General features: G+C 37.4%; 7 protein-coding genes and 1 long non-coding RNA gene across 13 annotated transcripts; 4 read left to right on the top strand and 4 right to left on the bottom strand.

Annotated features, from left to right (window-relative positions):
• The first annotated feature begins 27,961 nt into the window (after positions 1 to 27,961).
• Positions 27,962 to 33,493, top strand: LOC139697910 (uncharacterized). 3 transcript variants are annotated; one of them, XR_011702835.1, is made up of 5 exons: positions 27,962 to 28,143; positions 28,240 to 28,763; positions 30,828 to 30,856; positions 32,384 to 32,537; positions 32,864 to 33,493. It is a non-coding gene; the product is annotated as an uncharacterized lncRNA (long non-coding RNA). The 3 variants fall into 3 exon arrangements; XR_011702834.1 differs by lacking the exon at positions 30,828 to 30,856 and having other exon boundaries at positions 28,247 to 28,763; XR_011702833.1 differs by lacking the exon at positions 30,828 to 30,856.
• Positions 33,494 to 40,694: 7,201 nt separating this feature from the next.
• LOC139698111 (transcriptional regulator ATRX homolog) lies at positions 40,695 to 116,612 on the bottom strand. Of its 2 annotated transcripts, XM_071597026.1 has the most exons (30): positions 116,328 to 116,612; positions 115,629 to 115,765; positions 114,755 to 114,876; positions 111,612 to 111,740; positions 108,828 to 108,973; positions 99,954 to 102,176; positions 92,047 to 92,204; positions 87,854 to 87,976; positions 85,450 to 85,714; positions 82,787 to 82,828; positions 80,770 to 80,931; positions 78,536 to 78,635; positions 77,515 to 77,643; positions 74,770 to 74,901; positions 72,992 to 73,108; positions 68,526 to 68,689; positions 66,770 to 66,933; positions 65,356 to 65,493; positions 61,800 to 61,975; positions 61,268 to 61,489; positions 57,141 to 57,342; positions 56,783 to 56,939; positions 56,431 to 56,670; positions 54,980 to 55,157; positions 54,418 to 54,588; positions 54,097 to 54,280; positions 52,207 to 52,304; positions 47,430 to 47,540; positions 44,359 to 44,629; positions 40,695 to 42,432 (listed from the first exon to the last, which is right to left on the bottom strand). In XM_071597026.1, the coding sequence occupies exons 2-30, from the start codon at positions 115,735 to 115,737 to the stop codon at positions 42,335 to 42,337; spliced, it is 6,531 nt and encodes a 2,176-aa protein (XP_071453127.1). In that variant the 5' UTR covers positions 115,738 to 115,765; positions 116,328 to 116,612; the 3' UTR covers positions 40,695 to 42,334. The 2 variants fall into 2 exon arrangements, with proteins under 2 accessions (XP_071453127.1, XP_071453128.1); XM_071597027.1 differs by lacking the exon at positions 82,787 to 82,828.
• Positions 116,613 to 116,838: 226 nt separating this feature from the next.
• Positions 116,839 to 125,744, top strand: LOC139698020 (protein broad-minded-like). Its single transcript, XM_071596876.1, has 9 exons — positions 116,839 to 119,385; positions 120,069 to 120,337; positions 121,109 to 121,271; positions 121,380 to 121,594; positions 122,380 to 122,528; positions 123,099 to 123,266; positions 124,587 to 124,773; positions 124,900 to 125,118; positions 125,427 to 125,744. Exons 1-9 carry the CDS (start codon positions 117,189 to 117,191, stop codon positions 125,556 to 125,558), a joined length of 3,699 nt encoding a protein of 1,232 aa, XP_071452977.1. The 5' UTR covers positions 116,839 to 117,188; the 3' UTR covers positions 125,559 to 125,744.
• Positions 125,745 to 128,260: 2,516 nt separating this feature from the next.
• Positions 128,261 to 165,547, bottom strand: LOC139698105 (guanine nucleotide exchange factor for Rab-3A-like). Its single transcript, XM_071597020.1, has 9 exons — positions 165,101 to 165,547; positions 152,755 to 152,873; positions 150,570 to 151,034; positions 146,439 to 146,634; positions 144,311 to 144,477; positions 140,256 to 140,470; positions 139,800 to 139,899; positions 131,424 to 131,490; positions 128,261 to 129,054 (listed from the first exon to the last, which is right to left on the bottom strand). The coding sequence occupies exons 3-9, from the start codon at positions 150,996 to 150,998 to the stop codon at positions 128,963 to 128,965; spliced, it is 1,266 nt and encodes a 421-aa protein (XP_071453121.1). The 5' UTR covers positions 150,999 to 151,034; positions 152,755 to 152,873; positions 165,101 to 165,547; the 3' UTR covers positions 128,261 to 128,962.
• A 779-nt stretch (positions 165,548 to 166,326) lies between these two features.
• On the top strand, positions 166,327 to 179,746 carry LOC139698106 (FAST kinase domain-containing protein 5, mitochondrial). Its single transcript, XM_071597021.1, has 8 exons — positions 166,327 to 166,441; positions 166,510 to 166,674; positions 171,402 to 171,653; positions 172,190 to 172,517; positions 173,386 to 173,504; positions 176,061 to 176,214; positions 177,030 to 177,247; positions 179,456 to 179,746. The coding sequence occupies exons 1-8, from the start codon at positions 166,328 to 166,330 to the stop codon at positions 179,528 to 179,530; spliced, it is 1,425 nt and encodes a 474-aa protein (XP_071453122.1). The 5' UTR covers position 166,327; the 3' UTR covers positions 179,531 to 179,746.
• Positions 179,747 to 183,390: 3,644 nt separating this feature from the next.
• Positions 183,391 to 201,365, bottom strand: LOC139697630 (mitochondrial ornithine transporter 1). Its single transcript, XM_071596415.1, has 7 exons — positions 201,144 to 201,365; positions 200,726 to 200,985; positions 198,732 to 198,973; positions 191,976 to 192,176; positions 189,893 to 190,073; positions 186,257 to 186,406; positions 183,391 to 183,742 (listed from the first exon to the last, which is right to left on the bottom strand). The coding sequence occupies exons 2-7, from the start codon at positions 200,931 to 200,933 to the stop codon at positions 183,624 to 183,626; spliced, it is 1,101 nt and encodes a 366-aa protein (XP_071452516.1). The 5' UTR covers positions 200,934 to 200,985; positions 201,144 to 201,365; the 3' UTR covers positions 183,391 to 183,623.
• Positions 201,366 to 201,426: 61 nt separating this feature from the next.
• On the top strand, positions 201,427 to 202,541 carry LOC139697758 (uncharacterized). The gene has a single exon (XM_071596594.1). The coding sequence runs from the start codon at positions 201,502 to 201,504 to the stop codon at positions 202,426 to 202,428; it is 927 nt and encodes a 308-aa protein (XP_071452695.1). The 5' UTR covers positions 201,427 to 201,501; the 3' UTR covers positions 202,429 to 202,541.
• Positions 202,542 to 209,580: 7,039 nt separating this feature from the next.
• On the bottom strand, positions 209,581 to 407,392 carry LOC139698117 (protein kinase C-binding protein NELL1-like). Of its 3 annotated transcripts, none has more exons than XM_071597040.1 (16): positions 407,154 to 407,392; positions 300,694 to 300,897; positions 260,487 to 260,637; positions 256,062 to 256,182; positions 252,953 to 253,225; positions 245,047 to 245,334; positions 243,501 to 243,594; positions 240,216 to 240,407; positions 236,210 to 236,329; positions 225,996 to 226,256; positions 223,801 to 224,070; positions 220,279 to 220,392; positions 219,333 to 219,631; positions 215,121 to 215,396; positions 214,439 to 214,488; positions 209,581 to 213,285 (listed from the first exon to the last, which is right to left on the bottom strand). In XM_071597040.1, exons 1-16 carry the CDS (start codon positions 407,215 to 407,217, stop codon positions 212,841 to 212,843), a joined length of 3,222 nt encoding a protein of 1,073 aa, XP_071453141.1. In that variant the 5' UTR covers positions 407,218 to 407,392; the 3' UTR covers positions 209,581 to 212,840. The 3 variants fall into 3 exon arrangements, with proteins under 3 accessions (XP_071453141.1, XP_071453140.1, XP_071453142.1); XM_071597039.1 differs by having other exon boundaries at positions 214,468 to 214,488; XM_071597041.1 differs by lacking the exon at positions 214,439 to 214,488.
• Between the last annotated feature and the right edge of the window lie 89,174 nt (positions 407,393 to 496,566).

Here is a 496,566-nt window from a genome sequence, read left to right as displayed (position 1 = left end):
ATTGGCTAATGAATGAGACGGAGCCAGTGCTCTACTTCAGGCCTTCTTTAGGACCGCTGGCATAACTTAATTGTTTGTAGTTTTCATAGCTCTATTCCTCTTGGTACAGCTTGCTTTCAGTTGATCTTGTGATTGCAAAGAATCTGAACTACTGACATGATATAATACTGATGAAAAAATCTTTTATTTATTCTTTCTTTAATGTATACTAATTTTTATCTATAATTTTTGTGAACATTTTTGACACTGAGTCTGTGATTTTTTGAGGACAAACTTTGTGACGTTGCAATAACTATTTCAGTGAAAGCAAATAATGAACAAGATGATGAAAAATATGTTATAAACAGTGTATGTCCTTGAATGATGTGCTGCGCACACTTTGTAGGTGAAGTCGATGGAGGTAGGAATGTTGAAAGGTAGAATGTCTTTATACTTGATATATGAAGATATGATCTTGTGCCTACAATATGTTCAGAAGCACATTATTGTTTCAGGAAAGTAGGAAATTTGGGACGTTGAAAACTAGGGTGCATATTTTATTATTAGTAGTAATCTACTTATCAGTGTAGGTTTTTGATGGATCCAGATAAGATGTGACTACACCCATGAACCACTATAACACAATATTAACTACCCACACAGTATTACAAAAAAACCATTTTCTAACTTCACATACCTCTACTTCCCTTCATACCATACTGGGTGATAAGAATATTTTCAAATGTCGCTCATGAAAATATGGATGTGTTGTAATTGGAAAATTACAGTATTGTGTAGTTAACAAATCAATTGATCCATTAAAATCATAGATATTACACACAGTAGATTAAGTTTACAATGCATTTTCTCTGGCTTTCTATGAACATACTTTAAAATTTGATCTCCCTTAGCGGGCTTGTTAATGGTCAACTTATCATGAATAGTGTTCACATTTTAACATTATGAGCATTTAAATAAGATGTTAGAGGTGCCTGCCGGTCAGAAAAATTTCATTTCCAGAAATTATAGTATTCTTTTTTTCACGATTTCCTGTGCCAAAATCATGGATTTGTTCAGCACTAAAGCAACTTGAGGATTGACCAAGTGTTGCACATAGGTTTCAATAAAATTGATATTTTTATTTTTCATCAGCTCTTTGGAAAAACCTAAGTACTTACATATTTATTCCTGTAGCTCAGCTGCATTCTAGGGGTCAATAATAAATTGGTCTTACTAGTGGATGTATCATTATAATAGGTGCTGGGAAATTAGGCTACTGCAGGTCAGGAGCATGTTGTTGATGAAACCTCATTATTATGAAAGAAAAAATTATGTACATTTTTTATTCTATGGAAATCTGTGTCACAAAGCATAGTTTTATTATATGTGAGGAAAGAGTTTTTGACCTGCCACAAAAAGATGAGGGAAAAAAATGTTTTAAATGAAATTCTGGGCTGAAGGCATGACAATGTCATTTTTTTTATATTGGATCATGTTATAATGGCTCCCCACTGTATATAGTACAACTAATTAAGATGGTGTATATAAATAAATCCAGAGTAGCAGCTGTAATTTATTTTGTATGCAGGAGAATGTATGTATGTAAATAAGTCGTAGGTGGTTTCAACACATCCTCCAAGGATAGTGATGATACTGCTAGAAAAACTGCTACAATGTTTGATGGCTCCTCTGTCATTCCCCAATTGTCATCCTTGCTAATTCAAAACATTATATGATACTTCTATGGGTACAAAAAGACTGATATTCTAAACTTTTATGCTTCCCTTGAGATTGAGCCTCTGGCTTGGATCTTTTTCATTCGATAATGATGGTGTTGTTGTACTTATGTTTCATACTTTGGAATGTGTTTCTACCATTTTGTAAAATTTTGATTTTTTTTTATTCTTCTCATCATTGATATGATAATTCTTCATTATCTTCATGACAAGATATTATTGTGAATTTTGAACATGTGTACTGTGTTGCCCAAAGACATGCCCTCTTCAAAATGACAGTTGTAGTGAGATTACTGCTGTATAGACTGTCCCATTGAATGTTTTGATAACCCATTATTTGTAATCTCAACCATCAAAATATATTATTTTACACTCCTCTTGTAAATGTTTAGTTAATTGTGATATCTCCTATCACATTCGTATATGTTATCCGTCATACCCTACAAGTTCAGAGGACAAATGTGGATCTAAGCAGGATATCTACATCCTTTTCTTGATGTTATGGCACCTGAGAATTTCTGATGCTAATTAATTGATGTGTTTAAAACACGTATACATTTTTTTCAGCTGCTTCCTTAATGATCTTAGTGACTCTGATCACTCACTTGAAGTGTTCTAAAAATGAGGTAGGTGGTTGTAACAATAGATTGAGTGAAATAATTCATGAATTATAACCCAGATACCTGTACATCTCAATTGTTGATAAAATGGCTTTACCTTCCAGATCTCAGCCCAAAACAGCCTTGCTTATGAAAGGAGAAACATGATATGGAGATTAGCATTCAAACAAGAGCATGATTTATTCCTCTTTTTGTTTATGAATGCATAACTGTAAAAGCAGTTCGTGATGGATAGAAGTGCTGCTTCAACAGTATTATTTTCCTCTGTCATTCGACATTTCTGCCTGTAGATAATTTGAATATAAATTATTCAATTTCAATTGGGTCCTTGCACAAAATTCATTCTACAATAAGTAACTATCAGAAGAGAAATCGATGATAGAATATTGATGCTTCTGGGCCTTATTGGTGAGTTTAAAAATTGTGAGAGATTCTGAATTAATTATTAAAATAAATGCAGTATGTGTAGTAATATACGAGGGTCATCCGGAAAGTAGTACCCGTTCGTGAATTAAAGACACAAAAGTAAATATTAACAAACATAAAAAATTTTATTTGAAAGAGGATACTTTAAACTACTTCTCAACATAATCTCCAAGCAAATTAAGGCATTTGTCATAACGTGTGACAAGTTTCTGTATTCCTGCTGGATAGTCCTTCGCCGCCAGCTCATTGAGATACGCGAGGGACCCATCTTGCACAAATTTTTGCATAATGCAGATGGTGTTTAACAATTTCATGAACAATTGTTCGAGAAACATTGGGAAAATGCTCACAGATGTCATCAATTGTGACGCGCCGATCGTTCCTCACGAATTCGTCAACTGAGCTCACCAGTTGGTCTGTAATGACAGACGGTCTCCCCGAACGCTCATCGTCGTGTGTGTTCCCCCTCCCCATGTTGAAGTTGCGACACCACCGCCGAACAGACGACTCGTCCATTACATTGTCTCCATACACCTCCTTTAATTGGCGATGAATATCACATGGGCGAACGTTTCTTGCATTGAGGAATTTAATCACTGCCCTCACTTCACAACTGGCGGCGTTCTCAATTTTTTTAAACATTGTAAACAATCACAGAAACAACACAGGCAATGCTAGCGTCACGCAACTTGGCTCAGAGAAGGCAGACAAGCCACTGAAGCTATCTGACCTCGTCCAGTGGCTACTCGCGTCGTCAGCACCTCATGCGGCACGAACGGGTACTACTTTCCGGATGACCCTCGTATTTTTGTCACTGTGTGAAGTTTATGAACATTGTATGATCACTAAAGTGCTTAAAGCACCAGTGCATATTGGGAGTGCTTATTAATATATCATCAGTGATTGTTGCTTTAGCATTAGTGCTTAGTGTAAGCATTTAAATAAGTGTTTCACAATCTTTAGCTTCATTGATAAGATGAGCTTTAAACCTCATCTTATCTTATCCACTGAGCTGAGCTGAGCTGATGTTGTTACTGCAGAAAGTTTGAGACCCAAAGTCAACAAAATATTCACAGAAATGAAGTTTTCATTCAAATTCATGGATGTAATCTCAAGCATATCATATGTGTTTTTGCCAGGTGGAAATTTTAGGTGAATAAGATGTGGAAAACGAGTGTGACATCAGAAAAAAATATCAAAATTAAGTTATATTACCACTTTGAAAATTTATGCAAAATGAAAAAAAATACTTTTTTGGAAAAGTTGACACAAGAGTATTCTTTTATCTTAATGGCCAAATCACAAAAGGAGATGAAGCATTAGAGTGTGATTCTGACCACTATATTAGGTTTCACCATGTTCATTGTTTCTATGTTGACAGCAGTATCCCAACAAACATCTTCAGCTCAAAGTTTTGATTCATAGATTTTGGACGTGATGAAGCATCATGTTCCATGTTTATGCCTATGTTGTTTAGTGCTTTGATTAAATTTCACAAATTTTTGTTCCAGGGGAGGGGCATTGAATGCTTTAATAGCATAACATATATTTCGGCAAATGGATGCTTTCTTCTATGTGAAAGATTAAATGTTCAGAATGTAACCTGTCTAAGATCAAAAACCTCTTATTCCAAAAATGTTATGTGGTCCCATCCAATTACACATTTGATAGATTTATTTATACGAGGTGTTCTTGAGAGAACGCAGTGAAAAGGCAGAAATAATAGTATCATGATTTTGCATTGACCTTGAGAAAGGTTCAGAACTAGAATAGAACTGAAATAGAAAACATCAGAGGCAACCTGTTTATCCTGTGAGTTAGACAAAATGTTTGTAAAAATGAGATGCCTACGGCGTAGGATAACCCGGAGAGGAATGAATGTACCTGAGTATGTTTTGGGGAAAGGGACCGATAGCCGAAGTCATTTACGCCATTAAGAAATACAGCAACCAAGACGAGAACGTAGCATTTATTCTAAGGGATGTAGATCAACCTGATATTTTTTGCGTAGCAGAAAATATTTAAAACTATAGTCTCATACGTAAACAATCTCCGTCAAGTTAACAATTGAAATTATTTATGTTAAACCGTAATATTTGTTGTTTTCAAAACAAATTACCGATTCGTACTTCGATATGAGTAACATAAATCCTCTCCATAACAGTGAACGACCCCGGTGGTGGTGGGTTTTTCTCCTCCTAGGGCTAGGTTGTTTGTAATTGTCTACAATGTAATGTTTGGGTAGAAGGATGGCCTATAATATCTCAAACTAGCCCAATGAAGTCGTTAATTATTAATAAATGGAAGCTTTTGCAGTCTTTTGTGGGACAGCTTTAGATTTCTTCTCCCGTAGCTGTCAGTGAGTTTTCAATCTCATATTTATTTGTGCATAAAAAAATATTTTTAAGAATTAAAAAGAGTAATTTTTTACCGCAACTTTTTTAGCTTACATGATTCCTAGAGAGAACCCTCCGTGATTGAGGACGTTTGGAATCTATCATTGCAGCAATGAGTTATTTTGGTGTAGATTTCTTTGAAATACTTATGCAACTAAGTACGAGATTTTTGACGTGCATGTGTTTAACCTGAAATTTAACATTGAAATTTTGATAAACATCTACTATATGTGAATACCACGAGGGTGTAAGTTTCATCATTGAAGTGACTTCGACCAATATAAGTCCGCCATATGCGTAGACGATCTCTTTGGCTCCATCTCAGTAATTCTATACTTTGATCAATGCCGAAGAAAGTATCTGGTCGACATAACTATGGTGCACTCTGGTCCTGGGAGTGAGTGCGTGGAATAGGTCTGGATGTCCCGGAAGGGTACTGAAGGAGATTCAACTCGTTGCAGAGAGGATAACAAGCCGAATATACTTCCTCCTGGAGAGTGCAGATCCTTTTCACGTGCGCTTGTAATATTTAGTTAGGACTGTGCGGGTGTTTGTTTATCTGATCAAGTGATCTCTGAGGCTCCGCAGAAATAGCTGCGTGTGAAATAGAAATAACGGTGATGTTGAGGGTATTAAATGAGAAATAGTGAATTTTGGAACATTATGCTTACTAAACAAATATTTCGTGCTTCAGTGGCGTTACTGCCAATGTAAAAATCCCTTCTAAATTATGCATTTTGGAAGTAGCAAGGGCCATGAGGAATCGAAGTGGGGTTTTTGAAATAAAAAACCAAAGGAAATTGGAACTTATCGCATTTAGAAGTCTTTAGAATTTTCTTTTACGACAGCTGACCATTGGAGATTTATTCTACCGTCTTTGTTTTAAAAAATCAACAGTAATAGATCTCTATGCTATCGATTCCCGTCTTCTTATTTTATCAATTTAATATTTGACACCCTATAGATGGAAATATATTTGCACCTGGACTTTGTGCCACCTCTGATCCGATCAACCTGGTTTCTGATGAAGAAATCGCTGAGCTTATCATTGGTGTAGCGATTTCCTTATTCTCTCTTTAAGGTCCCACTCGCAATTTATGCACTCTCGACTTTCAAAGACTATATAATTTGGCAAAGAATCGTGGTGTAATGGTAAAAATGATAGTATCTGGAATTAAATTACTTTTTATATCCGGGAACTTCAATGCAATAAAATGATAGTAAGAGTGCTGTATTTCCGTATAGTTTTATGTAAATGAATAACTTTTTCACGTAGCATTTTCTTTTTGTTTCTCAAAATAGATGGTTCCGCTAATGGCTCCCAGAATGGAATAATTCTGATGGTAGCTGAAGTGTTGTGTAAAGTATGAATCCCTGTGTGCTTGGGTCAAGCAAGGTATGGTAGGATTAGTGGAATGAGGATAGAAGAATTTCGGAACAGCGGAAGCGTCACATAGGGCGGTGGAAAATGTTATGAAGTTGTAGGGAGATGGCGTCAGGCGGCGTAAGGAACTTAAATAGGGCAATTGAAAAGATTACCCATAGTCGAGGAATTCATTACGACATCCAACAATATTCGGCGAAGGCCGACTGATTTATAGGGAAAATATTATAAATGTTATAATAAGGGAGGGGAATAATCATGAAAGTGCGTGTAGCCTGAATGAAATTTTCTGGCATGTTCATAGTAATTCGATTTCGGGACCTCAACGCTTATATCATTAAGAACTGGAATAACAAGGAATGTGCGGCTGAGTATGACTTTTGACCACCCAAACCATATTAGTCTCTTGCCCTTTGATCTTAGTCTCTCACCCTTGCCTTCCCTTCAAATCTTATTCGGCTGGCCCGCTGGCGGCGGTGTAACGTCCTCGTCTGTCAACCCAGAGGTTATAGGTTCTATTCCCACCTAGGTGAGTTTCCCTCCACTTAGGGCATGAGTGTTCGTAATTTTTCTTAATTCAATGTTTAGGGGTTAGGTAGAAGAAGGGATTATAAGTCTCAATCTCGCTCCAATAAAAAAGTTCGTTTAATAAATAAATCTTACCCTCGACACTTTCGCTCACTGTCTCTTAAATTCGTCGGAAAAAAGATGACATGCCGACAAAAAGTAGAGAATAATGGAACATTCAAAGGGCTGAATTCAAACGCCAATCTCAATTTGTCAACGTTATCTACTGACTACGATTTAGGAACAATGAATGACCGCAGGAAGAAAGCAGTTATAGGAGGCGCGGGTTAATCATCACCTCAGAAAGGTAGCAGTATTATGGTTAGTAGTGTATTGTGGTTTGGCACAGATTTCGAAACAGCGTGATCAATGCACACGGTGGAACAGATGCGGACTCTGATCAAAATTAAGTCATTATGATGGGTAGCATTAGATTAGAAAAGATAAAACAGGGGAGGCGGTTTAGGAAATGGAATGTGGAAGCACTAACTGGATGGACAAAGAAGGTGTATCATCAGGCTGTTGAGGAAATAAGTGAGGAAAGGGACTTGGGTGCTATCGCGGAAAAATGGAAATATATAAAAAAAGAAATACTGCTTAGTCGAAAAATGAAACTGACCGGAACTGTTGATAGGAGAGGGACAAATAAGCCATGAATTACGGATGAGGTAATTAGAAAGATAAACGAGAGAAGAAAATGGAAGAATGTAAACAGAGACTTAGGCGTAAGGAGGTACAAAGAGTGAAATAATAAATTGCAACGGGTGGCAAAGAAAGCAAAAGAAGCTTTGGGGAAGAAGCAGTGCGAGGATATGGCAAGTTAGCAGAGGAAGGGTGAAATTGGTGCGCTATACAGCAAGGTTAAATCACTATCGGGAAGTAAGAGGGGCAGATCTGTGCTAGCAGTTAGAGATAAGTCGGGTAAGATAATAGTTAACATAGAAAAGATCCAAGAGAGCCGGAAGGAATACCTAGAAACACTGTGTGGTGAGTGAACTTAGACCAACAAGGTTAGACATAGAAAAGGAACATGACGTAGAGGAAGATAGCTTAGGTCCAGGCATACTCGACGATGAGATAGAAAGGGCATTAAGGGAGATGAAGCTAAATAAGGCCGTGGGGGTGGATAGCATTCCCGCGGAACTATTGAAATGTTTAGGAAAATGCGGGAGGAAGAGGCTATATGGGCTGATGTGTAGTGTCTAAGAGGAAGGAATCTGGCCGGAAGACTTTTTGAGATCAGTGTTAGTTCCTATTCCGAAAAAGGTGAAGGCTACATCATGTGAGGACTACAGAACAATAACTTTGATTTCCCTCGCAGCTTAAGTTGTTCTCGGGATCATCAACAAAAGGATTGAGAGTAGGGCAAATGATTACTTAGGGGATGATCAGTTTGGGGGTTTAGAAAGGGGAGAGGCACGCGTGATGCCATTGCAGTAATGAGATTATTAATCGAGAGGAATATAGGATACAACCAGGAGGTATTTGCCTGTTTCGTAGATTTCGAAAGAACGTTTGATAGAGTGAACTGGGAAAAACTAATGAGTATACTGCAGAAAATAGGAATAGATTGGAGGGAAAGGAGGCTAATCCGCAACCTGTACATGTCTCAGACTGCTCAGGTGCGAGTGGGGAACGGGGAGTCCGGATGGGCAGTGTTAGGAAGAGGTGTAAGGCAGGGTTGTCCATCATCACCGTTGATGTTCGACGTATATGTGGAGGAAATGATTAAAGAGGCATGGGAGGAACTGGAGGTAGGAATGAAAGTGGGCGGGGAATTCATAAAATCAGTTAGGTTTGCTGATGACCAAGCTTTAGTCAGCCAGCCAGCAAACATTGCCGAGTGAATTGGAAACTTAGTGTGATAGATATGGGATGAGAATAAATATTAATAAAACAAAGGTTATACGATTTTACAGGAGGAAAAAGGCCAAACTATACATTAAAATAGGTGGGCAAACCTAGAGCAGGTAGAACAGTTTACGTATCTTGGAAGTGTTTTGGACCACCATGGACATAAGGAAGTACACAGTAATAATAATAAAAATACATTATTGCAGCGAGATTGAGACTGAATAGTCACTTCTTCCACCTAAATCCTAATCCCTATTGGGGACATAAGGAGAAGAATTGCGTTAGGCAAAGAAGCTTTCATAAGGAGGAGAGTATTTATGACAGGGATCTTAAGGATGTTAAGAAAAGTTCGTTAAAACTTTGATACGGAGCGTAGTTACATGCTGTGTGGGCGCATTGCCATTGAAGCAGGGTGATAGGCGTAGATTGGAGACTTTTGAAATGTGGGTGTGGAGAAGGATGGAGAAGGTTAAGTGAAAGGAAAACGAATTAGGAATTGCTGGATATGGTGGGGGAGGAGAGGGGACTGTTGGGAGAAACATAAGGATACAGGAGTAATGGATGCATAGCATATTTATTAGTGATAGGATGTTGAAAACTGTGATAGAGGGGAGAATTTTAGGCAAGCGAGAAGGGGGCAGGAATAGGATAGGGATGGTGGACGGAATGGAAGGAGAAAAGAAGTGTGCGGAGTTGAAGAGGGACTTGATGTAGAGTAAGATGTTAGGATGTGTTTTGTTTGGAGAGGCCAGAGTTTGGTAGCTTGTGTCCATCCAAAATCTTACTTAACCGGTAGATTATCTATGATATTACAATATCATTTAGGAAATTGACCCATAAAACCAATGTTAAAGTATAATTTGAATAATTGAAGAGTAAAATGTGATTTCTCGAGTGGAAATAGATATTATCGAATAGAATTTGTGAAACGTTAGTTGTGTGGTGGTATTAACGGCTTTTCATCAATTTCCACGGCTATCTTTTTATCGTGTGACCTGGTTTCAATAGCATATTGCCGTCGCAAGGTGTGTTTCAACAACCACCCGCTTTCAGCACTCGAAACCGGGTTGCGTTATGAAGAGATGTCGGTGGAAATGGATCTAGTAATTTCTTACTAACCTTCGTAATTTCCATCATATGGCGGCTAAGTCCGTTGATACCATTAAGTAAGAGAGAAATTAGGGTTATTTTGAACGGAGGATCCATGTTGCCTGCGGGTTCAGGAGAAGATCCGGAAGATGAGAAGAGATACCAGGCGTGAGAGTTCGCTTCCGGTTGTGATTTAGAAATGAACTTGAATGGCTCACGTCATTTGTGGTATTGGAAGATGGGTGTCCTCTGGAAATTTATGGGCACATTGGCCAATACACCGATAGTGGTAGGTGTATCTGCTCGGTTATATGAATACGGGTAAGTAACCCACTTATAAACTCAAGTTATAAATAGTTAGGCTCACCAGTAAGCCTTATTAAGCCTTATAAACTATTCAGAAAGTGAATGGTGCATTAGCAAACCATTAATTTTGAGCTTTTCAAGAATCAATCAAAACAATTATTAATTGGGGGTTGAGTGTATTAATTTATCTAGGTGGATAACTCATTGAAGTGCCATATTTGGAATTCAATGTATTTGAAATATTATTTCATTTAAACGAAGACTTCATAAACCAATTTTAAAACTGGTTAATGTTTTTAGTACCATTAATAAATGGACCATTTGGTCTCGATTTCGCACAAATAAAGACCTCTATCTATCTATCTATCTATCTAAAAAGCGTTTAATTTGAAATATTTGAGAAAAAAATCTAAGTTTCCTTAAACGCAAGTTAGTGTTAACGATAAGTTTAAGTCAATTTAAAATCACATGTGTACAAGGTGTGTTCAAAAAAATAGCGGGATTTTGAATTATTTGGAAACCATTTTATTTATTCGTCTATATCAATGTTATCACCTTCGATGTAGTCCCCATCTAGACATTTTACACTTATACCATCGCTTTTTCCAATCTTCGAAACACCGCTGAAAACCGATCTTTGGTATAGCTGTTAGTTCTCTCAGAGATGCGTTTTTAATCCCACATATGCTTGTAAAACGAGACCTTTAAGGTTCTCTAAATTTTGGAACAGAAATAAGTCACACCGGGCCATGAGTGGCGAATATGGAGGCTGGGATGCTTGCCATGCTGTTTTCGGCCAAAATTTCACGAACACGCAGTGACCTGTTGCATTACCGTGGTGAAAAGGACATGAATTTTTCTCCACAAATATGGGCATTTTTTGTACTGTTTCACGCAAACAGCATTGAACTTGTAAGTAGCATTCTTTATTGATAGTTTGAACTTGTGGCAGGAACTCATGGTGCCTTATGCCGTGCACCATGCACTTTGCGAAGTTGCAAAATTCCCGTTACTTTTTTCACACAGCTCGTAATTCGAAAAACGATCTTTGGAAGATATGAAAAGGAATAATTGAATCCGACGGAAAATATGAATTGACGAGGGGAGACGGGTGCAATTGTGGGACGGAGGTTATGAGGAGGAGAAGTAGAGGAAGGGATTCTTTAGAATTGGAGAGTTTTTAATGCTTTCATATAAATTTCGAAAAGCAATTTTATTTTTTCATTTAATTTTTGAAAACATGTTAGGAATGCCCTCGCCTAAAAATACCTCATTCTGGTGGCGCCATATGGCAAGCACTCTGCATCGTCATCTGAAAAGATTCTGCTGATGGTTAACGAAGTCTCATCTCTCCTCAGACCTTACCATCTGCAATTGCACTTTATAAATGAAAGATAAAAGAAATGTGAATAGAGAGGCATCTATTTACGTTTCTTTAATCTTCCAAATGACTTTATTTTTTTCATTTCTCGTTTTTTGTTACGTAAGCACGGTGCTACAGCGTTTCTTAACAAGTTTGTTTTATGGTACTTTAAAAGGTAGAATTCTTGCTTGGATAAGTAAGATATCTTAGCTATGACGGTGAAAATAGTTCTTTTAACTGCATTAAAATTTTCTATAAAAGGAATGCCTCCCTTTTGCGTTGAATAAAATTTTCATTAAGACCCTAGCCACACTTCATTTATCAAAGATTCGGCGTTGAACAGAGACTGGTTTTTTGAGTTAAGCTGAAGTCCAAAATGCTAACAAGAAAATACATGTAAAAAAAATTCTATGGCAAAGGTTCAGTACAAAGTAATGTGTTGACATCCAGGCATTTATTTTCAAGTGTAAAGTACAAAGAATCGTTCCCAAGTATACGGAACAGGTCTTTTCCAAAGTATGTTGTTCTTTCGAATCCAAGTGACCACCGATTATTACTCCGAAACGCCTCGCACTCTCCCCGTGATAACCTATCCAATGAAGACATAAGCTATTAAAATCAACTTCAAAAGCACAAATGCATATTTAATAGTATGACCATTATTAAAACTTCTCATGAAATTGAAATCATTCGCTTTTGGGAAATTCGCTAATAAACTCTCGCTTAAAACTCGCTATAAAATAAGAGTTCTAATAAATTGCATTTCGGATAATATATTCTACACCGGTCCTCAATGTATGTTCTTAAGTTTAACTTTAGTAGCTATTGGTCGCGTCCAAGTGAAATATTTCCTTTCGGACAATCGCACAAACTCTCACAAAAATATATCATTTGGGCATTGAATTTTGCCAAACGTATATTCCTTAAAGACGTCTATATTAGGAATAATTTTCATTGAAAAGAAACTATTGGAAATTGAGGCGATATTAGAAAAAATAATAATAAGGCAAGGCTTATCTTATAAACTGCTATGAAAACTATGGTTCAAGCATTGCAGTTCGCCAAATATTACGTATACATGGCATAAAAAATTGAAGGAATGTAATATCGAATATTGTTAGAGGGATATTTAAAAAAATCTGCTATAAATACGAAGGAATTCGAGAAACGAGTCACTGGGAAGAGCGGAGGCAACGCTCACAAACGCTGAAAAACGGCTGTTTTCAGAGATTGGTATCCGGAGAACATAACACGCCAGGAGGTATCCTCGTGCAAGGCTCCACTTTACGCCTGCTCCTGCTACTGCGGAAAATGCCTCGCGCGACTCCACCAGTCACAGGCGGCCTATTAGCCCCACAGTCAAGTAGGCTCACGCCCAGTAGTACGCTATTGGTAGTGAAAGCTGGGAGGCGGAGTACACAGAAAATATAAAAGGCCATCAGCCAATGCAGTGATATTTCCCAATTCAAAAGAGCGGAAAATATTATGATTGGCCAGTTTTCCCTGGGGAGGGTGGAGCCTACTTGGCTGTAGGGCTAATAGGCCGCCTGTGACTGGTGGAGTCGCGCGAGGCATTTTCCGCAGTAGCAGGAGCAGGCGTAAAGTGGAGCCTTGCACGAGGATACCTCCTGGCGTGTTATGTTCTCCGGATACCAATCTCTGAAAACGGCCGTTTTTCAGCGTTTGTGAGCGTTGCCTCCGCTCTTCCCAGTGACTCGTTTCTCGAATTCCTTCGTATTTATAGCAGATTTTTTTAAATATCCCTCTAACAATATTCGATATTACATTCCTTCAATTTTTTATGCCATGTATACGTAATATTTGGTGAACTGCAATGCTTGAACCATAGTTTTCATAGCTGTTTATAAGATAAGCCTTGCCTTATTATTATTTTTTCTAATATCGCCTCAATTTCCAATAGTTTCTTTTCAATGAAAATTATTCCTAATATAGACGTCTTTAAGGAATATACGTTTGGCAAAATTCAATGCCCAAATGATATATTTTTGTGAGAGTTTGTGCGATTGTCCGAAAGGAAATATTTCACTTGGACGCGACCAATAGCTACTAAAGTTAAACTTAAGAACATACATTGAGGACCGGTATTTTCGCAGGGTATGCTTACGTAAGGTGTAGAATATATTACCCGATATAAAATTTATTAGGACTCTTATTTTATAGCGAGTTTTAAGCGAGAGTTTATTAGCAAATTTCCCCATAGCGAATGATTTCAATTTCATGAGAAGTTTTAATAATGGTCATACTATTAAATATGCATTTGTGCTTTTGAAGTTGATTTTATTAGCTTATGTCTTTATTAGATAGGTTGTCACGGGGAGAGTGCGAGGCGTTTCGGATTAATAATCGTTGGTCACTGGGATACGAAATAGAAAAGGAGAAAGATAGCGTAAAGGGTTGAATATGAAAAAGCACCAGGACATTAGCTTGCCATAGGGATATGAATTAGTTAAATCAGATATAATAAATTTAATAAACTTTAATCGATTTAATAATAAGTTAACAAAAAGCCAATTAACCATTTAACTTTGAGTTTAGCATGAATTAAGAAAAACTATAATCAATTGGAGGTTTGTTTTAACTAATCCAGGCGGATTAACGTTTTTACGTGCCACATAAACTGGAATCGATATATTTTAGCATTCAGGGGAGCACTTAATAGTTATTTAATCCATAAATTAGTTTTCTATAAATTTACTTAATAGCTATTATCTATGAAGCGTTGAATTTGTTGTTTCAGAATCAATGCCAGCGTATCGTAAACGTAAACAAAAATATATTTTGTGCAGTAAAATATATTTTGACGCCCGAGCTTTTGAACTAAATTTAGGGAGTTCCAAGAGCAAATTTAAGAAGCTTGAGTGGCAATCCCTATTAAACAAAAATCGGAGTGAGTTTTAGTCCGTCAACGGTTAACCCCTTCCACTTCAATTTATTTTCTGAGTATCGTGCTCCTATCCTCCATTTATTTTTTCTGTGGTTCTTTAAAAATGGATGGTAGGTAATGAAATGATATTTTGTAGTTGGTAATCAACGTAGAATAGTGAAATAAAAAGTGGTTATTACTTCATAGTGTAATGTATCTAGTTTAATGCTTTTTTTATCAAGACATTTTTTATTAACTACAACTGTAATAATAATAGTATCAAATATTAACAAAAAAGAAAATTACATATATGTCATGGAAAAATCTATACATAAAGTTAAAAATTGGGAAATATTTAAGTTTAAAGTAAGATAACATTATTATACAATGGATTGGAATACATAATATTATATACATATATAATTAATAATTAGAGAAAGTATGATACTTCTCAAAACACACTGGAAAATCTCAAGGTACCTGGCAGTGCTTCACACTGCTACCTGTAAGTTGTCTCACTTCTGATATTATTTTGGAAGCATATATGCCATCTTTTTGTTGGATATTGTTTCTTTGCTGTTAATGGTATATATTCAGGAATATGAGCCCAATTTTTAGCTTGCAATCGGACAGGTATGTCACCATGTGAAGGTCGTCCACGAACATTGTAATTTGGCAGAGTGGCATTTGCCAATAACGCCTCTGCAACATCCAAACGGAAACCAGTTATACTTTTCTTCTTTTTTTGTCTACTTTCGAGCATAATGTGTAAGAATTAAACAGTGCACTATCAAACATATAAAAGAACATTTTTTTATATCCTTTCATGAACTTTCTCATCAACGGGAAGCATGCCAGCTGCTGGTCTTGTTTGTCCACACCTCCCATTCCTCGATTATAATTAATCACACTAACTGGGTTTGAAACAATTTCTTCGCTACCATCTTTCCTTCTCCTCATCTTTTCAATGCTCTCATCGTCAATTTCACATATACAATTTTTTATAATTCTTTTATATACTGTAGGGTAGTTTTGTTTTCACCACACTATATATATATATATATATATATATATATATATATATATATATATATATATATATATATATATATATATATAACAAACGTGGACAAAAACCGTAACCAACACCTGTAATACACTCCGTCTAACACATGGATGATCGCATTCAAACTAAGCTTATCGTGAAGGAACTGCGTAGGTACAATTGATGGTTTCTGGCGTAACTTTATGGAACCGATTCATTATAAATAAATGAAAGGACTAACTTTGTAGTTCCAAACGAATGATTTATTCACACGACCCGGGTTTCGAAGTAAAACTTTATCATCAGGTGATGATGATGAAGTTTTACTTCGAAACCCGGGTCGTGTGATAAAATCGTTCGTGTGGAACTACAAAGTTAGTCCTTTCATTTATTTACACTGCGTAGGTACCACAATAAATGCGGAGAAGATGACTCTTCGTGTAACAGGAACACCCTTTTCGAGAAGGCGAACTCTGTACAAACTGTAGTAGAAACTTGATAGTCGAAACTTGTAACTATCTAGTAGAAACTTGATACTTTTAGGTGGACACCCAATACGAAAATGAAAGAAAGTAATACTACCGAAGGATGGCTAAACTAACAGTTTGTCAAAGATTCCAAATTGTAACTTCGTTTCACAAGTAATGTTACCAATAGTATACTGATAGAAAACTATTCTTAAATTTTTGTGTTAAAATAGCATATATCCTTTCGTAATATGTATGGAAGAGAACTCAATTTATTTCATGGCGATCAAGGAAGTAGTTCCTGAGCAAGTACGATTTCAAATCTGCTGCCCGAAAGTAGGATTTTAAAAAGTTGACGAACGAACCCTCTCCCTGTAAGAACATCGAGAACACAGCTATCGCAACACGTAAAAAATCATTTTATTACTTTCGATGTTTAAATATTGTTAAACTTTCTTTCAAAATAATCATATAGTTACCCTAAACAGTGATAAAATTATGAAAATCTGATGACGAGCTACACTCGTCATTGCGCGATTTGGCATCGGAGGTTCATGACGAGCTAGACTCGTCATTTCAGCAGCTTTGATTGTCTGTCTGACTACAAATTTATGGTAAAGTCGAGATGACTATGATATAAAAATGGAGCAGGACAGGGGAATGTGACAAAAAATTAAAAATAGATCAAACCATTTCATTTAATATAACAAAAATATACTTTTGGAGAAGACACAAAAAAATACGGGTATTTTAGGAATATGACGTTGTTAACCCTAAGTGGTAAATAAAATATTTAGCCAATTATTAAACTGTTTTAGCAAGCTTGAAGAATTTACGGAGAGTTATTTCAGTTAGATCCCAATCACTGAGAAATGGTTTTAATTACCCTGATAACAACAAGCCTACCTATTTGTTGTGCTGTTTAAATTATATAAGTTTCACGAGAATGCTTGAGTAGTTTCTTAAATTTTGACTGATCGCGATGTATCTGTAGAATTGTTACTTTTGCTGACTCATTTCCCAGCAATAGAAATGTGTATGCATAAGGAATTATTTCCACAGTCTTTTTAATATTTCACCCGACTACGGACGAAGGGAATAGAAGACGCCTTCTCAAGATATGATTATTCAACAGCAGGAATTGCAGGTGAGAGCGTGTTAACGTTGAAATTCATACTTATGAGCTTAAAGAAACGAGAGTTCATACACTTGAGTTTTATTTTTCCTCATGCACCAAAAAATATAAAAATAGTAAAACGCTGAATCTCAAATTCATTACCGTTCTTGTAGCTGTAACGAATGTTAACTGTTCTCAATAAAATAGGGTAAATGCTGGATTTTTCTTTAATCATTGCAAAAGAATTACAAATAAAAAGTTTATACCAATAAAAAATAACAATTTAGTTTTAATTGATGATTGACAAAAATTTAAGGCTTTAGGATATTTATATGCTATTATATCTTCATTGGTCCTGTGTATTATATGGAATTCTTAAGGCTATATTATAAAACTTATTTAAAATCCCAGGAGAGCACCGCAATCGGCACGATAATCTAACATACCCTCTTTCTGAAATCTTAAGCCTTAAATGTACTAGCTAAAAGAATTTTGCGGAAAAGGGTTCAGGAATCATTGTTGCTCTAGCACCTAAGTCTTTAGATTCGTTTTAGTATAGAAAGAAAAATAAACGGGAAGCGTCCATGGAATCAAGGTTGAAAAAAAGCAGCAGCGCACATACTTTAATACTGATAATGTACGAGGGTGATCCCAGAAGTACCCGACCCAACAAAGGAAACAAAAACATTTTGGAAAAAAAATTATTTATTTTTCAACATAATCTCCTTTCAGCTCTATACACTTTTCCCAACGATGTTCAATAAGTTCGATACCCTTTTTATAATAAGAACTGTCTTGCTCCTCAAAATAGCCATCAACTCCCGGCATCAAATCCTCACGGTTGGAAAATCTTTGACCATCGAGCCATTTTTTTAAGTTTGCAAATGGAAAGTAATCCGAGGGAGCTAAATCTGGCGAAAGGGTTCATCAGGTAGCAATTCAAACTTTAATTCTTGAATTTTGGCCATTGCAATAACGGATTTGTGAGCCGGTGCACTGTCTTGATGAAACAACACTTCCTTCTTAGCCAAATGCAGCCGCTTTTGCTTTATTTCTTCGCTCAAACGTTTCAATAACCTCGCATAATACTCGCTGTTGATAGTTTTTCCTTTTTCAAGATAGTCAATGAAAATTAACCCACGCGCATCCCAAAAAACCGACGCCATGACTTTGCCTGCAGATGAAACGGTCTTCAACTTCCTTAGAGGCGGTTCTCCCTTTTAAATACATTGTTTTGATTGTTCTTTTGTGAAGTAATGGACCCATGTTCCATCCATGGTTATGAAACGGCGCAAAAATTCTGCTTTGTGGCTGTGAACCTTTGCTAAACACTCAATTGATACATCTTCACGACACTAATTTTGCTCGAGTGTGAGCAAAAGCGGCACCCATCTTGCACACAGCTTTCTCATGCCCAAATTTTCAGTTAAAATGTGATGTGCCGCACTTTTTGAAATGCCTACTATGTCTCCTAGCTCGCGCACTTTCAGTCGACCATCATCCAGTATCACTTTGTTGATTCTCTTCCTCGTTTCTGGAGTCGTCACCTCTTTGGCCAATCAATGCGATGCTCGTCTTGACAGCTCGCACGGCCTCGTTGAAACTCTGCTACTGAATATTTTACTGTTGTAGACGAAGGAGCAGACTCACCCAGAGTAGAATACAGTTGAGCTTTCATATTGGTTGGGCTGAGGCCTTTTAAATAAAAGTATTTGGATCACATAAGCGATGACCAATTTTCTCCATTTTCACAAATTCACTGAAAACGTTCACTATTGATGGCTGCCAAACATATACTATATTATATAGCGCCTTTAAACTTGAAACATATGCTTTATAGATTGCATACTTTCAAACAACTACCGCCATCTCTAGGTCAGGCCGGGTACTTATGGGACCACACTCGTAACCTAGTTCCGATAATCTAGAAAGAAAAAAAATTCTGTCTGAAGTACTTCATTTTTATGATGCACAAAAGTAGAATGAAGAAATAATCCTTGAGCAAAAATGTGAAATGGGTCTACGAGGATACCGAGCAAGTAAAAAGAAATGCTAATATATGTCAAGCAGTTACCCCAGAAACCATTAATTATAAGTATGTCAAGCAGCTCGAGAAGATGCTAACGTAATTACCGGCTGGATTCTCAGGATTTAGAGTATGAGGATATACCAAGGTATGAGGCGAGATTACTCTAATAAAGATAATTGAACGGTTAAACATTAATGCAGACCATTCATTAGCATTGCATAGTTTCGAAAAATGTCATAAAATAAACACTAATTTGTACGAAATATTGGTTACCAATTTGAAACTCTGTTTAGGAGATGAAAATATAGAATCTTATTTTTATTTTTAATCCAAACCTAAAACGGACGGAAATGGCGCAAGCGAAAGAGGTAAGAGACAGATAGCGAGGAAAGCTTACGTATTCTTATATCATATTTAGGGCTTCATATTAGCACTAGAAGAGAATTAATTCTATGAAGCGAATATTAGTGGAAACCAATTTGGATTTGCAAAGGGCAAAGAGACACGCAATACCACTGTGTCTAAGTATGATTGGCGAAAAGATCAGTGCCAAGTGGAGAGTAACTGTACACGTTTGTTTTCGAGGGGACCAAAGGCATTTGGTAGACTCAACTGGAATTCACTACTGATTATTTCAAAACAATAAGTATAGAAAACAAAAGAACTTTGTACAAGAAGTGGTAGTAAGAGTCGGAAATTACATAGATGTGATAGATATAGAAAAGGACGTCAGACAAGGATGCTATCACCAGCTCATCAACATACAGTAAGTATATGCTGATACGCTCACTAATAAAGGAAGTAAAGTAAGGTCTTACTAATGAAGGAAAAAGCAAGAGGCGTGTGAGAAGGAGAAAATAAAAACCGAAATACGCAAATTATCACGCAGTATTGGTGTAGGCATTTAAATTAAAAAAGATATTTGACAGTAAAATTCCGATAGAACAAAGATTAGCTAAATGCAGTAGCTGCAGTTAGTTTGGAATGTGAGGTCTTACAGCAGTGCAATATGGAAGGTTATAAAAACGAAAAAATAAAAAGTTTTGAAATATGTATGTGGAGAAGAATGCTTAAGGTAAAATGGACAGACTTGCTAATGACAATAGTAGAGGGCAGGAAACTTGGGGACTTGGGGCATATATTGCGCCGAAGCTTCATAATAAGAAGAGCCATAACGGAAAAAATGAAGAAAATATAGGGAGGGAATGGGGAGGAGGAGGGTAGGACTGCTTGATGGGGTAATAAATGGCAGAAGTTACGAACTAATAAAAAAATATGCTTAGGACCGAGCGCGATGGAAGGCATCCAATTGAAACCTGTCTTAAGACAGTTCCACTTTATAGGGTGAGTAAAATAGAACTCCACGAAGAGGTTAAGACATGAACGGTAGTAGGAGTGAAGACAAGAATTTTGCAAGAAATGTTGAAAATGAACATGTGCTTGATTGGTGATAACGTACTTAAACGGCTCATAGATCGAGACGAGATTGAAGAAAGATCTTGCAATGAATTACGGGGGATCCTAGTTTACTGCACCAAAATAGCGAAGAGGAACTCGACACACTCTTATCGATGATAAAGCAACGTTAGTGTAAACTGGAGGTATTTTTGCCAGTAAAAACTGCTTACATTTATATTACTAATGTCAGACTATTCACTCGAGGGAGAGATGTTTTTCTATAGTGAGCAAACACTAACTCTCCTAATTGATCGATTCCTTTACCGATCAGGGATGTTTATTTACTACCAAAAATACAATTTAAATTTTGATTGAACGATTTATTTCCATGAAATAAATTTTTGAAAGCGCAGAAAAGGTAAGAATAAAATAAAAAATTGCTTAATGCGTTCATGATAAATTATGAAAGGATGATGAACAAGTGGAAACACTGACATTTGAGACGTCAGAGGTGAATGAAAGTAAGTTGAGTTCGTTCGTTTTCAAAGTTTGATGATCGCAAGCCCGGGAAATCGTTTGCGCGTTTTTTTCCGCTAATTCCAAATATCCTCCATTTTACTAACTAGGAAGAAAATTTTGGTTTTAATAGTGTGCTGATCATAGCGGGAAAAACCTTTCAACGTGGCCGATATTGAGGAGAAAAATTTGGCCTTCCCCCTAGGATTCGATTTTCTTTTCCAGAATGTACTTAAAGAAAGTTGAATCCAACACTTCCGAAGTCTTTTTATGTCTTCTCTGTTTACGAAGAGTGTTCTCGGGAGCAATGGGAGCGATTTTGTCACACTCGGCACTGTGCACTGATGCATTTTTTGATTCTTCGATTACACAGTTCGCGTTTTTATCCACAATGTCACTTTCTTCCTCCTCACTGAATAATTCAGGCTGCGTTGATTCCTGGTACTTTTTCTCTTTCATAAAAATAGTTATAAAGCTCATTTGATCTTCGAATTTCCAGTTTCCACTCCTCGATTCCTCTTCGTTTTTTTACAGTTTTTTTTTTTAAGTTTTTTCTGTTTTGGCCGCGCAGTGATAGCCAGAGTTTTTTTTACACTGAATCCCTGTCAACAAAAGTCACACGATGAGCACCCCTAATGGTTGCCGTGTTTAATTAAAAATGCCATTAAATCCCGCACGTTTATAGACAAGTTATCACTTCATGCAACGATTCGAGTATTTCAGATATTTGGGATCAGAGGACTCGTTTATAAATGATGCATCCATATCATCCATTATCGTCCTATACGCCTCACCATTTACTGTCCGGAATACGAAATTGCGATTCGATAACAAATTGATGATGGATGATATCCCATGATACCGGTATTGGAAGGAAAGCTCGCTTTCTGAGCACAGACAAATCATAATATTAAGAGTACGCTCATTGCAAAGGCGCGATAGAGACTGGGACCGAAAGGCAAGGAAAATCAGGAACGGGAAGATGTAATATGTAATTGAAAGAAAAATTTTGCTTTATTCATTTCAGTAGCTACCCCTAATCCCAGGCGCTAACACATGAAATGTATCCGTAATTACATTACATTTCAAAACTAAACAAATTTTGAACTTTAATATTTGACATAATGTTGCCAATTCCTGGCCTTTCACGTACCAATTCTATCAGTTTGTCTTCCATGATCACAGATACTATAAGAGAAAACAGAACTTCGAGTGAAAACCGAAGGGACAGAATTGCCTATGCCCTTCACTCGGGGGAGCATCAGAAGTATCAACAGCTCCAACTAGCGGGTAGGTCGCGCACCTCCAGGAGGGAGAGCTGGCGTTCAAACTCCGCTCAATAAGTTTCTTGAGTGAAGCTTGCGCTCCAGCTATGTCGGATGAGAAAACTAAATAGTAGAGGGACACCAGCTGGCTTTGCTCGCGGTTGCCGGGGCGATAAACTTTCAAATGAAACACTACACTCACTCATTCGAGACGAGGCTACACTTGAGGCATGTATTCGGATCGTAAAGGGGTGGGATATCCAGGTTAAGGAGTCGCCGCGTGAGAATGGTGGATTGCGAAATTCGGAGGAGTGCTTGTGTTTTCAAACTTCAGAATGAAACCTTTTTTCACGGTTTCACGCGAAACTTTCAGAACGTTAGCTCTACCCTTGAGAATTTCAGGAATCACGTCTGAAATAGGATGTCTAGGAGGGGAGAATGGCAATGCCCTCACCAATGAGCACCTTACGGCCTTAATAATCGGAAGAGGCCGACCCATGGTCGCGGAAGCTCTCTGATCTCTGGGAAAAATGATGTTGTACTTGTATGTGTAAGTGACCTGTGAAGCAGGCTTTAACCCGAAGGTTGATATGATAGATGGTGTTAGAGCTGGTGTTCCTCATCTACTAGGCACTGAAATGCATGAAAAGATTAAATATGTAGGATGAGGATAGGTAGAAAGTATGCTGAGTTGAAAAAAGGTTTATTGTGAAAATGTGTTAGTTTGTAGTGTCATTTTAGGTGGGGCTTATACATGTGATAATGCTTAGTCCCTGGGCCCAATGAAAACCTAACTTAACCTGCAGACTTTTCGGTCTGATGTTATGAAGTAGGTACACTCTAGAATCATAGGAGTGAGAACATCACGCATGCAGTATGGGAAGAAGGGGGTGGTATATCTTTTTCTTATATACCTCCTTAGTTTCACAGAAAATAACTCAGCCTTAATTTGGCTCGAAATATACTGGACCACCGCTGAGATTTGAAATTTTGGCCTGCAGCCGACCCGAATGGCACCCACTATACTTCCACTCTGCAATTACTTATGAGGATCAAAACTATAAACTAAGTCCACGTGAAACAATTTTAGGACATCCACTCAATAATTATTTAGATTCCCATTTATAACTTATACTAACAGATTTGAAGGAAATGGAGAATGTTTCCATGCCAAATGAAGGTAATTGAATGTTCGTAATTTAAATTCTCTGTGTGCTTAAATTTCGCCTGGTGCAATTACGGTTGGTTTTTACTCCCAAAATAACATTTACCAATGGAAAATCCCAAAGCAGTACCCACGCACGACGTGGGCATTGAATGAACTTAGAAATCATTCTTAGAAAAGCTGCGCCGAGAAATCAATGACTTTACACTCAGAAAAATCAGACATTACATGAACCACCCAGATAAAAATAATAGCTTGACGAATACGGAGGAGAGAGAGAGAGAGAGAATTGCATTTGGCGTTCAAAAATACCACTACATCTGAAAACGAATAACTTCAAGTTAAAATTCAATTTCTAAAGTCAACGCTTATGAACAGAAAAGATATTGCGTTCCACTTAGTTATACTTAAAGAGAAAAGTAATCAATGAGATTTTTATGATAACCCCAAGTAATTTTGTTCATGCGTGTAAGCTAAGCAGTTACAGGATATATATATGCAATCAAGAGACCAATGTGGTGACGGTGATAAAAACAAATATGGCTCACAACCAACTTGAAAAGGCGATGAATTTAAGGCAACATCCACCGCATTAATCAATCTAGGAGTAACATAATCATAATTTATTAACTAAAGTCCATAAATGTGAACATATCCACAGGACCGAAAGATATGCTCACACGAATACTCACAAAAATTGACATCAGGCACCGTATTTTCTCAGAAAATATATTCAATAAATCCTCATCGTAAGATTAAGTGCTGCAAAAATTGGAAATTGCTTACAAAAAGGCCATAAACAGCAGCGGGAATAAACAAGATCGTTAAAAATTGTCATTGCAGACTAATACATATTACAATTCATCTAATGTACAATTCTCAAGCAAACGATGGGTGAGGCGACGATCGGTTGCTTCGTCGGATTTTTAATCATAAACATGTCAGATGGTTTCCAGGAGAGTAGTTCTTGTGTAAAGCATTTGAATGTAATTATGCATAACATCCTAAAATTGAGGGAAATGAAGAAAACAAGGAGCGGTATTGCGAAAAAGGGTTATGCCATGCAATCATAATAAATTGACACTCCCACTGTGTTCATGGGGAATCAGCGACCAAATAGTAAATTTAGTTCCTGATTTCCGTTTCGAAAATAATAAAATACAATGTAATATCGAAAATGTAACATGGAAGGTATTTCGCTTTTGTGAAGGCAGCCCCAATAGAAGCGTGCCGTGTTGGTCCTTTCTCATTAGTGTTCATAACGTCAAATCACCAACATTATGTTGATCACTGGGCTAGCAGATGACAGAACCGTTTACCGAGACGTTGTTAGCAAAATAGTCTGTGAAACTATTTTAAGAGATCTCAACAATAAAATTTCATGGTGTTACGAGTGAGATATCCAGCTACAATTGATATCAGCTACAGTACTCAACCCAAAAGCTAGTTTGATGGATGAGGTTAAAACTGACCTAATACCACTCCCCTTTCCCTGGGTTGCTTCTGGCTTCTTAGGAAGACCAGGTATCCTAAGGCTTATGCTTGGGTGGAATTTAGAGTGCCCAGAAGCGTCACCCGGAATCAGTTTCTTGTGTCTTCTATCTGTTTTCATGCGACCAAAAAAGTTTATTAAACTCCTTCATTTACATTGCTTCCCTTACATTTCCCCTCTTCATACGGTCCTCAACATCTCTCACTATCTGCTCCGCCCACGTTTGCCGCCTTCTTAGAATTTCACCAAGCAACTTCTTCTTTCTCTGGCATTTTTAAAATATCAGCGTTAGTTTTTCTCCCCCCAGGACCAATGCCCTCAAAATCCACTGGACTGCCCAGAATATGTCAACCGGTATTAAAATAGCATTTTTGGATAGCACAACTGATAGCTGCCGCTGCACTATTCTAACCCAGCCAAAGTCTTCATCCCTACGGTCGTGTTACAAGTTATGGGCGCAGCTTGCCTGATACGTGCAAACCGTTCCCCAGCATTTCATTCAGCGTGAAATTCGAACGTTCAGTCTGAGGTGGGCAATGCCTTTACCTGTGCCTAATGTGCTTTACTAAAAAGTTCCGATGACTATAGCATATCGCAGTTTGAGTTATTCCATAATCGGACTAAACATTGGGCTGTTATTCGGATATTTAATCCGAATAGCGGCCATTTATATGAAGTTATAGATTATGAACTAAAAAAAGCTTACATTTCCGCCCATAGTGCAGAATAAACCACATAGCTCTGCCCGCTATTATGTCCACCTCCATGGATCCTCGTTACAGTGGAATATTCACATATTTTAAAACATAGCTGGAGGTAACGACGGGGAAATGTTATGTCTCATTGAGTTGCTAACGACGCCAACAACAGTACGCCCCCATCGCAAGATAATCAGGCCCACTCTTTTGCAACCACCCTCCATCAATTCCAGGTCATACTCGCCCCTGAACGATCGTTATAGAGACCGCGGATGGAAAATTTAGAGCGTACACCTCGATCGTTTTGTGGAGCGAAATAGAATTTTAACGTGAACCCTCCCCGAAGTCCCCCATTCATGGAACCCCAAAGCCGCAATGACCGTGTTTCTCGTACTACAGGTCAACGGATCGATTGGGGATATTAATAAAGAATCTATCATGTCTCACTCGCCTTGATAAAGATAAAAGCTATTTCATTTTTTTCCAAATCGGTTCATATCTATATGAATATAATTAAGATCGGCGTTCACGTGCATGGAGTATAGTATTTTGTGAAATTCTATGCAACTATTCCCGATTAGGTTAATTTTTCCCACATTACCCCTAGTAAGAACAATTTTAGAGTTCGTAACACGCTGACTATAGCGGGAAATGGCTTTCATGGTGGAATAAAACCACCGAAGAAAAAATACGCATACGTTTGTTTGCAGGGTTCATATTTACTTGTCAGAATGTAATTTCATGACTGCTAGAGTAAATGGGTGGCACTTTCAACTGATTTTTTCTCTTATTATGAAAAATATCAATAGTGCCACTAAAAATCTAATACATTTCCAACAGTCCTTTAGAACGAATATCATGGACTACAATGGTTATCGCGAAGTTACGAGTTCTTACTTGTGATATTAAAACAGATTTGAAGAGAATCGTACTAAGTAATTACGATAATTATTCGCCAGTGTGTTTTAAATTGATCCTTCTGAGAATGAATACTAACTGCTAGTTGATAATACGAGCAATCAACAGGGTCACCCAGTAACTGGAATGCAATCCATTCCGCTTAACGTGCAATCGGCGTAATCTTAAGGTGAGCAGGATGTTCTAAGAGAATAGATGTAAAAAACCCCGACCACTCGACAGTGACTGCGAAATACATCTGGCCTTATAGAGACAACAAAAAAGAGCTGAAGCGTTGGCTATACACAATAAAACAATATTTGCAAGAGGTTGAAACTTTCTCATTGCAGTTGATAAGTACTCTTCCTAATATTTAATTAAACACATCTTAGTTACGCGATGGCCTCGAAATGGTGTACTATGCAATAAAAATATCTGAGGGATTCATTTCTACATCCTGAGATGCTGAGCAATCTCTTTTCTTGGAGGTCCTAACCTCCCACACATTCCACTTAACAGCTTCCAACTGTTCCAACCCAACCACTTCCTACTGCCCCCCCTCCACCAAACCCTCTGCCTTCCCACTTTCTTCACCATTATGGCATGGAACATCTCCCAATATTTTAAAACCATAATACGATTTCTATGCCCGATTCCTACATTCTCAATTGTAGACTCAAACTTAAGTTTAAATATACAAATCTGACACATTTCGCGCCAAGTTTGATATGAAGTACCAAAACCAATGAATTTAAAAATCCGTAATACTCATAATCAGAATTATATTTTTGGAAACGGTAGTGTGGTATTCAGAACAGCAAAACTTATATTAAATGCAAGGGATTTAACCGCAAAATTTTCCTTAATTAGAAACGTTTCGTGAAAATATGAATGAGCGAGTAGAGTAATACACGTTTAATGAGTTGCCAGAAATATTCGAAAAGCCTCACGCAAGGTCTCTCGAAATCAGCTGTTGATGTGCGGAAGAAGCAGCGAGAACCGCTAGGTAGCGTTTCCAGCGGCGGCGGTGGAAAATTACTGAGGAGTATGAAGGAGAAACTCGTTATCGAAGAGAGGGCTTTATGATTAAAATCATATGTACCTTATCATAATATTGGTTTTACAATAATAAAATGCATTATAGTTCAATTATAAACCTTTAAAAGGGGTGATAGTTGTATTAAATGAAATATAAAAATAATTTGTAACACGGTTTCGAAAACGAGATTTCTTCTCCCTTCAGTGCACAAGTAGTTTCTCCCTTTCGAATTGTGTTGAACGCTTTCGCTTTTGTATCATACGGGTTATAACTCGGTACTAGGTTAAGTTAAGCAAGCCTGTGAATAAGTTTGCTGCCATTTCGTTGCGGGTTAAGAATCATTGAATTGATTCTATTCCTTTCTCTTTCATCTGCTGAGTATCATAAATATTGAGAACCAAGTTTACCTAGGTAATGTTTACTCCTGGTGACTGAATGTTTTTTAATATTAAAATAAAATGCATGTAATGATGGTAGAAGTGTTTACAAAATCCCAATTTTATTTAGATCTGAGATCATGAGTGGGAATCATGCGGAGCTTTCTGTACCAACTCCCGCTCTTTCGTGTGACGAGGGGTCACCGGCCTTCGTTAACCCAAGCCATAGTACTCCCAGCTCGCCCACCGTATTTGACAGAATTGAGAAAGAAACTGAACCAAGTCAGATTGAAGAACCGGGGACAGGATTGATGGAGTCTATAGACAATGGGGCTAACAATATCGAAGAGACCGGGAGCGGCTTTACCGCACATTTTGTTTCGAATGGCTATTACGGATTTCTGCCATTATCCTTGGCTTTGGTAACAGAGGTGGACTGTCAGATGGACATGGATGAATTAAATGCAGTGGAGGGAGAAGAGGGTTCATCTTGCCATGAAATTTTAGCTAACAGTACTTCTCTCGAACCATATAGGTGGCAGAAACCACAAACAGGAATTGATTCTAAATATAAAGGTTTTACTGTGCTTGGGAAACGAAATTGGGACGGAGCAAACGAAGTACATACTGAAATCAAAAGGATTCGACAAGAAGGTAAGAGCTTGAACATGGTTTTTGAATAATTGTGGCGTGATAGGCTTAAATAGAAAGACATACAATTTTATTATATTGACATAAAAGTACCAAGAAAACTTTTTTAAACATTAGATATGCCTGTTTTTTATCTGATTCAAAATTTTGATTTCACGAAAATGTTGCAACGTGAATGATTTGAATACACCCTGGTGAAGCGGTACAGAACTTGTTAGTAATAGGATTGTATGTTGAACACGATGATACATGACGAGTGAAGTTTTCTCAGGCTGTAGTCAAATTGTTCAGTTTCAGTAAACTAGCTAACGGATGGAAAGTATTTTCACAGGGAACCCACTAATGTTTGTAAATATATTCCTCCCACTGGAACTGGACCATTTGCGAGTCAAAGTAATGGGTATTCATAGAATGTTTTAGCTGGGCTGTATTTGGTACCTAATTGTTTGTTTTATTAGAATGTACCAGTTTTTCAAGACGTATCGTTAGCCGTAAATTATTTCATTGGACCGGGTATTTGGCTAATCTGAAAAGAAAATGACTGAATTTTAAATTAGCTCTAAAATATTGTTGGCAAGTGTGATATCAGACGCTTTTGACTAGTGAGAAAGAAAGAATCTAGAGGTTCATTACGTTTTTTACTGCCTGCATTATGGGGTAGGAATATAATGTTCATTTCATCCCCCATGAAGTATGATTTCAAGTCTGATCGCACCTACCCTTTGGTCATGTAATATACCTGTAACCAGAAGCACTTTGAAATTGATTACCTTTAATTTTATTACTTGACATATTTGTTCAATCTGAAAGTGGAATATACCTTTGGACAAAGTCAAAGGTATTATGTTTAGCCAATGCCTAATTCAATCTCTGCATCCTTGAAATCTGCAGCACGCAAAATGTATGTGCTTTTAAATGTAATCGTAGCTACTCCGTTTTTGTGATAGATGGTGGTTTCTCTAGTCTATGTTACTGGAATTGGATGAGAAGTGTTAATGCAGGTTTCTAACCCAGATTTGTTAAGTGGGAGGGAATAATTTCACTCATTTTAAATTTACCAAGGGCAAAGACATACGGGGCCCCAAGGAACTAAATTGTTCAATAGCCTTTATTGGCTGAGTGTCAAGCTGAGTTTACTTGGCTTGCTTTTATTTCAAAATATTTCTTTTGTGATACTAAAAAATATGCATATAGTCTTCCGTTGTTATATTTGTGTATTTCTATTGTGCCTCTACTTTGAAATAGTAATAATAGGAGAAAAATTTAATAAATAGGAATCCTGTGCTGAATACATTCCCAGTTTTGTAACTGCTGAGGTTAAAACTTGCCTGCAAAGGCTTAGAGGTTAAACTGATTATTTTTTTAAGTTATCAGCATGCCTGAATCCCTCTGAATGAGTATTCCCATTATCATGCTGGCATGAAGAATTAAATATTAGGAATTTTACTTTCTACCAGGAACTCTTGCACATGGTGCGTCTTATCCTTAGGTTTTGCTAAATGGGTAAATTTTTTGAGATCGGAAAATTCAGCTTTTGTAACTCAGCCATTAGACCCTCAAGTTAGTTATCCCTATTTTGGTTTTGTCATTAACCTGCATGTTTCTGAACTGAAGATGTCAGAAGAAAAGTTAGAAAAATATTTGTCAGCCTGAGAATGCAGTGTGTAGGGAAACCTGAAGTTGATGAGCTTCATTCATAAAAACTTATAACTGCTGTCTCACTATCAATATCATAGAGATTGAGTGATTGTACTGTTACAAATGGCTGTCCACTGCATGTGTACAAGGAGTGTATGCAAGGAGTAACAGGAATTGAGGTTCTTGGATATTTTACCAGTATTCTAATCCCCCAAGAATGCATGACTTAAAGGTATACTAAAGGTCCAAGTGTGTTAAACCAAGGAATACATTGCCTTTTATTAAAAGGAGACTGATGTCTCTGCTAGATTTCTCTACCCTTCTTCCTTCACTTCCCAAGATTCATCTCCAAAGTGCTTGCTACTCTGTAATGTTACTCACAATCTCTGCTGCCTGATGCCTTTCTTAATAACTGCTTCTCGTCGGCAGCCTTCTTTGAAGGAGTATTGAGTTAAGTGGTGAGAAATTCAATTCTTTTCTTTTTCCTCTTTAATAATCTTCCTTATGTATCCTGGTATTAACAAGGATTCTATGAGTTGATGGGTTGGTTGCTTTCTGGGACCTGTTTCTCAAAGCTGCAAGTTGAAATAAACATTCTCTTAAAAGTTTTCAATATGATATCAAACTTGCAAATTTGCTTTCTATGAATTTTAGGTGAGTAGCAAGTACTACTTCATTTATTAACATTGGCAAGCTCCATGCGTGCAAATTACAAGAACTTGCAAACAGACTTGTAGCTTTGAGAAAGGGGACCCTGGTATTCTAATTATGCATTTACGTTATAGCATTTATGTTGGTAGTTAATCCTTGAGCCATTTTATAAGATTTTATAAATTGCGCATTGATATTAGTCAGTTAAATCATTGATTCACTGTTACCTAAATATGTCTGTGATATCCTTACCAATATGGATGTCCATGCGACCATTTTCAAAAAGTTATATTTAATTTGTTAAAACTATCATATATCACAGAATGAAAAGGTTTTTTTTTATTAAATTCTGATTAATAAAACCAAACAAGGTAGTTGACATAAAAATTTCATCTGGAAACAGACCATATTTCAACATCTATTGTAAAGGTGTTCAAATAAACTTATCAATCAAATATATGTATCAACGGGAATAGAGGAAGAGGATTGGTTAGATGGAGTGGAATTTAGCGAACAAATAATGGGGGAAGACTTTAATTTGGTCAAGCAAATCTGACTTCTAACTCTTAGTCATTACATTCAAAACGTCAGGATCAATGCTGCAAATATGGCTGTCATAATTTTCTTCGTGGCGCTATACACTTTATGACCAAAAAAGGGAGAAATTTAAGGCTTTGTATAACAATCTGAAATCATTAGTATGCCTGCCAATTTGTACTTTTTAATGAACATGTTTTCTCAACCCAATCTTTTATCCTTGTCATTCATTTATGTTCATGTGGAATGCTTAAGGCTTCATGATGATTGAATCTGTTTTTGTGTATTTCATGAGTCTTCCTGCTCCCCCCTTTCCTTGCTAGTTCACGAATTATTTTGCTAGTCCTACACATTGTACTTTTACCATCCTCTGGTACTCTGAATAAGAGACTACTTAAGTGTTTCAAGCATCTTGGCAATGACCCTGTGTTGAATTCATAGTAATTTTCCATTTAAAATTACGATATTTTGGTCATCAGTAATTACTATGTTTATTATAAATATTGGGAAATATAATAGATCAGTCTGTGAAAAAAATTTACTCTCATACTCATTTGTAAGAAAATGCACGTAATGGTAACCTTAGCAAATGAAAATCTTCCCCCGAATTCACATTATTTTTTGGGGAAGGTGTGTTTTAATGGCAGAGGTCAGTATAGAAAATGTGGGTACAGTTTGGCCAAAGGAAGGGCTGAAATGACGGTCTTTGATTCATGGCATAGTACATACTCAAACGTTTACTCTAAATATAAATAGTATACCTTTAATATGCCTTGCAATATCTTGATCTGTTTCAGAACCATCATCGTTGACTGTATGTTTGTTCCAAGGAGTAGATTGTGCAAAAATGCCTGCCGATTTCAGTCAAACTCTGTTTGCTGAAAGAAGTGCAGATTTCCATTATCCAAGATTAAACATAAGCCAGTATGTTTGAGCTAGTTTTGGAATCAGGTGTGTATTTTCATAGATTTTTATTTTTTAATGTGATTTTTCGCATAACTGTATTTGTTTGGAGAATGAAAATTTGAAGAAAAAAAACAAATGCAGGCTCTTTTTGATTTGAAACCCAAATATTTGATGTACAGAAAGAGGCAATAGCATTTTTAATAATTGGATATGATTCAATTTTCACAGTACAAGACCTAAATGTTTTGCTGAGATCAGTATCATACTATCATTGTCCTGAAAGAGTCCCAAATAATGGCTCTGGTTTGCTGGCTATCTTTGTGGTTGGTTTAGAATTTACTAGTAATATCTAATTATATTTTCTTTTACAGCCTTTTCAGAACTTCCATGAGTTGGATGAACAACTACAACTGAAGCTCATGATAGGCTGTCTGGGACAACATGATCAAAAATATTTTCAAATGGCTTGTTAAGGCAATAAGACTACACTCTCATCTTGAACAGTCATTGTTATTTATCAGGACTTAAGGTTGTGATACTATATGAATGTATGTAGTAGATTTATGAGCAAATTGATGGAAAATGAAACACTTCTAAATGTGTTAAGTGTGAACAAAATCTTAATGTGTTCATTGTGTACCTACAATTAGTAATAATGTTTCTGTGCCCTGTGAAGTATTTGCATCATGGCTAATACTCTCCCACTACATAACAAAACAAGTTAAGTAATTGTCTGTCTTGTAAATTGAAGAAAACAATTGGACTTGGAGTAGTTGTGGGCCTTGGTTGGAAGTTTCTAAGTACAGTAAACTAATTGTAGTGGTTCTCCAGTATCTGAAGATTGTTGTGTGCATGAAAAAGAATTTGTATGACCAACTTTCAGAATTAGGAAGGACTCTGCCAGAAATTTGGACAGTATATAAACTTGTGTGAAGGAAATATGCTTCAACAGAACCATTTCATCTGTCTTCCATTTTGATAAATTATTTTATGTAATGAGGAAAAGGAAAATAAATTTGTTTCAAATAATAATGGAGTAATTTCTATCCTCTTCAACTCTCCACAAATCGCATTTGAAATTTAATGGGGACCTTTCAAATTGTCAAGGCCCTAAAAGATCATTACAGATGTATTCTATTGTTTCAGGCTTCACTTCGTGGAAGTAATTGATATCCATTGTTGAAATAGAAAGAAAGACTCGTACTTTTCCACAGATTTTATTATACGGCACTAATAAAATATTAAAATCTGTGGAAAAGTACAAGTCTTTCTTTCTATTTCAACAATGGAGATCATTACAGAAGTCATTTTTTCCATTGTGAGACATCACAAAAGTTAGCAAATAAATATAAGCGGCTAATGTTGCTGTTATGTACAAAGAAGTTAGTGAATCAAACTGTTACTGTGCACTTCAAATTGAATTTAAAAAGCTCATGGACATAGATTTTCATAATTAAAACTATTTCTTGGTTAATTATGCATATATGAATGGGTCATGAAGGGCCATCCTCATTCGCTCCCAAACCAACTGAATTATGTGATAGGAGGTGAAATATATTGAAAAGTTATAAATGAAATTAATAAAAAGATTTTTTTCTAATCTTGCTAAATTCTCAGATGTGTTAACCTGGTATATTAAAATTGTGTGAACGTTATTTTCTAGGCTTCGTTTGTGTGGTAATAAATAACTTTCACTATTTTTGTGATGAATTGCCAAAAATAATGTATGGCAATTTCTGTATACAATGCGTCTCAGTCTCCAGAAAATTAAAGTTATAAATAAGTTAGTGCCTGTTGTCTCCGGCATAAATTAACAGAATTTGCATAACATATTAAAATTAAATTATTGACTTAGTGATTCCACACAATTCTACCATACAATTCACATGTGAAAAATAAGAAAGTTCCTTGAATTTCCTCGACCTAACCATTTGTAAAGACAAAGATAGGTTACAGTTCTCCATTTTTTGGAAGGAAATGTATACGGACCAATTAATTCCTCTTCAAGGAATTGCTTCGCCCACAAGATTTTGGCATTTCATGCAATGATCCACTGATTAGCCTCTATCCCAACGTTAGAATCCAATGTAATAAGGAACTTAATAAAATTAAAACTATAGCAGTTAAAAATGGCTATCAGAAGATCTAATTAATTAACTTTACCGGAAGAAACTCATGAAAATTGCCTTAAGCAACATTTACAACCCCAAATATTTGCCACTGCCAAATGGTAACAAATACTCAATCTAGGGAATATTTCTCAAAAAGCAATCAAAATTTTTCCTAAAGAAAAAATTAACCTTAGACAGTGATTCATACCTAAAGAACCTGATCTCTCACACTAAAGACCAAGTTCCATAAGATGAGAGGAGTGTATGAATTAAAGGGCTCAAAAAGAGTGTAACACTAGTTGTATTGGGCAAACAGGATGAAAATTTGAAGTAAGGATAAAAGAACACAAAAAATGTGTAAAGGAAACGAACATAACATCCCTCTTTGGGAAGCACCTTATCAAAAGTGACTTTGTGACTAAATTTCCTCATTTTGAAAATAAAGGTCTAAGGCTTAATGCTTTGGAGCAGTTGCAAATTTTGAAATGCATCCGCTTCAAGGATGAACTTGCCAATGAAAGTTTGTATCCCTCCCACTCGTAGATGTATCACTCTTCCCAGTGAACGACTGACACCAAGAGATGTAATTCTCTATTCCTTCCAGCTACATTTTAACCTTTTTACCCCTCCACCCTCCCTCTCTTACAAAACCCCCCTCTCAGAAGGTATACATACCAAGTTCACTTCCATGAGGACCACCTGATGACATTCAGCATCGAAACCTGGGTGGTGTTTTTTGATGATATCCAAGAAGATTAACATGAAAACTAGATTGGAAAATTAGTTTGAATGTGTAGTTTACAAAATTCATATTTGAATTAGGTAAGTAAGCTCATTTAAAAGATTATCTACCTACGAGGGTCATCCGGAAAGTAGTACCCGTTCGTGAAATAGACAGAAAAGTAAATATTAACAAACATAAAAAATTTTATTTGAAAGAGGATACTTTAAACTACTTCTCAACATAATCTCCAAGCAAATTAAGGCATTTGTCATAACGTGTGACAAGTTTCTGTATTCCTGCTGCATAGTCCTTCGCCGCCAGCTCATTGAGATACGCGAGGGACCCATCTTGCACAAATTTTTGCATAATGCAGATGGTGTTTAACAATTTCATGAACAATTGTTCGAGAAACATTGGGAAAATGCTCACAGATGTCATCAATTGTGACGCGCCGATCGTTCCTCACGAATTCGTCAACTGAGCTCACCAGTTGGTCTGTAATGACAGACGGTCTCCCCGAACGCTCATCGTCGTGTGTGTTCCCCCTCCCCATGTTGAAGTTGCGACACCACCGCCGAACAGACGACTCGTCCATTACATTGTCTCCATACACCTCCTTTAATTGGTGATGAATATCACATGGGCGAACGTTTCTTGCATTGAGGAATTTAATCACTGCCCTCACTTCACAACTGGCGGCGTTCTCAATTTTTTTAAACATTGTAAACAATCACAGAAACAACACAGGCAATGCTAGCGTCACGCAACTTGGCTCAGAGAAGGCAGACAAGCCACTGAAGCTATCTGACCTCGTCCAGCGGCTACTCGCGTCGTCAGCACTTCATGCGGCACGAACGGGTACTACTTTCCGGATGACCCTCGTATTAAAGGTAGACAGATCTTACAACTGATAGATCTCTTGTTTACCCAGTAAAATATCTTTCATTAGTTCATCAATGTAACTTCCTGCCTATATGTCATCCAGAAGGCCTGTTCTCTACTTTACCCCATTTGGTCATAAGTTTTCCACATGTCCAGGATTGAATAATCATTTTCCCATTATATCTCTAATTTTGTGCTTGGATTTTTCCATTTATTTCTTGAGGGCACTTTCACTGTCCTGTGAAGGGTGTTTTCACCTTATCTAGAAAACTCTCTATAACCTCAGGTGTTTTTTTCTACCACAGTTCTTTCTTGCCTAAGTTCATTATTTAGCTCCTAGTACTTTTTTCTATCTAAATCTGTAATTACATTCTTCTACTTTCTTCTCTCCTCCATCTTGCGCATCATCTCTCCTGTGATCCACAGCTTCCTCAAACTTTTCCTATCGTTTTGTTTGCAGCTTTGAATATCCTTTACATGAGACTTTATCACATACAACTACAGTACCTATACTCAATGTTTCTGTATCTGTGCTTAAAATTAATCACAATGATATTCCTGGATAGGCAGATTATTAAATGAAGAAGAGGAAAACTAATTGGATATATCCTCAGGCATAATTGCTTTCTAAGACCACAATTGAAGGATACATACTGGGCTAGAATTACATGGGAAGACTAGGGCCGAACTATGAGAAGGAAACTGAAAATGTTGGATCAAGGGGCTACAAAGGCAATGGAAAGGAACGGAAGAGTTAAAGATAGCTGCTACAAAATAATCATCCAATTGACGACTGATATCTCAAATTTTAAAATAAATTCACTTCCTTTTTCAACGTCCATTATTTTGTTTGGGTCACGTAAGCAATGAAAAAGCACACAATAAAACATCCACAAGTTCTGTGCTTGGAAAAACTATGGGTCAGAGGTTACTCAAGAGACAATTGAATGTTGGCATTCATCAGAATATCATATTACTGAACATGGACCAGGTTTGTATCTCATATTTTCTCAAGTTTCCACTGCTCACAATATTTTCTGTCTGGTGAAAACTTGGGTTATGTCTTTAGATACACTTGATAAATGAAAGATTAGACTTTATTTCTCAATAGGCCCAACAAAATTTTTTGTTGTCTAAAAGCTACTGGTGGGCTGGGAATCTGTCAAACCTTTTAAAGCCATTTTAGACTGTGATAAGGCAATAAAGGAGTTGAACCACCAGTGTTTATGCAACAAGCAGACCCATCTAAAATAGCTCTAATCTGAGTAAACAATTTTTCTAATAATTACCCTGGTTTTGGTATAGATTGCTATCGCACACACGACTTAACAATCCCTCCCACTCTTATTGCCTGCAGCCAAGAATGGAACTTTCTTATTTTCCTATACATATCTATTCTTGCAAAATAGTCAAATAAATACCTATGTGATAGCTCTCACTGATTCTCCATATCCACTCTCCATCTGTACAAATGCACTGATATAATGGATTAATCATCTCAGTAAATTACCGTTAACTCTATAATCGAGGGAGATGCAGAAGACCTTACCAAAACAAGTAAACCACAGCTAAAATAATAGTAAGGAACAAAATTTAAACAGAGGAAACACATATCAGTGAAATGTATTGCAGTACACTGTGAGGAACTGGAATTATAATCACATATCAAGATCATGCCAGAGACAGTAATGTGGGAAATGCCATTAGTCTTTGAAAAATAAATCTGTCAACAGAACTGCATCATCAAACACTTAATTAATATTTCCCAATATGCATGTTTTAGCATTATTCATGTGAGCACTTAGATGTGAAACTAATTTATTCATCAACTGGGTTTTAGCTTAGACATTTTGGGTACTGTCATTGATCAAACAGGTAACTAGTTTTCTCTTACTGCAACTCACACATCCTTGTTTGTTTACCTTTCCTATTCTTCCCCACACCCACATTTAAAAAGCCTATCATCTGGCTTCAATGACCATTCTTCCAAGCCAAATAAAACGACAATCCATATCAAAGTTTTAAAGAGCCATTTCTTAACCTCCTCACTCAATGTTTCTGTCAGCTATTCCTTCCTTCTTGAGAAATCTTCTTTGTCTGATGCAATTCTTCTTCATATGTCCCTACTACATTGACCATCTTGATTGATAATACTGCCAAGGTCAACTAGTATCCTGTTTCACCAGTTTCCGTCCATTAAGTCCTATTCTAACATTTAATTTAGCCCTTCTCTTTTTTGAAAACTACATAACCTTTGCTTTGTTTACACCACTTCTCATCCCATACCCTTAGTGCTGGATTTTCAATGCCATCAGCAATGCTTGTAGTCCCTTGGCTGACTGGCAAACTAAAACTTGATCATTCGCAAACCCAATTTCATAATTTTGCCACAACTTTCATTTTTATCTCCAGTTAATCCCATGCCACTTTTACCATTTCCTCCACATACTTATACGTTGAAAAGCATTGGTGATAATGGACACCTCTGTCTTTACTCGCTTCCTAATCATGCCTATTCTAATGGTATGTCAATATCCAGGATATGTAGTAGAGGTAACGAAGTCTCCTATCCCTCCAACCTACTCCGTAGTCTGCAGCACATTCATTAATTCTACTAATTCACGGCATCGAATACCTTTTTAAAACCTATGAAACAGAAAAATACATCCTGATTTTAGTTTAAGCTCCTGTAGATCAGTGACCTCACTACTGCAATGGTATCAAGCATTCCGTTTTGAACCCATACTTACTATCGCCTTAAGTTTTCATTTGCTCTGCTCTCCATCTACTGACATTGATATAGATTGTATCAATATGTCATTAACAATAGGAAACTGTTTCAATGGAAAATATAAGATACAAAAATATGAATCAGCACTAAGGGAAAATATGAAGTTTAAAATAAACAAATACTGCACAAATCAGACAAAAGAATTGGAGGTAATTGCACCTTCACCATTTAATAAATTGCCTAAAGACTAAGGCCATTGGATTCTCTAAATGAAGTGAAAAAGAAAATAATAAATGTAGCCATTAGATGGGAATATAATATGTTGAATGGTATTTTTTTGATACAATATTCAATTGTAAACCCTGATTTTTAAACTTTTTTCTAGTTTATGCGGAACCTATTGACAAGCCACAGGTTTGTCAGGCTTAGCAGGATGAAATGAGTTTACTTCAATTTAGTATTTCCTTCCATTATAAAAAAAAATTGTGTTTGTATATATCATATAGTGCTGTGCTGTTATTTTAAGTGATTTTAAACAACTAATCAGACTGGAAAAAAAGGCAAAATTGTTCACATGGTTCAGATTTCATTGCCAACAGCTATAGCAGGAGCCAGAAATGATCATTTTAAATATCGATTAACCTATTTTGCAATAACTAATTGCAGCAATGAACAAAACCTGAGAAAGAAATATAACAAAAATTGACCGATATCTATGGGGTAGTGATTGACAATAATCACATGCTATTTTGTTTTAATATTGATTTTAAAATATAGAAAGAAATACAAACATTTAAAATCAATTAGATACGTGAAATTATGCAAGATTTAAATGTATATGAAAAACTGGGATTCTATACGAAATATTCTCATATGAGAAGTTGGGCTTCAAAGTTATTCAGCGTCAGGTCTTTATTATTTACTTTTATTCTACATAAACAAATTGTTGCAATTTTTATTATTTATTTTGTAATAATCATGCGGTATGTTTCATTTATCAAACATAAAAATACACTTCAAAAAAGTAGTTCACCCTAAACTCAAATTTACATATTTTCTCTGGTCTCTTAAAAAAACATAGTCAATGTCTCACTGCATTATCAAGGCTGATGATTACTGAGCCAATCTATTAAGTTCAAGGACTAGATAGTTTAAAGTGGAGACTTGCAATAAGCAATAACTATTTTTCTGATTGGCAGCTGCTTGATTGTCTGAGGGAGAGTGGGGATAGTTTGGGAAACTTGTGGCAGCGGAAAAAGGTGGAGGTGATAATTAATAATCAATCAATAGGTGGAGATAACAAATGCTGATAACAGTGATATGTGAGCTCCAGTATCCACATTATTCTGGTTTAAAAAAGGTTTGTTTTCTTCAGGGGTTCCAACAAATATTTTATGGTAGGAACTTGTTCTCAACCAAATATGATTATCACTGCAATTTGTAACACTAAATGGGATAAAATTTCACAAAAATTCTACGGAACAAACCATATAAGGATTAGAGTTGAGCTCAAAGATGATATTACCCTAATATGCAAACATATATGTATAAATTTAAATGTTCACAACACATGGGTTATATGTACTTATTTAAGTCCTGGGTGGCTTGAAAAATCCTTTAAATATTCCATTTGATCAAACGAATGAGTAAAACTTTTTATTGCATTATAGTAGAATCCAGATTGTGAATTAATAAAAATAATTGGTTTTATAACTTCTATTAAATAATAAAATAAAATAATTTTTAAAGCTCACCCAGTTGGAAATATTAAAATATGAAAAAACGTTTAATGCAATTGCAATAAAAATAAAAAAATATTTTTTCTCACCAACTCTTCCTTCTAAGTTAATTTTCTATGGGGAAAAATGAAATGGTGACAGCTTGAGCTCCATTTACCCAATCAACCCAAACTTATACAGCAGCTTTGGAAAGTTTTTCTCATTTGATTGACCCTTACAAAACTACCATAATACAGACTATTTTAATATTTTATGGAATAATTACTTCCATTTTGAGTGAATATCGATTATAACACATTTAAGCTTATAACCTACAGTAGAAAACTATAGTTATAGTATGCAAAATGGAGAGAAAAAATGAAATTGATAGCTGAAAAAAATGTCATCTACCTGAAGCATTGATTAGGGTTCAAGCGTTCTCAAGTTTTACCAGCCAACAAAGAAAATACAGTTGACTTGAGATAGAAGCACTGTGAATTAAATCATATTTCAAAAGTATGAGCATTTCATACTCCTAAGTTACAATAGAGAGTTTGCAACAAGATGCTTGAAGTATACAAGCACCCACTTGATTGTTATAAAACATACTTTGGATTTATAATTGGCATTTTGCACACTCAGTATTAGTAGAAATGGAGAAAAATTCGTATAGCGGAGTAGACTGTATTTCACATTTTTTTTTAAAACTCACAACACAAAATAGCCACTATAAATATATGGTGACTCTTCAAGAGCAAACATCAAGAAATTGGAAAATAAAGCATAAAACGTGACTTATTCATGCAAAAATTGAACTTGAAGTCACAAATAAATGCTTTAATTTAACAAGACACATACTTTCAATAAATAATATAAGAATTCAGGAATGAATAAAAATATTTATATACACATACTATCAAAAGAGTTCCATGAGTTTTTAGAGTGATAGTAAACCTTTATCACATTTGGCTAATTCAACATAAGATGAACAGTATCATTTCCTATTTTTTTAAGAGATATAAAAATGTTATCAGCACAAAATGGATTTTAAGAACAAATTATATAATTATATTCATTTTAGTTTAGATCAGGTACTGAAATTATGTAATATTCAAATGCAAATTTGAAAAAATAGAGGACCTATGCAGTACATAAGGTACAACGAGTCAATTAACTCTTTACATTTATTTTGAGTGAAGAGACTTCCTCAATTGATGCTGGTTAAGGGAATCCTATAATGTGAACATAAATGATGTCACATTTATACTAAACCCTGGTATAAAAAAAATTTTCTATGAAATGAATAACGTTCTTGTAAAGAGGTAACTATAAGCCAAAAAAGACTAACATTCTAATAAATTCAGGAGATGAATAGCAAACTAATAATAATATATATTACCATTAAGGCCAATGTTTTTTACAGGAACTTGTCATTTCTTTTGACTTTTATAATACAAAATAATAATACCCTAAAATTTTGATATTAATTAATCATGAATGTAATGACAAATCACTTCTCTAAATGTAACACTTTTCATTATTACCATATAAAGAGTCGTCAGTACAAATTATTATTCCACGATTTCACAGGAATAATTTCTTTGAGATTACCACATTTTCTCATTAATCTATAATCAGGAAGAAAAAGCTACTTTTTCCCTTCTTTAAATAGTCTATCATTGATTTTCCCTTCTTGTCACTCCTTCTATTATTATATCATCTTCCATTGGAGGCATAAGATCATTCCGGATTTTGAGTTTTGGAACTGATGATCCTACAAAGAAATAGAAAATATTATATTGTGTATTTCAATGTTAAAACACTGGGTGACTACTATACCACCATGAAGGTTTCATATTCCTATTGCATTTCCATACACTAAAATCTAATGAAAAATTTCTCTTCAGAAATGTTCATTATTAGATGATGAAAAATATTACATCAATCAACAAAATTGAACACTGAAACTGTAATCAAGTGCTTAAGGGCATCCTTATGATACCTGAAAATATTTTACCATAACAAGAGATGATTCCTTTTGCCAACCAATACCTCAAATACCATTGGTTTAATGCAGCAAATGACTGATTTTTACCCATTAAAAATTACAATTGGTTAATAACCTACATCTAAGAACATCTGATTGAATTATTGGGATGTGACGCCTGACATTAACGAGTTAATTCAACACAAATGAAGGACAAGGAAAAATATTACGCCATGAGGAAAATCATGTTTTTATTTACATCAATTTAAAAAAGTTCCTTTTCTCCATAGGCATCCAGTAATCACGTTGTTGACATGCAAAGGACAACCTTTCTATTGGTAATGAATATTTTCACCTCAATATATGACCCCATTACTGCTAAAGGCATCATGCGTGCCTGCACCTTTTCTAAACCCAAACTGATCATCCCCTAAGTTATCATTTTCCCTGCTCTCCATCCTCTTATTGATGAATTGAGAATCATTTCATCAAATTCATTGAAATGAGAACCATTTTAGCTGTGTGCCAAATCAAACATTGTTCTGTAGTTCTCACAAATGGCTGCCTTTCCCCATATTGAATAGGAACTAACACTGATCTGAAAAAGCCTTCTGGCAAGATTCCTTCCTCATAAATGCTAAGAATTAAACCATTTAAACTCTTTCTTTCATGTTTCCCTACACCTTTTAGTAGTTGCATGGGAATATTTTCTGTCCTCATGGCCTTGTTCCATTTCAATTCCCTTAATTCCCTTTGTATCATACCATCTTGTAAGCCTGGACCTAAGCTATCCTCATCAATGTCATATTCTCTTTCAATGTCTAAATAATTGATGAAAAGCACTTTCCACATTTCTATATAGCTCCTTGGTATCACCTCCCAACATATTGCTAAAAATCATCAATCTTCCAACAAAAAAGGCCAAATTCATAGTGATAATGGTATGTCATGTTGCCAAATGAATGGCTCACTTCCCCAAATTTTCTTATTAGTTGTATCAGCTCCAAAAGTTACATAACCTGTCCAGAAAATATCTAATGAGTGTAGCACACACATTAAATAGTATGTATCTATGTATTAATTTTAGCAAGTTGGTGAAATATTGCACCTAACAGAAATACTCTGAATACAATTATCAAGGGGATAGAGATGGTGCGGTGGCTACCGTACTGGCTTACCACCCAGAAGGCCCGGATTCGAATCCCGACGGTGTTGAATATTTTCAGAGGTATCTCGATCCCTACTTGAGGTGCTTTGTGGAGGGCACTTTGGGTGAGTACACCGTCCGTCGGATGGGACGTTAAGCTGCGGACCCCTTGGTGCTTTTCATTAAGAGTAGGCTAATGTCGACGCCGGGTTTCTCTCCACCCTTCAACCTTTCCTGTCCATACCCTAACGTGCAAATGACCTCAGCTGTCAGTCGCCTACCCTAAATACTACTAATACTACAATTATCAACGTACAACAACTGAGTTTATTCCGTAGTCTACTGCAAGGAATCAAGAGGTAGACCTTCAAAGTCATGCTATAAGATGGTCTCACTCCAAACAATGTCTACATTCATGTTCCCTACAACTTCAATCAGGTAACAAAAAAATTACATAAAAGTGTCAAATTAGGTAACAAAATTATTGAGATTTACTACGGTTATCATTTTACTCACAGAGTAAATTTGTGATAGGTCATTACAAAGGAGATAAATATCGGTCTTACCAGCAGTGTTATTACTCGGAGGATTAATGTTTGTCTGAATACTTTGGGGTTGCACCTGATGAAGTCTGACACCTTGTGGTATGTGTTGAGAGGTGCTGCCAACCATATGCGGCATCACTCGGGCCTGGTTTGTTAATGATGATGGGATGACAGGATTATGATAATAGTTTTGAAGGCCATACTGAGCTTGCATTAATGGCATTTGATGATGAAACCTTGGACCCTGGCTTGGGTAAATGCTCATTGCTGGTCTCATTTGCTGAGCTGAGGGCTAAAATACAAAATAAATTATTAGAATAAGCACCATGTGTAAAAAATTAGGCATTGGCCACAATAATAATTTAATTTTAAAGCAACTATACACTGCTAAGTTAAAACATTAGCATAATTATAATAATGATCAGTGACCTTTTGTCAGGACACAGGAATTTGGTGAACTACTTAGTTTTTTAATAATTGAATTTTTTTGAATTTGAGAGTTCCTATAAAAATTTGATTTCCCAACATTTTATCTAATCTTTTTGAGTAAATTGTTAAAGTGCTCACTAGTATATTATAAATTAACAGGGTATGACACAGTACAGCAGCGCATCAATTCATCAGTTAAACTTGAAACATAAATTACAATTACCAAAAAACCATCCTACATAGATAATTTACACTTTTCACTCCCAAGGAATCGACTGCTTTTCGAAAACAATCACTAAGTGCAGATGCCTTCTTATGGCATTGAGAGTTTCCTTTTCAGGGAACTTGGTGAATAAGGACACAGATATTAACTGACTAGGTTACCTTCCTTGGTGATGCAATCATATGAATTCTTTTTTACCTGCTTTGCCTTGAGTATGACTTTTAAGTGATACCTATTAAGATGGCAATTTCATGTAGTAATTAATGTCTCTCACTTCAATACCTCTACATAGTAAGAGAAGTTCACCCATAATACTAAGCCCATCTTCTTAATGCATTAAATAATTAATTACTGTTACTAAGGGACATCACCACATCACACCTGGATCCGTAATTTATATTCTTCATAGTATTTTTCATTATTAATTATTACCTCTGAAAGCAACAGTATTAGGACACTGTGCTGGGCTTTCATGATCTATATAGACAAAATCTTTAAGATTGCAGTTGCACTAATTCCACAGTCATTTTCTTAACCTAGATTTTTCTCTCATGTTGCAGTGTTACAGAAATTTTCCAAAATTATTCTTGAACCTTGAACCAAAAACATTCAAATCATTGAGTGGACGATAAAGATTCTATATAATTAACAAAACAAGCCATTCAGAAAAAGTGTATACTTCAACCTAAAGAACAGTAACAAATTAATCTCTACACTTTAAGAAGATGGAAAATATGTGAAATGTTACCACAAATGTGTGTTATCTGACCATACTTTACAGCAATATTTACTAACTAGCAAAACATCCACAACCTAGTAATCTCTGCCAAACTCCAATTTCTTCTCTACATGTTGAAGCAGGAATAAAACTGACAAAGGCAATGATTCAGTTCACCTGGTATGGATCTTAAAAAAAGGAGATACCTGTTGAGCAGTCAGCAAAGTGAAATTGTTGGTATCCCGTGGTTTATATCAGTCTGCACAAGACTCGAATTGGTTGGTTATGACTGGAGAATTAAATTTACAGTATTCACTCAGCGCAGGGAGATATCTTGCCCTTTTTGCCATTCAAACAGCCATGGAGGGAGCTGAATTTCTTCCTTCACCTATGCTACATGTATGCATGAATTTCAGTCAAAAGCCTTCACCCTGAACGGACCTGTGTGCTTCACTTACATTTCCACATATATCTAACAATAAGAGGGAAGACGATTGTTAGCCTGGTCAGCTTTTAAGTCTTCTTCATTCTGCTAAAGGTGCCAAAATCACAGGTTTCCTGATTCATCCTTCTATTATGCTTTTAAAATTAGACTCCAGAATTCGGCAGCCCTTCAATATATGCTTTCCTCTGACCTAACTTAGTCAGCCATCAAAAACATTTCGAATATCTCATATTTATACCCTGATATCACCTTAATTATAGGTACCTAGCCTTAGATCGCTGACCTCTGCTGGCAAAATCAATTGAAAAAGGCAGATTTTGTAATGCCTGGTTTTAATATGGCCTTTTTTATGAGAAATAACTCAGGACAGACTGAAATAAACTCCTGAGGAAATTAAAATGACCTGTGCTAAATATGTAAATTGACCTGTGCTAAATGCTTGGAAATTACAAATGGGCAAACTGAAATGGTAGAAAAAAATGAGCAATTGGCCATAAAAATTAATTATTTCCGCTTTTAAGCATACCTTGAAGCACCAATAATGTTGAGACTCATGAAGGGTAAAATATAGTCTTCACCATTACAGATTTATATTACATGCAAGTCATTGGACAATTAACTACCTTTGGTATTGCCTGTTATACAGGGATTCTCATGGTACACAGATTGTATCAAGATTACAATTTAGTGGAAAAATCCTTCATTTTCATAGAGGTTAAAAATTATCAATATGATTACAAATCATTTTATTAAACAAAAATTTTGGTATAATGGAGGTAAAAATAGAATAAAAGTGGGAATAAATCTAACAAATAGAAAGAAAATCGAGCCGAAATGTTTTTTATCTTTAAGTAGTGTGTTGGTCTTCTGTGGAGGTTCTGATGCATGGCTGTTTTATACATAATGATATTAGATTAAAAGTAGATGCCACTAAATATTCTCTTGGAATTCACTAATAATTCCAAATTCTCGGCAACTGAAGAGTAGGATAAGATACCAAGTAGTTCATTGAATTGAATCTTTAATTACCAACACCAATTGGCATAAAATGGTAAATATTGTAAGGCTGCCATTATTTTGAATAAAAAAACAGAGAACTAACATCTATTTTCTCTTCATCCACATTTCATTGTGTTTTTCTTACCCACACCTCTTTATAAAAATTCCTCCCAGTTCAATCAACATTAAACTTTGACACAGTATGCACACATGTACATGATGCTTACTTGTGTGCATGCATTTAAATGATGACATGCTCTTCATGAACAACAACTTACATTGTAGAATTGTTGCATCTGAGGGTAAGACGCATTATTAAAATACTGGCTGATTCTGTTTGCTGCAAGATTCAACTCAGTTGTTATCTGCTCCTCGGTTGCATTGGGATGCTTGAAAGATTGAAAATTTTTATAAGACCCAGCTCATACAAGCTACATCACACTTTCCACTATAGGTATGTTAGTAAAAGATCAACATTTTTGGGTTATTTTATCTCAGGAATTTGACTTGCAGAGCAATTTGCAAAGAAATTCTTAAACTGCAAGACACTTCTTTCTTTCCTCTCCCTGGATAAATTTGGAGGGCCACCTGCCCCTGGGATCTCAATAAGCACTCAACAGGAATCCCAGGGGCCAAGCCACTTAAGAGTTGACAAATATATATGCCCCAGGTCGGACTTTTACCCACGACCTGATGGTTGGCAAGTAGGTATATTACATCAAATATCTTGATAACAGCATCTCATAATTATACTTTTTACATCTTAATATACATTTTCATATAAATTAATAATTAAGTAATAACTAAGAGTTAACACATTACAGGCAAGGTATATGGAATGAAAAATTATAACACAAAGCCATTTCCAAATAGCAAAAGAATAATAAAAGATTATTGAGGTGGATACATTAAGTTCTCCACACATCCATCAAGAAGAATAATCAACACATGGTCCAAAGAAAGAGATCAGAAGAAAATGTTATACAAAATAAAATTGGATTTGAATTTTACACAATGAACAACTACATATCACCATGTACTCTGTTGATGAGGCATGCATAAGTAATTCTGGGAATACTAGTAATGCAAAACAAGATTCAGGAAAAGGGAGAAGTCATATGTTAGTGTTGAGGTCATTAATTATGCAATGATAAATAAAATCTTGCAGCCATCTGTTCAGCAGTCAATCTCTCTTATTTTGACAGTGTCATCTGATCTGCTGATGTATCATGGGACTTGAGACTGAGCATTTCTACGTCAGAAGGGATAGTAGTTTGTACAGAATAATTAAAATGGGCCTGAAGAATTATGTGCCATAGTTTAGGTTTCCCTTTCAGCATGCTGGAAAATTGTCAAAACTGACTGGTAGACAGTTCATCAGATTTTAACTGTCTAACAGCAATTGCTGGTGAAATGAAGTGAATGATTCTTTAACTGCATAGAGAAAGACATTAAAAAGGATGATAGTATTTGAAGGCAAGGAGCTGGGAAGCTAGCACATGATGCATATAAGGGGAAAAATAATTTAAGTAAAAATGGGTTAACATGGGAAATTTAGCAATGGAAAAACAAATTCTTTTTGGTTTTCAGTCATTTTTATGAGGGTAGAATTATAGTTTTACAAGAACACAAAACTATCATCGAGTGAATAGCAGAACACAATCAGAAAGCTCAACCAATCCCATAGCCAGGAAAAAAAAATTACCGGTGAAGGACAAATATTCACAAAGGATCACTGATACAGATTCATACTTTGTCATATGATACCAATTAAAATAATGCAGTATAGATACGTAGTTAATGATTTATTTGTAGCAAAGTATAACTATATATTTGCTCAGAAGAGAAAATAGCATGCATAATCCACACAGGGATAATTGAGGGTTTACTGTCCATGATTAGTTTTTTCAGAGAACAAATGACTGCTAACTAATAGTAAACATATGAGTGCTATTAACTTTCCACCTTGGTCCCATTTCTCAAAGCTAAAATAATACATAAATCATAAGATGTCATAAATTCAATACCTAACTTTCAAATTCACATATTGTTACATGTTGGCAGGCAACGGGTCTGCATCATTCATGACCATTGCACATAATATGTGCAAAATTACGAAGACTTGTGAAGTGACTCGTGGCTTTGAGAAATGGTCCTCTAAATGATTTAATTTTTTTTCTAGTGACCTACATATTTGTACACAAATTTGATTATAAATTTATCTGATCTCATTTTGTAGATGGCTATTATCTCTTCAAAGGATATCACAGCAGAGGTTTTTGTCGGATTAATCTTAAAACATGGACAGCCGATAAAAACATTTGAAGAGAATAATAAAGAAATTTCATAAAATTTACACTATCCATTTCATAAAATATTATCCATTTAGTATTTTACCTAAAGACAAAACTCGGGATGAAAAAAATCTATTTGCACAGAAAAAAAATCATTGGCAAACTAAACATGACAGTTTTTTTGACGAAGACTGTACCTATGATCATATGTTGTTAGTATTTATTGAGAGATGTATTAACATTCATATGAGTACATCGAAAGTTAGAATATATGCATTATGATGGTTTAACCTTAGCACTAGTAAAAATTCAATACATGTTTTTTGATCCTAAGGTATTTTTCAGCCAGTTTTTACCAACAAGTCAACACTACAAGTCCTAATGCATGAGCAATATTTTTCTTTTTATTCCAAGAATAACATGTATTGTAACTATTAGAGTACACCAGGGATATGCAGGCTGCAAAATATGATGGAATGAAGGACACAAATACCATCTCAAGACAGATACAACATGCTCTTGTTAGCAGGTATAGTTCACATTATTATGAATAATTAACATAAAATTACCACATAAAACCCATTGCATGAAAAAGGGATAAGCAGTCTTTACATTCTAAGCAAACAAAGAAGACAGTAAAAGAGGCGAAACAAAAATATTATATGTAATCATGTTCAACTACCATTTAGATAAATTGTTCGAAAAATAAATTCATTATTTTATTTAGAATACGTAAAGAGATTATTAAAATATCATACACTATACATAATTGTATCAGTTCTCAAGCAAGCTTAATTAGTAATATACAATTGTTATTTACAGCAATAAATATAAATTTTTAATAATTATAAATTAATTAAAGAGAAGTGGTTAAATATTTTTGGAGGTGGTACGTATTTACATGATCTTGGGGAAAATAAAATATTAACACTTGTAACATTTACGGAATTGAAATTAAGTTTGGTTTAACTTTCGAGAGTATATGAATTAATGATGGGCTAGTGAAAAATGCAGAAATACCATTGAAATATAAGGCAAAAATATTTTAAAGACATTATTATATTAGAGTAGTTAGAAAAGTTATTGGAATCATCAACAGATGTCAGCGCTAACATGGGGAGTTTCCGTCATAGCAACAGGTAATACTTTATGAGTAAACAGAGTCTGGGCTCTGGGAAGAGAGCTGTGGTGTGGATGCCTCTCTGTTGTTCCCATGTAGTGATTAGTAAAGTTGGAAAAAGTTGAGATTCGAGCAGTGATTAAATACCTTGTAAAGAAAGGTATAAAAGCAAAGGTAATCATGCTGACTTACAGAACACTCTGGGGGACTCTGCTCCTTCACATTCAACTGTTGTGAAGTGGACAATTGAGTTTAAATTTGGCCAGGACAACTTATTAGATGATCCACGTAGTGGTTGGCCAAAATGTGCTAATACCCCAGAAATTATTGCAAAAGTGCACAAAATTGTCAAGGAGGATTTCCGACAGAAAGTGCAAGAAATGGCTGAAGCTACAGGGATGTCATCTTATAGACATACCTGTATCACACTTTAACCGTGGAATTGGATAGGAGAAAATTATCTGCTAAATGGTTACTGTGACTCTTGATGCAGGATCACAAATGTATCAGAATGGAAATTTCTAAGCAATGTTTGACCCATTTTAAGAGCAACCAACAAGATTTTCTGTGCTGGTTTATGACCACACATGAAACTTGGGTGCACCACTATACCCCAAAGACAAAAAAACCGCCAAAGAAGTGGAAAAATGTTGATTCGCTACCACCAAAGAAAGCAAATGCAATACAGTCGGGTGGAAAGGTGATGGATTCAGTTCTCTGGGATGCAAAAGAGATTCTGCAGATAGATTATCTTCCCACTGGTCAAACAATTATTGGACAATACTACACTAACCTCCTGGACCAACTACAACAAAAGATACACGTAACAGGGTCAGATTTGGCAAGAAAGAAAGTCATCTTTCATCAAGATAATGCACGCCCACACAAAAGTGTTGCTGCCGTGACAAAAACATGTGAACTGAGAAGGTATGAATTGTTGCCACATCTGCCTTACTTGGCTCAATCAGATTTCCATCTCTTCCCCAAGCTCAACATTTTCTCCGGTGGATGCAGATTCTCTTCAAACAAAGAACTAACAGCAGAATTAGACAGGCATTTTGCCGGTCTGAAGGAACCTAATTTTCAAGATGGGATTAAGTCATTGGGGCATAGCTGGACCAAGTGCATTAGTGTACAGGGAGACTATATTTAAGAATAAAAAAGTTTCACCAAGGTAAGTCAATTATCTCTATTCCATTCTGAAAACTTTTCTAATTACCCTCATATAATAAGCATTATAAAACTATTATTCATGAACAAATTATCATTTTTTCTACAGTTATTAATTTAAATAAACCAAGAGTTTGAGCCCTTGACTTTTAGCTTGTTCTTTCATTACCTGCTGGCTGAAACATCAAAGTTTACAAAACAGTCAACCTGAGGCAGGACTAGACCTGGCAACCATTTTTTACATGAATCATTTCCCACCAAACTAATCTGGCAGGCACCAACCAACCCAGACCAAATCTTACTGTCGTATATATTTTATTTAATAAGGTGTAAAATCATAAATTTCATTACCCTGCAAACGGCCCATCTGTTCCCCATAAAACCTCCAAGAGGTACTTGGATTAATGATTTTTGAAGATGGACATAAAATTAATATAGGAAACATTACACCATTTAAAAAAAATTACTTACCATATCTAAAATTGCTTCACGGAGTGCAAGCGTATTTTCTGAATACATATCACCACCATACATCATTTGTGACATCATTCCACCAAAAGCTCCAATACCTGAAATAAATTATCACTACCATCAAATCGGAAAATAATAAGATATTATATTCAAAACTAAACAGCTTTTAGAATAAAAAATCTGAAAAGACTGATCAGAAGAAGTAAAATGTGTCCCTATTTGATCCTATCAATTATGGAAGTAATTCTCAGTCAGTGTTCTTAAAAAATTCATTATTTGATGCATACAAATATTTCCTTTGTTTAATTCATAATTCCCAGTAAATACTTCACAATCCTGTCAAACCAGGAGCATAAAAGTAGATCTGTGCGGCAAAACAGTAAAAAACTGTCGAAATGAAAATTATGACAGTAAGATCTATATAGAGGAAATACGTTATTTGATAAAAATAATTTCAAATTAGAGAAAACTTTACCAAAATTTGACACTTATATTGGTCAATAATTCTGAGGGTTTTGGTACAAAGAGGACTGCATGCAGTGCTCTGGCTATGCTATGCTCTGGTATAAATTAATGATTTAAAATGTGGAAGTTCATCATAAAACGAAGTCATTCAACTTGACCCGGAATCAAATATCTACTGGAAGTCAGTTGCATTCTACATCTCATCCTTCTTCAGGATAAATGTTTGAGTGTCATTGTAAAGTGGATGTCCATATTAATCTAACATGAAATAGCCATGAGAAAAAATCCATGCTTAGTAGCTTTCAGTATATATTCACTAGATAATAATTTCAAAGGAAATTCCACGAACAAATTTTTTTTCGCTAGATTAAAGTCAAGCACCAAACCATTAAATTACATTCAACCCCTTCACCATTCATCTTCCAAAAAGATAAATAAATAATGTAATTGGTAAACACACCTAACCAGCAAAAGCAACACGGATACAACCTTGAATTCTGTTGACCTAATTATATTTTCATAGCATTTTTCCAAATTTCAACACATTAACCTGTAATGCTCATGGAATCCTTAACATCATTATTGATTATGGCTTCAATGGCCCAATTCAATCTTCTGCCTTCTCAGTGGAATTAACCAAAATTGATGAGTAATCTAAATATAGTAAGGTGAAATGTCCAATTAAAGGTGTTTTGCACAACTGTAACATGTATAAACTTAACCTTAGCCCTTTGAGTGCAAAGTGCATAATTCCTTCATTTTGTGCGAGATTTGCCAGGATATTTTAAAGACAAATGAATTAAAGAAAAAGTTCATTAAAAAAATTATTATTAACAATAATTCTCTGAAATTTTACAAAACTTACATCATGAGGCACAAAAGAAGAGAATAAATCATAAAAATAAGAATTATTATATTGTGTTTTACATTTATGGCCATAGTGAAAAGTCACCTTGAGCGACACTGGCATGTTTGGCAAAATTCATCAATGTCGCTCAAAGTGACACCAGCTCATGAAGGGTTAAGCTACATAAGGTTCAAGTAATGCAAAGAGTAAAATTAAAACACTTCTGTTTAACTTTTGATATTTTCTATTGCTTTGCTGGGGACATTCTTCAGAGCACTGTATTGTATATTCTCATGTTCCAGCTTTTTATTACTTTCCATGAACAAATACACATTCATATCCCCAAGAGTTTGATGAAAACATCTGGATTAATTACCCCTAAATATTTTAAAAACTAATTTTGCAAAAAGTTTCAAAATGTTTATGATATTCTGTTCTTCATTTTATGATAATATTTAACAATTATTTTACATTTTACAGCAAACATGTATTTAAAAACCGGTATATGATTGTTATAATGAAAATGATAAGAAAATCAGGCAAGATAAAATAAAATTGGAAGAAAAGGTAATACTTACCACCCATTGTCATATTATTCTCAGGTAATTTTCCTTTCTTGTCATTTTCAAAGTCTTCCCATGCTGCCTTCCTTTCCTCTTCATTCAATTCTTCCTCAGTTTTGTTCTCCAACAAGGAATCATGCTCATGATAATTATCAATTAAATCAGGATATTTCTGAATGACTTCTGCTAATAGACGATCCTATTTGATGGTAATTTCAGAAAATAAAGAGGATAGCATCACCAAAATTTCCATTCATAATTGAATCCAACATTTATTTCAACGAGGAATAGCATGATATTTATTAAATTTATTTATTTAGTTGATGAAATCAATACCTTCGGTAGCATGGGTGTAGGCCTCTTTGTCTTCACCTGTGGCTCATACCTATACAGTTCTTGAAGATCATCTAAATTGAAATGCCTCTCTATCTGCTGCTCATCAACTACTCGCAATGCTAAAGATAGTTTTGTAACTTGTCTATTGTATATTTTTTCTTCCATTGTGCCCTGAAAAATAATTATCAATCGGTCAATAAAGGCCAATTATAAATTGATCAATCGTATCTTTATGAATAACAATGAAATAATTTGATTCATCACACACAAATAGCACCGGTGTACTTAAAATATCCTTCAAGATGAAAAAACAAAGGCTACCTCCCCTGGGTGGCAAAGACATAAGTTTATGATCCACTACTGAAAATTAACTGATCACATAGCTTACTCTTCCAATACAAGATTATGATTGCAAAAATACAATAAATGCTCAGTCTACTTCTTCTTATTAATCTTTTTATAAAGCAATATTCAACGAACATCATGCATTCAAAAAAATTACATAACATAAAATGCAGTCAGGAAAAATATTAAAACATTACAACCAAACATTGGTATTTACCTGAGCAAGGAATCTATAAACATAACATGGTTTATTTTGACCAAAACGATAAATCCTGAAAATACTTTGAAGATCATTTGAAGGGTTCCAACTGGCATCAAACAAAATAACTCTGTTGGCTCCCACTAAATTTATGCCCATTCCCCCAGCACGAGTGGAAATCAGGAACAATCGAGCTCTGTTGAAAGAAAAGAACCTTTGAAAAACTGGAGGAAAAAATCCAGAAAAAAAATTATACTGTTCCAACAAAACTACATAAAACCCTTAACCTTATGTTTTACAAAATCTTATATACATTTGTGTGCAAATATAGGCAAGTCTGTTTACATTTGCCATGTGATTTCTATGGAGGCCTATATACAAGCACGAGGGCAGTCTGAAAAGTTTTCAACCTAACAAATAAATGAGATTTTTTTCTTCAAATTTATTTATATTTAAACTCATTCTCCTTTTAAGTCAATACCCTTTTTCCAGTGATGCTCTAGCTTTTTTAGCCCTCTTTTATGTGTGTATATATCTTCGAAATATAATGCTCTTTGGCAATGCATAAATATATAAAAACATGTGATATGTTATTAATAGGAGTCAGTCCACATCACTTTTATACCCACATTGTTCCTCAGTTTTGTTTAAATGCCTGTCAAACTTTCAAGACATCTGCAAGTCGACAAAACCACCTGCAAGCACCCCTGTCTCTTCTCCGAACCATGCAACCGCCGATGCTGCAAATGCTGCGATCTCCTAAGACCCACCACCTGCCTTACCACCAATTCCCAACCTGACATCACCTGCACCTCAAAAAACATTAAATACTGCCTCTCCTGTATCTTCTGCCCTGCCTTCTACGTGGGTGAAGTACCACCACCCTTTCCTTCCCCATGAATAACCACTGCTATTCAATCACATCTCCCATCTTCCTTAATTATCCCATTCCTATTCACAATGCTTCACATAACCAATCTTTCGATGACTGCTTCTCTGTTTCGGTGATTGAAACTCTTCCCAATTCTGCAAGTAGCATAGAGGTGAGAACCCAAAAGATGGTGCATATATGGGCGCTCCAGTCATTTACAATTCCCGGGCTGAATCAAGCCCACTGAAAGCATCCAATAGCCGCCTACATATCCCCTCCCATGCCATTGTCCATTTCCTATTGGTCCCCCACCTCTCCTCCTATTACCCTTCCCCCACACATGTCCTCTCCGCTCTTCCCCGAGACGTCATTCGGATGAATCTGATCTGGAATCAATCTTATCAAAATGGCTTTTTCTAACCCTTCCAACTTTTGACAATAAAAAATTTAGTAATTTTCCCACCTTGAGGATTAATTTGATATCAATGCTTGTTTGTCTTGAATAATTAAAGGTGCATGCTCTATGCCAAGGACAAGCTTTCAATGGCATGGACAAATAAAAACTAAAAATATTACTTGCAGACAGAAACTTAATTACCTCATATTTTCTGGTTTATTGAAATGCTTACACCACAGACTACGATTTTCTGCAGACACAGACCCATCAATTCTAAAGTAGTCAAGGCCCTTGGACCAAGAACCAATAAATTTAGGAGTTGATTCTGAATTTTCGGAATCTTCTACATGCTTGTTTCCAATTTTTTGAGTCTGATCATCAATCACCCCCAAAAAGTGCTCAATGACATCAAGAGAGACTAATGACTGGCTAAATAACAACCTGCCAAAAAAATGGAAAAAAATTATTAACATTCATTAAACAATGATATGTGATGATGAGCATTGAGAAAGTCAAGTGTTTTATTATTTTAAATACAAGTGTTATTACTTACACTTTATCACCTATCAACTCACACTTCTGAAGTATATCAAGTAATAAAACAAGCTTTCCGCTATGCTCTAATATCTCATAATCCTCAGGCACAACATAATTTTCCCACCATTCTTTTGTAGATACAGGTTCTTCTTCAGATTCCTTCTTATTTTCATCTGTAATTGTAAATGGTATATAGTTTTAGCTAAACAGTGAGCAAAGTGAAGAATATTTGTCAATATTTAATGATTTTTATACAATATATAAATTAAGATTCTCTGAAAATGCCCAAAATACATACTCAAGTCTTCATATTTATAACAGAAGAAAAATACTCTACGGAAGGCAAAAAATTCATGGCACTATGTTGATATTACCTTTGGAATCCTTTGATTTTTCCTCTTTATCTTCATCATTTATGCAAACAACATCAGATTCAGATGATGATCCTGATGATGAGCTGTTTTTGCCTTTCTTTTTCTTTCCTGAATCACTTGATTCTTCATAAGAAGATGGTTCTGTTGTATCATCATCAATGAATTCTCTCAATGAGCCTTCCGAATCTGATTCCATCAGTTTCTGCACAAATAAGAATAAGCATAGTTTGAGTTCCAAGTTAATTAAGTTATTTAATCCCTTCTAACTAAAGGTCTTTTGATGGAAAATCAGACCTAGGTCAAGCACTTACAAATAATATTAACATAATGAATTATTAGGAAAAAAAACTACATTTAAGATTAAGGAGCATACATGTTTTGAGTTTTCATAAACATATTGTGGCCATTTTTCCAATGATTTCTGTTTGTATATGCATGTATATGAATATGATTACGATTATTGATAAACTTGGAAAGAGCAAAATGGCACTGTTTATTGAATATATTCTATTGTTTCAGGCTTCACTTCGTGGAAGTAATTAATATCCATTATTAAAATAGAAAGAAAGACTCGTACTTTTCCACAGATTTTATTATACGGTACAACGCGTTTCACCGACTTGCGGCATCATCAGGTACAAATTTGCAAAACAGACAGAGCAAGCATATATACCCTCAGGACAGAGTGGGGGCGGGGAGGGTTGGAAGGATTTGAGGGGGGTGGGGGCTCGCAGGTGCGTTGATGGATTGTTTTGACCATTTCCAGGCTAATTTCTCGGAGAGGAGTGGGGAGGGGTATGGGAATAATTGCTCATTACAAAGTGTCGTGTTGTGGTTCACCAAGTGCCTTCTAATCTCTAATTGCTCGAGAGCGTCCATTTTTAATCCTTTTGGGAGTGTGTGTAATATTTTTGGCACAAAGTCACTGCTGTGGTTGAATTCTAGTAAATGCTTGGCGAAGAGAGAGTTGTTATTCTGATTTTTGTGACACCTAGCATGTTCCTTGACTCGTAACTTGATATTCCTGCCGGTCTGACCGACATAAACGCTGTTGCAATCCTCGCATTTCAGTTTATAAATGCCTGATTTGAGAAGGCTATCCTGGGTGTCTTTTCCATTGGCTAGAAGTTTGGAGAGGGTTATGGGTGGGTAGAAGGCTGCTTTGAGTGAGGTGGGTAGGCAGTTGGAAATCCTATATGAAAGATCTCCCAGAAACGGGATCGAGCACCACTTAAAAACTTTAGATACTGCGGGCTGAGATACGAAAATGCTTTTTATGGCCATTGCTTTTTGTTTTTTCCGTAGTAATGTGTCAACTAGTTTGGGGTTGAAACCATTGTTGGTAGCTATATTAGTGATATTCACGAGTTCAATTTTGAAGTTTTTGGGGGAAAGGGGGATGTGTAGGAGGCGGTGGATCATGGAGTGGAGGGCTGCGTGTTTGTGAGAAAAGTGGTGTGCGGAATCATTAGAAATTATATGGTCTGTATATGTGGGTTTCCTATAAATTGCAAATTCGTGTCTATTATCCCTAATTGTGATTGTCAAGTCGAGGAAGTTGATGGTGCCGTTGACGTCTTTTTCCATGGAGAAGGAGATATTCCGATGAAGAGTGTTTAGGAAATTAAGGAAGGAGTCTAACTGTCGGTTGGTTCCGGTCCATAGGCATAGTATATCGTCCACGTAACGAAACCAATAGCCCACGTTTTTGTTATGCTGATTGTCAGCATTAAAAAGATGTTCTTCTACAGAATTGAGGAAGACTTCGGCTAGGAAGGGGGACAGTGGGGAACCCATAGCTAACCCATCCGTTTGGCTGTAAAGGGTGTGGTTGAAACTAAAATAATTCTGGTTAACTGTCATTTTGATGAGGGGGACCAATTCGTCTGAGATATTTTGGGCAATGGTGGAATCCTTGAGTAGTTCTTCCACCCTAAGCAAAGTTTCCGATATTGGTACGCAAGTAAATAAATTGCTAATGTCGAAGGAGACTAGCCTCGCTTTTTCCGGGACATCAATATCTTTCAATTTTCGGGCTAGCTCTATAGAGTTTTTAACTCCATATTTAGGTTTAAAACCTGTGAGATCTCAGAGCAATACGTCTAATTTTCGTGCCAGAAGGTGTGAAGGGGCGGACACAGCTGAGATGACAGGCCGAATAGGTATGACTTTTTTGTGTAATTTGGGTAGTCCGTACAAACTGGGGGCGGAGGGGTTCATTTGGATTAAACTAAATTTTTCCCTAGCATTTAAAAACTTACACTTGGACACTGCACGTTTCACTTCACTTTGGAAACTCGCGGTTGGGTCTTTGGATAACTGTTTATTGATTTAAAAAAGTGAAGAGGCCCTATCTTAAAAGGGTAGGGTCTTACAGACATCAGCAATCAAGTTTAACAAGATTGTTTTGGACTCAAAACTCAACTGGAGAGAGCATAAAGTAATGAAAAACTTCCTCAATTTCACTTCACCACATGTGGCTGCAAAAAGGTAAGAGAGGGCACCAGCTATCTGCCAAAGTATAAGGGACAGTAGTAAGAGACTAATCATTTCTGATCACAGACAAGTTGGGATATGGTTCATGATATCAAGGCCCAAGTTCAACTCATCTGCTCCACCCTTTCAAACCCACTTTTCACAAAGGAAAAAGTGGGATGATGAAGGATGAAAGAGATTTGACATTGGGCTGATAAGCAGGACACTGATGGATCCAGGAAATGAGGACTGTTGGGAGCTGGCAAGCATGGTAGCAATCCATCAAGAAGGATCTCAATTCCCTTGGAAATATATGTTACGGAATATCTGGCCAAGTTATATTTGATAATGGTCAATGCATACACTATTCACATGATGGAAGGCCAATCTTTATATTTACAGGCAGAAAAGCATTCAAAAAAGATCATAACTCTATGGTGCAAACTGTATCTACTACAGGAGTGTCATTATGCACTTAATGACATAGGTCCATGAAATAAGGTGAAACTTTCCTGGATGGCTGGTAATAAAGGCAAACCCATAAATGAAATAGGAGATGGCGTACTGAATGCAGAGGCTGATTGGTCCAGACTTAAATCATTAGTCAAATCAGACAAATCATCTAAGGGTGGTTTACTAGGGTGGTGGAAATTTTACCTTAGTAGACATCTAAGAATCTCCCAGAGCTGATGTGACTGTACATATATGATTAAAGGGCCCTCATCAAGAGGAATACCACTAATCTTAATCTAAGGGTGGTGCAAATACGTTGGCCACATTAGAATTTTCACTATTGACATGTATTCTTGGAGCATCTACCTTTATTTGGAATATTAATTCATTCGAAGGAATGAGTAATAATACAATTATCAGATCATGATATCCACCCATTATAAGCCACATACATGTTTTTGCAAGTGAATTGTGAAAATTTGTCATCACCATGAACATAATGAACTCAGTACTTCTTCTAGCATTCTCTCACCTCACCTCCTATCCTTATGCAACATTCCTACTGAGGGGAACCTCCCCTTCTTCATAATTGTGTTCCTTGAAATACGTTGTACATAGAAGATTGGATATCTACAGGTTAGGGAAAAAGAAATTTGATTTATCATGCTTCGATTCTAATTGTCCGTTCTGATAAAATATACCCTCAACATGATGGAATGACTTGGGATTAATGATGTCCCCTAAGCTATCTGCTATCACTGAAAAACCATTGGATCCCATTGGGGTAGTCATTTAAAATAATTGTGTCGTGACAACAACTCTATTGAGTATGGCAACATTGAAGCAACTAATTATTTTCCTCATTGGAATCCATTATGACAAACAACTAAAGGATAGGGAAATTCAACACTTCAATCCTCATTCATTGCTAGCAAGAATGCCCTAGTTATCCTGTCAAAAATTGATGACACTGTGGCCTTGTAATGAGAAAAGACACTAGGGCTGAACACAAAATGGTGACCACAAAAGAGACTAATAGTATATAAAATCAAATCTGACACTTCTTAATGCAAGAATTTAGAAATTAAAATCTTTTGTTAATTTAATTTCTCAATAAATTAACTACAGGACCAATACCTTTCATTGTATAAGAGCAATTCTTGACTTCTTTGTTTCGCTTGGCTCATAAAATTTCTTACCTTTTTTTCATCAATGTCAGCCTTTATTTTAAGAAGTCTTGGATGAGTCCATATCCTCTGAAGGTTCTGGAAATCATTAAATAACGTTGTCCCCCCTCCCACTTTGACAAAATTTTGTAGATAGTGAATGTACAATTTTGACTGTAATTCAGTAAGCTGTATGCAAATAACATACTCATATTTTGGCGGTAGAAAAGGCGTTAATACCAAGTAGTCCCGTCTCTATGAAAACAAAAAGACGGATGCATTGTTAATGAAAATGAAATCGTATTAACTAATATTTGACCAAGATAAACAATTTCCAAGTGAATCATCTTTAAGGTCACCACATCTTCAAATGAATACTTTACAGATTTACCAATAGCTCCTTCATTTGATTTATCTCTTAGTGGAGATTAAAATAAAGTGTACAAGGAGCAATAAATTATCATTGAAATTGAATGGATACCATTTTCTTTCATTAATTTAAAAATAAGGCAAGCAGATCTTTATGATGGAATCAAGGATAAAGGAAAAGGAATAATTGCCAAACCTGAACACATCCCTCAAGCATTTTGTGTAAAACATGAGCTCTTCTTTTCATCACTTTCACATCATGAGGAGTTGACTCTGCTAATTGTCCATTTGTAATCGGGTTGACAAACCTATTGAGAAACTCCTTGTGTGTTCCCAAGAGGTTTGGTTTCACAAACTGAATCATACAATGATCTGAAACAGGACAATCACTTTTAAACACACTAGTTAATATTCTTCAACTTTACAGGAGACCACTAAATATGAACATTACAAAACACCAGATACATTTTAAGCTATCTATATAAACAGGAAAAACTATAAAATTCTTGGTTAATTGAAATTTGGTATCACATTTAAAATTGTTACAACTTGTTAATGATGCACAGCTATTGATGAAAATCTGCCTTTTTCATATTAATTTTCTTCATTTCTCTGATATATATTTTAGTACTATGGACCAAGTTGAGTGAAAACATATCCTTCCAGTGCTTTTATTAGTATCAGTAACAATTTTAATGTTGATTTACTGTCACAAATTGAACCTGTGAAAGTGTTTATAGAAGGCTTTGTAGATTCAAAACTATTCAATAAATTAGCATTTTATGGCAAAATGCACACTTGATTATCTGGGCAGATTGCAGCCGGTAGATGCACAATGTTGGCTGAATATTAAATGAGATTTTTAGCTATTTGGCCATCAATTTACTCAAAGACTGCTGAGTAGGGTTTGACATCTTCAAAGCAGCTGCACTGAGTTCCAATAGAAAACTTCTATGGAAATGCATTATTAAAGACCTGGAACAGGTTGTTTTTAATTGTTTAACTGAAGCATGAGCCAAATTAATACCAGTATAGGGATCAACTGTCCAGGAGGAGGACAGTTGATCCCAAAACTGGCATGGATTCAGGAAGTCCTGTGGTTGGGGATGGACAATTTTCTTGCATTTCATAATTTTTTCAAAAATAACTGTAGCCAGATGGCAAACAGCATGTGAAAGGAGAGAGATGCCATGGGGGAAAAGAAGATTAGTTAGAAATGCTATTTTATAATTACATAATACAGTGGCTAACTAGTGTGGATGCATGCATTACATCGAAGAACAGGAAATTAATTCTTTTCTTGCCCTTTACACACTGTTAAAGGCAGGACCCTGCAAAGTGTGAAAATTGTTTCTCAACCAACTGCATGAGCAAATTGCAGCTTGTCAATCATGGGGTTATATGAGTATGTATTTCATTAGTGAACTGGCATTATCACAGATAGCTATCAGTCAACCTTCTGAGTAGGATAGATGGAAGACTACAGAAATATTCAATTGCTAAAGTGAGATTTCATGAAATGGAGCATTATGACTGAGACAGAGAAGAAAATTTCCGTATTTGCCAATGAATATTTTTTTAAGAGGCCATGGTTTGAACTAGTATGTGACAGTGATGAAAATGAGGAAGTGGTCAACAATGTAAAATTTTGTATGGGCTTGCTGGATAATTAACAATGAAATTTTAATTGATGAATTTGTTCACATTTTTTGTAACATTGTGTTAGTTAGAGTGAGTTAGTCTGTTTGAGGTTGAATTTTGGTGGCAAATTTCCACCGAAGTAGTAATAGCTCAGGATATTGTAGATAAAAATCATATTGTGCTATTTGTGCCTTTACAGGATCATTCAAGCAACTATACTATACGAATAATTTTGGAAGTTAGGCAAAAGCATGCAAAAGACAACTTTGTCGTCTCTCTTTAAAAAAGGAAAAGAAAGTGAAATAAGAATTTTTTAAATGATTTTATATTTTTTGAATTTACATTTCACTGGATATACTCCAATTCAATAATTTAATAGGTGTTCTTCAGTATTTTGCAGTATAAGGTATGTATCATAGTGAGATCTAATTTAGCAGCACTACTTTGATTAGAATTGGCCTGAGTCTTTTCTACATATTTCATGTTACTTTGACCTATGTAGAAGTCATACGAAATTATTTTCACCAGTTGTATAATTTTCATGAAAGGAATGAAAATTTGTAACATAATTTTCATGACATATGAAACCAGATTTATCAAAATAAGATTAACTTTTCCAGATTGTCCATATTTTCCAGTATTTTTGGATAATGATACTTTTTATGAATAAGCCAAGTTCTAGAATATGGTTAGGATTTACAGTACTATACCCTGAATGCATCATTGGCAATATAAAGATGACCCGACAATTGGAGTTGTCAAAAAGTATACCATGGGCAAAATACCAGGAAAAGAGACTTGGGGATTGAGCAGTTGAAGGTGTCTAGAGGTACCTACTCCTCCTTTTAAGTATCGATGGTGAAGGCTCAAAATATTCACTGGAAAGTCCTGAATTTTGGCCCCAACATGTGTATGTCAGGAGGTACTTTCTATGAAAGCTTATCTGTTTTCCTCAAAAGGATTAGACAAAAATAGACATTTATAATTGCAAGTATTCAATGCTTAAGGAACAAAATAAACTGGTCAGAAATGGCCATCAATGAGTGCGAACCAGATATTTTGTGCATTTGAGAATGTTGGTTAAAAAATTAAGGGGCATCCCTCTTTTAAATCACTCTTTAGTGTCCTCATCTAGCCAGGCTTCATGTAAAAATGGTGGTGTGGCCATACTTGAACACAGTAGGGGTAAGGGGTACTATTATATCTTTTGAGGTGCCCATGAAGGAAGAAAATACCATAGTGTGTGCAGTATGTTTCTGTGAAACACCATAGGGGTTTCTCTTTATCACCGTAAATCTCTAATTATTAAAAGACATTTTCCTTTCTTACTTCCCAATAGTATTTTAACCTTTTTGTGTAGCGCATCAATTCCACCCTTCCTCTGTAAACTTTCCATATCCTTTCACTGCATTTTCTACCAAACTAATTTTGTTCTATTTGTTACTGTCTCAATTTATTATTTAACTCTGCATTTTATCCTACCTAACTCTTTATTCACATTCTTCCATTGCCTTCTCTCATAAATCTTTCTAACCATCTCATCAGTGATCCATGGTTTCCTTGTCCTTTTCCTATTAACCATTCCTATAGTTTCTTTTGCAGCTTTTGACATTCCTTTTTTGATATATTCCCATTCATGGGTATATACTAGATTTAATATACTTGTTAGTACCATATTTTTCTATTCTAATTGAGTCTGCATGGATTCTACTTTATTTTGACAAGCCTTATATCATGTACATAAACAATCCACCTAGTATTTTGTAATATGATCTTTGGGCAAATTTAATGTACTATTATTATATGATACTTAAAAAAATATCGTAAGTCATTGTACATAACTGGAGTTATGCACAATGTGCAGTGAATAACAAGGCCAAGATTGAGACAGCTGACAGATGGCTCAATGGATAGATGAATGAAGGCAGTTGCAAAGGAGTACAGCACAATAACGGTAAATCACCAGCTCTTGCCTTAAGGGTCTTAGTTAATTGGTCATTTATAATAAAAATATGGAGTTTTAAATTTGCTATATCATTAAATTACAACATTTTAAATTCACAGTTATCACATAATTACTGTCTATGAATTTATGGGTATCATATACATACATTCCTTGAGGTTATTTTGTAGAGGTGTGCCTGTTAACACAATCCTCCTTGCTGTCCTGATGGAGTTCACAGCTTTCGATAGAGCAGATGCTATGTTCTTTAGAAGATGACCTTCATCACAAATGACTAAATCTGGACCTGTGAAATCAAAAAGATATCCATTTGATACTACATATTAGCGAAAATTATGGGACAAAATAATGAAACACTCAGTCAAAAGACAATTGAGGCATTATGATACTGACCAATACCATATTTTGACATTCTCCCCTCAACAACTTGATACCCAAGCTCCATGCTATATTTAAATAATTGCGGTTTTTGTAATACGCTTTTGACTTTTTTATTGGAATAGTATAAGCACTGGACACTTTCTAGTGACGTATGTCATGTAATTTTTTTATTTGCCTTGCATTGTGTATTCTGAAAATACTGATTTCCACCTGTCTTGTTCTGATATGAAATTATTTTCTGGTTAAAATGAGATACAGTGGAACCTCGCTTAACGAGCACCTGAGATAGTGAGCAAAAATATTGTGCCAAAGAATAACTCGCTTAGCAAGCGACTATCACATACTGAGTGACGAGGAGAGGAATATATGCCTTGAATGATTGTGCCGGCTGTTTACATTTGTGTTTAGCAGAAGTTCCACTGCTGACGTAAGATCTGGTGCTTTCCCGGCATATATTCTTGATGAAGTTTTCTTGGGTCTTCCACTGGGTCAGGGGTTCCATGTTGGCCGACGTTTCGATGCCCGACTCGTGCATCGTCTTCAGGGATGATGATGAAGATAAAGACAGGGATGATGGTGGAAGACCCGAGAAAACTTCATCAAGTTCCACTACTATCATAATGCTGCTAGTAATCGCACATTTATCCAAACTTGTGTTCAAGCGTATTATTTGTGACTTTTTGGGCACAGTTCAATAATATTTTGAGAATAGTTTCACAAGAAAAAGTCGCAAAATGATAGTTAAAAGAGAATAAAATTAACCATAGAAATAAAAAGTAAAATCATTCAAAAGCAAGAGAGGTGTCAGCGTAGCTGATCTATCATGCATATACAATGGGCTGACATCAACAATTTGTACTATCCTCAAGAACAAGGAAAAGCTGTCTCTTGAAGAGCTTATGGACTTGCATTGTGTTTCATGGGAATAAGTTGAGGAGGAGAGTTTGTCTGAAAAGGCAGGGGTAACAGCAATGAGCCTTACTTTATGAGCATGCCTTGTGTATTAGAAATTATTCAAGGGTATTAAGTATGGACTTTTCAACATAAGTAAAATAGGATAATTATCACTATATTTCTGTACTGGAATTACTGGTCTGCATTTCCAATCATGGAATTTACTATTATATAACATATATTCCACGTTAATACATTCTAACTTATTGTAAAAGTAGTTCACACACCTGGGTCAACTAAGGTGGACTTGAACACCTGTTGGAACTTTTGACGTACTCTTTTACTGGTGGTATTTGATAAGTTTCTGTACATTTCATAGCCTAATACCATTACCCCTCCATCATTTTGCCAGTCTTTTAATTGGTACATCCTCTCTACATTTGCTTTATACCTAAAAAGGAGAGAAAATGTCTAAATTAACAGTAATATGTTCCTTGAAGACACAAATCACAAGCATTAAAGAAGCTTATTTATGCCATTATTTTATACTCATTAATGTATTCAACTACTTTCAATTCAAACTGTATTCAAAATAGCCAAATTACCAAACTGGGAGGAAGAAAATGAAAAAGGAGGAAAACAAATAAAGAAGTTGTTGCAATGTTAATGAGAGGAAATCATTATACATATAGGATGCTACAGAGAAAAGTAGAAAGTAAGTGGCATTAGAATAAGGTTTACTTTAATGCAGGATGTATTGGTACTTAATGTTTTGTTATACAGGTCTTAAAAAGTCAGATATTATCATCTAAGTCTATTAAAAATCCACCTAGACTAATTGATTACTGATAATTAAAAATCTGTAAATTATCAAAGGCATATAATACTATAAAAATTATGACAACGGAGATAACCAATTTTATAACAAAATAAGTATGACTACTTTGATTCAGTAAAGATGAGAATATTTGAAATGCTCAATAAAATTCTTGAGGAAATTAAGAAATGACTAGTTGGTGGAATTCAGTAAAATTAACAAAATAATGTCTTTTTAAATTTTTCAATTGATCAATTCTTTAAAAATTAAAACTATGTTTTTTCAGGATCTCCATTTAATTTATTGGTAATGTTAACTTTTTTGGTAGTTCTTTCCGTAAAAAATATCATACAAAATGAAATAAATGAGTGAGCATGGCTCACATATGTAGCACACAATTATTAAGAACATAGATTCTTAATAAATGAAAAAGAAAAACTTTGTTCCAATCCACCACTTCATTTCAGGTACGACTCGAGTCGTACTTGAAATAAAGTGGTGGATTGGAACAAAGTTTTTCTTTTTCATTTATTAAAATGAACTTCCACAAAGTTGAGGCTGAAACTATTGAGATAACATAGATTCTTAAATAAATTAGGTGCAACAGCATTAACGGTATCTACAAACTAATTAAACACTTAAATGGATTTAAAGACAAACAAGGAATGTTTATTTAGCATTTGGTATTAATAAATAAAAAATACAAGGAAGCTGAAAACAGAAGTAATATAGAAATTGTATCATTACACAATTATTCTGCTGCACTCAAGTATTACTTTAAGTATTAGTTATTAGTGGAGGCAGCTGACGGCTGAGGTCATTTCTACCATTATGATAGATGTGGGTAATTCGGCAAGGTTAGGAATTATTTAGGGAATGCAGGAAGGGCAGAGAGGTAAACCTCAAGGATTCGAACCCGGGTCTCTGGGTGGGAAGGCCACATAAGCCATCACACCATCCTGATCCTCATGTATCACTTTTATCGTTACAAAAAAAGATGCTCAGTTTCATAAGACCAGAAAAATGATTTTATGAAAAAACCAAGACAATGGACACAGGAAGTAAATGAGTGCTCACACAGTAACCTACTCAACAACTCATTAAATAATGACATTAATCAGAGAAAATATAACACAATTTCTGCATCTGGAAGAAGTGCTTTCTAATCTCAAATTTGCCTCTAAAATATGATTTATGCTTTTTTAAAATAAAATAGTGGAACTTACCTTGACAATTCATATACTTCTACGTCTCCTCCACTACCCAAGTCCTTAAGCCAATATTTAAACTCATTAACCCAGTTTAGAACTGTGTTGAGTGGGCAAATAACTAAAACAGTGTGAACTGTAGTCTTTGGATTATTTAGCAAGGTATGCACTAAAGCAATTACCTATCGGTCCAGGAATAAAAGGAACAAATACAGAATTAAAAACACTTTCAAACATTTAAATAATATATAAATCACATTGAGTTCCTCCTTTGATTGGAACCGATTTTTTACAATTTGAACTCACTCAGCAATTACAGTGATTGAGAATGTATGCATTTAAACAAAGGAGCTTTTCATTACAGAATTCAGGAGATATCATTTAAAGAGACCAAAAATGTATCCAAGTACCATACAATGGGGTATCTTTGAAGGTTCCAACAATTTTGCATGTGTTTTCTCTTCATTCAGAACTCAATTCTGTTACAACCACAATGATGTAAATACTGGAGTTTATGTGATTAATGATAAAGTGAAGGGTCTTACTTGTGACAGAATTCTTAGTAAACAAAAAATAAAATCCCATAGAAAGCAGTTAGATCATTGATTCAATTTTCATCATTGTACTTCAGGAGTATAATTCAGCAAAATTTGGGTAATTTTGGACTCTGAAAGAAAGTATATGAAGTTTTAGGGTGGACGTCCTTATGTGCAAGGAAAATGCTAGAAGAGTAAGGGAACAAGGAATAACCTCTGAGATCTAACACCATGGCTCATTCAATAAAATAAAGTTATGGAGTCTAAAATACAAAAATTAGGCCAGTTCATTAAAATTACAGAAAGGGGAATCTGTAAGGGAGGTGACTAAGAAAATATATCCATTAATACTGCAGCAGAAAAAATAAGTCTCTAAACATACTATTTTGGACTAAATAAAAAAAATAATAAACCTGTTTGCAGTCTATCAGTTTTTCAGATAAATAATGGTTGATGTAAGGACTGTTGAAGAGCTCAGAGTAGGGATTCCTTTTGAGTGTAAAGAATATGCAAACTATTGCACAAAATTTGTTTTGATAATTCTGGAAAGTAAGAAGAGATTTCATGAAAATTGTTCTCATATAGAATGGATTAAGAAATTTCTCAGCCACCACACATATCTTGAACCCTTGCCTGAGAAAAAATATTCAACACATTTAAGCATGTGTGCATCAAAATCATAGTTACTCCATTTTATGGTACTTACAACTTAGTGCAATTGACTGCATTTACAAAAATAAATAACTGACTAAACATTAGATGACCAAGCATATCAATTTTTCATACACAATCAACCAGAACATTCATCTATCTAGATTGCACATTTTGTACAACCTAGATGATTGTTTTCAGACTTTCTAAAACAATAAGGATTATAATGTAGCCCTTGTGAACTCATATTCACAAGGGGGTTTGCAATGTTTCATTGCTATCAACTATAAATTGCATCCATCAAAGGTGCACTGAATCATATTGGAAACAATTCATCAATTTAAAAATATGATTACATGCAGACAAACTTTCTCGTCTACTCAGTTCCTAAGCCAGAAAAATCCGAGGTAAGTTCAGAAAGTTCGCAAACTTGGTTTGGAAACTCCAGTAGGTTATTTTTTAGTCAGCTTGGAGGCCTCTTGTCCTAGGAAACTTCCAGTATAACAGCCTTCAACCACTTTGTTCATAACTAGTTTTGTTGATTAGTCATGGCTATTTATGTGAAGAGGCATTTGTGGAGTGTGGAGTAAAATTGGATCTGTGGAAATTATCTCTTTGAAGGAGAGGCATTGTCCTGTGAAATTTTGCATGAACCACTGCAGATCCTTCATGGAAACTTTTGAATTGATTACCAAGGCTTAGCGTGAGGATGCTATGAAACGTACTGCATGTTATGAGTGGTTTACTTGGTTTAAAAAGGGGTGGCAATTGGTGGAAGATGACAAGCTTTCCGGGAGACCATCAATGTTGACTGATAACCCCACACATCGAGAAAGCGAACAGTCTTGCTCATGCAAATCCTCGCTTGCTGTCAGGGAGCTTGCAGAATAGAATGGCATCTCAATTAGTTCATGCTATGAAATCCTGACAAAAAAATTGATGATGTATTGAGTTCCCACTAAATTCATGCTTAGCCTGATGACAGTAGACCAGAAACAATTATGAGTTCAAGTCTGTCAGGAAATGTTTGATTGAGCTGAAGAACCTTCTTGTCCAGGATCATAACAGGTGATGAGTCATGGGTTTATGGATGTCATCAACAAAAAAGTGCAATCTTTACAATGGATTGGTGAAACATCCCCCTCCTGAAAAAAGCTCGACAAGTTTGCTCAGACGCCAAGGTGATGTTGACTGTTTTTTTCAATGCAACGGGATTATGCATCATGAATACCTGCCTAAAGGCCAGAGAGTCAACAGAGTACTACCAGGGGGTTATAAAACGCCTAAGAGAGAAAAATCAGGTAAACATAGCCCAAACTTTGAAGAAGCAGGGAGTGCTTTCCTCATCACAACAATGCACCGGCTCCTTCATCTCTAAGAACTTGTGAGTTTTTACTCAAAAACATGACTGCTACCCCACCCTCCTGACTCACCAGACCTGGCCCCATATGGCTTTTTTCTGTTCCCCAAACTAAAACCCTCACTAAAAAAAAAACAAAGACTTGCCACCATTCTAGAGAGAGAAAAATGTGGTGGAGGAGCTGATGAGCCTTCTGGTAGAAGCATTCCTGGACTGTTTAAAAAAGTGGAAACATCATTGGGATGAATGCATATGTTAGGGAGGAGACTACTGCAAAATTGCGCTATCAAACATGAAAAAGTTAGAGACATGAATTTCTTTTTCATGACAAAAGATATGGAGAACATTACCAATTGATTGTACTTAATTGCAATCTAGAACATTAAATTGAAGTAATACTAGTAATAGGATTACAAAATGCAGCAATTAAATAACTGGACTGGTGCGTACTATCCCGCAAACTATTGTGTACTAGTACGCAAATAAAGGACAGTGGAAAGATACATTGTATTCTTCATTTAATTAAAATGAATTTCCACAAGGTTGAGCCGGGAACAATTGAATATTTAACTGGACTGGTGTTGCTACCAGCAAACAGTCAGTGCACTGCGGAAGGTTAAAAACATGTCTGTCTGTTGATGCTTCCCCCACCCTGAGCTCAATGGGCACCATTGCACATCACTCAGTCTCTCTGCAGTAATTGCCCAGTCAATTTCTTGAAATAGCATCTCATTATTAAAGCAGTGTTCAGAAGGAGCAACAAGTTAACCTCAAGTTTCTTGTTTCTAGGGAAAACTGCTACAGAAGTTCAATCCATGTTAAAGGAAATGTACGGAAGTAAATATTTATTGCGCACACAATTTTTTCAGTGGTTTCAAAATTTTAAGGAGGGACACAAAACAACCATAGACAATCCGTGCCCTGGACGACTCTTAACAATTAGAATGGACAACTTCATCCAGAAAATTGGTGAATTGATCCATGTAAATCATTGCCTGATTTTCCAAGCTACTCCAGTAACCTAAAGAATTAACAAAGAAAGTTTCCATCAAATTTTACATGAATTATTCACAATTGCAAAATTGGTGCCAAAGTGTCTTACTCAAGCAAAAGGAATCAAGAATGAACATTTGTTCTGACCTTTCAAACAACAATGATAATGATTCAGAATTGTTAGACAGAGTGATTACTTGCGATGAATCATGCTGTTTTACCTATGATCCTGAAATAATGTACCAATCAACGCATTGGAAAATGAGCAAATCAAAATTTAAAGTCATGATGGTTGTATTTTTTTAACAAGCATTGAATTGCCTACACTCACTGGTTCCCAAAGGTCCGACAGTTAATCAACAACATTACATCAAGGTTCTGACTGCCCTCTATGAACGAGTAAGCAGACGAAGACCAGATTTGTGGAAGAGCAATTCCTGGTTGCTTCACTAAGACAATGTTCCACTTCATTCTGCCTTGCCTACAGGCAAACAGACCATTATAAAGCAGTTTTTTTTGCAAAATATGGCATCACCATTATTGGACTACCCACTTTACTCATCCGACCTGGCCCCCGTGATTTTTTTAATTTCCTAAGGTCAACTCAGAGCTTACAGAGACAAGATTTGACAGTGTGGAAGCGGTGAAAACAAAAGCGACGGAGTTTCTCAACAAGCTGATAGAAGCGGACTTCCAGTATTGCTCTGAGCAATGGAAAATTTATACGGAACATTGTAAGGATTGGCAAGGCGAATACATTGAAGGCGATATTGGTAATCAATAAAATGTTTTGTAGCACCAGTCCTACTATTTAATTACCACAATTCATAATATAGTCCCATTTATAAAAAAAATTGTTAATAGTTAGGTATCATTTCTGGATGAAGATTGAGCGAGTTTATACACAATATCACAATATTCACTACCACAAAAGGTGAGATTACCTGCAAAGTTTTTCCTAAACCCATACAATGTGCCAAAATACAACCAGAACCTTTAGAATCTTCTATCCTCTTCAGAGATTCAAAACATGCTTCCCACATAAACTTCACACCTTCTGCCTGGAATAAATGGCAATATAGAAAGAAAATGTTAGTCCTCGCTTGATAAGCAAAATACATATTTTGCTAAACCACAGAATAACTTTCTAAAAAATGTGCTATCAGAAATAAGAGACTTTTGGTCTTAAGCTTAATGCTATACTTCAAACATGACATCTGCTTTCTACATTACATTGGCAACACAATGTCTGGAAATTTAATAGGAATTATTTAGCCATAGAAAAGACACAAGGTCTCTATTCAAGTTAAGATTAGCTCAAAAAAGAAGAGAAACATTACGAGAAATAATATTATTGAAAAAAAAACTTTCATGGTTGCACTTCACAGTTTCATGTTGTTCATGAACAAAAATTAGATCAAGAAAAAAATTTCACTTTTAAAATGAGTATATATTTCACTAAAATGACTCAGGTTATTTAATAGTTAAAGAAATGTTAAGGAAGGTTGCTCACAATACATATTGTAGATGGTTATGAGCTAACAGAGTACTCAACCATGCAGAGGATGAACAACAGGTTGGGGAGGTGAGGAGGCAGAAAAGGAATGCTAGGGAAAAGGGTAATGATGAAGTAAAACAAGAGGAAAATACTAGAAGGACAAGGGAAGGTACAAAATCGGGGTGGGGAGCAAGAAAGAGGTACTGGGAACAAAACCCATGGGTCAGCCTACATAATAAAGTTAAAAAGTCTAAAATACAAAAAAGGATGCCCCTTTATTGACAAAAATCGAGGGTAGGAAGGGCTTCTTCTAAATATTTCGATTTTAACAAGCAAAAAGTTGTTGAGGAGTTGGTTTGGTATAACCATATAATTAGAAAACTATCACCAGAGGCTTACTTCTGGATGAAATCACATGACATTAATTTTGTTTAAATTTTGGAAATGCTGTTGGCATAATTGCAAAGGCTCAATCTTATGTGATTATATTCATACTTAACAATGGAGGTCAATGGCATACATTTAGCGGGTATTAAAAACACTACATCCAGTGTATCCAGGAGACAGAATTTTTGAACAGAAAAAAAGGACTGGCATTGCAACTAATATGATTTTACTAAGAGTAGATGAACTCACTCTATCTGGTAGAAGTCCATACTATACCATAACAATCCTGCACAATAAACTTACTCTTCACTTTGAAACAATTCAGTCTATCCAAATATCCCAGATCAAAGTAAAAAGTCATCACTCAAAACACCCTTACACTCTTGATGATTATTTTTTAATAAGATAATTGACCTAACATTTTACTTAGGTTGCGCTATGTCCATGTATAATTTTATCTCAATTGTACCTCTGCATTACTTATTCATTCAACCTGGTATGCACTTGATCTCTTTTTATAAACCTATGCAATAGATGAATTGCCAACAGTGAATAAACTTTAATTATTATTACTAACTAGAACAAACAAGATAAACAGAGACATTTCTTTTTTTTTCACAGCCAAGAAGGTTTTGGAGTTAAAAAGTCACATGACCCAAAATGGATAAATTATAATGGATTACCAAAAAAGTTTAAAAGGAGCAAGTTTTATTAATTTTAAAAGAAATTCAATACAGGATATTCTACAAGTGAATTCAAATACGTGCATCTACACATTTTGCAGATATTGTATAATAAGGATACATGAGCTACATCTGCTCATGAGACGGGGCTTACCTGATGAGGTTTTAATTTTTTTACAAGTTTTGGGTGAACAGATACCAGTGGTTTTTTGGTGTCAGGATCAAAATCTAGAACCACTTGCGTCAAAGTCTCCAAATTTTGTTTGTCAGTGAAGAGTTCATTATACTAAAATGAGGGATAAATGCGCATATCAGACACAAAATTTCACCATTTGTTCACAAAATACAATCATATAAAATGAAACTAAGTATTATCTTTTAAAATGTACTATAAGACACATGAAACTTATTCACACAGGTCTAAGGTACTTTTATTAGAGTTAAAAGAATGAAATTTTCCAGGGATATTTCTTTTCGTTCATTGACCTTACAGAAGGAAAAACAAATGGAATTAAAAACGATTCTGAGAACCAGTCAAGAAACAATTTTAGCATTGAAAAGAAAATCAAAGGAAGAGTTAGACATTTTGGCAAAGGAAGTTTCTCTTTTTCTAATTAAAACATGGGGGTATTGAGCCACAGATTACGCGGGCTTGGATTAAAATTTGTGTTAGACTATTTTCATACTCTTTTTATCTACTTCACACAAGATTCTACACAAAGTAACCATAGTCAATCTTCGTCATTATTAAAAAAAAGGTATTCTGCATGAAACATAGTAACTATAGCTATGCCAAATATTATTTCAACTAAATACATTAAATTACTGACTCCATTTTGAAGTTGAAAGGAAGAGAACATTTATGTCGTTAATAATAAAAATGGATTTTGATATGTCTTATATAAATGATATAAATAATAAACAAAAATAAAAAAAATTGCACAATATTAACTATGGTTAGCTACAAGGGTGATCTGAAAAGTTCAGGGCCTGATGATGAAAATGACAATTTATGTGGGGATCGAGATGGTGCGGTGGCTATCGTACTGGCTTCCCACCCAGAGGGCCCGGGTTCAAATCCTGGCGGTGTTGAATATTTTTCAGTGGTATCTTGATCCCTACTTGAGGTGCTTTGATGAGGGCACTTTGAGTGAAACCGCCGTCCATCAGATGGGACGTTAAGCTGTGGACCCCTTGGCGCCTTTAGTAAAGAGTAGGCTAATGCTGATGCCAGGTTTCTCTCCACCCTTCATCCTTTCCTGTCCATCCCTAATGGCACAAATGACCTCAGATGTTGGTCGCCTCCCCTAAAAACTACTATTATTATGACAATTTATGTTTTCAAATATGCTATATTTTTCAACATAATTGCCTTTAATATTAATATATTTCATCCAGCAGCGTTCCAGGGCCATTATCCCATCTCTGCAGTGTTCTTCCCGAAGTGCTCCCAAGTTCTTATCCACAGGCCCAATCACTTCTTGATTGGATGCAAAACGCCATCATTGACTTCTGAGAGTTTTTGGAAGAGTTAAAAGTCCAAGGGAGCCAAATCTGGGGGATAGGGTGGATGTTCCAAAACTTCATAGGGCAAATCTTTCAATTTCCCTGCTGCCAAGACACTTTTGTGGGCAGATGCATTGTCCTGAGGGAAGACAATTTTTTCCTATAGAGGCTGGGTCTACTTTCATGAATTTTTGCTCTCAATTTTGGGAGAAAGTTAGAATAGTACTCCCCAGTTACTGTTTTGGCTAGGGTAGTCAACCAACAGATTTCCTTTTGCATCCCAGAAAACCAATGCCATGACCTTTCCTGCCGATGCCACCATCTTTGCCTTCTTCAGAGCTGAAGGACCAGCCTGTATCAACTGTATGCATTGTTATATTGATTCTGGGATGTAATGGTGAATTCATGTATAATCCATTATCACATATTGATGCAGAAAATTACTCTTGTTTTACTGTGAAGCACTCCAAGTCATGTGCAATTCCTCGTGCAAAATATAACTGATATGTTGCTTTCATATCCTTCGAGTATTAGTACTTTCATATACCTTAATAGACCGATCTTCCAAAATCATATTGTACAATTCTTGATTACTTATGGTCTGGTTGCAATATTCTGACTTCAGGCAGTCACAACCTCATTTTAACTCGACCACCCATTTCTTCATGGCAGAAGTTGAAGGAGAAGAGTCCCCATACACATTTACAATCCTCAAATGAATTTCGATAGGCATTAAACCTTCTTTTACAAAGAAATTTATTGCAGCACAATAATTGATTTTTTCCATTTCTAACAACACTCACACTGCAACTGATTCAAATGACTGGCCAGAGTAAACTGCTAGATGGAATATCTTGGAATTTCATGGCGTCTACTCACAGTTATGTCAACATGAGAGAGATAATTCATGCGAGTAGCGATGCCATTTATGGGCAAGGCCAAGAACTTTTCCCTCTTATAAGAAACATTTTATATTGAATCAGCACTGGATTAAAAACAACTAATATTTGTGCAATCTTGTCACTCCTGGTATTTTTGAGGAAATGTCCAAAGGTGGGTTTTCATCTGAGTATTTATTAATGTGTGTTCCTGCAGATAAAAATCAATTCACCTAAAAATTCTACACAAAAAATTAATGAATATCATTTACATAGGTTGTTGCTCACTCTGCCACCATGACACTTGCAGTGCAAGAGAATTTAACACAATCACATGGAAAAAATATATGACACCAGATCAATATTCCACAAGTAGCTTCATCAGGAATTCACAGCTTAACAAGAAATCCTGGGCCTTTTTTGGGGAGTACACAGGAATTCTAAATTAAGACCAAACTTAAGAGATGCATGCTTTATGTCAGATGCAAAGAACCACTAAATCCTGCCCTTCTCACCATTTTCTGCCTCTCGGAAATTCTTTTGATTCTTTCTTCTTCATCCTTTGCAGCTGCCATTGTCTCTTCTGCCAACTGATTTCCCTTCATGACTTTTCGTATGTTTTTCCTTCCCTTGCCTGTTTGTTCCTTGAATGGAAATGAGCCAACGGTTAATGGACTATTCCTTATGCAAAAATTATAACATTTTTAAGAAACCACAGACAATGATGCTTATGCCTCTATGGTCAGCAATTAATCACAGGAATACATAATGAACATTTTCGGCATTATGCATTGTGTATGTTTCAAGATATTAGGCAGAAGGATATGGTAGAGAATCTAAGTAATTAAACAATTCAAATGTAATATTAAAATCCTAAGAAGTAATTATTTAAGCTGATATAAAAGTCAATCCATTTGTAGAGTAACCATAAATTATCAAGGTTATTTTATTTTGTATTACAATCTTAATAGCTTGTTAAAAACAAGAGATTAATGACATTATGAAAGCTTAGGAAATCCTGGACTAATTGGTGTTCCCAAAAGCCTTTCCTGAAAATAAGGCTTCAAATTAACATGACATTCATTCATTTCACATTAAATTTAGTTCATAGAATCAAAGGGCAAATTCACCATATGCAATGTCAAACTTTTGTTCTTGAAGTAAGCTAGGAGTAATTAGCAAGGACAATTATACGCATATACTTTTGCAATTAGATACATAGGGTGGCCATATATTGGCAAATTTTTGTAACCATGAGCCATTTGAATTTATATTTTTGACAAAGTTTTGAATCTCAACTTGAAAATTGTCCTCAGGGCAGATGAGTTGAAACGTTAGCCAACATGGTACCCCAAACCCAGTGGAAGACCAGAGAAAACTTCATAAAGCTGACACGCCAGGAAAGTACCAGATCATATTTCCGCTACATTAACATGCTGGGTCAAAAGGGCAAATTAAAAATTAAATAATTATATCTCTCTTCTGTTCACATGGACAAGAGCATTTCCAGACATCATGTCAATGATATCTACTAACCTTTTCTTCTTCCTCTTCATCCTTGCCATTCTTAGCCTTGATGCTTCCTTCATCAGAATCTGAGTCAACCACTTTAATTCGACGTAGTTTCTTCTTTTTCCTATGAATGATAAATTTATATGCATCTGAACAAAAAGTTAAATAGTAAACTGAGACTCAAAACTAACAGGCCACAAGAGACATGATGGAAAATACAGTGCAAGGATATGGAAAGTTTATAAAGGTAAAGCAAAATCGGTTCACCAAACAAGAAGGTGAAAGCAAGGGATTAATAAGGGAAAATCCACACAAACATTCAAAGATAAGCCAGAAAAATTACTAAATGAACCTGGGAAGATCCAAGAGCGATGAAAGGATACCCAGAGGAACTACATGGTGGAGATCTATTAGGCACGTTACGAATAATTTATAAAATAACTTTGTTGCAAGATGGAAAGTGCATTTAGGGAATTGAAATAAAATATAGATGGTGGAGCTACTCAAGGTTTAGGAGAAGGTGAAAGGAAAAATTTTTATGGACTAATTCATAGCATTTATGAGGGAGGCAATTGGGCTAAAGATTTCTTCAGATAAGTGTTATTACCACTCCCAAAAAGGGAAAGGAAGCCATATGTGAGCACTATACAAGAAGTTGTTTTCAAATGCAGTTTAAGTGGTACTAAGATTCATTAATAAGAGGATGGTGAGGACAGCAAATGATTGCTTAGGAAATAATCAATTAGGGTTAAGGAAAGGGAGAGGCACACAAGATGCCACAGCAGAAAATGAGGCTACTAATACAGAGGAATATAGAATATATTCAGGATTTTTTGTTTGTTTTGTAGATTTCATCATGGAGTTTAATAGAGTTAATTGGCTAGAATTAATGTAAGTATTACAGAAGATAGGAGTAGATTGGAGGGATATGCCACTTGTCTCTTTCATAACTTTGTCTCAGACCACTCTGATGCAGATGACAGCTGGACGGTTTTAACAAGAGGGATTTCCATTATCACCAATGCTTTTCAAAATATATGTGGTGGAAATGGTAAGGGTGGCATGGAAAAATATAGAGATATGAATGAATGTCCTAGGGGAATCCATAAAATCAGTTGGATTTGTGGATGATCTTGAATTCTCCACTCAGTCAACGGATTATAATCATTGCTGTGCAGATAAAAAAATCAGTGTGATAGGTATGGGATGAGAATAAATGTAAACAAAACAAAGGTAATGAGATTTTCAAAAAACAGGAAGGCTAAGTTAAATGTTAAACTAGAAAGAAAAAAGTAATGCAGGTGGAACAATTGACTTATCAAGGCAGCATGTTGGACCAAGACAGTCAAAGTATCAGGAATATAAGAAGAACTGCATTAGGGACAGAAACTTTCTCAAAGAGGAAGGAATTGATGACAGAGAAATTGAGTGAGGATGTTAAGAAAAGATCATTGAAAACTTTGAAACAAAGCAGTTTTGTACGGTGCAGAAGCTTAGGTATTGAGGCAAGATGATAGGCATACATGTAGATTAAATGCTTTTGTGGGTGTGGAGAAGGATGGAAGAGGTAAAATGGATGAAAGGAAAACAAATGAGGAGGTATTATAGCAACTGAACATGGGAATTGAACACACAATTGTGTATCTCTTACCCTCATGCATTGGAATAGTGTGGCAGAGCCAACTGAGTACTGAGCCTACATAGGCATGGATGGTCATGTGCTGACAGCTTGAGAGGAAGTGAGGGCATGAGTTTCCTTCAGAGGGAGCAATTAATATGAAGTGAGAGTACATTGGTACTCTCGTGATAGTATAATCTTGTGAATAAAGATACCTTAGGGGTATAAAGCTTGCTAAGCTTTTCGTACAACATAAATAATAAAGGAAAACAGTGATTCACCACCTATAAGTTTTACTGCAAATAATTACTCAACAAGAAGGAAATTTAACATGCAACTCTTTCCAATTTTATAATTTGAAAATATTTTCAATTATCAAATCCAAATATCAAGAAAGTCTTCATTAATGAACATGCAGCATTTATAAAATATGATAGCATTATCTATCCCTGAAATTCAGCTTGAACAAATTCACACTGAGCAAATTGTATTATCTAATGGTTATATTGTAGTGAATATTTTATAGTTTAATCATTGTAAATGTATTTATATGAATTTGTGAAATTCCAGGTATTTTTCATTTATCTGGGTAAACAGTCACCCTGATAAAAGTTATAAAGACCGATGACATAATATTTACTTGACTTTTGATTCAGAGCTTTTAGCTGAACTGGAATCTGAAGCTTTCCTCTTCCTTTTCTTCTTTTTAGTTCCAAAATCACTCGAATCAGAGTTCTTATCTGAACTTGAAACCACAAGGACATCAGAGTCAGAATTGGCTAAACACCTTCGTAACTTCGACCTGCAAGAAGAGAAAAATAATTTTTAACAAATTGAAAAAGAAATCAAAATCTTTTAAGCTCAGTACATAAAGAGAAGGCAATCATTCAGCAAAGTACAGGGGTAGTTTGAAAGGTTCTCAGAATCACCACCAGATTTCAGTGCGAGTGCAATGAGTTTCCCATGTAGTAATAAGTAATCTTTTATGAGTAAATGCTTCACATATCAGTGCTCTGATAAGAGGTCTGTGGCACAGATGCCTCTCTATTTTTGTTTATGAGTAGTGATTTGTGAAGATGGAAAAAAAAGAGGTTGGAGTAGTGATGTAATACTTTGTATAGAAAGCATGAAAGCACAAGCAATTCATGTGGACTTTCAGGACACTCTAGGGGGACTCTGCTCCTTCATATTCAACTGTTGTGAAGAGGACAAATGAGTTAACCTTTGGTCGGGACAGCTTAGATGATGATCATGATGGTGATCAGCCAAAATTTGCCACTGCCCCAGATATTATTGCAAAAGTGCATACAATAATCATGGACCATTGTCGACAGAAAATTAGAGAAAAAACAGAAACCAAAGGGATGTCATCTGAATGGGCATATCACATTTTAAGAGTGGATTGGACATGGGAAAATTATCTGCTAGATGGGTGCTGCAACTCTTGAAGCAGAATCACAAATCCATTCGAATGGAAATTTCCAAACAATGTTTGACCCATTTTAAGAGCAACCAACAAGATTTTCTGTGCTGGTTTCTGACCAAAGATGAAATTTGGGTGCACCACTATACCCCAGAGACAAAAAAAAAACAGTGAAAGAAGAGGAAATATGTTGATTCACTACCACCAAAGAAAGCAAAGGCAATACAGTCAGCCGGAAAGGTGATGGCTTCAGTTTTCTGGGATGCCAAATGGATTTCGCTGATAGATTATCTTCCTACTGGTCAAACAACTACTGGACAATACTACACTAACCTTCTGGACCAACTACAGCAAAAGATACATGAAAAAAAGGCCAGGTTTGGAAAGAAAGTCATCTTTCATCAAGACAATTTATGCCCACACACAAGTGTCATTGCCAGAGCAAAAAAAACATGAACTAAGATATGAATTGTTGCCACACCAGCCTTGTTTGCCAGATTTGGCTCAAACAGATTTCCATCTCTTCCCCTAGCTTAAAATTTTCCTCAGTGGATGGAGATTCTCTTCAAACAAAGAACTAACAGCCAAAGTAGACAAAAATTTTGCAAGCCTGAAAGAATCAATTTTTCGAGACATCAAGAGATTTGAACATCGCTGGACCAAGTAAATTACTGTATAGGGAGACTACATTGAAGAATAAAAAAGTTTCACTGAGGTAAGTCATTTATTTCTTCTCCATTCTGAGAACTTTTCTAATTACCCTCATAACAAGCTAAGTATGAAACAAGGAGGACAAACAATGAGCAAATACATACAAATAGGGCATTCACAGAGCAAGCAAAAAGTAAAGGAGACCTAATGCCTTAATATTTCAATCACATATACAATAACAATTCATGATATGATTTTCATGAACAATCATCATTTCCTCAAGCAGAAAACATTGGAATTGCATATAATTTCGAACATATATGTGAAGGCCCCAATTTTTTTTTACATGCATAAATAAAAGCAAGATGATCAGGCTAAAAAAAGTGTGATTTATGGATGGAACAGAATAATTACATTAGAATAAAAATGAAAGAATTACATTCAAAATGAGAGAAAACTGTTAGGAGAAATAAACCATAAAGCAAAAAGTCCACCTTGATCAGTTAAGTCAATAGCCAGACATACTGAAATCTAAAATAACAAAAATAAATGTACATGTTTAAGACATAAATTTGAAACAAACCTGGTCTTACGAGTATTGTTGTCGGATCCATCAGCAGAATCACTAAAAGTAACAGACAGTTTGGTGAAAATTATGACACAATCAACTCATGTACATAGATATCAAACCAACACATCTAAGATTCATATGCATTTATTATGGAGTATGATGTTATGCTTGGAGTTCAAAAATTGTAAGAAAAATATAAAACTCGCGATTATATCTGAGAAATGATAGCAAAAAATATTTAGTGTACAATGTTATCGAAAAACTTCAAAATCTTATTACTTAGGCGATTTCAAGTTTACAAAATCATGCAAAAATCCTAACAGACCCAATTGAAAACACATACAAAATAAATGCAAGTGAAAATTTCTACAGACAAAATATTGTTTTTGTGGCCTGTATATTACGTTTTACCTTAAAGACAGTCTTTAAGAATATCAAATTATTGGCTAAGCCATGTGTCAATGTATGTAATTTTATATTAATTTAAAAAATATAATTTTCATTGAGGTAGCCGAGATCAAGCCATAACCTTATTAGCATTAAAGTGAACTTCATTAAACATGCATTGAAGGTCATTTGTCAGACATCACCAATTAAAATTACCATACCACACTAGTGTACTTGGTTATCAAGAAGGAGCATACATGATTTTCATTATGAAAGTTATTTTTTAGTCTACTAACTTAGTGCAAGTTTTCATGGACAGTGACATTTACACATTCCAGTACTTGTAAGCCCTAAGTAACTGTTCAAGGGAGCTGATTGGCTAATTAAGGCTGATCATCTGCAAACCTGAATGATTTTATGAATTCCTGCCTACTTCATTCCTATCTCCAGTTTTTCCCATGCCGCTTTTACCATTTTCTCCAAACATCCATTGAAAAGCATGGGTGATCATGGACCTTTAGTGGTTTTACCTCTTTTTCCAATACTGCCAATCCCAACTCTCCATCTTATACTCCCGACTGAGTAGTCTGACACATTTACAGGTTAGTATAAGCCACTTATCTTTCAAATCTGCTTCTATTTTCAGCAATTCATTCATTAATTCTAACCAATTTACTCAATGGAATGCCTTCTTCAAATATATAAAACAAATACATCCTGATTGTACTCATTAGTTCCTTTCTATTAGTGATTTCATTACTGTTATAGCATTACATGTACTTCTTCCCTTCCCAAACTCACACTGCTCATTCCCTAAGTAGTCAGTTAACCTCCTCTCCATTCCTTTATTGATGACCCTATGTCACTTTTTTCAGGTGTGTGGAATCAAACTTATTTTTCTATGATCCTCGCATAGGGCTGGCTATCCCTTCTATGGGATAGTAACTCATACTTATCTAACAAACTCTTCCAGGTATATTTTTTCCTCTTAAGTGCTTCAAATTAGCCCATAAAAACTCTTCCTTCCACATTTAAACCCTTAAGTAGTTCCGTGGGAATGCTCTTTAGCACCACAGCCTTATTTGATTTGCTCAATACATCATGTATTCCTGGACATAAGCTAATGATAGAAAAGTGATATCAGGCATTAATTTTTCCTGAGATTAACTTCAATATTGTTAGTTAACTGTTTAAGGTAGGTTTTGTATGGATACATACTGAATGTAGCTACATTTCTAAGTCTCACCTGAGAAAGGTACAAAATGACACCCTACACTCAAATAAGCCCTTGTTAAATTCCACATACTTTCTACTTTCATTCATCTTACCCAAATCATCTATTCTCCCCCCCCCCCCCCCCCCCGAGTTTGCTAGCCCAATATTCTCCCCTCTATCAGTCTTCAACATTCCATTGCCAACCAAATGCTCAGCACCCACCTTTCCAGCCACCTTTGGATTTCTGCCAACTCTCTCTCCTTCCTCATCATGCCTAACACTTCTCCATTTATTTTCCTCTCCATCAATTTTACCTCCACTCTTCTCCAAATCCTCCGATCTATGCCTATCATCTTGTTTCAACAAGCAAGTTACTGCTTTATACAAAACAATACCCCATTTCAAAATTTTCACTAATCTATTCTTAACATTTTTAATCAATGTCCTTGTCACTAACTTCCTCCCCTAAGTATAAGCTTCTTTGCCTATGTCAATTCTCCTTCCTATGTACCAACTACTTTTACCATCTTGGCCCAAAACACTTAATGATAAGTAAATTCTTCCACCTGTCTAGTTAATGATCTCCAATTTAAAGTCTAACTTTGAATACACTAGACTTTAAACAAAAATTTTATGCAGGATACTGACAAGTTTGGCATGTGGCTTTTTTCTGTCTTGGATGGAGGATCTTTTGCAAGCATTTCACCTTTTATAAACACAACTGATGTTAGTATTTACTTAGTTAGTTAGGAAGGAAGGCTGGAAATGCAATGCTTTATGATATTGGTCATCACTTTGCTTTGCATACGTTTAAGACAAATATTACTGACAAACATTAAGACAAACATTCTATTTCTTCCTTCGAATATTTCTCTTAAAAATTTACCTTTGTTGCACATCCATGCATTATAAATGCTAATCTCACAAATATCATAAGTTTTGAGAGTAAAATGTCACACAGATTCCATATAATACTGACTATCTACTACCACAAACATGGAGATCTGTAATTAATAGCCTGCCAAGTGGGCTATCACAACTACTGGATAAAATTAAAACAATACAATACCAACCTTGATGAAGCTTTTTCCTTCTCTTTCTTAGCCTTCCACTTTTTTTCTTCCTCATTTGAATCTGTCTCACTCAGTTTTTCATTCAGCAGTTTATCTCTTCGCCAAGATGATTTGGAAGTGATTTTATCAAAATCAGAGGATGAGTTGTCATCATCACTTTTATTTTTATCTTTTCCTTTGACCTGCCCTTTTTTCTTTATATACTTTGCTTCAAAATTTGCCTTTTTCTTTGTTGGTACAAAATCACTTCCACTGCTGGAGGAATCTATTCATATAAAAAAAAATCATATGAATGTTTGTGAACAACTTATCAAATATATATATATCGCTTAGGCGCTTAAATCTGGACCAGCAACATATATATATGTTGCTGGTCCAGATTTACACCATGTATGTGTGCGTGCGTATGTGTATATATATATATATATATATCTGGACCAGCAACATATATATATGTATATATATATGTATATATATATGTATGTATATATATATATATATATATATATATATATATACACATACGCACGCACACATACATGGTGTAAATCTGGACCAGCAACATATATATATGTATATATATATGTATATATATATGTATGTATATATGTATGTATATATATATATATATATATATATATATATATATATATATATATATATATATATACACATACGCACGCACACATACATGGTGTAAATCTGGACCAGCAACATATATATATGTTGCTGGTCCAGATTTAAGCGCCTAAGCGATATATATATATATATATATATATATATATATATATATATATATATATATATATATATATATATATATATATATATATATGTTGCTGCCAGAAGCAGAGCAGAATTCCATCAAAATGCTCAAGAAATAACGTGCAAGTGAGCTTTTTGTACGTTTCTATACTGTTTGTTGCTGTGTCCACTTTAATATTCAACACTTCCGTGTTACGTCGACGAAATCATCCAATCAAAAATATATATATCTTTTCAAAAAGTATCAAGACTTTTTTGTTTGCTCAAAAATTATTTATTTATTCATGAATATCTATTTGCCCCCTTCAAAGTAATTCCCATTAGATATTATACACTGGTGCCAATGTTTTTTCCAATCCTCGAAGCATTTCAAAAACTCATTTTTTGTGATCTTGTTGAGCTCCTTCTTCGATGCTGTCAATCTCGTCAATCATAGCGTAGCGTTGTCCTTTCAAGGGTCTCTTCAGTTTCGGGAAGAAGAAAAAGTCACTCGGGGCCACATCTGGGGAATGCGGTGGCTGCGGCATCATAAGTGTGTTGCTTTTGGCCAAATATTCACGCAGAAGTAACGATGGGTGAACAGGGGTGTTGTCATGGTGAAAAAGCCAATTTTTGTTCTTCCACAAATCCGGGCGTTTGTGGCGGATTGCTTTGTGCAAATTGCACATAACTTGAAGGTAATATTCCTTATTTACTGTTCTACCCTGCGGCAAGAACTAATGATGCACCATATCCCTGCAATCGAAGAAAACTGTTAGACCCTCAGGAGCAATTTTGGAACAAATTTTGCAGCGACACGTGCCTTGCCCAAATCATTGGTAAACATCGAATGGCACGAGCCAATCGATATGTTTAAGTCCTCAGCAACTTCCCTAATAGTGATTCGACAATTGGCCAAGACTATTTTCTTCCCTTCGTCAATGTTTTTGTTTGTTGTAGACGTGCTCGGGCATCCGGCAAACTCTTCGTCGTTCACATCTCCTCGGCCCTCTCAGAAGATTTTGTACCACCGATAAACGTTGCTTCGGTCCGAGGTAGCTTCTCCATATGCCATAGTCAACATTCGCAATGCATCTGTGCACTTAATTTCATTTTTCACACAAAATTTGATACAGATTCTTTGATCCATTTCTTGGAATGGGCAAAAATCAAAGACAAGCCAAAACATGTCCAAGTAAAACAGCCGTCAAAAATTAACAGAACATTCAAAATGGCCAAAGTTTTTGGCATAAGGGAGAGATTTAAGTACCAACATACTGCCACAACAAAATCGAAAATCAAATATACCTAACCCACTAAAATTCAAAATTCGTGATACTTTTTGAAGAGACCTTGTACATACACCTTGGGTGGAGCTGCAGGTTCCCAGAGACTTGCCCAGGAACCGAACCCAGGACCCTCCGGTCACATATATACATACATACACACATGTATGTATGTATGTGTGTTAATATATATAATTAATTTTTGAATAAACCTTTTACATAATTTAGTTTTTCATCACTGAAAGCATTATCGTATTTTACATTAATTAAATGAGGATTTTGCTTTACAGGAAAAATCCCGGAATGGATTATGCTCGTTGTACGTGGTTACACCTTTGTTTTATAATTCATTTCCATTCCACTTCAATACATACCCATTGGGGAGCTGTTTGCCAACAATTCTGCTGCCAGTGCATCCATCATTTTTACCTCTCTTTTTGTGCCAACTTTTGACAGCTCATCAATATTTTCAGTGTCACCATCATGAAGCTCATCATCTGAAAAAATTATTTAACCAATTAAAATTTATAATAAATCAATTAATGAATAGCTTTTACAATAGGACTGTTATTATAATTACATATCAAAAGTTACAAAATAGCTATTTGACACAGAAAGAACAATATGAACGTGATAAAGAGAAACCAATACCTAGACCAGTTTTTAAGAATACATGAATCTCAACATGTTTTCATTGAAAACAAACATCACTGAATGCCTATTACGTGCATATGTAATAGTAAGTAATTGGATAGGTTTTCTAGAAAATTAAAAAATTGAGTACGTGAAATTCTATGCCTCTATTTGTGAAGTTTTATTTGAAACCATGCACAGAAATCAAGTGTAATGAAATGGCTTTAGTGCTTCTCCATCTACATGGTGTCATGGTCATGTGAATATTATTTCTTAAGCCCAAATATTGAAATAAGACTCAAACAGGTAAGCCTGTTGAATCCCATTATTTTTCCATTTCATGAATAGATTGGCGACTTTGAAACATGCCAAAACCAATTATTTGCTGATGACACACTGGGAAGTACAAACATCAGCCAAATAACAAATAAGATAATTTTATACATGAGTATTTGAAGCAGGAAGATAACAGTTTGGTGTCAATAAACTTATGTTAGTTACTCATTTGTACATTCATTATCAGTTATCAAAAACTTTTATTTCATAAACATATAGAATAAACTTAGATGTACGTAAATTGATGCTGATGAAATTGAACATAATTTGGTTGGTTTGAGTCAAAATACCCCAATATTAATTTATTGAAATGGAAAAAATACACTAGTTAAAAGGGTACTAAAAAGAATTTTCCAAAATATTTCAAAAAACTTTTCATACTTATCAACTTTTATTAAGCTCAAAAGTATGTTTATTTCATTTCTTAAATATATGGACTTATGCAAATTAATGCTTCATAAATGCAAACACTATACAATATTCTTTAAGTGTGACTGCAATTTTGCAATAGTTTTAGCCAGGGATAAGAGAACAAAAAAATCCAAAACATTATAATTAAAAATAAATAATAAGCAAAATAAAGTGGTTTTGTTATTTTTCTCATTTGATTATCATCTTCAACCTAACATTTAAGTATCTAAAATTTTACACTACCTGCTGTATAAAAAATACAAGTCTTTTGACACAAAACATTCTGATTTACATGTCAAGTGCTATAACACTAAGCACATTTTTTCTGACTGTTTTCCTTTGTAATCCAAGCAGGTCTGAGAAAATGGTAAGTTTGGCAAAATCATTAAACAGATCATCATCATCAATATACTTCCACACAGTGTTAACTGTAATTGGTGTACCTTTATTCAGTCGTTTCATCATATACCTTCTTTATGTACTGTCCAAATAACCTAATTTCTTCCCTTTTCTCTCCAATTGAGCCAACATTATCCAATCACTGCATTCAAAATCCCACTACCTCCCAACATTTCCTCCATTCTATTTTGTTGATTTTGGAATGCCAGAAAAACTCTCATTATTAAAATATATACTAATCTCTCTTTTTATGTTTTTATTTGCAGTGAATATTATAAAAGACATTCTCTCTGCAAACATAACGCTGCATTAATGAAATATTTGGGGGACTGAAAAGTTTCTGAGCTAACAAATAAATGATTTTCTTCAAATTTATTTTTCAACATAGTCTAAATTCTTTTTCCAGCAATGCTTTTCTACCTCTGCCAAATAGTAGTTGGCAGGGGTCTTTTCCTTCTCCTGTTTCCAAGAGCCTCACAATTTTCAACTTTTTTACCCAGTTGACATTCTAATCTATCGTTTTAATCCTTTAGGGCTGCTATTACTTCCTTAGCTGTTTGCAATTCACTCCTTAGCTTTTCTATTTTAGCCTAGTTCATTTGAAACACTCTTTTCACATTCTCCACACTTACATCCTCCTTGATTACACTCTTTCATGGTTTTCTTACCATACTTGAAGTGAAGTCAACATCCACCATCCGTGCATTGGGCACCGTTTTTTCAACAACATTTACAGACCTTGCACTTAATCACCACTTTACTCTCCGGAATGACCTCCCCAGGCATTTTGACTACAAACTTCCACTTCCTCGGAGCAGTGAGAAAACACATCCACTGTCAGTGACCACATACAAATGAATGAATACCACGTACGACCGCATATGAATAAATGTCCTCCAAGCAAAGCTTTATGGTTAGGTAACAGGAAACTGGGGGCCAGATCTGGTGAATATGGTTAGTGGTCAACCAATTCAAACTGAAATTTGTCAATTCTAGCCATGGTGACTGCCCAAGTATGAGCAGCTGCACTGCCTTGATGGAAAAGCACTTTCTTCTTCTACAAATGCAATCATTTTTTTTTGCTATTTCTGTCTTCAGCTTGTCAAGCAATTATATATAATACTCTCCAATCATTGTTTCACGTTTTTTAAGATAATCAATGAACACAATTCTGTGACTATCCCAAAAAAAGATTGTCATCACCTATCTGACCTATGGAACCGGCCCTCTTAATTCCTTAATTCAACGGTTATCCAGGACCATTTGGTGAACTTTTTTGATGTTATCTGTATTGTCTCAGTTTTTGGCCATCCCGAATTCTCCATCTGCCAATCTGGTACAGTCAGATTTAAATTCAGCCATAAGTGAAAAAAAAACTGTGGTCTTACAGTCTCACATTCTGCAACTTAGCTCTTCTTGAATTTTGGTATTAAATTTAGCTTATAACTACTCCAGAGAAACTTCCTAATTAATGACATGAATTATCAGAAAAAGCACTTTCCTTTAATATTTCCTAATCCCAAGAGAAATTCCTTGAGGATAATATCCACTCAACTGCCTTTTTCACCTTCATATTTCTTCAGATCATCAATACCTAAATTAAACTTCCGACTCTGGCGTGTAAGTGATACAGCACGAGTGATTGGGTTTGAGCTCAAACTGATACCATGCAAACCACAAAACATAAAAAACTTACCTTTACAAGGAATTAACTGAATTTTAGAGTGGTTATAATTATTTACAGATTTCTCACTACAATTCAATTTCCTCACATTTCTTCCTGTACAGGTAAAGGATACATAATAAATAAATATAGTATAAGTAAGTAAGAAAATAACCTTTTTAATAGTCTAAAATTAATTAAGTTTAATAGATATTAACTTTTGCAGTTGATGTAAAATTCTCACATCAAACTCCAAGGTACGGCCAATTGTTCAGTTCCTCCACTCCTCTTCTCTGTCTAGTATATAAACCTGTGTGTCCTCTGTATTTCACCTGATGATGACTTTGTAAGTAGAAACCTAGGTCGTGCATAATAAAATATAAGTGGAAAAATAAAGTATTTTATTTTCCAATAGTTAAATTCAGTTCAGCCAATGGGCCAGTTTCTTTCCCTGTGCCTAATATGGTTTCCTAGCAAGACCTGATACCCGAAAAATCACAAAGCTTGACGCAAAGATGGAACTGAGGGTGCCCAGAGAGGCTCACCCGGGAATCAAACCTGGGCCCTCCGATCAGTAGCCCAACACTTTACCCCTGGACTACCATGACCCCTATATATATAAATACACACATGTGTGTTTGTGTATATATATAAAAAAACCATGAACACAGTAATCAACCCAAAGGTTGGTTTGGTAGGTGATGGCTGAGTCCACCTAGTACTAAGCCTTACGGCGTGTGAAATTCACACGCCGTAAGGCTTAGTGCTCAGAGAGGCTTGCCCGGGAATCAAACCTGGGCCCTCTGGTCAGTAGTTCAACGCTTTACCCCCAGGACTACCACGACCCACATATATATACATATGGCACAGGGAAAGGAACTGGCCCCCCAACTCTGATGTGTGAATTTCACATGGCTTGTACTGGGTGAACTCTACCATCACCTACCAAACCGACCTTCGGTTTGATTACTGTGTTTATGGTTTATATATATGAATGTGTATGTATATATAAATGAATGTACATGTGTGTATGTATATATATATATATATATATATATATATATATATATATATATATATATATATGATCACATTAGTTATTTAAGACAGTAAACATTACAGTACCATTGTCACTGGAATCTTTCTCGTTGTCTCCACTTCCCTTTGACTTGGATTTCTTTTTTACTTTCCTCTTCTTCTTCTTCTGTTTACTAGAACTGTCATCACTATCACTGTCACTTGAATTATTTCCGACTTTATTTAAGCTGGACAAATTTCCCAATCTGAAAATGCAATTAGAGTATCAGTATGCAAATAACATATAAATTAAAACTTCTAGTAAACCACTGGAATTAGAACAAAAAGAACCGAGATGTGTCTTACACCCAAATTATACATTTCTCCACTCAAAAGATTGAACTGAATGAGATTCAAGAATGGGACTGAGAAGAAAATATACCATAATTTTTTTTCTGGGAAACTGAAGTCATTGCATGTACCAAAGATCCCTCCATAATTTATCTTAGCAATCATATAGGTGGCACATTTCACATCCAGACAAAGGTCTCCAGATATTGAGAAAGAAAACCAGCAGATAAAAAAACCAGATGATGATGATAAATTACATATATTTTTTATATTAAAATTTCACTGGTGGCCAATCTTCAAGCCCTTAAGCTTGTCCATCGGATTCCAGATGGTGGGTTTACCCCTAGATATCAAGGTTACCAGCAAAATAAGCAACCATACTTGATAAATAAGCAGTTACGGCAAAGATCAGTGGTTGTAACTTGAGGAGGGCAGAGGAGTCCATTTGTGTAGGATTGCCTAAAATTTCTATGTAATCCTACAAAGGTGCCATGACTTGGCAAATGGTTGTCACCAAACATCAGGCTGCCAATTACCTAGAGGAAGGGACAGCAGCCCTCCTCCGTGCAAACAGAAGTATAGACAAGAGTGGTTAGCATGACAACTCATGCCACTGCTGGCATGAAACCAGTAACTTTAATAGCTACAACACTGCGGTGCCTACAGTAATACCATGTTAACATTCCAAGAAGCAGCAGTTCACCTATTCTTATTTTTCCCTTTTGATTGACTAAAATAAAATGTGATGGAATCCCATGGAGACAAATGTTTCTTTTATGGTGCAAAAGTCTCCTATTCAGATTTATGGGTGGGGATTACTCAAAGAGAGCAGTACATCAGTTAAAACTAGTAATACACCTAAGGAATGGAACTTGGGATGTTCAGGCACTCCAGGTAAGCAGCATATTAGTGAAATTAAAGGTTGTGGTGCATAGAATGTAAATAAAAAGTATGAGAGATATGAAATGACACAAAGAAGTGAGTCTTTTGGAACAAAAGCCGTCAAAGTGGAGGCATCATCCTGTGAACAAGTGCAGCAATAATAATGATGCACATCCAACAATAATAAAATACAAAAAACCCATCAAGGTGAAGATAGGAATGAAACCCTAAGTGTTTCATGGTGTAAGTATACTTTACATGACCATGGTGTACTATAATAGTGATGAGGCAGAGGATTTTGTAATGACATAATTGAAAAAAAATCAAAATGAGAAGAAAATCTAATTATACTTTAAGCCTAGAGTACACTCTTCAGAGAGAGCCAAGAAGGAAAAATGTGTAGTCTAAGATGTTGAATTAAAAATGAAATTAAAAGAATTGGGAGTCCTGCGAACCAGACAAATTAGTTATCGGAGGGAAACAAAAAATCTCTCAAAATTTCCTAGAAATTAGAGCTTCATAAAGCTATACAACATTAATGCGTGATTTGTATCTAAGAGGGTAAAAGCTGTTGGACTTCAAAACTGATGTAAAATAACTTATTTTAAATCTATGAATGCAAACTATGCAAAATTCCTTTGAAAAAAAAACACAGGTAGGCAAGAGAAACATAGAACATATTTTCAAATATAATAGGGTAAGACATAAAGGAGTAAGTAGAAGAGTTAGAGTGAGGCAGTAAGATCACTAGGTAGCATGGAAGAAGCCCGAGGGATGGCTATAGTAAGCAGGCTGAATAGCTATTAAGGCTATCCAGCAGAAGAAACATATAACTTATATAAACTAATAAACCAACCTATGGCACCAAGGAAATGGATGACAGGAGCAGCAAAGAAAAGAAGACTGGTAGCAATGAAAATGTGGTACTACCAAAGAATAACAGATATAAAGTTGATAAGAGTAACATTTTATAGTCTAGTTTTCACTGTAGTAACAATTATTAGTTCAATATATAATGATTGGATTGTGTGAGGGTAGTTTGAAAAGTCCACGTCAAGAGAGATGATACCATTGGGGTGTGTTGAGATTGGTGTGTGTTATATATTCAATTAGCGGAGAGTTGAATAATTTCCCAAAAGGATGAAAGAAAATTTTGTGTTGATCAAACATTATATTATGGAAGTTAAACTGCCTTGGGAGAAAAAAAATATCTCTAACATTCTATGCTACCCCTTGAGAGTCAGAGGGATGCCTTGCTTTCATCTTTGCTGGGACAATAAAAAAAACTTTCTCTTCTTCCTCTCTCAAGTGTTTCTGCTGGAAATTCACAACCATAATTACATACAAGTGTTTTGGCTGCTGTGTCTGTACCAAGGCTGAAAAAAATTTCTAAATTTCACACAGCTGTCATGCATATTGCTTTGAAGTTGTGAAATTTAGGATATTAATATTAAAGCTTAAAACAATATATTTAATTCAAAATAAATGAAAATTACAACAAATAATCAAATAATATTTAAAATAATAATGGCATAAAATAGGAACATTCTGTACCATATTTTTTTGTTACATTCATTTTTTGGCTTTGTCAATTTAATATATTCTTCATTGTCATTAGGCAAGCCCAAAAACTGAGCCTTAAAAATTGTTGTCATACTTGCTTACAGGTTCACCAACTCAGACAGGTTTATCTCCCGTCATCTTTGCTTCCATTGCCATCACCCCTGATATAAACAGAGAGGGGATTTTGATTCCTGTCTACCCTTTACCCTTATCGCCTTTCCCTTGAATGTGATCAAATGATGTATGAACACTATCCTAAACAGCCATACTCTAAAGCCTTGGGTCACTGTCCCACAATAACAAGAGAAGAGATTTATCTGATATCCACTAACTTCTATTCACTGCTGAAGTGATGAGCTATGTATAGTGTAATAATTTATGATTGGCACATTAAAAACAAAAGAACCACATTACCATGCATGCTATTTTCCTGCATTATAAAAAAAAACATTTTCTACGAGCAGACAAGAGCTTCAATAGATCTTCCGATTAGTTTGGTAATATGTGCTGATGTACCTTGCATTACAGTGTATCATGCAATGCAGTGATTTCTTAGAAGACTTTAATTATTTGAATATTGGACCAATTTATAAATTTGCTCAAAATTTTACTGTAAGCAACAAATAGGTATTTATCGATAGTCAATTGGGATCAAGTGAGAGATTCTGAAGAGCAAACCTACACATGGCTTGGCATCAGCAAGTACTCAATACTATCATCCTTATGCATACCAAAATATCAAAATGGTATTTCATCAATTTGATATCACTAAAACTGATACATACCTAGTTAAATTGACCTCATTTTCACATCCCATTAATTTTTTTGCATTTTATTTGATGAAATAGGCAATATACTTTCATTGAATAAGGAAATGATTACCCTTTGAATTGAATAGAATGACTTTAAGGTAGAACCACTTGAATTACAACGTAAGTAATGCAGCATTTTTGTAAGTATTAAGAAGGGAATATGAGTATAGGTAAGAGAAAAAAATCATGCAGAGATAATGAGCAAATTTGAAAAACAGCCACCACATACCTGATGTCACTGTAAATATATACAAATAAAATGTGAACACTTAGTTTGAAAGCCCAAGGATGAAACTTTATATTCCCAATTTTTTTCAGTAACATGATTTCTCATGACAGTGATTTCAAGGAATATATCACCATGCCATGTGTCATGGCTTGCAGTATTTTATCTGCAAATATCAAAATAAGAGAAATATGTTTGATGAATATGCAATAGTTCCCAACTTGAATATTTTCAGCATACTTCTCAATGAATGGACATTTATTCCTCAAGACCATATTCTAACTACTTATAAATCCCTAGGCTTGGTGTTAATTGGCAATGCTGATGAGAATAGCAACATATGGATGGGATCTGAGAAAGTGAAACATAATGAGCTTGCTTGTAATTTATTTGCATGGGTTTATTTGTTCTATGGTTTGTTTTCAGCAGCTATGCAAATTTTCCTTGAATTATTCATTTTTATTACTTAGGTAAATGAAAATTAAGCCATTTAGCACAGGAAATGTGATTGAAAATGACATCTGCCAAATAGTAAAAAATGTTTAAATATGCATTCATAGAGTGAATAAAGAAAAAGTTCAAAATTTCCAGCAAATGAAGTGCCCTTCTCATGGTATAGACTAATGCAATCAGCGAGACTGAACACTAACTTATTTCATATAAATATATATATTAATAAAAACTAACATGTTAAGTATAAAAAATACACAATAAACCATTATTCGCCAGTCGATATATTTACACCATAAAAATAGTAATCAACACGAAGATCGGGTTGGTAGGTGATGGTAGAATTCACCAGAGAAATCGCAGAAACCTTAGGGATGTCAACTGAATTGGCATATCATATTTTAACAGTGGAATTGGATGAGAGAAAATCATCTGCTAGATGGGTGCCACGACTTGGCACAGGATCATTTGGTTCAAAACAATTCTGTAATAGGTAAAATGGTTCACCAGCTCTATTTTATGATTTCCCATGTTAATGCATAACTAAGCTTTCCTGGTTCTTGAAAACCACAAAACCTTTGCTTTTTTTACATTGAATCTCATTCTATACAAATATCACTGATCTTCTTATGCACTCAGCAGAGTTTACAACCCCTCGGCTGTCTGAGAAACTAAAGCTTGGTCACCTGGAAATCGAACTGATTCTATGAATGCCCTATCGATTTCTATTCCTACCTCCAGTTCTTCCCATGCCTCTTTTATCATTTCCTCCGCACATATGTTGGGAAGCATATGTGATAATGGACACCCCTGTATTACTCCTCTTCCTAACTATGCCCATTCCATCTCCCTTTCCATCACTATCAGTTTCTGTAACAATTCTTATTTTCTTTCAGTAATGGGGAAAGTATTTTCTGCAAATGTCTGTGAGATTGATATATTTTCCTTAACTTATAGCTTATACAACTGACTTCTTCGGCATAATGTTAATTAGAAATATACCTGAGCAGCATAAATGTAATAAAGCTGCATGAAAGAGAGTTAGAACTGGAAATATCACATAAACAACATTTGTTGGCAATAAATATTCAGGAAACAGGGAGTTCAAATTTCAATGAAATTGTATTTGCAAAGTAGTTAAATTATATGGCTTGGATATTTCTCTAATTGAAAATGTTACTTTCCAGGCATTAATATGGTCCAGTTCTCAAAATTGAGCTCTCATCTTGACCCAGTTTTTTTTAAACTGAGTAAGGAAAAAGGTGCTTTAGTCAACTCAAGTTCTTAAGGACAGACTATTTACTGTCCTTAATTGTGTTCACCATGCCAAATTTTTCTGCTTATAATATGGTGTTACGAGTAAGAAAATTGAAATCTTTAAGATACAAATACAAACAACTAAAGCAATATTAAATTTGACCTTCAAAGAGTTATACAGAAATCATTTCCTTACTTTGATGGCATTTCAGAACTATGACATAATAGATTTGATATTAGTTATTAAATAGTTTAGGTAAATGATTTCACCACCAAAATCATTAAAAACTGCAACCATGAACAAAATGAGAAAATAGGGAATGTCTACACCCAAGCAAGAAGAGAATAAGGTAACGACAAAAATCCACGTTATCATGGGATGGAGATTTTTAGAAGAGTCCCTTCACCACTTTAACAAATAATTTCCATTCATTCATTTAAAACCATGCTGAAAATATTGTGAAAACTCCTCTTTGCTCAATGGACTTTTATCTCTCATCATGATTTTCGCAGGTGAAAGAAAAAATCACTACACACACACATATATATACGTGTGTGTCTGCCCTGCATTCTTTCTGCATTAAGGAGGTGACCTTGGACAGCTAATGTAATCATATGTTGGGATGCTAACTGCAGATTCATTAGGTGCAGTTTGTTAATCTCAGCATAGTAATAACAGTGATGTTTATTATTATTTAATTGGTTAGATAGATGCTCTGATGGAACTCAGTACAGGTGATATGAAGGAATGGGCAAAATATTTCAATTTTATGAGAAATAGACACCCTCTAGATTAATATATGTGTGTATGTGCATGTATGAAGAAAGCCTTGGAGTAGGCCGAAAGCTCAAACAATCTACAATGTGAGTGTTTGTGTGTTATGTAGTTAACATACATACACACACACAGTTTTACTACCAGATCATCTATCTAACCAATTGAATAATAATAAATATAACTGTTATTACAATGTGGAGATGAACAAACTTATCCTCATAAATCTGTAGTTAGCATCCAAGCATATGATTACATCAGTAGTCCAAGGTCACATACTTAATGCAGAAAGAAGGTGGAAAACTGACACATTCAATAACCTCTTTTCTGCTCTTCAACTTTGTTTTGGCTTGGAAAAAGCTTAAAATATGACCGAAGCCTACATCTACTGAAAAAAATATAATGGTGTACTTATATAACCCCTTCACCACACATGAGTATCAAACACTGAAGTGAAGATGTGAAAATGTATGTGAGCAAATATTCCTACAAATCACACATAGTTGCTAGTTTTGATTCATTAAGTCAAAGGTCTGGAGGCAATACGAAAACTAAACGCCAATTTATTTTCTATGGGACAGACTGGGTTTTAAAAATACCATCCCTGATAACAGAGAAGTTGCTATAGAGCAGTCCCACTAGCTACCTCACAATCTCTTTCCAATAACATATTTCTACCATTGAAAAGATATTTGTGAGGGCATGAGTTTCTTAAGACATCTGAAAAGAAAAAAGCAACAGGGAAAATATGGTGACATTATTCTTATTAATTTTATGGACTTGGAACCTTGTCTTTGAGGAGAAGAGAATGAGCATAGAGTGACAGCTCTTGAAATGAAGGTCTCGCAAAGACTGGAGTAGTTGTAGTAGTATTTAGGGGAGGCGACTGACAGCTGAGGTCATTTGTGCCATAGGGGATGGACGGGAAAGGATGAAGGGTGGAGAGAAACCCAGCTACGGCATTAGCCTACTCTTAACAAATGGCGCCAAGGGGTCCGCAGCTTAACGTCCCATCCAACGGACAGTGTACTCACTCAAAGCGCCCTCCACAAAGCACCTCAAGTAGGGATCGAGATACCTCTGAAAAATATTCAAAACCGCCAGGATTTGAACCTCTGGGTGGGAAGTCAGTACGTTAGCCCCCGCACCATCTCAATCCCCGCAAAGACTGGAGTAAATAAGTAGGACAGAGAGGAGGATTAACACTGAGTTTTAAATAGGGTAGCTGAAAAGAGGAAGTGACATGGAAAAGACTAAAAAGGTACAAAGAAAATGGGGAGGATAATTAAAAGGCAGTGGGATGTTTGATGCCTTCATTGGGGGAAGAATACTGGGTAAGGGACAGAGGAAGAAAGATATGTCTTTTGAATGGTAAACAGGCAGAAGTTACAATGAATTGAAGAAGGAAATCATGTACAGATAAGAAAAGGAAGTTCTTGTGACACCTAAACGATGAAAGTCATTAGGGACCATCCAAAAATCTACCTTTAATGGGTAGAACACCTTGAATGAAATTAAACCAATTAATTCAAACTGGATCATTCCCTGTGATTACAGTGATTTCACACTACCAGAACATGTTTCATCATGTATGAATTCAATGGCACTCAAGCTACTCAAAAGGGAAAAAAGAGGCGTGAGTTCATATTGCAGTGTCATGTGAGAATTGGCCATAACAACCACAACACACACCACTCACCTATTTATGGCTTTCATCATGCTATCCCTCTTGCTTTTTTTGTTTAGGTTACATGTTTGATTGCTGTGGTTATTTAGTCTCTCCAACGACACAAAACATCCAGCTTTCAACCTCTCATCTTCCTGCAGGGACAATAAATGAGAATACAAATGTTTTTCATTGGACTTCTTGGCTTTTTTCTTAATTTTTCCTCCACCTGAATCAACACTGTCAATGTCACTGCTACTTGAAGAGAGATTACTTTTGTCCTCACGTGATCTGTAAACCTCAACTAATTTATCACTTTCATTTCCTTCCGAGGACGATAAAGAGGTATCGAGTAAGAAAGCCATTTTGGCTTGTCGATCATCACTTGAGGGTTTTATTGTTTCATCTGTCCTTTCATAATATTCACTTTCATTTTCTTTCTCTTCATTTACACTCCCCCCGATGGCATCATCGATACCAGTCCTTGCAGAAGTGTCCTCATTCACCGCAGTGTTCTTATCTATTTCATTAGTCTCCCCTTCACTACTTAATTGAGCAATGACTGAATCTACATTAACATTATTTTCCTCATCACTCTCAAATAAATCCTGTACTGAATTTTCAAATAGGCTATCATTTTTCTCACCCTCAACCACCTTTTTTTCACTGCTATCACCACTAGCTTTGCTACCATCTCCTGCCACGTCTATCGGAGTCTCTGAGTCTTTTACTGAAAGATTACTTTCCAAAACTTCCCCTTCACTTCCTCCTTTGCTTTTCTCTCCAGTTTCACCAGCAATTTCTGATGTTCTTTCCTCTTCTTTATGGCCTACATCAGCACTTTTCTCTCCCTCAGCACACTTTTCTTTTGACTTTTGTCTTTCATCAGCTTTGTCACCCTCAGTCTCACTTTCATTTTCGCCATCCTTCCCTGAACAAATCTTCTCAGCATTTGTGCTAGGACTAGTTTCTGGCCTGGGAGAAGTCTCCTTCTCTTGCAGACTGGATTTATTCATATTTCCAGTCTCATTTTCAACATCTTCATCACAATCCTCACCATTCGAACCAGCCTCATTCTTGCGCTCTGAAGACAAAGATTTTTTTGTTTCACCCACAGCGGCATTTTCTAGAATATTCTCTATATTTTCTACCTCTCTGCTCTCTGCTCCTCCACTACCCAAGGGTTCATCCAAGGAGACTGATGACGGACTCATGCAATTGCCTGCACTGGTGTTGACTGAATCATTAATAGCACTGAAGTCACTGTTCTTCAAAGTGTCATCCCTCATGTGAATATCCTCTGGTGGATCAGTATTCCCATTAACCAACATAGTATCATCACCTTCCTTCAGGGATAACTCACTCTTCTCAGGAGCATCAACTTTACTCATACTGAGCTCCTCCTCCTTTGAATCTTGATTTCCATCAACACCTGAAACTGTGTCACTCACTTCATTTCCTCTGATAATGTCCATCCACTCCTTTTCGGCTTCCAACACCTTGCTCTGCAATTCATTCGTCTGAGCACTGAGTTTCTGCAGTATTTTTGTAAAAGTTTCAATCATTTTAGTGAATTTAGCTGGGGTGGTGGGCAACTGATTATTTGAGACTTTGTTCTTTTCGGAGATCCAGAGATACAGTAGCTTTGTCTTCTTAGAGGTTGACTGGGTGATGACCTGAGTGTCCTTGATGAGGCCCTCCATAGTAATAGAAGTTTTTTGCATTACTGATATTTGGTGGGCTTCCTCATCCGTAACCTTTTGACCCACTGCACAATGACTTTCTTCCTCCGCCAAACTATCACTTTTTCCAGCATCAGTCTCCCTTTGTTTCGAGCTGGAGACATGCTGCTTGATTCCCTTTTCTTTTTCATGATCTTGCCCCTTATCCCTTTCTTTCAACTTCCTATGCTTGTGCCTTTTGCCATCATCATCCTTGGTGTCTTCACTGTCTTCTGTTTCTTTCCTTTTGTTTTTCTTACTCCTGTGCGGTTGTGGACTCTCCTTGTTTTTATGCCTGTCTGCGCTCTCCCGGCTGCACTTATTTGAAATACTATGGTCAATATCTTCATCATCAGAACTTTCTATTTTACGGGTTAAATGAGTATTACGTTTGCCAGGTTTACTTTTCTTTGAAGATTCACCATTCTCCACTGCACCCCTTCCCTTTTTATGCAACTTTTTTTCCCTCGTCACCGATCTCTTTTCCCTTCTTCTCTCATTGACACTTGACTCATCGTCATCATCATCATCTTCTCTGTAAGATATAAAAAAAAGGTAAAAGGTTAGGTACTGGATGCGCATTACAAATGTAATTTGCCACTAATTCAAATAATTAAAACAAATGAACAAAGGTAATCAACCAGCCATTAAATTTGAATGAATAAACCTTTTTTGATTTGTCATTAAAAGGGCTATAAAATGATTTTGTCAACTATTTTCATTCACCAGCAATTTGTTCTAATATATAATCAACTAACGTGTTAAAATGAGTGAATACAGTCATCACTTTGTTGAAATAATTGATATTAGGAATTAATAACTTTGAATCCATTTCAATACATTTCTTTATTTAACCCCAAAAGTTTCAACATTATCTTTGAGTGCAACCTATATAAGGCACATACAGGCTTTCATGTTTTATGGTAAGGCTCTTTATTAAGAGGGGGCTCTGTCTTGCATAGATTACATCTGAGAATGATGTCATTACATTAAAACTTGAGTTAAATAAATGAAATGTAGAAATGGATTCAAAAGTTATTTCTTCCTAATATGGCCATCGGGTTGCTGTTAAGTAATGGAGGAGTTCACCTAATGTCAATCCCAACGATGTGTGAAATGTGCATATCATGTGAGAGGGGACATATTCTTTCTCGGCACTACCAGAAACTTCCCACGAAGACCTGACACCTGACAAACCACACAGCTTGAATGAAGTTGTGGGTATTTATATGTCAACAGCTATCAAACCCTAACACTACAGGGCTCTACCAACTGGAATATCACACCCTCCCATACAAATCTGCTGAACCATCAAATGAAAACTGGCAAATTTATGTAAAAGCTTCATGATTAACATTATTGTTTCAGTTGAGTTGTATTGCCTCAATTGATGCAATTCATCTGGTAGAAAAAAATTAAACAAAATGTTTAAGAAGAATGAATCATGTTGTGATATTCAAATGAAGGAATGAATCAGAACAACATCAATTGAGATAGATAACCATGCAGGAGTCCATTCACAAAAAATACATGCACAGAGGGAACCCCAGAAACAAAAATTTCAGTCACCCAAATAAGAAATTTTCCCCCATCAATATCACATTGAAACAAATGTGGTCACAAGGAAGGCTTTCAAAACAATATATCAATAACTCAACAGGTAAAACCTTGTGAACTGTTTCATTAGTAATTGATTCAATCAACTTGAAACACTTGCCTTATAAATGTGATCTAATTTTTAGGATTTGATAAAAGGTGTTATAAATGATTTTAGCATAACTTTCAAAACCCTCAAAAGAGTGCCATTAATCTTGAACTACCACAAGTTACTGAAATGAATGTTCACTTATCAATAAATTCAAAGAAAATTGATGAGAAGTTACCCAATACACTGGTCCAAATGAAATAGGAAAAAAATGCCAGCTAACATGCAGTCTAAGTAATATACGCAGTCTATTTTGGCCACTATTTTATTCAATTTCAAAGAATAAACATTTTTCAATGGGATATTAAATGTCTGCAAAATTCTTTGGACAACAAAAAATGACATTCTATGGCTGAATTTCCCAATGCTGGGTTCATGTTACCCAGCCGTCAAGTAATTCACTTTGCTTTCCAGAGGATACTTTCAGTTTTATAAAGCATTCCACAACCCCATATAAGTTTATATTTTTGGCAAATATTGATTTTGTGGCAATCATTATTCACTGCAATGTCATAAATGAGGAACAGATGGTCGTGTTAATGTGATGATGGGCATGTAGCATCACATATTGCTGGGTGCTTAAATGATATTATTTAAGCACATTATTATGCTATGATATTCTCTTGAAATCATAAGTTACGATAGGTGGACCCTTACTCGGTGATTCATACAGGCCTTTACAGAAAAAAAGTCAACATTCTGAGTAATGTCTCACTAAAATGGTACACTTCATAAAGAGCACTAGTAGCATTGACAAGGATGGTATTATTTCAGTCGAATTAAAATGTTATCATCACATTGGTAGCTTGAAAATCACTCTCGAGCACACTGAATCCACTTCTTGATAACTAGGGAGCTGGGAAACAAAATGAAATGTTTTGTAGCAAAAATCATACATTTAAGGTAAAATTGAACCAAAAACCGGTTAGAAAATAAATATATTGAGAAAGCAAAATATTTAGGCCACTACTTTAACATACAGCATGAGCCCCTGCTTGGGTTTGTGCAATCACAATGAAGTATCTCATAATGGAGGGTCAATTGGGGCAAGGGCTGCAAAGTTAAACAAAGTTATCCATGCACGACTACTGAAATGTCTCTTGAATGCATCTAAAAATGACAAGAATTGTAACTCTTCAAGGCAAAATGAGTCAGATACCAAGATATCATTGTTTCATCCTTCCCATAAAAGTTGCTAAATGAAGCTTATTATCATTTGCTGTTGGGTTTACCCAAATTTCTTTTGACACGTAGACATATATTCTAACAATTTTTCTTCCTACTCTCCTTCTATCCTACACACTTCATGGATTATGAAAATGTTAATGAGTGACGTGAGTGATTAAAAAAAATATCTATGAGCAATCTTTCTTCGGAGGGATCTTTTTAACAGTGAACTTTTGTACATCCGTTGAACATAGACATCATTTATAAATGGCTAATGAAATGTACAACCAAAAAGCAATTCCACTAAAATGAAAAATCTGGTTCATGCAAGCGGACTGACATCTGCAAAGATGTTTAGAATTCCAGTTTTAAATCTGTCAACAAAAATGAAAACAGTGAGAAATTACCAATTGTGTTTTGGAAAAGCAGGCGGAGCCAGAAAAGAAGATTCTGGGAAGTATGAGGAAGTGAATGCAAAGCTGCCCACAGAATGCTTCAATTTCTAGTTTTGTATCGCTTGCAAAGGATGACCCACTAGCTTAAGAATAGGAAAACTGAATTCAAGTTCAATCCTGGATGGTTAGAGCAGTTTAATTTGAGGAATGGTGAGGTGTTTTATTTTGCTTCTAGCATTTCATGGAATATTTCCAAGATATGCGATTAGAGTAGACAACTTCTATCTTGACTATATAGCAAGAAGACTTTTCAGCTAGGAATATCTTTAAGCCGGCGAAACTGGCTTTCTTCATTATCCTGGAAAAGACTTGAGCGATTAAAAATAACATGTTCTGGAGGGGAAAATCACTTAGTGCAAATTATGTATTAAAAAGTAGAGATTTAAACCAGTTGAAAAGACCTTCACATCAATCTGTTCACATATAAAATGCTATAATTCAATTTTTGGGATCGGCAATGTTACGAAGAGGGGTAAGACAGGGGTATTTATTTTCAGTGGTGCTACCCAACAAATTTTTGGAGGAAAAGATTACAGATGCATGGAAAGAACTAGAGATGGGAATAAAAGTTAGTGGGGAATTCATAAAATCAGTTAGGTTTGCTGATGATCAAGCTTGTCAATCAGCTAAGGGTTTTCAAATATTGCTGACTGCATTGGAAAGTCAGTGTAATGGATATGGGATGAGAATAAATTTAAACAAAACAAAGGTTTTCACGAAAGAGGAGGGCTCAGTTAAAATTTAAATAGGAGGAAAAAAGCTAAAGCAGGTGGATCAGTTAGCCTAATTTAAAGTGTTCTGAACCAAATCGGTCTAAGTAGTAGGGACATAAGGAGAAGAATTGTGTCAGGCAAAGAAACTTTCACAAGGAGGGAATTGAAGACATTGAGTTAGGAGGTTAAGAAATGACTTGTCAAAACTTTAATATTTAGCACGGTTTTGTATAGATCGAGAACTTGGTCACTGAAGCAGGATGATAGGCATGAGTTGGAGGGTTTTGAAATGTTGGTGTGGAGCAGGATGGAAAAGGTGAAGTGGACAGAAAGGAAAACAAATGAGGAAGTGCTGGGTATGGAGGGGGAGAAGAGGAGATATCCAAAGAAAGCAGGAAAGATTCAGAGTGTTTTGATTGGGAATCGGATGTTAAATATTCTGATAGAGGGGAGAACAGCAAGTAGGGAAGGTGAAGGACTAGAATAAGTATTTTTCTTAAGGTAATCTACCGGTTAAGGTAGGTTTTTGGATGGACACAACTACCAAACCAACATTTTATTACTCCTAACAAAACAAAAAATCCATCATCCTACTCTATATCAGGTCCCTCTTCATCTCTGAGTACTTTCTTCCTCCCTTCATCCCTTCCAACATCGCTATCCTGTTCCATCCCTTTACTCGTTTGCCTAAAATTCTCCCCTCAATTACAGTCTTCAACATCCCACTGCCAGTCAATACCCCCTTCAGCCACTTTTCCTGCCTCCATAGGATTGCTCCCAACAAACCCCTCTCTTCGCCCACCATACCAAGTACTTCCTCGCTTGTTTTCTTCTCTGTCCATTTCACCTTCTCCATTCTTCTCCACACCCACATTTCAAAAGCCTCCAGTCTACATCTATCCTCCTGCTTCAATGACCACGTTTCCGCACCGTACATAGCTACAGGTACGCTCCAAATTAAAGTTTTTACAAGTCTTTTCTTAACATCCTTACTCAACGTCCCCGTCATTAACTCCCTCCTCCTTGTGAAAGCCTCTTTGCCTAGCGCAATTCTTCTCCTTACGTCCCTACTACTTTGACCGTGTTGGTCCAAAACACTACCGAGATACGTAAACTGTTCTACCTGCTCAAGTTTTTGCCCTCCTACTTTAATGTTAAGCTTAGCCTTTTCCTTTCTAGAAAATCGCATAACCTTTGTTTTATTAATATTGATTCTCATCCCATACCTGTCGCACTGAATTTCCAATTCACTCAGCAAAGCTTGCAGCCCCTTGGCTGACTGACAAACTAAAGCTTGGTCATCAGCAAACCTAACTGATTTTACGAATTCCCTGCCCACCTTCATTCCTACCTCCAGTTCTTCCCATGCCTCTTTATTCATTTCCTCTGCATACAGGTTGAACAGCAACGGTGATAATGGGCAACCCTGCCTTACACCTCTTCCTAACACTGCCCATCCAGACTCCCCGTTCCCCACTCGCACCTGAGCAGTCTGAGACATGTACAGGTTGCGGATTAGCCTCCTTTCCCTCCAATCTATTCCTATTTTCTGCAATATACTCATTAGTTTTTCCCAATTCATTCTATCAAACGCTTTTTCGAAATCTACGAAACAGGCAAATACCTCCTGGTTGTGTTCTATATTCCTCTCGATTAATAATCTCATTACTGCCATGGCATCACGCGTACCTATCCCCTTCCTAAACCCAAACTGATCATCCCCTAAGTAATCATTTGCCCTACTCTCTATCCTTTTGTTTATGATCCTAAGAACAACTTTAGCTGCGTGGGATATCAAACTTATTGTCCTATAGTCCTCACATAACGTGGCCTTTACCTTTTTCGGAATAGGAACTAAAACTGAACTCACAAAGTCCTCCGGCCAGATTCCCTCCTCATAAATACCGGACGCGGAGGCTCCGGGCAGCGGAACATCAGCGGGACTTCAGTACCAAAAAAGGGAATTCCCAATTTGCAGCTCACCTCATCAGCGCAGGCCACAACGCAGACTTCATACCAAAGCTATTACACAAAGAGGAGAAAGGAAAGAGGTTGGACATCAAGGAACAATTGGAGATCTTAACCGCCTTAAGGGAGAAGAAAACATTAACAAACGACCACCTCTTTCCCTTCCATTCCCCTCTCCTGGACATTCCACAACTCATCCCTAATGACGCCTACGGCCATCTACCCCCCTGCGAATAACCGTCCCTCCATAATCCTTCCCTAGCCCCCGCTACTCACAGTCAACCACTCTCACCCACTCTGACCGCCCCCACCCAGGCAGCGCGTCAGTTTCCCCCCCCCCACCCACCCAACCCACACCAACTTGGACTAGTATATATATGTGTGAAAAAAGAATATTTTCTTTGTACGTTCCTGAAGATGCTACAGTGTAGCGAAACTAGTAGAAAATAAATAAGTTATTTTATGTGGAAGCTGCAAAGTTATTTCTGAAACTCCTGTTAATAATAGTTGTAAACATATGCTGAATATATTGGGTGATTTCACTACTCTCGTAATCCAAAAAACACTGCCGACTAAATACTTAAAGAAATGATTTAGAAGTTTAAAATCTGTTAGTAGTTAAGAGGACCCATGTTATTAGTCCAAAAAACCTTTTTAATACATAAATAATTTTTTAGGCTTGGCTGGAGACCTCAAGGTTCTAACATGCATTTTCAAACAAATCAGGATAGAAATAATGAGTAATTATTGGTATCAGATCTCTATTGAACAGTTATTTAGTATTTTATCACCACAGTATACTCTTTGAGTACATCATAATACAATAATTACCACTTGAAGGGATGTGGATAATCCGAGCAATGACTCAAATATTTACAGAAAGTAAATCATTCAATGGCATGCCTGTTCTCTGTCTAACTGGGACCAATAAGTTTACCAATGATATGGTAAATCTCTATGGGTTAAACTATGATTGCAAAAAATATTAATTCGCACGTGTTGCATGTTCCCATTCTGTTACAACAAATTCTTGATTTTTTAACAGGTCAGTCATTAACATTCTGGAGACAAAAATGCTCAGTGCTTAAATAAATATATTAGCAAATGTTTGAATGATAATTAACTCTGCATGGAAAAGAATCCAGTAAAACTAAAGTATATATATATTTCTTACATACCCAGGATTTTCTTTAATATAAATCCTTGCAGCCCAGCAAATAGCTCTATGCTTCCAGAGGGTCTCAGGATTGCAAACAAAGCATTTCCAATCTTCCTCCTCTATCTCATCAAGCATTGACTTCTTAAAGTTCCTCCTAATGCAAGGCTAGAAAAAACAAATGCTCATTGAGTAATTTTTCATCCACTCAAAAGAATTGAAAGAGCAATGATACTTGATATTACTTATATGGTGTACCTATTTACACCATATAAATTCAGTACAGGGGTTAGATTAAATTATAAGTTAGTAATAAAGTGTTCATTTGGATGATGATTTGCACATGTGTGAATTTACAGGCTGGGAATTGACAATTTTGGGTGCAATTTTCTGATATATGAAGAATGATCCAAAGCAAAAGATCATGAAACCCTTCAACACATTGTTTTTATTTTTAAGTAGACACATACAATGTTTGTATAAATAATATCAGTAACAATTTTTTCCTGACATGTACATGAAATACTGAATTCAGACCACCGATTAAGTGTGCGCATGATTGCAGATTGTTTTGCCATTGATAAGATGATAGTGCACACTATTATCACTGAAAATTTGGCAATGCAAAAAATCAGCGTTAAACTCGCCCTGAAGGCCTTGATGGATGACCAAAAGCAGAGTCAAACATCTGCTTGCGAAGACCTTCTGCAATGGCATTGCCATGATTCCCCAACCCCTTTACAGTCCAGACTTGAAACCAGCAGAATATATCCCATTCCCTGAAGTGAATCCTCCCACAAAGGACACCACTATGGGACCAACAAGTGCCATCAAAGAAGCTTGCATGCGTATCCTTAAGGGTCTTCAGGAATCTGCCTACCAGGGAGCCTTTGAGTCTTGGCAAAGTTACTGGCAAGAGTGTTTCGATGCTGTACGACGAAGTGATGTACTTTGAAGAATTTCGAGGCATTGTAACATTATTTCCCCGCAGGGGGAAATTCCTGCTACCTGCAACGTTGGGTCGCATTCCCTGCCTTTTACAGACTCTTTAGGGGGTAGAGTGTTTGGTGGAGCATGTTCATGTGGTAGTGATGTTTCACATTCTAGCTTGTTGTGTCCTGGCTTGCGTGTTGTAGGATGGCTTTCGTGCTGCATCTTGGGGTGCAGTTTTTTGTTGTTTTGTATGCGTTTGCATGAGTGTTGGATGAAGGGATTTTTGCATGAGTGTGTGAGCTGCTGTGGGCGTAATTTTCCGTGTTGTTTTTTGGCATGTGGTATTGTTCCTTTTTACAGTTGGTGACCTAACAACCCCCACCACACGTCCTTGCGGCGGCTTGCGGGGTATGATGTAGATGTAGATCTGAAATAAATCTCTTTTTCTGAAACTTTTGATACAAACCATGCATGTCTGCATAAAAGTAAACATGTTTGTGTACAAAGCAGAATGGTTTGCCCGTGGCATATAGCCCTTGGGATTTCTGCTGTTGACCAATCACGTCATAATGCCTTCATATCATATTCCTACAGGGGTATTGAATAAGAGATACAAAAACTTTCATTTATTGTTTTGCACTGCTATATTGTTTGAGAACCACTCATGGATTCCAAAGAGCATATCTAGCAGTATCAAATAAAGTCAACTGCAGTTTATGGCTACTTACAGATCTTATTATAGCCAATTAACGGAAATACTTGTTTCCAATTCTGAGTATACAATGTTTACATTAACACCATAAAATACATGAGCATGCATGCTTTATAAGTCAAATTAAACTTGAATCATAACGATATTGTTTGTATACATGCAGCCTATAAGATTTAGACTATCTTCATTTAAGCTTGAAGGTGAATCACCCAAAGATATCATCCTAAACAAAAATCCATCAACATTTCCCCATCTTTCTTTGGCAGAGAATCAGAGGTTCCAAACAAATTCAGTAATAAAGCCATTCAAATCACTTACTGAACAAATTACTTTCAACAAAACAAGGGATGACAAAAATTATTACTGGGAAACGACCTATATTTTATGCTGACGAATATAGCTGGTCCATGACATGTGTTCATCATTGCTGCCATATTCCTATGAAAAACATGGCTTTTTGAAAATCATTTTAAAATAAATATAAAATCTTTCTTCTACTCTATAATTGTGAATGAATTTATTTATTTTGTGAAACAGCACAATAGTTATATTTCCTTGGAAATAGGAAACTACCCTGTTGGCCGAAATAATTCCATTTTGACATTTGTTAAGAGTATTAATTCTAGCCTATTATACCGTCCAAATCTCGACCAATAATTATGGACGATATGACTGAGGTAGCCACGCAGTTCACATCACAATTGAAAAGTCTAAAATAATAACAAAACTTACACAAACCACATGTTTTTAGGCTACCAAGTATCTGTTAATGAAATAATTGGTTTCATGTATAGCACAAAATTGGAAATATGAGCTTGAAGTATATGTGTTACCAATCAAATATGTATTTAGAAATTCATAAATTCAAACATTAGCTGATACATAGTAAAAAAACTATTTTCTAAGGTGACCATTTCCATAAGGAGCACAAATCACATGGTACTTGTATCTCTTACTCTGAGCAACATATCATTTTACAACACAATCAACCCAGACCTGAATAAGAATAGAATACAGGATAAAAGCGCATACCAATTTCATCATGTAGAGTAAAAAATTATGGTATTAAGATTTACATTGGAGCAATTTTGATTGTACTGAGTAAACACTAACAGGTTGCATTTAAAATGTAAATATTTAAATAATGAATGTTAACATTACCTTACAAAATACAAAGTTGCAAGCACTGCAGCAATATAGAGATCCTCCTTGGGCACACCAACGACAATAAGTGTCACTATTGTCACTGTCAAGTGCAAAGTTGCCATCTCCATAGAAAGCTCGGCAGTCCTGTTCATGTTTTAAAAATGTAAATGAGATGCTGTAACTATTTATGATTTACTAGCTTCATTTGATAGCAATTTTTCTCATTAAAAGACTAAAACTGTGAAAATCACTTGGCTCTATTTCATAAAAAGAACACTGCATGCAACACAAATGAATATTTTACAAATTTTCGTTAATACAATCCTTGGATGTGATTGTATAATTCTTGATGAAGTCACTTAAAACTTGGTAATATAAAACTACTTGATAACAGAAGGTATTGCTTGAGGACAAGGTAATTATTAATAATCAATGATTAAGAATGGCATGATCATAAGGATTAACAATACCTGGAAGCCTGAATGACAAATTATTTTGACAAAAAAAATGTACATAAAATAGTTAAAAAATGTATAAATACTTTTCTTCCAGGATGCATTCTTATCACGTCATATACCAGAGGTTCACATTTATGTTGAGCATTAATTCCAGAGAATTTAACGAAAATGAAGAATGTATATTAATACATAGGTGACAAATAGTAAGTAGATAGCAAGACATCTAAAATTTTTACTATTGACACTGTCTAGGCATCACTAAATTATTGGTATCCTCTAAATTCTATTTTCCTCCTGCAGTACCCTTGCAGATTAATGAACTTTACATGAAATCTGGAGAGCTATAAAGAAGAAAATATAAAGGCATTTAATGCTTTGAGATACACTGCTGATATAAGCAGGGCACCCTCACAGGGCAGATAATTCCACAGCATCATCATTGATGGAATAAATGAAAAACCATTAACAGTGCAATCAACCCAAAGGTTGTTTTGGTCAGTGGGACAGAAGAGAGACTATAGTAACTTTCATCAATAGCACCCAAAGAAGAGTGCTAGCAAAAGAAAATACAACTTGGAGCATTAAACAACACAAAGTTTCTTGAGATACTGGATGTAAATGTTTCTGTTGGGAGTTGGTATTGCTCTGCACACTTTTCAATCATAAAAAGAAGAAGGTTACTCTATTTGTTCTTGGGTTTGAATTAAATTTCTACAATATAGAAAGAAAGGCTTGGGAAATAACGTTACCAGAAGCTGAGAGATAGCAAGAGCCCGACCTCAGGTGGTATGATGGCATTGCAGCACCAAAGAAAATTATTCACAATATTCTTAAATATTTTAGCAACAAAAACCACCAACGCAAGTGAATATATTTCAATTCTAGATGGAAAAATTTAAGTATGCCAGAGAACATCAACGACTGTACAATGCATCATTAAAATTGAATATTACAAAGGAAAACTAATGTCATTTCTCAGAAGTTAACTGTTCTTTATTTAAATGAAAGGAGGATAAATGAAGGATGACAGCTGGTGAATGTGTAGGTATTGCTGATCCATTGCAGAGATAATGTCAAATGTAGCATTCGAGCGGCCTGAGCTTGGAATGAAAGCAGAGAGTGAGGTAACTGAGTTGGTTACATTTGCACAAAAACAAGTAATAGTTACCTAAAGGACCACAGTAGTGAAAAACTTCATAGAAATTGATGCTGCAGATGGGTGGGTACTTGTTATGAATCTATGCTTCTTGTGTCTTCTATTGGAATATTAGCTTGACAATTAAAATTTTTGTATTGATGAAAAAGCTCAAGGGACGACGTTTTGACTCGATAAAGGCCGTTTAAGAGGCTTCGACGAGGGTCATCAACGGCATCCCCAAAGAAAATGTCCAGCGGGCGTACGGGGAATGGGAGCAACGTTATACTAAGTGTGTAGCAGCTCAAGGAGCATACTTTGAAGATTATTAAGTCGATGTAAGTATATCGTCAATAAAATTCTTGTAAAAAGTTGAGTGTTTTATGGAGAGACGTGAGAAGAATGAGATGAAGGTTAACCACAAGAAAACCAAAGTAATAAGTAATAAAAAACTCGATGGATGGATGGATAGAGGTAGGAAGACCAGGTCAAACATTAAAGAGAGAGAACAAACTAGTGCAGGAAAGCAAATTTGTGCCAAGGCAGCAATTTGAGTGAAAATCAAGATATTAGGAGAAGAATAGTATTGGTGAAAGAAGCAATTAAAAGAAGAATGGAATTTATTACAAGTATACTGAGTAAAGATGCAAAGGAACAATTAGTAAATGCTTTCATTTGGAGCCTAGAGCTATATGGACCTGAAACCTGGTCATTGAAGCACAAGTTTGAATTATGGCTTTTGAGATGTGAGAATGGAGGAGATTTACAAAATTAAATTGCACATAGGATAAGTCCAATGATTTAGTTTTAAATGTGGTGGGAGAAAAAAGGAAGTTTCTAGGTGAAGTCGGCAGACGGTAGAAGAAAGATAGCAAGACGGTATTAAAAAATAATGGTAATAATGCAAGGCAAATAAAATGCACACAATATGGAGGACAGGCATTGTAAGGAACTATCCCATCTTAATAGATAGGTAACCCATAGTTAGTGTGTGAGATTTAAAAAATCACACTAGCAAACGTTTTGAAGGGTCAACAATGAAATCCCATGAAAAAATATGATAGATTACTATCTTTATTCGGGCAAATTTGAGACTGTAAGTTACCTTATTCTATTTAACCCTTCATCAAGTGCATAACAACAATAATAAGAATTATAAAGCAATATAAAAGAAAAAGAAAATAATGGTAAAGTCATAAATATAATAAAAGAAATAAGCATCAGATATGATTTTGTGGGAAACACATGGGGAGTTCAGACATGAAGAACCTAGTAAAAACCCAAGCAGAAAAAAACACACACAAAGAAGGGGGGTGAGAATAACCAGCGAAAACCCTGCAAGATTGTAAAATGAAATTGAAAAAATAAAGATCAATAAATACATACAAAACAATATGGTAATACACACACAATACGATGTACAATGGAGTACACTGGTGTACTTGAATTAGTTTGTTTAGAGCACATACTTGGAAGAGCCTATGATAAATAAAAAGTTTGATGCCATGCACAACTAAATGAAAAGCACACACATTGAGAAATAAAACTTTTTAAGTCAATCTTACCTCACAAACTATTACTTGAAGCACTGGATGGAAAAATACATCTTTCCTCTTAGTTATATCCTTCAACAATGATGTACCACAAGCCGTGCAACGCACAGTGGATTTCAACACACTACTTGACTCTGAAAGGAAAAAAAGACAAAAAGTGAAAAACTGGATGCAATAAGAGTTTCATATTTCCTTTCCCCATTTTTGGGTTTTTACTAAAATTACGTTTAGGATCCCCATTTAGTGAAAGACAACTTGGTAGCTATTACGCTACCAGCTTGTCTTTCACTTTAACTACTTGCACATACCAGGAACGCAGTTACTTTCACTTGACCAAAAAGGTTCTGTGTGCGTGTATACTCTAGCTATTTCAAGGGTCTTTTGAAATCCTATTAAGGATGACATACAATCATGTGAATATTTTTTTCATGTGATGCTCTTTAGACTGGCCCCAAACGTGTTACCTCAGTGAAAGATAATGGAACATGAGTTATACTAATAAAGAGCTTCTAATTTCACATGGAAATGGCATTGGGAACAACATTGTGGGAAATGCCCTTCATTTCAGTGTGTCCTTATGTAGTGTGTGGAAAAGTGGATCCCTGGAAAAAGCCGCCTTTACATGTACCTAAGAGTTAATGCCTGCTCTTGATTGTAAAAATGTGAGGCTCCAAACATGTAAATGCAGGTCATGAAATGGCAGTATTTTAATAAATTCCCAGCAAACATGAGGTTATCAACTGAGGAGTGTCATGTGACACCTAATATAATTTCTAAATTTTCTATTGTGAATACCCCTACATGCAGTTTGACTAGAATCATTCAAGTCTTCAGGCTGAAAATGGGCAGGTTGTTTTCGAAAAAGGAAACTTAGTTGACCTCGTACCTGGAAATAATTTCTTCCTGTACCGGTTTTCTTCATCTGTCGCGGTTATTGATACATTGCTTTCCTGGATCGTTCTTCCCGAAGTGTGCGAGGTACCGACGTCGTTCATTGTTTATGATTTAGTCCATTAAGTTCACCTAAAAATTAAAGAAAATATTCTTCACTAGCATTAAGGGTCACCTACTTTCTGTACATACAAGAGTTGCCGAGAAAGTCTAAACATAACGCTTCGAAAACCACCGAGATTCAGTTTTAAAAGTACGCCAGTCAAAAATACTTAGGGAGGAAGGTAGCTGGGAACGTAGGGTGCTAGAGCACCAGGGAGAATCAACGGACCATGCCAATAGCAAATTGTATTAACAAAGCAGGTAACTAGAAAATATGCGGAAATGAAGGTTTGTACTTAAAAGTGTTCGGTTTGGTATTGTTAGGTGAATCTTAGAAATGAAGCATTAGCCATCTACCTTAAACAGAAAACTACAAACAAAAAATGAAAAGCTCTCCACATTTCAAATAAACACGAATATTAAAACCGCTACTTTTCCTTAACAAAATTTAACGAAATTCACTTGGAAAAACTAACAACAATCGACTGCTTTCTCGCTTGGATTAACTATTAAAGCGTCTGATTGTCAAATATATTTGAATAATTCCAGGGTAATTCCCCGGAATTTTTTTAGTTAACATATCCGTTATTACCATTAAAACTGATACAGCATTTTAAGTATCATCGGACGATGCGAACGGCCGGGAAACCTCTAGAGAGAATTTCAACTAGATAAAATACTGTTTTCACCAGTTTCTATCTTGATTTCGGCTTTCTACCAAGTCACATAAATGAAATGGATTCCAGGGCGTTAAAGTTGTATTTTACCCGAAGGATACTCATCATATTGTTTACGATGGTACATAAACAAGGAAAGAATAAACCTAAACCCTATTTTGTACTCTCACGCACATATCCAAGTTCACACAAATAATGAAATCATTTCTATGCCCTGAAATCACCGAAATGATGCACTGGCCAATGCTACCAAATGTACAATTTGAAAAATTATCATGAACGTGATTGGTTGAGTTCACAAGAAGATTCGTTCATCGTGCTCTGGTAACGAATCTTTCAATCGGCTCAATCGAATTGTGTTCCCACAATTCATCGATATAGCGATATGGCGGATTTCGTGAAGCGATAACAGAGGAACATGTTATCTTCTGGATTTGATATTTTTGTTTACCAGTTTTATCTGTTATTCTTAGAGGAAGTTTAGGTTTACTTCTAATTAGATCAATGAAAACAAATTCATTGTATTCGGTATGTTTTCATAATAACTGGGGTAATAATAATGTTGATCGATTAACAGGAATTTTTAGTAAACGGTAGTTTTTCGGTATTTGTTTGCTGTTGGCGAACTTACAGCCGAGTGAAAGTGAAATATTTGTTGCCTCCCGTTTGTTATTCCTTTCTCGCTATGCTCCCCTGTCTAAGTTTATAGTAAGTATAACTTTTCTTACTGTGGTTTCTCCTAATTTCTTGTTACATAGTCATCGCATGTTAAGATCATGGACGAACATATTGGCGCAGCTAACTCAAAGGCAAATATTACATTAGGCGTTAAAGAACTCGTGGAAGGTGCCGTGTTTGATCATGTTTTTTCCACCAATTCGAATATGTGTAATGATGGTCATTCGAGAAAGACACTATATCAGTGTATTAGAAGTCACATCCTGTGTCATATGAAAGAAATTATCGCGAAAGAAGTTGAATCGATGGACGCAAATAGTGATAAATTCAATCCGACAACGGTGGCAGCCTCGACAAGGAAACTTTTATCCTCCCCGGAGATGGATTCGGTTATGTGCGACGTGAAACAAGACATAGACGATGTGCTCAACTCGATTTCAGTAAAAATGAACTCGAATATCATTGACGACAAATTTATTCTTCAAAAGAGGATAATTGGTGAAGGTGATTTACAGGGAACTGGTACTGAAGGCACGACCCCAGAGATACAAAACTGTCTTGACAGGGATAAATATTTGTCTTGCAGAAATAGAGAGGGAATAATAGAACAGCACGTCATGTTATCAAAGTTAGGAAAGGCATCATTGGCCGAAGTGTTTGAAACATCTTATTGGATAAACGTTAGAGCCATGTTGAAGAAATGTCTTGGGTCTGAAAATGAATCTGTATACTTTCTTGCGTTGAAACTCCATGCTAGATACCTTCTATCAGCTTCCAATGTTGCCATGTATGAAAGTTTTATGAGCCTAAAATCCAGTGTTGAGAATAATTTTTTATTCCGAAGGGAAAAATACAAACTTGAAAGTATTAGTAAAGGAATTAGTCTTACCGAATTCCTAAATATAAAGCTATTGAAAACGATGAGTTTGATTTCTGAGTTCTTTAAAGATGGGTCCAAAAAATACGTTAGGTTACCATTGAAATTATTGGAAGAAATTATGGAAAATGTGGTTGAAATGATTTCCAGTTTTCTAGGCAGAGAGGGCACCAATGTTGAAGAAATAAATACTCTACATCTGTTTGCGTTAATTGATCCCAAGGCCAGGTGGGCAAAAAGGTCCTTCCATCATACTAGTATACGTGTCGTTGCTTTCAGAAAAATATCTGAAAGTCCTCTATTAGTAAATCATATCCTGATCACAATTTCAAATTGGTTTAAAGATCAAAATGGGATAGAAATGAGAGATTTAGGTACTAAGCTAGACAATTCAATTAGTGGGAACCAATTAAGATTCAGTGCATTTTCTCATTGTTTGCACATATTTTGCTACTGTTTCAGATATAAGGAAGGTAGAAACATATATATACAGTCCAGTAGTGGGGTAACGTTGAACGAAATTTTGAAGTCTTTCATCAGATTTTTGAATAATTCTCCCCAAAGTACCTCACTCCTTCATGAATTATTTAATAAACATATTGCCTTGTTTATTAACCATAACATTGCGAACTCATTTTATAAAGTTTTATTTTTGGAACCATTATTTGATCTCTACAAAAATCCCCAAAAGTTAGAAGTGAAACCATTCCCAATTATTAAATCACATGTCGTTAATCGTATGAAGTTAGTGTTACAGTCCAAAATAGGCTTGGAAAACCTATTCATTTGCCAAAGGTTTAATTTTGAAATGGACATGGCTGATGTAAGTCCCACTAGAATTTTTTTGTTCCACTCTGGTAAATGTTTAAGAAACTATCCCGATGTGCCCCTTGATACATTGAAAATTTTGTTAGATTGCTGTGTGTTGATTAGTCGTTCACCTAAAGGATTAGCTGAAATAGAAGAATCAAATATAATTCCGGTGCTTGCTGCCCTTTATTGCCAATTAAAAGGAAAGTTTGAACACGGCGCACTTACAGTTACTTCAGACAATTTCTTCATGACAAAAGATTACTCTGTATTAGACTTATTGGAATCAATTGTCATTAATCTTGCTGCTGTGTCGGGAAGATTGTGGTTGATAGAAAGGGAAAGAATATTATTCCCCGTTATACATGACTTTTATAAAAAGCCAACACTCCCTTGGGGCTGTAGTTGGTTTCAAAAGCTGTTGCTGTCATCAACATTACTCAATGGTGGTTGTGAGGCTCTGGCAGTAGAAAAAGTGCAGCGCATGGCATTATTAATATTGTGGAAGTCCTGGAGTGAGAATAATTTAGATCACTTCTCTGGAACGAGTTTGGAGAATTTGCAGAGTGCTTTGAACGTTTTCCTCTCCCTGTGTTCTGCTCTAAGAGGTAAGCATACCAATGTCATATATTAGCATTGTGACTGAATCTCATCTAAGCCAGTATAGCTATGAATCAACTAGCACCAATCACTTATATGTATTTTTAACACATGGTTTGGTATTAAAAAAATCATAAATTTCAATCGCATCTTAATTCTTTTTCTGCATATTTTTATGAAGTAATAAAGGTGTATATATTTTGTGAGGTTAAAAGAGTTGTTGCACTCATTTGTGATATACTTCTAAATGTAATGGCTGAACGCTTAAATGGTGCAGTAATTCCTATCAGTAGGGTTGCAAATTGGCCACACGAATTCATTTTGATTATGATCCAATTGCAATCACACTGAAAGTGAAATTTATTCAGCATATGGGTTGCTTATAAGGACCTCCGTCATGTTCTACTCTTTGCTTCTATATTTGATATTTTACTATTTATCCATCTTTTTTTTTAAAATTAACTGGCACTTTTGTGGAAGCAATAGATAGTGTATATGTACTCTAGAAGGCTTAACTTTATCAATGCAGTCGCATTATGATTGATGACACTCGATGGATTAGACTGATGAGGATCCACAAAGTAACATTAAAGTAATGGATTGAAATTCTACAGGCATGGCTGGATGTTATGCTGTTCTAAAACATTTCCTGGACTGTGATCCTAATTTCTTTCTTGTTCGTTCCCTTAAGGTGTTAAATCACTCCTTCTGGAGGAAGAAGGGAGTGAAGGGACCTTAGTGGAAGGAAAAAATCCTCCAGAATCTTTGCAAGAATTGTTTGAATTTACATTAGGTATTACAGAAGACCCTCATAACTCAGCTGTTAATAAACAAGATACAGTATTAACTCTAATTAACGCCAACAATTGCCAGGAACTATATTTGGGTCTGCGCCTCCTCAGATTTATGTTGTCTAGTTTGGATACCACTCTTCTCCTGCAACATAAATTTCTAATCCAGGTTTGAACAAGTTTTAGTCATTACCTGCACTGCACCATTTTATGGTCAATCAACTGCCAAAGCTAAAATATGTTTTCAGCTTCCTTGTGTCATGGTATATAACACATTTTGCATACACTGCATGGACAATTGCATCTTCCATATTGTATTATGCCCAAGAAAAAAGTCTTTATTATTCTGCTTAACAATATTTGGCTACTTATGGTAAAAAGTTAAGATGTACAGGTATTCACTTATTGATGCTCCACTTAATGTGGACTTCATTTATTCAAAAGCTGGTCAAGGAGTATACGTTAACTGGGGTCTCTCTTTACATAATATAGCAGATAGTGGAATATTTTGCTCTTTGCATGCTACTTGTTGTAAAGTAGCCAGCAACAAAAAGGTAATTGCTTTATGTTTTAAACAATATTTCTAGTTTCTTTGGGTATGCTGTCTAAAGAGGTTAATTTTCCAGTGACATGGTGGAACTTCTCTATATTAACATTCGGTGAATGGATTCCATTTTGATCATCTTTGGTGTTAAGATAGGACATTGCAAATTTTTGTTATTGTGCTCACATATATGTACTCCCATCTAAAGGACTTACATCTCAGAGTTTCACCATTAAAACTGCAAAATTACTTAAGTCTTTGACTTTTTAAATTATCTGCACTTGTAGGAATGTTAAAACTTAGGATTTAATTTGGGTGCACAGTAAACATTAGTCCACGTTTAATGGAAAACAATACTTTTCTGTCCTTTTAATAATTAATTTAAGTCTTTTCAAGGAGCATTTAATGAAGATATTGATTGAGAGCTTGTCAGAAGAAAATGGAGAACTAATGTGTAATGAAATCACCATAAACTGTGATCAGATATTGAAGAATTGCTTTTTCATAGAAAGCTGTTATGAACGAGGTGTATGTGTAACTAAAACTCCCAGGAGTTCAGGTATGATTTCTAATATTATGACTGAAATTCACTCAGAATATGTCTTCTTTTTGTGGTCATTATTTAGTCATCTATTGCAACTGTCTTTGATTATGTTGCCATTCACAGCAATGCCTAGACCTGAATGCTCACCTGAGCAATGGACCATTAGTTGGAGTACTCATTTCCGGAGTCATTCACGTCGTGCTCCTTGCCGGCATAAAAATGGTCTGGTGAAGTTTTTAGGGAACACAAGGCATGGGCTTAGAGACATTAATTGGCTAAGTCAACTCCGTAAAGCTTTTTACTTGACTTTTAGTGGAAATGTTTCACCAGAAATAAAAGTAAGTTAACAAAAGAGCATGATGAATAATTAGAAAAATTGCTAGCACAATAGCACACATGGAATTTCATTCACTGGAAAAGTAGAAGGAATTCTTATCCCCTTGGGGTTTTATGACTTCGTGTGAATTACTGAGTATTATAGTTCCATTGGCTTAAATTTTTCAAGGACTAAATTTGAAAATATATTTGTGAATTTGCTTTACCGATTTTTATGTTAGACATTGTTGTATGGAAATAAATGGCAAGAGATAAATATTTAAGTTAGTCGGGAGTTTCTGTTCTAAGTTAATAATCATTTACTGCCTTTTCTGTCCAACCTTGATTGTCATAGGAAGTAGAGGCATGAAATGGATAATTCTTTTTAGGTAATGGTAAGGTGCTCTAATTTAAATTTCCAGCAGGCTTCTATATTTAATATAGACTGAGTATTTTTGTGATTAGAGGTGATATATGAAAGCATTTACCCTATAGGTACCCAATGGTTTTATCTAAAAATAGTTTAGCCTTTGGAAATATTCTTTAATTGCTTGAAATCAAATAATCAGTAGAAGATCATTTATCCAGCACTAAATACTGGAGCATATAAACCTTGTAATGTTACGATATGGTTTTCATTGGGCTGAAAAAAAAATATTATGAGATCAGTGCATTTTTAAGTATTCAAAATGCCTAGTAGTACCAATGATTTATTTCCTCATTTAATTATCGTTAAACATAATTAAATAGTTGTGTGAGAATTATGTGTATATTACATTTTCTTGTCTCATACTTAATTCTTTTTTAGTGCAATGTGTTAATTGAAATAATTGAAGAAGTGCAGAAAGTGTATGGAAATACCCCAAATACTGGCCAGTATAAGCTTACCTCAACTGGAGACATTTCTTCTACCACCTTGTTTCCTGAAGATTTAATTGGCATTAAGTTGGCAATAAGGTATTCTCATTGTTTTTTCTTTCTTAACTGTTCAGGTGTTAAAATAAAATAAAAGAAATGTAGTTTCTTTGCCTATGATGAACCAATTGCACCTCTGACTCAATGTGCTGGCTTTCTTAAGCCAAATGCAACACTGAATGATGGTCAAGTTTTCAATCTGAGGCTGTTGGAACATTGGGCTAATGATGATCCTACACTCGGGAGGAGCTCCTTGGCTGTATTTTCCTTACTGGCTGGAAAAAATGGCTGCTTTTGCCGTGCATGGTAGTGAATTGAATGTTTGGATTTACCACATTAGCATTTCTCCATACACTGCAAAAATGGCATGATTTTACATTCAGTATAGCATAGCACAAGTTGAGCTCTTGGAGTGTCCTGAAGCCCACTGTGAAGGATAGCTGGTGATTTCAGTTGGAATTTACAAATTATGTTATACATGTATTTCAATGCTTTTATGTCATCATAAAAAAATGTAGACCAAGTTACGCCTGCATTACCTTTGTCAATGTTAAAATTATTTTAATTTTAATCCTTTCGCTGATACTTTTCATTTTGCTGTTTTTTTTTCAGGTATGGAGTAAAGCTTAATCTTCTGCTGTCTACACCCGTCGTGCATTCAAACTTTATTTATATGCTGCGATTGAGCCATGGTCTCATTAAAATCATCAGAAATGAGTTTTTAGGTTTTGATTGGTTTTTGGCCACTGTGTTTCTCATATGCTGTGGAAACATTGACAGGTAAATTCTTCTACAAGATGTATATTATTCATTGTGGTTTTCCTCTGATAGATTATTATCATCCCCATAGCAGAAACTAGTTCCTGGATTGCTCGATTATCTTATTAGCTGTATTGTAGGGTGACCCATTCATTTTCTGAATTTCAATTTCCAACTATTCCCCAGGAGAATATCAAATTTTACTCTATTTTTCCAATGTTTACCTCAAAAGCTGCTGACCTATATTAGTACATACTTGAAATATCAGATGCCACAATCGAGTGAGCTCAGCTATCATGGTGGAAAAATTATATAATTAAAATTCAATTGCATGTATTGAGAATCATATACTCCACAAACTAATATGCAAGAGCTTATACCCAACTTTAATCATACTTTTTACCTCCATGGTTGCCATTTGTATCATCACATGCAATCCCCTCAAGTTTTGGTTTATGCCATCACTTGTGCACATGGCTGCAAAAGCTAAGCCCAAACTACTCTTAAAGCTAGATAGAACATCCATGTGATTGAAAATTATGCATATTATATTCTTGGTTTCCAAAAAGTTAGGTCCTTTTTGTAGAGTTTTCAATTCAATTTGAAATTCCTTTTCCTGACCAAGTGGCCACCCTCTAAATCATACATTTTGCTATAATTAAATTATCATGTAGTAGAGAAATTCAACTAAGGTGTATTGTACACAGCAATGCACCTGAACATAAAGTAATCCACTTGTGGGCAGATGGTCACAAATTATGAGTCTGAAAATAGTTTTTCAACTTGGACCTCATTACTTGTATGAGTTTGATGGCATTTATCTTTCAAGCCAACACGGTCCTATTTTTTATCTAGATGCTGACCAAAAAGATACGTTGTATTTGCCAATGCCAGTATTAACAACAAAACAAACAATAGTAATTGAAGCTTCCTGACAAGTTGCATTTACCTGGGAATTTAAGTTATACATAATCGTAGTTAGATATGTTGGAGGGTGTTAACAGATTGGGGATATTCACTTGGGGGGGTCACTTGGGGATATTCAGCATGAAAAAAAATTGACTTGCTACTAATTATCGAAATTCAGTTCTTCAGTGTAGTTGGACTTAAAATGCTTCTGCCAACTTCCATAAGAGAGAGTATTTTGTGTCACTTAGCACAAGTGTTTGTGTAAATTCAGAAAAATGGAAGGGAAGAATACTGGATAACCATTATTATTACATATTATACTTTATTAATGTGTACCTGTTATTATGTTCTTATGAAAACTTTGCTATTTATATCATTGTTGTATTTTATGTTAACATTAAGCTACATATTAACAGTTCTTGTTTGGTATAGGTGTCAGCTGTTTATAAATAATCTTTTGAGATTGCAAGTGGCACCATTTTTATGGGTCACTTTGGGAGACAGCTTATGCTCAGAACATTCAGGAAAAAATTATAGAAGTGATTTTCTTTTCCTTTTAATTGAGCAAATTGAATTGATTCTTTCAATTGAAGTCCCCAAGGTATTTGCTGCTTTTCAGGTAAACAAAGAATGAGTTAATTATTATAAAAGTTCACAGTTTTCTAGTTCATAAAGCCATTTGGACCGTTGGCTCAACAGTTGTGCATTTTTACCATCTAACATCCCATTTTTTTGACTGTACCAGTTATCTTCAGGTTCACTTGCAGTGTTGGTTTATCAGTGGTTGAGCCAATGCTTTTGGAATGTCTTAGAATGGGCAGAAATAAAAAATTTTCTTTGCATTGCCATCATACATGAGCCAGATTACGTGGTTTACTATTGCGTTGCAGTACTTTTGCATCTAGAGCCTATAATCCTTCACATTATGTCTACATCTGCAGAGAACTTTTGGGAACAGATCAAGGTTTGTGGATTTTTAAATTCACCAAAACTGGCTTTGAAATTTTTTTACCAGAACTTCCTGTTTTACCAATACAGTTAGGGTCAAAATTAATTTTACCGATCAAGGGGCCATTTCACAGATCCTTCTACTATCCACTCGTGCTAATTTTTCAAACTTTCATGGAATATTAATTGACTTTACTTCCTCTAGTTATTTTATAAAAATTTCTTCTTGAAGTAAGGATGTTTGCACTATTCGCCTCAGCTGCACCAAACATTTCTAATAGTTTTCCTGACCTGAATTCATGATCAGTGATTTTTATTTTCCAGATAAATCCTGTGACACATTTTCATTTGGGTAAATATGTACCATTCATTGAAAAGCTTTATAAACTACACCACAATTCCGTGACAAAGAACCTTATGAAAAGTATTGGTAATTTCAGTAAATCATCGCTATAGGTGTAAAATTAGAGTTGCTACATTCTTGGAATAAATGCCTGCATAACATCAGCCACAACTACTTATTATTGAATTAATTATGTTCGTGACAATGAAAAGAGTGAACTGCACTAGAAGAAAATATTTTTTGTAGTATATTCCACGAAAGACCATGATGTGGTAACTTATCATTATTATAAATGAACAATAAAAGCCATTTTATTTTTAAAACAGCATTATCATTTATCAAATTTAATTTATTTTGTACCAAAAATATTAAAGAAGGTAGTACCAACTAATGAGGCAAACAATAATTCACCATGTTCTGGACACTAACGGACATGTTATAGTGGCTATAAAATTGCAAGCATAAAATACTGTGCTAATTGCATTAAAGAGACTGGTCACCATGGAATAATAGGAAAACATGAATTTCTTCATTATACTTAATGAGAGAATTTGGTTTTGCTAAAGTTGTTGTAATTTACCCTTAACTCTTATTCTAACTAATTTGAATGGTTTTACAGAGTTGATATTTTATGATAATGATTTTCAGAAACCTCCATATTAGGATCATTTGATATAGGGTCTGACATGAATAAAAATAGAAAACATCAATAAAAAGACCCATGGATCCCTTACTTGGTAAACCCTCAACCTTTTCCCTGTGTTCACAATATTCTCTTCTATATAAGCATCTGTATTCCTGAGAATCTAGGAGAAACCCTTTAGCAGTTAGACTAGTTTAACTTTGTCACATCATCAGCTCATTCTTCATCTGGCAGCACGAGAGGGAGACATTTGATTGATTTAACATGAAATGAACCTTCTTTTATTCTCCTGCATGCCCAACAAATCAAATAATGTTACTATACCAGCCATTCAGTCCATTCAAATAAAAGAAATAAAAAAGCTCTGGAGTATTGTGGGACCATTTTTGGCTTTACCACGAAATGAAATAATGGAATACAGGATTTTACTGGACTAATGGAAAATGCAGTTAATCCTTATGCAAAGTACTGGAGATGGATAAAATTTACTACAAACAAGTGTCAGAAAGGTAACTCAAGAAAAGCTTTATTAGGGCAACTTGAAGTTCCAACCTACCTGCAGACGAAATGTTTCAAGGCTTATCTTTTTGAAGAAAATTTTCTTAGTGTAAGCAGACAATATCTCCCTGCGGCCACATGGATATTTCTTTTGGTCACACTATGTTTTAAATTTCCAGTGATTTTATTGAAATATGATATATATTTATGATATAACTCTATGATTTGAAAAATAATAATGTAGATTTTAAAACTACCTTGCACTGTATCTGCGTTGTTATAGTGGATAATGAGAAGATCAAGCAAAGATGAAGTCTTGCTTGAGGAGAGAAGGTAATTTGTCTAATGGCTGTAAAGGAACAGCTAAGTAAGTAACAGTGACATTGGTGAATAAAACTGAGTTTAGGTTACTTTCCTATTCCTCCTCAATTTCCTTAATTTTCCTTCTCCCTTCCTCAGTAATATGTATGAGGTGCTTTCACATTCTTAGGTATTCAAGTTTTTTTTATGACTGGGAGTAGGTAGAAAGGTATGATTGAGGATGAAATAAGTGGTCACTTGTATACAAGGCAAGCATTTCCAACACTTAAAATGACATGGCATACATAACCAGCTTATAATCATTCATCTTCTCCACTTGCAAGGTTTAAAACGCATCAAAATTGATTACCAATTAAGTGAGACATGTGGTGACGGTGTTATGCATGCAAAAATTTGGATTTTTGGGGGCCACATTTCAAAGAAGGACGAAAATCATGCAACGACAAAGCCTGGAAGACTACCACAGACCATCAGCAATTTACCAGTGAGCTATAGGAACCCTTGTAGCAGTGTTCTTGGTGGCCATGGCATCATCTTAGTGAAAAAGGTATGTAAGCTATGAGGAGATAATTTTGAGAAGCCACAGGAATTTCAACATTCTGGCATAAATTAAAATCAGAAAGATATTTTTTAAATTGTTTCACCATGCAATTAAATTCTTGCGTAGATCTAACTGAAAATTTCCTGAAAGGAAATTGAATCAAAGAGCTATGCTATTATTTTTCAACTGGTAATTAATCCATCCATTCTATTGGAATACATGAAATCATCAGTTACACAGTACCCAGTCAAACATGCAAGTTCAAAGAATGCGACATAAGTTTTGGAGAAATGAAATAATTTCTAATTCCATAAAACATATTTACATAACGGTATCTAATGATCAGAACCTGCTATAGATGAGAAATATCACATGATATTCCGCATAAACCATGAACTTGTATGTCATCGAGATACCGAACACCGTACGTACTAGAGTATTTATATGTTCAATATGAATAGTATAATGGAGTGTAGAGGTTTGTAACCTGATATTAACATCAAGATTGAGAATACAACCAAATATGCATTGAGTAATCTCTTAGTTTGAAGTCCATTGTCAAAGGCAGCAATATGTCTGTAGGGAGTGAGGGATTCTAATGAAGACATAACTTGGAACTTGGAAAAATTCCTTTACATGTTGAGTATGTGAGATGATAGAAAAGTAGTTCCCAATGAATTAACAGTATTTATCATACCAGAGAACTTCTAAGACAGCTATTCATAATGGTGGAAATAAATTGAAAGTGGTGATCTGCATAAAATAAACTCACATTGGCTAAGCAGTAAAACTGAATACACATGTTACTCCAATTGAATTTTCATTGAGTAATTTTTATTGTAGTGATGCTGGAAGACATGATACACCACAATATAGAGTTCAATAATTAAAAAATAAATTTATGAAATATATCATAAACTGGGGTACATTATAAATCTTTACATATTGTCAAACATAAACAAATGGGTGTATAAAGCATTGGTATGTTAAAATAACAATAAAATACAATTTACATAATCTTCCATTAACCATGGAAATGAGTATTTCATTAGGGCGCTACTACTAATATACAACAATGGCAGCTTTTGAAATATTTAGTGCTAAAACTATTTCTTTCTTAATATCATTTCTTATTAAAATTTTTCCAAGCAACTTATTATACAATATATCTGTACAAAATCAAATAACAAATTATTTCAGCATACGATGAAACTCATTAATATCCATAGGTCTTTGGTTTGGCCAATTTTCAAATAAAATACAATATTTTCCCCACTATGTTCCACAAGAGGAATCAAGTGGTGCTGTGTGATCACAGGTACCTTACCTACATTTATAGTCCCAGAAATTCGATAATATTTTCTAGTGAAGTAGAAACACAACAAACTTAACAGTTATTTATAAAATTGTATCGCAAGCTTGCAGCTGCAACATTTTCACAGTAATCAAGAATTAACATGCCAATTTATTATAACAGGAAATAAGATGCTTTGATGAATGGTAATCCAGGTTCTTTATGTAGTTGACTGCACATTAGGAGGTAGGCCCAACCTTGCTAGCACCATTTCCTTACGCAGACGAGTTATTTCCCAGAACGTTTCATGAGCTTTAGAATGACATGGAGCAAAATTAATCCTTTGGATACAAACTCTTTCAGCAAAATCTATACATGCATTTAATATTAGTGACATGGAGACCCCTCCATTTTCTCTCTAATGATTTCTCAGTCATTTTCTATTACAGCCCCTTTTTTAAAATAAAAGGTTTGTCAGGTATATAGTTAAAGCACATTTTCAATAAAATATTACAGTAGAGAGATTATTGCAAATTTGCACTCAAAGCACAACATTTTTAGATGACTTGATTGGAAAAAAAACCTGCTAATACAGTTAAAGGCCGAAATGAAATAAGTAGCTTTGTAATTCTACACACCTTATTTAGAACATGATCTAGCTTTTGACATTGGATACCATCATCAGGTTCATTCATCAAAAGACAACTTTGCATATATACTTTGGAAGCGGGGGTCAGAGTGGGAGGGGAAGAATGGGTGGAGGGGTAAAAAAGGTTAAAATGTAGATAGGAGGGAAAGGGAAGTACAGCTTTCGGTGTCAATTGTTGGCTGTAAATGGGGGTTTGTTGGTGAGGGGGAGCACTTGATGAGAAAGAGCGGTAGATCTAAAGGGGAGAGTGGAAGGGATACAAAATTTAATTAGCAAATTCATCCTTGCATTGGCCACATTTAAAAATTTCTAATTGCTCCAAAGCATCCAGTCCATGGCCATTATTTTTTTAATGAAGAGTTCATAATGACAACATGGAGAAACAGAGAATTTACAAAATTTACAACTCTGAATAATACCCCATAAATAATCCCACTGCCAAATGGGGACAAATTCTCTATCTAGGGAATATTTCTCAAAAATTAATCAAGAAGTTACCAAGAGAAAAAATTAAATTTGCCTTTTAAAATAATTCATCCCTTGGTCCTCAACGTGATCTCACATAACTAAAGATAAAGTTCCCAATGATGAGTGGAGTGTATGAATTAAAGTGCTCCACTACATTTATTCGGCAGATGGAACAAAAAATTAAAGAAAGGATAAAGTAGTACAAGACAAGTATAAAGAATAGGAACATACTCATAAAATCCCTCTTCGCAAAGAAAAGAACCTTATTGAAACTGACCACAAAAGTGACTCTGAGACTGAAATTATCCATTTTGAAAATAAAGCATGTAGCAAATAAGAAAAAATAGACTCAATGCATTAGAAATTTTAAGGAGGAATTAAAAATTTTAAAATATGTCCATGGGAAATATAAACTTTCTAAAGAAATTTTGTATCCCTTCCCCTCCCAGCTTTACCATTCTTTCACATCCAAGGCTCCCTGTCCCCAACAAAACCCCATTAACAGCCAACCATTGACACTCAAAGCTCGACTTCCCTCTCTATCCCTATCCTACTTTCTATTCCCTATCTACATTTTAACCTTTATACCCCTCCCACTCTGACCATCACCCCCCTCTTCCACTTTGAAGTTATATGTACAAAGTTGTCTTCTGTGAGGACCATCTGATGATGATGTCCAACAGTCGAAACCTAGGTCGTGCTCTAAATACAGTATAAGTGGAATTACAAAGTTACTTATTTCATTTCAAAAAGTTGAGTAAGTTCCATAAATTTATTCTGGAGACAACAAATTTCAGTAAAAAATAGTTTTCTAATACTATCCACCAGTCTCAGCTAAGGCTCTTCCAAAGGCATGCAATAATCGGTGGAGAATAGGGTCCTCAAGTTTTCATGAGTGGCACTTGAGATAAACTTTCAGGGAACTCGGCGATACCACCCATAAATCTGCCATGACCCTTTCACGACCCACAGATGTCACACTAAATCACCACTAATCAAGGTTCCTCGACTCTCCAACTCTTTAAATATTAAGAGCAGATGGATTCTCTCTGTGCTGTCACTCACTAAAAATGATTAGGTGATGGGCATTCAGTCAACGTTTTCAACATAATTTCAACTACTAAATCAGGTGGAGGCTCTCTTTTTTTTAATCTTTCTGAAGGATATGTAAAAATAAGACTTGCTTAAAGAAGTGTACATTTTCGCTCACTGCTTCTATTTATACAGAGCAATGCTTTAGAAGATGCTTGTACGATTGTAATTGCCGCAGGTAAATTACTCGAGTATAGAAGGAAAAACTTATGCAAGAGATTAAATGTCATTAGCTGCTAACATAGAGGAAAAAATAAAAGGAATTGAAGTTGATAGAAGGGGAGAAGATGCCTTCTGCTAGAACCAATGGATAGTTAGCACTCCATGTAAGTTAAAGAAATGAAGAATTATGAAAATGGAAAGGTCTTCAAAACTTATACTCCACATAATTCATAGAATGCAAATAACTTCCAACATCATTTCAATACTATTTCACTTCATATTACAAAGATGAGATTGCTATAATTCTTACCTGAGCTCTTGACTAAGCCTCTCTCAATATATCTTAAATAGTTGAGAAAATCACACACAGCAATAATCTGAAATAAATTAGAACTTCTTTAAATTCACAAGTTTAATTTTTTTCTCTTTCTCCCTCTGCATACATTGTCAATTTGTAATACTGAATAATTTAAAGCAGTCAATCTCAGCAACTGCACTATGCCAAGATCATGATACACTATTCCCTTATATTTATTCATTGCATCTTGGAACAGGTTGAGAATGTAACATAATTATTCAAAGACAATTTTGAATGCTTTCTCTGTTACACATACTCAAAACTATCATGAGATATAGTTAATGCTGCTGTCCCATATTCCAAGAAACTGCAGGAGATGCTGCAACAGCAACTTTTAATGAAGTCATCTGCTAAGTGTGCATTACAATGCAGCAATTTCAGAGTGTAAAAATCATTCGCCTTGACCAGGATACGAACCCTGAGATCTCTTAATGTCCCACCAAGTGCTCTAGCCAGTTAAGCTCTCTCTTTCTTTCTTAAATTCCAATCAGGGCAAATGGTTTTTACGCTCTGAAATTGCTGCATTGCTGTTCCATCTTCGTAATCATATTCACAAGCAAAGTTGGCAGTGATATTTTCTTGATGGATTTTTTTACTGTGATGCACAGAGATTCGAAAGAATTTTCTTTATGATGGTTATTATGGAAATGATAAAAGAGCAGTGTTTCAATATTAATGTATTCCTTATACAAAAATTTGGACTGCCGCAGTCAAAATTACCTAGTAGCCATTTTTCATAACACGACAATAACAAAAATGTAGTGACTTTTCTGATGGGGTTTCCTTCATATCATTCCTTATTGTAGACAACAGACAGTGAATATCCTTAAGGCTTATCTTGATCCAAAATTTTGAGTAAATGTTGGGAAAAATTGTATTTTATAGGGTGGGCTTCCACCTGTTTTCAACATAGTGCTTCCTGATTGGCTTATCTTCAAGTAAAATTTTGTCTTGCTTCTTCCACAGTAGAAGAACCAGGACATTATATTTTATTCTTCAATCCAAAGCATAGATATAATATATTTGCCATGTTTCATCTAAGAGGCAGAAGAAATCACATAGATAATGAGAGCCTTCAACAAGGATGACATGATCTCCAGCACTAGGAACACATCGATTCAACAAGACAATAGATGAATCAATCAAGGAGCACAAGGCCAAAAACAATGCTCATCCACTTGACATTTCACATTTAAAGATGTCTGCTGGATACCTGCCAAAACTCTTACTCACAATATGCAATGGATTGATTAATGTTTATTGGCTCCTAAAGACATATTTGAGACATGTGTGCCCCACATCATATTGCTTGCAAATATTCTACTCAGACACAAATACAATTGGGAGTTTGAATACAAATGAATGCAGCAGGATCCCAGGTAACTGTAAATATTCATCATTGCAACCCCTGCAGAAACTTATATTGGAATTAAAAATTAGTCCAAAACTTATTAATATGCATAGAAATTGTAAAAATAATGAACCCATGGAACTAAAGTAGAAACATAGGTTCTTAATGCTTCAGTTGTTATATCCTGTCCAACGCTCAATCATTTCATAAATATTGTCATCTAGCACCCAAACCTCTGGAACATCATATATTGAATGGCGATGGCCAGAGGTTAATGACACACATATCAAAATAAAACAATTAGTTGCCAGCCTAACATGGAATGGTGAATGTACCCTCAAAGGCAGATGAAATTTTTTTTAACCTTACAATAACGGACATTCATCACCTTTCAGCAAATATTTTCTAGCAGGTGTTGGACTAGGTTGTCTCCTGTTTTATCTCCATTACATCTTTTTTAGAGATGGTGGCCAGCTATTTTGCAAGCCAGCGTAGCTCCTGTGATATTTCCTTTAATTCTGCAGATAAAGTTATTAATTGCAAATCATATCCACATTTTTTTATTCTAAATGATCTCTTTTTGAATGGAAAGATACTTTTTAGAAATGTTTTTCGTGTCGTGCTAATAAGCTTGCACTATCTGACATGGCATCTGATATCGACATGCTCCTACAGGAAATGACAACTTTAAAACATTCACTTGCATTGAAAAAGAATAATAATCTATGTAAGTGTGTATGATTTGCTAAAACTGTAAAAGTCAACCCTGAGAAAGATTCAATGACTTTTGACAATAACCTTAGCAGTGACTTGGAAGTAAAACAGAGGCCGATATCAAAAAGTGAGTGCCTTACCCCCTCAATCAGTACATCGCTACCACGTATTTCTGACGTAAAATGTGATAAAATTGGTAAGAAAGAACTTTCTGAAGAGGGGGAAGATGGATTTTTTACACTGAGCCACAAATATAGATGGCATAAATCGCCGATCATAGGAAAATATACAAAAGAATACTCTCTTTCAGGGATTCTGGTAAGAAAGAACTTTCTGAAGAGGGGGAAGATGGATTTTTTACACTGAGCCACAAATAAAGATGGCATAAATCGCCGATCATAGGAAAATCTACAAAAGAATGCTCTCTTTCAGGGATTCCTCACCGTTCTAATCTCAATGTGTGGAACTTCACGCCCGATTCAAAAATTAAAAATTTGATTAACTATGTGATGGACGAAATCCCAGAGATTGATACTTCCACTGACTTAGAGATTGAACAACTTTCGGTAACGATCGGAAATTATGCATCATTTCGGTTATCCATGCATCAAGAGTTATACAAAACCCTCAGTAACCCCTGTTTGACCAAAAGATGTGTTTGTGGGTATTTTTCCTTTTTGAAGTCACACACGCAACCAACACCGGAATGATAACCTGTTATTCGAGGTTCTTGCACATCAACATTCAGTGCATACACAATAAATTACTGGACCTCAAGGGTCTAGTAAATGGGTAATAATCCCATGTAATCTGTGCCAACGAACATTGGTTAAATGCAAGTGATCTTGAGACTCTTCATGTGCCTGGGTATGTTATCACCAGTGCTTTTTGCCGATCAGTGCACAAAAATGATAGTGTTTTGATTCTACTTTCTTCATGTTTTTCCCCTATTCCAATTGGTTTCTCATACCAATTTCTCAATGAAGAATAATCATTTGAATCCTGTGTTGCCTGCTTCAAAATGGATACTATTGTTTTTTACTTACTGCCTAATTATCATTTGCCTAAGAGTGATTTTGGTGTTTTCCCTACCAATCTAACAAAAGTCTTGGAAATAATCCATAGGTCAATCCATGACCCTTGCATACTAATTACATGTGAATTCAATGGTAATTCAATGGATGATCTAAAGCTAAAAAGGATTTCATGGATTTACTAACGTCATTTCACATCTGTGCTACAAAAAGTGAACCTACTAAAGTGAGACACCACCTGGAGAATTTCCCGGGATTTCATCAAGTGTGGGGTCGACATGGTCTTGCGACGGTGGAGCAGAGAGCAAGGAGGCTGTATTTTTGGGTCTGCAGGAGGAGTTGAAGAGGGCTAAGGCAGAGGTGCGATTGCGGGACGAAGAGGTGATGCGCCTGAGCCGAGTTCGTGAGGAGGTGGAAGCTGAACTCGAGGAACTCACTGCTAGTCTATTTCAAGTGAGTAATTAGATAGTTTGAAATTCAGAATGGAAATATTAAAAGGAGCTTGAATATTGGAGGGTCCTTTTAATATTTTGCAGGATATTAAATTGAAAAACTAAATATCTGTTAATTATTTCAAGTGGAACAGAAGAGAGAGGATCATAAAACTCCTTGATCATTAGCTCGAAAGTTAGATGCTTACATGACTGTTTTTAGGAAAAAACATTGTAGGTTTAACCGTTGACAGCTACTATGTAAGCCAAGAGATATTAGGTAAGAATTTAGTTTGGTTGGAAATCCCGGGAATCTGAAATGTAACATCTTGGGCTTGGTTGTGGTTGCCTGTGTTAGTGTGCTCACAAGCATGATTTTTATGTGCTCTCCTGTCATATCAGTGATTAAGCCCAAAAGGCAGTAGTCTGTAGAAAGGGCATGTTTAAAGAGGTCGGAGGATTTTGGGAGGTTGTAAATATTGCCAAGACCAACAAAAATGGCCATCACTTGTGAGATTTGGAAAAATGACTATTCATTTTTGCTACACAACCCAAATACAGCTAAATATTATCTGCATCAACATCATCAGATTGTAACATTTTTATTTTCAGTAGTAGAGTAGTTGGAGAAAGGTATGAGGGGTAACGGCATTGTTAATTGGGAGAAGAGGAGGCATTGTGAAGGAAAGGACGTAAAGAAAGATAAGAATTTAGTGTAGGGATTAGTTCTATGGCTATGTTCAATATATTTTAAATTATTATATTTCAGATTTGATTGGCAATTGTTGTTTCAAGGTTGGTTAAAGAGTAGCAAAGTTTCATTGGTTATTGTTGGGTTTATTTGTGTTCTCAAGAAAAATAATTACTACCTTGATCAAAAATTTCCCGGAATTTATTCAGAAAATTAAAAATACAAGTTTATTCATCTAAATCTATATTGTCCCCTTCAAAGTAATCCCCATCGACTGCAACACACTTATGCCAGCGCTTGATCCAATCCTCGAAACATTTTTTATATTCGGTTTTCGGTATGTCCATCAGTGCTTCCTGCGATTTTTCCATTACTTCCTCTCGGCTGCTAAAACGCGTTCCCCGTAATGGTTTTTTAACTCGATTGAACAGAAAGAAGTCACAGGGAGCCAAATCAGGTGAATTCGGTGGCTGTTGGATGGTATTTGTTGCATTTTTCGTCAAAAAATTACGAATAATGATAGCACTGTGCGACGGTGCGTTATCATGGTGCAAAATCCACGAGTTTTCTGCCCACATTTCTGGTCTCTTTCGGCGAATTGCTTCACGCAAACGTCTCATAACGCCCAAATAATACTCTTTGTTTACTGTCTGGCCTTCTGGCAAAAATTCATGATGCACTACACCGTTGAAATCCGTCAGCATTGCCTTCTTTTTTGACTGAAAACGACGTGGTTTTTTTGGTCTCGGCTCATTTGGTGAACGCCATTCACTTGCCTGATGTCTGGATTGCGTGTCGTACTCATAAACCCACGTCTCGTCTCCAGTAATGATCCTTTTGATGAATGTGGGATCGGATTCAGCCTCGCAAATCATGTCTTTTGCGACGTCAACACGGTCTCTTTTTTGCATGAAATTGAGGTCTTTTGGCACCAACTTTGCTGCTACATGACGGAAACCCAAATCATTAACCACAATGTCTTGGGCGGATCCATAGGCAATGTTCAAGTCCTCCGCTATTTCTCTGATGGTTAATTTGCGGTTATTGACCAACATTTCTTTTACTTTATCAATTTTTTCACCGACTTTCGATGTCGATGGTCTGCCACTGCGTTCATCATCTTCGATTGACTCACGACCACTTCTGAACCGCTCGTGCCACTGGTAAACGACCGTTTTTTTTAGAGAATCGTTGCCGAAACACTTTTCCAACATTTCCAACGTCCGTGCGCCACTAAATCCGTTTTTTACGCAAAATTTAATACAAGTTCGTTGTTGCAAATTTAAATCCATTTCTGCAATTGTAAAAAATCGCCAACACACACAGAGATAGATGTACTCTTGGCTACGTAACTTTTGCAAATGTCAAGTTATGACACTAAGATTTAAAGGGAATATCAACAACAGATGTACCAATTTAACAAAAAAACAGAACTCAAATCGGAACGATGGGAGCGCCACACGGTGGTTATTCCGGGAACTTTTTGATCAAGGTAGTATATCAACTCCACCCATCTACATTACTTTGAAATCTGTTTTCCCCTTGTCCTAGAGCATATGAAAAACAAAACCTCATCTGTTAAATACAAAAGTCAGTGAGTCTCTGATGAAATTCGTTGGCTTTCAAAGAAGATGAAAGATGCAGCTGTGTGCTACAAAAACAAATCAGATCCAGCTGACCATCAGGAATATTCAGTACTCAAGAAAAGTTATTGCCAAACCTTACAGTGTGTTTAAAAAACCTTTCAACAACAATACACTTACCAATGCAGACAATAAATCTAAAGAGATCTGGAAAATTATTAATGACTCCAAGGGTTCAAATAATTTACTACAAGATCTTCAACTGTATGACTCTGCTGAAAATTCTATTCCAAATTACACTAAAATGGCCTCCATTCTAAATAATTTCTACCTATCCCATAAAAATCCCACAGTTTCAGTCAATTCAGCTAATTATTCTCATATTCCCAATACATGCAATTCATTATATCTATTCCCCTCTTCAGCTTTGGAACTGACCAACATAATCAATAAATTCCGTAACAAATTTAGTAGTGGATCAGATGGCATCCCAGGGATAGTCATTAAAGGGTCATTTGATACAAGTAAACATCAGCTGTTATTCTTAATTAATCCCTAAACATTGGAATTACCCCAAACCCTCTTTAATCAGCTAAAATAGTACTAATATAAAGGTACAGGTTGCAAAATGGCCATGAATTCTTATAGACCAATATCCCTGCTGAACCAGTGGGAAAATAACTGAAATAGTTTTCTATCATCATCTAGTATCATATCTTTTAACATACAGCCTATTCTACACATCTCAACATGGATTTAGAAAAACAAGATCCACTACAACAGCCACATATCACATGGTGAATCAAATACTTTTAGGATTGGATAATAGAATAGAAACTTTTGGATTATTTTTGATTTCACTAAAGCTTTTAACTGCGTCAATCATCAGCTACTCTTATATAACCTAAAGCGTTTGGCATAACAGGCACAACCTACATAAGGAATGAATCATATCTAAGTGAACGGCATCAGCATGTGGAGCTCTTCAAAAATAGCTTCAAATTTGTTTCTCCTGGTAGAGAAGTAACACTGGGTGTTCCCCAGGGTTCTGTACTTGGCCATCTTTTATTTTTAATTTATATTAATGATCTACCAGATGAGCTTAAGTCCATAAAGGGAATAGACCCATTACTGAACGCTGATGATACAAATCTTATTGTGTCAGCCTACTCACTGGACTTCAACACAACAATTTCAGAGTGTAAAAATCATTCGCCTTGACCGGGATTTAAACCCAGATCCCTCAATGTCCGGTCGAGTGCTTTAGCCAGTTAAGCAATCGAGGCGTCCTCTTAAACTCTGTAATTTTGAGGGCTTTAAAGGAACAAGATATTGTGGTGAAATACTGTACACACAATGTCACAGGCATTCGTAGTCGTGAATTCAACTATGGACCCCTGAGTGTGCAGTATCTGTACAAATTCATGATAACTTCAAAGTTCTGGGTGCACGTTATTGATGGGTGAATATACAACAAATCACCAGACTAATAAATTAATTATTATTATATAATTTATAAAGATAGTATTTGTTTAATTACTTATTTTTGATAGCGGTACAGACTTTGACAGTCATTCAGTTTAAACCTTTCCTCTTTTTGATCCAAGGAAGTTGGCAATTAGAATATTTGACATCTCACCTTTATTTTAAGTTTTAAAAAGTTATCCAGCTGCTCATTAAAATCAAAAAGGATAGATTCTATGCCATATTTTAAATCTTAATCATTTCCACAGCTTTCATGGTGCCATGGTCTGATTGAAAAATTTTAATTCCATGATGAATCAAAAGACCATCAATATATACGCATCCAGAAATATCAGATGGGCAGCATAAGATGCTGGGAAATGGACTTGCCCAAAAATATGGACTTAATGCTGGGTGCATAGTGCCACATGCAGACAGTGAATCACTCATAATATCAAGATACCACTGTAGACACTATTTGTAGGCCTCCCTACTTCCAATTAACAGTACATGAAAATAATAGAATACTAGATAAGAATAATAATGAATCATGAAAGAATAGAATAATAGATAAACTGTATCTTGGACTTATTTTTCACCATACTTATCATATCTGCACACCATCATAATGTACAGCCATATTGAGTTAAAGGATTTAATGATATTCGACTCATAAATACTACCTGGTATTTACACACTACATCTTGTATCTTATATCATTAGTGTTCCAACTTTTTTTTCACATTATAAGAATTTAACTTTGTTCGATTAATCATCATCCATAAGATAATTTTTCAGCATCAAAATTTCTTCATTTAAAACACATTCAACGACTTTGAGTATTGAATTATTCAGTTTGCAGATGGAATTCATGATAATTTATACTCATTTTACAAAGAATTATTTTACAAGTAATTGAACCATTACTGATTGTCATTGAATGAAACTTTTAGTTAGCAGGACCAGTTATTTAGGCCCAAAGGGAATAAATAAGAAAGGAAATTCTTTCTGCTCTTTCATTTCTGACATGGATTTGTAATAACAAAGTGGAAAGCCTCACCCGATTTCTACACAGCTGAGATATACAGTGCCACTGCTCCTGGTCTCCAAGTTTCATACGATAATTGCATGTCCTTGACACCCCAAGAAGGGAACATTTCCTACAAAATGAAACAAATTACTTGATCATGCTTTAGAATTCTAAAAAAAAACACCAAGTTCGTTCATCAGTCAACCATAAATGCATGCATGAAACATTAAGTACTCAGTATTTACAAATGACACAAGACATTATGGTTTTAAGTCTCATTAGACTCTAGATCTAGACTTTTAAGTACCATACATAAAAAGCCATTAAAGGAATCATTGACTTTAAGCAGACCATATAACCAATAGAGTAACATCCCATCAAGTTAACATTTTCTGCCATTGCCTTCTACAAGAAATTATTTCAAAATTAGATAAAACTAAATTAAACTGAGAGCGAAACTACAATATTGCCAGAGAGTCCTTTTACCTAGGAAAGAGTATTTTCGACTTGTCCGGAATGGCCTCAATGAAGATCTGACCATCCATGGCAGCTGCCAAAACTTTTTCTCCGATTTCCTCATTTGAAAAAGCAAGCGAAGGTTTTATATCTTCCCGGAAGACTCTTTCTATGAAACTATTAGACAGATCAATGGTGGGTTGAGTACGCCAAATAGTGAATTCCTGTAGGACAACTGGATCCACCTAAGTTGGGCGACAAATAAGTAAATATTGATTTAGCATATTCTTAGATGCTACACTACTAAAAGGAATAATATGTGAGAATTATTATCATGGTAAAATCTTATTTATTATTGATCTTTATCAGTTCCATGCCAATAGTAATCACAATATTAAAATAGCTAACATTTTATAAAGCTTGCAAATAAAAAAATCCACTGTAATTAGAATTAAGGGATGTAAAATATCATTTTTCTCAGAGTAATTCTCATTAAAAGATAAAATCTTATTCACCAGCACTAAAATTGTGAATTTCATTTCATTAACAGTGATATTGTGAATAAAATATACATGTTCACACAATATAATTGTGAAAATATTCTTATGATGCATAATATGCACCTCATTGCCCACCTTCTCATAACATTGACATCACCCTTCTTACATCCCTCATTTGATATTCCTAGAGAAGGGAACCTTGCCTTCTTCTTGGATGAAGATACTCCTTAAATCCCCAAGTAAGCCGAACATGAACATACTTTCTTTTGTTGTACGTTTGCAAATTTGACTCTGCAGTAAATTTCATAGGATTTACGCATACGTGCGAGCCAATTCCGGGTCCCACATTTCCGTCATTACGGAGAGAGTGAGGTTCAGTTGGACTATCTACTCCCCAAGTCATGTGTAAGAAACATGAGATCTTGTTCACTCATGTGTTATCGCTACGGATATTTCAGTATGAGTGACTATTAAATAATTTGTAGTCGTGGTACACAGCAAGTCAACTGAACAATTTAGTTATTCACTTCTAATCCAGCTATGTCTAAGTAAAATCAGTACTTGACTTGCTTTTTCGTAAATTACATATACGCAACTTGAAATACGAGCTCGAAGGTATGTATCGCATACCTTCTATTAATCACCAAAACGAGTAGTCGGCGGTTTTATATACATTCCAAACTTAGTTCCAAGGCTCGGTGATGTCAACGACAATTTTGCTGTGCAAAATTCTGATACAATACAATATTCTCAACCTCTCTCCCCTCCCACCATTAAGAATCTAATCTGTAAGCGTGAAAATAAAATATAAATAAATAAAATACAAATTCCGAGGTTTCAATGGTTTTTATATTGAAAAAAAATCTTTGATCTATGACTTCTGGTTACGATTTTTATATCTTCATAATTATACGAGGGTCATCCGGAAAGTAGTACCCGTTCGTGAAATAAAAAGACAAAAGTAAATATTAACAAACATAAAAAATTTTATTTGAAAGAGGATACTTTAAACTACTTCTCAACATAATCTCCAAGCAAATTAAGGCATTTGTCATAACGTGTGACAAGTTTCTGTATTCCTGCTGCATAGTCCTTCGCCGCCAGCTCATTGAGATACGCGAGGGACCCATCTTGCACAAATTTTTGCATAATGCAGATGGTGTTTAACAATTTCATGAACAATTGTTCGAGAAACATTGGGAAAATGCTCACAGATGTCATCAATTGTGACGCGCCGATCGTTCCTCACGAATTCGTCAACTGAGCTCACCAGTTGGTCTGTAATGACAGACGGTCTCCCCGAACGCTCATCGTCGTGTGTGTTCCCCCTCCCCATGTTGAAGTTGCGACACCACCGCCGAACAGACGACTCGTCCATTACATTGTCTCCATACACCTCCTTTAATTGGCAATGAATATCACATGGGCGAACGTTTCTTGCATTGAGGAATTTAATCACTGCCCTCACTTCACAACTGGCGGCGTTCTCAATTTTTTTAAACATTGTAAACAATCACAGAAACAACACAGGCAATGCTAGCGTCACGCAACTTGGCTCAGAGAAGGCAGACAAGCCACTGAAGCTATCTGACCTCGTCCAGCGGCTACTCGCGTCGTCAGCACTTCATGCGGCACGAACGGGTACTACTTTCCGGATGACCCTCGTACATACACTTGCATGACTTTTAAATGTGCAAATCACTAATGAAATTTTAGCTATAGCAACATAAAAAAATATGCAGCACTAAAGATATAAGGGGCCATTGAAAACCTTTACATGATCTGTTGACTGATCTCAATCTATTTAAAAATTTTTCATAGAATGCCATTCTTGCTCCATGAAAAAGTTGAACTCAGTTGTATGGCTTTGGCAAATTAAAAATGACTTTATTGGAGGTTTAAACAATCATGACTCTCTTTACACTGTTTACATGGCATAATAATTATCTAAATGTCCTAAGAATCTCCTCGTAGTAGTAAAAATGTGCATCATAACATTTCATTCTATTTCCTGCTTCATGCACCAATGATTAACAATTTCTTACGCAAGAAATAAAAAGGAACATGGTGGTCCAGTGCTGAGTTAAAGACCAGAGGCCCCAGGTTCCATTCTGGATGACACTTATGGACACCCTCAGCTGCTTTAACCACGCTGTGTGGTTTTTTTGGAACCAGAACTCCTTGTGCAAATGCAGATCACATACGGAAAGGAAATATCTACCCTACCCTATTATGTACTTTTCACATGTAGTGAGGCTTCGTACGAGGTAGGCTGAAAAGTTTCCCAAACTTAATTTATTGCAAAACAATACTTCACTGACAAATTATTGGTCTGGGTCCACTTCAAAGTAGTCTCCTAATCAAATACACTTATACCAACAATGTTTCCACTTTTTGAAACAGTCCTGGAATGCTCATTAGTTCTACAGTTGAATTTTTCTCTGGAATGGTGGCAAATCTTTTTCCTTTGAGTAGCGTTTTTAGTTTGGGGAACACGAAAAGGGTCACATGGGGCCAGGTCGGGTGAGTATGGTGGGTGAGGAAGCACAGAGGCTTTGGCTAAAAACTCATGAACTAGATGAATGGTGCATGGTCAAGTAGAAAAATACACTCGCTGTTCCCCCTAAGTTTGGACCTTTCTTGCCTGATTCTCTTTCTTAGGCATTTCATAACCCCCAGGTAGGACTCCACGCTGACTGTCTGGGCTTTATTGACTGGATTTTGGCCTTTTGACTGTCTTCCACTGATTACTGCCCCTTTTTGAACTGGGTTAACCACTCATGACACATGGTGCGTTTCATAGCATTCTCACCATAAGCCTTGATAATCAGCTCAAAAGTTTCCATAAAGGATTTGCAGAGTTTCATGCTGAGTTTCAACGAACAAACCTGCGCCTTCAAAGAGCTAATTTCCACAGATCCAATTTTTGCCCCACTTCTCGAACACCCATTCACATAAAAGCCCCTAACTAATCAACAAAACAACATATCAACAAAGTGATTGAAGGCAGTTATTCAGGAAGTTTCTGGGGACACAATTCCTCCAAGCTGATTAACAAATATTTAACAGGAGGTGCACTATAAAAAAGTTCAAGAACTTTTTGAACAGATCTGGTATGAGGCCAGATCTACCCTTACCTATAAAACCAACTTTCAGGTTGATTATTTAAGTGGTACAGAAGAAAAAAAAATTCAACTGATTTCATTCACGGTAACGCCTATTGAGAAGAAATTTCTCTATCTTGACATCATAAGTCATGTGATATTCATTATCTGGCATTGAAGCCAGTAAATATTAGAGAGATACATAGCTGGGTTGTAGACTTTAAGCTCCAGTATTGTGATTTTTCCAGCAAAGGGATACCTCATATATAATTCTTTATCATAATACAAGTCAAATGTTACTGCTATCGCCATAGTAAAGCATGAACTGCATTGAGGATGCCATGGACTGGATAGACTAACTTATTTTGATGCATTACCCTCATACTTTAGTTGAGTTTTTATGCAAGAGTGTACTGAAAGTAAAACATGGTTCCATGAAATATATTACACCATTTGCACACAAAGTGCTCACAAAGCTTACCTCCCACTCTTCACGGCTGGCAACCTGAGCTGCATCTACCACTGCAGTGGCCACTAGCTGCTGTGTTAGAGGTTCTTTACAAGGAGATTCTGGAGGTGAACTCTCTCGACCATATTTAAGGTTAAAGTGAGAAGGAGATCTTCTATGTTTACGGTTGAATGAAGTGCCTGCAATAATTAACATGAGTCAGAACAGAATACAGATGTGTTTCAATTTCTGAGACAAAAAACAAAATGGAATCATCAAAACTAATGGCAATCATAAACAGAAAAAAATTATCAAAACCTGAACTGATATTTTCACTTGGTAAGAACATGTTCTACAGCAAACAAGTCACATTACTACTTTTGCTCACCAAGAAATGGTATCAAATAAAACAATAGCCTACACATTAGGTGCATCTTTACTTGAGCATTTTAGCCCAAATGCACCAAAAGGGTGGAGCAGGAGGAAATAATGAGACCAAGTAACTCAAAAAAATGCTCACTGTTTTCAATGTGTTTACATAAGCTTGCCTTGTTCCCTCCAATTTCTTCAGTTAAAAAAGAGTTACCATACCTACAGCCCCTTTCATTGCACTTTATTCCTCAGCCAAAAAGGAAATCAAGGAAAACATGTTTGAGTTGACAATTTTCTAAATACAAATTAAGACTTCTAATTGCCTTACAATTATGCCATCCCAAAAATTTTATTTGTAAATTGATACAAAATTATAATTTTCTATTCCCTTCAAATGATTTGCATGAACATTTAAACAACATGTATACGTTCAAACCCTTCCTTTCTCCTAAAAATTGCTGGATCCACAACACTACAATAAAAATTGACATTAAAACAATATTTTTTAGCAGAAAAAAATATCCTACCAGCATTTTTAATTATATTTTTTGATTGTGAGGGTGTTGTGCACAAGGAATTTGCTTCAAGAGGTCAGGCGATCAACAAAGAATATTATGTTGAAGTTCTGAAAAGATAACGTGATTCTGTGAGAAGAAAACGACCGCATCTCTGGTCAAGGAGTGGCTGGCTTCTTCGCCACAATAACGCAACAGTGCATTCATTGAACCTTGTGCAGCAATTTTTGGCAAAACACAAGATTGTACAGCTTCACCAGCCTCCATTCAGTCTCAACATAGCTCCCTGTAACTTTTGGATGAAAATGGCTCTCAAAGGAAAGCAGTTTGATGACATTGAGACGATTCAGAGTAATGCGATGCATGAGCTGAAGGCCATTCCAAAATCTGCATTCGAGGACTGCTTTAAGATGCGAAGGCACTGGTGAGAGCGTGTGGTTCAATCAAATGGGGACTACTTCAAAGGATGCCACAGCCCGGATGACGAAGATTAGCACCAATGTAGAGATATGAACGCAGGTCGGATAATTTTCAGAAACAACTCTTATATTGTGTCCAAATTGCACTCGAGTGCTTTTATCATACCCACTTTCATGCTTCATTTCACACATCATCTAATGCTTAATCTGGTGGACTTATCCACTAAGTGTATCCAATCATGGGTATGCCAAAAAAATGTGTTATATTTCCTGTAAATTACCAAAGAAAATTCGACTTTGTTGGGAAACTTTTGTTAAATTGTTAACTACTATTTTTTTAAACTATGCACCTTATACAGCATATACTTGTAAAACACTATTAGATCCATGCCTTAAGTTTGTTTTTGTAGACCATTATTTTAACCCATCACGTTTGCCTTATTACCATAATATATTTTCAGAGAGATTTCAATACTTGTAAATTTCTATTTTTTATTTTTGGAGGAGCAAAATTAAAAAAACATTGAATATTTCACGTTGGACTACTGGTGATAGCTCTGGTGATATGTTGTTAGTCGGGGTGAGGTGGAAATGTTCACTGTATTCAGCACTACTTAGCATTCAACTTTTTGTAAATATTTCCAACTACAAGTGGATACCTGCATACAAACCTAAACAAAATAGGGATTATTTTACTCATACAATAATTATCATTATTGTTATTTATTATCATTGTATATTTAAAACTCATTTTTCACCAAGTCTTCTCCTAGATCTAACAATGATTATATTTTTCAGACTCAAATGACTCAAGTTTATTGACTCATGTCAAACACTAAATGAAAATGGACTCACCATCTTCCCTAGGGGAGGCACCTCCAATTTGAGGATGTAGGTGAGGATTAGGCCTAGATGGTGTAGAAGTAAGCACTAAAGCTTTCAGGGCAGCTACTTCTGCAGTCAAGACATCAGCTTGCATTCTACATTCTTTCAGGGCTCTTTCTGAAGCTGCCTCTCGTTCGTTCGCCTCCCTTACCATATTGTGGGCCTCCTATTTGAAGAGGATTAATTTACACACAACAATCAGCCACTACACTTTATTTTAAAAACTATGGTTTACATTAAATATTATTGTGATATGATTGCATTAACTTTTAATCATCCAGCTACTCATTCAGTGTAATGAAATGTTTCATCAACAGTATATATATATATATATATATATATATATATATATATATATATATATATATATATATATATATACATATATATATATATATATATATATATATATATATATATATGTTATTCCTTCTGTAATATAGTAAACTATCAATTATCCGTGCTAATGGATGCATGAACGAAAAACATGGAAATTATGGACGTGATATATATAGATAAATATGTAGTCTCTCTTTTTTGTTCAGTGTAATTAATTTTCACTTTTTAGCAATGGAAAGTACATTTTTTCCATCTTTCAGCCAATTTTGCAAGATTGGAATCTTAGTTTTGCAAGGATAAAGAACTGTCTATAAGTGAATATCAGAACATATTTTCCTCAGAAAGCTTAACCAATTACACAACCAAAAAAAACCAAATGACTGGGAAAGGACGAATATTGACAAAGGATTGCTGATATGTATTCCTATCCATCATATGATACCAAATAAAATAATGCAGTGCAGATAGTTCATGACGTATCTGTTGCATAGTAAAACTATAAATTTGCACACCTTAAAGGAGAATATAGAATTCTCAGGGCTAATGAATGCAAGGGAAACGATTATGGTAAAGTATAGATGATACAAAAATATTTGAATTAAAACATTAAAAACTACTAATACATATTTAAGTAAGTCCAGGCATTTTTAACTATTACTTATTTCAAAAATGTAAATCTAAGTTTCAAAGCATTTATTTATCTTCTCAGTAATGACTTCATTAAAATGTTGAGGTGTTGGGAAGAGAGAATAGCAAGGATAATCTAGAAAACAAATATTCTATACATGGATAAGCAAGAGTTAACTGTATTTCCGATATTGCAAATTGTTTTTTGTTTTCACCAATCACTGGCATGCATCCAAGGCCAGCACTTTGAGTCGTCAATCAAATTTCACTTCTAATATAATTTACAGGGCATTCACATGTATTCTTATGTACAATATCCTCTTCTGAGAAGGCACTTTTTCTGATAACACAAAACTCTATGAAACAGCAGTTGGATTTTGGAGAAGTCACAGATCCTACATAGGGAATGACAACACCATTTGAAGGGAATTTTTCTCCCCATGTGACAAGACATGGCAGAGGAGTGAGGACTTGGAATGTCGAACTTAGTCTTTAATTAACTTCACAGATGCATGCCAAAACAAATCAATGTAAACAAATGACATTAATTTGAATTGGATTTTCATTAACATTTTAATTGATACATACAAAACCAATGAGTTTCAAGGGCATACTTTTCACAATTATGTAAAGAAAAATTCCCTAAAAATATCTTTATAATTACATGAATGGTGGTCAAAATGAAAGCTATGTGAATTCACGTATATTTATACACTTGACTAAATTCACCACAGCTAAATTATGTTGAATAAAAGAAAGAAAATAGATTAAAGAGTTACGCACCTAGGACATGATACAAATATAAATGTTTACATGTGAAAAATGTTTTTATTAGAGACACTGAAATAATCTTTTATCTAAATGTAAGAAAAATCATCGGTCAGATTTAAAAATGGAAATTATGTTGAAATGGAAATAAACCAAGACGAAGAACCACATATAATAAATGGCAAGATCATGACCAGCATACTACCTTGATCAAAAAGTTCCCGGAATAACCACCGTGTGGCGCTCCCATCTTTCCGATTTGAGTTCTGTTTTTTTTGTTAAATTGGTACATCTGTTGTTGATATTCCCTTTAAATCTTAGTGTCATAACTTGACATTTGCAAAAGTTACGTAGCCAAGAGTACATCTATCTCTGTGTGTGTTGGCGATTTTTTACAATTGCAGAAATGGATTTAAATTTGCAACAACGAACTTGTATTAAATTTTGCGTAAAAAACGGATTTAGTGGCGCACGGACGTTGGAAATGTTGGAAAAGTGTTTCGGCAACGATTCTCTAAAAAAAACGGTCGTTTACCAGTGGCACGAGCGGTTCAGAAGTGGTCGTGAGTCAATCGAAGATGATGAACGCAGTGGCAGACCATCGACATCGAAAGTCGGTGAAAAAATTGATAAAGTAAAAGAAATGTTGGTCAATAACCGCAAATTAACCATCAGAGAAATAGCGGAGGACTTGAACATTGCCTATGGATCCGCCCAAGACATTGTGGTTAATGATTTGGGTTTCCGTCATGTAGCAGCAAAGTTGGTGCCAAAAGACCTCAATTTCATGCAAAAAAGAGACCGTGTTGACGTCGCAAAAGACATGATTTGCGAGGCTGAATCCGATCCCACATTCATCAAAAGGATCATTACTGGAGACGAGACGTGGGTTTATGAGTACGACACGCAATCCAGACATCAGGCAAGTGAATGGCGTTCACCAAATGAGCCGAGACCAAAAAAACCACGTCGTTTTCAGTCAAAAAAGAAGGCAATGCTGACGGATTTCAACGGTGTAGTGCATCATGAATTTTTGCCAGAAGGCCAGACAGTAAACAAAGAGTATTATTTGGGCGTTATGAGACGTTTGCGTGAAGCAATTCGCCGAAAGAGACCAGAAATGTGGGCAGAAAACTCGTGGATTTTGCACCATGATAACGCACCGTCGCACAGTGCTATCATTATTCGTAATTTTTTGACGAAAAATGCAACAAATACCATCCAACAGCCACCGAATTCACCTGATTTGGCTCCCTGTGACTTCTTTCTGTTCAATCGAGTTAAAAAACCATTACGGGGAACGCGTTTTAGCAGCCGAGAGGAAGTAATGGAAAAATCGCAGGAAGCACTGATGGACATACCGAAAACCGAATATAAAAAATGTTTCGAGGATTGGATCAAGCGCTGGCATAAGTGTGTTGCAGTCGATGGGGATTACTTTGAAGGGGACAATATAGATTTAGATGAATAAACTTGTATTTTTAATTTTCTGAATAAATTCCGGGAAATTTTTGATCAAGGTAGTAATTATTTTTCTTGAGAACACAAATAAACCCAACAATAACCAATGAAACTTTGCTACTCTTTAACCAACCTTGAAACAACAATTGCCAATCAAATCTGAAATATAATAATTTAAAATATATTGAACATAGCCATAGAACTAATCCCTACACTAAATTCTTATCTTTCTTTACGTCCTTTCCTTCACAATGCCTCCTCTTCTCCCAATTAACAATGCCGTTACCCCTCATACCTTTCTCCAACTACTCTACTACTGAAAATAAAAATGTTACAATCTGATGATGTTGATGCAGATAATATTTAGCTGTATTTGGGTTGTGTAGCAAAAATGAATAGTCATTTTTCCAAATCTCACAAGTGATGGCCATTTTTGTTGGTCTTGGCAATATTTACAACCTCCCAAAATCCTCCGACCTCTTTAAACATGCCCTTTCTACAGACTACTGCCTTTTGGGCTTAATCACTGATATGACAGGAGAGCACATAAAAATCATGCTTGTGAGCACACTAACACAGGCAACCACAACCAAGCCCAAGATGTTACATTTCAGATTCCCGGGATTTCCAACCAAACTAAATTCTTACCTAATATCTCTTGGCTTACATAGTAGCTGTCAACGGTTAAACCTACAATGTTTTTTCCTAAAAACAGTCATGTAAGCATCTAACTTTCGAGCTAATGATCAAGGAGTTTTATGATCCTCTCTCTTCTGTTCCACTTGAAATAATTAACAGATATTTAGTTTTTCAATTTAATATCCTGCAAAATATTAAAAGGACCCTCCAATATTCAAGCTCCTTTTAATATTTCCATTCTGAATTTCAAACTATCTAATTACTCACTTGAAATAGACTAGCAGTGAGTTCCTCGAGTTCAGCTTCCACCTCCTCACGAACTCGGCTCAGGCGCATCACCTCTTCGTCCCGCAATCGCACCTCTGCCTTAGCCCTCTTCAACTCCTCCTGCAGACCCAAAAATACAGCCTCCTTGCTCTCTGCTCCACCGTCGCAAGACCATGTCGACCCCACACTTGATGAAATCCCGGGAAATTCTCCAGGTGGTGTCTCTTCCTCGTGATCAGACACAGCTCCATTCTCCAAAATATGATCAGCTACCAGGTGGCCATTGGCAACGGCAGTGGGGTCGCTCCCATCCACACAATTGCCATCGTCCTGGGCAGGGGGCGGCTTCGCTCCCCTGTCCTCAGGGTTCAGTTCTGTCGTCAGGGGAGCCACCGAGGCACCTCCGTCCACCTGCTCCACCCCCTTCATACCCCCCTGACAGCTCCTTAAACCATTATCCACAACCTGTGACCAAGTCACACAATTAAAAATAAATAAGTGATGGAAACTGTAAAGATATGCAAGCTACACTTAGCTAAGTGCAAGAGCTAGACAAGAAATAGTGTATATGTGTCACAGGGACAAAAACACAAGCAATGCACTCAATATGCTTCTGAACTGTGGTTTCTGTAGGTAATCCACAATTTCTGAGGGTAACTACAGAATTTCAGATGGTGAGAGAAATTAATGCCTTGAGAAGAGGCTCACAGTAATACGACCTGCAGTAGACCTTAATAAAATCTTTAAAGAAGATGCCACCCTGCCCACTAAGGGCTAATTAACTGTTTGCTCCAAGATAACAGCATAATTATGAATACAATATAGATTTAAAAATTGTCAACACCACGTTCAGAATATTACGATCACTAAATCATTTCAATATTTGAATATAAAGACCAACAGATATTTATCTTATTTTTACCTATTCTACCAGTCCAATAATTCATTACGACCAAGGAAAAATCAAACACCTACAGAAATAATTGTTCAATTACTATTTGTGTTCATTATTAATTATAATAATTAATACTGAACCTGAAACAAAGTTGAATTTTAAATTTGGTCTTTTTTTTAGTTTTACCTAGAAGTGAAAATTTTAGCTCGAAGGTTTTATTAGCTTATATCTATTCCAAGTACATTTTACTATTCTAAAATTTTGAAGTTTGACATTTTAATTAGATGCAGTTCCTTAGATATATAGTAACCAAAGGTCATGATGACAGATTTCTAAATACTGATCCCAGTGATCTTGAATTGGAGAAGAAATACATACATTATTAATGTATTATTAAGAAATACATACATAATAATTCATTAATTAACATACAATGGAAGTTTTGGGTCTGGGACTGTTCAAAGGTGGAATAGATACATAATGATATCGTTGACTAATAAAATTCCCTGCACATTCAAAAGACTTATGAGTAGCCATTTAACTATATATGATACGTCAAGGATTGACATAACATTTGCTGATATATGGTACTGCTTTCCAATTTGGGTTTGGATACTAGTGGAGGCAAATATTTCATTGGCATTCCAATTCTTACTTCTCTACTAGGAGATCACTTACAATACTTTATGTAAAATACTCCATCTGTTGCATGGGACATCTGACCCCTTGAAACATCTCATTAGCCAAAAGTGATTTCATTTTAGCCTTCCACAAATTTCCAAAGTCCAAGGAACTCCTAACTTTCTTTAACTAGGTATTACCATCCTCAATATATACATACTTCTCTATCCCAATTAGTGGAGTAGACTTTTATGAATACCCTGTAGATGAATTTAAATTACAAATTTTACATCAGATAATATTTCAGTCAAATCCGCTACATAAAGATTTAATTTAGCTTTTAATTGATTATGCTCAGCATTGGATATGGATAATTTTATGATTACTACAGAAAATTTATTTCTTACCAGTGTCACGTACCAGTATCACGTGTACATGATTTTTAAAAGGGGCTTTTTAGCTAAAATTTCCCATTAGTCAAGATGAACCTCAACTGCATACACATGGACGTACATAAATCAACTTTTAAATGAAATATGCCATTAATGAATTCAATTCAAATGAGTTCCTTTTTCATTCCAGCTACAAGGATTTTAATGATCATGGGCACAACATTTATCTGACAAACCACAATTCACAACCGCTAAAAGCTTTATTCTATGCACTTACTTGAATATGATTTCACATTATATGAAAAAAAGATATCCAGCTGCAAATTGTCACTTATCAGCCACTTGTCAGCTGCAAGTGTCAGTTATCTAGCCATCTTGTCAGCATACCAAATTCACCTGTAACAACAAATAATTTGGTTGAAATTTTAAAATATGACTAATGCTATGCTTAATTCATAATTTTTACCAACTCATAAATCCCTTCCAATCATTAATTTTCTGAAGTTATGTTTTTCTTTTAACATTGCCCTCATTATTTAGTTCTACATGTTCTGGAAAATCTTTGCTGCTGGAAAATTCTCTCTAACAATTATTAGTGACCCTAGTGATTTACTCTGAATGCTCATAGTGACACATTTGCAGGGGTTTTATGAGAGTTACAAGTATATAATTCCTATGTAAAAAAACACGAAAATTAAGAGGTGAGTGGATCAGTTAAAATTATACATTTGGTATACATAACTTGTGATACAACAGGAACACTTCACGTCATGTACGTCTTTTATTGGGTGACATCTGATATGTCGCTCAAATTTATTTTTTTTTCATTTTGAAAAATAGGAATGTATATCTCTACGCCTCAATGTTTCTCTAAAACTCTGGAAAAGGTTGAAATTACACATGTAAACACATTATCTCAGACCATAATGTGATTATGGAATTAGATATAATATTCATAGGACTGTAAAACTGCATCCTCACAAAAACCACCACCCTGCATACATTAAAAACTTTGAAGGAGTAATTGAAGAAAGTTGATCAGAAAAGAGGAAATCAGTGATCATCCAGAGGGAAAAGGATGATGGTATACTTACTTATGGAAAGGCAAAACATACATAGTTGTGTAGTTGGGAGACTTTAGTGACAAAATAATTATAATTTTAATTTAGAGGTATTTGCAGCCATAGACTGTAGGCTAGACAGGAACCATGAAATAAGATACTAGGATGGTCAGCAAATGGGAGTCATAAGATGCTGTGCAAGTTGTAATTAAAATTGGAAATGAGTATTGCTAAGGAATGAATGCTTCTCATAGGTGATAAGAAATGCTTTTTCTATAAATTGTATGAAACTCTCTTACAGGAGTGGAGTTAGTGGAACATGAGGACAAAATGAAAATTTTGTCCTCATATTCAATGTCCTTTTATTTCTTGTGCTTTTTGGACAGCGTACATAATGGAAGATCTATTATGCATCAATGTTTCATTAGGTTAACAGTTTTAAAAGAAGTCTAGATATTGTTTTAAAATGTGTTTCAGGAGGGTAATAATAGCCAATAGTGTAGTCAGGTAGAGATACGATGGAGGGATAGGGCATTTTGCCGGCACAGAACAGCAATACTTAAATAAATTCCTGTAGTTCGAAAATTAATTAGCTCTGAATGTTTAAATAGGATTTTGGGTGTACAGCATATGACCTGCTAACAGCATATTATATTAATTGATTAATTACACAAGACACCTGTTGCTTATAGACTTAAATCCCCTGTCAGAAACTGTATTTCACACAACAATTTTTCCTAATTCTCTAATTTTTCCAATAAAACGTTTTTCGTACCCTCTTTATTTTCAAGTTCAAAGAAGAAAAATGTCGCTTTTGAGTTTTATTCTGATACAATAGGATGAAATAACATTTTTTTAATGTTTTAAACACTTAAAATGTTTCTTTTTGTCAAAGTGCTCATCTCTAGTTTATACAGGCAGGGTTATATGCTATATATTCTTTTAGAGAAAGAATGACGAAGGCCTGCTTGGGGATTGAACATATACAGGGAAGTAATGCCTAATGCAACCATAAGAATGTCAGTAAAATGATGATCAACAAGAAGGATGAAATGATAACACAGCACCATTAGTGGGCCCAAGTACAGTTCCAAACTCCAAAACTACAATCACTGGACTGCTGTTATTCAATCTAGAAAGAAATGGGAAATTGCCAAATTATAATGCTGAAGAGCAGCAGATCATTTATCTTTTTTTTTTACTTTTGCAAAAGATGTGGTTATACCCCCTTTGGTGAAAAATCATCACAGCTAACAGCAAAGGCTGCATCCAATATCTCCTTTCTAAATACTGTTAACTTCATCATACTTTATGTAGGGGTTCAGCAATAGAAACTAAAATCACTGACATTTAATATAATGACTGAAAACAACTAATACAACTTCAAGTATCATTGCAGCATTGTAAACAGTGGTATTTTACCATATAGCATCACAGTTTTTGGATTTTTCCTTAGGATTTTCTTTAATAAATCATGCACTTCTCCCAAGAGAATTGCGAGCGAAGTCTGGGAAACACTTATAGATGGGTCTTTCTAGGGGTGACGGTATCCTTCAGTATATGCAGCCCTTGATATTGGCGAATATAAAATCACGTCGCTCTGGCGTTTGAAGTTTCGGGATTAACTATCTTTCATTGTATATTTCGCGTCAAATCGGTGAAATGGGCCTATTTCAGAGTACAGGGTAAATAACTAAATGTTCCAAAATCGCCCATTTAAAAATTGAACGAGTACAAAAACGTATCTTTTAAAAGGTAAACATTTGAGATCTTAACTCACTTTAGTCAAAGGCGCCAAAATGTATCTGTAATATCCGTCAAGAGGAAGGATATTTTACAGACTGAAACAAAATAATGGAAAAAAACGAAGTTGAAAAGGAAAGTTATGCCGGGTTCCGTTGCCTAAAAATTTACACGATTTTGTATTCAACCCCAAATCCAAGCTGAGAGTAAACTATAAAGTTGCGGTATGAGTTCAATCCAAGTAAGAGGATTTGAAAAAAAGCTAATTGCAGAATAGGGTTTCAGGCTATGCCTGATTAAGAGAGGCATAGAAATGTATCGGTGGTTAGTCAGTGCCCTTCCACTAACTACATTAAAGGGTAGAGTACCTTAAAGAAACTTGAGTCATGCAATTTAAATTTCAAAAATGGATGTATTTCCCATTGATGCATTAGCATAACTCCACACAGAGAATGGAGCAGCACCATGTAGGTCTAGGTCACTGTATGGCAACTCACAACACTTGCCGACTGGTTAGCCTCTTGGAGGATAGCGCTATTTTGTGGCCACAATGGCCACATAGGCATGCTAATTTCTCGATCCTTTAACGGCTGCAAGAGGACTGATCGTCCGAATTGTACGTGTAGGCCATCGGGCGACGGTAAATATCCCTGGGCATGACGCTGTCTCTAGCTAACGACGTTATCGCCGGCAGCGGGCTCGATTTTGATCACCAGAGGAATATCCTACAAGAGGATGGCGAGCGGGGATGTAACGCACAGGACGTGCTGGACATCGTTTCCAGTAATCTTCAGTATTACTCGAAGCATGAATCTCACAAAATCTCAGCTCTCTTAGGTCCAGATTCAACGGCTACATTTGTCGATGACTCTAGGGCATATCCACGAGGCATATACCATTATAGAAAAGATTATGAGCCGTAGCAGGCGATCCTTCTGGGATGTGTCCCGACCATTCATTCAAAAGTGGGGCAAGATGCTTCCGGTCGAGGTCATGACGCGGAATACCTCGGTTATATGGGAGCGGAAGGAGAGCTTTTCATCCATGATTATTACAAGATCATTCGATGAGTAGCTCCAGAGGATTATGTGGCCTTGAAGACGAAGGGATGGAACAGGGACACTTCCTTATTATACGGAACATACCAGCTTTGGTTTTTCAAGGGTTGAGGTGGAACCGTCAGCGGTAAAACACAATCACCACCAAGATGAGTTGACGGGGATAAAATGCCCCCATCGCCATTCCCCGAGGGGGCAAATGGCCGCCGCGTCACAGGCGAAGAGGTCGACCACATTATAAATCGAAAGACCCAGGAAATACAGCAGTATAGGATACACATAAAAGAGGACCCAGGACTAATCCTTGGGGTACACCAGTCTAAATGAGACAAGTATATATTGGGCTATAGTAGCCCAATAGTCTACTTAAGCGGGAAGATTCAATCTAGCTCCCCTTCAAGGAATGCTATGCTAACCATGACAGGATGAGGGGGGTGGTCCACAACCATCCCGATGGGAAAGCGGCGTAGCTTCATCTTCCACTACGAATCCCTAGCGCAACACCTCACCACAAGGCTGAGGGCAACAAAGAGCTATCATAATTTATGTATTCGTAATTTTATTTATTGCACCAATGTTTATTTTATTCCATATACCTGTAGTTAGCTTAATGTGTAATGCACATGTGGTATAGACGTCATTCATTTGACCATAATACAAATATTGCGTATAACTGCACTTACGGAAGCATACCTTAACACTATTGCAGTCATTATGTCAGATTATCGCCGAAGGACGCTGAGAGCAATATCAGAAACACTGAATATTTCATTAGATGACGCTCACATGATGGTAAAAGAAAAATTGCACATGAGACGAGTTTGTACGCGGTTGTTTCAGCGAAATCGCGATTATCTAATAACCAATGTGGTGTGTATTCCTCATCCTCCCTATGGTCTATATCTAGCCTCAAGTGAAATTCCCCAATTTGAAGAAAGGCGTTGAAAATAGTTTTTCATCATCAGAAGAAGGCGTGGGTGAATTGACCATGTTTCAAATTGCAACGTCTGCCGCTAAAGCAATACGAGAGTAAGATCAATGAAACTTGTACCACAAATAAATTTACATTAAGCTAGCAATAAAACTTTTTGTACAATAAATAAAGCGAATTAAAATTATGATCACCAGTTATTGAACGATACTCGTGATACGACATGAATAACAAGGCAGAGCAGACTGCTTTGGTGTTGACATCGGTCGCGATAAGTGATTAAAGCATGTAGGAGTACGTGGGTTAAGGAGTGTCTTTGCCGGAAACCATATTATGCTCTTCATTTTCACTTGTTGGAGCTAGGGACACGGAAATATCCTCTCGAACAGCTTGCCAAGGTCGCCTGGGAAAGAGATAGGGCAGTAATTTTCTGATTTAGAAGTCTTTCCCACTCTTCGGAAGGCAGCTGACAATTGCCGTATATGTCGTAGGAATAGAAAATATATAGGATATAGGAAAATAAATGTTATTTTACACGCAGCCTACGTTGAACATACGTTCATCAACAAAAGGCTGGGAAAAGGGCAAATAACTACTGAGGGGACGATCAATTTGAGTTCAGGAAGGGCAGAGGCAAGCGTGATACGATAGCGGAAATGAGGCCACAGATAAAAATAAATACGTGGTGGTATCGTTTTTACGTAATTATTACTTAGAAATAACAGACATTTGGAGGAAATTTATCCTGCATATAAATTGATCCTTGGGTACCTAACGTAATAAATTATAGCTAATGATGTTGATTTGTTTTATTTATTTCAGGAAGCCGTAGATGCAGTAACTCACATTATGGAGAATATCGCGGCTCGCACTGTGATTCACTTGAAAGGTTACAGCGCCCGGAAAATCTGCGATGAAATAATGGTCGCTCATGAAAATGATAGTCCGTCATGTGACATAGTTGTGAGGTGGAAAAGGAATTTTCAAACTGGCCACGTGTCCCTCACATCCAAGAAGTGGCAGGCTATCACTCACGGACGATGCTGCCACAACGAAAATGATAATGAATGAGACTGATATTAGTTACGGCAGTGCGCGGAAAACTATTCACGAAGAACTGGAAATGTCAAAGATGTTACCCTGGGTTCCACGACTAATGACTCATTAACATAAGCAAACACGGCGCGGCCTGCAATCGCGACCACGGTGTGACCGGCAATCAAAGCGATATGGCTCTGAAATTTTGCCACATTCCTACTATTCTCCCGATCTCGCCCCAAGCTCCTTTTTCATATTTCCGGAACTCAAAAAACCATTGCGGGGTCGGAGATCTGACAACCAAATGACGCCACTAAAGGGTGCAACAATTGTTTTCGACGCAATCCGCTGAGTTCTACAATGGCGGGCTTCGTAAGGCCAGGCCTTATTAAAAGTTTCTACATCTACATCTACATAATACCCCGCAAGCCGCCGCAAGGGCGTGTGGCGGGGGGTGTTAGGTCACCAACCGTAAAAAAGAAAAATACCACATGCAAAAAAAAAACAACACGGAAAATTACACCCACAGCAGCGCACACACTCATGCAAAAATCCCTTCATCCAATACTCATGCAAACACATAAACCGCAAAACAACTAAAAAACTGCACCCTGCGCAAACTGCACAACTGCAAAGTTTACGACAGCTCTTCGTATTGAAAGTGAAAATTACGTGTTTGCTTGCTTAGTGATTTCTAGAAGGCATTTGACAGCTTATTGGGAGAAATTAATGAACGGGTTGCAGGAGATAGTAGTAGATTAGAACAAAAGCGTCAATGAGAAACCTTTTAAGTCTCAAACTGCGTACATGAAAGTAGAGGAGGGAGAAACAGGAATGATAGTGATGGGCAAGGGGGCAAGGCAGGCTTGTGCAAAGTACCTGAGTTTTTCAACGATTGCGAGGTGGAAATGACAGAAAAGAGATGGAAAATCTTGACTAAGGAAAGAAAGTTGGTGGAGAATTCTAAGAATCATTATCCTTGCCAATGTTTAACCTTGAGGTAGCCAGAGAGCCCAAGGAATACAATAATTGCCGAACACATTACAAAATAATGCGAAGGTATGGGATGAGTATCATCATTAGAAAGCGAAATGAAGATCTCAAGAAAGAAGAAGGCTTGGTTAAAGATTAAAATTATGCGGCATATACCGTGGCAGATATGTCAGTTCACCTATCTAGGAAGTATTTTAGGAGAAGGTGGTCAAAATTGACGGGGAAGTTGAAGAACTTCGTTATGTAAAAATACTTCAGTAAACGTGAGGGAGCTGATGACAAGGATCTTGAGAAGGATATCAAAAAATGGTAGCGAAAACTTCGACAAGGAGCGTAGTTTTGCATGCATACAATGGGACATTTTCAGTAGGAATTTGTACCGCGCGGTCTTTGAGGCGATATAATAAGCGTAGATTGGATTAAGGGGTTTGAGATGTGGGTGTGGAGACGACAGAAAAAGTTAAATGCACAGAGAGGAAAGCAAACGAAGTACTAGGCATGGTATGGTATGATAGAAAATTGTTGGGGGAAAGTAGGCAGGTTAAATGGATACATGGCGTTTAGAGTGATAAGGAAATACATGGAATGCGAGCGAAGCACTGTTCAAGTGATAGAGGGAGGAATACGAGGTATGTCGGAGAGAATAGGCACGTTGGAACTGAATGAAAGGAAGTTAGAAGTGCGTATGATTTTAGGAATAGTTCATTTTAGCGTCGGGTGGTAGTGTCGTCCTAGGTGGAGCTCAGAAGTGTAGCGGTAGCTAATATCAAGGCAGTAAGGTACATTTAATGGTAATACGATTAGCATATTACGATTGCCTCATTTGATGTTATCGCAAGTTGCATTCGTGGAGAACTTAAAGAAATATTTCACAACATGTACTATTTGTAGAATCAATATTTAATGCCAATTTTTCTCACGCTGGTCGAAATAGCGATCTTCAGTAGAAAGTGTTTCCTGTATTTTTTGTGAAATAGGCAGCATACATAATCTGTACATAAAAAAGTTTCTGGCGTCATTTGGTGGAAATTCTTCAAATTGAACTCAACATCAAACCACTTGGATATTCCACAGAGAAAAAAAAATTTATTTACGATCTAGGTTTCGTTGTGGCATGACATGACTTGTATATTTACCCGATGATTTTATACCATAGCGAAACCTAGGTTGTAAATAATTTTTTTCTCTATGCGGAAAAGCCAAGTGGTTTAGTTTGAAGTACAATAATCTGTATATAATATCTTCACGCGGGCAACACTAAGTAAAAATGCAAATGAAAACTTTAAAACTGAACGATTGAAAACCGAAAATAAAAACACCTGGAATGTATAAGCTACGTAATTGTGGCTAGTTATCTTTAACCTGTTTAAGGGTGATAATAAGTCAGCTCAAATAAGTCAATACCAGTTTTAACGCATTTACCCCTCACCGACCAGTAAAATGATTTAAAGGCATCAGATAGGGATGCTTCAGAATATGGAAACTTATACATTAAATTATGGTAATCATTAAGGCACCAATTCTGAGACTGATTTTCATTGCCACGGGGAACAGTAGAGCTAATTTGCAATCCCGTACCAGCTCTGGAGTCTTTCAGAATCTTCTCTTTCCCTCAATCGAAAGCATTATTGCTCATTGCCTATTCGATTTTGACAGATTGCAAATCTCTCAAATAGTTCCCAAACCTCTTCCATAGATCATTTATTGCCCAGTGGAGACGAATTACTTCCATCATACACCTTAAATACCATGTAAATGAATGAGGAGTCACTTGTGGGAGGAGGGAGACGAGGGGGTTGGTCTTTGAGATGGTCCGTGAAACCTATTTTTGCGCCCGAAGTCGCTAGCGTGCATTACAGACTTTCATTTGTCGTTTAATAGTCGACGTCGACAAATTTTCCAATCATCGCTAAAGAAATACGTAGTAGACCCGCTGCCGTCCCAAGCGCCAACGACATAACTGTCCATTCCAAAGATATGCAGACTCCAACTTTTGATAAAATTTACATCGGATTAAATCATAATGTATCATATGATTTGCAACGGCCCATAAATATTCTAAAAGCATATAGAGTGGTATTTTAACGCAACGACTATATACATGTATATCCTCTCCTTCCTTCCACAAAAGGTGGTTGTGCCACCGAAAATTCAATTCTCGCGTAAGTTTCTCTCTTTTCGCGTGCTACATTTAATTTAACGAACTTACCTCAATTTATTTCGCAAATAAATACTGTGTACACTCCAACCGGACGCCTCAAGTTTAATACTAAATGTTATCCTAATCCTATCTTTGAGACATAAATCAAGACAAATTCTTCTTTATTCGGTTAGCATCCATTTCCTTTGTAACTATTTTCCTGACTCATTAGCCACTTTTGCTTTGGTTTCTTCTTATCTTAAGCATTATTCTGCTGAGTTAACCTCAATTTTGAACTTACTCTTGAATAGCTGTTTTGCACTATCGCGGGTGATGTCATGTCGCTCCTTCAAAGCGATTCCAGAAAATCCACGTTGCTAAAACACAACACCCAAGTAGGGAGAGGGAAGGGGAGATCAGAACTCGCGGCCTTCGCATTGCCCAGCGACAAGTAATGGGTTTGACACGCACAGCTTGATACTCGCAATGCCTGCATGCCACAATATAAATTTATAAAATGAATTTATGCCTACCTAGTCCCCATTGGTTAGCACAAGGTATTGCAACGGCTAAATGTGTGGTAGGTTTCGGCGGGGTCTAGCTAAATACATGAGGAATATTAAAATTGTAAGATGCGGTTCGAGAGTCATACACGAGGGTGATCAAAAAATAATCTACGATCACTTTTTCATCCCTACCACGAACAATCATTATCACCACCACTGCAGGTACAAATCCTAGTAAAATAATGCAAATTAAGCGGAGACTACGAGCGTCACGGTTGTAAATGTGTCCCAGTATCTCGCTAGAAGTGCCACGACGTAATCTTGTAGTTCCGCGATCCCGGAATATTCATTACCATTCAGGTGGGCCATTTATCCTCCAGTTCGTACAAAATATGTACCTTAGAAATTCTGACTAAAAGTATATTTTTACGCATAGAGTTACATATGCACCAATTGGCGATCCCACTTCGACACCTAATCAAATCGAAGACTATTAGAATACTAGCATAGCTCGTACATAAGAAGGCGCTCGAATCGAAACAGGCATCTGAGCAACTGTTTATTCGGACTAACAGAATTAATCAAATCATTCTAATAATCTGTTTATTAACTAATCTTTACCCCGAGATAACCCTTTAATTATCTACTCAATTAACCGCTTTAACCGGTTAATGGAAATAGGGCGGAAAGCCAACCTATGATCACTTAAATCAGGCATTTTGTAAAACTTATTAGTATTGAAGCCTTTTAAAGTAGTCGAAATTTAACGTATAAACACAAACAAAAATAAAAACAATTTGGCATCACGCGGCCGATACTTGCACGTGCGAAAAAATAAGTGTTTCCAACAATGCGACCGACCCATCGGTCTGACTATCGTTCACAGTATGCCAATTGAAGAGTCAAAATTCGCAGTTCACGTGTGCCATCTAGTTAATAGCTATGCCGTATGTTAAACAATTATTTTAGACTACAGTAGAGAAAAATGAGTCGGTCGAGCAAACATTAAAACCGTTGGCACGACGGCTACCTTGGCATCGATGGCTGCCAAAAGCTACAGGTAGGGTCCGAATTCTGGCGGCAGCGGAAATGTTCAGTTTCATCCCGGTTATTGTTTGGGTGTCACTTAAGCACTTCAAGCGGTATTCGCCGTCCGTCGGATGATACGTTGAATTGTTGACCCCTCGCCACTTGTCGTGATTAGGCTAATGTCAACGCCACGTTACTCTATCCCAACAAATTCATCCTCTTTTAATTAATCACACAACGGCGCAGATGTGGGCCATTTCCCTTATGCCTATTAGCGACAAGTGAAACCTATTTTTACACTAACGAAGTGTAGAAGAATAATCAGATTTTTCACTATCCGCTGAAAGTAGCTGTTACTAACATCAATTTTGCTATATAATAAATTATTTCTAATTAATTTATCATAGATTGAAGTCTATTCCGTTTTCTTGGCTATACTTAATGCCACTTTCACCACTTGAAAATGGAAATGGTGGAAAATGGAAACTTGGTGGAAATGTGGCACATATATGGTTAACTGGTGGTCACACTCGACCTTTCCAAATTTACGTGCACTTTTTAACATCACATGAGAATTGGCAAATGACAACCCAGATTCAAATTTATGTTACAGAAATTCGAATTGCGACTTTAAGAATGAATGGAAAATACCTTGACCGCACACTTAAGAAAAATGCCAAAGGCTAATAAGACCACTTTCAATGTTTGAATAATGAAGTGAAGTCTAGCGCCATCCAGTTATTATGATGCATTACGATGCTGGATATATAATCTAAAACGTCTCGAAAGAGTGTAGTAGGACAGCAGGGTAGTACGACTGACATGACGCTCTCGCACAGGACAATCACTGAGACGCTTTCGTTCCGATAAACGAATACTATCTCTCGATTTATTCCCCGATTCAATTTTCTACTGGAACCGCAAATTTTTTGCAATACTTCCGCATGCATACTAAAGAATATTCGTGATCCTCAAATCGCATTGCTTTCAGACCCCGAGGGGTAATGGACTGCGGCCGACATACGGCGAACAAGCGTTAGCGTGCATTTTTAACCCGCAGTCACGGCTAGGGAACAATCAGCTGCTGGCTATTGAAGATCGATTCTAAACCTATTATTGGAAAGCTTAACACAGGCCTCGCAGAGCTTGGGGTGCTATTAATTAAGTTAGAAGATCAACTGACGCATTCGACTCCAACCTGAGAAGGAAGTGCTGTCACCCAATTGGCTACAAGGTGGCCATTAAGGACCACCCTCACTTTCCCACGCTATGGGTGGGCGTGGGAATGCGAGAAGGTGAGACAAGAAGAAAGTACTGAATGGAACGCAACTTCCGCCCATGACCCTTGATTAGGACGCGGTGCATCGCGAATAGACAACGTGGCAGGCATAGATAATTTATTCTTGGTTCAAACGATGCTTGGATGCTGCCCTCGAAAGATGTGATACCAACCACCCTCACGTCCAACCTCAAATGCACTGATTCACAGAGATAATGGGAACAGGGGCACACATTCACGCATGAAGATTTCTTTTCCTTCAAAATATTGTATGCCATCCTAACCATGTCACGAAAGGGAAAAATCTATTGAGGACTGACACTACTTATACTAATGCACAACCTTTTCAAACTTCAAGGAATATTAATGAGAGGTTAAGATAACTTAACAAAACACAACAACTGAAGTAAACCATTCATCCAAGCTGAGAGCATTCGAAATACTTTTCCCTCATTCTCACTAAAAATAACTATCAGGAATGGGAAAAAATTAAAGTTTCCCAAAAAATATGCGATGGCATGCAAAATAGGGTGCTCTACTAATCACTGGCGAAAAAGATAGCTCTAAATTAATATTAATTTAGGCCAAGGTATTCATATAACTTACGTGTAAAAGTGATTAAACCGTTCAATTATAATTAATCAAAACTGTAACTAGGATTTTGTCAGTTTCTGGGTTGCTTTCGTTTATGCATCATTTAAATAAACGGCAGCGCATACACTTCCGAAATGTAAACAAACTATCAAATGATGGGACGCAAATAATGAATGTTGACATGTCTAAAATGTAATGACGCTACTTGTAAACTAAGATGCACACAATAAATCGCGAAATTTCACACATACCTCAAAGAAATGGCCCTCGTCAGTAGCAATACTTCTCACGTATCCATTAACTCTCTTACACTTGCCAAAAATATTCTTGCGAGTGTTCAAGTAGCACAGAAGTCCAGAAATGATCGTGTTCCCGAGATACCTCCTGTAGTAGAAAATTTCACAACAGAAACACTCATAAGATGAACACTAGAGCTATTCACCACATTAAATTACTCGGTGTTCAGCCGAAAATCGACCAGTGACAGCCAGTGTTCCAAATTTCTCAGTAATGGATCTTTGGCTGTTTCATGTTCCGTTCCAAGTTTTATTACTAATTATTCAAAGTCACTTAGCATAGAATAGTTCCCATTTTTATGGATGAGAAAATGAAAAGAGAAAACAAATAAAAAATAATAATTTCTAGTATTTAGTTCAATTCAGAATAAAATAAGCAGACTTATGTGATGCTTCAAGTTAAGAACAGCAGCGCCACAGCTCCTCTGATCAAAAATTGTAGTGGGAATGGCATCCATGGAATGTGTATCCGGGGAACGTGTGTGTTCAGAGCGGTTCAGAGGCATTCGGAGGTGATATGAAGCTTGGTGCTTTAGAGGAGATGAGCAACAGTGAATAGTTTTATTATTAAAGTATAGCTCTAATGATATTTTTATCTTCCTGCAACATTATGAATTGTGCCATTCTCAAGTTAGTGATTGACAATATTAGCCGGAATATACTTACAAACAGCTGTAGAAAATCAAATATCCCGTGTTGGTCTTCGAAATATGTTGCTAGACAGAAGCCTACTTTATGGGTTAGGTCGATTCACTTGGGTTCTAACCGTCGCGCCAAAATATACATAGAGATAGAAAATACACATGTTCACTCATATCTAGAGAAAAGTCCTCCATATTCATGTACCCTTGTCAAGCCTGCAGATATAAGAACGCAAATAAAATGTGATAATGTTGATGATATATTGAACCTGGATTGGAGTTGCCGTGCGCCTAATGACGTGTTTGATGCATTTAAATGCGTCTCAGTTTTTAGTAAACAACTTAGCCTGGATCTGTGTAGCCCAAAACTAGAAAACTTGTGCTCATCTGTAATTGATCGATGTGGAGGGAGCGATGACTCGCAACTTCTTGATTTATTGCAATGCCTCTCACTTTGGCCTTCACCTGAAAGCTCTAAGTCTCCTCAATATTATTCCCTATGGAGTGCTTTAGACAAAGTATGTTTGAACAAGGTAAAAATATGGGACATAGACAAGAACCTATTAGTGGCCGACCATTGGGCTCATTTGAATTTAGCCCGAAATTCGCAGTTCGTGAAAACGTGCTTGATGAGAATAGCTCGGAAGTTGGAAAGGTATATTCTTTCTTAATTAACACATTATGACCCTTGTTCATGTTTATGAATGTATATATTTCTTCAAGTCTAGGCTATCACCTCGGCAGTTTGTACAGCTCATGTTCTACGTCAATTTAAGCCGGAAATTACCTCGATCAGCTTCAAAATTTGAATTTGAGTACACCTTGGAGACCATTTGCAATAAACTCACGTTGGAGGAATTGTCCATCGTGTCTATGGGTTTTTTTAAGGTGAATTATTAGTTATATAGACATTACTTTTATTAGATATATTTATCGGCTGGTTGCTTGTAGCATTTCACCATGAATTCCCAACTTGTATAGATATAAGAATTCTCGAGTTTTATTTTTATTTACTGTATTTATTAATAAGAAAACTTCCTTTCCAAAACTAATCCACCTTCTTAATTTAACTCTTGTCACAGTTTTGTACAAATTCAGTTTAATTTCTATATAGATAAGGTTTTCAAAGTTAAATGTTGAGGATAAGGACAGATAATTATATTCTTGAACTTCACAGCCCTTGAGTAATGAATATTTGGAATTTAGTCAAATGTGAGTGGTTGATTTTGCAAGATGCAAACAGTAGACATCGCAGGAAATGTGACTGTATACTGTACTCATTCAGCTGTACTGGTGAAAGTCAATACTCAATAATTGAATCGGAAAATAACGATCAGAATGTGATTATTTTGCAATTGATAATCTCGTGAAGAATTGTGGTGATATGCAAACCTGTTTGGAAATAGTCAAGTCTGAATTCAACGTTTTATTAACAAATCTTCTCATATTAAGTCTCCAGGACCATTTTTGTCAATGAAAACGTTGGGATCCCTTTGGGAGCTCTTCCTTACCCTGAATTCTGAAAACTAGAATGTTTGCCCTGCTGTGAATAATAAAAATGGGAATGCTTCTTATTATAATTAGATTTCAGGAGCTCTGCAACTGTAATTTTCCCGCTTCTTAACTTCCACCTTCCTTAGTCTTGCCAAACTTAAAGAATTTTATACATACATATGTATGTGTATATATATATATATATATATATATATATATATATATATATATATATATACTATATATATATATATATATAACTTATGTGAAAGTCTCACAGATGTGAATAATAATGTATATGAGGTAAGCACTAGCGAGCAAAGACAGAAAAACAAAAAAGAAAAGAAACTCACTAGTTATCTTCTCAAATCAACCAACACTCCTTAAATTCCACCCCGTCCTAAAGCCACTCTCATGCCTGGCAATAAACCCAGATGCAAAGCATGTCCTTTTGTTAAATCCCATCCCTCTCCCAACCCCTTTTTAATTCTCTCCCACCAATTCCCTACTCATTTTCTTCCAGCAATGTAGTTTACCTTCTGAAGTACCAACTATGCCCTGCCTTTTATATTGGACAGTGTACCAAACCCCTCAGTATTAGAATCAATAACCACCCGGCCTCATGCAAGAATTCTTCCATGATTGGGATGCTCCTAATCCCAAAACACACTTCCAGACACAACACTCCCTTTCATAAATGCTATAGTGTATCCATTTTAGCGTCCCCCCCACCCTCTGATCCTACACTCAACTCAAAACAATAGAGCAGGCATTTATCTGGGTCCTGGAATTACCCAGGTATTGGATATTAATTACCCCGATCTTCACATATTTTCATCCTCTCTTTGCTCCCAACACCTTCCATGTGTTTCCCACACGTCTTAAAATCCCCCCCCAATTCTTCCCCTTGTAAACCTTTCCCTACCTTCCCCTTCCATCCAGCATTTCCAGTTCCCTCTGTTATAACCTCTTCCTCAGTTCCTTCCTTCTCTTCCTTGAGAAAGGTGGCTTGCACCACAAAAATTTGAAAACTGGTGAATTTCTTTTCTTTTTTTGTGTGTTTCTGTATTTTTGTCTTTGTTTGCTAGTGCTAACTTCACATGCATTTAGTATATGCCTCTGTGTATATGTATATATACACACACGGGTGGGGAGAGATGAGATTTGATACTCTTAGAAAATGATGTGCTTCCCTTACATTGCCCCCTCCTTAACTTCTATTACTTCCAGTAATCCCATAAATGCCCTGACCTCCCTCCCCTCATTCACCTTCCTTCCTAAATAGCACCACTATGAACCCCCCCAGGCTACTATGTATGGCCATCTCAACCATCCTGATCTCTTCGCTCAGTCACCTACCTCTGCTAACCTCCTAACCCCCTTATTTACTCTACTTAAATAACATACTCCCCTGGAATCCTTTTTCTCCCCCCTCCTTTCACCACATCCATTTGTATACTTGTTTATTCAGCAAAAATCCTGTAGTTCTTACCTGATTATGTCAACTGTTCAACGAAATAGATGGTTAAAATTGAGTGGAACTTACTAAGTTTTCATTTTTTACTATTCAAAGCTCTTTATGTTCTTTGATGATATTGTGAAAGTATTCTTTTTGTGTTTCTTGACTCATTTAATTTCTGATATGTTCTGATCTTTATACCATCTACAAAAAATCTATTTCTTCACCTCAATTCAATTTTATTTTTTTTAGCTTATCATCATGAATTATCATTGTTTCCAAGCACCCAAAAATTCTTAACTCAATTCTTCAATTGATTTTTTGACATGATTATTCTTCCAAATGAGAAAAAAATTGCTTTTTCTTTTTATTGTTACCAGTGATCTTTGAAAACACAATTTCATCACCATTCATCACATTGTTATTTGACTTAAACAAGGCTTAAGGGCAAGATGGAAAATGCACTAAAAGGAATGAAATTCAAAACGATCTTGGGAGTTACATCCCTGTAAAACCACTTAAGGGGTTTAAGAGAGGATAAAAGGAAGGGTTTGTGTGATAATTTCGTATAATTTATGAGGAGAAATTTGGTCAGAAGGTTTTGTCAGATAATTATTAGCTCCCATCCCAAAAAAATGGAAAGTAGACATGTTCTAAGGAGTAAAAGACCAGTTTGATTTCATATGCAGCAAAGGTCCCTCTTGGGATTTATAAAAAGATGGAGTTTAAGGCAATTGATCACAGGATGAGCTGTTCGGTTATATGAAAGAGAAGAGGTATATGTTATTCCATGGCATTACTGATGAAAGAAAATGTAGAATACAACCAGGATATATTCGTGTGCTTCATGGATTTCATAAAGGCAAATGATAAGAGTAAATTTGGTAGAAATAATGCATGCATACAGAAGATGGGTGTACTTGAGAGATAAGTAACATACCTGATGAAACCTGTACATTTCTCAAGATGTACAGGTGAGTGTGGCAGGTGGATAAATGAGGTGGCAGTGTTGAGCCATGGGGATAAGGCAGCACGATCCATTACCACCCGTACTTTTCAATACATAGTAGTAGTAGTCATATTTAGGGGAAGCGACCAACTGCTGAGGTCATTTGCGCCATAGGGGATGGGCAGGAAAGGGTGGCGAGAAACCTGGTGTCGGCATTAGCCTGCTCTTTACAAAAGGTGCCAAGGGGTCCGCAGCTTAACGTCCCATCTGATGGACGGCATACTAACTCAAAGTGCCCGCCACAAAGCAACTCAAGTAGGGATAAGGATACCACTGAAAAACATTCTACACCACTGGGATTTGAACCCGGGCCCTCTGGGTGGGAAGCCAGTATGATAGCCACCGCACCAATCCCAATCCCCTTCAATATATTTACTGGGAAAATAGGAAAAGGAGTTTTCATCAGAAAAGGCTGAAGACAGGGTTATTGATTAAGGATGTTAAGAAAAGATTAGTGAAAAAAAATTTTTTTACCTGGTGTGAGGTTTTGTTTGGCATGGAAACTTGGTCATTGAGGCTAGGTGTTAAGTACAGTTTGTGGAGGCTTATGAGAGGTGAGTGTGAAAATGGATGGAAAAGTGAAGTGGACAGGAAGGAAAATATTGGGAGAAGTAGTAGGTATGGCCAGTGAGGAGAAAGTATTGCTAAAAGAAAATACTAAGGAGGCAAGAAAAGTTTTTACAGATCGTTTTTAATGGTGATGGGATGTTAGTGACAGTATGTTGGACAAGAGTCAGAGGGAGGAAAAGAAGAGGCATGTTGGGCAGAATGAAGAGAGGTAGAATGGAAATGAAATTGTAGATGCAGATGAATAGCTTTAATCATGTTCATCTGTCTTGGCTTTTATTTTATAGGATTATCAAATGTTCATTAAACCTACTTATTGAGATCACTTTAACGCCAATGTTAAATTTGTCTTCCTGTGTGCTTCTATTCCAGTTCTCGTTTTCTCTTCGACCTTCCTCATGGTGCAATTAGACCTTAGCCATGGAAACCTTATAATAATGTATGAAATTTCCTAACCTTTTTGGCAAAATTAATCCAAAGGTTTTAACATTGGAACTGATCAGAGAATTTTAATGTTCCCTTGAATTGTCTGATAATAAATAATGTAGTGGAATATCATGATTTAAGGAAAAAAGAGTGAAAAGGTGGACTGGGATAAGTAAATATATGCCATACCATTAGCCATCATTTGGTTTGGTATCCATTTAATTATCATAAGTATTAGTCAAATATTCCGACCTAATATGCTATCATTTTCAAATGTCTTTGTGCAATGACCAGTGGGGTGAGAATTGAGGAAAGGCAAAATTGTTCGTCATGTTGGCATTCAATGGTATGCCCTCTGACTGGTATAATTTTACATCACTCTGAGAGGCCAAATAGCCTGCCACCCAAAGAAGAGTAGCATAACAAATGTGTCCACCTTTTCCTAATTCTTTGCATGTGCATTACTGCCTGAAGAATTTTGGAAATGATATTGCATAGTGTTCTGTATGAATTTTTTAAAATGATTTGTGTGATGCATTTTTAAGGTTTAGGCATGACAAAATGCAGAGGTTGATTGCTCTTTTTTACATAATCCATCATAATATGTGCACTGACATACCTCATATCAATGCAATTTTTTAAAGACAATTTTCTTTCCAGACTCAGACTCATTTGAATAGTCAAAGAATTAGTGAAGCAATTCTTACCCGCCTTGAGTCATGCTTTAAAAGTGGACAGCCGCCACCACCTGACAGCATAATGCTGGCTTCTTTACTTAAATTTCTGAGAATGTGTTTGCACCCTACTCAGGAAGTAATATTGCATAAAACATTGGATGCTATGTTACCGCACCTCAAGGACTTCTCCCTTCTGTGCTGCCTGCATGTGGCTCTCCTTGGCACTAACATTCAGGCAAGATATTGAATACATCATGCATATTTATCGTGGTACACCTTATTTATTATTGGACCTACTTCTCTGTCCACTTTGCTTTGGATTCGAGAATGATAAAACATGCAAAAATGAAGTATGTAAAATATTTAATTTTTGGCGGTATTTTAAAAGATGCGACTCTTTTGCTTTGAGTGCTCAATTTGAATAGGAGGTTTTGTTTTAAATGCTTATAACTGATCAAGTTAGTTGTCTATGAATAAAGTAATTTGAAATATTCATAGAATATATGAATTTGATAAATTCATCACTATGAGCATTTAAGCATAAGGATGCCATGATTTTCTCAGTTTTATTTTATTCTGTAGGCTCTCAAATTGTAGGCATTGACTGACCCTTGGAAAAAACTGGGAAGATGGATGGATATCTATCTATGGATATCCATCGTTCCCTGAAACTTATGCTTAAGGCTACGATTTATTCATTAAAATAAGTTTTACTTTATTTCTAGCCATTTTATTAAATGGTATTAATACATGCAGTTTTATTTGCTACAGGTAATTCATGAAGGAGTATTGCACTCTCTTTGTGAGCGCTTTGCAGTTGAGATGAAGAATTGCAGAATTAAAGATATCGAAAGGTTGGCATTCATCTTGACCTTGTATAATTATGACCCCAAAATTAATCCATGCATTTTTGAAGTCATGGTGTCAGAAATTCGCAATAGAGTGGCAGAGAGAGAGAAGGACAGTACGAAGTGGGAAGAGATTGATAAGTATGGAGAGTGTTTTCTGAGATTCCTGGGTTTCCTCACAATTCGACAGATTTTCCCTTTTGACCTTATCGAGAAAGCTATGGATTTGGCTGTCATCAAAGAGGCTGATGGTAAGCATATTTAACTGTACATAAATACTTAGCCAAGGTGCAATACTTAAATATCCCGACTGTAATGGCAAATTAATCTCTCTCATAAAGAAGTTTGAATTTGCTGAAGTTTTAATGTGTCCCAAAAAAACTGCACCTGTTAACGAAATTGTGAAGAGAAATCACGAATTTCATTTTTTGACAAATATACTAGTACCCAACTTATTATTGAATTGATCATTGCATTAGATTCCATTTTCAAGAGGATCTCACGAAAATATTTCTTGTATTAGTGCTCACTTATAATTACTGAAATTTGTTATTCAACCTTAAGAATGCACCAATATACTATTTGGTACTGTCAGTAAATTGTTTATATCTGGAATTTGTGTTTACACATTTGAAAATACTTTTAACAACCATTTTCAAAATTTTAACTTATTAGGTGTGATCATGACCATTAAAGAAGAAAGACAAGCATTGAGACAATATGTGAGTCTTTATAAACCTTTATTGTTACACACTGGAAAATATTTTCTATTAACCTTGTTTCTTTTGAACTGAATGGTACTAAAATTGTTACTTTGAAACTGTTATTGTAAGCTCTCTTAGAGTATTGGTTAATGAAGTGCATTAGGAGAAGAAAAAATATTTTTATTTCACAAAAGTTTTGTTGATGATAACTTAAGATTAATGTTCATCTGAATGATGCCTACTAGACAATTAAATATATTTAGTTTGGCAATGCAGTAAAGACGTTGAAGAGCAAGTGTTCCTTTCTCTATTCTATTCTTTAAAAACATTCATTATTAAATTAAACATTATTATCAAACATTCATGTACTAAATAACTTAAATGAATAATTTTTTATGTGTACATTATATTTCAGGAAATAAATGGGAAAATATAGGAAGGGTAGTTTTAACGTTGGACATATGCTTGGAAATATACTTTCCAGATCAGACCAAACTTCGGCTGAGCCCAGCATTAAGAAAAAAATTAAGCCAAGTAAGTGGTTTCAGTAGAGCGATAGAAAAAAGAAAACAAATCAAATTTTTCACGGCAGGATTTGCTTTACGTTTCTCATTGAATGGGATGCTTAATTAATAGATTCATTAAATATTTGGGGTGATATAAGTAGATATCTATATTTTTCATCGAATTTCTCTTTCTCGCAACCAGTCTTTCCCTTAACATTCTGGCCATTTCTCTTCACCCCACATATTTCACTCACCCTTCTCCCAGTTTGCTTTAATTATTGATGAGCGATGAAAGCAAATATATTAGTTTAAGAAAATTAACATCTTGGGTGCAAATGTGCAAGCATTTTCATATAAAATCTAGCTTAGATGATGGTTAAGGTACACTCTCATATGCATTAAGGAAAATTTTATAATTTAATTTGATTCATTTGAAGGTCTAGTGAACTGGAAACAATATTTAGATCAATGTGAAAATATATAGTGAAGTGACATATTATTTAAAATGGAATAGAATACTTCTTGTTCCTACTTTAAATCCTATAAAAACAACATAAACCTCAAACTCAACGGTTTTTGTTGAGCTTACAAAAGTCATTTGCAATATTTGGCTACAGTACAGCATTTGTGTATAAATTCCTCTTCAGGTAAGTTCATGGAGAATGTGCCTAATTTAACTGACCGTGAATATTTTGCCGGATGATGGTTTTTCACAATTTTTGTATTTATTATGATATGTATGTATGATAGGCTTTGCTAGCCTTTAACAATGAACACCAAGAAAAAATGCATTACTTCAGCTTAGCAACTTCATCCTAGTGACTAGTTATATGAGTGCACACACATCTAAACTTGGAAAACAGTGTATGGATCATTTGGGTGAATATACAGGCAAGTCATTCATCACTGCTCAGTGAAGCAACACGGTGGCCAATTAGTGGAGCATACACTCCCCCAGGTTGCTAAATGATGTACATTTTGTCCAGCATTAGTTGGTCTCAAAGTAGTTTCTTGTCTTGGCCAATAGATGCTGTAGTCAATGGAAGGGTATTTGCTCTGTGATGCTCCAGAGTGAAAGAAACAGTGCATTTTTGGCTGTGCTCTCACTGAAAACATTTTGTTATAAGGCATAAGAGAGCTTTTGCATTAATGGACTATTGTAGCTTGTCTTCTGCTGGAGAGACAGGTTTTAGATGGGACCTGAAAACTATTACACCATGCCATAGTTTTCTAAATAAATAGCAGTTCTAAGCTTAAAAAATTGTAGAAGTAAAATCCAGGTGAACTATCTCCTACCTAAATGCCTAATCTTTTCCTATATCTTTTTTACCATACATTCTTCCTTCCATCACAGTCTACAATATCCCATATCCATTCACTTTTTATACCTTTTTAAGCGTAACTATAACCTAAAACTTCTTTTAACCGTAAGTGTTTAGCTTTTCAATCTTAATAATCCACTCCCCTGATTAAGGATCCACGGGAAAAGAATTGATGGCATAAATACAAGGTAAAGATGTGCAGAAAAAGGAGCTCAATGGATCTGAAACCTGAGGATGAAAATTTTGAGATACAGGAGTGGTGAAGTATGGAGGAAATAAGTTGTGCACAGGAGGAGATTAATGGTGGAGTTTTAAATAGGGTGGGCAAGAGAGGAAGTTGACGGGAGGACCATCTGAGAAAGACAGAACAAGTGAGTGGAAGAAGTATTGAAAGGTAGTGAGATTTTGAAGACTACAGTAGAAGGGAGAGTTAGTGAAAGAAATGAAATTAAATTATTGCCTTTGAAATTCCAGACACAAAAAAGTGTGTGGAATTACAAAGTCGTTAATTTCATTTCAATATGTTATGTAAATTCCATAAAGTTACGCAGGAGACAACAAAGTGATGGAAGGTTGAGTAAGTGGAGTATGAAGGCAGGCATAAATTATGAAGTAATGAAGGAAGTAATTTAGGTCCAATAAGTTATCACAATGCATAGAAGGTATTGGTCGCTAGGGACTGTTCATAATCTACTTTTAATGGGTAGAATAATACTATGAATGAAAACCTCCATTTCCCATATTATACGTAGCTGTTCAAACTTAAAAAAATCGCCCGAAAAACTATGAGATAAGAAGCTGTTTCTACCACCTGTCTTGAGTTTCTCAATGACTTAAGGCATGCTTATTTTATAATTTATGCCTATAAGTGTGAATTGTTTATTTACATTTTTATGTAATATCATGATTGATAATTATGCATGCTTGATGACAATCCATGATTGATAGTAATGCATAATTCATCAACGTTTTGAAAATAAATTTATTATTATTTACTTCATTTGTCTTCCTTTATTCAATTAACTAAGGGCATCAAGCTTTCAGGAAGCACTATGTAAAAATTTTTCCCTTGGGTAGTATTCAATTGATGGTATTCTGATAAATCATAGAAATATGTTGCAGATGATTATTGATTTTGCAGAATGTATTTAAAGATTATCAACTTTACATAAATTAAAATTAATTTCAAATATGACTGACTGAATATGTAATGAGTTTATCATTTGAACTGCCATTAGCTTTATGGAAAATTTCATTTTCAGCAATGTCGTCAAGATCTGTCACGATATGATGAAGGCAAAAGGCTGAATGCTACTGATCGTCTCCTCGTTGATGTCTTAAAACACTTAAAATCATTATCTGGAAGCACAGAGGGCGTTATCCTGCGTCATATTTTACCACATTTTGAGCGACCTGGTAAATGAACTACTTGCTTATTGTAGTGTCAAGATTTAAGCATTTAATCTTACTCTATATTATTTTAATAAGCTAAACCATAATGGATATTTTTAATGATTAATTCAATGCTATGTAGCTTTAGGCATACTCATCAAACTCACTAAGAAAGCTGTACTTGGTGGAATAACAACTCAAAGGATAAAAATTTAGGTCGATTTGTAACACACTACTTTTTTTGGCAATAAAGTTGTCTTATCTTTCTACCTTTAAGATGGAAGATAGCAAAGTTAAGCTTCAATAGCCACCTTTATAATGGAACACCAATACCTGATTTGATTGTTTTCATCATCATTTTGTAAAAATGTTGGTTGAGGGCAAGCTTATATGAAATACCTATGAGAGTGAGGGTGGGGAAGATTGTTCATTGAAGGAATGTGTGACAAACCTTTTGGATTAGGTTGCAGTTTATTGGTGTTATTAGTTGTAATTGGATTTTGAGGGAATATGGAAAGGACAAAAATTTGTTACCATGCATGATGCTTGGCTTGAATGTGTACCCCTCATACTTTCCCCCTCTTTTGTTACTTATTTCCTCTATTGCATGTCATCATCAGCCAGGTTATCACATATGGACTGTACATACATTCAATTTTCTGTTTAAATGAAGCTACATGCATAATTTTAGCTGATGAATAAAAACATTGTAAATATAATAAAACAATTTGAACCAATTTGGCACTTTATTCTGAACACCAATATAATTATTTAATCTGCTTAATGCAACTTGTCTCATTACTTGTACCCACTAAAATAACGCTCTTTATTAATTGCAGACATAGTTTTTTGCATTAGGAGGAACAGAGAATTCCAAAACTTATCATTGCAAAAATACAGTCACACGACATTACATAGATGCGATACAAATTCTGGAATTTGGTATGCAGTGGTACCATGTGGTCGAAATAATGTCATAAAGCAATCCAACCTACCAGTAGGGCCCTTGGTCCATAAAATGTCACTACTGAAGAAGCTTGGGTACAAGCCTATACTGGTGAGTAACTGATTGCATTTGAGAATGCAACTTTACAGTTTTGGCAAAAATTGGCTTTGGAAAAAGTACCTAAGAAGTTTTTACTTGCTTTATTACTTTCTGATATATGACAAATGGATTTCATGTCATTAAAATGTTTTGCAAGAATCACTATTATTTTTGTTTTGCATATGTTTATCATTACTTGACTATGACTGAAAGTGTAGCAATAGGCAAAGAAGGCCACTGTTCTATTTAATGTATTTTCCATTACAAATGTTTTAATTCAGAGGTAAAATTTAGTTTTAAGTTAAAGTAAAAATGTCCATTACTTCCTAAAAGATAGTCTTTGATCTTGTTGAGCAATTACATCATGTTGACTAAGTGAGCTGATTTGAGTGACCGTGAAACTCAAAACCAGTCCCTGTGCTTTTTTACAATTTCTGTACATATCCTTGAAAGGTGATGTTTTGTGTATCAGTTAGATCATTTGTAATTGACTTTTATCGCTAAGGGCATGTCCTGATGGAATTGTAATTTTTTGTTATTTTGTGACTAATATAACAAATCTATGTTGACATTCTAAGGTGGCCTTGCAAAAATTTCCTCAACTACCATAAGATGCAGGAGAGCCTTGTTGTTGAAGTTGTGAGAGCCTTTAAGTAATGGAACCCTTTGGTCATCTTTGACCAACTTTTTCGAAATTCAGTCACTTAATGACAGCTAACAACTTGCCAGGATCAGAAAATTCCTTGCTGCACTATGGTTGCATGGAATTTTATTATGGTGCCCATTGCATTCACGAGTAAAGCAGTTAATAATAAACAATATCATGTAATTACTTAGAGTGAGATCCATAACTATCTACTTCAAGGAAATTTATCATTTGATTGCAATTAAAATGTTATTTCAAGATTAAAAGTTTATTGGGATATATTTAATAGTTTTATTTCAACATTAAAAGTTTTGTGGGATATATTTAATAGATTGATTAACTCCACTAAACAGTGTACAACTACTGGTGTCTTCAACCTCTTTTGGGAATATCTGTTTTCATGATCTTTTTAATTACAGTAAAATCCCTTTTTAATACTTTAAAAGGAAACCTTGTAAAATACCAATGTTGTGATGGAAGAAAAAATGTCACTTTTACTTTAAAACTTAACTCAAGAAAGGGTAAAAAATGAGAATCAGGGTATCAAACTAAAAAGAGCACATCTATTATTCACTTCCATAGCAGCTCCTTAATGGTGAGCATTTATTTTTCATCTTGCTTTTCCATTGCGATGTGGTCTTTATACCACATCGCAATTAAAGCATCGCATATCATAAATATACCACATTAAAGACCACATGGTAAATGAAGTTAATTACCTTCACAATTGATGAGATTCTGCACTGTGGTCTTTAACAACCATAGTCACTACTAGCAGAAGTTTAAATTTAAAATTCTTTTGAGAAGTTATTTTCGAGAATATTAGTTGAAAATTTGAAAGTAAATTTGAATAGGTTTTAACATTAGTATTCACTCTTTCCAAATTGTACTATATTTTCTTATTGTCTTTTTATATGCCATGGTTGTGATCTAATTATAGCCTGGCCCTAGTGGTGGTTGGGTAACGTCCTCACCTGTCAACCCAGAGATCACGGGTTCAATTCCCACCTAGGTCGATTTGCCTCAACCTAGGGCTTAGGTGTATGTAATTGCCTTTAATATCGTGTTTAAGGATTAGGTGGAAGAAGGGATTATTAGTCTCAATCTCACCCAATTCATTCGATAAATAAAATAAATATAACGCTCATCTACAGTGGTCATTAAATTATGATCATGTGTTAAATTCTCTTCTCCTAGTGTAATGTTTTGAAATTTACAGCAGGACTTCGCATTTCTGCCATTAATGGTAATCTCTGTACTATAATACTATTTTCAAATGCTTAATCGAAACCGTAAACATTTCTGCCACCTCATACTGGTTACATCTTAAATTGGAGGCATCTTTTTGAAATTACGCGAAAGGTATCACAAATTGTATATGCAAGATATTCTGAATACTTTGAAAGTAGATGCTAAATATTCAGAAAAGTGAAAATGTTTGCCAAATCTTGCAGAAAGGTTTAAACAATGGCAAAATTGACAGTGGTTTTTCAAATACATCAGAATAATAATTAATGAGTTGATAATTTAATGGGTCCCAAAAATTGTTATTAAAATTGTATTTTCTCTTGTAGGTTCCGTGGTTTGAGTGGGGCACCATAGCAAATGAAGAGAAAGAAAACTATCTGAAGAATAGAATATTTAATTAAACCATTTGAATAAGTATTCATGTAAAATTCATGCTGTGAATAAACACTTATTTGTTTATGTATACATTTCTCTTACCTGGAAAATAATTATGTTCAATGATGGATGCTTTGTTATTCTTATTCATAAAATGAATTAGCTCAAAAGATGAAAACTTGGTAATGAGGTTTACAGAAAACTATTTGAAAGAGGGCTGTCCTGATTCGACAGCATTTTTTAATATACATAGCAAAGCAATAAAAAACAGTGTTTGTACTTCGTTTGTTCATAATTCTATTGTGTATAATACTTCATTACAGCAAGCACTTCTGATAAACGAGTTTTGGGGGCCTTGCCAAACTTATTGCACATATTTTGACCTCTCGAGCCAAAAAATTTATGAGCACAAAAAAATGACCCCATCCATTTTAGTTGACCAACCCCTTCTCTTACAAAATGTGCTCCTAATTTTCTTCCTATCTTATTTTAAGAATTGTGTGTAATGTCCCTTATTTCCACTACCTACGAATTCACCTGTTCCTTTCGTAAGGATTTTAGCATTAAGTACACCGCTAATACTTACAATATTTTCAGATATTGACGACAGCAAGAAAAATGTCACTCATTCATACAGGGTGCCTAGCTATCCTTGAAAACCATGAATCAGAAAAACCTGGACTTGAGCAGTAAAATCTTTGATTTAGGAGAATTAATGCTTTTAGGCCAGTAAATAAATAGTGGAGAGTTTAAGGAAAAATGATTTTTTCCCTGACCTCTCCATAATTTTACTTCCCTTTCATTTTCACTTTTAAATTATATGAGTGACTATTCTAGCATTTTCAAACTTGTGAATTCAATGCTTTATTCCAAGAAACTGTGGGAGATGCCGCAGCAGTAAATTTTAATGGAGTCAGCTGCTAATATGCATTTCAATGCAACAATTTCAGAGGGTAAAAATCATTTTCCTTGACCAGGATTCTAACCTGGATCTCTCAATGTCCAACTGAGTGCTTTAGCCACTTCAGGTATCGAGGCATCCTCTTAATCTCTGAAAGTGAAAGTTCTCAAAATTTCAGAGTTTAAAAGGATGCCTCGATAGCTTAACGGGCTAAAGCCCTGGGCTGGACATTGAGAGATCCGGGTTTGAATCCCAGTCAAGGCAAATGAGTTTTACACTCTGAAATTGTTGCATTCAATGTTTTATACTATTTGCATGGTATAAGGATACTATGGTAGAAAATAGTCCATATAAGGAATGATTTTTTTGCAGAAACTGGATACCTACTGATAAACTATTATATACTGATAACTATTGATATACTCTTGTATTATCACTTGTTTAGGAAATAATATTTCATGATTTTTTTTTCATTTCATGCCAGCAATAATTAATGCAAAAAGATTTCATGATATGGTTAACAAGTAAAATGTAGAATTTTAAAATGTCACACACTTCAGTCTAGAACTCCCAAACTAGAAGTAAGGTACAACATTTCTCTACTGAAAATGGGATTTTTATTTCAGTCAGCAATCAGACTTCAAATTATTTTTTTTAATTTAACATCAACCCATGGATGCCTATGACACAGGGGAAAATTGCTTAAATATTTGCACACATGAATTTAGCAGTGCCCATTGGGAAACAAGGCAATAAAAATGGAAGCATCAAACCTTGAAAAATGAATTTTCATCCTTGAAAACCTGGATCCATTGCTGGCCACCCTGTCATACAAATAGCACAGCTTCAGTAAACAGTGATGCTGCTATGCTATGTCACAATCCAGTCCAACATGGTGATAATTGTTTCCAATAAATCTGAAATAGTTGACGCTATAAATTTGTTTTTAGACATATACTACGGTACCACTTTAAAAATTATCAATGACTACTGTCAATATTTCTTTTTATTTCTAAGCTTCCTACTGCATAAATAAAAAAGTGGTCCACAAACTTACAGGCAAGGAAAAGCAAGCAAACTTAACAAAATGTATCTCAACATATTTTTCCTGGCAGACAGCATAGAAGTTTAAAAAGCAATGGAAAAACCAAACTGCAGTCAGTGTCTTGGGTCAATTTTGGGTTTAAAAATTCCATCATCTTATTTATAGTTACACCAATGTAAACACTGATTTTGATTGAAAACAACAAAACAATTTAGAGACCTAGGTCACTGACCCGTGGAAAAATATTCCTATCCTCATTTAAAAATATATTTATAAAATCATATGATTGTACATTTAATACAAACATTAATTTAAAACCAGTTAACATGCTACTGATGAATTATTGCATGCCATGAAAATTTACAGTAGTACTAAGGGGAGGCGACTGACAGCAAAGGTCATTGGCGCCACTGGGGATGAATGGGAAAGGAAGGGTGGAGAGAAACCCAACGTCGGCATTAGCCCACTCTTTAACTCACTGAAGTCAGGTTGTTTTGTGGGAAGAGACAAGTAAATAAATTGTTTTACCATTATCTAAGCAGTGCCATCCAAAACCCTACCTATTAATAATACTAATGAACATAACACTGTATGGCTATAAACCTATGTCAGCAATTTAAGGCATACCTTAAGATTTCACCAATCACAATTTTTAAATCATAAATTCATCAAGTTAATGAAATTCCATGGCACATGCCAAATCGAAACATTACCACTAAATTATATTATTACCTGACAAACCTAGGGAAATTATTTTGTAATATTTGACGACCTATATATCCATCATGTAATCATGTCATATTCTTGTTGAATGAAATTTGAATTCATTTATTGTTTGATAGATTAAATAAAATATCATCTGCACAAAAGTTACCTTTCCTCACATCAATATTTATGGCTGAAGAGAGCTACCAGCTAACTGTTTGCATGATTTGGTGCCAGGAAGCTAAGCATAAACTTTTAAATCATAAAAAAATTACTATATTTTAAGTTTGCCTTGAGTTTATTTTACTTTTTCATGTTAATTCTAAATGAAAATCTAATTTCTTCAATGCCTTGTGACATGAGTGATGTTTGTAGAGGCAGATGGATATGAACGGACAATGATAATACTTAAAATAAATAGAACCGAAGACTTCTTGTTTCATAATTCCACATCAGAGCGTATTACTTACTACAAGCTATCCATGACATAAAAATGGTAATCATAATATTTAAGGTATAAGACTTAAAAAAGTGAACAAATGAATATTGAGAGAAAACTATATAGTTATAGTGTGAACATAATTAATCTGTGTCTGCTGTATTTCTATTGCTTTGAACTAATTTCAACCAATGGCATTGATTGAAAGAAAATATTTTTCTTTTGTCAACTTCTCATCATATTGTCATCATGTACAAGGCATCAACTTCACTCTTACTTAATTCTTCCTTGGTATCAGAGATGGTCATTCGTTACCGTGCCATTTGCCAATGTGATGCTGGCCACTTGTATTAAATGACTACCAATGCCATTTCTGGATACTGTTTGAAAAATAGCATGGATTTACTAACAAGTCATGGAATAACCCCTCTGGAATACATGACTTATGGGTCAATAGGTGTTGCCACATCTCACTTGATGGGTTTGGCAAAATTATAATCTTCCTTTTTTCCTTTGGCACTCAGCTGCAAAAAGGTTTGCCATTCCTGACCTAGTGCTTTAAATTTATCATAATGAATGCAAAAAATTCCCACAAATGACGCCTGCTATCATTCCCTATGAAAAAAACTTTAAATTGGTTTTGTAAATACACTCACCAGTTCTGATCTATGCATCACCAAATTATTTCAACAAGCAATCATAGAAAAAGATACCTATCAAGAAAAAGGACCTCATTTTAAGACATGCAGTATTATTCAAGAGAAACTGTAATTTATTTACTAAACCAAAAATGTATTACTTTTGTTCTTACTTTATTAAAATTTCAGGGATTTATCATCCCACTATTGTACATATTCCAAAAACAATTTCAGATCTTTTTTGTACTAATGCTGCTATAAATATCTTTCAGATTCATTCAACAGTTTAAAATTCATCAAAACGTAACAACATGCATTTATAAAAATAGAGTCATGAGAAGATATTTAAGAATTTAAAGAGTTTCCTACAGTATACACAGTTTTAAGATACTTAGTCCAGCATAGTATGCAAAATTTTTTTAGTATTCTCAAACACCAAAAATAAGGCAGCTGTGGCAGGAACAGTACGGACCAAAGTTGGTTTCAATCCATTATATAGTGCTGGCAAACCTATGCAAGCAAAACACAAAATGTTAGCAAGATTCTAGCTTCTTAAAATATATCATTTAAAATACATTTATGCTGAAGTTATGCTTTTCAAGTATTGGATAAATCCATCTGGTCATTGATGAAAAGTTTTTTCTAGATATAGGTATAGTTCAGTGGAAAAATTAGCAATTATAAGTACTGCACAGTGGTGAATATTATGTGGAGGCATTTAGTGGATAATGTCATCAACTTCGGGAAACACTATGAAATCCTTCAAAAGTGCAGGTACCGAATAACCAACAAATAAGCAATTCAACAGATAATCTGGAAAAGGGGTTAGTCATACTCCTTCAGATGAGAGAGGGTAGGGAACTTAGCACTCATGACTAAGAGAGAATTTCAGAGAATGCACAGGAAAAATAACACTGTACATCTTTTGGGGATTCCTCGTCATTCTCATATAATTGTGGGGAACTTCATGCCTGACACAACTGTTAACAATTTGGTAAACTATGTGACGGATGAAATCCCAGGGATGGACACATCCACTGACTTAGAGATTGAACAACTTCAGGTAATGCAGGAAATTATACATCATTTCGAGCATCCATATGACAAGATTTTTGCGAAACCCTCAGTAACCCCCTTTTTGGACAAAATATGTGTTTGTGGGTAATTTTTCTTTTTTGCAGCAGCACCTGCAACCAAGCTTGAAGTTCTTGCACATAAATATTCAGTGCATTCGCAATAAATTACTGGACCTCGAGGTTCTAGTAAACAAGAACTAACCCCATGTGATCTGTGTCAACAAACATTGGTTAAATGCAAGTGATCTTGAGACTCTTCATGTGCCTGGGTATGTTATCACTTAGGCTTTTTGCTGATCAGTGCACAAAAATGGTGGTATTTTGATTCCACTTTCTAAAATGTTTTTCCCCTATTCCAATTGGTTTCTTATACAAATTTCTCAAAGAAAAACAATCATTTGAATCCTGTGTTACCTGCTTCAAAGTGGATGCTACTGTTTTTTATGTATTGTCTATTTATCATTTGCCTCAAGGTGATTTCTGTGTTTTCCTTACCAAACTTACGAAATTCTTGAAGTTAAACCATAGCTCAATAATCCATGACCCATTCAATATAATTACAGACAACTTTAATTTTAATGTTATTGACGATTCTGTAGCAAAATAAAAATTTAGGGATTTACTAACTTCATTTTAACATATCTGCTACAAACAGTGAACCTACTAGAGTGAGTGCTAATTCTCAAACCAATTTAGATAATATATTGACTAATATCGACCGCCACCATTCAAACATTGCTATAGGGAAGAATAGACTCTCCACAAGCTTCCTGCAGTATTACATAGACCTTGGCTGATGATTTTTTCAGGTGAAAGCAAATTTTCAAAGAATTGTTTTTTCATTTCGGTGCATTTATCATTACGTGTTACCTCCATAATTACTATTGGCAAACTGAACATCTTTCAACTAGCAACAGCTGCCACTGATTCAGGAGTGGGGTCAAATTAATGACAGTTGTATCAAATGCACATTACATAATAACCTAACAATATAACAAAAGTTTTTACACATCTAAATTATGTGATTTAAAAAATTATGACTGTTTTTTATTGAATAGTCCTCATACTTGAATAATGACTCTTGAAATGGATTCTTATTCAGGTAATCAGCGTGAAAAAGAAAATTTCAAATGATATTTTAGCGATGTTTAAAAATTTATTTTGTAGAGTAAGCAGAAAAGATAAAATTGGCAAGATTAAAAATATTGAAACTTAACAAGAAGACACACTGAAATCAGGATACTACTTCATCTGAGTGAAGTAGTGCTCAGAAGAAAATAAATATGTTCTCATATCTTGGACTAAGTGGCTACACAGAATGTCACAGTGTTTCAGGGGAATTTTCAATTGTACATGTATTGAAAAACAAAGCCCAATGAACATTTCTGAAAATAGCTACCTCATTTTTATTTTCTTTTATTCCACAAAGTTAGAGTGAAGTACCTTTTGGATATTTTTATTTACCTGTTTTAATGGGCAATTTTTTTCACAAATCATACAAACCCTGAATGTCTGATAAAAATAAGGAATCTAAGCACAATTCTTAGTAAGGTAGTGAGGCAACAGAATTATCATGAACTCATATAGAATTCCTATGCATATTCCTTCATAGACAAAGTATACAAAAAACTTGAAAGTGTACAAACAAGTATTCAAGAAGTTCTCTCGGGTTTCCCTCCGGGTCAGGTTGCAGTACACCGACGTTTTGAAGGCTGACTCTGCCATCGTCTTCAGGGTGAAGTGAATTTCACCCTGAAGACGATGGCAGAGTCACCCTTCGAAACGTCGGTGTACTGCAACCTGACCCGGTGGGAAACCCGAGAGAACTTCTTGAATACCATACGCCGGGAAAACCTGAGATCCTTCATTACAAACAAGTATTTCTACTAAAACTTCATGAATTCCTTTTTGATTGAAGAAAAAAATTCAAATCTGCGGTGAAACTTACCTTCTTGTCTGTAGATTTCAAGGAATACTTTTACTAGAGGCTCTTTTGATCCAGTGACTTGAATTCGAGATTTAATGACATCTGCTGGAAATATCACGAGCCAAAACGTAAAACCTCCAATACCACCAGATAACATAGTTTTCAGAGAACCTAAAATTGATAATTTAAAATCAGTAAAATGTTGGCAAAAAATTATTTACAAATATTGAAGGCATGAAAATGGAGAGGATATATGAGCATTTTTCTTGCAAATTTTTCCATGAAGAAATAACTTCCAAACTACTCGGTAGAAACTCTTTTACACATAAATATTGCATTGACCTTGGCCAAAATGAGTAGCCCAAATACAAAGGATGCAAATGAAATTATGATATACATTTAGGTTCCTGCTTTAAGACAATGATTCATTTCTAATGACTGATTGTCAAGCGAAAATATGATTAAGTGAACCAATTAATACTCTGATTTCCTGCAATTTGTTTTGGATACTAAATTTTTACAAATATAAATGTCCAATTCTAAAAATCTGTGGGAGATGCTGCAACAGTAACTTTTAATGGAATCATCCACTAATGTGCATTTCAATGCAACAATTTCAAAGCATAAAAATCATCCACATTGACTGAGATCATGGTGAATGCATCCTGGTCAAGGTGAATGACTTTTATGCACAAACATTGTTGTACTGATATACATACAGTAAATTTTATTTTACACAATTTTAAATAAAAATAACTTTACAGTAATTCATATATTGCTTGCTGCATACTAAATTAACTTATAATGGCATATTTACTTTTTATACCTGATTAAATGAGATCTTCCAACCCCTATCTTGCCAGCAACTAACTAGCATCATATTTTTAAGAACCATAGTCTCCACCTATTCCATAAATTAGATAGCCAAAATTTGCAGTGTCAAATGCATCATTGATTCTTACAAATTTTCATCTCCGTCTGCACAAGTCCATTTTCAAGGATTGTACACTTTTTGGATTGACAGAGGCAGTAGTAATATTGGGGAATGCTTTTTGCAACCATCCTTATCCCCATTATGACAGCTGATTGAATTTTCCCAATTGACCTAACAAGAACTTATATCTGGGAGAGAGGGAGCTTCCCATTGTAACCATAGAAATGTAAGGGATTCCTCTAATATTTTCAGGCTTGATTACAAGGGTAATCCCAGAAGTACCTGACCCAACAAAGAAACCAAAAATTTTGAAAAAAAATTTTTGTTTTTCAACATAATCTCCTTTCAGCTCTTTTCACTTTTCCCAGTGATGTTCAATAAGTCTGATACCCTTTTCATGATAAGAACTGTCTTGCTCCTCAAAATAGCCATTAACTGCCAACATCATTTCTTCACGGTTCAAAAATCTTTGACCACCGAGCCATTTTTTCAAGTTTGCAAACAGAAAATAATCCATCGGGGCAAAATCTGGCAAATAGGGTGCATGAGGTGGAATTTCAAACTTTAATTCATGAATTTTGGCCATTGCAATAAAGGATTTGTGAGCTGGTGCATTGTCTTGATGAAACAACACTTTCTTCTTAGCCAAATGGGGCCAATTTTGCTTGATTTCTTTGCTCAAACGTTGCAATAAGCTCGTATAATACTCGCCGTTGATATTTTTTCCTTTTTCAAGATAGTCAATGAAAGCTATCTAATGCGCATTCCAAAAAACCAATGGCATTACCTTGCCTGCAGATGAAACGGTCTTTGCCTTCTTTAGAGGCAGTTCTCCCTTTTCAATCCATTGTTTAGATTGTCCTTTTGTCTTGGGTATGATGTAATGAACCCATGTTTATGAAAAAGTGCAAAAATTCTGCTTTGTTGCTGAGAAACTTTGCTAAATATTCAATCAAAACATATTAACGACACTGATTTTGCTCGAGTGTGACCAAATGCGGCACACCGCTTTCTCATGTCCAAATTTTCAGTCAATATGCGATGTACCACACTTTTTGAAAAGCCTACTTTGCCTGCTAGCTCGTGCACTTTCAGTCGACCATCATCCAGTATCACTTTGTGGATTTTCTTCCCCGTTTCTGGAGTCGTCACCTCATTTGGTTGACCAGTGCGATGCTCGTCTTGACAGCTTGTACAGCCTTGTTTAAACTCTGCTACCTAATATTTTACTGTTGTTAATGAAGGAGCAGACTCACTCAGAGTAGAATACAGTTCAGATTTTATATTTGTTGGGCTGAGGCCTCTCAAATAAAAGTATTGAATCACATAACAATGACCAATTTTCTCCATTTTCACAAATTCACTAAAGACGTTCACTATTGATGGCTGCCAAACAAACACTAAACAACGCAGCTTCTTCTTTTTCGTCTTAAAACTTGAAACATATGCTTTATATATTGCATACTTTCTAATACAGTGATATTTTTCAAACAACTACCACCATCTCTAGGTCAGGCTGGGTAGTTCTGGGCCTTCCCATGTAGAGGTAATGTAACAAAAATCACAAACTAAAATGATTACTCTAAAAAAATTTCTCTTCCTTAAGACAAGTTTCATTCATTTCCTAGTGATAGAAATTAAAAAACATTCATTTTCTCTAAAAAGAGTCCAAATTTGCCCATTTAGTCCTCTACTGATGGAGTGTTTTGAAGTACCCCGCTACCTAGGCCTGAGGGATGGCATGTTAAGAGTTCAGTGCTTTCAAAATCATCATGTTATTTTAAGGTTCTGTTCATTATATCCTATTTATTAATAACTTTTTGATGTCCTGCAGCATTGCAATTATCATCATCTTCATCAACTATCCCCTAACCACTCTCACTCTCAACCATTTTCTCTAATTCTTGGATCTCTTCAAAATTTAATTCTCTTACATGGACTGAATTAGTTCTCCAGTGACTTAATCATTATTTTGTAATCATATCTTGGGTTGTCTTATTGGTGGTCAGTACTCTTGTGCTAGTCATCACTATAGCAAGGCTAACTGTATGATACTACAATAGAGGTACACAATGTACTATTCTCTGCTTTTTTTCACTGAAATCACAATAAAATATGAGGATGTACATCAGGTTGGACCATTATGTCTAGTCCTGTCTGCTGGTCTGTTATATCAGGTATTATTGGAAGGGACCCAGGAAAATGATTCAATCTTCAGAGCACTTCATCTTCTGAGTCTTGGGCCAAGGATGAGGTGTTGGGAGGAATACCCATTCTAGTTCACGACCTCCAAGTAATAGCCTTCACACTCCTGCACCCCATTCCTCTTAGCATGGCACCATGGTTGCTTACATTCTCATTCGAATGTATTTCAAAAGAGTATAGTTTTCTTACTGCTTTTTCAAATTGAAGTGGGCCAGCTAAAGTCATGAAATTTAGAGGTTTAAATAGCTCTTAATGATCAATCACATCGCTGACTGAAGTAATACAATTCCTGGCTACAACTTATGAAAAATCAAATGCTTGAACTACATAACTACATATTACAGGAAGAGCACTACTTTTACTTGTATGTTGGAAACACAAGGTTAAATAAACAGTAATTCATACTGGTACTTAACTGAAAAAAGTAATGCTAATTTCACCATTGGTCTATGATCAGCAAATGTAGATGAGTATTGAAGTAATATTATAAAAGATGTTTAAAATTAAGTCCATCTCACCTATATCATCTTTACTTTGCCCTTCCTTAGCCAACATTTGCCTGGAAGCTTCATAACCACCAAAAAAGAAAAAATATCCGGGCATTTCTCGTGCAATAGTAGATGTTAGGCCTCTAAATAAACCAGGTACACCCTCTTGGAGAAGTATCTGTTTGGTCAGCTTAAAAGGCCCAATTTTATCCTTAAAGGTAAATATATCACCAAAATTAAAGAAAATTGACATTTGAAAAGTTATTTTGCATGCTATTCTAAATGTGGAACAATACTAGCTTTTAATCGATAGTTTTAGTACATATGTGGATGCTCAACCATTAAACAGCAGCTTAGTACCAGCATTTTCATACATCATTACAAGCCCCAAAGACAATATGGAGCAAACAACTAATTTGCATGAAGACAGTACTGTCCAACCTGTGACCAATGAGCCAATAACTGCACTAATCCTACAAGTTCTATCATCCAATCCATGAAATACTGTTAGGGAAAAGATTAGCTGGGATTTTGTGGCCAACAACATAATAGATATAAAAGTTTAGCAGGCAAATTGTTGTACGAGGGCAATTCAAAATCTCCCTGTACCACTTCCTCACGTTTTTGATGTCCATACACTTCTCACTGTACACTTCCACTAAATGGCAATGAATTTATATCAGAGAAGCAGTCGTCAGTTGACTTAACGATGCGGTGGGAGAAAGGTATGACGCTTGTATTAAAAAGCTTCTTACAAGGATGCAAAAAGTGATTGATTATCAAGGCATCTATGTAGAAAAATAGCTAAATGCTCAGCCTCTCCTACGATGTACACAAAGTTGAGAATAAATTTGATTTTTCATGAAAAAAGAATCAGAGACCTTACTTTTCTAATCCCCCTCGTAATACCTCAAGAAAGAAAGATTATTTTTATGAATAAAAATTATTACTTAGGATATTAAATTAATAGAAATAATGTTAAGATCAAAAAAACCTTGGTATTGAGTATGATTAACTGTTAATGAATTTGATTGGTTAGTTTCACTGAGGGAGATTACAAAGATCACCCAAGAGGCTAATGAGTTTTTATAAGATAATGGGGTTCTTAATAGACCTCCCTCATCTATGCATACGTTAACCAATCACCACAAAATACATCATAAGTAAAAATGCTACCACAGTTTTATGGTCTTCTAAATCCATTCCTACTGTATTTTTCAATAATTTATAAACATTAAATTATATTTAAACATCATTTTGCAATGTCAACATCAAAATTCATCATGGATGACACATTTTCTATTGCTCTTCTGACAACATGGTTTTACATTTGCCATACATGCTGACCAACATATAAAACTAATATGCCAACATTTTGTGACCTTGATTGCCATCATAATATCAATTCAAACATAATTCAGAAGCCGCAGTTTCTTTGGAATAATTCAGAAGCCTAGAACCCTCAAACAACTGGTGAAAACAGACAATGAGATGCTTAAGATGAATGTTGAACTCAAGACTGTGAGAGGGTCACAAAATGGTCTTGATTAAACTTTTTATTTGGAAAGAAATAATTAATTTGAGTGGGCCCAACTACCAGAAGACAATAAAAGGTAAACATTTAACACTCGATAGGGGCTGCTTAGGGATTATGGGGATGATGTAACTGTGTAAGAACTACTTATCATGTCTTGGCAATTTGATAAGAATCTAGATGGTAGAATGTGAGGAGATTCATACTCTTATCTCTGCAAATCCTCAAGAACTTTACAAGGTCAATAAAGGCTGGTTTAAATATTGATATGCCTGTTTAAAGGTGCTAAAAGCTCAAAAGGTATAAAGATCCATTTACTAACATTTGATTTGCCTTGCTTGCATTTGCTACAAGAAAGTAGAGACCCATAAATAAGTGAACCTTATGTAAACTTGGGTAATGTGAGTTTTGAAATATAAATACCATAAAAGCAGAGAGCTAAAAAAAATTAAAATGGCATTAACTCAGCTAGAGAGTACAGTGGATCATTTTTAATTCAGAGTGCGGTACCGGGAAGGAATCTTTTTATTGGGTAGGTTTGACAACACATGAATATCAGAACAAATAACATTTTCAGACCTTAAGAAACTTGGATCCAGATTCAGAATTAGCAGCATTTCCATTTAAGTTTTTCATTGCAGATCTTTTAGCAGCATTTACTTCATTCAAGGCTTGCAATCGACATTTCACAAGCTCTGTAGGGCACAATGTGAAGGATGAGAAGAAAGCAGCAAGACAGCCAGCAATGGCATTCCCAAATATTGACAACTCCTCAGTTTTCTATGAAAAAATAATTAAAATAAAGAGTGAAAAACCCATTCTCCTATATTTCAATAGTTAAACATAACATTATCAATGATTTATGGAACCAATGGAATTAAGAAGGCAGAAACGATAACATACATGTATGTATTTGCAAATACATACACCTGTACTTTTCATTCATATATCATTTAAATTATTTTAGCAGTTACTGAGTACGAAGTACTTCCATGATTTTGTAGGTTCAAAAAGGAAAAACTGAGGAAAAAAACATGTAGTGCCATTAATGAAAGCAGAAACAGCACAATGTGTATTTTAATGATGTTTATGTTTATAAATGGCCACTAGATATATATATATTTAATTTATTTTATAATACACACAGGGTGCAGCACTTAAATCCAGGCAAATTTCCATTTGAATTTCCCCCATATCGTAGTTCTACTGGAGGTCGCGATTGGCATTCTTGAAAGCTATACCTGTAGGCATCTAGTAAGCAGTCATAACCTCAAACTAGTCGAGATGTTACGTAGAAGTGCGGAGTGCGATCAAAGAGCCGCCATTATTGAAAGTGTTCGCACTGGGCATTATATTTTGAAAAAGTTTGATTCTTCTGGTACCCCAGAGCAACTGTTTATGATATTGTGGTTAAGCATAATGCTTGGGAGAAGTCTGGGGAAGGTTTCCCTAACCTGGCAAGGAAATCTCATTCGAGGAAACGCGTGCTTATCCGGATTTAAGCACTGCACCCTGCTTATCACATCTAGTGGGTCGCAATCTATGTCTATCCTCCTACTTCAGTGAACATGTTTCCTTGTCGAACATAACTATATTCCACATCAAAGTTTTTATGAGCCTTTTCTTAACATCCTTACCTAATGTCCTTGCCGTGAATTCTTTCCTCCAAGTGAAAGCTTCTTAGCCTAATGCAATTCTTCTCCTTATGTTCCAAATACTTTGACCATTTTGGTCCAAAACACTTCCCAAGTACATAAACTGTTCCACCTGCTCCAGTTTTTTGCAGTGCGAATTGATAACACTTCCTAAATCTGTGCCTAACTGTTATATAATATAAATGATACCTTTCCGAGTCCTCTGGCATTTTTCATGTATAACTATGCCTTTTGTGGTGTCTAAACCAAGTGTTGGAGATGACTAACCCCTGTCTCCTGCAAAACTCAACTGCTTTCCCCCGCGGTCATTCCTCGTGCCTAAACTGTAGTCCCCCACCTCATCACCATCTCTCCCTTTGCCTATCGTCGCATTCCAATCCCTCATCACTATGAAATGTTACTCTGCGGGAGCAAACAAAATTATATCCTTAAACTGATTGCACATACTATCGACTTCTTCCCCCTTGTTTTGGGAATTAATTGGTAGCGTGTATACCTGAACAATAACCAAGGTCGTCAGCTCTGCTTTTATCTCTACTAGTAATATTCTATCAGTTGCTTGTTCTATGTTGATTCTCCCTAACTTTTTATTCAATATTATGGAAAACCCTCCCTGGTCCTTGTTCCTTCCGCTGCATATTACTCTATAACTATCACTTCCGCATTCCCCACTATCCTTCCATCTCACCTAAAATATCTATATTCCTCTTACCATTCCTCACTTTGTATTCTCTAATTTTCCTGTCCTCAACATTGCCCTAACATTCCACGTTCCTATTCTAACTAATTTGGTCTTCTTCTCCTGCATCTTCTGTTCTGCTGTTGCTGGATTTCCCTTGCAAGGGTTTCGTGGGACGACGACCACGGAAGCCTTGCCTCTCTCGCTGCCAGAGATATATATATATATATATATATATATATATATATATATATATATATATATATATATATATATATATATATATATATATATATATATATATATATATATATATATATATATATATATATATACATATATATACATATATATATATATTATACATATATAATAAATCACCTCAATTATCATTCCCAAGATTAATATGATGGCCACTATAGATATTTTGAGTCCTGGCAACTAGGGTGCTCGACCCAATTGGCTGTGTGCCGTGCCCAGCAGAGCAGTCGGGGAGGCAAGGCTTCCGTGGTCGTCATCCCACAAAACCCTTGCAAGGGCAAACCGGCAGCAGCAGGACAGAAGACGCAGAAGAAGAAGAAGACCACATTAGTTAGAATAGGAACATGGAATGTTAGGACAATGATGAGGACAGGGAAACTGGAGAATATTAAGCGAGAAATGGAAAAGGGAAAAATAGATATTTTAGGTCTATGGGAGGTGAGATGGAAGGATAGCATGGATTACTGGAGCGATCAGTGTAGAATAATATACAGCGGCACAGACGAGAGCCAATGAGGGATTGCCATAGTGTTAAATGAAGGGGTAGGAAGAAGCATTGTCAACATAGAGCAGGTAACGGATAAATTATTACTAGTAGAGATAAAAGCAGAACTGACGAACTTGGTTATTATTCAGGTTACATGCCACCGAGCAACCATAAGGAAGAAGAGGTCGATAGGATATACGATCAGTTAGAGGACATTATCGCGTGTGTTCCCGGAGGGAAACATTTGATAGTGATGGGGGATTGGAATGCGACAGTAGGCGAAGGAAAAGATGGTGACGAGGTCGGGGACTACGGTTTAGGCACGAGGAATGACCGCTAGGAGAAAGCAGTTGAGTTCTGCAGGAGACAGGGCTTAGTCATCACTAACACTTTGTTTAGACACCACAAAAGGTGCAGGTGTACATGGAAAATGCCTGGTGACTTAGAAAGGTACCAGCTAGATTATATTCTGGTTAGACAAAGGTTTAGGAGCAGTGTGATGGATTCGCACAGATTCCCAGGAGCGGATGCGGACCCAGACCACAATTTAGTTGTTATGAAACGTAGTGTCCGTTTCAAAAAGATAAGGCAGGGGTGGCAGGTTAGAAAATGGAATGTAGAAGCATAAAATGGATTGACAAGGAAGGAGTACCACCAGGCTGCAGGGAAAATCATGGAGGATGGTAAAGAGCTGAGTACTATCGAAGAAAAATGGGAATGTATCAAGAATGGGTTATCGAAAGCTGCAAAAGACACTATTGGAACCGTTAACACAAAAAGGACTAGGAAAACATGGTTCACGGATGAGATAATTAAAAAGATGGATGAGAAGAGAAAATGGAAGAATGTAAACACAGAATTAGGCAAAATGAAGTACAAAGAGTTAAATAATAAATTAAGGTGGGCAACAAATAAAGCAAAAGAAGCATGGTGGAAGATGCTGTGCGAGGATATGGAAAGTTTGCAGAGAAAGGGTGACATTGGTGCACCTTACAGCAAGGTCCAATCACTATCGGGAGGTAAGATGGGAAGATCTATGCTAGCAGTTAGAGATAAGGCGGGTAATATAATAGCTGACACCAGAAATATCCAAGAGAGAGGGAAGGAATATATGGAAGAATTGTACAGTAAAGAACTTAGACCAACAAAGTTAGACATTGAAAAAGAAAATGACGTAGAGGAAGACAGCTTAGGTCCAGGCATACTATACGATGAGATAGAAAGGGCATTAAGGGAGATGAAACTAAATAAGGCCATGGGGGTGGATAACATTCCTGCGGAACTACTGAAATGTTTAGGAAAATGTGGGAGGAAGAGGCTATATGGGTTGATTCGTAGTATCTATGTGTAAGGAATCTGGCTGGAAGACTTTGTGAGATCAGTGTTAGTTCCTATTCCGAAAAAGGTGAAGGCTACATCATGTGAGGACTAGAGAACAATAACTTTGATTTCCCTCGCAGCTTAAGTTGTTCTCAGGATCATCAACAAAAGGATTGAGAGTAGGGCAAATGATTACTTAGGGGATGATCAGTTTGAGAATAGGAAGGGGAGAGGTACACGTGATGCCATTGCAGTAATGAGCATATTGCAGAAAATAGGAATAAATTGGAGGCAAAGGAGGCTAATCTGCAACCTGTACATGTCTCAGACTCCTCAGCTGCGAGTGGGGAACGGAGAGTCTGGATGGGCAGTGTTAGAAAGAGGTGTAAGGCAGGGTTACCCATTATCACCATTGCTGTTCAACCTGTATGTAGAGGAAATGATTAGAGAGGCATGGGAAGAACTGGAGGTAGGAATGTACGTGGGCGGGGAATTCGTAAAATCAATTAGGTTCGCTGACAACCAAGCCTTAGTTTGTCAGTCAGCCAAGGGATTGCAAGCATTACTGAGTGAATTGGAAATTCAGTGCGACAGATATGGGATGAGAATCAATATTAATTAAACAAAGGTTGTGTAATTTTCCAGAAAGAAAAAGGATTAGCTAAACATCAAGATAGGAGGGCAAAAAATAGAGCAGGTAGAACAGTTATGTCACTTGGAAGTGTTTTGGACCAACAGGGTCAAAGTAGTAGGGACGTAAAGAGAAGAATTGTGCTGGGTAAAGTGGCTTTCACAAGGAGGAGGGAGTTGATGACAGGGACACTGAGTAAGGATATTAAGAAAAGACTCGTAAAAACTGTGGTGCAGCTCAGGTTTCTGCACCATTTAGAGCATAGCTCTAAATGGTGCAGAAACGTGGTCATTGAAGCAGGAGGATTGTTACCTGGCAGTGGAATGTTGAAGACTGTAATAGAGGGGAGAATGTTGGGCAAACGAGGAAAGGGAAGGAATAGGATAGGGATGTTGGACGGGATGAAGTGAGGAAGGAAGTGCTCAGAGATGAAGAGAGGGACCTGATACAGACTAGAATGCTGGATTGTGTGTTATAGGAGTCACAAAATATATATTTTTTTGTAGCTGTGTCCATCCAAAAACCTACCTTAACCGGTAGATTACCTAATAATAATAATAATAATAATAATAATAATAATAATAATAATAATTCAATTACTATTTAGGAAATTACTCCAAGAATCACTACATAATATGTATATTACATTGTGATCTTAAAAATCAATGTGAACAGGGTTAATGCAAAATAACATATTATTACCATGTTTATCACTAACATCTATACTAAAATAGAAGTTTAAAAATGCAAAAATTTAGCTGAGGGACTGTTTTCTATATGAAAGTATATATGAACAACAGTCATGGTGAAATGAAATGTTGAAAGCCTTATAAACGAAAAGCATTTGCTAGTAGTATCACTCATTTTTTAAAAGGCATACCAATACTCTAACCCAGTAAATTATGACCTCCAAATAACTGCAACAAAATATACAAAAAATACCATGCATTTCCCATCACTTATCCATCCTAATACTAAGCACACCAGGTAAACCATTCCTCAGAATAATGAGAACACTTGAAATATGATAAAATCCAAGTACATTACACTAACACTCATGCACTTCCTCAAAAAAAAACATATCACACTCAAATAAACCCAATGTATGCACAGAAGAACATAACATTGGGAAACACACATGCCTTGATCAACAGAGTGCAAATTCTACCCCAATGGTGCATGTTATTTTTAAAAAATTAAAACACTCATTACTTGTTGACAATGCCTGTTGTCTTCATTGACATTCAAATCAAGCCAAATGGAGGTCAATTACATACACTGTTCAGTCCTTCAAATTCATTTATGAAACTCCATTTGTTGGACATGCTTTAAATACTGAACATTTCGCCAATCCTGTTGAAATGATGGTAGGCGAAAGTAAAATTTTGGCACAGTTAAACAACACAGTATAATTAATAATTATCAAAACCCAAATACAATGTGTACATTCATCAAGATTTTATGGCCATAATTTTAGGATTCAAACAAATTGGGAGGATATTATACGTGATATGATTACTAGTACTAATCATTGAACCCATTATTTTGTTAAAAAATATTTACTGTTCCAATGAAATTTGATGAATTTTAGAAATTTTCCCTAGGCATCAGTAATACTTTGTTTCAAGGTAATTTAAGGAAATCTCACATTTTGATCATTGACCACCTTTAATTATAAATCTGAAGTAAAAAACCCATGCCTGAAGCAGATATTGAGCCTTTGACATTTGGATCAGCTAATTAGTACACTACCCATAAATTCATCTGAATGGGTTTCACAGAAATAGTTAAGAAAGGTGTTAGAAATTCCATTTGCAGTCAACAAATTAATACCTTAACATTGAACTCAGTTCAGTGTGTCAAGTTTTTCAATTCCTCTCACAATCAGAACGATAAATACATTGATTCAAAGAATTTGACTCAGCACCCATTAAAATGCATTGCATTCAAAATTTTAAATTTTAAGAGGTCAAGTGATCAAACAAAAAAGTGAAAAGTATGCCAAGCTACAGGTGCAGAGTGACCTTATTAATTTGTCATATCACAATCTTATTTTGTAGACAAACTTCATCAAGATATACTCAAGTATTTATCTTCTACAATCTTATTTAAGTTATTAGTCACAATTTTTTTCCTTGCAAAATAAGATTGTTTCAGGGTTTTAACTTGTAACCCAGAAAAATGAATCCTTACTTCTTTTGAGCATTCATTTGATATTTGAAGTTGAGAATACAAAGTGAATGAGGGAAACTTAAAAATAGGTATTACTTCGTCAACATCAATGATTAAACATAGCTCAGACCTTAAACATTGCAGAGGCAATAACTTTCTGACAAGCCCCATATCCAGCAAATAAAACTGAATTCTCCGCAACATTGGCAGCCACCGCTGGTACTGTTCCAGCATAGAGACCTCTGGCTATTCCTTCATGTGTTAATGTACGCTTGAAACAATCCACCATTCCTGTATAAAGTTGAGGAAATGCTTGCATCTTTACTTTTACAGTGTCCAAGGGTTGTCCAACATACACAGAAGCCACAGCACCTACATGTAAAAAACGAGATTTTACTCTATCAAAATATTGATGGAATATTACAAATTATGATAAATACATTATTCCTAATTTATGTTTTAACATGGAACTGGGTGTTTTGGAGGAATCTCAAAGCATAGGGTAAAAGCCGAATCTAGTTTGTGAAAGCCACTTGGTATCCATATTGGTCATATTTCATGGAAATCATTCCTTTCACAACAGATTGGGAAAACCATTCTTTCTGGGTTTGCTTCCAGTTGCACTGGTGGGGTAGTTAAGTCTGTTCCCATTTGAAGCATCCTGGCTTCAAGTTATGATCTCATGCTTGCTTGCCATCAGAACTTAAGGCATATTTTATTTATTAATTTTAATTAGCTAGCCTTAAAAAATTACTTACTATTAATATTTTTTAATGCTGAAGAGTCATTAGAATCCAATTTCTACATGGATGGTCTCAAAAATAAGTATAATAAATCCAGGATCAAAACATGATTGCAGATCAAAGTACAAATTACTGAAATTCTTCAAAATAGCATTTTTGTGTGTTGACACACCGATTCAGGCCCCTCTGCTAGGTGTGATAAGCTTCTGGAAGGCATCTAATGGAACCTCATTCAAGCCCCTTGTCACACCCCCTTTGACATTATATAGTATCCCAAAATGTTCATCTTTCAAGCTCCTTTTCATTCTTGGGAGCAAAAAGAAATCCAGTGGTGCCAAATCAGGGCTGTAGGGCAGCATTCCCATCTTCTACTTGCCCACATAATTGGTCATTTGGAATGCAGCGTGTGTAAAGATGGCGCCTTGTCTTTGAGAAGCCTCCAGATGGCAAAGATCTCCTTACTGATGCATTGAACTATTTTCCTCAGCCTTTCGAGGACTTCCACTTACTAAAAGTCACTGTTCACTACCAGTCCCCGAGGCATAAATTCTTTGTAGTTCATTCCCTCTGAGTTGAAAAAGACGAGAAAAATACTACTTATTTTTTAGACAGATCCAGTATATAGGTAGTATCCTGTAAGCAGCCAGGGATACGTGGTGTAGGTCACTAACCATTAAGGTACCTTGCAATTTTGCCACGAATTGTTCACCACAATTATTGAATATTTTATTTTTTAGTGGCTTCAACGGCCACACTATTGTTTTCTACAATTTTGACCACAAATTGTGTATGGTAAAAGAATTCCTTACAATGAAAATTATAGAAAAAACTGCTTTCTTAGGGGTTGTCATCTAATGCAATGCGAGTTTTGAAATCATACCCATTGCATCAGCATTACTTGCACATGATTTTTATGAATTCAGAAGAAAATCTTTCATGCCTCAGCTACCATCCAAACAGCTTTCAAACAGCTACCATCCAAAATATTCCATTAACCATTATTTCTATTCATCCATAAAGATTTTTATTGTTTGTCAGCTTCCCTTTATTTTTAAAATCAAGGAAATAACGTGCTCTAGTCAGGGTAACAGGCTCAAGGCATATTTACAATCTTTATCCAATACAAAATCAACACCTAAACAACTTTTTCATTCACACGACTCACTATCTGTATAATCTAGTCAAATTTTATCAAGCTCGGTAAATTTGTTGAATGTGTTTTTACTACATTAAATACATGTATGTTGTTAGATTGAATCCAAAGTATTTTATTTGGCCCACTACCCACGTGAGTCTAATAATGCCCATCATAGACTTGCAGTACAAGAAAATATTTCATTGTAATATAAGAACACATTTTCGCTCAATCGGAAAAACTCACCTAAAGATCCACCAATGAAATCTATTACAGCATCTTTGATGTTTCCTTTGCTGGACGTGCTACTGGTACTGGAATACGTTTTTGCTGGAATAAGATTTTCTTGAGAAGCCGGATCACCCATGATAGTACCAGCGATGTTCTCTTTGTTAGGAGACAAGCTCATTACAGTATTGTTAAGATTTTTTCCCCTGGACGACTCCTCCGTCATGAGTCTTTCCTTTGAAACTCAAGATGACTGAAACGTTCCTCAGGGTTGCATACTAAATTTTCATGAAATAAAAATTAAAACAGCAGCTCAAGTCATTAAATATTTACGACGAAGCTTAAGATAAAATTTAATGTTAGCATGAAGCGTTCCATAGGAGTATTAGAAACAATCCTTTAATTAGTAGGTCAGGCAGTCGAAAATCATAATGACCTTGTTCAACATCGGCCTTGGACCTTGATATCAAGAAAAGCGTACAATTGAGATTTACGGAAGAATGGTTTTTTGATGAAACGCAACAAAAACCAGATGGGTAAAGAATATCTGAAAAGGTCCGTATTCTACCATGTTAAAAGTTTCAAAGTCCATCTTTTTTTTTAAATTCATTCCGAACTACAGTTTAAAATTTTTAAAGGCAGACCACCGACAACAAGTTAATATCGTTAATATGCATTGACGTCACAAAAAAACAAATTGTATACGAAATTGCGTAATGTTTCAACACGACTCTCTTATTAAAAAGTGTGCATTATAATGTTTATAAATGAGTTGATGCAGTAAATTCGTTATAATGTTGTACATAATCTTGATTGTATTAATATTGGGGCCATCAAAATTAACGTGTGCTGATGAAGACTCCATTGTCAAGAACACAAGTGTCGTGCATAAGAAAATTGAGGAAAATGCAACTGCTTCAACGGCTGAGTTGTCAACAACAAAAGGAGAAAATGTAAATACGTCCAATGTGATCAAAATTATATCTACCACACCTTCCTTAATAAGCAGTATGCCAACAAGTGAAGTACCGCAATCCGTTCTTCCGAGTTTAACAGATCAACGCACTTCAAACATTACGAAAATCGTGAAACCTGTTAATTCCGACTTGAGAAATTCGTCTTTTGAAACTGAACAGTCTCATTACACAAGCGAGAAGATAAATTTAGTTGTTACAGAAGGTGGCACTAATGTTTCGACGCTTGATAAGACTGGAACAAACTTTCAAGTTGTCAATGAAAACCCACTTAAAACAATAGTTGCTGAAGGAGGACTGCAAGAATCAGCTGGCGAAAGGATTATGCCAAACTCCACCGCTATTCCCGTGAGTTCTGATTTAGATCCACATTCAGTTATCATAGAAGGGATTTCTTCTATGAATGAAGGTAAAATAATAGCTCGGAAAGGAGTAGTTCTTGATAATAATACTATGGGTGACAACGAGGATCGCAGGACTGGTGAAATTGTCAAGAACAATTCAATGACGAGTGGTTCCTTGTCCCATAGTCGAAAACACAAGCCGGTGGTGACAGATGACAATAATGAAACGCTTAGTGAAAATATTCCTAAAGTGGATTATGTCATAGCGATTGTTTGCAGTGCCTTCTCTTTGCCTTTACTAATTGTGTTAGCTATGTATTTGTATAAAAAGGGTTTAGATCTTTGGGAAAGGCGTCATTATAATCGTATGGACTTTCTTATTGAAGGAATGTACAATGATTGAGGTTGAAATAATTCTTGCATTTTGTATATGTGATATTTTTACTAAGATATTTTAAATATTTTGAGGGTTGTACACAAATATATATAACAAATATTTTAAATAAATATTTTAAGCAATAAAATAAGGATGGATGTTAATTAGCCAGACACTCTGATGATAAAATTGGAAAGTTGAGTTGGTATAGTCCTATTCAAGAGGTGCACCTCTTACGGAATTCAATATGAAGTATATTGTGGAGAAATCGTCGGCATATATGTTATGTAGTGGATGGTAAATGGCCAATTACCCTTTCTGCATAATCTTGTAATGCATAGACTGCTTTTGATTTTTATCGCTTTTCGTAACCATCTCCTCATTTGTTTAGGAATGTAATGCAACCAATTACTGGTGAATCAGATTGGAGAAGTATTAAAGGCTCTGCTATTTAACTGCGGGCATTTCCAAAAGGAGTGAGCTAAGTGACTAAGGAAAGCATTTACAGCCTGTGTATTCAATTGGCACAACTTGTGGGGGCATTTCCAAAAGGAGTGAGCAGTCCATTGCTCCATGAAAATCAGTCATCTGGAAACTTTTAATGTAATAGTGCAACACTCAGCAAAATATCTATGGAGCATATTACCTTACAGATGCACTGCACTGAAATACCTTATGAAAAATGTTTCATGCATATGTTAACTCTCCTCCCTAATAATCCAAAAGAAGGTTGACAATATATCTTATTTATAAACTGAAGCCCAGTGAATCAATGGTAATGAATAGGTTCATAGTGATTTTAGTTTTTATCGGGATACATGTGATTAAAATAACTAAGGTATTCGCTTGGGAGATAACTAATGAATATATCTCAAAATGAATAGCCACAGTATTCTGGTGGTGTATTTTTAATTCTTAATCATTTGAATGACATTATTATTGCCACCTAAGTATTATTTTGTTTCATAAAGATATCTAGTCGAAGGAAAAAGTTTTAAAGTGATAGCTTTTGTGAATTATTTGAAATAAATATTTGCTTTTGGGGAACACAAATAATTAAAATGATTATTTTTCTTAGGCCCTTGTTTTATTTTTGTCACGTTCCCGAGTGATTGAACTCTGTATAGGAAGCAGATGCAATCCCGAAAACCTATGGTGAATTACAGTCAACATATACTTGTATATATGGACTTGGGTGATGCTGACTCAAGTACACAGGGACACTACTACAAAACCATAAAAATCACGATGAGACCAAGTAACAATAATGTCTTATTTATAGAGGGCTTCTTTCCTGAAGCTAGTGCTCCAGAATTTTTCTCAGGGCTCTGTTTAAGAACTGATCTATTTACAAATTTGTGATTGAAAAGTTGTCCCCATTATCACTCAGCTGGTCAATTCCATTCAATGGCATTCAATCCTTGTTATATTTTAACAATGAAGAGCACATCCAACTTTTTTGTAATAATATTTGACATACATTCAATGCCTTGACATCATCATCAGGTAAGCCTCTCAAATGAATGTTACATAGTTTAAGAAAGTGGAGAGTGTGGGTTCATAATCTATACAATGCTGTTCCACCACATCATGTCAAACATGGATGAATTTACCTCTTGTAGTGTTTGATTGGGGTCACAGTCAATTCATGTTCACCTGGTTGGATTAAGTTGTGAGAGGGAAAATAGGTTCAGAATAGGGAAAGATTTGAAGGATACACACAAGCAAATGTCATGCATGGTAACTGATTTTGGTTTAGGCTTGTCCAAGTTAACAATTCTGCTCTGTCAGAAAATGTAAACAAGCTGGCCTACTGGGTAGAGTAGAGGAAACTGGCCTTGTCCATTCTCCCCTTGCCTCTACATTTCCCCCTTCGAATTGCTGTTAACCCGCATCTTCCCACTGCCTTAGTAAAAACTAACTTAATGAGGTGGGCGAGACCCACCTGTGTGGAAGGCCTCTGAGTGTTGGTTAAATTATCCTGAAAAATTGTCTATAAAATATTTGCTTTAAATACATGAACTGTTGTAGAGAGATCTTCAGCCATGATGGAACTTTGGTATTTGTACAATATTTCTCAACTCTTCTCCTCTGACCCTGAGGCAATATTCGGAGTGCCATATTGGTTTCAAGGTGGACCATTATTTAAATCTTTGGAAATTCTACCATTTCCATGCCTTTATATATATTGCACTGGAGAATTTTTGCCTGATTAAACAGCACCCAATTTGTGACTAATGGACAACAATATGACTATGATGCCTATCATGAAGTAATGTATGTAGAGACGATTACAGACTGATGACCTGTCAACAAGATCTATTTCATGCAACATCAAAAATTTATAATAAACTCCTATTTCGAAATGCTCTTCTAAAACCAACATCATTACAAAAAGACTGAGATCCTTTCTCCTTGAAAAAACATCTCTGACCTAAAATACTTTGAAAAAAAGCTTTGGTCTTAGAAGCTGGGGATTGGGATGGTGTGGTGGCTAACATACTGGCTTCATCCCCAGAAGGACTGGGTTTGAATCCCACAGGCAGCAGATATTTTTCAGTGGTATGCTGATTCCTATCCGCTATATGCCGGTGCTTTGAGGAGGGCACTTTGAGTTAGTATTATGTCTGTCAGATGGGGCGTTAAGCTGTAGACCCTTGGCACCTTTCGTTAAGAGTGGGCTAATGCTGATGTTGGGTTTTTCGATACCCTTCCTCAAGTTTTTTATAAATGCGCATTCTCCACCATGTCCTTTCCAACCTTCATCCTGTCAATCCTTTATGGTGAAAATGACCTCAGCTCTTGGTCACCTCCCCAAAAAAAACTACTGCTACAACCTTAGAAGCCAATAAATATTATTATTCTTAATTATAATTGTCCATCCTAAAGTAAAATGATGGATGCAATTTTGAAAACTATTGCTGGGAACTGCATAACTTGGCCCACAAGGGAAGCAGGAGAGTTAAGGCTTCTGACATTGTCATAACACAAAATCATTAAACTTTAAAATGAAAAGGATAAGCAGAAAAAGATCCTGAGATGACTTAACCTGTTAGAATAGGGACTTGGAATGCTAGTACGAGAACGAGAGATGGAGTGTAGATGTTGGGGCTGCGTGAGGTGATACAGATAGCGAGGATTACTGGAGCAGTTGTTGCAACAGTATACAGCAGTGGGGAAGAGAGGCACCAAGAGATGAAAGTAGTTTTTAACAAAAAGGAAGAATTGTTGTAAACACAAGAGTAGATGTGTAATAGAATATTAGAAGTAGAGGTAAGGACTGAACCAACATACTTGGTCATTCCAAAGAAACTGTGGGAGATGCCGCAACAGTAACTTTTAACGGAGTCATCCGCTAATGTGCATTTCAATGCAACAATTTCAGAGTGTAAAAATCATTCGCCTTGACTGGGATTCGAACCCAGATCCCTCAATATCCGGTCGAGTGCTTTAGCCACTTAAGCTACAGAGGCGTCCTCTAAATTTCAGAGTTTAAGAGGACGCCTCGGTAGCTTAAGTGGCTAAAGCACTCGACCGGATATTGAGGGATCTGGGTTCGAATCCCAGTCAAGGCGAATGATTTTTACACTCTGAAATTGTTGCATTGAAATACTTGGTCATTTTTCAGGTGTACTTATTTAGCCATTTTATGGGGTAAACATTGTATTTGGGAGAAGATAGAGAATGTTTATGGTAGTGAACACTTGATAGTGATGGAGATTGGAGCAATGGTGGATGAAGGAAGAAAGAAAGGATTGAGGTAAGGAAGTATCATAGGAAAAAGGGATTACTTTTAGGAGAAAACATTTCGGTTCTGAAAATGGGTGAGAAATGGTTTCGCTATATCTAGCACCCGATTCAAACACCTCAATAGGTGCAGATATTTGTAGAATATAAGGAGAATCAGGGTTTGATCACAAAAAAGGGAAAAGCAGCTGTTTGTGAGGACTATAGAATAGCATATATATGTTTTATTTTGGACAGCTAAGGTAATAGTTACAGGTAAGGCCAATAAAAGAATGGAGGAGAGGGAAATGATGAGTTAAGAGGAGTTATCTTTCAGGTAGGGAAGAGAAATGGGTGATGATGCTGTGGCAGTAATGAGGCCAGCAATAAAAAAATATTGAATTAAACCAACGCATTTTATTTGATTTGTAGATTTCGTGATGGTATTTAAAATAGTGAAGGGGATAGCATTAATTAATGAATTGCTAATGGTAGGAGTAGGCAGGAGAATTAAGTGACTATCTGCCACCTGTGCATATCCCTGACTATAAAGGTGAGTTTGGTGAATGGAGAGTCAAAATAGCAGTGTTGGGAAGAGGGGGAAGACAGAGATGTTCATTATTACCCATTATTTTCAATGTTTAAGTGGGGGAATGGTCAAATAGGTTTGGGAAGGGTTGATAATGGGAATAGAAGTAGGTGGAGAATTCATAATATGTTACATTTGCAGATGATCAAGCTTTAGTCAGGCAACCAATGGGTTACCATCATTGTTGATATCATGAGAAAATCAGTGCCATAGGCAAGGGATGAGAATCATTTTATAAGTATTCCAAACAAAGATAATGCAGTTTTCAAGGGCAACGAAAGCTAAGTCGTCGGATGGGACGTTAAACTGCGGACCCCTTGGCGCCTTTTGTAAAGAGTAGGCTAATGCCGACGCTGGGTTTCTCTCCACCCTTCATCCTTTCCTGTCCATCCCCTATGGCGCAAATGACCTCAGCTGTCGGTCGCCTCCCCTAAAAACTACTACTACTTGTAGGAAATCATTAGCTAGAGAAGGTGGAACAGTTTATTTACACATATCTAGACAATGTTTTGGGCCTAGATGTTCGAAGTATATTGCAGGGACATTACAAAAAAATGCATAAAGCAAAAAAGATTTCATATGGAAGAGGGAATTGATGCCAGGGATTTTGGTTTAGAATTAAAAAAAGAAAGACTTGTGAAAACTGTGATTTGCAGTTTGTTTTTGTGCAGCACAGAAACTTCATCATTTAATCAAGAGATGAGCGTAGATTGGAGGCTTTTGAAATGTGGGTATGGAGAAGTATGGATAAGGTAAAATTGGTATAAAGAGTACAAAGAAAGAAGTACTAGGCATAGTGGGGAAGGAGTGATGGTTTTCAGGAAAATCCAATTGAAGCGGGAAATGTGGATGCAGGCCATTTTGATTGATGATGGAATGTTGAAGTCCAATAAAGGGAATGTTAAGCATTAGAGGTATGGGAAGTAAAAGAATAGTCATGTTGGATTGAATAAAGCGAGACAGAAATAATGCAAAATTGTAAAGGGTTTATTGTTATGGCTGTTGCTGTATTGTGCCATGCTAGGTGAGTTTTAAAAATGTAGAAATGGTTAGTCAGTGTAGTCCATCCAAAACCTACCTTAACCAGATGACTACCATCTATAAATAATAGAGTTCTACTGGAGAGGCATGTCTTTCTGCAGAATTGTTGAAAATTAAATTATATGTATCCTTGTACCACTCAAAGAATCCATCTGTCCTGCCTAAATCTGGTAGTCTCTATAACCTGATGCCCCAAACTATCATTTTAATGCTGTGATTGGAGACATATATTCAGCCAATAATATAGTATTACAATGAACAAGCATCAAATTTCTAACTTGAATTTTGTAAACCATTGCCAACCACATCAGCATCTCCAAATTTTCAAAGCTTGTGCCTATAAATTTTGTTGAGTAAAACAAATCCCTGGAAATTTTAAATGTAGTTATTGAAATTCATGACTAAAAAATAATTTTAAATAGGTACCCATAGCCATAAGGGGTATCGATCTCTTCAGGGAGGAGAGTTTACCCTCTAACGATGAAGTGACATTAACTTAGCAGTTCACGCAATGTTCATATGTGTATTTAGTCAAAAAATTCCTGGTGAATATGAATACTTATTTTTCAACCCCTTGGTCTCCAATTCAAATATACAAGGGTAGTTGGATAGGTCCACAGAATCACCACCAGATGTCAGTGCAGGCACGACAAGTTTCCCACGTAGTAATAGGTAATTCTTTATGAATAACCATGTAAGTGCTCTGGATAGATATCTGTGGTGTGGATGCCTCTCTGTTATTTTTCCCATGCAGTGATTTGTGAAGATGGAAAAAATTGAGATTCAAGCTGTGATTAAATATTTCATAAAGAAAGGTATGAAAGCTAAGGGAATTCATGCTGACTTTCTGAACACTTTGGGGGACTTAGCTCCTTCATATTCACCTATTACCAAGTGGACAAACAAGTTTAAGTTTGGTCGGGACAGCTTAGATGATGATGCATGTAGTGGTCGACCAAAATGTACCTCTACCCTAGAAATCATTGCAAAAGTGCATAAAATGGTCATGGGGTATTGCTGACTGAGAGTGCAATACATTGCTCAAGCTGTAGGGATGTCATCTGAGCAGGAATATCACATTTTAACAATGGAATTGGATATGAGACAATTATCTGCTAAATGGGATCTTGATGAAGGATCACAAATGCACCGAAATAGACATTTCTGAGCAATCTTTGACTTGTTTTAAGAGCAACTAATAAGATTTTCTGCCCTGGCTTGTGGCCACAGATGAAACATGGGTCCACTACTATACCCCAGAGACAAAACAGCAGTCCGAACAATGGAAACATGTTGATTCACCTCCACCAAAGAAAGCAAAGGCAATTTCGTTGGTCAGTAAGGTAATGTCTTCAATTTTCTAGGATGTGAAAGGGATTCCGCTGATAGCTTATCTTCTCACTAGTCCAACAATTACTAGACAATACTACGCTATCCTCCTGGACCAACTACAAGAAGATATACCCAAAAAAGGCCAGGTTTGGCCAGGAAGAAAGTCATCTTTCGTCAAGACAATGCACGCCCACACACAAGTGTCGATACAATGGCACAAATACATGAACTAAGATATGAATTGTTGCTATACCCACCTTATTTGCCTATTTTGGCACCATTGGATTGCCATCTCTTCCCCACGCTCCAAATTTTCTTTGGTGGATGGAAATATTCTACGAATTAAGAACTAACAGCCAAAATAAATGGGTATTTTGCAGGCCTGAAGGAATCTACTTTTCAAGATTTAATCAAGGCATTGGAACATTGTTGGACCAAGTTCATTATTGTACAGGGAGGCTAAATCAAAAAATAAAAAAGTTTCACTGAAGTAACTTGTTTATTTATATTCCATTCTGAGAACTTTTCTAATTACCCTTGTAGACTGGTAACATGGCCATGCAGATAATGCTTCTCGACATTTCACATTTAATTCCATGACATGATATTTGAAAATGTTAATCCTAGCAACCTACAGGTAGATGGGGATTTATGTATGTCAAAAACAAAATTTCATAGATCAACAAACCTCTATTCACAGTGCTTCAAGTGCTGCCTTGAGATGAGTATAAACTCTAATAAATACTTAAAACAGGTTCAGAGGAAGCAAGGGCCATTTGGACCACTGGAAGTTGCTGTAAGTATTAAAAAAATCCACATTTTTCTCCAATTCTTACATGGATATCCACAGATATAACAGCAGATATTTATATCCACCAGGGCTTTATGTGTGGAAGTACAGACTGACTTCTTCTGGCACATAAAGGAAACTAAATAGCAATTGTACTTTAATATTTATTTTAATAATTGGCACACATTCCATTTACAACATTTGAGACACATCAGGCATAACTGTACAAGTTGCAAGTATAAATCAACTGCTCCTTTTCATGAAAGTAGTGCCCTCAAATGACTTTAACATGTATTGTACAATAATTTACATAAAGCTTTGATGACTATTTGCTTAGTGTGAGCACACAAATGGAGGTATTTGTTCATATTTGTGACTAGAAACTTCAATAAAAAAAATATAGGGGTCAGTTAGGTTTGGGAGTTATTAATTGCTTTAAATATTGTCTTCACAAAGCTACAGAGAAAATTTGGAATGAGGAATTATTCATTCAGACTTAAAAAGAAGGCTGAAATTGCAACTTCAATTATTCCATCTGTGAAAATGCTGTTATCTGCCTTAAAACTAGATGGCTCAGACATATTAACAGCATTTTGATGGAGGATGATAACTGCAAGTGAAGTTTAAAGTCTTTGCCACTAAAAGATGGAGTCAATATGTTAGTAATTCTTTCACCCATTTGACTTCACTTACTTTTTGTGCTAGGTGAAGAGAATCAGAGAAAAGGGCTTTCCATGGCTAAAGAAAGACAAATGCACAAAGCAAGCAAGAGGCCATCTCCACTTCTTGTCCATGTCACTGAATATCACCAAATTTTTTTCCATTTTTTAATTAAGGTTTGCAAGTGTTTAAAATCTATTTTATTGATTCATGTGGCATGGAACTAATTGTGAGTAATAAATACTGATGTCAACCAACTGATTTCAATGTTCAATCAAAATCTATTTATTTACTGCACCTATTGTACCACAACAATTCGTCCAAACAAAAATTAAAATTTTATCTTTTGAGTAAGCATATGCTTCAAGATTGTGCAAATAATGATTATAATCTTAATAGAGAGTTGCTTTCATTTTTAAAGAAAGTATCCCACGTAAAAAAAATCCACTTACCGAAGCCTGCTTTTCAAGGTATATAGTGCAAACATATTTCAAATCCTTATGTAACAATTGTATTATTCCGATTATTGATATTTCTTTCATCTGTCAAATTTATATTTTATCCATAAATTAATAATTTGCTCATTTTAAAATTCTTAGAAAATTAGAAATGACTATTGCAAAATAGACTCCTCAAACAAAATCAACAATGGACAGCATGAAATATTTGTTTTTTTTATATATTTTGTGGCTCATTTTATAGAAGAAACAGATAATTATTGAATAATTGCACAGGTTGTGTACAATCATAGTGTTCATGTTTCTATACTATTACTTTATAATGACTTTAGAGATCATGTCTTAAAACTTAAAGAAAATATTTGTTTCTATCATGCCTGATAAAAGCAGAAGCACCTACCCACTGGATAAAAATCAAAATTGGATATTATTGTTTGATTTTTATTGAAATGCACTTGACATGCTATCACATATTAGGTTCCTCTTTCTCCCGTATTGCCAGTTTCTTAGTAAAGAATGAAACTCATGACTGTATCTTTACTATGGGTTTGAAATTTTTAATCACTAACTTTACATGTAATGGCTATGTCTAGTGATAAATTTGGATTTTTTTTGACTAGATTGTTAAATTGATTTGAAAGCTGCAATTACGTAAAACTGAGAAAGAACTGAAATCATGATAGGTGAAGAGGTTTCTGAAGCATGATTAATATTCTCACCCGCCAAAAAAAAAGTGACTTAATACTTTTGAATAGTACTGTCCATTTAAATTTTCAAATGACTAGTTTTGTACAATCGTCTACTTGATATAACTCATTGTCACCCTTTGAATACTGCAGCAGAGCACAGCCCAAGTTTCTTTATAAATTTAATTAGCCAGATATAGTTTGTACAAACCTGCTTTTACATGCACACACAGTGATAAGTTTCCAATCCTTCAGCTAAATTGCCACATATTTCCTCATTTTAATAAGCCCAATGCTGAAGACTATCTATGAGAAAACAAATAATGATAGCCCTGTGCACAGGAGAAGCACTGCCTGCAGATTTGTTGCAATTCTTTTGCAGCACATCAAGTGACAGCACACACCATAACTTCCAGGAGATCTCTGGCATTCAGGAAGACACTTTGGATTTGTTTAGTAATGCTACAAATGAAGCACTTTGTTATTAGATCAAGTTACTATTATTTACTTCTCTGTGTTTATGTAGCAGCTTTTCCTAAACATCACTCTCGTTTGGGCAAGATCACAGCATCTTGTGCTGAGGAATAACAAGTCTTTGGCAAACACTATAATCTTCGTTGGCGTTATTCCATTCGCATATCGTCAAATTAAATGTCTGGAATGTAAGAATCATTTCCACACTCTTTCTTTACCATCTGCACTTGCACGTTAGAGGTAAATGGGAGTCATGAATCAAACGCTAGGTAGTGGAATGATAAAGGGATCGCTATTATAATTCAGAAGATTCTTGAAGAAATGCATTTTGCAGGTCAAATTAAAAGTACCACTTTTTCTAGTGGGTGGAGCACCACTGCATTAGGGAAACCACCATTTACACAACTCCTGTCAGATTTAAGGCATACAAACACAAGCCAGACAGCAGCTGTGACAAAAGGCATTTACAGAAGCAGCGTGGGCTATCCAAGTGAATGGTCTGGCAGCATCGAACGCGGCCCATTTCTGGTCAATTCGCAGGTGTAAATTGGACTGCCCCAAGATGCCCTCAAGTAGGCAGAATCCACCAGAGCCCTTTATGAGACACAGAGCGTAGTCATCTTGATTTTTACTTCAACTATGCCATCATCACTGTCCACCTTTCTTCTCTTCCTTCTCCATCATCATTCTGACTGCTTTTTCATCATCCCCCACCTCCGTGTACAGGGGTCGAGGGGAGTGTGCTTGGCCTCCTTTTGACTTAGGCCACTCACGGCTGCTAACTGTGCTTCCTCCCTCACCTCGACTGGCATCATTCCTTTCGAGGCCATCGTGCACTCTGTTTCCGGTCCGAGAATGCTTGCCTCCTGCTCCTCCTTCTCTGACTCCCTTGACATCCTCCCTGATATCCTCTGAAAGCGATGTTTTCGGTGCAGCACCACCATCATGTATATTTCCTTTGCCACTGGCTTCAGGTTTGAGGACAGGTCCACTCGATTTGGAAGATTCATGTGGTCTTCCTTCACTTCCATTGGAAATATGGTCAATGGCAGCTCCATTCTCACTGTTATTATGTTCAGTAAGAACAATAGAACACTGGAAATCAAAACTGCAGCAAAGATGCCCGTTCTGCAAAGACAAGAGATAACCCTGAATTGTGCAACCCTAAGGTGTAACCTAACTTTTCTAGTATTTGCAAATATTTCTGGAATGTAGCAAAAGTTTTGAAATTATGTGAAGTTTAAAAAAAGAATGTATTTCAAAAATGAAAAAAATAAAATCTATCTCTATGAAATGTCATTCATAATCAAGTTTTAAATTAATTTTAATTTGCATCCCAGAAAATGAAATTGAACTTCTAAAAAAAACAGTATTCTCAAGTGCAATTACTAATCAACGAAGGAATAATTTGGGGGTAAGGATGAAATCAATATGAGAATTGTAAGTCACCAGCAGATGCCTAATCTATCAAAAGATTTACTACTAAGAAGACTGATATCAAAGTACTGGCTTCATCAGAAAATCAAGAAAAAGGCCAATGCGTACACATTATGCATGAGAGAGAGGAGCATTATGTAATTTCTTGCAGATTGTAAACATGTTTAAGAAAAGCTGTAAATTGATTGGAAATTCAGTTTTGAATAAGATGTTGCTCCATCTTCTAAAATAACACTCTCCCTTGGATATTTTATTTTTGTCAACGGGCTCCTCTCAATGATGACACAGTGCTCACGCTCCAGAGGGGGTGGTGTGTGCAGTAAGTCAGGAGAGGAGGTGCGGGAGTGATGGAAGGGAGGCAGACAAACATACAACTGCCCCAGAAGCAGGTGCCAAAGAAGAGAAAGAATAATGTAATTGCAGATTTTTGAAACTGTAAATTACCATTCCTCTCAAACATTGGCCCACACAAGGCACCGAACGTCTACAAGGGACCACCAAGTCCCCACACATTCTCACTAACAATCTTTCATTCCATGATCTCTACCAGTGAACAGACGTCACCATGCATTCATAACAACATACACTAAATGTTCATTCATCCTTGAGTGGCGGATGCAAATAAAGAATCCAGCTCAAAAGAACACAGATCTCACTGATACCAACCCATACAATAGCATCGGCAGAGATGGCAAGCCCAATAGTCCCCAACCAAAGAAAGAAAAACAATAAAATGGGAAACACTGCAACACACACACACACCAAGTGCAACAGAGCATGCAAGTGAGCTACATCCGTACGCAGGGTGTGATGTGATTTGGCTAGAGAGTGATCACGTGATTACCGATGCACACAACACGCGAGATTGCTCACCAGTTGGTCGCAGTACGGCACCTGAAAGGGAAGTCAGTGTTACCAAGTTGTTAGTCGCAAGTAGCCACTCGGTTCCAACAGATGTAAATGGGACAAAATTATCTCTCATGAGCATACTATTGATAGTTGAATGTTCTATAGGCTCGATAACAGTAAGAGCAGAGGGCACATTACCACAAAATCGGCCTGTTTCAGCCAAATTGTTAAAAAACGGCACTAAGTTTAATTTTGAATGTAAATAAACTACCAAACAAGCATCTATGCTCCAATCAAATAATAACAGTCAACATGATAGTAAAATTAAATGTTTAATTCTTTGAACTTAAAAACCACACTGTAACAACCAAACTTGAATGCAAACAATTAAAAATTTCTAGCATGGATCAAGCACTAAAACAGAGTCACACCGTTAATGGTCAGACAATCATGGGTCATTCGAAGGGTTCCATCACTAGCAACCAATGGGTAATGGCCAAGGGAGCCAGGAGACAAGATACATTTGAAAAAAAACAAACAAATCCATGAAAGAGACACAAGTCATCTCTTATGCCTCCTTCCTCCTCCTCCACATCCTGCCTCCCCTTCCAGCTCCCCCCCTCCCCTCACATGCTCTCACACCCACCCACTTTTGCTCCAATCCTCAGATGACTTACTCTGCATCTGCACGTGGTACACTTATCATAGGGATCTTTCCAGTCATGTCCACTGGCATAGAGCCGTCCAGCATACGTGCAAGGACGCCCCAATGGCAGGGACAAGTTCATCCCTGGAGAGATATTGTGCTCTGATGATGATGCCGCCACTGCTCCCTCCACATCCGGGCCACAGGGGTCATCCTCACATCGGGGACAGCAGTCACCCGGTGAGAGGATGGGCACAGGGCAAGTGAGCGGTGGGCACTCAAGAGGCCAGCAGTCTACCTCCCCAAACTGGTCAGAAAAGAGAGCATGGGAGCATAGAACACATTATGGCAGACAGGTGAGAGAAAAAACCGTATGCAATTCTCTTTATAATCTAATGTTGGAGAATTTGAACCATCATAATGATTTGGGGAGAGAGTATAGTGTTCAACCTTTTGCCTGAGCCTAGCCTCCATGAACTTAATGAACCAATTTTTAAATTTTTACGTGCATTGATAAAAATTCAAATTTGTTAAGCTAGATTTTTGGTAACAGTTTATAAAACTATTCATTCCTTTGCATGATGACATTCATTTCCCAAAGTATGCGTCTGGGTAGAGATATACCAAAGATAGCTACAATAAAATTTATTCTCCATTGATCAATCATAGAAAGAAAATGAGGGTCTGGGAACCCCAAACATCTAACACAATTGTGAGCAAAAGCAAATTCACAGACATGGATGGTAATGAGTTCAAAATTAATAAATTTATTGTTAATATAAGATACTTATTTTTCATATATTAGGTGCTTGTATAAATTTCTGTGAAAAGTTAGTCAAAAATTAATTATCAGGTGAAAGGCCATCCTTTTAAGGATATTTTAGTTTGGGACTAATAAGATTCGAAGGGGTAGAGAACAAGATGGCAACTTCAAACACTTCCACCACTTTTAGAGAAATCCAACAGTCAACTGAAGATGATTAATTTTTTTTTGAGAAATGGACAAATAATTTGACACAACTTTTCACAAGAGTCAAAATATTTTTTGTTAAATTAACCTTATGCTTGTAAAAAATCGTAAAAAATTAATTCTGACTTAACAGAACAAAAATAAATTGTATCTGGATTTCACTTTAAATATCACTCAGCTGAGGAATATAGAATACAATCAGGACATTTACCAGTTTCGTAGATTTCGAAAAGGCATTTAATAGAGTGAATTGAGAAAAAATCTTGAGTATATTGCAGGAAATAGGAATAGATTGTTGGGAAAGGAGGCTAATCCGCAACCTATACATGTCTCTGACTGCTCAGGGCCAAGTGGGGAATGGACAGTGCGAATGGGCAGGGTTAGGAAGAGGTGTACGGCAGAGTTGCCAATTATCATATATTCTGTTCAACGTATATGGGTAGGAAATGATTGAAGAGGTAGGAATGAAAGTGGGCATGGAATTCGTAAAATCAGTTATGTTTGCTGATGACCAAGCTTTAGTTTGTCAGTCAGCCAAGGGGTTGCAAGGATTGCTGAGTGAATTGGAAAGTCAATGTGAAAGATATGGAATGAGAATCAATATAAATAAAACGAAGGTTATGCAATTTTCCAGAAAGAAAAAGTCTACGCTAAGCATTAAAATAGGAGGGAAAAAAATTGAGCAGGTAGAATAGTTTATGTGTCTCAGAAGTGTTTTGGACCAATATGGTCAAAATAGTAGGGGCATAAAAGAGGCTTTCACCTGGAGGAGGGAGTTGATGACGGGGACGTTGAGTAAGAATGTTAAGAAAAGACTTGTCAAAACTTTGATGTGGAGCATAGCTATGAATGGTGCGGAAACATGGTCACTGAAGTAGGAGGATAGACATAGATTGGAGGCTTTTTGAATGATAGGCAGAGATTAGAGGCTTTTGAAATGTGGGTAAGGAGAAGAATGGAAACGGTGACATGGACTGATAGGAAAACAAATGAGGAAGTACTAGGTGTGGTGGGCGAAGAGAGGGGAATGATGAAACAATGCATCTTGAATTTCCATGTTATTATGCCCTAATTTCCAGTGGAGGTCCAGAGATGCCTCACATAAGTCTTTAAAAAAATAATTTTGTAAGTAGCTTTACATCATCTTAATTAATAATACCTGCTTCATAATTACTTAATAATGGGCAGTGCAGCAATATCAAGAAGCTTGCTGAAAGTGACATAGGAAAATATGTAGGAAATTAGGATCCAGACATTATTTTTAGTTGAAAATTCCCAATCATTGCTGGTTAAGTTACCAGAGGACCAAGCAAAAAATGACAAGCAAGAGAAGGGTGCACCTTAGGTAGCACAATAGTTTGCTAACATAGGCTGTCGTTTCAGGTGTACATCTTAAACAAAATGAGAGCACCACTTCCACCTTGCAGACCAAATGGTGTACAAATATTTGGGCTATTCCTCTTGGTGTTAAAAAAATTATTGAGCAAATATCTATTTCCAACATCAAAGTTTCAGCTCTAAAACCAAAAGAGACCTTCCCCTGATATTCCAAGAGTAGGTCTCATTGAATGAAACTATCATGTTTGGAGTCAAGAACATAACCTTCTCTAATGCTTATAAGTTAAATACATACCAGGATTACAAAATAAAATTGCAAGTTTGGTTTTTCTTCAAGTAATAATAAAAAGGTGAGTAAAAATATCCAAAAGCCCACTCATTTATTTTCCTATTTAAGGACAGGTAGAGGACGCAATCACGGATGTTCCCCCTGGAACATGAGCAATTATCTCCCATAACTGATTGTATACCCTCTCAACTTCTTTCTCCCTATGATTACTTGGTGGCATGTATGCCTGAACAATAGCCAAGTTTGTTGGTTCCCTTTTACTTTGACTAGTAATATTTTATCAGTCACTTGTGCTATGTTTAATATGCTAGTGTCTACCTTTTTATTCAACATTATTTCAACCCCTGACTGGCTCTCATCCGCTCCACTGTATATTAATCTGTAACTATCACTCCAGTAATCTCTGCTATCCTTCCATCTCACATTGCACAGACCAAAACATCAATATTTCCTCTCTCCATCTCTTGCTCTATATTTTCCAATTTCCCTGCCCTCAACAATGTCCTAACATTCCATGTCCCTACTCTAACTAACTCAGTCATCTTCCATATCTCTGTGCTGCTATGGTCATTTTTGCTTTGCAAGGATTTTGTGAGATGGCGATTACAGAAGCCTTGCCTTTCCCACTGCTGGGCACGGCACATGGTCCATTGGTTTGAGTTCCATAGTTGCCAGGACTCTTTTTTATTATGGTGTCCATCATAACAATCTTGGGAATGTTAATTGAGGTGGCTTCCCATTGCCTTCCTCAAGAGTGATTTAAACGTGATACCATCGCTCAATTGCATTTCAACTGGGGTGAGGCAGTTGCAAAGGTGCCTCAGTAAGGCTCCTTTGCAGCTGCCTCAGTGAGGAACAGATGCTGCATGGACTACCTCTCATCTGGTCTCAACTTAGACAACTCTAGCATGGATGACCCTACCAGGAGCAATTGTCATTGTTCCCACCAGCACAGCTCTAGGGGTCATCAGTATGCATAAGCCCTTCCACCACATCAAGGTTGTGGTCCATAGATAAGGGGGAGAAAAGAATATAGCCTGAAAAAGTTTTCTTGTCTATTTAAGTAAAATGGCCAAATTCCATAGATACATTCCCTAAACCTTGGGGATAAGATGTTATAGTTAAGTAAATTATTATCAATACATTCATCAATTTTATTAAACACTTGACACTAGGGAATAGAGGAAGAATTGAGAGAAACCTCCAATTAGATATGGCATACTGTTAATGACACTGAGAAGTCTCACATCCCATCCAATGTATGAATACTCAAAGTACTTTGCAGCATCAGAAGCAGGGGCCAGACCCTGAGAGTGGTGAGTTGGTACTCTGGCCTCCACACCAATTAGTTCCCCATTTTTAAAAAAATTCCATATCTTTGTTGGGCCTCATACTACCTTAAACACCACAAAACCTTTATGCCTTCCATCTGTTGAGGTAACTGTAGGATGAGACCATCAAATACATAAGTTAATATTATTCATATATAATGAACTCAGCTCACACTTATAAAATCACCTGTCATGACTAGCGATGGACTGAAACTTTGTCATTTTGGTTATTAAAAATGTACATAAATTGAAATTAACCAGTATTAGACTCAATATGATCTTACAAATTTCTTTTCAGTAGGGACACTTTCTTACCAGGCACTCGCATGTTTGACACTGGTATATCCATCTTTCTCCACTTCTGAAAAGTACATGGTGCAGCTCTTGATGGCGACATGCAGCCGAGGCATCACACTGAGGGCAGCATCGAAGAGATATGGATGGCACTGGCTCAGGAATAGCCACACCCGATGGACTGAGGACCAATGGCCCACACTCGCACTGTGGGTCCTCACATGTTATAATACCCTTGTGGCATGTACAACGCTTGCATGGTGAACCCTTTGGTGATACTGTAGCACCATCTTCAACCTCAATCCCATCCATAATGCAACCTGCAAAAAAATAATATTTAGTATTTATGTTTTGTATCCTTAACTGATACAAATGTAGTCTAGGTCAAGAGGAAATAAAGGTGAGCAAATCTGGAGAGAAAAAGTTAGATCATTGCCCGAATTATCATCATGAGAATTAAAAAGAACTGATAGGAAAATTAAAGAAGAAAGGTTGGCAATGAGGAGTGCAGTACAAGTGAATCTGTATGCATCAAAGGATGAATATTTATATGAAAAGATTTTCCATAATGATTACTGTCACTTTCAGCACTAAATAAAGAGTATTCTGATGTCAATATGGGAACTGGCATGATATTTGCTATAATTGTTCTGAGGGCATGAAATGATTTTTAGATAGGCATTAATTATTTCATTTGCACTTTTAAATTTAACTTGTTCATGAAAACCAGCATTAGATAAATAGAATAATATAAGTTAATTAATTTTGATATGAGATGCTACTTATTTTTTGACCGCCCAGACTATTTTCTAACTTCTACAGAAAGCATTGAGGTTATTTTAAATAAAATATGATTTGAAACTAATGCTCTACAATGACATTGAATTTTATTCTCTGTAATTAGGAACATGATTTATCACCTTTCATTCATTGAATAATAATGAGTCATGAATAATATTTCACATACCAAGAGAACAGTCTTCAGATCCTGGACTACATGAACATCGGAAGCCTCCTTCAGTATTCTCACATTCTGCTGAACCGTGGCAAGTGTGACTTCCTTCTATACATTCATTTACATCTGAAATTAAAACATACCATGGTGAAGAAAACATGCAAGTAGGAAAATACTGTAGTACAATATTTAAAATGAACCATCCAGGACCACCATTTTTTTATATTCAATATTGGCCTCCAGGTATGAACTTAATGCTTAGATATGAATGGTGATAGTTTTATAAAACAGTATATCATTACTATTCATTCCCAGCAATAATGCAGGTAAATTTGACCAAAGGTGTGCACCTCCATCAATGGCATTAGTCGTAAGCCTCACCTTCAATTGACATTAATACACTGCGCAGAAGCATTTCTCCCCGAGCGGTTCAAATCTCATAGTGTAGTAATAGGCATATTCAGCATTAAGCCTTCTCTGGAGTAATAATAGTTGCTGCTGTGATTGTATCCAATGTATGACAAAGGCAATGTATTTGCAATTTTGTTTTATTTGATAAATATGAAATCAAAGAACCAACTGTTGACAACCATTGAAATACCAAATACAAAAGCAGTTATAAGGAAATTTTGATATTTTAAAAATTTAATGGAAAGTGATTTTAGTACAAAACATGTAAAATGAAAGATTTCATGAATAAAAGGATGTAATAATTGGACAACAAATGGGTGTTTGAATTTTTTACGAAGTTTATAAATTTGGAAATGGATTAAATTATTTCTTATGAAATAAAATCTTGAATTGGATTTTGAGATTATAACTTTTTAAGATACAAACTTTGGACAAGGATGCATTTTGCTTGGAAGTTCAAGTACTACTACACGGGTAGTTTTGCAAGAAGAGAACATCAAAAGAAATGCATTTCAAGTAGCTTTTGCACTGTAATATCCTGCAGTTATTCTGGGAAAAGAGTAAAAGAAGAGGGAAAAGAGATTGCCCTCTATGTCCACCTTATTTTATAAATTTTTTGCCTCACCCAGGTCTCATTCCTTGGATTATTTATCAGACACAATCATGTGGCAAGAACATATGGGCCATAGAGAATGTACACTTAGCCTAGTATGAACAAATTAACAGGAGCCAAAATAATTGCACTACCCTCTGCTCAAACAATGTGTAAGAATAATTCTATTGTTTCAGGCTTCACTTCGTGGAAGTATTTAATATCCATTACTAAAAAAGAAAGAAAGACTCGTACTTTTCCACAGATTTTATTATACGGTACAACGCGTTTCACCGACTTGCGGCATCATCAGGTACAAATTTGCAAAACAGACAGAGCAAGCATATATACCCTCAGGACAGAGTGGGGGCGGGGTGGGTTGGAAGGATTTGAGAGGGGTGGGGGCTCGCAGGTGCGTTGATGGATTGTTTTGACCATTTCCAGGCTAATTTCTCGGAGAGGAGTGGGGAGGGGTATGGGAATAATTGCTCATTACAAAGTGTCGTGTTGGGGTTCACCAAGTGCCTTCTAATCTCTAATTGCTCGAGAGCGTCCATTTTTAATCCTTTTGGGAGTGTGTGTAATATCTCTGGGACAAAGTCACTGTTGTGGTTGAATTCTAGTAAATGCTTGGCGAAGAGAGAGTTGTTATTCTGATTTTTGTGACACCTAGCGTGTTCCTTGACTCGTAACTTGATATTCCTGCCGGTCTGACCGACATAAACGCTGTTGCAATCCTTGCATTTCAGTTTATAAATGCCTGATTTGAGAAGGCTATCCTGGGTGTCTTTTCCATTGGCTAGAAGTTTGGAGAGGGTTATGGGTGGGTAGAAGGCTGCTTTGAGTGAGGTGGGTAGGCAGTTGGAAATCCTATATGAAAGATCTCCCAGAAACGGGATCGAGCACCACTTAAAATCTTTAGATACTGCGGGCTGTGATACGAAAATGCTTTTTATGGCCATTGCTTTTTGTTTTTTCCGTAGTAATGTGTCAACTAGTTTGGGGTTGAAACCATTGTTGGTAGCTATATTAGTGATATTCACGAGTTCAATTTTGAAGTTTTTGGGGGAAAGGGGGATGTGTAGGAGGCGGTGGACCATGGAGTGGAGGGCGGCATGTTTGTGAGAAAAGTGGTGAGCGGAATCATTAGAAATTATATGGTCTGTATATGTGGGTTTCCTATAAATTGCAAATTCGTGTGTATTATCCCTAATTGTGATTGTCAAGTCGAGGAAGTTGATGGTGCCGTTGAAGTCTTTTTCCATGGAGAAGGAGATATTCCAATGAAGAGTGTTTAGGAAATTAAGGAAGGAGTCTAACTGTCGGTTGGTTCCGGTCCATAGGCATAGTATATCGTCAACGTAACGAAACCAATAGCCCACGTTTTTGTTATGCTGATTTTCAGGATTAAAAAGATGTTCTTCTACAGAATTGAGGAAGACTTCGGCTAGGAAGGGGGACAGTGGGGAGCCCATAGCTAACCCATCCGTTTGGCTGTAAAGGGTGTGGTTGAAACTAAAATAATTCTGGTTAACTGTCATTTTGATGAGGGATGTGTAAGAAACTTGTATAAAGGAAAACTGCATATTCTATGAATCTTGATTGCAGGAGACGCATTATTACCAAACTAATATATGCATTAATTGACATGGTCTCTGAAATTTACAATATTCATTTTGCAGATATTACTGATAGAAACCTTATTAAGTTCATAAATGCAAACTTTAAAACATACTTGACCGGGTATAATTGACCAAAACTGGATGTATGAGATTGTCAATCAATTTTTCAGTAGTATACAAGAAAACTGCACATTTTGCAAATGTCTCTATAAATGATCATAACATAGCAGCACACAATGATTAGAAAAGAACTAAAGAAAGCAAAATTTCTTCTGTCATAGGATGGATGTTTATCACCCCAAACATCGGACATTATCATTCATTTTCCAGGTTTTTACTAAAAAATGGCAAATTTCCCAATGGAGTTTCCCAGGTTTTCCAAGTCATCAGAAATCCTGAACTACTCATAGACATATGCATATTCATTCAAGGTATTCTAATTATATGAAGGTAGGTTACGTGTGGTCCCTATTGGCTATTTATTTTTAAGTGTGGAGACAATTCCCTGAATATTTGTCCTGCATTATTTTTTCTTGGTTCCTTTGTAACATCCATCTGCCTTCATGCTGTCTAAAAAGCCTATTCTCTTCCTTCTTCCACCCTGCTTACCCAAAATTCTCTTTATTCAGCATCATATGACCTTTCAGTATTTTTTTCACCCACTTTCTCCAGCTTTTATGCATTCCCCTTAACAAATTTCTCTCTTTGTCCCCCCTATTTCATAACATTGGCACTTGCCTTCCTCTCTATCAGAACTTATTTTATCAATTCTCTGCCACATTCTCATCTGTAAAGCATCCAATCAAAGCTCATCCTCATCCTCAAAGTCTCAAAGCAATGAAACACGATGCTACATAATGTGTTTGTACATGTATAAAATATGTGAACCCTACATGGAGTACCACCTACCTTGGCAGTGCACTGCTGGCATCAAGGCTGTAGCTCCAGGATGAATGTGGATATATGGAGGAGCCACAGTGCGTCGGTAGCCTGATCTACACTGGCAATAGTACCACCCTGGCATATTCACACACTCAGACCCAGCATGACACTCATGAAGACCCAAGGAACACTCATCCAGATCCGCCTCACACCCTTTGCCTACATATCCACGGCGACATGCACAGCGCCCAGGTGCCACACATTCACCACCATTTGCACAAGTCTGGTTACAGATGGCTGCAAGATTAAATTCGATGTGCTCAAAATATCATATAAAAAGGATGGCATTGTTTCAAACCTCTCACAGATATCTAAGAGCAATCCCATTTGACACTACATATTAGGTAGAAAGAATGCAAGTCAACCGATGAGATAAATAGTCAACATTCAAGTATTTTAAAAATTTTACCCAATTGATCAAATTTTTCAAAATCCATATGGTTTTTCATTATTTTGTTTTAGAAACAGGAAAGGAAAATTCTTCGGTATCAAAAATACAGTTAATAATTTTGACAAAAAATAAGCAGTACAGAATATCAGGTACTGATTTTTAGTATTACCTGGTAAAAACCAGGGAAATCACAAAACAAAAGTAGTTTATCAGTTTACTATCTGGTGAGTAGAATGTATACCACTTTGAAAAAATTTAGTGATATCTAGGTACAACCAACTGCTATTCATACACTAAATAAATCACATGGGTCAACTCTTTCTCATATTTTAGAACCATTGAGAATAACATGACTACTACAAGACCAGCATCCAAATCTCTAACCAGGCATTGTTAGGTCCAAAGATCAAGTCTTGGCAATCATTTCTCAACACAACTTCACTGTGGCTTCACTTAAATGCAGTGCATTTTACCATATCACAGGCATTTTGATTAATCCCAAAGTGTAAAAAAAGCTTAAGCATCACAAACTTTACTTTGGTTATCTTCGTTTTTAAGATGTTCAAGCTTTATGTCTGGTGTGTAACTTCATGAAACTCTGTGATAAGAATGCCTTTGGAAAGTAACAATAAATAGTGCATTAAATTACTTGTTTTATTAGGTTCCTACGCTGGAGATGAGTAGTATAGACATACCCAACGCAAACGCTAGATAAAATTGCAGATTATGCCAAGTACCAAATGTGTGTTATGGCTATTCCTATATTCAAATACTTGCAACTTTGTTCATGCTTCTATTTAAAACCAACAATCCAGGTTTTTATTTGATAAATTTAACTTAAATAGGAGGTTTTACAAAATATGAGTTTTAAGTGAACTTGGTACACCACTATGAGACAACTTTAGTGGAATATGGCCGGATTCTCGCAATATTCAGTCTGCAAGGAGCAAATTAGTTAACTTGGCCTTCGCAAATTATGGATTATCCTATGACATATGCAGCATGAGGGACATGTACCCCTTCACATAGGCAACACGCGTGACTTGTAAACCAAAAAATTACTTAATATTTTCTGGACCTTAAAAGAGATGACTGTAATACGAACATATAAAGAATACAGCTTCGGCAACAATTCCTTTTATACGTGATCAGCATAGTAAAATAATTATTAAGCAGCGAAAGAGCAGATTAGGGTTCGCTTATCGTAAACGCTGTTATTCATGTAAGCTCATTTGGATATTGCGAGTATCAAATATTCTACCTTTAATTTTGTCCAATATTATTTTTCTATTGGATAATTACTTCTTTCAATTTCGTAACCTTAACTCCATGCATTTATGGCACAATTTAAGTAGACGCACCCAGACCTATTTTTGAGGGAGAATAATATTTTTCACTGAAATATGAGCTTGAATCACATACATATATGAATAAATGAGAAATGTATTTTTTCCATAAATTAAATTCAGAGATTATGCGTCTAATCTCCTGTGACCACCTGAAATCGCAAAACTTCACTGCCTGGACTCATTCATTTTCTCCGTCATTGTTCTTTTCCCAATTTGTTCTATTAATTTACCCAGCGCTGCAGTCGGGAATTCCATCTGCGAAGCCTCAATAAATGAAAATAATAGTTTATAACCATCATAATTTTTTGGAAATTTACCATAATAATACAGTACAAACATTGTTCCATAACAATACGGTGGCAATTAGTGGAGTGGTATTAAATCTCGTGACTAATCCCCCAAATTCGTGCGAGTGTACTCACGTCTACACGAGTATCCATCTCCGTGGTATCCTTTGGCACATTCGCAGACATAACCGCCGGGTGTGTTGGAGCAGACAGCGTGCTCGTGGCACGCGTGGTCGCCGGCTTCGCATTCGTCGTGCTCGGCGCAGTTGAACCGGTCCACTCGCTTGTATCCAGGCAGGCACTCACAGGTGTATGACCCGGGGACGTTGACGCACCGCGTGTTGCTGTGGCAGTGATGACCGTGTAGTCCACCTTCTTCCAGGCACTCGTCCACGTCTGTGAGGGGGGAATATATTAGGTGGACGTACAAGCCATTCAGAGGATTCTCTAATCTTGTAGGGTGAAATTGGGGATGGAGGTGACGATGGTCGATAACCATACCACCGGAGTACTTTGTTGAAATTTTTAAGTAACCACGTACACTACATGGAATCATTTGGACGAATTGGAAACGCAGAGACAACTTGAGGACGTCGAACTTGAAGGCAAAATAAGGAACTGAAGAACTACTGCCTTTGATTTACCAACGCAAAACCATAAGCAATGCAACCATTGTGACGGCTTTCTGCGAATTACAAGGCTTTAATTGGTTTTTGCTTAGTTTCACAAAAGATTTTTGTCTCGAATGTGAATAAATGTCTAAACTGGCCGGTCACAACAGTATAAATGGGAAATATCAAATATTTTATTTCTTGAAAGCATGCTAAAATTCCGCAAAGTATCCCACCATTATAAATTTTTTAATGCTGCAAAAAATAATCGATATATAGAATTTACATGGATAGTTGATTTCACATAGACCGAATATTTGGAGTTGTACTCGTATACAGTAATTTGAAAAAAAAACCTCAAAGAGGAAACTTATCACGAAATTTTCTATTACTCTCAATGTATACTCCACACTGGCGATCCGAAAAATTGAATACTAGAATACCTTGAACAATTAAACGTTTATAGTCGTGAGAACTGAATGGATGAGATTCTGAATTTTAGACTCATATTTTTAGGGGAAAACCAGGTCATAACAGAATTCCTAAGTACAATCATCAATTTGAAACGCACCCTTTCCAATCATGATTTCCAGTTATGTGAAATACCTCCGACATGAATCTTATAAGCGGTACATACAATGAACCACATTTGAACACTGACTCTTCATGAAAAGTTAGTAGTACCATAACAATTTTGGGGGTAGGTATTTTAATCTCAATCTCTCCTTGCAAAGAGCCTATTGCTGTTAATGTTATTAATATTTGCTGTCAGATGCAAATTTATTTAATAGTAATTTCATTTGTGAAATATTCGCAGAAATTATTTTTAGTGAAATGTATACATTTATAAGAGCATCAAGAAGCGGAATAAAAATCGTAAAAATAATGGGTCTTTAACTCTCAGTTCTGGCTTTATCATGTGAAAAGTGCTCAGAGCATTAAAAAATGAACTAATGAGTAAAAAAATTGAATGTGAATCAATGCGTCATTTTGACCAAATGAATGAAGCATGCAAATTCGGGTTGGACCAAAAATATTTCTTCCAATCGATTCAGATATCGTTGTATTGCAGAGATACACACTTTAAATTACATTCTATTTGAAGTATTATTGTTTATTTTATTTAAGCATTACATCGATCCTTGCGAAATTTAAAAGTGTTCATTTTATGCATTATAGGTGCCACTGGGCGCCATCAAGAGGTCAAAAGATGTAACATTTCTTCATATTTCATCATCTCTCGGAATTAAGAGCCAAATACTTATTGCCAGTCGTCAAAGTAAAAATAAATGTATTTGTAAGTACTCGAAATAAGTAGTGAGTAGTCAAGCACTGCATCAATATAGTTTCCAAGATAAGAAAGAAACGTTAAAGTTTAAAAGTATGCATCACTTTTCAAAAGTTTGATACATACTTAACAAGCCAGCAGCGCTTTTGCGTGAGTGCTCCCAAGTGGTCCCTAAGTGCTAAGTGGTCCGGGTGCCATCGGCATTTTTGTTTAGATGCCTCTTTCCCAAATCCGAATTGGAATACGATAATACAAAATACGTTTCACTATATTTAGAGCCATTTGCAGGAGCATGGAACTTGCTTAACCGATAACATTAGCAAATGCGGTAGTTACGGCCATTTGCTCGTTTAAATCCTTCAAATAATATCGTATATTTAATAAATTTTTAATAATTTAAATAAATAATACATATACGAGGGTCATCCGGAAAGTAGTACCCGTTCGTGCCGCATGAAGTGCTGACGACGCGAGTAGCCGCTGGACAAGGTCAGATAGCTTCAGTGGCTTGTCTGCCTTCTCTGAGCCAAGTTGCGTGACGCTAGCATTGCCTGTGTTGTTTCTGTGATTGTTTACAATGTTTAAAAAAATTGAGAACGCCGCCAGTTGTGAAGTGAGGGCAGTGATTAAATTCCTCAATGCAAGAAACGTTCGCCCATGTGATATTCATCGCCAATTAAAGGAGGTGTATGGAGACAATGTAATGGACGAGTCGTCTGTTCGGCGGTGGTGTCGCAACTTCAACATGGGGAGGGGGAACACACACGACGATGAGCGTTCGGAGAGACCGTCTGTCATTACAGACCAACTGGTGAGCTCAGTTGACGAATTCGTGAGGAACGATCGGCGCGTCACAATTGATGACATCTGTGAGCATTTTCCCAATGTTTCTCGAACAATTGTTCATCGCGTATCTCAATGAGCTGGCGGCGAAGGACTATGCAGCAGGAATACAGAAACTTGTCACACGTTATGACAAATGCCTTAATTTGCTTGGAGATTATGTTGAGAAGTAGTTTAAAGTATCCTCTTTCAAATAAAATTTTTTATGTTTGTTAATATTTACTTTTGTGTCTTTATTTCACGAACGGGTACTACTTTCCGGATGACCCTCGTATAATTATGAAGATATAAAAATCGTAACCAGAAGTCATAGATCAAAGATTTTTTTTCAATATAAAAACCATTGAAACCTCGGAATTTGTATTTTATTTATTTATATTTTATTTTCACGCTTACAGATTAGATTCTTAATGGTGGGAGGGGAGAGAGGTTGAGAATATTGTATCGTATCAGAATTTTGCACAGCAAAATTGTCGTTGACATCACCGAGCCTTGGAACTAAGTTTGGAATGTATATAAAACCGCCGACTACTCGTTTTGGTGATTAATAGAAGGTATGCGATACATACCTTCGAGCTCGTATTTCAAGTTGCGTATATGTAATTTACGAAAAAGCAAGTCAAGTACTGATTTTACTTAGACATAGCTGGATTAGAAGTGAATAACTAAATTGTTCAGTTGACTTGCTGTGTACCACGACTACAAATTATTTAATAGTCACTCATACTGAAATATCCGTAGCGATAACACATGAGTGAACAAGATCTCATGTTTCTTACACATGACTTGGGGAGTAGATAGTCCAACTGAACCTCACTCTCTCCGTAATGACGGAAATGTGGGACCCGGAATTGGCTCGCACGTATGCGTAAATCCTATGAAATTTACTGCAGAGTCAAATTTGCAAACGTACAACAAAAGAAAGTATGTTCATGTTCGGCTTACTTGGGGATTTAAGTTATTGAAACTCCCTTTTTCTTCCCAGACTGAGCTCGAGAATGGCTAAAAAATTATTTCACATGCTAATATTAGCTAGAAATTGTTGATATGTTCATGTATTGAGAAAATTGTTCAAAGTTCATTGATCACATTTTCTCGAGAATCACTAAACCGAGGTAAACATAAAATTGTTCGCTTTCAGCTGGAAACGCATATGTACTTACATTCACGTTGACATTTAAAAATTAATTTCTCAAAATCGGAGATAAATGTAGGAATTCAATTACTAGTTTATTACTGAATTACTGTGTTTGTTTTCAATGATTGATTGCCGTTGCACAAAATTGTAGTAAACTATTAAAAATTTGTGGAAAAAATCACGGAGAAATATTATATCAAACCACATGGAATACACTACCCGGCAGACCACATGATTACTTCACCCCAGTAAAAAAATCCTAGACGGTGAGAAATATTATCGATCAAACAAGCCTGGTTACTCATAGTTTTGGGAACCATCTTGGAAAAAGCAGTCATGGATGACGGGGGAATGACTGCATAGTATGGTATGAATAGGCGACTGGAAAGTCGACCACTAATGGGGACGCAGCGTGCGTGGGGTTGGCAGGATGGCAATAAAGGGGAGGATGGTGACGGGACGAAGGGGACAGGTGCAAGTAGGAGACGGGGAAGAGGACTGTGTATGAGGGTGGAGGAAACGCATGGGGACACTGGAAATAGAGGAAAGGGTTGGAAGGAAGTAAACAGGACGGACGAAATGGAATCCTATTGGTCCTCTCTTCAATCCGGGGACATCTGACAATGGGTGACGTATGTTTGGGAAGTGAATTAAAGCACTCCTTACCGTGGGGAGTAAAGTCCACGAAAAATCAAACGTAAACAAAAATTGGTAGATCCGAAATGGTGAAGACGTTTAAGACTACAATATCTGTTAGGTTGCAACGAAAGGAACATGAAATACGACGGCATTTTTATAAAAAGCAAAAAATGGGATAAAGCAATTTCTCAGAAAGGTATTCGATAAATGAACAAAAACGCATTGAAAAAATAGATGGTGACCAAATATTAAAAGGAAATAAGTATGAACGCATTTAAAAAACCAGAGCAATGAAAAGAATGCTTTGAGATAAGTAAATCTTAATGGATTTGATCTAATCAAGGTGAGAGAAAATATAAATTTTTCCGGTTAATTATCAGCAAAACTATGGACGTAATGGCAAATCTCATTTAGTTAATGCTATTTTTGGCTCTAGCTAAATATTTTCACAGTAGCGAAAATGAAATTCATATGACTGATGTAATCCCGAGAACGTATAAATATGTGTATTAAATGTAGCGAAATACTCAAAAAACAGCATTTTATTTACGTATTTAATTTTACTGCCAACCTTTTTGTAAAATGATATTTTTAATTAATTAGAATGAGGAATTTAATTTTCATATATTTTGGAATAATGTCACGAAATTCAGAATTATGGAAAAGTAAAGAAGTAAGAGCCTTGACGGAAGTTAGTCAGCCTTGAACTTCCCATATAAATTAGAGTTTGGTGTTAGTCTTACGGTTTTAAGAGGACTCCTGACCATTTGTTCCCGACTTCAAATTATATTACTCATGGGTGCACACGATAACGAATATGAAATTCTCTTTATTGTAAATTTTTCCGGCAAAACTTATAGGCAAAGGATTTGGACTGAGAAAGTGGAGAACTTCGAGGGATGCAAATTATAATTTAAACATGTGGTTTTTCTCATTTACCGGGGGTTCCTTTATCAGTTAAACAAATTTATGATTAACGAAGGTTTTCTTTAATCATTCACATTAGTGTGAAAGTGAAAACTATGAATACTAAACATTGTTCATTTATGTGTTTAGATTCAGATGGTATGTATTACTTTCCATTGGAAGTCAAGATTGAAATTTAGGAATTCCTCGCGAAATTCAGGAAGAGAAAGCATAGCATAAATCGAAGTTTATTTGTTCTCATTTTCTTCACCGTCGAAGGTCAATAGAAGCTCACCCAAATGAATTCTTTTCATGATAGTCGCTAGAATGACGAACTCGGAACAGAATGGAGTCTCGAGCAATTCAATATTAATTCCTCACGGGAATGAATCCGAATCCTCATCATAAATAGTTCACCATAGAATGGAACAGGCATTGATTAGTGACAGGAAAGCAGATGCGAAGGGATGGGAAAATAAGAAAATCGATAGATTGAGACGATTGCAGGGCCTACATACAGTACTTCGATCCGAGGAGCTAATACCGCACAGAACGTGGCCCAGTTCGCAGATAACAGGACTTCTTCAGGTTTCCATTCTCATTTCGTGTCACTTCCCTCTCTGCCTTTTTATGCAGGAAAATATTTGATAATGCATCACAAACACTACAGATAGATAATAAAAGGCCACCATCGCTACTTATCAAGCTCAAAAGACGACATTCGAAGGGCACGTGATATTTTGAATATCTAATTTCTTTAACTAGTCCATTCATCTGAAGAAAAAATTCAATTATTTGTCAAATTAATCAACAAAATTTCTTTTATGTATCCTCGTTTGTAAGGTTTTGAATCCTTTTGTATAGGGAGGAATATTTAGGGTGAATAAAATCTTTACATTTTGGAGAATATGGAAGGGTGAGGAGGAAAACAAGTAGAAAAATGGAGCATTCTTAGTATCATTGAAAGATAGCTTAATGTAGTTGTTCATGAAAATGGATTTATTGGTGGATTATTAAAATCAAAGATATCAGTCATAAAATCCCTGAAATATACGCAAGGGTGAACTGAAAGCAGCCGAGAAAAAAATGAACATTAACAGAGAAAAGGGATACATCAAAAGGGCATAGAAATAAATAAAGAATTCACTTTGGAGATTTAATAATTTTATTTAATCTAAAAATATCATCTGAGCAAACGAAAATATACTTATAAAAGATGGAGAAGGACGCGAGAAATGTATCGAGGACTGCTGGATGACAGCTTAGTAAGAGATCGGCGCAAGGAGGACATGCACAGCACGTTACATCATGTGAGAAGAGAATTAAACATAGAAAGTAAATGACTGAAGAAATCTAAGACATTAGGATTTGAAAACATCTACGAAGAAGTTATCAAAGGTAAATACTATAAGTTAGCGCCAAAATATCTTGTTTGGAATACTCATAGAAAGCCACGAATATGAAAGAAAGCCAGGGATCAGTGCACGGCTGAAAACACTGATTCCACCAGAGAGTAGACAACGATGACCGAGATATGCGAGGGACACCAAAGCTGGGGTCTGATGTCGCACTTATCCAAAATACAAACACGAATAATCAGCCAAAGGAGAGAATGAAAAATTGAAGACAAACCAGTCGGAAAACCAATTGGCAGTAAGAAAAAATAGAGCATTGAGGGAAGCTCTGCCTAAGAACTTGGGGAAGAAAAAAAAATACGGACGTCTACTAGTCACGACATACAGCGTTCGTGGCCTTGGAGAAAGCCTTTGACAATTGGACTGGAGCAAGATGACTGGAAGCACCAGAAATAAAATAAAACGAAAGAAGAATCAACTCGACACGAACTAATCCGTCATAACACGAATGAAAGATAAGAAAAATATTATCTAAAAGAAATGATGGCGAGAAAAATAATACCTCTTAGTAGTACTATTCATTATAATTGTGAAATAGACAGTAAAAGTAAGCGAAGGGGTGAAAATCAATTGAATAAATGTTAATTCGAAGAAATTAGCGTGACACCTATCAACTTATGATATTGGACTTATAGCAAGTGATTGAGAAGACCTTGGGGTAACCATAAATACAGATAAGATATTTCAGCCATAAAATATGAAATATCAAAAAGAAGAAAGGTCGACTAATATCAAGCACAGGTGATCTCCAGGAAAGTAACTGCTACGAAGAGGCAACTCCGTGCTCAAAGCAGATACGGTTAAGGATAAGAAAATAGGTCGTGAGACATTTATCGGAAGAATGGGGTGGACTGCTGGAAATCAAAAGAACAAAAAAAGTAAAAGAGGAAAAGGAGAACTATATGGAATATAAGGACTAGAAGAATTGGGTAAACCTTGAGGTAAACTATTCAAAAAAACTAAAAGAAAGAAAATGGGCGGAAAGGCCTAATTAGGAAGAAAATTACCTAGGCCAAAGAGCTAATCAAAATATGAAAGCTATTCTGGAGAACGAGGATTAGTATTGGATAAATAAATAGAGGGCCAACCAATAGTCAATTTGGTATACCTAAGGGTAAATACATTATTCATCTCGTAATACACGCACGACCATCATCAGAAGAACCTGTGCGACTTACAGGCGATAAATGATGAAGTATTTTTTATTTAAGGAGAACATGTGCTGCCTTGAAAGGCATTGGATAACGTGAAGGGAATGGGGCAATTCGAATGGAGAGCCGTGTCAAACCATTCCGAGAATTGATGAACGTTAATGGCAGTGATGTGCTCCCTAGGGTAGTTACCCAATATTTCAATTACGCTCTTCCGTTTCTTTCTGTTACTCTTAAAGCTTATTGGTGATTTCAGCAACACGCAAAAGGGTGCGAGATACGACAAGGGGGTTCAATATTAAGGATTATATCCCCACTGTGTCTCTTTCTCCTGGAGGTGTGATGTCAACAATTCAATGCGAACGAAAGGAAGAGACACAGAGCGTGATGAATCTCCGGGAATGGTGTGACTTCAAGATACATTAACATGATAAATATTCTTTAAATATACATTATCTTACATTTACATCACTAAGAATTAATTGAGTTGTCTAATTACGGTCGAATCGTCCCTTGCCAAAAAAGGTTAAACTTATTAGAATGAATACAGGTCAACTGTTTGAAGTTAGAGAAAAAAACCTGTAGATTATGTAGATTATTAGAATTTTAATAGATCATAAACAAAATCTCTCTCACCTTAGACTAAGAATGACAGATTTCAGGAAAGCGTGAGGAACTATCGCAACGTTATCTATGTGCAATATGTAAGAGAACAAGATGTTAACATATCAGGGGTTTGAAAGTTATTTCAGGCTCACTACATGCGTTTTATATCTTGGGTAACTAAATGTTGCCATCACATCTCGCCATTGAAGTGAGACTCGGTTATGGTTAGAGCCTTCTTAGGAGTAGACGCGATAAAATTTAGTAACCGGTCCATCATCGGTGACCTTGGTATCCTTAACTATCACTCAATATGCGCCCGTACAATGCTTCTCTTACAAATGGTCATTGAGAATCAAGTTAATAATGGGTATCCGTCCGCATCCATAAGAGTATATTAGAATTTGAGTAAAATATAATATATTAGTCTTTTGGGGGAAGGTCCGCGTAAACTATTGCACTGAAATTCGTTCTCTACTAAGAGAACATTTATGTAAAATAATTATTCCTAGCTAAGCCATACAGATGAATTTCACCTGATGATTTAGCGAGTAGTTCTCGATTCACGCTTAAATTCAAATAACAACCTTCTGGTGGCTGATCATGGTTCACGTACCAGTCACCCAGATAGACACAATAGCTTACTTGCCAGTATCGATACAATTGGGGATTGAATTTTAAGGAATTAAATTAAGCACTCATATAATTGTATTATCTTGAGAGTTAATGCCTGAGAAAATAACTGAATGGCCCGAAGAAGTGACACAGTAAAATAATGACAGAGAACTATTTTAAATATAGACATTGATTATCACAGAAAACCGACGTAATAAGATTCTTTAATTCTCTATGGATTGTTAGCAAAAAATATACACAAACCAACAGAAGAAATATTGATTTCAAGGCTCTGAGGACCAGGTACTCTCACAGCACCATAGATCGAATCCTTAAGGAAAGTGAACTGGCAACGAGATCAATAGAATATGGTATTCTTTTTGGAATAAGCATACCTACCTCTTTCACGATTTAAAATACCTGGCGTGCGGTATTAATAATTCCTGATAAACCCGGAATAAGCGTGACTTAAAGTATTAATGGCCAGACTTCCGGTTTCCATAGTATTAGCACGATTTCTAGTGCCTACTTCATTAACTCCCCCGCACGAAAAGGTACACGACGAACCAAAAGATAGCAACAATCACTCGCGCACCTCCCGTCCCGTTGCACCTCCTCGAGAAAAATAAAAACACCGCGCCCGCCGAGGAAGAATGAAAGCGACGCTCAGGGGCGATGAGGTGGAGGAAAAAGGGTTGGGAGGGGAAGGGGCGGGAGGGAGAAGGGAATGGAGTGAGGTAGGGTCGCAGTGGAGGGAGGGAGAGGTGGGGAAAATGCGGCGGATGCGAGTGGGTGGGAAATGGAAAAAAACGCGAGTGGGGCGGTGTTCGTGGGAGGGAGTGAGAGAATGAGTTACGGGGGGGGAGGGGAGCGGGTGCCAGAGGACGAGGGGAGAGGCGTGGGTGTGTGTGTGTAAGTGGAGGGGGAGTGGGCTGGGTGTTGGAGTGTAGACCGGCCGGCCCAATGGGATCGAGCAGGTGGCAATGGGAGGGAGGAGGGGGCTCATCAGCGGTGGGTGGCGGTGCCGGGCTTCGGGGGAGGGGGGAAGAGAGAGGCAGGAAGGGGTGGCGGCGGTAACGGTTGGGGTGGGAGAGGATTGCTGCGGTGAGTTTGTGTGTGTGGAAAATTTATCCCACCTACCGTGACACATGTGGCCGTCTCCGTGGAATCCTACGTTGCATTGGCAGGCGTAAGTGGTCTGTAGGTTGAGGCAGGTGGCGTTGAGGTGGCACATGTGACCCTTAGCGCAGTAGTCCACTCCTGGGAGGCAGAGAGGGAGAGAGGATTGCGAGAGGGAAGGAAGGGATTTGCAGAATTCGAAGGGAGGGAGAGAGAGAGGGGAAGAGGGAGAGAAAAGAGAAAGAGAGAGATGAGGTTAGTCGGTCAATGATAGCAACTTAAAGCTTGAAGTTCAGTTTCATTCAACAATCACAGGCAGGCAGTTAACAGTTTTTTGAGCTCCCACACATGTTGGAAAAGAGTATTTAAACAGCGAACTGTTACAACCATAATTGCAATGGCGTTATCAGGCAGGCTTAAGCCATCCAAGCAAATGAATTGGGATTAGACATTTTACTATCACTATCTGTTAATGCCCACTATGTCACAATTGCTCACATTTATTGTCAATTGTTATGAAGCAGGAATAAAAACTCGCAATTTTAGTTAAAGCTATAGTTGAGTTAGCTGAGGTGTTAGAGTGAAAATACAGTTAAATCCGAAAAGGTAAAATTGAAAAGTAGTGGAAAAATAATTGATCCTAACTAAGCTATTTCCAACAAAAAGCATTTTAATTGGATAATAATTATTTGAAGTAAAATGAATGAAATGTACATATATTATCTGTAAATGAAAAATGAAAGCTATATAGGCATAAGGGACATTCGGACAATTTTCTAACACTATTTAATGTTGACCCGTACATCCAAAAATCTCATATTGACTGCTGAAAAATTTTTAAGCAACATTATTTTGTAGCGAAGTTTTGGTGTTGATTTGATTCAATGGAAGGGTATTTCACATCGAGTGAAAGTAAAGCTTCCAAGAGTAAGAGTACTTACTGATTGTTCACCAGCTAAATAAGGTTGAATTCATGGAAATGCTGTTTTCTGCTGCATTAAAAAGTTGAATTAGCTCTTAAACAAAGAGCAATCCTGATCTGTTTTGAACACAGATTTTTGTTGCGTAGATGAATGGCTGTTTCTGATGACGCGGACTGCCAAAGCTTGGATGAAAACGCACTTCTCGCTGTAGTAGCTCCCGTAAGTCACCAATATCCGACTTCTAATCTGCTCTTGCTGCTTATTACCACACTTTAGATCGGAAGAATACGAAAACTCGTAACTTTTTGCATTTGAGTCGCATCAGATCGATAATACATCAATGTATAATGATATGAAGGTTTACAAAACCTCCCACAAATGGAACGTGACTATATGCTTTCATTATTTATATTTACGACAATTAACCTGCCCAGTTAAACAATGGTATCTGCTGATGAAACCCGAAAATAATTCACGTGCAATATTAAGAGGCATTATTTTATGTACAATGACATTTTAATGCTCCCCTCGAGATAAATGAATGCCTACTCACGAGGAATAAATGGGAACATGCTCTTAATGGACTCTGGTAAAAATTTCCCCGCTATTGAGGCAATTTCGTATGCGGATGGCATACTATATGACTCGGAATAAATACGAGCCCGTAGTCCACGCGCGCCATTAGGAACGTGAACGAGGAGCGAAATGGTATTGCACACTCACCATCGACATATATTTCATTCTTATTGGGCCTATTTCATCGCCGGTTATGACACAATTTTTCTCATCGACCGCCCCACGTAACAGGGACTCGAGCTTTCACGTTAAGTATTTCTCGACAAAATGCGAGTGCGAGAGAGTAAGGGGGGATGTCGAACGGCAAAAAAAAAAAAATGCTGGCCACCGACGGATTATTATGTTGCCCCCTTTGGTGTCCTGCGCTACGACCGCCTCGAGCGATAGAAAACATATGGGGGCAGGAGCGGCCTGCCATGTTACAGATGACAGGGACGAAGACAAATGAAATGGGGATTGGGATTTATTTCGAAGAAAAACACACGCGGGGAGGGAGAGGAGGGAGGTTCGGAGTAAAGCGAGGAGCGGGGGGAATAGGGATAGAGGGAAGAGAGAGGGAAAAGGGAGATCGTAGGGGAGGAAGGCAAAGGGGACGAGAGGGGAAAGAGGGCGCCTGTGGAGGAGGGTAGGAAGGAGGGTGACGGTGATACGGAGTGAGGGGAGGGAGTAGGAGAAGGGTGTCGGCGACGGAGGGGACTAAGGGGGTTCCTCCGTTTGAGTCAGATTTCTGGGGGGCGGGGCTTGATCCTTGGTGAATGGAGGTGGTCTGATCCCTCGTGTCGAGCAGGGCTGTTAGTCGCGACATGCAAAACACGCACGGCGTTTTTCCTTTCGGATCTCCATGCACTCAAACGGACAGAGAAATATTATATATATATATATATATATATATATATATATATATATATATATATATATATATATATATATATATATATATACATATATATAATACGGGATGGCATATATACTGGGTGAGGTAGGAGAAAATGTCATGAATTCGGGAGCTTCCGAGATGATTCGATTACCACTAAAAAAGTGACACGACATTATAAGTAGATATGATTCTTACCGACTCGAGAGCTGTGGTCGCTTGATATTCGGACAAGACTATCCTTGACCTTGATCAACATTGAAAAGCGAGAGTGTTCATGAGATTCAGCCGAAGTGAAGGATTTGGATTCCGCAATCTCATCTAAAGACTAATAAAAATGTACTTAAAACGTGTGCGATGGCATTGGCATTTTCCATGGAATGGCGGAAGAATAAAAAGACTGGCTTGCCATTTGTGGCTACTTTATGGCTGCTGCAATTGACCAAACAAGTCAAAGAGAAAAGAGTTAATCGCAATAAATACGCGGCTTGATATTAATTAATTGCAATAAATACGCGGCTTGATATTAATTAATTACAATAAATAAATAATAAAAACGCGGGATAGAAATATATTCAACCAAAACTGAACTAAATTCAATTGTCAAGCCACTAAAAAGGACCATTTAATAACGAATAAATCATATTTATCTCTTCATCGATAATTCAGTAAAGGATATTTTATATTAATAAAATCAATAATAAAAGATTTAAAAAAAAGTAATGAACTGATAAGGATCATTTTATTACTCTAAGACGAGATTAACTGAAATTACTAACCTAATATGTGCTCACAAATTTAAGTCTGGAATTTTAACAAATTTCCTGGATTTCAACAAACGTTTCTTAATTTGCAAGTCCGTCAGCTGATGTCAATCTTGAGGTACTCACTATCAACGAATTGGGCCAGAGATAATCCTAAAAATTTCAGTGTTATTCTATTTTTGGAATTTTTTTCTCAATATAAAGCTTAAATATGCTAGATTTTCAAGTAGCCAAGAACGGCGAAGGAAAAATCGGTCCGGTGAATCGCGAGACCAAATTCAAAACAGATCGTGGCCAAAAAAAGACAGAATTTGCGCCACATGAAAATCCGTTTCTAAGTTTTATTACACAGTGCTCAAGAATATGTATCGCTCGTAAACATATTTAAAGATAATTACCTATCTCCTGAGTCTCCTTGTTTGAAAACTGATCTATCTTATAGCTACCACAGAAATTAAATCCCCTGAGATTTATACAAAAACGGATTAAAAAACGAAGTTTACAAAATTTAATGAGAAGTTTGCGTTTCTGTTTATTCAAAAATATTTATTAAAAAATATAGGTATCACTCACATGTAAGCTCGACTGAAAATCGCTGACGGGTCTAAGCTCCCGCGGACGTGCCATACTCCCCTCTCGACTCACCTGGCATGCATGCTTAATATACATTCAGGGGACACACACAAGAGGAGAGATAGAGAGAGAGAGAGAGAAATAGTCAATTGAAACCGCGCTCACATTTCCCCTTTTGCTGGCGATTTGGAATGCGTGGATCTTTCGTGCATTTCTATCGTTGGACGGATGGGCTATTATCGTGTCGTTGGAATGGATGATGATGATGTCTTAGTGGCCGGGCGGTCTCGTCGCTGGCCTCGGGTCGATGGCATTACCTGGACAGAACTTGCAGCACTCTCCAGGGACGGTGAACTGCTCGCGAGTCGCGCAGGTGAGGGGCTGGCACATGGTCTCGGGATCGATCCTCTTGCAGTGCATGGAGCCATCCTCGCACTCACACTCGACGCATTGCCGCAAGTTCACCATTTCGCCGTGGTCATAGAGGACGCCCAGCAGGTAGCACTGCTCTATTCAAACCAATGGGGCGAGAGGTGAGGAGGGAGGGGGATGCGGGGGCGGGGTGGAGGCGTGGGAAAGAGAGGTAGGTGGAGGTGGGGGGTGGTGAGGAAGAGAATTTAGGTGGTCGAGTTGGGGAGATTGCGGCGGAGGGAACGCGAGAGAAAGAGGCGTTTTTTTACGAGCAGAGAGGGGAAAGAGGAGGGATCGAGAGTGATTTCGTGAAGTAATGACGGGTGGAGTCAAAAGTGAGGGTTATGAGAGGAGGGAGAGGGGACAAGTTTTGAGACGGGGGAGGGAAGAATTGGAGAGTTTATAACGGGCGGTTCGTATGGGTTGCATGAAGTGGGACCGGGATGGAAGTCAGGAGATAAGGGCGTTATGATCGGGAAATTAGTCGGGGACGGAGGGAAAGGAGAGACGGTTGAAGGAGTACAAAGAGGCAAGGGAGCGGAAAGCGGAGGAGATAACAGGAGAAAGAAGAGGGGAGGGAGGGGGCGAGGGAAGAAATATGAAAATCAATTGACACGGTTGAGTGAGAGGGAAGGAGGAGGGGTGAGGAGGAGAGTGAGTGAGGGAGAAGGCGAGAGGAAAAGGAGCAAGGTGAGACAGAATCGGAAGGAATGGAAGAGAGAAACACGGAGAATTTCCTCGTTGAGTCCACATGAGAGAAAAATTTTTTTTATAGTAATCAAAGAATATTCACACATTATGGAACACAATTCTCACAAGACAGGACGTGCATATAGACGACCCGATTTGGCAAAAAAGTCTCATCAAAATCTCACAACGAGAAAATTTTTAAGTTTTGATCAATATCAATACAAAGAAATGTTATGGCACCGTACCTAGTTATTTTATCCAATTATTTATACCCCGCATAAAGTAATGTATAAATGAAGTGCTCACTGAAAATCATGAATTTCTTCACAGCAATTTCAATTTAATATCCTTGTCTTTGAAATATCACTTGTTAAATACTTACTTTCAGCAATAACGTTAAAATATTTATCAATAATCTTTGTTTTTTAAACACATATTACCACATTATGAAAGTATATTAATGTAATATTTTTATGAAACACTAAAACATATGTATACTTATATATTACTACTTATTTTAACATTATAATTACGATACATTTCCATTAGAAACTAAGAGAGGAATATCCTGACCAAATTCCTGGTTTGCTTTTTTATTCCAAATTTCAGAAATTTGCGAAGGTTCTTCGAATATTTCCTTGGCACTCATTAATACCCCTTTTAATTGACATTGGAACCTTATTGCAAGGCTGCTTCACCCCTCTGTTCTTAATAACTGTGAAACCGGCGCCTGACCAGGATGATTGGTTAGCCACCTTATTTTAGAGCTCATCTTAGATCCCAAATGAATGCCTAGAATTTTCTATCTGAAGTACAATCGTCAGCTACTCTTTAAGGTCATTTAGTGAAATCGGAAAATATGCTTTACCGATTTGCTAAGCACCGTAAATGATAATATGAGATAAATAATAACATTCGGTTGTACTGTGATAATAAGTCAAGCCGAAGGGCATAAAAAATAATTATCAAACTTCTGGAAAATAAAAACTTTTCAGTACAAATTGCGTCCTTTTTCTTCACATAAGGAACTTTGGAAGTTTCCTAATTTAAAGGTAGGCAATGGGACTGCATAATCCAAACGCACAACTGATCCCTAGCTACAAAAGCTTGGAAACTACACTAATGGCATTATTTGGCATACGCAGGAAAGACAAAAACTCTAACAATTTTGCCAGATGATGATAGACTGTATCGAAATCGGTCGAAAGGAATTGTTTTTGCCATTGTGTTTTCCTTTACTACGCGTCATGAAGGAGTTCCACAAAATTACTCCGTCCAATATTGCATTCATTAATTGGCATGTTGTACTTAACTACGGACTCGGCTGAAAACCCTCTAAAAACTGACACATTCCTTTATTTGAATTTCGGGTTTCAGCCAGTCAGCAACAATGAATTCATAAGAAACTCTCCTGGAAAGTTAACGGTAAACATGTAATTATTTATATGATCACTAAAGTATCGAAACTATATTTTTCAAAGCAACCTATGTTATCTTTTAATCGCTGGTACATCATTAAAATATGAATATTTTTGGGATGTTTAGCTATGACTGTGCTTGTTGGCCGTTTTTCTCTCTGCTGTGTTATATTAACTTAGCTGCTTTGAATGAACACTTGCTATATGGGCCGGTATTGAACCGCATGGCTTTTTCATATATTTACGCTTCTGAGCGTGCTATTTCGTAAAAATTAATTTTATTAGTGTAAAAAATATACTTCAAATTTAATTTATTCAACTTCATGCCGTTACGATCATCGTATGCAATAAGGATTGAGAGGCTTTATAACCAATAGAGTATTTATGAAAATTTGGAAGGACTACAATTAAATTTTACCTCTAGTCACAATCATCATGCAGCATTATGTAATTAAGAACCCGGCGCATTACGCTTGTATTTACAGTGGAGCGCATGACACAAAACAAGAACACAATCAAATTATATTGAGTGTAAAAATTAATTTACTGATATTTAGAAGTATAACATTTAATACAAACTTGTTTTGGTGGAATACATTAAAATTTAGGACAACCCAATCATCCAATGTTACACAAATGCAATCCATTCTAAAGTAACAGAACGTTAATTATATTCACAAGCGATTATGATTTTAAACTTAACGATATTTCAAAATATAATATGGTGAGCTCAAGAAGTACTGATGGTCAAAAATTGAGGTTAGTGACATATATCTACGCCACCAATTCTACAGTACTGGTGCGCTGAACGTATTTTAGGAGTCGTGACTTCATAATGATATTTACTCATATTTGACATTAATGTAAGGTACAAAAGTTACAACTTTCTTCATGAAAGGAAAATAACCGTATCACATACTTTTGAGTTCACTCTCAAAGATTAATACATAACTATTAGAACATTCATCTTCAGTGGTAATAACACCAATGGATATTTTGATTTAAATGCTATTTTAATTGCAATTGAGATTGTAAGACTATAAGATTGCTTTCAGCTATTAGACAATAGACCGGGAGACTTACTGAGACAGCTGGGGCAGCAGTTGTTTGGGGCGTAGACTGGGTTTTTACACGCCACAGGCGGGCACTGCACAGGGCGGCACTGAACCTCACCATGCTGTAACCAGAAGTAATAAATTATCATGGGTTCTACCTGAACTGACACGAGGTAACATTTAGGCTCGGCAGAAATTTTACGTAATTCAAACCATCATGATTAAACTTTTAAATAATATTTGCCAATGTATGCCACCGCATAGATTCATCAGCAACTTAAATTCTTAGTAATTACGTAATTTTAAACCTATAATCATTTATATTCTTAATCTTTATAAAGTTCATTCTTATTCTTAATATTTGTAACTTAAAAATTCTGAAAATGTATTAAAACATAAAATAAAAATTTCAAGTGATTTTAAAAAACAAAAGAAAAAACAGTCAAGAGGGAACGTGCAATAAAAATAGCGATTTACGCGCCTCTCCGAAAACCAGTAAAATCTAGTTATCAAAGTATTTGAAAATAAAATAAATGACAAAATAAGTAACGCTAAAGATACGAAAAGAAGGAATTTTGTTATTGAGGCGTCTTCATCATTTCTTTGACCTATATCATTATTTCCTTTATTTACTTCTTTAGTTGTCCATGCCTTTTACCTGTCTTTGTGCCGTCCAAAAGGATTTTAATTTTCCCGATTTCCCCCCCGCCTTACATTCCCCCCTTTTATTACGCCCGTTTAACATAACTCAGTATCTCCTCTGCCCACTATTCTGCCATTTTAGAATTTCATCCCGCAGCTTCATCAACCAGATTAAAAATATCATCCTCAGCTTTTCTCCCTGTCTGACTTATTTATTCCGTTCTTCTCCGTTGCTTCTTTAGAAATTCTGGCTTCACCAATTCTGCTCCCAATTCCCTTCTCCTACGCCCATTTTCCTCCAAATTTTAAAACCATTCCACTTGCTTTAGTTTAACACCTCCTACATAGCCTGCAATCTAATTTGCTTAATTATTTGGCAAATTTTTGCCTTATTATTCGCACTTAATGACAATCTCATTACTATGGTTTTCCCATGCTCAGAGTTTCTCTCTTTATTCGTCAATATTTGTTAGTGAAATCGTACAGAAGGATGGAAAAGGAGGGAGGTACGATAAGGGAGGAGAGAGAGTTTTTTGGAGAAATCCAAAGGAGGCAGGAATGTTGGATGCAGAGCATTTTGATTGGCGATAGAATATTAAGACTGTGATAGATGAGAGAATATTGGGCAGCAGCGGTAGGAGGAGGAAAAGATGCAGGAGAGAATGAAGTGAGGTAGGAAGCATGCGGGATTCAACAAGGGTTTAAACTGAAGTGTCGCTAGTCATGTTGTGCTTTGCTGAGAGATACTAGAAATGTAGCGGCAGTTAAGTCTGCGTTCATCCAAAATCTACCTAATAACGGCAGTACACCAAATAATAAATGATAATCATGGTTTCCGTGGTAAACGAGGATTATTTATACGCATTAATAATATTCGTCGGTCGCAGGAATCCCGACTTGATACTCGAATGCCGCCCTACCCCGTCACTCACCGTGCAAGCGCAGACGTCGCACCCTCGCTGCCACGTCGCGCCGTCCGCGAGAACGGTTCCGTTGTCTCCGCGACAGGATTTGTGGCAGTCACAGCCCTCGAGGCGGGAGACCCGCGACTCCGCGGCCGCCAGTCTCTCTGTGAGGTCGCGGAGGTGCCGACGAAGTGCGTCCACCGTGGATCTGAGGAAGGAAAACTCCCCGCAAGTCGGGCAGCCTGCGTCTAGTCCAGGGCACTGGGAGAGGTATCCGTGCGGTCCAGCCACGAGGCGAACCTCCTCCAGTGCCCCCTGTACACGGGAAAAAGAGGACAAAAATACACCACTCAATCTCTCCGTTTATGCTCCTTCCATCCTTTTAATCGCACCATTCTGCCGTGTTAATTAAGCAGATGGGTTTATCGATGGTCAATTATTTTTTAATATTTTTCCTTGGGCGCAATTAGTTCCTCACAACCTACCTTACCTTTCATCACATCCCTACGGACGCATTCACTGGCCACCGACAATTCATCTATTTAATCTTATTCCAATTTTGCCAAAAACCGTGATCCTTTTCAAATTCTGCTGTGTTCAAATCCAATTTTTAGAGCTTGGGTTATCCTCGCATTAGACAAATGAGTATTTATCACATCTAAGGTCCTCTTAGTAAATTAATTTTCCACGTCTCCATTGTATTTTCTCAAGAGGCACGGCCATTGACCCTGGAATTTTCCTTGGAGCAGGGGGACTTAACAGATCACTTTTGTGCTCTCAGTTGCTTGCACCCACTTAGATAGAAATCATTATGTGTTTTTCCACGTACATTTCACGATCGATTGAATAGACAGCATCTAAAGTTAGTGTGTTTATTGATAATTGATACGGTAACCCAAGTATAGTTGAGACTAGAGTCAATGGAGCAGTCAGTGTAGCAATCAGCAGCCAACAGTTACCAATGAAACTGGTGGCAGTACATAAACTAAAATAAGCAAAAAGGTTGGAAAATTCTACGAAACTGCGGGGGATATCGCAACAGTAACGTTTAACGGAGTCATCTGCTAAATCGGTTATTACAATACAACAATTTCAAAGTGAAAAAATCCTTCACCTTGACCGAGATTCGAACCCGGATCACTCCCAAAATTCTGGAGTGTACGCCCCGGTAGCTTAACTGCCTAAAGCAATCAACCGGAAACCGAAGGGGCCGGGTTCGAATTCCGGTCAAGGCGAATGATTTGTAAAATTTGAAATTTTTGCATTTTAAAATTACTCAAGCTTCCCGTTTTTTCACATTATAATTTAATAACAAACGAGAGGTGTTGCACAAGGATGAATTAGGGATCATTCGGGAATCTTGTACTTTTTTCAGCTGTGAGAGAGGGAGAGACACATGGGTCGTCACGATGGGTCAGATGGAGGTCAGAGGGTCAAGGGTCACGTCAGGTAAAAGTTTCCTGCTAAGACAAACGTATTCAAATAACCGCAGCTTGGTTCTAGCCAAATACGTAATCAAAATCACAAATTTCCAGAAGGCGCCGAACAACCACGTGCTCATTACTTACGTCAGAATATTCAACCTGCAAGTGCGTCGAGTATTTTACCGCGTGCATAATTAATCGCATGAAATTCCATTTTAATCGCAATAATCTCAAGAATAATCGACTCTGGAGATAATGGACTGTGCCGACCAAAGACATATAATTACAGGCATAATTATGCACGGGAATATGCGTCGCATAAAGTGGTCTAAACCCCAAAAATTTATTTTTAAAGGATTACTTATTAAAAGTTTTGCATTCTCTTTTTATCGAAAAGGTTCCTTCTCATTTTACAGGGTCTTAGGACCCTGAATTTAAAGAGGTCGAGTCACGTGAATTCAGGGTTGGGGGGAGGGTTTCCGCAACATGTTTACATTAACTGGCAAAAATGTCGCTACGCGGCTCACGAACGATCCCCCACGATCGTGCTAATGGCTAATGTTTTTGGGAAAACCACTTATAAATCCCAAAGACCTGAAATTCAGGAAAAAATCCAAACTACAGGACTAAAACGCGCAGGTAAAATCTGATGAATTAACTCAGTTAAGCCATCAGTAACTTTTGGATGCTAAAGGCTATTAAAAACGCCAATAAGTATCATGATATGACTTTATGAATTACAGTGAAGTTCTTCTTTCTGTCTCCGATTAATTAATTTCTCAGATGTTCTTATCGTTAGTAATTCACCGAAATCGAGTCCATCCAGAAACCCTGCCGGTAGAATAATGTCGGGAAACCTTAATAATGAACAATCATAGTTTACACTCGGCGAACGAGAAAATACTATATGGTATGGGCCTAGTGTTATTAAATACAATAATTAGTGAAAAATCAGAGTAAGCAAGCCAAAAATCCTCAACGATGTGCTCATTGGAACTTTATTGTTAAAATGATGAATTAATCCACTTTAAGTACAAAAATCTATCACAACTAAAAACAGAGAGATTTCATTGGATGATTGTTAATTCCAGTTAAGTTTAGTTTGGACTTGTAAATCAGTGGCATGGCGTCTTCTGAATCATAATGTATGCAGAATTACAATATGATTAGAAACACCACACAAAAAGTATCCCTAACCTCTGAAGATTAGAAAATTTAATTTTATTAACCACCAAAATGCCTACTACGTATTGTGTTGCATATTGGCGAAATGGAACAAGTCTAGTTGCATGGATATTTTGCGGCATGCTTGGGATAAAATACCGAAAAAAGCAATTCATTCACCTTTCGCAGACTCGACCGTGTATTCTCCACCTGATGTAAGTTTTTGTATTCAAGTGAGAAATGTTGTTAAGGAATGAGCTAAACGATGAGCACAAAGTTATTGATTCTGCAGTTAAAATCCTACTTTTTGTGCATAAATTTTTTGACGAAGTGTTGGCCATTATAGAATTGAAATTTAAGTACTTTAACTGGTAAATTTGTGAACAAACCGCACATATCATTTGAATAAAATGGGGTGAGAGCTACAAACATTTCCGGCGATCAAAATTAGTTGCCAGTCAAGACAGGTATGTCGTTACGAAAAGTTTTACGGCAAAAATTTAACGGCTAGTACACTCTCGAACATAAGGTCGCGCAATAAAAATTATAGGAACTTAGAGCTCCAAATCACGTCATTCTACATATTATTTAAGAAAAAGGACAAGTAATAAGGGTTTCATTTCAGAATTGTAATATTACATTTTCTACATTTTTAACTATTTTTCATCATTATTCTATTGTAGTCAGACCAAATATTCAGGAAAAAAAGTTCAGCATCAAGTAAAACACGCAAAATACTCATTAAGTTATAATTTTTCGTTTTCACTGTATCGAAACTTTTCGCATTACACCAGAGTGATGGCATCGACTTTCTAGCCACCGGTTTAAAAACCACGGCGTCAAAGGCACATGAACCTGCGTTAATGATAAACTCCCAGTTGAGCTTAGTATTGCAATTGTGATGTGAGAGCCATATTTATTTCTCGGATGCGTTTTTTATCACCGAGAATTTCAGCAAGATACTTGTCATTTTATGGTTACATTTCATCTTCCATACAGAGGTAATGTTTAGAAGCTATACTATTTTTATATGACAATCAAAGTCTTGAAATTTTTCGTCTCGGGATAACATTTCTTTTCCTCTTAACCGGAAAAGATTTCATCGATTCAATGAACGATTACCAGCGAGCGTTTTATCCCTCCCTTTCTGCTGCCTAGTCAGCGTAAGACTTAATGGAATCCGGCTATGCTCGTCTGTCATGTTGAAAATATACTGTTTCGGCAGAACAATTCACAAGGCTTGCTTTTTTGAGGTCCTTAGATCGTAATATTTTTTCGCATCTTGGCGGAAACTGTAAAGAGAATAAAACTCTATGAACATGTAGGACGGAGTAGCCTTTTCTCATAAATTTGGCGAAGCATATGAAATTTTAGGATTAATTTATAGCTTTGGTTACGTAGAGATGAAAATTTAAGAAAAATCCTCGCTGCTTTTACGAACAAACGACTAATTTTGAGACATTTTCATGAATAAGCACAATTATAATTTTCATTATGTCCAAAAATGGTCATATAATTACCTAATTCTAAGCATTTAGCAATATTTGAGTTTTATTTTTCTCCAATACGATTCATACTGAATATTTCCCGGGCTTGTCGCCAAGATTCGCGTGTGATAAACCTGATTGGAAGTCGCAGTATGTTGCAAACGAAGAGATACTCATACCATTCGTGGGACTTTAATATACGTCTTGTGAAATGGAGGTTTAAGAGCTGAATAATTATTGATGATCATCAAATGGCGGTAATGCTGACCGCCCTACAAATTAAACAGCAACATTAGTTACAATCAAATATACTAATAGTGAAAAAATAATCAATAATTAGGAAACCATGAATCATTTTGATTTTCATCTGGTGAATTATTAAATAACAATAAAATAATGGCCAAGGAAAGACATAATGGACGACAAATGTTAAAGACCGACTTGAGCGAAGAATATTAAATACAATAGACTTATCTCGCTTTGGGAATTCATAAATTATTCTTTTGTTGGCTAAAAATTATTTTTAAGACCTTAACTCATTTCATGTGAGCATACTCTAGTGAAAATCACGACACGCTGTTTCTTGTTCGATGCTATAGGCAAATTATTTTGCAGATGCAACACCGAGGGAAAATGTAAACTTCTCACCACGGAGGAAACGCACTAAGCAATGATTTGATTCTGACAAGAATGAATTTTCAGTGAGAGCAAGCTACCACAATTATTCTATGGAATTGCACGAGTTTCCGCCCCCTCCCGCTAATCTTAAACATTCAATCAGAAAAAAAACATTAGAAATAGCGAAAGAATTAAAAAATTCATGTAAAGATAGAAAACCTATGCCTACCTTACTCAACTAATTACAGAGTCGCCTCTTCTGTATGGATGCCCGTAAGTCAGAAACCGCGTCAAAATCAAAGGCCTCACTCACTCCCATCATTGACGACCATCATTAGTACAATGATAAGGATCTCCTGCTTCATCATTTTCCTCAGGTCTGCTTTTGATTCTGCTATCGGCGTAGACCCGAGAAAAAGGATAAAACGTAATTTCAATCACGAGAATATTTGAGGTGTTTTTGATTTCAATATGAAATTAAAAGAATTTTGTTCCTGGCCGAAAGTTTCATGATTTCAATATAATTTTTTTTATCATTGTATTTAATAAACTTTGTCAATATTTAAAGTTAATAACACTCATTATAACATGCCACAAGAATCCAACAAGGGAATAGGTAACTTTTTTGGATACTGAAGTCATTCATTAATATCTGATCAAACAAATAATAATATTTGTGAGGTAGGTAAACGAAAATTTCTAGTATGTTTTCACGAAATACATTTGTATTTTTGTTGTGTTGTATTTTCGTTTCACGAAATACATATGTATTCTACATACCTTCTATTGCAATTGCCAAAGAGTGTTTACACAACTCATCTCTTCTAATGCATAAAAATAGTTCTTTTTGTAATCATTAGCTATTCAAGAATAAATTTAACTGAAGCATCAGATGAAACATAGCAGTGTTCATATATAAAATGTGTGCTATCGAGTGCTTAAGCTCTTTAAATTCCATATTGAATCAAAGATTTAGCTTTTATCATTTTATTCTCTGAAGTATTTCGAGCGGCTTCCATTTCTTATGACTTTTCTATCTCGCTTGTTTCCATCCTGTATGCCAATTATTCGCAAACTCTGTCAGAACTGACCTTATAATTTTAACGTTTCCAGCTGCTCCTACGGCAAGAGGTGATGGCTTGGAGTCATTCCAAAGTATTCTTCCATTTTAACAGAAATCATGTGCTCCTATACAATTTGTGAATAAAAAGTAAAGTAAAGAGCAACGTTTTCCCGCTAGTTGCATCTGAATATATTTAGATGGACGGAAAGAAGACTAGGATAGCCAAAATTTACATCGAAAGACTAGGGTGATGACAATGTATACAATATTGAAATATAAATCTGCGCCAAAATAAAAATAACGCTTTTAAAGCACCAAATAATTATAGGCTTTGATTTTAATTAATATTAGTTCTGAGATTTGGAAAATTTGATGAGGTGTACTTCTTCAAATAGTATGATAAACTACACAAATATGTTTTCAAGTTTGCATGGATAGAAAACGCTACAGAGGATGAACATTTATTAAGAGTCGTTACATGGTCTATATGACATTCTTTTTCTTGTTCCGCATGATTTTTGCTTCATTAAAAAAGTTTATGAATGAACAGTAATGGAGCGATTTTGCTGAAAAATGGCATATCATGGAATGACTATCCAATGAAAATATATAGCAAGCATTTTATGAAATAGAAAAATAATTTCGGATTTATTTGGTTCGCTTCTCGCCACATAATTTACATTTCAATGGCTTTAAATAAATCAAATTTTAGTGTTTTAAATGCTTTTTTTACTGACGCTTGAAGTCCTATTAGCGAACAACACGATTTTAAATTCCCTAGCATTACATATTATAATTTCCTATTGATGGATATTTGTAGCATTTATGTAAAATTATAATATTTGAGAAGCGCCACCGGGATGAATGACATTTACTGGTCGAATTTAATGATTAAATTCATCACTAGTTTAATTTTTATATTTATAATACTCCGATCTTTTTCAAGTTGCATACATCATGATTTCTATGAGTGCACACATTTTTAGACGCTATTTTACACGCAATCGTCCTTTTAATCATCCTAAGGCGAAGTTCAAAAGCACAGAAAGGAATGAAAAACGAGCACAGCATTGTCATATTTTTGAAATTGAATAAGAATCGATCTTCTGAAAGAATAAACATCAAATTACGGGTAGGAATTTAAAATGGTGTAGGATGAGTAAATATCCAAATAATATAAAGTCACGTACTCCACGTGCCCAAAATTAGGATTAGGGTGGATAGAGGATAGTTCTCGGAGATGTATAAGATCTGATTTAAGTCAGTGGCAGAGTAAAATTTATGGACGAATATCTTTTTTGCTTATTCATTCGAAATAATAATTAAATAAGTTCAAAATTATATAATATGGGAGTGATCCTCATTTGAGAGACAAAAATCTCCATATATATACTTGTCATGAAATCAAAATATCACGGACACAAGGAAAAGAGAACAGCCATTATGCTAAATGAAAGAAAATAAACAAAGACATTAACTTCTATATAAGCTATGGATTGAAGTCCATATAAATAACCAGTATTATTTTTTACTGTGCTTTATATATCCAATATCGTTTTGCACGGGTTTGTCTCATATATAATTATATATATATATATATATATATATATATATATATATATATATATACACACACATATATATATATATAAATTATAATATATATATATACATATATATATGGTTTATATATAAAATATATATATATATGGTTCATATATAAATATATATATATATTGTTTTTATATATATATGGTTTTTCTATATATATATATATATATATATATATATATATATATATATATTAAGAGATCTGGATAAAATTTAAATTGAAAGGGATTCAAGGCTTAGATTCATTGCTGTAAATTGAAAACAACTAAGCACCGCATAGCAGGCACGCATGAAAAAAATAAGCGACATCATGGAAATTACTTCACATTCCGAATACTTGAACCCCTGAACGTATTGTCAGGAATGTATCCCAGATTACATATTTTGAAATGAATGTGCCACCGTTTCCGCGGAAAGAACGGATTAAATTTCCTCCATGAATGTCACTATTTTAATGATTGGTGGCAATCAGTTCGATCGTGAGAGCAAAGGTACGCGTATGCCCAGTAATAGGGGGGAACGGGGAGGGAGGCCCGACTGAAACATGGGCTACCGGGATGACGAACCTTGAAAAGTGAGTGCTTGTCGTTGCGTTGGCCCAGCCATAGCGATAGCTGCGGGGGTGGCGATGGGGATGGCGTGTCCGAAGGCGAGACGGATGGCGAGGGTGATGTTGCGGAGGTGGGGGTTGAGGAGGAAGAAGAGGATGGGGGCGTGGTGGGGGCGGGAGCGGCCGCATCGGCAGTGAAGTTGCGGTCCGGTGGTCGGATGAGCCTCCGGTAGAGGCGGTGGCAGTCAACCAGGAGGTCCACTTGAGGGCCGCTCACGGAAATAGCTACCTGTAAATAAGACGAGAGAGTTGTTGAAGGCGTTCAAAAGATATCTTTGCAAGAGGGAGAGGGTGGAGGGGCGGGAACCGAAGCTGGAAAGTTGCTTAATTTTACGGAAGGAATCAGTGGTGATATTATTGATCATTGGATTTAAGTACTTAACGACTTTTTAGAGGAATTTATATCACCTGTAACTAAAGCTAAAGGACTGCAACAAAACACAACAAAAGAAGAATATAAAATTATATTAAATTCTAATGAATTGTTTGACCAGTGCGATCTTCTCCCCGAATTTCAAACTCTCCTGGAAGCTCTAAGCTCCGTGGGAATGGGAGCATCTCTGTGTCTCGATCATCACCTATTTAATGTCAATAACCACGCGGAGGAGAAACCTATATTTTTAATAAATGAAACTTTCTCCCTTTGTCTCGACTAAATTTTATTCATCAGAAGAAGCATTGACCAAAAGTGCACTTAATTCAAGAAAAAAATCCTTTTCTGACAATCTTACTACTGCTTTAAATTGAGTTAGGCCCATGTGTGCTTTTATTGTTGAATGCGAGAAAATAAACGGTAATGTGATTTGTGACAATGTGTTTTGAATAACGCGTTCAAAATAAATCATATGGTAAATAATATAATATCATTCTCCATTAGCAAACCTCAGCAATGAATAATTTCCTTAGAGGAGCTATGCAATATTTAAGTGGTAATACAAGATCTGTCCTAAAGGTAGTAGTACTTATTTTTCCCGGATAGACGGACTGAAGGATGGCAGTTTCTCTTGCTAGATTCGACGGAGGGGAGTCTTATAGGAAGGCTGCAGACCAGTGGCAGTTGGCTACCAGCCTTTGCGGAGTGCGGATCGCTCGTTTGCGAAATTTCTATAACGTGACCTAGTTACACTTTGTCATGAACTGGTTATTGGAAGAACGCTACGCCATTACATTTTGCACGAAACTAAACAAAACCGGGAAAGAGACTAATGACATGCTCATGACGGCTTAAAAAGATAACGCCATCGGTAAATTAGGTTTTTATGAGTGGCAGAAGTAGTTTCGGGAGGGTAGAGAAGATGTTGAAGACGCCGAACGTTCAGGACGCCCTTTGACCTCAAAAAGCGACGAAAATCTTGCAAGAGTGAAGGATTTTTTGGACAGGGATCTTAGATTAAGTATTCGCATCGCTTCTAATGAACTCGGTATCCCTAAAAGTGACGTGCATGGACTTGTGATCGAAAAAATGGGTATGAGAAAGGTGTGTACGAAGTTGGTGCCGCGAGTGCCCTCGGACGAACAAAAGGAAACTCGCACGCGGATCTGCCAAGAGATTCTCGACCTGTTGAGTGAGGATCCAAATTTTTTAGATGATGCTCCACCAGACTTCTTCCTCTTCCCCCGTCTCAAATTTGTGCTGAAAGGACGTCACCACGGCTCGGGTGAAGCGTTACAACAGGTCGTGACGAGGGAGCTCAGCAGAATTCCTGGTGCCGCCTTTCAGGTGTAAGAGGCGTGGAAAACCCACTTTCAGCGGTGTGTGGACGCACAAGGGTGCTACTTAAGAGAGCTTTTGAGTGAATTTATCAATTCTGGTAACAATTTTTTTTAATCGACTCAGTCTTACTACTTTTGGGACTAACCTTATATCGATAATAAAGATTGAAATACTACATTGCTATATAAGGTAAATATAGAAGTTGCGAACGAGGGAGCATATGGAAAAGCAGAAAAAGAAACGACCATTTGGAGAACTCCATGGAAAAGAAGAACTAGATAGATTGGACACATTTTGAGGCAGATTAGTTCAGTTAGAAATGTAATAGGAGGGTAAATGGAAGGGAAGACCAAGAGGGGCATCAAACAAATGAAGAAGAACATAAAGTAACAGCTATGAGGGGGTGAGGGAATTAACACTATATAGAGAAGAATGGAGGGCTGCAGTAAACCAATCTTAGGAATGAAATACTGATGGAGAGAGAAATTACAAAGGTTTTGACAATAAGAATTATGAAACACCTGTCAAACACACGAGCCCCTAAAATTAAAAAAGAAAAAGCCGACATTACACGCTACCTGCGGAGGCACTGATTCCCAACAAACCGTACTGTGCACATTGGTGCTGCTGTACTCACTGCCACACACCAGTCAGGTGGCATGTAGGGTATGACGTAAATGTACATGAATATATGATAATGTAAACGTCAGGGGTCAATTGGTGAAAATTAATTATCTTTGTAAACCGTCATTTTGCAAATTAATATTTTTACATAATAAAACACGATTAATTATGACATACTCTATTTGCACTACAAATTAATTGAAATAAAATATGAAAAAGTTGTTTCTGTTAACCGAACTAAAAAATATCGCACGAAGTCAAAAGTTTAACCATTGAAGAAGGTTACGTGCTATTTTTCCAATATTTAAATTTTAAACATGGAGCATCACTTTTTTGGTAATCTCGTAACTAGTTGACCCTTGACTTTCGAACCAAAATATATTGATAAAAAGATTGATTGAGTAGTGGATGCTATGGAAGATATTCCACAAAGGGGAGTAATTTCCCTGAAATAACCAAAATCTGGTTTTTATGACAATGCCAATTTTTAAAATAACAAAACGAAATCCCATATTCGAGCCAAAATATATCGATTTTATTTTCACATGAGTACTAAACAGTGGAGAGAATGTGAGATATAAGTAGAGGGACATTTCTCAAAATAACCTTGGATATTTTTACTTTCCCCATACCGAATAACATGGCATGAAGGGGACACTATTTTGGACACATGCATGCATGTGAACATATCAAGAATTCAGGAATGCCGCTGTGGTGGCATAATTACCTTGTGCCACGCATTGTCCGCTAGCCGGAAAGGAAAACTCTCGACTCGAACGAGGCGGTCGTGCGTGGTGTAATGGAGTCGGATCTCGTCTTTGCGTCCACTCGACTGCAGCTCCAGGTACCTGCGGAGAGACAACAGACACGCTTGTAAGGCTTTTGCTGGGTCTGTGCGGGAGAAAAGGGGAGAGAGAGAAGGTCTCGTGAGTTTCAAGGGAAGCGCTTGAAGGAGGTAAAGGACAGTAGAACGGGCTCATTTGGTGTGATTACCTGAGACCCAAACCTCAAAACTCCCTTTGCAAACTCAAATCAGAAACGCGTTTTCCAATATTATTTCTAATTCATACCGAAGGGTGAAAAGTGAGCTTGTGGATTTATTTAGAGGAGACAGATAATATTTGTATAGTGCTTTTTCAGTCGTGTAAGCATTATTGAAACCACGCTTCGCATGGATTATTAAAAACTCTTAAGGTGTCTCCGAAATAGAAGTTAACTTAAAAAATTCAACTCGAGAATACGAAAATTATTTTAAAATGGTGGGTCCTTGCAGAAATATTTCCAAACAAAATAATTGAAAAAGTTGCGGTTAAACTATAAGAAGTGCAACAGAAAATGCCCACTGTTTTTATTTGATTACATAATGAACCTTTGAAAAACGCTCTGTACCTATTTCATATTGAAATCTAAAAACATTAGATGAGAATAGACACCACCGAGGTAAGTCTTGCTGAAATCATGGAAGGGCATGGTAAGGAGCCCATAGTCACTTCCAACGAATCCATTACGTACAGATTGCCATTTTTGGAAAGTCAACCGTATAAAAAGTAAAACAAGAGGGAAAGGATTCTGCTTAGAAATGAATTGAAAACTCCAAAGTCACATTTATGTGCCAGTAAACATCAATATTCCAAGAGAAAACAGTAATTAAGGTAGCTTAGCCTTAATTCGTTCAGAGGGCATATTTAAATATTCATTATGCCCGAAAATAATGGTAACTGAGTGTTCAAATCTCTGAAGTGAAAAAATGCACATATACTGTACTGATAAACTCGACTTAAGGAGAAACCACTGGGAACAAAATCAATATAACTTAGGAAGGACTCGAATCAGATACATTTGAGGTGACCAGCATGCACTTAACCCACCAACCCAGGTGGACAGAATACGTATTACCGGAAAACATTGGCTGAAAGCGAGATAAAAATTTTCTACGCCCCGCATGGCTTGAATTGATTGTAAAATTGAGATGAGCGAGAATATTCTGTGGTATGTAATGATAACCAATCAATAAAGGAGTAATGGGCCAGAGGTTTTTGTTTGTGATATCCTCAGTCCATTAGCATAGACAAAGTATTAAGACAATCGGCTCAGAGCGCAATTGTATGGATACTGAAGTTAAGGAGAAAATGAAAAACATTGGATGAAGATGAGACTAATACAGAAAATTTATATATAATAACCGAAATCCCCATTCCCATGGACAACAACCTTGACGGGATTGTACGTTCTGATGACCCCTAGAGCTGTGCTGGTGTGAGAAATAAAAATTCCATCGGGTATTGAACGGCATGAGCCCGTTACATCGGACCTTTCCCAAAATTATCTCTCGGTCTAAATCTTCGTTCTATGCCATATAGTATGTCTCAGGGGAGGAGCCTGAGGAAAGGTAGTCTGTGCAGCGTGTTTCTCAGTGAGGCGACTGCAAATGTATCGGACTCCAGTGAAGCAGCCACTTGAGTAGAGGTTTCACATTAAAAGTATTATTCAGGTAGACGACGTGAAACCACCTCATTAAAATATCCGATCATGAATCCTGGTAAATAATGATTTGGCCAGCAGGGCCGTGTGTCGGCCCAGAAAAGGGAGAAGCAAGGCTTCCGCAGTCGTCATCAAACGTAATACTTGCTAAGCAAAACTAACAGCAGCAACATATATACTTTAAGGCTGTGCGAGGTGAGCTGGAAATACAGCGGGGATAGCTGCAGTGATACAAATAGAGTAATATACAACAGAGGGAAAGATAATTAGAAATTCAGAGACCGCATCAGCGATAGGTGGCAATAATATTAGGCAAAACATTTGGATAAAACGTAGTTATCATAGAGCAATTGACTGATAGAATACTATATTATCACAAGCTGAACCAACGAACTTGGTCATTGTTCAGATCTACGGGTACATACCGCCAAGGTATCAGACGGAGAAAGAAGTCGATAGCGTATACGATCAGTTAGACATACTTTCGGGTGCACATGAAGGAAACCATTTTATAGCGATGAGGGATTGGAACTGGATGGAAGGCAAAGGGAGAGATGGTAGTGAGGTATGGGACGATTTAGGAAAAATAATTGACCGCGAGGAGAGAGCAATAGAGTTCTACAGAAGACAGGGTTCAATCATCATCAACACTCGGTTTAAACACCGAGCTATAAGGGAGATGAAATAAGAGCTTCATACGCAGCCAAAGTGGTTCTCAGGATCATCAAAAAAAGAATGGAGAGCATGGCAAATGCTTAATTAGAGGATAATCGGTTTGGATCCAGGAAGGGGAAAGGCACGCGTGATGTCATCGCAATAATGAGATAAATAATTGAGAAGAATATGTAATACATTCAGGGCGTATTTACCTGTTTCGTAGATTTCAAAAAGGCATTTAATAGAGTCATTTGGGAAAAATAAATGTATACGAGACAGCTCAGGTGCGAGTGGGGGACGGAGAGTCGGGATGGGCAGTGTTAGGAAGAGGAGTAAGGCAGAGTTATCCGTTATCACCTGTGCTGTTCAACGTACACGTGGAAGAAATGTACAAATATCTATGGGAAGAACTGGAGATAGGAATGAAAGTTGGAGGGGAATTAGGTCTTGATGACTGTTACTACTGTTTCGTACTACCCAATTCTTTAAGATCGCATCTTTCAATAATAGCAGTCATTTTCCTTTTATCTTCGGAAAGGAATGAGAGCTGAGTTTCAGGTTTCGGCTTCGATTGAAGGAATGGAAAGTGTTATAAATAGAAGGTCCCAGACCACAACTTGCAAGGTTAACAGGAGTGGGAGGCGATGCAGGAGAAAGGCACGTGACAGAATAGATGGAATGACGTGCGGGGGGGGGGATACAGGGTGAAGCAGAATGAACTCTCTAGTTTCAAAAAATCACTGAAGAAGCGCAGGTAAATTAGCGAAGTGGGAGTAGCGGCGTTAGCTGGGAGAAAAAACGCCATTTTAGTATTTACCATGCAGTGGTCTAATGAGCATCTAGGCTTTGTCGTAGAAAAGTTATTTAAAAACAATGATAGTGTAGTGGCAACGCAGAGGGCTTATCATTGGCGGTTTGGTTTGACTCGTCATGACAGGGTTCCTGATGATAAAACCATTAGGAAATGGATTAATAGTGTACAAGCGATTGAATCTGAACTTCCTAGAAAACCAGCTGAGCGACCTAAAAGTGTGCGGACACCTGAAAACATCGTGACAGTGAGAGCGTCCATTGAACAGCCTCCATCGCGCTCTGCGCGTAAACAGGCTGCTGCTTTTGGAATATCACCCAGAATGGTGAGGCGTATTTTACACTCTGACTTCACTTACACCCCTACAAAATGATGGTTGTTCAAAAATTGAGTTCAGAAGATTGGGTGAAACATATAGATGCTTGCGAAGCAATCTCAACCTCTGTGCAACCCGACACTAATCTGTGGTCTAGCGATGAAGCGCATTTTCATCTCTCCGGCTCAGTAAATAAGCAAAATTTTCGTTACTGGGCGACTGATAACCATCGCGAACTTCACCAAAGACCTCTTTATAGCCCTTAAGTAACTATTTGGTGCACTGTGTCCTCCATTGGCATCTCGAGGTTCAACTGTTACTATACATTCTGTGCGCTATTGCGAGATGCTAGAAAACATTTGATTCCCCAAAATGAAAGAGTATGGTGAGAAATATGGCTTAAGGCTTTTGGTTTCAATAGGATGATACCACGGCTCTTACCGCCCGTCGTTCACGCTCAATCCTGCAAGAACGATTTCCCGGCCACCTGATCTCCTTACGAGGGGATATTCCTTGGCCCTCTCGTTCCCCGGATTTGAGCCCATGTGCTTTTTTCCATTGGGGATATCTCAAAGCTGAGGCTTACAAAATTCGACCGAGGACCTGGGGAAATTACAGATTTCACCGCTGGAATAATGCAAAATATGCTGAGGAGAGTTTACGAAAACTTTTTGGAACTACTTAACACGTGTATCGCTCCCTAAGGTCATCACCTGGATGAAAAATTTTTTGAAACCTAGAGAAAACAAAATGACATTAAATTTAGTTATCAGAAATAAAATTTTTTCATAATTATCTGGGTTGTTTTTTTTTACAATTAATCCAACAAATTAAGGAGTCCATTCTGCTTCACCCCGTATTATCAAGGGAAAGGACGTGATTCTGACCTGTTGTATCCGTGCGAGAAGGAGAGGATGGATCCTGAGTTTGTCTCCTCCTGCCTTAGTGAGGCTGCAACCGTGAACTCTTCGCTCTGCCTCAAGATGGCCACGGCCCTCTCGAACACGGAAGTCGGAAGCCGGAGTTCTCGGGAATCACCTGTAGGGGCGGATAGTAGCTGAGGTGGTGGCGGGCGACGCGAGAGAGTGGGGGGAACATGTCTCCTGGGCCACCGTGGGGACCTCGGCAGGTGCTCCCGGAGAAGGGGGACGCCGGGCAGGCCGAGAGATTTAAGGGTGGAATGACTCGAGCCTCCCGGTGCCTCGCACCGACTTTTCTCATTGTGAAATTGCCCATCCCTCTAATGCCACACACATAAATGTTAATCTTTTACGTAAGCAGCACTCATCGCTGTTATAATTAATTCAAGAAATTACCACAAAAATGTCTTATTTTACAGTAGTGACGACCATTTAGCGGAATGGCGTAGAAATTGCAAATGAGTAATTGTTTTATCAAAGAGAATAGGCAAAATTATTCATACTTTGGCTTGGACCTTTGGCACATTTCTCATATTGTTCTTTAAATACCATTAGCATATAACTGAAAAAAAGGAAAACATAAAATTTTCACATTGCAAACACTCATTTATTTTGAGTAGGACACACAAGCGGAAGCGTATGCAAGCATTGTATTACGCAAATTACCCTAATCACACCGCCCTTTGTCATGCTGTTGTTAACTGTCAATGGCATATTTAGCTATCGTGTAAATGGCATGTATGCTTTCTTCTATAGAGATGGAACGAGAAACACTAATGTAAGTTCATTGCATTTAAAATTAAACTTCTCCAAAAAATAGCAACTCTAAATAAGGTGTAGTCGAACTAAATAAATGAGAGGAGAATGCCCAAAGTATTACATTTCAGAATCAATTTCCTTAATGTGGTTTGAAATATATCAACTTTAAATGCCTCTTTGTGATCACAGGTCCCGGAAATTTTGGTGCAGCTAAAATTACAGAAGGCAGTTTAGTTTCCATGCTTGTACATGTAAACCACAGAACTTGAGGTGAAAATATCATTGGAGTCGAAACAATCTTAATGAAACACCAAATAACCTATGAAACCATAGCATACATCATGTAAAATTTACCTGTAATCTGGACGTTTCATTTTATCACAAAAATTACGTAAAATGAGATAATATCACATTACCTAAATAGTGAAACATGTTTAATAAGTTCACCCATTATTTGATTTTTCTTACAGAATTTCCTATTCATTAATAACCCCACACTTGAGGATAATAACTGTATCATATACCATTCTTAGGATAGGGAAGTTTCATTGACCGTATACATACACTATACACTATGTACTTCTTAGGAAAGGGGAGTTCTGTGCACTGAAAATGAGAAACATGTAACTTTATGTTAAGGTACTGCCTGCCCCGTGTCAGCGTTCACCTTGTAACGCTGGAACGATCTATCTCTTTAAAGGTCGATCGCCCAAGTTTTGCCGGGGAACCCAGGTGTATCTGCCTATCTCGAATGGACTTCGAAAGTAGAAATACCTTTTGTAAGAGGTGTATTGAAAGTCCATATCAATATTGTTTCATGCAAAATCTCCTTACAAATGCAAAAAAAACCTCTGATACTACTTTAAAAATAAAGTCATGATGAAGGCTGATATCTCTGTACATTTATAATGAGTAACAAGGATTCAAAAGCAGTCCTTCAAAACAATAACATCATTTGGCAGTGTTAATGGTTGATTGGTATCATTGACAAAGTCTATAGATGTAACAAGATGAGATAGAAAACACATTATTGTGACTAAACTGTGCACCATTCCTGTAGTGGTTGACTAGACGAACTGTAAAAATAATTTTTTATGATCTTGATCTCCTATCATCTCGGACGTCGAAAAAACAGGAAAACGCCAACAGGTAGTCAAACCATTACGGGCCTTGTAAAGAACACTTAACACTGAATATGTGATGTAAGAATCGTGCTGTAGACGATTTGTGTTTTGGAAAAATGTTTTTTTTCCATACTTGGCCATAATAGTTAGTCATAATTTTTATATGTTTTGCATTTATTACTGTACCTACATGAAATTTGAAAAGTTTATAAATAGAGTACATAATTAAAATAAAGTGTTGAAACATGAGGTCACTAATGATATATATATATATATATATATATATATATATATATATATATATATATATGTATATGTATATATATACATATATATATATGTGTATATATAGATCTATATATATATATGTGTATGTATATATATGTATATATATTACAAGAAAGCGTTTAAATTTACCTTAAACCAAAACAAGCATTTTAAATATCTTTCCGTTAAAGAACTCAAAAGTAACTCAACTTTGGGAGGCCTCTTAATGCAGTCTATTAACATCCATTCTATCACCAAGAAAAATGTTACGAAATTCATTTTTTAACATGGGAAGCAATATACCGCACGGAAGAGAACAATAGTAAACGAGTGGTAAGGGGTTGAAATTTTAAGAAATAAGAGACCGTGAGAAAACGCTCCCACAAAAATTAGGATTTTATTTTTTAGAATTTAGTTCGCTTCGAGAAAGTAAGAAGTTGAGTTTTTGCAAAAATAAGCATTTTGGCATGCTTAAAATTTATTTCAGGAATTTAATTGTTAGTTTTATCCTGTATATTTGTAATTTTTATTCATATATTTGTTAATTACATAATTCATCTAAAGATTTTTTTGAGTTTTTCAAGAAGGATAACATTAACAAACGGTCATGTGTTTATATCAAACTTAGACGATTAGAAAACCCAATAACACCCTACAAAATGCAATAAAGAATCGAAGAGGTGAAAATAAATTTTGTATACCAACTGATGGACAATGCGCGACCTAGAGAATTCAACGTAAGTAAATGGCCTAAGGTCCCTAGAACACATTTTGACAATTTTCCTAGAGTCAACTATAATTGAGATTTCGAGGACAAAACAATCATCAGGAAAACTGGGCAACAAGATATTTTATATGAATTATAAGTCGCATAATATTTATATGAATGTGCGAGTAAACATTTTTCTAAAATTGGTGGATTGTACGTGACACCTGAGGGCTATTTTAATATTTTCATGATGTTTTAGATGGAATTTCGAAATCAATCATAAAATTTCTTTAAAATGCCAGCCACAGTGTTTTCACGAAAATTTTCCATTAAAATATTTTTTTTAACACTGATTCGGAAAAAATTCGTTTCATAAGGGTTTTTACAGAATATTTCCTTTGGTGAACTTTTTCGTAGTTGACATGTGTAAGAAACAGTAACAATTCTTTCAGAAGTGTTTTGAATTGATTGAAAATAATAAATCAAAAGTCTTGAAAGTAGAGCTATAGAAATTTTCTCCCCCTTAGGACAATATAACATATCTTCGAGTGCATAACGCTTCCTTGTCCCCACCTAATATTGTATCTGAATCTTTCTTAACTCTAACAAGAAAGTTCATCCGACGCAGTGAAGTATTGAGCTAAGTGCGGTAGAGCATAAAATAAAAATTAAGGAATCCAAAATCGCCGTAATGCCAGGACGGCTTGAACACGCGGAGGCTTCTTTAACCACAAAAACCTTTCACGCCAAGAGAATCGACAGCGGGGGGCCCGGGAGAAACCAACTTTCATGACGTCCCATGTTTTAAGCTCTATGCAAATTAGGAAACACGATATCCCTCGCGCGCTCCTGCCTAACCCTTATAATAGTGGATCGTTTTTCACCAGGGGCCATGGAGGGTGAGAGGTAAGAGGCCCTGTTTATGACCCATCATTAGGTAACGTGATCTAGGGTCGTCAGTGTCGGAGACATGGAGTCTCTCATGCTTGGAGCCTTGCTAAACATGAATCTGTAATAAATTCTATTGGAAGAGTAGAGAGGACGGATTGGAGGGGTAGACGGTATGCATCAGGGAGCTCTCTTACTCCTGATGAAAAATAATTTAGTTCTAAGGGAGTAGCTCCTTATAGTGCGTGACTTTTCATGAGTTGAGGTTTTATGCATCGTTTTTTTACTTGGAATGAGTTGTTACTAGTGTGGTTTACGATTTACTCAGCGCTGCATTTTCTTTGCCAGAGACGAAGGTGTTTCTACAATAAACCACATCATGGCCAATTCTTTTTGCACGATTAACCGAAGTCGATTATTTATATTATATTAGCATTTCCTCTTTAAAAGTATATCAGTGTAAAGCGTCCGTAAAAGATGTGCCACAAAAATTCTTCACTCGGTGAGGCGAATGAAATGCACAAAAATAGAAAGTAAATCGTGTTATAAGGCGGATTCTGCGGGTTAATCATGGAACCTTAGAAGTGAAATTAGGCAAAAGGACGGAGAATCCTACGTATGTTTCATACACAAACCTCAATGAGTGAACACAAAATAGGACGTGATGGAATATTGAAGACTAAGGTAGAGGAAAGAACGTCAGGCAAGCGAGGCAACAGGGGGAAAAAGGGGTTGTTCGACGGAATAGAAAGAAAGTATAAAATATGCGGAATTTAAGTAGGGTCTATTTTAGGGCTAGGCCTCACATTAGATCTTTCAAGTAAGCCTTAGAAATGTAGCGGTAGTCAGTCTGTGCCCGTCAAAAACGTACATAATAAGTTATTTATTCATTAGCATTTCAGTCAAAAGATTCATTCACTGCAACCATTCATTCTTCTCTATTCGCTCTCAATTCTCTCAACTATTAATAGCTTTTCTGTTTTACGTCTTTCTTAATTAGTTTCGTGGACTTATCTCTTTGTCTTCCTCACGAGATTTTTCTCTTTTCCCTTTTATTATGTTTTTTTTTGCTGTAGAGTTCTCCATATAATCATTTCATCCTCTGCTCTTCTGTATACTTTGTTCATCCCAGATCCGTCGAGTGCCCACTTTCTCTACGAACGTTTTAATGAACCACTGCCTTGTTGACAGCCTCAGGTTCTTTGAGCATAGCAACGTTCTTCATGAGCTGTTCTTCGCATGATATCGATAGAATTTCATTCATCCCAATTTATACTGTTGCCCAAGGTAGATGAAGGATTCCACCTGCTCAAGTTTCACTCCTCAAATTGAGAAATGAGCCTTCAGCTTCTCTCATCCACACAAAAGAATTTTGGTTTTCTTCTTGTTGATTCTCATATTATACAGGGTTCGTCCGGAAAATAAGTGTACTGATTTGATTGTCTTTTTTGACAAAAGGGGAGTCGTCCACTACGAATTTGTACCTGAACGACAAACTGTAAATGCTGCATTTTACGTCCAAGTGCTCGACAGGCTTCGAAAACGAGTCGCCCGCGTCCGGCCAGCGATCAAAAACATCTGGCGGCTGCATCACGACAATGCGCCGTCTCACACCGCGCTTGTCGTGTCGGACTTCTTGGCCAAGCACGGCGTGGCAACGATTCCGCACCCGCCCTGCAGCCCGGACTTGGCACCACCGGACTTCTTTCTGTTCCCGAAGATAAAGAGGAGTTTGAAAGGAACGCGATGCGGGACTTTGGACGCCGTCAAAGAGGCCGTACGACGTGTCTTCGAGAGGCTCCCGATGATGCCTTCGCGGGAGCGTTCCAGGAACGGGAACGCCGCTGGAACAAGTGTATCGACTCACAAGGGTCCTATTTTGAGGAATATTAGCTTAAGATATGTAAAAGTGTAATAAATTTTTTTCCTGAGCTCAGTACACTTATTTTCCGGACGAACCCTGTACTTTCGTAGTACATGTTTCATAGCATTAGGCTCAGAAGGTTGTAGATTTTTCAGAGTATTAAAGCTTTCGATTAATAAAAGAAGCAGAAGGATACCCAACTGAAAGATTCAGACCGACAAATGTTCTTCTACCGATGCCAATTCAGAATATCGACCAAGAAGAAATCTATCAAGCTATTCTAAAAATCAATTTGAAATATGTCGGTGCGGCTGTTGCAGGTGATTGAAATATAAGACCTGGTCTTCAGTAGTGACTTCACTTCAGTATTATTTCGTGGTTGCATTTTTACTTTCTTATCCAAATTTCTCTGCCATTGGCTGTAATGGATGTCAGCATCGCATAGCGGTGGGGTAATATGTTAGGGTAGATCGAAAACAAGAAAAAATTATTCCAGAGAACCTCAACCTTTGAAACTTAAATCTATCAATATAGATCTATATGAGGTTATCTATTAAGAAATGACTCGCTTTTCATTTAAGAAACTGAATATTTGCTGACATAGTAGATTAGTACCTTCAGAAAAATCGCCAATACTTTCGATGAATGAGCACGAAGGAAAGGCATTTCATGTATTTAGATTCGATTGAGTGCCAATCGATAGTGTTCATCTGAGAAAACAAGAAGTTTATGCAGCGATGAATCTATTTTAGTTCAAGTGGGTGGGGTTCGTGATAAATCTCTTAAGAATTGCTGTAAGTGTGATCGAGCTTCATACGTGTTTTTCATGTAGAATCCACGTTCGCATTAGATTCAAATGATTCTATAAACGCACATTTATAAGCATATATTAATAAATTTGAGATGATAAAGCTGATATGACCAGCACATCAGTTTCCCTGTATTTTAGGTACTTTTATTCAAGATTCCAACTTTTGAGAATGAACAATATAAACTGCTACTTGAAACTGTTTTATGGCCTAAATAAAGAGAGGCATTACATGAAACCATAAAATGTAAAATATTATTTGCAAAAAAACCCAAGATTATAATGATTAGTCCGTCACGGTGAATATCCATGCATTCAGCACCAAATTCAATGCTTGAGGTACATGTCAACACTAATTTAATATTTACCTATTTCAGCAACATACTGAGCTGAACGATACGGGATAAATATTTTTTTGCCAATGTTGGTGGAAATTCCTTTGGGAGATATCAGGATATCTCACCCACCTGTGCTCGTTTTGCTTGCATTCTCAAGGGGGAAAGGGATAAACAGCAAAAATGGGCGCTAAATCTACAACTGCTCCAGCTCGCGATATTATCGATATTGGCAAAACCAAAACACGTTTTATTAGCCACAGCTTCTTCGGAAAGAATCGTAGTTTCCATTTGGAGAGGATTTCAATCCTATTTCCACTTCTGAGGTTACCAAACGCCGGAGCCCATCCTCCCAACAATGGATTGGAACTGGGGTTGAATTCCCTATTGGAGTATTGAATTGGGAAAGTGGCTGCTATAACGATCTCTCACGCTGAAGACCCGGGTGATGAGAGCGGCAGGGCTTTTCAAGGGCGCCGGGTGTTCATACAAACAGGTTTACTTCGGTGAGTATTCCATCACAATTTGAAAAGAAGTCACAAACATAATTAATATTTTATTTATTTTATAAAAAAACATCGGGCACCATCCTGATGTACGCGGCTACTAAGAGAAAATAAATCCCCACGGATTTAATATTTAAATCTGTTTTAGAAGTTTGAAGATCCCATAAAAGACCACACCCCAGCGTTTCTTACATGTTGACGATTGTAATACTATTATTGCGGCCGGCCTCACATTCAGATTTCGCACAAATACGGCCTGGGAAGTTTTAGAACATCTGCACTTCGTACTCCAAACAATCATACAGGAGCCTATCAATGTAGGGTGGAACATTAGTGTCACCTAATGGAATACCTAGGCCTTGATAATTAATAGAGGTTTGATGAAGTAAAATATTTCTCCTGTCATCATGTGAATTGTAAGGGATAATACAGTTTTACTCTACACGTAAAATACGGGATGTCCAGAAAGGAAGTTGCGTTTTCAAGTCAAATAAACCTTTTGACAAGAAAACGTTCTATCATATACTTTAAAAGGTGCATTCTCAAACTATTTTTCTACATAGTCGTTATTCAAGCTGATTCATTTATCATATCGATACAATAGGTTTTTAATTCTTTATAAGAAGAAATCTGCCGCCTCACATGTTAACCATTTGTTTATACCATCATGCAATACTGCGTCAATGTCAAACCGCTGTGTTACGAGCACGTCTAGCGAGAGATCCGTAAACGTAAATCGGCGATTTACACGAATTTTTTCATTAATTTTCACCGTCTGTTCATCTGTCATAAGGCTAAGCCGACCACTGCAGTCTTCGTCGTGAACATTGGTGCGGCTAGAGAGTAGGGCAAATGATTACTTAGGGGATGATCAGTTTGGGTTTAGGAAGGGGAGAGGTACGCGTGATGCCATTGCAGTAATGAGATTTTTAATCGAGAGGAATATAGAACACAACCGGGAGGTATTTGCCTGTTTCGTAGATTTCGAAAAAGCGTTTGATAGAGTGAATTGGGAAAAACTTATGAGTATATTGCAGAAACTAGGAATAGATTGGAGGGAAAGGAGGCTAATCCGCAACCTGTACATGTCTCAGACTGCTCAGGTGCGGGTGAGAAACGGGGAGTCAGGATGGGCAGTGTTAGGAAGGGGTGTAAGGCAGGGTTGCCCATTATCACCGTTGCTGTTCAACCTGTATGCAGAGGAAATGATTAAAGAGGCATGGGAAGAACTGGAGGTAGGAATGAAGGTGGGAGGGGAATTCGTAAAATCAGTTAAGTTTGCTGATGACCAAGCTTTAGTTTGTCAGTCAGCCAAGGGGCTGCAAGCATTGCTGAGTGAATTGGAAACTCAGTGCGACAGGTATGGGATGAGAATCAATATTAATAAAACAAAGGTTATGCGATTTTCTAGAAAGAAAAAGGCTAAGCTAAACATTAAAATAGGAGGGCAAAAACTAGAGCAGGTAGAACAGTTTACGTATCTCGGTAGTGTTTTGGACCAACACGGTCAAAGTAGTGGGGACGTAAGGAGAAGAATTGTGCTAGGCAAAGAGGCTTTCACAAGGAGGAGGGAGTTGATGACAGGGACGTTGAGTAAGGATGTTAAGAAAAGACTCGTAAAAACTTTGATATGGAGTGTAGCTATGTACGGCACGGAGACGTGGTCATTGGAGCAGGAGGATAGACGTAGACTGGAGGCTTTTGAAATATGGGTGTGGAGAAGAATAGAGAAGGTGAAATGGACAGAGAAGAAAACAAATGAGGAAGCACTTGGTATGGTGGGCGAAGAGAGGGGTTTGTTGGGAGAAATCCTATGGAGGCAGGAAAAGTGGATGAAGGGGGTATTGACTGGTAGTCGGATGTTGAAGACTATGATAGAGGGGAAAATGTTAGGCAAACGAGGAAAGGGAAGGAGCAGGATTGGGATGTTGGACTGGATGAAGGGAGGAACCACAAGTACTCAGAGATGAAGAGGGACCAGGATGTTGCGTTTTGCTAGGAGTCACAAATTATATAATTAGTAGTTATGTCCATCCAAAAACCTACCTTAACCGGTAGATTACCTAATAATAATAATTATATACATATATATATATATATATATATATATATATATATATATATATATATATATATATATATATGTGTGTGTGTGTGTGTGTGTGTGCGCGCGGAAGACTTCGTAGGAACGAGAGGTAAGGAATGTGATAGCGCTCATGATGTGAAAAATAGCGAGAGATTCATTAAAAGTGCCACAGAAAAGGGAAGCAAGTTATATACAGGTATATTACAGTCCTTTTATTACTATCCTGTATGCAAGTAAATACGTTGGTTGTGCTTATGGCGCAAACCTATAAATTATATTATTTTTCGACCTACAATTTATCTAAATCTCTAATAATAGACACTTGTTTTCCCATGGTAGTACTTCGGTGAGGCGTGTTAAAATTTTTAAATTCATGTGCACAACTCGTTTACTCAACGATCCATTTTAAGAAGATTTTTTTACACCATTATTCTCAAAATATACACTTTAAATTAATCCCATGACTCAACTCCATTCACGGTCTTTCTTACGTGTTTAACTATATAATGATTCAACCATCGCATGTTTACGCTACGGAGTAAAGAGCAATCGTGCAGTAATTGCAACCGTCCGCCACTCTCGGTAACAGGGACGGAAATCCAAACGAACATTAACGCTAGTCAACATTTTCATTACAGGGAGCGGCGAGTAGATAAGAAAGCGACAGGAGCAAAACACACAGAGAGAACTTCAAGGACGGAACGTGAGAATAGTTGGAGCTCTTCCGGGTTCAAATTGGACCAGTGCCCTTTAACGAAATTAAGGCCAGATGTAAGGAATTAAATTTGCACACCGACGAAAGTGCGTTATTGACATTCGTATGAACTGTTGCTTGTCTATTGTTGAAAATTCACAAGGTGAGCAAGTTGCTATTCACGTTTTCCTCCACTAGCGTCTTATGTTAAACGGAGTTATAATTCACTCTCTTCTCAATGAAAATATCGATAGTAATTGGTAACATCAAGATGTCACCCGAGAAGGAGAACCGGCCCCGCACCTCTCCCACGTGTTTCATTCGGAAATGCTTATTTTCCTCAACCAAACACTTCTTAGGATAAAACTTCTCAGCGACAAAAAAATCTTAACAATGAAGGGCGGTCGTAGAATTTTTAGTGATGGTCCCTCGGGATAGATTTGATTCAAGATCGAAACAAACCACTCTTGCCATGTATTTCGTTTTGAACTGACATAAGGTGCAATCCAACTCGGGCCTCCTCGGTTCATTTACAAAAGATATTATGTCAACCTTATTCGATACGATTACAGTCCGTGCGTCATCAAGTAGTACATAAAGAATTTTTACGACGACACTATTGCTCCCTTACAATTAGAGTGAATTTGAGACAATAGCTGTCTAGGCGGTGCCTTCGAGGATTTTCGTATTAAGAACTTGGCGTTGCGTTAAGAAAAAGTGCATTCACCATGAATTTCGACAAACGCGGTAGAATTTCAACTTGACGCAACTTCAAAGTACTGCACAAGGACTGCCAGCGGCCTATTCTCTAAGCCTTATAGCTCATATTCCCAAACTGTTTCGTATTGCGACCCCATTTTGTAATATCAAAGGGACCTGCTAACCCTGTTACATCCCAAAAGGTTTTCTAGAACGGCATAAGAAAAAACATAAAAATATCCATATTTTTATGGGTTATATTTGAGGGTAAAAATTATGACATTATTCAAACTTTTAGACGTTTGTTTAAATTAAAATTGATTATAAATCAATACGTTTTTTGAGCTTAATCTTTTACCTGGCGACCCAAGGAAAACCCCTTTTCGACCTCATTTAGGGTTATGACCTTTGGGTTGGGAACCCGTGGCCCAAAAGAGACATGAAAAACTTGGCCCACTACTTCTCAACACAAAACCTCGGAAAAACAGGTGTCCCGTCGATGCAATAATGACTATGGGAATATTCCGAGGTGGTAACTCAAAATACCTCGGCAGGCCGTGAACCTCGTGTCCGACACGCTAGCCCAGAAATGAGGCAACGGTAAACACGAGCGTGTTGGTGACACCTTCCTGACATGCGAGGACTAAACCCTCGGATTTGAACTGAGAACCTGAGAAACGTTAGACGGCGAATATCAGCTCCTTTAATAGAAATGCGTTTCCACGTTTCGATAGAACACCCATCAATGGTGAGCCTCTTGAGCAAGATCTTCTGCTAAGCTCTCTTTATTGTCTTCATCATGTGCCTGAGGACATCATCAGCCTTTAACAATACGATGAATTTGTCGCTCATGTTCTAATGCTTCCACGGGGAGAAAGGCCCGCGCCAGATCTGTCCAGCGCCCTCTCCTCCACCTGGAATGGAAACGTCCTCGTCCCTGCACTCTCGTGGTTCTTCACGAGACGCAACAGGGTGGCTGTGCTCTGGAGCAATATGCATATTTCACCCGGAAATACTCTGTGCTGATGAAACAACACACTCAACGTCTCTCTAACACCTAGAATTTGATAGATAGAGAGATACACTCTGGCGACGGAAGATTTCTGGTGATCACAACGATAGATGGTCGTCATTTTATTTAGCTTCCTGTCTAAGTTTTGCAATTAATTTTAGATTTATTTGATGCAATAAAGCAGTGTTGATACCACAAACATAATCATGTCCTTCATAGACAGCTGAGAACTCCAGAATCATTTGATACTTTTTCCATTTTGCGGTTAACCTTTCCTTAACCCCGGCCATTTCATGCATTAAATGCTTAATATGAGTATTCGATGTTTAATACCAGTATTCAATGCTTAATACGTATATTCAAGCGTCTCACCGTCATATAGTTTACGAATGATGCTTTCGTCAACAACACGAATTTCCACCTTTTTCACCCGATAACCTGCCTTTTGTCAGGTGGATGATTACCCGTTCAGCAGGAAATTTATGTCACAAAATGTTACAAATAACAAATGCGAAATGGATATTCGACCACTGCGACGACTCATGCGTAGAAATTGAAGATTAATGTGAAGAAGCAACCCTTGGATGCTTGATATCGGCGAAAAATCGTGGGATAACCAATAGTCTGTGTCGTTAGCGAAATAAGCCATTAAAAGCTCGACCTCGCACGCAAGAGCACGCATCATCACGGAAGGCCGTCCATCCTTCGACATGGAGAGATTGGGAGCTGGGTGAGGGGGAGGGGGAGATATTTGGGGGACAGTCCCATTCAGGTAGGTCGGCCGAAATCTACTAGTGGAAGCGAGAGTCGTCATCATCCTGGGACCTGGGGGAGTGAGAGGAGGGGGAGGGGAGTTGAATAGGTGGAGGAAGAGGCGAAAGAGGAAGTGGAAAGGGATAGAGAGAGAGAGAGTGGTGCGGCCGGGGACGGCGGGAGGCATAACGATCGGGATGATCGTCGCAGTGCGGCTATGTGGGGATAGACGGAGGGTGTCTAGGAGGCGAAGGAGGGAGGATTTAGGTGCCTATCGGGGGGAGAACACCGTATTTATCCAATCACAAAAGACCGCTAGCATTTGAATATATTAGGGATGTGGGGCATTGAGAGCCGCCGCGACAGGGCACGCGAAACATTGGTTTGGCCACGCGGAAGCTATAAATTCGTAATTTTTGTTTGCAACGAATTACTGGAGCGATTTCTTTGGACTGTGGGCCATTTAGATCCCCAAGAGTGCCACTTATGGAACACTACAATGAAAAACAAATTGTTGATCCTGTAGAAGGACTGGAATTCAGAGCCCACGATCGATAGACTGGCGCGTTACTCTCAGACCTAAAGTGAACGGTTGCAAAGTAATACTTCGAGGGCTTGGTTATCTTTGGAAGGTGGTCACAGATCTCGATAAAATTGATTATCCTTGGGTATTGGATATATTTTAGACTAACCTTAAGTGTGTTTAAAAATGATCACCTGGAAGACTCATGGCAATAACATTTTTTAATGAGTAGGAGAATAAAAAGACAATAGTGCACAGCTATGAAAAAGCGCTACAGAAGAATAGGAAGAAATGGACATATCACGCCCTTCTGGTAACCGAAGACATCCCAACGTACCATAGCTACTTGCGATTTATATGGAAAAATAAAAGGAAAAAAAACTGCAGTTGTATAGGTGAAAGATACTAGATATTTTGTAAGCTTAATTGTGCTCGGACAAGGGAAAATGACAACTAACATTCAATTTGGGAGTACTGTAACAGATTCGGATTGTACACAATAAGTCAAACCCGCATGGAAACGAGCAATTAAATGAAGTTAATCTAAGGAAGAGATAATTTAAGACAGAATAAGAATCTTCAACAGATTTAGTTAGAGAAGACTAAATGGATCCACAAAAAGACATTTATACATTTATATTCTATCGTTTTATTGCCTTACGGAACAATTGTTTCTCAAAACAAATTTTTGAGACTTGGCAAACAAAGCACCAACTTTTCACAAGCTACTATGCACAAATCACGTAGTTTCAGGCGTGATTTTGTGAAATTTGAGCATACTGGTGAAAAATTAGTGGCACTTTTTCACTTGATATTTATATAAACCACGACCGGTTTCGAGATACTACATCAAATTGACCTGAAAATGATGAAGCACATCGAAACCGGTCCTAGTTTATATAAATATCTCGCGGAAAAGGGCTACTATTTGTTCATTATTAGCTACTATGTCCATACAGAGAGAGAGAGAGTCAAAATTCTGGAAAGTACATGAATAGAAGAAAAGGTGGACCAAGTTATTGTAAGAACTAAGGAATATAATAATCTCAAGGAGGTGATTATATGGAAGAAGTTTGAAAAGAGGACATTTACAGCTGAGAGTGGCGTGAATGGGCTGAAATATAAGCAGATTTGAATACAGACAGAAAGTGCAAAACTGATTGGCATTTTATTATTTAATTATACGAACTGTATGAGCCCCCTCGCACAAATATTCACTCAATTAACACAACAAAGACGAGTGTCATAAATAAAGACATTCCCAAAGGATTTATATAAGGCAAATTGAGATGGGAATGGCGAATGTCCCTGATGTCGCCAGTTGCTGACCGCAATACCCTGCATTACGACGACGAACATCACCTTTAGCGACCGTATTAACAAATTTTGGTTAGTCAGTCGTATAATTTCTTCTCGTGCTTTAAATTAATAAATTAAAAATACTCGAATACGCGAAGTTTTCAGAGAATTATTCGTACGGGAGTTTAATAATTACTTATCCGCTTGGGCACTATTACATTAAAAATTGTTTGCAATTGAGATACGTCGCAACCTATCTCATGAGTCATGAAATAGGTTGCGATGAGATGAGCGATAGAATGAGATGAGTCATTTACAAGAGGGGGTAACAAATGGATGGGAGAGAGAATGTAGTTGTGAAATATTAGGGCAGAATAAAGCTTCGTCTTCTGGATAACAAATGAGGGCTTCCAAAAGGCTAACGCAGACAGTTAATATACTCGGCGTTTTATGTGGAACAAAATAAACATCACAGAAAGTTTCCAAACCGTGGATTGCATATCATGAAGAGGCTCAAAATTTTTATAATACTTCAAAGCAGATGGGCGAAGCAATTTTCGCGATTATTTTTCGGAAAAATTTAATGTTGCGGGTTTGCGAATATTTTGGGGGTCATATTTTATAAACCTAAGGACTCTTAATGAAATTTAATTTTTTACTTGATTTCAATAATGGTAAAATTTCTCAATGCTTGTGAGAAAGCTATGGATACTTATTTTTCTAAAAAGGGATACACAACTGAATTTTCGTACTAGCGGCAGCTCGATGGTAACAAGCTGCATTCATGTTTGTCACGCGCGATCTTATAATGCATGTATTTTAACTAAAATTATGTCTCAAAAGTTAAGTTTTGAAACATTTTGAAGATTCTCTTGCCTTTATCAAGACTGATGGCTGGAGAGGATTGAGTTTTTATCACTCAAGCTAGAAACAACCCTTTACCATATTCGCAAAGAACATTTTACTTTATGAATTCAATCATGAGAAGAGGACTTAAAGTTGGGTGAATTTCGGATGGAAAATCTAAGAACTATCAGCCATTTGCGTTACAGAATTGTACCCATTGTCAAATAATTACACTGACGTTATCGGAATGTGAAGTTTAGTGCACATATTTCTATAACAGAAACCGTATTGGGTTCCTCATGACTAATTTCCTGTACTAATGAATCCGGCTAGACAGCCAAAGTTTTCTTTGCGCTACTACGATCTTCAATAATTTACATTTGAAGCAGCATGATTTTTTCGCCAAACATGAAATATTAATATAAACTTTTAGTGACCCATCCATCAGCGTAAATGTCCCGAAAAGTTTCTATGATCTTCCACGATAACTTATGCGTCTACACTTTGAGCCAACATATTGGAAGAATATAGTTAAGTAGAAGTAAAGGTAGATATACTACCTTGATCAAAAATTTCCCGGAATTTATTCAGAAAAATAAAAATACAAGTTTATTCATCTAAATCTATATTGTCCCCTTCAAAGTAATCCCCATCGACTGCAACACACTTATGCCAGCGCTTGATCCAATCCTCGAAACATTTTTTATATTCGGTTTTCGGTATGTCCATCAGTGCTTCCTGCGATTTTTCCATTACTTCCTCTCGGCTGCTAAAACGCGTTTCCCGTAATGGTTTTTTAACTCGATTGAACAGAAAGAAGTCACAGGGAGCCAAATCAGGTGAATTCGGTGGCTGTTGGATGGTATTTGTTGCATTTTTCGTCAAAAAATTACGAATAATGATAGCACTGTGCGACGGTGCGTTATCATGGTGCAAAATCCACGAGTTTTCTGCCCACATTTCTGGTCTCTTTCGGCGAATTGCTTCACGCAAACGTCTCATAACGCCCAAATAATACTCTTTGTTTACTGTCTGGCCTTCTGGCAAAAATTCATGATGCACTACACCGTTGTAATCCATGAAAACCGTCAGCATTGCCTTCTTTTTTGACTGAAAACGACGTGGTTTTTTTGGTCTCGGCTCATTTGGTGAACGCCATTCACTTGCCTGATGTCTGGATTGCGTGTCGTACTCATAAACCCACGTCTCGTCTCCAGTAATGATCCTTTTGATGAATGTGGGATCGGATTCAGCCTAGCAAATCATGTCTTTTGCGACGTCAACACGGTCTCTTTTTTGCATGAAATTGAGGTCTTTTGGCACCAACTTTGCTGCTACACGACGGAAACCCAAATCATTAACCACAATGTCTTGGGCGGATCCATAGGCAATGTTCAAGTCCTCCGCTATTTCTCTGATGGTTAATTTGCGGTTATTGACCAACATTTCTTTTACTTTATCAATTTTTTCACCGACTTTCGATGTTGATGGTCTGCCACTGCGTTCATCATCTTCGATTGACTCACGACCACTTCTGAACCGCTCGTGCCACTGGTAAACGACCGTTTTTTTTAGAGAATCGTTGCCGAAACACTTTTCCAACATTTCCAACGTCCGTGCGCCACTAAATCCGTTTTTACGCAAAATTTAATACAAGTTCGTTGTTGCAAATTTAAATCCATTTCTGCAATTGTAAAAAATCGCCAACACACACAGAGATAGATGTACTCTTGGCTACGTAACTTTTGCAAATGTCAAGTTATGACACTAAGATTTAAAGGGAATATCAACAACAGATGTACCAATTTAACAAAAAAAAAACAGAACTCAAATCGGAACGATGGGAGCGCCACACGGTGGTTATTCCGTGAACTTTTTGATCAAGGTAGTATACCAAGTCCTTTCCATAAAATATGTTGGTTGTTTTAACTTTTTCAACTTGCGATCGCGAATACTATTATAGTAAGACAAGCAGCGAATCTGTGAGTATCTCTATTTCATTTCCTTCACGCCAGTTATCTAATTTGTTGATAAACCGTGAGGCTTTAATAGATATATTTCTTTCGGTTGCTGAAATAAACAAGGACAACCTCACAAATGAACCCTCTACCCTCCAAGCGACTAGGTGTGGCTTCCTCTCCTCATATTTGGAAGTTGCCCGTGAGTCAATACAACACCACGTCCTCCTCAAAACATAATTTCACAAACCTAGCAGGCTTTCTTCGAGATTTTTTCTAATCCCTTAATAAGAACTTTCTTAGATGGATCCATATGTCTCATTAATGTACCGTTTCTATACATTTTCCCACTAGCATTATAAAGCCAGTTTGCTTTAAGGAGGATCCACATATGCTTCTTGTGTCATTAGCATTTGACCTTTCCCAATACGCGAAATACAATCAAATCCATTTCTCGTATGTAATGCAATGTGTGGAAATTTAGTCTACCAGTTTGGATTGGTTCTGATTAAAATGGAATGTGTAATATTTTTAACAGTCCAGAAATCTATCTAAACTACGTGAAGTAATCAAAAGTATGCTCAATTTGACAAATCTCTATGAATTAGCACATCATCGACAATAGCCTAACTCTGCTGCTGATATGGGAAAATTTGCCGCACAAAAACTCTGATGAATTCTCATTATTCCATTTTTCCTTTTAGAATGTGAGGATTAGGTGCCTACCACAAACTTTCAGAACGTATACTCTTGTACCTGAATAGGGAACTGCTAATGCGAAATTGATTTGCTCACCGTGTTAGTCTGGTAGATAACGCAACCTCCAGATAGCCCTAAGGTTGCGGGCTCGATTTCCGCCACGGAAACGGCTGCTTTGGTCCCTATGATAAGATCTTCCGATAAGAATTAATGTCTTATGTGGATCCAAGTACCCATTCAGTCATCAGAAGTTACGGCAAGCAAAAACATATTTTTGTTAGCATGATTATCCCGTATCCGAGCGCCCAATTCTGATTTCGCCCTCGAATGCGAGAAACGCACCATCTCATATCTCATCTACTTCCTTCCTCAATCTAAAATTCCCCACAGTCGAAATTCAGTAGAGATATTTCGGCGGTAATGGAGTACCAGAGAAGACACTATGGTTGGCGTTTTGAGTGAAGAGTAGGGAACGAGACGGAAGGGAGGGAGGAAGAAGAGGCGAGAAAAAAGTTAACGGCGCGGCGGCGGCTCAAGAAACGACGGCGGAAAGAGGAAGGGAGAGATGACGGATGTGGGGAGAGGCGACGGGGGTGCCGGCCGATGTGAGCGGCCGGAGCTCCGAACGCAATTTCGGTGAAAACCCTGGAGAGGCGTTTATGCAGATTAAACTCAAGCCTCCCACACTTCGGGGACGCATCAACCTTCTTATGCAGCCGTAGAGGGTCGCCCAAAAATAGTCCCGCAATAACATGCTGTGTACACTCAGGGTGAATTATGTCAGTTATTCCACCGAACGCCTGTTAAACCGGAATACAAGCTGTGAGACATGTTGTGACCGTAGGCGGATGGAGAAGATTTGAAAGAACCATCACGAAAATGTAAGGAAAATGTTTAGGGTTATAGGTAATTTCAAAGGAATGACAGTTTCTCACTATTTCCGTCATTGACACTTTATTACTAGACACGTTAAGCTCACAGAACCGTGGGATTTCAAATCAATAAACGCAGGGCAAAGGTTAATGCCATTGGAGTTGGCCGAGGTGAAATTCCCATAAAAGATGAAAATAGCGAATGGGTAGAAAGAGCATTTGGAGGGACTGTATGATGGAAAAAAATAAACGAATATTTTAAAAACGATACCGCACTTGATGGTAAGTAATTGGACTTCATATTATGGGATGACATACTGCAGTACAATATTAGCGAGAAAACAAGACACCAGGAGTCGACCAAAAAGGCAGACAAGGATGAAATAAAAAGACTATTATAAAGCTGACAGAAAAAGCAACCTAAAGAGTCAGGTAAAATGATTATGATGGTCTACAGCTGGAAGAAAAAAGTAATTTCAAAGTAAAAATGGAAAGAAACGTGAGAAAAAATAGAATCTTGTGATTAAATACTGCCGGATTTTTAGTGACAAAAGAAGTATCAGGAAAATTAAATATGGAGGTCACTGTTTTGCAGTTGTGACGCGTTCGCAATGCTCGATAGAAGCAGTAGATAACAGAAGCTATAGGGATGTGATTATTCAGATAAAATAGAAATGAATTAAACAATTCAATTATGATGTCTTTCGAACGGAGAAAGTCAGCCGGGAGAGGAAAATTTTTCAATTCACGAAAATATATTTATTATCACTCTACTACTGGTTTACTCACGTAGGTGACATCTTCAGGTACTTGAAGATGTCACCTATGCAATGAAACTAGTAGTCGCGGGCTAAAAATAAAGTTATTGGAAATTTTAATGTATATTTTATTTCTCCAGAGGAACACTAATTGAACACGCTTTATCATACAGACTCTATCTGAGGACCATGAGGGGGATGCAGAAAATGGAATAACTACTTAAATATACAAAGAATGAAATAGACGACGCAAGTGATAAATGGCGTAAGCGCAAGAAATAATAAAAACTAAAAGAGATTTAGGAGTATAGATATTGCTCGCAGGGAAAAAATCCTAATTTATCGTTTAATGTTCACATACTGCTGATTCTGCTCCGTGCCCAATTAATTCTGATAGCGTTTTTTTCCCAAAATGTAATTTTTTTATGCATGTAATGAATGTGTAAAAAGAAAAATCAAGCATTGATGAAGTTAAAACTAGGTTAACAAATGAAATAAAGATCCATTACTCGATAAATAATATTATAATGAATTAGGAGTAAATTGCATTAACTCATAGGGACTGCTAAATGATATTAAATAAGACTGCATCATCAGTGACCTCTAGATCATTTCATTCCAATAATGAAGGCTAGGCTAGGATGAAATAAAAATACTATTATTAAAATGACAGCAGGGGAAGATCTAAATTACCCTACGAACAAAACAAGAGAAATTGGTAAATTAAAAAATGCTCTTTCTTGAACGTATGTAGGGAAAATAATAGTAAGTAAATAAAATATCTACAAATGGGGTGAATATGCTCTCTTTAGTAATATTCAAAAGTCATCAATGCTATTTAAAGGAAAGCACATATTTAATTTATCATATATTTATACATTATATTTATCATTAGAAGGAAGACGATTCAATGCTAGGCTGAACTTAATAAATAAATTCAGATCCGCATGTTTCAGCACCGAGGTCTCGCAAATTATTCGCACTCCAACATACATTGGTTGCGCTTGGATCATGCATATAAAATTCGGGAACAGGATGCCAGAACTAGCAGACTCAAGGGACAATACGAGATAGCAATTGCAGGGTTATAGATAGCAAAAATTCCACTTGCCACCTTCTGCGTCAAGGGAATAATTAGGTCTACTCAATCGCATGCACTTTCACAAACCTCGTGTGTTTTTTTGTCAAAACCCATTCTTTTCGCATGACCGCATTAAAATGTCATTAAATAATGCAGGGCTCTTTACAGTATTGCTTGCTCTGCCTTTTCTGTTTTTAAGTTTCCCCTTCCATCCCTCATCTCTATCTGTGGGAGAATCCTCCCGCTACCTGCAGCGTTCCCACATTCCCTGCCTGTGTCCATGGAGAGGAGACCGTTTTATGTTGCATGTCCATGAGGTGGTGGAATTTTGCCTTCTTACTTTTAAAACTCTAGCTTGTACTTTATTGGATAAATTTCTTAAGGCATCCTACGGTGCAATTAATTGTTAGATGATATATGTATTTTCATGCGCATAAAATGAAAGGATTTTGGCATGAATGTACATGTCACTGTGGTTATATGGTTACATGGATGTGTTGAATTTGCATGTGATTTTGTCCCCTTTTACAGGTGGTGACCTAACACCCCCCACCAGACGCCCTTGCGGGGTATTGTGTGGATGTAGATATATTTCTTGCAAAATAAATTGGAAAATCCTCAAGAAAACGCTGTCATTTTAACAGATCAATAAATATAATGGTCTACTTAACGCTGCATTTAACAATAGATCTCATATTGCCTCATCCATTAAAAAATAAATAAAATACAGATAAAAAATAAAAATGAAACTCAACGATAACGAATAATTCCAGCATGAGTTTTGCGAAAATATCACAAGCGTGCGGAAAATCGTTGGTCCTGCATTTTAACACTAGTCAACTCTTCCTTTAGAAAAAGCGATTTTTTTTAGATCAAGGGCCCTTTCTCTTTTAATTACTTCTCGCAGGATGAAAACCCTGAAAATCTCAAGGAAATGCTTTTCACCAAATGGGGTGCAAATATGACAGCACGCTGGAGACTTGCTGCGTCGGAATAAAGGTTTATCTGGCAGGGACTGCTGGGCACAGAGAGCAAGAGGTGAAATGATAAAAGATGAGCTTTGAGGAGGCTTGCAGGAGACAACCTCCCCTTCACTCCAGCTTAATCGACCACTCAAAAGGGCGGGCGTGCCTGGGGTCGGGGCAGAGGTCAGAGGAACCATCCATCAAAAACACACCGGAACTTGAAAATGACATTGCGTGAGAGCAACAAAACCTCTCCCCCATAAACCTCCTAATCACTCCGCACCGCTTCCTCTCCAGACGATTCAATTACATTCACCGCCGATGCCCTCGCTTCTACTCTCCTCCCCCCTTCATTCCCTTCGCCTGAGCCCAACCTCTTTCCCCCAGGTCACTCTCCCCTCCCGCCGATGCCGCCCATTCATCCTCCGCGCTGCTCACGGACAATCCCCTCCCCTCCTCAACTACCCACCCCCGCGTACGCACTCTCTCTCTTTCTCTCTCGACTCCCCTCTTACCCCTCCCACCGCAAACCTTCACCTCCTCCCCCTTTTCCCCGCACATCTCTCCGAAAACCACCGTAACATCCCCACTCCCCCGTTCCCATCTCTCCCGCCCTTCACAAATCCCAGTCATAGCTCACGTCCAAATGGTCCCGCTAAAAACTTCTACAACTCCTCCTGTCCGCGCCAGTGGAGCGCGAAATGGAAGGGGTGGGTTGAGGGTCTGGGCATCACGGGGAGGGGGTCGTAGGAAGACGACCGAGGGATCCCAGGGATTTTGACGTGGGAGAGGGGGTGTGAAACGCCTTTTCCTTTAAAACCATTCAATGAGTTCGGATTGAAACGGAAAGGGGGACGGGCACATGGCGGGGATCGTGAATAAAACAAGGAGAACAAAAAAGGAGAGGTCGGAAACTCTTTTTAGAGGACGCGCTTCAGACGCCCTCGCTCCCTTTTTGCTCCAGCGGAATGGAAGGCGATGCGGCGGGGACTCGATGTAGGGGCTAATGCTCATTTTCATACATTCCAGCACATTTCCATCGCCTCCATTTATGCATTCGTTAAAAAGATTGTGAAAAGCAAAATAAATGCGTGAAGATGTGCGACTCTCCCTAGTGCTATATTTATGTATATTATCACTTAAATACTATGGTGTCTTTCGATACAGTATATATATACTGAATATGAAGGTGGCACCAGCAAACAGAGACAAAAACACACAAAAAAGAAAAGAAACTCACTCATTTTCGAATTTTCGGTGGTACAAGACACTTTTCTCAAGGAAGAGAAGGAGGGAACAGAGGAAAAGGTTATAACAGAAGGGACTGGATACGCTGGATGGAAAGGGAAGATGGGGAAAGATTTGCGAAGGGAAGAGTTGGAGCGGAAGAGGTTGCGAGGGGAAGAGTTCCTTCCTTCTCTTCCAAGAGAAAGGTGGCTTGTACCACCGAAAATTCGAAAACGAGTGTGTCTCTTTTCTTTTTCGTGTGTTTCTGTGTTTTTGTCTTTGTTCGCTATTGCTAACTTCAGATACATTATTATTCACATCTGTGAGACTTTCACTTAAGTTTTATAAATTGTTGCTTATTGCAATCAGCCTTCGTCGTCTTCGGTCAACGTGTTGCGTCTTCGGCTCCAGTGCTGTAAGTCGCAACCATCTGTCTCTGTGTTCTGTCTCTCATTGCATCCTTTGTTACCTTTATTTCCTCTTCCACTCACTTACCGCCCCTATCACATTTACACCTATCATATTCTCCTCCCTATACATTGACATGAATATAATTGACCTCATCTCCTCGTGGCTACGATAGTTACTCTTGAGTTTCTTTCGGCGTGTATCACAGTCTTCCCAATGGTCTACGCACCAAATTACCACTTTCAGACTTACCACCCAACCTTGTCCTTTCTTAATGGAAGATGTGGAGCTATTGGCTGTTAAAGTAATAATCTCAAGGAAAAGATCCTAAGGCCAATAAAAATAATTAAGAAGAACTCCTATACCGGTATTTCGGTCACACAGGTGACCATCAACGGGGAGAAAATCAAATAGGGCACTTGAACTAAGAAGAGGAATGTGCACAGGCACCGTCCAAAGTCAAGTGAAGTTGACTTGACTTGACTTTGGACGGTGCCTGTGCACATTCCTCTTCTTAGTTCAAGTGCCCTATTTGATTTTCTCCCCGTTGATGGTCACCTGTGTGACCGAAATACCGGTATAGGAGTTCTTCTTAATTATTTTTATTGGCCTTAGGATCTTTTCCTTGAGATTATTACTTGTCCTTTCTTGAATATGCTAACATTCCAGCTCTCATTTTCCCTCTGTCACTTAATACGAAATCAGTACAATAATCTCATTGGCACGTATTAAAATTCAATGAATTCCCTCATTTAAATTATTTCCCTGGCCAACTCACATCTCCGACACAAAGTAGAAGACACTCTTAAGGCATCCTTGCGCTCGCTACAACACCGGCGTTAAAATTTTCTAACAAAGTTGTCCTCCTTGTGTACGTCTCACTTACGAAAAGTTCTCCGTTTACCGCTTCGTCAGGCTACTACTCCCCGTCCTCCCTCCCCTACAACTCTACAAACCCGACCTCGCGTCCATCTATAAACTTCCTCCGCCAACCTTTCGCTAGGATTTCCTATGCTCCACCCCCATTCTAAAGCCTCCATACCCACCTCCATCCCGCCTCTCATTCACCCCCACCTCAGAGTAAACCACGTGACAATCCTCGCGGACGTATTGCATTTTTGCCGGAATCTCCAGTGAAAGGTATTTTGGAATGCACAACCGTTACCCCAGCAAATATCCAGAGCCCTTCACAGCGCCCAACATAAATTAAAGCATGTTTCTGCCAAGGAACCCAATCCCCTCCCCTCAAATCATTGGGTGGAAATTTTTATAAACCTTTTCCTGTCCAGATTTTCCAACCCATCTTTCCTCAAGTCCCTAAATCCTAAACATAACCTGTCTCCCACCGAATCCTCAGACTTAAGAGTAATTAAGAATCCAAATATTATCATTACTTCTGCGGAAAAATGTTCAACGGTTGTAGTTTTAAATAGATCAGATTATATAAGTAAGGTCAACACACAACTCTCTGATACCTCTGCCTACCGGCAAATACCCGAAGACCCAAATTCCGCACTTCAGGAGGAACTCATTGAATTTATCGCTTCCAACGGGCCCAATGAAGGTCTATCTCCTTTAGACACGGCCCTCCTCTCCCCTCCCCACCCACACATTCCTCATTTCTACTCCTGTATATCCTTCGTAAGATTCACAAGCCTGGAAATCCCGGTCGTCCGATTTTATTCTCCCGTAACTCCCCAATGGGAAGAATCTCTGCATTTGTAGACCACTACCTAGAGCCAATAGTCCACTCCATACCGTCATTCATTAAAGATTCATGCTATTTTCTTGAAAGCCTAAAATCAACCTCTCTCCCTTCAGCATTCGAGATTACCATGGCGCCCATTGATGCCACATCCCTTTCTACATCCATTCACCAATCAGAAAGTCTTTCCGCTCTCCAATGCTACCTCTCCAACGCCCTAAGCCACATACGCAGCACTGAATTTCTCCTTAACCTTTTCGAGTTCATCCTAATAATTCCTTCTCCTTTAACAATAAATTCTACTTGCAGATCAAGGGTTGTGCCATGGGCAGCATGTTGAGCCCATCCTATGCAAACCTCTTTCCTGGTCTTAAAGAGAAAAAATTCGTGAAAAAACAATCCTGAAACTTCTATTGTGGCTAACATATATGATGATATTTTCCTTCTCTGGCCACATGGTACTGACTACCTGAAAACGTTAATTTTCGACCTCAATGCCGCATTACTTTTGGAACGCATCCCGTATCCCTACAGCTTCTGTTATCTACTGCTGTTATCGTGCAACGTGAACGCTTCACAACTGTAAAACAGTGACCTCCATATTTAATTTTCCTGATGCTTCTTGCGTCACTAGAAAGCCGGGCTGTATTTAATCACAAGATTCTTTGTTGTACTTTCTGTCGCCTGTAAAACAGTGTTTTATTTCATCAAAAAGAATTTTAAGTGTTTGTGCAAATCTGTTCAATAATTTACTCAAAAAAAATTATAATTGCATTGCGTTCGGAATGCACCCAGTATGTATGTGTGTGAGTGTGTGTATATCGAAGATATATATAGTATATATATCTTCGAAATGGAACGCTCTTTGGTAACGCACAAATATATAAAAACTTGATGTTGATTTCTACAACATATGAACACAAATGAAGGACACTCACATATGTAGTTTTGACGTTTCAACTGCACGACCGGCGTTATCAGAATCAGATGACGTAATCAGATTCTGATGACGACGGTCGTGCCGTCGAAACGTCAAAACTACGTGAGTGTCCTTTCTTTGTGTTTATATGTTTTAAAAATCTATATAAATATATATTTATATATTTCCTTGTATAATGGCGAAAGATTACCAGGGAACAGACTTTTCCCTATTTTGGGCTGGGAATATATGCTGACTGAAAGAAGTCTTCTGCCAAAATTCCTCACTCATAAATACTGCGTACGAATGAATCCATTAAAAAAACCATCCTTTCGCATTTTCCTAAAGCCTTGCGTATTCCTGTAGAGAATACATCAATCCCCCAGCCATGACCGGTTTAATTTCCTGTCATGTATTTTAACGCGGATTGAGGAGGAAACTGACGAAAACAAGCTGGAAGGATAGAAAAATTAATTACTTGCATAACGCGGTAGAAGATGTAAAAGAAAACAGATTGGTTTTAAAAACAACCGGAAAAATAAGGGCAAAACTGATTGGACTTGCTAGTAATTCCTCACATGATACATATTATCAGTTCCTCACAAGCATGTTCGACAGTATAAAGTGGTTGGAAAGAAACCAAGAGGACGACCAATAGCTGCATTATTCAAATTATGGGACAAGAAATGAACTTGATATGGTACTCTCACTTGAAAGAAAGAGCTACGAAAAGACCGGCGTGACTTTGACTTAAATATGACTGGACATGGCTTTATATATATTTCCATATCACATTATAAGAATTCTTGGGCAATAAGAATTCTCTTCCAATGTCTAAATTTCCTGGCATAGCACATTGACCACGTTTTTCAATACATCTATATTATTTTCGTGTATACTGATTCCTATTTGGCTCAATTAATTATGTTCACGTCGAATTTCGGATAAAGTGTATGGATTTCTTTCTTAATTATAGACAATAATTACTTTCCTCTACAAGGCACGCATCTCACCCTGCCCCTGGAAACTCTCCATATCCTCTAAGCGCCCCTTTCATTGCATTCCTATCGACCAATTTGCCTTAGTTTATTATATGTCAGGGGGATCGAGATGGTGCGGAGGCTAACGTACTGGCTTCCCACCCTGAGGGCGCGGGTTCAAATCCCGGCGGTGTTGAATATTTTTCAGAGGTATCTCGATCCCTACTTGAGGTGCTTTGTGGAGGGCACTTTGAGTGAGTACGCCGTCCGTCGGATGGGACGTTAAGCCGCGGACCCCTTGGCGCCTTTCGTAAAGAGTAGGCTAATGCCGACGCCGGGTTTCTCTCCACCCTTCATCCTTTCCTGTCCTTCCCCTATGGCGCAAATGACCTTAGCTGTCGGTCGCCTCCCCTCAAAACTACTACTTATTATATGTCAGTTAGTACTTTCTTCTTCCAAATTCAACTTAAAATCTACTATCTTACTCTTCTCTAATCCATGGCTACCTCATCCTTTAGTTATTTAATGCTCCTGTTATGTCTTTGGCTTTCGTTATCCCCTTTTTGAGATAATATCACTTAATAACCATTTTGTTCCAAACAGAATTCTGTCCTTTTGGCTAAGTAAATATGATAGGATAATAAATGCGAAGGAAATGAAGGCAATGAGGTTTTCGAGATGTTGTTAGGCTGAATTCCACAAAGTTGGAGCTCATAAACTAAAACAAGCTCACATATCTAGGAATTATTTTAGACGAAGATAGGCAAATCAGTACAAAAAGGACAAAAGAACTGCTTTAGGCACAATATATTTTCCAAAAGGATGGAGTTAATAACAAGGACCTAAGTTATGATCTAAAAGACGGCAGTGAACAATTTGATATTAGACACAGTTTTGTACGCCCCAAGAACTAGTTTACTGAGGAAAGAGAGGCTACATATTTGCGTTCGTTGACACCGGGATGCGTCTCCCTCCACCACTGTCTTCCCGTGTTGGATAAGTTCCGTGATTGCCAGGACACATTATAACATTGTATCCATCATAAATTTGATGGAGAAATTAGTGAGGTCGTTTCCCGCTGCCTCACAAAATAATGTTGTTAACCTAACTTAATCGGGTTTTTTTTCTGATACTACGACTAAAAGGCCGCCCCACTGAGATATACAGATGCATTTGCAGTTGCCCCAATTAGGGGTAGAGACTGAGGGGCGGATTGCCTTCCGTCTGTCTCCATCCTTCGACCTAACAGCCACGGGTGACCCTGCCAAGAAGATTTTCATTGCTTCAGCATGGATAGTTTTAGAGGCCAATAGAAAACGACCTTCCAATAGTTAAAAAGTAATAATAAGTATGAGGAACAATGAATGCTCTTTTTTTTATTCATCTCAAAAGGAAATGCCCCGTGGTTTCTGCAATAGAAGTGAGTTTCAAATGGTTGGCCCGTTATCGTAAGTCAACTCTTCATTTTTCACCCTCAAATTAATAATGGCGTTAAATTATGTGGTATCAATAAAAACTAAACATGCAGTATTTCCCACACTGCTTGTATGATGAAACGCTATAGACTATGTCTCAGATATTCATAATTGATCCAGTTTCCTGATAAAACTAGACGAAAACAGAAAATGAAAAGGGACGACAATATTTTTGTTAAATGCACTTAACGAAGAACTAAGAAAAAATATGGGAATATGAGAAAATAATTGGTGTTTCATTGCGCTTTTCTCAAGATTTTGTGAGCATTAAAAAACTTTTAAGCGAAGAAAATTTCATCTGCGTCTGGGCGTTACTCGTTGAACAGGGATACACGTAGTTCTCGGACACTCTGCCATCCATTACATATACTTTATTTCGGAAGTGCCATAAAAAGAGAGACGAAAATTTTGTACCATACAAGAGTCTCTGTAGCTTTGAAATTAAGGAAGAAGGGGGAGGGTAGTGGGGGACGTAGTCGCGGTAAACACTCGCGAAAATATCACCTACGCAAAGGGAGTTATCCACGCTAAGGAGCGCTGCGTGCGCGGTGGGATACATGGCAGGAAGAAGCTCTTGGTAGCCTTCCAAGGGAACTGATCCTGGCAAAGAGGAGACCGATGTGTTGATGAAGAGAGAGGGTGAAAAGCGGAGGGAATTTTGGAGGAAAAAATGTGGTCCCGGAGGAGGCGTTGGGAGAGGGAGGATTGTGAACCCGGAAATGCAGGGGAGGAAGGGAACTGGCAATTGAATCCGCATGGCAACACGATGCTGGCCGACCGGAAAAAGGGGACGCGAGTGGAGAGAGGAAATGAAGCAAGGCATTTAAGGGTGTGCGGGGATGTGGAGTGGAAGAAAAAGGGGGAAGGATTGGGAAGGACCAATGAAACCAGGCTCTCCACAGCACGATAGGAGATGCGCAGTTTCTTAAAGATGCACCCTTATACTTCACCATTGCCAATGGGTTGAGTGATGGATCGTGTTGGGCGTGGAAAATTTCTTTTCTCCCCATGGCTGATTTTTTTCGTGATGAAGGAACACCGAATCCCACACGCAATGAGATCCCAGGGGAGAATCGCCTTTAAACCAAGCATCAACTCAGTAACTTCCATCTAGCACTTTACTAGACTTCAAGAAAATTCTTGAAATCTATATTTCCATGTCTTATCTATAAATATATTTTCTTTGAGTTTTGTATGAACAAGTCCCGATCATATGATGTCTGGTTAACACTGAACAAATAATAACACTTTTTCACAAGTTATTAATTTGATCCATGACCGGGTTTGATGTACTACATCATCTTTAGGTACCAAATCAGGCGTCAAATTATTATATAGGGGAAAATTATTATTATTTGCCCATTATTAAGCTCTAATCCACCATATCACGCCTGAAAATACCCAATATGTCTGGTTAAATCTAATCGTTAGTTGATGTGAACGTTAACTTAACGAGGAGGTTACCACCAAATCCAAAATTATAAACAAAGAAGATTTGTCATTAGTAAATGTGAACTATGTAATCATATTAACATCATCTGTCAGTTATTGAGTTATTTAATAATCAGTTTTGAACCAAACTAGCGGGGATAAAACTGAGTTTTGGCCTTAATCGGAGGTTAAAGTTAATCTTGAGTTCAACTAGTTTTTATAAAAGCTTTTCTAAGTTTCAAAATGCTTCTGCTACTGTCACAAGCTAGCATTTATCTAAAAAAAAGAGCAGATAGGTAAAAAACATAAGTGCTTCTCAAATTTGTCGACGCTTTTTTTATCATGACTGAGGAATTAAATGCAATCTAAAATAAAAGTGTTTACTCCAAATGGTATAAGAATAAAAGCAATTTCGGGAGGTTATATATTCCCTCCTTTTTCATTATTCAGGTACATTACACCGACTAAAGTGTGAAAACTATTTTTCAGGGAGAAAACCGGATAAAATAGATGCGCCGAGTAATAAAAAGTTATACGCACTCTTAGCAAAGAAACCTGTGAAGATTTCTACATCGTCGTAAGTGCTCTACCGAGTGGTAGACCGTTGTCGTTTCATTCGTTTCCCTCTCGGACATCTTCCTTGGTCTTCTTATATCCGCGAGTGTCATGCATTTCATTTACAGACAACCACTGGTATGTACGACATTTATTTACTGTTTTTTTGTGTTATATGACAGTGATGGAACTGCTCACTTAAGGAAACAAACATCCGTTGACAGGAAAAATCGAGTTCCATAAAGATACTCTTCCATATGGGTCTGCATAAAAACAGACCATCATTTTACCGTGAGGCATGAATCCAAACGACATATTTTTTTCTCAACTAAAATTAGTCATCGACGTAGCTAAATATACTGTTATATTATGGCACTACAAATCGCAAATAAAATTTGATAATATGGAAATTGGTCATGTCAGTTCAACTAAATGCATATTCAAAAGTATATCTCTGACAGTATTATTATGATCCACTTGCTTCAGCAAACTTCCACAGATTTTCTACTGATTTTTATCAAAAAAATGAGAGGCTAACGTCAACGATGTACCAAATACTTAACGTCACACTTCAGTATGGTATGTAAACAGTATGTTAATGCTATTTTTTTACATATTAAAAACCTAAAAAATAAGTAATGGTAAGGACTTTTTTTAGTTGTATTCCCACACTTTGGACAACACTCGGCAAATAATGAAATGAAATAAAGAGTACGCCAATTGAAAAATCATCGGCGTGGCATTCACTATTGCAGCCAAATAGGGATGCCTGCCGATTGGGTAAATACATCAGTGTGCGATGGGTCCATTGCCAGGTAACACATCTTCGATCAAGGAGGCCGCGAAAACACCGCTTCCGGGCATGCTTAATTATTTCGGAGTGCAGCTATTCTGTACACTATGAGAGGAACAGAGTGAAAGACTCTGAGTTTGTCGATTTCTTCACTCATGGCTGAGTGGTCAATCCATGGGTCGCCGCCGAAGACAGTCAATTATTTCTTCAAATCGATGGGATGTAAGCGACATTTACTTCACTGCATTTTTACAGCCAGATATTCGGTGTTCCAATACTCACAAAGGTGGTCCATTCCTGAGTCAATCGAAGAATCTATGCAACCTCTTCTTGACTAAATTTTTAAAACTTTTTTCTACATGATGGTTTTTCCATAAAATATTAAAGAAATGAACAAGAGATCAAGCAATAAATCGCCGCGGACACATACGCATAAGCTCAATTTCTTTGTATTGATAAATATTTGTATTACGATCACGGTATGATCACAGGTAGGTCCCACTAGTCGTGGTCAACGCCCACCCGGTCCCAAGGTCGTGATCAAGTGGGTGAGTCTTCTTGACCACAAACTGCAGTGCTTATGCAAAGCTTTAAGTTCAATGACACATTTTCATTAAAATCCATATGATGGAGATGATGATATTTTTTCTTGTCTTTTTCGTAATTTGAGTCGTCTTCGATTTTCATTTCCACCTGATTCGTGTTTATTCTTCACCGCAGAACGAGTAAATCAACTTCCCTGATCGAAAAACGTCGCGGGACAGAGTGTAATATCGGACAACAGCGCTCCACTCTCGCTACAGACGATGAAACATCGATAAAATATTCTTTTGGAGGAAAATTCTCAAGCAGTGAACGTAGCGACATGGGCTTGTTTCCTTATCGTGAACGTTGGTGTGCTTTGATCTATCTAAATAGCATTAAAGCCTATTTTACCGGTGCTGGGCCGCTTCGTGCTCACACCATGGTCGTAACTCAAATGTATATCTAGCCGAGGAAATTAAGCTCGTGCGTAGGGTTCCACGGCGTTGATCAGTTGGCCTCTGCATACTTCCGGGTTCTCACCAGGGTCGTCGGCTTGAATAGACACATCTTTCACAAGTAATCCAACCAACCTTCAGGTCGAATGCCCTAAAGGCAGAGATGAAGAAATTGAACTTTTTAATTGCTGGGAAATATCGAATAATTTTTTCCTAGAACTATTTGCAGGGTGCACAATGTAATACTAACGCATCATGAGGAGAGTTAAAATCAAAATTCCATCTCATATAAAACGTGACACTCCGCGGTCCAAAGTTACTATTAATGTATGCTTATTTCAACAAATTTCATTGATAGCCTCGAATCACGCTAAGTTCTATCCATCTATTTGAGCATATGTTCCCGTGAAAATATGTTTTGAACCCCTGGGGTTCTGTAGACTTCCATTAGGGATAGAAAATTATTCATGCACAATCCTGGGTCATAATCATATAGTTACACCAACTTATTTTCTTGTGCCCAAATAGGGCTTGTTACGCCTTCGCTTCCGTCTTCCCTTGGGAAATCGAATAGGTGATTTTATATGAACTGAAATTATTAGTGGTTGGACCAATTCCCTCTAAATAAGAACTAATTCCAATGATAAATGATAGAAATATTTCAAATGTATTTTCCTTGTGACTTCAGATAATTAAGTGACAGTTAAGACATGGAGACGACGACCAGTTTCGGAAATCGAGTATGCATATAAATAACATCATAATGAATCGTTCTGAATAGCAATCATGAACACATTTAATTTAAATATTCCATAGTTACGATAGATATCTAAAATATTTTTTCCATAAAATGTTTCATGGTTGAAAAGGAGTTTCCCAGGTGAAGACAGTATTGATTCACTAGCTTGGGCACTCACTATGAAGCCTTTCAAGTTACGTAAACTAATCTCGACTCCATGCCTCTCTCATTATTTACATCTCAGAAAGTAGGACTTAAACGTACGATGAAGTAACATTCGAGGTCTGCAGTGGAAGGATCCAAGGACGAGTATAGAAAGAAGAAAATTAAAACCAGAAGAGAGAGCACCCACGAAGGACAGCTCAGGACGAGAGCGAAGGAAATGTAAGAGAATATAAAAGATCCCGGAATATTGATGTATTATTTCAAGAATAAAATAGCAGATGTGTCCCGGTGAAAATGATGACTTCATTAAAACTCATATTAAAAATACTATTCAATAAATGTTAACTGGCCTTTGAAAATAAGTATATCTTTTCTAAAAGGACACGTAAAATTACACGCTTTTGCAAAAGAACATATTTTCTTTCAAGGTAAACTTTTTAATTCTTATTTCGTGATATTACAGTATTTTTTCTCAATTATTGAACTAAACACTGCATTTAAATTTCGATTTGATTAGACTGAAAGTTTAATGCTATGAGAACTATGGGAGTATTTATTACACGGTAATTTTTAGACACTTACTATAATTTTATGACACACGTGTCATTTGGCAATTATATCAATTAATTAAATTATATTTTTCATTTTTTACTAACAATAACGTTTTAGGGAATGAAACAGCTAATGGGTTTATTGACCTTAAAAAAAACAAAATTTTATTTTAATACACTGATGTACTGTTTGATAGAAAGGAACTTTCCTATCCGTTAGTAAATTTTAAATGACCATAGAACGAGCTTAACTGAACTAACTCAGAACATGTTTAATGCTTAGGGAATCCGCATTAAAATTTTTAATAATTATTTTTTTGGATTAGCGTATTATTCATTATGATGAAACAATGAACGTTTATTCAAATTTACTCGTCTAAAAAGTTGGTTTATAGATTAATACCCATGGAGAACAATAATTCGAACATCATAAGGAGAAACCAATTTGGAAACTAAAAACCTGTATTATTATTGCACATTTTATAAAAAATTTGATTCTATTCAAACCAAAAATCATTATTTGGGAACAGTTTCTATTTATTCAGTTTTATCCTTTCTTAGTTTTGTGAACGGGAACGACATTGTTGCTTGTAATTTTCTTATGAAGAAGATACTGAGAATAAATTATCTTGAAGATTAAACAATGGAGAAATTACGCCGTTATGAAGGCAGATTAGAGCATATCTCTTTGAGCAAGTCAATATGAAAAGCATTTCAGAATACGGTTACGGATTTCGGGAATATTACTTGAAAATTTTGAAATAAAATTACCAGCGTTCCACTCCACAATGATATTCAAGGTAATAGATTAAAACATTTCAGTTCAGTTCCATTGTGGTTATAAATTGTACCAATTACTTAACTTTTAATGGAGCATATATAAATAGATCGCTCCAGAGGTTAAGCTTTTTTATAGCTTACACAATTTTTTTAAAGTTATCATTCGATAATGAGGGCATTAAAAGTTATAGTGACTACTCGTCACTGAAATCTAATCCCAATTTTAAGCGAACACATTAAAAACAATTTTTAGGAAAGAAACGGCAAATCACCTCAATCCTCTTCCAAAGCTAGGCACAAGCATAACAGATAGTACTGGGAAACGCGGACTAATCCAAAAGGTGCGGGTGTCTAACCCTGAAGTAGGGAAAGCAAATGCTCTGCAGCCATCGCACGAATCCTTGAACAGCGAATTTGACTGCAGACTAAAGATAATCTAGGAGAGGTTCGACACTGTCATAGCAGCTTTGAACATTTGACAGGTATTGAGGAAAAGAAAGTAGAGAACATCCAACGACCGATGAAGATAAGGAACATATCTATGTATGCTGAGGCCGTGCGAGGTGTGGTATTGGAATGATATTAGTGTTTATTGGATTATTGGTATTTCCCAAGAATTGAGATGCTAAATATAAGGGGATAAAAAGGGGAAGGTGGATGAAATAATAGAGCGATGTAGCTTTGAGCTGATGAAAAATGGGCAAGCTAGATAGCAGGTGATAAAAATATGAGTAAGGGCCAAAGGATGAACAGTTGAATAGAGTGAAGTTATATAAAAATAAACGATATCCGCAAACGTAACACTAATAAAATAGAAAAGGTAAAGGTGATGAAGCCATGAATAAAAAGAGAGAACATAATAAATATAATCTAGAAAAAGACGTGGAAGAATGTACACAGAGTATTTGGAAGATGAAAGTAGGAAAGCTAAAAAACAAAACTAAGACGAGAACCTAATAGGATGGAACATTATGGAAACGTTATAAAAAGACTAGTCCCAGGATGTTGCGTTTACAAAGAAAGTTTTCATGAATTGAGATAACCGTAGAGCAGGAAAAATAAACAATAAAGAACTAAGACAGCCGTTCCAAAAATAGTGATGCGACAACAAAAGTATGGAACCTGATAGGCATTGCATGAAAATGGAATAGATATAAGTATGGAATGGGATAGTGAAGCACTTTACTGAAGTTTTCAAGTTATTAACAAAGTATGAAGGACAAAGTAAAAATAAAATAAGTCTATAAATTAGAGCAGCTGAAAATATTTCACCAACCAATGTCGTGTTTTAGGCGAATAAGGAATAAATATTAAGGATATTAACAAATTAATTGCGTAAGTTAGATAAGCTTTTACAAAAAGAAAGTGATGGATGACAAAAAACTTAAGCGTAGTTACATAGTAAAAATAAGTGAACACGTATGGATGGAGCATAGTTTTCCACAGCTGGGAAACTTAGAGATGTTGAGGCAGGCGTCTATGCGTACAATTGAAGCTCTTGAGGCTAGGCTTTGGAGAAGATTAGAAGGGGTGAAATGACAAGAAAGACTAAAAAACAAATTATTAGCCATGTAGGGGCAGATGGAATGTTGCAGAAGCTTGAAGGTTGAGATTTGAAGACCTTAATAGAAGAGAGAGCATTGAATAACCGAGGAAGAAGAAAATAAGATTAGTCTTGTTGGCCGGAATGAGTAGAAGAAGACGGTATGTGCCGCACATGAATGGTGTGCTCTTCAATATAAGCAAAGTTAACGTAAATCCACGAGGGGTTTAAGGATGTAGACTCAGTGGCACCACACGGTTAAGGATTATCTTTAAATATATCATGAAATATGGGCAAATCAAAATCTGAGCACATACTAATTGATTATGATATTTTTACAACCTTTGAATGGAATTATTTCTCACATATATTAGAACAGCATTTAAAAACCTAAACCCATGCTCATGGCCTATTGCTGTCAAAGAACAGTGAAGGTCGTTAAATTTCGACATAACTGATTGGCGTTAATATCGTTCACAAATGCATATAATATGGAAAATTCCCAATTCTAATCAAAATCATCAATGCAATAGTCTGAAACTATTAAATGTAGGTTTTGAACAGAACCTAACTGCTAAAATCTTCGTTTTGGTACTTTTTAAGATACAAAATCGTTAAGGCACATCGGTAATTATAACAGAAGCGTTTTTAGCGTATAAAATATGCATAAGCATTTCATCTATGGTTCAAAACAATTGATGGATTTTGCCAACGAAGTGAAAATTACTTTCAAATCATTGCATTGCATCGTAGGATTCTTGTGGTTCTTTAATAACTGCCGCAGGCATGGCCAACGACTTTGCCTTGGTTTAGGCTGATGAGCAAATTAAATTAACAATTTTGCGAGTCACAGTGCGATTCAAAACACAAAAAAAAATTTGTCCCTAGCTTGTACGGTAAAAGCATATACTGACATGCAAAGGAATACATAGACATTTATCTAATTCATTATATCATGGCATCAAGTGATGCTTTGGCATTTCTAGCCGACATTGAAGACTATGCCTAATTATTTTATTATTTCTATTTATTATTATAAGCGGTAAATAATATTTCATCTTTTGATGCATCATATCGCGTCAAATTGCCAAGCGTAATCCAATTTTCCTCTTTATTTGAATGCCCTATCGACAACGTGATGGAGCCGGCAGGTTAGTGGAAATGCAACTTTTATGTGCTTCCCTGATGCATGGTAATCTTAACCACTTCACATCGGGATATTAAAAAAAAATTATTTCAAATTAAACGATTTGCTATGCTAAATAATAGAAAAAGAAAACTGAAGTCCCTTTAATGAAAATATACAGATACTAAATTCTGAGAAATCTTATGATTTCTGGCCCTGGATTGAAGCCAAGGATACTCAAGTGTTATTGAAATACATTAAATGATTCGTAATTATGAAGTTTATCGGTCATATTTATGGCAATAAGAATGGTACAAACATAACTCAAAATCACTGAGGAAATAGTCGTTTCTGAATGTTTAATGACAAATTTTTATGAGTCAAAGGCTAAAATACGATGTGTACATGCGCAAGTATAAAAGGTAAAGAACGACATTTTTCGTTCAATATTTTTTACTCGTTTTGGCTTTCACTTGACATGAGCTAGAACTACTGGCGAATTATTAAAAAATAATTACCGATGATTGAACGTCACCTTGGAAACAACAGGTATTAGCTCTTAAGAATTCACCCTTTATTTCACAAATCTGGGGCGGAGAAACAGTAAAAATAATCGCATTTTATCCCTCCGATTTTATTATATGATAGGTTTTACCGGTGAAAAATTTAAAATGCCACCAATCAAATTATTTTACAAATTAAGATCACGTGGGATTTCAGGTCTTTTAAGGTTATGACCATAAAGCGGGTGGTGCAAAAGATCAAATGAAAACGAAGAAAATGCCGAAAGGCGATTGGCAAGAAGAGGAAGCGGAGAATAACAGGGTTTCAACTCAAATACGATCTCTAAAAATGACTCTCGCTAACGTACAGCTTCACTTTTACGACCACAGTTTGTGAATTGAAACCATAACGACCGCGGGGAAGTAAATGCGGCGCCATTACACGCAGCGCCAGACAAGTAACACAAACGAGCACTTCACACACGCACGAGAAAGTTGGTTCGCTAACCGCGAAGGGCGGGGGAGGGAAACCGTTGACTCGAATAGGCACGAGGGAGAAGCATTTTTTTTTATTTTTAGAGGTCATGGGGACGGAGTAGAGGGCACGAAGGGAGGGAAATGGAAGAAGGCGGGGGATGGCTGCGGGGAGTAGGATGAGGATATCCTCAAATATCCCAGGTCTGTGAAATAAAAGACCCGTTCCACGAACCGCAAACTCCGCCCAGATACCCTCGTAATGTTTACACTCTCCTTCCGTCAAAGAATGAAACGGTGCAGCCTCGGCCAACGGAAGGAGGCGGCAGAAAAAAAGTGGGTGGGAGGGAGGGAAGAGAGGTGGCAGGTAAGGGCAGACGGAGGTGAGAGGGAAGTCGGTCTAAGGCGGAGTTGGGATTCGGTGGACTTCTTTTTTTCGGGGACGCAGTCAAAGGGTTGGTTGGGTGGGAGGTTGGGGCCGAGGAAATTGGCGAGCCCGGAAGAAGGCGAATGGTAATATCATCCGTGTTTGTCGGCCTGAGGGAGAAGCGGCATATATGAACTTAGAAACTCAGCGAGTTGAAGCAAATAACTCTTTGATAAGGGCTGAGGATCACAAACGCCTTGTTTTTAGCACCCTCTACCTATGCGATAAAAACGCTAAAGACGGCGTTGATAGTTTTGCCACCCTGCTGCATATGGTCGTAATAATCTTAGGGAAAATGTTCTTTAAAAACTATATCATTTAGCAAGATATGAAGACACAGTTAATAGCAATTTATTTCCAATGTTCCAATGTGGAATCGGGCGAAAAATCCTGGGCAAGGGAGTATTACTTTAGTTATAGAATACATAACATGGAGAAAAAACGGTATATTTTAATGGAAATGTATACAATTTGGTGCATAATAATTTTAAATCCAGGCAAAATAAGTAACAAGTTAATATGGTTCAAAGTATAAGAAAATTTTTAGTAATTAGCTAGATTAGAGAAGTACATGCAAAGAGGAATAGCGAGTAACATTACGACTCTGAAATACGTAGAGACCAAAGACTTGATATCTATTGATAGCCGGTTTCGTAATATGAAGATGAAGGAGGTTAAAAACGAATCAAAATGTCACAAGAAAAAACCGAAGGAAATATATTGCGAAAGATTCTGCATGGCCATCGGAGAGAGAGACTCGAGGAAGAGATACCATCATCAAGGGATGAATGAAAGGATCACTGAAGGTAATTACAAGAGTAATAAAAGAGCAACTTGTAAGAGAATGTAAACCAGTCAGTCATAATGCATGAAACAAGAAAGAAGGTAAACGAAAGGGGATTATGAGATATATCATAGAGGGGATATATTAGATAAGCATCTTTCCATCCACCGCTCACCTTTGGATTTCATGACTTTATTTTTAAATACAGGGCTATTAATTGACTGAGAAATATGTTCAGAGTTAAAGGCAAATTCCAGACATACCAGACAAATTATTTTCAAAAATTCGGAACAGAGACCTTTAGATCGGAAGTTCATTCAATTATACGAGGCCGGAAATAAGGTCATTGTGACTCCTCTTGATCATGAACAGAAAGGTTCCAAGGATTCTCTTATTCGAGGTAAAAAGGAATAGGTTGCATATTCCTAACGGATATTCCTAACGGATAATTTATGATTGAGTTATTTTAGGGTAACACTTTTTTTGTGTACCAAGACTGCGTTCTCTACAATCGAATTCTTCAGAAGGAATGCTATAACAGCAGTCAATCCGAATATGAATCAAAAGTCTTTTGCTGCAGAAGACTACAATTCCCCGTGTACGCGATAGTAACAAATTCTCACAAACATAAAAGCTTCACCTCTGGCAAATCAATACTTTCAACGCCTTTCCCATTCAACAATCCCCTACCGTACACTAAGGTTCCAATGCAGGCATGCCCGCAAAAAAGTTTTAACTGCTTTAATGTTCTCATTCATCGATACTCATGGGAGTCGAATCGAGTTAAACACCCGGTAGGAAGAGGGGCGTTAAGCGTCAAAAACTCAAGGGTCGCTCCTGAATTGAAGCAGAGTGATGGATGCGGGGACGGGGGGAAGGAAGGATTATTGGGGGTGCTTGGAGAGGTTGAAGGGGTAAGCCGTGTCGGGGGTGGATACGAAGGAAGTGGGTGGGCGTGATGCATGGTTAGCGAACGAGCGTGTGACGAGGGGGGCAGAAAGGAGCGGAACCTATCTTCTTTCTTTCGTAATGCGGCACGAGGGGGCAGGCGTGAGTGGGGAGGCGTAACGTTATGTCCTAGGGAAGAAAGATGCGTTTCCTCACCCTGCAGGTAGAGAGCAGGCTTGAGGCTGTTTGGCCCCGGGGCGAGGCTTACCCCCTGCCAAGAGGAGGAGGAGGAGGAGGTGGCGGTGGAGGAGGAGGCCGCTGGCGACGTGGCGTTGAGCACCCTCAGCTGCACCCCTTCGACCAAGTCCAGCGCCAAGGGGATGTCTGCCTCGCCCGTGCCGAGTGTCACGCTGCCACCGACTGCAAAAGGAGAGAGAAAAAAGATGTGATGAGATGTGAAAGAATGTGATGATTCGAACAAAGAGAAATACACGAAATTATTCGTATTTATTTTTGTGCATAAGTAGATAAAGTAGATGGTACAATCGATTAAAGCAGCCGTTCCGCGATACAAATGATGACTTGAGGACAGGACAATTGGAGAGAACAGAGAAAAAAACAACACGAAATGCACGTAAATTTTCTGACTAACTGGATTTTCAAACGTTTTAAAGAAGGGTTAAAAGCCCGAAAATTTACATGCAATGGTTTTCCGTGCTATTTTTGGGTAGGTGTTCATACTATATACTCTGTCTTTAGGTCATCACAAGTGTGTGTGGGTGTGTGTGTGTGTCTGTGCCTATTTAAGCTTGATTATTTGTGTGCATGCATATCTCGTTGAAAAATTCTCCGAAGGAGCCGCATGAACTTGTAGGCAATAGGCACATAAAAATCAATAGACATATAACACAACTCGCGGTAAATTGACTGTAATTGGAACTGTAACTGGATCGTTCGAACCTAGAATTTTTTCGAGTTTCTTCTGGTGACAACAGCGGACGACCGTCGCCGAAATGTATGTGTGTGGGTCTATGTAGTACATCTAGTGTGAAATTGTGCTGATTAAAAATACTATATATATGTGTATGTATGTGCGTTCTTGTATGCATGTGTGAGTCTGGGTGCACACGTAAATGTATGACGACGCTAGAAAGAAAGACGACGTTTAGAGGGTACCCTATTTCGTAAGGCATCAATTGGTCAAGGGATTTAGACACTAATTATTGTCGTCGGAAAAGGAAACCAATGAAGTCTACGGTGAAATCATCTCATAAGAAACACTTCCATCCACACATTATCGTTTCCACGTTAGCGAATGAACTATACGTGAGTAGCGTACAACCAATGAGAGAAATTTCATCATTCGATGAAAGTTCTGTGGAAGATATTATATGACTACTACGCTCTGATAACTTACGAGTGCGGTTGCGTGTGCAGCATGTCTCAAAGGTGCGACCACAAAATAAGAATAATGTTTTTATTTTTAATGATAGTAAGCCTTCTACACTCTATTTCTTTCGTCCAGCAATTTCACTAGAGCACTGTTCATTGAGGATTGACCTATCTTTGATGACTAACGGAGGTTAAACAATTCCGAAAACATTAATGAATCGGTGCACAGCTTTTGCACACAGGACTATTAACACGCGCCTCAAGCCCCACTGGAGATCCCCCTCACGCAGCGGATCAAGCCAGCCGGTATACGAGTACCAGATCGCGTGCAGACTGCACACCATTAATTACATGGGACTGTAGCAGTTTGATGTCGAAATGTTCTTTCATCTTATTTGCATCGCAATTACCATATGCCCTGACCGTGACTCACTCTCAAGTTTCCATTCCATTTTAAAAATTCTCCATTCCTTTGCAAGTGAACTTTTATTTTATTTTTTTCAAATATTCAGTAAAACCTAAATCCGATTCAAGATCAGTTTTTATGAATGAGCCTCCAAACATGATCGAAGGCACACGCTGCGTTCTACGTATACTCATCGATTCCTTTAAAGCACCGGTCTCCCATTAGCGTGTCGACGAGTAATCTGGAAGGAAGACATGCTCCAGAATATTTCTCCTGAGTAGAGTACATCTTTATTCGTCCCTGACAGCATATTATCTATTGGGTTTTCAGATGGGTTCCAAGATAGCAACTGCAACTGGTGTTCATTCGAATCAGTAAAAAATAGAAACAAACACGCAATCGGATAAATGTAGACTTTAGTAATCATATCGATCGATTGTGGTTGATACGTGAGATATCAATGACGCTGCGATTAATGTTGAAAAACAGGTCCATTTAAGCGCTGAGTTAAAAAACTATAAAGTTTTTCAATTTTTCTAACAATAAAAAACGACAACGATGAAGGGCGTATACTCTGTTCTAAAAGTGAAAGTGTCCTAGAAAAAGCTATCCTTTTCTTAGGTCGGATCCTAACACGAACTCGTGGGTGAAGAGGTATTATGCAGGTAATGCTTGCGAACCTTACATGACGACACGACCTTCATTATTGAGAGTCTAGTGAAGGACCATGCAAAGAATTTCCTTTGGGTCCTAAGGTACCAGTATGCTGAATTAACAATGATTTCCTTAAGTTCTCACCAGCCTGAGAAGAGATTTCCCTGGACGAAAGAATCGATGTAGAAAAAATTTATCGACTGAAGTTCATTTTATAAGAAATTTAAAATAGAAAGCTACGAGTACGGAGTGAATATTTAAATAAAGCGAAGCTATTACTCATGACTTTCTGATAGGAAACCAGTGCGACCCCTAGTCACTATTTTGAGCAACAGCTCTGATAATTTCAAAATTAACCGGTTCCATGTTAGAAATCTGGTTTTCTTCATTCTCCGCACATTGAAAATAAATTTTCTGTCGCCTTATTTCAGAGGTTAACCGCTATATTTGATGGTTATTTAGACCTCGAAACATTCGCAGAACTATTTGTTTATGATGAATTTAAATTGAAACGTAAACCCATGCGGATGGAAATAGGACTGCTGAAAAATACTTTATTTTACCTTAGTTTTAGAAAGGCAGAAAATGATAAAAATAATCAGTTGAAACACTGTAAGAAATATAACTCAATGAAATTGCTTGTCAATAGACTGCGAACTTTATTTTTCGGTCATTTTAAATCTTTTATGTACGAAAAACTGAATGAAGGGTTTCGCCAAGCTAATTACGAAAATGGAAGCAAAGAATACACCAGGAATGACTCCTATATAAATGGAACAAATAGCAATTTAATCTAAAGTTTTAACTCACAGAAAGTAGCAGGAGACAGCAAGGGCGATGATTTTTTAAAACTTGAAACGAAGAAAATTAATAGTTATAAGGATTTATCAGAGAAGTTGTGCAGAGGGCATATAAATAAAAAACTGGAAGTTGTAATAGCTTAAGAGTAGTTACGATATGGATATAAAATATACATATGAAGTCTGTTAATACTAACATTGGCTATTAAGGCAGGCTAAAGCATTAGGCAAATGCACGTTTTGCTGAGGTAGTCTTTGCTTACCGAGTACTAGCAAGGGAAGTTATTGCTTTCGGCTGATTCCCGATTTTCAACAACTTTCATTGGCATCTAAAGACAGCGGAGATTTATCCATTTTGAAATTTCCGATGCTGTGCAGTTAAAAAAGTAAAAATTTAACTTCTATGGAAGTCGCCCCAAGCGATCAGCAGCCAGAAAACGATCACTAATAACCTCAAGAGCACAAAAAAATTTCTTTTCACTGATTTAACTATTTATCCTACTTCACTTGAATACTTTACAATATTCATGTTACTTTCCACTCAGAGCCTTTCTTTCTCATTATATCATTGTGATTTTAGTAATTGGGTAATTTTAGCTAACATTTGACCAAAACCTTGAAAAATATTTCAATTGTTATTCATACTCTGGTAAAATTGCCAATAAATTTTAATGCTACTCGAATGATCTATCACATACTTTTATCGTATTGTTGCTGAAATATGAAAATAATATAATATTGAAGGGAATGATTCCTGTGAGTGAATTTGAAAACCGTCAAAATTAGTTGAAATAAAACTTCTAAGTTTTGCTGTGGTCAATGTGTTCCTTAAAAATATCAGGTTCTGCAATGATCGGTTATACCTGTACTTGTAGAACACAATTCCCAAAAAATATCCCATTATAAATATGCATAGGCCCATCTCAATATTGGAGTAATACAGTCATCTGATATTTGATCTTGCATTGGTAAATTGACAACAGTTTTTCTTTCAATATTTTCGGTTTTCCATTTTGGAAGGCAAGTAATTTTCTGATCGAGTGGTAATTCGAATGAGCATCATTCACGATCTGTAAGCACTTAAAACGTCTTAACCTGGCTTTACCTACGTACACCTTTGGGGATCAGAATTGTGCGGTGAGTTACGTTCTGGCTTACCACCCCGAAGGTTTGGGTTCCATTCCCGAAGTTGAAAGAATTCCTATTTGGGGTGTTTTGTGATGAGCACTTCTGGTGGAGTACACCGTCCATCGGATGGTACGTACGGATGGACTCATTGGCGCCTATTGTACAGAAGTCTAACACCGACGCTGGGTTTCTCTGCACCCTTCTTTCATTCACTGAACATCCTACCCCAACCAAATTCCTATCTACATTGGCAAAAATTACCTTAACTATCAGTCATCCAATTTTATCTACTCAAAACGAGTACAATAATTGTAGCTATTTAATCTGCAGTTTAATCTCATCAAAAGGGCAAGAAAAACTGAGCAATATCAAAAGGTCAATTTTTACCAAAAGAATTGCCAATTAAAGGAATGAATCAATAGCAAATGAGATCGAATCTATGGAGGTCATTTCGGCTTGACAATATATAAACGTAAATTGGATGTAATGACCCTATTTTTTAATGTACTGGTTCAACGATCACTTTTTAACTAAGAGAGTTATCATAAAATTCCTAAATTATTACTACAATCATAGCCTACGACATTGATGGTAACTTGTACATATTATAAAAATGATTTTTTTATATAATATGACGTCTTTCATAGCACACTAAGATATTTGCCTTTCAAATTTGCCGTTGAACAGAATATATTTATTTATTATATTACGTAAAACAAACTTATAATTACATATATCTAGTGTTTATTAAGAGAAAACCAACTTCACTCGTAAGATTAAACATAACCTAAGTTCAGTTATCGCGTCGATGGACGAATTAAAAATTACTTCAAGAACCCTGGGAAAACACAACATGTCGAGAGTATTGACCTCGAAGCATGTTTTACAAGTTACCAGGCATTCCCCTAAATTTGTTGCCAGTCGTGTAACTGAGTAACTCTCACTTCAAAGCAAACAGAAATGTAACACTACATGCCACCCATTAATAAGCACACGCGTCTATTCTTAAAAAAAATGCTTCGATCCGTGGGCAAAGTGCGAGGCATCATCCTTTTCAATTTGCCCCTTGTTTAATGTCACATCGGTGACGGCGTCGTGTATAGGAAACAGTGCTCTCGTGTGACGTTAATGGAAGACCTGTTTACGATGTGTCTCCGAATTATAAACATGCCATATCTTTGGTTCAGACAACTTGCTTATCATTTATATCATATTACTTGCGGTAATGAATCATATCTAATTGCATACTGCCAACTTAAAGATAAAGGTTCAGTAATCCAGTTTTTATTTAGATTTTCATGGATGGACATAGTAGCTATAGGCTTCAATATCTTGGTCAGGAAATAACCCGAATTCTTCTTAAACTATGAGGTTGTCTCTCGCTGACTTGTGAAAGCAGTCTCAGAAGCAGTAAGACGCGGGTCCTCCATGAATACTTCATTCCACCCAATTATTTTAAGGAACAGATATAGCCTTTAACCAAAAAACATATCCATTTCACGAACGTTTCCCTTGAGTAATTTATCCCCCATGGATCGGGATTCTCGGTCACTCTGTCGGCAAAGAATAATCGAGGCCCCTTTGCCAAGCGTCGCCTTCGAGCTTCTGGAGGGGAAGGCGGGGATTCCTATTCCAGGGTCCCAACTAGTAAAGTGAGGGACGAGGGGGAGAAGAGGGGTGGGTAAAAATCGAGGAAGTATGGGCAAAAGGCATTTGTTTACAGCGGTCTCCATGGGAACCCCCCCTTCGCCGACACCATCTCCCAATCCTTAGTCAATATTGGCTTTCGCCTGCTCACCCACGTACGCCCACTCAATCGCGGTCCCCTACCCGGCCTCTTTCCCTAATGCCCCTCCCCTCGCCCACTTCCTCCCCGACCCTCCCGACGTTTCTTCCGACTCCGGTCCCCTAACAATTTCACCTGATCGGCGCCCTTAGCTCCCCTCCACACCCTCACTCCTTCCCTCCCTGCGCCGCTCTCGTCATCGTGAGCGCACTACCGTGTCCCGAACGTCTATCAATGCCACCGAATCAATCGACGGCCACGCGTTTCGAATCCTTGCGCACCTGCTAAAGGGCCGACCGGCTCGGCGGTGAATAAAAGGTGGGGCCACCGTCGCCGCTCGTTACACTTCGTGAAGTTCCATAGCCTCCTGGGTCGGCTGAGATGACGAAAAAACGACTCAAAAAGCACATCATACAAGTCTAATGGTATAAGGTTACAAGGAGGGTAGGGATGTTTCACCATACATCTACTTCGGGACGCAAAAGGGAATTTCCGCGAATGCCTTTCCAACACCTGTGCCAAAAGTTTTATTTATCATGAATAAACTCAAGCCTTAACATTTTTCATGAATAAAAGATAGGCTAAAAAATGGATAAGGAGGTTGCATATTTGTATAACATGGAAAGTGAGTGCTCTCCTAATTGCAACTTTTCGTATTTCGATATTAAGAATAATCAAACTTCTAGCAATGATACATTTATACTAATCTCTCAAATCTTAAGCAAAGATGACGATGAATAGACATGATAATTCTGACCAGTCTACTATGTATGGGCAGAATTAGAGGTTCAGGTATCTGATTCTATCAAACACACTCAAGGACTTCTGCACACATTGGCACAATATCCTCTTTCTCGACACCCTGGCCCTTTCTCAGCTTCTCAAAGGGTTTTTTATGCTTTCTACCGTCCAAAATGTCAATCAACTTCCTTCTCTTATCCCATTTACCAAACTAACCTCCTCCATCCTATCAACATATCCCACACGTCTCAGCATCAACTCCACACACATATTCTCTCCTCTCGAATTTCCCCCATCAACTTCCTCTCTTTCTTCATTCCCTTCTAATACTTCTCGTTTGCCCTCCACTTATGGCATTTTTTCACCTTAATTCTCCACATTCGAATAACATTAGCCTCCGAGTTATTCTCATCCTCTGTAGCCTAAGATCGAGCCAGATACAACGGCATACTACATGATATTCTTCATAAATGTCGTCATAACTATGAATTATTTTCCTTGAAGTTCTGGTCATCTGATGCAACGTTAACAATTCTTATTTTTTTTAACGCGATTCACCCCCCAATGTCCTTGATACTATGGCTGTTTTCCAAGATATGGCTCAAATACGAGGGTTCTCCCAGTTCTCATTTGCGGTGTTCCAAATTGATTTTTAACTCCGTTTTCATACTTCCTAAAAATGTTATAGCTTGTTCATTGTAACAGCTTGTAATTTTACGTAAAATCCTGTCTTTTGTTTTCTTAAAACCATTATATGCTCTTGGTTTAAATAGTGATGAATTCAATCTTTTCAATCTATGTACCGGTTGACTAAATGTGATGAAACCTGGAGATGACCTGAAGTGATCCTCAAGGGAAAAAAACTGTACACCTAGGATTTTTGCCGATTGCCATACACATGACCCGGTTGGCTAACTTCAATTTGGTGTTTAAATGACGCGTTGCATTATTATGAATTGATATCACGGAATAATCCAAGAAAGATGGATCCAAACGGTGACGTCATTTGAATAATTAACCTAGTCGCACACGATTTTTTCCCAATGCATGCATAACAAATGGCGTTCGGGGGACATATTTTCCGAATTGCAGCTGTACTTATGCACCCAAAATCGACCCAGCCTCTTAGAGTAATTCATTTGGAACATGATATGCTTTTACATTTAAATATGTACAATAACAAAAAACTTCCGTTTAAGTATGTTCATATCTATTTTAAAGGGATAGAAATTATCTTTGCGGACTCGAAATCTGTAGCTAAATCTCCCTAACGGAATTCAACTCATGAGTAAACTACGTAGTAAGCCATTCGGCAGATTCTTAAGCCGGTATACCTGAGGTAAATAATTCAAATCTGTTCCACAAAATACGAGAATAAATACTCGTATATTTTCATCGGCTTAAAATCCGAAAAGAGGAGATTAACCCTTTAAGGGATAAATCCAAGTAAAATGTAAGCTTGAAATATACAACACAGAACACTCGGGTATAGGGAGAGAAAATCCAGGAACCAATGTTATTAAGGCGCAAAACTATGAAATTCCGAAACGGATACTTCTCTTTTAGGCATTGAATTTTAGTAAAGAAGTTTTTCTTCATAACATCCAACCAAGAAAGAAAATGGAAAAAATATTGAAAACAAATAATATCATGGATAGAATTGAATTTGGTAGTGATATAGATACAAAAAAATCTGTTAGAGAGTAAGTAGAAATTTTTTGTACCACACCCTATGCTATCCAGGAGAAAATTGTATTATGTCAAAATTACTTCACGGAAAGATTTTGCCGGAGACAATAAATGAGTAAAATCAAGTTTTAACTCCTAATGGACAATGTACTCAACTTTTAAGTAATCCTTATGCTATGATAGTTTACATTTGTTAAAGGCATTAGAATTTTCAATGCACCATTAAAAATACTGTGATTTTTCACATGGATGTACGTGGTAATATATAGTAACATCAAAGTTAAAATGGACCATGATAATAAATCTAAGCCGTGGACTAGGAAAGTATTGAATAAAATAATATTAAGATAAAGCAATTTGGGTAATAAAAACCATTTAAAAGTTTTTTTACGTTACTCTGTGCCAAAAGCACTCGCCCTTGAAACTTAGAAATTTCAAAGAATAATCATGGATAAATAAAACTTGAATAGATTTCAGGTACCTTTGCCTTAATGCTTCATTTTCTGCATCAATTTAAACAACTATAGGCGCGTATTAACATAAGCTTTGTCTATTTCTAAGTTCATTATCATTTTTCTGATTTTTATTGGACAAATGTTGTATGTCGAAAGGTACAATGAGTGTATTTTCGTGATTTTACTTGAACTTTTTCGTATTATTCCAGACTTTAGGTAGAAAATAAAAGCAGTGTAGAGAGTTTTCTCATTCAACCCAAGGACGGTAAAATGGAAAATTAACAAAAAAGGAATGCTTCGGGTTTTAAAGAAAAATTCTACTTTTTATAACTCTTTAACTTGAAATCTTTCAATCAACTAATTAATTATACTAGGAGTTAGAGATAGAAATTTACGGAGATATTTACTGGACTGATTAGGTACCGCCACCATTATGACATTTTGGCGGTTTAAAAATGGAATGGGATAAAAGGCAAGAGTCAACCAAAATTCAAAACAGCGCTATACAATCATTATGAAAATTTCATTGGAATTCAATGGAAAACTTCTTGGAAGAATTATTCTACACTTAGAACTCCTATAAGTGTGCTAGTGACGTAATGATTGTTCATAAAACCACTGAAATATTAGCAAATGTGACCGACCATTGCGGCGTGCTTTCGGTTCATTCAATATTCGACCATCGATCGGAAACCCGAAAATTCACTACCGCACGTCAGGCTGACGACCGCGCCACGAGATGATCTATAATACCTCGATAATATTCATTTTCTTTTTCAACCACTTTCGCTCATCGATTATGCATCAAAGAGAGCTAAAAGTGAGGGGCCTCAGCTGAACCGATTTCTTACTGCGCATGACAATAAAATTCGCGACACTCAAACAGCCAGGGAAAAAAGTTGGGGAACGAGATGGTGTACTAGCTTCACACCCCGAAATCCCGGATTTCATTTTGCAGGATTTTTCAGCCGTATCCCAATTCCCGTTTGGAGCACTTCATGGAGAACACTTTAAAGTGGTATACATTGCCCATCAGCTTAGACGTTAAACTGTGGACCCCTTGGATCCTATCGTTTATAGTACGCTAATTCCAGGTTTCTCTCCACTCTTTCTCCATTTCCTGAGCACCATACCTTTACCAAATTACCCATCTATCCCTCATGGCGAAATCGCTCTTAACTTTCTGATACCTCCCTAATAACTAATAGCGAAATCAAGTTTATGTCGGAATACATATCCTTCAAGTAGTTTAACTGACGTAAGTTTTTTTATTAATATTCAAATGAATATAAATTAGAATGAAGACTGAAAGCTACTAGATCCTCCTGGTATGTTGACCTAGTTTAATTTCTCGCTACGTAAACCTTAAACCTAATCTCACTCACTGTACAACGCTGAATAATGTCACTTGCCTAAAACAACTCCGTATTCAAATTCCTCGCTTAATATCTAAATTCCGCAATCGGCAACTGGCAAAAGTTGAAAATAATCGATTCAACTATTGAAGTTTATTTTGGGGCAGACTGCTGACTGCATAAACCAATTTATCATCTCCGAAAATCTATTTCGCACGGAATAGAATGAAAATGAAGATTATTTTCACTAACTGGTGGACTTCACCCTTCATAAGACTAATTAAAAGCGCGTTCAACTGTTTTCATTTCATTATCCAAAAATTGGTAATTCAACTAATAATATTTGTAAAAGATAAATTAGTGTGGTAACTTCATTGACGATGAAAGGAAACGCCATGGGATGATAACATGAGAGGTAGAGTAAATGTAAGGTAGAATCTTGTCTTTGTTAATTTATTTGGTTTTCAAATCATGTATTAGCCAATGAAATTATTCTCCATAAATATAAATCAGTAAAAAAACATATCTGCAGATTGTGACGTGTTTTAAACCCGGAAAAGATTTTTGTTGCGAATAAAACTTCAGCGATCGAAATTGCAGGGACGGGTTACACGCCTCAAATTAACCTTTTTCGCAAGGGTAAATTATTAAGTATGGGTATTTTTATAGGGATTTTTAGAACAAGACAATATCGCAATAAATATTTTTTTACCAAAGAGGGTGATGTAAAGCGCTGTTATTAGGATACGTATCTATAAAAATACATCAATATGTCATGAATCTCAAAATAACTTACCTATACTTTGGTAATTATTTATTTATTTTATTTTGTTTCTGGGTGAAGTTAAAAGGAATGTGTTGTAAAAAATTTCAATTTAGTTTCCAAAGTTTTCCTGATAGTGTAAAAAAAATGACATAGCCGGCTGAATTATTGCGTCATCCATAATACTACCTTGATCAAAAATTTCCCGGAATTTATTCAGAAAATTAAAAATACAAGTTTATTCATCTTAATCTATATTGTCCCCTTCAAAGTAATCCCCATCGACTGCAACACACTTATGCCAGCGCTTGATCCAATCCTCGAAACATTTTTTATATTCGGTTTTCGGTATGTCCATCAGTGCTTCCTGCGATTTTTCCATTACTTCCTCTCGGCTGCTAAAACGCGTTCCCCGTAATGGTTTTTTAACTCGATTGAACAGAAAGAAGTCACAGGGAGCCAAATCAGGTGAATTCGGTGGCTGTTGGATGGTATTTGTTGCATTTTTCGTCAAAAAATTACGAATAATGATAGACTGTGCGACGGTGCGTTATCACGGTGCAAAATCCACGAGTTTTCTGCCCACATTTCTGGTCTCTTTCGGCGAATTGCTTCACGCAAACGTCTCATAACGCCCAAATAATACTCTTTGTTTACTGTCTGGCCTTCTGGCAAAAATTCATGATGCACTACACCGTTGTAATCCATGAAAACCGTCAGCATTGCCTTCTTTTTTGACTGAAAACGACGTGGTTTTTTTGGTCTCGGCTCATTTGGTGAACGCCATTCACTTGCCTGATGTCTGGATTGCGTGTCGTACTCATAAACCCACGTCTCGTCTCCAGTAATGATCCTTTTGATGAATGTGGGATCGGATTCAGCCTCGCAAATCATGTCTTTTGCGACGTCAACACGGTCTCTTTTTTGCATGAAATTGAGGTCTTTTGGCACCAACTTTGCTGCTACACGACGGAAATCCAAATCATTAACCACAATGTCTTGGGCGGATCCATAGGCAATGTTCAAGTCCTCCGCTATTTCTCTGATGGTTAATTTGCGGTTATTGACCAACATTTCTTTTACTTTATCAATTTTTTCACCGACTTTCGATGTCGATGGTCTGCCACTGCGTTCATCATCTTCGATTGACTCACGACCACTTCTGAACCGCTCGTGCCACTGGTAAACGACCGTTTTTTTTAGAGAATCGTTGCCGAAACACTTTTCCAACATTTCCAACGTCCGTGCGCCACTAAATCCGTTTTTTACGCAAAATTTAATACAAGTTCGTTGTTGGAAATTTAAATCCATTTCTGCAATTGTAAAAAATCGCCAACACACACAGAGATAGATGTACTCTTGGCTACGTAACTTTTGCAAATGTCAAGTTATGACACTAAGATTTAAAGGGAATATCAACAACAGATGTACCAATTTAACAAAAAAAACAGAACTCAAATCGGAACGATGGGAGCGCCACACGGTGGTTATTCCGGGAACTTTTTGATCAAGGTAGTATGTGCCACTTAGAAGATCATATTGAGATTTTTTTAATTTCACGACGCTGAAAACTTTATATCTTATGCTCCATTTAATGACCAACAATGTTATCCCCTAAATAAATCAAATTTAACATACATTGACCCAAAAGGTCAGAGTGATGGACGCGGAGATCGCGTACTATTATTTGTGATGATCTTCCACGCTTTGTCAGCAAGATCTCATCACAGCCTCATTTGGCCACGTTGCTGAAGACAATAATTTACTTTAACAGGTGCCTCCAATGTGACTCAAAGAAAACCAAACTGGTGGAACGCAAGCAATCCTTTTTTAAATTCTAATATCCCAAAGTGGTCCCTAACTTTATTTTGGCGAGTACGAAGATAATTGCGAACATCTTATAGAGCCGTTTTTCGGAGATTGTGGAACACATGTGATTCCCGAAAATCATGTTATCCTGCAGTGCAGGGCTCTCTACGAACGCATTGAACGTTGAACTTTGGGACCACTTGTTAAGTGGAGACCAATGCCAACGCCGTGTTGTTCACCATCCACTTCTTCCTTTCCCCATTAGCCTTAAAGGCCGTCGACGGCAGAAAAGTTACAAACAGTAGAAAAAAGAAAATAAAGTTTCAAACATTTCCTTCCATTTAGAGAGCCAAACAGAGCAAACCAAGAGAAGCGCCATTCCTATCTGACCCGAGTTTGTTGGAAGCATCTATGTAGGGGTCACTTTGGATTTCGGTAGTAGGCGGTATCTCATTACAGTGAATCCCATGTGGAAACGGGAAGATTGGGCTCAAAACGCCCCCAGGATCAGGGACCCTCAACTCTCTTAAAACCTTTATAAAACCCAAGGTGAATGCGGAAATAATATGATTTATTCGCCGAAGACGTTTCAAAGAGAAATAAGTCGCATTGTGGGATATTTTCCATCGGCATCCAAACAATGACTCACTGCAAATTGAAAGAATTACGGAATATTCTATTGTGGAATGCAGTTACTTTAACGAAGTCATCTGCTGATGATCATCGAAATGCTGAAAGTTCACAGATAAAAAATCATTCACACGAACCCGGATCCCCTCGACTTTCGAAACTTATTGATTCAGAAAAACACAGCGTATTAGGATACATGGGTAGCTCCACGATTGGAAGTACTCGGCCGGAAATCTAGGAAGCCGGTTTCAAGATCCACTGAAGGCGAATGATTTCCACGCGGAGAAATTCCTGCATTCCCATGTCTCCCTGATTGGCGATCAGAAATGGGCATAAAAAATGAGGGTAATGCATTTTTTGAGAAAAAATCAGTTGAACAAAATTTCTCAGGGAAGGTGACATTCAAGTATTGGTTGTCATTCTCACCTCAAGGGCAAAGAGAATTAATGCAATAATGAATATTCTAAGACTTGATGCTATTTCTTTTTTTGTAGGACGCCACATGGAGTATAAATTGAGCATTTAGGATCCAACTTTCCCGTTAAAGATTGAAGAATATACGTCGAGTCGAGAAGGGACCTTGTCGCGATAAACTAATATCGAAGAAGGTAAATTGTCACAGAGTTTCTACGAAGTCTAAAATGGGAACCTAAGGAGACACGATGACTGAAATCATTGGGAATGATTTTGCAAAGGTGTCAGTGGTCTACTAATGGTACTAAAAGAATAGTTGAATCCATAAACCGCATAGAGGTAAGATACGATGGAAATACTATCAAACTTGTAGATTTAAGGAATTGGTCCTTCTCATCCAATAATCAAAGAAAAGATAAAATTTTAAACGTCTCCCTTTAAGAAATATCTTCGTTTCTCATTTATTCAATGGCTAGCGTCCTAAATCCTCCACCGGCTGCGGAATATTCTGTCTATGCACCTAGCAACCTAGATACCAGATGTATACGTTAACAATCTAAATAAAAAAAATATAATTTGACTAGCACATTATTTTTTTAATACTGTTTCTTATTTAATTACCTAAGTTACGGACAAGTGCATTACTTATACATATTTAAAAAGTTTTCTTTGTCCCTCCGAGAGGTGAATTGAGATAATAATCCAAATCATTTCCTCTAGGAGTTTATTTCTTGATACATAGTTTTTGGAAATCTATTTTCCTTCTCAATGGAAATGATTCGAAAATCACCCTATTAAGGACCGTGACGTAACACCGATGATGGGATAATTATGGTAGCAATATGAAAACAAAATGGCCAGAGGAAACTTTAAAATTTCGTGTATGAATGATAATCCATGAATTTTACCGAATAAGATAAATGGCAAGCATAATAACGAACTTTAACAATTGTATAATGATTATCCCTATGATTCAAGGTTCACACTTGAAGCTCAATTATTTCATTGATAAAAGTAGGAAATTCATGATACTTTTAATAAATATATTTCTCAAATATCCGCTATTGTAAAGTGTTTTTAGGTGGCCACTGCCATGATGAAAAAATAGTTATCAGCCCTTCCGCTTTTTTTTGAATAGATTTTAGGGTGTTAGGGTGTTAGGGATTTTAGGCATTGTTACCGTCTTTGCACGAAAAAAGCCAATGGTGGTCACTTTTTGAAGGTAAATTTGAGTACAAGCATAATAAGTTCGTTTACTCTTAATAAAAATTAAAATGCTCAATTTCGCGCAGCGAATTTAATTACTTTCCAGTTATATTGCCTACAAATAACCTGTCAAGTATACACACATTATTCGGAAAATGGATAAAATGTTTTCAGAGAGGCCTCAAAACATCTCTTTCCTTTGACATTCCGAAGGGGAATTTTTACATGAAAACAGTACTTTCCACTGTGCTAAGCATGGAGGGAGTAGAAAAGAAGCTCCATGGTGAAGATAGAAAAGGTCCTACAAACTGCAATGAAGACGAGACGGCAGATGAGCATTTGATAAATTTCGAGGTCTAATTAAACACGTAAAAAAAGAAAAAATAATCTAATCACCCGGGGATGATTACTTTGAATCATCGCAGCGGAAAAATATTCGGTAAATATTAAGTTCGGGAAATACCGAGGGAAGAAGCCTTTTCAAGCAAGCTCCAGTAGAAGTAAAAGTTATTACTGGGAAATAAGCTGATCCCAAACCACACAAAGAAACGATACCTGTGATATAAGTGGAGGTAAGAAGATAAACAGTAAACTGACCACATAAATGTAAATCAGAGATGTAAGAATCAAATGAGGATAATATAACCTCTTCGGGGACAATTCAGATATTGAGTGAGACCAAAGTTAAGTGGTATAAGCGGCTTATTAAATTAAATAAACTGAGGAAAATAATGACTAATAAATAGGAGGGGGAAAATATGGAAACAAATCAAACCAAGAGAGTATTTTAGCAGGGAATAGGGAACACAATTTAAATCTTTAAACAAGCAATAGATTAAAGAAAATGGCAAGATATGAGGAATGGTTTATGTGAATATATGAACAAAGCTGAAGAGTGAAAGAATCCTGCAAAAGGGAAATCAGCTCAGTTGATAAGAGAAGAAAATACCTGAATTCGATGAACGAGGAAAAGAAAAAAAATGATAAAAAAGAATAAAGATATAACATCAGACCGATCAAGGCACGGAAAGATGAAACAAAATGAATACAAAGCCTTTGTGAGGAAGTTCAATATAGCGTTGTACAAAGAAATATTTTAAAGCAGCTAACAGAACCGTGAGACAGCATTTTAATGACGCTAAGCAAAGTTCATACCAGTTCAAAATGGCAGGTACGATATTCGCATTCAAAGTTGAGGTAAGGAAAAGGTAGAGAAATGGAAATAGTACGTGGTACATGCTCATGATGACATTGAAAACGTTTTTTTAAGAATTATGAGAAGAGCCTCCATATTCAAGATGGATTTGGGTGCTCCGTTAGAGTATCACGGTATAACGATGCATCAATAACTTACGAAATTCCGTTGGAACCCTTTGAAAAAGCCGTTGTTAAGACTAAGTTCAAATGAATAAATTATTAAGTACATACACATGGTAAGTAGATATACTGCTAGGCATTTAGACGACCATCATTTTGAGGTAAAGGAAAGATACGAGAATTATTAAGAATCAGCCTGATGGCAAATGCATGAAAGGGATTATAGTACCCTACCACAGAATGGAAAAAATAGGGAAAGATTTTATCATTGATGATTTATTCCGATTTATAAGAACATGATAAAAAAGAATATATTCTTGTCACTAGATTTACCATAGATAAAATAATACAACTAAACGAGCAACTTTTATTGACATTGTGAATATGGAGAACGCTTTTGATGAGAACTGAAACATTATATAACGAACCCGAAAGTAAAGCGGAATGAACTACGATGACAGAAGATTGATTCGTACTCTTTAAAGAGCAGGCGGTTGGGATCAAACGGGGTTCTAATAGTGTAGAAGCTAAAATAAAGAAAGAAAAGAAACAGGCGGTCTTTATCGCCTCTGATATTTTTTGTGCACATCAATAAAGCAATAAGCTGGTTAGAAGGAAAATATGAAAGGAAAGGATAAAAGTCGATGAGGGAGAAGCGTACTGTATCCTGCGGTCTTACATGCTGAGGAGAACGAAGGCATACTGAGGACACCAATCCATGCATAAATATGATATGAAAAACATTCTCATCATGTCAAAATAAGCATTTATGCATCTAAAAAAAGGAAATAACAAAAGGAAGATCAACAAATATATACTGAATCATATTCAGCTTGTCTATTTTTATCACTATGTGTTTCTGATAATGTGTCCATAAAGCATTCTATTCAACAAACAACACAAAAGGATTTTTCTTGATCTTCAGAAAAAACTAAACTTCATTGTTATTGTACAGAAAAAATTAACCCAAAATATCAAGACATCCAAAACCATTGCCGCAGAGTTACATATTATAAGTGCTTTTTAACGTGTCCATGATAGGTGAAATATCTAAAATATTTGTACGTTGCATCGGTGAAATATTCGTCAGACAAATATTGAGTTTTATGCTAAAAAAAGAGAAAATTTACCAATATATTACTACAGCAAATATTTCTGATTTTACCCCCTTTCAGGATTTTTTCGAAGTCCAAAGCAAAAGGAGATAGCACGAAAGGTATGTTCGTATGCATATTATTTCAAGGCCGCAATGGGTTCATAAAAGGGAATAACGCTATGATATCAAAAGTGAAGAGACAAATGACAGGCGGATATATGATAGAGGCACAAAGATATAGAGTGGGAAGAAGTGAGTTTATATACTTTCACAGAAAGATTTGAGAAATGGACTAAACTGTGTCAGTGAAGATGGAAGATTGCGTTTTTTTTTACAAATAAACTGCATTCACTCACAACATCCCGTGACAAGATACGAGGAAGAATTATTGCACTGGAGCAGGCTGAAAGCACTGTGTCCCTCTATCCTAGACGCAAAATAAATGAAATATTTCTTTAATATGCACACGCGGACTGAATGCCAATTAGATGCTGATCTTCCTGATTTCGAATATTTTCTGAGTTCTCCGATTTAGATGTAAATTATTAGACTAGATTCTACCGTAATCTATCGGAAAATTCGCATTCAAATGCAATGCCGCAGTGCGACAAAAACTGCACCAGCATTAGTGCTTTAGATTCGTGAAGGCGGAAGAATAATATTGAGCCCTGCTTTTTCTGGCTTTATGATTATAGCAAAAAAAAGCACGCAGGAAATTAAAAATGTTTAGCCAAGAACAGAATGGTTACAAAATACGAAAAATGAACGGCTGTATATACGCTACAGTATTTTAAGACCACTATAAAAACTTCATTAAAGATATGTCAATGTACCAAAATAAAAGAGTTAAATTTTAATTAGAAGACGTGACAAGATAGCTATAAAGAAATAGCTGCGTGTAGATATGAAACTTCGGAAATGATTTTTGTATTTGCCATAATGATGAATGCATGTATGATGAATTTGAAGCAACATTAAAGATTTACTTTAAAAGATTTCATGTTTCCATTAAGATCCCACTTTAAATTGAGCTGAATGATATCTTAACTATGATGCCTCGAAGCCCAAAAAATGTACAAGAATAATTAACCAGGCATGCAAATAGGGCGTCACATAAATCCTAAAACTAGGATTGGATTTTTATATAGGTGAGCATTTTTCATGCAATATTTGGGCGTAAAAACAGATTGCAATAATTTTTCCTTTCATAAAATTCCTTATCTATCAATTCCATCACATCATATACTCTCGTATAAAATTCATAGACTGTTTATTTAAGATGTCAATGTCGGATTTGGCAGAAGTATGATCGGATATATATTTGAAGAGATTCTATGCCACTTTAAAGGAATACTTGCCACTTTTCTTTATATTAGGGTTTATATTTGGGAACAAAACTACAATTGAGTAGGTCAGCATTAGGCGACAAAGTCTCCTTAGAAGATATCCGCGTGTCCTTGGAAAGTATCCAAAACGATATTGAGACGGTGAAGAACTCGGGAAATTTCAACAGGGAGAATGATAACCCACTCGCAATGACTTAGGAGGGATTTTTCAGTGTCTCAATCGATCAGTACGCGTGACAAGGGTCTGCCCATATATTCAGACCAAGATCCCAACACTCGACATGAAGATGCTTCCTGCTATTACGGCGAAGCTGTAGTCCCGAAATGGTTACTATGTGTATACAACTGTACGAATACGCGCACATAATAAGCATTTATAAAAGATAATAATTTGCACTAAATTAAGAGAACAAGTGAAACATAATAAATGTTATATTTTTCATGCACCCATACGTAAATATCATTTTAGAATTAGATATTAACCTAAATAAAACCAATTGGAATTTGACATTTGGAAGGTGAATGAAATCATAACATTCCCTCCTTATAGAATTATGTTCTTACGGTAAAATTACTGGGTTTCTATTTATCTATATGCTTTCCTATATCTATCGAAACACAACCCATTTGAACATTAGATACAGTCATTAAAAAACCAGGTGGAGAAAGAAGAATAGCCTCGGGATATTTAAATTTAATAAAATTATAATTAAGAGGCACCTCTAACTCAAGCGGCGTCCCACTTATGAATATTTTTAGTAGATTTACATTCATTGGTATGAATATGTGGCACTTTATCTATAGATATTGGTGGAGGATATGGAGGAACTTTTTAAGGACGCCACTATTGATTGTTAGAGTACCTTAATATTATTAACATTTTTTGAGATTATTCTGTAAAGGAAGCATTTTTAAATTTAAATATATCCTACCCAAAAGGGTAACGTACGGACCTTTTTCAATGTCATGTTTAAACATACCAAACTCCTAAGCCAACGTTAAGACTTTCCCGCAGTGTTATTTAAGTCGTGCTACCCATATTTTTTCACCTCCAGGACTTGAAAGCTGTCATTTTTCCACGAAACGCACCTTTATAACCCGTTGCGCTAATCAAGGACTGAGGTTTTTGATCTTTTATTGCCCCCAAGGCAGACCCATTAAAGGGATAGACTCAGTGCTTACGTATGAGAGACGACCGAGAGAACTTCAGCATGAAAGAATGAATAAAAATTTTAACATGGCGATAGCTGGAGTGGCATATATACGCTTAGTGCTACGAATTTTCGCGAGAATATTACGAAGAATCGTGATTGTAATGAGTTAAAGCGAAAAATTTTAGGGTCGATTTCTCATTCTCTTCCTTTAAATTTTTTAACAGCCGAGGTAAAGCAATATCAGCTCAGAATTATTGAAAATACATAATATTTCAACCTTCCAAGTTTTTGCATATTTATTATTGGACGAAATTCTGGGATAAAGCGTTTTCACGCGGCTTTAAATAAGCGGACGGCGAAAGAAGTGACCAGGATATTAATTAATCTTTTTCGCCGTGATTATTTTGCGAAAAGTCGATTGAAATTCATATCATGAGAACGGAATGTCAGCCTAGCTCTAAGAGGAGTAGAGCTCTTGAAACTATTTGACGAAAGAAATACGATCTAGGTAATAGAAGAACGAATAAGATTACCGCAAATGACAATTAAATAAATGATTTTTCATTTGTCATATAAGATAAAATATAATAAATTAATTTATCCATACACTTTCATGGGTGACACGCGAAGGTATAGATAAAAATTAACTCCTCCTTAGCTTTAACACCACTGATCGTGCAATATTATTATTACATTGCCGTTTATCTACGCCTCTTATTCGATGGGATTACTTCATCCGATAACTATGATGTCATTTATGCCAGCAAATTGTATAATAATTTCAACTTTGCCTAAGTTGACAAAAATTCTACATTTTTCACGTAAATATTCATCACAAACTCTATATTAGGTACCATTGCACCTTATGAAATCACATGAAAAGACGTGCGTTCCCATTCTGGGTACTGCCATCAGTCCAACCCTTACAGAAATTATTTATTTTTTAAAGTAGATATACTCCATGTGCATAGAAAATACAAAACTGTCATCTTGAATTCAGACTCAATTACCAATACCCTGAAAATATAGAAAATTGGCGAAGAATAAAACAAGTCTAACTAAAACTATTTTACGCCTAATCTACTCGAATTTGTACGATAAAATCCCCTGGAATGAATTACAATATATCATGAATAACTCATTTATTTGAGTATAGTTATTGCAACCATTTCCCCTTCGTATCTCCATTAGGGTGACTTGGATAATGTTGAGCACACTTCTTCAAATACAAAGCCGATTTACTTCAATTCACGGTTAAGATTCATCTCTTTGTGTCTCCATAGATATATTCAAGGAAAGATTTCAGGTAAACATTTAATGATATAAAAGGTATAATTATAATATTCCTCCCAATCGCAGTCTTAAATGGAAACAAAAATAACGATGACGAACACACTATAGGTTTGATAGGGCAGAAAAATCATTACAGATTTCATCAATTAACAATAAAAATATACACAATGTTTTGAAAAATGTTTTAGTAAAATTGAAATTGCTCTTAACCATCCAATTTCTTGAAATATCAAGGGAACAATGATGAAGTACGGAGAAAATGTATGGAACCTAACTATATCCATTCTGCTCACAGCAAAGAAAAGTCATTTCTAATGGAATCCTATCAGTTCCCTGAGTCTCCTGATATTTATAAATTATGGCTCCTGTGTCCTAGTGTTCTCTTAACTCTTGTTAATGTCCAAGAGACAAGCCCATTGGGTGGCGCCATATTACAAGAAGGCAATCCAGTTAAAGAATCAACTGTTAACTGCGAGGAAGAGACAAAATGTTTGACAGTAAGAATTTTAATAGTCACGTCATATCGTTTTAATAGTTTTAGTCATAATTCTTCGTAGCTGCTGTTAGATTTTCATCGTTCCCTTCAAAAGAAGTGCGTAATTCAGCTGACGAAAAAAGTCTATTACTCTAGGCAAGCAAGCAGGCTACGAGAGAACGCATAAAACTACCGTACTCGAAAACGCTTTCCGCGTATATTTTGCCAGAGTAATGAAGACGGAAATTGTATGGATACCCCCAGCTACAACGGTCGACATTCTTCCGAGGAACACGCATCTACATAAGTAAGTGGACTGTGAAGATCTGGAGTTTGTTCCCGTGGGTTCTATCTCAATTATGGACAGGCATTTTAACCGCGCTCCATGCGCACCAAGCCCACGGCATCCTTGACCATGCGGGAACAGCCTCCCATGAAGATATATAGGTATGCATAAAAATCGAAACACGGGTTGGAGGCGAATGAAAGGGAGGGAGGGAGAATAAAAAAAGAGAGAGCGACGGGCGATCACGCCACTCGGGCGCGCATTCCATGGATCTCCCGCCCTCTCCCTCGCGGACCAAAAACGAACGAAAGGAAAGAGAAGAAGGGCGAAAAAGACGCGCGCTCCGCACTCTTGCCAACTCCGTATAGTGTGTGTGATCGCCGCCGGATCTGTGAAAGGGAGAGAGAGAGAGAGAGTGTGTGTGTGTGTGTATGTATGGTGGAAGGGGAATTGGGGGTGGAGGATGAGGGAACAGACTCCACACTCTCTGGGGCAATTCCCGTGTTCCGATAAGGACTCGGTGGGGGGGCCAAGGGGGTTTGGGGAACGAGAGGAGGTAACTCTGCGAGACGGACCCTCCCCGACCACCTCCCTCCAACCCCGTCTCCCCTCCCCCGACGTCCTCTCTGTTAAAAACCCTTTCTGACCCCCACCCTACCCCCATAAAAAAACCTTCCCTCCACCGAAAACCCACTTCCCTCTCCCACCCATCCCCCCCCCCGGTGCTAACACCGCGGCGGATACTCCCCCACCCCCACCTTTCCCCTACCATTCTTTCGCCCTGCCCAGACACATCGTCGGCGCCGACAGGGCGCGCGGGGAGGGGTAGAGGGACGGTGCCCGTAGTGGGGGGATGAGACAGCCAGGGAGAGGACGTGGGAGTGGGGAAGTCGGAGACAAAGGGGAGAGGGGGCGGGACGGGGTTGGGGGCCGTGAGTGGGGAAGTGGGGGAAGGCAGCGGCGGCGGGAGGTGCAATGGATGAATGGGGGAAGGGTGGACGCGCTATCCTTGTGACTCGTGGTTTGTTTGCGGAGGAATGAGAGAGAGAAAGAGAGATGAGCGAGGAGAGGGGTGGAGTAGGAGGGGGCTAGGGGTCGACGAGGGGAGTGGATTGGGACTTCCTCGGGAGACAGGAGAGAGAAAAAAATATATCAGCGCGAAGGGTACCAGGGTCACATGGTTAAAATAAAAATGGAGTGGGAGTTAGGTGGAGGGGGAGGGGGTGCGGGGGCGGTGTCTGTAGATGGGAAGAACAGAGGGAAGGCAGCGGGGAGAAGGGGTCGTAATTGGGCGATGGGACAGAGGGTGGAGAGGGCTATAAGATGCGGGCCGGAACGAGTGGTCGGAAGGCATTCGGTTGCATTTCGTGTAGGGGTGACGTCACCAAAATCCGCACTGAGGGCAATGACTCGATAAATCTGAGCGTTTGCGACAATTCGCTAAGTATTGGCGGATAAAGGTATAATTTATCGCATTTCAGCCAAGGACGACCATAAGTTAAACGAATGATAACGACGAGTGGCGAAAGGTCGGCTAATTAATTATCATAAGAGTCCTACCGTGTAGAAGTAGGTTCGGTCGATCTTCTATTAAGTATAAAACATATTAAATAACTCCTGAGCCCTCTCTGAACATTGTTAACATTAAAACCTTCTTTCCTGCATCACGGAACCCTTCATGTCCTTCAGGTTCCTATCATTATTGTTCAAGATTACATTACCATCCTCCCTCTTCCCAGCTTATACTGTGTAAGTATAGTTCATTCTATGACAACCTCCTATAACCTTTTCAACATACCTCATAATTATCTGCTGCATCTACATCTTAAGCCTTCAAACATCTTACTCTGACTGTTTCCTCTTTCTAGACTAATAATTAGTGCGCTCATTCACTGAACACTTTATTTTTTCCTGGTAATAAGTTTGGTAAAAGATAAACAAAAAAAATTAATATTTTAAGATGTAACACATGATTTGATCACTCCAATAATTGATCACAGCAAACAAAGTTCAAAACGGATTGTAACGATGGAAACTATTTCCATAGAATTCTTCCATGCGACGAAGAGGTTTGAATGTGTAGAAAGAACACATCCCAATCCCGTGCAAATCTAGCTGGAAGCATTTCAATTTTTAAAAGCACAGGTAAAACCCGAGCGTGGGCAATTCCGAGGACGTCGGGAGTCTTGGGGGAATCGACGTGGTCGTTCAAATGAGCTGGAAGGAAGGGAAAAAAATCACAACGAGGAAACCCTCAGGCGACGTGACAGCAGGCGTCGATTTCTATGTGGGTCGCCGAGTGAATTGAGGGAGCGTAAACGCCGTAGTACAAATCCCGTACTCCTTTGGGGGGCGCCTGGAAGAAGAGTCGTAGTACGTAGGGGCGCGCACTCTGGGGCGAGAGGGGGGACGGCGACCAGGAGGAGGAAAGCTGACGCCAGAGAGGGGCGTCGCGGCGCCGGGGGTGAGTTGCAGCTAGTGAGAAAGGGGTCGGGGGAAGTCGATGGGTTGGAGAGAGTTAGAGAGGGAATGGGCAAGGGCAAAAATGGGAAATCGGGAGTCAAACCGAAGCCCTCATCAAGGGCTGCGCTACGTTGCGATGCATCGCGTTCAGCGGGGCAAGTCCGTGCGTTATATAAGTATTATATCGAGCAGTCAGCCAGTGCAACACATCGCACTGCGATATAATAATGGTTTGGGCCGTTTTTGGGTAACTTGGGTAACAATAATGGGTAACATGGGACGTTTTTTGTCCGTTATCGACCAGCGATTTTAAGTATCCCTGGTAAACGGGATGCAGATCGGACGAGATGAGGGCTAGGAAACCGGTATCGCCCACAAGAAGATTAAGTTTAAGTAGAGAACTTGATCGACATGTTCAATGTCAATCGCACATCAGCCTGATGTATTTTTATGAGACACGATGTCGTTCATCAGCATCGCGTGTTGAGGAACGTCCTAATTTGAACGATTTTCCAACAAAGTCTCACAGCGATGCTGGAATTCGAAACGGCAGAGCGTCGTTTTGTGAGACGACCGTTTGGGGGTCAGCCGACTAGGAGCCAGGGAGTAAGGGAAGACGATAGGGGAGGAAAGGTCGGGGAGGTATGGGACGGGCAGAGACGGATAGCGTGCGGGTGGGATCGGAGCGGGGATTTGCTTCTTATTTATTTACGGTCAAATCTCGATAAGCTGAGTCTCAGCCAGCCAGAGTTCTCGCTTAATACGAGGTCGCTACCGCGGACTGAAAGTTCGCTTGGAGCGTCGTAATCCATATTTGAAAACCGTTCGAACAAACGGAAAGTCCTCATTAAACAAACCTTTCCACTATTACAGCTTACATCACAAAGTTTCTATTACCTTGATCGGATGAAATATTTGTTCAATTCTGAGCCAAGTTAGGTGGTGCAAGGCCGTACGTATTCCGTAAGAAAAATGTGTCCCACAGAAAGTTAAAATGACTAGTAGGATAGCAGTCTTTTAGTAAATTTACTTAGTTTAATTACTATATTGATTTATCAATGAACTTAATTTACTTACCTAAAGAGGGTTGTAAAAATATCTACAAAATGTTGTGGAATTACATAAATTACGAGCGGGTCTCGGCGTTTTTGCCATATAATGTGAATCTCATTTGAAAAACGGATATAATTGTTCGAAGGTGAATGATGAGTGTTTATTCACCCGTATCTACACCGAGGTAGCGTTCAATTTTGGGTCCCATGTAGACATTCGGTTCTTAATAAATGTTAAGGATAACATGCATGTATAAACGTAAAGATCCCTTGCAGGTAGAGTACTGGGATATTTATTTTTGAATTGATAAAACCAACTAATTCATAACATAAAACACACCCACATGATGGCTAAGTTGTAAAAATAGTTTAACATACTTATTATTACCGGTTATTTCATGCAAATTACATACCTATTTACATCCATAAAATGATACATACAATGCGATATCGTGAAAGTCAACATCAGAGCAAGTACGATTGCTTTCGGGAAAGCGAAGTTTTGGAGGGAGCAGTTATAGGAATTTGGGCGTAGTGTAGGAAATGAGGAAGGATAATGAAGTACTATCGTAAGTATTGTTGGTACAAATGACTAAATAAAATATTCCTCTGTTTATTTCACAAAAACCATACGTTGATCTTTCATACATTGCCGATAATAGTAAAAACTAGAGTAGAAATAGCTTGAAAACATCCTGAAGATGGAAAGAAGTGTTTAGCTTTATGAAAATAAATAATCAGCTGAATTACATGAGTTTCTAAAATTTTATTTTTTAGAACCATGTTAGAGATAAGTAGAAAGACAACATAGACCATAATTGTGCCATAGAATAAAGGGCATCTATGATTTAAAAATTATGGCACATATGCTAACAGAAATACCAAAAGACGGGATAAATTTTGCAAGATTGCAATTATTAGCCTATAAATTAGATACAAGAAAATCCTTAATGCCATCCCCTATTTTTTTGGGGGAAAAAAGGGAAACGGAAAGTGTAAAAATAAGGTTGGGGACAAGGGAAGTAAGCATTAATCAGGAGGAAGAAGGCTTGGTAGAGGGAAGGGAAATAGACACGGAAAGAGGAACATCGGAGATAAATGAGACTAGATGATCATATCGATTAATCCCACGTAGGACATGGTCGCATTAAGGGCGGGTTCAAGCAAAAATTCATTTTCAGTTAATTACCACACTTCCTTAGCTACTTAAGAATTAAAGCCTTAGTGGCGAAAGGAGAAAACTCATGGAAATCCCAACTTTCCCAAAATGTTGCGAAATCAAGGAGAAAATAAAGGAATGGTACAATGGTAATTTCATTACGGAAATCGCGTGAGTGAAGGTTAACTATTGAAATGATCACCAGGAAATTACAATGAGACCCAATGGGACCTTGGTTCCCATCCACTTCGCTCAATTTAATCACTAAATGTTTGTTGACAATTAGGTGGCTGATATACGAGGGTCATCCGGAAAGTAGTACCCGTTCGTGAAATAAAGACACAAAAGTAAATATTAACAAACATAAAAAATTTTATTTGAAAGAGGATACTTTAAACTACTTCTCAACATAATCTCCAAGCAAATTAAGGCATTTGTCATAACGTGTGACAAGTTTCTGTATTCCTGCTGCATAGTCCTTCGCCGCCAGCTCATTGAGATACGCGAGGGACCCATCTTGCACAAATTTTTGCATAATGCAGATGGTGTTTAACAATTGTTCGAGAAACATTGGGAAAATGCTCACAGATGTCATCAATTGTGACGCGCCGATCGTTCCTCACGAATTCGTCAACTGAGCTCACCAGTTGGTCTGTAATGACAGACGGTCTCTCCGAACGCTCATCGTCGTGTGTGCTCCCCCTCCCCATGTTGAAGTTGCGACACCACCGCCGAACAGACGACTCGTCCATTACATTGTCTCCATACACCTCCTTTAATTGGCGATGAATATCACATGGGCGAACGTTTCTTGCATTGAGGAATTTAATCACTGCCCTCACTTCACAACTGGCGGCGTTCTCAATTTTTTTAAACATTGTAAACAATCACAGAAACAACACAGGCAATGCTAGCGTCACGCAACTTGGCTCAGAGAAGGCAGACAAGCCACTGAAGCTATCTGACCTCGTCCAGCGGCTACTCGCGTCGTCAGCACTTCATGCGGCACGAACGGGTACTACTTTCCGGATGACCCTCGTATCTACGTTAAAGAGTTGGATTTATCCACGTGTCAGCCATGAAATAATAAGCGCTTCTTTCAATTTGATTTGGTAGTTGACCGTTTAAGAAAGGTTTTGAATGTGACAAGATGTTCGTTACTACATTACTTAGCCTTATCTAACAAGGCAAAACCTGACACCATACACTACCATAAACTGTACTTTAATTCCAGATATATTCTATCCGCAATCACTCCGTCCAACATCCATGTCCTTTTCCTATCCCTAGCTCGCTTACCTAATTTTCTCCCTTTTGTCAGTCTATAGATTTATAGAGCAGAAGGATATGCAAGGAGAATACGGGTGAAAAGGCGTAGGATGAGGAAGAAGCCGGGTTTCATAACTGCTATAGGTAGACCGGAATAGGTTTTATTTTGACGATAAAAAAGGCCATCTTGTGCCTATAAAACTTATATTATGTGTCCCCAAATATGTAAGATCTTATGAAGAAATCCACGAATCAAAATAAAGATTCTGAGCGCTCGTCGGTGAATAATTTTCTACTATTTCATAGGAAATAAGTAAAAGTGAAATCATCTCACGTACGCAATTCAAGGAAAATTCCAAACAACCAAGAAAGTTGGGAAATCTTGGGATAAGAACTTCAAAAACTAGCTGAGTGGAAAAATATTTTCGTAGGACAGACATCTTACTTTGCCACGAAAATCACATTTAGGAAGCACTTTTGGAAAACAAAGCCGACATGCATTCAAGATGAAGCACTCTAAGAAAATAGAGATCAGTAAAAGATTTGTACAAAAAGAATCGGAAACAATTTTTTACTGTCATGACTGTACGTTTCAGTGCGCCCGCACCGCAGAGGCTCGATGGTGAGGGGTCTGACCTTCAATACACGCAGAGCACCAATAGTTCGTTTAGGTTACATCGGGCTATTAGTGGACCCCTGTTGAGTGACTCGGTGCAAGAGCAAAGTGCAGCGAACGATTGAACAGGGGTACGATATCAAATTTTTGTGTTAGTCTGGGAAAATCGGGTACTGAGACGTTGGGCATGATTTACCGTGTTCAAGTATGAAAGTATGTCACAAACTGCAATTTTAAAATTTTTGCTTGGCATATTTTTTTTGAATTTTTAAATGGCACAAGCTCTTCAAAGATGGCAAAAGAGTGTGAAGGAGGAGCCCCGCGCTGGACGGCCGTCGACGACAATGTGAAACGCTTGCGTGAAATATTGAATTCATACCGTCATTTAAGTGTGCGTGTGATCGCAGGTCGTATTGACATTGATAAGATGACAGTGCATATCATTATCACTGAAACGTTGTCGTTGATCTGCGCTTACCTCGTCCCGAAGGTCTTGAGCGATTGAGGCTCCAAGGTACCTGACGAAAAACGGCATCGCGACGATTTCCCTACCCCCTCACAGTTCCGACTTGGAACCAACAGACTATTTATATTCCGAAAAGTGAAATCCTCCCTCAAAGGTAACCACCATGAGACCCTGAGTGCGGTCCAAAGGGCTTGAACGCTTACCCTTGAGGACCTTCCGGAATCCGCCTACCAGTGAGTCTTCGAGTCGTGGAAATGTCGCTGGCAAAAGTGCGTCGACGCTCAAGGGATTTACTTTGAAGAATTTTGAGGCAATGTAATAATATCGGAAATAAATCTATTTCTCCGATACTTTTTATGCAATAATTATGTATTAAAAAAATTATCTTCCCTTAAAATAAAGAAATACCAAACTTATTTTTGGAAAAATTTACTGATAATAGATTCGTATTCCGGCAAAACTATTTCTATGACTAGGGTTCGAAAATATCATACAGAGTATGTAAGATGAAATTAATAACTTGTGTTATTAAATGGCTTCTCTTGGATTAAATACCATACACTATGGGATGGAACTGACAATCTATTGATTTATTATATATTATTTAGCCATTTAATAGTCGTAAGTGTCTCTACATAAATCACAAAGCCACGGCACCAAATCATTTTGTTATTATTTTACCATATCCTTTCAAGCACTTTGGAAAAAATCTTTTGACTATTCTAATTAATCACGTAAAAAACATTATCATTAGCAGTCTACTGGGCTAAGGCATGTTTTTGATGGACCCTGGCACTACACATTACTGTAATCATAAACCTTGACTAAAATGAAACAAAATATCCTTAACATTCACACTAAATACTAAAATAACTCATTATTTCGCATGAATACTCGTATTTTCTACCTCCCTTAATTATATCTAAATTACCTTTTCTTTTCCACCCTCAACCTTGATTTCCCAGGTTTTTCTCCTATGTCGCCATCATAAGAATCTCATCACCTTTCTATATAACTTGTCCTATCTTTGAATTTCTCCCAGCACCTGCCTCTCCTCACCTATCATGTCTAGAACTTGATCGTTTGTTTTAATTCCGATTTTTTCTCTTTTCTCCTCCCACTTACATCTCGAAAGTCACCAATCTACGCTTATCCTCATAATGTCATTTTCTAAATCTTGAAGATTCATAGTGTTATGAGAGGACGAATATGAAGGGACTCAAATTTATGTGAATCATTAGTTGAAATACTTTTCAAGAAGCTCTGATAGGCACAATAGCATGAAAAATCACGACTATACCTCAGAGTACAAGAAACAATCTAAGAGGTTGTACAAAAAAAGACATGAATACACAAAAGTAAAGAACACTGACCATTTTCAATTGTTTAATGGTTAAAAAAGCTGATAAAAATAAGCATATTTAATATTTAAAGAAATGTTACGGATTCGACAGAAATTTCCCTTGCGAGTCATGAGATAATCTATGTTAGCTATAAACATAATTTTAATATAGCGCTTTGACCACATAGATGACGTACTACGGGCGATGATAATAAGTCTAATACTAGTCCAACATCGGCATGCAAATTCACACATATCGGGAAGAAATTAATCACCATCTGGACGACGAAGTCTTAAAAATATTATTTGTCAGTGCTCCACGGAAATTGAACGAGATGGGGTAGCTAGATGTTTTTGTAACCTGAGCCTTTGGCTCCGTCAATCCTTTATCAAAAGGGGTCATGTAGTAGTTATAATAAAAGGACAATAATTACATATATACTTGATATTCTTAATAGGATATATGACAAAATAATTTACATTAAATTTGTTGTCTCAGGCGTACTTTATGGAATTTGCATAACATATTGAAATGTAATAAAATAATTGACTTCGTAATTCCACACACTTTATTAAAAACACACGACCCAGGTTCCGACGTTCAACGACCTGATGATGACGTTCAACATCGAAACCTGGGTCGTTTGTTTTTAATAAAGTGTGTGGAATTACGAAGTCAATTATTTCATTACATTTCAATCATTTACATAATATGAAATCATTAATACCTTGTTTTTAAAAACAGCTTGTCTTTTATTCAGGATTTTAATTTAATTTTATTTTTCCTAAATTCTTTTTACTCATCCGGGTGATTAAGCCCATACCTATTGGACAATTTAGAAATCTTGGCCACGCTAAAAAAATGTTTTTTACAAAGAATTAACACTGAATAGATGAGCGCTCAACATTGTTGCAGCCCTATTCACATCAATTTAAATAAACTAAAATGGGAATGTTTAACTTTAATGGGGCATTGTAAGGAACACATATTGTAAGGAAATAATCATTTAAGAACTGCCATCTTCATTTTCCTCTTTTTTTGTCTATTCTTAAGCTACGGATAAAATAATAACGGGTTAAAGAAAACGTATTCTAATGGTACAAACCGTACTGATTTCATTTTAGTGTCAATATTTAATTTAAGTAGCTAAAACAGTCACCATTTGAATCAATTAAAAAATTCCTTACGCTGATCTTACATTCTTTCTTAATATGATTTTTTACAACCAATTTGGGATGAAATTCGTACATGCATGAACACGAAATCAGTGTATATCATAGTCATTTAAAATACTCGAACGTCTATGGATGAAAAGGAAAACATTTTCCACGTCGAATCAGAAATATCGAGAAAACAAGCGTGTAAAGTTTCGATTGATCATGGCATTTGATTTGGCCGAACGAAAATGGAAATTTTTCCTTTTTCGGTTGAACAATCATTTCCAGTGGCAGAATCGACTCTCCTCTTTTAAGGGAGAGCGCCTATCCATTGTTCTCTTCTAAATGACCTTTTCTACTTTTGGCTTTCAGGTCTTTCGTTCGCTTTACACTTTCCTGATTTCGTTCCGAGATTTACGCATCTTTTCCCTTAAGCCTCTATTTTTTCTTACTTAAAAATACGCCAAGTCAATATACTCGCATATGCAATGATTTGTTTGCCTCATAACATTTCCAACCAGTTTCGCAGGATAAATTTATTTGAATCATTGTATTTTTGATACCGAGTATAGGTGTAAAACTCTTAATCTTAATCTACGACACATAATTCTTAAAAAAAATGGAAAAGTATTTACACTGCCAGGCTATAGGTCCAAGTTCTCGGATCAAAGCTTTAATTTCCACTGCCGTCGAACGATATGGTGAAATTAAGTTGTTGACAAACGTTTATTATACAACGAGAAACCTTTTCCGGAAATCCAAACTTCTAGACTTCCCATGCGTAGCTATGCGTTGATAGATTTTAGTAGAAGTGGATTCATACGAAGTGAAAAACTCATGAATATTTTGATTTAGCTAGCTTTTATTTGACTGGACACTGAGTAGAGTATCAAAAGGTGATTTCCACATAATCAACTAAAAAAGAACTGAAAGAAAAAAGCATAGATTTTCAGATTTAATAAGAAAATTACCAATAAGTTCATCTAGTCACAAAAAAGTCGGGATCTGTAAAATTTCTTTCCGTAATTTTTTTCGGGTGACCTTCGTGAAAATTACACTCGGGATGATATTAGCATTAATTTACCATGAATAAAAACAAGGCACTATGCTGGACCCTTTGTAAAAAATTTATAGCTACGATGTGCGACAAAATTTGAAGGACGGTTAAAAAATAGCAAATAAATTACCCTTGAATTATTAACACCTCGTAAAGGAAGAGTCGCAAAATAATCTTGCAGATAGAAGATAAGGTTCTTAGTAAATAGTCTTCTGTAAAAAGATTTCGGCTAAAAGATAAAACTATGATTCAATGTTTCAGTATCTGTAGAGGATTTTTAATTAATTGAAATTTATTTTGTCATTCCTCGAAGTGTTTGATAGTTATCTGAAATGACTGCATTACATGGGAGGGACTTTCTGCGTAAAATATATAGGAATCAAGCACCATGTACTAAGAAATTATTCAAAATTCCCCAAACCAGGCTGTATTTTATGCTTAACATTTTCAGGCTTTTTTTCGTGGAATTGTTTGATGTCCATATTAAAAGAGTAAGTTAATTTCCTCAGGCTTTATTTCACAGAACAACGCGTTTCACCGACTGGCGGGATCATCACCTGATAATGCCGCAAAGTCGGTGTAACGCGTTGTTCTGAAAATATAGTCCGTAAAAAATGATAAACTCTCTTAATGTGAAAAAGCTATGTTTTGTTTGATATTAGTAACCTGTACATTTTTAAAGTAATTTACTGGTATGTCAATCTAAAGCCTGAGATAATGCGCTGGCAAGACGCGTAATAGGCCTCGATAAAACCTGCAAACTTTGAATCAAAATTAAGTCAAAATTATAACTTGAAAGGGTACATTTTAGTCCCTTTTGATAGTAAATTTCATTCATTCACGCGTATCATCATTCCATGTACTCTACTCCAGATGCTTTCTGGTTGAAAGTCTGGAACCCGCCCTATACCCTCTTTATTTACGGAGCTATGGAAATTAAATGGCCTCATTAGGGATTTTCCCCTACAATTGAAATATATTTCATATTTCTTGTGCGTGCAATTCTTGGATTTGATGAAATATAGATCATATTTATGTTACACAGAAATAATTAGGTAAGTATTTAGCGGTGTAGAATTTCTTTTCATCCAGCAAACTCAGACAAGTCCTCTGCAACCCGGTATCTTTCTAACTTTCCGTCGATTTTTGTTCCCCTTTAAATGTGGGAGAAGTTGATGCCTGATTCACATTTCTTCTGACATTTGGTTTCTCACAGGTGAATGCACCCCCATATTTTCAGAACTTTCATTTCCAAAGAATGTATTTTAAAAAATGTACTACTTCTCATCACTTCACAAAAACCCAAGGATCACTCAACGCGATGAAAACCGAATCCCAACCGAAATGTGTAACGATGAAAATAATCGCCTAGAAAAGTGTTCATAAATTACCCCTTCCACGAATTTCTCCCGTGGCGTGTTTCGGAAAGCAAAACATCAATACTGATCCTGTATTTTTTTACGACAGAGTGACAGAGACATTCGATCGAAATTCTCGAGCTTTTAAAATCCTAAAGGACCAGGTTCTTCATGTATCAAAGAAATTTACTACGAGAATCGTATCCATAATTAATCAATGATAAAGGATGATAGAAGAAAAAAATAATGGGTTCAACTATTAAAAATTGAATAAAAAATAAATATGGAATTAGAAGAAAGATGGAAAATTCGCTAAAAATGGCCTAAGTTGGGAACTTGCGTTTTGCATTGTTTTATTTCTTACATATCACAGCACAGCTCATAAAACTGCTGATAGAAATATATTCAAATATAGTAGCGGTTTATAAATAGATAAGAGAAAATCTATCGCACAGATAAGGCATTTAACGAGATAAGATAATCACTACCAAAAAAGTAAAAATGCCTCGAATTGTGTACGTTTCTCAAGGATCATTCTTACTTTTTGTGATGGCCCAGCAGAATTATTTTTCAAATTTCAACGACCTATATGACTATTATTAACTATAATACTTTTTAGGCACGTAGTTTAAAACCTTCAACCGATAAAAAATGACACTATGCAATTCCTCCGTTGAGTGAGAATACAGGGAGGGGAACCGTACACTGTCTGTAATTTCTTCCAGATCAAGAGGTAGAATTGAAATTCGACACAAATACAAATTCGTCCCGTCATGAAGCACTCTATTACAGCATTAAAATTTTGTTGCAGAAAAAGACCATATACGATGATTTTTCTCGAAATGCTTGTTTTATGCAAGCATGAGAATTAAGAAACTATTTTACCCTCCACTTTTCATCAGCCAACGGTGATAGTTTTCAGTATAGAGGAGACTGGAATGGAAAATTTAGCGATTGCATCTGTTTAAGAGAACAAATGTTACTTTCTCATTGAGATGTTGCTCCAATTTGAATTTTGCAGTTTCTATTGAGTGTTATACAGAATGAACGGCAGTATGGATTTAAAAACTTCATTGGCCTTGAAGCGTAAATCACCTCGTATATGCTTTCCCTGTTATTCATTAGGCTGACACCCCTTGCATTTCAATCAAAATTTAAATCATGAGACTACAGGCGACACGACGCAATGGAAATTCATGATAGCAGTGTAATTTAAGTAAAAAAAAGAAAGCAATAATACATACGAAAATATTCAACCACATCCATCCACATTGACCTTGAAATGTAAACTATTTTTTTGGGAGAGGTACTCCCGTGCTTATCTTGCTTGTTTTTGTTTTAAGTTCCCCTATTTATTCCAGAGGGAACTTTTGCTGTAACACCGCTTATTCTCATAGTAAATTTGGATTTTGTGCAATAAATTTTAGCCATTCATTCCTTAGCTATAACAGTTTATTCTTCACTTATAGTGAGCCGTGTGTACATTAAACAAGAGGTTTTTTTTAAATATAAATTTTGCCTTGAATTATTAATAAATATAAAGATGTTGCAAATATAATCGAACAAACATACGTGTTTAACCACTGAAGTTGGATTATTGTGATTCAAAGATATATCAACTAGACAAAATCAAAATTTGGCTCTTATGGTACCGACTGTAATTTACCCTTAATTTCTATTAAAAGTTAAACATTTAATATGACATACAACACTTATTTCAGTATTTTTATAACTCATAGCATATGCGCTTAGAAAACATCATATCCTTCGCCATAAATGTTTTTGCCTTTAATGCTTTCATAGTTTTCTGTATAATCAAAGAGAGTACAGACGCCGCAAGGAAATCATTAATATTAGTAAGAAAAGTATAAAAAGGGTATTAATAATTTGAAATAATTGTTTTTACTTTGTGCGTTATAAATTTATAATGCAGGAAAATAATAACTTATGTTCCTGGGAATATGGTAATAATAAATACAGTTCCACGAGTTACACAACGCAAACTGTCAAGGTCTCAGTGAATAAAATGTGATATTATAGATGGTAAAATGATGAAATTTGATATAAAAGGCAATTGTTTAAATGCTATAAGTATGATATATTTTGCATTTTGACAGATCTTAGATTAACCAAGGGATTGATTAATTTCCTAAACTGTCCCTTATATTCTATTAAACACTCACTATTATCCCGAAACATTGGTTAAAACACCAATATTCATTCTCTATTCCTTGCCACCCATCTGACCCTTCTTTCTAGCCTCGCCAACTCCCTCTATCACATCAGCCCATCACCCATCCTCTCGAAACTTCCATCCAATCGATAAGCCCCTCTCTCTCATTCTCTCCTTTTTTCTCTCCTTTTCACTCGCACTCTCTCTCTCTTCACATCCTTTTCTTTTTCCTTTCACCCCCTTTTCATATATTCCCAGTGACCTGGCTAGCACACCCAAGTCTTTTTGTCGATCGTTTCGCGGAAGCGAGGAAAGGGCTGACTTCATCCCTGAATGGCCTTTTTAAGCAAGGAGGGACTTAAATTCTTGATGGGGCTATTAAAACGCCTCCCGGATGCGTAGAGCTATGAATACAGTATTTGACCATGACGGGCGTAGCCTCACTCGCTCACTTCACGGTTTCTGCCGGAAAAAATTGATTCTCTGCCCGCTTTTACGAGGCTAAGGTTGGAATGATAAAAAGCGACGATTCGATTTCATGTCTACGCCTCAAGCAAAAGATCCTTCTAATCACGCATTTACATTTGTGCTGAATCAGCTAAATCGAAGAATAATGAAGCAAATTTTGATCATAAAGTAAATATGACAAAAGCTGTCCCAATTAATGGGGAATTGCTTCTCGAGTCTTAAATATCAACGTAACTATTGGGAATGTAGAAGTATGCAAAAGTATATTAGGGAATAGATGTACCTAACAATGACTTATGATATCGTGATACTGGAACGCTTCATACTATAGCATGAGACATCAATATTCTGTCTAATAGTTAGTCTGTTCGTGAAGTTAGTTAATAATTGGTTAAAGAAATAATTTTGTAATGAAATAATTTAGCTTTTTAATCTTCCACGTAACGTACATGTCATGAAACTTTCACTTCGTTCGTAGAAAATTCATAGCGTGTTGGTAGGGTTACGATTGCCCCCGATATACTGGCAGCAACCGAGACATTTACGCAACGCAAGAAACATATACAACAGGCGGAAGGCATACCTAAAATACATTTTCATTGGCCCCATGAAAACAAAGAAGAGTGAGTGAGTGATCAGTCCCGGTTGGAAGACTGAAACAGATAAAGTTTCTTTGCTGATTTTGGAACCACTCCACATAAACCAAACGTGAAATATTTCGGAATTCATGAGACGGTTTTTCATTCAAAATTTCATCCAATTATCATCCAAGTAACATCTGTTTTTACCGGGGCAATGATTTGCAGCAGTTAAAAAATAAATAAAATTCAAAATCAGCAAAATTCCTTGGCAATAATTTCTCATCTGAACTCGGTAAAAATATGATGGAAATAGGAAATCAAGAACAGCATTTAGGCAATTTTACCCTACAGAGACTTCGAAGATTTTCTACGCAAAGAAGTGCTTGAACCACTGTTTTCCCAAGGATAGACTTCGAACGTATTTCTATTTAAATCACAGGATAATTTTAACTTCCACAAATAATGGCGGGGCGCAATATCAGCAATAGTTTCGGAGGAAGATTAAGAGGGATATTATTTAAGCATATACATGGGTCGAGGAAATTAAAGGTAGAAGTGCAGTAAATACACTACTTTTTTTTACTTTCAGAGTGAAAAAATAGCGAATAAATTATACGATTTTTATATATTATATTGAAATTATATTATATATAAACATATGATATATTCTCGAATACATCTAATGAGTATGTTTCCTGGTAGATTGCTATAAAATATATTCACCGAAAGGTTTTCGTCATGTCAGAAATTATTATAGTGCTGATGAGAAAATCGGTGATATATTAACTCAACTTAATTTGGTGTCACTTAGCTGCCGTGAAGCACCTACTGCAAAATATAAAAATATTAATCTTCTGTTTGCGCGTGTAGATTGAATATTGACGTGTCTCAATTTTTATTATGAAATCAATGACATTTCCCGACAAATCTCTGTAATTAAGGTACCTACAAGAGTGCACATAATAAAAAATGTAAGGTGAAATTAAAAAAGCTAGTTGAACAAACAGAGAATTCGTTCGAGCGAGAATAGAAAAAAATGTCCCACGTGCCACTTTCATTACTATGATATAATTAAATGTAAAGTCGTCAGAAGTAAATTGAATATTTTATTTTAATATGAATTTAAAATAATTATTGTGCATTTTATTGATTATTTGGAATTGGATATTTTCTCACAACAGAGTAGTGTTTTTATCAAAAAATTTCCATTAACGCATTGCTGTTTAAATTATTTATCTCATCCATATTACCCTGAATAGCACGCCAACTCTTCTTTCCATCGAATTTTTATAGTCCCTTCAAAAATATTATAATTGTAATCAAATTCAAGCTGAACACTAAGCGAGGAAAATTGGAAGTACTTATTATTTATTATTCAAATTATTAGGTAAAAATCAGATTTAAAATGAGGCTCTGTTGCTTAAGGACATGAGTTTGGATTTATCAATGACTCTTCCCTAATTCATTTTATTTTCAGCATGGTTTAAGACTAAAAATCTAAACAAAATTCTTTCAAACACCTAGAGTCAATAGGCAGAATATACTAACATACTAAATGTTAACAAATTCAACAGATTTTAAATGGCCAAAAATTAACTAAACTCGTTTCTATATACGGGTAGTTTGCTTCATGAATATAAAATAAAATAAACACCTAACTAATGAATAATTGTCCGTACACCCAGAAGTCAAAATGATTCTAATCATAATATTAAAAGGAAATGACGCAGAGCAATTACATGCCATTCCCTCATTGATACATACTAAAGTTTGTCAAGCATTTGGCAAGGGTTTATCTATATTTAAGCTAACTTATTGATTTTCTAGATAGAAGTAACTGGAATAATTTAATGACACACAACCATAAAATCAATCGAGGCTAAAAATGATTTGAGAACAGGAAAATGTGGAAGGAATCCATATTAAAAGTCATTCCTCCAACCCTACGTCATAATATGGTCGATACTTAGGAAAGGGTATTATTTCAGGCAACCCGAACGATAGGAAGCTTTGAGGACATTACATTTAGCGAGACAAATGACAGAAAGATTATTATCCGAGAGCTAATCGGTGGTAATCACAGGCCCTAGTTTAAGCATGAAGTCAATAACGTCTAATCGAAGGAGACCAGAATAAGCCATTTATGGTATAACAATCAATATTTAAGAACACATTATTTTTACCGGAGCAGGTCTCTTATAGATCTCACTATGATACATTACGGAAGAGCCTTGAATTGAAATGATGATTGCCGATTACCAAAAATTAATCATTACATATTATGATGCAAAAATACGAAGCTGGATGCGCATACTAAAGGAAAAGAGAAATGGCGAGTTTACCGAAGGTGTGGTGCACTTGATAAACGGTAATCTCATTGTAGAGCAAGTGAGTTGTATGAGCGCGCGGCCTCATTTCTTGGGCGCCCGCAAATACGCCATCAAGGGAAAACTGACGAACGGTGATAATTTCTCTCCGGCTCTAAGTACTCTCCCAGACTCGTCCATCCCTTCCCTGCTCAGTACGACCCCCCATTCTTTGCACGCTAGGCTATGACTTGTACGGAGCGTCCGAGTTTACTCTTGGAAAATTATTCAGGGCTCACACTTTAACGGAGGAGAACCAAATTGTTGTGAGATAACAGATTAAAAACCCCATTTGATAGATTTAGATAAGTTCTTCCTTTGCGTGATGCAAATAAAACCTAAGTTAAAGTCCCCAACAGTTTCATCACGCTTTCATAAGCTATTCCTTTAAGGAACACCGTCTTTCTTAATCATGGGACATCACAATCACGTAATTAATTGTGATCCACTTAGCAGGATGCAAATGAACAATTATTCTTTTAATAACTAATTAAATAAAAAAATAAAAGGAGAGGAAATGATATGAATAAAAATCATTTCAATTCATATACACTCATAATTGTTTTACTTTAAATATATTTTTGACAATTATGTAGCCTACTAAAATTACTACTTTAGTATATTGGAGGCATTCCATCTTCTTCACTTTCTCCCTAAAAGGAGTTGTAGAGTTGTAGGTAAATTGTAAAGACACACACACACACACACACACACACACACACACACACATATATATATATATATATATATATATATATATATATATATATATATATATATATATATATATATACATACACACACACACACACACACATATATACTCACATTTTCTCAGGGCTATTATAAGGATCAATACTGTGGATGGTTAACCGAAATCCGCGAAGACAATTGGGAGGTCTATCGAAGATAAACCATTAGATTGATGCTGTAGGAAATTTTTAATTTCTTTTCATTTTTGACTCAGCCAACAGCTGTTTACTAATTGACCTAATTGCGCGAAATAAATGCAGCTCTAATAAGAAAGATAGAATATTTGTTCCTGCACACCGTGATTCCCAACTGTCAATAAAAATAATTACATTAATTGAAAGTTTTCTTGTCGTAAATAGATAAAGTATGGGTGATTCTTGCTCGCGTTGCATTTTCAGCGGTATTTCTGGGACCATACTTGATAAATGATCTTATAACTAAAATAAAGAGACTAGACTTAAAGTACTCAATATCAGAGTCCATAAAATCGATCACATGGTTCTGTCGGAGAGAGAGAGGTGAGAAGAGTTAAATAAAATAAAAAGAATAAAAATAAATACTTTGACAAAAAGAGTTAGGTCATGTCTAAGTATATTTTCTTTCATTTATAGTCAGAAAGTATTCGTGGTACAGGGATTCTCCGTCAACACAGCGAAATTTGGAAGAAGTTGGTGCACTATTAGAAATACCAATTAACTCCCATTATCAAAGAAAGTATTTCTGATGTAACCATTAAAATCGTATTTTTCAAGAGTTTTTTTTTAACTTCATCGACCAACTGGTTTTAATCAGCATAGATATTTATTAAAATATGATGATAATGACCACTTTTAAATCTCCTCATCCCCTCATCTGGTATCTTTAAAAACTATTTTTTTCTATTAATACCTAAGCCTTACACATTTTAGGTTCGAATATTTCATCAGATGTTTACTCGTATCCACCACAACTTTACGCCTACTTCTCATTCTACGCTGTTCTATTTACGCATGTGTACGTAAATAGAGAAAAATATTTTTTTATGCATCAGAAAATACAAGTTCCGTTTATTATCTTTGTTTTGATGAAAGATTTTTTAAACTTTTTAATAGTAGAGTGAGCTGGCAAAAACTAATACCTTCTGATTATTACTTGAATACTGGAAAATTTGCTTTCTAGCTTCAATATATTTATTATAATATCACATCACGAAAAGCTAAAAAATTATATGAAGTAAGAATTTGGATCACCATTTTGAAAGTCAATCATTTTCAATGTCAATTCGCCAAAACTTAAATACGTAATTTTTTAGAGAAAAATATACATTTCGAAGCAAGCTAAGAGTAAAACAAAATATCACAATATCACGTTAAAACACAAGACTATTCATTATTTAACCGTAAAAACACAACCACAGCCTCTCTCGAGTCACACAGCTCTTTACGGTTGAACTTAAGTGGATGGTACCAAACTTTAATGCTAAACATAGCCAATGTGAGGGTGGGAGGGTCCTGGAATATCCACCACATTATTATCGATTGTTACAAAATCGGCGTCTGGAAGTTTATATGTGTACCATCATGAATTGCCAATTTTCCTAGAAGCCCTATGTTGAGCGTTTACTTCTAAAAACTTGGTCCATCGCTGAGCTACTCCAGATACAGTGCACTCACCATTGTCATAAGTTTTTTTCGGGTGGCATTTCCATCCATTTCGTGTTATTGCGAACACTGGTCCCACGATGACGTGGAAACATGGAAAGTCCAGCCCATTTCCTTTTCACCGAATTTCATGCCTTTAGCTTGGAATTTGGAATAGGGTATGAAACTATAATATTACTATTCTTTGGAAGATACGTCGGGCTAAAGACCAAAATTCCAGATAAATATCTAACGATTAAGTAAGTTACGATCAAGTTCAGTTGGTAAATTTCAACGAACGTGCCGAACCCACAGAATTGCCACCGTAAAACTATTTGAAAAAGAAATACCTTTTGAACACGTAATCAATTGCTACTAGCAGATCGGCAAAATAAAAAAGCTCAAATCCTGTGGCGGTTTTTCGTCCCGTTTTTCTTTCAGCGAGGACAAACACGAACCTCACGAAAGATCTGGGCGAGTATACGATGAGGGAGGGGAGGGGGGAAGTGAATCCTCCACTGTCCCCCCTCAAAGCTCAGCCATTTGCCATTCACGGGAATAATCATGGAAGGAGAACTTAGAAGAATAAGACCAGTTAAGCCTCTCCAATTTTCATTTAATTTTGTAGGCGGTATGGCATATTTAGTCTATAATTTACATGTATTATTATCATTATTAGGTTTCCATTTGCTATTCGCACGTTGTTTCACACACTACTCAGTAATAATGTATTGTCTTTGAGTCAGATGGTTTGACCAGTTTTTCACAATCCCTTCCAGTTTTAATTCTTTCCACTAGTGTTTTTTTAAGCTTAATACTTTATCGTGCATGTCACTTACCTATCTAGAAATTGCTTCCCCCGTTTTCTACTTAAAATGTTGCCATTTATGTAATAATTACCACATTCACCATTCATCATTTAATTATCATCATGCGTGATGTGAAAGAAGAGACTACCAAACCTTCAATTTAGCCCCTATTGCTGCGACTTATCAATAAACTAATTAGTCAATTATTTTATTACAAGGAGCGTGTTGGCATGCACTGGCAACTGATTGGAAGCATTCATGATTACTAGCGTCATAATTAGTTTTCCGTAATTCCGTAGAGCCATTGTCTCACCCCCTACCAATGCGACCTTCTAGAAAGTTGCGAATAATTCATGAGATGCAATCATTTTCGAGAAGTACTTGCACTAGAAATGCAGCAAAGTTGAATATAATCAAATATTAATCACGGTAAAAAAGCATTCAGGATAGCTTATACATAAAAGCTTTTAGAGCATCCAAACAAAAATTTAAAGAACATTTAACAAGCCATTTAACAAAACATTTTAAGAACATTCAGCAAGCATACCTATACATACTTACTCCATTGATTTGAACATTAAAACTAGCGAATGACGTTCACCAGTTATCTATTAATCACCCCAAATAATCAAAATTATTTCGTAAAAATGTTTATTCTACTCAGCGATTGATTGCGTTCAACACGTTTCAGTGCAAATGTGTCATAAGATACATAATACGTTTTCGTACCCAATGACGGTACATTGACATTAAAACTTATCGTACACAAGAAATCGCTGAGGAAACACACTTTTTAATTATTCGGAATAATTTAATTCTCGCTAATTAGAGCCTGTCACCACTACTTATACTTACAATCAACGTCAGGTGTTTGATATTAATTATATAATCTTTTAATCTCTTCACTTGAAGGACGGAAATAAATCTAAAACCCGTATCAATGAACGTCGGTAGATAAAGACTACCTTTAAAGTATTCGCCATTCATATATTTCTTTAAGCAGCCAATAAACGATCCAGACAGACAAATACAGCATTTCTTAAGGAATATGAGGAGACCCAAGGAGGTAAGGAGCTAGTCTTGTGAGTAGTGTGTGGTGTCGACGGAATTGTTCATTTCGATCACAAAATTTCTCCGCTATTACAGCGATTTACCGTTATGCTCGTAATGAAATCACGTTTCATGGTGTGAAAAAATGCATCACGCCTTTAGTGAGACTTTCTATCTATGAACGAATATAATGATTGTGGTAGTGAAAAGTGTAATGGAAGACCAAAAAAAAGAGGGGGGCTAAGAAGAGTAATCGTGAGTGAGGAGGGGGCAAAGGGATGAGGTCGGAAGGTTAGAGGAGGGAGAGGGAGCAAAGGGACGAGGAAGGAAGGAGCGAGAAGGTGAGGGAGGGAAGGGTAGGTATGGGATTTTGGGCGCTCTGAGCTCTTGGATCGATAAGTCGGAAGAGGAGGTCGAATTACGAGGAGGAGAAATAGGAGGGTGGTAGCAGTAGTAGAAAAGGTTGGGTAAGTGAGCGGAGCTGTAGTAGGGGAATGAAAAGAAAGGGGAGGAATGAGGCGGAGAATTGGTAAGGGAGAGCGGGGCGAGGAAAAAGAAAGACGGAAGAGAGGTGGAAGTGGGCAGAGTGAAAAATTAGTGTAAAAAAATCGTGGTGCGGGATAAGAAGGTGACGTCAGCAACGGAGAAGAATTGTTGCATAAGTAAATGAAGAGTGACATGACCACACAAATACATCTTGTCTCGGTGCCAACTGAAGAGGAAGGAAGAGGGAAGGAGAGGATTAAAGAGAACGAGAGAGAGAAAGAGAGAGACTTCATGAGGAGAAATGCTTTCCATTCTTTAAGACATTTCGCAGGCTCATTTGGATTTTATATCCATCAGCTCGCCGAATGAAACGCTTGAAAGCCCCCCACACCCTCGACCCTCGGGCTAGCCCTTATCGATTGTTCTAGGCGGGGCCGCGGGTGAAATGGAGTAGGAGTAGAAGGAGGAAGGGTAAAAGGGGAGTGGAAAAAGGAGAATGGGAAGGGTCTGGGAATGGAGGGGGGGGAAGGAAAAGTCTTTGAGAGCGTTTAAAGGAGTCAACCATTTCACGATACCAGAGCACCCGGAAGAAAAGGGCTAAAGACCAGTAGGAAATTCGTTGAAATCAAAAACTGTTAATGATATGTATCGGTGCGATCATGAGGTCGGCGACCCGCACATCGATGAAACAGAATATTGATCGGATGTATAATGATTCACAATAAAATGTCCTCTCTAGGGCCGGAAAAGTAAACGCGAAGGGAAAGTAACGGTAAATAGATTCACGTGCGCGACATCGACCAGGGTTCAAAGATCGAATGAAAATAATAACAATAAAACACGCAAAGCGTGACGCTGAGCATAGAGCGACGATTTTTGTATTTATGAGTATTGATCATTACATTCCCAAAAGATGCTAAAGGGAAAGGAATAAGAAACGTTGAATTTATTCTCTGTCTTCGCGCTTTTTGTCGCATAACCTTAGACTAATAAACATGATCGAAGTGGGGAAATTATTATTCCCAAAATTAATCACCATGACGGAGCGCTGACGAGAGAGCGTGATCATGAGAATTTATTCGCCGATATCCTCGTTCACGCTGGCTAAGTCATGGAATGAATAAGGACTCAGAAAAGGGGGGGGGTAGCGGTCTGCAAGCTAAGTGGGGTTTGGTCGGAGGGCTAGAGCGTGTAGGTATGCGAAAGCGGTCTTGCTTGGCTTGATTCTTTTCTCCTCTATCCCTCTGAAGGAGAAGGAAAGCCCGGGAGGTCGCAGAATTCAAAGGTCGGTGGCACCGTGGAAACGCCAGTATTATTCACATCTCTATGTCTTTGTGAAGAGACACATCAGAAGAATATTTTTAGGTCTTATATTGGCACATTTCGATTTTAAGTGGTCCCGACTGCATACGTGATATCACACGATCAGTATCTTCCCATAGGAAAAATAAAACATTCATTCGAGACCGGTAGATTAAAATAAGGAGGTAATAATTTTCATAATTGTACGAATTAGTACTCATACGCTCAATATATACGGCCTAAATCGTTCTTTCCACGAAATGATTAGGGTTATCCGCTTGGGTGCAATTATCACTCCCACAACCTAAAGACTGTTATTCCCCCCTCTCTATTTCCACTCTCTTTCCATGCTCACCCCTGCACACAACACCTTGGCGTGCCTTTTGCCATAGTCATTTCAGTCTTCCTGTCTCGACCCATTAAAGGTGATGCATGCATACAGAACGGCTCAGATTAGTGGCGGTGGTTTTCATTATTCCTTGAGAGCGACTGTGTCTCAACTCATTCAGAAATCCAGATTGTTATTTTTTCATAGCCTCACATGCATGGAAACTGTTAATTTGAGAGAAACGATTCTTAGGAAGTTCACTTTCGATCTTTGCAACTTGCGGAACTTCAAAAATTCCCTAAATACTTTCCAAGAGTTTTGGGAAAAAAATGGCTCAGATGGTTCAGTGTGGAAGACAGGAATTTTCAGTTGCCAGGACTTGATTTATGAAATATATCCTCATTCTTGTAGTGGGTTTAATACTGTGGGAGTTCTTTTTAGCTAAAGGTGACCGTCAACCGCGTAACAGCTTGAAGAAAACCCAAAACCCCTCGCTCTTCATGGAAGTGGAATGCTGTTTTTTCGGAAACAACTTGGTAAGAAAGAAAGACAGTGAGAGAGAGGTGAGAGTTAAATAAAACAACACTCAACCACAGAGGGCAGTGGACTTAAAAACCTGTGCTTTTGCAGTCCTGCCTTCCCGGTAGGGAAGCCGACCAAAATACGAGGTCGGGCGGGACGGGCAGTGGTCACGTGGTCGAGGGATCACCAGTCGGGTCGGACGAGAAAACGAATGAGAGATATTGGATGGAGGGGCGAGGAAGAGTTGGTGAAAAAAATTTTCAGACGGAGAAAGATAAGAAAGGAGAAAAATGCGAGGCGGCGGAGGGAGAATGGAAGGGAAAAAGTCGAGAGAAAGCTACGAGGGAATACGGGCACATCGCCCGTGTTTTATCCCCTTTGCATGCGTGCCAAGAAGGGCAAACTTTATTCTTGCGATATCAGGCAACGGATATGCTACTAATAGGCTGATTAGAATAAAACATAATACCTGGTCTGCTGTCTTAATACTGCATTTCGTCTTAAAATATGACCGTGGTTTATAATATTTTTAGTTATGACGATTCGATAAGATTGTAGAAGTGAAGCCTTTTTGCATAAAAACGATGGCAATACGTTTTTTTCAATATGCCCGCCTGCTTTTTCATAAAAATTAGGCTTTCTTGGGATAAATACATGTCTTTATACCCGCAACTAATGAGTAAGGAACATGAAGGAAATAAATATTTGGTTTCTCTTTTTGTTTTCCTCACCAGATTTCCCAATTATATCGTTAGAAGTTTGCTAAAAATGAGGAGTATTCGTCCTAAAATGAATTTCAAAACATTTTTTCAGCTGCCAGTGCCAATTTAACCCGCCATGATGTAAGCCTTACATTACGTTTGCTGTTCTTTTCTGCCTCAAGGTTAAAGGATACCACCTTGTCTTTAGGTTTAAGGTTTGGACAATATTTATCCAAAGAGTCGTAAGAAATTTTCAAAGAAATCATTTACTCTGTGTGATTAATGAGGGCAAATGAAACTGAGATTAACGGAGGGGATTTTCAAAGAGAAAGGATTTAACTGCAAAAAGAAGGTCGAAGTACTGTGCGACATGCATGACAAAGAAAGCTTTACCAGGACTTTAAAAGAAGCTCAGAGGTTTACCGACGATTTATTATAAAAATCATGGAAGAGATAACAGCTGTTTGGTAGCAACGTGGGGTATTTCCTTGCATTGACTAATTCGAGCATTACTATAGAAAAATATAATTTGATTGTGTATCTCAATTTGGTAAAATTCTCAAGAACACAAATAAATAACAACTGGGACAAAAATTAACTCTAAAATGACAGAACACTTAAATTACAGATTACTGGACGATAGCTTGAGTTTGAATCACAGTGTAACTTTTTAATGAAATTAAGCTGTTTGATTTTAATATATTCTTAAGAACTTCCTCACATTGCAAAAGTAATTTGAGTCAAATGATTTCGTAGCTTACTAAGTCCACTGTTTCAGCAGCAGTCAAAGGTTGTGCGGTCTCAAATCAGTCGTACATACTGACATTATAATTTTCATGAAATAGTTTGCATTATAATAATCCAGATTGAATAGTTCTAATCCGTACGGTAAAGTACCTACCTAAAAGCTACCGAAAATATTATAAATGCCATATGACTGATTTGAAATTCTTAAAAACAGCCTTTGAAATACCGTCAGCGGGATAATTGGCTTTAAAAACATGTACCACATCTTATTAGCTAACAGCATATAACGTACTTGCTACTGTACATGGAAAGTTATTTTACATATGTAACAATGTCTCAAATTTCAAGGTGTATGATTTTTTTTAATATGCCAGATTTTATGACCGTAAAAAGTACTCACAATAATGTGTAAATAAGTCTCATGAAACTTTCACGCATGTGGAAAAGTTTACGGCTTACCGCGGGATTAAATGTGAGAACATGGTAAAAGTAAGCGCATTCTAAATTTATCAGGTTCCCAAAACCTACATGTACTGGATTTTGCTTAAGCAGGAAAAAATATTCAAGACAAGAAATTAAGTATCTCCTAAAGAATGGACTTCCTGGAATTCTAAACTCTACTCTTATATACGAGTGTACTCTCAAAATTAACAGCAGAAATCATTGTAAATGCAGAAAATGCAGGAAAACACCACGAAATATTGTTTTGAAACTTGATATAACCCCTCAACTCCTTCACTTTCCCCACCTCTACATAAAAAATGCGGTGACAGAGAAGAGTATGCTGCGTAAAGATGTACGGGGAGGAAAAGAAGAGTTTTGAATGGAACTTGTGGGAGATAGAAAGTACACGGAACTAAAGAATAAGTTATTGTTATCTGTAGTACGGTGTTTCAGGATTTTTTGTGCCTAACTAATTCACGCTAATAATGTCAGAGTTTACCGGAAACCTAAAATAAGCCGATACACTAATGCTAATAATACAAAAAGCAAAATCAGCGAACAAATTACTCCCGAAACATGTACGAGAACAACTGATTTTCAGGGGTAGAATTTTCCCTTGTAAATGAGCACAAGGATGATACTAACCAGAAAAATTAATGTTAATCACCATCAATCCCATGGCAGTGTGCCTGAGTAAAGAGTACACATTTTTATACTTTCACAGTCTATTTATTTGGCTAGGTCTCAAGTTAGGCTAGCAGTAATCAACCGCTAATAGTATGTTTTTTTGGTGGACCTAAGGAAAATTATATATTTCCAGACGCCGCTAACCACGGAACTAAATACCCTAACGATCATGACTTCACTGTCGTGACTTTGTGAACGAAATGATAGAAAAAACAACCTGCATCACAAAGAGCTTTTGAATTTGAATTATGTACTTTAATACCTTACACTTGTAAAATTGGGGTTTCTCGCCATAGTGCACGTAGAGTTAGGGTCAGATATAAGTGCTTGTATGTATGTGTGTGTGTGTGTATATATATATATATATATATATATATATATATATATATATATATATATATATATATATATACACACACACACACACGAAAACTCACACAGCAGTATATACTATTAATTTGGGTAGTAATTTTCATCCAACCTCGCCACCATGACTTATGGTCCTTCGTTGAAAGATTTACGACCTCATGAAACCTTGATTTCGATTCGAAGTATAACGAGTCCCATCAGTAGATAAAGAACGCAAGTAATTAAGTATTAAACAAAAGAATATTTAGAACAAAGTTATTTGCCTGGTCACATTAGGATCTTAACAAGCATCTTAAAAAATAAATTTAATTACATAAACATTCCAAGTTTCTGAACTAATTGAAACCGAGGACAATACTCAGTAGATTCTAAGGATTAAAGCAATTAAATTTCACTAATGATAAAAGAAATTTTGTTTTCAGCCATTAAATTAGAAGATTTTTAAAAAGTAAAGTGGAAAATTTTAAAAAATACAAAAAAGAGAAAAATGTAGCAAATCTGAAAAGTGAGACCATGGAAAAAAAATTACAAACCCACTAATTTTATCATGAAAGGTAGTAATTTCGCAGTTCAACAGCAACAGTTAAGAATCTCTTACTTTCCTCCAAATACTGAGCACTAATTATTACTGTACTCCAGCTAAGTAACTATTGTCTCTGAAAAATGCGCACATAATTGTCTATGTCTACTTTTTAAATCCTCTCTGCATAATTTATGCTAAAGTATATAAAACTATGACCTTTTTTTTACTTCTTCAACTTAGAGCTGGCAAAAAAGTACTTTATTCATACGCTGAAAAGCTTACGTTTAATCTCCCTGATGAAATATAACGACCTTTGCGTGTTCCTCTTTGCAAATGCCAAGAATCTCAAGCAAAGGTACCCTATGGCGTGGTTAACTCTTGACATCGTGAACATGCGATCTTCTACGAGTGATATATTTTGGGCTATGCAGGGAGTATTTTTGCATTCCCTTTCTGTTAGTTTTAAGCTAAGCCACGCTTTTACAAAAGCCGCGACACCTAACCCTAATCTATAATTTCACGCAGAGCATTAATTAAATTCTTGGCGGTCCAAAATTTAGTGCTATATCTCAAGCAATTGGCACACCTAAAAAAGCCAATAATTCGAAGAAAAACGATATCATATTGTATTTAACTTACCGGAAAGCAAGAATTTTTTTAAATTGTGAACGAGTATAAGGAAGCCTTAAAAAATAATATTCCAAACCATTACGCTTCATATGCATTTACGATTGATGAGTAGCGAGATATAAGATCGGTATTTAAAGATTAATGAACGAGTGTTGCCGCAAATATTTTTTCATTGCAAACCCTTTGTTACTCTCATGCCAGTTCGATATATTTTTATTTTCTCTATAAGAGGTGCTGAAAATAGTATTACTTTCAGGATAATTCTCAGAAAACGTGTTAACAACGACGTGTACTTTTACAGCTGTTAAAAGCATTTTATATCTGCATTTTACAGACCGTAAGCTTCACTAAATTTATATCTTGTTTATACCGTATAAAGAGACCTTCAGGAATCCTATTCCAATCAATACAGTGGTTTCAATTAGCTTTCACTCACCGAAAGTAATCAACCCGTCTAATTCAGCTCTCTCTCTCTCTCTCTCTCTCTCTCTCTTATATTTCTTTTTAGATAATCGTATCATCCTTGGGTAGTTGGCATCACCACTAAAAAATGCAATTTTAGAAACATCGGTCATGCTATAATGCCACTCCCTTCACAAATTTTCAGGGGAGAGTTTTGCGCCTGCAATACACAAATGGAATGAAATAAGATCCTTTCTACTGAAGTTATCTTCACAAAAGGTTTAACGCGCAAGCACGTTTTTTAGACAGAGTAATTCAGCGGAGCAGCACATTGACACCTCACCGTATTGGTCACGCTAGTAAGTCTATGACAAATGACTTGCCTAAAAGAGGAAGTTTTTCCGTAGGAACAGCAGTACTGCGGTAATTTATGGATAATGGATGAACTTAATTTGTTTCAATGTAGGGTGATAATATTTATGCTAATAAATCAAGAATGTTTGAATTAGCAAATAACTCACAAATCTTCACTATGACATCTGAGTAGGAGGAAATGCTTACAAAGTAATACCGTGATGAAATATAGTAGCTATCGTAAGAAATGCAACTAAAAATAAAGGTTTATCTTGTTTTTCACTCCATTATCTCGAAAATCTGGTTTGTTTTTGACCGTAAGTAGTCGGTTTAACATTCTCTTGTCAACTCCTGCTAAAAGGTTTCTTTTCTAATGGATGGATAATTTCAGTTAGTTATTTTACATGGGATCCGCAAGAGTATAATTGTTATTAATCCTTTGATGAGCAAACAAAAGAATTTTTTTATAATTTCCATACAACCAAAAAGAATTATGAATTTAAAAATGTATATCAAACAATAAAAATTAAAGCAATTGTTTTGGTTAGAGTATTAAGTTCTCCCATATTTTCGTGTCCCGAGAACCAACTTGGCTATCATCACAGTAACTACTCATGATGGATAGCATATTTTCAAAAGGTTTCCGCATCAGAGCTTCAGCAGGCGACTTTCAAAACGATTAGGGAAAGAAATGGGCGATTAATAACACCAAAGGGAACGAAGAAGTGAATTAAATAGTCGAAATAGAAGGAAGTCATACAGGAGACGGTGCATCGTTTGTACATTGTTAAAAAAATACGATTTGACTGAACAACGGAAAATATACGCGCCCGTAAACAGCACCTCAAAACCGAGCTTTCGCCCGACTAGCACTCCACTCTCAAAGAACCTAGATACACGAGAGCATAAGTTTTCCAGCTGAAAAAAACACTACAAACCCGCAGTTCTATCCACCATTGACGAATGTTTCAGCGTCCGTGCTCTCTGAAAAAAATGCGTTTGGAAACGCGCGAATGCGGTGGAAATATTTACCGTCATGAGCGAAGAGCACCTGACGTCAGACAATCTAAGCGGAAAATATTTTTGAATGGTAATTGCGAAACTGTACCTATTTTGGTCCGCGACACAACGGAGAATTTCCTACGAGCAATCGTATAAACAAATAAATAAATTAACTGCTACCGGAATCGCAGTTTTCAGGGAAACAAAAAAAATGCCCTAATCCCAAGGAATTGATTAACTGTGAAAGGGACGTGAGCCATGAATTTTAAATTAAAATTCAGGGAGGAAAAAGAATTTGTTGAAATTGTGACATGTGGTCGAAGAATATAAATAATTTCTTCAAACTGAAATGAAAATTACTCTTAACATTAAGACTTGCTCTGGTAGTTCTATAACACACGGTCATAATATTGATAAAATTTTATTATAATGGTTATTAAGTTTTTATACAATGAATTATTAAGTTTGTATTACCATTTATCAGTAAAGGCGCTTTAAATTTACCATGGAAACAAAAGAAAAACATTTATTCATTCCGTTACTAAATATGAAGAGGCTCTCAATCCTTGCTAATTGATTTGACTCATAATAATTAATATAAAATATATTCTGATGAAGAATCATGAAACAAGAAGGATAGGAAAAATTGACTCTCAAGTTATTTCCAGGTCTTTTGGTCAATGATCTACAGATTTTTGTAAACAAATAAAATTTCATCGAAAAAACGAAACTATCATTTATTCTTGAACATTATCTTCAAAACTGTAAACTACTTATTTAGCATTATTCACTTATAAATTAAAGGATGGATTAGCCTTTTCAAGAGTTAATGAATGAAGACCGAAGAAGTTGTTCCGATACCGTTTCAAACACGCACTCTTTCGCCTCATTATGTCACTATAAGTCGTCGAATTAAGATCGCTGGTGCTTTCAAGAAGAATGAGAAAATGAAATAAGATTGGTAACCATGCACATCTGTGGTTAAGAAAATTAGGAATTAAAATTCTTACTTAAGATATTTTTCAGAAAATGTTCAACTCCTCTTGTATGGAAAAGACGGTGGACGAAAAATCAGCTCAAGCTATAGTACTTTTACATTGATATCTGCCATTAATTCATGTAGTAATTCAAAAGCACCATCATACATAAAAAATAAAGGTAGTACCACGTGAAGTACCCGAAACAGCATAAAAATCAGGAGCGTTAGGGAGAATAAAAATCACTTCATCACGTCGTTGGCAGTCGGGAAGAAACGATCACCTTCTCCCACCAGAGAGGAAGAAGAAACGGCCTGCACTCACTCAGGCGCCTCCGAAGCAAACATGTCAGGCGGGTTGGCGGACGAAAAGGGAACAATTTCGGGCGAATCCAAGAGGGGGAAGGAAGGTTGCATGGTCTGCGAAGGAACTTTCACGTCTGGGAGAGGGTTAAAAAAGAAAATAGTCATAATAATAAAAGGAATGAGAGAAGGCACGACTGGCAACCAGGTTGGAAGGGGTAAGGGGGTGGAGCGAGTGATGTGGTGGGAAGATGGGGTAAAAGAGAGGCGAGACGGGGGCGTGGTGGGGCAGGGGTGGGGTCGAGGGGAGGGGGGTGGAGGGGATGGGAGAGAAGAGAGTGGGCGGGGAGACGGTTGATATGGTGGCGGAGCGGCGTGTTCAACTCGCCCGACCCACACCCACCGCCGTCCATCCGTTCGCCGTGGATTTCGCATCGGCGGCCGTTTCGGAGGAGGCGGCGCCGGGAGTACAGAAATAGACTGCGAGACTGGCGGAGCGTTTGGGGGAAAATCCGTTGCGTATTTCTGGACTCGCAAAGAAGAAGAGGTTTGTGAGGAGATGAGGGGGATGGGAGGCAGTCCGAGACGAGGCGAGGAAGATTGGTTTTGCGTGAGCGGGTGGAAATTGAGGGTGCCAGCGTTGATGAAAAAAAGGTCGTGGATCGCGACTCCTTTGACATCCGCCCCGGGGTTGCAATCCCACGTGCGCATTGGCTGGTGCACACCGCTAGCGAAAAGCAATTTTGCGTCGCGCATTCAATATTCCCAGTCCTCGTCCAACTCTCCGGTCTGCCAGTCTCCGAGCCCCCGGGCATGTAGCGAGTTGTCTACGACGCTTTCTTTTTTCCTTTGTGGGCCCCGCCCTCACATCAATACAATAGGCGGGGGGGCCGTGGGGAAATAAAAGAATATTGAACCGTCAAGGGGGAGAAAGCCCTAGCATGAGAAATGAAAGTAGACTGGATATAATTTACGGCACCATTATAAATGGAAGCAGCTATGGCATGGGGAATATAGGTCGAAGGATCACCGGTTATCTCCGGTTACACATTGAAGTGTAAAAAAACTCACGTACTGAAGCAATGAAGAAAGTATCAGTCCCATTTCGCCTTAACCTTGACTCAATCTTTCATCATGCAAGTGAGCAAAAATTTTATTGTTTAATTTCAATGAGAAAAGGGCTCTTGAATGGAAACCTTTTCAATAATATTTTTATGAAAACATTAGAGAAAGACGTCTTACGCTCTAGTTTGCGGAAGTGATCTTATCTAAAGAGTGTCCCGATGGCCTTTATGAGCTGGAACAGGTGCAAAGTAAGTAGGCAAACAAATCTTCAGTTAATTATTTTTCCCATTGAAAAGAACAATGCATCGTTCTCCTTGCCAAAGTGACAACTTGTTATGAAACGAACAGACGGTCTGCGATTAAAACACGAACACCAAACTCGAACTGTTTGGTACTGTTTTCTTAGAACACGCGGAATTCATCCAAATCACTCCAAGCTAAATTCTTGGCAAGGAACTTCATATCCTCGCAGTAGCCACGTTGCGGTACTTGGCGGATGAAAATAGCGTTGAGTGTTTACTTTCTGTCTCCCATCTCCGCTCTCCCCCCAACTGACTAATTACATGCATGACGGCATGCTATGCAATGTTGCAAGGCTTTCTCTGGCGATAAAACTCCCCGCATCAGGACCGTGATCCTTGCGAAAGACTGATGCTCCCGCCAACTTTCGATAAACGTAGGCCAACATTCCCATCGCGAGGTTCGATCGGAACGAAAGGCAATCAATCGTGAGCACAAATTATTCAGGGTTGCCGCTTCATGCCACTTTAATAGAACGAATGAGGAATTTTTATTTCTGCAATCCCACGCCATGTTAAATCATCCATTGCCCTGTTTCTTTTACCACTAAAAGATAAAAATGATTCTTTCGAATAGACTCGATCTCCTCCGTCTCAGGCTAACGGTTTTTTTGGCATAAATTAGTTGGCTTAGTTATCTCACGCCCAGTTAAGGCGAAATAATTGAATGTATGGAAAAATCATCTACGTTTATTCACTGATAACACAGGCCTACTTATAATTGAACACTACTCGAAAATATGCTCACAGCATTTCAGAATCACGTGGATCTCGCCCCATTTCAGATTTAATTCCCTCCACGATTCACTCAATTTAATTTAAGTACTAAATGAGGGTACTGTTCCAGCCATTAACAGGTCAAATCCTGTTTGTCTTGGGCTGCACTAATTACTCTAGAAGAGTTCTGTAAACTCGATGAAATGAATATTGAACAATGATTGTTATATCTATGAAGTGCAGCTACAATTTGGCTTCAGAACTAAGGTTAAAAAACCGCCATTTAAATTATTTCACAACTTTCGCAGTTGAAATACTCGAAAACTGGTATTTTAGGAGAGACGTCACTTCCAGGCCACCCAAGACGTTATGGCTGAAAATACCCCACGCGGGATAAAGAGATGGCCAGCGTCTGGTACTAGAGATGATGAATGCCTTTGATGTTTGCTTGGGGTCGTACAAATACAAACATTTGATAAATAGGTGCCAGCAGCCGGTGAAAAATGAAGCAATTAACACCAAGCTCAATAAAGATTCGAAATTTATTCCCAGAGATGGTTATTATCTCTGTAACGCACGTCATGCCATGTTGAAGCCCTGGTCGTTAAAAACATATGTAAATCCATAATGGTGCAGTAATGGCGGTTTCTAGATCACTGGGAATTGAAATTTTTATCACATAATAAAAAATAAAGCATACAAAGGTTTTGCCACATAAAAACCTATATAATATTAGGTTATAATTGGGGCAAAATCTTTCCATTCAATAATGGCATATTTTTGCTGCAGGTGCGAGGTGGAAATTCCGAGAATTAGTCGTGAATAAGAGACTGTGAGGATTCAAATACGAGGGTCATCCGGAAAGTAGTACCCGTTCGTGCCGCATGAAGTGCTGACGACGCGAGTAGCCGCTGGACGAGGTCAGATAGCTTCAGTGGCTTGTCTGCCTTCTCTGAGCCAAGTTGCGTGACGCTAGCATTGCCTGTGTTGTTTCTGTGATTGTTTACAATGTTTAAAAAAATTGAGAACGCCGCCAGTTGTGAAGTGAGGGCTGTGATTAAATTCCTCAATGCAAGTAACGTTCGCCCATGTGATATTCATCGCCAATTAAAGGAGGTGTATGGAGACAATGTAATGGACGAGTCGTCTGTTCGGCGGTGGTGTCGCAACTTCAACATGGGGAGGGGGAACACACACGACGATGAGCGTTCGGAGAGACCTTCTGTCATTACAAACCAACTGGTGAGCTCAGTTGACGAATTCGTGAGGAACGATCGGCGCGTCACAATTGATGACATCTGTGAGCATTTTCCCAATGTTTCTCGAACAATTGTTCATGAAATTGTTAAACACCATCTGCATTATGCAAAAATTTGTGCAAGATGGGTCCCTCGCGTATCTCAATGAGCTGGCGGCGAAGGACTATGCAGCAGGAATACAGAAACTTGTCACACGTTATGACAAATGCCTTAATTTGCTTGGAGATTATGTTGAGAAGTAGTTTAAAGTATCCTCTTTCAAATAAAATTTTTTATGTTTGTTAATATTTACTTTTGTGTCTTTATTTCACGAACGGGTACTACTTTCCGGATGACCCTCGTAGTAGCCAAAACTACCACGGTGTTTGTTTTTTTTTTAAATTCAGAAAGTTGAGATTCTAAAGGAAACATACTAAAAGGTTAAATCATATGAGAAACTACATTGGATGAAACTATCATTCATACCGTTTCGAAAATATCATGTGCTGTAAAAGAATTTTACCGCATGGGTCACGCACGATAAGGTCATCGTAGAGTGTGTCGTATGAGTCACGATCGATAAGGTCATCTCGACGGCATACTCGACTGATAATTTCTAACACATTATACTAAGAGCATCGAAAACAGTTCTCCGGCCTGTGTAGGGCCATGCTCGGTAAAAAACAAAATGATTCCTAAAAAAACTTCAAATCTGTAGAAAATAATGGAAAAAATTTGAAAATGCTTTCAGTCATTTATTTCACATCTCATTTCTGATAAATTTTTTCAGTGAAGTACGCCCTTGAGCAGATATCAACTCGTTCTAAATTTAAAAATTCTATTTCAAATAATAAAATTCAATTCAAGTTATATCCAAAATCCTCTTCTCTTGAGTAAGAGTAAAATTTCAATTATTGATACCCTCTTTGAAAAAATACGGCCATCCAAATAGAGTTTTTTTAAATTGGACTGATAGGAAAACGATAAGCGAGACATGACTTCTTACTAAGCGAAAACATTACACGGAATATGACTAATTGAAGGAAGTTTATGTTCTTTACAACAAACTATCTGGCACATATGTACATTTTTAATTATTATTTAATTTTAAATGGGTGAAAAATCAACACTTTGTGGCGGTTAAGCAAGTAATCGTCGTGGCGTCAAACGACTTGGCGTGACGCTTTGAAACGTTGCAGGCACCACTTTGTAAACATTGTCTGCTCGAATGATTACAAACAAATACAATTTTTAATACACTCAAAGGAACAACTTACGGTGCTTGCCTTGAAATATAGTTTTTGAGAGTGAAAAAATATCCAGATTTCAACAATATCAGGATGAAATTGTATTCGTCCGTTTACCCAGTGAGAAAAAAAGAACTGCTCTTTGCACGTTTATCCATAATAAAAGATAGCAGAAATTGTTAATCGATGGATTTAACTTAGATTCTTTATGCAAATTTTTATCTTATTTACGTAAGTAGTGAACACTGGCTTATGAAGTGAAGCTTTGCGGTAAACGTTGCTGAGGGTCAAAAGAATTATATGGCGTGAAAAATATATTTACACACACGTATAAAATTACATCACGTATCACACCTGTACGCGCAAAGCGAAATTAATTAGCATAATGATAATTACTGGGAAGCCCTGGTGATAATTTTAGTCAAGCCAAAAACTTGAGAAACTTTTCAATACATTATGCGTATTTAGTGTCATTTCCTAATAAAATTGGAGACATTATGAATTCATTTGAGTTTTTAAATTAGCTGTTGGCGAGTGGTTTAAATATTAATACTTCAGCAAACGCAAAGTATAGAAGGGAACTTCAGCAAAGAAAAAAGGGAATCTTACGTGAACGCTTTCCACAGATGATCTTTTACAATTATAAATTATTGAGGGTTATGGCATATCTTAAAATGACTGGTCAGTAATAATGATACTTAGTTTACGAGTTCTGTTCTTGTAATACTGAAGGAAGGTGTTGCAAGTTGTTTCTCCTGCTCTTCAATTTATCGTCACTCGTCAAGTTGAGTTTTATAGAAGGTACGAGGGTCATCCGGAAAGTAGTACCCGTTCGTGAAATAAAGACACAAAAGTAAATATTAACAAACATAAAAAATTTTATTTGAAAGAGGATACTTTAAACTACTTCTCAACATAATCTCCAAGCAAATTAAGGCATTTGTCATAACGTGTGACAAGTTTCTGTATTCCTGCTGCATAGTCCTTCGCCGCCAGCTCATTGAGATACGCGAGGGACCCATCTTGCACAAATTTTTGCATAATGCAGATGGTGTTTAACAATTGTTCGAGAAACATTGGGAAAATGCTCACAGATGTCATCAATTGTGACGCGCCGATCGTTCCTCACGAATTCGTCAACTGAGCTCACCAGTTGGTCTGTAATGACAGACGGTCTCCCCGAACGCTCATCGTCGTGTGTGCTCCCCCTCCCCATGTTGAAGTTGCGACACCACCGCCGAACAGACGACTCGTCCATTACATTGTCTCCATACACCTCCTTTAATTGGCGATGAATATCACATGGGCGAACGTTTCTTGCATTGAGGAATTTAATCACTGCCCTCACTTCACAACTGGCGGCGTTCTCAATTTTTTTAAAGATTGTAAACAATCACAGAAACAACACAGGCAATGCTAGCGTCACGCAACTTGGCTCAGAGAAGGCAGACAAGCCACTGAAGCTATCTGACCTCGTCCAGCGGCTACTCGCGTCGTCAGCACTTCATGCGGCACGAACGGGTACTACTTTCCGGATGACCCTCGTATATACATATACGTGTAATTACTGAATATTAATATTTTTCATTATTAATAAATATCCTGCAAGCCACCACCAGGGAGTGTGGCAGGGGTTGAATATGCACGAGAATAATTTTACTCGAACATGACACTACCGCGGACGAACAATGTTAATATGACCCCCTATCGTTCGTGGAAAAAATTGTATCTTAAATATATATGTTCTACACTCAATCCCTCTAATTTTACTAGCATGAACTATTGGAGAACGATGGGGGTTATAATGCATTTTCAACATCACTGCTAAAGAGACTCCCAATTTATACAAGAGTATCTGCAAGAGCAAATCTGTAATTTAACCTTCCCTCCGTGAGTGATTCCATGCCTAGTTACTCTAATATTTTGGATACGCAACTAAAAATTAGACACTGTCATTTTATCACTGCGCAAGAGCTTAATGCATTCAATTATAAATAAATTTAAGTGGCATGAAACTCGGAAAAATGTTATCCGAATTGGAAGACCGTTAATTTTCGAAAAGAGTTTTGGAAACGTTATATAATGATCAAAGGTAGGTTCAGATTGACGCAACCTTCAGGAAGTGCGGTTAGGTAATACTGAATGTTTCTCATGGGTGATAATTATTTTAGCAGGCATCGATTAAATATTTAACTAACGGCACAGATGCAATATTTTCAGTTCTTTAAAAGGGGAAATATTCAATAATTCCTGAATGACATAAGCGGAAAGTAAAATTAACCAGGGGTGGTTTTTTGAAATATGCACTAGAATTGGTCTTGCCATTGCACATTAAAACGAATCACTCTTATGAAAATTCTGCAACAATTTAATTAAGAAATTACTATTGTAATTTAGGCCTGGGATCATCTACCCTCTCCCAGAATGAAAAAAGAAGAATAAAAATTTTTTAATAGGAGTAACCCGGTAGGATACTGCTAATATTAAAAATATCCTTGGTGCTAGGAATTAAAAGAGCAGCATACCGTTTCGTCATTTGCATTACCAACATGAGTGCACATGGAAATAGTTGCCAGGTTCCAGGTAACTATTGTACAATATTTGAGGTGCAAATTCAGGAGCAGTGATCCAAAAATATTAATTATTTATGCAAGCATACAATAAATATCGAACATACATCGCCAAGAAGAAGGAATAACATACAAATTTACAAACGCAAGTAATTTTGTTTTGCTGTTTGAAATTATTCAAACCTTCCATTGCCTCAAACCGAGAGCTATTCAGACGAATAATATAACAAAATTTAAAATAATGTACACAAAATTACTTTGAGTACATTTTTTAATATTCTTATAAAATTGAAAGTTCCACACCGCTATATGAATACCACCTTAGGTATATATTAGCTATCATTGGGATAGGGGAACTTACTTTTCTCCCACTAAAAAACACGAGACAGTTGTTTTGCTTCATTCTTCGCATGACCATAAAGAAGGGATTGATTATAGCTAATATTTTAAATTTACCAAATTCTATTAGTAAATATTTACTGGTTGGAGTCGAGCGCATCACTTACTGATTATTCCCTGCATTAAGACCGATAGTAAGTAATCATTTGAGAATATTTGAAACTTTATGTTTGATTTTATTGAATCCCACATCAAGACTGCTGACAGTAATATTTTGACTTTATGTTTTATATAATATGGACCAAATCTTTCCGGAATATTCTTTGCCATTAGTCTTCAATAATTTTAAGTATTGCCGGAAGCTTGTTTAAGAGATTGATATGCCTCTGTGGTCAAAATTAGAGGTAAAACCTTCCAAGGGGGAAGGCCAATTGGCTAGAGGAATTGTTTTTCATTCTTGTAATTGGCAACATATATGGTCTCTTCGTGAATACTTCATGTCAAGATGTTTTTAGTAGCTCCCCGAATATTCTTTGGGGGGTTTCTTTCATGTCTCTTTGAGAGTAATATTAAGCCTGCACATATTTCTCATTTTTCCAAATTTTACTACAAAATTAAACGAATTAAACCTTTATGTTTAAAAAATGACTTCAGTGGCTGCACCCTTCATGCCTTGTAGCATAAATCATTTATCATACTCATTGCTATTTGTGAGAGTTTTTTAGACATGAGTTTTCGCTAGGAAAAGTATCAGCACCTATTGCGCCAAGTAGTCGCGACAGTAATATTATGATTTTACAATGCAGCAATTTAAAAGCGTAAAAATCATTCACTTTGACCGGGATTCAAACCCGGATCCCTTGATGCCCAGCTTATTGCTTTAGCCAGTTAAGCAAACGAGGTGCCCTCAGCACTCAGCCGGAAATCGAGGGATACGGGTTCGAATCTCAGTCAAGGGTAATGATTATAACGCTCTAAAATTGTTGCATTGTTATGCAAATTTAGCGAATGATTCCGTAAAAAGTTACCATCGGAACATATCCCAGTTTCTTGGAATTACGATTTTAAATTTAAAAATGTGTATTCGGAATGAAGAGCGGAAAAGGAGACCATTTCATTATTGAAGAGATAAATACTGTTAGCTCTTCGGAAGGAGCTATATGCAGTAGAGAAAGCTAAGGGTTAAGAACTCACGTTTTTCCTCTATTTAATGATTCATGTGATGTCTCTGAACTCCCTCAGTCAAATTAGGCAGAGTTCTTTTTATAGTGCCCTATTATCTAAAAAAAACGGTATGCCCTATTAAAGTCATTTCACGTGGCGTAGGACTTCCTTCGGGGAGATCTCAACTTATTTAGATTTGAATCCAATCATCAAGCTAGCGATTGTGCTGACTAGTTTGGTTAACTCAATTTGTTTCCTGCAGGACTAGAATTCAGTGGGGTGGAGTAAGAGAAACGCTTACTGAGAAATGTCTAAAAATGGAAACGAAGCATCAGGAATAGAAAAGAGGGCATCACATCACTGCTAAAGCCGCGAACGGAGTTGTATTTACATGTTCTACGACTAAAATGGAGGGGAGGTGAAGATGAAATCGCAATAACCTCATAAAGGTCTCAGAATAGGGTCTATCAAGGGAATTCATCACGTTTAATCGCCAGAAGTTCGCGGATTAGCACCATCTTTCCATCCAAATTGGGACGCGAATGTGATCGGGGTCAACTGACGATACTTCCCGGACCACTGCAGTCTTAACTAGAGGTTCACACGAAGACAACTTTTCAGTCTGACTGAGAGGACGCGCGCAAGAACGGAGGTCGTTCCGTCCATCCTAATTGACTCTCGACTGAAAACTCATCAAACATTGTAGACGGCCGGCTTCACTTCGGAGTTCCTTTTTTTACGACACCCCGCACGAAAAGTCGCCGCCCGCCTTATCGCACCGGAGAGACTCAAGGGAAAGGGCAACAATCGGAGCAAATATTTACCTCTCAAACCCCCTCCCCTTTCCCCACAAAGCCCCACTCGGCTCGGCGGTTGCTGAGGGGTGAGCTTTGTTAAATAAAAAGGCGGATTTCGAGATTCTTTCGGGCCTCAAAGAGAACACGAGGGATCGGAAGAAATGGAGAAAGGAGGGATGCCGCAATTGAAGACGGAGCGGGGGTAGACCTGATAAGGATGTTTTAAGAAACTATATGCGTGCATCGGCATCGATACATTAGGAAATGAAACTCACAAAGGGTGAGTTCGAAGTCACTCACAATTTTTATTACGAATGTTTCATAGTTTAAAAATTATAAAAACGCTCTTAAACTATTTTCTATCTCAATACACAAGCACTAACTGCTGCTGATGCTTTGTGCTATCGAAATTCTTCCAGCCTTTATTTCAATTAAGGCAATCAACGCGTTGAGAAATACTTTCGCACTCGATGCTTACCCAGCAGTAATTTCAAGTAAGTTAATATTCAATTTATTAATAAGCAGTATTTACCTACCGCTCCATATTATCCTACACGGATGATATTCTCGCTGAGCAGGGGTTATTGAATCGGGTTAACCACTCAGGGAGCCAAATTTCCATGGAGCAGAGCAATTATGGCTTGCACAGTTATTCAGTAAACTCATGACGCGATCGAAATATGGAACCACAAATATAATGGTTTAAATAAGTATCTCTGCTGAATTATATACAGGCATCATTACTGTTATAATAATTTAGTACCAATGCAAAGCCATAATCAATAATATGAGGCGAAAGTATTTTTAAAACGAGGGAAATTCGAGAAATTATGTGTTAAAAATTCATATGAATAGTCATAGCAACTTACGGTTTGATGGCATTGATACCTGTTTTAGTAATATGTGATTTTTCGGGACCGTCACAGGGAAAGGCCCTGGCCCCCCCCTACCCTGATGTGTGATTTTCACACGCCGTCGGGCTTCGTGCTGGGTGAACTCTACCATCACCTACCCAACCGACCTTCGGGTTAATTACTGTGTTTATGGTTTTATATATTATATATATATATAAGCTATATAATATATATATGTATATATATATATATATATATAAGCTATATAATATATATATATGTATATATATATATGTATATATATATATAAGCTATATAATATATATATATATGTATATATATATCGTAGAATTAATTCAATGTTAATAATATTTTTACAGAACCCTATAAATAATCAGTTAAATACAATTTATCCAGAATTCCATCGGAAAGAATCAGACTCTTATTTATCATAATATTATTTCTAATTGAATAAAATAATAAAACATTGTCATTTTCAAAATATTTCATTCACACCTGGAAATAATAATATTCCTTTATTTTTTTAAGCAGTGCTCATAATTATTTGGATTCATTAAAGCTCCTATTTGGATCAATATACGCTATCTAACTTATGCACTCAGACACCCCCATAGATTTAGTCATGGTACTCGACTATGACTAGATGTATTTTAGCTTCTCAAATATTTCCGAAGCAGTTTTTAATTAAAAAATAAAAAAGTCGAAATGTGATGAAACAAGAGTTAGTAAGCGATCAATTACGATATTACCATAAAAAAACAAAATATCAGAACGCATATGCTAAAGTGAAGAGATATTTACGGCATTAATGAGTGATGCGGTCAATACTTTATGGTAATGCATGGAAATATGAGGGAAACATTTTTTATCATTTAATTTCCTCCGCAAAATGAATTGAAAAAGGAAAAGAAGGAAGTCTCTCTTCAGTGTTCCTCCATAAAGGAACTTCCCAACGGCCCGATACATTTTGCTCTATGTTAATGATGAAGTAAGTTCAAAGGTCGCTCATCAAAAACTAGACACATTTCGTTCCCCTTGGATAATGTCCCATCTTTATCTGCAGGTACTAATGACACTCATTACCTTCTTCTAACGATAATTTTCGAAAGGTCAACTGAATCAACGTGAATATATATCTCAGGGGATATTTTCCAGGTCATAGTAGCTTGAGAGCTATTCCCACACTTTTCCGAAATAGGTTGCTAGGGATATTAACAGTTTTCGATAAATTTTATAAATACGCACGAAGTTTAGATCTTAATCAGCATGCAGAATAGAAGAACAGGGCAGCATGAAAGCACAAACTTCAATACTTGGATCGTTTTTTTAAGAATGGTAAGAGAAAAAATTAAATATGAATTCTCTGCAGGTGATAATGGATTTATGTCCGTTACTCTTGGACATACTCATGGGAGCAATGTATTATATCATAATGCCAAATCCAATGAAGCCTAAAGCTTTACACGATAAGCAAGCTATTATTAAGCCTGAATTCAATAAACAGTTAAGAAGTAAATATCGATCCATTGTAATCACCAAACAGGCTAACATTGACAGGCGGAAGTAGAACTAACCCAGAATTAATTGTAATTCTTAAGGCGTGTGAAATTCACGCATTAGGGGAAGCGGGGAACGTTCGTTTCCCTGTGAATACAATAACTCTTCCGCCGGTGCTCTAAAAAGCAGAAAACCATATTTAATAACGCTATCGTAGCTTTTTAAATCTTTAAGTAGGGCTCTTAAAAGGCATCATTATGAATTTGATATCCAGACCACACCATAGCTAGACAACCGCACTACTCACTACCTGCCATTCGACGCACGACCCACTACCACGGCCACACCATGTATTTGACTGAAAGTTTTTAAAATAATAAAGTTACTAACTATATTTTGAGATCATGTCAGACATAGTACTAGCAATGGACAGTTTATCACCATCAAAAGTTGTTTTTTAATACCGGAGGATGAGTATTGTACTAGAAGTTAATGATAAAAAAATACCCGGCTGTTATGGAAGGGTATCAAATCCATCTTCCTTTTTCCAACTTTCTGGTCCCGATTTCAATAGCATGGGAAGAGTCGCTATTCATATTCTTTCTCGAGGGTATTTCCTCGGTGACAAATTCAAGTTGAAGTTGATTGAATCATCATTCAAGCACTCTACTTCTATCTGAAATTCCCACCCGTTTAAGGCTACACGGGGTCGTTAAGGAAAGTTCGTACAATAATTATTATATTTATAATTACTGTTTTCTGCATGGTGATATACATTTTATCGTCAAGTTCTAATTTATGTTAGATTTTTTGGAATAACAAATCGCTATTAGTACTATCTTAGCATCAATTGCTGATGTATGTAGATGTTTCATTTCTTGAGTTTAGGGTAGGTATGTTTACTTTTTCCATGGTACGGTGTCCATTATATCTTATGTGTTTGATATTGTGACATCGATTAAGTACGTTATTCTGTTTTATTTGTCAATTAAAGTGATTCCTGGTTGATTACTAGAAATATATTTGTCAGTTAGGATGTTAATGATGAAGCTTTTATAATAATATAGTGAGGATTTAAAGAAATATATTTCATATAATTCTTCTCGGTAATAGTTTTTTTTAACTAGGCGAGGCTGGTGTATACACCATGTATGCATCAAGGATGTGTGAACACTAGCCATCATACATTTGACATTACCAGCGTATAGGCAATGAACGATTCAAGTTAATCAAATACTAAAAAAACTGTATAAACAGCTTTTGTTATGTTTTTAATTTAAACATTATATACATCGTTTTAATGTAGTATGAATTCTCATTACATAGGCACACTTTCTGCGCTGTTAAATCACCTTAAGATATCTCGTATCTAATTAAGAGAGCGGAGTCTTGTCTCACACATTCTTGGCCATAGAAGGTGTTACAAGTTTGGGGATACATGAGGTAACTTCATGCTGTCTGCGACGAATTTCCCAAAGGAGAAGGAGTTGTGGCGTCTCTTCAATCTCCAAGAGCTCAATTCAAGAATACTTTCAGGAGAGTATCTATAACACGGTCGCATGCATTTGTTTGCCAAAGTTAGCACAGTTCGTGAACCGTATCCCAAAGAAAAACTAGAGAAACAAAATAGTGACCGATCTCCTTTCTTTTAATTAATTTGTTTTTTTAGAAATTGAGTCATCGTAGCGGAAGCGAGACGCGATTTGATTTTGTAACCGCATCCATGTGTCATTTTACTGCTCTTCCTCAAGAATTTGCATCTGCGCAACACTAAAAATGGCAATTACATTGATGGACTGCAATTTTTGTTCATTTTTATCTTGAGCATAAATTACCCCTAAAAATCTGTGAATAATCCGATGTATTTAAAGCAGGTATCATTTGTGATTTAGGTTAGGTTATTTGTATTTGTCTAGTAATTACTATTAGACAAGGTTTTTATAAAAAGTATAGGTAACAATTGTTTTCTGACGTGTGCGTGAAGTGCTGGATTCAGTCCGTCGGTTAGATGTGCGCATGATCGTAGGTCGTATTGACATTGATACGATAGCAGTGCTCAACACTACGGGTATTACTGAAAATTTGGCGATGCGAAAGAGCTGCACTAAACTCGTCCCGAAGGTCTTTGGATGGACGACCAAGAGCAGAGTCGAGTGTCTGCTTGCGGAGACCTTCTGCAACGGCATCGTGACGATTCATTCATTGGTCGTAGGAGCTATGTGATAAATTAATGATTTAAAATTAATAAAAAAATTGATGAATGAATTAAATCCAAGGCCACTTATTCTCTATATTTAACGATAAACAGCAATACAGAATGGATCAATATATCACTGAAAACTCGCCAATATCATGAATTAAACTTTGAACCTAGGGTTAGAAATTAATCCAGCAGTCATATTATCATAAACCGACCTCCAAACAACGAACATAGCCGAGTTGAAACCCAATATGGCAAACAGGAAATGATTTAATTATTTCAATTGCGACATTTTCCCTTACATACGTATATTTATTTCATATTATTTAATACTAAAAAGAATAATACGAAAAATGCAGCGTCAATATCATTTCACGAATATTTTAACCTAAAAAAAACAGATAAACTGAGTTTCATTTTGATGTAGCATCAAATAAAATACTATGCACGACCGGTTTCTACAAATTATTTTTGACTTAACCGCAAACAATTTGCTTGCCAACTACGCAATGACCAGGATATCAAATAATTCATCTGAGCACGAGCATTGCATTTTGGATTTTATTACTCTTCGGAGAATTTGTGATTTAAACAGTGGGAAAGAGATGAAATGAAGCTTGATATTTATCACGAAATGCCCTGAATCTTCAATTTGAAAAAATACTTTACCAAATTGAAATAGATAAAATTTTCATTTCACTCCGTCTATCGTAAGTTTAATTTTTTTTAGGTGTTACTGTGTCTGAACTTGCATATTAATTTTAGCTACTCTCTCTATACGGTTGATACTATATTTAGCGCTAACTGCCCTCAGCCCCAGGTATTATCGACCCCGGATATTATCGACCTAGTAGACCTAACCATTAATTATTTCTGATTTCCGAGAATAACGCAGGAAGCAGATAACACGAATCTATCAGACGCCACCGTCCATAGCGATGTACGAGAGGCTCAGAGTGCCCAGGAAAAGCAGAATGCATATGGCAATAGGTAGGTCACAAGAACTGCAGTGCTGAGAGGATGTTGGTTGGTGGGAAACGGGATGGAGGCAGGGTAGGGGGAGGGGCTGGAACAAGTGGAGGGGGGAAGGCAATTCCGCATAGTGCGAGAATCCTGGAGAGAGTAGTTAAGGGATTTGGGGGGTGAGAAGGGGATAGAAGAATCTTGAAGGGGTGGGAGTAGAGACAGTGGAAAGGAAAGAGAAGGGAGATATTAAGAGATAGGGAGAATCAGTATAGGGAAAAAATTGGGACCAGCAAAGTGTTTTGAAGGACCAAATAATATGGTATTACACACGGGCCAAGTGACTTAGGATTCACAATGCCTACAATATATGCCAGCTAATCCTACTACATTAAAAACAAAACCAGTGATATGGAGTTGTTTGTGCTTCATGTTACAAAATCAGAATTAATACGCTGTTATGATTTAAATGAAACTAATAGTAAATACATTTAGGAAATGGAGTATATGATAAGTGTTATAATGCGATATATGTCTAATTTTATCTCGATATAAACACAGCACTCAAATTTTTAAATTTCAATCGAATACATAATATTTAGTTTCCCAGCACCACATGCATTCATGCATTTCAATCACTTTGTGTTGAAAAAATAAAGGTAAGACCCTTTAGAAAACTAATGCAACCATTTAAACTTTTCACCAAAAACACTTCTAAGTGACGCTTCTTCGACTTGGTTCAGCAATGAATGTATAGATTGAAAATTGAAATAGAGATAGTAGATGAAAATAATTTGCAGGCTCTAAACGCAAGATTATCTGAATGTTACATAAAAATATTCAATTTATATTTCAGGACAAAATTTTTGAATCATGTAGAAAATAACAAAAACATTACACGGAATTTAAGTGAAAGCATGAAGGTAAAGAAATAGATTTACACATGATGTCTTCACGATGAACTTAGGGATATAATGCCTGAAAGCAGTTCTAAATAACTTTAAATTGGTAATTCTGGAGAAGCATAAGCCGCATTTATTATTTAGTGAAGTCTCCCCAGGCCAATAGTCGGTTTTTTAAAGATATTTTACGCCGTAGCGTGAAAGACAAGGATCTGGCATGAGGACTGGAGAGTCGTAAAAAAAGCGACGAACTTGACATTTATTCCGGGTTGAAATGAATAAATTTCTTTTCTGGGAATGAAAGGATTCTGTGGTAAGGAAAGTGAAGACTAATAGATCGATTTTATTCTCATATTTATGGTATTTTATTAACGGCAAACAAATTCCTAGTCAGTTTTTACGTACCAACTGATTTTAAATTAATAATATGCTTTCATTGTAGGGTAAGTAAAGATGGCTATTTTATTATTTATATTAAAAAGTACTAAAATTGATAATGTAGTAAATAAGCTCTACACGCTTTATAGAAAAAATTTTAATGCAACAGAGTACAATAACCAGATGCAGAATGAAGGCACACTGTATGATTTCGTAGGATTCTGGAAGAATTTCTTGGAATGGGAAGGATATGACGTTGTTTTTTCTTAAGAAGAAGGGGAAACCAGGAATTCCCGATTCATTGACCAGAGAACGGGTATGAAATCATGAAGGAGATCATGGGAATGAAAAAGGCCAGGACCATAGGTTCTGAGTCATGGATTATGACATACGAATGTCTATCCAACTCATTAATGACCGTAAGAGAACGGTTTGGGGATTCCTTGAGAAGCCTTTACGGTTGAGAAAGTGATTCTAGAGCAGAATAATGCAACACCCTGTCCGGATTCACGACCCACGGAAAAGTGCCTTGGTGCCCAGTTACATATAGTATCAACTACGACACCTAAGGAAACAAAGGCATAAGATATAATTTGTTCCCCTGCGTAGAGCCATTATTTTACTTTGAAACAATGGTAGATATAACTACTTACACGCCAAAAGTTTAAAATTTTTAGATACATATGCATAAATAATTGAGAGATTACACGGTTTCATTTTTATGATGTGCCAATACTTCATTGAATTGTCTCTTAAAATAAGGCTTTTAATAAATGGAATCAGGCTTAATTGTATGAAATCCTTCCGTATTATCGAAACAAATTATTAACTATAAGTGATTTTCCACACCTCTATTTAAACTAACCTAGTGCAAATGAATGAATGAATATTTTAGTTTTTGGAAAATTAAGGGATTACCTCAAACTATGCCAAACATCTACTGGAGAGTAATCGAGGTTTTCAAACCGGATGTCTAGCATATGGGATATAAAATTGAAAAATTGATTTATTGGAAATGTTTGAAATCGCGAGATTAAGAAATGAGTACTTGTTAAATTACTGGTTACGAATTTAATTCTCCCTTGCTGCCCATTTCCCTTCCTGCGCAAAATGGAGAATGAGCCATGAATTTGGACTCAAAATGTCTTCTTCTTCCCATTTTCGACAAATTTTCCACCAACGGACTCAACATCGCTCCATTATCTGTAGGAAGTTGGTCATTCATAACCCCCTACTCCTTTTCACTCATACCATTCATTTTTATACCAGTCAACCGTCGAAACCGTAATATATGAAGTGCGGAAATTAATATAAAATGATTATATGTTTCAATAAAATATTCCTTATTCGTCAAGGAAGTGAGCCTACAAGAATCTTAGATGGTACCTAAGGTTGATTTTTGTCAGGCATATGTACATGTTTAAAAATGGTACATATGGTTTTAAAGTTAAATCTATTGATAAACAGATCATTTAAAAGAATCAGATTAACTCTTTAGAAAAACCTTCCATTTTCCATGAAAAATTCTCACTTTTGCTAATAATTAAGGGCAGAATTTATTGGAGTAAAAATTTATTTGGCAACAGTGAGTGACGATATGCATGCTTGGATGCTAAAATAAAAATAAAGATTTTTATATAAATAAAGCGTCTAGGTTGCCTCAGTTATTAATGTTTACATTACTACAAAGCTATATCCGTCTTAAAACTAACTCACTGATATAATCAAATACTTGACCACTCACGGGTATGTTTTGAGTTCGATATTCGATAAAATGGTGGATATTACTACACAACCACCTGAATAGTGGACATTTCTAGAAAAATGGTCGAAGCCCCAACAGTAAAGATTCCATCCAAATCTTGAGAGTATAGGAATAATAACGCAGCTTAATTGGGTAGCAAGCACGATAAAGTAATGTTGTAAGCAAGTCTCAGATGCAAGTGTAGTTTCCAATGACATAAATGTTCTCCTAAGCCTTAAGATTACATTTATGTCATTGGAAAAGACATGTATGGATAAAAACCAATTGAGGGGGCATTGGGACTTCCTGCTCTCTCTAATAATATTTACTAACTTTCGGCTGAATTGCAACAAAAGCACTTTGTACCATGCACCGTGGGTTGTAAAAGGAGACTCAAGACCGGTGATTATGGAACCCATACACCCTAAAACGGTGAAGCTAGGCTAAATTGAGATCTTCCTGCAAACTCTTGGACCGCAATTGTCTAATCTCACCAGTAAACCTCACTCCCTTGGAGAGTGAAACTATGCTGAAACAGCATCTTCCAACAGACATAATTAGACCGTTTTGAATGCGACATGATCGTTAAAACTTGAGTGATATCCAGCAAATATCACGGCATAAATTCATGGCCTCCCAAGCACGTTGTACATCAATACTTTTTGTTTTATTTTTTTTTTTGAGTTTGCTGAATCTTAAGTGAGTAGAGTCAGAGTTATAGTTCCAAAATGTGCTCGTACGTCACGTGGTATCCGATGAAACATCCACGCTATTTTTGCTGCTTACTCCGCGAATTACTTGCCTTTATCATGCCACTTGGCAAGATGCAAAGGTTGTGGCATTTTTTTCTTATCAGATGTCACGGTGTGAATGCGTTTAGTGGATGTCATTGAATAAATTTCGCCCCATTATCTGTATGCAACGTAAATTTTCAATCACGTGAATAGGAGGGAAAATATGAAGATTCTAAAATTTTGAAAATTCACGTAAAGCCGTAAGATCTGGATAAGAATACCTCTAAAAATAATAAAATTATATTTTACCATAAATTAACTAATTTTGACTAAAAATATAAGAAAACGATTAAACGGGCTTTTTTAACGATTGCCCTCATTCTTTCAATAATGATCACAAGCATGTACTATTGATCCTGGCTTATTTATGTGTATTGCATTGGGTAATATGGGCTATAAAAATGCCACCACTGATGCGTCACGTTAAAACTAGGACTCGTTGATACTTCTTAGAGACTAAGAGTATGTTTTTCCTCTTGATGACGTATTTCCCCTACTTGACTTCGTATCTTAACTGACCTAAGCGGCCGTATTCCACTCATGATAAAAACTAATATCAACCGTTTCATGTTGCTATGATAAAAAATTAAATGTATTAAAGTAATTAAAGTAATTTTTTGCATAACAAATTATGTGAAAAAAACGTATGATCATGCGAGTCACCTACGTCATGCGATGCTCGCACGCCTTGAGAATGACTTCGTTCTGATGTCCGCGTTAACATACCCCCAGAAATGACCGGATGAGGATGACTTGGGTAATGTAAGACAGAAGGAAAATGGGAACAAGCTGGTTGTAAAGCAGCGCAATGGTGACAGGAAGTGGTCCTTTGCAACGCATTATTTTGAAAATTCCTGTAAAATCCCCGGGGTTTAAATACATCTACATTGCTATGTAATCATGAAGACAATTACCTAAACATTTTGCAAATTATCGACGTAGATTTGCCGATATCCACAACCTGATTGATGATATTGGATGCCTACAACCATGTAAAAGATAGTATCGCGCCGTCAATTACTCCTGATGTACTTAAACAATACAGCATTTTCACGACAATTCGATATATCGCGTCGTTTGGCGGTTCGATATCACAACACGATATCGCAAAGGATACATAAAAAAATCGCCAAGCCTCAGCTGGAAGGCGGGAGGGAACTCAAGCATTGGGGAATGGGAAGCTTAAGTGAGTTAAAGACCAATCCGTTTACGGAGGAGGCCAGCGAGAAAATGCGGGTGAACCTAAAATCAGAAACAGTAGGGAGAGGAATCGTGAGGTATCGCTGTCGTATTGTTTATGGGTGCGTCGTCCGCTTGTTAAAGCCATTAGCTTCCGCAAGAGATAGGAGCAATACGCACTGCCGGAATTTGCGCTGGCTTTTCGGTTAGTTTTTTTTGTCGTGGAAGAATGTCGGCATGCTAAGGAGCGATGTGAGGCCTATGAAGCAAAAAAAGCATTGCACTCCACTGGTCTATGAATGCAGAGAATCCCCCTACAAACTCTACGGAATGAGGTAGCCTTTCCCAAGGATCTCAATCTGTCTCAGTGGTTGTGTAATTTTCCTCATTTTGATTCCTCGATTCCACATTCGTAGTCCAGTCAGCGTAAATAAATATTTACTTCCATCCCCTTCAAGCTACAGTCTCGGAATTCAGGTGGTTGTCAATCGTCGCCGCTGAACAAAATTGGAGAGAAGCAAATTACTACCCTAATTCCGGAAGATTTACGGTAGCAAGCCATCAAATGTTTACGTGAAAAATAGAATTAAGTGAATCACGTCAACAATATTTGTAGGATTTGTAGAGAAATATTTATAATCTGGGGAATAAAATAAAATAAGGAGATATTTGTTTGAGATAGTTGAAATCCTAGAATTCCCAAATGCTAATTTACAGAAGATGGACACATCAAGTTAATTAATGAACTCCGATAGGGATAGAATCCAAATGCTACAGTACGTTATGAAGGAATATGTGAGTTGATAAGATCTTATCACCTAATCTGGAGTCTAAGAAAACGTTACGTAAAGTTAATTTTAACTCATCTTCCTTCTGTCACTGATTTAAACACGCGCTTATTTACTAAACAATTCAAGAATCCGGATTGCGATCAAATTATCAAAAAGCTGTAGAGTTTTTATTTGTATTTCTTCATTGCATTTGAGGGGGACAATATATATGGTTACCTCCAAACTAAGTAAGGGACAAAAATATTAAACAGGCGCTACTAAATCTCTCCTTGGTTAAATTTTCTACATACTGTGAACAAGCACTGACACCAAAAGGTTAAAAGCTGGGCTTAAAAATTTATTTCTAACGCAAACGAATTGAAATGGCCTCCTAAAAAGAGAGCTATGTGCGGAATTAATTCCTTGGAACGCCTTATTTCGTTCGCCGGTGAGAACATTACCATTTGGCTTCCATGGTAACGCGAGGAACAACAAGCAAGCATACCCCACTCAATAAGGAGATCACAAAGCCTGCGCTTTAACCGCGTGCCGTGGAATTTCATTTTGAAAACAGGACAATTGAACAGGCACAGGGAAATATTTGTCAAACTCATGTCACGCTCCAATAAGTAAAAAGGGCTCTCTCTATTTCGCTCGATGAAATTTTCACGAGTGAACCGGATTGGTTGTGTCTATGGAAGGGGTTTCGGCGAGTCCTCCCTTTGACTCAATCAAACGGGAGTTCAAACAAATTCTCAATCAACGGGGCTCCCCAGGCTCCCGCTTCGGTGACATGTTTTGGGTCGCGGTATGGTGAAACGGCTTGTGAGGGCTTCGGAAGGCATTGAGTTGTCGGAAAAAAAACCAAACGCAAATGATACACCGGCTGGGATTGCAGACGTGGGATCGTGCAGGGATGGGAGAGGAGAACACGCTGGGTGGCCGTGAGAGGGGTTTCTCGCATTTTTTCGCCGAAGGTCGGTGGAGAAAAGGAGAAATGAAAAGGAGAGGGCTAGGGAATGGATTAAAAATGCGAAGTTCTTTAGGATGGGTAGAAAAGAAAGCCGTGAATATTGAGGCGACCTAAACACGTTGACAAGTTAAATGCCTACATGAGATGAGAAATACCGTTAGACAGCGCACAAAAGATTTTTTTTAGCTAGGAAAAATAAGATAAGGGAACATAGAATATGAAAAAATAACACTCTCTAGGCGCAAAAACTAACTTTGAAATTTGGTAGTTTACGTGCACTTATGTTAGACAAAGCACCATTAGCTAAATCCAGCCACCTAAAATATCTCTAAGTCGTCTTTCCGTCATTAATAATGCACGCTTTGTTCTTCAATTGTGAGAAACTGTCACAATTTTTCGAAGTAGCTGCGTACCAAAATATTTAAAAAGAAAGAAAAAAATTTGTCCAAAAAATTTTCTTTGAAATCTAACATATTACAACACTGTTAGGGGCATAATAAATATTAAGTACACATGCGATTTTATTTCAAATAAAATGCGATAATAAGAATAGATCAATAATAAAATGCCATAAATTGTCCAAACCATTTTTTAAACATTGGTAGAATGATTGGCAAACGTAATCTACCATTTAATGAATAATAATCAAATCCTACTCATTAAATCTCGTAGACTACATTTAATTAAAAATATCGCTAATTCTCGCTCCTGTCAATAGAATAAAAATTGTTCCAAAGTATTAGGGAGACATACTATATACGCCCGCCGGTCTCCGTCCGAATCATGCTGCATGTTTTAGGAAGGAGGAACTATGGTTCATTGTCTCGATTTAGGCGAATAACTCTTTCGTTCGACATCCTCTAATTTGTGCGGACGTTGAGTGACTCCGTCAAAGCCATTGCCCCTAGGTTATAAATACCGATCTTTCTATAAATATGTTCATTGTATATATTTAATGTACATATTCCATTCCCCTGAGGGACCTGTTTGAGGATGGAATGAAGCATCTGATCACGAATCGCATCTTTTGAGGCCGTTGTGGGAGGACGTCCTCCGGCCGCCACGTCAGCCGGGCGCCGATCGCTCTAAAGCGCAGTCACTTTAATCCATTTGCACTTTTAGTTTGCAGAAGGGGAGATTACGTTTCTAGTTCAGGGAAATGATGTCTGCTTCCAAGAAAAAAGCCAACTATTTTTTATTGAAAATGCACCACTGAGTTTCCAAATGTACTTGCGTTATTACACAAGATAAGCGCTTAAAATATAGTATTTCCAGATGACGGGTCATACGAAACCTCTCACTGAATCCTCAAGAAGCTGAACTTAGAGCTAATATACACATGTACCACTTAATGAAGCAAATGTTTAACAATGATTTCGAACGACCCCTAATCACTAGAATTCAATAATAAAAGGTGCGTCCGTCATTTTTATGCGTAATCAAACCAACTCGCATATCCACCCACTCGTATGCATGGTCAATATAACAGAGTCACATTATATAAATTGTAAATTATTATTTCTATTACATTAAAAATAAAACTGAATGAAATATTATGGATTTAGCGAAAAGTTTAAAGCATTACGAACGGTATCAACGTATATATGCGACATATTTTGGTACAAACAGTCAAACGATTTTTTCACCAATGCAATAAAATCGGTAGCACCACATTAACCTTAACGTGGAATTCACGAAGTTTTGCTATTCTACCTTCAGATGTAATTTCACATGGTTGAGACTCGAAACATTAATTTTGGGTAAATAAATATCGACGCTGCTTTCTGCAATATGTTCTAGGGAATAGTTGGAAAATAAACCTTGAGCAGCTGTTAAAAGGTGACAAAAAATTTTGCAAAATGATATACCATAATAATATCAGCATTTCAATACATGAATGATACTCATCTCGTACTTAAGTTCATTTGCTATGTCCCTATCAATGTTCTTTCGATATCATCGCACTAGATTAGAAATGTTTAGTAAAACGGTCGCTCTTGTTAATTATGCTGTTCAAATAAAAAAGTTAAATCTTGATTACCTACCTTATAGCCTTAAAATTCAGAAAATACTCCCAGATTTTTTCCTGACTCACTTAAAATGTTTCCATGCTGGCAACCCTGTAATACCCGTAAGTGTAAAACGGAAGGTGGGTAGTTTCGGTCTCATTTGCCTGCGTTCTTAAGTTCAATATGGACTTCTCTGGAGTATCGTTTGAGGAACAATATCTCAGATCAATTAATATTATACATTTATAATTATAATTTATGGCCAGAAATCCGAATTGCAGAACTAACACAAAAACCAGAGTGAACAATGTCAAAATAAAACTTTATAATTCCACAAATAAAATAAACTTTAAGGTGACCTAGGCTTCACTGCTGTGCAGAATCATCGTGGCTGGAGGTGCGGTACAGTAGCGAAACCTAGATTGCTTTAAATTTTATTTTACTCCTGGAATCACAGTTTTATTTTTATATTAATCATCATGAAAGAATTACGCCTGGAACGATTAATTATACAAAAACCAGAGCACATTGGACCCTAAACTACCCTCGGGAACTACTCGGGAATGTTACCAAGAGACGACGTACGCGAGGTCCTGAGCATTCCAGACTGACCACCCATCCTATTAAGACTCGAATAAAACACGAATGCACGCACCGCCCGGTGAAAACGATGACGGGTGAATAAGGAAAAAAAACCATCCTCCCGTGCATTCAATTCGCACGGGCGAGGGAGCGAAGGGCGTAATTGGTGTGCGTTATCTCCAAGGGGATGACCTTAAAAGAAGCGAGTGGGGGAGGAGAGGAGAGAAAGAGAGTGAGGACGAGTCTGCCAGCGGTGAAAAGAGGGAGCGTGGTGAGGAGGAGGTAAGAAGGTGAGGCAGGAATGGAGAAAGCGGGGTGGGAAGGGTTAGGGCTAGGCAAGGGGGGGTGAGGGCGAGGAGGAAGGATTGAAGTGGCTGCGGAGGGGGTCGAAATGGTGTGTGGGAGAGAGGGAAAATAGGATCTAGGACGGGAAGCAGCAGAGAGTTGTAAGAGCCGTCGGTTCGGTGTGGCGGAGGAGGAGCCAGGGAGAAGGCAGTCGGAGAGGAGGCGAGAGGGAAGTCTGGTGGGAGGGGGAGAGGCGAGAGGGTGGGGGGGAAGATAGGGCAATGTGTGTGGAGTCTCGCGGTCGATGGAGAGAGAGAGGTCTGCTGGCTCCCTAAGGGGCCTCCGGCCATCGACCGCGCGGGGATGAGGCTACCCTTAAGCCGCGTAGCATTGAGTGAGGGAGAGAGGTTAGGGCGAAAAAATACGAAGGAGGGGGGCGGGTGGGACCGTTCTGTGGGTGGTGAAGAAGGGAAACGAGGTGGTGAGACAGGAAGTCTTGATGAGCAGCAGAAAAGGAGGAAGGTGGGATGAAGATTCAAACCCTCTGGGTGGCGCGGGCGAGAGGTATGGGGCAGGGAAGGAGAAGTGGGTGAGGGAGGGGAGAAGGGAAAGTAGCATTATGTCCGTACATATTGGATGCAGCTTTAAGTCTGCCCCACCAAGATAAGAAGGAAGAGGTGGAAGATGGAGGCTGAAGGTGAAGAGGAATAGGCGAGGACCGGGGGAGAGGTAGGGAGAGGTGGAGGAAACGGTCGGATGAGTTACTGAGGTACCCGAGTGGGACCAGGACTTGTGGGGGGAAATGGAAAGGGAAACGGTTGTTGCGGCGGGGCGAGATGGGTGCAGGGGATAGGGAAGATAGGGAGCTTTTTACGAAAAAAATACGAGGTTGGTAGCGGGCTGTGGATGGGGAGGGGGACTGAAGGGATCCCGTTCAAATCCCCCGTGTTCCCCTCTCACGCAGAGGGGTGAGGGGGCGGCGGAGGATTGGAGAAGTTTGGGCAGCGACTAACAGTATATCTCGCAGTCATTGGGGCTTTTAAGAAGTTTAATTAATTTTCATGAATGCCCTCCCCTATAAATTCATGCCCTGAAAATTAAATTTATATGAGTTTGAGGCCCTGCTCCCAAGGCGTACCATCATTTTATTAACGTCTAAGTATGATAAAAAGGCTACATACTCTTTTTTTCTTCCGGAATGATGAAATATTAAGACGTGGTCATTCTATTACTTTTCCTGAAATTTGGTCGATATAATTAAAAGATTATAATTTATTTTGCTATCTAATGAAGAGATAAACTAAATGTATATGCAAGCGGAAATATATTTACAAATTACCTAGTTACATAATATATAACGGATGACTGACTTTGGAGTAAATAATTAATCATATTTCTTCAGAATATCTTATCAGGAGCATTTAAAATCAATCTGGGGCAAAAATAATTATTAAATTAGTGTAAACGATGATACCTTCATGTTTGCCTATACAAAAGGCTATAAAATTGAATATCACTCTCATTTTTTAATTGTAAGATGCGCCCTTTTTGAGTTTATTAAAAAAAATAAGTTGCTTTTGACCTGAATAGGCATTTCCGGCAGTCTTCGATTTTTATTTCAGAAAAAATTTCCTAAATAAGAGTGCCTCTTAAATTGACTGCAAATACGGAAATTTTTAGTGATTTTAAATTCTGTAGGGAATTGTAAAAAGTATAAAATACTTATTGTCATTCCCTTATGATTAAAAATTCATGAGGGGATGCTAATAAGTATTTCATATTTGTTTTTCTTTAATTTGAGTATATACAGACTTAATGTCTTGGAGATAATTTTTGGTATGAGCCATATTTTTCCATAATGTATTGCCCATTTCAAGGTGAAGCCTCATGGTATTCACTATAAGTATGTAGCCTAGCAATATGGCTAGAACAAGGTAGGCTAGCAATACGGTATTCACTATAAATAGCTTTAAGCATGCCAATATTTCTTAAAATATTACAAATATAATTGCAACCAATGGTCAAATGATGCATTCAAGAAAACAATTTTTAACAAGTTAAAAGGTACATTTTAGAGTGGTTGTCATTAAAGGAAGAAATATTATGGTTAATAGTACCGATGCACTATTGATTACAGATTAATTATTTCAGTGAAAGAATTCTGTTTACCAGGCTATAAATATTTCTGTAATAAAAAGTTCTGATGGTACATCTCTTCGTTCTGATCTCAAAAAACATAATAAAATTACTAGCGATCATGCAAAATTTGTCGTTAACAGGTAATTTGGCGTGCACTCAGCATGAACGACAGGGATAAAATTTTCAGAAGGGATAGCATTAGAATTTTCATGAGTGTTATAACTGTACCACAGTCATCAACTCGAAAGGTGGCTTGATAGGTAAGAGCAGAGCTCAACCAATACTAAGCCCAAGGCCATGTGAAATTTATACATCAGGATAGTGGGCCTAATTAATTTCCCAAGTGTACTAAATGGAACAACAAAATGCCAAACAAATTTCCCTGGGAAAGACAAAATTGGATAATTACGTGCAACGGAATGAAGACACAACGCAAACGATGGTAAAAAGTTTATAAAATATCGATCCACATTACAGACTCATTGAGCAGTAAAGGTATCATAGAACAATGTAGGGACAACTAACAAAAATTCATTTCATTTCGAAAATAACGTTGTATGTCTCATTGCATGCTTTCTAGCTGGATAAGCACGAATGTAAGTGTGATCCATTTTATGAACCAAAGTATTGAAACCAATCCACTTATTTTTAAATTTACTGTATTTAATTCATGCTAATTCATGTATGACACGAGCATCGCAAAGAGAGGTAAGAAATTACGGTATAAAATAAAAATATCCCCTTAATGCTTCAGCTGTGTGGCTGCATTTCACGAAGGAATAAAGAGGAATGCGAATGGATTGTTGGTAAAATATTCAAGGGGCTAAAAGTGCCAAAGGAAAACGAGAAAGTAGGAGACAAGGAAGAGAGAGAGAGTGACGTAGGGAAGTTGAGTATGGGCTGGGGAGAGAGGGCGGTGGCGGGGGAATGTGGAGGGGTTATCTACGCGAGGGAAAAGGGAGACCCTGGTGAATTTTTCACGCGGTTTAAATGTGGGCTTTGAGAGCGCACCCTCGCCCTATTCGATCCCCTTCCACCGCTTCCACCTAATGCGCTGTCCGAGTCTCCGTGCATTCTCGTCAAAGAGGGACCAGGGAGGAGAATTGTGGATTCAGCGTGTCGCAAAACAGCCTCCGGTTGAATTTGAACGTGGGATCTCGAAAAGTGGAGAGTCTCTCCACGGCGCTGCTGGCGATGAAGGGAGGAGGTGAAGGGGATTAGAGAGGGAGCGGGGATGGTGGGAAGGGGAAAGGAGGAGTAGTTAGGTGTGAGAGGAGGTTAGGGTGACGGAAGGTGTACGAAGAACGCCGCTCGCGAGAAGCAAGTTGGGGAAATGACGAATTGCAATCATGTATCTAGACGACCAAAAATGGAAACATCCTGCGAAATTTTGCTAAAAAACATATATCAGCATTCCAAATGAGCCAACGAGATCCATCAAAATCAAAGAGAATAAGGAATGCGTCAGCAAAATTAAATGATGAATGGAGAAAAAAACTAAAATATTAAAGCATTTGCCTGGGCGGCTAAGAGACTGATCTCCTGGGATAAATTTCCATTGCAACTAGATGAAAATGCGTATTGATTTATACGATACTGATCAATTCAATTCATTACTATTTAAGTAAAAAAATATCCCTTCTGTCCCCTCTCTCCCTGTTGATGGTAAAAACTTAAAGAATTCAATCATTTCCAATTTTTGGGGCTTAGATTTAATCAAAATAAAAATAATAGTCCCATCCCCAAACAACGCATTTCAGTCATAAAAGTCAGAAATTTTCCACCTGCACGGAGAGCCAGGTAGCTGTCGCGAGATAGACCCCATCGCAAAACTTGTTTTATTTGACTCGACCCTCTCCTGATAAAAACCCAAATGGCAAAGAGCACACTATCTATCCAGTGGCCGGGGCCGGAGAACAGATAATTCTCGGGTATGCCGAAATTAAAAAAAAGGCCAAGTATTCGCGATCCGTGGGGGGGGGGGTGGGACGAGGGTAACAAGGGATCCTAGGTATGGGTAAGGATACGAGAGGAGGGGTGAAGAGGAGGAGAGTTGAGAGAGGTGATGAGGAATGAGGGTACGGGGGGATGGGGAGTGGGTGCTGAGGAGGGGCATGGGAATGTTGGGAAAACAGGAGGAGAGAGGGTGGCAAGGGGCTGAGTCGAGAGGAGAGGGAAAGAGGGAGAAAAAGCGGGTGGGCACACGAGAGATTCGGACACTCCCGAGGCAACGTAAATCAATGGCGACCTCGTTCCCACCCGCAGCCCTGATTCCGAATCCTCCTCGAGTAAGTGGTGTGAGGGAGAGACCAAGAGGAGAGAGTGGGGAAGGGCGGCGTCCACTCCCCACACCGGATGGCCGGACGGCTCGGGGAAAAAGGGCGTCAGTTATTTTACTTTTTCTCGACAAAATGCATTCCGAGCAATGTCAAAATTAAAAAAATCAAACCTGGGATCTGAATGAAACTCGGCACGGCTTCAGCCAGCAACGCGGAGGACCTTCGTGGGTTGTTTCGCGCACAACAAAGCCTATTTCCACGAAACAAAAAGAAATTTAAGTTTTTTATAAGCCCTTCAATGACCAAAGCCATTTAGAGAACTACAATCATCTCCGCACACCAGAAAATTAAAATTCATAGCGAGAAATCAACATTCAACTGGATTACAAATGAAAAATTGAGAGTATTTGACCTACTCCAGAATATATTCCCCTTCATGGCAGAATAGTTTCTTTCTGATGCATATGACGTTTACACCAAAAGTATTTTTTTCTCAATTTAATGGACCATATTCTTTTCACGCAATATAAGATAACTCTGAATAGCCTTAATGTCCTGAATTTCCTAGAGCATAATGCTGTTGGCAAAGGTTTTCTCCTGTGATTTACAATATGTGTTAGGCATAGAGTTCAATTAATCGGAAAAATAACCTTCTTTATAGTGTCAAAATGTCGACAATTCCTCAGCTACGTGCTACGATGGAAATTTCAAGAAAATTTCCAAGACTTCAAAAAAACTTGCGGGTGAAGAAAGCAAACGCCATTGCATCATTTGCGTTGATTATTATGCAGAAACGGTTCCGTAGTACAAGGACGGTTTACTTTATTCGTATAGCTACTAAATATATTTCATCTATAACCTTAATATCCATACATATGCCTGTACATTTTTATGCAGTTAATTCCCCGAATATCCGATCGTATGGATGCTTTGGTCGGTCTGATAGCTATTTTATAACCGTAAAACTCGCATTTTCTGAAACATTCTGTATAACCTAAACACCTTTTGACTGGCTCTTCATCAACTCATTGCCCTCATCATCACCTGAGTTTGCTCATCACTCACGGTTCATATTGGAATTCAAAATGTATATCCCATTCCCCCTTTACCCTGACCAAACATTCTACCTCCTGCAACGGCCTTCATATAACCCGCTTCGTCTGAGCATCTCTGTCACCGTCTTCCGTGCAATTTATAAAAAAATATTTTCCCTCTCTCCCTGCGAACCAGTCGCAAGAGATGACTGTATTTTTCGAACGCACATTAGAGCAGTCCCCTGCGGGAAAATGCACGCCCGTCATCATCTCGGATCCCCGTTGTGGCCCCTTCCCATCAATCTTAAAATAAAAAAAACAGAAATGAAACTCCTTCATTCTCATCGCCCGGGAGACCCACTCCTCACCCAACTGGGACTCCATCGTCTCTCACTCTCGCCTCCATTTCCCCCTCGCACGTGGGACCGGCCCTTCCTGCACTTCACCGCCGCCGCCCCTCCCGGAGCTACGGTCCTCCCTCCACACCTCCCCCCATCCTTTGCACTCCCGCTTCCACCCGTTTCCCCCGCCTCTCCGGAACCCCCTTGGGAGTGTCCATTAGGCGGGGGGAAGAGGCAATCGGTGAGAGAATGGGAAGAGATAATCCCAGGTCCCGAGGCGGAGATAGGGTAGCCAAGTGATTAAAGGGGGAGGGTTGAAGAAGGATGGGGAGACACTGGGTGGGGGGGGAAGGGAATGGGATTAGGGATTGCAAGGGAGAGGGATCGGAAAGAGTGAGGGGGAGGAAGGAGTGACACGAAAAGGGAGAGGAGGAGAATTGGGAGGATTGTGGAAAGGGATGTTCAGAGAGCTTTCGAAGGAATTCGCAGGAAAGATTGAATAGCAAGCGGCGAGGCGGAAAAGGGAAGCGTGAAATGTCTCTCGGGAGGGTGGAGAACGTCCTGATCCTCTGAAGCTTGTTGGGTAGACAAAATGACAGCGAATGGATTTTATTCCAGGCCAAGGTTAATCGCCTATATTCATGGTGAGATTATACCAGGGAAGGACCGATTCATGAAGGCGGAAGGAAAGAACGCCAGCTACTTCAGTGAGAACGTTTCAATATTAAATTCTTTGGATGCTTGATGCAGTGCGACGGATTGAGGCATGCTTGAAGGAAAGGAGTATACTTGTCTTTCATTCAGTTGATAAACCCTCGAAGGGGTACATACCCCCCACAGACAGATATTGACTACAGAGTAAACAAAGACGTCTATGGACCAATAAATTCACAGTAAAAAGCGGAGGACTGACACGCGTGCCCATTATACATCATTTCATTGTTATTCATAAACGGAGTAAAACCACGCTCTTGTGAATTCATTCTGGGATAATTGTTTTTTTTTTAATTTAAACACATCATGCGCAAAGGCATCTATTGCGCTGCACAATGCCCACTATTTACCTTTATATGACAAAATCCATTCATAGCGCAGGATTATATGATCAAAAATAGTAGTTTCATGCAATGAAATAAAAATTTGTTGAATCCGATCGATTTACAATAAATGAACCAGCAGTGTTCCACAAATCAATATTTGAGAATAATGTCACAAACCACATGCCACAAACTGTTTAGTTAGTGGGCTGAGCGCCCTTTACTTTCCAATAGGGAAAGTAATCCTCCTGGATAATGCAGTGGATAAACCCTTTGGGTGAGGTGCTAACTATGGCTTGGATGAGACCAATTTGCCAATAATTCAACGAGAACCGTCACGTTAAGGCGTTAATCCCACCGGATCGTCACGGGATTGTATCAGAGGATATAAAGGTGCCAATCTCTGCTTGATGAGTTGATACTGGGGCTTTAAAATCGTTAGATGGTGTCAATTGGAAATTCCCAAAATATATCCGTACATTATTTTACTGATTTTGCTTTGTGATATAACCATTTATAAATTTCTGCATTCTCCCCCTCAAATTCATCACATTATATTGCCGATGGATTAGTAACTAATAATTACATGAAAAAATATCGTTTCAATAAATGCTACCTTTGTAAAAATGATCTTTAAATAAATTAATGGATATATTACGGAGGGTAAACTATATTTTTAATTTGCTAAATAATACCGGCAATTTAAAGAAATCCGTGGATAGTGACTAGAAACTTCACATACGTTATTTAAACTAACTGACTCAAATGTCTAATGGCATTTGCACCCCCTCATGTATCAATTTTTTTGTAAGTGCCAGCCTCTCTTAATTATTAAAACATTTTATTTTTAATAATTGTAGAATTTATATAGAATTCAATAGTTTCTTTTAATCTTAAGCATGTTGATTTCTTTCCGTCCCTCCAAAGGATAAACATTTTCTCAGGAATATATTAAGTTTTTCAGTTAGCTTGACTAAAGGAAAAACCCTGCAGCGTTTCAGATAGAGAATGAATCCCTTTGTCTGAAGTATTTTCCGTGTGAGTCTAAATAGGCATTTAAAGTGAAAATTGTATCCCTCTCACATGCTTCGGCGTGGTTTTTTGAGTGCAAGAGCAAGTTTTATAATGAACATATACGATGAACTCTACCACATAATGAGCTCATCAGTCAAACAAGAACTATTCTTAGGATCTTCAATGCACGAAATAAACGTTTGGAATTTTAAATGTCATATAAAGTAATACACCACGATAGAAATGTTGAGAAAAGGTTGGAAAAAAAATTTTGGGAAAGTGGAGTGCAGGAGGGAAGAGAGTGGACTTTTTTTTAGATAACATGGAAGTACGCAAAAGTAAACAAATAAATAACGAAAGAAATAGGAAGTCACTACGAAAATTATTACTATATAGTTTTTGTTATGAATCGTTCTATACATCTCCATGAAAACGGTAGAATGCCATAACTGATTGCTAAACGGTTAAACAATTGCGAGCCATTCAGCAACTGTTTGTCTTACATACATTTAATACACGAGGTCTACCCAGAAGGTCAAGCAATTCTTGAGAAAAATCGCCAACCTAGAACAATGAGGTCTTCGAAGTACCTTACACACTTATCCCAGCGTCCTTTCCACTTTTCAAAATAACCTTTTTAATAAAGTCCTTTTTTCGGAATGAACATCAGCTACCTCGTCGCATTCTCCTTTATCTCGTCAACCGACTGTTGGGAAGACTGGGCTTTTGTTTCAGGGTCATAGCCGTAGACCCATGATTCAGCTCCAGATACGATATTTGTTAGAAAACCTGTATCATCGTTCGAGGCTTGGCGCAAATCCCCTGCAACTGAAACACGAAATGCTTGACGTTTACACATGTATTTAAGAATACCGATGAAGGTATTAGATCGAAAATTTTCGGATCAAAATGAAAGCAGGGCACACAACTGTTTTACGGTGAGATATAAATATATACCATTAAGGTCATTCATTAGTGGGAGTGAAATGTATGAATAAATTTATTTGGGTCACGGAAAATTTCATGCATTTTTTGAATAGAATTTTATGAAAATTTTACGTAATTAACTATTTCAGCTACATCTTGTCCAACACGTGCTAGCATGCTCGTAAGTTTTCCACAGAAAAACGTTTTGGACAAATACAAACGAATGTGTAAAAGATGAAAAATATAAGCCAATACCTGTACATATAATTGCGGCATTAAAGGTTTTCTCACTTTTGGAAAAAACACACTCATATGACTGTGCGCTCATGAGTACAGTTAACTTTTATGCATTTTGCGGTTTATTTGTTCACCTTTAGATAATTGATTTCATCTTTGTATTTGCAGATTAAAAACGTTTAAAGTGAGAATTTGTTTTTTCTCACTTTAGTCGCTCACATTTGGTTTGAAAACCCAATTTTTTCCGCCTAATTTTTCAAAATAAATTTTAAAAATATCTTCGATGAAAACAAGGATTTCTGCGTACCGAAATAATTACCAAAAAGAGCATTAATTATTATACAGAAATTCAGGGTGTAAAATGATCATCATATTTAAATAGACCCTGGACAAACAGCCGGCCAGATCCAGTGGCGATCGCTGAGCACCCAGGAAACGTCAGAATGTTTCATCTAGGAAATATAGAATGGTATAAAATTTCAGAAATAAAAATAATATGGAAGGATTACCATTTTGAAGGCATTTAATTTTGCAATTAAATAAATATTTATCGAAAAATTATGCAAATTATCATTACTTTAATTTGTGAAGTTTGTCGCCAACAATATCGATTAAAATAAATATGTTAGTCCTTTATAGTTAAACGTATTTAAAATAAACGCTATTTAATCATAGTATCATCGTTGATTATTGTAACAATTATAAATCTTCATTTATTTGAAATAAGAATTTTCCATAGCTTTCTTGCAAAATCATCTTCCTACGAAAAAGGCGATCCACCATAAAGATAAGGTGTAGCATATACTTGTACATTATAATTTAAATCCTGTAGATTATTCTTGAGTTAATATTGAGGACAGCTCAGTTATGGAAATGCAGACTGAAAATGATCTCCGCTAATATGTTCAAGAGTTTTGCGGTAGAGCTCATTTAAAAAATGAGTTCCCCCAGTCTTAGACACTCTTTAATCACATGAAGCCAATGACAATTAGATCAAAATTGATTTTTTAGAACAACAGAAATGATATTGGGTCACCCATTTTCACAAATTGCAACAAATACGCAAAACTTTTAAACGATAAAATAAAAATGCTATTCCAGTTACCGAATTGGGTAGTTAATTTTTATAGCATTGTTTAAAAAAATGTCCCCAACCAATTTGTCCATCGTTATGTTAAGTGTTCTTTCCTAGATCTCTGCCGATTTATTTCTTTTCATAGGCTTTTCTTAACTTGATCGTTTAGGCTTTTGTAATACAACATACTGCACATTACCGTATTCATTTCCAATTTCCATTTTATGACAGGTATAAGTAGAAAAAACTGATACAAACAGTCAAAGGAGCAAGTTACCACCAATCCTTCAAACAACGAACCTTTCTGTTCACCGATTATGACAGACATGCAATATACAAACTCGTGGTTTAAGACATCCATAAAATATATTTGCAAAAAGATGCGCCTTTTTTCTTTGCGGCCAGATTATCGACAGAGTGATAGTTTTTCAATATATCGACCAATATTAGGAGTATCGATATTTTTAACCTGTCATCGCCACATTGAAATTCCCTCCTACTGAGTTAACACAGGTGCTCAATACAGCTCCGCAACAGACGAATACGTCACCTTGCCAATTGAATTGTGCCATATTTGAAGTGCTTCTCGAACGAGGGCTACCATTTAAAGGATTTCTCACTATTTTTTGTCGTCATAGGTAAGAAATAACAATATTTAAAAAACATTAAGCTGTAGATTAAGTGAATCAGAGGTGTTACACTATCTGTGAAATTGATAAAATAATAATAGAATATGATATTGTAAGTAAACTCGAGATATTGTAGCATTTTCACACCATTTGTAATACGATCTTTCGAACCAAATGATATCACATCTATTGATTTTTCCTCACTTTCGCGATTCCTTGAATGACAATTTGGCTCAGAAGTATAGTGGAACAGTAGGGCGAAAGGGAAAAAATCATAAGCAATGATTTCACTTTGGCTTGAGAAAATGGAAATTTTTGTGCCGCAGTTGCTAATTTACTGTGATATTTGAATTGCCGATCATAAAAAAACTAGGCAGTGATTCTGTATTTCTCAAATACCTGTCCAATTGTCATATACGTTAGATTTTTCATTTCTCCTTATATTTAACCTAAGGTAACTCTCAGTACCTCACGGAACCCTTACAAATACACCATTGTCACAAAAATACGAGGTGACCAAAGATTAGATGGATCTCTGGACAAGACGCAACTTCCATGAAGAAAAATCAATGGAGAAATATTCGTGGAGGGTGCCGTCCGATTGTTCGGATTTTTAAAGAGAGCCCTTCAGGAATGAGCAAGGATAACCTGAAACCATTAATCGCTCCCCCTTTCCAGCACAAGAGGCTGGAAACCAGCTGAGAACGGACCGTTAATTTGAGTTCACAATGGGCCAATGCGCCCGGTATAGATAGTAGCCCTTACCCGCATTCCTACATGATTCGGGGGGATTCTGATTCTCGAATGCCACAGGGTTCGCTTTCTCTCTTGCTCAGTGACAAAAGCGGACAAATTCACACTCGCTATAAACTAGAACCGTTACGAAAATCTTTAGTCGTAGTTCGCTTAAGTCTTGCCCCGGAGAATGGGTCGTAAATCTGTGGAAAGTTTTTATTCATGGGCTAGACGTAAGGATTCAACACATTCCATAAACGCCCCCTGGCAAAAATCATTTCTGGATCATGGCAGAGTAACGGGAGAAGAAACGATAAAGAACGAAGAAAACGTGAAGTTAAAGGTGGCGACAAATGAAAATAGAAAAATTGAAAAAAAATCACACGGTAATCAAACTGAAGGTTGGTTGAGCTAAAATAGAGAAAATGAGAAGTAAAATTTTAGAAATTGAGTGTCCAACTGGCCATTTCTGAAAGATGCGAAGTCATGTCACAAGAGTAATTTGAACAATAAAATTGTAGTAAAATTAAATTAATTTTAACTATCCATCATATCCCTTACATAGTTTCATACGTAAAATCATGGTGGATCAAGTTCTCAATTTTATCAGCGTTATTATGTTTACGACGCTGAAAAACTCGGACCTAATATTCGGTTGCTGATCAGAGGGCCAAGGTTCAAATCCGAGTGATCCCTCGGAGCACACGATCCCGAATCCAGACTATGTGATTTTCTAAATACCAGATCTTACTGGTGGAACCAGGAAAAGAACCCAATACCATGAATAAAGATGTTGACTTCGGCTCGATACATTTCAATCTAGGAAATCAATACAACGATTTGAAGTAACATAACTGGACCTGGGGTTTCTTTAGGCTCGACCCCACGGTATAATATTAAAGAAGAATGATTCTCCATTATTCCTTCAAATTAAAGAAGTAACGCATTCATTCAAGGTATTATGCCGATTAAAGTTAGATTGTAGAGTCCCTAAAGACTATTATCTTCCAATTTTATTGAGAACTTCCAGTTGTATGCTCTACATTATTCCCTTTTTCATTTCTGAAAAACATCTACCTCCTTCATTCTGTCTAGAAAAACTTACCCTCTTCCTTATTCTATTTGGCTTACCCAACTTCTGCCCTCTATCACGGCCATCAAAATCCCACTAACTTTCCACATTTCATCAGCCCTATATCTCTGCCCTTATCGGATTTCTGCCTAGAAACAGTTTTTATTTACACACACTTTTTAAACTCAAGCATTTTATCTTTCTCACCGATAATTTCCTTAATTCTTTGGCAGAAACGCATCTCAAAAGCCTCCAATCTATACTCTTCCTTTTGCCTCAAATATGAGATTTCACATTCACAAAGAAGGAAGAACAAAACAAAAAAATTATACAAAAACATATCTACAACTTCCCTATTTCGGACTATCACAGCTGAGACACATGGACAGATTACATCATTCCATTAAGCGTTTCTCGACGATGGACAAACTACTGGAGATTTCATTGTTCTTAAAGAATATGGAGTAATATTTGTTCTAATTGCATTTTAAGAACTGGTAAAATTTCTTTTCACCAAGTTAAAATAATTTTTATTAATTCCATGGCGAATACAATATGCACGGAAAGATTTATAGCTCAATGTGTTCAGCAGGTAAACATGTGAATGAGCCATTTATCTTTTCAAGGATCATATATAAAAATTCTCCTATGAGAAAAGCTTGGGTCAGAGATCAGGGATGTAAATAATATTTTTGGGTTATAAAACATGGAACAAGAAAATTGATAATATCAGTCAGTTACATATCGTGGCTCTTTTCCTGAAATCCTTTGCAAAAACTAAACTAAATTAGAGGAAACCCTGCTAAAGAATCCTTTGCATAAAACACTTCGACATTTATACAAGTATTCCTGTGCAATTACCACTATTTTATTCGCATTTTATTTAAGTAAAACGTTTTCTGTTTACTCCTCCAATTACTCATTGTAAAAACAGTAATAAAGGGAATAATCCTAGGAAAGTGAGATATTTTGAATGAGGTGACAATAAGCATTTTGAATGGAATTAGTAAGGGAGGTAGAAAGTATGCAGACCTATAGAATAAGTTATTGCAAGATATGGGATGTGGTTTAAGGGTTTTTTTTTGCAATTTTATTCAGGAAGTACTAAGTAGTAAGTACGAAGTACGAAGGAATAAGTAGTTCAGTGATCCATCAAAAACCTACCCTAAGCCAGCTTAAGGCTACTGCTTGAATTCATAGGACACGTTTTGAGTACCCGAATTGGAAATAATTCAGTTCACTCATAATAGAAAGAAAGCATCTCAAAAGATGTTAATCTCAACGAAAAAATAGCATTTGAAAGCCACTACTCCCATTTTAAAAAAATGCTTAATCTAGGAAGTCATCCATGGCCTATCATTCGTAAAACGAGCAGTTCTCAAAACTCAACATTTAAATAACATTTTAACCAAAGGTCGTTGGCAGAATTTCTATTTAATATCGATATTCAAAATTTCTTGGAATTGCCCAGACCACGTAGAAAATATGAAAAAAAAGTTACGTCCACACCCTTATGTCAAGGAGATACCATGCTAGCCATGGTAACCAAATCTTTCCATATAAATTTACTTTTATTTGTGTTCCGATTTAATCAAACGAAGATGCTCGCTCTAAGAGTATGACTTATCTCACGCTTAAAAAGCTAATCGTTAGAATTAAAAAATGTACAGCCTATCTAAAGGATACAAATACCACATGGTGTTTCGAACAATTATTTTAAGCGGTAATGCGAATGTCTTGTACCTCAAGTAAAGGAATCCGTTGAGAAAGAATTAGATCTCTCCTCCTCATACTGCCTTTTCTTTTTGACGTGCGGAGTCAGTGAGATCGAAAACAAATATCTAGCCCTGCCAAAGAAATAAAGCCAGCTCCGTTTATGAGAAGAACCATCATAAAAAGTAATAAGAAATGGTGTGTAAAGTACTTATTGAGATGAATGTTAGAGGAATATGGATACTGGGAATATGACTAGAAGAATGGAGAACGATAAAAATCAATCGAAGTGGAATATGTTTTCAATTTTGGTAACGATCGAAATCTTTTCCCGAGAGTTCACGCTCCATACCGCCGTGATAGAGCGAGTTTGATGTTATGAGGTAATTTTATTGATATATTTTTAGTGTTCACTTAGCAGGGGAGAAAGTTGTACGAATATGACTCTGGCCAAGATGATATGAAAAATTAGCATAGATATGTCAACATTTGTCGAATACTATCAACTTACGTCATGCTAATCCACTCTGTAGATTGAACGCCAGGGTGTTTCTCATGAATGTATTCGAAAGGAAAACATTTGACTACAAAGGAGAACAAAATTATATTCTTTGATATTTCTTGATTTCACTATTTCCAAATTAACAAATTCACAATTGGACTTGTGAAAACTTTTCATGTAGTTTTCTATTTAATATTAAAAAGTATTGAGAAACCAATGAGTTTACTTGAAAAAATCTTCTCCCTTAAATAAGTAATATCCTTAAAAAATAACTTAAGTTTAATAAACAACGATTTTAAAGGGTATTTGATAAAGCGGCTACTCATGCTTGACAATGAATAAGATGTCCTAATATCAATCATCCATCTCAGAAGCAGACACAACTTTGGTACTGGCTGAATGCGAAAAGGTTTTCTGGTGTTATCAATGCAACACTTTCAGAGTGTAAAAATCACTCCCCTTGACCGGGATACCGTCAAGTTTTGCTCTCTAAAATCGTAACATTATAATGCATATTAGCGAATGACTCCATCAAAAGTTGCTGTCGCGGAATTTTCCGCAGTTTCATGGAATTTTTCGAAGGTAAAACATCCTAAGTGTCCCGAGGATTGACCCTGGTCCCCTGGTTCAGAGCCGAGGGGAAGGCATCAATCAGAGATTGCGTGCTTTCTACAGGGATATCGGGGCGTCCTTCGTCGACCTTCAGCCGGCGATCCAATCGTGTAGGATCCACTTAACCGTTCTAGTGTTCACTACACGTCTGAGGTCACCAGGTGTGTAGCAGGTAGGTAATTCGAGCACTGCAGGGCTTTTTTAGAATAAAGTGTAGGTCAGCGTGTAGGTTAAATAGTGGGTCTTTGCCAAATTATGTAGCTTTAAATGAAGTGAGGTTCAGTGCTAGCAATAGTTCCTTCAACACGAATCAGGTAGCATCGGATAGAATATCAGGGACAAAATATGCAGAAATAAGGAACATAATATTATAAGAAGACGATCCTCGTTAAAAATGCAAAAAACCATAATATCAAGGATACATTATCTGTATTGGTAGTTAATTGCCGAAGTTTAAAAAACAAAGTCGCAGAGTATTACCTTACTCAAAGTACAGGTGCAGATATACCATAATTATTGGGGCAGAAAGCTGGTCATCCATAGATATTGCCGACAGTAAAATTTTCACAGATTCCTATTCCATTTACGGAAATGACAGAACAAATAGAATCGGGGTCGGTCTCTTTATTGCACTTAAAAGTACTTGCGTCATCAGGGAGAAGTAATTCCGGGTAATGATTTGGAAAGCGTTTGGTGCTCAATTAAAAATGCTCAATTCAAAAGAATTTATGCATACGCGTTTTACAGATCGATGGTCGACAAAGACAATTCAATACTAGAATTAGATCAGATTATCAAAGGTTTCGTCCCCCAACAATATGATCGCGACTATATTATCAGTGGAGATTTCTTTGTCCCATCTATTGACTGGGGCACTTCAAGTTTTAAAACGGGAGGTAAAGACAAATATATTCGCGAATCGCTATTTAATTCTTTTACGTTGAACTCATTGCATCAACTTGTCACTTCACCAACTAGGGGCGATAACATTCCTGACTTATTAGCAACGAATATTACCGAAAAAGTCTTAAATATAGAAACTATAAAATGAATTAGTGACAACAGGGCAGTAAATTTTAAGTTTTTGCTACATTGGGTCCAAAATAAGAAGCATAACATGAAAATTTACTTGTTTAATAGGGGACTACAATGGCCTTAAGTTCGAACAACAGAATCAATTTGCTAGTATTAAGAAATATAGTAATCACCGAAATATTGAAGATACGAGGAATCACGCCCTTGAGATCACGCACTCAGCAGTCAACTAGTTCATTCCCAGTAAATTTATAAAAGATAAAACGGAACCAAGATGATACACCGCGGATGCTGGAAAGGCATTACGATGCCAAAGGCTATGTCACGCCAAGATGAAAAATATACGGGATAATACCTCTAGCGTCAAAAAGAATGAGATTACTTATGGTTATAGGATACCTAGGGCGAATGCCAAGAGTGAATTGCGGAAAGCGTCAAGGGAAGTCAAAAGGAAAAGGTTAGCGGAAAATTTGAAAGAGAATCCATTAGCATTTTTGTCATGCGTCAGAAACATAAGTCAGGGAAATAAGTCAACTGTTAATTCACTGAAAAATACTAAAGGCGAAAGAGTAACCAGCAGTTTGGAAAAGGCTACCTTATTAAATACCTTCTTCCAAAGCGTCTTCATAAATATCTCACAGAATACCCCCGATAGCTTACCAAATCGTGCCGGTCAACCGCCGCTCAAGATTGAAATATCATATAATGGAATAATAAGTTTGAAAAAAATATTAAGGCTAATAAATCCTCCGGGCCCGATGAAAAATTGGCTCGTATATTTAAGGATCTAGCTTCCGAAATTACGCCGTATCTAGAAATAATATTTAAGGGTCGCTGGTAGATCACAAGGTTCTCAGAGATTGGATAACGGCGAAAGAAACACAACTATTTAAAAACGGAGACAAAGAGGAACCCATCCATTTCGTGCAAGGTTATGGTACATATAGTTGCTAGTTCTAGTCTTCGATTAAGTACCTCCTAGTAAACTACTCGCAAAGCTAGAAGCATTTGGCCTAGATAAAAATATCCGGGATTGGATTAAAGACTTTTTGAATGGTCGGGTTCAAAGAGTAGTGACAGATGGAGCTGGCTCAAATACAGTCGAAATTACTTATGTTGTCCCCCAGGGAAGTGGAATCGGACCTCTTTTATTCCTACTTTACGTTAACGACATTGACTCCGTAGTCACTAGTAAGATACGTTTATCTGCCGACGATGTAGTAGTTTATCGTGATATCTGTGATCCTAAGGACAGAGCAGCTTTAATACTATACGACGATGATGCGATACTCGGCAATAATAATTAAGCTTTAAAAAGGGCGTAGTTATAAATTTTTGGGAGAATAAAAATTCCCACCCGAACACCTAATTCATTAGGAACACCGAAATGGAATATATAGGCTCAATCAAATACCTAGAAGTTACTCTCACTCACGATCTGTCCTAGGTGAAACATATACGGGGCACATGTGGACAAGGAAACAAAAATTAGAATTTATAAGAGTATTGGGGAAATAGGATGAAATGGTTAAAGAAAAATGTTACCTATCTTAGGGTTAGGCCTCATTTAGAATATGCTGCAAATACATGGGATCCTCGCGAAGTTGGATTAATTACCGAATCGGATGGCGTGCAGCGTTGAGGAGCTATATTTTTAAAACGTTGCCATGATTAACTTAGTTGCGTGTCCAAAATATTATAGCAGCTAGGCTGGGAATCACTCACGGAGGGAAGGTTAAATTACAGATTGAAGCTCTTGTATAAATTGGTGGTATCTTTAAATCTTGAAAATGTATTATGACCCCCAATGTACTACGTTAGGAGAGTTCATGCTAGTAAAATTAGGGAGATTAAGCGTAGAAGATATAGATTCAAGATGTCATTTTTTCCACAAACGATAGGGGACTTTAATAACATTATCCTACCGCGGCAGTGCCATGTACGGGGAAAAATTATTCTGGTGTGTATTCGCCCCCTGCCGCACACCCTAGCGGTGGCTTGCCTTGGGTACATAAATAAATAAAAAAGGTTTAAAAATGGCTTTAGCCTCGTGGACTGTGGTGCATCGCGCACGACTACGAATGCCTGTGACATGGTATGTACACTATTTCGTCACAACATCTGGTTCCTTAAAAGTCCCCAAAATTTCAGAAGGTGAAAGGACGCCTCGGTAGCTTAATTGGCTAAAGCACTTGGCGCTGAGGGGATCCCGGGCAAGGTGAATATTTTTACACTCTGGAATTTTTGCATTGTAACACATATTAGTGGATGACTCCATCAAAAGTTTTTGTCGCGGCATCCCCAGCAGTTTCTTGGTATTTTTATGGTGTCCTTTGCTTCAGATCTGGCATCCAATCTGGGTTTCACTATTTATGACTATCATGGAAAATTTTGGCAAGTTGTTGAACGTAATATTTTAACAATACTGAAGCAAAATAGCCTCGAAAAATATATATTAGACGGATTGGTTAACGGTGTTAAAAGCAGCCAATTGCTTTAAACAACATTTTAAAGCATACAATGACTGAATAGAAATCATTCCAAGGTTATGCCATATTGGGTTGGACAAACTTTACATTAATAATTCTGAACTCCCATATTAAAACAGAAATATCAAACTCTTCATATGAGCTCTGCGGCGCTCTTTGATTCAGCTTCCTGCATGTTGTGAAGATATTAATTGATAAAGCTAATACCATTGTAAATATTGCATCAATAACTTTTAACGAAAAAAATCTAAAAAGCCAAAGAAATAGCGCCCCCTTCCAATATGAAATGAACGAAGCATAGCTGATTGATTCATCAGTAACGGAATTGTGAATGCTATTGACTTAAGGACGGAATAACTTAAAAGTTTAGAGTAGGCTCACTTTTTTTACCTACAAATTAAGTGTACATAGACAGAGGTTGGCAGCGCAAAAACGTGGCTTGTACAATAAGAGGAAACACAGAGAGGTCCAGCTTCAACACCCTTATTTTCGATATGTTTATATGAAATAGCCCATTTGATGCTCTCGAAAGTTAAATAAACACTTCTACATGAGGAAAAGCCGCCAAAAAGAAAATTCGTCGATTTTACTGAATAATAGCCGCATAGCAGACTGTCATTTGTACTGCCTTTATAAGAGTATGTGGCTAAAAACTATACTTTTTGTCTAACGGTATTTTACCACATTCTTTTCACATATTAATAATGAAAATGAGAAAGAGTAACTTCAAATATCCAGACTTTACGAGTTCATTTAAGACTTCTTTAGTTTACTTTTACCATTTTTTACAGTTTACTTTTCGACTGATACGCTTTCACTCTCAAAGTGTAAAAGGGTTAGAAATTATCGGCAGACAAGTAGACCATTCGAAAATCGGTGATGTTATGAAAAATAAATGCCTTATCATAGATTTCACTGAATCATAAAAAATGTAGAAACGTTTTTTTGACCATCCATAGTTAAGAAATCATAAACATATTGCGCGAAAGTAGCTGGTAACACTTGATGAAAAAGAAGTATAATGAAATGTGTGGGTAAAATAAATCAGTTATTCACTCAGATAAAAATAAAAATTTAATAGATTAACCCTAACCATGGACATCGCGCCACTTGTAAAAAAATAACCGGAGAAAACTAAATTTGGGGTAATTGGCATGCCATGGAATTTCATGCCCATTTATTCGCTCATTTACATCGATTTGAAAAATGTGAAAAAAATACGGAAACACCACCTTACAAACGGAAAAATGGCGTAACGATTTCCATAAAACTTGCATGTTAAACACAAAAAATATCAACTTGTCACTTTTTTCTACTGACTATGCACTGTGGGAAAACAAAGCAATTTGCGCAATGTCATAATAGTAAAGGCAGCAGCCACCTATTTCGGGAAAATCCAGTAAAGAAGAAAGAAGAGCTGAGATAAAGAGTGCGAATGCAGCAGTACTGCGCCAATCAATGAAAAAGCGCAGGGAACTAAAAACGAAGATGATTGCAACACTCGATTCAGCAAATTCCTGTACTTAATTCACAACAAAATCTGGAGTGTCAGAAAATGGTTCTTTCCTCGGTCAATGATGATCCTTTGGTTACAAATCAATGACGAAACTGTTCATTTCATTATACACCGAATATACCAAATACAGGGTTCGTCCGGAAAATAAGTGTACTGACTACTGATTTTTTCCCGCCGCTCCAGGCACGCCCAGCACCGCTCTGACGGGCTGCGATTGGAGGGGGGTATGTTGGCAAGCGACGCTGAAAAAGGCAGTCGGCTCTGAGCTGTGGTGTAGTGAGGAGCTCTGTTAACGCGAACCTCCACGCTTCGACCCACGTCATGGAACGCGATGCCGAAGTTTTTGGAGCAGCGTTATTCCATCAAATTTGCGGTAAAGCTTGGGAAATCGTCTACCGAAACTGTCGGTATGATTAACCAGGCTTACGGGGAGTCAGCCATGTTCAGAAACATGATCTTTCGGTGGCACAAGATGTTGGTGGAATGCAGAGAAGAGGTCGACGACGAGTCTTCGAGAGGTTCCCGATGATGCCTTCGCGGGAGCGTTCCAGGAATGGGAACGCCGCTGGAACAAGTGTATCGACTCATAAGGGTCCTATTTTGAGGAATATTAGCTTAAGATATGTAAAAGTGTAATAATTTTTTTTCCTGAGCTCAGTACACTTATTTTCCGGACGAACCCTGTAAGTCCGTGAATTTCGATTACCTGTGGCCTATAGCTCGACAACTCCTGAAGTTGTTTCTATTGATTTTCAAATTAAACATCTGTCAATTTTAGTAGTTATGATTCAATATCTCGCCTTAAAACCAGCGTGATGAAGAAATATAATCGATTGAAATAATATAATATTAATACCTTCGAAAGTATGGTATATAAGAGTAGAAATATAGAAACATTATAAATCATAATGACAAAAATTAACCTGATCGCAAATGCTTCAACCCGACCATTAATACTTACTGTTTAAGAAATTGAAATCTAATAAACTGACAAACTGAGTAAAGGTCCTGAAATCAAACATTGATCGGAAAAATCATTCCGGTTCATTACATACAAGAATGGAACCGGCGAATCAACTTTTTCGAAGTGTTTCACATATAGGCTATGATAGGAGATAAAACAAACGAAGATATTCGACCGAGCACTGCTGGTAGTAAAGAGTACGAGCAAGTAGCTAGTAGCGAAGGTTATATGACCAAAGTTGCAATGGTATATCAACATATAATGGAATAAAAGACAATGAAATGTAGTTGGGCAACAGAAGTTGAAGTCAAAGTTATCATATTTGAAAGTCTAAGTGAACACACCAAATATCCAATCGAATTTCTTACATCACCAACATGCTGCGTAACGCCATTCGGAGTTTTCTGTCACAACAGCGACATCGAAATAAAACTCAGCCTATTTAATTGGAGTCAAATTGAGTCAAATCGATAGGCAGTTAGATACCATCGAGACTTCAATCTCAACTTGAAACTATTGGTGAGTGTACACGAGTTGATACAGTAGCAGCTAGCATAATGAATCGAGAAAGCAGTTTGAAATTAGTTCTCATATCGTAGCCGCGCAGGGATGATACTACTAAAAGTGAGCAAAATTAGTTAATGAGTTAATGAAAGCAAAATATTTCGTGGTGGACAGTGAAAGGATTAAAAAGAAACGTGTCAGAAATACAGGACATACATGGAATTAGGCAAATTTCTCCAAATTTTACTGGGAAAGGATGCAATGCCCACGAAACCATTCTGTTTCTGATCATGCAAATATTTGAATCAAAACATCGTAAGGAGAGGGAAGAACGAAAAGGGAGCAGATGTGCGAATGAACGAAAAGGAGAGTTTTTCTGCGTCCTTTTCTCACACGGCGTGGGATTCACGTCGCCAGAACATTTCGCGAACGTCGACCCAGAGGTAACGGAAGGGGACCGTTGAGGCTTTTAAGAACACCCCTCTCCACGCAATACTTTCTCCCCCAAAAACCACGAGAAGGACCGAACGTGCTCGTTTTGACGCGCACGGGTCCCCGGTCATGGCGGAGAGGAGGCGGGAGAAGACAACGGGGGTGGTTATTCCGAGTTGCCGGTCGCGCGGGCGGAAGAGAACGGCCCGGCGGGGGGTGGAGAGAGAGGTTGGTTGGAGGGGTGGAAAGGAGGGGAGGGGCCAGTGGAGACGGGAAAGAGGCGGACGGAGGAACGAGGGGGAGTGGTGTGACGGGGTAGGAAAAGTAAGGGGGCGGGGAGAAGGACGTGCACTGTGCCGCCGGCCTAATTAATTCCCGAAGGTCGCCTCGCCGCGACACGTTCGCGCGACTCTGAGCCAAGGTGGGTGGTGGGGATTTTTCAGCAGGTCGCGAAGATGTCAACGGTCGAACCCCTCCCCCTCTCCACCTCCTTACCTACCTTACGCCTCTCTTTCTCGTCTTCCCTCACTTCCTTCCCCCCTCCCCCTCCACTGCCCTTCATTGATCGCGGAGACTTAAAGAGAGCCGTCAATTAACCGATTATCCCTCCTGTTCCGAGCGCGTAAACCGAGGAGCGTGTTCTTCCTTTAAAGGGAATGAGGGAGCGTGGGATTGACGGGACGGAAGTGGAGTTAGTCCGTGTGCAGTGAAGTGGGGGACGTTATATCGGGGGAAAGAAAGGGGAGGGATGGATGGAAGAATAAACCGATGGATTAATTAGAGCCAAGAGTTGGAAGAATACATCCCCCCCACCACCTCGGTCCTGCGTCAACAGGAAGAATAAACCAGGGACAATGGACGACTGGCGTTTTACTGGGCCTTCAAGTACTTTTAAGCCGGTGGAGGGTGGCTTTCTAGCACCTACACAAGTGTATGTGCGAAATATTTGTGAAAATAGTTTGATCACCAAATAAAATAATCTTCATCTTGAATAGTTTGGTTCCTCTGATATTAAAATATACAGCCTAGGGAGCAGAGAAAGATCTTCCCGAGATCTGTGGACGGTCGTCAAAATGTACGCGACGATTTCTTACAGAAACGCGCACACAGAGCACAACATTATGCTCGGATGAATGATTCAGTATCAACAATAAATCCATGCCATGCGAAAATAGGGATGGATGTTCTGCTCGGCTGTCCTCAGGTAAGGGCAATACGCTGAACAAAGGTAGAAATCTGACATCTACGGCGAGTCTTTGGATGCCATGTGCGGGAAAGACTGCGATTTCTGCTGGTGAGCAAAACGAAAATCGCAACGAGAGGAAAGTTATCATGTTGGTGAAGAAAGTTTCAAGGGAAAGCTCAAAAGTTAACGAATCTAAGCTGTAGACTCGATTGAATACTCAAGCGTTACCCTTACTGATGACCTATTCTGGGTGAAACATATACGGTGAATATGTAGACAAGGTAATAAAAATTAGGATTTATAATTGTATTGGGGAAATAAGATGAAATAGTTAAATAGAAATGGTTTCTTTCGCTAGTTAGGCCTTGTTTAGAACATGCCGCTAGCATATGGGATACTCACGAAGTTGGATTGATTGCCGAATTGAATCGCGTGCGGTGTAGAGGGGCTAGATTTATAAAACGTAGTTATGATAAACTTAGGAGTGAATCAAAATTATTAGAGCAGCTAGGCTGGAAATCACTAACGGTGCGAAGTTTAAATTACAGATTAATCTCTTGCATAAATTGGAAGGATGTCTCTTTAGCGATGATGCTGAAAATGTGTAATGAGGCCCATCGTACTACGTCCAGCGAGATCATGTCAAAAAATAAGAGAGATTAAGTGCAAAACAAAGATGACAATTTTCCCACAAAGGATAAGGGATCAATAACGTTGTCCGATCGCGGGGGAAGTCTTATCTAGTCAAAATAAGTCTGTTTTGTAATCACCCCCTGCCACACACCCTAGCGGTGGTTTGCAGAATACTAAAAAACTAACTAAAAACTCAACTCAGTCGCTCCATTGTGAATCCCTCACGGTATTAGAATTCCATAGAAAAGAAAATTTATTTGCTGCAAGTTAAGCTACCTATACTTAGAGATATGTAGTAGTATTATAAATGAAATAAGGAATTCAGAATAGGCTAACTATGAAAAGGTTATCTTTTTCAAATGAATTAGCAAAAAAGACCTGTAAACTAAGGAAAATCAACTAACCCATGAGGTCAATGACCAGATGAATAGTCAAAACGGTGATGTTCGTGTGTGGCGTCAAAATGAAAGGATACAAATTTAACACGATAGTCATCACAGAAGTATAATGAACGATAAAAAACAATTTTATTGGCTCTTTCAACTATCTCTTGATCTGCGTCGTGACGCACAAGCACAGAGAGGTATTTAAACCCGGAATTAAAATAGGTTTGACTAAGGTTAACTAACTTTAGGTTAACAGATAGAAGCGTCAACTTTTATACCCTTGTGGAAGGTTAACCCTATGGGCTTTTTAGAATTCATTCCATACTGAAAAATTGTCGGGTGAGGGGCATGTGTGGCGTGATATTTAGGAAAAGATAGAAACTTATCGATAAAGTATGACATGAGGAAATGTGGCGGCGAAAACAGGCCCACAATAGGTGATGCCATGTATGGACAGTCCCGAAATACGAAGAGCAAAGTTGAGGAATGAGGAGTGGGGGAGAAGAAGATAAGAAGAGGAAGAGGCCGCAGAGAAGAGAGAGAGAGGGCATGATAGTGGGAGAGTGAATGGTTATCTACAACCAACCGGCGGTCCCAAAATACACGTTGAGGCGGAACGGCAAGAAGTAAGCATCGTGTTGACGAAGAGTGCAAAGATGGAGAAAAGGTGAGGTGGGAAATATGCAAGACACACCGAGGAAAGTAAATGGAGGAATGTAAACACTTCGAAAGGAGAAAAAATGATATCTCGAAATATAAATGTTAATATTTTTTAAAGCAGACTTGGATCTTGGACCATTAACGTAAAAGCCTAGTGGTCAAACTATTGAGGCTAGTAAAATTCAGGAAAGGTAAGCTAGTTCCTTTACCTAAAATCCCTGGTTCCCTGAAGATCACATATATTAACCATTTAGTCGATTAAGTTGGTGGCGGTGTATTAAACGGTGTGAGAAGAGGGCACATGGATTTAAATCTGGGTCTCTCTGTCTGTAATCAAGCCTTGGATTCTGCAATCCTGAATGAATGAATTTTCAGAACCCTTGCGTTATTTTAGTAAAACACATTCTTCATATTGAAATTTCAGAATTTTTAGAGCGAGAATTAGGCGAACCAATGCTATGATACTAAATATTATTAACAGTTAAACTATGAAGCCAATGGTACTTTGATTAACTCTTCCTCGTTTCGTAATTCATATAAATTTTTTTAATCACATATTTGCTAAATTTTATTTCTACTCATTCAGATAATATTTAACAATCATTCACAAGTGATAGATTATTTTAGGAATGACTTCCAAATGATAGCCGGGAATTTCCAAAAGTGCTTTCAATATTCCCTGACATTCCAGGTTATCAAGGAATGTTCCTCAAATTCCCTGGCTTTAGCAGAGATTCCGCATTTTCTAGGTTTGTGGCGATCTATGAACGCCTTACGCACTAGGTTGCCACGAAATCATAGATGTGAGTGGAGAGATTAAGAATGGAGTGGGCTATGAAAGAGAGTAGTAGTTAGTAGGGTCGCTCAATTCAGCGTTCCCTTTCTCCCAAAGGAACGAGAAACGACATCCACCCACGTCCATACTTAATGTAACGACGGTCGGAGTGGATACACCAAGGGAATACATAATGGAAGATGTGGAGCTATTGGCTGTTAAAGAAATAATCTCAAGGAAGAAGATCCTAAGGCCAATAAAAATAATTACGAAGAACTCCTATACCGGTATTTCGGTCACAACTTCACTTGACTTTGGACGGTGCCTGTGCACATTCCTCTTCTTAGTTCAAGTGCCCTATTTGATTTTCTCCCCGTTGATGGTCACCTGTGTGACCGAAATACCGGTATAGGAGTTCTTCGTAATTATTTTTATTGGCCTTAGGATCTTCTTCCTTGAGATTATTTCAAGGGAATACATAGAAGAGATACAGGAGTGTGCAGAGGCATTCTAAATAAAGGATGACGGATTCGAAATGAGAGAGGCGGTTGAGGTCGCAGTTACCGGCTCCCTCGGAATCTCTTGAAAATGGCGCTCATTTCTCTCGAGGCAGGCGATGTAGAGTAAAACAAAAAACACGCGAAATATTCCGCAACGATGGAGTAATCATGTCGACTCCCATATAACGTCCTTCCTGAGAATAAGATTCATTTACCCACACGACAAAAATATTCGCACAACTTTGCGCGCCATTCCCGTGAAACGTCATTGGTGAACCTTGTAACCCTGGAAAGGGTTCGTCTTGACCCGGTCGTACTCCCGGCATCAACCTCTGCATTGAGTGCCGGCTTAATATTGGATCTCGGAAGGAGATAGGACGTTCAGGTTGAAACGAGAGGAAGGTGAAGGGAAGGAGAAAAGAGGAATTAAAGGTGGAGCGACAGTGAATAGAACAGTCAACGCAAGAATGGGAGCGACATGAGCGGACAGGAGAGGATAGGTAGAATAAAGCGAGGAGAAGAGGAACAGACGGAATGTGCCGTATGCGGGGTTGTGATGAGGTTTGAGTGTGGAGGGGGTTGGGAAGGTAGAAGGTAGAGGGGGAAACCAGTGGGTAAAGGAGGAAGGAGGTGGGGGAAGAAAGATGGCACACACTGCGGTGAGGAGACAAAATGCGCCTCGAGGATCGGTGAGGGAGAGAAAGAGGGAGAAGGAAGGAATGAGGTGCTGAGATCATTACGGAAATAGTTAGAGTAGGAGTTAAAGAGGATATTAAGGAGGAGGGAACGGAGGAAGATGAAGTGAAAGAAGCTGGGGAAGACGAGGAGGGAAGAACGGAGAAGAGGCAGAGGAAGAAGCGGAGGGCACAGAAGAAAAGGTAGGGGAAGGAGACGAGGGTTAAGTGCGAGAGAGGCTGTGATTCGGCGCGAATGAGTGGTGTGCCAGGGAAACGAGAGTGGATGTGCGTAAGTGTGCGTGGGGTGGTGCGCGCGTTACGTAAGCATAAGCCGTAAAAAGAGCACGTCCCTTGAGGATTTCGCACGGGGAGGAGGGGTAACGGCGAATGCGGGATAGAGGTGAGGGATGTAAAGAACAGGGAAGGTGACGAGGCAATAGGGAAGAAGGGACGAGCAAAACGTGGATGTCATGTCTCGCCGACGCTATTCGGCACACTTCGGGAATGGAGCCCGGCACGTGAGTGCGTGCGGTCCGAAGGTCAGTCATTGACGTGGTGTTCTTATGAACCGATAGAGGAAATACGAAAGGAGACCGATAATTAACTTAAACATTTACAGAATTTTATACTTGAATGCAGCTCAAACTGAAGTAAAAATGCCTGAGACCGTTACTTAGATTCACGAGTCGAAGAATGGTCGTCACAATCGATGAACGCTAGGAACAGCAGCCATTGCTACACCGAAATTACAAACACAAACGTGGATATCAAATTGTTAATCGAAAATTTCTCTTTCAAGCGTCAATGAAATTTTCCACGCCATGGCAGCACCCTCAGGTGTCTATGCCGCAGGAACAGCGCCCGCGGAGGCCCCATGTGCCGACAAGCCAGGCGTGGAGAGAAGAGGAACGGATGAAGCGCAAGAGGTTTTCCGACGGAGTGAGAGGGAGAAGTAGATAGAAGGAACGAGACATCGCGCGGCTCTCTTGTTTTCCCTTTCTGTGCGGCGCCAAGAGATCAATTGTTCTGAAGGTGACCTCCTCCCCCGTACGGAGGGAAAGAGGGTGGGAAGAGCAAAGAGTTGGGTGGTAAGAGAGGAGGAGAGGGCGGGCTTCAGAGGTAAGTTTGGGGGGAAAAGAAAGGACGGGGCGACGAGCGGAGGGAGTGCGGGAGAAGGGAATCCAGGGTGCGCGAAGGGGGTACGGTCGAGTGGGGCGGGCGGAGGGGCCGCGAAGGGGGGCACGCGCCAAACTCACCGGCGTCGAGGCAGCGTCCGAGGCGGGAGAGCAGCAAGAGCAGGAGGAGGGGGGAGAGCGGCATGGCCGGCAGGCGATGCCGCTGCTGCCGGTGGTGGTGGTGGTGCTCGTGGTGGTGGCTGCCGTCGCCGTGACGGAGCTCCCCCGTCCGATACCCCTGCTCCTGCTGGGCGACAGCCTCAACCGTCGCCGCCCCCGGCGGGGGCCCGCTTCCTCCTCTTCCGGCGGCGTCCGCCTCCTCCTCCTCCTCCCGCGTCGACCCCGCGTCCCCACGTCCGCGGCCGCCCTCGCATCGCCCCCGCGCCACCACCGCTGCCCCCCCCGGTCCCGTCGTCCCGGCTCCCCGGGGGAAGGAGGCGGCCAGCGCGGAGGAGGGGGCGGTCCTCGCCACGGCCCCCGCCACCGCCGCCCCCGGTTTCACGCGCCTCCTCCTCGGCTATTCTCGCGGCGGCGAAGGGTGCGCCAAGGCGGCGCGGGCGTCCATTCTCCTGCCGCTCCCGCCCAGAGCGACGGGAAGGTCGGAAGTGGCGGTAGCGGCGGACACGAGGAGGGCGGCGGCGGCGGCAGAGGCGGCGGCTGGAGGAGGACGTCCCACGGCGGCGGGGGAAGGAAGACGAGGCTGCGGCGGCGGATGGAGACGTCGAGGCGAAACCAGCGCGGCCCGGCGGGGGGTGTGTGTCGGAGGGAGGGGGGACTGAGGGGAGTTTTTGGGGATTCCGAGAGGACGGAGGGGGTTGCGGGAGGAGGGGGGGGGGCGATTATCAGTGCCGGGTTGAAGACGGGAGGCGAGAGAGAAGGGTGGGTGGGAGAGGGGAGGCGGCGGGATTGGAGGATCCCCCCCGACCCGGGTGTCGCAGGGGTGGCGTTGAGGAGAGAGTAAAGTGTCCTCCACTCTCTCACGGAGGCGGCCTTTTGAGAGGTGACGGGAGAGACGACTGCTCTGCTCTTCTCGGAGGGAGGGTTTTGGGGGAGAAGCGCGCGGAGGGGTTAGAGTGTGAGTGTTGGGCGAGTGAGTGAGTGTGTGTATGGGGAAACGGGACAGAAGAGAGCACCTCGGTTGTGTCAGGAGCGATCACTCGCCACGACGGCCACGCACTGGCACAGCCAGCAAGGGGTGGATGTAGGGAGGGCGGGCGGAACGAAGTGAGGGGCGGGGGGTTGAGGGACGGCGCGCAGGGTGGGGGGCGGGTGAGAAAGTAGAGGGGGGGGTGGTCTATAGTGCGGAGGGATCCCGCCGCGGGGGCAGCACGGGGCAAGGGGAAAGGGAGTCCCCTGGCGGCCGAGCGGAGAAGCGGCGAAGAGAGAGAGCGTGGATGGGGAGACTGGGGCTACGACGGCGACTGCAGTCGTGGGAAAGCGAGGCCGCGTCCCCCTTATCCCTCACCCTATTTATCCCTCTCCACCTCCCCCACACCGGCACCACACCCCCCCCCTCAAACCGTACCCTGGAATACCACCCCCACTTCCCTTTCTCCCATCCCCATTTCTTTCCCTCAGTGTGAGAGGGGGGAAGAGAAAGGGAGAGTAGGAGGGGAAGGAAAGGGGGAGTGGATGGGGTAGCACCCACCAATCGATGAGCGTGGAGGGGGGGTGGAGGGTCGAAGAGGGGGTGGGAGAAAGAGGGGGTGAAGGCGGGTGGGATGGTGAAGGGGGGATGAATCGAATTGAATATGTGGAGTGGATTAGGGAGGCCCTCTCTCTCCTTCGCCACCCTGTTTGAGGATCGTCGGGAGCCGATATTCGGGGATTCTTTTTGTTCTCCGCGGGGAGGGGGGAAGATAGGGAGGGAAGACCGTTTCCCTGAGGTGAGTACTAAACGGGGGACACTCGCTATTCGCGACGGAGTACGACATGTCTGACAATCCCGCGGTTGAAGAATCCAAGAATGCTTATGCAATGCATGGCATGACTACTCGCTATTGAATTTTTCATAAACTGCATGCATTCGAATTGAGAACAAATGGGGGCGTCAAGCGTTGGATTCGACAAATGTCTTTCTTCGCAGGCTGTCACAAAAACGGAAGCAATAGAAGACCACATTTCCGTCAAATCCGTGGATAATTTTTGAGTTCACGGAACTAGCAGGTGTGCTAATGAAATCGCTATGTTCAGAATGCGCAAAAACTTTTGAATGCGTAATAACTTTCCTCTTCAGGGATTTCAACATTTTCTTTTTGTGTATATCATATTCAACAAAGCATCGGAAAGATGTCATCCATCCAAATTCAAATTAGTAATATAAATAGATAATGGACTCTAGGTAATTAATAGAAATTCAAAATTCCGTATTTACTGAGTAATTTTATAAAAATATCGTCATAAAATTCGTGTGAAAGCAGAATTCTATAATATATAAAGATAATTAATTGTTTATTAACGTTTTCGGTAGAATACAACCCCGCAATGTAAGATAATGAATGAGGAGAGAACGCAAAACAGTTGTGGAAGTAATGAACGTGACGTATTACAAAGATTATGAGAGCTCTAAGTGATAACATAATACCTAATGACAACCCGGTCCGGGGCACCACGACCAGGTCACGGGGTGATAACTGCCGACGGCGAGAGTTTGTGAGTAGCCGCAAGAGTGAATGAAAGGAAGTCGGGTGGCCAAGGATACCATGCGTACACCCCTCTTGCCCATTCATTGTCATAACCTAAGCACTTCCTTTTGCCGCTAAACCCCGTTTCTCCCTGAATTCTCCTCATTCTCCTCCATCCCCCTTGTAGCTTATCCTTTCCCTTTATGTGCCAAACCCCACTCCACACCGGCCTCCCACGCTGCCGCTTTCGTCCCAGGCTGAATAAAGAGCCATTTTCCCACTCCCCCTCTCGCCTCCGCAGCAGCGGCTCATTCCATGCCTTTGCATTTGTCGATGATGATCGTGATACGTGCGCAAAATCGGATAGGTTGAGGAAAGATTAAATTCGAGGGAAAAGAGGGGGAATTCACCTCTACCTCTTCAAATATCTGAACGCTCGATTACCCTTTAGATCTCGATTTTCATGTCGAGGCTGTCGCGGCAAAAGATATTTAATGGCAGTAATTCCATTTATTCACAGTGGGCATACTGTATTTCCGAATGGGAGAGCGTACAGATCTTCAGAGAATAAAGGCGGCAGCACTTTATCGCAAAGCTTTCCCTTCCGCCACAAGGTCGGTTTCTGAATCCTTTTAATCTTTTCCGGACGCTCGGGATGCTATCAGCAAAGGCTTTTTTCTGTCAATTTATTCCACATTTTCATTCCTCTCATTTTTGAATGATTTAAGAGGGACTGAATTAATTTCAAAATATATTAATTTCTCATAATCCGTACATTTCCTATCCCCTTCCACTTACCTTGGATGAGGTCCGGGCCCAACCACGGGTTGAGGGTGGCTGGAGAGAGGTCAGCTCGAGTGTGAGGAGAGGGGTGAAAGCGGGGCGATTCATTAGATTCTCCCCCCGGGGGATGCTCGCACACAATGCGAGGATAAATGGTCCGGGCCCTGTCAAGAGGAAACCATGGGGGTTGCTTCCACAGATTTTGGGGTGCACATTTCCGAGCGACCGCCGATTATTGATGGATTCGGGGTTTGATTTCATTTTCGGGGGAATTATCGCCGCGGTCCTCCCGCTCACCCCATTCCCCCTATGGAACGCAGTCGTCAGGAGCGTTTACGCATGATTTATCGGGTGCGAGGATAAATGGTTAGCGGAAGTTTTGGATGGCCCACCTCTTCTCTCCAAGCTTAAGTTTTTCCCTGGATTAGATTCCGGCTGTGAAAAGCATTTCCAGCGATCATTCTCAAGTGAGCAAATTCCGTGGAACCACACCATAAGGATAGCAGTGATCTTTCCGCTGCGGCTCAATCTTCAACGTCCGCTTGCATATAAAGTATACGTGAAGAATTTAAGATTTCTCTAGAGTCAAAAAGGAGATCACTTATGACTATAAGATATATAGGGTGAATGCCAAGAATGAATTTCCGAAAGCGTTAAGGGAATTCAAAAGGAAAAGGTTGGCGGACAATTTGAAAGAGAATCCAAAAGCATTTTTTTCATACGTTAGCGAAGTTCAGGGAGATATGTCAACTGTAAATTCACTCTAAATATTAAAGGCGAAATATTAACCAGCAGTTTGGAAATGGCTAACTTATTAAATCTTTCTTTCAAAGTGTCCTCACAAATATCTCTCAGAATACCCCCAATATCTTACCAAATCGTGCCGGTCAACCAATGCCCAAAATTAATACATCATATAATGGAATAAAACGTTTTCTGAAAAGTATTAAGGCTAATTAATCGTCCGGGCCCGATGAAATGCCAGGTGGTATATTTTAGGATCTAGCCTTGGGGATTGCGCCGTATCTAGAAATAATATTTTTAAAGTCGCTCGTAGATCACAAGGTTCCTAGAGATTAGAAACCTGCTAACGTAACACCAATATTTAAAAACCGAGAAAAAGAGGAACCTAACAATTATAGACCTATTTCCCTCATATCCATTTCGTGCGTGGTTATGGAACATTTAGTCGCTAGTTCGATTGTGAGACACCTCGATAATCAAACGTTATTAATGAAAAATCAGCTCGGTTTCCGAGAAGATAGATCCTGCGAGACAACTTGCGCTCTTTTTATGATATTCTTACTTCGGGAGAGAGCAATGCTCCAGTGGACGCGATTTTTCAACATTTTAAGAAAGCCTTCCACAAAGTAACTCATAGTAAACTACTCGCAATGCTAGAAGCATATGGCATAGATAAAAATATTCGGAGTTGGAATAAAGACTTTTTGAATGGTCGGGTTCAAAGAGTAGTGACAGATGGAGTTAGTTCAAATTCAGTAGAAGTAACTTCTGGTGTTCCCCAGGGATGTGGTGTTCCCCAGTTGCTAGTTCTAGTCTTCGATTAAGTACCTCCTAGTAAACTACTCGCAAAGCTAGAAGCATTTGGCCTAGATAAAAATATCCGGGGTTGGATTAAAGACTTTTTGAATGGTCGGGTTCAAAGAGTAGTGACAGATGGAGTTAGTTCAAATTCAGTAGAAGTAACTTCTGGTGTTCCCCAGGGATGTGTTATCGGAACTCTTTTATTCCTACTTTACGTTAACAACATTGACACCGTAGTCACCAGTAAGATACGTTTTCGGCCAAGGATGCAGTAGTTTACCGTTATATCCGTGATCCTGAGGACAGAGCAGCTTTATCAGATAGCCTTAACACTATACAACTACGATGCGGTACTTGCAATTAATGCAGTACTTGCGACGGTGTGGCAATCATAATTAAGCTTAAAAAAGGGCATAGTGATATTTTTTTGGAAAAAGAACAATGCTCACCCGAACGCCTTCTGCAATGGGAACACCGAAATCTCGTACGGGGCATAGCAAAAACAGGACAGGTTAGCAAAAATTTAGATTAATGAGAAGAGTACTTGGTAAGTGTGATGAAAAGGTCAAAGAGAAATATTATCTGTCGTTGGTTAGGCCTCATTTAGAATATGCTGCAAGTATATGGGATCCTCATGAAGTTGGATTAATTTCCAAATTGGATCGCGTGCAGCGTAGAGGAGCTAAAATTGTGAAACGTTGCAAAGATAAGCTGAGTAGCGCATCCAGAATATTAAAGCAGATAAGCTGGGAATCACTTACGGAGCGAAGGTTTAGTTACAGATTAAATCTATCGCATAAATTGGAAGGAAGTCTCTATAGCAGCCACGTTGAAAGCGTATAGTTATTCCCATCTTACTACGGTAGGAGAGATCATGTAAATAGAATTAGAGAGATTAAGTGTAGGACATATAGATTTAAGATGCCCTTTCATCCACGAACGATAAGGGATCAGAATAACATAGTCCGACCGCGGTAGGGTCATATTCGTGTCAAAATTTAGTATCGTGTGTATTCACACAACCCCAGTGGTGGCTTGAAGGGTACTAAACTATCCAAAATGTACCTAACTAAAATATATCGTATATATCTCTTTGTAGCTCTCACGCTGGCTGACGCAACACAACGGCTGCAACATCTCCTTGGCTTCGCACAACAAGCTCTTCCGAAGATGTGCCGCCGTACAAATTAGCAGAGTCAGACATTGGATAAATATATATACGGCGCTAACTCTATTGGACGCTCAAGTGTTTTCCCTGGCCTGGGATAGCTACTCTTCCATTGGTATTCAATACGCCAAACTATGCACGGACAAATAATTACTTTGGTTTAGACGGCTTTTGCCGCGGCATACCCAAAATGCTGATCCATCAGATTATAATATACTGTACTCGTGACATAATATATACGTCTTATACCCAACAATGTACTCTTGAGTAGTCGACCGGTGGGGGGTTAGAGAGAGTGTAAGGAACCTAAATAGCGTCCCAAGTTCAATAAAAGTATGATGGATGTCAGTGGAATAACGTCGGCTCCCTTATATTTCAATTCAGATGCTACCAAACGAAATTTTCAAGGAGATATCTCAATGCAACGATGAAGTGGTGGGGTTCCCCAATTGACGAATGCAGTTGGATTGGCGTCTGTAGGCACGGAATATTCCAGGCTGCGGGTCGTAGCTTATGTTGGCGTCAACGATTCCGTGGATCTTAAGAGATTCTGAATTCCTTCAGGGAATTGAACTAGGGAGTAAAGCAGGCGGATGGGTTGCGTAACCTTGTCCCAGGGATTTATCGTGAACTTCTGGCTTGAAACCGAGTAGAAGGTATCAATCAGTGGTTGCGTGGAGTCTGCAGGGATATCAGGCGTCCTTCGTCGACCTTCATCCGGCGATTAAATCGTGCACAAACCCCCTTGGACTGGTGTTCACTACACGTCTGAGGCCGCCAGGTGTGTAGTGGGTAGAATATTCGAGCAGTGCAGGTCTTATGTACATTAAAGAGTTGGTCAAATAGTGTGTCTCTTATGTCTCCTTTGCCAAATTATTTAGCTTTAAATTAAGTGAGGGTCAGTGTCTTTTTTTAGTTCCTCTTTTAGCCACCGCTTGGGTGGGTGGCAGGGGGTGAATACACACCAGACTAATTTTAATATATGATCCTTTTGCGTTTGGGATATGTTATTTTGATCCCTTATCGTGCGTGGAAAAATGGCATATTAAATCTATTCCTTCTACGCTTGATTTTTACAATTTTGCAGGCATGACCTCTCATACCATAGTACGATGGGGTAATAATACGTTTTCAACATGATTGCCAAAAAGGCATCCCTCAAATTGATGCAAATGATTTAATCTTTAATTTAACCTTCGCTCCGCGAGTGATTCTCCAGCCTAGCTCCTCTAATATCTTGGATGCGTTACTAAGTTTATGATTATATTAACATTACAATTCTAGCTCCTCTACGCTGCACGCCATCCAATTTTGTATTTATTTTAGAACAAAAGTACTTATTTTGAGAGAGAATAGAAGCTGGGAGCAAGTAGATATAATTAGTTTTCACATCTTAGGAGATTTCAATCAAAGCTAACCGAATGAGCTTGGTGGGAATTGCACCCGCCCGCTAAGGCACGGATTCGAGGTCGATGTTGAGTAGGCACCTGAGTTCGGCCCGTGGGAAATCCAAAGGGAAGCAAGAGCTTAGCAGAATCTCAGAGGATAAAGTAGGAATACAAGAGGTCCGATAAAACTTCCCTAGGGAAAACCTGAAGTAACTTCTACTGCTAACATGAAAAAGCAAGCATATGGGATTCTCACGAAGTTGGACTGATTGCCGAATAGGATCGCGTGCAGTGTAGAGGAGCTAGATTTGTAAAACGCTGTTATGATAAACTTAGTGGCGTGTCAAAAATATTACAGCAGCTAGGTTGGGAATCACTCACGAAGCGAAGGTTAAATTACAGATTAAATCTGTGCCAACATTTGAAGGATGTCTCTTTAGCAGTGACGTTGAATATTTATTATTACCCCCCATCGTACTGTAGAGTAGAACGATAGATTTGAGATATAATTTTTTCCACGAAAAATAAGGGATCAGATTAGCATATTCCGACCGTAAGGAGGGCAAAAATATTTGGTTCAAATTTTCATTGTAGTTAACAACTCTTGCGTCAGCAGGGCTGACGTAATTTCGGGTAATGGTTTGGAAACCGTTTGGTGCTCAATTAAAAGTCATTATCCAAGAGAATTTATGTATATGCGTTTTACAAACCGCTAGTTGACAAAGACAATTCAAGACTAGAATTAGACCATAAAATAGTGCGTTCTTTGTGAGGCGTTGTTATGATAAACTTAGTAGCGTATCCAAAATATTAGAACAGCTAGGCTGGGAATCACTCACGGAGCGAAGGTTAAATCACAGATTAAATCTTTTGTATTAATTCGAAGGATGTATTTTTAGCAATGATGTTGAAAATGTATTATTAACCCCATCTTACTAAGGCAGGCGAGATTATGTCAATAAAATTAGAGAGATTAAGGGTAGGATGGATAGAATCAAGATGCCATTTTTCCTACGAATGATCAGGGATCAGAATAATGTTGTCCGACCACGTTAGGAGGAGGGAAATTATTCGGGTAAAAATTAGTCTGGTGGCATCCACCCTCTGCCACATACCTTAGCGGTGGCTTACAGTGTAGTAGCAAAATACTAAAATACAAGAAAAAGCGAAAAAGTGTCTTCAGACATTTTGAATTCTGCAGTCATGTGGTAATAGATATAAAACATAATGACCGTATTATTTTTTTTTATTTTTACGAAAGAGTAAATTCTACGAGACAAAATTTGTGCTTTTTTCTGATGATATCGCTTCAGGAGAGAGAGCAATGATCCAGTGAACGCGGTGTTTCTAGATTTTAAAAAAGCTTCAGACAAATTGCCGCATGGTAAACTACTCTCAAAGCTAGAAGCCTGTGGCATAGATAAAAATATCCTTTCTATAAAAAAGACTTTTTGAATGGTCGGTATCAAGTGATGATGTCAGCTCTAATGAAGAAGAAGTCACTTAAGGTGTTCCCCAGGGATGTGTTATAGGATCTCTTTCACTCCTTTATGTTAAAGACATTTGCTCGGTGGCTAATAGGCAGATACTTTTTAAATTCCAAAGAAACTGCGGGAGATGCCGCAACAGTAACTTTTAACGGAGTCATCCGCTAATGTGCATTTTAATGCAACAATTTCAGAGCGTAAAAATCATTCGCCTTGACTGGGACTCGAACCCAGATCCCTCAATATCCGGTCGAGTGCTTTAGCCACTTAAGCTACCGAGGCGTCCTCTTAAACTCTGAAATTTTGGGGCTTTTAAAGGAACTAGATGTTATGACGAAATACCGTACATACAATGTCACATGCATTCGTAGTCGTGCGCGAGGCGCCACTGTCCACGAGGTTAAAAGCCAACTTTAAACACGTATGGTGTTTTCCCTTTGACAAATTCCAAAGAAACTGCGGGAGATGCCGCAACAGTAACTTTTAACGGAGTCATCCGCTAATGTGCATTTTAATGCAACAATTTCAGAGCGTAAAAATCATTCGCCTTGACTGGGACTCGAACCCAGATCCCTCAATATCCGGTCGAGTGCTTTAGCCACTTAAGCTACCGAGGCGTCCTCTTAAACTCTGAAATTTTGGGGCTTTTAAAGGAACTAGATGTTATGACGAAATACCGTACATACAATGTCACATGCATTCGTAGTCGTGCGCGAGGCGCCACTGTCCACGAGGTTAAAAGCCAACTTTAAACACGTATGGTGTTTTCCCTTTGACAAATTCCAAAGAAACTGCGGGAGATGCCGCAACAGTAACTTTTAACGGAGTCATCCGCTAATGTGCATTTTAATGCAACAATTTCAGAGCGTAAAAATCATTCGCCTTGACTGGGACTCGAACCCAGATCCCTCAATATCCGGTCGAGTGCTTTAGCCACTTAAGCTACCGAGGCGTCCTCTTAAACTCTGAAATTTTGGGGCTTTTAAAGGAACTAGATGTTATGACGAAATACCGTACATACAATGTCACATGCATTCGTAGTCGTGCGCGAGGCGCCACTGTCCACGAGGTTAAAAGCCAACTTTAAACACGTATGGTGTTTTCCCTTTGACAAATTCCAAAGAAACTGCGGGAGATGCCGCAACAGTAACTTTTAACGGAGTCATCCGCTAATGTGCATTTTAATGCAACAATTTCAGAGCGTAAAAATGTTTCTTTGGAATTTGTCAAAGGGAAAACACCATACGTGTTTAAAGTTGGCTTTTAACCTCGTGGACAGTGGCGCCTCGCGCACGACTACGAATGCATGTGACATTGTATGTACGGTATTTCGTCATAACATCTAGTTCCTTTAAAAGCCCCAAAATTTCAGAGTTTAAGAGGACGCCTCGGTAGCTTAAGTGGCTAAAGCACTCGACCGGATATTGAGGGATCTGGGTTCGAGTCCCAGTCAAGGCGAATGATTTTTACGCTCTGAAATTGTTGCATTAAAATGCACATTAGCGGATGACTCCGTTAAAAGTTACTGTTGCGGCATCTCCCGCAGTTTCTTTGGAATTTGTCAAAGGGAAAACACCATACGTGTTTAAAGTTGGCTTTTAACCTCGTGGACAGTGGCGCCTCGCGCACGACTACGAATGCATGTGACATTGTATGTACGGTATTTCGTCATAACATCTAGTTCCTTTAAAAGCCCCAAAATTTCAGAGTTTAAGAGGACGCCTCGGTAGCTTAAGTGGCTAAAGCACTCGACCGGATATTGAGGGATCTGGGTTCGAGTCCCAGTCAAGGCGAATGATTTTTACGCTCTGAAATTGTTGCATTAAAATGCACATTAGCGGATGACTCCGTTAAAAGTTACTGTTGCGGCATCTCCCGCAGTTTCTTTGGAATTTGTCAAAGGGAAAACACCATACGTGTTTAAAGTTGGCTTTTAACCTCGTGGACAGTGGCGCCTCGCGCACGACTACGAATGCATGTGACATTGTATGTACGGTATTTCGTCATAACATCTAGTTCCTTTAAAAGCCCCAAAATTTCAGAGTTTAAGAGGACGCCTCGGTAGCTTAAGTGGCTAAAGCACTCGACCGGATATTGAGGGATCTGGGTTCGAGTCCCAGTCAAGGCGAATGATTTTTACGCTCTGAAATTGTTGCATTAAAATGCACATTAGCGGATGACTCCGTTAAAAGTTACTGTTGCGGCATCTCCCGCAGTTTCTTTGGAATTTGTCAAAGGGAAAACACCATACGTGTTTAAAGTTGGCTTTTAACCTCGTGGACAGTGGCGCCTCGCGCACGACTACGAATGCATGTGACATTGTATGTACGGTATTTCGTCATAACATCTAGTTCCTTTAAAAGCCCCAAAATTTCAGAGTTTAAGAGGACGCCTCGGTAGCTTAAGTGGCTAAAGCACTCGACCGGATATTGAGGGATCTGGGTTCGAGTCCCAGTCAAGGCGAATGATTTTTACGCTCTGAAATTGTTGCATTAAAGATACTTTTTAGTTTATTCACCAACGATGCAGTCGCTTACAAAGATAACCGTAACTCTGAAGATAAAGTAGCTTAGGCAGCTGACCTTAATGCTGTATGAAGTGGGTGCGACACTTGAAAATTAGAATCAAACTTAAAAAAGTGCGTAGTGATGACCTTTCTGAATAAGCAGTTCCCTCCCGAATGCCTATTGCATTAGGAATACCGAAATAGAAAGTGTACATAGACTTGATTAAATACTTAGGGGTTATCCTCACTCACGACGTGTCCTTGGTGAAACATTTACGGGGAATATGTGGACAGACACCATCATAGATGGTGTATGATTTTCTAGCCTGTCCGCGTGTCGCTGATTATACCTGTACATGGTGCACGATAAATAATCGGAATTGAGAAGTGTTGCTACGTTTTTTGCACCGATCTTTTTTCCGCAACACAAAGTCTTTAATCATATGTCTCATTGAAAAGTCTTTAAAAAACAAATAATTCCATTTATTATAGAACTAACTCCAATAAATGGCCATAGAGACCAACTATAGATGAAATCACAATTAAAATGCCGCAAAATAGGGCTTTAATTTGAAAATTAAGTTTTTTAGTGTAACTCAGGTTATAATTTAACACAGTACCTTCTAAAGTGTCTTGAAAAATTCATGGCAAGAATTCAATAGGATCCTTAAGGACAGTCATCATCCTGTGGTGATCAATTTTCTCTCAGCTCCAAGGTCAAGATATACTCCCTCTTATCCAAAACTTTCCATCCGAAGGCTAAAACAGTTTACAGCGCTCCTCCGATAAAAGCGCGAGGGTACACAAAGTGATTTCTGGGAGGGAAACTCTTAATAAGAAGGTAACTATGACGCTTTGTTCTTAAGCGCTCATGGGCTTCCTACCTCCTCGATCCCCCTTTTTATTCCTATAGCGTCGCTCGAGGAGAAGATCGGAATACGCGCGAAATTAACTCGATCCTGACATCAAAAGCACCGCAGGGACCCGCACGATGCGACATAAAAAACTTGCCCGCCTAAAAATCGCTCCGGTTCGAGGAGGGATTGGCCTACGGGGCGCGGGAAGCGCACTAAATAGAACGTGAAAGACTACGAGTAAACAAACAAAAAGGGGCAACGGGGACATGATATAAGCGTGAATTTGTATGTGTACGCACGCACATGGGGGAGTCATCTGGAGGAGTGACGAAGAAACGGTGAAGCATCTCTCCTCCACGACAAACACACCCTTTCCCTCCTCCCTTCCGCTTATTTTCCACCACGTTGCATTCCAATTAAGAAGCGGGGTCGCCTTTCACGTTCCCACAATGCCAAACAAGTGCGAATCCGACATGCCCCGGCCCCCCCATCCACTCCCCTTATCCTTCGTCCTACCGATCCCTCGCTCTCTACTCCCCCGTCCACCCTCTCCACCACACTAACTCCCGTCGCTTCCGCTTTTCATCTGCCTACTTCCCGCGGCTCGTCCCTCCGGGTTCCCCTTCCCTCCGCCACACTTCATAGATATTAACTAAACCGTCCGTCCCCCAAACTCTTCTGAACCCCACGTCGTGCGCCCTCACTCTCGAGCTCTCGTTGTCCAACCCCTGGAAAACCTTCCCGCTCTCTCCATCCACCCCGTACCCTAAGCACGCGCCTTTCAGCATCCATCGAACCCAATGGTGGGTTAAAATAATTACGGCCACTAGAGTGAGGGGGGATGAGTGGGCAGATATTTCAATAACGCCAGCGAGGATCAAGTGTAAACACAGGTCGGGGGAGGATGTTGAGGGTGGGTGACCATTCAAAACACATTAAGAGATCTTTCACGATACATTTCGGTGGCAGAGCCCCCTCGAAAGATCATGGTGAAAGTCCGCGAGATAGCGTGAAAGCATTAAGCTCTAACGACACCATGTAGAAGGAAACTGACTCAAGATCAATTGTCATTCGGGTATGGGATTTATTTCTTGTAACCAATAATAATTGCAGTAGTTAGAGCGTTGAATGAGTTTGAAAAAGAGCAGTCGTTCCTTCATGGATAGTTGCAATTCATAATTGAAGTAATTGTAGTAATTTTTAATGGAAGTACGAGGTTAAAGAGGTAAAATGTCCTAATTATTGCTGAACAAACTACTTACATCAGACAGTCGGAAATTCGCAATTCGCAACATGATCACTCCGTAAATGTAGGAATTTTTCACAACGCCGACGCCATGGTTACATGGCCGGCAAGAACGATTATATTAGGGACCTTTTTACCCACTGATAAAACCGACTGGTCCATGGCTGAGGCCTCTTGAGTGCGTTTTCGTACGAAGTTCATCCTTCTTTGAACTTCCACACCCACGAACGCATATGTCTAGTCCATAACACCATCACCGCATGGCTAACTCAACTGGCAATGTATTTCGATGAATTTTTAACCAAGCAAGTAAATAAAACGGACGATCAAGCCGTTCTTGGATGTTAAAAGGCGCTACTTTCGGGACTGATAACGCTTCTGCACAACCGTGCACGCGCATCGTATTTTAAACATTTAAAAGACCAAATGATGGCAAAAGGTAAAAAGAATTAGTTCTCTCATTCATGCATATGGATAAGTCATTCCTATAACACCTGTATTAACAGGAAGACACCTTATATGAAAAACATAGGGGCGTCTTATCACGGAAGTGGGGTGCGAGCCCTACACAAAGACATAATTGTTGTAATCGAAAGGTCAGCAGTAAATAAACAAGAATAAATATAGGAGAAGGCAAGGAAATGTTCATTTACAACTTATTGAAATGATATACTTTACTTTGAAATAATAATATACTTTGAAATTCCACACACTTTTGCCATAACTGCGTTACTAGCGCACTTAATAAAATTTGTTGTCTCAGGCGTAAGTTTATGGAATTTGCATGACATATTGCAATTAAATGAAATAATTTACTTTGTGTGTGGAATTACAAAGTAAATTATTTCATTTCATTTCAATATGTTACGCAAATTCCATAAAGTTACGCCTGAGACAACAAATTTCATTTACAACGGCTGTATCATAAGGGAAATAACTAAAATTAAGGTACTCGCAGCAGCTGATCGCATACCAGGAAAAATAAAGTCTAAGCAGTCTAAGACTTAGGTTATAATTATCCACATCTTCAACATCTGAACAAGATAATCGTTGAATAAAAACATTTAATACCACCATTTCTGTGGGAATACCTAATTTAAGGGAACAAATCATGATAATGCTACGTCCGCCCTTTTAAGACTACTTCTTGAGCAAACGCCTCTCTGTAAATAGACTAAGTGGGCTTAATTTTTTGCAGTTCAAGGGAAATTTAATCCACGAAAGCATCATAAAAAGCACCTCAGTTTTTTATGCTGAATAAGAATTTAGTTCTTCGGTTATTTTATTGAATTATGACCCAGAAGATTACGAGAATACAAATTAAATAATGTAAATCTAAACTACAACCAACGTATCTAAAAGCTTCCAAGGGACATGAAAAATATCACGGAGCACTTTTCTCCGAATTGCGAAGCAAATGAAACTGTCAGCACGTAAGTAGAATCACAGAGACCAACGACACTAATGTTACTGCAGTCACATTCCGCAGGGTATTATAACATGAGCTCCAGTGTAATTATATGCCGAGTAGGCAAGCTGATATGCACTCGAGTAGAAGTGGCTCCAGAGATATGGCTCTAGTACAACTTAAATCCTACAGCGCCGTGACATTAAAAAAATATATGTTGGAACAGTGTCACCATATATATCGGCAGATGTTTCTAGGATGACCTCAAAAAATACGCCAGTGTACATTTGGGTGTCACCTTAATATCTAATGTGGGACTTAGATAGTATAGCATAACTCACCTTCTGCGCCACTGATACCCTTGATATCTTTGCGACCTCCTCATCCTTGCACCGGCACTTTCTCCTTCCGCAGGTGTTGAACTGATGAGGATCTAAATGATGAAGGAAAGTAGCCAGTACAGTTAATTAAGGACAATGGAGTAACAAATTAGTCAGCATTAATTCTAAGAAAAATATTTATATATATTAATCACTTTATAACTTTTAAGGAGTGAATGGTTGCTGGTGATAATGTTCTCAAATTTTGAGTAAAATGTGAACAAGTACATAATACCTGCAGGAAACTTCATTCAATTTAAGGAATAATAAGTAGTTGAGAAGCTGTTACGTATAATTAATGGTATTTAGATGGTAACGATGGAGTTCAATATAATGACAAGATAACATTATAATGCATAGTGATTAATTTTTAATGACTTAATCATTAATATTGTTTTATTTTAACTTGAAAAGTTTTCTTACAACTCGAACGTGTTTGGATTTCAAACATTACCTAACCTAATGAGACTTTTTTAACATAATTCCATAAAATTCAAAAGTTTCGCACAATTTTGATGGTCTTCTTCACAAACAAAAAGATAACCAAGCTTGAAAAAATAAAAACTCTCCAAAAGTAAATGTACAAGGTGCGTTCCAAAAGTAATGCCATTATTTTTGGGGTAATTCATTGAACATATTTGCACAAGCACTTAAAATTCTTCAAATTACTGTCCTGGGGCCTATACACATTTGTTACAGCGACCCTGCCATGACCGGCACGCGCCCTGGAAGGCGTCTTCGTGGACCTCTCGCAAGGTCTTCGTCACGGCAGATTGGATCTCTTCTATGGACGAAAAACGGGTTCCCTTCAGGGCTCCCTTAATCCGAGGGAAGGAAGAGAAATCTGCTGGGGCAGGTGACTCCAGTATCTTATTGCAAATGGTCCATTTTGGGCTAAATGTTTCTCACGTACAGCGAATGAATTAATGTCATATGTTTATATATGCTTTAAGAACAAAGTGATTTTTCATACCGTCAGATGACTTATACGATCGTATACCAAATCGTATATCGTAAATACCAAAGGCAAAGAAGTGAAAGTAAACAGCGATAAGGCAGTAAACATAAACCAGCAACGATCTCCAGCGCCAAATTTCCAAAAAGAGAAAGGGGCATATATGGCTGCGAAATAAAACGAAATAATTCTTTACTCCTACACATGCTCGCTGCCAGACGATAGAAAATTTAAGTTAAAAAATTATTCATTCTCAGTAGTGATCGAAGGCCACCCTAGGTTTACAATAGAAAAATTTAAATAATACAAATACCTGGTTTTATGATGTCTTGTTAAATCCGCTCTAGTTAATGTGAACGTTAATTAAACGTGGGAATTAGTAACAAATCCGATTTTATAAACAAATAAGATGGCTCATTGGCGAACATGTGTATATTAAAACAACATAGTAACCATGGTAAAATTACCTTTCAGTTAATAAGCTTTGTCGTTTTTGAAATTAGTTAGAGGTCATACCAATAAATTTTAGCCTTAACCGGAGGTAAAAGTTGATTTGAGTTTAACGAGACATCATAAAATCTGGCAAAAGTGTATCTTGGTTGGATAGGTTACAATTACCAATTAATATACAAAATGAGTTTAAAATATAATAACAATTTGAAAAACTTTAAAAAGAGTAAAATGTATGCTTAATATGAGATGCTGTCAATTCTGGCACATATTAAGAGCATTTCGCTATTGGCTGGAGGGTTCCGGTTTCAAAATAAAGTGATTTAATTGTGAACCCCACGAATATCTAAAATGTATGATTTCAGCACAATTTGGAATACCAAAGGACGCACAAAGATGGATTGGTATTTCTTAATTAGTTCAATAGTTTCAGCCTCAACTTTGTGGAAGTTCATTTTAATAAATGAAAAAGAAACACTTGGTTCCAATCCACCACTTTATTACAGGTACGACTAGTTTCGACGCTACGGCGTCATCCTCAGGTACCTGAGGATGATGCCGTAGCGTCGAAACTAGTCGTACCTGTAATAAAGTGGTGGATTGGAACAAAGTGTTTCTTTTTCATTTATTATGGATTGGTATAATAACTTCAATGTGTGAACTTGACACAGTCTAGTTTTTTTAGGCTTCGTAAATAAAATTTAAAAAAATAGCATTATATTATTCGTTATTTATCACGCTTATAACGATGATTTACGAAGGTTAAAAAGATCCATGTTTGCGCCCCAAGAATCTCCTTTGATCAACCATGAAATTGACTTTAAATCTTAAACATTAAATATAGTATATCAATGAGCAAACTTTCGAATCATACATTTTATTCTGCGATCTCCAGCATGTTTGTGGCGCTTTCGCACAATAGTAGACAATTCTGTTGGAGAAAAGGTACCCGCAATAGGTAACAGTTCCCATTGGGTAAGAAAACACTTAAACCAGCCCATATTTTTCATGTTTTTTTCCAAATAAATCTAATTACTTATTGCTTCGAATACCATTAGGAAATTCCCAGGAAGATTAACTTCCTAAATAATATTTTTCACCACCTACATTTCACTTAAGTACGTAAAATTCCAGATACACATAACCTTCAATGGAAATATACGTACACGCTCGTATATAATACATGAACGTGTGAGCAGTTTCACGCTGCAGGACTTTGTTATCTTTTCTCCTATATTGGGTACCTCTGGTATGTAACTTCGCACTGCACTGAGAGAATGCATATTGCAGACAGTATGAAGAGTCTTGCAAGAGTGAAGTCATTGCACATATATTTTTTTCCAAACGTTCGTGCAGGAAGAGAAGAGTGTAGTGCCATAGCCGGTGCGAATCTGAATTCCACATCATGGCAATATGTAACGCGTATCATGATATATATGTGTACTTTCAACGCATTAATCAGTACGAGTAAAAGGTTGATGACACCTGCATTTATTTTGTCCGCCCAACTGTATACAATGAAAGGGGTTCATATGATTGAATAAACTCTACAGTTAATAATTATGTGAAAACGGAGATTTTACTCTGGGAAAAATATTTCACAGAGAAGTCACAATTAAGCATTAAAATTATTTTGAAGGCCTACTGATTGATTAAAAAATATTTGGCAAAAACGTTTCGGAGCTTTGAGAGGGAAACTCTGCCTTTCTCATTCACTCCTTGCAGTTCCGGCTGATGTATTGTAGTCCCGTTGTTGCATCATGGTATCAAGGAGAACGGGATTTATTTTTTCGACACTAGTCTCATAATGGGATATATGGGAGCAAAGAAAGTGAAGTGACACTGGGCACTCAATCGGACTGGACGGCGGACCTTGGGGTGAATTCACGTTTGAGACCTCCTCCCCCCCATTCCAGCCCTTACGCACCCCCCGACCAAGAATTTCGCCGTGTATCATTCACTCCCTCCCTACCACGTAAAATTCGTTCGGTCTTCAACCCCATCGTCAAACGCACCGATGCACACAACAAACACGGCCGCTGACCAAAAACGACCCCTGCACACCCTCCTTCCGTCTACTCTCACCCCACCGTCCCAAGCCGATGGCATCCTCACCCCACACCCTCGACCACCTCTGGAGAGTGAGCACGAGACTCCATGGAGGCACCTGCCCATCGGAGGACAGCTGTGTACGGGAGTGTGTGAGCGAGAGGGCTGGAAGGGGGAGCACTTCCGGTCCATTCGGGAGGGGTTGAGGAAGGGTGCCGGGGAGGGAGGGGACTCCTCGGGCAAGAGCGCGGGTTACATACGGGGGGGGGGTGAGGAACGGGTGAAGGGTGGCTTATGGCTTGAGGGATGAGCGGCCACTAATGTTACAACGTGACATCACGGCCATTGTTTGCCCCGCGGCGGTGTTTGAATAACGAAAGGCAGCGAGCGATTCGGGTTGAGTGGGAACTAGAGTGAATGTAAGTCTGGTTGATGAGAAAATACTCAAGATTACACTCAAATTATCAAAAAATCCTTTCGATTCTAAAATAAGATACAACCTCTGGCGTCAACTTGTTAACATTTCCACTATCCAATACATAGAATAAAAAACTCATTATTAGATGTTATAATCCTTGATATTAACTTAAAAATTGTGATGTTTTAAAGGCTGTTATTTTAATCCTATTATCATAGCTATCAAAATTAACGAAGGCATTTCTTAGGCGTTGACCAGTGCAGTACCTACTCGAAAAATTTCCTCGTTATACCAAGCGAATTTTTAGTCATCCACTATTTTTACCATTTTCCATTTCAAATCTGAAATGATAATTAAATTCAAAGAAGTACTCGACGAACTGCTGTCTACGTTCATTCTTAATCTCCAAAACCCAATGCTAAAACAGGTACAGTATTCCGCAACTTCACTCTTCTTTTAACAATTCTTCGTTCAAGGATTCTATGGATGTTGTCATTCAAGTAAGATACAGAAATATAACGACATGCCAACTTTAAAGTTCACCCACTAGCATTATTTTTAAAAATCGGTCGCCGACAATATTTCTTTACGGTTTTTCCTGCTGAAACAACTGCTCTTTAACCCGTGGAACATTTTGACTGAACTCCGTGCTCGTAACATGCAAATAGGTAGGAAGAGTGAGGTTAACTAGTGCTCACAGCGCTTCATTGAGGATATGCGTACACGGAAATGTCGGATTGAAGGGGAGGGGTAGAGATGGAAGTCGAACTTCGGACAAATCCACTGGTCCGGAATACGTGTTGGGGAGAAGTGATGTGGGACTGAACTCTCGGTGTCGGGCTGGGGAAGTATTGACTCGTACGCAGTCGTTTCCGTGTGTGTTTTGTTTTCACATTTTGTGGGGAATCACTTTAAGTGAATTACAGTATATTAATATAGTAAAAACATGATCGAAAAATTAAATATATTTTTAAAAGTAAGAAAGCCGTTCGGATCTGTCCTGGAGCAAACAGTGCGAGGTAAAATTATTTGCAGTTGCAATGGCAACTGAAAATCAAGTGGATATACGACAGTAGGAGACTAAAGAGCGTTATAGACCCGGTACTGGAAAAAGAAAATAGGCATATTAAATGAATACGTGAAGAATGGAGGAAAAACCTTCCATTGAAGGAAAAACTGCGCATGGTAGACCTAAAGACAATAATTGGAGAAAAAGATTTCTGGAAGACTTGAATACTATCTGGATGATAGCGGCAGATTAAAGGGGAATTAAAGTGAGGACACCAGGATTTTTTGTAACTATGTAGTCCAATTTCCTGACTATCACTATAATTTTCTTCACATTGCCCTGGGTGATAGAAAACTTAGCAAAAGTTGACTCATCTTTCGTTGGAAGATGAGCCTGTCGTCATAATCATCCTCTCATCTTAGCGTCGATGATATACTTTCCTTGACTTATTATATAGTTAAAATTTGATGATTGTATATGAAACCTCAGCATATTATCGATAATCTACATAAATTTAAGAACTAATTTTTAATAGAAGCGAAACTTTCGTTATTTAATGTCCAATTGTGCATTCCCAGAAAACTTTCTTCCCAAAAATCAACGAAACACTCATTACAACTGCACATCAAAAAGAATGCTATATACCACTGCCTCTGTTTCATTTTTGCAAACATATTACCGCGATGAATGTCCATTAGGGCGGCCCTTATTTTTCAGCTTTCTAGAATTTTAGCTCCCTACCTTGTTTTGATTTATAAAAAAACGAAATGTGAAAAAATTTAGTTCAATCGAATAACTGCGAGGCGACCCTCATCGACCATGAAGTTTTGAAATTTTCGCTCAGGTCATATTTTCATATAATTTATTTTTAGCAGTTTTATTTTTTGGAAGATTTGCTTTTTCATTTATTATTTCGTCAGTTTTTAATAATCAATTAGTAAAGGGAATTAATGCGAATCGGAGCATATCATACAATTATTTTTTCCATACCATTGGATTTTCTATTACTGCGTTAATATAAAAAATCACTAAATGTTAGCCGTATGAATTATCTCTAGTGGTTTATTATTAAAGAAAAATTTATGCTATTATTTTTGCGTGCTTCTTATATTTAATTTGAACCAAGTATGATAATTGATTTTTTAATTATCGTTTCAGAACTGTTTGTGCTACTGGTATAAGATGACTTCTATGAAGTATTCTTCCTAGACTTTTAAAATGGCATCAACTTCTTCAGGTCGTTCGTCACACAAGTTAAGACAAGATTTTTATTCCACTCTCGTTGGCTATATTTCCAATCAAATCGTTAGAGCCAAACTTCCTTCAAACAGACAAGTTTTAAGCGTATTTTTCTACAGCCTAAGATTTGTAAATATAACAACGAAAGAAAGTGCAGCATTGGTGATTCAATAAGCTTGTGTTTTTTAGCAAAAAGCACGTAATCCTACTATAAGAACTGAACACTGCATTGATTAGTCAGTTAAATTCTATGATGAATGGAAATCTTTACAGACACATTTGTCTAGAATTAAAGGCATAGAAAAAAAGAGATCTTTTCGTGGAAACTCTGGACGATTTGTTTGACACAGCTCGTTCAGATGCTTTGGGACAAATGAAAAATGAAGAAGACAAAAATTTCTTAAGGCTTCAGCGCCAAAAAGGACGATTGGGCTCCATATTTGGTGTAGATGGAAAACTAAAGCACGAGGAAGAAAGAGCAATAATGGACACTGCAATGGAAGCTGCCAGGAAAAAAAATTATGAAGAAATCGAAGGAAATTTTGAGATATCAAAAACTGATGATTCTACATCAGTTTGCAGTAAAAGCAGTGATGGTGACGATGACAGTGAAAGTTCTTCTGCCATCGATAAGCAAATGACAGCAACAACTACAGCAGCAGCAGTTGAAACTCGAGGTGCATTGCAGTTTTTTACTCCCCGTCTCTCTGAGGTATTTGATAATTGCGAAATCACAGATAGAAGTGGGGTTTACATATTTATGAATATTGAAGAAGCTTTTGGACGTGATACTAAACAACTAATAATAAATCGAACTTCAATTCAACGCCTTCGAAAAAAATTTAGAGAAGCAAGATACAGAATTTCAATACAAATTTAAACTAAACGACTGCCAAGAATTAGTGTTGCACTGGAATGAAAAGTTGCTTCCAGCACTCGCAGGTTTTAAAAAGATTGATAGATTGGCAATAATAGTAACTTCTGAAGGCGAGGAGCAACACTGTTGGGAGTCCCTAAAAACCCAAAATCTTCAGAAGAGCAAACCATAGCTATTTACCAAGCAAAGGAGAATAATCGGTAAAATTCAGGCACTTTTCTGTGATACGACTGCAAGCAACACAGGTAGAATAAATGGTGCCTGCACACATCTAGAAATATTGTTCAATCGTATTCTGTCGCGCCTTGCTTGCCGTCGTCACCTTATTGAGTTAGTTTTGAGGAGCTGAGTCAACTCAGTGATGGGTGCAACTTCTGGTCCAGATATGGTGCTTTTCAAAAGATTTAGAGAATCCTGGGAAATACTCGACAGGAAGATTTACAGAAACGGTAGCAATGAAGTGCCTGATTATGCCCTCAAAGTTCTAATCACGGTTTAAAAAAATGACGCAAGTTATGCTAGAAGCAGATAGAGATGAATAACAGAAGTAATAAAAAAACCAACTAAAGAGGTTCATTATGCAAAGAAATGGTTTTTCTTCCTTCATATACAACGAGTTTTCGTCTATTGTAACTCTCGTGACAAAAACTTCCTTTACGAGATTTTCTATCAGCACCGATTTGTTCGACAAAGACCCTTCGACATGCAATAATGATGCTGGTTGCAATAGTGCAATTAAAAAGCTGGAGAAGACAGATTTAGTGGATTCAGAAACAAACATTAGATGGCGCTGCATACGCACCACTTTGATTCGACCCCCCAATTTTAAAATAAAAGAAAATGGCATTAACTTTTCGTATATCCCTTTTAAATTATTACGCCAACTTTCAAAATAGTTTTAATTTAAACGGCTATTTTGGTCCAAAATAGATTCCTATGTTACAGTATTGAAATTTGTTTAAATGAAGAAACAACTTTAAAGTTACACTTTTTGCGTAAATTGGTGACTTTTAGTGGATTTAATTCTAGTTACCTGAAATTTAAACACATTAACAGAAAACTCAATATTCAAAATTTTGAATTTGTGATTTTTTCTTGTATCTTGAAATCATGAATTTCACTAAAACCAGAACTTAATTTCAATCTTGCAGGATCGTGCGTATGGGTTTGAATTATTATTAACAAAATACAGATGTGCTGACAGACATTGTCAGGTGGCACACAAGTCCCAAATAATCGCAAAAGATAATAGATAAAATCAGGCTTCAAAACACAAATCTCTTTAACAAAACAAGCGAATCCCCATCCCATTTACAACCATTAATCAGAAAGAAAAAAAGATAGATGAAAAAAAAAAGCTATTACATATAATAAAATACACCACACATCAATCAAATTATTACATATATACCTTACATCTATTCTTAAAAGTATATACTCTGTTAAGAAAGGGCTCGAATATTTTTGCAGGTAAGGTGTTCCAATCAACAATTGTTCTATTTAGAAAAGAAAATTTTTTTTATTTGTTCTCTGTGCCCGGCATTTTACCTTAAATTTGTGATCATTTCTGCCTATAAAAATAAATAAATATCACTCTGGGTACTCATTAAAAATAGAGGCAGGAGTCATGAGCACCCAAGGTAAATGAGAAATCAGTATTTTTAGCATTCAGTTATTACTCTTACCAATTTTTGAAAGGAAGGAAGTAGAGAAAGGTCCGGTCGAAATGGCTAATATTTCTAGACTCGCTCGTCATTAAATAGCATAAAAGTTCGAATCCAACGTGGGAAGAGTTCTTTTATTTCAGCATCATGGTAGAAGCAGAGGAGAGAAATATTTTTAAAAAATGAAAATTACACTATGCACAATGATTTACTTTTTCGCAAATCATATTTCAGCAGAGCTTAACCTATTTCAACTCCAAGGAACGGCGGGAATTCCCACAACAGGAATTTTAACACAGAAAATACAGAAAAGCATACATATACGCATAAATAAATGAAAGGACTAACTTTGTAGTTCCACACGAAAACGATTTATTCACACGACCCGGGTTTCGAAGTAAAACTTCATCATCAGGTATTTTTACTTCAGGAAGTTTTACTTCGAAACCCGGGTCGTGTGAATAAATCGTTTTCGTGTGGAACTACAAAGTTAGTCCTTTCATTTATTTATAATGAATCGATTACATAAAGTTACGCCATAAACCATTAATTATACGCATAAAGATACGCATATCTACATTTTTTTATCAATATTTGATCAACATCCAGCAATAGGAAAACTGTTAAGTATTACTATCGTTACAATTGTGGTTTCAAAATCACTCAACTCTTCATTTTACACTGGAATTGGTCTAAAAATAATCTAATAGGTGAGTAAAAAATATCCGAGTTTTGAGTATTAAACAATTTGAGTTTCCATCCACCAGCGAAGAATGGCTGATAATTTCAATAGATCGTAAAAGATCCATGAACGTTCCGTGCATTCGAATTCCAAAACATTAACTGAGGTCAACTAATTGGCTCAACCTTCTAGACAAATTTTGTTTCAGTTCTCCCTCCTCTTTGTTGTTGAGATTTTCTATATATAGACCGGCTAACCAAATCTTAGAGGAACTTTTATTGCATCATGCACAAACGAGCCTAAAATATGAATCAGAAAATAACGATATGCATCATTGTCGAGGCAAAAAATTGAGGGAAAAAATAAAAAGGAGCTTCCGGAAATGATATACTCATTGTGTGTATGGTATGCCTTGCCACGGGGAAATTTGAAATCCCCCTAACTTTGGTCTGTACATTATCTGCAAGGGGTATGGGGGAGAGGTTCTCTTGGGGATGACCATGAGAGAAGTGAAATAATAATTTATTTAGTCAGGAGATGTCTAGATAATTGACTCAGGTCCAACTAAAGAGGAGTTTGTTCGATAATATGTACCGTGGGCCAGTAACTTTTGAGAGAAATAAGCAGATGCTTGAGAAGAATCAGAATTGGCTCCATCGGCGTCATCAGGAAGGCTCACTGGTCATTCTGATAATGAAATTCCATTTTTTATAGAGAACTCAGAGAGGACCACGGAAGCAATTGGAAACCAATATAATTGGATCTCATCTCTTTTTGATTAGCATGATTTTAAGCCCTTGGACAACTTGGATCGTGGACTAATAACCTCTAGACCACATCATTTGCTTGACTGTGAGCCGTATGCCTTCGGATTGCCTACCGTCGGTGATTATATTGTGTAGTGTCCATCCTTCATTCAAATTCCAAATTAAAGTTCATAGCAATTGGTTTTGACTTCCTCGGCCGATATTCTCTGCTATTGGCTAAGGCGTATTTTTAATCCAGTCTCTTTATTCTTTCTTGAATATTTTAGTGGAAATGAGAAGAAAAATGAAAGAGTTGGGTGAAGGGTTGTTAACTAGAAGAGGTACCATTTAACATCCCGTTATTACTATGGGCTTAACCTTTTAGAGAGTCAGCATCTAGCTAGTCCCCGTATGAGAATTTTTTCGAATGATACTAATTTCTTTGCCAGTAATCGCCGCGATACCGTTAAGTATTACTTCCGAAGCAGGAAAATCTTTCACCTACCGTTTCCAGGTAATGAGACAGAAAACTGACGTTTTTATTAACAATTTGCTGCTGTAGTCGCCAATTCTACAGATACCGGGAACTACTGAACTGTCATAGCACTCATGCTTTCAAGTTTTGTTGTGTTGCGCAAAAGCGTGTGGCAAAGGGGATAAGGACACCGATAATGGGTGAAGCTTCAAGAACAACTGTATTACCCATCTTACGAAAGAGGGAGATCAATAAAATTCAAAGCAATGCGTGAATAGGTAATTATATTACGTATCTTTTTATTTCATGGACTATATCAATATTTCCACACTACGTCCCTGATTTTTGCTCAATGAACCCATGATTGCTTGCCAAAATCTCTCCTGTCACTAATTGTGAACTGAACGAGGCAAACATGAATTCCTTGTCCGCCTTTAAATTGGCAGTATGTACCTCTCACTTTTCCGGTTGGGGCGAATAACGCTAATAACTCGGGAGCAGATGTTTCTCTAATTTTCAGATGATTCCAGACCAGGCGCCACTCGATCCACACGGAGAGTAAACTGACACGACACTTCATGATCCTGCCCTGACCGAAGTTATTATTATTTCAAGGGACAAGGTGCTTGCGGAGGAGTACATACGACCCGTGGCCGGGGAAGGGGAGAGAGAGAGTCGCTACGAGTGGGGTGAGTGGTGGAACGGAGGAGGATGACAGCTGGTGGCAACGGCACGCGGGCAAGGGGACGGATGAAAGACCGACAGAGACAGCGGTAGAGAACCGCAGCACGCGGTGTAGAGCTGGCGAAGGATGCGAGAAGTGGGGTAGGACCGACTGAGAAGTGGGCTGGTGGGAGCAAAGGGTGAGTGAGATAGGTGTCGTCGGAAGAAGAGGAGGAGGACGTTTATGAGGGGACGAGGATATGTGACGGGGGTGTGGTGATGGTAGAGTGTGGAGGAGGGCTTGTGTGAGGTAGGAGGAAAGGACTAGGACGGATGGAAGTGATTTGACCGAAATGCGAATGTAGAATGTGCGAGGTTAGGCATAGAGGGTGACCAGATTCAAAATTTACTTTTGGTGTACCATGGGTATATTTTGGGGAATTCATTATTGGTCAAATTTAAACAGGGAATACAAGAATATTTTTTTTAATTTTCTTAAATTACAACCAACCAAAATATTCACGCGCATTTTCAACTGTGAGTTTTGAAACTTGCTTCAAGTTTCTGGATGCATATGAATGTTACGCCTTTTGGTCTGTTATCTTGTCAATACTGACGCATCACATGTCTACCCATCCTAATCGCAGTAAAATCAATATTCAATGTTTATTCATTTAGAACAGAACGCTGAGAAAAGATTTTAAGTTCGAAGTACTGAAAAGACGTATTTTTTCGTTCCCCATCTCGGAATTCATAAGTGGTACTTCACGTATTTAATTCAGCCAACAGAGTTTTTTACACATAAATACGTCTGTTTACCCTATTAGGACATTTCGTCCAACTCTCAGCGTAGAACTATAGAAATAACAGGCAATAATACTCGTAAGGGTGATTGTGAGGAAAAGGATTTTCTGTTCCCGAATATTGAGTCTGCAGGGGTAGATTAGACACCCGTATAAGACTACATGCATCCGCAATTTAGCGAAGTTAACTCTACATACTTATGAAGATGACGGGGCAAGTTTACGAACTGACGTCAATTTCCCCAGGGCAGCGTGACGATTCCCTTCCTTGGCGGGGCGAATCTCAGCGTTCAGCACCACAGCCTACCATCGTAGAATTGCCTCAAAAGCCCCGCCCGGACCGTGTTGAATGAGCAGTGATGAGATGCCGAGAAATTATTCCTCTGTCCATAGTCTCTAACACGACCTGGGCGGGGCAATGCGAACTGAATGTCGCAAAATCGACTTTGGAACAGAAAGCGGCGGTAGCACATTTCCCTCATCACAGATGGCATTTAAATTTGGGTATTCGACTACGGTTTGTCCAAACAGGTACACCTATATATTTCTCGCCAAGCTATTTGTTTATCCAAGACTAATATTCTAAATTTAACATCACACAAGATCAAATTTGCAAAATTACATTATGCAAAGTCGCGCATCTCAATCCTCAAGTATCAGCTATAAACGGGAGCGAACTTTTACCCATCTATTACTAACGAATCGAATATACGACTCAATTTGGAATGGAAATCGTCCACATACTCTCCAAACTATCCGAAACATTTTTGTAGCGTAGGCAACTTTGAAACCAGGTAAAAACCTTTTCGAGATTTAAGTAAATCAGAAATCATTGAATGCTTTAAGCAAGCAATTAATAATAAGCGCGTTGTTTACGCTGTTCACTTGCCCAATCCGAAAGATGTGTTCTAAATAATCGAGCACTATGACAGGGATGACGGCTAGGGCGGAGGCTACCACATCCTTGCAAGTATCGAACCCGACTGCGATCGATAGTGAAATAGAATAGGAGTGGGTATTACACAAATAAGCTGACTTCATGAGTCACCGATCGCCAAACGGCGACCCACGAGAAAACTTTGGTGATCCTGGGAAAAATTTCAAGCAGCCAACAATAACTATCACACTAATATTTTTTTACAATTGAAAAAGGTTTAATAATCGTGTCATAATCAAGGAAATGTAATTTTTAATTCATATGAATAAAATGGGACGTTTATGGCTATGTTGATAAATCTAAACATCATAAAAAAGTCATTTACGGGAAGAGTTGCACTTGTTGGTTTCTAACAGTAATTGATGCACCAGCAGTACTCATTAAAAATTTCTTTAAATAAAATCATCTTAGTGATCCGCGGAACTCAAAATTGTGTTTCATCAGCCGTGAGGCCCGAATGCTTAGCAATCTCCTCTCAATGTAGATTTCTATCCAAGCCTAATTCAGGGTTTAATAACCGCTTCAGTGACACCACTACTGCAGTAGTTGTGTGCCATTTTCTTGCCTTAACATATTGCGATACTCACTATGCTGGCCGCCCAATGGCCTTAAATGCCCAATGTCCTTAAATAACGTAAGGCTTTGGGAAGGAGGGGTTGTAAGACATTTCCCTATGTTCCCTAAGGCGGTGTAATTAGGGGGGGGGGGAAGAGGAAATCTTACACAAGGCTTATCATCATATTATTTTAACCATTGTTTGTGAAGGGAGGATTTCAATCGCCATCCTTTATTACCCAAGATAGCAGAATACAATAACTAATGATCTCACTTCAGAATTATTTAAGAATTTATCAACGCAACATTAGAATTTTAAAATGTTTTTTTTTGATAACACTCCATGCATTTTAATTCCACTAAAAGTTGCCTTTCGAGGAAGAGCATTAATTTATAAACACTTAATTGAACTGATCAGAAATCGCAATGAATACCTAACGCTGTCTTCGAGTCTAAATGTACCATATTTCTTTATTTTAGAAACGACTACTTGTTTTATCTTCAATGATAGCGCCTATAGCTTCGTAATACGTACATGTGAGAGAGGAGGTAATATCTACAAAGGGGAGAAGGATAAAAAAAGCCGCAAAAACGTCCCAATGTAATATAAGGACGGCTCCGTTGTGCCCCCAGGCCTCACGGGAGACTCCTTTGAAAGAGTTTGTCCCACCCCCACTTCCCCCGGCCACCTTTTCTTCCGACGGAGTGCACCGCGCGCGTGGGTATCGCAAAGTCTTTTCCAACCACCCGTGCTTCCGATCCGCGGGCCGCATATGTCACGCCCGCCGAGGGGTGGCTGGGAGAGTGGTCCGACGCCCCTCTCGTGGGATGCATGCGAGGGAGAAGAGGGAGGGCAAGGCAGGACGGAGAGAAAAGGGGAAAAAGCTTCCTCCTGAAAAGGGAGACATTTTTCCCGAGAGGGTAAGGGGTTGGTGCGGGGGATGGGGGAGAGAGAGAAGGGGGGAGGGCTGCGGGGAGTGGAATTGGAAAGGACGGCGGGCGACGACGTGTCGAAAGTGATCCTCGTCATCATCATCGATACGACCCCTCGACGGCCTTCTTTCCTTCCCGATCGTAAAAAAAGCTAAATAAATATAACGATGCTGGAGTTGGTGACGACGAGGCTCCAACTACCGTCTCCCCTATTGACAGAGAGTGACGGGATGCTCTATTTTTTTCGTACACGCATTACCTCGGAAAATTAACCCTCTTAGAGCCGGCTATTTTTCTCGTTGTTTTCCCAGTTTCCAGCCATAGATGTCCCCGTCATAATGTACGGGTAGTGGTCGCATCAAGGAAACCCTCTTCACTTCAGCAAAAAACCTCTTCAAATTGCTGTCCGGTGATGGCATTGTGAAGAGTAATTTCATTTTATGGCCATTATTACCTCGGAAATTCTCATTTTTCCCTCTAAGCTTAATTAGAGAAGGTAATTCAATATTTCCATCCTATTCGCAAAGAAACCTGACATTCATTTATCGAGTTATCTCAGAAATATGATACGATTGAAGAACTTACTCCAGGTAATTCGCAGGAAATTTGCTTTTTGGCTTCGCGAAATTTTCTGACGGCGAACGTAACTTTATTAATGCCACATCCTATGGATATGTGATTCAAAACACACGTCTTAATATCATTATTGACATCTTAAATTTCCTTATCATGGAGAAATCGATCGTGTAGCCAATTGATGTCACTGATAAGATCATGTGGATCCTTTTTATACGCAACCTTTCATTTAGAAGAAAGAATACGTACAGTACTGCTTAGTATCCATTCTTTTGAAAACCTTTTATGATTGAGTTAAAAATAAATAAAATTCTGGGAGTCTTATACGTATTTTTCAGAGTACTATGTGCCGCATATCCGAGAATTCCGTATTATAATGTATTCTATCTAGCAAGAGAGGCAAAACATATCCACCGGCTGTAAACCGTCAATGCCTTAAGTATACTCATAAAATACACAGCTTTAGTCACAAATAAGCGAGCTCCATTTATGAAAGTTGTAACACGAGTCATAAAGCTGTAAACATTGAAAATATTCCAGAAGAAAATTTTAAATAGCCCTAAATAATTGGCAGTGACTTTAACGGTACAGAAAATTATATAATAGTTTTCACGGGATCTCTTCATCACGACGAGAGCATTTCTTAGGGAATCAAAATGTTAAATACGTACGAGTATTTACAGAAATGTCATCATATGACATGTATTTTTGCATTCTCCATGATCAACACGCTCTACTCATGCATCAATTAAGTTTTATGATCTTATATTTGATATCAAACATGCTCATAAAGACGGATTGAGGCCAGACAGTCCCTTCTTCCACCTAACCTAGGTTTTAAGAATATGTGGAAGATCGGTTACATTGATGACGAGCGAAATTTCTTGAGAGAGTGATAGAGAGAAGTAACTTGTGGAAAACAACACAATTAAGAAAACAAATATGAACAGCGAATATTTCTTGACATGACATATGAACATGCAGCGTGAAAGGATGGAAGTACAAGCAGGATAAGACAAGAATACATCCAACAAATTAATTGGTATATTGACGGTATAGTAAATTAAAGAGAGTAGCCAAAATTAGGAATCCAAAATTAGGTCCATATCGTTCAACTTTTTAATACAAAATGACGCCCCATGCTTTCCGCGAAGAAGTTATGCCAAAGATTAGAAAGAAAAAAAATCCTCTGAAAAAAATATCACGTCGGATATACTTTGAGGTAGAACAGTCCACCGAAGGAAATGGTGGAAAAATAACAGCAACTTAGGAAATGGTGATAAAAGCCGTGAATCAAAAATATGTGTAACAGGTAATGCAGTGCGAAAAAGAAATACATAAAAAATGTGCACTCAAAAGTATCAATTGAGGACAACATTCAAATTGAACATTATTAACAGATGATAATGATATTAATAGACAGTAATGATTTTACTGATTTAGTCTTGAGAGTTTAAAAGGGAAGATGGCGACTGTATCCCATATACGAGTATGTCCGCTAAAGAGATCCAGTACGATAAATGAATTCTGCATTATTAATCGCGTGTCTATCAAAAATGATTAAAACATTACCATGTCACCTGTTTTAAAGGTTAACCTATGAAAATATCGAACCAGGATCACAAATTCACGGTTATTTACACTGCTTTAGAGTGAAAAATTCAGTTTTAATGACTATCCACAACGCAATGGAAATATTCCACATTCCAGTGATAATTATCAAAACGTTAGCGTTATTCTAGCAAAGGGTTAATGATTAAGTTACTTTTGCATATATTTAGAGGAGTTTCATTTTTGTTGCATGGAAACCTAGTTGATGGTACTATTATTCGTATTTTAAAGAAATAACCTTGTATAAATCCTTAGCGGAGTCTTCTGTAACTTTAATTATCGATTCACAAATACGCAGCGTGACCCATTTGTCGTAATTCAGATGTAACGATCATATAAGGTAACGAAGACCGCTAAGATTTCGAAACTGGTACGTCGATGATGAGAGAAAGTTTCGGATTGAGAGGGGAAATTAATGTTCGGAAGACCTTAAGCGGATATTATTGGAGTTTGCGAATCAAACTTTTTCCAACAAACAACACGAAACGTGCCTACTTCTTTTGATTCCGTGTCTGTCAAAAACATTGGAGATCAATAGCATGATTTTACTTTTATAAGCTCCTGTCCTGAGTAGTGCCTGACTCAACCCGATCAATTTTCCCGTGGATGATAACATGAAAGAGTTCATCTCGTATTTTCTCATTCTCAAGATTCACGGGCGAATGAACGATTTATTGTTTTTGGGAGCCTTTCACGCTCCGAGTATAATATCTCCCCGGGGTCCCTAAATCTCCTCGCAGCCACACAACCCAGGCCCAGGTCTCGTCTGCATCAACCGAATCCTTCAGTTTCCGGGGAGTTCAGACTTCATTGCCTGAGCGAGCGGAAAATAATTACTCACACGCGCAAATGATTTAAACACGAGTGTTTCACGGGCCGACGAAACGCCACACGCGCCCCCAGGCTGCACGCACCCGTCCCTAAATACCTGAACCCTGCTGACACAAGTCATGAGGGAGGAGATACAAGCGACCATCTAGGGTTTCACTCGGGCGGAAAAAAACACACACACACACACGTCACAGATGGAAGGCATGTATTGAAGCGAGGAGCCGGCCGCCCGAGAATGAACCTGCAACATCATCCCCAGCCGAGGTCGCAAACAACCCGCAGGGGAAGTGTAAGTGGATACGGAGGCGGGGTTGATGATAGTGTGGGTTCGGGGGGAGGGTCTGGTGGAGAGGGAGTGAGTGAGTGGGAGAGAGATATCTTGTCGTTGGGGAGGAGGAGGCAATTCGCAGGGGACGGGCGGACCGGAGGAAATGGAGGGGAGGGGGAGAGAAGGACCCCGAGTGGAGGAGGATGGGGGTGGGACGGTATGGGGGAGGAAAGAAATGTGCCGCGTGGCATTTTCTGTGGGGCGATGGAGACGGGACGAGAAAGGGACGGGAGGCAGAGGACGGATGACGGCGAAAGGGTGGGGAGATAAAGACGGCGAGGGCCTTCAAGGGAGGAAGGTGGACGACGAAAGGTGCAGTAATTCACGCACATGCTACATGTGCGGGCTGGATCTACCTCAGGAGGGATCAAACCCCACTCCCCTGGAATTTTAGTAGACTATTTTTTTTCGTGGCCAGGAGACACCACACCCACTCCATCTCCTACGGGACAGGGATCTTCCGGAAGGAACGGCTGTGCAAGTTTGGCTGAGAGGAAGAGGGAAGGGTGAAGTGCCAACGGTCACAGAAGCGGAGGAGGGAAAAAAATGGCACACGTGCCGTCGCAGTACATGGGCTGCCTCGTGTTCATTATAATAGCGAGGGAGTGGCGTGCTTTGGCTTCCCATCCAAATTCACCCAGCGATTCAAACTGCATTTAATTATTTTAATTAAGCTATCGCCTCGTGTACCAATTTCATGCACAGCAATATATTCATCATAAATATTCTACACTATTGTGTTTATTCCCACATTAATTATTCATTTAGGATTAATGCACTTCACATAATTTTGAATAACTTCAAAAAACTGACGTTAAGTTTACACATAAATTTAAAGCCTTAAATGCTCTTAGATGTAATTATGAATGGTAATTTCAAGTTTAATATTAAATTTTAACTAAATCCAAATGATCAGGTGCGTGATGGCGGAACTGGAACATAATACTCTCTGAAATAATAACAATTTTCTACAACAGGAGTATTGATTTCGGCCTAGATTTCGAAGTCACAGGTTTATGATCAAGATAAGACCAGAAGATGAAGCAGTGACTTCGGAACCTTGGTCGAAATAAACACTTATCGAATGCACAAATGCTATTAATTCAGACAATTTAGCGAATTTATGCCCAGTGCTCCGCCAGATGATTTACTATATTTTCAATATGGCTATACTCCGTATATTCCATAAACTACTAAATAAATAATAGTCTGGTATAATAAAAATAAAGAAGAGGCATGATAAAATGCATTGCAGTGAGGCACAAGGTATACACAAGTCAGTAGTTAATCGATGGGCAATTTGAATTGACAGGTTTTTTGGACGGGAAGATTTGAGGTACCATAATTATTAGCATTAGAAACTCGGCGTCGATGGGCTCTGGTTGAATAGAGTAACGCTTCACCTTTCAGGAGCAATTCTTAACACTCGGGACCCGAACATCGGGCGTGGCAACAGAGCGGAACAATGAGGTGGAAGTGGCGGCTGCTTCCCTTTCATTAAGGGACGCCCCAAAGGCGCCTTTCTCTCCCTCATAATTCTATTTATGACATATGGCGATGTTGACAGTCGCCTGCAAAATATCGTGGAAAAACTAATTTTCTAGTTAAATGAAAAGCAACAAGGGTCTTCAAATTGAATTAAAAGAGCCCGTAAATGGCACGCTCCCCGCATAGCATCTTTCATCTCCTTTCTCCACCATCTCTAGCCCTCTTAAAATCTCCGTCCATCCGAGTGAAACTAAGTTGGCTGGGCCTACGACGTGGGCATTAATTTCAATACCTACCAGGAGGAAAGGTGTTGCAAAAAGACTAGATTGACTTCAGTTTCTCTAAAATTATCCGAGGCCAGAGTGATTGTAGCGTTATTATTCGCAGCTGTTTAATCGAGCATTGAATTGAGATAAACAACTATCAGGAATTACGCGTTTCATGGTACAATTCGGATGTCTCTAATCTAGATTAGCATTACAATTTTTCTCTGAGTGTTGGCATTATGGGATTAATGCCTAAATGTGCTTGCCTGGCATTAAATGTGTTTCCACATTTTTTTATAACTTATGAATACTTGTACCAACTCTAATAGCTAATTCTGTAATTAATTCCAATATCTAATAATAGGCATAAGCATAATAACAATCTTAGAAAAATAACCAAAATAGTGAAACAGCCATGGGCAGACATGATTATTAACAATTCGTAATTGATTTTCTTGAAGAAAATATCAGTATTACTGACGTTAAACTTCCATAAAGAATTAACCAGAGAGTTTAAGTAACGATTCATATTAAAATAATTAATAGTTAAAATGGGATGGAAAATGTAGGAATGAGTATTAGAATACATATCAAAAGAACAGAGCATAGGTAAATAGATCATGATGAATAGGCACTTCAGCTGTTGCCTCCCTAGACCGAGAGAAGACTCAGTAGGCAGTAGACGTGGCAAACTCTGGGATGTGTTAAATAACCTAGGCATAGGGTTAGGAAGGGATAGGTGTGTTATACAAAATCTTGAAAAGAATCATACTGCAAAAATAAAGATAGCAGTTGGGAATTTTAAGTCATGAATGGGCAGGAAGGGAGAGTGTGAAAGGGTTCGAGTTATTGCTATTGGTTGTGACCTACTACCTGCTATTGTAACTATATTTAGGGAAGTTAAAACAATAGGGAAATGGAAAATGATTTAAGAGGAAGGTCAGGAATTAAGGAAACAATATTTAGTCAGATTTGCATTTAAAAGAATTTAAAATAAGAAAAAAAGATTCGGTCATTAATTAATGATTTACTGAATCCAAATGGCTGAATTGAATAAAGAAAATTTTTTTATTAAATTGTGGGAGACAACATAAGTCACAAGAATATTAATTAAGGAGGTTTTGAAGACTTCAAAAACTCAAGTTATTACTTTAAGGTATCCATTGAATGAGATTAAATAACAATTATTATTTTGGATGATAAATGGGGATATAAGTAGGAATACGTGCATGATGAGTAAAATTGCATTCAAAAATATGCATTTTTGAAGAGAAAGGAGTAAATTTCTTTGACTCTTGGTAAAGATAAAAATTAATGGTTAGGATGGTACACGATTGTTGGTTAAGAAACTCAGTATTAATTAAAGATAATAATCAAAGATTGAATTGATTGATTAAAGGGTCTGGAGGTTTTAAATGGTGAAAGATGGAAAAATAAAGAAAGTAGGATGAAAAACATTTTCCCATCCAGTTTCTGAGGCTGCTATAAGTTCTGTAAGTATTTATAATTTATTAACCAGTGAGGTGACTAGCCTGCTGTAAGTCCACCGACTTGAAGGGCCAGGAAGGTTTTCTGTTGGGGTCTCCAGCATGAAATTTTAGAAAACTGTAGCTTTCACAGCATTATTAAATGCAAATGAAACATGAACCCTCTGTAAAATGGAAGAAAAGGAGGCTCAAGCTGAACAAATAAAATTTCTGAGGCATGCTCATTGATAGCTACTTACAAATATAAAAGTAAGTGAAAGAATTGAAGAAGATAAGATGCAATGAAGAAAGAATCAAGAAGATACCATGAAAGAATTGAAAATTCAATTCTTAAACAACAAAATAAAAAAATATTAAGGAAGATTGTATGAAAACTTCAATCGTATGCAGGAAAGAAGACTACCAGTAGCAGTACTGATATAAACACTTAAAGGAAAGAGTAACATTGTAATAGAGGATGAATGAGTTTCAGAACAGGTCAACTAGGGCATGATCCCTGAGGTGAAGCAAAAGTGTAGTAAACTAAGAAGGGTTTGGTACAGGTCGGGATGAGTGTACAAGGTCCGTGCAATAAGTATCGGAGTATCGGGACTGGTTCCAAAAATCAAAGTTTATTGCAGTTATCATTATAATTACTTAATAATCCTCAAAATATATTCCTCCTGCATCGATACACTTAGTTCGATGCGTCTGCCACTCGTCAATCTGTCAGTCTGCCACTCCGGAATACTGTTGAGAGCCTTTGTCTTCGCTGCTTGAACCGCCTCGATGGAGTCGAACCGATATCCTTTGAGCTATTTTTGAGCTATCTTTGAGGTAATAACGTTGTCGAGAAAATCTTCATCTTCCTGGGCGCAGTGCAAAATTTCTTACGAAATTTCCACCCGCGACAGTTTTTACTTCTCGCTCAAAACTTTCGGCACCAGCTTCGCGCACACTTTCCTCATCGCAAGACCCTCTATTACAATAGTTTGGACGGTTTCAACTGGAAGGCCGGTCTCCTCACTAATTAGGGCGATGGTTAAATGCCAAACAGAGTCCAAAACTTTTTTCACTTTGGCCACCTGAGCATCGGTTCGAGCGGTCGTCGGGCGTCCGACGCGGTGCTCGTCTTCGACGAGCCCCCGACCTTCCTTAAACATTTTGTGCCATTCAAAAACTCTTGTGCGGTTTGAGGTATCATCCCCATAATCCTGTTTAATGAGTTCAAGGATCCCCGACGCGGATTTCCCAAGTTGAACGCAAAACTTCACAGCGTAGCGTTGCTCGACGGTGCGCTCCATGCTGGAGCGACGACACCACAAACAATCACACGTCACAAAAACCCACATCCTGTCATGACGTATGCCCGGAGGCGACTGAACTAAAGTACGCCTGAGTGGTGGGGAACCTCTCTACCGAGCCGACTGGTCGAACCCTCATCACCCGCTCCTTTGAGGCTACAGCTAATCAATCACGATACTCTTGTACGGACCCTGTAGTAGGTGTTGGGGGAAAGGGGAAATTGAACAGAACACAAGAATATGAACCATAAAGATTTTTAGAGGTGATGGGATTTTGAAGGATGTAAAAGAAGTGAATAACTAGAACAAGATAGAAGAAGAAAAGAGAATATTGGAAGGCAAGAATGAAGTGAGGAAAAATTGAACAGAAAACAGTGCCTTAATAAGACCCAACTTATGATAAAAGGAGAAAGGAGTTGATATATTGATGTATTTTACATGATTAATAAAGCAAAAAAGCATGGGGTTAAAAATTATGCTAAATATGATTGGGCTGCTCATATGTTTACCTGGAATTAGGTTATCATCCCATATCATTAAACATTTTTAAACATGCGTCAAAAAGAATAAATTACCGCAAGATTTTACTAAAAATAAGGGTAATATAATAATTCTCAGTCCTGGTTGCAATTATTCCTGCTTGCACAATTTTGATTCTGTGAAAAAATCAAAATATGATATCTGGCTTTAAATACAGTTCATTTTAGATTTTTTTGCATTTATTGATCTAATATTGAGGTGATGGCAGAATTCTCTGTTTTACCTTACATTTAGTCAATAAAACTTTTAAAAGAATGCAAAACTTTTAATTCATGGTCTACTTAACATCACAAGTCCAGCTAAACTGATTCATAAGCAGTGAATAACTAATGAACAAAAATACTTCTCTGATTATATTCCTAATTATACCTCATATTATTATCACTTTTATTGAAACATCAATATAAATATATATATGAACCAGACATGAGTCCCTGGAATGGCATTAATCCCTACACTACAGCTGTTTACATATTTTTCATCCTTGAGAAAATATTGTCCATCAATGGATTGTAAGTATATATGTTTTCATGAAGCTATACATATAAAGCGCATAATACTGAGGCGGAGTGAAATAGAAGTCCAGTGGGTAGAGCACTGGGATACTGACCAGAGGACAGGGTGAATTCGAGGTGATGCCTCTGGGCTATCCCAGCTTCACGTCAGCTGCATGAGTTTTTGAGCACCTGATCTTCCTAGGAAACCACAGGTGGCACAGAGATAGGAACAATGCCCCAACCCTGATGTGCAAATTTCACTCGGTGTTGGGTATTCTAGGTGACCCCTACCCTCACCAATCAAACCTACCTTCAGGTTGTTAATTGTGGCTTATATTGGAATAAGCCATAGAAAATCCAATGACATTGATCGGTCAATACCAAATTTTCATTTTTTAAACAATTTAATGTTGACAGAGTGGAGTGGTTTTGTTAATGTGGAGAATTCATCCCATTTACCAGAGCTCTAATCAAGCTAAAGGATGGTTTTGATAGGCAAGGGTAGGACTCAGCCCCTGCGTGAGCTCTTGGAGGTATGACATATACACTCATATACACTCACTTGTAATTTCTTGCTGCATTCTATAATTCAGTAGACAATATGACTGAATTTTCATGGGATTGTTTAGGTGTATCTCCCAGGTTGGAATCCAAGAATCTCTGGTCAGGAGGTAAATGCTCTACTAGCCCACTATACTGCCACACTATAACTCATCCCTTATAGGATTAGGGAGATCAAATATTCACTGCTCAGACTCAGCCCTTTCTCAATAGCATGTTTTAATATATTCATTTAAGTGAAAAAAATAATAAATAAAGATGAGTTGTGGAGATAATAAATGTTCACCCTTGGCAATTACAATATAAACAATACACACAGATACTTGAAAATAACATCTAGGCATTTGATTAATTTGGAATGGCAATGAGAGTAATGCAAGTACATGTCAACATGGAATTTAAAAGCCAATTATCTACTACCTATTGACTAAGACTTTCATTAGGGTGAGTTCTACACTAGCACATAAAAATAACCTTAGGGTTGACTACAGTGATAATGATGGAATCAGTTTTCTAGAGGATATTATTGATCTCATGATCATTTATTAGAGCTGAATAATTAAGAAGAAAGTTTTTTAATAAAGAATTTTTGTTCATCATGACTTTCCAAAGCTGATGTACAATATAATTAAAGGTAGCAGAAGCCACTTTTTAACATTCTCAATGCCCATTATTTAATGACTTAATAAAACATACAGCAGTAAATTTACATCTCATTTTTTTTAATTATTTAGGCAACCTTAAAAAAATTGTTTTTTTCAGAATTGAAGGTGATTAACTGTTTGAGTTAAGTTTTGGATAGTCACAGACACTGAATACCCCTGCAATTCTAAGTGTCACCTAAGATGGTACCATCAATGCCCTAAACTACAATAAATCATACAATTCCAGGTATTTTCTACCTCCTTGCTACAATAAACATGTGTGATAAAACCGGCGATACCACAATAAAGTTTGGTTAAAAATATACAAATTTTCTAATTCCTAAATAAATGGATTCACAATGGTGAGCCTGTTACCATTTAACTGGTTTTCTAATTCATCCTGCAATGGTTGTTATTTTTTGAATCACTGGTTAATTAAAGCTCAACCATCCACAAATCTTACTGCTTCAATGAAAAAAATTCTCATTGATTTCCATTCCCACCTCCAGCTCTTCCCATTCTAATGATGAGAACCAATGATTATCTCATGAAGTTTTCTGGCAAAATTCCTGTCATAAATGCTAGCAATTTGCCCATAAAAACACTTCCCTCCACGTTTCCCCAAACCCTTAAGTAGTTCAATGATGAAATTATCCATCTCAAAAGCATTATTTCATTTAATTTCCTTTAATGCCTTGTCTTCCTCACACTCAAGCATGCCTAAGCTATCCTAATCAATATCTTACTCTCTTTTAACTTGCTGGCATAATATTTCTTATAACTGACTCCTCTGTGCATTATTTCCATCTCTCTTGAATCTTGCCTGATTTGATTCATAATTTTCTTGCTATAGCTTTGATAGTGGGCATGGATGTTACCTTCTTATTTCCTGAGTGTGCTTAAACGTACCTAGTCTATAATTTTGAGTTTATTTTCATCAATTCCCTTCTCTAATATACCTTCCTAATAATCTGAAAATGAACTAGTTTATTTCATTTAATCATTGGAAAAATGAAGCACAAGATTGAAATGACTATGGCAAAGCTCCATATGCACTAATGAATGAATTTCATAATCTCAGATATTCAATATTGTTAGGCACATGTAAGCTCAGTGAGAAGAGCGTTATACTACTGACCAGATGGTCTGGGTTTGATTTGCAGTGACTTTGGACATCCCTAGGTTCACACAAGCTATGTGATTTTTTGGTAATCAGATCTTCCTAAGAAACCACATGAGATCTGAAGAAAGGCATTGGCTTCCCCAAAATTGTATCTGAATTTCACATGCCACATAAAGCTTAGCACCAAATTATTCATCTAACTCTAACATAACTTTAATTTAACACAAACTTTACCCCAACTTCCATTAAGCCACATTGGCTCATTTCCAGAGGTGGGATAATTATTACGTAAGAATGATTTTTTTCATAAAATATCTGAATGGGAAGCTTATTCTTACAAGCATCCATTCATTCAAGGAATAATACTGATAGGTAATTTTTGTAGAGCTGACATCTTTTTCAGATTTCCCCTGGCAATTTTCTCTCTTTCCTCACTCAATTTAAAACTTTAATATTTTTCTTCCTCTCTATGTATGGCATGCTACATATTAAAAGTAGTTTTCAGACAATCCCTAATGATGGTTTACTTCTACCTAGCACAAGAATCTCTCTCTATTTTGCTCTATATTATTAGATTCTTCAGATCTTCTAAACTTCTGCCTGTCTTCTGTTGAAAATGACTTCACTCTTCCTCTCTCTACACCACTAACTCAACATTCTCTCTCCTATCATGGCCTTTGACATACTACAACCCTTCAATAGGTCCTGCATTTACTTTCTCTACTTTCCTCAGATTCCCTCCCATAAATTCCAAACTTTGAACACCCTATTCAAAACCTGAGTATTTGTCATCCACTCTGTTTAACTTGTATCCTCTGTTCCATACACATCCTCATCTCAAAAGCCTCTAATCTTTACTTGTCCTCTTTCCTTAAATATGAGGCCTCACATCCATAAATCCCTATGCTCTATACTTAAGTTTATTACTAATATTTTCTCACCCCTTAACTAAGAGCAACTGTAATCAGTTCTCTTCTTCTGATAAATGCTTCTTTTGCAACTGATCAACTTATCTGCAACCTATACATCTCAGTCTCAGACTTCTCAGATGCAGATCTTGGATGGAGTGGGTATTTGTAACCTTCCTCAGAGAAGTCACAATCAAACAGCTTGTTCAAAAAGAATTATCAGTTAAACTATATTGCATCAATTTTCTCAGTGGGTCATTTCATTGCAGAGAGAAAAGTTCAAGATGAATCCTGGTGAAAAACTGTTACTATTAATGCAGATCTATAACTTTAAATAGGTTTTTGATGGAACCAGTGCTAAATCACTGTAATGCCTCAAAGCCTCACTAAACACAATATTAAATACCCCAAACCAAGCATTACAATGAGCCATTTTTAATTTTGCAAACTTCAAAGTTCCCTTCATTCCATTCTATATGCAAAATGTTTTCTTATCTTCTTATAGTAAACCCATAATTTTACCATCTACCACACTCTTCAATAGTCAATTGCCTCTTAGTACCCTGCATCCACTGTTCCTGCCTTCTTTGACTTTCTCCCAACAACCTGTTCTCTAAACAAACCAGACCTAGATATTATTCGCTCGGTATCCTTTCTGCCCAATTCCAATTCTTCACACACATCTCCAATGCCTCCAAAATACATATAACCTTATTCATAATTTACCAAGTTTTGAATGATAAAAATACATTTGATGTGAACTTTTTTTCTTGTCTTTTAACTGAATTTTATGGAAGACTTATCAGCAACTCTCCCATCCTTACAGAAGCTTCTGTATCTGATTCACCTGTGAAAAATAGTCTCATGCCTGACTTTGTCATTTCAATGTTTATTCCTATTCCAAAAAAGGGAAAGGCAGCAATATGCGAGGACTACAGAGCAATAATTTTGTTTTCATACACAGTTGAAGAGGTTGTCATGATCACAATAATATGATGGAGAGCAAGGCAAAAGATTACGCAGGGGATAAGAGTTTGGGTTCAAAATGGGGCGAGGCACGTGTGATGCCATAGTATTAAGAAGTCACCAATAGAGAAGAGTATAGAATTATAACAGGATGTATTTGTCTGTTTCATATATTTCAAAAAGGTGTTTGATAGAGTAAATGGGTAGAATAAATTAATATATTGTCAGAAATATAGGTAGATTGGAGGGATACGAAACTTAAACGAAACCTGTACATGTATCAGACTGTTTAGGTGCAGGTGATCTATAGAGAGTCTAGATGGGCAATGTTAGGAAGAGGAGTGAGGGAGTGTTGCCCATTATCACCTCTGCTGTTCAATGTGTACGTGGAGGAAATGGTTAAAGAGTCATGGGAAGAACTGGAGTTGCAAGCATTGGTGAGCACATTAAAAGGCCGTGCAATAGGTATGGGATGAGATAAAATTTAAACAAAACAGTTCAGCATGGAAACATGGTCATTGAAGCAGGATGATAGACATAGATTTGAGGTTTTTGAAATGTGAATATGGAGAAGGATAGGGAAGGTGAAGCGGACAGAAAGGAAAACAAATGAGGAAGCATATGGTGAGGGAGGAGAAGGAATTGTTTGGAGAAATCATAAGGAGATAGGAAAAATGGATGAAAAGCTTGGCAATGGGTTGTTGAAGACTGTGCTAGAGGGGAGAATGTTAGGCAGGCAAAGAAGGGGCACAAATAGAATAGGGATGTTGGATGGAATGAAGGGAGGAATTAAATATATGGAGATGAAGAGGGGCTTATTGAAGAGTAGGATGTTGATCATTTGCATGATGTTGCTGCGGCATTTTGATCACCGTACCATTTAGTAGCTTGTGTCAATCCAAAACTTATCCGAACCTGTAGATTGCCAATAATAATAATGCCTTCACTATCTTTGTCTAAAACACTCCATCCACCTTATTTACTCTATGCTCCCTAACTTTAATTTTTTAATTGTTCTTTCTATTTTGTAGAAACTATATTCCTTTGATTTTCTGAATTGATTTTCATCCCATAACATCCACATCTACATCTAACCATAACCATCACATTGGTCCTGTATTGCTCCCAGCAATGAAAGCAAATCTTTGACAAACTGGCTAATGATGGCTGGATCATTCAAAAATCAAATTAATTTACCTGTTCCCGATACACTTGCATTAATACTTTCTGCCCTTCCCATTCCTTTCCTACCATTTCCACTACTTTAACATAGAGAAGCACGAGTGATAATGAATAGTCCTGTCCAACCCCTTGACCATCACTGACCATCCTGATTCTCTGTCTAATGCCTTTACTTTTGCAGTTTGTAACACATACAGCTTTTAGAAAAATCAACTATTTCTCCAGTCTACTCGAATCTCCAGCAATATAACCACTTTAAAAATTTATTCTGTAAGGTGTCTTCTCAAAATGCACTAAAAGAATTTCTATCAATAACCTTGTTATTGCAAGAGTATCATTTACAACACTACACCTTCTACACATAAACCACCCTTAGTATTTAAATGTCCTTCTATCCATTCATTAGTGACTGAACCTAAGAATAACCTTTTCTCGGTGCAAAATCAAGTATATAGTCTCTTAGCCCTCCTTTTCTCTTATTCTTTTCTTATCTCATCTTCCTTTTTTAAGGGGTCATCCTCCATAGTCTTATTTCTTAAATTTATCTTGAAAAATTTTTTTATATTTTTTTCAATTGAATAAAAAAATGTTGGGAAGAAATTTGATGTAACGTAAACTTCACAATTGGTGTTCATGGTGGCTTTGAGCAGAACCAAACAATATTCCTAGCCACATGCTACATTATTGTCACTATTGCCATATTTTATAACTCAACTATATTTAAGGAATTTAATAATATTTAGGCAGTCAATGCCCTGAAAATACCATTGATTTTTCATACTTAACCCAAGGGTACATGGAACTCTGTCCGATGTAGGTTTATCTGGATATGACTATGAATCTCCCGATTGAAGTGCATAAGTATCCAATTTAACAAAAGACATTTTTTCTTAATTCTTCACCATTTCATACATAATTGAAAAGATCTCCCTACCTCCTTTAAATATAATTAGCAACACCCCTGAGAATAATTTTATGGATATTGATATGTACTTTATGCATAGCCTTTTTGCAAGGTACATAGAACTCTTTCCCCTTGTTATGCTTCATATTATTGTAAATACTCTTCACATATGACCACAAAAGAAAATCCTGAATAAAGACATTGAAACTTCTTCAGAATTCATCAAAGAAGAGATTAGGAAGGTAGTTCAAGAGTAGTGTTCATTCCAAACACTTCAAATAAACTACGAGGGTCATCCGGAAAGTAGTACCCGTTCGTGCCGCATGAAGTGCTGACGACGCGAGTAGCCGCTGGACGAGGTCAGATAGCTTCAATGGCTTGTCTGCCTTCTCTGAGCCAAGTTGCGTGACGCTAGCATTGCCTGTGTTGTTTCTGTGATTGTTTACAATGTTTAAAAAAATTGAGAACGCCGCCAGTTGTGAAGTGAGGGCAGTGATTAAATTCCTCAATGCAAGAAACGTTCGCCCATGTGATATTCATCGCCAATTAAAGGAGGTGTATGGAGACAATGTAATGGACGAGTCGTCTGTTCGGCGGTGGTGTCGCAACTTCAACATGGGGAGGGGGAACACACACGACGATGAGCGTTCGGGGAGACCGTCTGTCATTACAGACCAACTGGTGAGCTCAGTTGACGAATTCGTGAGGAACGATCGGCGCGTCACAATTGATGACATCTGTGAGCATTTTCCCAATGTTTCTCGAACAATTGTTCATGAAATTGTTAAACACCATCTGCATTATGCAAAAATTTGTGCAAGATGGGTCCCTCGCGTATCTCAATGAGCTGGCGGCGAAGGACTATGCAGCAGGAATACAGAAACTTGTCACACGTTATGACAAATGCCTTAATTTGCTTGGAGATTATGTTGAGAAGTAGTTTAAAGTATCCTCTTTCAAATAAAATTTTTTATGTTTGTTAATATTTACTTTTGTGTCTTTATTTCACGAACGGGTACTACTTTCCGGATGACCCTCGTAGATTGTGAGCATTGCCATAGAGTGTGTGTATTGCTGGGCTGCTGAGTGGAGGGCCCAAGTTCTATTCTGGGTGATGCCTCTGGATAACCTCAGCCCTACCCAAGCTGCATGAATTTTTTGGTACCAGATCTACCTGGGAACCCACAGGTGGTACAGAGAGAAAAACTGGGTCCCCCTACCCTTTTTATAAGTGAATTTCAAATGCTACTTAAGGCTCTGTATGAGGCCAGTTCTACCTTTACCTATCAAACCAATGTTAGGGTTAATTACTGTGGTAACAAACTAGGTACTCCCAAGGCCAATTTTCCTGCCTGGTGATGTATGAGCTATCAAAATATTGGTTTACCAGAGCCCTCCATTCTTCTCTTTTCAGTTTTAATTCCCTCACCCCCAATGTCTCCTCTGTTTTACTTCCTTCTTTATTTGTCCTATGTACTTGTCTTTTAATCTTCCTTTAAGAGTCTTTTCTTCAATTTTCCCTTCTTAATTTTTCATATGTTTCCTCATTAAACATAACAGTTTCAGGTTGAACTTTGTGGAATTCCTTCATTATGAGGGTAAAAAGAAACTTAATATTTCCACCATAAAGATTTAATATTTCACGACCATGGTTTCGTTGCTGCACATCGTCATCACCAGTTGATGATGCACAGCATTGAAACCATGGTCATGAAATATTAAATCTTTATTGTGGAAGAGTAAAGTTTCTCTTTACCCTCATATTTCCTCATTTCTCACTTTGTCTGTCCATTTCATCATCATCATTTTCCTCCAACACCATGTTTCAAAGGCTTCTATTCTTCACTGGACCACTTTTCAAATTTTATACGTCTTTGATCAGTAGAATACCATGCTCTATATGAAAATTTTGACAAACTGCTTCCTTATTTGCAATTTTAAGTTCAAGTCATATTATTTGTGAGAAATATTTCATTTCATTTGGTAAAAGTGCAAGAATTGCATTCACTGGGAGTTTACTATAGATTTTACATTTTAAAGCCTAATTATATTAAATTTAAAATAGAAAATGAGTCTGGAACTTAATTAGAGCTACTTGATATCTTAGAAAGGCCACTACAAAACTGCCTCTTGAAGCAGATGAAATTTGATTGAGACCTAGTCATTAAAATGAAGCAGCTAGGTGTGATATTTCATTGAAAGAGCACCCTTAACGGACTACAGTATTTTGTGGTCTCACTGATGGTATACAGCATGATCTCATATATTCTGCCAAGTCATGAATGGTCAATTAATAAGAAATTTCAAAAACCCATCTGTAGGTATAGTAATTGATGAACCCATGGATTTGAGCAAGAAATCTCAGTTGTTAAAAGTTCTTCAGTACATTATGGAGGATGGCACAGTTTGAAAAAGTTTTTTGTATCTCCAAGACATATAGTAAATTAAGATCAGCGAGCTCGTTTCTTCCTGTTTACTGCACTGAAGACTTTGAGCCATTTCAGTTGTAAAGATAAATTAGTAGCCCATGTATGATGGAATTGCTGTCATACTGTAGGGCATGGGAAAGTTATATTCCATAAATTATTCTATTAAAATGATGATGAGAGTTTTAACAGAATTGAATTAAAGCTAACCTTCAAAATATAGCTTGAAAATATTTAATTAAGAAGAAATTAAATTCTATATACATAGCACTTTTATTTAATCACTATTTCTATCACCATCGAGAAAGTAGTTTTCCTCTATTTTTCTCTAACAAGAATCATTAGTATTGCAACCCTAGGATTACACTTAGCGTTATGCTGGACTATTTTTAACATTAAATTTTAAGAATTTCAATAGCTTTTTTTGTTATCTAAGGCATTAATAACAATAATGATAATTCACAAACGTATGAAATGCATGATCATACACCAGATGACCTTAACATTGTCTCCAATTCAAAGGTCGTTGGTTTTCAATCTTATCAGGATAATGATTTTTGTTGAACTTCCTCAAATTTGTTTGGGTAATATGTATAACACTTCTCATATATTTTCATGCCTGAGATGTAAATGTAGAAAAATAACCTGTATGATTGAATCACAGATAGCTAAAAATTAGGTGCAAACAATTAATTTTATCCAAGTCTCAAAACAACGATTTTTGGGCTAACGTTGATGAGCTTCAAGCATACCAATTCTCCCACTGTTTGGCATGTGCTTCAAAGGTCATTGTGACCAAGCTATTACAGTCAACAGGTTTTTTCAGCCTCTTATCAGTGTCATGAAAATGGGAGTTGAGTAGGTGCAGCGCTGGGCTACTGACTGGAGGGTCTGGGTTTGATTCCTCATGGCATCTCTGGGTACCCTCAGCTTCACCCAAGCTTTGGGATTTGTCAAGAACCAGATCTTTCTCTGAAATCACCAGTGGTATAGGCCCTCCTACACTAGTGTGTGAATATTACTAGCCATCGGGTGTAGAATAGATGAACTCTACACTCACCAATCAAAACATACTTTGGGTTACTAATTGTGGTTATTCTTAAATCCAGGACCCAGAGCCCAATTAATTTATAGATATAAACATTTACCCAGCATTATCATCATTATTCATCTTTTGTCAGACCTTTTTTGGAAGACTTTTTCTTGGACAGCACTTATATGTGAGCTTTGAAAATTTCTTTAACATTACAAATTCTGAGGTCATATCAAATCTTTTAGACATCAATTTTAATTTCTGAGGAAAAGTGGCCGTAAGGATACCAGCTATTTGACACAGTCAATCACACAGTTAAAAATCAAAGTGAATACCTTTATAAAAACTGGAACAACATCTTTTAAATCTATATCTGAGGTGCCCCAGGCCTTTTGTTTTGTCGCACTTTTACTAATTTTTTTTTCAAAAATTTGTTTTTTCACTGTTTCAGGGATGTAAATTTTCCTTTTATATGCTGATGTCCATAAAATTATAATAATATCGCCTCAGACCTTGTCTGTAAGACATTTCAATATCACACAGATTCTATGGTTGGATGGTTTTCAAATAAAATGTTACCACAAACTGTATCTAAATGTGATAAAATCAGCTTTCACCATTTTGAATCCCTGATTGTCTATCCTTTATAAATTTCTGAAACTCTATTAGGAAGACCTATGGAGATCAGTGAGCTTGGTGTATTAATGAGCCAGTCTGTTACTTTTAAAATGCATGCAATTTTAATATACCAAGCTCCAAATCTATGGGGATTTTGTCACCAAGAACTCTATGAATTTTGAAGGCATTGATTCAATGAAATATTAACAGTACATAACTCGCATATTTATGGTGGAATTACAACTTGAGTTTGCTTCTACTTCATGATGTTCATATTATAATGTTTTAATTATAGATAGAATGTTCAAAATGATAAATAAAATTCTTCAATTATCTAGTCACTATTAGGTAAATATTTATAAGCCAGCTATAAGATTGGCATTTTTCTTTATGGTTGAAATTTAATCACATGCAAAATCACTGAAAAGTCATTCTTAATTTATTTAATTTCATAGTTCATATACTCAAATGTCCTTGTAATCAGTTCAACTTTGAATGGCTTTGCATAATACTCATACTGGTCTTTTAATAGGTGACAATTTTGTTAATTCTAAACCATCAAATGATAAGCTCAAGTCACCCTTTAGTCCGTTGTATCAACTTAGTTAAGCATGTTTAAATATAAATTCATTTGATGAAGTCAGTACCACTAAAAAATAACCAAAAATTTTAAATTTCATTCTTCTATGAATTTCATTTCTAACACTGAAAATTTTGATTATCTTTAATACTATTCAAAAGGGTATTTAATTGCATATACTTTCTTAAAAAGGTTGCTTCTTTACATTACTGTGTAAGGGGGTTCACATGTATAGATTGGTATATATATATAAATGTATAAAAGTTGATGGTTATACTAAGTACAATTTATGTATTTACAAAGAATCAAAGATTACCGGAGATATTTCAAGCATTTGATAAAAAGTATCGAGTTCATAAATTGGTATAAATTCACAACAGTCAGACATATTCAATCAGATGTTAAATACACTGAAATACTGGCACAAGTAGGAATAGCAGGGTTCAGTGGTTGCCATGTTATGATTTTGTTACACGTTTTGAAAAACCAAGATATTAAAATACCTATGTATGATAACAGGAGTATCATTATTACTATTGGTATTCAATCATTTAAGGCAGGTTTTTTATGGACACAGACTAGACAACAACACATTTCTTTGCCTCTCCTAGCAAAACAGCCTGGCAATTGACATTATGTACAATAAAGCATTATTAAATTCTGCGTACATCCTTCCTCCTTTCATTTGCCCAGTTTTCTACAGATTTCTTTTACCTTCTCCCTGCAGTTATCCATTTTTCCTAAACCATAGTTCACAACATCAATAGCATATCTTCCTTCAAATACAGTCATGTTCCTATCCCCTATTTCTATCAAATGTTTCCTTACACGAATATCAGCAATTATTTCCTCTAATTGATCCCCTACCCTGTTGACTTCTTCTTCTTTATGATTGTTGAACACCTGAACTTATACATAGCTGCACCTGAACAATAACCATGTTCATTGATTTAACTTTTACTCCTGCTAAAATTCAATCACTCACTTGCCCACAAAAAATGTTTAAAATACTTCTTCCTACCTTTTTGTTCAATATTATTGCCACTCTTTGCTGGATCTCTTCCCCTCGACTGTATAGTACAGTACTCTATATCAATCACTCCAGTATTACCCACTATCCTTCCATCTCACCTTGCGTAGACCCTGCACAGCCCTAAAATATCCATATTTCCTTTGTTTATCTCATGCCTTATATTTTCTAACTTCCCTATTCTCAAAATGATCCTAATATTCTAAGTTCCTGTTCTAACTGGTTCAGTCATCTTCCATGTCTTCTTTCCTGCACCTGTCGATTTTGCTTTGCAAGGATTTCATGAGACAAAGGCTTCAGAAGCCCTACATCACCAACTTTCAGGCAGGACACATGGTCCAGTGAGCATAGGTCCGTAGTTTCAAGATTCATGCTCAAATCTATGTCCATCATTGTTTTATGGAGTAGTTCGTTGAGGTGGTTTCCATTTTCCTCCCTCAAGAGCATTTTTAATATGACAGTATCACTCAAATTTAGGGTCACATGCCTTTGCAGCAACCTCAGTGACCAACATATGCCTCACAGATTACCTTTCATCTAGCTCCAACCCATCCACTTACTTTAGCGGCCCCTAGAGCTCGCGGGTTCGAGTCCCACCTAGATGGATTTTCCTTGACCTAAGGCATGGATGTTTGTAATTGCCTTCATTGTAGTGTGCAGGGGTTAGGTGGAAGAAGGGACTATAAAGCCTCAATCTTGTCCTAATTAAGTCATTAGATAAATAAAAATAAATTAATAGCTGGCATGGATGATTGTATCCGGGGAAATTACGATTGATCCTACCAGCACAGCTCTAGGGGTCATCATGATGCACAAGCCCTTCCACCATATCAAGGTTATAGCTCATGGGGAGGAAATGGAAGTAAGTACATATATGACTTCAGAAAATATGTCAATAAACTTACTTGAAAGCTGTCTTAAGAGAATAACAAGAGAGCTCTTCCCCAATTCAGGATTAAAATTGATCCTGTGCTTATTTTTCAGAAATATCTCTTCATCAGGAAAGAAGTATTGAATATAGCTGAGCCAACTGGTAGGTATATACTTCCTGTCACTCAGTTGAGGGGAGTGATCAGACATTCAGAATTTCCTGAAAGGAAAATGAATATTTAAAGAATGATAAAAATAGCATTACAGCCGCTTTATATATTTAGTCATATGCTGACGAATTTTTGATTATTCGTACTCATTATCTGGTCAATGGCAACTTATATACAACAACTATTATCTTCTATGCAGCACAATAACTTATTTTTGCTTGCCTTACATTATATCTTTTTTCACTTCTTTCTGACTTCTACCCACCTTTATTCCGTCTAATATTTTCTGGAAATCATGACTATACCTGCTCTCACAAAAAATTCAGGCAGAGATAAAAATTAGCTCCTTATATTTTAAAAGTTTGAAGTTCTTAAAATGTAATAGAAAGCGTAGTGCAAAATGTACGAGTATATTATACACTTCTACATATGTCTTCATTCAGAACCTCCAAGGAGGCACCTACTACTAACTAATGCTCTTTGGCCGTCAGCTTTTGTTATTCGATTAGCACATTCTGGTTATTCTTGACTGTCTTCTGAGGAGCGACCGCAGACACTTCTTCTTGGAAGACAACTAAATTCGCCTTAAAGGTGGAATTACCTTGAGTACTAAAATGAGAGGTGAGTGCAGAGAAGGAGTAGGGGTTGGACGTTGGACGCACGCACGATGACAGCCATGGCGCATTAAGGAAAAAGGAAGAGGGGGAATAGGGAATGGTGGAGAAAAGCTAATATCGTAGGTAATAAACACAAAAACGGGAGCCATGTCTCCGAGTGGCAAATTGATAAACAGGAAAAGTCGGCTTTGTGACCATCTGCTTGTGATCAGGTGTTTGTATGAAAATAAACGCCGAAGCGATCATTATCTCCAAAGAAAAAAATTGCCTTTCCTTACATCAATCCGTGGCTGTGACGAGAAGACAATCAGAGAGACGCATAATACAGTGTAAATAAATCCCTACGTACCCCTAAATGAAGGAGCATGCAATAATGTCATTCTCAAATTGCCTAAATTTTCCGGCATCTAGCCTAATACAACGAGCGCCACTGGGAACATTTCTGAAAGAGGTTCACGATACTCTCGCAAATAAACCAGGCGACATGCAAGGTCGTAAAAAGCATGCAAAGTATATAAAACCTGCCAAAGGCAGAATCGAAAGTAACCTGGTTTTCTTGGATGTGTAGATTTTGTATCGTAAACAGGTTGAACCAATGGAATGGAAACCATCGCCAACACTTGAAACATGAAAGGAATAACTAAATTTCTTTTTATTTTACTTAAAATGTCATTTAATTTATTAAAATATTTAATTATAAGAGAATGGGGATGAATATTTACGACAGAATGTGGCAAGAGATGCACTTGAGAGTAAAAGTTTATAATAAATGTATAGCAGGTATCAACCTTTGTGAAGTAATTTCTTTATTTCTTACGTTAAGAGGGTGCTTCAGAGTGCCAAATTTGCGTATGATCAAGAAATAATTTTCCCGATATCAGAAGGAATGTAGCTTTTGTTGAGAATGATTAAGAATAAGTGTAAGATGGATGGGATGAATTATAAAGCACGAAAATGAATGTATCAAGAAATAGGAAGGTTAACCTACAAATCAAGTCTGGGGCATTCATTTTCGGACAGAACACCTAAATTTTTTTTGTAATTATTTTGAACATCATAGATGTAGCAGTTAAGGCAGAGAAGAATCATGAAAGCGAAAGAAGCATTGCCAAAGAGACAGAAACGATAATAGGGGCCGAGAGTAAAAACAAAAAATAATGAAGATTTAGATATGAGAGTAGACTTGTACGGTTTAAAAAGTCGTCTCCGTGAAACGTTTAGAATTATCTCACTCATTCAGATCGGCTGATCGCGAGATAATTCGTCGACCCACATTTCCAGCGAAATACGAATGTGTTGCTTGTTTATTGCACTCAGTATAACTTTGAGTTGAATATAAACATTTTATTCACCATATTTACGAATAAATCAATTTATCTTGGTTTGCCAATACTTATGCCACAACGATTACACGCAAAATACATAGTATTCACCTTTTAATGCTCACATTTTTTTCAGTATGACATTCATCGAATTCTCTACCACTGCATTTTTGCCATCGGGATATTTTTTTCTTCAGTAAGTAATTATTTTTAAGTTAAGTAAGTAATTGCGATTAAAATGCAATTAGGTCATCTTAATTCTGCAATACTCAATACGTACAAGATTAGTTTACGAGCTTGCACGTAATAAAATTTCTTGAATTTTGCTACTGTTTTTGAGCACATTTGCAGAATTCAACGTTTCGTTCTACCACCTGAGAACTTGTAAACTTGGGCAGATTGACAGCATTAAATTTGGATTTTGTAACAATGCTCAATGCGTATCAAGAAATTCTACAAACATTCAGCGAAAACACTCATTGCTGAGGAAAACTTCAATCAAATATAAGATTGCCTATTTATCGCTAAAAATTCTCATTAACCACGGAATACCTAATTCTTGGTTGCAGTCGTAACTTAAATTAAGGTTCCAGATCGGACTTCAAGCATATTTATGCTTTCATTCACCCAACGTCTTCCATTTATAATTCAAAATAACTTTTTGAAGTATTTTGTACACATTTTCGTTTCTAAGTAAACATCTAGTAAGTATCCTGTGCTACTTCGATCGCTATCGCATCATACATAAATAGTTTCAAACTATAATCACCATATTTGTGGCGGCTTCCGCAGAATGGTGTTGAAAAATGTATATCTGTTCAGGATTTCATCCACCTATAATATTTTTTTAATACAACGGTTTCACCGGCGGTCCAGTTCAGCGTGACAAACTCGAAGAATTTCATCGAATTAATTAATGTCTCACATGAGGACCGGTTCGTTGGCATTGCAGTGGTTACACTGTTCACCGACATTCAAGTCAAGGGAACTGTGTAAATTTTAAAGAGGTTCACCAGAAATGACTTCTGCAATGATTCCCAAAAAAATAGTTGAATTTTGATCAAAACAGTTATACTTCCAGGGGCTCTATGTGCAAATTAAAGGCGTGGGTACGGGTGTACACAATAAACTGAAATGGAAAATCTATTTGTACTGGAATTGGGACAAAATCTTTAAAAAACCTATGATAAAAGACTATTTCCATTCGTCAGCTACTTGGACGACTTATTTGTATTATATCGCCATGGAGAAGAAGAATTGAAAACGTTTCTACAACACCTGAATGACCAGAACGAGTCCAACAAGTTCAAAATGGAGACAGAAGGAGACCATTCTGCCATCGTTTGATGCACTTGTTACAAAGAGAGAAGAAGGAAGTCTGGGTCATTCGGGATTCAAAAGAAAGACCCACACGGACATTTATATGCATGCGAATGCATATCCCCGCCATAAACGGAAGTCCAAAGTAATCAGCACATTCGTCAATAAGTGTTATCTGTGCTCACGCTAGTACGTTAGTTAAATCGAATTAGACAAGAAGCATTTACTGAAGGCGTTCCAGAAAAATAGCGAAGTCAACAGTTCATTTTCCGTAAGGAGAGGAAAATAGAATAAAAACGAGTGATTCCACCTAATAAAGCGTCGAAGAAAGGGACAGCTGTAGCATGTCATAATCCCTCATCATCAACCTGGGTCGTGTTCTAAATAAAGTGTGTAGGATTACAAAGTCAACAATTTCATTTCAATGTGTTATGTAAATTCCATAAAGTTACACAGGAGACAACAAATTTCACCTTTCTCTTGCCCATGTTTTCGATCCCAAGTTGATGCACATCACTTCTAGGGATGCTATGTTCATCAAAAATCATGCGAACACTCAATATGCGATCCCTGTCCAACAAAGTCATCACTATTGCAAGATATTCGTCACTTTTTGAGGTCGAAGGACGTCCTGGACGTTGGGCGTGTTCAACGTCTTCTCTAACCTCTAGAAACAACTTGTGCTACTCAAAAACACCCGAACTACCCATGGCGTTTTCACCATAAGCTACCTTGAGCATATCATGAGTCTCTTTCCCGGTTTTGCCTAGTTTCACGCAAAGTTTGATGGCGTACAGCTGTTCCCATAACCGGTTCATGACGGAATGTAACGAGGCCACTTCATAGAGGTTTCGCAAAAGAACGATCCGTCCTTCGCAAAGTCTGAGAGTCAACTGCCACCGGCCTTACCTGAGATTTTACTCCTTCGAACCCAGCCAGAGAAACCGCCGCCCGTCAGTCCGTCTATCCTGAAAAAAATAAGTCCAACTACCTTTGGAACTGACGTTGTAAGCGAAAAATAGACAATTTGCCGATGAACATTTACGGAAATGCATACGAGGTCAAGTGCACCCTTGGAAAGTCTTATCTCGGGCAAACATATAGATTGCTAACATTCTGCCAGCGAAAACATCAAGGAGTCACAATCCATCGACAGAGCCGTCCTTGGACGACGGCAGAGCACACTTGGGATGGACCGACCTGAAAAATTGATTTCAAAAACTCGAGAGCCATAGTCGGTCATTGGACCGATATTTCCTGAGGCTATAGAAGTTATTAAGAAATCTAATAATTTTTAAGGGAAAGACGTTTACACGCTATACAGCAATTGGAAATATGTTTCTAACCGTCAAAAAGGAAAGAAAGGTTAATGGCGGTCAACAATTGGGGGAGAGAAAAGGAACAGACCAATAAGGTCACTCCAGACCAAAGCCTTTATTAGCACAAAAAAGAATTTCACTTCACCAAATGAAGAAAACTAGAACTCCGATGAAGATCTTTTTTTAAAAAATATCACACGCTGGCGAAAATTTTGAATGGAAATGCATGTATATTTGCCAATAGCTGATTCCATTTCCAGAGAGACCGTTGCCATAATTGTTCGTTCACACCTCAAACAACTCTGAACGCCGTCGACAAAGTTATCACCGCTCAATCATAGAATAACAAACGAAGGTAAATTTTGGTCGATATTTGATGCGTCGTTTATCTGTCAACCAAACATTATAACTCGCCTCCAGATTATCAAGTTTCACAAATCTTTCCTCTATGCCTTCATTTAAGGTCCCCGTCATCAGCTCCCTCCTCTTCGAAAATGGTTAGTAAGACTTCCTTCTTAGATTTGACGAAATGTACCTGTATTAATGGCTCCCTCTTTCAATACACTAGGAACGAAATTTAATCAACAACTGCAACGCGCAAACTTATAGATGACACTTTTATTGCAACAATTGACAATAATTAGTCATCGGCAACAGAGTAGCCATGGAAACTGGGAAGGTTAGTCTCCAGAAGTTCATCAGTGGTGGTGACTCTCAAGATGGGTAGTCACAATCGAGATAGCCAAAAACTATAGATTGGACCTAATAAACTTAGGTGAAATGGGCATAAAATTCCAGTAATGAATACAATCTCTCCGGATTCCATGTTTTTCTAAGGCCTAATTAAGTTTTGATACCGTGCTACGTAAGTGCCAGAGGTTTTGACACGATAGTGCAAACAAACTTTTATTTCTAATGTAATGCATGAGCTGAAAATCGATTCTGTATTAAGTATTCCTTTTATTTGTTTTCAGAGAAAAAATATGTCCGTAAGGTACATTAAGGGTCGGGCCTGCTACCCTCTCCCTACCGTTTACACCCTTGATTACAGATGGCCACCTTTCCAGGAAGTAATTCGCAGGAAAGAAGGTTATGAGATAGAAAAAACCAGACCACAATACAGCAAGGTAATTAATTATCATTACGCTCACCTCCGTGACTATAATAGAGGAGACCTACGGGTATGTTTCAGACTACGAAAAGTTTGAATGCGAATTGTTATTGATGAAGTGAAATTCAAGATTCTCTCATAATTTTCCATTCAAATTTAATCCAATTGTTTCAAAGGAATAGACAAAATGTGAAGTACATCTATAGTTTAAACATGATAAAAATCAATAGTAAGCATCATTCAAGCATAAGAGCCTAATGTACATTGTACTTACGAGCAAAAGGTAGATGGGTGTTCTTGTACTACTTACGCAAGAGAAATGTTCCAAAACCTAGTTATTTCGTGCACCAGGAAATTTATTTTACCCCAGCGGTAACAGAACATGAAATTTGAAAACCTAGAAGATAGAGGGATCATATTTTGAAGGTGTGCTTTGTGTTACTCAATTAAACATCCCACCGATGATATTGCTAGAAATCGGAACCCCAGGCATTGATGACACCGTGTAAAAGCTAAGCTATTACACACAATTTTAAATAAATGAAATGTTTATTGCCTTTGCGTGAGCACGTGACAAATGCGTAATGTTGCAAGTACGCAGGTGATGAATCCGTACGATAATTAAAAATACGTTATTTAAAAACTTTCGCTATCAGTATCCATTTGATGGGGATAATTGAGAGATTAATTTAATTCGAAACCTCTAGTCAGACTCTTGTCAAGCAATGAAACACACCGACAGATAGCAAACATTGCCAAGAGGGAATTGACGCCAGAATCTCAGGATAGAGGGCTTTGAAAGATTGTAAAAATAATTAATGTCTAATTTGCACTACAAGACTCAGAATTAGAAGGTAAAGGTGAGGAATGAGAAGAAAATGAGTGCATCAAAGAGGGAAATACATGTATTTAGTGACAGAGGAAAGTAGGTTGATTCTTATAAGAAAAAGAAGGCCAAAAAATAAATTTATGAAAATATGGTTGTGGTTTAAAGATTTTATAGGATAGATAATCCCGGGTGAGGACGAAAGAACGTTGAAGTCGAGGGAACCTATGGGGAATGGTTCAAAGGACTGCGGAATATGATGCGACAGTCACTTAAACGGAGTCTTTTACTGATTTGCGTCCAAATGCCAGAATTGTGATGATTTTTATTGAGGAACTCTTTTTTAAAGCGAGATGGCTTAAAATCTCCTGGTACGAGCTTTGTACTCGTAATATTGAGTAAAAAAGCCAGTAAAGTTTCGGACATTTTCGTTCGCAGGAGGAAGCGGAGACTCTCCTCTACAGGCTTTACAGCTCGCGATTGAGGACCACATACGATGTGTCTTACACCCTTCCTCTCTCCAAAAGGACATCTGTGGGAGGTGAGTGACGCTCCAATGACTTTCCAATCTAAACGACCACACACTATTTTCATCGCAAGGGCCAGAAGGAAGATACCCATTGTAATCTCTTGGAAAAAATCATTAACTTCCATTTTTTCATTCTAAATAAATGCTGCATGTGGTTTTCACAATGTGTGCATGGATTCTAACATTGCTACCTTCTTTTCAATTGTAAACATTTCCAGTTTAAAAATGTAATTGAATACTTTTTGATTAACCATTTTTATTATTTCACCAATCTTATCTCCAAATTAAATGAGCACGTTGTTCTAAAGCTGTTATTAGATAGATAAAACCCTATGAAAGAAAAAATATTACATTACACAATAATAATGACTCATCGTATTCGTACCTCGCTTGAATCGCATCAAATTAGAGGGAGTAGACGCATTAATCGCTTCATTTACCACTTGCTGCACGTAGCTTTACCGAAGCGATAAGAAACTGACCAGAAAAGTACGAGATATAATTTTACCGATTGGAATATTTTTCCTAATAGCAAAAGAAGTTTATGTGTCCTCATACTAAATACATACTTCACGGAATAATGCCTTCAATTCTTCCTTGATTTTTCAGGCAAGGAGGAAGAGGAAATTTCTGAAGATTTCGGCGATGAAACAGACAATATGATGATGCAGTTCAAGAGAACATACTGGGCGGATGTGTGTCCCCTTCCTCGCCCAGACCTTCTCAGTACAGCTAAAGGTAATTGCTCAACTACCAAACATCACTAAAATTTCTGATTACGCTTCTTTTTTAACAGGAAAATACAGGTAATTAATTATTGTAATATTCAAGCGTACTTCACTTTAGCCAGGTCTTTTCAACCTAGGATTAACCAAGCATTTACTAAACATGAATCATTTTCGTAAATTTTGGCACATATGACTTATGGAAAACGTTGAAATTAAATGTCTATACGATAAAATTTGCGTCAGAGTGAGAGGTGATTTCTGTTTTGGCAAGCAAGATGACTTGAATCTAGGTAAGTTAAATATACAACCATGAATTAAATGCTTTTTGAGGTAATGAAAAGCGCCGTCCACTGTCTCTATATTTTCATGCTCTCATAAAAGTGGAGTAAGTAGCCTATGGACGCAGGTAGAAATGGATGCGAGGTAGAGGAGTATAGTACAGCGAAAAGGAATTACATACTCGGGGGGAAAAAGTTTCCTCTTTAGAAATAGTTTAATTGAATTTAACATTACGTTTAAATGCCTTAATAGGTGTAGGGGGAATGAGATGGTCGATTCAGAAAGATTATATTATGTTAAGGAGCAGCGTAATCAAATGACAGTTTTATCGGGAGCACATGGGGATTCACATCATAATTTAGAGCTTATGAAGTGCAACGTCAAATTCAAAACGAAAGCAAAGAAAATACGATTGGAAAATGTGATATAGTAGCTTTAATTTGTTCTTTATTAAAGGACATAACTGTAATTGGGCGAGATTTATTGAGACTTTACATTCCCTTCTTCCGCTTAACCCCAAAACATTACTTTGAAAAAAGCAAACACCAGGGCCGATAGGGTAAATTGAACGAAAGAAAATACAAAATGCAGGCAAGATATCTGAGCGAAGGCAAGGGAATGGGTACAGAAAAAGAAAGATGGGGAAATTTGAAAGGGACTTCGAAAGCTTCAAACGAAACAATAGGAACAGCATATGCATACGAAAAGCTAAGGAAGCCATGGATTGCGGAGGGAATGATCAGGAAGATGAGTGTGAGAAGAAAAAGGAAGAACATATACAGCTTAGGTATAATATTCCACAAAGGCATAAATAATCAACAGTCGAGCAACGAATAGGGCGTCAGAAACATGGCGGAAGAAAAGGTGCTAGAATATTGGGAGCGCACAGATAAAGGATGGAATGGGTTTATTGGGAACCAAGGTGAAAGAAGCGGCGGGAAGTAAGAAAGAGAAAATCGTACACTCTGTCAGAGGCAAGACGGGGAAACCATTAATCGACCCATACAGGATTCAGCAGATATGGAGAGATGCCCAGAAGATCTTTATGGTAAAGACATTAGGCCAGCAGATGCAGACATAGATAATGCGATGTTGATTAGGATGGTTTAGGTGCAGGCACACTTGACTGCCAGATAGAGAAAATTGAGCAAGGCTATGAGAATATATATCATCCTCGAGGAGCTAAGTTAGGGTTTAGGAAAAACGCGGAAGGAAGAGTGTTTATGGGTTAATTTGAGTATGTATGAATGAGGAATTTGACCAGACGACTTTGTCAAATCCTAATTACTTTCCCACGCATAAATAGAGAATTGCAAACGCATGTGAGGACAATTGTACAACATGTTTGATTTCGTCAACAACTAAAGTAGTTTAGGATCATTAGCAAAAGGATACAGAATAAGGCAAATGATTACTCAGGAGGTGTTCAGTTATGATACATAAATGAGAGTCACGAGCGTTGTCGTTGCAGCAATGAAGTCACTCGCAGAAAGGAATAAGAATACAATCAGGATATATTTGTCTGTTTCGTAGAGTTCGAGAAGGCGTTTGGTACAGTGAACTGGGTAGAATAGGATAGAATGTGCTGCTACAAATAGGGGTATCATTGTTTTGATTGGAGGCATAGACAAAATTAACAACCTGTACATACTCTGACTACTTACGTGCGAGGGGTGGATGGTGATTTGGATGGGGAGTGATCGGAAAATATGTATGACAGGGGTATCCACTATCACCTCTGCTCTGTATATGCGAAGGAAATGATGAAAGCAGGAAATAGTACTGAAAAGAGGTTTGAGGTTCATTAAATTTACTGATGTAAGTAAGTCGGAGACAAATTTACAGATGATCAATTTTGGTTAGTCAGTCAACCAAAGGATTACAATCACTGTTTAGAAACTACAACATCCGTATCATAGATATGGAACGTAAATCACTTTAAATTGAATGCCAGCGAGGCTCCTGAGAATTAGAAAGGCTAAATGAAATGCCCCCAAAAATAAGTAGAATAATTATTAGGTTATTATTAGGTAATCTACCGGTTAAGGTAGGTTTTTGGATGGACATAATTATAAGTAAGTAGAATACATCCCGGAAAAAAAGTATTGCAGATTAAAGTTCAAATTGTTAAAATTCTTCAAAATTAACCTTGAACATCGACACCCTGACGCCAGTGCCTCTATCAGTAGTGGTACCCTTCCTGGTAGGCATCCACGGTAAACTCATTCGGGCATCTCATCAAGGTATCTCTTTGACGTTATCCAGCGTTCCCTGCTGATTGCCTTTAAGCTCCTATTTAATCTTGGGAACCAGAAGAAGTACTACGTTGCCACATCGGGACGGTAGGGCGGAGGGGCAGAATTACCACCTTGTGCTTAGCTTTCTCAGTCACGAGAAAGGCGGTGTGGGACGGTCCTCAGATCTTCCGACAGCAACTTGGGAACCATCTTGGCCCACACCTTCCTCATGGCTAAATCTTCTTTTAAAATGTGATCCACTGTAGTTTTTGGAGCATTGTACTCTCCTGCTTACATTCTTAAACCCAGACGTCGAGCGGCATTGGGCATCTCTCTCACTTCTGGCACATTTTCGTCGCATAGTCATTGATGAACTTCCAGGGCGCTCCTCGTCGTCAAACTCGACGGAACATCTGCCAGCGGAAAAACATTAATTGGGAGATTGTATCATCTCCGTGAGCATCCTTAACCATGATCATGGTCTCCGAAACCGAGCTTAACACCAAATTGTGTAGCGTGTCTTGGCTTCATGGACCATGGAATAGTGTAATCGTGACGCGACCCTCGTACAGGGGTCCGGTCCAGCAGCGATCCGTGCATTGTAACGGCTCGCAGACAAATGCCGCGGGTCGCTTTACTTTTCCAAGATCTCCCACCACCTTTCGCGTCACTAATCAGGGGAAAAATTAGTCTGGTTTGTATTAACCCCCACACACCCAAGCGGTGGCTTACAGGGTACTAAAAGATACTAAAAGAAAAAAGATACTCCACTCATCCGCGTCGGCGGGAAACAGTAATTCTACTTAATTTTAGACAGACCCCCGTAAGTTAAACATTAAAATTGGAGAGCAAAAACTAGAGAAAGACAGACAGTAGTTACGAAGAAATGAAGAAAGAAATAGTGAAGGATGAACATAAAAGAATTCTCGCGATATGTAGAAGAAAATAGGTGTTAAGAACCATCTCAAAATCTACCTTTCGCAGGTACAATACCTTGAATGAAATTCGGATGAAACTAGGACAGATAGAGCTTTTCACATATGCAGGAAGTGTTTTGGACGAAGATAATTGAGTAGTAGGGACATAAAGAATTTCCTTAGAAAAAGAAGCTTTTACAAAGAGTAGTGATTTATGCAGGGCGCGGAAAGTTAAAGGATAACCTAGACAAGATCAAGCATGGATTAAAGAGTGGCTTCTAATATGCGGGCGTTACGAAAAACGGAAAACTAAATTGGACGGATAAGAAAATAAACGAAGAAGTACTAATCATGATTGAGGGAAATCCAAAGAAATCAAGAAAAGAGGATACACATCGTTTTCATTTTTGACAAAATGCTGAAGACTATGATAGAGGAGTCATTGTTAGGAAAGCGAGGTAGTGAGAGGGAAGAATGGGCATGTTGGATGAAATGAACGGAGTTAGAAAATAATTAGTATTGAAGGGTCTGTTGAAATTTTGAGCGAGAAATAAAGTGAGGGTTGGGTGAAGCTTGAAAATTCAGCGGCGATCAAGTAACTGTGTTCATTCAAAACCTATCTAGACCAGTAGTCTACCATTAATAATAAATAATAACAGTCAGCATAATATGCTGCACAGCGACCGCATTATTGGCTTTTTCAAGTGCAAAGGACATAAGTGAATTTGGATTTAACGCAATCGATCGGACGCAGAAACAATTTTTAATAGAGAAATTAGGCCGTTGGAAGAGTATAAATTAATTTCAACTTTACCACGAGCTCAACACCAGATTGCATCTTAAAATATTGACAAATTCAAATGCAATGAAGTAGTTTTTTATTCCAGTCTCTCACATATTCCGTAGAAAGTGAGGAGTGAAGTAAATATGATTGATACGAATATACTGAGCTAATGAACTATAAGACATCACTGTAATTACATCATTGAAGAACTAGGCAGGTTATCAATCAAAGAGATTGGGCAATTTCTACCACATGAAAATGGACGCTGATCTGGAGTTGGAAGAGATTAATGCAAAAATTACGTCGTGAGAAAACAAACCCGCAATATGAAAATCAAGTGAACTCATGGCATTAATAAATATATACTCACATACTATATACGCATATTCCCATATTAAAATAATATATGTACTGATCGAAATATTCTTATGAGACCAATCTGTTCAGCTACAGGCACGTATCACTACGTACTCAATGTGACCGCAAGAATTTTTTAAACTTTCACACATTATGAACCTATCAAATTATAACGCATGGCATGTTTACCTAATATGTCACAAGTCACCATTCAAAATAATGAGATATTTGCTAACTTTTAAAATAAATAAATTTTGCCTTGCTCAGTTTTACCTCTTAAGATACTTCGGTTTAGATTCACTGTCTGTCCGTCAACAAGAACCGACAAATATTCCGTCATCCGAGACACACTTCTAATATAAGGAAGGGAAAGATTGAACTGGGTGTCAACCGGGAGTATCTCCTCCGATGAATGAGTGCATTGACCCTCGATTAATTAAAAGATGATTCCGAGAATGAGTATAAAGTAAAACGAATCTTTAGGTAGCGTTTAGAAGTTTCCCAAATTCGCTACCTTGTACTTCAATGAAGATATTTGTATTTTTTGAAAAAATAAATGAGACAAATGAGAGAAATATTGAACGGTTGGCTATTTAAGAATCAAAGAAATGATTTTTCTTTTCTGTTTCAGTTTTCGGACCATCAAGATCCGAGTACCGCTTAGTGGGTTTGAGTGAATACCAAGATCACTTAGGACGCATTGGATACGACAAGTTACTAGAAAGGGAGAAAGATGAAAAGACGAGACGGAAAGCCGAGAAAAATAATGGGGGGAAAGTAAATAAGGTCCGTTTTGAGGGCTAAGGCCATATAATGAAAATGTTCGTAAGAGGACATGAATCTTATGTAGCTTCCGCAATATTAATAAACAATCGGATTGATTGAAATATTGACTTAATTATTGTAAAAATATATATGTAATTAGAATTACTGTTTGGTTCGCCAATCTTGCCATATGAAAATTCTGGAATCATTACGCCCTGAATATAACTTTTTCCGAGTAAGATGCATTGTCTAATCATTACATTCTACAACAGCTCAATTCAGGTTATAATAAAAATTAATACATACAGTTATTAATAGCAGTGGTTTGAAAACTACATGCACGAATATTAATCTACAAGAAAAGCTTCAATTAAAACCTTTTTCCATTTATAAGTTAATCTGTTTACTGCTTAAATGGAAACTCATTGTCTTATTATATATGAAACTTGTTCTACATGAATATATCTGTCCGTAAGCAAATATTAAATCATATCACTGCGCAATTCTCAAATTTTCCAAGATCAAGTCATTGATGCTTGCGTCAATGTGGAATGTTCAATTTAATCATAGTTTTTATGGCTTATTTAGGGCGAATAAATTGTTTCCGAAATAAATAGTATTCCCAAAAATAAAATTCGATGCATAAAGATAGGAGGACGACCTAATTTATTGTTGACCTCTGCGCACTGTTAAATTTTAAGCAGAATACCAACGTAAGGAATATTGTAAGGGGGTAGAAAGGCTAGAGACAATTAAAGTTATTGGCCATAAAGTAAGCCTGGTGAAGTAAGTTGAGCAGGAAGTACACTCGGGCAGTACTATACGTGTATACAAAAACGTGCAAATCAGGCAGGGAATCAAGAGAAAACTTATGTTTTCAAAGTGAAACTTTTAAAGGGAAATATTACCCTAGGCGATGTGTAAATAATGTGGCGCAGGTCTTCTTCGCATGGTTCAAATGAAAAATAAATAATTAAGAGAATATATAGGTGAGTACATCCATTCAGGTAACTTTAAAATCCCAAGTCTTTGCCCCTGTCGATTCACGGCATTATCTTCGGGTAAACAGACTGACCAATACGAAAACAATATTCATTTCGGCACATAAAAATGACAACAAAATTTAGGGATGATAGGTACAAAATGGCGTACTGAATTAAGTTCTTGAGACACCTTAAATATGTGACGGGAGAGATCAATTTGCCCGCACATTGGGATAAATAAGAACGTTTTCGCTCCTCTTTATCTACCATCCGCTCCCCGTCCCTCTCTCTCTCCCTATTTAAAGCCAGCGCAACCCTCTCACCGCCCTACCGCCCAATCCTCACTCCACCCGGTCCCGATCCACGCATCCTCTCCACCCTCCCTCACCTCCTCCTCAACCTCCCGCCCGTTTCCCGCTAAATTTGAAGCAGCCTCCGAGATTGCGGAGAGGGAAGGAAGGAGGGAGAGGGCGAGCGAGTGGTACGGGGACGCGAGGTGGCGTGTGGTTGGTGGAGGAGCGGAGGGTGAGTAGGACGGCGAAGGGGAGGGGGCGGGGTGGAGAAGACAGTCGTTCGGGTGGTGGTGCCTGCGTCACGCGACTACTCTCACCACAGCACAAGCTCGCCGTCTCCAGGCAATGCACACCACCGACCCTAGCCTTGGAATTGCCATCCGCCGCGATTGCCTTTTTTTTTACTCCGGGACAGTACAGAAGGATCATCGCAGAAGTCAAGACCGAAATCTGAAAAATATATTCTCGCCGCTGTAGCGCCATCACCTTGTGCCGCCACATATACCTTGCAATTTACCATTCCCCTGATTTAATTTGTTGTTGGCATGTCGCAATGGGGGATAAATTCAGAAGGCGAAGAAAAACGGAAAAGGAGTTTATTGTTTAAGACAGAATGGGTTGAAAACTTGATGAAAACTTAATAGAAAAAATTGAAAACAGAGGCACGTAACTCGGATGGCGAGATTTCATCCAAACACGTATAATCATCGTTTTATTTCGAAGAACTGTCACTCTCTTCGGCCAATACAAAAAAGAAGGCATTTTCGTTCAACAACGAAGGTTTATCCTTAACTATGATATTTGGAAGAAGAAATCCTCGTAAAATACCATTAATGTTTATCAATTGTATATGTACATTTTTACTTTTAGAAATAACATTCTGCGTACAGATGTAATTGCTCGTAATATTTGAAAGTTTTGACATTTCCAGAATGTAAGGACAGGGAAGGAGTGTTAATTTCATTGGTTAATTATGAATTGCGTTCTCTTCTCAAGCCAATCCTGCCTATTTCTTCAATTAAGGTCAATGATGAAACAAGAAACATTAATTATAGCAGACTTCGCCACGTAGGATTCAAAAACATTCAAATGTGCTAATTTGTAATCGCACTTTTTCACAAAATAATTCAACTCTTTAAGCGCATTTTCTCCAACCTAACCGATCGGAAATGAAGAGGCTGAAGCTAAAATGAATTTTTCTGTGGAAAAGAATAGTTGTAATTCATTATTACTCAGAAGGTGAACAATTTTGAACAATTGTTCGCTTTGCTGGTATTTTGAGCTATAAGTCATATTCATTAGTCAAGAATCATTGCTTTAAAAAAATATGCCTGCTTCATGTTCCACTTGGATAATTAGACCGATATTAAAGAAAACATGGACAATAAAATCTCAATCGTCTTTTCATTCTCAAATGTAGACGTAGATGATAATATAAAAAAAATATTCAGAAGAAGTATGATTTCACCAGCGAAATAGAGTTAACCAATTCTATTTTGAGCTAAATAATGACTATTTTGTCACGCGCCATAATAATTCCTGCATTAATTACCAAAATATACCATCCTTTCGATGGGAAACACCAATATTTTGAAAAAATACTGAACTACTACATATTGGCTGCAGCCGTTTCGTTTCTCAAACGCCTGTGAAGTCGGTGAAATTTAACCCAGCAAGTATTTTCCCCTCTCCATTATGGCCGTTACTGATGAAGGCTGGCAGTCACCGATGTGAATCTACGCCAAAATGATTTTGGAAACCACATGAGTGCTCGGCGCACTAAATTTGTTTCACACTGGTTTGGTGTACCGATTCGTGAGTGATAAGATGGATGATAGAATAAAGAAAATAAAAGCATGGTGAGTCGAAGACACAAAAACAAATGGTTGACCACCTCAGACAGGCCACTTTAGGGTGATAACTGCCATAGGAATAATGAGCTCACTCATATTTCTCTGCGATATGGGAAATTTAATGCTAATTGTTAACCTTTGGCTAGGCAGTATCACTTAAGATCCACTTCTATTTTTTTTCAACTCTGCTTGTTATTCTGACTTTGTCCATTTTATCCACACAGAGGAAATTGAACGTGAATATATGAAGGTACTTTTGATTTTCTCAAGTTAGACAAATAACCTACAACGATTATAGTTAGGAAATCTTAGAAAGAGTACTAAGGTCTATCTATTTCAATCATAATACTGGATGGGGGGGAGGACCAATTAAGTTATGCAAAAAATATATTGACTTGTTCACTCCTTAATTTCGGATAGAAATGAAGAGTCACACGCCCTCATGACTTGCCTTATTTGGCGATAAGTAGTTGGTACTCTTCATTTAAAGTGATGCTGAGTTTATGAATCGCTTCAAATAGAGTTTCTAGGCAAATCAAAGGAGCACGTTAGATAACTTGCAGGCTAAATAAAAATTCAACGACATCAGTTGACAAAACAATATTTTCAAATCATCTCCAATCGAATCCTGCACTGAATATGTTGACATCACCATCACTTGGTATTTGTGATTTCTGCTCCTCGGAATAATTAAATAGAAATATCTCTAGTGAGATTGTTTTTCTTGTTTGGGCAAGCCGAATTGTTGCCGTGTTAACATTGAACCAACTAAAGAAGATATCTCAAAGAATTAGTGGATTTAGTTACTTAAGTGGAACTAATCGGAACAGAGGGGAACTGTTCTGGACTGATGTATTGTTTTTATCTATTTCACTCCAATATATAATTGTCTAGTGGCATACTGAAAGCCGTGATAGAAGGTATAATGGGTAAGCGGGGGTAGAGGAAGGAAGGGGATAAATGTTTTAGTCAGTATCAAGGCAGGCAGAAGTTACGAAAAAATGAAGGAAGAAATAATGCAGGACAAACAAGAGAAAGTTCTTGAGATAGATAGAAGATAACAATCGCTAGGGTCCGCCATAAACCTACCTTTAAATAGGTAGGATACCTAAAATGAATATTTATGCGAATGAAGGGTCGTCTCTCCATTAATCACCGACCTCCTTCCCTCAAGATTTGAATCCCTTGTGTAGAACTCTGAGTGAGGGGTACCTACATGCATATCATGAGGAGAATCAAAACGGGGCCTTGCGAGGAATAAAGAAAGCTCTCTTTGATGCACGCAATAGCAACAACAAAAAAACATGAAGATTTAGAGTAGATCGGTCCTCGACGACTTCATTTGCTATGAAGGAGAATCGAAATACGAAAAATCTGGCAGTAACACTACTGAGGGAGTATCTACAAAGGATACTCCTCCAAGTTTTACGTCCCACTCTTAGGCGAAGATGTTTCATAATTCGTTATAACTGCTTTCTTCTTAGCAGTGGTCTTGTCGCGGAGACATTCATTGGCCGAAATACGTGTACACGCAGCAGACTGCACCTTTATTTTGAAGTTCTCTTGGCGAGCAGGACTATTGTCTGAATTATGGTCTGCTCCCTCGCCAGGTGATGACGCTAATGCTCACGAAGACATCCGTCACCGTCGACGAGTTTTCCGAAAACTCACCGACCTATATAATCCTTATTTTTTTCTTCCAAATGAAAGTGTGGACATGGCCTTTTCCAGGAATGCCAGTTCTGCGGATCACGGAAATACAAACATATGGAGATATCTATCTCTAAAAAAAGATTGTTATATTTTCTCGACATGCACCACCCTAATTTCTCAGAATATGCTGACAAATTGAGAGACGTAAGTGCTTCATGAGGCAAGGAGATACGATTATAGCTACCGGTGGTTTGATAAATCACTGGACAGCCATAGGGGCGGGAATGATTAAAAAATGCCTAAAACTTTCTTAACCATGTAATTCAACCTGTTGAAAAAGATCGGAAACTATTATGGCAATTCTATTACGGAAAAAAATCAGTGACTGACAACTCAGTATGCATGAAAGGTTTCTTGAATATGTTTCAAAGAATAGTTAGGAAATTCTATCGTACTTGGATCAAGTCCACTCGAACTCTGGCTGGGTATTCAGACCCTGTCAAAGTTTTTAATATACGAGTATTTCTTGATACATCCCGTGATCTTCACATTTGTAGATACCTCTATTTTTGGCAATTTGGATTGAATGTCTTTCCTTCCCGCTCCTGTTGGATTTTTTCCTTAATTATCGCATTGGTACAGAAACATGTGTTGACTGCAATTATTTACGCTGTAAAATAAACTTTGGATTAACATTTCAATGGTTGGCTTTGGAAATGAAATTGCATAGCCCCATGATTTATCACAGAATTCTTTTGCCGGCAAAAAATCGATATATTGAATAGTTTGAGAATATTTCAATTTCCAGCAGCCTAATACTTCCAATCGGTAAATCATACCCCCGTTTTGTTATCAAAACATCAGACAACTCTCAATTGTCGGGTGGTTGGTATAATTTGTGAGAGTAATGGGGAAATGATACCGGTTTTGACTCTCGACTGAATTTAATTTCAATACATAAAACCACGGTGATATTTGTAATTGCGAAATTGATGAAAACGATTTGGCACTGTGTCTAGGAGGTGAATACACAGGACAGTCTAGTTACTGAATAAGAGGTTTAATTCCAGTGAGAAAATACGAGTTAATATTTTGAGATCGCACTCGAACTGTAATGATAGTAGTTTTTTTGCACCAAAGAATGAAAACTTGAAGGATAAATTCCTTGAAAAATTGAGAGACATGTTGAATAATTAGGATCCTATAAAAATAATATTATCAGGAGGTTTAAACGGTGGGGCGGTTGATAAGGACGTTAAAAGGATGCTGGTTTTAGAAGCAATTAAAATATTGGTCATTTCGAGTGAAAAATGACACTGGAGAAATTGCTTGATTTTTGTAAATGGAAAAGGTTTATCTCGAATGCGTAGTCTAAGCATTAATATATTGATTTGATGCCATTAAAAAATTGGTTTATTCCATGAGTATGATGATTTCTATGAATAAAATGAGAAACCGCGAACCTTAGTAAAGGATAGGATGGCAACGAGATGTCCTGAATGTGGAACAGACCATTATTTGTTAGTTTCAGAAGTAGCCTTCTTAGGAGGTGGTAGCAAGGAATATTTGAGCACCTAGCGAAATGAAAGTGAATGTAGAAAAGCTACGAGATATAAACCTTAAATGGCAGTATGATCGAATGCTTAAGAATAAGCTGAATTCGAATAAGATGGAATGGTAAAAATATATCGAAAATGGATTCGTGAGTGAGGACTGGGAAAGTTTGAAAGACATGCTGGTTGAATACGCTGAAGTGCATCTGGAAAAGGTTGGGTCGAGAGAGTGAAAGATGATGCCAGGTGTAATGAAGGATCGAAAGATTCTATGACTTCAGAGATTGATGATGCATAAAAGAGGATAATAGGGGCTAAGGCTTCGAATCTTGGAAGATAGCGTATGATTTTTTATAATATTCTTATAATAATTTCATCATTTATACGTTTGCATAAAGGGGAGTGAAGTAGGTGGAATCTAAGAATTCTCGAGCATTTAGTCTATTGAGCACACCGTGAAAATTCATCGGTAAAGCGTTGACGTAAAGAGCACATAAGGCAACATTGGACAGAACCTACAGAATGAAATGTTGTTTTATGCCTCATAGAGAATCCTGCTATTCAGCAAGTACTTGAAAAGGTTCGGACGCACGGATCGAAGTTCATTGCTTATTTTATTGACTTGGATATCAAAAGGTAACTAAAGAAAATCATGGAAGGTTTTTAGAGAATATGGAGTGAATGAGTATTAATGAAAAAGTGAAAAAGCGAATTAGTGAAAAAAAGTAGTACAATACTGCAAATGTAAGGGTGAATGAAATTCTGAGCAACTGGTTTGAAATGAAGCATGAGTGAAAGAAGGATGTTGTTTGGTTGCAGTGAGTGCATCGAAAGATGGATTTGGTTGAAGTTGATTTAATGATTGGAAACTTAGAAATGTATATGAAGATAGTTTTGGTGAGGTGACAGAATGATGCTGATGGTAAATATGTTATAGCAAATGTAGTTATCTTTGCTTGATATGAAAATAATGAGTGCATAGTAACCATAAACGGAAATCATACAATTAAATTATAAAATATAAAAAATATATTGAGAGAATGCTCGCAAACTATGGTGAGACTACGTCAACAGAAAGGTTGCTTGTCAGTACATGGACTATGTATATTAAAATAATGAATTCTATCTAACGCAGCAAAAATGTCATTGCATGAAAGAGTACTCCTACCAAAGTTATTCTATGATTGAATTATCATACCTTTGTCAAGATAAGCATAAATGCCAGCTAAACAAAGTTTATATGGATTACTTGAGAAATATTTGCGGTAAAATTAGAAAATATAGGGTGAGGAAGGAATTGGCTATTAAGAATGCGGATTGGATGCAATATTAGTAGAATGTACGAAAAACGAGAAATATTTAGGCCATGTTGAATGAATAGTTGTGACAATAATCACCAAAAGGATGCACTTACTTGGGAAGAGTAAATGGTTTGAAACGAAGCCATCAGCCGAGAAAGTCATGAGTGAATGCCTTTGAAGAGACTAAGAACGAGGAATACCACAAGTCTCACAAAAAGAAGAGTATGTATGAAATAATGTATGAATGTGTTGCAGGCGATAGAATAAATTAAGGAGAGAAATTTTCCTTTCGTCATCTAAAATCCACCTTCTCTTGACAGTGTCACACCCAAAAGGGAACGATGTGTTTGTATGTTTTCGTCAAATATGTCAACATTTATTTTCTTCGGTTGATGAGAAAAAATTAACTTTTTAATTTTCCTAATTATTTTTTTAAATTATTTCCCTTATTCTTCAAATTTAACTATCTCTGAATTGCTTTGGAATTTCCCAAAGAACCCATAGGGTAACGCATCTAAAGTATCTGGTTTCACTTACATGAGCGGATTCGTAAAATATCATTTTTCGGGTAGTGGACAGGTTTACCACTTGTTTAAAGAGGGTCCCTAAAGCGGCAATAATATATTTTTAGATATGCATGCAATTGAACATTTAGCTGTAGCTTATCATTGTTGGCTATAAGGTAAAAAGCAGCCATTAAAAAGAGGTTTGATGTGATGTACCAGGATAGATTTACCACACACTAAACCCAGAGTCGCTTAACGAAAGGGGGAGATTGATGCTCCTCATAGCGGCCGCAACTTTTGGATTTATCCAGAAAGAAGATAATCTTGGACACAGCTTGGATTTTACTGATTGTTTTCGGAATGCATATTCATTTCAATCAAGGGCGGCCAAGTTATTCGCATTTCCGAACGGTGTGAGTATGAGTAACTATAGAAGTATTATTTATGCTTCAAGATAACAAACTCCTACCTTTGCTGGGAGGGATCAAGATTTTTTTCAAATTCAGCATTCCAAATTGCAACTTATGTCGTTAGTCTATAAATAATTACGATAATAATTTTTTATTAACTGCTATACATCTCTTTTTATTGTTTTAATTAAGCATAAGATTGTCCTATTCGTGAACTGGATGAGGGAGAAAGTCATGAAATATTGACAAATCAAGAATTCGTCTAATCACTAATATGCCAATATTATTCCTTAGGCGTGATTTTCAAGTACATCATACGTACGTTCAAGGATTCCTGGGGGAATTTTTAGACGAGAAAAATCATTACACTCATTCGCATGTTATTTCTAGTTCGAAGACTGTGTCTAAGCATTCTATTTTGCCGAAAAGAAAAACCTTAATAGCTTGGGGGAGGCATTTGTGCGGACCTCTGCGGGAGCAACTCACATTAATCCGTTCCTGCCCTCACTCTCAAAACTAGGATTTATGATGCCGGCTTGGTCTTTTCCATCTTAGCTGACAAGTGTGAACAGAGCCTCAGATTTACGCCTGAGGTTAAAATTGTGTCAGCATCCCGAGAAACATCTGAGGGGTTATTACCTAACTTTGACCACAAGCTAATAGAAAATTTCACATGCTATCAAAAAAGTACTATTTTTCACTTTATTCATGACAGCCAACAGGCGCAGTTGCTGTTTTGGCTGTAATATCTTCACACCTTCCGAGACACTTCTGGCTCGACGAGAAAAAGGTTAGCCACTGGCCACACTGGGATTCCCACAACAAATGATTTGCTTCCGGGAATCGGAACCTTGGGGAATTTCCAGATAAGCAACATGTCTTCATTAAAGGGTAGTTTACGAATGAAAAATATTGCTTGGATCATATTAAATTGAAAAAAGGGGGCGGGGAGCACTCAATAGTAAAAAGCAAGTGTTACCGGTACGTTTGTTCGGTCGCATTGCAACAAAAAGAGAAATCATTTTCCAAAAGGGAGGTTCGCAAAGGGTAATGTAGCTCAGGGACCGTCTTTTTTCAGGAGACCTTTCTACTTCCAAGTACATGTCAAGGGGTGATTTTAATGGTTAATGAGAACAATTAATATGCAATTAATTAAATTTGTCTCCTATAAATTCAACACCCACCACATGGGAGAAGAGATTTTAAGGGTAATTCAGTACTCACAACTCCTAGGGGGAGGAGGATAATTACCTACCACTTCCAGTGGTCCACCCACCCCATGAACCCGTCCATGGTTCCTTGGGAACCCACAATCACCTCCACCGTACGCCAAAATCCATCATGTTATTCAGACATTTAAATCACTTGCCAAAACCCATTAAGTACAACGGTCTTTCGCGTAAGCGGCGGAGCGGTTCTGTTAATAAATACAACTCCTCCAAAATCCCTAACGACCGTGGTGCGCTGGACCAGTGGGAGGAGATTAGGAGGAAAGTGGGTGGGTGTGGGGAGGGCGATAGGGGGGGTGTGGTTTTTCTTCCCCTCCCGCCCCCCTCCCTCTCCATCCCAATCTCCTCCTCCGGCCGACGACTCACGGTGAGATCGTTTCCCTCGCGATACGAACTTCTGGGAAGTGTGGATGTGCCTACTGCTCACCGCTAATTGACGTCACGCTCGGTCTGAAAGAAGAAGGCGTGTCGTCGGCCGTGAGAGAGTGAGCCCCTGTCTCTCCCTCCCATTTTGGAATTAATCCAGGGTAGGGCGAGGAGCAGTCGAGGGGCGGGTGCACCTTTTTCTTCCATGCCGAAGCCTTCTACCTTTTTTCCCTCCGATTCTCCCCTTCTAGTACTCGATCTCCGCCCCGACCGCCCCCACCCCCTCCGGCCAGACCCACAGCAAAAGCGTCGGTGAGTCACCGAGGAATAAGACGCTCGCCTCGGGGCAGCTGCTTGTCTCCGGATACCCTTACTCCCCCCCTACAACTACTCGCCCCTTTCCCCAGTCCACCTCTTTCCCTTCTTTCACCACCCCCTTACCTCAATGTTTTTCTATGGGTGCATTAAGGAAGGGGTTAAGGTCCAGTCTCCCTGACCTCAACGCGGATGCGGCGATTGGTGATTGAAAGGAAATTTTAAATATCCCTAATCCACCCACTTTGGAAGCAGGAAAGATATTACCTAGGATAGCTTCACGTAAACAACCCTCTTCTAACCGCCAGCAGGGCTTAGGTAGAAGAGTGGACCAAAATTTCAATCTCACTCTAAATAAAAGACAAAAACCTATCCGTGCATCCACATTATTTAATTCTGAGGGCCACGCTATTAATGGATAGCTTACTTTGGGAGACAATGGAAACACGTAAACTACTTACACGACTTAGGCTTTTGAATGAGTATAGATAATTAGATTTTTTATTCTGACTAAGAAGGAATAATTCCTGCGCTACTAAAATTAATAGGCAAGACTAGATCGGGGAGCTACGGTGAAATGTCTGTCAAACGGATTGACAAGGAAACATTTTACTCTCGTACGATTCATTACCAAAACAGTTGGAAACAACGCACCACAAAAAAAACTTCCCGGATGCCATTTAACACCAATTGGTAGAGCGAATGGTGGCCTAACAAATCCTGCTCCACGCTCTCGCGGTAGTCCTCAGGGTATAGAGTACCAAGGGTTTCGGGGTAAAATATATACCATCCAGAACTGGCACTCGACCGTCAGAAATTGAAAACATTCAGGGTAGGGTCGAAGGGGATTCAAACAGTTTCTTTCTCTGCGCCACCATCAGTTTTCAGTTTTATTAGCCTGAGAAAATGGCATATCTTCCATCGCATTTCAATGAGAGTGGACCGTAAGACGTTTTCAGCGAGGTTGAACATCAATTCCTGAGGCTTTTTTCCATTAAAAATCTGATACAACGAAAATACTTCAATCACTAAGTGATACAGTACATTATTATTGCTATGCATAATTTTATACTAATTTTTTACTATCAGTGGGAATTGCCAAGTACGTTTTCTTTCAGTACCTAATACTTTAATTTATCAGTGGTCGCATTGCCCATTGCAATACGAACGAATTTGGAAGGAAGGAAAGTTGGAACTCCATGCCCTATTTAATTAGGTCCATGACTCTGATATCATGTTGAAACGCATTTCTTTCCAAACATTAAATAAAAGGTAAGACATCTTTTATCCTAGTCTGAACCCTGAAGAACATTTTTTTGGTAAAGTTAATGAGAGAGAGAGAAATTTTACCGCTGCAGTTGAAGTTCAACTTCGAAGGGGATTTAATTGATGTAAGTTATCGGCACCATAGAGTTTCATTTAGGTAATGGATATCGATTTTATAGTTTTAGTTATATCACTTCATTTTTATCATTTTAATTTCACCACACACAAGTTAGCCAGCAATGGTTTCACCGATTGAATATATAAACTGAAATAGTTTACCAATTACTTTCGATTGCATTGTTTGTGTTCTTGTCGAGATGGAGCATTTGTTTTGAACACCAGGATAAGTTAAAATATTCGGTATTCATCAAAAAAGGGGGAAATCCACTTACATCCAACTAATTTCATTCACCTCATCATTAATTGCTCAATCATCATAACTAAAAATCAGTAAAGCAAATCATTCTCCGTTAAGTCCTTATAACATCATATACGTGCTTAGTATGCAAATCTTGGTCTGTATTACCATTTCAATAGTTAACATTTATAAAATCTGACGAAAATTTACACTAGTTGGCTAAGGTACTGGGAGATCGGGTGGCTCTTCTAGAAATGATTCACATAACACAGCAACAGAGTTAACGCATGTCATTTCACTGAATTAGACACTGTTTGCCTAAATGGATGACCAGTAGCAGAGAATCGAAAAAAATCATGTTTGTCAGTTCCATAGTTTGACTGTGTCTAATCAAATGAAGTAATGTCACCATATTTTCGAATTTATTTTTACTGATGCTTTGAAAATAATATATAAGGTATTTTATGTAGGGTTGAGTGCGTCTCAGAAGTGTAGCCTCGGGATTAATCAGAGAACTACCATTCACCAGAATAACGAGGGCAGCTAATAATGATAACGTAAGAAAAATAATTGAATGAATATCTTGATAAGTAACACCCCAGTGGAAGCAACTGATAAATGGCGTCTGAAGCGCAACTGAAGCCAAAAATAAACCTAAAGAAAAATAGGAAACTACTTGCCATTTATTATATCCAGACGTGGCCTACCCCGAAGCTCGCGCTAAACTAGAAAATAATAGACTGCCTTTAAATAGCTATATATTGGTACACAGGGTCGCACCCAAAAGTGGTAGGACTGATTTTTTACAAGAATTTTATTGACGATATACTTACATCGACTTAATAATCTTCAAAGTATGCTCCTTGAGCTGCTACACACTTAGTATAACGTTGCTCCCATTCCCCGTACGCCCGCTGGAAATTTTCTTTGGGGATGCCGTTGATGACCCTCGTCGAAGCCTCTTGAACGGCCTTTATCGAGTCAAAACGTCGTCCCTTGAGCTGTCTTTTCATCAGGGTGTAGAAGAAGAAGTCCGGTGGTGCCAGAATAGGGCGGGTGCGGCAACGTGGCAACGCCGTATTTGGCCAGGAGCTGTCTGACGACGAGCGCGCCATGGCAGAATTTTCGGCACCATCTTGGCGCACACCTTGCGCATGGCCAAATCCTGTGAAATAATGGGTTGGACGTTGGATGCAGACAGGCCCAACTGGTCTGCAATTTCTTCACTGGTTAAGCGTCGGTCTGTGTTCAGCAGTGTCCTCACTCTGTCCACATTCGTGTCGGTTCTTGCCGTCGATGGCCGTCCAGAGCGATGGTCGTCTTCAACGAGCTCCCTACCCTCTTTAAACAACTTGTGCCACTCAAATACTGTGGAACGGCTTAAGGCAGTGTCCCCATAAATCTGCTTGATCATATCGAGGGTCTCAGTTGCCGTCTTCCCGAGTTTCGCACAACACTTCACGGAATAACGTTGCTCTAAATTCAGATTCATTTTGTTTTTCGACGCGGACAAAAAACTTGCTTCACTAAAACCGGTGTCCTCACTCAACGACAGCCCGAGGGCGACTGAGGTTGGTGTCGGTCTGTTGCTAAGAGCCCCCTTCACCTTACCCTGCCAGGCAGACCCCCCTCCACCGCTCCGTTCGCGCCAGAGAAAATCAGGACTACCACTTTTGGGTGCGACCCTGTATTAACAATACCGTAACGGTGTTGGATTAAATTAAAATTTTCTACCCAACAATTTCTTGCAAAGAGAGGTACTGGGCTCTCTAAAAACTGATGCGATTGGAAAAATCATGGCTAATTAACGCGGATTTAGAAAAACATACAATCTACCTGTAGGAAAATTGGATCTGAAAATTTTCATTAAATCCTAAATCAGCGTAAAGCAATACCCGAATCGATATTAGAATGCTAGATTTAAAAAAAAATCGAGATTTTTCCCTTCTTAGGAATTGTTACACAAATTAAAATTTGAGGGAGAAAAATATTAATTAATTGATTCGTTTACTTACTAAACATTAAATAGCGAACGAAGGCCAAAAGTAAAGAGTAAGGTTATGCATATTCAAATGCTATAAGTCATAGCGCTGTCCAGCAACCTGGCTTTTGCGGGACAAAGATAAGTGAAAATTGGAGGCTTTTGAGTGTTGAATGCAATAGATATTGTACACAAGATGGATTAATAGGAAGACAAACGGAATTTGAAGAGAAAAAATTATGAAACATTTTAATAAATACATAAAGTCACAAATTTACTCATGAAAAATATTTTAGGAAAAATATGAAATAGTTTGATGGGCGGAAGGTAGCATGCGGGATTGAGGAAGGGATAGCAGTGTCGGATAGCAGGTTGAGCTTGGCTGGAAGCAGTAAAAAACTATTGCTGTGCAGTTGATGTCCATCTAAAACCTACTCACACAGTATAATATCAATAATAATAAAATAGGAACATTTATAACGCAAGTAGTCCTTGATTTTTCATAAAATTATCGAAAAGGAAATGAAAGTTCCACAGCGGTATATTTTCCATGCTGTCTACATTTTACTTCAAATAGCAGCGTAAATAGCTGTAAGAACCACTAAATAATGGTAAAACTTCCTTCTAATAGACAGAACTTAGGCAAGTCGCCGTTTCAAAATATCACCAGACTTCAATATTTTAAAAGGCGGTAAATAGTGAACTCGATTTGTCTGTAAAATGCCAGAAATATAATAATAATACGAGTTTCTCCATGAAATCTCCTACCATAAAAAATTGAAAGCCTCTAAACCGATTCGATACACATAACAGTGTGTAAGTTATTTACAATAAAAGCATATATAAATATTTTGAAACGCATTCCAGAGGGAAAAAATCATTGTAAAAAACCCTATTTGAAAATATTGCATAAGAATTGGATTAGATTCGAAAGGTAAGCAACAGTAATGAAATGAAATAATCTTGAATAAATATGAATACATAGCAGCCAAGCCAATAGTTACTATGCATGATAAATGCATGTCATTAGAAGAATATATAAAAAACTAAAGGCAGGTTTTATTGAATCCCTGCTTCTTCTTCATGCCGTTTCTACAATACTCGCTAAGTATAGTAGTTGCTGTATATAAATAAACAGCATGAATGATACTATGGGGAAAATAGAAGACAAAAGTAAAATATTGGAAAAACCATAGTTATATTCTTGTACAAAATAATATATTCCGCGTTGAATTTAACGCTTAATGAACATATCCTAACCAAAACGAAAACTTCAGTCAGATAACTAGATTCTGCCAAACTATCGGCAATGCAACAATTTCAGAGTGTAAAAATCATTTGCCTTGACCGGAATTAAAACCCGGATCACTCGATGTCCTGACGAGAGCTTTAGCCAGTTAAGCTATCGAGCCGTCCTCTGACACTCTGAAATTTTGGGGACTTTTAAAGGAACAAGATGTTGGACATCGAGGGATCCGAGTTTGAATCCCGGTCAAGGCGAATGATTTTTACCCTCTGAAATTGTTGCATTGAAATGCGAATTAGCGGATAACTCCGTTAAAAGTTACTGTCGCGGCATCTCCCGCAGTTTCTTGGAATTAATCTATCAGCACTCAAATATCTTCCAATGCGGGTAAATTCATGAAAAAACTAGTACATTTACTCGAGTCTCACACTATAGTAATTAAGAGAAATATTCAATTGGACAAATTTATAGTTGTAAATATCCCAGAGATTGAGGTGAAGTGGTTGAAAAGCAAACGGCCGACCTAAATCTGGTTTCCACCGAAGTGGCTATAATTAGACCGCCTTGGCTTGCTTCGGCGAGGATTGATGAGGGAATGGGGGGGAGAAGGGCTATTATCGGGAGGAAGATGATTTCGAGATGGATTTCATCGAAGTGGAAAAGACTGCCAGAAAGTAGATGGGATCTTCTGGCGTCGCTATAAAAGTGCCCGCAATCGATTCCCATTATTGCGACATAACTCTGTAATGCATCAATCTACGCTGGTATCTACTCTTAATGAATATTTTTGGACCTCTCGAGAGTGATTGAACCTTAAACAGCATGAATGCAAAGTGTTTAAAAGTTCGAAAACACACTGCCTCTACCACAGTGTCATCGTGGATGATGCAATGCATCTTTTGTGACTACTAATTCTATTACTGTACTAAGTGTAAAATATCGCATATTATCATCGAAGCTGAATGATTTTATTACACGTTATGAGGTTGGCCGGAGTGAGTCAGTATCTATAGGTTCGTGATGGCTATGTCAAGAGACTCGGCTCGAATACCGATGGTGAGATGGCTTTTCGGAGTTATACCCAGCCTCATTCGGATCGCGCGCAAAGAACATTTTAAGAGCTCGTGAATGACATGGTAGCAAATCATGGGACGACTCCATTGAGTGAGAGCTGAAGCATTTATGGCGTTGGGCTGCTTCTGTTTGCGCATTTTCACAATATTTGTGGTGAATTAGACTTTTATTGATATTATAATGGTAGTTTACCGCTTAAGGTAAGTTTTGAATAGGCAGACTAATCACCCTTGTATTTCTAAGCCTCACCGAACAAGACACCCTAACGTGGAACCCTGCTTCAAAATAGACCCTTCTTCAATTCCGCATGCTTTCATTTCCCTTCATTTCACCTTATATGTGTATTGTTTACCTCCCTAAACCTCGCTTGCCTACCTTGCTTTTTCACCTTTATTATCACTAATCAAAACTCTGTGCATTCCTTTTTTTTGCCTCCTTTGGATTTCCTCTGGCAACTAACATCCTCCCGTGCCATTTCTCATTCTACCTTGTTTGATTTCCTTATAGATCAGTGTCAACACACAACTTTAATTAATGAAGGTACGAGTAAATGCCCCATTCTCATTTTTTACTCTTAAAAAAAGCAATTCTTTTCGTAATTGGCAATTTTTGTAGCTTGGAAATTGCCATTTGTAAGTGGTATTCACTGTATACATGTACACTCAAGGTAAAAATGGGTCATGATTAATATATAAATTGGGAAAAATAATAAATTTCCTTTTCAATTTACACGCTTCCAATCGCACAGTTATCTCAATTACCATATGAACTGTTTTGCGATGAAGTTAATCACTGCTGAAAACCAAAGAAAGGCCATGCTGCATGTGACTATTTCATGAATGTATCGCTACTTCAATTTCTATTTCACAGATGTAAACATTAATTCATTTAGTCATTAGTCTTTCAATCAAGAGAACTACTGACTGTGGCCATCATCGAATGACTTCAATGGGAACACATAAAAGTACTTCCAGATAGTTGACTGCCATATTATCCCATTCTAAATATGTTCTTACAAGATAAAGATGAAGATCAAATAACGAATGACGAGGATCTAAAAAGAATGGATTGAGAAGGAAGCCCATAGGAAATCTCAAGAGAAGTGAACCTCTAATATCGGACACATTTTGAAACCACAGGGCTTGATGAAGACAGTTTTCGAGGTGAATGGAAACGGGAAAAAATAGGAAAGAGGATGCCAGATGGGATTCAGGAAAAAAATGATGAAAGCGTCCAAGAGAAAAAACGTAAAGAATAAAAAGGTTATCCGTAAGAAGAAGAGAGCTGTTTCAAGACAATCTCAGGTTTGATGACCGATGATGGTCAATTATATTTCTATTTTGATTATTTCCTTATCTTATACTATTTATTTACCGGGGTTTATTACATCATACTGTTCGTCTCATTTCAATCAAAATTAAAACCTTCCGTTTCAATTGACAGAAAGCTCGACAAAAAACCCACACATGGTAAAAAAATATCGAGAGTACCTTTTGGAGAATCGCTATTCCCCCGTGAGGGGATCAGTTTCCTGACAAAAGCTAGCAGCATTCCCCTTCGAACTTTTACCGTCATTTCATTTTACTGGAGGCCTGGAAAACCCCCTCCCGTTCTATTCCTAACGCACGGTTCCCTTCACTTTTCCTTTTGTATTTCACACCGCGCATTTGCCTTATTCCATCCAGTAAAAAGTACATGCGGTTCTATAAGTACATCTGGTTCTATTTTAACGTAAAATATACCAAAATAAACTGAATCGGAGGAACCAAAACAAACCTTATAAAACCATCATGTTTTTCCAGGCGATTTTAGGAATAGGAGGGAGATAAACTTACGCCCCGAGAGAGACAGCCTTTAACAGCTTTCATTCCACCTTTGGTAGAGGGTGAGTTGCGGGTTGAATGGGGGGGGGGAGCGGCGGAGAAAGAAATCAATCGGCAATGCAGAAATAGAACTGATTCCAGGATTATAATCGAAATGAAAAATGATAATATGAAGAATGAATAGAGCTCATATACCTAGATTTATTAAAATTCGAAATATAATTTTTTAATACTTGTTATTAAAAACCTAATTTATTAAATTTAATTAATGTTTATTTCATATTTATAAATCTTCAATTCATATAAATATATCTAGTATAGAATCCCTAACTTCAAAACTATACTTATCTTCGGAATATTTAAATCAATTATTAATCCATTTAAATTGCTAAAAAGATGTTAATTAAGTATCCAGTTTTATATTAATGAATGCTCAGGACTTTAACTCATCAATCGAGAATTTTGTGGCTTAAGAAAGCGTCCAGGTGAAATTATGAAAACAGTACTAATTATTCACTTAAGGACAAATACTATGCCTAATGAACATCACAGTTTATCGACCCGAATGCTAGTATGAATAGGAGAGGGATTTAACTTGCGGCGAACTAAGCCCGAAATACATTGTCAGGGTAGTGGAGAGCACTTCCTTACCTTGTTTCCCCATTTAGGTTAGAACAAAGTTATTTCGAGATACCTGAACATAACTCTCAATTAGTTTTTATGGTCTTGTAAAAAGGTATTCGAACTCGGGACTGCCCATTCAGGAGTATTGAGCTACACCGCCGTCGTGGCCTCAGAAAATAACTTACGAAATGCTTATATTTTCAGACGTAAAGAGTGCAAACACTTTTTAGGAAGCCAAAGAAATGTTTACTTGATTTTTTTTATTACACGTAATAGAAGCCATTTTAGAGTATAAGTGTAATTGGGATACTTCTCATATTTCTATCAATATGCTAAGTATATGAAGGGTTGGGGTGAAAATTTATAACTTCGTGCATTTAATATAATGAAATAAATTAATAATAATTATGAAAAGTTTAGAAAATCTAAGTACATGAAAGCCACTTGTTTTTTTAGATAGTAGATTTACATAGACTGTGCCAAAAATAACTTCAATGATTTTTTTCACTAATGCAGGCGGCTGAAGTTGGGTGACATGTGGTGGGAAAGGTAATGGGAGATCTTGGGAAAGCAACGTGACTCACGTCTGTTAACTTTGGGGCATCAACAGCGTGCGGATTGCTGCTAGACTGGACCCCTTTTCGACGATCACGTCACAAAGTCACGATGCCGCTTTTCATGGAGTAATGTTATGTGATAACATTGTGCATTAAGCTTGGAAAATTGGGTATGGAGGCCATGAACATGATAAAAGATTCTTATGGAGATGGAAAAATTTTCCAAAGGAGGATTTTCTGCTTGCACAGGATGTTCTGGGAGGGTAACCAGGATGCCGACGATGAGGAATGCCCTGAATATCCATCAAAAACAAAGTGTGATGAAATTGTGCAAAAAGTGAGACACATTCTCAATTCTGATTGACCCCCAAGTGTTAGGATGTCAGCATAAGTAAAACATTTCTGAAAGCCACAGGGCATTGCATTCTTACAGAGTATTTAGCCATGAAGAAGGTGTGCCATGATGATCCCCGAGGTACTGTCAGAACACTGCTTGTGTGACAATCTTGCCTCAGACCTCTTGAACCATGGTGAAAGTGACCCGAATTTTTATAATAGGTGGTTACTGGGGACGTGACATGGTTCATTGAGAAAGATCCAAGTGTAACCCCTTTGAATACCATTTCGGACCCCTGGACTATGTCAAAGAGGCCACGACGAGGTACCTGAACGAGGGTTCTGTTGACAATGGGTGGAGACACTGGCATTGGTGTGTCGATACATAAGGATGCTCTTATGAAGAATTTTAGCAAATTGTACTTTGATCTGCAAACATTTTTTCCACAGATTTATTCTACTTATTTTTGGGACATTTTTAATATGCTTTTTAAATATCTATTTCATTCTTTGTAAAACGGATTGTCGCTTGTTTTTAATCTGAGCTAACTACAAAAACTAGCTTAAGCCACTTCATTACCAACTGTATGAGAGCATTTAACTCTCCATTAGTGCATTTATGGGTTATCTAGTTGGGACGTGTGGACCCCAATGTGACATACTCAGTGGCCTTAAAGTGACTATGGGATTAGCATGCATATACATTGAAATCATTCCATTGCTCTTATTTCCAATCGAGTGAAAATTTTAATTAGGGCCTAAAAGGCTCCGAAACTACTCTTTGGTTCCTGGGAATTACTTCTAAGAATTGGACCGATGTATGATTATTATTATAAATATAAGTCGAAATTAACGATACTATCATTCCTTGTCCATTTTTCTTACAATTTATAGTACTATTTACCAGAAAACTCAAAAATCAGGTGTCGATAAATAAAAATTACCCAATACAAGCATAGAGTATTTCAAATAAATGATTCATTCGTATACAGGATAAAGATTATAAGCAACATCATCCCATTTTTCAACATAGTTACCTCATTAATTAAATGATATTATGATATTAACGACTATATGAAATTAAACTTTAAAAAAGCTAAAAATAGTTTAAATACGAGCCGTAGGACTATATTATATACCAACGGTAGTGAGCAACGATCATCACATCTACATGTACATGAGTTATATACTATTAGCGGGTTGAGTATGGAATTATGAATTAATAAGCTATCGTTCTTATTAGTTTATATTCCAATTAATATTAAGTTATATTAAAAAAATTATAAATTTCCACAATGGACTTATTAATCTCTTTCAATCGTTTTCTCGCGGGAGAGAAGACGAAGAGAAAAGGATGTTAGGCCACCACGGGACACCGCGAAGCACTTTTCCCTCCAAAGATCTTGATAGCCATTGGCTCGTACTTGGTCTTGTTTCGCAGTGGTAAATGCTGCCAAACATGTGTTCCAACGAACTCTGATGAAACATTACAAATTTTCTCCACTACAATACCCACAACCACCACCCCTTTCTCTCTCTCTCCCCTCCCTCACCGTCTAAATGGATTCTCTATTTTTAACAGAAATCTTCGTCCGACTCATTGACGAGGCATTTTTCACTCCATTCGAACCCAACGATGCCATTACGTTCCGAGCCTCGAGGGGGATGTTTTCTTTTCCCTCACGCAAGCGTCGACTGCAACGTGCATCCCTCCCGCAGGATGGTATTCCTTTCCAGTCAGTTGTTTCTAGTTGTTTCTCTTCTCGGTCGAATCCCGTGCTAGAAGGGATTGAGCTTAGGTCAGCAGCACTTCATTAAGTAGAATGTGGGCCTCCACGAGAAAACATTGCTATTATACACCTTCCGCCCCCATTAAAGCTTCTCCCAGTCAGAAGGCTCTCACTCCTTGCAATCCATTCTGAGATCATCGCCTCCAAACATTTCTTCACCGGACCCGTAAGGTATTCTTTGAAGAAGGAATGGATGGTGGAGCAATAGAGTCGCTGGAGAACGTTCACTTTCGTAATACCACGTGGAGTAGTGGTAAATCATATAGCAACACGATATTAATCACCAAAGTAGATCACCAGCAAGAAACAATAAAAAAATTCCATGAACGATGAATTTCTTGTATTATATGAAACACAAACGGAATTTATTTGGACGTAACACTCAGAATGAAAATACATCTAGCATGAATCAGATTAAATCAAAAAGTAAAAAAAAGCAAAAAGTAAAGTATTTCAAAATGATTGATCGACTCTTCCTCGCTAAGTAAATCGTGCATCTAACAATTTTATCTGTTTTTCATAAATGTTAACATCAGTGAACGAACTTTATTTTCTTAAAGCTCATGAAAATTAAGTTAATTTTCAGTCAATTATCAGCAAATTTGTAATGAAGAAAATGTGTGTATAACTGCTCTAAATAGAAAAATGATATTGTGGCGTAATTTTGCGGTATACCACCTTATCCCGGGGGTAACTGTCCCTAAATAAAATAATTCTATTCCATTCCATCGAATTGATATATTATAATATCGATGAAAGGTTTTTGTGTGCTATTAGGAACTGAATGATTGAAAACTATTTTTAAATGCCGGTTCTAGGAAGCTTAGACTTCGGTATTTGTTCAGATTTCCATGCATTTGACGATGAAACCCGTCCATCTCGGTTTTCTAAATTTAGGAGTAAACCATTTAATGTGATTGAATCTAAGAACGAAGGATATGTCTGAGATTCGAGAGAATTGCAGGAAATCCTGGAAATGATGGTAAATTTTGAAATATAATCAATATCAACTGACGATAAATATTACTCACAATGAATGAACTAATTAAAGGCAACTTAAACATGTTCTAATATAAATATCACAGTTTCAGACGCAACACAGTGGAAATTCTTCATGATGAAAGAAGACACTTAGTTTTTCCGCAAGAAATAATTTGATTACTCCACTATATTAGTATTTAGAATACTTTTATTACATTAATTTAAAAAAATGGTCTAATGTATTGTGAAAGCAAAGTGAAATCAAAATTTTAACCAGTAAAATATATTGCATGAAAAGGTTACGTGAAATGCTATGAAAACAATTGAAGCAGTGTCTGACGTCTAATAGTATTAAGCAAAGAGTAATTCAAAATATCGCGCGGAAATTAGCATAAAAAGGCGAATTAACAGATAAGTTAAAATGAATTGTAACCAGTGGTGACGCGGGAGGATGCGATACGATACTCGTTTTAGTTGCTGCACCGAAATGGCTCAAAATGTACTCATCGCATCATAGTGCGTTTAATTACCTAGAATAGTTCAACCATTGAGGGTGTTCCAATTAAAAACCGTGGCATTAAACTAGTAAGAGTGCAATAACTTTATTCCCACCACAGCATAGCTTTGATAAATTAGCTTAGGAATATGAATAAGGAACATATGCAGGATAATGAAGAGATTAGCGAATGTCAGTGGATTGTTGTTAGTAGTACGCGGGGTATATAAAAATCTTTGCCTTTGGCAACAAATATGAATAAGGAACATAGGCAGGATAATGAAGAGATTAGCGAATGTCAGTGGATTGTTGTTAGTAGTACGCGGGGTATATAAAAATCTTTGCCTTTGGCAACAATAATGCCATAATACTACTGTATTTATGGGTACTATACATACATGATCGCCTACTGGAGAACTTTTGTAATAATAAAAGGCATATGTGCTCGTAATAGGGAGGAATGACCATTCATTCCTCTCTAAATCAGTAATGAAGGCTATGGGTTGGATGCACTGGTTATACAAAAGTACGAAAGAAAAGGGTAATGCTGGTTTACACATTCTAAGAAAACAGATGAGTGTTGGATCAATATACATACATATCAGAGAAGAGGAATTATTTTTAGAGGAAGGGGTGGACCAAGAAAGTCAACGGTGAAGTTGTTGGAAGGGACTTAGTCCCAAGAGTCCCAAAAACCAAAGACCATCCATGAAACAGTATAGGATTTGCAAGGCGAAATAATAGTGCAAGGACTTATCAGTATCGCAGAGCATACGAAAAGGGAGTCAGCCTCCAGAGAAGACATAGAGTTAGGCTTCTCTGACTTAAAAGGGGACGGTACGGGGAGAAATAAAAAAATGCCGACCAAAATTTGAAATTATGTTCCTTTTTGCGTCTGAAATTTGAAACTTCGAGCGCTCGCTCTTTAATGATAGGGGAATGTGGTAATATGCGCCCTGCATATTAAAAATATGTAGAGTCCGAAATTCCCTCGACATTTGCAACAATACTCGTAGACCGCCTTTAATTTTCTCTACAAAAATATTTTAAGACGCGCTTACACAGTTCACGCTGAACGAAATATGTAGAATTAGCGACATTATTATCTTATTAATTGGCCCTATTCCTTCATTTTTTTTCATTACAACGATTTCAATACTTTGTGTGACTAGTTTCGTTACCATCTCCAACGCGCGATTTACGTGAGCTTGTTTCCAAATGCTTTTACAACGTTAATCTGAAGACAAAAGTTTCGATTGCATGCGACGTCGAAAATAAGGTCAATTTTTCCATCCTACAGTCGAGCCTGGCTCGGCACGCCGGCGAATGCGAATACGGTGACGCGCAGTTTAAGTACTTTGACCCGCACGCTTCGAAACTTTAATTTTTATTTGACGATGCACTATTATTCAAAATATAACACGAGTTTGTTCAAGGATATGAATGCAAATAAAAGTATTTTTAAAGGCGACGGAAATCACTTCGAGTTAGAAAAAGTATGCATTAAAAGTTTTGCATAGTATTTATGATTTCCTTCCAAGTCAGGATATAAAAATTCCAGTGGTTGGACAGATGAACGTGTCTCAGTAAACGCAAAGATTCAACAATGCAAATTCTCTA

The sequence above is a fragment of the Hetaerina americana genome, unplaced genomic scaffold, assembly GCF_022747635.1.
Source record: "Hetaerina americana unplaced genomic scaffold, ioHetAmer1.1.p SCAF_8, whole genome shotgun sequence".
Lineage (NCBI taxonomy): Eukaryota > Metazoa > Arthropoda > Insecta > Odonata > Calopterygidae > Hetaerina > Hetaerina americana.
This window is presented reverse-complemented; position numbering and strand designations above follow the sequence as displayed.

What these genes read in the sequence shown, in the direction of transcription:
- LOC139698111 (XM_071597026.1), bottom strand. Translation starts at nt 115,737, where the DNA reads ATGAACGACGTCGGTACCTCGCACACTTCGGGAAGAACGATCCAGGAA. An exon ending in GTTTAGGAAAAACTTTGCAG is followed by an intron (nt 68,690 to 72,991) that starts GTAATCTCACCT and finishes CTGGACCGATAG; the next exon opens with GTAATTGCTTTAGTGCATAC. An exon ending in AGATGCAACAATTCTACAAT is followed by an intron (nt 44,630 to 47,429) that starts GTAAGTTGTTGT and finishes TTTGTATTTTAG; the next exon opens with CCCTCAGCTCAGCAAATGAG.
- LOC139698020 (XM_071596876.1), top strand. Translation starts at nt 117,189, where the DNA reads ATGGACGAACATATTGGCGCAGCTAACTCAAAGGCAAATATTACATTA. An exon ending in GGCATTAAGTTGGCAATAAG is followed by an intron (nt 122,529 to 123,098) that starts GTATTCTCATTG and finishes TTTTTTTTTCAG; the next exon opens with GTATGGAGTAAAGCTTAATC. An exon ending in ACTTTTGGGAACAGATCAAG is followed by an intron (nt 125,119 to 125,426) that starts GTTTGTGGATTT and finishes TTTATTTTCCAG; the next exon opens with ATAAATCCTGTGACACATTT.
- LOC139698105 (XM_071597020.1), bottom strand. Translation starts at nt 150,998, where the DNA reads ATGAAGGGGGTGGAGCAGGTGGACGGAGGTGCCTCGGTGGCTCCCCTG. An exon ending in TCACTGCTAGTCTATTTCAA is followed by an intron (nt 146,635 to 150,569) that starts GTGAGTAATTAG and finishes CTCTTCAAATAG; the next exon opens with GAGGCCCACAATATGGTAAG. An exon ending in AGGCTTAGTCAAGAGCTCAG is followed by an intron (nt 129,055 to 131,423) that starts GTAAGAATTATA and finishes GTCATTCTAAAG; the next exon opens with CTCATGAAACGTTCTGGGAA.
- LOC139698106 (XM_071597021.1), top strand. Translation starts at nt 166,328, where the DNA reads ATGGGACATAGACAAGAACCTATTAGTGGCCGACCATTGGGCTCATTT. An exon ending in ATAGCTCGGAAGTTGGAAAG is followed by an intron (nt 166,442 to 166,509) that starts GTATATTCTTTC and finishes TATTTCTTCAAG; the next exon opens with TCTAGGCTATCACCTCGGCA. An exon ending in TCCTTGGCACTAACATTCAG is followed by an intron (nt 171,654 to 172,189) that starts GCAAGATATTGA and finishes TATTTGCTACAG; the next exon opens with GTAATTCATGAAGGAGTATT.
- LOC139697630 (XM_071596415.1), bottom strand. Translation starts at nt 200,933, where the DNA reads ATGACGGAGGAGTCGTCCAGGGGAAAAAATCTTAACAATACTGTAATG. An exon ending in TTTCATTGGTGGATCTTTAG is followed by an intron (nt 198,974 to 200,725) that starts GTGAGTTTTTCC and finishes TTTTACATGTAG; the next exon opens with GTGCTGTGGCTTCTGTGTAT. An exon ending in TGAAATCTACAGACAAGAAG is followed by an intron (nt 183,743 to 186,256) that starts GTAAGTTTCACC and finishes TTGCTTGCATAG; the next exon opens with GTTTGCCAGCACTATATAAT.
- LOC139697758 (XM_071596594.1), top strand. Translation starts at nt 201,502, where the DNA reads ATGTTGTACATAATCTTGATTGTATTAATATTGGGGCCATCAAAATTA.
- LOC139698117 (XM_071597039.1), bottom strand. Translation starts at nt 407,217, where the DNA reads ATGCCGCTCTCCCCCCTCCTCCTGCTCTTGCTGCTCTCCCGCCTCGGA. An exon ending in AGACGGCCACATGTGTCACG is followed by an intron (nt 226,257 to 236,209) that starts GTAGGTGGGATA and finishes CCCCCCTCACAG; the next exon opens with ACGTGGACGAGTGCCTGGAA. An exon ending in GCCAGCAGTGCACTGCCAAG is followed by an intron (nt 220,393 to 223,800) that starts GTAGGTGGTACT and finishes TTTTAATTTCAG; the next exon opens with ATGTAAATGAATGTATAGAA.